Source organism: Callithrix jacchus, chromosome 13 (genome assembly GCF_049354715.1).
Source record: "Callithrix jacchus isolate 240 chromosome 13, calJac240_pri, whole genome shotgun sequence".
NCBI lineage: Eukaryota > Metazoa > Chordata > Mammalia > Primates > Cebidae > Callithrix > Callithrix jacchus.
The window spans coordinates 70,107,338-70,647,116 of NC_133514.1; the positions used below are offsets into that span (position 1 = coordinate 70,107,338).

Consider the following 539,779-nt stretch of genomic DNA (forward strand, 5'->3'; position numbering starts at 1 on the left):
GAATTCAAGAGAAAATGAGTAAAACCAGAGCTTTAAAAATAATCATCTTCCTTTCATTTTGAAAATTGAACTCATAAACATGCATGCATTGTGATATGAGGGAAATGATAAACAGATAAATAAATGAGTTATATTGAAAAAAAAAGAAATTTGCTATCATTTGTCACTTAGAGGAACCTCAAGATGTTAGCAGCTATATCAACATTCTCATTGCACAGTTGGAAAAATTATAACCTAAAATGGACAGTCACGGTTGGATACTGAAGAGCCACTGCTATAAAACACATCATCTTCAGGCTAGCTAGAGTGAGGATAAATGAGATGGGATTGATTATTTAAATGGACTTGGAAACTTACTGCAAATAAATGTCCAATTGCAACAGAAAATCCAATTGCTAAGGCTATTGAGCCAGTGACATCAGTCCGTTTGGAATCACAGCTGGCAAAAATAGTAAACACCAATTGAAATGTGATTATCAACTCAACCAGGAGACCATGACCAGCGGTAAGATTTCCATGAACCTAGAGAAAGAAAAATATTCCATCAGAATTGAAGCAAGAGTATTTTCGATGAAAATGTGTTAATATCATTATGAAAGGCACAGTTTATCTCTGTAAAAAGCAAAGGTAAGTCTTTTATCCCACCTTCAGTTCAGACCTTCGCTCACCCCCCCAAATAAGAAGGAATAAATTTATATTCATCTTGGGTCATTACAGATAATTACTCTTGCGATGACCAAGCAGGAGTTTGTGCTGAATGTCCTTTTCTACAAAGGAAGCAAATTGTGCCACTGCAGCACTTAACTTGTAAAAGAATTTCTTGAGAGCCTTGTAATTTTATAAGGCAATGATTAAATCCATTAATTAGGTTTAAATTAATTAATATATATTTCAATTAAAATTTAAGCTATGTGAGTTTTTTTTTTTTTTAATCAGCCCTGGTGCTGAGCTAACAATTGATGCTCCTAATCAGCTAAGAACAAAATGAAGATCAGATGTCTATTTTCTTAAGTGTAACCCTTTATGTATATCATTTCACATCTTATGAACATGACAGGAAAATAGTTTTTTTCTGCTAGTGAACAAATTATTGTAAGAAAAATGCGTTAAGCTAAATATAAAGTCAATGTAGTAACTGGAATGAGAGGAGAGGAAAAACCAACACAACTTTTGGGCCACCTAGATTTTGTTATTTTTAAGGAATTCAAGAGCAAACAATGATTTCCTACAGGTATACCTAAATGCTGTCAGAATCAGTTTTCACTGTATTAAGAATCATCAAAAATTCCCTAGGAGTGAATTAGCTATTTTAGGGATGTCTCTCATGCTACCAAGGCATAATTTAACAAAGTGTTTGCAAGAGGCTTGGAGTCCTAGTTTGAATAAAGCTGAAGACCCTACCATGGTGACCCCCAGGCCTCCCACCACACTGGGAGGTGTGACCAGGTAAAGGATTCCTGCTCCAATGATGGCCCCCAGGCACTGGGCTGCGATGTAGAAGACCGACTTGGCGATGCTGATCTTCCTGGTGCACACCATGGCCACAGTCACTGCAGGGTTGATGTGGCCACCGCTGATGTGGCCGAAGCACTGCACCATGGTTGCAATGCTGAGTCCAAAGCAAAGAGAGATGAGAACCATGTCTACCGGTAAAGGCTTTTCTGTTCCACCCCAGTTGATGGTGGATCCCAGGCTGAGGAGAACAAAAATAAGCATGGCCAGAAATTCCGCTGTGACTGCTTTCCAGAAAGCTTGAGTCCAGACCCCTTTGAAAGCCACCATGATGTTCTCTCTTGTACACAAAGGTCCACACTTACTGAAAAGAGAAACAAATCAGCATCAGAAGCCACTACACCCAGGTTTATGAATTTAGGTGAGGGGAAAAAGGGCAGCCATCATGGGTTCCTGCGGGCAGGGACTGCCAAGCATGATTTGTGCACCAAGAAAGAATGCTTCTTGAAAAGCTCTTTCATGAATAATCAGGAGATTATTCTAGTCTCCTTTGATTTAATATTCAGAGATCATCCAATTTCACTGGAAAATTATCCGAACTGTCCCTAGAAAGGGAAATGTCTAAATCAAATTTCTTAGAAGATTAAGAATAAAATATATTTACCTTGTATTTAATTCCCTTAGAGCAAGTTTTTAAGTTTCAAGTACATTTTCTATGCCACTTATATTTTGAACATAAAGCATTAAAACAAGGTTTGGGGGGGTCGTTTCATCTTTTCTAGCTTTGCACTGATTGCTTTGCAATGGCATTCTGAAAATCTCCTCCTTCCTCCAGACTCCGGATTAAGGGGAAACCTTCTAGGAAGCCAGGGTGCTGAAGGCTGTCTTTTGAGAAAGTGAACTCATTGAGGGGAGAGGAACTTCTGGTAACTGGCGTGGGCGACGGGAACAGGCCGGGGCCTCAGCTGGGACAGCGACGCTGCCTTCCTCTCCTGTGCGCCAGGACCGAGCAGGCTGCCAGCGGGAGGAGCCCTGAAGCTGAGGCCGCCCAAGGGACACTGCGCACCGCCCAGATTTGGGCGCGAGGCACGGGGACGTGTCAACCTCCGTCCCCAGGGAGCCTGGAGCGCCTCTCAGGGGACAGAGCAGCGGCCGTTCCCGGCCCGTGCCAGGCTCCCGGGCGGCGGCCAGGTGCACACACACACACACCCCGCAGCGGCCCCGAGAGCCCGCCGGCCGGCGCGGTTGCATCCTGACCGCTGGAGGTGGGGAGAGATGGGGGTGGGGATGCTTTTAGGGGAGGTAGGGCAGCCTCTCCTCGTGCCCGACCCTCTCTCACCCCTTGTCTTTGACAGTACCGCACAGATAAATCCGCCAAAGGGAGCCTGGAGGCTGGAGTGTGGCAGCAATTCCCCGGTACCCTTCCTGCCTTCATGGGGAAGAGCTGGGGAGTCAGGAAAAGGGGGTGTGGCCAGGGAAACCTTGGGCTCCTGAGCAGAAGGCTCTATGGAAAACGACTTTTCTCTAAGGTCTTCTTGATGGCTTACATGGGATTAGAGGACCACGTGTCTCGCCTTGCGGAGCTTCTCGGGGGAGGGTGGTGGGCAGGCAGTCTGGAGAGGGAGGACGCTTTCTTCCTCCAGTCGATACGCCTTTGGAGCAGAGAAAGGTGGTTTGAAGATACTGATGCCAACTGCTCATTCTGGCATGAAATGGCTAGGATTCTCCTTTTGGGGGAGGAATTACCCCAGTTATCCTATTATCTAAGACTTGCCCTTGTCCTTTGCCTGTGATATTCATGAGAGCCAAGAAATATGGAGAGCACTTACCCGAGAATCTAATTGCAGAGGACCGCGTAAGGGGTTAGGCGAGAAAGCCAAGTACTTTAAGAGATTCGGATTATTGTGGCTTTCCCTTTCACAGATTGTGGGGCCTTCATTTCTCCACGTCACTTAACGTTCCTGGGAGCCTGCTTTCTGCATGGGTAGTGAGGAAATGCAGTGCCAAAAACGGTGAGGGAATGCTCCCTTGACCTTTCGAGCTCAGCCTAGCCTTTAGTTTGCTATGGGGCTTTGCTTTAGAGAGAAACCTTTTTCTGCCCAAGCCCCGGTGGCAGGAAGGCCCAGGGAGGGGGAAGGGTGCTAGGGGGAGCAGGGAGTGGCTAGCCACATCCCCAATCCGTCATCCCCTGCCCCAGTGAAGCAAATCTCAGAAATACGGTAAACCCCAGGTGGGATGACAACGACATCATACTCTCTAGAGGAAGAGAATGTAAAGAGACAAAAACGGTACTTGGAATGGGGCAGGAAGGGAACCCTGGAGGAGATGTTAAAAATATTCCCAAAGAGGGTAAACTCAGAAAACTCACACATCGAAGTCAGGAGAGTCACTTCTGAACTCACTGGCAGCCCAGGGCTGTAGCCGGGATAGCAAAGGGGACAAAATGCGATCACAGGTGCTGTTTTCTGTGGTCAGGGTTGGTGGGGAAAAGGAGGAGGATAAAGCAGGAGGCTAAGGAAGCTGGGTGGGCAGGAAATGTCCTTTTCAGTCACACAGGAGACACCAGGAGAGATGAGATCCAGAGAAGGCCAGCCTCCCTGCCCACCCCTTTTGCCCCTCACTTCTGCCATTTCCCGAGTTCTCTCCCTGCTTGGTCTCTCATGCACCTGTCTACCTCTCCAGAGACCTAATTTAAGAAACTCAGTTGCTCTTTCAGCCTCAAATTTTCATCAGCCAGAGGAATTTAAAACACAGTGCGAAACACTAAAACAAACAAAACACAAACACACTCTTTAAGAGTGTTTTTAGCGTCTTTTTTTCTTTTTAATCCACAAAATCTGATCTTCCTAGGCAGATGGACCAGCCTCAGTTGGCTGTGAACCCTGAAGTTTGCTGGCAGCATATACATATCTCTGGCTTTCTCACCCCAGCGTCACCCATAGCGCCCTGTTTTTATTGTCAGTGTTACCTTACATGTTCACACTCACTGAAAATGATCAACACAATTTGTTTTGCTTCTTTTGTCCCAGAACAAAGGGGGTTTGTTGATGTGATCCGGTTGTACCAAATCGGACACATTACTTTCTAGCTGAACACTCAGCTTCATCCACTCCAGGACAGCTGAGCATCTGGTTGAGTAATTTTTCTGATGAAGCATACTATAGCTAGGTTTACCTCCATAGGGTGATCTTCCTGGGCTTTTGCAGATCTCAGATATATGGAGGATTTGGCTAAAAAGCATCCCCTTTCTTCTACCTTCTCTATGCCTCTCCTGAAAACGCCCAGTACTTGGATTGAAAAGAACCACACACCTGCCCCATAGCTGCCCTCTTGATTTTGCCAAGGAAGGCACAAATATCTGTAATAAAAGAGACAGAGTTTCATCTTTTGGCCCTGAGCATTGTTCCCTTAAGGCAAAGAAGGACTTACCCCCACCGCCTTGCTGTGGGTCTGTCACTCATGCCTTCCCCAGCCAGAGTGCTGCTCTCATTGCCTGCTGCGCAGCTCCCTGTGTGCTGGGAATCAGATTACGGCCACTTGTCTGATTGGGTTTTTGGAGTGTTAGGGGTGGAAAGATTCTGCACCATGTGGCAATCTCTGTTATATTTGAACTTGAAATAACTTTTCTGTACCTGATCACTGCAGACACAGGGCATTTCAGGAATGCAAAAACATTTACTTATATTATGTTTATTTATTTTTTAGCCAGTGATTTTTGAAAATGAGAATTTCCTCAAATCTTTATTTGAATTCTTCCTACCACGAAGAACTGTTGAAAGTTTGTCTTGTTTGGTTATATGTCATAGTTGAAATTGGGCAACTATTAGAAAATGAATTTGTTATTATCCAGCAGTTGAGATGAATTGAGATAGAGACTTCAGTGGATTTATTTTTGAGCTAATGAGTTCTGTTTGAAGTTTTTGATTTGAGAAGAAGCATTTGAGCGCAATATGTAACTGCAGCTTCATTTGTAGCACAGGCAGCACTGATTTGGACAATAAAAGTAAGGAAGCATAGGAAATAAGGCTGCTCTAGGGTGCTCCCCTGACTGTTATATTAATAATTTGGGGGTAAGAAGTATCAAATTTAAAAAATATCGAGGCTGGATGGGAATGAAATCACCGGGAACTGTAGGTAAATGTAACATCTGGAAACCCGGGGACAGGAAGGATTGTATAATTTGCTGGTCCCAGTGCAAAATCAACGTAGGACACCTTGCTAAAACATTATTAAAATTCCAAGATTGTCTGGGTGCTTCTAAATGCAGGACCTTGTGCGGCTGCGCAGGCTTCGTGCTTCTGAAGACATCCTTGCCTAAGGAGTCTGGTGAACTGTCTAGCCATTGGCTACCTGCATCACCATCTCATTATTATTTTTTCTTTAAATAGACGTTAGGTGCATGGGACTGGAATAACCAGAAGCCCTGATTTATGACACTCATCACCACTCATGCATGTATGGTCCTCCTATTTTCTAATAGTTAATTATAATGGCTTTTAAATAGTATCATGAACATCTATGAACCCATTACTCAACCCAACAACTAGAACGATGATAATAACTCACAGTACCTATGGACACCTCCCTTTTCCCACTTTCTATTTCACATTGGATATTGTTTTTCCAGAATGAAGTATGACAAAAAGAAATACAGAAGAGAGAAGAAAGACTGTTATACTTTGAAACCCAGCTACAGTTTCGATGTTTTGTTGCTTTCATTTGTGTCTTTGAGACACGGGTATTGGTGAAGAGCTCTCATTAGAAAGAGGAATTAAAAATTTGAGTGTGACTTTCAGAGGAGCACTTTATTACCATTTCAAGCATTCTCAGCTAAACAAGATAGAATTTCAGTTCTTAAGAATATGGTTGTACACTGATTATTGTACATCAGTGGTTTCTACCTTTAATATGCTCCTTGCATATTAAAGAATAAATTCTGATGGGAGGGGCAGGGGAAATTTATGTGAATCCACAAAGACCACTTAAAACATTTCATATTGATTCTTAAAGCTGTTTACTATTTGGATTTTAGAATGAGATTTTAAAAAGGTGCAAAATGTTTGTTACAAATTGGAAAACTGTGACTTGCTAGGCAGATGTGCTAAATGTAATTACTCTGACCCTAGGAAATTTGAGTCAGAAGCGTTTTGAGGGCTGTGAAGCCAATGCATCATGCAGCCATGTTTAGGTGCTTCCTTGTGAATGAGTCCTGAGGGCAGATCCCCAGGAGTCTACAGAGTGGGGCTCCTTAGGGCTGCTGGTCTGGTCGGTGGGTGGACATTGCCTAGGTCCACTCTTCACAGGATTTCCTAGGCTCATTAGCATTCTGTGCACAGCCTTGGCAGTTCCAGTTACCATTTTACAAAATGCCAGCAAAACTTGGTTACCACGGTTTCTCAGACTCTTTCCCCGTTTTCTGGCTGGCTGATGCATTGGCAGTGCAGTTCCTAAGGGATGACTGTTCCCATCAAGGAAGGGGCCACCCTCATTGGCACCAGCTCCTACACTTATTTGTACTCTCAGCGGAGTAGCTTAAAATTGACTGGGCATTAACTCTTCACCTACCAGAGGTAGTTTTTCTTACTAAGTATTGCTAATGATCTTTTTTGTACTTAAGATGCTACTACTGATCTTCCTATGATACTATCAGCTCTGTGTAATAGCCAGCTACTTATATGGCTTTTCTTTGGACTAGGGGCAGAAATTTCCCACAGGATTGTCTGTGGCCTTATATGCAGAATGTGATGATGGAGGAAAGCAGCTATACCATGCCTGTGGTGTTGGTGGGTCTCCAGCGGGTGGGAAGGTCTGGTCAATATGAGTAATACCTTCTATGCTGAAGTGTTTTGATGTGGACCTGGATCCAAGTGAGAGTTGGAATCTAATTTTTCCCTCCACTGGTATGTTTAAAAGGGCCCAATTTATTAAAAATTGAATAACAATTTATTAATTAAATCTTCTTAACTTTCTCACTGTATAGTGTTAACGATCTTTTGGGAGAGGATAGTTACATGACACATTGATTTAAAATTTGTCTTTATGCCAGACCACCTTGTGAATCTTTAGTTCAATTGCCTGGTGAAGTTGTGGGTCAGTAACACATGAGGCACCAGAGAGAAGCGTAAGTGAAAATGACAGGCACTTAGCAAACACTAGCTAATTGACAAACTTTGTTTCTGAATTTTTAATCTACTACACCATGCTATTTTCCTTGGGTGCTGTTGTATATCTTTGGGATTTGTGGACTCCTTCTCCCTTCCTCACCCTCAGAACTTTTAATATTTCTTCATGTGTTCAGAGATGGAAAACTGAAACAAAAGCACTAAACATGCCAGCAATGCCTCAGTACCAGACGGGAAGTGTCTCCAGGCTGGTGGGGGCAGATTCAGTCGCAACTCATAAATCTTACTATGCTTTTCATGAATCTCAGCATCACGAATTCCCCCAGAGCACTTATATATCAGTATGTTCATTAAAAACAAACAAAAACAGAACAACAGCAGCAGCGGCAGCCGCAACCACAACCATCACGATGAAGAGCTTAATGGGACTTTGTTCCTTTTTCAAGGAGGCTTTACCTTATGGTTATAATTCGGGCGGCTTCCAGAAATAGAGTTCACCACTGAAAGAGTAAAATAAAAATAATGATCAAATAACTGCAAGGAATCAGAGTATTTAACTTAGCTTCCTGTTCCTTAGTGAGGTAAATTGAAGGAAACCTCTCTTTCCAGTGGTTGTTGAATCTCTCACAAACACGGTAAATCTCTCTCTGTGCCCCCACACCCCACAGATCCAGGTTTTCATGTTTGGTATAGCAGGCACATTTTTCTTGATTCAGATCCAGGTGGATTCTGCTTTGGCGGGGGAGTTGTACTCTGCTGACATTTAAGGCAGGAATTCCCTGGGAAAATAGTCAAGAGATTCTTTTGGAGCTGCTGGAAAAGCTCCAAAGGGTTTAGGGTTCCCCTCTCTAGGCAAATAGGGAGAGAGAACGGGAGGGAGGGAAAGAGAAAACAGAAGGACTTTATTGAGTGACTGTATTTCATCTGAAGCTGGTACAAAAACCCAGAAATGTGGTTGGATGACTGGATACTTTTCTTACACCTTATCTCTTCCCTGGCTAATATGACAGCTCAGAGTCTGGTTGGGATTTAAAAAAACAGCTCAGACTTCCATAGTAGACAATCAGTTCTCTGGGAAGCAAAGGACTTTGGGATTTAATGGTGGGGATCAAAATGTTTGAAATGGTTAATTGTCTGAAAGTAGCCTGTGCTAGTAATTGTTTTAGAATTTAAATTAAATTCAACCATATTAAAAACGTAGCCAACATTTTGGTGACCACTGTCATCTACAGTGATCATTATGGATGGGCTCAGAGGACCCATATTTTTAACAGACTAACAAAAATGTTTCCAGCTTCAAGGACAGAAAAGATGTTTAAAATACTGTACACATGGGGTATGACAAGCAGAGTAGGCCAAAAAACTAGGTGGTTAAAAAAATGCTTTCAGAATAATGCTAGAAACAGAACACTTATTAAAGGAGCAGAAGTGTCCATAATCAGTGACCACAAAAAGGAATGACTGATCTCATCAGTCAAGTTGTTTAGAAATGCCCTTGGGTGACCTTGCTAATAATTCAGACACTTTTTTTTCCTTCCTAAATAATTATACATCCTTCCCTTTAACCTCTGTACTTTTCCCCACATTCATACAATCAGGAAGGCACATCTGAAATTCACAAGGCCTTAGCGGTGTCAAGTCTCTGCATTACCGGTTTTATCTTTCTTGAATGTTCTTACTTCTTGCTGCACTTTGGCCTGTATTTCTGCTGCAGGGAGAATGCTGTGACCACACCTTGTCAGGTCCCACCTTGGAGCCAACTTCGGTGGTTCTTTTATCCTCAATCCCTTTCCCTTCTCTCTCTGCCACAGGATTCTCTGATTCTTCTTTAAATGATCCTCAGTATTTATCTCCTTCATGAAACCTGCTCGTGGCACACTTGCTTGGTTCTAGTCACGTAAGCCCCTAAACAACCTGAAAGCTTATGTGATACTCTGCATTTATAACTGGGTAAAGCATTGACTCATTCACTGGTGTTTTGATGCTGCCTTATATCTCTTTTAAAATATAAACTGTAGTTATGGGAATATATGTCCTATGAAATTTCTTACTGTGTTGATGATGATGATGATGAAGTGATGGTAGTGATTTTTTGATGATACCATTGTGTAGTGGAAGGAGAAGGGTAAGAGTTGGTAATATTGACTCAATCATTTACCTTTTATCGGCTGTAGAGCCTTGAGCTCTTGGAGCTCTGTTTTCTTCCTCTGTGAAATGGAACAGATGATTATCTGTTCTGTGTTTTTGCAAATTTATAGGAAATCTATAATGCTATCTGTGATGCTTTGGTCTGTTTGACCCTTTTAAGTCTCATGTTGAAATCTGATCCCCAATGTTGAAGGTGGGGCCTGGTGGGAGGTGTTTGGGTCATTGGGGTGGATCACTAATGGATGGCTTGGTGCCATGCTTGCAGAAGTAACTGAATTCTCACTCTTAGTTCCCATGAGAACAGGTTGTTGAAAGAGTCTGGCATCTCTTCCTCCCTCTCTTGCTTCCTCCTCTCACAGTGTGCTCTCCCACATGCCAGCTCCGCTTCCCTGTCCACCATGAGTAGAATCTTCCCGAAGCCCTCCAGAAGCAGATGCTTGTGCCATGCTCCTTATACAGCCTGCAGAGCTGTGAGCCAAATAAGCCTCTTTTCTTTAAAAACTGCCCGGCCTCAGTTACTTCTTCATAATAATACAAAAATGGGCTAAGACCTGCTTCTCACCTCAGTCTGGTTTGGGGCCAACTTTATGTACTTCCATAGCAGTTTAGGCTCCCAGATCCGACTGCAGAATCGTTCCTGGCGTGCTGGAATCACTCGTTTACTTTTAACTCTGGTCTGACGGCGGCAGTGGGAGTAGGGACACTCTCTCAAACATCTGACTAATTAATTAGTCCAATTGTAAAGATTAAGAAGAATTGTGCAATAAACAAGTGAGTATGGCTCAAATAAGGCAGTATCAGCAGGAATGCTTTGCAAACAGCATTAATAAATGTAAGGATGATGCTGAGGCTCATCATTTTATAAAAGGCATTCAAGCCGGGTGTGGCAGCTCATATTTCTACTCCCAGTGCTTTGGAAGTTTGAGGCAGGAGTATTACTTCAGGTCAAGAGTTCAAGACCAGCCTGGGCAACATAGAGAGACCCCTGTCTTTACAAAAAAATTTAAAACATTATTCAGGTATGATAGCACCCACCTGTAGTCAGCTACTGGGGGACTGAGGTGAGAGGATCGCTTGAGCCCAAGAGTTTGGAGCTGCAGTGAGCTATGATTGCACCACTGCATTCCAATCTGGGTGCCAGAGTGAGACACTGTTGCTGAAAAATAAATAAGTAAATAAAAAAGGCATTTGCTTATGAGTTAACAAACTTATGCACATCAAACCTTGAAAAAAATCATGTATTCTTAATCTTATCCAAATTACAGAATGCAATGTTAAATCTTTTGTGCATAGATAAGGACTTAGGACATTACTAACATTAATGATAACATTTCACAAACTTCAAATAGGTATAGATAATTCCATGGCTACATTTTAGAGTTTAAGGCAGAAGTAATACATTTTAAAACTTTACTTTGTTTTGTGGATTAATAAAAAATATCTTGCAAATTTTATTAAAAAGTAAGAAGCTGATTAGTATGTCATCTCCTTATTGGCTTCTTAACTCTTTGTGGTTGATAATAAATGACATTACTGAATACTGCTACAAATAACACTGTGGAAAATTGATAACTTGGCAGAATCATGGTTTCTAAAGTACAGGTGCTCCTCTGTGTCACCCGGCCGTCCTATATGGGTTCAGAGTAATCTTTCTCCCTCTCCAGTCAGAACCCTTGCTGAGACAGAAAATGACTCTGGCTTCCCTAAACAAAGGAAACTTTATTGAAAGTATATTGAGGCTCAAAGAACTGTGGGGAGGATGGAGAACCAGTTTGCAAGTGGCAACACCACAGGCAGTCCAGAAGCTGGAGGCAGGACCTGCACGTTGGCTGCTGGGATGGATGGCCTACCAGCCTTCCTCCTTTTCTGGCATTGCTGCTGTCAGAAGTAAAATCACAGAGGTGAGCATGTGATACTGGGTCAGGAAGATAGATGACTTCCACAGAGGGAGAGAGTCACCAGGAATTATCCTCCTCCCAAGGCCACACTCAGTGGGTGAGAGGTAATAATGATGGCAGCTCTTTTGGATGATCTCATTTAATTCTTCACACAACTTTTTGGAGGAGATACTATTGCTATCCCCGTTTACAGATACAGAGACTGAGGTAGAGAGAGATGACAGACTCTGCTTGAAGGTCACACGGCCAGTGTACAGTGGAGCTGGATTTGAGCCATGGCAGTCAGACTTCAGAGTTCTTGCTCTTCATCACTTTAGCATGCCTCCTCTTCCAAAGGACTCTGGGATGCACCTCAGCAGGCAGCTCGATACAGGCAGCTGAAAAAGAGCAAAATGTGCCTTTGCACTGTTCTTCCACCTGTCTCCCTTTACCCCAGTTCTGCATATAACACATGTCTCATTCTTCACTGGGAAAGTAGAGGCTTTCCACCCAGCACTCTGTCCGCTCTCTTTCACCTACAAACATGACCTCCAAAGTATCTATAGCCAAAACAAAATCGTGTATTTTTCCCTCCAAATCAACTGCCATCTCCATTCACCCAGCTACCCCAAGCCAGAAGGTGGGGAGTCATTCCTGACTTCTCTCAATCCACATTCCCAATCAATCACAGTATTCTGCCCCTGTCATCTCATAGATATCTTTTGCATTCATCTCCTCTTTTTTACCCCATTGTCACCTTCTTAGGTCAAACCTTAATGATTTACCCTTGGATGATTAGCCTCCCAGATGGTCTTCCTTCCACAGCCCTGTACCCCTCTAACCCATCATCGCTGCAGGAGTAAGTGTTCTTTTTTTTTTTTTTTTAAATTTTATTTTGAGACACAGTGTCACTCTGTCACCCAGGCTGGAGGGTAGTGGTGCGGTCTCAGCTCACCACAACCTCTGCTTCCTGGGTTCAAGCCATTCTCCTGCCTCAGCTTCCTGAGTATCTGGGATTACAAGTGAGCACTACAATGCTCAGCTAATTTTTGTGTGTGTATTTTTAGTATAGACAGGGTTTCGCCATGTTGGCCGGGCTGGTCTCGAACTCCTGGCCTCAAGCTATCTGCCCGCTCCAGCCTCCCAAACTGCTGTGGAGTAAGCTTTCTAACACACAACCTGAAACTGATTTTGCGACTCTCTGGCTTAAAATCCTTCAAAGGTGCTGCTTGTTTTCCAGGTAGATTTCAAACTGCTGACCCTCGCCATTTGATAATTGGCTTCAGGTTCTCCCCACACTGGGCTCCCACCATCCTGACACCCACTTTTCTCTCTAGTTACACAGGACTGCATTAGTCAGCTCAAGCTGCCATAACAATGTACTATAGACTGGGTGGCTTGAACAACAGGAATTTATCTTCTCACAGCTCTGGAGACTGGAGATCAAGGGTAATTTGGCGACTTGGGTTTTTCCTGGGGCCTCTCGTTGCTTGCAGGGGGTGCCTTCTTGCCATGCCCTCACATGGCCTTTTCTCTGTGTGTGGCCATCCCTGGCATCTCTCTGTATGTCCTGATGAGTTCTTCTTGACATCTGAATTTGGGGGAGGACATAATTCAGTGCCTAGCAGGGACCTGTCTAACAGAAGTCCTGGAACTTCTCACACGTTCTCTCTTCCCTTCCCTGACTAGATAACTTACATCTCATCCTTTAAAATTCAATTTAAGTTTCACTTTTTCTGTGAAACCTTTTCTAGTCCCCTAATTTTATTTAGATGCTGTTTCTCTTTTTTTTCCTCCCACAACACCCTTCTAAAATTGCTTCATACCTCCCTATTTCCAAGCATATAAATATCAGATCCCCTTCATATCTCTCCCCAAAAGATGTGAGTTGCCCCAGGAAGGAGGTATAAGAATCAAAGGCCTTTATCACCAGTAATGGACAACTTGGTAGGAATTGTACACAGGGCTGTTTTAGTTATAATTACATATAGGGTTGTGTTATAATTATATGCTCCATAATTAATGGTTGTATTTTGGTCTTCCTTTGAAAATAGAATAAGTTTGTAGAAAAATTGTCTAATTTCAGAATCATTTGATAAAATCTTTAAACAAGCACAGAGTCCTATACTGTTTAACTGGTTAGACTAAAAAACTAAATTTTTATTTCAAATGGGAAAGAATTCTTGAGAAACAATTTAATAAACTAGGAAAGTACTGATATAATGAACTATAATTTGTATTAATATCTGAGAGTGATGGGTACAATAGAACATTGTAACAAAGTCTGAACTGTTTCATAGGCACATTCAATATATACTTTATATTTTTGTTGTAATCATGATTTTGTGAACAGTCTTCGTAACTGAGAAAGGGGCATATGAAAATCACCTTATAAGCTTTAAAGAGCAATGTAATTCTTATTTTTTGTTGTTGTTAATAATTCCACTTTAAAAATGAGGAATTGTGTGGAATAAATGAAAGAACTCTATAGTGCCTTGATGGTGCCAACACTGTACCCTTTGAAAGCATATCACATTGGAGATCTCACAGAATAAGTATAAAACCTCATATTACCTTTTTCATACTGCACCACATTTTGAGTAGACAAAGTACTGCCCCAAGTGCCTTGTAGCTCATGAGATATTAGGGAGGCCAAAAGAGATTGCTGGAATCAGAACTCATGAATGTCTCAAGGCCTCAGCCTCAGCTGAGATCGTTAGGCTCAACTACAGCTGAATATGGGAATATAGTTCCTCAGACATTTCTAAGTATTGTGTTATCCCAGGAACCTTTCATTTTGGTGAAAGGAGAGCAAGTGCTTGCATAGTTGATAAGATTAAAGCTCTAACGCTTAGTTGTAGTAGACATGAGCTATTTCCAGAGTTTGGGTTCTGAAGATTTAGCTCTAACCAATGGAACTTGTTCACTCCGACAAGGAAGCTGAACTTAGATTTTGTTTGGTTGGATCACATCCTCACTACATAATACATAATACATTGAGTCAATAGTCATATTATATTCTTTAAAAGAGAAAGTGAAACCAGATCCATTTAACCATTTTTCCCAGTAAAATTGTTTGTTTTCTGAAGCTAAAGGTGGCAAGGTGGTCACTTTCAATGAGTACCTCAATCTTGATCGAGGTGTGTGTTCTGTGTACAATTCCTAGTGTGTTGTCCATCTAGTAGAGTTAGATTTCAAGATCAACAGCAGAAGCAGAATTGAATAACTGAATATTTATAAAATTAGAAGATAAAGAGTGGATGTAGCAACTAATAAAGTATTTTAGGACACATTAAAACATCCAGAAATAAATTAGTTTAGACGTTCAGTCTGTTACCTATGGCAAAACATTAAAATTATTGAAATGTTGGGAGTGGACAGGCAGATTTTTGAGATATTCAATTTCTATATGGTTTAAATATTAAATAAATAAGAAATTAAACACATATTTTAAATGCTGGTTGATATTAGCATGTTCAGTGTTCCTGCCCAGCTGCTTCAGCAGGATAATGGGCATAGATTTGTTCACGATTCGGGAATACTCACCCCAACATGGGGGCTCCGATGCTGCTCTGTCTTCCCTCTGCATGGCTCTGATAGGTACCCCAGAGCCACTCCACAGGCTGCTCAGACTCCTGGTATCCACTACACTTTCTTCTTATGTTTACCCAGTGATTTCAACTCCAACATTACAATGAAAACAAACCTTCGAAGGAAGTCCTTCAAATTTCTGCCACCAAATCTAAAACATCCCCACGTCTGTCTCATCCCTTCCTCCTCTGTTTCCTATAGGAGACATATCCCTCCTTTGTCTCAGATGCATTTCTCCACTTCTGTTCTGGATCTCACTCTCTCCTACCTCCTCTAGTGCCATTCTCTAATCCAGCAGTCCTCAAATTGAACTATATGTGTTGATACCATACTAGGAATTGAAACAGAAAAATTTAAAAATATGTTATAATTTTCTTCAAATATCAAGAATAAACTCAATATATGTTGACTAAATTGAACTTTTATTTATTTGTTTGTTTATTTTTTAAGACAGGGTCTTGTTCCATCACCCAGGCTGGAGTGCAGGAGTGCTGTCATTAGCTCACTGTAGTCTTGAACTCCTGGACTCAAGTAATCCTCCTGTCTCAGCCTGGGATTACAAGCATGCACCACCACGCTAAGCTAATTTGCAAACTTTTTTTGTTGGGACGGTGGGGGGCTGGTCTCGCTATGTCGCCAGGCTGATGTTGAACTTCTTGTTTCAAGCGATCCTCTTGCCTCCCTCCCGAAGTGCTGGGACTACAGGTGTGAGTCACCATGCTTGGTCCTAAATTGCATTTGTAAATAAAAATAAAGGTAATCTTCAAAACAAAAACAATTAATGGGAAGAGAGCATTTTTCAAATCTTTTAAGTCTTATTTAGTAGAAGACAACTGGATTTCTGTATACAATCTATAGTGAAATAGTTATTTAGTTGAAGTATGATAGAGAGTCCTGACTCATGCACATATGTAGTTGGACAAGGGAGGACTCTTTTAATAATCTGTTCAGATAACTGTGGATATTTTTCTTTGATACTATAAGAAAATTCAACAAGTGGTACTTTCTTAAAGGCTAGCTGCAATGTGAAATCTGAAAGCATATTGATGAATTTTTCATACCTTGTTCTTTAAAATTCATTCATCCATTTATACTTTGAACTAATTTTTTACTAAGTCATGATTTTTAAGACTATCCATGGTCTTTCAAAAAATATTGGTTGACTGATTTGTGCTGACCGTCCAAATGTTGGGATATTTTATTTTATAACATAAAAAATAACATATTCATTAATATGATGACCAGTGACATCAGAAAATTTAAGCATTGAGAGCTGTTAAACTCATAAAGCTGAAACAAATTTTCCAAAATTGTAATTTTTGCTTAAAAGCTCAAATATTAATATTGGAAACAAATTTTATTCGTTTTTCCTGAGATGACAGGCTCATTTTGCTTATTTCAAGACAATATCTTCCAAACATCCAATTTGAATAGCCGGGGTTTGTTAGCCATTCTTTGAAGTAAAAATGGTATTTCATGAAAAAAGGGGTTAGTTCAACTCACAACTCTTTAGGCCTGAAAAAAGCCATCACACTTGGTCAATAGGAGAAGCGCTTTATATGCAGTTTTCATTTTGCCACATAGAACACTAAAAAGATATGGGCTATCAATCAAGATTTAATAAGATTAAAATATGTGTGCTTCACCAAGAACTTTCTCAGATGAAACTGGTGTTGATCTTACTGTTTTTTGGTGGTGAAGAGGATAATGACAGCTGTGACAGTGTGATGGCTGTGCCTTGATTCATGCCAGGGGCCAGCAGTTGTAACCACTGCTATGGTTTGAATGTGTCCTGCAAACTTCATGTGCTAGAAACTTAATCCCCAATGAAACAGTGTGGAGGAGTGGGACCTTTAAGAGATGATTAGGTCATGAGGGGAGAAAATGAATTAATGCCAATATTGAGGGAGTGGGTTAGCTATTGTGGGAGTGGATTTCTGGTAAAAGGATGAGTTTGACTTCCTTCCTCTCGCTCTCTTGTGTTTTCTCACTCTTCAGCCTTCCTCCATGGGATGATGCAATGAAAGAGCCCTCGCCAGATGCAAGCCCCTTGATCTTGGACTTCCCACGCTCCAGAACTGTAAGAAAAAAAATTCTCTGTTCAATTACCCAGTCTCAGATGTTCTATTATAGCAGCACAAAATGTACAAATACACCCACCATTGCTTTTGCATGGACAATACAAAAGTCACATGATGAAATAGGCAAATGCCATCTTATTACTATTATGAATATAGTTTTGATCTCTCAGCTTCCCTGGAAAGGTTTTCGGGACCCCTAGGGATATGTAGACCACCCTTTGAGACCCCTAATCTAATTGATTATCTCCTTTTTTTATATCTTAATTCTCTAATTCATATTGTGTCTCTAAGCATGCTGATGTGTCTCCCATCTTAGAAAAAAACTTTAAAGGTAACTCCAAGTTGTCTACCAAAGACCATTAAATCTATTTTCCCCTTACAGTCAAATGTCGTTAAAGAATCATCTCTACTTATTGTCTCTGCTTTTGCCGTCTTCCATGCTTTCACACCCCTTGCAATCTCTTTTCTGCCCTTGTCTGTTTCTGTAAACTGCTCTTTTTAGGTTCTGAGGGCCTTTCCTGTCATGTGACTCCCGGAAACATGCTCTGGTCCTTACCTTCCTTGACCCTTCTGCAGCACCTGAGCCCTCTGACCATTTTGTTCATCATAATCTGTGCCACGAATTGTGCTAAGTGCTTTAAATGAGATAGCTCATTTAATCCTCGCAGTAACCTGGTGATGTAGCTTGGATTGTTATTCCATCTCATAATTTAGAAAACGAAGAAAACTGACCAAGGTTATACAGGTCACAAGTAGAAGTATAGCGTCTCAAGATCAGCTCTCCATGACCCCAAATCCAGAGGCTTTCACTGCAATATACCCCCTTTTTGAAACACTCACTTTACTTTCCCACAGTACCACTCTCCAGGTTTATTTTCCTTCCTCTCTAGGTCTCTGTGGTCTCCTTTGCATGTGGAAAAAAAAGTACCCTTGTCCCATGTTATTCCTTTGCTTAAAGCAAAAGTCTTGGGAAAGGTTACTTAACTGGCCATGGCTGAGTAATGGGCACACTCAGCCCCTGCCTTTGCCTGCTGGGGAATGGGTGGTTTGTATCCTTTGACTCTGGAAGGTACCTTAAGGCTGTACTCAAGGGACTTGCTCAAGCCAAAGAATAATTGGATGTTACTTCATTCAGAACTGATAAATGGTCACTAGGATTTATTCTTCTCTTTCTTCTTTTTCACTGACTCCTACTCATGTTTTAAGACTCAACTTAGATACTACTCTTTCCCAGAAGCCTTTCCTGACTTTCAAATTTGGATTAGCTGTGCCTCTTGGTGCACTGAGCTTCCTCCCTTGTGGTATTTTGTCTTGTGGTGCATTGAAGTTGCTGGCTTACATTTCTTTATTGAGTTCTAGCTTTGAGATGGTGAGATTGTGTCTGAGTTTCATTTTGCACCCCCAGAATCTGGTACAGGGCCTGGAATATGGTTGTCCTTTAATATTTGATGAATAAATAAACATGCGGGGTGTGAAGAATGCATGGGACCTTCCTGAGGTGTGTATCTGGAAGTGGTTAATGGGGAAAGGTCATTACAAGAGTGGTCTAAAGATTTCAGAATTGTTTTCACAGAAATAGTGTTTGAAGTTATTGGAATGAATTAGGCACATGGAAGAAAGAAGAAAAAAATGCCTTGAGAAGTGGGAAAATAAGAGTCTATGAACAACCCTCAAAAACACATGGGTTAGAGATGAAATTCATGTGGCTGCAATGCCGTGGAAACAAAAGGTGGGAAGTTCATAAAATAGGGATACCCTGGGGTCCAACATTTGCAAACACATTGCAGGGAATAAAGATTTTTAAAATGCCATGTGATTTTGGAATTATGAAATAATTTGGTGTTTTTTAAAAGAACTGTTGCAGTTGAATAAAGATAAAAATCAGGGAGTGAGGAGAAAGTGGATAGGGAAGAAGTTGAGGGTGAAGGTGAAGCATAATTTATAGCTCGGTGGTTGTTAACCAGGTACACACATCAGATTCACCCGCACAGATGTAAAAATCACTATACCTGGCACCATTCCCAGTTTTCTTATTCAGTAGATCTGGAATGGGGCTTGGGATGCTGTAATTTTGAAAAGCATTATGAGTGACTGAACCTCTGCTTGGAACTCTTTAGTGTCTATCCATCACTTTATTAGTTTGGCTGGTACAGTAATGAAGAAACTAAGACTAGGGGAAGTGTTATGGGCTGAATTGCATTCCCCCCAAATTTATATGTTGAAGCCCTAACCCCCAATGTGACTATATTTGGAAATAGGGTCTTTAAATAAATAATGATGATTAAATGATATCAAACAGGTGGGGCCCTAATCCAAAAGGACTGGTGTCCTTGTAAGAATAGGAAGAGACACTGGAATATTCTCTCTCTCCCTCTGTCTCTCTCTCTCTCTCTCTGTCTCTTTCTCTCGACACTGAGAAAGCAAGCAGCCATCCACAAGGTAGGAAAGAGGTCTCACCAGAAACCAATCCTGCTGGTACCTTGATCTTGAACGTCCAGCCTCCAGAGCTGTGAGAAATAAATAGCTATTTGTTTAAACCACCCTGTTTTAGTGAGCTTGACTAAAAATAAGAGAGAGAACTTTATTTCTAGGATACTGGAATGCAACCAAGTAAGAGGGAGAGAATGAGCTGACAGCAGTGGATAGGAAAAAACCAAAATGATTGAATAGAAAGGTACAGCTGAGAAAGCCAGAATCTAGAAAATAAGAGAACTGGGATTACAGAGAAGTCAGCCTTGGAGAGAGCCACATTATAGCTTTCCTGTCTATTTCTTCATTTGATCCTCCTAATGGCTCTGAGGTAGGCAGATGAGGAAAATTGATTTTACAGGGGCTAGATTTGTTCAGTTGTGAACTGGAAGACCTACGACAAAGAATGTTTCCTAATTAGCTTTTCCTAATGAGCTGTCCTTCCACAGCATTTCCCAAACTGTTTTCATTTCTCTGCCACGTTCACCATTTCTGCCATATTGAAGTCAGCTCCTTACTAATATATTTTTGTATGTGTATGTGTATGTGTGCTTGGATGTGTGTGTATCAACACACATATTCAACTCAGATTTTTACTTAGCATCAACCTATGCAACAATACCACAGGTTTGACATGCTAGTTATATTTTTATAATGCATATTAAATTCAATATATATACTTTCAGGAAAATCCATTCCATGTATCACCTAAGGGCATCTTGCATACCATCATCAGTGGCCCATATGCTGCCTCCATCATGAGGCATGACACTGTTTTTGAGAAAGGAGGAAAGAAAAAGAGGATTCAGGAGAAAATGCCTTATATTACGATGGAGATGAAGATTTGTGTGCATCTCATTTGTAGGTGATAAAAGGTGGTTAGCCCCTCAGGCAATACAGATCAAGGAATGTTGGATAGGGCATCACAGAAATCATTAGAGAATTAATTACTTCAGAATGGAGGTTTTACATTTTTCAAGTGGTGGCTTGGGCTCTGCTGTCTGTTGGTACATACCCTGCAGAGCAGCAAAGGATGAAGGCAGTAGTCCTGGCATTAGACCTCAGCACTGGGGACTCCTTCCCTGGGTTCCTGTTTTAGGATGCTTTGTACCTCCCCAGGGTATGCCACCTTCCTTCTTGGGCACATCCACACTCTCCATAACTGGGACTCTGGAAGTCTCTGTTCTCAGAGCCTGGGCCTGTTTCTTCTTTTGCATCCCTCTCCCCACCTGAACTACATTGCTGCTATCGGCAACCTTAGGTCCCAGTGATGGCCAATAGATAGCTGATAGCCAATAGTTAGTAGGTGGACCTTGGCCTGAGGTGTCCACAGACCTGTATGCTAGGCTCCTTATGCTGCAGAGTAGAGTCATGGGTGGAAAGAAAAGGGAGGGACCCAGTCATGCAAATATTAGGAAAGAATTTGATTACCCCAAACTCAGAGAACTGAGCAAAAGAGAGAGATGCAATTCCCAGAGAACAGGAAAGACCGTTTAAAAAGAGCATGTCCTGCAAGTGCCATCCTCTGCACATATTCACCACTGTGTAGTAGGAGTTAGAATTATCCACATCTGGGCAAATATTGTGAGAAGGACTTTATTTAAAACGGGGCTGGATGTGGTGGGTCACACCTGTAATCCCAGCAGTTTGGAAGGCCGAGGTAGGAGGATCCCTTGAGCTTAGGAGTTTGAGACCTCATCTCTACTGAAAAAAAAAAAAAAAAAAAAAAAATAGCTGGGCATAGTAGTGCACGCCTGAGGTCGCAGCTACTTTGAGGTGGGAGAATCCCTTGAAACCAGGAGTTCGAGGCTCCAATGAGTTATTATGGCACCACTGCACTCCAGCCTGGGTGACAGAGCAAAACTGTCTCATAAAAGAAAAATAAATAAATAAATAATAAAATGAGAACCTTTAACAAGCAGAAAGAGATGGAGTGCTGTGTGCAGTTAGTACCAAAGACTAGATTCATAGAATCCTGACTGTGGCCATTTTGATATAGACTGAATTGGAACAGGGCAATGTAGAACACAGAGGAAGAAAAGCAGCAGGAGTGGAAACAAGGCAGCAAAAAGGCTCTGCATGAGATGTGCTGGGAATGTTCCCTTATGTGCACTGGGCTAAGATTTTTCACCAGTTCTTTAGGAAAAAGGGAAATGGAAGTTAGCATTGAAATGACACCAAGTATTGTTGGTTTTGGTTTCAATCAGATATATATGTGTTGAACAAACTCTATCTTTTATATATTAAGGAAGGCACTGGTGTTAATGAAATAGTGTGAAAATAAATTGCTGCAGGAATCAGATGGGAGAGGGGCTCTGGGTGGAGAATATTTAACATAGAGATTTAGAGTAATGTTTGGAAAATGTGCTATGGAAGGCACATAATATAAATAAGAAGGTTTTGGTCAGCTAGCAGTACATTTGAAGCTACTGCAGTTGGGAAGAGGAGCAGGACGAATGGGTGGAGGGAACTGGGTCAAGCTTGGCACAGTACCCACTTGAATATTGAAGTGGCTGGCCATGCTGCCTGGGCTAATTATCATCATCATAATCACTAACAATTTTTTTGAGCTCTTACTATATGCCAGTTTCTGTTCTTAAGTCTTTAAATGGATCATCTCTGGGCTGGGTGGGAGGCATGTGACCATAAGAGAGTTACCAAGCTGTGTAAGACAGAAAGGCCGGCAGAGTGATTCCAAAGCTTGGTAAAGGTTCTAGAAATTTGTATTCAACTGCCTCAATGTATACTGAACATAGATGAAGTTCAGTATGAGAAATTTAGCTTTAAAAACTTGGAAATTCCAAAATTAATACTGTTAAAATGTCTATACTACACAAAATGATCTATTGATTTAATGAAATCCCTATCAAAATTTCAATAACTTTTTTTCCTAGAAATAGAAAAAAAATTCTAAAATTTGCATGGAACTATAGAAGACTTTGATTAGCCAAGGCAATCTTATGCAAAAAAGAACAAAGCTGGAGGGATCACACTACCTGACTTCCTAATATACCGCAAGCTATAGTAATCGAAACAGCATAGTACTGGCATAAAAATAATGTGTAGACTAATGGAACAGTATAGCAGGCCCAGAAATAAATCCACACGTTACAGTCCATGGATTTTTGACAAAGATGCCAAGAATACCTAATGAGGAAAGGACAGTCTCTTTAACAAATAGTGCTGGGAAAACTGGATATCCACATGTGGAAGAATAAAGATGGACCTTCATCTCACAAAATATATAAAAATCAACTCAAAATGGATTAAAGACTTAAATGTAAGACCTGAAAATGTAAAACTAAAGAAGAAAATATAAGGGAAAACCCCATGATGTTGATCTGGGTAGTGATTTTTTGGATATGATCCCAAAAGCACAGGAGATAAAACCAAAAATAAACAAATGGGATTATATCAAACTAAAAAGCTTCTGCCCAAGCAAGGAAATAATCAACAGAAAGAAGAGACAACCTATGGGATGGGAGAAAATATCTGCAAACCATATATCTGATAAGTGGTCAATATCTAAAGTATATTAGGGAATCAAATGACTCAATAACAAGAAAACAACCTGATTTACAAATGGGCAATGGATCTGAGTAGATATTTCTTCCAAGAAGACATAGAAATGGCCAGTTGCTAAGAAAGTAGATTTTAAGTGTTCTTTTTTAAAAAATGATAAGTATTTGAGATAGAGGTATGTTAAGTAGCTTTAGCTAATCAACAACATATAACTATATCAAAATGTCATATTTTACACTATAAATATATACAATTTTTACTTGTCATTTAAGATAGACAAATTTTTAAAAATGAAACAAACAAAAAGATTTGACAATTCCAGAATGAATGACTGTGATAAAATGTAGTGATTGTCTTGAATGGTCATTAAAGTTGATTGAATTATTTTGGCTATTTTGGAATATTTTCCATGTGGACTTGTTTGGAACTGGGTTGTAAATAAAGTCATCCATGCCTGTCTTTAGGTATGTGAAATTAAACATGGTATTTTTAAAGTTTGTTCTGAGTTGGGCTTACACTGGTAGAAAAAGAAATGAGAACTTGATTCCATTATTTAGAATTGAAAAAATAGATTTTTAAACAAAATAATTTGTTTACCTGTGCTGTGGTGGAGAAGTATGGGTGTCTGTGACAGTGTTTCCTTTATCATATGAAAAACATCCCTCAGACTGGGCTAATTTTTCATTTGGTAATATGGCCATATAAGGGAAGCAATCATTTCAAGATCTTAATTGGCATTTATAATTACTAACTTTTATACTTAACATGTGTAATGAAATCTGGAAAAAGAGACACAGATTTTAGTCTGCCCGGCTTGTTTGTGGGTATAGAACAATCTTAACTTAGGTATCATGGAAGTCAGTGAGCCATGTAGGCAGAATCTTCTATGGAGCTGATTGTTCATGCACAGCAAAACTCTCTTTCAATTACTGAAATCAATTTTTTCCAATGCCTCAAAGCAGGGAGGATTCTGAGGCCTTTGAAAGCAATTTTTCATTTTATTTCTTTGCAAACTGACACATCTCAATGTTTACTTTGTAACAGAAGAGCTGATTTAAAGCAGTGTGCTGCTAACTAAGCCTAGCTCTGTCTGCCTACCTCTCCCTGCCTCTGCCACCCCAGATTCTGTGGCCCTCAGTACTGTTCTGTGCCATATGTTAGAATCCCAAAATGGCACTCTAAAAAGGAGACAGGCAGCAAAGTAGTAAAAATTGAGTGAATTTATGATTTAACTGAGAAGATTCTCTCCCCAGTGTTTTTTTCCCTAGTAAGTGATTGTACAGATTCCTTTGTTGATTTGGTTGCTTGGAAAGTTCTAAGAATTAAGTAAATTGCTTTTAAAGAATTTCCATTTTCTACACATGCAGGTCACCTACTCAAACTCTTATTTCCCAGTTTAAATTGTTTTCTAACTAATATGTTACACTTCCCCCAGTAATCCCTCAACTGTAAGAAAAATGCATTTTTTTCTTCTAATGATGAATAGTAAGTTCATTGCATTTCTCAGAATATAAACATTGATAATTGATAACCTCCACACATCTCCCCAGTCCTCATGTCTGTATTATTAGCTTAATATGGAAAGCCTGTGTGTGTGTGTGTGTGTGTGTGTGTGTGTGTGTGTGGTGTCTATAATAAAAGAGAAACCTATTGTGCTATATGAGAGTTTGCAAACAACAAGTTTTTCCTTGTGAATGATAGTTTTAAAGTACTTTCAATGATTAAATTTATTGCTATTTAAAATCCATATTCAGAAACCTTCCTTTATTATTATTATTATTATACTTTAAGTTCTGGGGTACGAGTGCAGAATATGCAGGTTTGTTACATAGGTAAACATGTGCCATGGTGGTTTGCTGCATCCATCACCCCGTCATCTACATTAGGTATTTCTCCTAATGCTATCTTTCCCCTAGCCCCCCACCCCACTGTCTGTCTCCTAGCCCCCACCCCCTGACAGGCCCAGGAATATGATGTTCCCCTTCCTGTGCTGTTAATGCTAGAACATTAATTACAGCTTCAAGTTTGAGCCTCCTCAAAAAAAAATTAATCCCCTGAAGGCTGCAAAAGTGTGTAAAATATGTTCAGAAAAATACATCTTGGCCAGCCAAGGAGTGGAATAGAGAGCTGGTGAAGATTCGTGGCTGAGAGGAGAGGTCCAAGACAGTACCTTCCCTGGGTCAAGGTCAAGGTCAACATGGCTCAGATAGGTGATGCCATTTTCTTCTGGTTCTCATAACATCCAGAAGATGTGCAGGCTAATGAGCAGTTTTGCAGAACTGCTACTTTGGTTCTCAGGGAGTGCTCTGGAATATATTTACATAACAAGAAAAATGTCTTGAGCATATACTGTGCAGCCAGCACTGTGCCTGAGCCCTCTTAGCCTCTAGATGTGAGCTGTAGTTATCGACTCATGGCTAAAAGTTGTTTTGTATTTCAGTCTTTTCTGCCATCTGGTTTTTAAAATGTTTTCCTTTTCAAGAAAATCATGGAGAAAGGATCCAAGATGGCCGAATAGGAGCAGCTCTGGATTGTAGTTCTCAGCAAAAATGTAGAGGGCGAGTGATCACCACATTTCCAAAAAAATTTTTACTGCTCACAGACCAGGAGACTCCCAGGTGGAAAAGCACCACGAGTCTACAGTGCAGTTGTTTCAGCTGCCGCAGCGAGTCTCCACACAAAAACTCACACAAATCCGGGCTCAATTTCAACTGGTAACTGGAATGCCTGGGAGACAGAATCACCTGTTCAAGTGAAAAAAGGGGGCTGAAACAGGGAGCCAGGTGATCTGGCTCAGCTGGTCCCACCCCCACAAAAACCAGCAATCTAAAATGCTCTGGATTGAAAGTTTCACAGCAAGCACAGCTGGACCCAGGATGGTCCAGCTCTGTGTGGGAAGGGCATCTGCCATTACCGAGGCAGTCCACCACTACCAAGGCAGTCCGCCATTACTGAGGCAGACTGCCATTATGAAGGCAGTTCTAACTATGCCCCTATAAACAAAACTGCAAGGAAGTTCACACAGCAGCTGGGCAGAGCCCACAGCAGCTCAGCAATGCCTCTGTTGGCAGACTGTAACTAGGCTATCTCCTCACTGGGCAGGACATCTCTGCAAAAAGGCGGCAGAATGACAGGAACTTATAAATAAAGCCCCACCTTCCCAGGACAGAGCACCTGGGCAAAAAAGGCAGTTATGAGTTCTGCTGCAGCAGACTTAAATGTACCTTCCCAGCAGCTCTGAACAGAACAATGGAACTCACAGATCAGCACTTGAGCTCCTCTAAGGGCAGACTGTCTCCTCAAGCAGCTCCCTGACCCCCATATAACCAAAGAGACACCTCAAAAAGGAGAGCTCAGGCTGACGTCTGGTGGTTATCCTTCTGGGACAAAGATGAGAGAAGAAGAAACTGGCAGCAACCCTTACTGTTCTGCAGCCACTGCAGGTGATCCCCAGGCAAGCAGGGTCTGGAGTGGACCTCCAGCAGTCTGACAGCAGAGGGGCCTGACTGTTAGAAGGAAAACTAAAAAACAGAAATAAATAACTTCATCAGCAACAAAAAGGATGTCCATTCAGAGACCCCATCTGAAAATCACCAACCACAAAGACCACAGGTAGATAAATCCACAAAGATGAGAAGAAACCAGTGCAAAAAGAATGAAAATACCCAAAACCAGAATGCCTCTCCTCCTCCAAGGGATCACAACTACTCATCAGTAAGGGAACAAGGCTGGATGGAGAATGAGTCTGATGAATTGACAGAAACAGGCTTTAGAAGGTGGGTAATAACAAACTTCTCTAAGCTAAAAGGTCATGTTCTAACCCAATGCAAAGAAACTAAGAACTTTGAAAAAAGGCTTGATGAAATGCTAATGAGAATAAACAGCTTAGAGAGGAATATAAATGAATTGATGGAGCTGAAAAACACAGCACGAGAACTTCACAAAGCACACACAAGTTTCAATAGCCAAATTGACCAAACAGAAGAAAGAATATCAGAGATTGAATATCAACTCAATGAAATAAAATGAGAAGGCAAGATTAGAGAAAAAAGAGGAAAAGAAATGAACAAAGGTCCAAGGGATTATGTGGGATTATGTGAAAAGACCTTATCTACATTTGATAGGTGCACCTGAATGTGACGGCGAGAATGAATCCAAGCTGGAAAACACTCTTCAGGATATTATCCAGGAGAACTTCCACAATCTAGCGAGGCAGGCCAACATTCAAGTCCAGGAAATACAGAGACCACCACAAAGATATTCCTCAAGAAGAGCAACCCCAAGGCACATAATCAGATTCACCAGGGTTGAAATGAAGGAAAAAATGCTAAGGGCAGCCAGAGAGAAAGGTTGGGTTACCCACAAAGGGAAGCCCATCAGAACTCACAGTGGATCTCTCAACAGAAACACTACAAGCCAGAAGAGAGTGGGGGTCAATACTCAACATCCTTAAAGAAAAAAACTTTCAACCTAGAATTTCATATTCAGCCAAACTAAGCTTCATAAGCGAAGGAGAAATAAAATCCTTTATGAACAAGCAATTGCTCAGAGATTTCATCACCACCAGGCCTACTATACAAGAGCTCCTGAAAGAAGCACTAAACATAGAAAGGAACAACCAGTACCAGCCACTCCAAAAACATACCAAATAATAAAGATCATTGACACAATGAAGAAACTACATCAACTAATGGGCAAAACAACCAGCTAGCATCAAAATGGCAGGATCAAATTCATACACAACAATATTAATATTAAATGTAAATGGGCTAAATGCCCCAGTTGAAAGACACAGACTGGTAAATTGGATCAAAAGTCAAAACTCATCTGTGTGCTGTATCCATGAAACCCATCTCATATGCAAGGATACACAAAGGCTCAAAATAGAGGGATGGAGGAAGATCTACCAAGCAAATGGAGAGAGAGAGAGAAAAAAGCAGGAGTTGCAATCCTAGTCTCTAATAAAATAGCCTTTAAACTAACAAAGATCAAAAGAGACAAAGAAGGACATTACATAATGGTAAAAAGATTGATACAACAAGAAGAGCTAATGATCCTAAATATATACGCACCCAATACAGGAGCACTCAGATACATAAAGCAGATTATTAATGACCTACAAAGGGACTTAGACTCCCACACAATAATAGTGGGAGACTTTAACATTCCATAGTCAATATTAGACAGATCAATGAGACAGAAAATTAACAAGGATATCCAGGACTTGAACTCAGACCTGGACCAAGTGGACCTAATAGACATTTACAGAACTGTCCACCCCAAATCCACAGAACATACATTCTTCTCAGCACTACATCACACCTTCTCTAAAATTGACCACATAATTGGAAGTAAATCACTCCTCAGCAAATGCAAAAGAATGGAAATCATAACAGTCTCTCAGACCACAGTGCAATCAATTAGAATTCAGAATTGAGAAACTAACTCAGAACCATACAACTTCATGGAAACTGAACAAGTGGTTCTTGAACATTGACTGGATAAACCATGAAATGAAGGCAGAAATAAAGATGTTCTTTGAAACCAGTGAGAACAAAGACACAATGTACCAGAATCTCTGGGACACATTTAAAGCAGTGTCTACAGGAAAATTTATAGCAAAAAATTTATAGCAAGGAAAGATCTGAAACCAACACCCTATCATCAAAATTGAAAGAGCTAGAGGAGCAAGATGAAAAAAAACAAACCTCAAAAGCTAGAAGAAGACAAGAAATGACTAAGATCAGAGCAGAACTGAAGGAGATAGAGACACAAAAAAACCCTCAAAAAAATCAATAAATCCAGGAGCCATTTATTTGAAAAGATCAACAAAATACACAGACCACTAGCCAGATTGACAAAAAAGAAGAGAGAAGAATCAAATAGATGCAATAAAAAATGATAAAGGGGATATCACCACAGATTCCACAGAAACACAAACCACCATCAGAGATTACTACAAACAACTCTATGCACAAAAACCAGTAAACCTGGAAGAAATGGATAAATTCCTGGACACTACACCCTCCCAAGCCTAAACTAGGAAGAAGTTGAAACCCTGAATAGACCAATAACAAGGGCTAAAGTTGAGGCAATAATTAATAGTTTACCAACCAAAAAAAGTCTGGGTCCAGGTAGGTTCACAGCTGAATTCTACCAGACATAGAAAGAGGAGTTGGTACCTCTCCTTCTGAAACTATTCCAAATAATCCAAAAAGAGTCAATCCTCCCCAAATCCTTTTGTGAGACCAACATTATCCTGATACCAAAACCTGGCAGAGACTCAACAAGAAGAGGAAACTTCAGGCCAATATCCATGATGAACATAGATGCAAAAATCTTCAATAAAATACTGGCAAACATGCAACTGCACATCAATAAGCTTATCCATCACTATCAAGTAGTCTCATCCCAGGGATGCAAGGCTGGTTCAACATACACAAGTCTATAAACGTACTTCACCACATTAACAGAACCAAAGACAAAAACCACAGGATCATCTCAATAGATGCAGAGAATGCCTTAGACAAAATTTAACAGCATTTTATGCTAAAAACTCTGAATAAACTAGGTATTGATGGAACGTACCTCAAAATAACAAAAGCAGTTTATGACAAACCCACAGCCAATATCATACTGAATGGGCAAAAACTGGAAGCATTCCCTTTGAATTCTGGCACTAGACAAGGCTGTGTTCTCTCACCACTCCCATTCAATATAGTATTGGAAGTTCTAACCAAAGCAATCAGGCAAGAAAAAGAAATAAAGTGTATTTCTTTTTCTTGCCAAAAAGTTCTAACCAAAGCAATCAGGCAAGAAAAAGAAATAAAGTTAGGAAAGGAGGAAGTCAAATTGTCTCTATTTGCAGATGACATGATTGTATATTTAGAAGACCCTATCATCTTAGCCCAAAATCTCCTTAAACTGATATGCAACTTCAGCAAATTCTTAGAATACAAAAATCAGTGTTCGAAAATCACAAGCACTCCTATACACCAATAACAGACTTAAAGAGAGCCAAATCAAGAACGAACCCCCATTCACAATTGCTACAAAGAGAATAAAATACCTAGGAACACAACTAACAAAGGATGTAAAGGACCTCTTCAAGGAGAACTACAAACCACTGCTCAACGAAATCAGAGAGGACACAAACAGATGGAGGAACATTCCATGTTCATGGTTAGAAATAATCAATATCATGAAAATGGCCATACTGCCCAAAGTAATTTATAGATTCAACACTTTCCCCATCAAGCTACCAATGACCTTCTTCAAAGAACTGGAAAAAACCACCTTAAGCTTCATATGGAACCAAAAGAGAGCCCACATGGCCAAGTGAGTTTTAAGCTAGAAGAACAAAGCTGGAGGGATTGTGCTACCTGACTTCAAACTGTACTACAAGGCTACAGTAATCAAAACAGCATGGTACTGGTACCAAAACAGAGATATAGACCAATGGAACAGAACAGAGGCCTTGGAGGCAATGCCACACATCTACAACCATCTGATGTTTGACAAAGCTGACAAAAACAAGCCATGGGGAAAGGATTCCCTGTTTAATAAATGGTCTTGGGAAAACTGGCTAGCCATGTGCAGAAAGCAGAAACTGGACCCCTTCCTGACACCTTACACAAAATTAACTCCGGATGGATTAAAGACTTAAACATAAGACCTAACACCACAAAAACTTTAGAGGTAAACCTGGGTAAAACCATTCAGGACATAGGCATAGGCAAGGACTACATGACTAAAACACCAAAAGCATTGGCAACAAAAGCTAAAATAGTCAAATGGGATGTAATTAAACTCCAAAGCTTCTGCACAGCAAAAGAAACAGTCATTTGAATGAACCAACAACCAACAGAATGGGAAAAAATTTTTGCAATCTACCCATCTGACAAAGGACATATATCCAAAATTTACAAAGAGCTAAAACAGATTTACAAGAAAAAAAGCAAACAAACCCATTTAAAATGGGGAAAGGATATGAACAGACATGTTATAAAAGAAGATATATATGAGGCCAACAAACATATGAAAAACTGTTCATCATCACTGGTCATTAGAGAAATGCAAATCAAAACTACATTGAAATACCATCTCATCCCAGTTAGAATGGCAATCACTAAAAAATCTGGAGACATCAGATGCTAGAGAGGATGTGGAGAAATAGGAACACTTTTACACTGTTGGTGGGAGTGTAAATTAGTTCTAACATTGTGGAAGACAGTGTGGCGATTCCTCAAGGACCTAGAAATAGAAATTCCATTTGACCCAGCAATCCCATTACTGGGTATATATCCAAAGGATTATAAATCATTCTGTTTGTTATAAGGACACATGCACACATATGTTCACTGCAGCACTGTTTGCAATAGCAAAGACTTGGAACCAGCCCAAATGCCCATCGATGATAGACTGGACAGGGGAAATATGGCACATATATACACGGAATACTATGCAGCCATAAAAAATGAAGAGTTCGTGTCCTTTGTAGGGACATGGATGAACCTGGAAACCATCATTCTCAGCAAACTGACACAGGAACAGAGAATCAAGCACCGCATGTTCTCACTTATAGGCGGGTGTTGAACAATGAGCATATGGACACAGGGAGGGGAGCATCACACACTGGGGTCTGTGGGGGTGGGGGACTAGGGGAGCATCATACACTGAGGTTTGTAGGGAGTTGGGGAGGGACATGGGGAGAAATGCCAGATTGGAGGCAGCAAACCACATGGCCATGTAGGTAACTGTGCAACAATCCTGCATGTTCTTTACATGTGCCCCAGACCCTAATATGCAATTATATATATAAAATCACAATTACCTATATATGTAAATTTTATTGTTAAAGATGAGTACTGATCTTTTGACTTTATTTTGGATCATTGGCCTTCAAAGCTTTATTTAAGACTTCAATAAGTAAAGGCCCATGACTGATTTGTAGAATCACCAAAATTTGGATATCATCTAGTAAGACTCTGCTTTTCAGAAGATGAAACACTCTAAAAGAAGTTTATTGTTAAATGTCAACAGTTGTGTGTGTGTGTGTGTGTGTGTGTGTTTGAGATGGTGTCTTATCCTGTTGCCCAGGCTGGAATGCAGTGGCATGATCTTGGCTCATTGTAACAACTGTCTCCCAGGTTCAAGCGATTCTCCTGCCTCAGCCTCCTAAGTAAGTGGGATTACAGGTGTGGGCCACCACACCTGGCTATTTTTTGTATTTTTGGTAGAGATGGAATTTCGTCATGTTGGCCAGGCTGGACTCAAATTCATGACCTCAGGCGATCTGCCTGCCTCGTTCTCCGAAAGTGCTGGGATTATTGGCTTCAGCCACTGTGCCTGGCTGACAGTTGTGTTTTTAACTCGAATTTTATACTCTATTTTTTCTTAAGAATTTTTATTTGGGGTGCATTTTGATATTTGAAGATCTAACATTTGGTGAGTACAGATTGCCGATTATTTACCAGATTTGCCTAGCAAGTAATAGGGGACAGTTTATTCCTTCTTAGTTTTCACTTGCTCTTCTTCCACATGTGTTAGCCACTGTTAGCTCCACCCCAGATGAAATGGAGCTTCTCTTCTGTTTGAGCATGAATTTGCTAGGAGCCATGAGATAAGTTTTTTCTTAGGCCACAGTTATTAAATAAATTTCACCCAGCTTAATTTATGAACAATGAAAGTAAAACCAGAATGTTATCTTCTCATAAGATGAGTGCATGTGAAACAGTGGGGAACACATCATTTTTCAGGTTACTAGTGTATGTATAGTGGCACGACAGGACCAAGGTTATGTATTATAGACAAAAAGTAAGGAAGACATAGCTGAGCTGATTCGAAGATCAGAATCTGGTGATGAGTTAATTGAACATGTGTAACTTGGCAGTTGGTTTCTTAGTTTACCTATTCAGATTAATTATCCTATTGAGGAAATGAAGATAGAAAAGATTGGTGACTTTATTATATGTTACACTGATGCTTTGGATTAGAGAGTATGGGTTATATAAAATATTTTAAAATGCAGATGGATAAGTGTTAGACCAGTTAGGATGGCTACATTAGAGAATCCAAGGCAATGTCTGCCATTATCTTTACAACACATGCTGATCTTTGTGTGTACCTTGTCATTATGTAAGCTGCCTGCAGGGCTGTGGTAAGTCATGGGCAGGGTTTAGGAGAAGTGTACATGTTGAGAAACTAAATCACATTTGGGGAGGAGATGTAACAAAGGTAGAGTTCAGAGGTTTACTGGAGACAATGACAAATTTGGAATGAAAACATTACTCTTTGTTTAGCATTCAAGTTGGGAGTTTGCCCTGCAAGCGACAGTCAACCACTGACTTCGTTTGAATGTACTTGGAAAGGGAAGAACTTAAACCAGCCATGAACAGGAGAAGAATGCCAGGTTTTCTGGAAGCATCGCCAAAACCCAACAATTTCTCAGAAATTTTCAGAGGCGCCAGGGGGGTGTTTGCATTTCAATGGAAAAAGTTCTGAAAGCTCTGGAAACTATTCCCAGTTTTACTTTCCCATTGAAAGGCAAAAACCATTGCTGTAAATAAGAGACAGAAGCACTTGCTATGGCTTTATTAAGAGTTAAGAAAAGGGACCTCTGGAAAATTTGAGTTGTCCAACCCTTTGCCAAAGAGCCAAGACAAAGTGGTCCAAGTCATAATGGCAACTAGAAAATAAAAGTACTGTTAGCTTTAAGACAAAAGTACTCAATGTCTGGAGCTACTTCCCACCAGCTCGGGTTTTAAAAGACAGAACTTTCTAGAGTTAAAGAGACATAGTTGCAGCTACATTGCAATAACATGATAGCTCTCATAAGTACATAATTGTTGTTAAGTATTTAATCTTTTCACACACTACAAATACCTTGTTGGGTTGCTTAGGGATTACAGTACTTATGAGAAACGACCTTTGAGAAGAAGAAGAATACAATTTCCAGTTAAGCTTTAGAAGAATTTTAAGTAGATCTATAGTAACAGTCAAAAGTAGAAAATACACCATATAGCAAACAAAATTATTTTTGGTCTAATTCTATCACATGACAACTTTAAGGCAACACTGTCCAACAGAAATACACTGTGAATCACATAGGTAATTAAAATGTTCTACTTGCTATATTAAAAAAGGTTAAGACAAACAGGTAAATTATTATTATGTTTTTTATTGACACAGAGTTTCACTCTTGTCGCCCAGGCTGGAGTGCAGTGGCGCGATCTCAGCTCACTGCAACCTCTGCTTCCTGGCTTCAAGCAATTCTCCTGCCTCAGTCTCCCAAGTAGCTGGGATTACAGGCATGTGCCACCACACTTGGCTAATTTTTGTATTTTTAATAGAGACGGGGTTTCACCATGTTGGCCAGGCTGGTCTCAAACTCTTAACCTCAGGTGATCTGCCCACCTCAGCATCCCAAAGTGCTGGGATTACAGGTGTAAGCCACAGTGCCCAGCCTAAAATTAATTTTGATGCTGTTTGTTCAGTCAATATGTTTCAAACATTATCATTTCAATATATAATCAATATAAGGAATTAGAAGGGAAATACTTTACTTTTTATCTTACTGTATGGAATTTGTATTTTATGGTTATAACATCTCTCTATTTGGATGCTAAGTTTTCATTGGAAATACTTGATTTGTATTCAGATGTCTTAAAATTTATATATAAACATACATAAAAATTTCTAATAATTGAAATGAATAGGAATTTTAAATTTTAAACTCATTAAAATTAAACAAAACTGAAAATTTAATTTCCCAGTCGTGTAAGCCCATTTTCAGATCCTCAGCAGCTACACGTGGCTAGGTAGAACTGTTCTGAACAGTGCAGCTCTAAGAGGTTGCTAAATTAATCTTTTATTATTCTGTAATTTTACTCTTTCAAATATTAGCTAACCAGATGAGCTTTGGAAAGTGACTGATGCCCCCTTTATTATGCAAAGATATTTTGGGGGGAATACAAATTGTTCTGGGAGCTTCGGAGGTCATTTCTCCATTTACTGTTAAGTGTGCATATCTTGCTAGAACTCTTCAAAAACCAGAGCAAACTTTGCATAAGGGAAGCAGTAAGTCACTTGTTGGCGGGATTTGGGGAGAGGAAGATGAGGAGGTGAAGTAGAGTCAGCAGAAGGAGGAGCATTTTTCAACCAGTGTCAGAAATGTGAACAGTAATTTTCAGGCAATAGCCATATATTTTCTTATTATTAAAATAATGATTACTATAAAAAATTAACAACATTCAGATATGCCTGAAAATAGAAGCCATCCATAATTCCATCACCCAGAGATAACCACTTTTAACACTGAACACATTTCTTTTTAGTTTTATAAATTTATTCCAATTAATGACTGCTTTCTTTAGTGGTTTCTATCACTTCACAGATCCCTGAGGGTCTCTGAGACATTTTCAGCGGATCTGTGAGATCAAAACTATTTTCAGAAGGACTGAGAAGTTATTTCCCCTTTTCACTGTGTGACACTTGCACTGATGATGTGAAAGTGATGTGGACGAAACTGCTGGCTCCTTAGCACTCATCAAGGTGGAAACTGAATTCTACTAGAAGTCCTTGCATTCTTAAACACCACACACTTAGAGTGAACACACACACGTACACACAGACAGACCAAACCCCCAAAGACAAAAAAAATTAAGACAAAAATAACCTGCAAGTTTTACTTAAGAACATCCTTGGTAAAGCAATGCAACTGTTAATTATATTAAACCATAACTTTTGATGACTCATCTTTTTGTATAGTCTGTGTGGCAAGTGAAGTCCAAATGAAGCACTCCTGGTTCATACTGAGGCATGATGGTTGTTTTAGGAAAGACACTTATGCAGTTATTTGAGTTGTGAGCGGAACTAGCAGCTTTTTTTTTTCTTCAAGGAATATTATTTTTACTTAAAAGAACAATACTAATAAACAAACAAAGTATTCAGACTTGCATATTTGGTGGACATTTTCTCAGTAATGAATGAAGAGAGCCTGTCATTTCAATGATAACAACTGACAGTATTTGTTGCTAATAGTAAAATTTGATCTTTCAACCAAAATGTAGACGTTCAAAAAACTTGTATTTGCCTCCATGAACTTGATGGCTCCCCAAAACTTAAAGACTTTTTAAAACATGAGATTTACAATGATGGTAACTGATGTGATTTTTTTGATGTTATATAAAATATGTCAATGTTTGGAAAATCTACGAAACTCAGAAAAGCTAACATTCTCCTAAATGATAAATGCATTGTGTTCAAAATCATTCATGAATAAAAGACCCTTTCAGAGTATGAGATAGATAGATTTTAACCTAATAGTATAAACATTCATTTACATGGCTTCAAATTGCATATTGTAAGTAGCATTTAAGAAACATTGCTTTTTGAGTTTTGGTGTAGCATTAAAGAAGAATATTAACAATTAGCTGAAAAAGCTATTAAAATACTTTTTTTTCCAGCTCCAAGCTGTGTGAGAGTAGATTTGTTTCCCCATTCTTTAATCAGAACAATATATCACAATAGATTGTATAAACAGATATGATATGAATTCAGTTGTCTTCCATTAAGTCAAACATTAAATAGATTTGCAAAAATACAAATAATGACTTATTTTTTGTGGGTTAAAATATTTTTTCACAAAACATGTAATTTATGTGTTTTTAAAAAATTTTTTTAAAATCGCATTTTAGGTTTTGGGGTACATGTGCAGAACATGCAAGATAGTTACATAGGTACACACATGGCAGTGTGTTTTGCTGCCTTTCTCCCCTTCACCCACATTTGGCTTTTCTCCCCAGGCTATCCCTCCCCACCTCCCCCTGCACTGTCCGTCCCCTATTCCCCCCAATAGACCCCAGTGTGTAGTACTCCCTTTCCTGTGTCCATGTGTTCTCATTTTTCATCACGCGCCTATGAGTGAGAATATGCGGTATTTCATTTTCTGTTCTTGCGTCAGTTTGCTGAGAATGATGTTCTCCAGGTTCATCCACGTCCCTACAAAGGACACGAACTCATCATTTTTGATTGCTGCATAATATTCCATGGTGTATATGTACCACATTTTCCAAGTCCAGTCTATCATCGATGGGCATTTGGGTTGGTTCCAGGTCTTTGCTATTGTAAACAGTGCTGCAATGAACATTCGTGTGCATGTGTCCTTATAGTAGAATGATTTATAGTCCTTTGGATATATACCCAGTAATGGGATTGCTGGGTCAAATGGAATTTCTATTTCTAAGGCCTTGAGGAATCGCCACACTGTCTTCCACAATGGTTGAACTAATTTACGCTACCACCAACAGTGTAAAAGTGTTCCTATTTCTCCACATTCTCTCCAGCATCTGTTGTCTCCAGATTTTTTAATGATCGCCATTCTAACTGGCGTGAGATGGTATCTCAATGTGGTTTTGATTTGCATCTCTCTAATGACCAGTGATGATGAGCATTTTTTCATATGCTTGTTGGCCACATGTATGTCTTCTTTTGTAAAGTGTCTGTTCATATCCTTTGCCCATTTTTGAATGGGCTTGTTTGTTTTTTTCCTGTAAATCTGTTTGAGTTCTTTGTAAATTCTGGATATCAGCCCTTTGTCAGATGGGTAAACTGCAAAAATTTTTTCCCATTCTGTTGGTTGCCAATTCACTCTAGTGATTGTTTCTTTTGCCGTCCAGAAGCTGTGGAATTTGATTAGGTCCCATTTGTCTATTTTGGCTTTTGTTGCCAATGCTTTTGGTGTTTTGTTGATGAAGTCCTTGCCTACTCCTATGTCCTGGATGGTTTTGTCTAGATTTTCTTCTAGGGTTTTAATGGTGCCAGGTCTTATGTTTAAGTCTTTAATCCACCTGGAGTTAATTTTAGTGTAAGGTGTCAGGAAGGGGTCCAGTTTCTGCTTTCTGCACATGGCTAGCCAGTTTTCCCAACACCATTTATTAAACAGGGAATCCTTTCCCTATTGCTTGTTTTTGTCAGGTTTATCAAAGATTGTATAGTTGTAGATATGTTGTGTTGCCTCCAATGCCTCTGTTCTGTTTCATTGGTCTATATCTCTGTTTTGGTATCAGTACCATGCTGTTTTGATTACTGTAGCCTTGTAGTATAGTTTGAGGTCCGGTAGTATGATGCCCCCCGCTGTGTTCTTTTTGTTTAGAATTGACTTGGCTATGCGGGCTCTCTTTTGGTTCCATATGAAGTTCATGGTGGTTTTTTCCAGTTCTGTGAAGAAAGTCAATGGTAGCTTGATGGGGATAGTGTTGATTTTGTAAATTACTTTGGGCAGTATAGCCATTTTCACAATATTGTTTCTTCCTAACCATGAACATGGAATGTTTCTAATTTGTTTGTGTCCCCTCTTATTTCATTGAGCAGTGGTTTGTAGTTTTCCTTGAATAGGTCCCTTACGTTCCTTGTAAGTTGTATTCCTAGGTATTTTTTTTCTTTTTGTAGCAATTGTGAATGGCAGTTTGTTCTTGATTTGGCTCTCTTTAAGTCTGTTATTGGTGTATAAGAATGCTTGTGATTTTTGCACGTTGATTTTATATCCTGAGACTGTGCTGAAATTGCTTATCAGTTTCAGGAGTTTTTGGGCTGAGGTGATGGGGTCTCCTAGGTATACTATCATGTCGTCTGCAAATACAGACCATTTGGCCTCCACCTTTCCTATTTGAATACCCTTTATTTCTTTTTCTTGCCTGATTGCTCTGGCTAGAACTTCCAGTACTATATTGAATAGGAGTGGTGAGAGAGGGCATCCTTGTCTAGTGCTGAATTTCAAAGGGAATGCTTCCAGTTTTTGCCCATTCAGTATGATATTGGCTGTTGGTTTGTCGTAAATAGCTTTTATTACTTTGAGATACGTTCCATCAATACTGAGTTTAATGAGGGTTTTTAGCATAAAGGGCTGTTGAATTTTGTCAAATGCCTCCTCTGTGTCAATTGAGATAATCATGAGGTTTTTGTTTTTGGTTCTGTTTATGTGGTGAATTACGTTTATAGACTTGCATATGTTGAACCAGCCTTGCATCCCCGGGATGAATCCTACTTGATCATGATGGATAAGTTTTTTGATGTGCTCTTGCAATCGGTTTGTCAGTATTTTATTGAAGATTTTTGCATCTATGTTCATCATGGATATTGGCCTGAAGTTTTCTTTTCTTGTTGAGTCTCTACCGGGTTTTGGTATCAGGATGATGTTGGTCTCATAAAATGATTTGGGAAGGATTCCCTCTTTTTAGATCATTTGGAATAGTTTCAGAAGAAATGGTACCAGCTCCTCTTTGCATGTCTGGTAGAATTCGGCTGTGAACCCATCTGGACCTGGGCTTTTTTTTTCTGTGGTAGGCTCTTAATTGCTGCCTTGACTTCAGACCTTGCTATTGGTCTACTCATAGTTTCGGCTTCCTCCTGGTTTAGGCTTGGGAGGACACAGGTGTCCAGGAATTTATCCATTTCTTCCACGTTTACTAGTTTATGTTCATAGAATTGTTTGTAATATTCTCTGATGATGGTTTGAATTTCTGTGGAATCTGTGGTGATTTCCCCTTTATCGTTTTTTATTGCATCTATTTGGTTGTTCTCTCTTTTCTTCTTTATCAGTCTGGCTAGTGGTCTATTTTGTTGATCTTTTCAAAAAACCAGCTCTTGGATTTATTGATTTTTTGAAGGGTTTTTTGTGTCTCTATCTCCTTCAGTTCTGCTCTGATCTTAGTTATTTCTTGTCTTCTGCTAGGTTTTGAGTTTTTTTGATCTTGCTCCTCTAGCTCTTTCAATTTTGATGATAGAGTATCAATTTTGGATCTCTCCACTCTTCTCATGTGGGCACTTATTGCTATGTATTTTCCTCTGGAGACTGCTTTAAATGTGTCCCAGAGGTTCTGGTATGTTGTGTCTTCGTTCTCGTTGATTTCAAAGAACATGTTTATTTCTGCCTTCATTTCATTGTTTATCCAGTCAACATTCAAGAGGCAGTTGTTCAGTTTCCATGAAGCTGTGCGGTTCTGAGTTAGTTTCTGAATTCTGAGTTCTAACTTGATTGCACTATGGTCTGAGAGACTGTTTGTTATGATTTCAGTTGTTTTGCATTTGCTGAGGAGTGCTTTACTTTCAATTATGTGGTCAATTTTAGAGTAGGTGTGATGTGGTGCTGAGAAGAATGTATATTCTGTGAATTTGGGGTGGAGAGTTCTGTAAATGTCTATCAGGTTTGCTTGTTCCAGGTCTGAATTCAAGCCCTGTATATCCTTGTTAATTTTCTGTCTGGTTGATCTGTCTAATATTGACAGCGGAGTGTTAAAGTCTCCCACTATTATTGTGTGGGAGTCTAAGTCTCTTTGTAAGTCGTTAAGAACTTGCCTTATATATCTGGGTGCTCCTGTATTGGGTCCATATATATTTAGGATCATTAGCTCTTCTTGTTGTATCGATCCTTTTACCATTATGTAATGACCTTTGTCTCTTTTGATCTTTGCTGCTTTAAAGTCTATTTTATCAGAGACGAGAATTGCAACTCCTGCTTTTTTTTTTGCTCTCCATTTGCCTGGTAAATCTTCCTCCATCCCTTTATTTTGAGCCTTTGTGTATTCTTGCATGTGAGATGGGTTTCCTGGATACAGCACACTGATGGGTTTTAGTTTTTTATCCAATTTGCCAGTCTGTGTCTTTTGATTGGTGCATTTAGCCCATTTACATATAGGGTTTATATTGTTATGTGTGAATTTGATACTGCCATTTTGATGCTAGCTGACTGTTTTGCCCATTAGTTGATGCAGATTCTTCATTTTGTTGATGTTCTTTAGCATTTGGTATGTTTTAGGAATGGCTGGTACTGGTTGTTCCTTTCTATGTGTAGTGCCTCTTTCAGGAACTCTTGTAAAGCAGGCCTGTTGGTGACAAAATCTCTGAGTACCTGCTTGTTTGCAAAGGATTTTATTTTTCCTTCACTTATGAAGCTCAGTTTGGCTGGATATGAAATTCTGTGTTGAAAGTTCTTTTCTTTAAGGATGTTGAATATTGGCCCCCACTCTCTTCTGGCTTGTAGAGTTTCTGCCAGGAGATCTGCTGTGAGTCTCATGGGCTTCCCTTTGTGGGTGACCCGACCTTTCTCTCTGGCTGCCCTTAGTATTTTCTCCTTCATTTCCACCCTGGTGAATCTGATGATTATGTGCCTTTGGGTTGCTCTTCTTGCAGAATATCTTTGTGGTGTTCTCTGTATTTCCTGGACTTGAATATTGGCCTGCCTTGCTAGGTTGGGGAAATTTTCCTGGATAATATCCTGAAGAGTATTTTCCAGCTTGGATTCATTCTCTTCGTCACATTCTGGTACGCCTATCAAACGTAGGTTAGGTCTCTTCACATAGTCCCACATTTCTTAGAGACTTTGTTCATACCTTTTTGCACTTTTTTCTCTAATCTTGGTTTCTCATTTTATTCCATTGAGTTGATCTTGGAGTTCTGATATTCTTTCTTCTGCTTGATCAATTCGGCTGTTGAAACTTGTGCATGCTTTGTGAAGTTCTCATGTTGTGTTTTTCAGCTCCTTCAATTCATTCATATTCCTCTCTAAGTTGTCCATTCTTGTTATCATTTCCTCAAATCTTTTTGCATTGATTTAGAACATGTTCTTTTAGCTCACGGAAGTTTCTCATTATCCACCTTCTGAAGTCTGATTCCGTCATTTTGTCACGGTCATTCTCCGTCCAGCTTTGTTCCCTTGCTGGTGAGGAATTCTGGTCCTTTGTAGGAGGCGAGGTGTTTTGGTTTTGGGTGTTTTCCTCCTTTTTGCACTGGTTTCTTCCCATCTTTGTGGATTTATCCACCTGTCGTCTGAGTAGTTGCTGACTTTTTGATTGGGTTTCTGAGTGTACGCCCAGATTGTTGATGATGAAGTATTTCTGTTACTTAGTTTTCCTTCTAACAGTCTAGCCCCTCTGCTGTATGACTGCTGAGGTCCACTCCAGGCCCTGCTTGTCTGGGGTACACCTCTGGCAGCTGTGGAACAGTGAGGGATGCTACCAGTTTCTTCTTCTGCTATCTTTGTCCCAGAATAGTGCCCGCCAAATGTCAGTCTGATCAGTCCTTTTTGAGGTGACTCTTTGGATATACAGGGGTCAGGGAGCTGCTTGAGGAGACGGTCTGTACTTTATAGGCGCTCCAGTGCTGAGCTGTGAGCTCCGTTGTTCATTCAGGGCTGTTAGGCAGATATGTTTAAGTCTGCTGCAGCAGAACTTATAACCCCCCTTTTTTTCCTCAGATGCTCTGTCTTGGGGAGTTAGGGCTTTCTTTATGAGTATCCATTGCACTGTCCTGCCCAGCTAGGAGGCAGTCTAGTCACTATTTGCCTGCCGAGGCTCTGCCTTGCTACCTTGGGGTCCGCCCTGTTGCCGTGGGCTCTGCCCTGCTGCCATGGGCTCTGCCCTACTGTCATGGGCTCTGCCCTGTTGCTGTGGGCTCTGCCCTGCTGTCATGGGCTCCGCCCTGTTGGCCGAGTCTCTCTGTTATGGCAGGTTGCCTCAGCAACGGCAGGCTGCGTCAGCAATGGGAGTGTACCTCAGTAGGGGCGGAATGCCTTGGTAATGGCGGACGCCCCTCCCCCACCGAGCTGCACCATCCTGGGTTCAGCTGTGCCCGCAGTGAAACTCTAAACCCTGAGCGTTTCAAATTGCCATTTTGTTTGTCCCTGTTGGGGTGGGACTCGCCGAGCCTAATCACCTGGCTCCCTGCCTCAGAGCCCCCCCCCTTTTTTTTTAAAGTTGAATGGTTGACTCTCTCCCACGTGTTTCAGTCGCCTGCTGATAGGGCACCTGGATCTGTGTGATTTCCCGTGCAGCGACCCACTGCGCCGGCTCAAACGTCACTTCCCGGGAATCTCCTGGTCTGGCTCACTGTCCAAGTCCCGTTTAATCAAATGGATATGCTAATCTGCCCTCCCAAATCTCAGATTGCTGGTTTAACAGGGCACCCAGACCAGTGTGTTTTGTGTGGAGTGCCGCTGCGCTGCGGTGCCGGCTGAAACTACTGCACCAGCTGAAACAGATGCGCTGGCGTCCCGTGTCTCTCCTACACCTGGGAATTTCCCCATTCTGTGGGCAACAAGATCTGTCTGGAAATGTGGCTTGGGCTCACCCTCTGTACCTTCACTGAGAGCTGCAATCCTGAGTTGCTCCTACCACGCCATCTTCTTTTTCCCCTCCCGTAATTTATGTTAATTTAGTTGATTTATTATTTTAGGTACATTAATACATATTTTAAGTACGTTAATACATATTTTAAATTTTTCTCAGTTTTAATTTCTAATGTAAGTTTTAATAGATATAATACACATAAGCAAATATCTATCACTAGTTAAAATACTAGAAATTATTGAGGTCCTCAATACTTTTTAAAAGTTGTGAAGAGGTTCTAAGATAAAAAAGTTAGAGAACCACTGCTATAAATAGGTCTAATCTTAGGTACCCCCATCCCCAACTCAAGCTGACTACAGGCAGGACAAATAAACATAAATGCAAGAATCTTACTGTTTTTCAAAAACGTTATCTCAGTACATACATACATTTGAAAATGTATTTACAACATTTAAAATTGAAATCCTACTGTACATATACACTTGTAATCTGACTTGTTCCATTCATTATGAACACCTTTTATTTTTTTCAATTTCAAGTTCAGGGGTATGTGTGCAGGATGTACAGATTTGTTACATAGGTTAACATGTAGTATGGTGGTTTGCTGCACAGACCATTTCATCACCTAGGTATTAAGCCCAGCATCCATTAGCTATTTTTCCTGATGCTGTCCTTCTCCCTACCCGCAACCCTCCTACAGGCCCCATTGTGTGCTGTTCCCTGCTATATGCCCATGTGTTCTCATAATTCAGCTCCCACTTATAAGCAAGAACATGTGGTATTTGATTTTTTGGTTCCTGTGTTAGTTTACTGAGAATAATGGCCTCCAGCTCCATTTATGTCCCTGCAAAGGATATGATCTCATTCCTTTTTATGGCTGCATAGTTTTTCAGGTATATATGTACCATATTTTCTTTATCCAGTCTATTATTGGTAGACATTTAGGTTGATTCCATGTCTTGGCTATTGTGAATAAATAGTGCTGAAATGAACATACATGTGTATGTATCTTCATAATGAAATGATTTATATTCCTTTGGGTATATATCCAGTAATGGGATTGCTGGGTCAAATGATATTTCTGCCTCTACATCTTTGAGGAATTGCCACACTGTATTCCACAATGGTTAAACTAATTTACACTTCCATCAGCAGTGTAAAAGTGAACATTTTCTTATGTCTTGAAATAGTCCTCCCAAGTTGGATTTGTGAAGGTTGTATAGTATTCTACTTATCAGATGCAGCTCAGTTCATTTATTATGTCTCCTGCCATCAGCAAGGTTTAGTCAGGAGAATGATGTTTATGTTTTAAGAAAGTACTCTAATAAATACAGGGAGAATCAGGGGGGGCTGTTAGAAATATCTTGAGGAGGACCAATTAGGTAGACACACTAATGGCCTGAGAAAGCAGTGACCTTGGGATTGTGCAAGTTATAATTATTAAAGTGGACAAGTGAGTGAGAGGGAAGAGAGAGATGTGTGCTCTATTATGCATTTTTCTAGCATGGAGATCAATGGCCTTTGGTAAATCCACATGGCAGTGTTCAGTGCAGTTTCCGTTCCTTCAAAGCAGTGCATGTTTCATTCTTTTTAATTTTGAAATACTCAATATTTTAATAGCTGTTTACCATAAAATGTGGAGTTTAAATGTAAATGTCTTCATTTGTATTTACACATGGCTTCTTTCAGCAAAGGATTTGAAGACAAGTAAAGTCACAAGCAAAAATGGTAATATAATATAAATAATAATTAATAATAGTAACTGCAGTAGATAACCAGATTGGCTACACAGCCTTATCCCGAATTTTCAAATCTTATAGCTGTCATCCAGAAAAAAATTTACAAAACACTGGCTTCTATTTTGTAATTTTTAATGTAATGATAATTGTAGCTATTTCAGATTTCTTGTGCCAAAAAGTTATTATCTTAATTTTTTGAATAAAGACTTTATAAAATGTATACCTGCTATGTCACTGGTAATGTCAGGAACAGATAAGTCAGGACAGGCATTTCAGTTACTTATAATATTTTAAAAATGATTCTCAATGACAATAATTGAATAATCTAAAACTAATTTTAATTGAAACCATTATTTGCTGGAAAAGAATATCAGATTTAAAATATTAAAAAATGTATTTTTACTTTTAGAAGTATAATACTTTTGTATGTAATTTGAAATAAGAATGAATCATTAGTAGCAACATTAGTTTGCTATAAAAGTCAAGTACTCAAAAAGTCAACTTGTAAATTTATTGTTTCATTCATGCATGTATTCACTCATCCTTAGAATGTTCTGTGACTTAACTCCTAAGTTATATTTCAGATTCTGGTCTAAACATTTACTATCTGAAAGTGATAAAACCTTTCTTTCTTTTTTTTTAAGACGGAGTTTCGCTCTCATTACCCAGGCTGGAGTGCAGTGGCGCGATCTCGGCTCACTTCAACTTCCACCTCCTGGGTTCAGGCAATTCTCCTGCCTCAGCTAAAACCTTTCTTTCATTCATTTATACTTAAGTCAGCCATTTATTCGTGTAATTATCACCATTATGACTTTAAACAAATAGTTATCTTTTAGGTCAATTAAGAATAAGGAAAGAAGATTTTATGTTCTTTTTCTTTTTCTCCAGTGCTCTCCCTTTGTTTATGAATATCCATGTTTCTGTATATAGCATTTTCCTTTTGTCTGAAGAAATTCTTTTAACATTTTTTGCAGGGCAGATTTGCTGGTGATTAATTCCTTGGTTTTATTTGTTTGAGGAAATCCTCCTGTTTCACTTTTGGAGAATAATTTCACTGTATCTAAAATTCTAGATTAAGAAAATAATTTAAAATATTCCATTCCATCTTCTTGCTCACATGGTTTCTGATAAGTCCACTATAATCCTCTTCTCTGAGCCTCTGTAGGTTAGGCGCTTTTTTTTTCTTCTCTGACTTCTTTCAAGATTTTTTCTTTGTCTTTGGTTTTCTGCAGTTTATATATGATATCATATGCCTAAGTGTAGCTTTTTGTGGTTTTTGTTGCTTTGTTTTGGTATTTATCATGCTTGATGTTCTCTGAACACCTTGGATCTGTGGATTAGTGTCTATCATTAATTTTGGAAGGTTTTTGGTTATTATTTCTTTATATATTTCTTCTGCCACATTCTCTTTCTTCTCCTTCTGATATTTCCATTACATGTATTTTATACCTTTTAAAATTGTCCCACAGTTCTTGGATGTTATTCTGTTTTTTTTGTGTGTGTAATTTTAACTTTTTGCATTTTAATTTGGGAAATTTCTATTGATCTATCTCAAGCTCACTGGCCATGTTGAATCTATTGATGGATTTATTAAAGACATTGTTCATATCTGTAACAGAGATTTTTATTTCTAGCATTTTAAGAAAGTTCTTTCTTAGAGATTTCATCTCTCTGCTTACATTATCTATCTGTTTTTGCACATTGTCTATTTTTCCCATTAGAAACTTTAAAATATTAATTATAATTATTTGATGTTTTCTGTTTGATAACTCCAACATCTGTGTCATCTGAGTCTGATTCTGATGGTTGCTTTTTACAGACTATATTTTTTCCAGTCTTTTGGCATGCTTTGTAATTTTTTTGTTGTTGAAATCCAAGTATATTGTATCAAACAATAGAAATGGAGGTAAACAGGCCTTTAGTTTGGGGATTTATATTTATCTGGCTAGGAATTGGGCTGAGTTTAATGTTTGCTGTATGTGTAGGTGCCAGAGTCTTCAAATTCCTCTAATGTGCTTGTTTTTGTCTCCTCTCTTCAGTCTTCTCTAAATACTCCTTCTTAGAGAGAAACTGTGTCCTACAACTCTTTCAGCTGTTATTCATTGTTATTCTACTAGTGTGGAGTTAAGGTATGAAAGGAGAAGCATTCTATAGTTAAATCTGAGTTTTTAAAATTGGCCTGTATTTTGGGGCTGTGACCCTCACTAGAATATTTTCCAATGATGTAGCTTCCCTTCTACCCCATCTGTCTCCTACTCCCTTCCCTGGTTGCAGCATGTTCTATCTATTAGTAGTTCTTGAAATTCTGGTCCCTATTGGCCATTTCCCTCCTTCTCCCCTCAACTCTTTTTTTTTTCTTTTTTCCCAGGCAGTGCTGAAGAAACCCTCAACTCTTAAGTAACCATTTCCCTCCCCCTTCCCCCAACTGTTAGGTGGGACAGGGGGTTGAGAGGGACTGGAGTGGGAGGAATGAACTTCCTCAGTAACAATAAGGGTTCAGCAAAGTGCTTTCCCTTTCAAGGTAGGCCTTTATTATGGAGAACTCTCTTGGTGTATTTCATAATGATAACTCTTCTCCTCATGCTAGAGCCATATTCGTATCTTCACCATGAAAACTTGATGAGGATCCTGGAGGTAAAGCCCACAAAAGTGTGGGACTTCCCTAAGTTTGTGACCTGCAAGGACTTTGTCATTCTCATGCTAATCCACACTTAGCCTCTAGCAAACTGTCAGACATCTCAGTATTCTTGTCATTTTGTAGCCTCAGCAGCTTCTGTTCCAGGTAAGCAGAAGTGACAATCTGCATGTGACTGTCTCTAGATTTCAGGGCTGCAGTTTTCTCTGTAACCCCATGTCCAGGGAAGTCTTTTCAGTTTGTCAGCTTCTTTTTGTTGTTGTTATAAGGTTTAGAGTGACTTTTTGTTGTTGTTTTAAGGCTGAGATTTCAAGCTCTTTACACATTAGAGCTGAAACCAGAAATATGTTCTATTTTTGTGAAAAAGATACATTCTACAATTGTACAGTGCAATGTTTCTACAAATATTACATAGGTCAAGGTGGTTGATAATGTTATTCAGATTGTCTATGTTTTTACTGACTTTGTTTGGACTAAATGTTCTGACAATTGCTGAGAGAGGAGTGTAAGCAATTTCAAAATCAAGTATAATTGTGGAATGATCTATTGCTATTTTTAGTTATGCCAATTTTTGCTTCAAGTCCTGTCACTTGCTGGTTCTTTCACATGAAATAGGCCACTTTATTTCTTGAAACTCAATTTCCTCGTTTCAAAAATGTGAATAATATCTACTTCCTGATAATATAGATGTGCTTAATTTCATTTTCTTGAAATAATTTGATTTGAAAGTCTTTGGTAAACTGTAATTTCTATGAAAGTATAAGGCATTATTGTAAAGGAAACAGATCCTTGAGGGTTATCTCAGTGATTCACATGTTTTTTTCAACATCATAGATTATACAAGTTATCTTTCCCCAGTTCCCTCTAGCTAAGAGTGCAAACCTCTTATTTAAAACTGTCCCATCCTGTAAAATGCAACCATATGTCAATTCAAACCCACCTTCTCTAGCTCAGGTCACAAAACAAATACAAGATCCCATCATTGGGCAGATTGGTGTCAATGAGACTCATAGTGTCCAACTTTTGTCGAGCGTTCCATATACCAATCAACCTACCTTGGTGCTTTCTTCTTTTTTTCCTTAGTGGCTATTCCAAAACTTGAAGTACGTTCTTTCTCAATCTCTGTGTTGCATTTCTTTCCATTCAGTTGTGTAAAAGTTGTCATTTCTTTTGTTTTCTGTAGCATAATTTAATTGCTTATCTACCAATTCTGAGCAAACTCAGTCATTTAGGATTTTCTCAGCATTTCATAGATGATAGATCATCTCTGCCAATTAGAGGGGTCATTCTTTCCCACCTTCCTTTCCAAGGTGACCTTTAACTGCTGGGCAGCTTAAATTTCCTCATCACCTCTGGGTAGAAGTGCCTACTTCAGGGTCTTCCTCTGGCCTGCGTTGCCACCTCTGAGCTGTCCATAGGTCCACTGAGATCTCTGGTTGCTGATGCCTGCCATCAATCTAGTGTCTTTGCAATGACTGTGAACACGTCTTAGTGTCTCTCTGGTCATTGGTCTATGTGTTGAGTCTTCATTACCCCTGAGGGCTTCTTAGGTTCATTGCCTGCTCTCTGCTGCTTAGTGGGGCAGATAGCACAGAGTCTCTGTGGTGACTTGTCTACTGTTCTCTGGAGACTGAGAGCTGTCTTGGGCTCTATTTGCCAGATCTGCCTCCCTACCTATCATTGTGGCTCTTTGTAACTCCCACAAATACTTAATAATTGTTCAAGAATGTATATAGGTAAAGGGAGGCATTATTGCTGTTAAAACTGCTTGCCAGTTTCCTGGAGATAGCTTGAGACTAAGTCATTTGGACTGCTTATTGATAAAAGACTTCCCATGGGATTTCAGAATACCATAAAGAAATGTTTTCTTTTAGCCACATTTTAATCTCTTTATAGTAAAGCAAACCACAGATGGAAGAGTCACCTGCTTTAAGGTTTCATCATTGCAAAATCTCTTGCTATTGGGTTTTTTTTTTTTTTTTTTTTTTACTTTTTAGAGCTGAAAGGAATTGAGGCAAAACTAAATCCTTCCTTTGTGATTTTTCATAGGAGAAAACAGGTCCATTGGGGGAAGTGAATTGTAAAAAATTAGATACAGGTTAGATGGGACCAGATCTCTCAGCTCTCAGTCTGGAGTTCTTTTTTTTTTTTTTTTTTTTTTTAAGACAGTCTTGCTCTGTCACCCAGGCTGGAGTGCAGTGGCACAATCTCAGCTCATTGTAATCTCCGCCTCCCAGGTTCAAGCAATTCCTGGGTCTCAGCCACACAAGAAGCTCGGATTATGGGCATGTGCCACCATGTTTGGCTAATTTTTATATTTTTAGTAGAGATGGGGTTTTGCCATGTTGGCCAGGCTGGTCTTGAACTCCTGGCCTCAAGCAATCTACCCACCTTGGGCCTCCCATAGTGCTGGGATTATAGGCATGAGCCACCACGCCTGGCCGTCTGGAACTCTTTTTACTTCATTGTAGTCTTTCTTGGTTTCTCTCCAGTTCATTTTTCATACAACTGCCAAAGGCATCTTCCTGGGGCACTGCTTTGAACATGTCACTTTCCTACTCAGAAATTGCTGTGCATCCCTGTGGACTACTAACTAAAGCAAGCAACTCCTAAACCCAGCAATAAATCTCCTAATCTGTTCCTTCAACCTACCTAAACCTTCTTTTCCCAACTCACACTCCAACCAATCTGGAATACTCCCTGTTATCAGAAGCCACTCTTTCTTTCAAAAATACTCTGTGCTATCCTATTTTCTCTGCCTTTAAAGATATTCTCTTCCTATTCTTCTACCTTTGTAGGAACCCAACTCAAGCCTTAAGATGTAGCTTGCATGCCATTTCACATTTCGTAAATATATTATTACTGAATTTCTCCATGTAAGAATATAATTCTCAATTCTTTTCTCTTTTTCTTTTTTTGGTTGGGACAGTTCCTGGTTCTGTCCCCCAGCCTGGGTGCAGTGGTGGCAGGATCTTGGCTTGCTGCAACCTCTGCCTTCCTAGCTCAAGCCAACCCCCACACCAGCCTCCTGAGTAGCTGGGACTATAAGTGTGCACCACCAAGCCCAGCTAGTTTTTTGTATTTTTGGTAGAGATGAGGTTTTTCCATGTTGCCCAGTCTGTTCTTGAACTCCTGGGCTGAAGCAATCCACCTGCCTTGGCCTCCCAAAGTGCTGAGATTATAGGTATGAGCCATTGAGCCCAGCCTCTCATTTTTAAAAATTAATTTAAAACTTTCTTCAGTGTTATTGTTTAAAATTTATCACAGTCTGAGGTTTTGTAAAATTTGTATTTTCCCTTCTAAAATGTATGATCTTTGATACAGGATCTTATTCATATTCCTGTCTTTGATAGAGTTTGCATGTCCAAAAAGGAGTTAAATAAATCTTTTAAAATTCAATTAAATATAGTGGAAAAACATTTAAAAATCAGCACAAGCAAAGCTAGAATTATGTACATTCCACTTAATGTACATAAGTGTTATGAGAGAGTTTAGTACCTTTTTTTCTCTGAGTTTTGTGCCACTAAATTATTCAGAAAAAACCAGATGGTTCACTTTTGGAAAGATCATCTTAAACTCAAATTTATCTTCAGAATTTAGAGAATAGGAAAAGGCTTTCAAATATTCCCATGAAAATGAAAGGTAGACTGTTACTTTTTATAAGATGACTTTAGTCTGACTTATAGTTAAGAGGCCAGGCTAGATGTTTTTGGATCTCCTGTCAACTTCTCTGACTCCTGGTCCAAGTATACATTTAGTTCCATGACAAAAGGCAGAAGCGTCTCACAAAGTCACTTGTCTCAGCAAAGTTGGAGGCTTGGAGGCAGTGAGAGATGAGTGCAGGTTCCACTTTGTCCTTGCTCTCCTCCACTTCCTGTCTATCTTTCCTCCCCAATCACCTCCCCTGCTTTCTTACGAACCACTCTAGATACAAAAGCAGCAGCCGTTCGTAGACTGTTTAACCAGCTCCCACAAGGCACAATGTCAAATCCTTCTAATGAATTTCTTATTACATAATGGTCTACTCTCTGATCAAATTGAAACTAATACAAAATTTGGTGCTGGAGGAACAGAAACAAAACGTCAAAGATGGGTTCTCTCAGTTGACTGGCTTAGCTGGAATTGTTCTTTTAACTGATTAGATTTAAAGGCATCCATAGGACTGTTTATAGTGATAAAAGAGGCACTAGGAGTTTATCATATTCAGTGGCAAATGTTTAATTAATTTTTCATCTGTAATCAAGGGCCTAGAGAAATTATGCCCTTAGGCAACTAAGTATGTGCTGCCATCTTAGCAAAAATAAGGAGCACAGTGGGGTTGGTTGTTTACTTCTAAGTATGTTAGATAACTTGGAGGAAGAAAATGATGAATTCAGTGCATTAAATTTCCAGCTCAAGCATAAGGAAATTGAAAGTTTCTGAGTAGCCCCTACAAGGAAACTCTTATACTCTGTAGCCACAAGGCTGAGATTTCAGAAAATCAAACCCAAAGTCTTATTATGTAGGTGACTGAGTAACAAATTAAAATGAGTTTTCAATTTCATGGGCTCTATTATATTAAATAAAACATTGATTGGGAAGGAGAAGGATTCAAAAAATTGAGTTGGAGAAATATGGGCATAGTCTCATGAAGCGGGGAATGGGGTCAGATCTTGAATTGTGAAGTTCTGTTGACACTCCTATTGTAGATGCAGCCTTTCTATCCCATCTGAGGAGATTTTTAATATTAGTATTTACATCTATAGAAACTTAGGGAATATATATGGGAATGGTTTCTAGAATGTGAGATCAAGGTAGAAGGAACATATCTGGCTGAAAAAGATCAATACAGGTAGTAGATGACTAGGAGTAGTCATAGGGTCACTGCCACTTTCATAGCAGGAATGATCTTATATAATCAGCCTGTCATCAAGTGGTGAGCAGACTCTGCTGGGGAATGGGAATGGTGCCATATTACAGTAGGGGTCAGGGTGGAATGCCAATCTATTGTTGGCAGTTTTGAATCTTAGCAGTGGCCATAGCTGGATATGCCTTGAGGAGCAGAAGTATATGTATCTGAGACCATTTATAATCTCCATTTATGTCTCTATATTTCTGAGACCGTGTGTAATCTCCATTTCTGTCTCTATGCCCATTTTGTTCATAAGCCCATTGAGATAGCAGCCAGGCTAACAGCTTCTCCAATGCCCGTAAGTTTTCTCCTTGAGCGTAGGTGACTTCTGACTCCCATTGCATCATCTGCCTCATGGAAGCTGGGGCTTCAAGGTGGCAAGAGGCTGACACAGGTGCCATTTTATCTGGGGTTACAGCTTACCCTAGTGGGTTCTAGTTTGCTCTTGCTCTCACCCACTTCCCATGTGCCTTTCTTTCCAACTGTCCGCCCTGACTAGCACCAGATACATAAGCAACAGCCATCCATAAACTCAGAGGTTCACACAATTGTATAAAGCCAAAACCCTATAAAAAGCCCTCATTCAATTTCATTCCTAGTGGTTCTTCTTTCCTAATCAAACTTTAACTGATACAGTGCAGGGGATCCATCCCAGGGAGCAAAACTGAGGGATAAGAAGAGTGAAGCAGGAGAATAGAGAGTAGATTTAAGGGTTCATCATTTAGCTGACTGCCACTCAGGGTGCTTAATTGTCTCATACTGAGGGGCTGTCAGAGCAACTAGAAAAATACCCCAGTATCTCAAAAAAGAAAACAATTTATCTGCTAGCCTCTGTTTTCTTTTAATAGAAGTTTCCCCAATGGGATGTTAACATCCCCACAAAATTTTAATAGGAAAGCCCTGGGGTAAGACACAAGAGGCAAGTAGTACATGCATAAAGGAAGGTACTGTCAGCTTGGGCCTGCATGAAGTTAGTGGAGCCCAGCCATACAAAGCTGGTTGCTGCAGTGACAGGTGAAATAGGAGGCATGTAAGGCTGAGACCTGAAGTGGTGTCTGTGATGTGTCTGATACTGTCCACCCCTTGTGCCATCCAGATCTACTTCTGCCCTCCATATCTTTCCATACTACAATATAAGCTTCCATTTTTGTTACAAAAAGTTGCCTTTACTTTTTTCTCAACAGGGAAGTTATAAGTCCAATAAATTACAGAGTGTCCTAAACCAAAATTTCTAAAATAAAACAAGAAGTTTCTCTTATGCTGGAACTTGTCCCAATATATTTTTTTTTTTTGAGACGGAGTTTCCCTTTTGTTACCCAGGCTGGAGTGCAATGGCGTGATCTCAGCTCACCGCAACCTCCGCCTCCTGGGTTCAGGCAATTCTCCTGCCTCAGCCTCCTGAGTAGCTGGGATTACAGGCACACGCCACCATGCCCAGCTAATTTTTTGTATCCTTAGTAGAGACGGGGTTTCACCATTTTGACCAGGATGGTCTTGATCTGTTGACCTCGTGATCCACCCGCCTCGGCCTTCCAACGTGCTGGGATTACAGGCGTGAGCCACCGCGCCCGGCCTTGTCCCAATATTATAATAAATATTCACCATCTCCCTCCTCCATCATCCATTCTAGATCTCCACCCCAGCCTGGAATTGCTGTAGAGCCCCTCTCTTTGTCTGGATGTCAGTTAAACTGGCAGCCTTCTGAGTGACTTCCAACATGAGTTAGACAAGTATTATCAAGTGCAGTGTTTGCTACCTTCAGAATCTAAAGAGGCTCTTCAAGAATGGAGTCCCTTTCTTAGTGGTAGAAGGCATGAGGTATAACAACTTGTCATTTACTATAGATAGAATGCCTCATATTTTCTAGACATGCCAGAAGCATATCTCCACAACTGCCATACTCCTCAGATTTTCACTGATTTAGCAGTCTTCTAAATTTTCATGGGATTTATCTTTCATTCTGTTGCACACATGTATCTTCCTAGGACATAAGGAGAACTTGCCATTTTCTGTTCTATGGGGCAAATTAGCCTAATGTTACCAATATGGTAAGCTGATGGGATGATTTGCAGAATGTCAAGACAATCGAGGTCTCTATGGATAGTACTACAACAAAAGGCAACAGAATTTGCATAGCCCTGGAGCAAGTCAGTAAGTATTCTGTCTCCTCTGTGTGAAGGTGATCTGCGTTTGATCTTTCCTATTGAAGGAGAAGAATGCTTTCACTAGCTCAAATCCACAAACCAGATGTCAGAGGCTGTGCTGGTTAGTTACAGCAAAGACACTGTGTTTGGCCAGCTGTCGCTTGTTTCAGATTACAGTGGCCTTTGAATAGGACTTGGGGGAGCATCACCTTTGCATCTTTTAGAACTAATCTAAAACTCCTCTTGTGGTGTGTTTTTGCTTCTGATTTAGCATCCTGGCCAGTGGTGGATGGAGTTTCAGGGGATTTTACTTGTCTTTACCTATTAAAATGGTCCTGACCAATTACAATATAAAAGGACCAATGTAAAGATTCTGCCACTTCTGAGTAAATCTATCCCAATTACAAACCTAGAGATAGAAAAAAAAAATGGTCCTGACCAATTATAAGGGGACCAATGCGAGGAGTCTTCCACTCTGAGTATATCTATTCCAATTACAAACACAGAGATAGAGGAAATAAACACAGAGTAGGACTGTGAACCCACTGAACTCACTGAAAAACAGACATAAGTCAGAATTTCATATATCGCCAGATCTCCATAAACCTGCACTCTACCTGGAGGATCATGATGGTGTTTTGGGTGCCTAGGTATCAGTTAGTTCAGACTTTATAAAGTCTGGGTATTTCCCCAATAAACAGCTACCCTAACAAATGGTGGCAAGCCCCTTTTTGAAAAGATTGGGGGAATATTTATCATATGTTCTTACAGGAGTTTTGAGATTTCTTTTTTAAGGAGACATGGTCTTCTCTTCAACCAAAAGGCTCTGGTTGTAAACCAGTGGAGGTCAGGAACACTGGTGCATGAACATCTATGATTTTCCACTGAGGCAAATGATGTCACTGTCTGTTCTCTTGCTCTCAACATTTTATTGCATAAATTGAGCAACACTCTGGTCAACTGGCCAGTTATCTCAGCCTTAGATACAAATGATCTATTAGCCATTGCCATAGATCCCTACAGGTCTAGTCTTTTCATTGTAACTCTAGTCTTCTTGCTCATTATGATAACCACATCTACCTTGTTGGAGAAAGCCAAGTGCACACCTAACTTCCACCATTCCAGAATCCATCATCCTTGGTACTATTACAGAGCCCTGTTCTGTTACAGCATCCCCAATAGTCAGTTTCACCATACAGAAAAAAATCCATTGAGCTAAAAAAATCCTAGAGTCACCCCTCAGTGCATTCCATATTGCCTCAGAGAATATTCTGTGGCCCATCCTATCATAGTACAGTGGTAGGTTCTAGGACTCTACATATTCAGTCCATTCTAACATCTGAATATCCTGAGACTTCTGACCCCTTTCTCAGTACTGCACCAAAAGGCTCTGGTATCTCTACTTCATTTTCCATAGACCAATGTGATGGCTTGAATGTCATCCCCAAAGTTCACGTGTTGGAAACTTAATCTCCAATGCAGCCATGTCAAGAGGTGGGACCTTTAAAAGGTGATTAGGTCATGAGGGCTCTGCTATCACAAATGGACTAAAGCTGTTATCAGCACCACGCTCTAACCAACTGAGCTAACCGGCCAGCTGACAACTAAAGCTGTTATCATGAGATTGGGTTAGTTATTGCGAGTAGGTTCCTGAAAAAAAAGGATGAATTTAGTACCCCTTCTCTCTTGCTCTCCTGCCCTTCCACTTTCTGCCGTGGGATAACACAGCAAGGAAGTCCTCACCTGATACCAGCACCTTGATATTGGAATTCAGACTTCAGAACTATGAGAAATAAATTTCTTTTCTTTATGAATTACCCAGTCTGTACTATTATGTTATAGCAATACAAAATGAACTAAGTCAGACATCATCATATCCAACATTCAAGGAGCCATCCCAACCAACTATTAAGATTTAATCCAGAAGTTCTTGCCAGAACTTGAGTCCCAAGCATGGTAAATATAACCATGTCAATTACATTAATATTTTGACTTGTCTCCATTTATACAACACCTTCAAATTTTACTCTCATGTGCATTGCCCTGATTGCTAATGATTTATATTGTTGATGTCTTACAATGCTTTTAGCAAGCAAACTATTTTATTTCAGAACTCTCCCTCTTGGGCTTATCATGGTTATCAATCTGGAAGTAATGAGGGAAGATATTGAGGAAAGCAAACATTGTTTTATGAAGTGCCTGCCTCAGATATGGTTTTGTGTGATCTCCATGGAAGGTGAAATTGCTTTTCTCTGGCAAGGGGAATAGGGCTGCTTTTTCCAGTCTGGATATTCAAAGTTCTCAGACTTTTTATCTAAAGGACCTCCATCCTGGGTTTCAGTGTCCCATTTTCTTCTGATCACTGCGTTCACCTTGACCCAGAGGATCTGTGGAGGCTGTGCACTCAGCTCTGCCACTCTACAGTTGATCCTGGGCCTGATTTTCCAGGGCAATCCACTCTGCTGCTTCAGGAGTTGAGAGTCCACTTGACAGCTGTTAAAAGGCTCTGGCTTTAACAATGTACTTGGTGTTAGCAATAGACCACTCTGAGCCTATCGTATTCTTCCTTCAGTGTTTCAAATACAGTTAAAGCCAATCCACTGCATAATCCTTATAGTTATCCAAGTCCAGACTCTGCGTATTCCAGTGACCCACCTTCCACTTGAAACTCATCCTGACTAACCACAGGTATCAACTGCAGCCTTTGTAGCTGGGATGCCACACCTTGCTAGGGGTTCCCATAACATCATTCTTGGCTCCAAATGTTGTAGCCAGTCTACCGGCTTGACGAGTGTCCTCTAACCCTTGCCAAATTCTTGGCTACCTAGAACCTCAGAAGTCACCCTTATTTGCAAATAGGGTCTTTGCAGATGTAATTATTTAAGATTAGATCATACTAGATGATGATGGGCTCTAAGTCCAGCAACTGGTGTCCTTATCAGAGGGCCACATACAGGGTCATAGAGTTTAACAGGGAAGAACACCATGTGATGGCAGAGGCAGAGCTTGGAGGGATGCAGCTACAATCCAAGGAACACCCGGGGTTGCTGCAACTGCTATAAACTAGAAAGCACGAAACAGGTTCTTCCTCAGAGTCCCTGAAAGGAATCAACCTGGAGATACCTTGGCTTCAGATTCCTGGCTTCCTGAACTGTGAGAGCATACATTTCTGTTGTTTTAAGCCATTTATTTTGTGGTATTTTGTTAGGCCAGCCCTAGGAAACGAATACACCCAGGTTCCCAAGAAGGCAGCATTTGAGGCAGAGAGCTTACATGTGGTTACTCCTATGTGCTATTACGCCTTGCATGCTAATACTTCTGTATGAGGAATCAGGAGAGTGGGTCAGGGCAGTGATCAGGGGAGAGACAATGGCCAATGTGAGGATGTGATATCTAGCTGGTTGCCTTCAACTACAGAACCACTGTCTATTGGACAGAGAAAGGAGGAATAATATATCCACATGGTCACTTTTCCCTTTGATTAAAAGTTTACCCATGGGACATTAACTCACCTCCACTTAATAGGTGCACATTCATTGGCACTGTTTTCATCAGGGATGTTTGAACTATGGTAGTCTGTGTGTGGGAGCATTATTCAGAGAAGAGAGAGGAGGAAGAATGCACCAGGAGCTCCCTTCCTTGACCTCCAATCTCCTGCCATTGTCTTTCATTGTCTAAACCCAACTAGAAGCCAGCTGCATCAGGGGACTTGGAAATAGAGCCTACAATTGTCCTCTGATGCAGAGAAAGGAGAGGAAATGGCCCTTAGAATGAGCCGGCCAGGAACAGACACAGTGCACATGGTGGTATGAGGAAAAGTGCAGGGTGGTGACTTCTGAGAATCTGTCCTGGCTGCCTCCAAGACAGCCTCCTCCTCTGTATGCTGTGCTGTCTCTGTCTTTGTAGCTGACTGGGCAGAGGGGCCAACTGCCTGGCAGTATGTATTGGTCCATTTTCATGCTGCTAATAAAGACATACACGAGACTGGGTAATTTATAAAGGAAAGAGGTTTAATTAATTGACTTACAGTTCAGTATGGCTGGGGAGGCCTCAGGAAACTTACAATCATGGTGGAAGGGGAAGCAAACATGTCTGTCTTCACATGGTAGCAGCAAGGAGAAGTGCAGAGTGAAGGTGGAGAAAGCTCCTTATAAAACCATCAGATTTCATGAGAACTCACTCACTATCACAAGAACAGTACGGAGATAACCACCCCCATGGTTCAGTTACCTCCCACCAGATTCCTCCCATAACATGAGAGAATTATGGGAACTATAAGATGAGATTTGGGTGGGGACACAGCCAAATTATATCATTCCACCCCTGACCCCTCCTAAATCTCATGTCTTCACATTTCAAAACACAATCATACCCTTCTAATAGTCCCCCAGAATCTTAACACATTCCAGAATTAATTCAAAAGTCCAAGTCCAGAGCCTTATCTGTGACAAGGCAAGTCCCTTCCACCTATGAGCCTGTTAAATAAAAATCAAGTTAGTTATTCCTAGATACAATGGGGGTATAGGCATTGGGTAAATACATCCATTCCAAATGGAAGAAATTGGCCAAAACAAAGGGACTACATGCCTCATGCAAGTCTGAAATCCAATAGGGCAGTCATTAAACCTTAAAGTTCCAAAATGATCTTCTTTGATTCCATGTCTCACATCTTGTTAGATCTTGTTAGAACTCACTATCACAAGAACAGCATGGAGGTAACCACCACCATGATTCAATTACCTCCCATTGGGTCCCTTCCATGACATATGGGGACTATAGGAACTACAATTCAACATGAGATTTGAGTGGCGACACAGCCAAACCATATCACAGTCCTCATGGCTGAGGACCATTGGGCCAGGATCTACCTCTTCTAAAGCTGCCTTATGCAGGGTGCCTGGAAAAGAAATTAAGGTACTATTTTATAGACTTCATAAAATCACTTGTACTAATGGAGGGTTGGTTGGGATTTTGTCTTGTCATGAGTACAAGGTATTAATCATGATGAGCCTCATTAAGTTTTGTGGGGAGGGGTGTATCAAGTTTCAGTAGATTACATGAGTGAGGAAGCATGGCAAAGCATCTATAGGCAAGCAATGCCTAGAAGGAGTGGTACCTGTTCTACAAACTCCACACCAGAAATAGACACTGCTCATCAGAAGTTCAGCAAGATAAAGCTCTGGATCCAGAGGGACTGCTGACCAACTGTATGAACAGAATAGTTGTTCTTAAGCCTTTCTCCTGCTCAGTTCAATTATTGGATAAGTTCCACTACCACGTTAATGCCAAGTTAAATTACACTAGTCAATGCTTTTGGTCAACATAGAGGTCACCTTTTAATTTTCCCCAATCTTTTCTGCTATAGAGTAAAGCACTAATACTGCCTTGGCTTCTGTTGCTGTAATGTAGTCTTTAGGAATTTAGTCTTAAGTAAATTCTGGTAGAGTAACTCCTGTGTAATCCTTTTCAGTCTAGCATTTGCCAATGTCTTAGAAAAGAGAAGACTGAAATTCAGATCTTTGTTTATTTAGTCAGTCAACATAGTTTACTGAATATTGACTACATGCTTGAGGCTGAGAAAAACAGAAAAAACCTCAGAGACACTCTCCCTGACCCAGAGAATCAGCTCTTCTTGCGGTGGGAATGTAAGTTTGAATGAACAAACCTGGTCTGTGGACCAGGAAAGGCTTTTCTGAAAATAATGATGTATTTGATTGTCTGACAGTATTCCAGACCCAGGGAGCAGCCTATAGAAAGGTCCTGAGGCAGAGAAAAGCAGGACTTATTTGAGGAGATAAAAATTCATCATGGTCAGGATGTAGAGCTAATGGAAAGAAAAGGACTGAAGATGATTAAAAGAAGTAATTTTTAGTTTACTTATTTGTTTCTATGTTTGGCTAGGAAACCTGCTATTCTAAACCATTAATTCTATTACAAAGAAAATCCACACTTGACAGCCTTAAATTCAATTTGATGTATATACATTTATTGAGCAAGACATGATTCCTCCCCTCAGGTGACTTGGATTCTAACAGGAAACATAAAACACTTTTTCACAGTATTATAATACAAGTTAGAAGGTACCTTAAGGGAAGGACACAGTGCCACATGAACACGGGGGCAGGTGTGCTGGATTTGTTCCTACATTTATTTCTTCAACAAATACTTAACTAGTATCTTCTCTGGGGTTGCAAGGATGAACAAGACACCAACTTTAACTTCAAGGAATAGATTCTGCTAAGCAAGACACATACATAAAGAATTAGAATCCTTTAAGCACAAAGATAGAAATATGCACAGGCTATGATGAGATAAATCAATAGTTTTATTTTATTGAACACTTACTAAATACTTTACATGCATTTCCCATACCCCTCTTACTAGGTAGCAGATGTTCTAACCTCATTTTTCAGATGAGAAAACTGGCACTGAGAGAAGTTAAATCAAAATTTCAGGGGTCTCAACATTTGAAAGTTGAGGATATGGAATTCAAACCCAGTTCTTATTGGTGACAAGCCCAAGACTCCTAACCATCCTACATAGAATCCTGCTTCCCAATTACCCATAGTGCTCAGAGCAGGTCATGTCATCTGTGCCAGGCAGAGGTGAGGAATACCTATCTGAGCTAAGTTTAGGGATTAGGAAGTGTTGGGGAGGTGAAGGGGGGGGTAGGTTGGTGCCCCAATAGAGGGAGAAGCTGAGTAGACCCAGGAGGTAGAAAACTATCCAGTGTTAGAGTATTGCGCCCATTCTGGGTTGTTGGAGATAAAGCCAGGAGGCAGAAATTGGCAGGAAATATGCCTGGAGAAGAATTGAGATCACGCAGGATGTTGAATGTATAGTGGGAATCAGAACTGGATGATAGGAGACGAGAAGGAGTTTCAAATGGGGAAATGCCAGACTTGGATTTGCATTTTAAAGTGATTACAATGGAGGATGGCATTGAGGGGAATGAGATGGGGAGAGAAGTTCAAGATTATTGTAGTGTTGCAGACAGAAGAGAGAGTCTGAACTTAGTTATTAGCAGAATGGATGGGAGGAGAGGAGAAGCTTGAGAAAAAGGCAGACAGTGATGTTAGTGGGCTTTCTGAATTTCTTGGCTGCAAGGAGTCAGCTCAGGAGAAATCAGGGTTGACTCCTGGGTGCCTAACTTGGGAGATGGAGTAGATGGGTGGTGTTGCCACCAAATGAGGAGAAGCAGGTTTGAGGGTTAGGTGATGAGGTCAGCTTTGGTCATGTTGAGTTGGAAGCTCCAGTGAAACATCTAGAAGAAGTAGTCCCATGAGAAATTGGAAATCTGAATCAAAATTCATGACAGACACATGGGCTAGAAAAAGGTTTTGAAACCATCAGCCTAATGGTGGAGTAAAAGCAAGGAGAGTGGAAGAGAGTCCCCAGATGGAGAGGGTGGAGCGAGTTGAATGTGGGATGGTCATGACGGGCAGGCAACTCTTGGAGGGGCACCTGCATGAAGGTCCTTAAAGAGGAGGAATGGACACTTCAGGCAGTGTGAATAGCGTGAGCAAAATAGGGGAGGAAGCAAGGGGTGTTTTCAGAGAATGTAATGGTTCAATGTGGCTGGATAATAGTGGATTTGATGCAGGTATCAGGCGATTAAGCTGGGAATGGGGTATAGTCTCAAGAGCTTCAGGCCAGGCAATGAGAATGGAATACTATTCAGCCTTAAAAAGAGAGGAAATTCTGGCACATGCTTTAATATGGGTGACTCTTGAGAACATTATGCTAAGAGAAATAAGCCAGTCATGAAAAGACACATGCTATATGATTCTGTTTATATTAGGTATTTTAAGTTATCAAATTCATAGCGACAAAAGGTTGAATGATGTTTGCCAGAGCTGGGGGAGGGCAAAAAGGGGAGTTGTTTAATGGGTACAGAGTTTCCATTCTTCATAAGGAAGAAAGGTATGTGGTGGGATGTCGTGATGGTTGTACAACTATACTTAATGCTGCTGAACTGTACACTTATAAATGGTGGCCGGGCGAAGTGGCTCATGCCTGTATTCCCAGTACTTTGGGAGGCCAAGGCAGGCAGATCACAAGATCAAGAGATTGAGACCATCCTGACCAACATGGTGAAACCCTGTCTCTACTAAAAATACAAAAATTTTAGCTGGGTGTGGTGGCACGCATCTGTAGTCCCAGCTACTCAGGAGGCTGAGGCAGGAGAATCGCTTGAACCCAGGACATGGAAGTTGCAGTGAGCCGAGATCGCTCCACTGCACTCCAGCTTGGTAACAGAGCGAGACTCTATCTCAACAAAAAAGGTAAGAGGCAGTGTGTGGTGGGTCATGCCTATAATCCCAGCACTTTGGGAGGCCGAGGCGGGTGGATCATCTGAGATCAGAAGTTTGAGACCAGCCTGGCCAACATAGTGAAACCCTGTCTCTACTAAAAAAAAAATACAAAAATTAGCTAGGCGTGGTTGTGGGCTCCTGTAATCCCAGCTACTCAGGAGGCTGAGGCAGGAGAATCGCTTGAACCTGGGAGGTGGAGTTTGTACCATTACACTCCAGCCTGTGTGACAAGAGCCAAACTCTGTCTCAAAAAGAAAGAAAGAAAGAAAGAAAAAAAGGTAAGATAGGAATGGATAGGAAAATATTCATTAAAGGGTGCCAAAAAATGGTAAGATGGTAAATTTTATGTTATGTGGATTTTGCCACAATTAAAAATATCAAAAGGAGAAATAAAGCAAAGAGAAAAGAAGTGATTTTTAAAGAAAGAAATAAAAAAGACAGGGCTTCTATTAAGCGGCTATTTCCAATAGTTCTGAGGAGAGCCAGTGTGGCTAGAATTGGGTAGGTAGCAGCAGAACTGTTAGTGGAACCATTGAAAGGGCTGCATTTATATGTCAGAGTCAGTCAAATGTTGGCAATGTCATATGGTTCAACCTAATAGAAAGGCAAAAGGAGACAAATCCTTTAATGAAGTTCAAGAAAATGTACATTCTTACCATTTAAGTTAAATTGCAAAATTCTTCCTGGGGCACTTGCTCTCAAACTAATAACCCAAATAGCAAATATTTTCCATTTTCAATCATCTTAGGTCAATTTGAAAACAGCTTTTTATTTTTTATTGGAGAAACTCATATAGTCTTTACTTGTTCAGTGTGAAGCTGAGTTGCCAAAATTGCCTTCAGTACACATTTGTCTTTTGTATTTCAAACAGAGGAGAGTTTCCATTTCCCCATTTCATTCTGAAAGCTTTCAAAAAGTTTGGGCAGTGCCCAGTGCTGTCCCCATAACTCACTTCATCATTTCAGCTCTAGTTCTTGCACTTGGCAGACTTGGGACGCCAAGTTTCTGCTTCAGTGCTGGTCAAAATCTCACAGACGACTTTGGTACCAATATCCCATCGACAATTCTCTGAGCTGAGGGTTTTTAACTTTTCAATACAGTGACAGAATGAAAAGAGCAGTTTTCTTCCCACCTATAATCAACCAGGGCTTTAAAAATTCACACTCACACAAGGCTCAGACTCTGCTTCTCTTGGAAGCACCCCAGGAGATTGTTAAAAAGGAAATTTCCAAGTGGTTTTCACAGAGACTCTGATTCTATATATCTTGGATGGAGTCTGGGAATCTGTTTTTAACAAAAATTAGGTTAACTCTGATACAGGTGGTCCATACACTATTTTTTCAGAAATTGATAAGTCAGCGCTTATTTTTTTTTCTAAGAATAATTATAGTCAAACTAATAATATTGTCCTTTTAAGTTGGTAGATACTGTAGCATTCTGCATACATGTTCATTTATAATGTAGTACCTCCAAAAATCATTTTTCTAAACTTTGGAAATATTTTCAGCAAATTAATGTGTAAAATGGGATACTGTGTATTTTACTGCAAGTTTCTTAGTATTTGAGGACAAAAGTCATGGTTATCCCTTCCATGGGTTGTGTTACTGTTTTCTCCAGCTCTCTAAGTATTGAAGTGGGAGGAGAAGGAGGAGGAGGAGGAGGAGGAGGAGGAGGAGGAGGAGGAGGAGGAGGAGGAGGAGGAGGAGGAGGGGGTCAGAACATTAAGAAGCAAAGAATGTCACTGGAGCGGGGGCTGCAGTCACACAGATAATAGCAGGAAATGGGGTGGAAATACATGTTATGAATCAGAAAGAGGAATCCTCAGAGAAGGCTGGGAAGCAGGTAATTTTCAGAGTTGAGGAAGGGAGGTATACTTTCAAAACAGAAGAGATTTATAGCAGTCTAGAGGCAGCAGTGGGAGCCAGTTTCTGTCCCTGGATACTAGAGTTCCAAGAACATGGGAGACTCGCTGCTGAGGGAGGTGGGAAGGAATGTTGTTGCCAGGGGGACCCAGTGGCTGAGACAGAAAGATGCCAAAAAAAAAGGTACTGGATTTCTCCCAACATCTTTGTCGCTGGTCAAAAGAGACTTCCCTAGACAATGAAATACTGTCTGGAGATCCTACTGGATATAAGACCAAAGGTCAAGCAGCATTGTGAGCAAGGATATGGAAACCCAGAATGGGATAACCTCTCTACCTGCACAACACAAGTATGGTCAAGGAGAATATTCAGGAGTTGATTTCCTTTGGAAGCTTTGTGGGGGAAGGAACACACACTTCATAGCAGGACCTGAAAAGTGGGGTGCTTAGGGGCCAGGCAAGTAAGGTGAATGAGTGATGGTGGCTTAGTGAAGACTGAACAACTAGAGATCTCCAGCCTCATCTAAAGGGACTGACCTCACCTCTGTCCAACTATTTTCAGGTAGGCATATAGGATTTAGGGCCACAAATCTCCTGTCATTAATGAAGCCCAATGTTGGCAATGAATTCAGATATTAAGTAAAATGCACTGTTAGCCAAAACAGACATGTTTGTATCTAGATCTACCCCATGGGTTGCCAATGTATGGTCTCAGCTTTGGAGCCAGAGAGATGAGTTATTAAACCTCTTTGATACTCAGTTTTCTCATTCATAAAGTGATAGGTGGAAAAATACTCAACTTTGATTTTTTTGGAAGTTATTTTTGGAAATGATTAGACTTACTCTTCATTTAATTAAATGGATGTATGTAAAATATTTTTCCAATGTCTGCTACTGAGTAGATCCTCAGCAAATGGCTGTTACATTGACCAGAATCACGCATTTTTTTCAACGTTTACTTCCCAAAACAATCAAGCAATGGCTCATCTTAAAAATGTAAAAGATTGCTGTGTCTGCAACTACCCTTCAGGTCAAGAAATGACTGTTAGTATAGACAGGGTATGTGGCGGCCAAGCACAGTGGCCTAGGCCTGTAATCCCAGCACTTTGGGATGCCAAGTCTGGCGAATCACCTGAGGTCGGGAGTTTGAGACCAGCCTGACCAACATGGAGAAACCCAATCTGTATTAAAAATACAAAATTAGCTGGGCATGGTGGCGTGTGGCTATAATCTCAGCTACTTGGGAGGCTGAGGCAGGAGAATCACTTGAACCCAGGAGGCGGAGGTTGCAGTGAGCCAAGATTGTGCCATTGCACTCTAGCCTGGGCAAAAAGAGCAAAACTCCATCTCAAAAAACAAAAAGTGTAGCTTAACTCCCTTCTTCTCTCAGCTGCCCTGCCCTAGCACCTTCCTTTCAAATTCTCTGGTTCTATAGATGCCTAAAGGTCACAGGCAGAAATACACAAATTCCACACTGAAAGAATTTGTACAGGAACCTTTAAACAACAGCATCAAAAGCATCTGTTTAAGTAACGCCTTCCACTGAGTGCTTTGCTAGAAATGGTACAAAGTGAATTCAACAGACACAGTTTCTTTCCTCTTGGGAGACCCAAAACATTCCAATGACAACAACAGATATTTTATATTCATATGAACTGAGATAAATAGTACATGAACAAATAAATTAATGAACCTCCCAGACAAAAAACTTGAGGGAAGGGATGCCTGCATTTATTGGTAAGAGAGTAATCTGACGTATGCTATACCAGGGGAAAACCATGTTGCCTTTTCTACCGATCAGAGAGATCATGAAGAGATGAGATTTCAAAATTGAATAATCTCAAGAGATTCCTTGGTGAGTTAATAATAAATGAATGTCCAGATATATAGAAGGGGAGCATTCTAAATATAGTGTGAGACTTGAGGGGAGATGTAAGGATGGAAAAAGATGACTGCTTAAATGGATTTAAATACTTTTGCCTGGAAGCATATGATCCTGGTGAAAAATGAAGATGTGACTGACCGGGAAATTCTGAGAATGACATGATATGAGGCAATGTTCTGTTGAACTCCCCAGACGTGGCCTTCCTCAGGGAGTGTCCATAGTCTGGGAAAAGTCTGCCATCTTCTAGCAAGAGCTTATTTATTTTCACCTTGTTTCACGGTGTTTTTCAGCTGGTTTAAGTCAACTTGCTCCTCTATTCTTTTCTACAGTCTTTCCATGTAGGCTTAGGGTAATCTGACTACAAACCAGGAGTCGGGATGGAGACTTAAGAAGAAGGGACAACACACAGTTGCTCTGTTTCTGGCAGGAATGGTTCTAATAGGAGGTCTCACTGTGTGTGACCAACCATGATCATCTGCAGTGGCTGTCAGGGACCCATGCTGGAAAGTTTGCCTGGACTTTCTTCCTCTTAGATTCTGCTTTTTCTTGGCCACTCTTGTAGCTGTCTGGAATTTCTTGTCAAAGAAATGATATTTCGTTTTCGTAAGGCTAAATTTGTTTCAGGGACTTTTTTTTTTCCTTCAAAACATTGTGTCCCATGATTAAGTAAGGATTAAAAAAAAAGAAAAAAAAAACATGTGGGGAGGAAACCTAATTTCTTCCAAAATCTTTGAACCTGTCAGTTTAACTCAGCAGGAATAAAGAAATAAGCTGATTTGAAATGTGTTAACTAACTAGCTAAATACACACACACACACACACACACACACACACACACATACACACACACACACACATCCATATCTGTATGGAAAAAATTTCAGGATTCCAATATATTATTTTTACCTCTAGCTATTCTGAATAGGTGTAAGGGAAAGCAAAAGTATTTGTTTATTTCTAAATATTCTAAGCAAACAGTTTGGTAGTGATATTTACTGCTTGGCTTCATCCTGGCTTCTGACCTACTTATCAACCGTGTCTCTTTAGGCAAGTTAGCCACAGTCTGCTTTACTTTCCTTTATTATAGATGGGAAGGGAGAGGGCTACAAAACAGCACCTGTCTTAGACTGGCTATGGAGATTAAATTAATGCATGTAGAGAACTTGAAGAGTGCCTGACACTCACTAAGTATTGAATAAATGTTAGCTAGGATTACAAACATTATTTCTGTATAATGATCATGATTGAGATTGAGAAAGTAGGAACCTAAAGGTAGGACTAAATTGAATTAGGCTTGGCCTAAGATTCTTAGGCAGTTGAGCTACAGTTAAACACCTTTGGCCAATCCTTTTTCAAGTATCAGAGCATCTTGGGAGGGTTAGCCCTGGGCAAAACTTCTGGTTCACCAGGCTCCTTGAAGGCCTAGAGGCTGGGACGCCCCGAGAGGCCATATGAGAATGTTCAGGAAGGAGACATTTACTGTAGTCCTAGCCTAATCCTAAATTCTACTAATTCAGCAACTGATCTTTTCTTTCTTTCTTTTTTTTTTTTTTTGAGATGGACTACTGTTCTTGTCACACAGGCTAGAGTGTAATGGCATGATCTCAGTTCACTGCAGCCGCCTGCCAAGTTCAAGTGATTCTCCCGTCTCAGCCTCCCGAGTAGCTGGGATTACAGGCATGCATCATGCCTGGTTAATTTTGTATTTTTAGTAGAGATAGGGTTTATCCATGTTGGTCAGGCTGGTCTCGAACTCCTGACCTCAGGTGATCAGCCCGCCTTGGTATCCCAAAGTGCTGGGATTACAGGTGTGAACCACCACGCCCGGTTAGCAAGTGATCTTTTCAAAGGGCACTCTAATATTCAGAATTCTCTGCACTTTCTTATATATTCCTGCTGGTAAACACTATACATTTTAGGAGATTAGAATAATAATGTATACATGAATAAAGTGTAAAAGCATTTTTTCCTCTTTCTAATTAAAAATGACATCCAAATAGTTCTTGAATTAGAACTACTAATTCCCTAATAATATTAATATCATTTTCTGCTAGAGAATGTTTTATAGACTGAAGTTAAAGAATTTAGCAAGTGGCCTTTTACTTCCATTGGATTAATGGAAATTTCCAAACGTTTGAGAAAATCCAAAAAATGTTACACACATTTCCATTGAAGTTTGTGGCAGTTTCTGGGCACAGTCACATTGATATTACACAGCTATAGATAGTTTACAGGTTACATAACTGTGGCTTTGGATTTAGTTGCCAACTTGTTACCCTGATAGTAAATCCAGACGGGAATAACAGAGTGAAGGGGCCTGCCCATCATGTTACTGCTGTCTATAAAAACAAATAGGGTCCTTAGGGTTTAATTAGAGGACTTATAATTGCACCTAATGTTAAAATGGGAACTTTGAACATCTGGAAGATGAGTCTGGATTTGGTCACTTGCCTTTAGGAATTAAATTCATGAAATTGTGATGGTCCAAAAGAACAGTGGTGCTCCCACCTGGGTTTATGCAGAACCAGAAATGACAAAGGTGAATGTGAGCTGGTCTGCAAAGCCGAGTAAGTCAGGAGAGAAAAATGGAGTTGGTTTTTACACTCACAAGTAATCCAGGATGATGACTGGCTTCTTCGGCCTTAACATGAAAATAAGTCATCTAAAATCAAGAACAGATACATAAGTTTGTTCTTACTTGGCAAAAACATGCATGGCTTCTGGAACTTACAACTACACAGGATGTCACTCAGCATCAGAGAACCATTTAGGAAAAGAATGACCCATGGTGACATGGGCTTGTTGGAAAGGGTCAGGAAAGGAACATATACAGCAAAAGGTACATAATAGCTTTCCCTAGAGAACGCTGAGTATCATTTTCTTCCTCTCATCCCTCTTCTCCATCATCAAAGCTGAAAGATTACATAGTTATGCATTCCACCCTGCCCAGTGCATTACAAATGCCAACAAGAGGTAGGACTGTTGTTTCCATTTGTTATCTTTCTCAAGCTATGAAAAGTTATTTGTTTGTTCCTTATATAGTTTTAGGAATACCTGTGAGAAAATTGCCTTTATTCTTTATAGCAGATTTCATAGAAAACAAGTTTTGTATAGTTTAGGAATAAAACTTCAGGCTTCTTGGAATATTTTCTATTTTCTCTCTCCATAAAAAGATAATTTCAATGTCCCTAAGTTACTAGGAATCTACTCTACATGGTGTAGCAAAAATTTAAATTATGTAATTTAGATTACTCCAGAGTAAAACTCCTTAAAAACTGAGAGCACAGCTTAAGTGTATGGTCTAGAGGCAAGAGTTAATGGCATGGAAAAGTGGTAAAAAGTTGGAGTAGAAGGTTTAATACTTATGATCTCTCAGCCCATTGCAGTTTACTCACTCCTTAGGAGACACAGATGGGACACGGCAGGTGTGTGTAAGGAGCAAAGCAATTCATGAATACTCAGCCATGAAATAGAAAATCAAAATGAAATAAGTATGACTGTAACTATCTTGGTCTATTAACATTCAAATATTAATACCTACTGTTCTTTGAAAGCCATTACTGAATATTTACTGATAAGAAAAAATGATAGCTTAGGAAGAGGAAGATGTTCAGGAAAAGCATTTAAGCAGGGTTTGAAAGACTCGTGATTTTCTTAACTCAGGGCAATAGTCGACCAATTAAAGTAAGTTTCCCATCCAAATGTCTCTCATGCAAAAATGATCCCTTTTTCCCAAGGGATTTAATTTAGGGTTCCTTGGAAAAAAAATTCCAAAATGCATTACAACTATTCATAAGGGTGACACATGAACCTATTTTTCCAAGGAGTTTAATTTAATTTGAATGCAATGGTATTTGACTTTGTTACTATAGAATATGTAAACTTAAAAAGAAAATACCTTAATTTGCTTATGCATAAGCCTATTAAAAACATTTCTAGGGGCTGCTGTTATGTTTATTCTCTAGAACATAACTTATCTTTGAAGTGGTATATTAGTTTTTAAAAGTCATTCCCAGGCTGAATAATTAAACTGAAAACAAAAGCTATTCTTAGGGTGGATTCCACATATAAAGCTATGCACATGATGCTTTGATTCAAATAATATACTTGTAAAACTCTGTTATTGTTTGAGTTCCATATTCAGAATGGCAACTTTTGTTTTTGATGATTATTCCATCCTGAAACAATTTTCCCCCTGCCCAATTAAACCAGAATTAGGAGCACATTTATACCTGATGAGACTTAAGCTTCTCAACTGCCTACTTCAGAAATTTAGACCTTTAGTGCTTGTGTTCATTTTATCTCTTTGTGGAAGGCTCAAAAGAAAACAGAATCAATTCCCTTAAGGTTTTCTGGAAAAGGAAGGTTGCTTTTGTTGCTTAGATCCTAGCATATTGTGCATTTTTTATTGGCTGTTGAATATAAAAAGCCACAGCCTCATCTGGTTTTTCTGCTATATTCTCATATTAAAGTCACATAATGCCTTTCAATCTAAAGAAAAATGTCTAAATCCAAAATATCACTACAAAATGGATTTATCATTACAGTTGATAGAAAGATTTCCAGGGTGTAAGAAAACTATTCAATAGTTTGATTAATGTGCCACAGACTGCTAAAAATATATTCATGCATTTTAGACAATAACTTCCAGCATATAGACATACACTCATGCTATTTTAGATCCTTTTTTCCTACCATTGCAAGAGGCTGCTTTAGCTAATGCAACAGCTGGCTGGGTCATTGCTTCAACAATATAATTCTTAATGCAAAAGCAGATCTCTTCCAAACATTTTAGAGCAACTCAAGTTGTTTACATCTCCTGTAAGTGATTTTCCTATAACTTTATGCCAATTGGTGTCATACTATTTGGTTAAAATCTACATTAAATCAAGACAACTGCATTTAGTTAAATTTCTCACATACAGACAATTATAGAAAAATTATAGTAGCTGATTTGAGCTCATCATCATTAAGTACATACAAGGTTTTAGAAAATGAATGTAAACTACAAAAATGGAGTTGTGTAATTAAACATTAAATAGTCCAAGTAATAAAAGTCATAGATTAATTGTCTCTCAGTTCTAGTCAGATCCTTTAAATACTGTCTCACGACTTGAGCATTGGTTCTTTCATCGGAAGAGTGCCTGTCCTTAAAGTTGGGAAATTTCAGCTCCTTTGGAGCACCAATCATCTGTAAAAAGTAATTGGCATCTTCTTCCAAAGTTTCAAATTTCCCTACAAAATCATAGTTGATCAAACATGGATAGCAGAGTTTGCTGACCTTTTCCCAGTGAATGTCCATTCCTACTGGACGGTGGGAATCCAGCAAATAGTGGATAAACTCTTTGAACTTGACTCCAGATCCGTTAAGTAATGCTTCCTCACAGGCATTTGGTCGATATTTCTTGATAATTGCCCTTCCGAATACTGGATGGTAATAACTATTGGGATGTTCAAATTTGTCCCTAAAGGCTGATACTAATCTTTCCATGGGATCACGAACAAACACAGCTTTGGTATAAGTATTTAAGCGGGTATATATCCCTTTTAAGTCGAAGCTATCTAGCTTCTTCAAATGCTTCCCATAGTGGACAGCATCATGGGAGATGTTGTATGCAGAGGAAGCCAATCCATTTAGTACCATCAGAATTCTTTTCCAGTTGGAACAGCCAGCCTTCGGAACCTCACAATATAAGATTTTGTGTTTATCTTCTACATAGATTCTGGACACCGTATTAAAAAGATGTGACTGATGACGACTCACCCCACCGTATTTCTTGCAAAACTCCTGAAGGAAAGACCTTCGTTTCTCTTGGGTCTCATCAGTTTTCTTCCATTTATTATCTTTGACTAAACTTTTGTTTAAAGGGTGAATGTCCACTGGCCAATTCATTTTGCTGAACTTGTTGAAAAGAGTGTTAGCTCCTCGATATTCTTCAATCGACTTTTCTGTTGGTGACCCTGTGGTGTTACTTAAAGCTTGATCCCTTCCCTGTGAATGACTGGTCTTTGTTAAGACCCTAGTAGATCTCTCAGAATTGAGTAGAAGATTTTCCCTATTTTCTCTTATATCCTCAGGCATGTGAAACTTGGGGTTCTGTTAAAATAAAGAAGGAGAAATGTTGAAAGCACAATTCACAAGTGTGGGTATACTAGAAAAGGCACTTAGCATATTTGTTTTAAAATACTATTGAGGAAAGCATATTTCATATAAGCTGCCAGAACAATTTAGCAAGGCAGGCTGAATACACATTTTGTAGTGAGCTTCTCCACAGAAAACGTAGCAATGAGAAATGGTATCTATAGGCTAGAAAGGAAAGGGCCCTGGACTTTTGTCCTGGCTTTGCCTGTAATGCAATAGAATGTAACTAAAGCATTCTGAGCATCTATGACTCATGAGATATTAATAAGTATGTCATCTTCAAGTACTGTTTTAGTTAGTGCACCTGAATGTAGATGTAAAATGGAGCTGTTTTGAGAGGAAAACTTCTGTTGTTTTTAGAGAGTACTCTGTAATGCACAGAATAGTTCAAAATCATACATTACAACTTAAAATTGTGGCAAGGCTAATTATAAATCCTGATGACCACTTCAGTTTTCTAAGTGCTGCCATAAGTCATGTTTTCTTTCTGAGAAAATGTTTTATTTTTCTAAATGTATTTATTATAATAATTTAATAATTTATTATGATTTTATGATTATAGTATACAATCTTATTCATATATGAGACATTCCCTCTTTCCCAAGTGAAGAATGTCTAAGGAGTCCAGAAAAGTCTACTTGATGTCCTGCTGTCAAGATAACTCTATTTTTATTCTACCTTGATACATAAAATTGTATCAAGGTAGAATAAAAATAGAGTTATCTTGCCAGCAGGATAAATGAGTCCATTTACCACGTACTGTTCATCTTATCTCATCCTTCCTACAACTCTCACAGTAAAAGAAGACATGGAAAATGGGATTTACAAGGCGGCATCCTCTGGGAGGGATGAGAATTTTAAGTACTTTGGCTTTTACTTTGGGTAAACTAGGGAATCTTTGTAGGGCTCTGGGCAGAAAAGTAACATGATCTCACTTAGACTTGAAAAGGATAGTGTGGAGATGACTGGACTGGAGATATACATATAGGGTTGTCAGCATGTTATTGGAAAAGTAAATGAATAAATGCTGTGCTGTGGGCATAATACATGGTGTCATCAGCCTAGAGGTGGAGGGAGTGTTGGGGAAAGTATCTGAGGGAATATAAACATGATTGTAAATATATATGTATATGATACACATGATTGCATATATACATATATATACTATCTGTGTACATGCACACACAATTTTTAACCATTATATCCTCCAAAATGGTCTATAACCTATAATAATTGCTCTCAAATTTTTGTGGAATGAACAAGTGAATGAATGAATGGAATTAGGTCTTCAAGGATAATTAGTAATTTTCTAGCAAATTAAGCAATAGAGCAGAGGAATGAAGCACTGTTGATAGAGCCACCTCCAGACAACATGGTTATTCTACCAGCTGAGCTTGAAGGGGGCTGCTTTTATCTAGTGCAAGAAGACTGTGTGAATAACCCCCTGAACACCAGATGCCAACTTGTCTAGGCCCGTGTATTAGTCTGTTCTCATGCTGCTAATAAAGACATACCCAAGACTGGGTAATTTATAAAGAAAAAGAGGTTTAATGAACTCACAGTTCCACATGGCTGAGGAGGCCTCACAATCATGGCAGAAGGTAAAGGAGAAGAAAAGGCATATCTTATATGGTGGCAGGCAAGAAGGAGCATGTGCAGGGGAACTGCCCTTTATAAAACCATCAAATCTCATGAGACTTATTCACTATCATGAGAACAGCATGGGAAAAACACACCACTATGGTTCAGTTACTTCCCACCTGGTCCCTCCCATGACACATGGGGATTATGGGAGCTACAATTCAAACTGAGATTTGGGTTGGAATACAGCCAAACCATAGCGACCCCTGAAACAGCCACCCCAAATCTTCCATACCATTGGACCATCCATCTATTTGGAGTTTTAACTCTAAAACCATTTGTCTGCTATCTTCTCCAGAGACTGCCAGGATGACTTCAAAGCCCTATATCCTTCTTTACTCTGATCAGTGATTTGTATAAAGTTGTTGCTGAAAATATAAAATTTGACTGTGGTTTGAAAGATCATAGGGTTATGGGTACACATGCATGGAAAGTACTTAGCAGAGGCCAAATATAAAACTGCCATAATAGTTCTACCATTACTTCTTCTGCTATTACCACTATAAATAGTAACTATTATTATTGTTGTTTTAGCAGTAGTAGTAGTTATAGTACTTTAATTCCAGGGACCTGTTAAATTCCAAGGTTCCCCATGTGTCCATTATTATTCAGATGGTAATTTGCATATCTCTACATATGCCCTCACCAGTTCTCTTCTCTGCTTCTGATTGTCAAATCAGAAACAAAAACAAAATCCACCTTTTCCTGTGGCCTCTGGACCTTCTGCTTTGCGGCCATCAAATTCCCCTTTAATCTCCAGGGATTTCTGGAATGTTTGTTTCCCAAGACTCTCTAAATGAAACCTGGCTGACTCCCAGCACTCTGTGTCTCTTGCACTTTCTCAAGTAGATGAAACTTCATATCCTTGAACTACTTGTCTCACCAGCCAGAAGCCAGGGAGTGATTTCCCTGCAGCCCATGGCTGCTTCCAGGACAACCAACACCCAGCAAAGTCTCCAGCTTCTGTGAAATCAGTGTGTCCTCCTTAAGTCTCCCTTTCCTCCTCCTGTTGTTGTCATCTGCCTTTACCACTGATTTGTTCTCTTTACACACTCCAGCTTCTAACTCAGCTCCTTCATTACATTTAGTGACTTTGATATCCAATCAACTCTCCGTTCCTTGACCATCTTGTTTTTTATCAGAGAAGCTCTCCATTTCACATCAGCCTTGGTCACCACCAGAGCCTGTACCATTCCCACCATCTCTCTGATCACCCTTGTCTAACTTTCCAGCTCAGGGTTGTTTCCTGCTTTGCAATTCTTTGACCACTTTTCACTGTTACCCAGGTCTTAACATCCAGCATGACTGGCTCTTCATTTGCCAGCTCTCAGTTGGAAAGTCACCTCTCTAGAGAGGCTTTCCCTATCCACCCTGTCTAAGTTATTTTCCTCCCTTCCAAAATATTTCCTCCAGCACTCTGCTTATTTTTCTCATAGCACTAACCAGAGTGAGAAATGATTTTATTTATTTACTTCTCCATTGTCTTTTTTCACCCCACTCCACTTCCATTGCACTAGAATATAACTGCAGAGAGGTCTTACCTTTCTAGCTGTCTATAGTACCAAGCACAGTGCCTGGCACATAGAAGATGAACAATAAATAATTATTGAATAAGCAAATGTGCTTATAATTTAATAGTGGTCTTCTAAAAAATTGTTTTATGACCTTGTTGAAGAAAATCAACATTGATCAAAAGGTCGAGTTAAACTTGGATAAACAATTGACCAATTCTTGTTAACGTGATGAGAATCTGTGTTTAAATAAATCTTTGGCAAAAGAGAAGCAAATAAAATAGGCACATGGGAAACTGCTCGCAGTAAAGTAGGTGTGGAGGTTTCAAGTCTAACCTACCTGCGAAATCACATCGGTTCAAAGTCACTCAGTGCTGTCTCCAATTGAGGACTTGCCAGAAATCTGGATTCCCAGGCCTTACTATAGACACCCTGAATCAGAGTTTGTAAATGTAAGGACCTTGATTCTAATTTCAACAAGATCCCCAGGTACTCCTGTGGCAGTCATAGCATCTGGGGACTACTGGACTAGAATATAAGAAACGAAAGTATAAAAATAAGGCATAAACCCTGAAAAGTTTCTTTCATCCTATCCAGGGAAGAAAGACCTCAAATGTAGTGGACTTGAATATTTTAGTAAGAAGAGAAATAATTTGGATGTAGAGTAGGAATGTCACATGAGCTCTCATGTAGACTAGATGCAGCGTCCTTCTTGTTTATCAATTTCTCTTTGGTGGAAGTCTTTGATCCCCAAGTAACTTTCTAATGACTAGTTTAGCTGGGGAGATAACTGCATGAGGAAAAGCCTCACTACTCATTATCAATTAGTCTCCTGCTAGTTTATTGAGTGCTAGTTTCCTCTAGTCTAACCAAAGTGGGATATGGGAAAGGGTGAATTCTCTAAAGTAATGGCACCAGCGCCCCACAAGTGTGGCCACCAGATCTTCTCCCAGAACCCCTCACTCAACGTCATTCACCTTATAAAATCTATTATTAGGGTTTGATGACATCCCTCCCAACCCCCACCCAACTCCATTTCCTTCCAATCACAGCAAAGACTCCAAGACTAAGGGGGTTGGATTACTAAAATCAAAGCTAATGACATTTCAAATTTAAAGCTTATACCAACAAATTCCCATCATTATTGTCATCATGATAACAACAATAATAAAAGACTAAAATCTTACATCTCCATTTTCCCTGGGACACTTTATTCTGATTGTCCCTAAGGCAAACATGTATAATGAAGCTAAAATTATCCTGCTGCCTTCAAGAGTGGCTCCTCCTGTGTTCTTTTCCATTTCTGAAAAGGCCCTATTACTTTACTGTCACCCACTCACAAAATCTGAGAGGTGCTTTAATAGTGAGAAAGCAAATTGGCTATTTTACATCTCATAATGCTTCTTTTTTTGTGTCTTCCTAAATTTATTACCTCTTCATTGGATATTCATTATCCTCCTAATTAGTCTCCCTGCAATTTTTACTAAATTAGTCTTCCCCAAACATTTGGTTTTTTATTTCTTAACATTTTGGCCTGGATCCTCTAGTATCAGTGAAAGTCCCCATTCTTTTGCTGGCATTTGTGACCTGGTGCTGCTGGGCCTCTTCTTCTTTTGTTGTTTTGCTTCTCTTTTAACACATGCCCTGTCCTCCACCTGCTTTTATCTGAGCTCTCGGCAGCCCCCACTCATGGTCTGTCTCTTCTTGGGACTTTCAAAATCTTCTAGTTTGATGTAAAAATCCTACTTTCTCAGTGACAACCATCCAGGTCTCCAGTGAGTGACTCTACTTCCTTTAAAATGACTGTAGCACTTAGTCTGTACCTCTGTGAGGGAAGTATTTTTATTCCAGCTTCCATGGTTATTTGATTGTTTCATCAAATAAAAGGAAAAACTCTATTAACTGCAGCTAAATTATAAGCTAAGGTAGAAAGCTATAGTTTTCCATAAATACCTTTAAAGAGTAGATATTGCAGGGTTAGCTGAAAGACATGTAACTACAGATTTTAAAAAATGAGTATCTAAAAAAGTTGAATGGAAAAAATGCGTGGAATGTTCATTAAGTCTGCAATTAATTTGAGGGCCTAATTCTTTTTTATGAGATGGAATCTTGCTCTGTTGCCTAGACTGGAGTGCAGTGGTGCAATCTTGGCTTACTGTAGCTTCTGCCTCCTGGGTTCTAGCGATTCTTCTGCCTCAGCCTCCTTGCTAGCTGGGATTATAGGCACATGTCACTACACCCAGCTAATTTTTATATTCTGAGTAGAGACGGGGTTTCACCATGTTGGCCAGGCTTGTCTCAAACTACTGACCTCAGGTGATGTGCCCACCTAGGCCTCCCAAAGTGCTGAAATTACAGGCATGAGCCACCAAGCCTGGCTAATTCTTTTCATTTTTAAGAGTTTCTGTATCAAGCATATCTCATCTGTGAATTCTTCTCTGATCCTCAATATTGATATGAATTATTCTTCCTTTCTCCCTGTCAAAGTTGTTGAGCACCTCCTATACATCAGGTGCTGTGCTGGATGCCAGAGATGGTGAGATTTATAAGACAAGTGCAGTCCTTACTCAAATGGAGTTGGTATTCTCCAAGGGAAAAGCATATTAAGCAAATAATTGCACAATTAATTAATCTATTCATAGTGGCAAAGGCTCTAGCAACATGCTATTGGAAGCTGGGAGACCAGAAATGGGGGTCCAGGATATGAAGAAAGGACTGGTCCAGTTTGAGTGTTAAGTCCTCTGTTCAGTGATTTTTATTTTATTCTAGGTAGTTGTTAGGGTTAATTGTTTAGGTGATGATCTCTTTATTTTAATTTCATTAAATGTTAGTGTGTAGTCTTATAAATGTCTATCACTTCCACTAGCATCAAGAACACTATCTTGCATTAATAACATATGTCTGAATTTGACTGAAGCAAAGAAACAATCTCATTCTTGTACTGCTCCTTACTCAGACAACAAATTCACATTGGTTTTATGCTGTTGATAAGTGCTGTACATTTGCAAGACCTTATATGCTATTGTGGATCCTATGAACACTATATAATTTGAGACTTTGATTATTCATTCATCCCATGCACATACATTGCACTACTACTGTATGTTGTTTTAAGCATTATATAAATAAGGATGAGATAGATAAAATTTGTAGCCCCCCAAGGAAGCCAAAGTTTAATTGATCTGATGAAAATAAGTAGTTTATAATGGACTGGACAGGGAAAATGTGGCACATATACACCATGGAATATTATGCAGCCATCAAAAACGATGAGTTCGGGTCCTTTGTAGGGACATGGATGAACCTGGAGAACATCATTCTCAGCAAACTGACACAAGAACAGAAAATGAAATAAACACATGTTCTCACTCATAGGCGGGTGTTGAACAATGAGAACACATGGACACAGGGAGGGGAGCACTATACACTGGGGTCTGTTGGGGGGAATAGGGGAGGGACAGTGGGGGGTGGGGAGTTGGGGAGAGATAGCATGGGGAGAAATGCCAGATATAGGTGAAGGGGAGGAATGTAGCAAATCACACTGCCACATGTGTACCTATGCAACTATCTTGCATGTTCTTCACATGTACCCCAAAACCTAAAATGCAATTAAAAAAAGAAAACTTATTTCAAAACAAATAAACAACACTGATAGAAACAAAACAAAACAAAAAAAAGAAAAGAAGTAGTTTATTAAAATATATGATAATTATATAATAAAAGGATGTATCAGATATTTGGAAAACAAGAAGTGCTTAATTTTTCTGGAGAAATTTTTGGGGGCAAATTTCACAAGGGAGGTGATGCCTGAGATGAGTCTGGGAGGATGACTGGGAAGCTTACAGGGAGACAGGCCTGAGATGGGAAGGGCTGTACATCCTGACATCAAGAGTCTGCTCAGGGGCCAGACTCAGATGACAAGCAGAAGCAGGTGGGGTTGGGCATCATTCCAGAAGGGCCTGGACTGATATAAACAGTCAGACTCTACCACATATATGATGGGGATTTTCAATAAGGTTGTGACAAGATTCATGACTTAAACATTCTGGTGGGAGTGGGGAGGTGTGCCTGGGGGCAGAGGGATCTTCTAGAAGATAATTATAACTGTCCATCAGGAATCATTAGGAGAGACAATGGGATAAGAAAGAAGACAATGGGGTAAGAAAGAAGAAAAAGGGCGTTGGGACAAACTTAGGAAACTGCTCAGATTCAAAGCATAAGGGTGACAGAAGTGTAAAGAATGGCTTGAGAGAAGAATAGAAGTAACAGTTTCTATAGGGGCCCTGGGGTGGGTGTGGGCATTCACTATCTTCAATTTCATACCTCTTCAATTTAAGGTACCTTAGAGAGCTGGAGGTAGATAGCAGGACTGAAAAGCTGGGAGGGGATTCAGGAGTTGTTGACTGGTGGAGGTGCACCTGGGTTCATGGGCCTTGAAGGCACTGCCCAGGGAGTAGTTGATAATATTCCTCCTAATAATGTATCTTTTGTGATTTACATCGAATCTAGATAGAAGTGCAGTTATATTTCTTCACACCATCAAGGAGACCTAATTGTCTCTAGTCATTGATAAGATAAATGATGGGAGAGGGTTGGGTCCTCAAAAGTCAGTCTTTTCTGGGGAGACAGGTCAGTGAGTCTCTCCCTGGTCCCTCTGTGCCACAGCTACTCCTCTTAAATCTTGATTCAAGGCCTTCAAAAGCTGATGGCATAGTTATGAGAGGGGTGAAGACTGACTTTATTTCCAACAGACCCCGAGGACGATTGGGAAGAGTGTGAGTATGGAGTCCTAATAACCAGTGCCATCTGCCTCATCTCCTTCTCCATCCTCACCCTCTACCCCCCCACCTTCAGTTATTCATTGAACATGTGTTTTCTGAGCATGAACTGTGCACCAGGCACCGGGCTGTGTGTTGGCATATAACCAGGAAGACAGACTTGGTCCCTGATCTTATGGGGCATCCTTGGGGTCAGGGTGGGGTAGGGAGATACAAATAACAAAATCTAGAATTATCATACTTATGGGAGGTAATGAGATGGAGAAAAAAGTTGGTGCAGGAATGTGCAAGAAAAAACTTGATGCAGGAAAGCATGAAAGATGAATCCTGACTCTCAGGTGAGGGAGGGTATCTGGGAGAATCTGTGAGCCAGACAGAATCATTTCTGTTTCCTGTCTCTGTGACTTATTTCCTCTCTCTTGAATATTATTCTCCATTTTGATTGCCTAGTTAACAGGCTAGGGCGTGGAGCAAGCTGGATTAATCCTTGCATCAAACAGAAAAGGAGATACAGATAAGCTTATTTTACAGATGAAGGACCTGGGTTCAGAGAATTTAAATAATGTGTCAAGTTAACACAGTTATTGCTAGAGCTGGTGTCTCAAATCTCTGTCTTAGTCATGTCTGGCTTTTTTCAGCTGCATCATATATCAAGTAACCTATTCCTTGTTTAATGCCCATTAAATGAACTGATGTCAGGAAAGCACCAGGCATATGCCTGTCACAAGAGAGTATGGTAGTTAAAAACATGGATTTCCGAGTCAGACAGAAACTTCTGTCATTTCTCTCTGGTAACCTTGGTTGTCCTATTTTGTTTTTCTGAGTTTCAGTTTCCTTATCTGGAAAATGAAGACAGTGACAGCTTCTACCTTGTAGAAAAGTTGGATTATATGAAATACATGTAGAGATTGCTTAATGTAAATATTAGATATTTTTATTGATTTAGCCACTGAATATTTATTGAGCAACTTCCATATGATAAGCAGTTTTTAGTTAAGTATTTATTTTCTACTCTGCTTTTTTTATTTCTTTCTCCTCTTCCTTCTGTCTCATAACATGTGGCAAAGTTAAGTGTTCAATGGCAATAAAATCCAGTGGGGGAAAAAAGAGAAGGATGAAGACAATTGAGAGATAGAAATGGGAAACAGAAAAGATAAAATTAAGTGGACATAAAGGCAAAGAAAGAAAACAGAAGAAAAGAAATCACAATGATGGGTAACAGGAAAGAACAGTGAACACTTGAGGATAGTGGGTGAAGAGAGAAACTACTGATTTACAGTCTTCTCCAAGCTATGAGCTTTCAAACATCTAAACTGCTAAAAACACAAAATGGTTGTTTCTGTTGCGAGGCTATTAAAGTTGATCCAACAAGTGATTTCTTTGGTTATCTTGGATCCAAGGATTGAAACTATGATTTTATTTGCCAGTTCCTTCAATTTTTGGATTGAATTCCTATTTTTTTCCACTTGAAACCAAACAAGATTAAAATATGAGGACTGAGGATGTAACAATGTGAATGTTAAGGAGAAGTTTCCATTGGAAATAGTGCTCTGGTTTGACAAGACCGTCAGAAGCTGAAAGCAGACAGAACCTCAATGTATATAAGTAGATAAGGCTTCTCCCTGAGGGGTTCAATATGCTTTTATAGATTTATCATTCTATTTTCTTTCCAAGTTTTGTAGGAAAAATAAGATTATTCTTTTGTTTTCAAATTTACAGATAAATACATAAAGATAGACTTGTGTAATAACTTGTCCAAGGTCACTCTGTAAAATGAATGGAGGAGTCAGAATGTCTTCCAGCTCTCTAATTCTAACCCAGTAAATACTAGTTAGCAGAATATCTTCTTTTTTAAAGAAACTCAAAACATGACATCATGAGGAACTGCAACTTGATAAATGAAATACATTCAAAATATTTGACCCTCACTATTTTATTTCTTACAATTCTGTCTGTGCATATCAAATGTGGAAGGGAATAGCAAAACAGAATCAATTATATTTGGCATGAAAGAAGTAGAATAAGTTGGTGTTTTGACTATTAAGATTTAAACATTTCACTGGAGTTTTAGGTGTCTAATAGATTTGGGATATGCCTCTTTAATATTTCCATGTATTTAGCTTTCTGAAATTAGTATTGGTCAGCCAGCCTCCCCTCCCTTGGCATTTCAGGTTAATGTCAATGATAATGTGTGTATCTAAGAAGGTTATGGAGGAGCAATGGAGGGGTGCACCCTCACTCTGACACCTCGTTCTAAAGAATACAGTTGCTAGACAGAGTTCTTGCTCTTGTTCTCTGGAATGTGGTGGAAAGGAAGGAACCAGCTGCCCTGGGTTGCAATTCCAAAATAGCAAGTTTTCTTTGTTTGTGTGTGTGTGTGTGTGTGTGTGTGTGATGAGCATAGATTGGCAAGAAAAATATTTTCACAGGCAAGGGGAGTGGTCCATAAGGTGACACTGGAATAGGGGATTGGTTAGGGTACACCAGGCCCAGAGCATGGGTCATCCGTGAAGACAAGAGTTGGGGTGCTCCCCTGGGGTGGAGACTGGAAGTGCAAGAGAGAAGCAAGTTGTTGTGAGGTCAGGAGCATGGGGGCTGGGTAGACCTTCACAGTGTGAAGAACATCAGCTGCTGGGTCACATCACCTAGGTCCTCCACCTATTAGTCGGGTGATTTTAGGACAGTGTCATCATTTGTGGCTCCCTGGAATGAGACCTTGAGTCAAGGGGTTGAAAGCAAGTTATTGATTTAGTGTTGATTCCAGGAAACACAGGCAGGAGAGTAGAGAACTGAGGAGGGAAAGGCACAGACTATAGGTGAATTATCAAGCAAGTTAGCACAGTGGGAACAGAAGCTGAATTCTACTGAGGAGCCCTGAGAGCAAATGTAGAACATGTCTCCCTGGAGTTATTCCACACAATCCTATCAGCTGTGGTTGAAAGTTTCTGCGGGGAGAAATCTGGTAATTCCAGTCTGCTCTACAGGCCAGCAGGGTGGACTCACTCAGGCAGAGTTACAGGTGTGGGTAGTTGGCTAGAAGTCTGGCTAGAGTGCAAGAGAATGTTAAGACATGAAGAAATATGGGAAGACACAACTGGCCTCTTACAGAGAGTCCATTAACATTCTTGAGTCTGTCTTCTCATTTTTAAAGTGGGAATTCCGAGAACTATTTTGGAAATGTTGAAATGTAAGTGATGGCATTTGCTGGGATCCAGGACCCCAAACACTCTGTCTTACCATAGTAAGAGATCCCAATTCTGTCTTCCTATATTCCTGTATTCTTCCTTTGGAAGTGTCCATGGTGGATGTTTGTGTCTATGCACACAAACAAGGCTGAGAAAAGGAACACCCTACAGCTAGATGGAACCCTAATCCTGTTTAGCTAAGACTACACAGATTTGTGGGAATGCTGTTGCTCAGAGAAGGCAATCCTACCTTTAGGCAGGAGGCCTCTTTGGGCCCTTAATCAAAAGCCATGCTAAAATCTCAGCCCTCTGATTCTCAAACTCTGATACTGGGAAAAGATGAGTCTTTTTGAGAATTAACTAGATAAATGCAGTTATAAAGTACCTAGTACAGTACCTGACATATAGTGTCTGCCAGTTTCTCTAAAATGTGAACACATCCTGTCTCTGTGCCTTTCTTCTCTGATATACTGGGCCTATCATCTATAATGCTGCCTTCCCAACTTCAGATTAAAATGACCATGGGGACAGGCCCTGTGTGCATAAGTGGTGACAGAAGTGGATGGTAATTCAATTAATAGTACCCATAGGTCAGTGGGCAACCAATGAGGGGACCTGGAGCAAGAGACTATCCAAGTGGGTAGAGAGTAAGTAGCTAAATCAATGTGTCCATCTCCCTTTTGGGCTGTAGACTGAAAAATATGGAGAGTGGACAGTTATTAAGGGGTAGGAGGAGAGAGAGAGAAAGAGAAAAGAGGGGCTGGGTGCAGTGGCTTATGCCTGTAATCCCAGCACTTTGGGAGGCCAAGGTGGGTGGATCACGAGGTCAGGAGTTTGAGACCAGCCTGACCAACACAGTGAAACCCTGTCTCTGCTAAACCTACAAAAATTAGCCAGGCATGGTGGTGCACCTGTAATCCCAGCTACTTGGGAGGCTGAGGCAGTAGAATCACTTGAACCTGGAAGGTGGAGGTTGTAGTGAGCCGAGATTGTGCCACTGCACTCCAGCCTAGTCAACAGAGCAAGACTTCGCCTAAATAAAAAAAAAAAAAAAAGAGAGAGAGAGAGAGAAGAGAAGGCACAAAAGCAGCAGAATAGGAGTCTGAGAGAGCATTTGAGTCAAGATAAGGTGAAGCTGGGGGCTATGAAGTAAGTGTCAGCCCTCTTCCATGAAGCAGCATATACCTGCCCCCAACCTTGCTCAACACCCCAGTGCCTACTAGTCCAAAGCCACTTGAGTCCTAGGAGAAGCATTTCCAAGCATGAGAGTAGTAGGGGCAGTGGCAGGAATGCATTCCATTCGTCTCACGGGATTAAGCATCTGCTGGTCCCAGATCAGATTGCCCTGTGTCAGCACCTTTGAGTGACACACACGCCCCTCTGGCTTATGTCACTTGCATAGTTGACAACTCAGCTCTACTCAAGGCAGCTCCCCAAAGCCTGGTCTAACCCTCACTGGAGAGCAGGCAGCTCAGACTTTGGTGCTACCATGTGTTACCTGGGCCCTGTGTTAGGAAGAGAGATTGCCTATGGCATCAGATCATGCCATGGGGATTCTGAGTCTATGCCGAGTGAGGCTTATTTCCAGGATTTCATTCTGAGAACAAATGAAAAGGAAGAATATAGAACTAAACTAGCAGGAAAGCAGGACAGAAGAGAAGAGAGGAGTCAGGTGGGTTGTCATATGATGATGTCAGAGTTAAAAGAGCCCTAATGAAACTACGTGAGCATCAGATGAATATTTGCAAGATGTATGTATGCATGCATTCAGATACCTTTTATCAATTTTATTTTAAAAATATTATTTCATTAACTTTAAGTTTTGAAGCTTTTGAGGGGTTTCCAAAATGGGTTACCTATTCTAAAAACAGTTGTGCTTGATTCAAGATGCCAATTAAATGGGTATTGGAAGCAGCCATGCTATATCCTCTCCTTGTGTTCTTTGCCAGGGCAGGTATAAGCTGTGCTGATCCCGACCTTTTGGCTTGAGGATGGAAGTCTTTAGTATCCTTACAACTTCACTCCCAAGAGCTGGTGTAGAATGAGCTCTTCTGGCTATGGGAGGATCGCAGAGGGGTGCCTGCCACCTGCAGCCCAGCCTCAGTAAGTGCAAGTGTGCAGTTGGCAGAGGGGAGGGAGCTGGGGGCAAGCCAACCCTTTCTGTTACTTCCTGTAGGCATAGCCCAAGTCCCAGGAAGCAGAGTATAGCCAGGGTGGGGGGTATGGGGGGAGGTGAGAGGAGCTGTTTCTTCCCCCACCCGTTACCTACTAGTTCAAAGCCACTTGAGCCATGGGAACAGCAATGCTAACCACAATAGCTGTAGGGACCCGGCAGGAGACTGGTGAAGACATTGCAATGCTCTTTTTAAAAAATTTTTTTTGAGATTGAGTCTCACTCTGTCACCAAGCTCGAGTGCAGTGGCACAATCTTGGCTCACTGCAACCTCCACCTCCCGGGTTCAAGCAATTCTCCTGCCTCAGCCTCCCAAGGAGCTGGGACTACAGCCGCATGCCTCCACACCCAGCTAATTTTTGTATTTTTAGTAGAGACAGGATTTCATGATGTTGGCCAGGATGGTCTTGATCTCTTGACATCATGATCTGCCCACCTCGGCCTCCTAAGTGTTGAAATTACAGGTGTGAGCCACCATGCCCGGCTTGTCATGCTCTTTTACATTGAGACACTGATGGACAGGAGTCTATCTAGTCCTCTCTAGAGATACAGATATCATAAAGCAGGCAAGTGTAACTCTCTAAACATTCTTTAGATGGTGTATCGTCACCTCCTTCCCTCACCACAATTCTGTAATCTGTACCTTGGAAGGAACAAACATGTCTTGTTGCACCTTTCCCAGAAATAATATCACAACTCATTAACTCCATCTACTCCCACACAAGGGATAACAATTGTCTACAGAAGGGATCTGGAAGTCTTGAGTGCCATACAGGCATATTTTCCTAAGGCCTTCCATCATTTTAGGCCACTATTAACTCACCGATAGCCAGTACTGTAGCAAGATGAAAGTATGGATTTGGGTACCATACCTCTGTAGAAAACAAGGAAAAGACTTGCACTTCTGGATTAATTCACAGACCTGTGGGAAGACCCTCTTGTCTCACCTGTGACTCATGACTGTATTTTGAGATTCCCAAATCCCTGGAGCCTGCTTTGGTTTGAGCAAAGAGGGTTGTCTTTTTTCAGTTGGCAAGAAAGTTCCATTTGTTTGTCTCCACTCCTGCCAGGGCTCACTATCCTTCAGTTATGGGAGAGCTCCTGAAGCAAGGCTGGAGGGAGAGGCTGCTTGGTAAGAGTGGGTTTTGGGTGAATATGAACTGAGGGCTTCACATGCATCATGTGCTGCACAAATTAATTGAATTTAATCCTCACTTCAGCTCTGACAGGTGGTTGGGATCAAATCTTTATTAAACTTGCTCAGTGTTTTATAATGGGCAATTAATTGCTGGAGTTGGAATTAAAATCCAGTCTTCTCCAGCTCCAAAATGGTATGTTTCTCACTACCTAACCAATCCTTGCCTCTCAGTGACATCACATCTCTAACTACAAGAATGTTTCCTTGCTATCAGATCCAAGTGAACACAATCCTTTGTACCGAGTTACCTTGAAGCCAAAAGTGCCTGAATCAACTCTAGTTAGAATAGACAAGGATATCATACCCCCTTTGGTTGCTCCGGTTCTCCAATTAACATATGTTGGGTACCAAGAACTGATGCTCTACTGAACAATCCTAAATATTTGGAATGACCAAAGTACTAGACTCTTGCTCCTGGTGTTCAGAGCTACCTCTCTCCCATTTCCCAAGTTACTGGGCTGAACTGGATGTGGGACATGCATCTCATAACCTATGGTGGTTCATAGGGTCTTTTGCAAATTGGTCTATGCACCTGTAGCTTCCTCCAGGTGTCCTCCTCATTCTGAAACAATGATGTAAGCCAGCACTGCCTGGACTTTGAGTCTCTCCTCAGGTAGCACAAACCACACAGTGATTGTGATCATCTGCTCAGCTTTGATGACAGCCGTGCAACAAAGCTTTTTATCTTCATGGCATCTTTATTTCCTCTTCTGCCTCCACACTACTGTTAGAAACACATACACCTAGACTTTGTGGTTATGGGGTGCTCATAGCTTCACTCCATCCATGTTGGTATTTTCAAGACAATTTATTTAAAATCTAGTCATTTTCACAGCTGCAAATCTGGGAGAACGAGTCTACACTTGTAGAGCTGTATGTGGGAACTAGATCAGGGTGAAACGGGGCAAGCTGAAGGTATCTTTCCACCCCTGATAAACTCTCAGGAACCAGCCAACCTGGTCCCCATGGCTTTTTGTTACTGAGATGCTCACTCTATAATGCCATCTCCACAGTGATTTATATGTTGATTTATTTCCTGCCACCAGTAAGAGACCACCCGAGTGTTCAGTTGCAGCAACTTCAACTCCTCAGACGCATCAGTAGCGTTGTCTTCTCTGGGCCTCTCTTATAGAACACATTTTTAGCAAAGTCAAGTTTCCATATTCTAGATAGTAACTTCTTGGTTGGTCAAAAAGATGGGAACAAAACATTTTCATGTACTGCATTTCAGTCACTTTCTCTGGGGTTCTATCACCCTTCAGGTGGTTGTCTCCACAATAACTGGTGTCATTCTGCTCCATTAATCACATTCCCCTACCTTTATCCAGGCACTTTTCTCTTCAATGTCTCTTCTTCAAGGTATTTCTACTTGTCAGCCCTGAGCTGTTTCAGAATGAGGAGGACACCTGGAGGAATCTACAGGTGCATAGACCAATTTGCAAAAGGCCCTGTGAGCCACCATAGGTTGTGAGATTCATGTCCCACATCCAGTTCAGCCCAGTAACTTGGGAAATGGGAGAGAGGTAGCTCTGAAGACCAGACTTAGTACATCTTTAACCTCCATGCTTGCAGCTGTCAGTTGCTCTTAAATCAGCACTTTTAACCCAATCAACCTCAATCACTGGAATAAGATACCCAGCTGAACAACTTGGAGTCACTGAATCAATCTCTTATCTGTAAGAGATAATGATGCCTACCCAATGGAGTTCTGAAAACTATGTAATGCCTGACATGTAGTGTATACTCACTAAATGTGGCTTTTAACCATAACCTTTATATTTTTGCCAAGAGTATCACCTTTCTGCAGCAACCCTGAGAACCTCGTGCTAATTGTGTCTTAGATTGCTCATTCCCTTCCTATATTTAGACATCAAATTCCATTCATTTTCCCCTGGAAATATTCATTCTCATCATCAAGATTTTGCTTAAACATATTTTGTTTTCATATCCAGATTATCTCAGCTGGAAGAGTTAATAAGCAACACATTCATTCAAGAAGTATTTACTGAGCACCTAATATGTGCACTATTTTCTGGTGTTGGAGCTAAGGGGTAAATGACTCTGACAAGTCTCTGTTCTCAAGGTACTTACATTCATGTGGGTGAAGATAGATAACAAGGAAAAAGTTGGACAGACAACAAATTTAGGTGGTGCCAGGTATGATGACAACACTAAAACAGAGTGATGCAATAGAGGATGTCAGAGGGAGAGTGGGAAGGTTACATCAAATAGATGCCCAAGGAAGATCTCTCTGAGGAGAAGCTACTAGGGCTGAGATCTGAATGACAACAAGGATCTGAATGCTTCCAGGAGCTGGAAGCAAAGTGTTTTCAAGATGGCCAGTGGGTGCAAAGGCCATAGCATGTGAATGAATGGACATGGCCAGGTGGAAGGACAAAGGGCAAGGCTTTCTTTTCTTTCATCCCAAGATGGGATGAAAGAGGAGGTCGGGACCACACCTTATGGGAATATCAGATCAGGGTCAGGGCTTTGGATGTTAGCAGGGGTGCAGTGTAAGCCATGGGAAGTTTTAGACAGGTAAAGAAATAATTCACATTTTCTAAAGCGTACACTGCCAGCCAAGTGGCAAACAACTTGGGCCTGGTAAGAGTGGGAGCAGCAGAAAACCTGAAGAGGCTGGAGAGAGACTGGTGGCTGGTACCAGTGGAGATGGAGCCAAAAGGAAAATCCAGGATATAGTTTCAGGAAAAATTTCATACCGATTTCCTGAGGTCATTTCTGAACTCAAGCATTTTCAGTGCTGCTACATTGTGTTTCCTGCTGAATCAAGTCTAAATAACTTCAGTTTTCAAAGCACTCTGTGATCCTTCCCTGAACACTGTAGTTTTCATTGATGATTGGCTTTTTCTAACTCCCACGTGATCCATACTGTATAATTAACAAGCAAGCAAGGAATAATACACCCTCTGCTACTCTGGGCGGTGTTTCAGGTTTTTAGTCTTTTCTTTCTAGATAGAAAACTCCTTTAGAATAGGAACTATGCTGGCACTTTCTTCCACTTCCTCCAGAGCACTTAGCACAGTTCTGTACACAGGGCACATGTGGAAATTGCTTATTGATTGATTAAAAGCATACATCACTGGCATTTGTCTCTTCAATATTTCTCTTATATGAAGAAGGGTGATTATCTGTCAATATTCATTGCATCATTGAACCAATGTGCAATGCATTAATCATCACTGAGATAACCAGATGAGGCTTTATTGTAATCTTCTATTTTGCTGAGATAATTTCACTTGCTTTGGAGTTTATGAGGCCATAAGTGGCTCCCATCTGTTTATAAACATATTTCTAAGAGTCATTTAGTCTCAAGTATGGAATACTTGAGGGGAAGTTAAATTGTAACTTTTATATTAAGTGTCATCTTAGTAACAGAACCAAAATTGGAAGCATGTGTTCAATTTTGGTTTTTCATTTTCAAAGCTTTAGGTCAGGCAAAGAATTAATTTCATTTGTTTACAAAGTAGATTATGCCTAATAAAATCTCTTTTGTTTATGGTCACATTTTAATCAATCCATTGCTTTAGAAAATGAGAGAATTCTGATTGGCTAATCATTCAACATAAGTAAATTACATTATTCCACATCCACAGAACTCTGGCCTAATTTCATTATCCAGTAATTGTGTGATGAAATATCCCTTTTAATACATTTTGAGCAGGGCATATACCAGTGATGAAACAGGGAAGAATCCTGTTTATTCCATCCTTGTTTCATGATCGACCACAGAATATAACATAACACTTCTGTGTATAATAACTTTTGCCACATTAAGGTTAATAAAAACAAGGTAGTTTTCACTGGATCCTTACTGGTACTCTGAATTTTCACTATTTGTCTGCATTTCCTCTCCTTCCCAGAAATTTATTTTCTGGGAAAAACAAGTGCTACTTTGTCAAATAAAGCTTAAATAAAATTGGTTTCGATTTATGCATAATAAAAGGAATGAATGGCAGCTTTCTATCTCTAGTGGGAGGTGGAAAACTCTCCAGGGTGTCTTCCTTCACTCCTGAGGTTCTGGTGAGCACCAAGGAATATTACCTCTGAAAAATGTGGACATGTGCAAAAGGATATGTCTAATTTAAGGGACGTCTGTGGATAGATATTTGAGGGATCTGCCCTAGGGGATGTAGACCTCATATATAACATGGATTCCTCAGAAACGGCTTGGTATTCATGATCGCTGTTTCTTAAAACACAACTCTTTTATGTCACCAAGCAACTTTTATCCAAGATGATGACTACTCAAATGCTTTTTTTGCATAATGCCAGAAAGTATCAAGTTTTCATTTGAGTCCTTCATTCAAGGTCTTTATCACAAGAAGAAAGAATAGCATGGGTAAAATAGTTTAGAGGTAGACAAAAAAATACTGTGTTTTAAAATGCATATTCAAAGATATTCCACAACAGACCGTATTTTAGAATGGATTTTCAAACATGATGACAAGTGGGGTCTATGGATCATTTTGGCCATAGCTTTAACCTATGAAGTGAGTGAATGTCTTTCTACATGGAGGTGTTTGAGTTACTGAATACTGCACGTTCTGCTAATTGTGCTTTTTGCTATTAGAACCTGGCTACTGCCTTTTGTTGCTTATGTATTGAGAGAAAAATCTCACATGATGATGCTAATAATTTTGCTAATAAAATATGAAAAGCTGAAACATTTCAGTTACTCAGTTCATCTTCTGATACAGATGTTAGCAAGCAGAGAAAGATATGATTTGAAAAACTCAACGGAAAGGAGGAAAAAGATGAGAAAAAGATTAACTAGAAAATTATTCATAGAATGTATTTCACCAGCCTATTGGGTGTTAGCATCTTAGGTGGTATGGTTAATGCTGATTTACATTAAGCGGTAAATTAATTATTTTTATTTTTCATAAATGCTACATTTTCAGTAGTTTTGGTATTCCACATTTTCTCACATGGGTACATACACAATGACACTGTTATTACTAACAGTCAAGAACTTGTAAGAGAGTTTTTAGAAGTAAGGTAACTTTTTAAAAAATACAAAAACAAGAGAACATTTTAGAGTGAAAATAAAGGCCTCTACTTCAAACTCTCATTTTATTTCCATGGTATTTCTGCCTGGGCTCTACCAAGAAAAACTGGTAGTGGGCCACAGATTATACCAATGTATAGTTTTTTTCCCCCTCCCAGTTTTTAATCTCTTTTCGGGTGACAAATAGTTTTCTCTTAGACCAGATTCACCTGATTTTTCACTTATTTAATTAAAAAATTTACTGCTCAACAGGGGCCCCAGAGGAAGTGTATGCTCATCTTCATTGTTACAACACTTTGAAAAAAGACACATCACATCATAAATATCGTATTCCAGGGTCTCAGAACAGACTGCTTTCATATTGGTGTCAGAGTTGGGGGGTTAATAAGGGTGGTCATAAGTGAGATCATTTAATTAATAGAATAACTTCCAGAAAAGGTGGGAGTGTAGAGTAAGGGTGAAGAGAAAGGAATAAAGAATGAGATACACCTGGATTTGCATTTGGGCTCTGCCACTCAGCAGCTGAGTGCCTTTGAAGAAAGATACTTAAAGCAGCCCAGAAGAGAGGCTGGTTGCTCACGTTGTAGATGGCATTGGACTGCCTTATTTAATTCTGGTGTGACCACTTATGGGTGATCTTGGACAGACTAATTCGCCTCACTAAGATGACTTTTGATTTATTCCTACTTCACAGGATCACTGTTACGAGATTTAAGGCAAACAATTTAACGTAAAATTTAGCATAATACCTACACACATAAAGCTCATCAAGCATTGAATAATAATGCTAGCCATTACTATTATTAATGTCATGCTTAATATGGCAGGACCTGAAAAATTTCTAAACCTGATTTCAAGCCCGAGTTTCTACCTGTGTAAAGTGGAGATTAACATCTGGTCCTCACAGGGTTGTTGTGACAAATACATGAGCTATGGAGCACTGAGTGAATAGCACAACTATTGATGGCAATTATCAGAAGCATTGAGTGCTTGAGTGAGAATTATCTGCACATTTGATTGCGAATAGTTCTCATAGTGTTTATTCCAACCACTATTTTCTTCTTGGTGATCATGCTTTTAAAACATCCGAGGGCCATTGTCCCAGCCCTGCTTTGTCTTGTCAATATATATACCTTTTCATAGATACCCTTCACATTTCAACTGTCTTGGCTTCCAATGAAAGAGGCAAAGCCCAGCACTTCGACGTTTACACTTAAGTATTTTCTAGGTAGAAGCCATCTGAGCTTTAAAAAAGACATCTTTTATAAATTCTTCTTATAATTCTTCATCACCATTAGTGTCACCACTTTTTGATCCTTTCAGTCTTTCTTTCAAGATTTTTTCAAGACTCATAAATTGGATAGCTTTTCTAAAAGTAAACTCTCTCAATTCTGAAGGCAACCTTAAGAGGGAACTAGGGACATGTGGGATCTTTACTAGCTCCTGAACTTGCAAAGAGAAACTATCTTGAAGTCAAAATTGTCCCCTTGAGTGCATGGCCATTTTGATAAGAATAGTGCAAGGTAATGTAATCCCACTTTAAATTTAGAAGTTCTATAGTTTACACTGCACTGAAAAGTCATCAGTGAGTGGTACTGCCATGCTAACATTAGAGGAAAGAATCAGGTGCTCAAGAATTGAACCTGGCAAACTAATCGGCAATATGGATACAGACATAAAGGTAAAAAGATCTGGATCTCCCTGCCCTTTGATTCTTTCATTCCCTGACTGTAGGACCATTATTCATAATGAGCATGTGCAATCTTGGTTTGTTACTTCTGTTTTTAATTTATATCCTTACCTGGGAGGGGAAGGAATGATACCTTGTTCCTGCCTGGTAAGAATCAATGACCCAGCAGGTTTGAACATTCCTGTGTATAGGGAGTAGACTGTCTAAATTTAGCAGCCCCTCTAGCTACTAGAATAAGAATTTAGTGATTTACTTACATTCTGCTAGTAATTGATTGAGTTGTTATGATATGCAAGGCCCAACATTGGACACAGAAATGAACCAAACATGATCTCTTCCCTTTAGGGCGATACTGTGTAGTCTCAAAAAACCATGCTGGGATATAAATGATTAGAATATAGGGTAGAAAATGTAAAATTCTACAGCAAAAGGGCAGAGAAAATAAAATGGTGTCACAGAAGAGAGTGAGATTATTCTTAGCTGTGTGATAAAAGAAAGCTTCATGGAAAAGGTACTTTCTGAGTTAGGACTTATATGAGCAAATTTTGTACATGCAGAGAAGGGGATTAGTATGTGATGAAACAGTTTTATAAAGAACCAATAATTTTATATAAAGGAATAGAATGGGAAATAAGTCTAGGAAGGCAGGGAGAATCCTCTCCAAAGGAGTACAAGATCACAAGATCCCAAGCCTCTGTATTTCATACTCAAAGGTTAGAAATATTATTATGGCTTTCCATCAGAATCCCATAATGAGTTTTTGAGATTGCAAATTCTGAGCAGGATTCTTCCCAACATTTGTGGGGCCTAGAAGAAGAGCATGAATGGAGGCCCACATACTGTATGTCAAACTATTTCAAAGTTTTAAAGGAAGCTACACCCAAGACCCTGTCCTTGTTCCTCTCCAAGGGACTGCTCTGGGACTAGGAGGCTTTAGGAGAACCTGCTGACCCTCCAGGCCATCCTGCACTAGAGGCCTGATTGGTTGCTTGGACCTTCAGTAGGAGGAGACAATGGACTCTGGACTTAGCCTGGGAACTGGTGGGCAAGGCCTGCATCTACTCCCATCAAGGATGGGAAATGACTCAGTCCCAGTCTTCTAGTTAATGAAGAGAACAGATTCTCCTACCTCATGTCCTACTTTTCTAATTCCAAATTACCAGGAGGTTCTAAGCACCAGCTTGAAACTATACTCACACACTCCATACCCCTTACCCAAGCAGAGGGGAATGTGGAAGCATGGTTACCTGGGAAGACAGTCTGACTATACATCCTCCCACTTCAGGGGCTATTGGGTGGCTATCTAGAAACTAAAGCATCCCCTCTTTCTTTGATTTCACAGGGCCCACTCAGCCCGATCTCTCTCAATAAGGGAATTTCACTCTTTTATTGGCCTATCTCCTTTGCCCAGATAACCCAGTTCAGCTGCTATGTTCCTCTCCATATTTTGTATACTCTCAATTGCTCATGAAACTTTAAAACATGAGGCTGAGAAAGAAAAATATGTCTTTACACAGCTGTGTTTGTGGTGCTTGGAGACTCCTAAAGCCTATGACCTTTCTTGGTCTGGTCTGAGGGTTGTGCTGTGTCTGAACCCAAGTCTAGAACTACTGACCCAGAATGCCTTGGGGTTGGGGTTGGAGATGGGGTCTCAGATACATGCTAACAAGTTTCAGGGGTGACTATAATGCCCAGGCAGGGTTAAAATCACTACTAACAATGGGGGAAGTTTTTTGACTTAGTGCTTATTTTTCAGCAAGATGATATTTTACAAAGCAAACTGGAGCAGAATGGAAGATGAACAGACAGGTGGTGAGGCTAACACGAGAGCCTCAGGAAATCACTGAGCAAATGAAATGAGAGCCTGGATGAAACAGGGGCCATGGGTGGAGGTGAGGAGCTGGCTGGAAGAGGTCCACAGGAGATCCCATCAGAAGTGCCCAGTGCTAAGAGGGAGAGATGGAGTCAAGGATGACTCTGAGGCTTCCAGCTTGTTATGGGTCAAATTATGTCCCCCAGACAGATATGTTGAAGTCCTAACTCCTAGTACCTAAGAATACAACCTTATTTGATAAAAGCATCTTTGCAACTGCAATTAAATTAAGAGGAGGTTATTGTGGGAAGGCCCTAAGCCAAGATGGCTGGGATCCTTATAAGAAGGGGAGGGACACATAGGGAGGGCAGCCATGTATCCACAGGGGCAGAGAGTGGCTGTAAGCCAAGTAATGTCAAGGGTTGCTGGCAAGCAACCTTTTTAGAAGCTAAAAAGAGCAAACAAGAATCCTCCCCTACAGGTTTCAGAGGGAGCATGGTCCTGCTGACACCCTATTTTGGATGTGAGACAATGTATTTCCATTGTTTTAAGGCATCTGTTCATGGTACTTTCTTATGGCAACCCTACAGACTGAATACAGTGCTTGCCCTGGTGTTGTCTCTCTCTGCACTGGGTCGTCAGTGAGGGCAAGCGTTTCTCCTAGAGGGCACCTGTCTATGAATGTTCTCCATAACATAGACATCCTCTGCACCAGAAACAGAGCCCCTTATTCCGTGTCCCTCTTTGTCATCTAGTTGCACAAACACAAGGTATTAATTCACTGTGGGTTTCAATTATCTGCTACATAAAAAGGCATAAACATAAAAGGTTTCAATTGTCTTTTATATAATAGGGCAATTTCTAAAATTTAAATTAAGATTTTTACATTCAGTTTTCCATTCTTGTGCTGACCATATTTTAGTTTGATTTTGAAAGGATTTTTGGTAAGAAAGTATTATCTTTCATCTAGCATTGTAAAAATTATTCAGGAAACCTACAGAAGACTTTATCTCTACAAGTAACATTTTTCAGATAGGAAATTATTGCAGCATTGAACTGCCAAAGAGACAGCTGAAAAAAAAAATGGGTCATGCATTCATCCTATTCTAGAACAGAGGCTGCCAAGCAGTTCCCTGCTCATTTTTGTCCTCTTCTCGTAAACAAGCTGCGTTAACAAGTTACTTTTAAAAAGCATACTAATTTCCCCAGTGAATTGCACAGGAAAGAATCCAGCATTCCCTCCAGAGGACTCAAATAGTTGTTTGTTCTCAGAGCTCAGGTGTGGTGAAATAGCCGTGGGCTAAACACAGGCTGGATATTGGCCAGCAGGCTAGAGCTTCCCCTCCACTCCAGTTCTGATTTCTCACATTGGTGCACAACTTATTGCCTGCCTGATGTGGGGGAGTGGGGGATAGGGAGAAGAAGAATAAAGACTTGATTTTCAATTTCAATTTAATTACACAATCTATAGTGCCTAGTGGGAAGGATTTAGGGGCAAGATTAACGCTCAGTGGTGCTCCATTTTGCCTTTCAAGAGCCAAATTATTTTGGTGGCATAGTGACTTTATTTCTTGACTTTTTTGCTAGAGATTATATAAATTAGAGGTAGAAGATATCTTTTTGAATTGTATTCCCAGTGTATCATTCTTGAGAGTGGGGAGAACTTCTCTACTCGGGAGAGGAATGAAGAGAAATTTCATTGTAGGATTAGAAATACAAGCTAGTAGACAATGATTCAATGAGACAACGATCTGTTCTGAGAATGACTATATAATTAAAATACTAAGACCTTTCCCTCTTTAGTTAAAATCTAAAGAATTTCATTCTCTTATTGAGACTGAAAACCATTACAATTTTATCTGACATCAGATGAATGTTTAAGATGAATAAATATTTGGTGTTCTGTTTTGGTGTCTACATATTTTGTTAGTTTTGCTAAGTGTAAAAAGAAGGAAAAACAGGAAATGAAAATCTACCAATCAGAAGTGACCTTAGTATATTTTTTGACAATCTGCTTTAGGTTAAGTTAGTAAGGGAAACAGGTAGGTTGTTACGCTTATAAGGAAAACAAGTATCTTTATAAGGAAAAGTGTTCCCATATGATTTAAATAAATTAAAATGGCAGCAGTAAACTTTACTGGCTAACTGTTGCTCACCCTCGCGAAAACACTTGAGTACATACAAATAATGGAAAATGCAATGATAAAGAAACTCAGTTCAAAAGGCAAATCAACTATTTGAAATGACCAACCGATTTTGCTATCTCACAATGATGGCATTTTCAAATATTAAGAAAGTTGCTACTACAAGTCAACATGTACAATAGTTTTCAAAAGCGAAACGGCACCTGATTAAATTTTGGCTACTGAATTTGCAAAATAGTATATTAGCCAAATGGGATCACTGTTTTGAAATCTTGATGAACTACAGGGCATCTGGCACAGATTAGGTAAAGGCAGAACTTTATTGGGATGGATTGACAATAGGAACGAGAATTCTAATTCCTTCTGGAGTACATTTAGAAGGTTGAAAAATGCGCCTTTGACTGGTATAAATGTAGATTTACCACCCTTCTCTTTGGGAAGGGTGAGTTGCAATTTATGCCAGAGAAAGGAAAAAAGAAAGAAAGATACAGAAATTTGTATCTATGGGTGAAACCCAAGCATATTTCCCCACAGGTCAATGTCTGCATTCTCTGAATCTAGTGGCACAGGCAGGGTGTGGAGAAATTGTAGCTAAAATAAGCTGGCCTGGGGAGAAAGTAGGCAGGGTGGGGCAAGATAAGCTTTTGGGGAAGGCCCTCCTTGGTTGGCTTGTGTGGCTGCAGGTCTCAAGCTCCTAAAGCAGTTCTATAGAAGTACTACCTACCTAGAAACACAAAAATAGATTAGTAAGAAGATGGGATAAGAAAACCATAAAGCAGACAGGAAGAGGCTGGCCAACTGTGAGTAGAAACAAAAGACCAGAATGGAAGGTCAACTTGTGGTATATAGGGGGCCGGTTCTTAGCTGTTTGGGAGGCAGTGACTTCCAGCTTATTAAACGAAAACCTGAGAAAATCATGGAGAATCACCTTAGTTAAGGGAAAAATAGATGGAAGTATCTATTTGCTGCCATGATAGTATCAATGCAGAGGTCACAATATGATCAGAGAGATACTTGCAAGTTAGAACTGGCAGAGTCTCATTAGTCTACTGTTACCCATTTGTGTAGGATGTGGCAGGGAAGGACTGGGCTTGGGAGGAGACAAAGAAAGTGCATGATCATCTACATATGACCAAATATGTTTTTTTCTCAGAACCAATAACATATACATTGCTCATAACTAACAACTAACATTACCCCCGCCTTTTTTACATTTACACGTTTAATTATTAACATTTGAAAAAATATTCTATATTAGAGTTTATGAGAAGTGAGAGAATACCTGGTTGGTGATATGTTCCTGGATTTTTTCAGTACTCACTGAAAGAGAAAGCAAAGAGAAGTTTTATATTAAAGCATGAAAATGAATCAAATGCGGTACTGATCCTGCTCTGTTTACAGTAAATACTTCCAAAGCAGTCATGGACTCCCTGAGCAAGGATTGCTGTCACAATGTGGATGTTTACGACCACTTCAATAATTGGGGAAAAAAAGTCAAACCCTAAATAAATTGTGTGAGGTAAAAATATCAGAAAATAGAATAGAAATCCAATAAGAGTGATACCAGCAAACTGTATTAAACTTTCACAGAGAAATGATAAAGAGATGAAAAGGACCGAAGAAAAATTTGAACAGCAGCCAGTCAAAACAAAGTTTTCCAAACAGTGACAACCTATTGAAGTATAATACTAATACTGAGCTCAGGGAACCCTGGGAACTAGACAAGGAGCTCTAACGTGGCAGATGGCAGAAGTGCTGCTTTAAAGAACATTTCTTATGTGGGGAGTGATAAAGGCATTAATAGACTTGGCTGTTTATGGTATTGCCAGAGATTGAAGTACAAACCAAGAGTTCTATAAATTGTATCTTGATCAGGATGAAAAACAGAGTAATGAATGCTTTTTATTTTTGAGTAGTATTCTATGTATGACAGGTAACCAAGGGACATAAAAAATAAGGATCTAATATAATAAACCACAGTCACTGTGAAAATAGCCTGAAAGTAATCAATGTCATGTATGTCTTAAATAAAGGAAAATAAAATCCTTAGTAGTAATAAACAGAAACAAACCATGAGAAAAGAAAAGAAAGAAGACATTTTGTGGCATCACAGTTATTATGTGTTTGTGAACACCTCAGTGTGTTGCACATATGTTGTTAAATGTGTCCCTTTTAAAAAACAAGCTTTAATTTAATTGAAATAACGATTGAGTCACATGTAGTTGTAAGAAACAATGCAGAGAAATTTCTTGTACTTTTTACCCAGTCCCCCAATGGTAACATCTTGAAAAACTATAGTACAATATTTCAACCAGGCTGTTAGTATTGATACAGTCAAAGGAAAGAGTATTTTCCTTACCACAAGTGTCTCCCCTTCTGTCCACCATAGCTACATCATTTCCCCTCCATGTCCTCTTAAACCCTGGCAACCACTAGGCTGTTTTCCATTTCTGTCATTTTGTCATTTCAAGAATATTATACAAATGAATCATAAAGCACAGAGCCCTTAAGGATTAGCCTTTTTTCACTCAGCACAATTCTCTGGAGATTCATCCAGGTTGCTGTGTGTCAGCGTGGCTGGTTTCTTTTCATTTTTGGGTAGCATTCTACGGTATGGATGTGTTGAAGCCTGTTTAGCCATTTACTCATGGAAGGATATCTTGGTAGTTTCTCAGTTTTGACTATTATGAATAAAGCTGCTATAAACATTTGTGTACTGGTTTTTATGTGAACATAGATCTTCATTTCTCTGGAATAAATGTCCAGAAGGGAAATTGCTGGGTTATAGAATAGTTACAGGTTTAATTGTTTAAGAAACTGCCAAACTGTTTTCAAAAAAAGATGTCCCAAGTGAAACTTATTGGTCAGTTAGTCAACCAATAATAAATATACTTAAAAATTTTGTTAAGCATTCAGTACCAAGCTAGGAGTCATATGAGATACAGGAGAAGTGTAAGGAGCACAGGGGAAATTGAATGGCGATGCTCAGATGTGGGCTATTTGATGGTGTCATCGTCAGGAAATGCCTGTTGCCTGGGGCCAGTCTCAGACTCTCCAGATAATAAGAACCAATTTTCTTCATTTTTAAAAGGGCAATGCTCAATCAGATACTCTTGATATGTTTTAGATTCCTTTTGTCAGTTTATATGCAAAGTGTTTAAAGAAGACACAACATGGTTTGTGGGAAAAGCTTGGCCTTTTAAATTACAGATCACTGGTGTTTAAATGTGGGCTCCCTAATGAAGTGACATTTGAGTCAAAGCCTGAAAAATGATAAAGGAGTTAAGTTGACCGAGAAAAGGGGGAAGAACATTCATGTAGGAGGAAGAACATGTGCAAAGGCCATGGGATAGGAGGGAGTATGGTGGGTCCAAGGATAGAAAGGAGGCCAGCATGGCGGGCATGGAGAGGTGAGCAGGGCGTAGTGTGGGGAGCTGCACTGGCAGGCAGGAAACACTGCAAGGAAGCCAGATAGATGTGGGCCATTTTTGGGAAATTTAAGATCCTCTTAAATGGCAGTGGGAAATCAGCCATTAAGGGGATTCAGGCTAGTGCATGGGTAGTGGCATTAGAATAGCATGTACAGATTTGCATTTTTAAAAGACCACTCAACTCTGGTTGGTAAAGGAAACACCGACTCCTGGGGTGTCAGGGGTGGTGGCAGCACTACAAAACCTTAGTTTTGTTTCCTTTGGGACCAAGGGAAATCTGCAGAAATTAAAGAGAAAAATCAGGGTAAAACAATAAAATACTCATACCCTAATAATGCAGCAGCCTACTGAAATTTAGAAAATGGAGTAAAGGACAGTCTGGTATTTAGCGACAGCTCTGACAATTACTAGGCATTTGAACTAGGGCTAGTTACTTTAATGCTCTGGCTTGTTTGCCTATCTATAACAAAGGGTTAACAATATCTTCTCCTTCCCAGATTTGTGAGAATTGAATGAAATAAGAATGAAATATGCAGGTAAAGGATAAGAGAGGGGAACTCCAGGTAGTTGGGGCAGGATGAGTAAAGAAATCTCAGAGGCAGGCAAGAGTAGGGTGTGTGTGGGTGAATCATGAGAAATTCTGAGTGGCTTATGTAACACATGCATATACTTTAGCAGGTTGGGAAATGAAATGTGGGAAGAGGGAAGGAGCCCAGCCTTGGGAGGGTTTGACTTGGGGTGAGACTGGAGGCTTTGTGGGCAGAAGGAGGCCAGCAAAGGTCTTTCAGGTGAGGATGAGGTGGCCAAAGCAGTTCTGGAAAAAGATGAGTTGAGTGGTAGTGTAGAGATAGATTGCTGGGGTAAGAGAGGCGGGTGGCGAAAAGAGCAATGAGCATGTGCAGTGTCCAGGCAGGAGTGGTGAGGGCTTGAGCCCAGGCAGCCTCAGGTTTTTAGTGGAGAATCTGGCAGATGATAGCATTATTAAAGATAAAATGAGAACACAGCAAGACTTCATCTCTAAATTAAAAAAAAAAACAAAACATTAGCTGGGTATGGTTGTATGTGCCTGGAGTCCTAGGTACTTGAGAGACTGAGGTGGGAGGACTGCTTGAGCCCTCAAGTTCAAGACCAGCCTTGGGCATATAGTGAGACCCTGCCTGAAAAAAAAAATACAGTGAGAGAAGGAAAAAAAAGTAAGAGGAAGTTAAGTTAATAAACGAGGCTTGAGTCTGTAATAAAGATGAAGACCTCTGTAGGTTACAGAAGTTGACATGACAATTATGGTAGATCAAATAATGGCCCCCAACATGTCCACATCCTAATCAACCTGTGAATACAATACCTTTCATAACAAAGGGACTTTGTAGGTGTGATTTAGTTAAGGATGTGGGAATGGGAAGCTTATCTGGACACATCCAGTGTAATAAAAAAAGTCCCAATAATAAAGGAGCAGGAGAGTTTACAGCAGAGAGAAGGCAAGGTGGCAGTAGCAGCAGGGGTCAGAGTGATGTGATTGCTGAAGGCGCTGTCAGCCAAGGACTGTGGGCAACCTCTGCAAACTGGAAAAGAGAAGACATGGCTATCTCCCGGAGCCCTGCAAAGGAATGCAGCCTTGCCCTTGTCCTGATTTTAGTCTGGTGAGGCCCATCTGAACTCTGGCCTCCAGAATTGTAAGATGCTCAAATTTGTGTAGTTTTAAGCCACAAAGTTTTTGGTGATTTGTTACAGCAGCAAAAGGAAATGAATTCAAACAAGTTATCTTTCTCAGTGGTTCCTCAAGGGACAGGGAGGAAAGCACACTGCTTCTGAATAACTGCTGTGTCCTTTGGGTCTGTGCGACACGTCTCACAAGACATAATGTCCTGGAACAACCCTGAAAAGTAGAGATTATTCCTCCTATCTTTTTTTTTTTGAGACAGAGACTCACTCTGTCACCAGGCTGGAGTGCAGTGGAGTGATCTCAGCTCACTGCAACCTTCGCCTCCCAAGTTCAAGCAATTCTCCTGCCTCAGCCTCTCAAGTAGCTGGGATTACAGACATGCCCCATCACACCCAGCTAATTTTTGTATTTTTAGGGTTTCACTATGTTGGCCAGGATGGTCTTGATCTCTTGACCTCATGATCCACCCACCTCAGCCTCCCAGAGTGCTGGGATTATAGGCGTGAGCCAGTGTGCCTGGCCCCTCCTATGTTTTTCAAGATTTTCTGACCAGGGTTCAAATACATGCAAAAACTTGTCCAAATTTTCATAGTCTATGAGTGAAAGGATGGCTAGCATTCTAAGGAACAATGTAGCTATTCTTAAGACACAGAAAAGCTAACTTTTATTACATGAAAAAGACACATGAAAATGCAGGTTTATAGCAGCACAATTGGCAATTGCAATCAATCTAAATGCCCATCAACCAATGAGTGGATAAAGAAAATGTGTTACACACACACACACACACACACACCCACCGTGGAATACTACTCAGCCATAGAAAGGAATTAAATAATGGCATTTGCAACAACTTGGATGGAGCTAGAGGTCATTATACTGTGAAGTAACTCAGGAATGGAAAACCAACTATCACATGTTCTCATTTATAAGTGGGAGCTAAGCTATGAGGACATAAAGGTGTAAGAATGAGATAACAGACTTTGGGGACTCAGGGGGAAGGGCTGAAGCGGGGTGAGGGATCATAGAGTACATAAAGGGTACCATGTATTCTGCTTAGGTGATGAGTGCTCCAAAATCTCGGAAATCACCGCTAAAGAACTTATCTATATAACCAAGAACCACCTGTTCTCCAAAAACTACTGAAACACTTTTCTGTTAAAGCCAACTTTTAGGATAAAACTAGTCTTTATCAAGACAGTTTCACCAAGACTATTTGGGTCTTGTCCCCCTAGCTTTTGGTTAGAGGATTAGAAAGGGAAAAAATAAAAACATTTGACAGATCAAGTAGAATATAAAAAGAGTTATTCCAAATTTCTTAAATTATACTCTCAGGATGTCTTCACAAAACAAAGCAGAATAAACTGCAGAGGGAAGTTGTGGACACTGTTGGCTCATCTCATGATGAAGGTGGTCTTGAGATACTTCTGTGCATTCATGAGCTTCAGAAACACAATCTGTTGAAACAGCCCAAACCCACCATCATCAACATAGGTGGGGGAGGACCTATTTCTCAAAGTTTATAATTCCAGGACAACTGCCTCAAATTCTCCAAACTCCGTGGTGAGACTCACTCATTCTTCTCACTGTAAGTCATTTGATTCATCACCTCCAACTGACTAAAACTCCAGGGAAAGTTCTTTTGCTGCCTAAACAATTTAAAGCAGTGCTTCTGAACCTCTTTCAGGTAACAGGCCCCTTTGAGAATCTAAGAGCAGCTATGATTCTGCTTTTCAGAAAAATGTCAACACACAGAAAAAAGGGAAAATGGCGGGAGACTAACAGACTTTCTGCAGCCATGCATAGATAGATCTGCAAGAATCTATCTGTAGCTCAAAGTCTTTTCTTTTTTTTTTTTTCAAGGAATTTGGAAAATACTTCTTTTCTAGGCACCTCAGTAGGAAATTTACTCTCTCAAACCACAAATCTGTAGTGCCTTACATGAGAAATTACAATTAAATCTACATAAATCTTTTATTAAATAAAGAATATTCATGGCTTAGATTTTAAATTGCATTTACAGATGAGGAAAACTTCTAGGCCCAAACAGTAACAGTGAAGCAACTACTGCTGGAAGGAATGATGTACCACGTGTGTCTTAGACCTCAAGAGCAGAGACTTCATGGTAGAGAACACCGTACACATCACCTCCAGAGTAGGTTGCTGGGACCCAGAGGAAGAGCAGGACACTTGGTGAAGTGCATGCAGCCACCATCTGCTCCCCTTCATGTAATGCTGCAAAGCTGACTGGAGCTGTGCTACTCTGAGATGAACTAGAGATGGGTTCCTCATCACATTACATCGCACTCTCTCCCATTGTTAGCAATTAGGCAAGGGCTTTAGTGACAGAGAAGCATCCACTGATAAAGACAGAGAAATATTGGAACAGCAAACAGGAAACCACATAGGCATTCTTATTTCTTCAATATCAGAGGCTTCCATGTCATAGCAAGGGAGTCAGGGATGGACTTCACCTCCCAAAAGCTTAGTCCACAAACTTCTATTGGCATTTGCACCAAATTAGGCTCCCTGGACTTCTGGCATCATCTGCTGGACTGAGATCCAGCCGTCTTTCCAGGGTGTTGAAAACCTTTATTTTACAATCCCCATTGTGGATCTCAACTCCATCAACTATGTCTTCAGGCAAGTAGGACTCCTGGTCCATTGGGACATCAACAATTGTTTTTGGCGGCAATTTTGTACTTAGGGATTGCCTTTTGCACCATAGCTTTTACCAGAGGAAAATCTTATTTCTTGCAATGAACAGTCATTTGGGGCTCCAACAATTAGTACAAACCCTGGAGGACCAGTCCATCCAGCAGCACCTTGGTACCTGGGTGTATCTTTAATCACCTTGTGAAAGTCTATCTTGAACCATAGGCTCTAAAATGTGAAATAATTTCTCAGATGTAGTCTTCTCTGGATAAGTTACTAGTCTCTCCAAACTACAGACTCATTAGCTGTGTAGTCATTTTCTCTAAAGAAGTAAAAGTGTAAGTTTAATACCTTATATATACATATATAAATGGTAAAGAGCATCAACACAATGAAGAAATTGCATCAACTAATGGGCAAAACAGCTAGCTAGCATCAAAATGGGAGGATCAAATTCACACATAAAAACATTAACCTTAAATGTAAATGGGCTAAATGCTCCAATCAAAAGACACAGACTGGCAAATTGGATAAAAAACCAAAACCCATCGGTGTGCTGTATTCAGGAAACCTATCTCACATGCAAGGATACACAAAGGCTCAAAATAAAGGGATGGAGGAAGATTTACCAAGCAAATGGAGAGAAAAAAAAAAAAGCAGGAGTTGCAATTCTCGTTTCTGATAAAATAGACTTTAAACCAACAAAGATCAAAAGAGACAAAGAAGGACATTACATAATGGTAAAAGGACCAGTGCAACCAGAAGAGCTAACGATCCTAAATATCTACAGACCCAATACAGGAGCACCCAGATACATAAGGCAAGTTCTTAATCACTTACAAAGAGACTTAGACTCCCACACAATAATAGTGGGAGACTTTAACACCCCATTATCAATATTAGACAGATCAACCAGACAGAAAATTAACAAGGATATCCAGGACTTGAATTAAGGATATCCAGGACTTGAATTAAGACCAAGTTGAACCAATTAAGACCAATTATACCAAGCAAACCTAATATATATTTACAGAACTCTCCACCCCAAATCCACAGAATATGCATTTTTTTCAGCACCACATCACACCTACTCTAAAACTGACCACATAATTGGAAGTAAATCTCTCCTCAGCAAATGCAAAAGAACAGAAATCATAACAGTCTCTCAGACCACAGTGCAATCAAGTTAGAACTCAGAATTCAGAAACTAACTCAGAACCACACAGCTTCATGGAAATTGAACAACTGACTCTTGAATGTTGACTGGATGAACAATGAAATGAAGTCAGAAATAAACATGTTCTTCAAAATCAATGAGAACGAAGACACAACATACCAAAATCTCTGGGACACATTTAAAGTGCTGTCTAGAGGAAAATTTATAGCAATAAATGCCCACATGAGAAGCAAGGAGAGATCTAAAATTGACACCCTATCATCAAAATTGAAAGAGCTAGAGGAGCAAGATCAAAAAAACTCAAAACCTAGCAGAAGACAAGAGATAACTAAGATCAGAGCAGAACTGAAGGAGATAGAGACATGAAAAACCCTTCAAAAAAATCAATAAATTCAAGAGCTGGTTTTTTTGAAAAGATCAACAAAATAGACAGACCACTAGCCAGATTAATTAAAAAAGAAGAGAGAGAAGAATCAAATAGATACAATAAAAAATGATAAAGGGGATATCACCACAGATACCACAGAAATGCAAACCATCATCAGAGATTATTACAAACAACTCTATGCACATAAACTAGTAAACCTGGGAGAAATGGATAAATTTCTGGACACTTGCAGCCTCCCAAGCCTAAACTAGGAAGAAGTCAAAACCCTGAATAGACCAATAACAAGGTCTGAAGTTGAGGCAGCAATTGAGAGCCTACCACACAAAAAAAGCCGAGGTCCAGATGGGTTCATAGGCGAATTCTACCAGACATATGAAGAGGAGCTGGTACCATTCTTTCTAAAACCATTCCAAATAATCCAAAAAGAGGGAATCCTTCCCAAATCATTTTATGAGACCAACATCATCCTGATACCAAAACCCAGTAGAGAATCAACAAGATAAGAAAACTTCAGGCCAATATCCATGATGAACATAGATGCAGAAATCTTCAACAAAATACTGGCAAGCCGATTGCAATAGCACATCAAAAAGCTTATTCACCATGCTCAAGTAGGATTCATCCCGGGGATGCAAGGCTGGTTCAACATACGGAGGTCTATAAATGTAATTCACCACATAAACAGAACCAAAGACAAAAACCACATGATTATCTAAATTGATGTAGAGAAGTCCTTTGACAAAATTCAACAGCCCTTTATGCTAAAAACCCTCAATAAACTAGGTATTGATGGAACATATCTCAAGATAATAAAAGCTATTTACGACAAACCAACAGCCAATATCATACTGAATGGGCAAAAACTGGAAGCATTCGCTATGAAATCTGGCACTAGACAAGGATGCCCTCTCTCACCACTCCTATTCAATATAGCACTGGAAGTTCTAGCCAGAGCAATCAGGCAAAAAAAAAAAAAAAAAACCAAAAAAACAAACAAACAAAAAAAGAAATAAAGGGTATTCAAATAGGAAAGGAGGAAATCAAATTGTCTCTATTTGCAGATTACATGATTGTATATCCAAAAGACCCCATCATCTCAGCCCAAAATCTCCTGAAACTGATAAGCAACTTCAGCAAAGTCTAAGGATACAAAATCAGTGTGCAAAATTCACAAGCATTCCTGTACACCAATAACAGACTTAAAGAGAGCCAAATCAAGAATGAACTGCCATTCACAATTGCTACAAAAAGAATAAAATACCTAGGAAAACAACTAACAAGGAACATAAAGGACCTCTTCAAGGAGAACTACAAGCCACTGCTCAATGAAATAAGAGAGGACACAAACAGATGGAGAAACATTCCATGTTCATGGTTAGGAAGAATCAATATTGTGAAAATGGCCATACAGCTCAAAGTAATTTATAGATTCAACACTATCCCCATCAAGCTACCAATTACCTTCTTCACAGAACTGGAAAAAAACACCTTAAACTTCATATGGAACCAAAAGAGAGCCTGCATAGCCATGTCAATTCTAAGCAAAAAGAACAAAGCAGGAGGCATCACACTACAGGACTTCAAACTATACTACAAGGCTACAGTAATCAAAACAGCATGGTACTGGTACCAAAACAGAGATATAGACCAATGGAACAGAACAGAGGCTACAGTGGCAACATAACATATCTACAACCATCCAATTTTTGACAAACCTGACAAAAACAAGCAATGGAGAAAGGATTCCCTTTTTAATAAATGGTGTTGGGAAAACTGGCTAGCCATGTGCAGAAAGCAGAAATGGACCCCTTCCTGACATATTACACTAAAATTAACTGGATTAAAGACTTAAACATAAGACCTAACACCATAAAAACCCTAGAAGAAAATCTAGGCAAAACCATTCAGGACATAGGAGTAGGCAAGGACTTCATGACTAAAACACCAAAAGCATTGGCAACAAAAGCCAAAATAGACAAATGGGATCTAATCAAACTCCATAGCTTCTGCACAGCAAAAGAAACAGTCATTAGAGTGAATCGGCAATCAACAGAATGGGAAAAATGTTTTGCAGTTTACCCATCTGACAAAGGGCTGATATCCAGAATTTACAAAGAACTAAAACAATTTACAAGAAAAAAACAAGCCCATTCAAAAGTGGGAAAAGGATATGAACAGACATTTTACAAAAGAAGATATACATGAGGCCAACAAACATGTGAAAAAATGCACATCATCACTGGTCATTAGAGAAATGCAAATCAAAACCACATTGAGACACCATCTCAGCCAGTTAGAATGGTGATCATTAAAAAATCTGGAGACAACAGATGCTGGAGCAGATGTGGAGAAATAGGAACACTTTTACACTGTTAGTGGGAGTGTAAATTAGTTCAACCATTGTGGAAGACAGTGTGGTGATTCCTCAAGGACCTAGAAATAGAAATTCCATTTGACCCAGCAATCCCATTACTGGGTATATATCCAAAGGATTATAAATCATTCTACTACAAGGACACATGTACACGAATGTTCATTGCAGCATGTTTACAGTAGCAAAGACCTGGAACCAACCCAAATGCCCCTCGATCATAGACTGGACAGGGAAAATGTGGCACATATACACCATGGAATATTATGTAGCCATCAAAAACGATGAGTTCATGTCCTTTGTGGGGACATGGATGAACCTGGAAACCATCATTCTCAGCGAACTGACACAAGAACAGAAAATCAAACACCACATGTTCTCACTCATAGGCAGGTGTTGAACAATGAGAACACATGGACACAGGGAGGGGAGCATCACACAGTGGGGTTTATTGTGGGGGGAATAGGGGAGGGACAGCAGGGGTGGGGAGTTGGGGAGAGATAGCATGGGGAGAAATGCCGGATGTAGGTGGAGGGGAAGAAGGCAGCAAATCACGCTGCCACGTGTGTACCTATGCAACTATCTTGTTCTTCATAATAGGTTCTTCACATGTACCCCAAAACCTACAATGCAATTAAAAAAAAGAGAAAAAATGATTTTGAAACATTTCTTTAAGCAAATGATAATGGAAATAGAAAATACTAAAACTATGGGATACAGCAAAACCAGTGTACTAAGAGGGAAGTTTATAGCTATAAGTGCCTACATTAAAACAAACTAGAAAAGCAAAATCAAATCAAACCCATATTAGTAGGAAAAAGAGCAGAGCTGAAATAAATAAAATTGAAATGAAGAAAACCATGCAAAAGATATTTTCTTTTTTAATTTTAAGTTCTGAGGTACATGAGCTGGTTTGTTATGTAGGTAAACTCCCATCATGGGGGTTTGCTGTTCAGATATTTTATGACCCAGGTGTTAAGCCTAGTACCAGTTAGTTATTTTTTTTTTGTATCATCTCCTTCTTCCCACCCTCCACCTCAGGTAGGCCCCAGTGTCTGTTGTTCCCCTCTATGTGTCCATGTGTTCTCATCATTTAGTTCCCGCTGATAAGTGAGAACATGATAAGTGTTCTATTTCTGCATTACTTTGCTGGGTATGGTGGCCTCCAGCTCTATCCATGTTCTTGCACGTATATAGTCTTGCTCCTTTTTATGGCAACATAATATTCCATGGTATATATGTACCATATTTTCTTTATACAGTCTGCCCTTGGTGGTAATTTGGGTTGATTCCATGTCTTTTCTATTGTAAGTAGTGCTACAATAAACATATGAGTGCACACATCTTCACAATAGAATGATTTATATTCCTTTGGAAATATATCTAGTAGTAATAAAACTGTCAGATCAAGTGGTAGTTTGGTTTCAAAAAAGAAAAATATCTTATAGTATAGCATATTCATTCCAAAAAGTATAATACTTTCACTGTGTTGGATACCTCCTAAGTACTGGGCATGCAAAGATGATACACCCGGGTGCCTGCCCTCAAGAAGCTCACAGTCAGATGGCAGAGACAGATAAATGAAGAGAAACAGTGGTGCCTCCTGAGAAGTGTTTTCACAGAGTTAGAGATAACATGTTGTGGGAACACAGAGGGGGAAAAAACCATTTGATTGGTCTTGGGGAACAAGTAGGTTTCCAAGAAGCATGCTGCCATTAATCACTGCTGTACTCCCTTTTAACTCATGCAGAAATATATATGAACAACCAGGGACCACAATTTTAATTGACTTATTATTGGCCTTTTACTTCATGCAGTTCAAGAATATCTCTTGGATATGGATATCTAAATATCCATATTGTACTATCTGTTGGATATCTCCTTTGCATGTTTGAGCAAATTCTAGAGATATGGTGAGTTTAAGAACTTAAAAATAAGTTCAGGGATAGAATCTGTCTTTGTAACATAGGAATCAGAATAATTAGAAGGTGGAATTTGAATTACGTCTTCAAAAATGGATAAAAGTTTGGGAGAATAATGGCAATGACTACCCTAACTAGGGGAGAGGGTTTAGAGGGAAACAGCATTGCCCAGGCAGGTTCGGGTGACCTGAGAACAAATCAATTGCTTTATGTTTAAAGCAATAGACAATTTGGGGGCAATTACGGTTTTTTCAGCAGAGGTGGGTTATAAAGGAAGATTAAACTGGTAAATTGCTCAGAGTAGGAGGAGAAATTGAATAATATCCAGGGGGCATGGTGGAATGTATAAACTCAGTGATGGGTTAGGGCCTAGACTAGGTAGAAATGAGAAGGAAGATGAAGAAAATCAAAGACCGTGTGTTGAAGAAATGTTTGAGAGAAGTTGGTAACAAATGGATACAGGGAATGAAGATTAGAAGGAATCATATGACTTTATTTATTTATTTATTCAAGAAATACTGTTTGATCAGTTGCCAGGTGTCATATATGGATGGATACTAAGTTCTGGAGACTCAACTGTGAACAAGACCATTGCTCCCAATTAGCCTGCTCCTTTCTCCTGAAGAACTGGTTGGCTCTGTTCTCTACTTTTCTATGACATTGTTTCTTTCTGTATAATAACCTATATTAGGCATGACCCTTTCTGTAGCAGTGCTTGAACTGTTTTGAAGGTGCTACATGAGAAGTCTTGAAATGGGGCAAGGAAAAGGAGATGAGATTATGAATCTATTCCTCTTTCCTGGGTTGCAAATATGCCCATTATATATCTGCACATGTAGGGTAATTTCATATTCCAGAACTTTGGAGTTCTGGAGTATCACATTCCCTCCTTTTCCCCATCAAAGAGTATTTTTAGAAGGAACTTGATAATTGGGGAAAGAGAGCAAATAGGGTGATCTGAAACAGGGCAGATTTGGTCATTCATCGAATTGGGGCCCTGTTCTTACTCTCAAAGGAGCACAGAGATGTAGCCATTGCTTATGAAAAGGACCAGGAAATAGCTCAAGGGGCCAGTGACTCAGAGAAGCCCATGGGCAGCAGGACAGTGTCTCAGTGTCTTCAGAATATGTCGACCTTTTGTGCTGTCTATCCACAGCCCCCAGTTTGTTGAGCCCATCACCGTCTCTCCCCTGGATTACAATGTTAGCCTCCTGGGGTCTCCCAGTCGCCACTCTGGCTCTCTCCAAATTCCTTTCTATATCTTGTAGGCCTTGTCCATCTACTCCTTGCCCGCCACCTCTACAACCTCACTTTGCTGTCTGTTTCCCTTCCTTTCTACCCACCGTCTACTCTGGCCTTATGTTCATTTCAGGTCCCTTTTGGCCTCTGGTCTTTTGCACATGCTGTTATCTTGTCTCTCCAATTTTGCAGATCTGGCTCTTTCATATTTTTCAAGTCTCAATTTAATATTAAGATCTCAAGGGTTCTTCCCCGGTTGCCCCATCTCTTCTTGTGATTCTTGATCTCCGCCCATTATTTGTTCCTTTCATAGCACTGATCACAACTTGCAATTATTTTATTTGTACATCTGGTTACTTTGTTGCTTGTTTCCTATTCTATAATGTAAGCTCCTTGAGGTCAGGGACTACAATCATTTTGTTTATTGTACCCTGAGGACCCAGCTCAGTGATACTGAGATCACTATCAATGATTCCATAAATATATATATTGAACATTCTAGGTGTTCAATATATATATTGATCTCAGTGGTTAAAGCCTTGCAATAGCCTCCAACATATTGAGGGCAGCTGCTTCTGGCCCTCGTTTACTCAGGAAAGAAAAGGTATATGGGATAAGAATCACTAGATGGACGATATTAGGGCCTGAGTTTGACTGCTGTGAATTCTGGACCATATCAAATGCTTTATTTTGTGAAAGCAGTGCTTTTTATATTCATTCCCAATTGATTTTCCAAGATGTTTAAGCATCTTAGTAACAGCAATTATACCAATGTTCTTTTTTGCGTGTTTTACACACTTACACCATCATAGTTCTATATTAGGAATACAGTGGCTCCAAATTATAGAAACTGAACTGAAGGACTGAGAGTTAATTCTAGAAAACTTCCAAGATCATGATTTGCAATTTTCCTGATTATTAACCATATTATACTTGTCCTTTTAGTTTGAATTTATCGAAATTTCTACCATTTTACCACTAAACTACTATTTACTAAAATAGTAATTTTTTTCTTTAGCACAGCTATGGTAAATATATGTACTTTCTTTTAATTGCTTTGTGTAGTGTGTGTAGCAAGGAAGCCTTGGGCAGGCTGCACAGCACAAGTGTAGGCTGAACTTGAGAGCCCAGGCACTGGAGAAGAACCCAAGACACAAACTTGGGGTGTGTCTGGGGATGACAAGATAGGCTGCATACAAGTTTCCTTGGCAAAAGGTCAGAGGTAGTCATGACATCTGTCCAAATAAGGAAGATGCAGGTAACTAATGGAAGTAAGGAGCATATCTATGCTTTGGAGGGACTTGGGTACCAGGTCATGTACAATTCAGGCAACAAGGCAGGAGCTCAGCTGCTGGGGGCCTGAAGGATAAAGCAGGGGCTGATTCAGAAGGTAACTGGTCAGACTTCCAGTGACTGAGGTCAGGTAGTCGGTTGAGGATCAGGGAAACTCAGGAACCACATAGTTCATTTCTGTGAGTTATACCCATTTAAATATAAGAAAAAATTACCTCTTCCCTTGAGCTAGTAAAACTCTATTAAATTAAAATATATAATTATATTATTTTTGTGGTCTTACTAGTTATGATTGGTGCTAATGATAATGTTTGTCTCTTGCTTTTGGATAGACTTAGCCTGGTGGAGATGAAAATGTTCTCTGGACTATGCAAGAAAAGAGGAGGGAATCCCACTTAAGTGGGATTCTCAAACCTAAGTCATTCTCAAATTTATTCAAATCATACTTGAAAAGAAATGAAATTTAGGGGGATATATTTTAACTGTATAAGCCTTTACTAATAAAAGATTAAGAAGTATGTGGCTTAGCATCTTTTAATTATTTTTTTCTAGCAACCTGAATATACAATGTTTGAAATCTCTGGTTGGATCAACATTATTTTGCTCAGAGGTTTGTGGACTTTGCATACTGATTCTTTCCTGTTTCCAAGTACATTTGCTTTTAGGCTATTTTTATTCACTTTAAAGGAATTTTAATAACTTTCTGTTGACAGCATGGACAGCTGGTCTTGAGAATTAAAGAAAATTCACTTGCTGACTGAGGAAGGAAGTGACATCAATGAGCTTCTAAAGTCAGCCCAGGGGGGGAAATTGGCTGGTGAGAGAGTAGCCTTTCATTGCACTGTATTTATCGAGCGATGCCTTGAGATGCAAATTGCTGTATCAATCAAACCTGTGGTGCCTACCTCCAGCCAACCCAGTGCAAACTGAAGGAACAATGCCCTGAAACACTGAGAATAAAAAGGATGAGGGGTGCAGGAGCCCAGAGGCTAAGTGAATTATGGAGCTCAGAATGCTCCCTCACCAAGCCTATACTTCATTCTCTGTCAAGCCTCAGTTTCTTTGTCTAGAAAATGAGTTTGATGGAAACTGTAGGTTGAAGTCAGTCTGTTTCTTTGACAGATGGCTAAGACGACCATGTACTAATACAGATAGTGTAGACATGCTATCTCAGTACGTTTGTCCCTAAGAGCGCTATCAGTTACTTTTTATCCCCTGCTGAGAGCTATTTAGAAACAGAAATTTTTGGTTGTCATACATAGCTACTACCCTGATCCCTTATTTAAAAAATCTGTATTCATCGTTTATGCTGTGAAAAAAGCCAAGCATCAGATCTAAACTTTAATAATGACATAGTAATCACAACTATCATTGCCATAATAATAAATGACAATTCTTACTACCATCAGAGAATCTTCTTCTGGAGTTGCAGTTACCTATTTTTCAAAGATAGCTGTGGTGTGAGTAGATTGTGTGTGTATGTGTGGGTTTTGTCAGGCGAACAGGCAGGTATGTATGCATATACTCACACCTGTGCAAAAGAAAGGTAGAAAAGTACCTAGGTACATTTTATGTTTATGAGATGAAAAAGTAAATTCTACCTATTTATTTTTGAGATGGAGTCTCCCTCTGTTGTCTAGGCTGGAGTGCGGTGGCGCGATCTTAACTCACTGCAAACTCTGTCACCTGGGTTCAAGCAATTCTCCTGCCTCAGCCTCCCAAGTAGCTGGGATTATAGGTGTGCACCACCATGCCCAGCTAATTTTGTATTTTTAGTAGAGACTGGGTTTTACCATGTTGATTAGGCTGGTCTTGAACTCCCAACCTCAGGTGATCCACCCGTCTTGGCCTTCCAAAGTTCTGGGATTACAGGCATGAGCCACTGTGCCTGGCCTAATTTTTGTATTTTTAGTAGAGATAGGGTTTCACTATGTTGGCAAGGTTTGTCTCAAATTCCTGACCTAGTGATGCCCCTGCCTTGTCTTCCCAAAGTGCTGGGATAACAGGCATGAGCCACCTCACCTGACTCTCAGATTTTTCTAGTCTTGACTTTGCCAGGCTATATTATATCTGGCAAATTACTTCACCTCTGACTTTTGTTTTGTCTTTATTGCATAACAACAGGGCTATAAATGCTAAATTTGCTCATAGTTGCTTATGTTCTTTGACTTTTAAAAGCATGAGGTGTAATGAAAGTTCCCATAGAATTGGCACAAATGAAAAAGAAAGGAAGCCTTGGAAACATCATTCTGGATATCAGCTCTGGGAAAGAATTCATGACTAAGCCCTTAAAAGTAACTGCAAAAAGACAAAAATTGAGAAGTGGAACCTAATTAAACTAAAGAGCGTCTGTACAGCAACAGAAACCATCAACAAAAGCAGACAACCTACAGAACAGGAGAAAATATTTGCAAGTGTGCATCTAAAAAAGGTTGATATCCAGAATTTATGAGGAACTTAAACAATTGAACAAGCAAAAAACAACCCCTTTAAAAAATGGACAAAAGACATGAACAGACATTTCTTAAAGGAAGCTATCAGCAAACATAAGAAAAAATGCTCAACATCAGTAATTATCAAAAAAATGCACATCAAAACCACAATGAGATAACATCTCATGCCAGTTAGAATGGCTATTACTGAAAAGTTGAAACCTAACAGATGTTGGTGAGGCCATGGAGAAAGGGAGCACTCAAACACTGTTGGTGGGAATGTAAATTAGTTCAGCCACTGTGGAAAGCAGTTTGAAGATTTCTCAAAAAACTTAAAACAGAACTTCCATTCAACCCAGCAATCTCATTACAGGATATATACCCAAAAGAAAAGAAATTGTTCTACCAAAAGACATATGTACTCGTATGTTTGTTGCAGTACTATTCACAATAGCAAGATGTGGAATCAGCCTAGGTGCCCATCAACAGTGGACTGGATAAAAAAAAAGTGGTACATGTACACCATAGAATACTAGGCAGCCATGAAAAAATGAAACCATGTTCTCTGTAGCAACATGGATGCAGCCAGAGGCCATTATCTCAAGGAACATAAACCAAATTCTATATGTTTTCACTTATAAGTGGGAGCTAAACATTGGGTACATATGAACATAAAGATGGAAACAATAGACACTGAAGACCACTAGAGGGATGAGGATGGAGGGGGGGAAGTGTTGAAAAATAACTACTGGGTACTGTGCTCAGTACCTGGGTGATAGGATCAGTGATATCCTATACTTCAGCATCACACAATATACCCAGTAACAAACCTGCACATATATCCCCTGAATCTCAAGTAAAAGTTGAAATTATATTAAAAAAGAAAGAAAGGAGTCATGTTTGGTATGGGAACCTGGAAAGACTTCACGGAAGAGACAGCATTTGATCTGGGTAGGACATAACAGAAGCAGATTAGGGAAACAGTATTTCACACGGAAGGAAAAGCATGAGCAAAAGCACATCAGGGAATGAATGTCTAAGTGGATAAGGAATAGTAAATAGTTGTGCTGAACTTAAAGGTAGTCTGTATATTGGCAAGTAATAAGGAAAGCAAAACTTATATGATGGACCAGTATCATAGAGTCCTCTAAACACTTAAAGAAACATTTTTGACAAATACTTGTTTAGGGAGTCCTTGAATAATTTTGAGCCAAAAATTGATCCAAATCGTGCCTTAGAAAGATTAACCTTGAGGATGGGGGATCCAGGCAAGGAGATGGAAAAGTGTAGATAAGTGTAGGGCACATAGTATGAGTAAAATGGGCTTGATAATTCAGGTTGGGGGTGAGTAGGATGGGGAAAAAGGGAATAAAAGAGGAGCAAGATTTTAAGCTTGGTTACTTGGGAGAAGATGCTATTAATGGAAAGGTAGAAATAAGAAAACAAGTTCAGTTTAAAGAAGTAAATTTGGTGAGTAACAGAGAAGGGAAGATAATAAGCTCAGTTTAGCATTTATTTGTTTTAAAATACCAGTAAAATATCCTGCAGGAGGCAGAAATAGATATCAGGAAAATACCAGGCACTCTTCTGCAGAGTGATGAAGGGGAAAAGACAGCGTAGATGACTCTCGAGTTGAAGGGAAATAAATATCAAGATTTGAACTTTGGAAAACAGTTGTATTTTATTTATATTTGAATAATTTGATGCCGACTTAGATAATGGAATGCAAATTTTACATCATCCATAGTGAATTAGAAGAGACCCTTTATCTAAGCTACCACAGGGATTTATACTCAGGAACTAGCAAATTTGAAAATTTGAAGTTTGGTGTAAGAGCTTAAGTTCCCATTCGTTGTGGAGGTAAAAGGCAATTGAAAGTTTTGGCATAAGAAAATTAGACTGATTTCCTTATTTATTAAACTGAGGCTAATGAATGTTTAGAATTTATCTGAGAACAACCAAATTAAACATTTATGCCTAGTGTTCCATTATTGGAATGCTGAGCATATGGGAGTGATTTATATCCTACTGCTCAAGGTAATTGCCAAGGTCTGATTGCAAAAACTCAAAAAGTTGCAACCTCCGGCATAAATGGGTTAAGGGCAGAGCTGAATGATTTTCAGAACAATGATTTTGGTAATGGTCAAGAGTAGGGCCAAGCAATCAGAATATCTGGGTTTGAATCCCAGCTTCCCTAGTCTCTGAATGGGGGGCAACCTTGGGCAAGTCACAACCCCTCAGCTTCCCCTTTGTAAAATAAGGCCAACAAACAAAGGTATAGAGTTGTTTTTGATGATTCAACATGTTCACTGGGGCCAGTTCTCTTTCCCTTGCATTACAGGATTACCCAAACAAAGAATAAAACCCAATTGTTTAGAATCCAAATGAAAGCTAATTTTGAAAAATAAAAACAAGTTTCAAGACAGTTATGTATACTATTTTGAAAAGACCAGGGAGTATGGAAGAGAATTAGAAGTGATATGTATCTTTAAAGTCAAAAAATAAAAAAGTCACATTTAGATGATTAAAAAATAGTCAAGAACTTTAGCTTAGCCAAATAAATAAAAACTAAAATGCGTGAAATCTTGTTTTTACCTTAAGGCATATCTGCACAGACATTACTCCAGATTCTATTCTTGGTCTGTTACCTAGACTGCCAACCAGCACAGGAGGAAGACTCCAGCTGCTTCTCCTGAGTGGAGCAATCCAGTTGAATTGGAGGCAGCAGAGACTTACATAGGAGAACTGGGGGGGCCCAGGCCTCTCTAGTGAGCCAGCTCTGATTCTCATGCAAACATGCCTTAAGAAGAAAAGGGTGGCTCATGCCGATAATCCCAGCACTTTGGGAGGTCAAGATGGGTGGATCACCTGAAATCAGTAGTTCAAGACCAGCCTGGCCAATACAGTGAAACCCCCATCTCTACTAGAAATACAAAAGTTAGCCAGGCGTGGTGATGGATGCCTGTAATTCCAGCTACTTGGGAGGCTGAGGCAGGAGAATCGCTTGAACCTGGGAGGCAGAGGTTGCCGTGAACTGAGATGGTGCCACTGCACTCCAGCCTGGGCGACAACAGTGAGACTTCTCCAAAAAAAAGAAAAAAAGATAGAAAGGTGTGTAGAGTTTTCTGTTTTACCTTTTATACTTCTTAGGGTAGATTATGATATGGAATCTAATGTTTTAGCATTAAATTCATATTCTTTCCTTTAAATTCATTATACTCTAAAATACTGAGGTTTATTAATTCCTTACTACGTTTTCAGATTCTATGTACTCTCAGCTTCTAATTATCTCTAGTGACCATGCAAAGCCTTAGTATGGAGCCAGGCAAATTCAAATCACACAATCAATCAATGATAGACAGGGGAATCTCATGATTTCCTATAGCAGACTTCACATACTTATTAGAACTCAATTTCCCACTATACCTTGCTTTGGCCTTTAGAAAGTAGTGAGAAAGTCTATTCCAGCTTGTTTTTTAAAAATCAAATTGATTTTTGAGGTGGAGTCCCATTAGGATTTTTTTTTTTTTCCTGGAAGCAACACCCCCTAAATTGCCAAACAAGTAAATGGGACAATTGATATTTTTTCTTCTCAGCTAACTTTTAGAGTACGAGGGACTACAGACAATAAATATGGATGTTGTTTGAATTTTCTTTTTTCCATAGATCAACAGTCAGCCATGGAAGGCAAGAACTAGCTGAAAGGATTGTTCACACAGTGTGATTGTTAGTTTTCCAGCTCTTTCTACATGATATAAACATACCTCCAGAGAGTTTGTTTAGATAGCATAGATGAAGGTTCTGTAGAGGGAAGAATCAAAGGCTCTGACTTTTTCAAAAGCCCTCTGTGTTTGTGGGTAACCCCGTGGCATACCATGGGCCTGTGGTTCAGGCAGCAGAGATCAAATGTAAACAAGCAGCTCTTAGGTGGCTCCATGTGGCACCCTTTTTCCAGTATTAACCTACAGATATTTTCCTGTACAATCCCAACAGCAGAGGGAGGCTCGTACATTAGCTACTTTTATATAATTTCCCTATATTTAGCATTTCGGGTATTTTTACATTTGTTTGCTCATTTTACATATCAGATGTCCTAAGTCTAATTCTAGTTCCCTTTAGAGGTGGGGGTGAGATGGCTTTGCAGGGGTAGGGGGTTTCATAAAATCAGTTCTGTGATGAGAATCTATTAATTTTTTTGCTTTTTAAAAAACAACACTCCAAAAAGGATAGAAATGACAACATTGAATGTGATCTATAGTTTTATCATAGAGAATTCTTTAACTAAATTCTTATTCGACATAATTAATATTAATTAGGGGGAAATCAGTTAATATTCATTGGAATCAAAGTTGATTCCTAGCTTCTTGCTTTTTGTAAAAAATATTTTTTCTTTTGAAGCTATTATTTGACTTTGCTGAAAAATGTGTTGACCTTTCTGTTTCAGATGGTCAACAGGTAATAGGATAATTTTATCTGTTTTCTTCTATTTGGAAAATGTATACCTTTGTCACTTTTGATTGTTACTATGAAAGTAATAACTTAAACAAGTAACCTAAACCCATAAGGTAATAAACCATTTTATGCATGAATTGCTATATGATTTTCTATTTTAAAATCTGATTCTTTTTCTTTTTCCTCCAAAGAACAGAGAATATAAAACTTTAGAGTTTTATGTTGTAGGCAAATCCTCATTTCGCTAGAGTGCTATACTGAATGTTAACGTCATTGCGATTCTCTTTACATTTAAATATACTCAAGTTTTTAGGAATTTAAGATGGTAATATAAATTACCATCTTAATTACCAAGTCCTTTCACTGCCTTGCTCAATCTGTCTTTCTCTCTTAACTAAGTTAAGTTAATACTTGTTTGGTAGTTTAAATCACGAATCACTTTAAGTTCACCACCTTTAAAGAATCTTCTTTTTCATCTGTTAGGAAATCTTTGCTATATAAAAAAAAACTGGTTATAGTAGCATGATGCTGGCTGGGTCTTGGTTCAAATCACCAGATACATAGTGCTCCCTCTAATAATAGTGACCCTGGGAAGGGTCCCTTTTAGAAAGTCTATGAACACGGCTTTTCATTTTAAATGACTACCTAAGGTTTTCCCCACTACAAATCTGAGCATGTATGGACTCTAGATAGGTTTTATTGATTAGCAACTCAGTAGTGATTATAAAAAGTAAATGCAATGCTTTTCACTTTAAGCAATGCAGAACTTAGAAATCTGTAAAAATTTCAGTATAGCAGTTGTGTTGAGAAGATTTTCAGAAGAACCGAGGGTTGGAGACAGAAAACAAGCTAGAAGACTACTGCAGTGCTCTTGAGGAGAGTAGAAGAGGCCCTGAGAGGGCAAATGGTATTAGGGTGTAAAAGAGAGACTCATTTTAGAGATGTGCAGGAGGTAAAACCAGCGCCCGATGGGTAAGTGAAAGGGAGAAATCAGGGCTACTAGCAGGCCTGGAAGTGTGATGTCTACCTAGATGGTGGTGGCATCCAAGAGGCAATTTTAGAGGGATGTTATGGTTTTAATACCTGCAAGACATCTAAGGATGGAAATCTTAAGGAAGCAGATGAAGACATGAAGCTCCAGGAAGCTGTCTGTTCTGCAAATGTAGGTGTGGAAGTTATTGGAGTACTGGTGTTAATTGACATGGACAATGAATAATACTAGTCAGGGAAGATAGATAAGGTTCAAACAAATAGAACTGAAGTATGATCAGAGAAGGAAGAATTCAGAAAGACAAAAGAAAAGAATGACCAGAAAGGAATAAGAAATTTAACAAAGGCATAGTGTCATGGTATCAAGGAAATCAACTAGAGATTACCTACTCTTACACTGCTGGTAGTAGAAGCATAACCTCTTGGGAGGAGAATTTTTCAATATGCAATAGAATTACTTATGAACAGATTTGCCCTTTGATTCAAACCCTTTGACATCTATTTCCAGTTTATCCTGAAGATATACCTCCACAATGTAAAAACATACATGCACATGGTTGTTCATTACAGCATTACGAGTAATAACTAAAGGCTAGAAACAATCTATTAGAAACAGCTATAAGTACATTCACTTGATGGATGACTATGGTGTTTAATTATTATTATTTTTTAACAGACCCAAAATGTTAAGATTTTATTTACAGAGCATTTTTATTGTACAGAAAGTAAAAGTGCTGTTACGGTCTCGGTGTAACTGGTAGCCTCAGACGGTTGACTGACCAATCACAGCTATCCATGCTACAGCAAGAGTCTTACACAAGAACCTAAAAATGCTTACAATCTTGTTGGGGTGAAGTCCACAAGCTTGGTGGTAGATTACCAAGAGGGACTACATTGAAGGAAGGTGGAATGTCACCCCCAGGTGGGTGCCCTGGGGTTTGTATCACAGCTACCTTTTTTTTTTCAACAGCTACCAAATCCATGAGCAGTCCAAACAATACTGAACAGTTCTGTTTCTGCAGGTCGTCTGGGGTCTTAATCATCTTCTCCCTCATCATCTGTTTCTCTCTTCCTCTTTTCACCTCTCCCACCTTCTTCCTCCTCTTCATCCTCATCCTCATCTTCATCTTCTTCAAGTCCAAATTCTTCTTCCTCCTCACTGACTCCATCGTAATCACATACATCTTCATCAAACTCCTCTTCTTCACCATCCTCATCCTCCTCATCTTCTCCTTCTTCATCCTCCTCCTCTTTATCCACACCATCCACCTGGCATCTGAGTCAGGTACTTCCTGGTCCTCTCGGTCATAGCCATCCAAGTAGGTAAGCTGGGGCAGGAGCTTGAAGACACTCTCTCGGTAGTCATTCAGGTTAGTATCCTCACAGTTAAAGAGGTCCAGGGTTTTCAGACATTCTAACTTTTTCAAAGGTTCCAGGGTGCTGATATCTTTCAGTTTAAGTTTAGTTGTGTGAGATTTGGAAGGTTTTCAGCTAACATGTCTAGACCTCCAAAGATTCTATTTTCACTGAGTTCAAGCTTTTTCAATTTAGGCAGCTTAGGGAGATTTGATACTGAAATCAAGCCTACATTTATTAAACTGAGGAACTCTAAGTTCACAAATTCAGTTAAGCCCTCAATTTTTCCATCATTTGATTTGCAATTGTCCAAGACAAGTTCTCGAACTACTGCCGGGGTCCGGTTCCTCAGCTCCAGGTGGATTCTCCTCTTCATGTCCATGCTCCCCTCTTCCCCGCTCTTCAAACTTAGCTTTCCGCGGCGGGGGCGAAAGGTGGAGAGGTGTCCCGGTCTGCGCAGCGAGGGCCGTCGGAAGGGTTTGCTTGCAGCGGAGGCCGGCGCGGTCCTTTGCGGCTGGTGGCGTGCGGGCAGGCGAGTGGAGCACCCGGAGCCAAGTTACTCACGGGAGCGGAGAGAAACCATGGAGGGAAAAGGGGGCTGGAGAGCAGCACTCAGTGATCAATTATTTTAAAAGAGTAAAGTAAAACTCACTGAGTTAATAATATGTTTATGTCTATATGGTTTTATTTAAAACAGAAACAGAGAATAAACTAGAGACTAATGAAAATATTCATGGAGAAGGGTGTAGATGTATAGAGTGAGGACTCCTGTCTGGAGTGAGACTTCTTTGAGGATACCACTTATATAGTTCTGACTTTTGAAATTTATAAATACTTTATGTATACAAATACGAAATCAAGTGAAAAGATAAATCCTAAAATTGAATACAAAGAAAAAACAAATGATCTTAACTCTTTGTTGGGAAGATAAGACACTATATAGAAAAACATAATTTTGAGTAACTGTAAACACATTACTTTATGTATCTTTATGATTTATCCCAAGAATAGTAAGTACTATAATGAAATTGCATGCATCACTTGGTAGATTTATTGTCAGTAGTAATATTGGCATTCTAATTTTACAACTATTTTAAGGATATTGTGGGATAAAGCAAATAAGTAAGTATATTGATATTATTAATTTTAGGAACCAAAATTTTCAGTATAAGAAAAAAGAGAAGTGACAAAAGCAGAAAAATTTTTAATTTCAATTGGAAATATTAATATGAAGTCATTATTCAGAAAAGCAAACACCCTAGTAGCAATAAGCACATGTAACACCTAGATCCTAGTTTTTACCTGCTGTTCCCATTAAAAGAAACCAGGGCTCCTCAGAGAAACTGATTCCAGAGCTGTAGCAAGGAAAGGATATCTCTTTTTGTTAGTAATCCAAAGTGCTCAAAAACTAATGAGATTGTATCAAAAAGACAAAGGAGCTAGCTTAAAGAGTTTTTCACTGTCCATGTTAGTGAAATACACTGCATAATTAAAAATCAATGAGTTCATAGTATTTTTACATCCCAAGAAAAAGGGGGAGAAAGGAGAAAAAGGGACAATTTCTTACTAAACAATGTTATCTAATAAATGTAGAAGAGATAACAGAATTAAGAAAATATGTTTTTAATTCCTAATGCAGTAAATGATTCATTAATGGATTCTAAAGTAGGATATTACCATCATACAAAATATGACTTCATGGATCTCTTCATAATTACGAAAGAAAAATGTACTTTTAAAACCCAGAGATCTGTGGCCAGTCATGGTGGCCCATGCCTATAATCCCTGTGCTTCGGGAGGCCAAGATGGAAGGATCACTTGAGCCCAGGAGTTTGAGACCAGCCTGGGCAATATAGTCAGACTTCATCTTTACAAAAACCTTAAGAAATTAGCCAAGCATGGTGGTGCATTTCTATGGTCCTAGCTACTCAGGAGGTCGAAGTGGGAGGATCACTTGGGTACGGGGTATGGAGATTGCAGTGAGCCAAGATTGTGCCACTGCAGTCCAGCCTGAGTAACACAGTGAAAATCTGTCTCAAAACCTCCCCCGCACCTTCATAAAACCACAACAAACAACAGAGATCTCTTATTCACACTTTAAACAAAGTGATCAAATTTGGGACCATTAATATGAAATAAGTGGCAACATATAACATGAAGTAGACATCTTACTGATGAGGTATCAGTACTGGAAGGTTCATCCTCGTTTCTAGGCTGAGCTGCCGATTTACTGAGCAAAGGAACAATTTAAGTTATGCCCTGAGGAAACATTGAAAATACAGGACATCCTAAAAGACAACTTACCCAGACTCCTAAACAATTCAATGTCATGGGGGTTGGGGGGAAGTCTAGGGAACTATTTTAGATTATGAAAGAATAAATAAACATAAAAACCAAATTCAGTATTTGAACATTGATTATTTAAATAGATTTTTGGTTCAAGCAGAAAATAGTTGTAAAAGACGTTCTTGGGACAATTGGAGACATTTGAATATGGAATTGATATCAGATGATGTAAAATTATTGTTACTTTTCTTAGATATGAAGATGGTATTGTAATGTAGGAGAAGGCCCTTATTTTGGAGGGAAATGATCTAAAGAATTTGGAAGGGAGATGTTATGATGTCTACAACTTACTTTTAAATATATACAGGAGCATACACCAGGTTGGGAGGATTGTATTTAAGACAAAATGGCAACAATTGGGGAATCTTGGTGATGGCCACACAGGTGCTCATTGTACCATTCTTTCAGATTTTGTGTAGGTTTGAAAATTTTCATAATGCAAAGTTGAGGGAAAAAAAACAGAGCAATCAAAGTGTTAAGTATGGTAGGGATAAGATCTGGGAGGAAAAAGTCTCTTTTTTAACCAGTGGTGAGTTTAGTTAGAAAACCTTTGAAAGAATGATGGGAGCTGAGGCCAAATGTCGGTGATTGAAGGAGAGAAAATGGAAACAGGAAGGACAGACCCCACCTATGGGAAACCAGAATGAAAATGGGGGGCAAGAGATTGAGTTAATGTAAAAATATTGATGGAACCAGAGAAGTGAAAATAGCTCTAGGCTGAGGGCAAGGAGCCTGCTGAAATGAAGAGGTTGAACATGCCGGAGAGGTAGTGATGGAAATGTTCAGAAACAGCTCCTTGGTGGTGGGTGAGCAGTATATCCAAGGCACAGGCTTGGCTTCAAACTGGAGAAGAAACAAGCCATCCTCTTATCTTGGAGCACAGGACGGTAGAGGTGTACAGCGAGCTTATAGGGAGGGTGGTAAAGTGAGAGAGGGCATGTCTGAGGCTGGGAGTTCCTCCAAAAGCCTGCAGCAAGTCAGTCTGCTGAAAATGAGAAGAGTGAAGATGAAGAGAAGGCAGTGAAAGGTTAGAGTGATCATGAATGGGAACAGGACTGTTAGGCCACTGGGTGGTGTAAGGGCCCTCTTCATATTGAAGAACATGATTTCAAAGTGGCCCCCATCAGTAGATCCTGTCATTTCTCCATCTTTCTAGAAAGGTGATGTGAAAATTCAAGGGTGCAAGGAGCTCAGTGGTCCTTAAGAAGCAGAGATCTGATGATGGACTATGAAGCCTGGACAAAGACAAAGAAAATACAGGAATGGCTGGATAGAGGGCCCAGAGACACCTGTCATGTTGAAGAACAGTTAGGCGAGTGAGAAATGCCCAGAGAATAATAATAGCAAGGTAAAGGCAGAGATTGGAATCTCTGAAGTTTATTTTTGAAATGAAGCAATTACAGGTGAGGGTCAACTTGTGGCTATGGAAGCTGGTAGCTGGAGTGGAACATAGAGCATGTGGTTGTACTGAATTTTCTCCAGAACCATAGATCTTCAGAATTTCATGAGTGTAGGCTTTATTCCAGTTTCTACCAGAAAAAGTTTGAAGAAATTTTTGCCAGTGTGGAATCAAATTTTGGTTTGCTGTCATTTTAAAAATTGCCTTACTCAATTTTTTTTTCTTCCTCCTTTCTTTTTTTTTTTCTTTTTGGAGACAGGGTCTTGCTGTATTGCCTAGGCTGGTACGGTGGTGCAGTCATGGCTCACTACAGCTTCAAACTCCTGGGCTCCAGAGATCCTTTTACGTTGGCCTCCCAAAGTTCTGGGATTATAGGTGTGAGCCACTCAACGAGGCTCAATTTCTTTTAATCCAGCAGAGACCTACAATAGATTCGAAAGTGAAGCATGGATTCCCTTTCTGAATTTATTCTAAGAAAATCTTGCCTCCAGACTGGGTAAGTGAAACCTAACAGTCTAAGAGGCCCTCAGCAGAGGACAGGCTGAAGAAGTCACAGCAAAATCTTCCAGTGTGTGGCTGGTCACGGTGGCTCACATCTTTAATCCTGGCACTTTGGGAGGCCAAGGCAGGCAGATCACAAGGTCAGGAGTTCAAGACTAGCCTGGCTAACATAGTGAAACCCCATCTGTACTAAAAATACAAAAATTGACTGGGCATGGTGGTGCGTGCCTGTAGTCCCAAGTACTTGGGAGGCTGAGGCAGGAGAATTGCTTTAACCTGGGAAGTGGAGGTTGCAGTGAGCCAAGATTCTGCCACTGCACTCCATCTTGAGCAACAAAATGAGACTTCATCTCAAAAAGCAAATCTTCCAATGTGACTTATGTAGCCAGTCAGAAATGATGATCTGGATATATTTAGTGAAAAAAATAAGTTATACAAGAGTATATCTATCATGCACCTATTTTTATTAAAATGTATATATTTTATGGGAAACTATAAACCTCTGGGTGATAGATGGATGAGTGATTTTTTTTCTTTTGTTTCTCTGTACATTCTAGTTTTCTACAAGTTGTGTCATGTGTGCAATAAAGAAGTCTGGATTTCAAAGAAATTGAAAATGTAACATAAATACACCTTTACTGAGGGAATCTGTGGGGATCGCTCCCATGTGAGGCCCCTGGGAAATGGGCCTCGCCATACGGTGAGCTTGAGCCCGGACACAGATCCCCGGTTGGGGGAGTCGAGCTGAGGGAAAGCAGGAACTGAGAGAGGGACCATGTTATTCTAAATAATTAACAGACATTACTTTATGGATATGAGGACTTGGGAGGCAATGTGTCCACTTTCGGCTTCTTATGGTTTATTGCTTGATTGTGTTCATTTTGGACCCTTTTTACCTTCATTGTAAAATATTAACTTAAGTATTTACACTTGGTAACTTACTTACCAACTTACTGGGTGTAACTGTAACTTACTTACCATAGCTTACAGGGTGTGACTGTAACTTACTTACATTGATCTATTGGGTGTAACCTAATTACTGAAAGTAACCTACTTATTGGGCATAACCTACTTAATGGGATTAACTTACTTACTGAGCGTAACTTAGTGGGCGTAACTTGCTTACTGTAACTTAAGTACGTTGATCTGGTGTAAACAACTTTGACTTCAGAAAAGTATATAAGGAAACATATTGCAAAAATAAAATTGCTGCTTGGACATAGCCTAAGCCAGCCCTCCAGACTCCGCTTTTCTATTTTCTTTCACTTCCGCGCACTCTCTCCCTCAGGTTGAATGAGACATCTACGTTGGTGGTCTTGGGGACTCCTGCAGGTCGGTAGTCCCCCGGCAGATGTGCCAGACCCTGACACTTTACCATGGTTGTGTTAAAAATTTTTTATTGTCCTATTTATTATTACTAAATAAATGTTTCTTTGTTGTGAAGAATCTAGAAAATACAGATAAAAGAAGTAAACTACTTGTGATCCTAACACCAGTAGGCCTGACCTGCTAACACGTGTGGTACACACACCCTTTCCATACTGTATTTTTCTTTTCAAAATTGGTATCATCTAATGTATAGTCTTAAAAACTTTTTTGTTCACTTAAATAATCTTTGCATGCCATTAAATAGTCTCAATCTATATTGTTTTGAATGGCTATGTAGTGGGTTCTTTTTTAAAAAAAATACCGAAGCTTCTTAATCTTCTTTTAGAGACTTTAAGTGATTTATTGTATTTTTTTGGGGAAGGAAGCCCTACCATATACAACCGTTAGTAGTGTCCACATGAATAGAGAGTTGGTGCAAACCATGACTACTTTTGCACCAACTCAATATCTGTGCACACAACCTTGACCCTTAGGACAAATTCCTGATAGTAGAATTGATGGGTTAAAGAGTTTTATGAAGTGTCTAATGCTAAGAGTGTCTCTAAATACCTATGTCCCAGCACTCTGTTAACTCTGATTTTTACAAAAAAGTGCTAAGCTTTTAAGAAACATGCTATTTATGCAACCCTGAAGTTTTGACTTTTTTTATTACAGAGCTTGAGAGGTTGAACATTTTAATATGTTTACACAGCATTGATATTTCTTCTTCTATTCATCTCTAGCTCCTTTAAAAAAATTTTATTTTAGAGATAGCATCTTTCTGTTGCCCAGGCAGGAGTCCAGTGGTGCGATCATAGCTCACTCTAAACTTTGACTACTGGGTTTCAGCAATTCTCCTGCCATATCCTTTTGAGGAGCTGGGATTATAGGCATGAACCACCATGCCAGGCCTTCTTTTTTCCTAATGGAATATTCCCCTCCTCTTACTAATAATTTTTGCCCATCATATGTTACATGAATATCTGTCCTAATTTGTCACTCATCTTTACTTGTTTACAATGTTTAGGGAATAAAAGGATATTAGAGCAGTGTACTGAATATATGGCTAGTATTCAGTAAGCACTTACAACATACCAGTAGCATCCAACACATTCTTCACTCAGTTCTCCCAGCACTTCTGTGAGATAAGGTGATTGCAGATGAGGAAGACTGAGGCATTACAGATAATAACATGCCTGGGATCACAGCTGGGAGGTGATGAGCTCAAGCCCCACTTCTGAGTCTATATCATTTATTTTCTGGTTTCTATTTTCAGTGTCAAGCTTGGAAAGACAGAGATCTGTGCGGCAATTAAAAATCATAAGGTCAAATCTGTATGTAAGGCTACAGTACAATACCTACATTGTATTTTTAGAACAATGTGTATAACTAATAAATTTTTTAAAGTACACATAATTATATGTAAGAAGTCAGAGGAGATCTACTTTAGCACTTTGATATATGTAGGGCCCAGTGGAAGAGGAGTAATAGTTACTTTTAATTTAAGCACATCTGTTTTCACTTTTTCTTTTTCTTGAGACAGCAAGTCACTCCGTTGCCCAGGCTGGAGTGGAGTGGTACAATCATAGTTCACTGCAGCCTCAAACTCTTGGGTTCAGGCAATCCTCCAATTTAGCCTTCTAACAGCTGGGAATATAGACCTGCATCACTGCTAATTTTTTAATTCGTAGAGATGGAGGTCTTGCTTTATTGCCCAGGCCGTTCTCAAACTCCTGGGCTCAAGCAATCCTCTTGCCTTGGCCTCCCAAAGTGTTGGAATTTGGGAGGTGAGAGCCACTGGGCCTGGCCAGCTTTTGCTTTTCAAAACTTTTTATTAGGAAAATGTACTACATCAATTTAAAGAGAGCGAGGTTTCTGTTTTGGATAAGAAACATGGGTGAGGCTTTGAATATGTCTTTTGGTTTTGCACATTAGGACAAGCATTCCTTCATTCATCCACTTGTTCAACCATTCATACCCTGTTTGAAAGTCTAGTTTGTGTTAGTCTTGGGCTGGCTACTGGGAAAACAAAGGCAAAAAGGTATAATCAGCCCCTCCTCTCGGTCTGGCAAGGAGACACACAGGACAGCTTCCATGTGAGAGCTGCCGTAAGAATAAGGCCAAGTCCAATCTCTGCTCAGGGGAAGAGGGCCAAAGTTGGCCTGGGAGTGTTAGGGAAAACTGCCAAAAGCCTCCAGCTTTTAAACTGTGACCCAGCTTACTGAATTTTCTCTTTCTAGTTCCCATAACTGTTCACACCCTGTCTCTTTCAGCCTGGAGTGTTGATGACTCTCCTGTTACTAACCTGGGGTTACTATACTATCTCCTGTGGTCTGCTCCCTCTAATCCTATTTCAAATTATAGTCTTTTTTTTTTTTTTCTTTTTGAGATGAAGTCTCACTCTGTCACCCAGGCTGGTGTGCAGTGGTGTGATCTCAGCTCACTGCAACCTCTGCCTCCCTGGTTCAAGTGATTCTCCTGCCTCAGCCTCCTGAATAACTGGGACTACAGGTGGCTGCCACAACGCCTGGCTAGTTTTTGTGTTTTTATTAGAGACAGGGTTTTGCCATGCTGGCCAGGCTGGTCTTAAACTCCTGACCTCAAGTGATCCACCCACCTCTGCCTCTCAAAGTGCTGGGATTAAGGGGTGAGCCACTGTGCCCAGCATTATAGTCCCTTTCTAAAAAATCCTTTTTAAACTTATCTCAATCTCAATGTGGCCTGTTTCCCTTGGGACATTTATTGATAGTTGGTGTCTTTCGCCTGAAGACAGGCGCAGTTGCTGGGAGCCGGCAGAGTAAGGCTGGTAGCATGATCATGACCAGGGGTAGTTTGCTTATCACCTGGGGACTGAGATCCAAGGCTGCTGCAGGAAGTATCTCACAGGTATCTGGTATAAATGGGGAGAAAATTGGCAGATGGTAGGTGATGGTAGATGGTGTGTTAATGAGTCAGGTGAGATAAACTGAAGACCTCTAGAAATCATTCTTGAGATGAGATGAAGCCAGAGAAACAGTTTTATATGATTTTTGTGTGTGTGTTTGAAACTCTAAAGCTGATATTTCTGAGAAACACCCATTACTTAGATGGGATAATTGAGCGTTCAGTAAATTATCAATTTACCCATTTAGTCATTCATGTGGCAAATACTGAGGACATATTATGTACCAGGCACTGTATTAGGCATGGAGGGAATGAAACAAACAAAAACCCCTTCCCTCATGGGGCCACATTTGAACCCAAATCGGGTTGCCTCTCAACATAGCGTTCTTTCCACTGTCTCAAGCTGCCTTTTATTAAGCATTTGATAAATCTCATTTTGCCAAAACATGACATGAAGGGCCCACTCCTCTGCCACTTCCTGGGACCATGGGCTACTTTTGCACCTTTTCTTCTAGATGTGCACTTTCAGCTAAGCTTGGCAGGATCTCCAAACTCCTAGAACACTGTCCTGGTAAGTCATCACCAGGACTAATCACAAACGCTAATGTTTGTGCTTATTACTGAGCCGTTGGGTCTGTTTTTAAGAACACAAAGAATGAAAAGATCAGCTGCCTACAAGCTCCCCCATCTGTTCAAATGGAAAAACTTCACAGAGCCCTAGGGTGCTGGGCAGCGCAGATTCCAGCTTGTGTTTTTAAGAACAACAACAACAACAACAAAAAAGGGCTGGGCGCAGTGGCTCATGCCTGTAATCCCTCTTTGGGAGGCCAGAGTGGGTGGATCACCTGAAGTCGGGAGTTTGAGACTAGCCTGACCAACATGGAGAAACCCCGTCTCAACTAAAAATACAAAAAAAAAAAAAAAAACAAATTAGCGGGGCATGGTGGTGCATGCCTGTAATCCCAGCTACTCAGGAGGCTGAGGCAGGAGAATCGCTTGATCTGGGGAGGCAGAGGTTGCGGTAAGCTGAGATAGCACCATTGCACTCTAGCCTGGACAAGAGTGAAACTCCATCTTTGAAAAAAAAAAAAGAAAGAAAGAAAGAAACAATTATTTCAGTGTCTCTTCAGATGAAAACATCTATTTCACCTCAAAGAATATTTTGTAGCAGTAGAATGCAGTGAGTAAGATCACAAACTTGGGTGTCAGTGAGACTGGGTTCCAGTAGTAATTATTCATTTTAGTAGCCATGTGACATCAGGCAATTTCCTTAGCATCTGTAAACCTTGATTTAGTCTTCTAAAATAGAGATTATCAGAGACAAACCCTACCTCATGAGATTTTCATGAGGACTAAATGATATAATGCAGGTTTCATACTTAGAGTAGTACAGGTCATATAGTAAGTGCTCAATAAATACAGTCTTTATTCTTATGTGCAATATATCTTTCACTTACCACACCCTTAAGAAGGAAAGAAAAAGTGATTATATAATCTAAATATCTGTAGCCAGGGAAGCAAAGTCATAGTTTTATAAGAACATTTTTGATTAAAGAGAAAACATAGACATTTAAAATAAAAAATAGAAGCAGAACCCTGATGTGGCTAACAGAAATTAGACAACGTTTATAAAAGTTCTAAGGCTTTATAAAAACTGGAGACCAAGTAGAAATCCACATAATTTCTTTTATTTTATTGCTCATATCTAACTTAGCCACTAGGAAATTAGTGCAGAAGAAGAGAGCATGAAGTAACCAAGTTGAGGAAGAGGTGACATGAGGGACAAATACAGGGAAAGGGGGGAGTCTGGGAGGACTTTCTTCCTAGCGGTCAGAAGGAAGGCCAGATGGCAATGGCAGGAGCCTTAGACTAGAAAATCAGAGGCTGTCCTTTCTCAATGTGCAGAATCATGATTTATTTCTTTTCTTCATTACTCATAGTTGTCCAAAGTGAAGAAATTCTTGGGAAGCTATTATGAAAACTATTTACAACTGAATGCACTCCCAATTACAAGCATTGGACCAGCATTACTTGGGTTTAGAATTTGAGCTGACTGTGAATGGATTATGAGACCATGTGAGTGTCCCCTGGTTGGTTCGTCATGGCCTGAAGCTGCACTGTGCAGCTTGCAATGTGTTTCATAAAAATATCCAACTGAGGTAGCAGGTACTGGTGCTGGTGGCAGTGTTATTTCCACTTGCAGGAGCAGTCTAGCTCAGTAGCAGTGCAATCAGTTTATAACCATGTGAAGATTTGTGTATGAGAACCTGAGTAAACTGACAACACATTGCTGATTTACTCCACTAATGTCCTGTGCTTTTTATAGATTAGCACCGCTGGGCAGTGGTCCATCTGGCTTGCCCTTTAGTTTGACCTGGCCTGTAGCATGGGTTTTGGAATCTGCAGACCTGAGTTCAAATCTGAGTTCTGCCACCATTAGCTGAGCAACACTGGGTAATTTATTTAACATCTCTAAGCCACTGATTGCAAATCAGAGAGATGTGATAATAATCCAATTTACTGCATGGAGTTGCTGTGAAGATGAAATGAATAATGTGTGCCATGTATCTGGAGGAGCTTAACACATGCTCACTCTCATCTTCACTTCTGCAGCAACAGCAAAAATCATCTGTAGAGTTAACGATAACAAGATCTTATTTTAATACCATCAGATGCTGAATAAGCTCACAGGGATCAGAGCCTCATAGTCAACTAGTAGACCTAGTGAGGGACTCAGGAAGAAGAAATCTCATAGGGGGACAAGAAAGAGTGTCAAAGAAGTAGATATTGAGGAAACAAAAAACCCTGTGGAACCCTGACTACCATCCAGTGAGATGAGACTGACTATTAGAATAGACATAATATGATCCATGCCTCAGTTTCTATGCCTAATGTTATACAGTTTGGCTAAGAGTACATAGTTTATTCATACTGCTGCTTTTATTTTTCTCAACTAATTGCTTTTCTTTCTTTCTAAAATCTCTGGCAATTCCAACTGATAGACTAGATCGTTTAGTGCAGAGAAAGTGTATGTTAGGAAAATTAAATCTTGTTAATTTTTAACAATAATTTTTTCTTGTGTGTTAGAAAGGTGGGATACTATAAAAAACTATACTGTATATGACAGCTCTTGTAAAAAAATCAAGGACAAAGTATAATTGAAAATATTCTTCCATTTTTCTAAAGAAATCTCTTTTAAATTGTTGGAAAAGATCAGGCACAGCAAAAGTGAGTTAAAGCCTTAAAAATATGTTATTGTTGTCTTAGACCCCTAAGCAGAAATATACATTCATTTTAAGTTGCAGGAATAATAATCTAGCTCTTTGGAGATTTTAAAAATTTCATTTCTTTGCCGTAAATGATTTTGAAACAAGGCAGGAATATAAATAATACATATAGTACTTCTGGATTTAAACATCTTTGATGAAATGATGATCCTGGCTGGGAATCTCCCTCCCTCATTACACACATGTTCATGTGTGCACATGCACGTGTATCTGTGAGTAGCTGTTTGGAACTGTTTGGCCTTCCAATGGATTGGTCACAGACCTTCCTGTCATGGCAGTCTTCTCAGTCATCCTTTCAGCTTCCTAGCTCCCCTGGCAGTGGTGGAGAGGATCCCAAGTTGCTGTCAACTGAACAAGTGAAGGAAAGTTGGGTATTTTAAGGCACATGAATTATTTTAGGATTTCTGGTTGTCCCTGGCTAAGTTTTTGATGATTATTGGAGATAAGAAAACAAGACTTAATTGTTACTTTCTTTAAAAAAAAAAACAACAACAAAAACTCCTGCAGAGTTTCAGAAGATTCTGGAAATTGACATGATTTCCTAATGTTCCAGTTGGTAGCTATCTTGGGCTGGCCTGAGGACTTGTCATTTCCGTCTCAGGAATAATCAGGCAGACACATACGCTTTTGGGGGGATGGGTCAAAACACGAGTGTGACTGAAATATTGAGGGCTTTTTTTTTCCTTTTGTGAAATTCTAACAGTAATCATATGCCTCATAAAAATGTTTCCAATATTGAGAGAGTATAAGGCGAAAATAAAAAGGGTCACTTCATTCCTAGTCACACCCCCTATGTCTTTAAAAGCAAGAAAACGAATATAAAGATCCTTGTATAAAGATTTCAGCAATGAAAACTTTCTGAATGTTATATAAGAAGCTACTTACTAAGAGACTGCTTATCTAACATTCTGAAGTTTTTGTTCCACATACAAGGATGTTTGTATTTGTCTTTTTTGCTTTTTACATGTGTAGGACCATGCTGTAGACGCTTTTCAGCTACTTCTGCTTTTGTTTTACAGTATATTGTAAACATCTTTTTTTTTTTAAATTTTTTATTGCATTTTAGGTTTTGGGGTACATGAGCAGAACATGCATGACAGTTGCGTAGGTACACACACAGCAGTGTGTTTTGCTTCCTTTCTCCCCTTCACCCACATTTGGCATTTCTCCCCAGGCTATCCCTCCCCACCTCCCCCTCCCACTGGCCCTCCCCTTTTCCCCCCAACAGACCCCAGTGTTTAGTACTCCCCTCCCTGTGTTCTTGTGTTCTCATTTTTCATCACCCGCCTATGAGTGAGAATATGCGGTGTTTCATTTTCTGTTCTTGTGTCAGTTTGCTGAGAATGATGTTCTCCAGATTCATCCATGTCCCTACAAACGACACAAACTCATCATTTCTGATTGCTGCATAATATTCCATGGTGTATATGTGCCACATTTTTCCAATCCAGTCTATCATCAATGGGCATTTGGGTTGATTCCAGGTCTTTGCTATTGTAAAGAGTGCTGCAATGAACATTCGTGTGCATGTGTCCTTATAGTAGAACAATTTATAGTCCTTTGGATATATACCCAGCAATGAGATTGCCGGGTAAAATGGAATTTCTATTTCTAAGGCCTTGAGGAATCGCCACACTGTCTCCCACAGTTGGTCTCTATGGATCTACCTCATTGTTTTCTTTTTTTTAAATTTATTTTATTTATTTATTTTTTTTTTAAATTTTTTATTGGATTATAGGTTTTGGGGTACATGAGCAGAGCATGCAAGACAGTTGCGTAGGTACACACATGGCAGTGTGCTTTCTTTTCTTCTCCCCTTCACCCACATTTGGCTGCATTGTACTCTACTGAATAGAAGTCCTATAATTTTGTGGGCAGATACCTATTGTATGTGTTTAGAAATTTCTTACTACAAGCAACTTGTCAATGAACCTTTTTGTAATCTTTGTGTACTCATGCAACTATATACTATAGGTTAAATTCTTAGAAGTGGAATTATGTGACCAAAAGGTGTTTGTGATGGTTAATATTGTATCAACTTGATTGGATTGAAGGATGCAAAGTATTGTTGTTCCTGGGTGTGTCTGTGAGGGTGTTGCCAAAGGAGATTAACATTTGAGTCAGTGGATTGGGAAAGGCAGACCCACTCTCAATCTGGGTGGGCACAATCTAACCAGCTGCCAGTACAGCAGGAATAAAGCAGGCAGGAGAAGGTGGAAAGACTAGACTGGCTAAGTTTTCTGGCCTCCATCTTTTTCCCATTCTGAATGCTTCCTGCCCTGGAACATCAGACTCCAAGTTCTTCAGCTTTGGGTTCTTGGACTTACAACAGTGATTTGCCAGGTGCTCTCAGGGGTTTGGCCACAGACTGAGGGCTGCACTAAAAGCTTCCCTACTTCTGAGCTTTGGAGACGTTGGGACTGGCTTCCTGGCTCCTTACCTTGCAGATGGCCTACTGTGGGACTTCACCTTGTGATCGCGTGAGTCAATTCTTCTAATAAACTTTCCTTCATATTTATATCTCTCCTATCAGTTCTGTCCCTCTAGAGAACTCTAATACAGTATATAAATTTAAATTTTTGGTTGTTATTGCTAAATGACCATAAAAAGGTAGTATATATTTACATTCCCACTGACAATATATGAAAGTTTGTTATATTACCCACATCCTCTATCCTTTAGCATTGTCAGACTTTGAAATTGTTGGCATTGCTATCTTATGGTTTTAACCAACATTTAAAAAAATTATGAGTGAGGTCAATGTTTTTATATTTACTAATCATTTGTGTTTATTTTTCTATAGCATATTCTACACATCTACTTTTTATTTATAGTAGCTTTGTTGCACATTAAAGAAATTAGATATTTGTGTGCCAAATTCTACATAATTTTAAACTCTGCTGTCTTTTGAAGTCACATTTTTTTTTTGTAGGTATGTGGATGTCTTTAATACATGTATATTTATTAAATATTCTACTATGGTGCATGCGTTTCATGCCATTCTTAGAAAGGCTTTTCTCAATCCACAGCTGTTTTTTTAAATGAGCTATTTTCTTCTATGACATTTACAATTTTCTTTTGATGATTTCTTACCTATGCTTAAACATTTGGCACATTTGGAATTTATTTTGGTGTAATGCTTGAGAAAAGGATCCAGATATGTTTTTCTTCCAGATGGCTGGTCAGTTTTGCTCACAATATTGATTGAGACATCTTTCTTCTACGGATTTATTACACAAAATCCTCACATGGGGTCATCCATACTCACTTTGTTTCACTGACCATTCTTGTTTGAATGTATGCCGTTTTATTTTAACACGCTTTACTAGCTATTCTTCCTTTTTTGACACACACACTCTCGCTCTCTGTCTCTCTCTCTCTCTGTGTTAAGCCTTAATAATAAAAGGTTAGAAGTCTCTAGACAGGTTGAAGGTGACCTTGGGTCATGAGTATATATTTGGCAATTAAGCTCCTAGATAAAGATGAGTTTATTCCACAAAATAGTTCTTGAAGGCCTACTGGGCCAGGCACTGTCCTGGGCTCTGCAGACACAGTAATGAATAAGAAAGAAAAGGTTCCTGTTCTTGCCGAGCTTACATTAGAGAGTTGGGGAGGGGCATATGAACAATAAGCAAATAAACAAATGTATGCAGTCATATTGTGCCATGAAGTGAAATGAAGAAAATAAATTAGGGTGATGAGCCTAGAGTGAGGGAGGAGGGAGGTATTTTAGATAAGTTATTTGGGGAAGATTTTCTGAGTGACATTTGAGCATAGCCTTAAGTTAAGCTTCAGTTTATCATATCTAATTTCTTTCTAAATAGCTTGACCTTGATACCTTAGTGTCCAAAATAGAATTTGTTGTCTTTCCCTTAAAATCTGTTTCCCTCTGGTCTTCACCGTTTTGGTCAGTGTTATTATATTTCTTAGTCATCCAGACCCTGACATTTTGGGGCCATTTTCTTCTTTGTTTTCTTTCCTGCATGAGCCATTGGTAGATACAGAGCACCCTCTCCGGGGTGTCTCCAGCATGTCTCTTCCTTGGCCATGGCCATGGTGTGTGCTTAAAATTGCCCACAGTATGATTTTCATGTCTGCCTCTAAACCAGTGTCTCTGCCTCTAGTGTCTCCCACTTTCAAGCCAGACTCACCCTGCTGTGAGGGTAAGCTTCTAAAATACAGATTTCTGACCAAAATCTTTGAACTGCTAATGGAAAATAGTTTTGCTTATAGAATGAAACAATAGACTGCTTTATTTCAGATTCAAGATCTTGCAAAATCTGAGATCTGCTTAATTCTCAACTCTTCTTTCTAAATGAACACTTCCTATCTGCCAGGTACAGTTCTAAGTGCTGTATGCATTGATTAATTTAGTCTCCACAACAACCCTTTGAGGTAGATACTATTATTATTATCATTATTTTTGAGACAGGGTCTCACTCTGTCAGCCAAGCTGGAGTGCAGTGGCACAATCTGGGTTCACTGTAACCTCTATCTCACGGGCTAAAGCGATTCTCCCCCTTCAGCCTACTGAGTAGATGGGATTACAGGTGCATGCCACCATGTCTGGCTAATTTTGCATATTTTTGTAGAGATGGGGTTTCACCATGTTGCCCAGGCAGGTCTTGAGCTTCTGGGCCCAAGTGATCCTCCCACCTTGGCCTCCTGAAGTGCTGGGATTATAGGCGTGAGTCACTGTGTCTGGCCAAGGTAGGTCCTATAATCATAATTGCCACCTTACAAATAAGGAAACTGAAGCATGGAGAAGTTAACTGACTCATCTACAGTCATGGAGCCAGCACATAGACATCTATCATCGCAATCGAAGAAATCTGGCCTCCACTCATGGTGGTATATGTTACCTTCTAATGTTCCAAGATCTATTCCTGCTTGTGTGTGATTGAATGTTATTCCTTCTGGCAAAAATCCTCTTTTCCTAGCTCTATTTTTGCTTGTCTGTGTCCTCAAGGACCAGCTCAGGTAGCCTCCTATCCCCCTCCCTCATCAGCCTCATCTGCATTAGGAGCTTCCACCCCTGAACTCTCAGGTCAGTTTTAGGATGTATTACCTACTACTACACAGTAGTGCAGGTGATTTTGAACACATCTTCTATTTCTGCAACTAGATTGCAAACAATGTTAAGGTAGACACAGTGGCGTATTCCTCTGGGGCCCTAAGAAAGACCTAACTTGCCTAGTAGGTACTTAATGTTGATTGTTGACCAGGTCAGTCATAGAACCACTGAATGGAATAAAGCTTATATCCAGATATTGGTGACAACTTTAATACATTAACATTTAAATTATCCTTTGTAAAAATTTAAGGATAAAGACAGAGAAATTCACTCAACACACACTTATTGAGCACATGCTATGTACCTGGCATCATCATCAGTAGTCAGGAGGCATCCCTGAACAAATGAGACACAGTCAGAATACACTAGGTTGTGTTGCAATAACAAACAATTGCCAAGTCACAGTGGCTTAAAAGCAAAGGTTTGTTCCTTTATTATACTCTATGTCCTTTCACAGCTGCCAGAAGATCATGCTCAGATTAATCACTCAGGGAGCGAGCCCAGTGGAACACCCTCCATCTAGAGAGGTGCAGATGCTGTGTCAGAGGGAGGAAGGGACATGGCAGATGTGCTGGCTGCAGAGCTCTGCCCATGGCAGTAGCACACACCCCTTCTGCTCCCTTTCTATTGGCCAAAGCAAGTCACACAGCCACGTCCAACTCAGGGGGGCAGGGAAATCCACTCCTACACTAGACCTGGAAGGCCAGAGTGCCCATGGCTGTGGATAGCTCCCACAACTACCCACAGACAAAGATTTCTGCCTGGTGGAGCTTATTCCAGACTCTCAAAGAGGGCACAGAAAACAGGTAATAGACACGATAGGTAAGTAAACAGTAGGACATGTTAGAAGATGACAAGTATTATGGGGAAAAAAAGCAAAGCAGGGTGAGGAGGCTGTGGTGCAGGTGTGGCAGGGGTGTGGAAGGGAATGGGATGTTCAATAAGATGGTTACATTGGGCCGGGTGCTGTGGCTTATGTCTGTAATCCCATCACTTTGGGAGGCTGAGGTGGGAGGATCACCAGAGGTCAGGAGTTCGAGACCAGCCTGGCCAACATGGTGAAACCTTGTCTCCACTAAAAACACAAAAATGAGCCAGGTATGGTGGCATGTGTCTGTAGTCCTTAAAGGACTTGACAGAGCTGGTCATGTGGCTATCCTGGGAAAAAGGTTCCAGGCAGCAGGAGCAGCAGTGCAAAAGCCCTAAAGTGAGAGAGAGCATGGCTGTGTGTTTAGGAACAGCAAGGAAGCCAGTGTGGTGGGGCAGATGGGGACGGACAGAGTTTGGGGCATGAGGCCTCGGGGATTCCAGCTTTTCCTCCAAATGGTACAAGGAGGCATGGCAGAATTTGAGGCAGAAAAATAACCCGATTTCACTAACTTGATAAAGGATCTGTGTTGAGAATGGACTCTGGGAGAGCAAAGATAGAGGCAGGGGGCGGCGGCGAGCCACTCAGTGATCCAGTTGAGAGCTGAGGGTGCCTCACCCGGGGATGGCACTTTTCCTTGCCCTGGGCTCTGATTTCAGATGTCCTTCAAGTATGTGTGTTTAAAAATGTGGTTTTGGCTTCAGATGCTGCATGGCACTGAGAATGAAATCCAATTTCTTCCCACGACCCAGAGGACGGCCAAGCTTCACCCTCTGGCTTCACCCCCTGCCATCCTGCTCCTCGTTCACTGATGCCAGCTACACTGGCCTCCTTTTGGTCACTTGATTACAACAAATTCTTCCAGCCTCACGAACATTCCCTTTACCTAGAACATGTTCTCTGTTTTTTCATGTCTTAGCTCAAATGTCTTCTGTTGGGAGAGGCTTTCCCTGACCTCAAGGAGACCTCTCCTGCTTATTGCTCATCTCACCACTCTGTGTACTCCCTTTATGGTGGTTACTGCAGTCTGCAGTCCTGTAATTTATGTAATTCCTTTCCAGTGGTCTGTTTGTAACTGCTAGAACGTAAGCTCTATAATCAGACAGCTGGGATTGGCTCTGTCTTGTTCTATGTGGAAATTCGTGTCTAGAGTAGTACCTGGCAAAACAAGTGTGTGTATGAACAAATGAATGAGTCAAGAGTCCCAACGGATGAGAAGGCATCAAGGAGGCGAAGGTACAGAACAGTGTGTAGAAGGCCCGAGGGTTCAAGTAGTCTCATAAATATAACTGGAGAAGGTGATGCTTTAGATCAAACTTGTCCAACCTGCGGCCAGCAGGTGGCATGTGGGTCAGAACGGCTTTGAATGTGGCCCAACACAAACTTGTAAACTTTCTTAAAACATGAGATTTTGTTTTTTGTATTTTTTTTAAAGCTCGTCTGCTATTATTAGTGTTAATGTATTTTATGTGTAGCTCAAGATAATTCTTTTTCTTCCAATGTGGCCCAAGGAAGTCAAAAGACTGGACACCCCTTTAAATGGGAAAGTGTTTTTTGTTTTTGATTGTTTGTTTGTTTCTTGAGCCAGAGTTTCGCTCTTGTTGCCCAGGCTGGAGTGCAGTGGCGCGACCTCAGCTCACCGCAACCTTTACCTCTTGGGTTCAAGCAATTCTCCTGCCTCAGCCTCCCCAGTAGCTGGGATTAGAGGCATCTGCCACCACACCCAGCTAGGGAAAGTGTTTTTTGAACCCTGAAATGGGTACCATCACTCTGAGCATGCCGGGCCCTTATCATATTCTAATGACCTGGTTTTTTTTATCTGTTTCTCTGACCAGGGGCTATGTGCTTTTCTCTGTTTTATCCCTGGTACCTACAGGCTCAAGAAATATTTTTTTGCACCAAACTATACTGACTGCTCATGTGTTCAGACTCTCATGCTGAGCTCTCTAATTAGATCCTCATTAAAAATAAAATCTTATCATGAATCTTGTAGGGCCTTCATAGAAAAAAAATTGTGCATGCCTGCCATGATATTTTGGACACACTGAGATGTTTTTAATCAAGCCACCATCTGGGCCATACATTCTGGTAACTCTATTTTATTGTGTTCCATCCATTTATGGCAGCCTCACACAATCTGAAGTATGGCATTTGAACTATGACCTATAACAACTCAGGAAGATGCCTATTTCCTTCCTGAAGTTTTAAGATCCAAAGCAATTTGCAATGAACGAAATAAGGGACTAATAAGATGAAACGCAGTAGTCAGGAGTGTACAGTGGACACAGGCAGGCATGGCAAAGATTTTTAACCGGGTGAAAAACTACGAGTAACTGAAAGAGGTGAATGCAACACTTTATTCACTATCACAGATGTTTCAACACAGGTGGAGTCCTAAATAGCAAACATTTTGGATGACAGAAGCATGAAAAATGTGGGAAAGGAAGAGGGAAGTGGAGAATAAGATGTGAATATGTTTTCTGTATCTTATAACTGCTGTTGAATTGGTTTCTTCTGAAACCATATCAGTGACTTTAGCTTTAGGTTATAACTTTGTAACTGATTTTTAAAAATCAGTTTCCTTATGTTTGCATGGTGCTTGGCAGCTTGCAAATACTTCCATCATCTGAAATTTCACCTGGTCTCCCAACAACCATATAGTAGGCAGAGTGGGCATACTTCTTTTCTTTGATGCTTTTTTTGTTTTTGAGACAGTCTCACTCTGTCACCTAGACTGTAGTGCAGTGGCCCTATCTCAGCTCACGGCAACCTTTGCATCCCAGGCTCAGACAATTCAATTCTCCTGCCTCAGCCTTCTGAGAAGCTGGGATTATAGGCACATGCCACCATGCCTGGCTATTTTTTTGTTTTGTTTTGTATTTTTAGTAGGGATGGCTTTTTACCATGTTGGCCAGGCTGATCTTGAACTCCTGACCTCAAATGATCCACCTGCCTCGGCCTCCCAAAGTGTTGGGATTACAGGCATGAGCCACTGTACCTGGCCCAGGCATATTTATTTTCATTTCACAAATGAAGAAAGAGAGGCTTGGGGCTTTGGGCACCCTGCTCCAGGCCAGAGAGCTGTTAAGCGGCAGAGCTGCAAACACGGGCCTTTTGCTAATACACTTACTGTGTCCTGCCACCCTGACTTTGTTGTTTAAATCTACTGTTTTATTAGATAAGGTTCTCCTGAGCCAAGATTTCAGTTGCAAGTGATACAGTGAGCAAGTGCTTCCAGGAGAAGCCAGTGAGGGTGGGGGAAGACACATGGGGGAGGGGAAGGAGGCCACACTCAGCCTGACTTTCCTTTTTACTTGTATAAATGTACGGTATACAAGTATAACTGTTACATGCACACATTGTGCAGTAGTGATGTCAGATTTTAGGGTATACATCACCCAAATAATGTACAGTGTACTCCTTACATAATACCTCATCATCTGCCCCCACACTGCCCCTGCCACTCTGAATCTCCATTGTCCATCATTCCACACTCTAAGTCCGTCTGCACACATTACTTAGCTCCCACTTAGAAGAGAGAACATGCAGTGTTTGTCTTTCTGTGTATGACTTGTTTTGATTAAGATAATGGCCTTCAGTTTCATCCACATTGCTTCAAAGGACATAATTCTATTCTTTTTAATGGCTGAACATATATATATATATATAACATATATATATAACATATATATATATAAAACTTAAAAAATCTTATCATTCATTGATGGACACTTAGGTTGATTTTATATCTTTGCTGTAGTTCCACCTGATTTTTGAGGGAGGGGCACTGCAGAGCATAAATTACATCTCAGAATTTATTTACCTTGGGGCAAAGGATTTGGTCTTTTGTATTTCCACATACTTCTGTTATTGGCCAGTCGGCAGGAGGTGTCCCCCACCACAGGGAGGAGCCAGGAGAATAAGAAGGACCCATTGCACCCAAGCAATTGCCTCATGGGTGGGAGTGCCAGCCTGTTAGCAGCAAAGCACACTTGGAGGGGCTCTAACAATGTACCCCTAACTACGCTCAACAGGAGGAGTAAATAAGTGGGATAAAGCAAAAGCAACTTAGAATTTTAAAAATGCTTCCTGAATATAAGAAATCGTTTTATTCTGGTGCATTCTTAGGGCAAATGGAGTCATTCCAGCACCTTCTTTGAAATTAGAATCAGATACACTTGCAGTAATCTGACTCTCTCCCTAAGGAATCTGATATGAAGACACTCATTTAGAAAAAGGAGTTGTGGCCAAGGCTGGATATTGTTTCACTGAATTTACAGAATTAATTCTTTTAACTCATTCTGTTCAGACAAAGGATCAAGCCTAGAGGACAAGTGATTTAGCCCCAGGTCACAGAACCTGAACATGAAGTCAGGTCTCCTGTCACCCAGTCCAGAGTCCCTACCAGTCCCTGACTGCCCAGCATTAGGAAGTGATTTTGCTTTCTAGCTGGGCAAGACAAGGATCCAGCGGGGAAGAGGTGAGGGAGACGTTCCCTTTCTTCACTCTGATCTTTAGCATTTTTGGAGCCCACTCAGACATTGAGAGAGAGGCTCTTGGATGCTTTTCAAGTCCTTCTCTACCATGGATGGACTCTCACCAGACAGGAAGGAAAACACTCCTGTGACTTATTTGTAGAGACTGCATGATGTGACAAAGTCACATGAATATGGGAAGCCATCAGGCCATAGTGAGGAAAGAAAGCTGGGGACAGGAGATTGCTTTACTCCTGAGATGGCCATGACAGTGCCAGTTGTGATCTGAGGGCCCTCAGAGTTTAGTAGAAGGAAAAAATTCCATCTCCTTGTATCCTTCTTTAAGGAGTGCCTGCCTAGTCCAAGGTTTTCCATTTTGTTTCTTTCTTCCTCTTTTATAAGAAATGATGTTATTTGAAGGAAAAACACAAATGAGAGATGAGGGATCTGAGTGGTCTCATGTGCCTTGTCAGGCCCTTTTATGGACTGGGCACATCCTTTGTGTAAAATTCATGGAGTCATTCTTATGAGAAGTTTAACGTCATACTCTATTGTATGATCTTAGATTTCTAAGAGAAATGTGCATCTCTAAAGAAAAAAAAGTTACTTGCCAATATCTGAAGCCTTTTAATTTATACTGAAGCTAGAAAAAAAGAAGGTTAAACAAAACCCAGATGGAAGCTGTCTAAATGCTTGGGTTAGAAAGAAGATTGGGTCAAATACAATAGCAAGTCCTAAAGCAATAGCCTGCTGCAGGGAGTACAAATCTATCCGCATTTAGTCTAAATGTAGAGTGACCTTTCACTACCAAGCCTTGAGCTTAAAGTTGGCTGCAGCTATTGGAAATCATTTCCAAAGGTCATTTGTAAAAAAAGAAAAAAGAGAAAAAAAGAAAAAAAAGAAGTAATATGGATTTAAAGGTACCTTCCATACATGTAGAAAGCCAAGTCTGCCATGCTAGTCAAAAATAATATGGAAGAAATCATTGTTGGAGTGATGAGTTTTGAAAATATTCTAAAAGGTCTAGAGCTACACAGATAGCAATTTAATTTTCTTTCCTTATCCATTAGTAGAATTGTTCCTGTGTGTATCGCTAAGCTATTTACCAATACCATATTATAAGCATCCAAAAAAGAATATGCATTATTACACTTAGAGGGAATTACTGAGAACCATTTACTTTCATTAGATCAGGGATATTACACTAAGGCCAGGCAGAGACCGTTCCCATGAGCAGAAGTCTGACTCTCATTCCAAGTGCTGACATTTATATGCAGTGTGTCCAACATGTCATTAGAGATTTTTCAAAGGGCATATATAGCTGAAGTCACTAGGGCATGATGCGTGCACCACCTTAATAAGTTAAAAAAAACTTCATGGGCTTAGCAGGAGTACAGAAATACTCTTCTGTTCATCAGTGAAGCTAAATGAGTCCCCTTTTTAGATGCAGGCAGAAAGAGAGCCGGTATGTGCATGTGTAAGAAATAAGACATGCTTTGATGATTCTCAAAGACATCTGTGCTTTCCTGTGTTTTGTTTCTCCCAATGTAAAATTTTGTTTAAAGTGGAAAATTGATTTATTTTGCTTGGAATAAAACAGGAATTCATAATAGATTGTTCTATTTAATTAGAAATCTCTTTGTCTCAAAAATTTTCTTTTTACTCTTCCCAACTAACCCGTTTCTTTTCTTTTTTTCCGATGTGTGTGTGTGCGCTGCTTTTCAGAGTAGATTCCTAAGGACAATGACAATATTGATTTAGAAGCTGTATTTAGGACCTGTATGTGTATTAAATGTTAAATCAGAGTATTGAGAATCTTCATTCATTGCCATGCCCCACAAATGTATGAGGCGTCTCTCCTGTGCAGAACTCTCCTAGCCACTTGAACCCACTTAGATGAAAAGTAAGACATGCCTTCTGCTCTCACAGATATTTGTCTGTTTTTGTTAGCTGAAGACAGAAGTGCCTATCATGCGAGTTTTGTGATGCAGAGGAATAAACACATGGGCAGAAAAACATCTGACTTTCAATGTTGCTTCTAACATTTGCCAGCCTTGTAACCAGAGGGAAGAAACTTCATCTAAGTCTTAGTTTCTTCAACTGTAAAATGAGAACAAATAATATCAGTCTTCCCTACCTCATAGGGCTGTGGGGAAAATAAAATAAAAGTAAACATTATGAAAATGCCTCATAAATTTCAAAGTGTTATGCAAATTCAAGGCACTAATGCATTGAGTGAATGGCCAGCTCGGTGCCTGACTCAGAGCTGAGCAGGGTGGGTTCCCTACAAAGGGACAAACCCAAGGGAGAGTCACGACCATAGCCAATAAGAATTTTCTAGGTGACTTATGTGACATGGCTTGTATCTGTGGTTTTTGTTGTTTGCTTTTTTTTTTTTTAAGGATTGTGGCAAATATGTCGGGTCACAGAAGGGTCTTTTATCCTTGGACATGTTACCCTGTGCTATTGCCTTTTGGAAATATGCCATCCTATTTTGTTGTGAGTTTGAGCATAAATAGTTCTCTTATAAAATGTGAATACTTTGTGCCTTTTATCTTCCTACTGGCAATCCTGTGCATCTTTCTTTCATTATACAAATAATAATGTTTATAATAGAATATTTGGGGATGGCCAAAAAAAAGAAGTGAGAAAAATATCACCCATAAGACAATCACTATGAACATTAGTTTATTTCTTCACTTTCTTTTTTTCTATGCATACATGGGAAAAAACTATATTTGGTTTTGCATAGTTGTGGACAAACTGCAGATCCACTGTTCTAGTGCTTTTGTTTCCTACATAACATAAGAAATTTCCTTTATTTCAATTTTTTTCTTTCCTCTTATCATGCAAAACTCATGTTCTGCTCCATCTTCTTTTGGTTGCTCCCCATGTTTTGCTGATTTGATTTACAAAGTCTCCATCAGCATTCTAATGACATGTTTCTGCCACTAGAATCCGTCTCTTCTTCCTCTAAGAGTTAATTGAATTGTTTATATTTCTCATTTTACCACAAGCTCCTTCAAGTAGGAGCCACATCTATTTGACTTTTTGTACACAGAGACCAGATCAGTACTTGGCATAAACTGCTCAAGAAATATTCATGGAATAGACTACCAATTCCTATGATAAATTCTTAGCAAAAATCATGTGTGTCTGCCCTCTAGACCACTGAGTTGATAAACTGTAACTTCCTTAAAAATATCTCAATTGCTGGTTTCCAGTTACTACACAAATTGTTACTACACTACTATTAACATTCTTAAATGTATTTTTTTCTGTGTTTCAGATTGTTTTTAAACTTAAGATTCATAAAGTAGAAATTCTAGGTCTCAATATTTTTAAATGACTTTTGACATATATTTTCCAGTTTCAAGAACTTGGATCTACTTTCACCACTGTCAAGTTATATCCCAGAATTAATCAAGATAGGACAGATACTCCTTCCTCCAGGAAGCCTTCTCTGTTTCCCTAACTACTCTACCTGTTAAGCTTAGGTTCGTCTCCTCTGTCCTTCCATATAACCCTTCACTATAGAGTTAGAATGCTTTGCTATGGTGAATATATTTACTTGTCTTTCTTCCAAAGATGACTGTGAGCTCCTTTAAGGGAAGAATGTAATAAATTATTATACTCCCTAGTGCCTAGAAGTATAACATATTCTCAATATATTCTTGTTGACTGTAAGACACCAGTGTTTAATCCAACTATATAATAAAATTGACCCATGAATGAGGATAATAATGGCAATGACTATATACCAAACATAAATTGGAGGCCAGAGAGATGAATAGGCTACCAATGTATTCTTTACTCTGGAAACTTTGATAGAATGAATGTTCAATACATGCTATAATGTTCAATTATTCAACAATTCACATACTGGAGTCAGGAAGTTACACAACACTGAATTTTCCCTTCTCTATCAGCCTGCCTTTACTCCATTTTATATGTCAGGTTTCCTTCCTCTAAAAATTCTTAGGGTTTACCACTTCAGCATGCAGATTCAATTACTGGTAGTGCTGCCTAAGGCAAGCAGTCCTATCAGTGCTAAATCTGTTAAAAAAGAAAGTCCACGCTTTTCTTGGGGAAGAAAAAGGTTTGATAATTTATAACAGTTCATAATGAATATTTTACCAAGGGCAGAAAATGAGCAAAGAGGTATGAAAGAGGCTGCGGGATTATTTCCTAGCAACCCATTGGCCAAAATGAAGCTGAAATACGCTATGTTCTAAATCCCAGTGCAGAAAGAATATGTAAAAGTGAAGTGATCTTAAAGAATCTATGTGCCTTTTTTTCACTTCTTCAGTTTTTCTTCAAAATGCTGATCAATAATGATCTATATAGAAATGATCATTAGATACGTAAGGAGAGTTTTATGATGCTGATGGACCACAGGAGGCTCTTTTTTCTTATATTCACATTCTCTAACAGCAGAGTTGGATTATTGCATTTTTTCCTAGTTTCTCAACTTAAGAAGTAGATTGGGAAAGTATAATTGGTTACAGACTCAATTTTACATGTTAAATAAAGGCTTTTGGCTTAAAAAGATATTGGTAAGAAAGAGCCAACTGTTTCTTTCTACAAGGCCAAAAACCATAAATATGTATAACCAGACAAAGTTCTTCACACCTAAATACCAAGTTATAAAAAATCTTGCTCCTAACCGATGTAGACATGATGCTTACTCTTCAGGGTGAGATACCCATTTTATTCCATTCACAAAAAGTAGCCACTCATGTCCAGCATCCATCAGTGTGTGAATTCTTGACTTCCTTAGCTGCAGCAAGTATTTGCTAAGTGGCATGTAGAGAACAGAGCTGCATCAGTCATTCAAGTGTTACTAATTTCCATTGTAATAAGCACTTGAGAATGAACAGTAAGTTCATTGTTCAGGGATACATGTGCAATCCTGCTGTTGATTGCCAATAAACATGAACTCATTTTCCAACCCTCAGAGCTTGCCTCTGGCACATGGACTTTGGAGGTATGATTTCTGTGGGTAATTATCCCACTTTGCATGCGTACAGTGCTTTGTAGTTAACAAAGACTTCCATTACATAACCTTGCACATCCAGAAGCAGAGGCCTGACAATTTAATTATTACTATTAAATCGAAAGCTAACTGTAATCATTTCTGACAAGTTCCCTATCTTTGTCAGCAAATTTAGTGGGTTGAGTCAACTTACTAAGTTGAAACCAGTCCATTTTCCTCCATGCTGTCATTGCCCTAGTTGAAGTTCTTATCAACTCTGTCTATCAGCTGCAATATTTCTTCTAACTGGTCTTCTGTATTGCAGTCTCCCATCCTCCCTTTCCCACTTCCCAGTAAATCCTCCACACAGCAGTCAGAATGACCTTTAGAAAAGCAAATCTATTATGCTATTTTCCCTCCTTAACGTCATTCAGTGGCTTACAGCTGCCTTTAAGATAAAGTACAAAATTCTCCACAGAGTAAAAAGACCCATGATTTAGCCTGTGCCCAGAGGCTGAATTCAGAGTCCCTCAACACTGAAAAGATTACAGCGATCTACTTTCTACTTCCTCATCTTTTCATCCACAAGTAATTAAGAAGGGAACAAACTAAAACACGAAACACGTATGTATGTTGTAGTTAAAATAGTTTCTTAAAACAGTCCTGATTACAAAATTCCGGATAAATTGATCAAAGCTAAACTCCTCTTATGTTTTGTTTTTGTTTATTTATTTATTTATTTATTTATTTTTTTGCCTCTGCTTTCTTTGCAAGTGCCCCGAAGAATACTCAAATTTTGCCAATCGGGTGATCTAGAACTGAGCTGTTTCTCTAGGAAAAACAGTCAAGCAAACAAAACAGTAGCAACAAAAACTCAATATATGTCACTATGGAATCTTTTAGTTCATTCGGCCATTCACTTATAGTAAATTCATTGTGTGTCAGACACTGTTTCAGACCTTACTGGGGATTGGAGATACACAATGAATGGGATACTACTGCTGGCTTCAAGGAGCTCAGAATTTAGAAGCAGTGGGGATGAAGGGTTATACAGTAAAGATTTTCCATTCTTTCCTCGAACATCTGAGGCAACAGGTATCTCTGTGTTTCTCGCCTCCTTGAAGTCTCTGTTCACTATATCTTGTTCTATGATTCCACATGATGGTCCTTCAAGTATTTATTCATTTGTTCAACTATTAAGTCCTTCCTTTCTCACATGATAATTCATCAAGAATAAAATTGAATAAAATACATTGACTCAAAAAATTATATTGAAAACCTACTATATGCCATACTCTGGGAATTCAACGGCCCTTGCCTTAAGCTCCTCATGGTTTTGTGGCAGATATAGACAAGCAGATAGACAATTACAAAGTGACATGACAAGAAGAAGGACTGAGGGACTGAATCCAGACCTCTAAGTGTGTGAGCATCTGTGTAAGGAGAGGGAGAATCTGACATCTTTGCAAGTATTAGCCAGGCTAAGAATCATAGCGGGAGTCTAGGAAGAGGCACTGTCAATAAGCAATCACTGGTGGTACAACCAAGCACAAGAGGTTAGGGGAACCCTCTGTAGAGAGTATGATTGGAGAAAGTATAGGCCCTAGATCAGTGTGTTTCAAATTTAAAGGACATCAAAATGCTCTGCACAACTTATTAAAACGGTTTTCTGGGTCCCCAATAATTTGAATGTCTCCACCAAATCTCATGTTAAAATGCAATCCCTGGTGTTGGAGAGAGGGCCTGTTGGGAGGAATTTGGGTCATGGGGTTGGATCCCCTCATGGCTTGGTGCTGTCCTTGCCACAGTGAGTTCTCATGAGATCTGGTTGTTTAAGTGGGTGGCATTTCTCCCCCAACCCTCTGTCCCTCTTGTTCCTGCTTCTGCCATGTAACATGCCTGCTCCTTCTTTGTCTTCTACCATGAATATGAGCTCACTGAGGCCTCCCCAGAAGTCAAGCAGGTGCCAGCTTCGTGTATAGCCTGGAGAGCGATGGGACAATTAAATCTCTTCTGTTTCGAAATTAGCCCACCTGAAATATTTCTTTAAAGCAAATGCAAAAATGGCCTTATATAGTCCCACCCTCAGAATTTCTTACTTAGTAAGTCTTAGAAAGGGGACAAGAATTTGCATTTCTAAGAAGTTTAGGTAAAGCTGATATTATTGATCTGAGGAACCTACCTTGAAAACTACTGCCATAGGGAACTAGACAAGGAACAAACTACTAAGTTTTATATATAAAAGTTATAAGTGCCCCATGAGTGTAGATAACAAAACTTTGCAGTTATTCAAAAGTGGGTAACTTCTGCAATTCAGTAAACTGTTAGTGAGTCTTGCTATATTCAAGAAACTCTTCAAAGCCATATTCTTTTCTAGGGTCAACCCCTCTTCACTCCCACATTCCCAGTGGTTTCTAACCCCTTTACAAGCTTGATTTTTCACCTTGAAAATAAAAAAGTATCCTTTTTGCTGACATTGACTTAAGATAACCTTAGGCAAGGTTGGAGTCAAGACCTAAGCTCAAAACCCAAAGTTACACCTGACTAGCCATGAGCTATGGAAATTAATTTAACTCATTTAATTGTAACTTTTCCAATTCATAAGATGGGGAAACACTTATAGGGATTTTATGAGGATAAAATGAAATATCAACTTGCCTAGTGCCTGAAGCATAATCAATGCTCAAAATGTTCTAACTAAAAAGGGATGGTCTTTTCAATTAATTATGCTGGACCAACTAGTTATTTCTATCTTGACTCTCACTTCACAAACAAAAATTGATTTTGGATAGAAGGTAGAACTATTTGAGATAGGCAAACAATAATGCTTTTAGAAAAAAACAAAGGGTAATATCTTCATAAATTTGGAGTCGGCAACACTTTCTCAAACAGTGTACAAAGGAACTAACAATAAGGGAAAAATCTGGCAAGGTCGACTACATTAAAATTAAGATTTTTTTTTATTATCCAAAGACACCATTAATAGAATAAAAGAAAAATTTACCAATAAGAATAAGATATTGTAATACATGTACTGACAAAAGAATATATAAATAACTCCCATAAATCAGTAAGTCAAAGTCAATCTCTCAGAAAAATGGCAAAGAACTTGAAGAGGATCTTCATAAAAGAGGATTACAAAATTATCAAAAAAATTGAAAAGCTACTCACTCCTTCATTACTCATGAGGAAAAGAAAAAGTCTATACTGTACACCCTCATCAGTATAGCTAAGATGAAAAAGTATACAATGCCAAGTGTTAGTAAGAGCACAGATGAAAAGAAACTCCCATACACTGATGGAGGAATGTAATTTGCATAACTATTTTGGAAAACTTTTTAGCAATCAGTATCAACCAAAGCCAAGCATATGCCTATCCCAGACCCAGATATTCCACTTTTAGTTGTACACCTACTAGAAAGACATGCATGCACATGTTCACCAAAACATATTTATTTAATACTGTTTATAACAGATCCAAACTGGAAACAACCCAAAGATCCAGCTAGAGTAAAATATATAAATATATGTGGTACATCAACATAAGAGAAAGCCACACAGCAAAAAAAATGAATGATCTACAGCTACATGCAATGACATGGATGAATTTCATAAACATATGATTAAGCAAAAGAAGACAGACACTATTCAATTTATACAATGTTCTAATCCAGTCGAAATAAATCTATGTTACAATTTGACTTTTGCTTCTGATCAAGATGGAGTAACTGGGGCCAAATTTATTCTCTTGCCAAAACCAACAAACCAAACAAATAAATTAAGACAAAATAGAATTAACTACAGTTTGCATGACATTGAACAGCAGGAAAAGGTGAACAATAATTTCTGAGAGATAGTAAACAAGCAAGGCAAGCCATGTGATTGTCTCACTTTACCAACTTGAGTTCCCAGGTTGTAACACAAGGAGAGAAAACTGCAATAGAGCCCAGAAAACTCTTTAAGTTTAAGGGACGAATATGAAAATCCATGAACAGTGTGTCTAGAGTTCTCAAGACAAAGAACCAGAAAGGTGCATGCAGTTCCAAGAGAGAATGCTGAACATCTGCTGAAGCACCTCATTGGGTATTCAGCAATTTCTGATGAGTACATACATATGTCATAATGACCCAAGGCAGGGAAAGAACCTGGGTTAGAAAGGATTAGAGGGCACAGTGCCTGACACTTAGACAAGGCTGGGAACAGTGCCTATTCTTACCAACTAAACTGGAAAATGTTATAATTCTTAGGGCATTGAGTAGATGCAAAGATCTTCCCAGTGTTCGAGAAGGTCCTGCCTCAGTGTTAATATTAATTAGTCATAGACTGGTCACTGCTTTAGATCCATCTAAATAATAAAAACAAGAACCAAAATTATCAAACTGTCTCCAAGTAATTAAACTACATCCTGGTATAAATCTTGTGAAAATTTCTAGGAAGACAAAAACATCCAACATAAAACAGGATGAAATTAACAGTGTCTGGTATTCAAGCAATGATTACAAGGTTTGTAAAAAAGCAGGAAAGCAAGATCAATAATGAGGAAAATAAATAAATCAACCAAACTTAAACAGAAACTACACAGAGGTGAGAATTAGCCAACAAGCATATTTTAAAGAGTTATAACTATGTTCAGTTATAAGTATATTCTGCATGGCCAAAAACTTAAATAGAGACATGGAAAACACAAAAAAGACATAAATTAAACCTTTAGAGATAAAAACTAAAATATCTGGGACAAAAAATTATACTGGATAATATTAGTGAAATTTAAGGCATGGCAATAGAAATTATTCAAAACAAAAATACAGAGAAAAGATACAAAAAAAGAAAAGAGAATTAGTGATCTGTCACACAACTTTAACCAGCCTAATATTTTATAATTGAAGTACCTGAAATGAGGAGAGAAAGATATGAAAATCTGAAAAATAATAGCTGAAAATTTCATACTTTTGGTAAAAACTGTAAGTTCAGAGATCTAAGAAGTTCAGGAAACCTCAACCACAGAAAATCTGAAGAAAACTACATCAATGCACATTACAATCAAATTCCTCAAAATTGAAACAAAAAGGAAAATCTCATAAACAGAGGAACAAAAGACATGTTTTATACTGAAGAATAAAATTAAAGATGGCAGGATTTCTTGTTGGAAACAGTGCAGGTAAAAGACCTTTAAGTAGCAATTCTAGAGTACTGAAAGAAAACCACTTGTCAACCTAGAATTTTATATCCAGCAAAAATATCTTTTAAAAGTAAAAGATAAATAAAGATGTTTTTGGGCATATAAAAGTTGAAATAATTTACAGAAAAATAAAAAGATTTCTTTAGGCAGAAGGAAATTGATACTGGATGAAAACTGTGTTTATACAAAGGTATAAAAAGTAATAGGAATATTAGCTATATGGGTAAATGCTGTGGTTTGGATATGATTTGCTTGTCCCTATAAAAATTCATATTGACATTTTTGATAGCCAATGTGGCAGTGGTGGGAAATGGGGCCCTGTGGGAGGTGTTTGGGTCAAGAATGGCTTGGTGTTATTCTCATGACAATAAGTTAGTTCTAGCTCCAGTAAAATTGAATTAGTTCTTGAGGGAATGGATTAATTCTAGGGAGAGTAGGTTCTTATATAACCAAGACATCCCTTAGGTTTTGACTTTCTGCATGTGTCTGCTTCCCCTTTGACCTCTTTGCCATGGTTTGCAGCACAAAAGCCCTTGTTAGAAACCAGTGTCATGTGCGTGGAGTCCCCAGCCTGCAGAATCATATGCCAAATAAAGTTTTTCTTTATAAATAATACAATCTCAGGTATTCTGTTATGGCAACACGAAATTGACTAAGACAGTAAACATAAAAAACTGAAAAAAAGTTACTTAAACCTTTCGAAAGACAACTGACTAAGCAATAATAATAATAATAATAATACTTTGTGGGATATATAGCATATAAAAGTAAAATACATGACACCAACAGGGGTGGGGGAAATGAAAGTATTATAAAGTTTTTATATTATACATCCAGTGGTACAATATCTGCTATGGTCTGAATGTATTCCCCCATTTCCTGCACACTTATATGTTGAAACCTAATCCCAAAGGTGATGGTATTGGGAAGTGGGGTCTTTTGGGAGATGATTAGGTTATGAGGACAGAGCCCTGATGAGTGGATTTGTGACCTTATAAAAGAGACTTCAGAGAGCTTCCTTGCCCTTTCCACCATGTGAGGACCCAGAGAGAAACTGGCAGTCTGCAACTTGGATAAGGGCTTCACCAGAACCTGATCATGCTCAACCTGTTATTGGACTTCCCATCATCTAGAACTATGATAAATAAATTCTATTGTTTATAAGATACCCAATTTATGACATTTTGTTATAGTAGCCACAACAGACTAAAATGATATAACTTAAAGTAGACTGCTAAAGTTAATGGTGCATATTTACCCTATAAGAATGACCAAAAGAAAAAAAAACCCACAAAGAGTTATGGCAAATAACCAAATAAAAGAAATAAAATTGAATAATTAAAAAGTCAATTAATTCAACAAGAAGGCTGACAAAAGGAACAAGGGAACAAAGAAGATATGAAACAAATAGAAAACAAATGGTAAGGACATAGTATTTAAATTAACCATATCAACAATCACATTAAATATAAATGGTGCAAACATGTCATTTAAAAGGTATTTATGTTTATTGGATAATAAAAGCACAGCACAACAATATTCTGCCTTTAAAAGGGCACTTCAAATATAAAGACAGAAATAAAAGTTTGAAAAAAGATACACCATTATAACACCAGTTAAAAGAAAGCTAGGGTTCTATATTGAGCCAGGCAAAGTAATATTCAAAGCAAAGAATATTACCAGGTATAAAGAAGGTTGTATTATAACAATAAAGGGTTAATAAGTCATGAAGATAAAACAATGCTAAGTGTTTATGTCCCTAAAAATAGAGGTTCAAAATACAAGACACAAAAACTGATAGGGCACCAAGGAAAAATAGTCAAACCCATAATTGTTTTCAGAGAACTCAATACCTCTCTTCCAATAAAGAAAAGAACAAGTAGGAAGATACTCATCAAGGCTATAGTAGACTTGAAAAACATTATTAATCAAACTGTGGTGGCTCATGCCTGTAATCCCAGCACTTCTGGATTGCTTGAGGCCAGGAGTTCAAGACCAGTCTGGTTAATATGGCAACCGTGACAAAAACAAGCAATGGGGAAAGGATTCCCTGTTTAATAAATGGTGTTGGGAAAACTGGCTAGCCATGTGCAGAAAGCAGAAACTAGACCCCTTCCTGACACCTTACACTAAAATTAACTCCAGATGGATTAAAGACTTAAACATAAGACCTAACACCATAAAAACCCTAGAAGAAAATCGAGGCAAAAACATTCAGGATATAGGAGTAGGCAAGGACTTCATATCAAAACACCAAAGCATTGGCAACAAAAGCCAAAATAGACAAATGGGACCTAATCAAACTCCACAGCTTCTGCACGGCAAAAGAAACAGTCAGAGTGAATCGGCAACCAACAGAATGGGAAAAAATTTTTGCAGTTTACCCATCTGACAAAGGGCTCATATCCAGAATTTACAAAGAACTAAAACAGATTTACAAGAAAAAAACAAACAAGCCCATTCAAAAGTGGGCAAAGGATATGAACAGACACTTTACAAAAGAAGACATACATGAGGCCAACAAACATATGAAAAAATGCTCATCACTGGTCATTAGAGAAATGCAAATCAAAACCACATTGAGATACCATATCACGCCAGTTAGAATGGCGATCATTAAAAAAACTGAAGACAACAGATGCTGGAGAGGATGTGGAGAAATAGGAACACTTTTACACTGTTGGTGGGAGTGTAAATTAGTTCAACCATTGTGGAAGACAGTGTGGCGATCCCTCAAGGACCTAGAAATAGAAATTCCATTTGATCCAGCAATCCCATTACTGGGTATATATCCAAAGGACTATAAATCGGGACACATGCACACGAATGTTCATTGCAGCACTGTTTACAATAGCAAAGACCTGGAACCAACCCAAATGCCCAGTCTATCATTATAGACTGGACAGGGAAAATGTGGCACATATACACCATGGAATATTATGCAGCAATCAAAAACTATGAGTTCGTGTCCTTTGTAGGGACATGGATGAACCTGGAGACCATTATTCTCAGCAAACTGATACAAGAACAGAAAATGAAATACCGCATATTCTCACTCATAAGCGGGTGTTGAACAATGAGAACACATGGACACAGGGAGGGGAGTACTAAACACTGGGGTCTGTTGGAGGGAATAGGGGAGGGACAGCAGGGGGTGGGGAGTTGGGGAGAGAGAGCATGGGGAGAAATGCCAGATATAGGTGAAGGGGAGGAAGGTAGCAAATCACACTGCCACGTGTATACCTATGCAACTATCTTGTATGTTCTTCACATGTACCCCAAAACCTAAAATGAAATAAAATAATAATTAAAAAAATAAAAAAAGAAAAAAAATATGGCAACCCTGTCTCTACTAAAAATTCAATAATTAGTCAGACAGATGGTGGCAGGCATCTGTAATCTTAGCTACTTGGGAGGCCAAGGCACAAGAATTGCTTGAACCCAGGTAGCAGTGAGCCAAGATTGTGCCACTGCACTCCAGCCTGGGAGACAGAGTGAAACTCAGTCTCAAAAATAAGTAAGAAAATAAATAAATAAAATTTTAAAATAAAGAAAAAGGTTCATCAACAGGTGAATGGATAAACTCATTCTGATATATTCAACACAATGGAAAGCTACTCAGCAACAAAAAGGGTGAACTATTGATATATGCTACAACCTTGATGATTCTCACAATAATTATGCAGAGTTAAGCCAAATGGAAATGAATACATATTGTATGATTCAATTTATATGAAATGCTAGAAAATGTAAAGTGACCTATTATGACAGACAATAGATCAGTGATTGGGGTGGTAGGGAAGAGTCAAAAGGGACACAAGGAAAGGATTTCTTTCAATATGTGCAATTTATTGTATATTAATTACACTTCAATAAAGCCATTTTAAAAGGCTAATGGCATGGAGCTGAGTGTTAGTGACTGGAAGGAGGCTGGAGGGATTCTGGGGTGCAAGTAATTCTTTGTTGCTTGATCTGCATGCTGGTTACATGAATGAAAATTTATTGGGTTGTTAGGATTCACTTTTTTATAAGTATGTTATGCTCCCAAAACTACTTTGCTTTAAAAGTTATATATGTTTCACTTCCAAAAATAATCTGTGGCCAATGGTTTTTTGGTAGTGAGCCTTAAATCTCTCCATCTATTAATTAACAGCCTTAGCATTTGATCTGTATGTTTCATATCATGCCTCACTTTCTCTAGCGTGCTGTAATAATTTAGGTGTATGCTGTGTCTTCCCTGCAAGACTATGTGTACCTCAGTCCTTTGTGTCTCATTCTTCATGCATCTTGCAGAATCTGTCTAGTATCTTGCTCATTATCAGTGATTGAAAAGTGTGTTTAATAAATGAACACAAATTTATTGAGGAAAAGAAAGTTCTAGTCCATTGCAATCCCATGTTCCTTGCCTTGTTACCTTTTCACAGTTTTCTTTTATTCTCCCTTTCCCTTCCTCCTTCTGCTCTTTAGGCCTATCTTATTTTTCTTCAGCATGCTTGCTGCCTCCCCAGTTTGGCTGGAATTGAGTGAGAAAAGAAGGGAGGAGAATGTAATAAGGTCAGAGAGAATCTTGGGGCTGAGATCTGGCAGCATGGGGATAGGGATTTGTAAGATTGTGTGAAATGGGGGACCTACGCAGTCTCCGAACCTACTTATATATTAAAATGACCACTTAAACATATCTGTTGGGATTTTATAGTGGTGAGTATATGATAAGAGAGAAAGAAAGCAGGGTCACTTCTTAAGAGGCTATGGCATAATCCAAACAAGAGATGATGGGGGCTTAGACTAGGGTAGTAGCAGTGATACTGTGGACAAGTGGCGCTTGACATTTTGAAAGTGGAGTCATCTTAATTCTCTACGGGCTAAAAGAGAAAGAAAGGAATCAAAGATGATTTCAAGTCTTATTGCTCAAACAGCTGTAAGGATGAAGTTGCCATCAATGGACATGTGGAAGACTGTGGACTCATGGGAAGAAAACCAAAAACATATTTAGTTTGGACATATTATGCTTCTTAGACTTTTAATAATAAATGCCAAATATTCAGTTGGATATGAATTTGATGATTAACAGCATGAGACTAGATGAGGTTACCATGTTGTAAGAAGGGAAGAGGACAAAAGAGCATTGGGCTACCTCAATGTTAGAAAAGTAGGGAAACAGGAGGAAGCAGCAAGGAAACTCAGAAGTACCTGCCAGTGAAAGCAGGAGGCAGAGGTGACTTAGATGCCAAGTGAAGACAGTTTTCTGAGGAGAAGGGAGTAATCAACTGTGTTAAAGGTTTCTGACGGGTCTGATGAAGATAAGGACTAAGGCTTGACTGCTGGATCTAGGAATAGGGTGTTCATTGAAGAACCAGAGCAGTTTTGTAAAGTGATGGAAGTGAAAGTCGCTGTGGAAGGACTTTGAGAAGGAATGGAGAAGAGCAATGTTTGAAGAACATTTCTGCAAGAGGCAGGGCAATGGGCAGTTGTGAGCGTAAGTAACCTTAGAAGAGAATATTGAGGAAGGGAGGAAGAATGGCATGTTTGTGTGGTGATGGAATGATCTGATGAAAAAAGAAAAAATTGATGTTGTTATTTGTCATTTATTTTCCTATTCATATCCCATGTTGTTCTTATATTTGGGGACCCCACCATTGAAGCTGAGCCCACACATCCCAGATTCTCACTTTCTCAGAATCCACAAAGACAGGGCACAGGAACATGAGACTACCACCAGATACCTCAGCCCCTCACTCTGAATTAGAAGTGAGTGATATGAAGCATGGAACACGCTGCATCCATTCTGGAAACAGATACTAGTGAGACTTCAGGCATAGAAAGTTTGAGAGAAAAGTGTTATGTTTTCCTTTAAAGGATTTTATAATCTTTGAGGGTGGGAATTGACTCTCTCTTATTTACCATTGAAACTCCTGAGCCTGGCACAGTTCCTGATGCCAAGTAGAAGCTTATTAAATAGGTGATAAATAAACAAATGAATACAGACTAGGTTTACTTAGTTGGTTGATCGATAGAGTGTGAACAAATTCATTTCAAAGGTGTACTTCAATCACTATCTCTTGTTTAGTGGACCTTAATCAGCCTTAAAAAGACGGAATTGAAGGTAGGATTGCTTTGAAACTCTTTTTTTTTTTAAATGAATGTGATTTTGTACACCTTGATATCAGACCTTACATTTGGTATTGATAAAGTGGCCTGTTTAACATTTCACATGATGCATTAATACTACAAAAGAACAGGACAGAAAACTGAAAAACAATAACAGCTTTTTCTTGACCAGTGCAATGGCATTAAGTCATTATAATAGTTTTAAATAAAAAGAACAAGAAGAGAAATAATTATACATGAATTTAAAGTGGAAAGTTTTACTTATATACCTTGTAAAAACACTGTGAGACAAGTTTCAGTAAGTATTCATTTGCAGGCTCTTTTGTTTAGCTGAAGTTTTTATTTCCTTATAATCTGCAGGCAGACACCTTAAATGCAGCTTGAATACTTAAACACATCTCATAACTTCAAACTACTCATTAAGAACATTTGTCTACTAGGAATGATAATCACCACCCTCCTCTCCCCATGCTGTTGTCGATGGCAACCAATAGGAAGGAGTGGGAGGGACACCTGATGGTTTAAACAGTCTCTCGTAGATTCTAGAGGATTCCAATCTCACACTATCCACACAGAGCTCTCCATGGTTAATCTTGCTTAGCACTACAGGTGTTAAATCTGTCTCAATCCAGAATACTTCCACTTCATAGTAAAAATACTTAGGTACCATAGCTTTTTTTTTTTTTAAAAAAAAAAAAAAAAAAAAACCAGAATGGAAGAACCACAGAAATTAAAGAGAATTTAAACCTTAAATTTTATAACCTGGAAAAAAATCAGAACTTCTAGGTCCAGAAATGAAATGGTTTTAAAATGGTGTTAGTAAACAAATGTTGATGAGTATCTCATAAAGAATAACAAAAGAATCCAAGAAATCTTCTGTATCTGTGAATTTTTATGGTATCAACACAGAGCCAAGATTTCTGTCAAGCCACAAGGATTGCTACTAAGACACTGTCAAGGCAGTTTAATATTATCTTAAGATAAATGAGGAAACAATACGATAAATAAGTAAAAAGAAAGACAACTAAAGAAAGAAAACCAGAAAGACTATATTCAATTTAACATTTTTTCTTTTTTTTAAGAAAATTACACACAATCCTAAAAATGAGAGTTAGAATTATGTGGAGGAAACTAAAAGCAAACCAGAACACTTCCTTTGTTCTAAATCCGGCCATTTGGAAGCTCTGAACTGAGATTGCACAGAGATTCTGATCATGAAACAACTAGTTGTATTAGTTGTCATAACGAAATGCTGGACTGCGGGCTTAAACAGAGATGTATTCCTCATGGTTCTGGAGGTTAGAAATCCAAGGGCAAGGTGTCGGCAGGGCACATTTCATTCTGGGGCCTCTCTCCTTATCTGGGGAATGGCCCTCTTTCTCTTCTCCCCTTGTCTTCACATGGTCTTTCCTCTCTGTCCCAGCATGTTTGATGTCTCTCTTTGTGTCCAAATTGCCTCTTATAAGGATGACTGTCAGAATGGATGAAGGCCTACTCTGAAGGTCTCATCTTAACGTAAGTATCTCTTTATAAGCTTTATCTCCAAATATAGTCATATTCTGAGGTGCAAGGGGTTAGGAATTCAACATATACATTCTGGGGTCACACAACCCAGTTCCTAACACTAGATTTCAGAAAAGATTTTACACATAAATGTATATATTTAAAAGACAATGCTAGAAATGTGTTTTTCATTTTTATTTTCTCTTACAATTTTTCTGAGGACTAAAGTGACCTAACTCATAATAGTAATGATCAGCCAAATGCTTACTCTGTGTTGCATGTGTGTGGCACAGAGAAAGACAAAGAGACACAGGGAGACAGAGCCAGAGAAAGCGACTTTCTCAGTACCTTTTCTCAATACCTTCTCTCTTTTGATTTCTGATAAAATTTTTGTTAGATAGCCTCTCAAATGGCTCTCAGTGGTCTGCACCTCCTGTTATTCATGCCCTTGTGTATCCACTTGACTGTGGGCTGGATTTATTGATTTGGTTTTTTGGGGGTTGGAGGGACAGGGTCTCACTCTGTTGCCCAGGTGGAGTACAGCGGTAAAATCTCGGCTCACTGCAAACTTCGCCTCCTGGGTTCAAGCAATTCTCTGCCTCAGCCTCCTGAGTAGCTGGGATTACAGGTGGGCATCACCAGGCCCAGCTAATTTTTGTATTTTTAGTAGAGATGGCATTTCACCATGTTGCCCAGGCTGGTATCAAACTCCCAACCTCAAGTGATTCACCTGTCTCAGCCTCCCAAAAGTGCTGGCGTTATATAGGCATGAGCCATTGTGCCTGGCCTGGATTTATTGATTCTTTTCTAATGAATAGTATATAGTAGAGTGACAGGACATCACTTCTAATTTTAATTTGTAAAAAGATTGTGGTTTCCATCTCAGGTGCTTCTCTCTTGGAATGCTCACTTCTAGGGAAAGCTGGTGGCCATGTCACAGAAAACCCTGCGGAGAGGCCCAGTAGCTGAGATGGAAGCAGAGCTTGTGAGACCTTCCAGCAGCTACATGAGTGAGCTTGTAGGTAGCAACCCTTAAGATGACTGCAACCTTAAGGGAAACCCCAAGGTAAAATTTCTAGCTAAGCTGATTCCTGACACACACAAACTGTGGAATAATAGATGGCTATTGTTTTCAGCTGCTAAGTTTTGAGATAATTTGTCATGCAGCCATTGATAACTAACAAAAGCTTAGCTCGCAAATGTCAGGCCAAGATTTCCTTTTCAAGCTATAGCCTGGGATACATGAAAAATAAGCAAGTGTTTTCAAAAATCGGGTTCAGAAAACGTTCATTAACACATTTACATTGCGATGAAAAATCTAGGATGAAAGTTTTCAGCACAATAACAAACCTGAAAAGAAATATTTCTTTGCTCTATTAGTAAAGCAAAATTGTGTATTTTAATGTAATTGATTTACATTTTAGTTCTATAATAATTTAGTTTAGGCTGAATTTTCGAAAAAAAATCAGTAGCAATTTTAGTTTCCCTTTTAAGAGAGAGCCGAAAGTTCAAGAATCACAGAATTAATAGTGTCAGTAATAAGAAATTAGATAGTTAATATGGAATGCCCATCTAGATGACAGAGCCAGATTCTTTATTCATTGCTCACACATCTTGTAGGCCAGGAATTATGGGTCTGGTCCAGTTTCCGAGTTCATCATGATTTGCTTCCTGTGGTACTTAGGTGCCTGCCCTGTCCATCCCAGATGATGTGAGCTACCCTAAGGGGTAGCTCATTATGCACTGCTCTTACACTCTCATTCTTTGACTTATGCTCTTATAACTTATACCCTGTAAACATGACTCTAAGTCAGCAATACTTTTTTTAATTGGAAGACTTTAGACACAATGATATAATTTGGATGTTTTGTCCTGTCCAAATCTCATGTTGAAAGATAAACCTCAATATTGGAGGTGGGGCCTGTGGGAGGGATTCCTCATGAATGGCTTGATGCTGTCCTCATGATAGTGAGTGAGTTCTTGAGAGATCCAGTTGTTTAAAAGTGTGTAGTACCTCCCCCGTCCCTCTCCTCATCTCTTGCTCCCACTCTCACCATGGGATACCCCAGCTCCCCCTTTGCCCTTTGCCTTGATGGTAACTTTTCTGAGGCCCTCACCAGAAACAGATGCTGCCATCATGCTTCCTTTACATCCTGCAGAACTGTGAACCAATTAGACCACTTTCCTTTATACATTACCCAGCCTCAGGTATCCCTTTGTAGCAATGCAAAACCAGCCCAAAACAAATCAGGATGTGAGGGAGAGGAAAGGCCTGTTTTTCATCAGTGGTTTTATAATCATTGGTTAACAGTTAGGGTAGCAATGCTTCCATATAGGACAAAACCAAAATCCATGGGCTGGAGAGGCTGCAAGGCAGGAAGGAGGATAGCTGCCCCAAAGGATGTTTGGGGAGAACATTCTTTGGGGCAGTTTAGTAATTTTCAGACAGGCTTGAGGACACAGACTGCAGTTAAAGCACTGCCTTGGATTTCTGTCCAAAATACTCTCTTCTCCCTCTACAGTATGCATGTATGTGAAATACATGGCTGCGGGCATATGTGTGTGTAATCTAACAACAGATGTTATATCTACGTGTATATACACGTACTTAAACTATGCCTAATCTCTTAATTTGACTCTATGCTACTTGTCAGAGAAAACCAGTAGAAAATTTATTGATTTGGGCCTTATTTCCCCTATTGTCAACAATAATCCTTTGTACTTTAAACACATGTCCCACAATTATCAGAAAAATATACAGTATTTTTTGTTAGTATTTTAAACATCTTAGCACAATGAGTCATAACATGGGTCTTGAATTCTGACCTCCTGAGTTCTAATATTGCTTTACCACTTGCTAGCTACATGGGTGGGTTGTTTCATTCTGCGAGTTCCACCTTTTCATTTTTAAAAGGGGATAACCGCAGACCTCACTGACAGGGCTAGAGAGTGCTTAGGATCCACACACAGCTATTAATAAATACATGTTAGTGATCATGCAGAAAGGTAGAATTTCTTAAAATAAGTAATTCTCCAGCATATAACTGTGAACAAAGTTCTAAGTAGAGAAAGTGTTATTATTAGTAGTATAATGCCTAGCTATAAAACAAAATGTTCCAGTAATATCTATATTATCTATTATAAAGCACAATACTTATAATGCAATCCATCTTTCTAAGCCATCGGTGAGGATTTGGTTACTTCTTACATAATCTCATTTAAGAGGATCCCATGGGATGGAATTAGAGGAGAAACCACTATGTAATCATGAGATCTCTCTACACAATGCAAGAGTTCTTGCTAAGCTGCATGTAAAGGGTATGTCTTGACTTGCATTTAGACAATAATTCCATGGGAAAGAGTTCGGCAAATGGAGTTGGAAACTTTTGATAAGAAAAGGGTTAAGATAACTGTGATTCTGTAGCCTTGGCCATCCCACGACACCACCATAGAATAGCACTCAGAATTTATCTCCAACTGCTACTCACTTTCCCTTTATAATAGCACATAACCACTTTACCATACCACCTAACAAGACATTTTGGGTAATATCACTGTCTTCAAGGCCAGAATAAGGCTCAACCATCATTTTTCTGGCCTAATATAAATTTCTGCCACAGGCTTCTAGTCAGGGTCTGCATAGGACCAGCTATGTATACTTTCTGCCATTAATTTTTGCCGTAAAGCACACAGTTCTAAACCACAGCATACAACCTGGAACTATGAAAATGCATTATTTTTATTTTGAATTCCCATTCTGCATAGGTAGTTATTTTGCATGATTTCATTCTATCATCAACAGAAGGAGCAGAGCCAACACTCATAGCCAGCTGTTGCTGAAGGGCCCAACGCCAAATCCCAGCTGAAGAACAACTTCTTGTCTTTTGAGACGCAGCACATAGTGATGGGCATGGAGCCCTTCCACACTCCCCACAGTCCGACTTGCCTCTCCATTGTGCCCTCCTGGTACCCTGCTCATATTTTATTGTGGCACCTATATCGCTGGGTCTCACTCACTAGTTTGCACCCCTGTATCCCCTCTGAAGGAATAAATCCCATGCCTCTTCAATCCCAGCATCTGATACTGAGTTTAACACAACAGATATGTAAAAATTTTTGATAATCAATGAATGGACAAGGAGAATGAAGACCATGAAAGATGAAATTAAGAAATGAAAGTATTAACGAGAGTATAAAGAAATCCAAATTGGACTGGGCGCGATGGCTCATACCTGTAATCCCAGCATTTTGGGAGGCTGAGGCGAGTGGATCACTTGAGGTCAGGAGTTTAAGAGCAGGCTGGCCAAAGTGGTGAAACCTTGTCTCTACTAAAAATACAAAAATTAGCCAGGCATGGTGGCAGGTGCCTGTAATCCCAGCTACTTGGGAGGCTGAGGCAGGAGAATCACTTGAACCTGGGAGGCGGAGGCTGCAATGAGCTGAAATTGCACCACAACACTCCAGTGTGGGTGACACAGTGATACTCTGTCCCCAAAAACAAAACAAAACAACACAAATAAAACCAAACCAACCAAACCAAACAAAAACAAATACATACAGATAGACCATTATGTCTTAGTGTTCTTTTTCATTCATACCAAATGGGAAAGAATTTCCTATCAATGCTGGCAGTCTCTATCATGTGGCAGCATCCAGAAGGACATTTGAGGCCATGCTCTTTCCCTGAGGGGACAGTGAGGTGCACTGTCCATAGCACTGTTGGGTTTTTCTCTGAGTAGCAGGAGGTTCCACGATTCCATAGCCCCATTCCCTTTTAAATCATTCTGGTTATCATTTCAGTTGAAAGAATTGGAGCTACTTTTCACTTGGGAGAACATAATAAAAATCAGTTATTCAATACTAAATTAGGATGGACAGCCTTTCTCTTGGGAAGAAAAGCAATAACAGATCACAATAATGAGATTGTGCAACACGCTTTGAAAATGCTTATACCACATTTATATGAAACAGTATTTGCTTACACTTCAGATATAGCTGTCGATTTATGGTTCAGAGCCATGAAGCAGGTAATAAATATGACTATGACAACTTTCCGAAATCATTTTTATTACTTTTTAAGAATAAAAATACTATTTGCCTGTTCAATTCATATTCCACTATAGCTTCTAAAATACTTAACTTTGGATTTTCAGAATCAATTCTGAAAGGATTTAGTCTATAACACAATTCATTTTTCAATGTAAATAGCATCATTGATGCAGTGTGTTCTAAAAACTCATGTTCCAAGCATGATATTAGATTTTTAGTCCGTATCATTGATATTGTCTTTACTGGGTCTCATAAAATGCATTTCCAAAAGTAATTACATGTTTTGTAAGATGAAACTCAATACTTAGTTTTAAATTTAAATAGAACAAACAAAAATTTTAAAAGTTCATGTAAAGAACACATCAGTGATAGAATTTCACTATATCATTTTGTATATTCTGAGAAAGTTATATTTTTCTGTTAAACTTCCTAAATTTTAACAAATAAGGTCAAAATTACAGACCTTTCAGGGATTTTTAAGTATTATAATGTATAAAATATAACAGAGTTGGCCATAGTAAAGTTATTATTATCTAAATATTAAAGAAAGTCTATGGATAGAATAACAATAAAAACAACAAGTACACAGAATTAGTTTAGTTGGATACTTAGATGTTAACTGAGGACAGTGTGTAATGATACATAGCCAATTATTTAGTAGCTGTTTATAAAACACATTGGTTAAAATAGGAGGGAAACTCCTTAAATACGAGAGAACCAAGTAATAAAAATGCAAAAGAAAACCAGCTTGATCACGTGCACATTCAACTCAGTAACGTACTTGTAAATGCAGAGACCCAGGCTGTCTTTGTCCATTTTTTGGGGTCAGATTCCAAATGACATCTCCAACTCCCTCTTACCCCATCCCTGGTGGGATCACATTACAGGTACCGGTTTCCAAGGTTGTGCAGATAGCTAACCATGCCCCTAGTTTCACTCCAGACCTCTTAATTCTCTACCCACATCTGCTTTGATCTTAGTTTCCATATACATAACCATGGATTTGTTGGACATTTGAGGGCTTTAGCAACTTCAGCAAGAAAAAACTATAGACATAGAAGAGTCTTTCAAGAATAACAAGATGAGCTAAGTTGCAGAGGTGCTCAATTATGAAGGGACTTTCCAAACTTTTAGTCTGGGTATGCCCTGTTTTCAGAGAACTCAAATGTAGAGAATCTAAAATAATATATCTATTCTTTCAAAATTAATGTATTGGGCAAGTGATATATGGCCTGGAAACATGGAGATGAAGAAGCCCTAGCCTAGCAGTCCACAGCCTAGAGAAATAGTCTTAAAGCCTTTTTCATTACACAGCACTTTCTATCATTTATTTATATTGCCTATCAATGTATGTATGTATGTATGTATGTATGTATGTATGTATGTATGTATCTATCTATCTATCTATCTATCTATCTATCTATCCGTCCGTCCATCCCTCCCTCTATTATATACCACCATGGTAGAATATTTTGATCTCATACAATTTACCTCTATCCTAAAATAGAGATTTAAAAGGATAAAGAATACACACAAATGACATCTTCAACTCCCTCCTACAACATCCCTGGAGGAATCACATTTCAGATACCCACTTGGGTTTCCAAAGTCGTGTTTATAGCTAATCATGCTCTCTAGATTCACCACAGACCTATGAATTGTCGAATCACATCTTCTTTGCTCTTAGAACAAATGGAAGTTCTAATCATTGCTCCCTAGTAGATGATCTTGCATACCCCTTGGGATATGAGCAACCCACATTGGAGATCACTTCCCCCAAAGGTTATAAGGCATGTGCACAGATAAAATCAGAAGGCATAGAGACAGAAATAACTAACTCACTAGCGGAACTGGAAAGACTTTACAGGGAGAGTAGATTTATATATAGGTTCTTTGAAGAATAAGGAGGATATAAAACACAGTGTAGGAGGTGGTGATGTGTGTGCCTGTAAGATTATGTACTGATCCAATGATCTTCTCTAAAGGAATAATAAAGAGCCTGAGTGACTCTAGGACTGGATATTAAACTTGGTAGATCAAGAGGAGGAAGAGGGAGAATTCTATTCCCTTGAAAAGAGGCACCACCCTTGGCTGCTCACACTCCATGCCCATGGAGTGCTGAGATGCTGCATCTAGTCCAAGAATGTATTTGGGTGAAGCATGAAGCATTAGCAAGAGAAGTATAAAGAAGTTTGTTTTGCAAACAATTTTTTATTGCTTTCCTAGAAGTGCTTTAACTTTCAGACTATTAAGACAAGCTGAGATTTGGATGTGGAACTAGTTAGGAGAGAAAAGAAGGTTCATGGCTTAGTTAGGTTGGAGGCTAGTTGGCCTGCCTCTAACTTTGGCTTGCAAAACCTTCATGGAGCTTGGAATAAAGGCATTATTAAAAAAAAAAAAAAAAAGAGCATGTCCTTCCCTGATTCTGTTTGCTGTGCATACCCTTCCTTGGAGCCCTCAGAATGCATGGTGGGACAGGACAGGACTGAGGTATTGAGGATCTCATTTCAGAAGAGCCTACTTATTTATGAAAGAAGTTTACACTGGGTAAAAGGTCAACACAAATGTGGGCTATGGATTGGCACACTCAGGTAAGGAATGGCATAGTATCAGAAACACTCACGGAACAGAAGACCTTTACCAGGAAGATGGGGAAAGGCAGAGGGAACAGTGGAATCATGAGATAACAACCTAACCTCTAAACTCAGGGCCAAGCATATATAGAACATTTTGTGAATTTCAAAATGCTACCCCTTCAGAAAGACAATTTTTTAAAGAAGTGCCCACTCAAGATTGAGGAAGTTAAAAAAAAAAAAAAAAAGGCACATCCTCTGGGTAGATGAATGAGAAAAAGTCACTTCTTCCTTTAGGCTAATTCATTTTGGGCATGGGCCCATAGCTTGATTCACCCTGCAGTGCACAAACTGCAGAATCCTACCTGGAGGCCTGCACCATCCTTAATTTTTTTTTTTTCAATCCATCGCTCACTTGGAAGGCTACAATAGCCTTGCTATTTCCTTTATTGCATTATGTAGCCTCCTGCAACAAAAACTGAGCTCTTTGCCATTGTGGATCGTCTTGATATTAGTAGATAATAAGAAGTGAATGCAACATAGCAATGTAATACAGACCTATGTCCTTGACTCATGATGGATTAGCTTATGATTTTTCAACTTTACAATGGTGTGAAAGCTATATGCATTCAGTAGAAATTGTACTTTGAGTATTTATTTAACCATTCTGTTTTTCACTTTCAGTAAATTATTCAAAAAAATCACATGAGATGTTAAACACTTTATTATGAAATAGGCTTTGTGTTAGATGATTTTGCTTAACTGTAGGCTAATGTAAGGGTTCTATAGGCTAGGCTAAGATGTCTGGTATGTTAGGTATATTAAATGCATTTCGATTCATGATGTCTTCAACTTATGATGGGCTTAATGAAATGTAACCCTATAATAAGATGAGGAACATCTGTATAATACAGTTCATAAGAAAAGCAAATATTCTGTCTTCCTAGGAGAAGTGTTAAGAAATTACGCAATACTAAAGTAATGACTGTGAATAAACACATAAATTATGAAGTTAGGTCAGCAGAGTAGTTTCAAGTGGGAAGAAAAGTTAATGGCAGAAATGTGAAAAGATGAAAATCTTTTACTAATTTAAAAAACTGAAATTAAAATTAATTTATCTGCACATTGTAACCCAACCACATGGGTTAGCTAACTAGATAGAAATCTTATAATTTCACCTAGCGTTACATAAGTAAAAAAAATTTAACTGTATTCTGAAAATAATTTTAAAAATTATTTTAAATAATAATTTTTGTGAGAACTGGCATTGGAAATAACATTTGTTGTTTGTATGAATGAAAAGTTTATTTAAAGGTTGAGGGCAGAGTGAGGTGCTAAGAGTGGCTTATTGAAATCAAAGCTCTAGAGTAATCTGCATAATAATTATCCTAATCATTTTCCTACCAGAAAACTGATGATGTGTAGACTTTCCCATGACCACATGGTGAGTCAGGGGAACAAGGAATCAAATTCATGATTCCCAGTCCCAGACCACCGTTTCATTATTCAAGAAGACCTAGATCTACCACTCATGGGAGGTTAGCCCAAAGCTCACAAACTAGGTCGCTGGGTGAAGTGCAGTGAAGCTTTCTTTGTTTCAATTTACAGGATGAAATGATGGGCATGGACCTGGTAAATTGTACTTGCAATTATTTTCTTAATTATAACTGCAGGGTAATTTCCACAGATAGGGTGCATAATATAGAAAGATTTTTCCCCCCTCACACTAAGGAGTAGGGCAATTGAAGGTCTTCCATTTCTGCTATAAGGTTTTGTGGGGATAGCTGATATTCCTTACATATGGCACTTTGTGATTTTTTTGTACTTTACAACTCCTGTACACTACAGCCAAAAGAAATGGTGGATTTGGAAAAGAAAATCAATTAAAATGGTTGTTGGGTATCACATGGACAAAAACAAGCTTTTGGGGTTTTTTTTGCTATACTTTTCACTTTTCAATCTATGGGTTTAGTCTTGTATATACACCATGAAATATGTTTTTCTGCTTGATTGTTTCTTATAAAAGACTGTAATGTAAGAATGTGTTATTTGCTCCAATTTTTCTCCCCATTTACTTGATAAGTGTGAGAAACTATTCTCCTCTAGCCTCAGATAACATGTTATCTATTACCATCACGTTTAAGTAAAACAGAGCCTGGAAACACATTTTATTGATTTCTTATGGAAATAGGAATATGAATGTCTGAAAAGGAAAAAAAGTACTCACAAAACAGGGATAAAAACCAAAACCAGAACTCAGTCTCACACCTAATGAAAGCAGAGAAGAACAATAAAGCAGAACACAACTAGGCATAATGGGAGGAAGAAGGGAAAGAAAGACAGGCTTGTAAAAAGGAAGAGCAAATTACTGGGAGCAACAGAGGGAAGGACAATTTCCTCAGGGGAGGATTAAGGAAGAAAGAGAGGCCACAGAGAAAGTGATGAAAGGACCAAGGAGGGAGAGGGCAGTGGGGGGCTGGTGGCGGCGGCAGGGGCGGGGGTGGGGAGGGTAGGTTGCTCAGCTGTTCTTTTCTGCCTTTTTTCTTTTTACTATGTTGTTTTTCTTAACAACACATTTGTGCTTCCAATGGTAAAAGGCAGATGGAGAGAAAAGATAAGATTTCTCACTTCAAAATTGTTCCCACTTTAAATGGCCCTTTTTCTCTAACCTGTTTGGCACCTAACAATAATCCATCAAGAGAGGTGCTGAATCCTTATGTTGATAAACATATTTTTTCCCTCTCTTGTTAAGACGTATGCTACTAATTGTTTTATTTCAGAAAATACTTTTGGCAATGCTGATTTTATATCCCGAAGTGCCCCCTAGTGACAAGGTCCAATTTCAAAATCTCTTTCACAGTAATTTTGTTCTAACAGCTTCCCTTTTCACAGTACAAATGTGGCTGTCGTAGGCATGAACAATCCAACTTTCGATCAATTTATTTTAATTAGGCAGAGAGGAGGGTTTCTTGAGTAGGTCTAGGACACCATAATAAATTACTGCTTTTTTAAAATAAATTAATTTATAATTGGAAATTCATAGTCCCTTAAAATAAAAGCAGGACTTCCCAAGTTATACTATTAACAAAATACACTATTGAAATGTGATTAGTCTTGGTCTCCTCTCCTCTGTTAAGTTATGTGAAGACTCAGATTCCTGACATGGTTTCTTTTTACTCAGCTTGTGAAACAACAAAATGGCAGCACAGACATGAAGAGTGACAGGCTGTACTTTTCCAGTTATGATTTCTCTTGATCACTTCTGATATTCCTATAAATCTGGCATGAAACCTAGACATTGAAAGAATAAGTATTTAGGCTTAAATACTGATTAAGTGACTTGTGTGATATGGGCATATTATGTAATTTCTTGAAGCCTCAGTTTTATGTCTGTAAAATGGGAATACTGCTACTACTACTAAAAAGATTATTGTGGGGATTAAATGAGATATTACATGTCAAGCTTCTAGCAGCATATCTGCCTATATTTAGGACTTAATAAATGATAGTTATTAAAATGCTTAGTCCAATAATTTATAGAGGCCAACCTTGTGTCTCTTCTCTGTTTAAAAATATTTGGTGGAACCAATCTTAATACTTTGAAGCAGAGTCACAATGACCTTTAAATGGAGTGTGGGTAATGTTTACTTCTAATCGATGCTATGTTTAGATTCTCTTTAGATCCTAAGTATGCAAGAGCTTAACTTAACCAGTCCTGTTGTATCATATTTGGCAAATTATCTATAAATTTAAACATGTAAGTAGAAGATATTATACTTGTCTTTGTATATTGCTTTATACATTAAAAGATCCTTGAATATATTTTCCTCATTATATTGATGAGGAAACTGAGGCACAAAGGGGTTATATCAATTGGTCTCCATGGGGGAAGGGGCAGCTCTCCAGGGGAGGCATCAACGTCTCCTGGGGGTGATGAAGCTCTTCCTAGCTATGAACCTCTTCTTCCACTAGGGGCAGGAGAAACTCAAGAATTGAACAACAGTTCTGCCCTTATGGTCCCTGAGCCACTATTATTGATGTAAGCATGTTGAATTTCTTAGCCACTTCTGGGATGGAAACAAAGTTAGGGACTACTGGGCTAGTAACTGATTTTGAATGAGAATACAGGTCTATTATATTTATATTCCCATAGCTGCACAAGAAGACTTACTTCTAATTCTTTATTCAGAATTTTTAGCTTCAAATATTTGTGGTTTTTCTCACTTCCACTACCTGTACCACCCTAGTCTTACTTCCATCACCTTTTTACAGAACTAGATAAAAGGAAAACTGATTAGCATGAAGTTAAAAGGATCAGTATAACACTGGAATTTTCTCTTTGTGGTAATCAGAATAATAGATCTTAGCCTGTGCCCTAAGAGAGGAGGTCAGCTGCTCTCGACTTTATTAATTTTTATTTATTTATTTATTTGATCAGGATAAAATGCTCATTGATGAATCTATTTTCAGAGACCTCTAAAATGTATACCCCAGGTGTGGGGAGGGTATGTTATATTCATAGAAGTCCACCAATTCCAGTGAACTTGACACAAGTAAGTATTATGATTGTTCTGAAAACCTCCAGCAATGTATGGGTCATGAACTGAGTTTATAATAGTTTTCCCTGTCATATAAATTTTTATTATAATACTGTTTGGCCTGTGTAATCATTTAATTTCCATTTACTTGATTTCAAGTATGGCTGAGATGTCAGAGGTCACTCGTTGTTTATCCTCACAGTGTCCTAGATAGCTCTAATAATTGTTTGTCCCTAAATCCCATTTCCCCTCTGCAGTTGCAGCTCTGTTTTGTCCTACATTTGCTTGCCTCCTCCACCATTCCAGATTCAAGTGATTTATGTGATTGCTTCTCAGTCTTTCTGGGATTGCTGCAATTTTTATTTCTGTTCAACCTGCCATATAAAAACTGCATAGAACAGTCCAATCTCCCTGAGATGGATCAAGTCGCAGACAGAAAAGCCAGGTCATTGGAACAGCCATTGTGCAGGTAAAGTAGGCACTAGTGAATGGGCAGAGATGGTAATCCTGTCATGGAAATATCAAGCATAGGATGAAAGCAGGAGAGAGCACATATTATGGTTTCAGTACTCCAGTCCAGTCCTCCTTATATGTGAGCATGTGTGCATGTGTGCATGTGTGCGTGTGCGTGTGTGTGTGTGTGTGTATGTGTATGCATTCCATGGAACTTACTTCAAGCTCTTCCAATTCCAAATCCAACAGGCACAATCCCGAATCCCCACTCTGGTATCAATATCTCCATGGTGGAGCAACTCACTGAAGTGTGGATTCACTAAAATGTGAATTGTTGACAATGTTACTTCTTTATGAAATTTTTCTGCTTAAGTAACTCTTCTAATTATAACTATTTAATAAAATGGTTATCTCCTGTTTCCATAGCCAGTTAGAGATGGTGGCTGGGAGAGAAAGACAGAAACAGACAGCACAATATATATTTTGGTGGTAAAATTGATAGCCCTTAATTGAAAATGCAGACTGAAGAAGAAGGAAAGCATCAAGTCCTAAGGTTCCAGCAGGAGCAATGAGGTCACATTTACTGAATCGAGGGATATTGGAAGAGGGCCAGGTGTGAGGCAGGTAATACTAATGGCATATCAATAGGCAGGTGGTTACATAGCTCTGATGTTCTGAAGATAAGCAAGTGTAAAATAGACATTGGCCTACAGGAGCAGATGCAATCACTGTAAGAGGGAAAGAGGATAGATTAAAAAGTGAAAGGCCAAGCCAAGAAGAATATAATAAGTAAAATTCTAATAGAAGAAAACAACTCAAAGGGTTGGAAAAGGAACAGTCAGAGAAAAAAGGGGAACTCCTTTTTTTCTAGAAGGAGAGGATAATAAGATGAAGACAGGTCATGTCAGATGGACAATAAAGTGTCCTCTGAATTGAACAACTCTAGCAAAAGCAAACAGTGGGATGGCTGGGACAGAGGCAGACTGGGGTGAACGTGGAAAGAATAGGGTCTGGGGAGGAAAGGAAAGGGTATAGATAGGTATTCTGAAATGCAAGGCTAAAGAAAAGAGCTATTATCTAGAAGGGGAACAGGATTTAAGAAGATCATTTTTTGACTGATTTATTTCTTGTCAGGGAGAGAATACAGAGCATTGCAAATGCTGACAGAAAGCATCCAGTAGAGAAGAGGTTAAAGACCCAGAAGAGAAAGCGAGACATCCATCAGGGAGGTCCCTGGGAGGACATGAAGAGATGGGACACACAGCATAGGTGGGATGACTCACCACTGACAGGAGGTGGGTCCACTCCTCCCTTGTAATGGGAGGGAAGGAGAAGGCAATGAGAACAAAGCATATTGGTGTATACAGATCTGGTGAAGATACCAGAGATAGATCTCAGTAGGTGCCATCTATTAACTTCTCTGGAATATGAGGAAGGTCATCCACTGAAGAGGAGAAGAGGATGAAGTTGAGAGATTAAATTTCAAACTTGAGGAAATATGGAATGGTTATTTCAGAGAATTGACCTAACTAAAGAAGTAATTTCAGAATGGTCAAGCAGTATTTTCAAGCATTTGTATTAATGAGAACAATCAAGTAGTTAGAAATGAGAGCACATCACATATAAATCTGAAAAGCATTATCTCCCCTCTCAGACTTAGTCCCTCTTAAGCATGCTATATTAAAACCAATCCATTTAAATGGAGTTCTTTTTCTAGTTTGTAGTTTGCCACCACTTAATATATCTTTTGGCTTTTAAACAGTGTGTATTGAGCAGATGTTTCTTTAAGTTGACAATCCTTAATTGGATAAAGTGAAAATTAATTGCAAAAAGTGTTAAATGAGTTCCTTGCTAGGCTAAGAGGCAGTGATTCATTCAACTGCTCCCCCGTCCTCTTGTACCTATCTCTTTTCCCTACCTATCTTGGTTCCTTTTTTATTCCTTTAGGGAGTGCTGAGCTCACAGAAAGTATTCTGGAATATTGGCATTCCAAATATTCTTCTGTCATCATCAGGAGAGTTGAATCTTCAATGGTCCTTCAATGTGGAGACAGGATTACAGCAGGTTCTTGGTTTTTTGGTTTTGTTTTGTTGTTTTTGTTTTCCTTTCCTTGTCCAAAATGCCAAAACTTGGAATTGAAAACCAAAGGAATCACTTGCAAGTACTCTCTCACTCTTGTCCTGTGCTCTTCTCTCCCACACATATAGAAATATACCTCTGTATTTCAGGCAGGTTTTTGCCCTATACATCAAGGATTTAAAGAAGAAAAAGGGTCCTGTTGATTCTGCTTAAATATTTTGTTGCAGTTTGTAACAATCTCTAACTCTGATTCAGTCATGGAATCTCAAGTCTTTAATGCTAAAAAGGATCATAGAGCCAGTTTCCTCTCCCTTCCAGTCTGGACCACACTCTATTTTATGGATGACAAAACCTACAATGGTTAAGTGTGTGTCCTGAGGAGCCCATTCTGTAAAATCGTGACCTTAAGAGTTTTTATGAACATGACAAAGAACTCTCTCCTAGGAGGAAGCCAGGCATGTACATACTCATTTTTCTAGCATGGTGTTCTGCACTCATTATTGCTTAATGAACGCTGGATAATTTGAATTCGTTGCTCATGATCCTTTACTAAAAAAATAAGCACAGATCTTTGGATTAATGGAATTTCCCAAGTGATCATCAGGATAAGATCTGGGTCTTAGTAAAATTTCCTTTCTTTCAGTTCAGAATTAAAATATTATAGATAGGTGGGTGAAGTAATGTCAGCAAGTATGGTAATAAATTTCTGACACATGGCATGCAATCTGTGAGGGCATTCCTTCACTTGGTCCTGTACTTTGGACAGTAACGAAGTGGAAAATTAAATTAAATAAGCTTTTATTATTCTGTGGCTCTGCTGAAAAGCATACCATCAAATACTTTAAATATAAAACATATCTTCTGAAACAAAGCTTCTGAGTTCTTTGGCATTATTGAACTGTGAAGAAGTCTTCCTGCCATTCACTTTATAGCTTTCTTATCTTTTGCTTTTGCCTTTAGTAGAATCAAATCCATGATAAATTATTTGGGGTTGCATCAGAAATACATACCCCATGAGCCTTGGAGGTAAAACCAGAGGCATAGTTTCTAACTTAAACTGGTAAAAGTAACAAGGGAATACTTTGGTTTTATTGTTTTCACTTCTATCTAACTCTCTAACCTCAGTTTTCTGTGAAGTCTTATAAATCTTAGACTGCAGTATTTCTAATTCTACTAGGTATTTTACTTAAATACAATTCTGTCATACTCAGTAAGCATTCTCCTTTATAACATGTCTGAAGGTATGTATTTTTGCATATGAAATAAATGTATTTAAGATCACAAAATGATACTTGGCAGCTGAAAGAGAGATCTCATATCCTTAACTTTTAGCCCTGGGGAGTTAAGGGAGGTCACTCTCATGGTCTATGTCTTTTTCCTCACTTTGACTTCCTTCTTTTAAACTATTATAATTCTAGTGATGTGAAAAAAAAACACACCCCTCCCTGTGTTCTTGTCTAGCATTAAGTCATTGGTCATACATGAATATTACATGACCTGAAGTAATGTTACATGACTTGATTTCAGGGTAAATCAAGACAGTTGCTATCTTATGGTCAACTCAAGTGATCTGATGTTCCACCAGGACAGAGACAGGGCAAGTGCAATGGGAAGAGTGCAGGGTTTGTTGTCCTACAGCCTCAGACTTGTTTCCTAACTCCTCCTCTTATACCTGTGGGGCTGTGGCTGAGGAGCAAAACGCTCTGAACCTTGGGTTTCTCATATACAACATGAAGATAATAATGTGTTTGATATAGTTGATCTGAGGAATGCCTGAGATAGAGTTCCTGTCTCTCATCATACTCAAGAATTAGTACCTATCATTACTGTGTATTTTGGCATCAGCAGAAATGTCTCAAGGGATGATGGGAAGCCCCATATTGATTGGAAATTTCCTGATTGTGACTGTTTCTAAGGGGTCAGGATGCCAGATGCAGAAGCTATAGTCACTTGCAGAAATTATGGCCATGAGCTGTCTCAAGGGCAGACGGTGGGGAAAGAAAAGAGAGGGAAGTGAATATGCTGAGCAGACCAGCCTTGGGTAGGCAGTGGCTGAGGAGTGACGGGTCTGCTGAGACCAGGGCTCTTGGGGTGAGGCCAGGTATTCAGAATTCGTAAAGGCCCCAGGTGATTTGTGACATGCAGCCAAGGTTGCGAATCCCCGGCATGGAGACAGACAATAAGGAGGACTTAAAGCCACAGGAAGATGTATCTCTGGGTCTTTTTGGGTAATTAGTGACATGAAAGTCTGGCCTGGACAATGTAGTAATAAAGTAAAAAAAGAATGACAAAATAGCAAGCCTGTAGTCATTTGCATTAATTTATTTAAATTCCTATAATAAAACACCACTGAAGAGGCTTGCATTTTCTCTTGGTGAATGCAGGAATTATTTTAACAGAGTAGAGAGTGCTCATTGGTGTAAAGAGACGCGCTTCAAACAGTTCATAGAATCAGGCACACCAATGCTCTGAGTGCAGGGCCACGAGTGGAAGGTAAGGGATGCAGACCAGGCAGAATAGGAGGGCCAGGGCTCCATGAAGAAAACTTTGAGCCATTGTCAGGCTGGGAAAAAACAGACAAGAGCAGCACTGTGCAGTAAATCACTTGTTGAGAGGCCAAGCCAGGGTTAGTAGAGTGAAGGCTGTTAGATAGAGTGGCCACCCAGAACAAGGGCGGAAATTAAAAAGGGGAGATATTTTAAGAGAAGACAATAGAAATAAGCTCAGGGAGCCTTTGAACTTGAATTGCTCAGCTGTCTATTGTATCTATTTATCTTACTTAAAAATGTTCCAAACTCTCAGTCTCAAGAAGACTAGAAGACATGAGTGAGTGAGCTGGTATCTCTGGAGTGCCAGGCAATGAGCTAGACTCATGGCTTCTGCTTCCCAGTTTCTCCTCTTCAGGGGAGTTCCCACGAGGCCAGCATGTGCTGGCCACTGGCGATTCCTGACAATTCCCTGTACAGTGGGTCCTAAGTTGAGATTGCTTGCTTTCTACTGTCAAGACCACCTTTGCCTTTGCAGTTTACAACGTGGAAGTGAATTCCTCTTCTTTTGGTGCACAGGCCCACATGTTTCCAGCTGTGCTTCAACCCATGCAAGCCTTTCTACAGGATACTCTGGGAAGGGGAGGCGTACATCTGCCCAACCTCTGATGCCAGAAGTATGCCCCCAGGTCCATAAACTGACAAATACATAAGTACATCCCTACTTGTTAATTATAATTCATGTACTGTTGACCCTTGAACAATACAAGGTTTAGGGGGGTGCCAACCCCCCTGTGCCATAAAAAATCTGAGTATAACTTTTGACTCCCCCCAAACTTAACTGCTAATAGCCTACTGTAGATTAAAAAGACATACTGATAACAGTTGATTAACATATTTTAATGTTGTATGTGTTATATATTGTATTTTTGCAATAAAGTAAGCTAGAGAAAAGAAAATATTTTTAAGAAAATCATAAGGAAGAGACAATGTGTTCACTATTCATTAAGTGGAAGTGGATCTCATAAAGGTCTTCATCCTTGTCTTTACATTGAATAGGCAGCAGAGGAGAGGAAGAGAAGGAGTTGGTCTTGCTAGCTCAGGGGTGGAAGAGGCAGAGGAAAATTCACATATAAGTGGATCCACACAGTTTAAACCCATGTTGTTCCAAGGGTTAACTGTAGTTCTTTACAGCTTACAGAGCACTTTGGCATGCAAATGGCAAGTATAAATAAAAAAACAAATAAAAACAAAAACAGAAACAAATGCCTGCAGTTCAGTAAGGTAGAGCAAGTTCTCCCAACTCACACAGACAAGATGGAGTGAACTTAGGACTCTAGTTCAGGTCATATATTTCCAATCTCACAGTCCAAAATAAAGCAAAAGATACAGTGACAAATAAATTGAATTCTCAACGGTTTTGGACATGGGGCTAAAAATTATAGCTAGTCAAAAATTGTAAACCATCTGTCAAAAAATGTAAACTATGAAACTGGATGTTAAAGTACATCTAATTTAATACACTGTACATAGTATCTAATTTTATATCCTGTGGCCTAACGGTGTGTAGAATGTTAGGCTACCCCTATAGTGTATGTATGTTGCCTCTGTCATATACCTCTGTCTAACTGGTACAATGGAGTCCTGCCTTCTCGATCTAATTCTTCCATTTAGTGTATGAGCTTGGGTAGGGCCACTTAAACTCTGTCATGTGTGAAATAAAGAATTATATGATTCAACTGGTAATGACTTTCATGACACACGCAGTGTATCTAGTAGCAACAAGTGAAGTGGTATTCATAGTTTCTCATTCCATGAACTTGTGAGGTGCATAACATTTGCCAAGCCTGTGCATGTAACGGTAATAGCTGATTTTCAGAGCATGTTACACATACTGAATATACTCTCCATCTCAGAGCCCTTTACACACAACATTGGTAGATTCATGAATTATTATCTCATTTACCTTTCTATAATTGAGTAAACAGCTGTTAATTTAAACATTCTTTTATAATTTGATTACTCGTTTGGCATGAAAAAATTAGGAAAAATAATTAAACAAACAAGAAAGCCAAAGCTTCAGCCCAAGGCCCTGATCCATGACATGAAATTCAAATACACCTATGAGTTTCTGAGCATACTTTACTCTTCTAACAACTTCTAGAGATTTAATTCAAGAAAGGACTCCTTAGCTTAAAAAAATTAGCAAAGAGCCTTATTCAAGGTACTGTGCAATTAATATCATTATTGAGAATTTTCCTAGTTGCTTCTCTCTTTTGCATATATTAGCAGCAGGTGCTATTTGGTATTTAACTTATTATATCCATTTTGTTATGCCACTGAAGATCCAAAATTTCATTTTAAAGTTCTAATTACCTAGAATTTTTTAGATGATCTGTTTATTCCCTTAAAATTAATCTCTGACATAGTGCCTTTCAAATAATAGTAATGTAGAAAATGCAAGCTAATTTGAATTTAATAAATTGATTTCAACTCTTTTAATTAAAAGTAGGTTAGGCACACCTTTGGTAATGTCAGCCCTTTGGAAAAGTTGATAAATAAAATTTAAGTTCAATTGTGTTCATGAAATTAGAAAGCTATGATTGTAGTATTATCATAAATAAAATATGTGAGTACAACAAATATAAATAATAAGATTCAAGAACTCTGAAACCAGGCCCTCATTCACAAGCCTACAAGAACATGTGCACTTCATTAAAGTCAATGGAGTGTACCAGTTCATCCTGGCATTATTCATAATCGAAACATTTCAATTGTAGTTAACATACACACAAAACTAATTTAAAAGTCAAATGAGTAAATTAGTTCTATGCTCCTATGTTCCAATTCCATGGTGATATCAACTACCACATTTAGCCTCAGGAGTATGAAAAAATAGGTAATACAATAAATGGGAAACTTTTTAAGGAATTACAGATCTGATAAAATGAATGTTTTTGTAATGAACTCAACAAAAATATATTTTATATCATAAAGGAGCCCCTAAAAGTGCTCTATTACGAAACAGCCAAGCTTATCCACAGATTTACTTCTAGATTTTGAAAGCAGCAAATCAAAAACTGGAGGATTTATATAAGAAATAAAGGCCACTTCCTGAAAAAAAATTAAATTGAACAGCGATTGATTGAAAAATATTTTCTGTGTACACATTGACCCCGAAAAGGGGGGAATGTTTCTGGTTTACCTCTGGTAGATTTCTCAATTGTAGTAAACACTATTCAAAACACACTCTACACATTTGCTTGACTCTACACATTTGCTGTTATACTCTTTTGGTTTCCCAGTTTTCGCCATTCTTTTAGGGTCTCTCTATTTTCTACTTTTTCTTTTTTTGCTTATTTCTTTATCAATCCCTAGTGGGGGGTCACTGAGGACTCTGTCCTACATCCCTTACTCATTCATTTCTACATTTAGTCTTTTGACTCTACCCATGAAGTTAATGATTTACTTCATGAATACTTGTTTCCATTTCAGCCTCTTCCTAAAACTAGGTTTTATTTATTGTTATTTGCAGATATCAGTGTGATCCCAAAGCTAAAAAAATGTATTATCCAAAGCTTAAAAAAAAGTATTAAAATTCCCTGAGTTCCCTGCTAAGGCATTCTTGTAGCTGGTGCATTCCGGCTGTGCCACAAGCTCAACTGCCTGGAATTTCATTCCCCATGATTAGTCATCCTGGCACATTTCTCCAATTTTTCAGTGTAAAGAAATACACTTTTTATTTTCCCAAGTTTAAATGATCACCAGAGAGGGAGTTTATGTGTGTGTGTGTGTGTGTGTGTGTGTGTGTGTGTGCAGACACTGTGCATCCTTGGGAGAGTATGAGGGGAAAGGGACCTGAGAAGAGGAAGGCAAACACTGCCTGGACAGCATAGGGTGTGGAATCAAAGAAGGGACACTGACTTTGAACTCTGCACCCAGCTCATTCATCTGCCTGCCCACAGTCTTGTTGGGAGCTTCTAGTTACACATGCCCTTGCTTCTCTTGGAGACTCTGTGTGGAGGGACATGTGCCAGTGCATGTGTACATACTTACTAATAGCAGGAATATAAACATGTCATGTGTCTTTCATAAGGAGAGTGGCTTGGCTTATAAGCTGCTGAAAGGCAGAGCAGTCTGCATTGATATCACCCCTGAGCATGATCAGCACGCTCACCACCACCTCTCTCCTACCCTACGCTACCTGTTTCTCTCCTCTCCTGTTACCTTGGCTTAGAACTCATGGCTCTTACCTGCTTAAGGATTTCACCTTTGCTGCTTCTCCTACCTAGAGTGTTCTCCACTGGTTACATGGTTGGGTCCCTCTTGAGTGAAGTTTATGATTGGATGCCACCTGCACAGGCAGTCCCTGTTCCTGTCTTTACAGCACCCTGTAGCTTCCCTGCAGAGAATCTAACAAAATAAAAAACTACCTTGGTTTACTTGATTAACTCTCTCCTCAATTAGACAGTAAACTCCCAGAGGTCAGGTACCTGGTCATTTGCTCACCACTGTATATCCAGTGTCCAGCACAGTATGAGTCAATAAACGCTAATCAAAGGAAACACTATTAGAGCTTTCCTAACCTCTAGGCAATGTTAAAACATTATCTTAATAAAGGTAATGAGGGTGTTTTATATATCTATACCTACATCAATCTCTTTCTATAGTGTGTGTGTATTTATGTTGATATAGTATGCATATTAGACTTTACATATTTATAGATACACCATCTCTTTCTACATCTATATCTATGTTGATAGAAATATAGCATTTACATCTATGTTGATATCGTACACATGTATGATATTAAAGACTTCATTTAAATACTGATTTACAGTGTTAAATCACTATATGCAATACATAATTATTAGGAGAGTTTGATAATTTGCCATCATCCTCTTGCTGCAAAGGTGAGGATAAAGAACAGAAATAGTATGTTCTGGCTCCCTGGACTGGAGTCCTTGCTAAAAGACAGTGAATAATACTTTAAAGTCACTTGTAATATAAAGATCATTATCTGAAGTCATTATCATACATGGGACATTCAAACTTCACATTGAGATTTTCTAGTACTTCAAGCCTGACATTTTCAAAATACTCAAATTTCTATTTCTACTTTATATTTCTCAGAAAAAAGAGAATGAACCAAGGAAACATTGGAAAATTAACAGTTAATCACAAATTTATGAAAGTAGTGAGACATCCCTGTGTTTTACTCACTATAAACATGCCTCTTTGTTTGCCTGAAAACTGTCCTTACTATTACTATTCCCAATTTTACAAGTGCTATTACCACTTTTTGAGTTGTAGCAGAATACCTTCACAGCCTTGGGGTAAACTTGGGGTAAAATCTCTTAGACAAGATACTAAAAAGAATTAACTTCATAGAGAAAACTAACTTATTATCTTTATCAAAATTAAATTTTTTTTGCTCATCAAAAGGCACTTTTAATAAAGTAAATACACAAATACACAAACTGGGAAAATATTCACAATATATGTATCTGACAAAGGATTGCTAGCCAGAATATAAGAAGAATTCCTGGAATCAAAGACAAGTAATCCAATAAAAATGAGAAAAAACTTGAATAGACATTTTGTAAAAAGAAAACATATTGTACATAAAAAAGATGATCAACATCATTTGCCACCAGAGATATGCATATTAAATCCACAAGTGACACAATTTCACAGTCACGATTGATGAAGATAAGGAGCTGGTGGAACTTTCAGCATCACTGGTTGGGAGTTTCTTACAAATTCCCAAATGACATTTACCTACAGTCTAGCAATTCCACTCCTTGGTATTTATTCAACAGGAATAAAAACATGTACAGACAGTCCTTGGTTTATGATGGTTTGATTTAGGATTTTTGACTTTACCATGAGTTTACTGGGACATAATTCCATAGTAAGTCAAGGAGCAACTGGACTTACAATGGTCAACTTATGATTTTTTTTTTACTTTATTATGAGTTTATTGGGGTAGTAAATGCATTTTCATCATACGATGTTTTTGACTTAATGATGGGCTTCTTGGGACATAGCCCCATCACAAGTCAAAAAACATCATATTCGCAAACAAATCTGTACAAAAATGTCCTAGCAGTCCTATTCATAATAGCCCCAAACAAAAAACAATCCAAAAGTCAAAAACAAGATAATAAATAAGTAATTTGTAGTCATACAGTGGAATATCACACATCAATAAGAAAGAAATGAACAACTGATATATACAACAATCTCAAAAATATTATGGCATGTGAAAGGGAGCTTTACAAAGTATATGCTGTGTGATTCCATTTATACTAAGTCCAAGAATAGGCCAAGCAAAACTATGGTGAAATACGTAAGAAGTGGTTTCCTGGGAAGTAGTGAGGAGGTGGAAGAGGGATAGGGAGGTAGGTGATGAGGTTTTGAATTGGAATGGACTGGAAATGGCAAAGAGGAAACTATTTAGGACGTGAGATTCAATACCTTATTTTTGGTGGCTGGCATACAGGTGTGTACAATCTCAAAATTTACTGGATTGAGAGAATACTTAAGATTTGTGCATTTTATTGTAAATTATACATCAATTTTAAAATTAAGAGATTCTATTATTTTGTTAAAAACCATATTACTGAACACCATTTGGAATATTTCCCTACTTTCTAGGCATGTGAGACATTTAAAAAATTCTTGTATTTTATAAATTTAACAACTGAGTTTATCAGGTATGATAACATTAATGCATGCAGTTTCATTAGTTTAAGGCTCAATTTATTGTGAAGCTCAAAAACATAAAGATTACAGAACCCAAAACCAAAAATCCTTGTCCAGAATCAAGATTAAATTTTCAGAGATGGATGTCATTGCCACAGTATGCCAGCAAGGGGAGTAGTTACACTTTGAGAAGAGCTTCATCCCCATCACCACTGAAATTATTCTATAGGGCACTTTAACAAGGCCCAAAAAATTGACTTTTGGGTATAGTCACGATAGAAATGACAGATCATTTTAATGCAAGAGAAAAGGATTGAAAATCTTGACCCTCTAGATTACTCCAAACCTCAATGTGAAGGAGAAAAATACTTGCAGATCAGCTTATTAAAATATTATAGTCATGTAATTCAGGTACCAGGAAAAGATTTAAGAGAATAGCTAAATTAACTGTGGGGTGCCACTTTTTCTTTGCTAATTATTTCCATGCAAGAATAATCATATACAGACCTTTCCCCTACAAAAAAAAAACCCAACAACTTCACAGTTTATTTTTATATGTGTGAGAAGGACAGCCCTAGTGTGTGCAGAATATACAAACTGTTGGAAAATTGAGGCTTGGTCTGAGAGTAGATAAGGCTGGCAAACAGTACTTTTTCTTTCCCTTGCAGGCTAAGGGCTTTTCAGTTGAGATTGTTGGGCTACAAATCTGAAGATTTATGCTGAATTTTAAAAAATATCATCGTGTTCATCAATTCTTATAAGATTTGTAGGGCTTAATTCTCACAAAAGCTTAGGAAGGCTGCAGAAAAGTCTCTAACTATCCTTTCCTACCAGCTTTGGTAATCCTGGATTTACAGAAAAGAATGTTCAGACTGACAATGAGAGACAGGCCCTAGGCAAGCCGGAGAGCAGGGGAGTGCGCCTGCCAGACAGGGACACTTAGGAGTAAGGGTACCCCCCTCTTTACTCTCTATGACCTTCATCACAACACCCTTGATTCTAACACCATAGTACCTTCTTCCGAGAAACTGAGTGCAGAGGATCTGGCAACGTGTGTCCCGGAAAATACCCTGAGCCATGCCCCGTGTGAAGCTGGAGTCTTGACTTATGTATGGCAGCTGTCTCTCTGCCGTCGGTAGCGCCTGTGAATATGATGCACCTCCCTCCTTTGCCAAATGAGTGCAAGGATACTGAGTACAGGTAAACAATAGTCATTTTCAGGAACTGTGTCCAGGAATGTGCCTATCAAATGCAAAGCTCTAGGAGACCAAGTGTGGGTGTGTGGACCTGCAGTAGCCTGAGAGGAGCAATTCTAGCTTTAAAATCACATGGCATTGCAGCTTGGCACAAAAGCAGCCCTCTACTCCAAGAGAGAGTATGCTATCAATATGTAAAAATGTATTACCCTTGAATATGTGTATCCTTTTGCTGGTACATAAACCCTGTCTCAAGATTTTCTTCATGAAATTCCAAGGAACATTTCTCAGTTCAATGACCCTAAGAAATGATTTTGAATTACTCTCCACTTACAAAATAGAGAAAGGTATTATCTTTCAGTCCCTGTAAATGGAGGCCTAGGGATGTATACCAGTCAGAATCAGAAGACTCAAGTTTTAGACTCTGCTTTGGACACTTTATCAAGGTCTCCAAATCTGAAATGCTAGTCTGGGCTGTATTGTTGCTGTCAAGGACCCACTGAACTGGTCCAAATCGAACACTGTTTCACTACATGGCAAAAAAATGAGAAAAACATGTTAATGACATGCCACTGCTCACCTTTCCCTAATGTTGGCTTTGCCACTGAATGAATGAGTCTTGTGTTCTTCTAAGTGGGAAATAAACCCGAAGGCCATATTCCAAGGGTTACTAAAACCTGTAAGATGTGTAAAGGATAGAAATAAGAGTAAAGAAGAGCATACACAAAAAACCCGGAAATGGGAGACAAGGTGATTACAGGAGGAACCAGAAGGAGGGTGTAATTAGGGTTAAAGAAATAAAATGAATAGATCTTTGTCTTTGCATTTGTTTTTAATGAGAGGTGAGTTGCTTTCTTGAGCAGATCTAGAATGAAGACTGTGTATGCACCAGGCAGAAATAAAACGGGAGTTGTAGAGGGCACTGGGGGGCTGGCTGGCATGACATTAGATTAAAGCACCTTGGAGAAAAAGGATGGATGTGCTTTTGTGGAATGGGAGAGAGTACCCTGTCTGAAATTGTATTAGGAGACACATTATTTGATGCTTCGTACCCTGGGAAAGGCAGGGCTGCACTTTAGTGTGGCTTATGCTGTGTAGGGAAGTCCCACCTGTGGGGTTAGGGGTGTTAAGGTGTCCTGGGGCAATCTCCACATTAGCAAGTTACCGCAGAAGACTGAAAGAAATGTACAGGAAACAAGGTGCTTGGAGGTGAATTTCATGTGATTCATGTTGGTAATCACAGAAGAGTGGGCTTTGGGAGCCAAGGCTGAAAAGAGAGAAGAAAATGCTCTGGGTTTCTCAATCCTTAATTAATCTTAGGAATTGTCTTTTCATGGGAACCTGGAATTTTGTTTAATTGGATAGGTTTTTCCTGATGTTTCAAATATTATTCATGGGAGCTGTTTATATTCATTATTTCCAAAGATCTTGACTAGGAGCTAGCACCTTGCATTTGGTATATCCTTAATGAATAACCACTGACTGAGTGAATCAATCATGTTCCCAAATGAGGAATGTGTCTTACATTAACTAAAATAGAAGTCAATAATGTGCAAGAGATAACCTATATTTCCTTTATTACTGCCATTTGGCAAATTGAGGATGAAAGCTCTAGCAGTTCAAATCTCTCTCAGAGGTAAGTTTAGTAACTATCAAGATAGATCTTGGCAACTCTCTCTTGGGGTCCCCAAGGCTCACTAAACATTTTAAGAGGACATCGAACATTTTCCTAGTGGATGGTGAGATAACTTACTTCCACGTGTGGGAGGAAGTGCAGTCTTGCCTGTTGCAACCAGCTAATTCTGGAATGAGGTTTAAACTTGGTGCTAAAGGTATGAGGGGTAGGTAGCATGCAGTCTGGCTCCTTTTTATTAACAGTTGGCCAAACTTTACTTTTCCATTCCAGAGGAGGTAGACAGCTTTTTTTACTACCTTATGTGCTAGGGAAGAATAAAAAAGTTCAAGTGGAAGAGGAGCCTGGGAATAGGATGTAGTTGGGATATGAGCCAAGGGTGGGAGGTGAGAGGGTAGGAGGGTCAGGCAGGGGTCTGGCTGGCCACTGTCCTACTCTGAGCAGTAGTGTCAGGGCTGGAGCTTAGCTGATGGTTAGAACATATAACCTTGGAGAGATCTGGATGCTCAATCTTTTGTGTAAGCCACTGACTTTCTTGACAACAACAAGCCATAGGATTACAGGCTGCGGACTCTGAATAGAAAGGGCCAAACCAGGGCTGAGGTCAGAGAACAGGGCCTCTAAAATTCTGGGATCTGCATTGGCCAACCTCTCCAATTGTCTCCTCAATGGCACTTGCTTTCAGCCACTAGTATTCCTGCTTTGATCTACCTCAACCCCAGACCATCAACTCATTCATTTCAGCTGCTCCAGAGCACATAGGTGTGGCTGTCCCTGCAAACCCACGTTTTCAGGATGGGCTTTTAATTCTGCTCAAAAACATTTTTCCATGTCTCTTTCTTGTCTTGTTTCCCCATTGCAGTTTTTTTCTTTCCCAAGAGACAAGCTCTTATTCACAGAAAAGCACACTTGGTGCATATTTTATCTTTAATGTCTTCAGTAACCCATGTAAGCTATGTGCTGTTATCCTTATTTTATTTGATTTTTTTAGAGATAGGATCTCACCGTGTTGCCCAGAGTGGACTGCATGGTTATTTACAGGTACAATAATCATCACACACTACAATCTTGAACTCATGGTCTCAAGCAATCCCCCCACTTCAGCCTCCTGAGTAGCTGGGATGACAGGCACATGCCCCCATGCCCAGCTTATCCCTGTTTAATAAACAAGAGCTCAGTGACTTATCCAGTTTGTGTTCTGGCCAAGTGTATTATAGTTTATAAAGTGCTTCCACATGTGTTATAAAGTTCTCTGACCTATGAATTACATGTTATTATTTCCTCCATTTCACAGATGGAAAAATGGAAATTTACAGGGGTTATATGACCTCCCCATGTTGCATTGTTCACAGGTGGCTGAATTAGGTTTCGAACTTGTGTCCTCCTATACTACATCCCATGCTTACTCACAGTATAGTGGCAAGAAAATGGAGGCTTTCAGACATAAAGTTCCTCAAATTTCTTTATACCCATCTTTAAACTGATCTTAGTTTTTCCCCACCCATCCTTTTCTTCTGTCTCAGGAAGAAGCTGATTCTGTATTCCTAAAAGTTCTCTCCTGTGCCCTTGAGTGATCTTATTTATTTCCATGTCTTCATATTTCAACTCTATGCAAATGACTCTCAAATCCTTCTCTCTCTGAACTCCAGTTGTTGTCTTTGACGACTTAAAAGGCATCTTTTCCTGGCAATATACCTTTATGTATAGACCATATGCTACTCCCACTTTTCCTCAGCTTTTTACAACTAACTCTGTCTATGTTGTTTTACTTGAGCAATATGTGTCCTTTGATGTCTCCATGCTTTTGCTTGTACTGCCTGAAAGGCTGTCCTTCCTTTTCTCTACTTGTAGAAATTCCGTTCATTCTTTAAGAATCAGTTCAAGTGTGGTAACTATTACCTAATATTTTCCCAACTCTTACTGTTTGATATCATGGTGTATTCTGTGCATTTCTGAAGTACTCTGTTTATTGGGATAACACATTGCTTATCACATGAGAAAGTCATTTGTCTCCATCTCTGTCTCAACTTATCAGATACCAGCATAACAAAGACAAGAAGAGAATTTTATTTATCTCTACATCCTTTGATGCAATAAGCATGGCCCTTGGCTAAGTGTTTGTTGAATGAATAAAGAAATACATAAATGAATGGTGACTCAGTTACTACTTCAATTTGTCAACATACTACAAGGAGGGCATGATCTGATTTTGCTTTTTTTCCCTCACCTCAAATCTTTGCTATCACCCTGGGAATCTGACTTTCTTGCTTTGTAAAAATGTTGAGTTTTAAATGAAAAAAAAAAAAATTTCCATATGAGATAATGAAAAAGAAAATGGAATAATACATCATTTTTCTTGTAAATACACATCTGTCATCTAGGTGATCAACATTACAGATAAGCATCTGAAAATTAAAATTTATATTTATAGATTTAGATTTTTAAGATAATAAGAATTGATCTTCTTTTACTAAATACTTCATCCACATATTACATGATAGTAAACTTCATTCGATTAGAATAATTAGATTGGAAAAGAGGAGAGGAAGATCTAGCCTGAATTAGAGAAGTCAGAATTTATTGAAAGCAACATTGTTTTATTACTTTCAATACTACTATCTGCCAGTAATGTCTGTCTAAGGGGACATCTACTTAGTGACCTTAATAATCCTGATTTTACAGCTGAATCTTTTTGCCTAAAGACCACTGCATGCTAAAGCCATGAAAACAATGTATTCTTTTTACATTGGTTACAAATATTTCATTTCACTTAGCAAATCCATTCCTTGCAGACAATTCAAAGCTAAATTTCAATTTAGTCTAGATCAAATTGTCAATGGTGTATTACCAGTATCTGAATGAATGAGGTTTTACTCTATTCAGAGAGGAAGACATTAAAAAAATAGACTATTGTGCAATGTGCCAGGAAAGTGTTACTTTAAAAATAAAAATAGAAAAACATGTAAACTTTTTCAAATAAGGTAAACAACAACCTATATATAACTGAAATCAATCTTCAGAGGCTTTAGTTTCCTTTGTACATTCCTTGAGGACAAGGATGATAGTTTGCTTGTTTTTATTCCCACCCTTTAAGACTTTACGCACTCCAACAATGCCACCTAGGCTGTTCTTTCTAGGGATGGTTATCATCACCAGAACAGGTACTTAAAAGCAACACAATGAGGTTTTCAGATTTTCTACTCATTGCTCTGCTTATCTATAACTACCCAAGACTCAAACATTATGAAGAAGTTACTCACTGATTCTGGGTACAGTCCGCAAGTACTTCACTGGTTCCCATCCTGAAAAAGAAGAGGAGAGAAATTCATATATTACTATCACATCCAAAGACATTTACAAAAATTCTACACAAAGATGCCTCAAAGTTTCTAATATTTTATTTGTAACAAGGAAAATTATGGGAAGGGAGAAGGTCATGAAATAAATGTGTCATCTTTTGTGTTTCTGGCCTGATTAAGTTTGGTGTCACTTATTAGGAAATCTGGCATTACCATCAAAATTTGATGGGCTTTGAGCCTGTACTCTTTGTGGGAGGGAGATGGAGCTGGAGACTCAGGGGTGGGTAGAATTGGAAAATGAGCATCACAAGGAAGATGATTTCCTTTGAGTCTCAGCATTCCACCCCATAACAGATCAATGTGCTAATATACAATGGTGTTTTCACTAATTAATAAAATCTTTGTGTAAACTGAGTACTTGGGCTCAATGTCTTTGGGTGAAATTGAGATGGAGATGCCATGTGGAGCTCCTGGCATTGAGTATTAGCGGCCTATTGTTGGATGCCTTAGTTTGGGAAACTTGGAAGAGTAGATGAACAGGAAGCTAGGATAAAAGAAGAGGGCTCTGAGGGAAGCAACCTTATAGATATTTAAATTATCCAGAACTAATGATAGTTTATTCTGTAGTAAACAGCTGTAAGAAAGAAATCTTGAGGTTTTCCTTGAACCAATTATTTTTCATGGTGATTATCAAGGGCCTCTTTTTGCCATATGAAGTCAGCCTATTGTAACAAAGTATATTTCTTCTGACTCAGTCACCTATAGGGAGCAGAGAGCCTCAGCTCATTCTGAGAACAATTTTGCAAAGCCGTAAGAATGCAATTACCTGACTACCTAGTTTTTTGCTTTTTGGGTTACATGGTTCCATTTCTTTCCTTAAATGACATTTTATATATATAAATATGTGTATATATGAAACATATATTATATATAATACAACATATTGTAACATATATAATGTATGGCATACCATATATTTTACATAATATATAACTATAATGAAATATATATTATATAATACATTTACATATATTAACATATTCTATTCTATAGTTTATAAATATATAGGTAATACTTTGCTCTCTGCATGCCTTTTAAAAAATATCTTTCAAAATATGTTGACTAAAACTTGAATGAATACTCAAGGATGGTGTGGCTTAAATAATGGTAGGATTAATTGTCTGTCTTGCTATGCTGCCCCACTTAAATTGCCTAGTGTGACTCATTTATAATATTGCTCTGTTAACCCTAATTAAGATAAAAATCTTGCTGGCACTTGTCTTTTAAATTATTTTTTAGCAAATTTCATGTGTGCCAAAAAATACCAGTTTATATTTGCATTAATGATATGCTATTCTATTTTTAGAATGATTTAAAACATATATCCAAGGCATTTTGAATTTTATTGTTACGAACTTCTTGGTATAAGGTATTGGCTATTCTACTTGATTTAGCAATATCTGTATTTTGGATGCAGGTATTTATGAGTCATTTATACAGCTCATCAGTAAGTTACAGGTCCTTCAGTACAGCTGATCCCCTGGGGCTGGACCTGGATGTGTAATGCTTTGCTCCAACCCACTTTATTGTAATTGCAACTCTATATTTACCTGTTCACCCAGGTAATGGTAGTGTGATTAAGGTCACACTGTGATGGCTTAGTGATAAGAACATTGTTTAGACTAGAACTCAAAATCTTCCTCCATACAAAATTGATTTTATCTGGCTTATTATCATTATTTATGTAGGCTGTCAGTGAATCAAGGAAGGAAATTAAAATTAAATAAGTGTGGAAAAGCTGGTTATTCAAAACGTCAAATGCATGTGCTTTTTTATACCTTATGATATTCTGGTAAGTTGCTTACTGATTGTATGAGAGATTGTTCTCATCAGACATTGCTTTTAAGCTATCTGACTTTTAATGATCAAGTCATTTCCTTAAACAATGTGAATATAAAAGTCTCTTTCTCCATTTCCATGATGGCTCCAATATGAAGGTTGTGCAAATCTAGCAATTTCTTAAGGGTGTCTGGAAACCTAATATTAGGACATTACAATGAGAGTACACTCAGGTATTGGCAATTCTACCCTGGTCTAGTTTGTCTCTCCACACATCATGGATGGAAGTATACTAATTAGACAAATGCCTGTCTCCCCCACTCTAGTAAACTTATTGAACACTGGGATGATCCAGTCTGTTCCTCTTTTTAACTTCTCTGAATCTAGTTTAGTCTTATGCATAAATATATATTGAATTAACTTAAATTTTTGAAAGACATATTTCTTTAAGGTTAGGTTAAATGATAGGGAAATAAATAAAATTTATTTTGATCTTTTGAATTGTCTCCTAAATAAAAGTGTCCTCTTCTACCTTCCAATAATAGTAATAGAGTCTATAGCTCTTTAAAGGTTTTAACTATATCTTCTACATTATTGTGATTTCTCTCTATATTTGTACATAATAAACATGTAGGATGTTGGGCTCAGTCCATACAATCAATATAGACTGACTGACTAGCTACAATATCATATATTAAATAGCTATGCATCTTCCATGGTCAACTATGAAAATAACTTGAAACCCCAACAATGGGGATTACTTCACAAACTGAAATTAATTGGGTTTGGGCAGAGCCACTAAAATTAATGAGTTTAAACCTCATATCCAGTATATCTGTTCTTATATTGTGTTTCCAAGATTGAAAAAGAATTAAGACATAATCTAGTGGCATAGATAATCAAATAAAATTGAATCTTTCTCTTTCATCCTATAACTTATTCTGATCTTTATTATTTTTTTTGTGGTGAAGCATGTTTTAGCTGTTGAAACTTGGCCTAAACATCATAATAAGTGAATAGGTCTAGAGCTTTGATGAAAATTTAATTTTTTAAAAAATTAGCATTTCACTGATCCTTAACCTGAGGGTTGAAGAGCTTTGCACAGCATTGAGCCAGGTAGAGCTCACACTCAAGTGAGAGAATGCAAATACAATCATAGGGTACTTTTCTCAAATAATTCAAAATCATTCCTCTGGCCATGTGATAAATTAATTTAGCTGTTTGTTATCATCCTTATCTAGCTGAGAATATAAGAATAGAAAAAGGTTAGACAGCTTCCTAAGGCTATGTGGCAGTTTGTTGTTAAAATTGAAATAGGGTTACATTTGGAATGCCAAGGCCTTATTTTCAATAATGAATCAGGATTTGTTTTTTCAGCTAACCTTGTAGATATCTGATTATCAATATACTCTTAATTTGATACACAGATATTTGGATGCAAAGAAAAAAATCATCACAGTGAAGTTTAGGCCCTTGGGTTGCTGGAGTTAAAAGTTTATTCCCAATATTTTCTTTTGAAATATTGATTTGTTCTCACCTTGCCTTTTTTTTTTTGCTTTTGTTTCAAAATTGCCTGGATCCACAATTATTAAATCAATAATAACCACAATAACAGCTAACATGGATTGAATGCTTATTAAATATCAGACATGCTGCTGAGTGCACTATGTGAACCTTACCAAATTTGATATCATAAGAATCCCATGGGAATACTACCAGGGTTTCTGCATATAGAATATAGCCAGATATTTCCAGTTCTTCATTTTCTTACATAAACTACACCCATAATCATCATGCATATTTCTCAGTTTCTGTTTCATTAAAGTAGTTTGAACACTTAAAGGCACAAAGCAGAATCCTTTTAGATTTAAATTTTCCCCAATATTTTACCACTATCTTGCTCATATATAATTCTATAGCCTTTTAGTAACTCAACTTTATTGAGTCTTTACAAAACATTTTAATAGAAACAGCAATTCTCTTTTACACATCCATATGTCATTGATTTACATAATAATCATTGAATAATTACATGAATAAGCGAAACTGGCATAGCAGATCTGGGGACAAACACCACTGACTCTTGGTCCACATATATCTTCACAAGAGGGATCAGGAGTTTGCAGGTGGGCTAGAAAGCACATGGTCCTGAACTGGCTCTGAGCATCAGTCAGTAGGATATACTAAGGGAAGGGAGAGAGCTGCTCAATCAGGCAAATCACATAGGAGGCCAGTAAAAATAACTTCCATTGTATTTGATACTTTATGTATGCATTTGATAAAAATGCATTATTCTGATAAAATTATTTAAAAGTTTAAAATGGAGAGGATCCACGATGGCCAATTAGACACAACTCCAGTGCATAACACCTAGCGAGAGAGATGCAGAAATCCAGAGATCTAGCTCCAACCGAGGTACCAGGTGCATTTCAATGGGTCTGGTCCCGTGGCGAGCAAAGCCCATTCAGGGCAGACCGAGGTGGGAGGGGCACTGCTTCACCCAGAAAGTGCATCTGACTGGCGAGTCGGAGGCTCCCCCTCTGGCACTCCAGTCCAGATACAGCACTTCCCTAAAGCCTCAGCAATACATAGAACAGGGGATCTTTGCCAGTCAAGCGCTGGGAACTACAAGCACGGAGCTGAATAAGAGACTTCAGACTGAGCTATTGCTCCCTCCCTCTGCCCAGAGAGAGAGGGAGCTGTAAGCAGCAGCAGCTGGGCGGGCCCCTACCCCATGACCAGAGAGAGAGAGAAAGCTAAAAGGGGGAGATGGCTGGGTGTGGCTGGGCGGGTCCCTATCCTCCCCAACAAACCCCAGAGGGCTGAAGCTCTGACCCTAGTGGGTTGCACAGTCAGTGCCACAGTCTGAGATGAACCCTGAATGATCCAATCCAGTGGAGGAAGGGCACAACCCACCACTTTAGGGGTGGGACTGGGCTACATGTTTTAACAAAAAACACAGGAAGCCTACACAGCAACGTGACAGCCTTCTTGACAACCCAGCAGTGCCTACAGCGGGAGAGGCGGGCCTAATCTCCCAGTATAAACAAAAAAGACAAAAGAAGCTTCCCTAGTAACCTGAAAGAGTCTCTAGAAACCCAGTAGTGCTTCCACAGGCAGACAAGTGACCTCATCAAGCAGCTCCCTGACAGCACAGCCTGGTAAATCCACAAAGATGGGAAAAAACAAGCACAAAAAAGATGAAACCATCAAAGGCCAGAACACCTCTTCTCCTTCAAGGGATCACAACTCCTCAACAACACAGGATCACAACTTGACCAAGGAGTGTGACGAATTGACAGAAACAGGCTTCAGAAGGTGGATAATAAACTTCTCTGAGCTAAAGGAACATGTTCTAACTTAATACAAAGAAACCAAAAACCTTGAAAAAAGATGAGATGAAATGCTAACTAAAATAACCAGCTTAAAGAAGAACATAAACGAATTGATGGAGTTGAAAAGCACAGCACGAGAACTATGTGAAGCAAACACAAGTTTTAATAGCCAAATCGATCAAGCAGAAGAAAGGATATCAGAGATTCAAGATCAACTCAAGGAAATAAAAAGAGAAGGCAAGACAAGAGAAAATAGAGTGAAAAGAAGTGAACAAAGCCTCCAAGAAATATGGGATTATGTGAAAAGACCTAATCTATGCTTGATCAGTGTACCTGAATATGATGGGGAGAATGAATCCAAGCTGGAAAACACGCTCCAGGATGTTATCTAGGAGAATTTCCCAAGCCCTGCAAGGCAGTCCAAATTTCAAATTTAAGAAATACAAAGAACTCCACAAAGATATTTCTCAAGAAGAGCAACCCCAAGGCACATAATCGCCAGGTTCACTGCGGTCAAAATGAAAGGAAAAATGCTAAGGGCAGCCAGAGAGAAAGGTCAGGTCACCCACAGAGCGAAGCCAATCAGACTCACAGCAGATCTCTCAGCAGAAACCCTACAAGCCAGAAGAGAGTGGGGGCCAATATTCAACATCCCTAAAGAAAAGAACTTTCAACCCAGAATCTCATATCCAGCCAAATTAAGCTTCATAAATGAGAGAGATTTACAGACAAGCAATTATTGAGAGATTTTGTCACCACCAGACCTGCCCTACGAGAGCTCCTGAAAGAAACACTTAGCATGGAAAGGAACAAGTACCAGTCACTGCAAAAGCAAACAAGTTGGCAAAGACCAAAAATGCAATATACAATATGAGTCAACTAATGGGAAAGAAAACCAGCCAATAACAAAATGGCAGGATCACATTCACACATAACAATATTAACATTGAATGTAAATGGCCTAAATGCCCCAATCAAAAGACACAGACTGGCAAACTGGATAAAAATTCAGAACCTATCGGTGTGCTGTATTCAGGAAACCCATCTCACATACAAAGACACACGTAGACTCAAAATAAAGGGATGGAAGATTTTGAGAACAAAAAAAAGCATGGGTTGCAATCCTAGTCTCTGATAAAATGAACTTCAAACCAACAAAGATCAAAAGAGACAAAGAAGGACACTACATAATGGTAAAAGGATCAATCCAACAGGAAGAGCTAACAATCCTAACTATATACACCCCCAACACAGGAGCACCCAGATACATAAAGCAAGTTCTTAGTGACCAAAAACAAGATTTAGACTCCCACACAATAATCGTGGGAGACTTCAACACTCCACTGTCAATATTAGACAGATGAATGAGACAGAAAATTAACAAGGAAATCCAGAACTTGAATGCAGAGCTGGAACAAGTGGACCTAATAGATATACATAGAATGTTCCACCCCAAATTCACAGAATACACAGTTTTCTCAGCATTGCATTGCACTTATTCTAAAATTGACCACATCATTGGAAGCAAATCACTCCTTAGCAAATGCAAAAGAACAGAAATAATAGCAAACAGTCTATCAGACCACAGTGCAATCAGACTAGAATTCAGGATCAAGAAACACACTCAAACCCGCACAACCACTTGGAAACTAAACAACTTGCTTCTGAGTGTCAACTGGATAAACAATGAAATGAAGGCAGCAATAAAGATATTCTTCAAAACCAACCAGAATGAAGATACAACTTGCCGGAATCTCTGGGACACCTTTAAAGCAGTGTGGAGAGGGAAACTTGTAGCAATAAATGGCCACCAGAGAAGAGAGGAAAGATCTAAAATCAACACCCTATTATCAAAATTGAAGGAGCTAGAGGAACAAGATAAAAAAACTAAAAAATCTAGCAGAAGACAAGAAATAACTAACATCAGAGCAGAACTAAAGGAGATAGAGACACAAAAAACCTTTCAAAAAATCAGTAAGTCCAGGAGCTGGTTTTTTGAAAAGATCAACAAAATAGACAGATGGCTAGCCAGATTAACAAAAAAGAAAGGGGAAGAGAATCAAATAGATGTAATAAAAAATGGTAAAGGGGATATCACCACTTATCCCATAGAAATATAAACTATCATCAGAGATTACTACAAACAGCTCTACTCACATAAACCAATAAACCAGCAAGAAATGGATAAATTCCTAGACACTTGTACTCTACTAAGAATAAACCAGGAGGAAGTTGAAACCTTGAATAGACCAATAACAAAGGCTGAAGTACAGGCAGCAATCAATAGCCTACCAACCAAAAAAAGTCCTGGTCTAGATGGGTTCACAGCCGAATTCTACCAGATGTACAAAGAGGAGCTAGTTCCATTCCTTCTGAAACTGTATCAAAAAATAGAAAAGGAGGGAATTGTTCTTAACTCATTTTATGAGACCAACATCATCCCGATACCAAAATGAGACAGAGACTCAACTAAAAAAGAAAACTTCAGGCCAATATCCATGATGAGCATCAACACAAAAATCATAAAATGCTGGCAAACAGATTGCAACAGAACATCAAGAAGCTTATCCATCACGACCAAGTAGGCTTCATCCCAGGGATGCAAGGCTGGTTCAACATATGCAAATCCATAAATGTAATCCATCACATAAACGGAACCAAAGACAAAAACCACATGATTATCTCAATAGATGCAGAGAAGGCCTTTGATAAAATTCAACAGCGCTTCATGCTAAAAACTCCCAATAAACTAGGTATTGATGGAATGTATTATAAAATGATAAAAGCTATATATGACAAACCTACAGCCAATATCATACTGAATGGGCAAAAGCTGGAAGAATTCCCTTTAAAATCAGGCACTAGACAAGGTTGCCCTCTTTCACCACTCCTATTCAACATAGTATTGGAAGTTCTAGCCAGAGCAATCAGGCAAGAAAAAGAAATAAAGGGTATTCAATTAGGAAAGGAGGAAGTCAAACTGTCTCTATTTGCAGATGACATGATTGTATATCTAGAAGACCCCATCATCTCAGTCCAAAATCTTCTCAAACTGATAAGCAACTTCAGCAAAGTCTCAGGATACAAAATCAATATGCAGAAATCACAAGCATTCCTATATACCAATAATAGACAAACAGAGAGCCAAATCAAGAGCAAACTCCCATTCAAAATTGCTACAAAGAGAATAAAATAACTAGGAATACAACTAACAAAGGATGTAAAGGACCTCTTCAAGGAGAACTACAAACCAATGCTCAACAAAGTAAGAGAGGACACAAACAGATGGAGAAACATTTCATGCTCATGATTAGGAAGAATTAATATCGTGAAAATGGCCATACTGCCCAAAGTAATCAATAGATTCAACGCTATCCATCAAGCTACCAATGATCTTCACAGAACTGGAAAAACCCATTTTAAACTTCATATGGAATCACAAAAGACCCTGCATAGCCAAGACAATCCTAAGCAAAAAGAACAAAGCTGGAGGCATCACACTGCCGGATTTCAAACTATACTACAATGCTATGGCAATCAAAACAGCATGGTACTGGTACCAAAACAGAGACATGGACCAATGGAACAGAACAGAGACCCCAGAAAAAAACACCACACTTCTACAACCATCTGATCTTTGACAAACCCAGCAAAAACAAGCAATGGGGAAAGGACTCCATGTTTAATAAATGGCATTGGGAAAACTGGCTGGCAATGTGCAGAAAGCAGAAACTGGACCCCTACCTATCACCTTACACTAAAATTAACTCCAGATGGATCAAAGATTTAAACATAAAACCTAACACCATAAAAACACTAGAAGAAAACAGAGGCAAAACCATCCAGGACAAAGGCATAGGCAAGGATTTCATGACTAAAACACCAAAAGCAATGGCAATAAAAGCCAAAATAGACAAATGAGATCTAATTAAAATTCAGAGCTTCTGTACAGCAAAAGAAACCATGATTAGAGTGAATCGGCAACCAACAGAATGGGAAAAAATTTTTGCAATCTACCCATCTGACAAATGCTAATAACCAGAGTCTACAAAGAACTAAAACAGATATACAAAAACAAACAAACAAACAAACAAAAAAAAACGACCCCATTCAAAAGTGCACAAAGGATATGAACAGATACTTTTCAAAAGAAGGCATATATGAGGCCAACAAACATATGAAAAAATGCTCATCATGACTGGTCATTAGAGAAATGCAAATCAAAACCAAACTGAGATATCATCTCATGCCAGTTAGAATGGAAATCATTAAAAAATCTGGAGACAACAGATGCCGGAGAGGATGTGGAGAAATAGGAACACTCTTGGAGCAATCCAAGATGGCTGAATGCTAATAGTTCGGGATTGTAGCTCCCAGTGAAAGCACAGAGGAGAGGATGCCACACTTTCAGACAAATTTTTGTCACTCATGGACCGGAAGATTCCCAGCAGAGGAGCCCCACAGGTCACCAGTGCAACACTTGTGGCTGACATGGCAGTTTTGCTGGCACCTCAGTGTAGCAGCTCTTGGTGCAGAGTAAACAGGACTGGTACCCCTTCTGACCCACATTTGGAGCTCCAGGAAGGCAGAGTCTCCTATTATGGACTCAAGAAGGAAGCCAGACTGGAGATTCCTGGGCAGAAGTGCACCATCAGTCTTAATGCCGCTGTTTTGGCTGGTGCAGTGGGTTGCTCAGATTCCAGCGCTGGGAATCAATAAATTGGACATCCACTCAGAAACTTAATTAGAAAGGCGGTAATTGCAAAGATGACAGATGGATAAATTTATAACAAAGGCAAGAAACCATCCTAAAAAGGCTGAGAATACCCAAAATCAGAATGCCTCTCCCTCTACAGGGGATCACAGTTCCTCATCAGCAACGGAACAAGACCTGATGGAGAAGGACTGTGTTCCATTAACAGATGTAGGCTTCAGAAGGTGGGTGATAAGAAACTTCTGGGAGTTAAAGGAACTTGTTCTAACCCAATGTAAAGAAACTAAGAACTTTGAAAAAAGGACTGACAAAATGCTAACAAGAATAGACAATATAGAGAGGAATATAAATGAATTAACCGAGTTGAAAAACACAACACGAGAACTTCACGAAATATGCACAAGTTTTAATAGCCGAATTGATCAAGCAGAAGAAAGGATATCAGAGGTCGAAGACCAACTTAATGAAATAAAACGAGAAGACAGGGATGGAGTTTAGCAGTAGCAAACCCCTGACAGTGTCTCTGCGGTTAAAACATACAGAAACATACACTTTCCTTCTTGATCTTTCCTATACTCTGATAAAAGTTCTGGCTGCATATTTCATAGATCAGTAATAATAAAAGTACCTGATACATTTCCACATTTCAGAATGTGGGCCAGATAATAAATAGTCCGGCCTCCCTCCTTCCTTCTCTTCCTTCTTTTCTTTCTTCCTCACTTGCTCAACAAATATTTGTTTTATGCACACTCTGTGCCAGAACAATACACCTCCGGGTTTGTTATTAGTGTTTTCAGCTGAGATCCTAAAAAAACAGAGCCAAGTGATATTGAGTAATTACCAAAAGCAACAAAAAGATTGCTAAAATGTATTGTGAACATACCATCAGCCAGACATTGCGCCAAGTGCTTGGCAGGTATGATCTCACTTGATCCTTATTAAAACTCTATGAGATAAAAAGATTATTATCTCCATCTTATATTTAAGGTGAGTAAGGTGAGAAAGGTGAAAGTCATAGGACTCCAAAGGGACCAAGCAAGGATTCTAGTTGAGGTAGTTTGAAATGAGAGCCTGCACTCTTGCCCTTTACACTTGACTCCTGCCAGGAGTAGATACAGCTTTGCAACATACCAAAGGCATATTTAAAGTTAGTTTCATATCCTTTGAAAATAGTTCCATAAACAGTTTCAGGGTACAACAGGAATGCCTCCACTATCATTTCACACTTTACCTGAAAGCAGGTGTGTGACTTTTAACAAGTTAAAAGTTAGCAGGGCTTTATTCAATTTATTTGTAAAACTAAAAATTAGCACCAAGTAAGCTCGAGAATTTCTCCCAGACACAAACCTTCTATTATTCCAGAAAGGCAGCTGTTGGGCAGTAAGTGTTCACTAATCTTGGAGTCACAATGAGGTTTCTTTGAATAGCCCCACTCTCTTGTTATCAGTCCCTGTCACTGTGGTTTGTACCTATTACTTTCAGTTTGTCATCTACTGTCCTCAACTGTCTGGAAGAAAATCACCCAACCCAAATAATCATCTGGAGATGCAGTGAACTGTCCTTTACCCCGCCCTTTTCACACACACAGTTCAAGATCAAAGTTTCAATTTGTGAGTCCTTTATCATCCTGCTCTGTGGCTCTAGGTTTTGCTCTTTGGATGTGAGATTGCACTTATGTTCAACATTTCCTTGCTGCAGGTCCTGGCTGAAGAGGAAGCACTACTTCTGATAAAATAATGCATCTGATTTGGAAGGATGTTTGCATCATTCCCTCCCTTCTCTTTTTCTCATTTTCAAGATTACTTTGCTCTCCAGCATGATACACATTGAGCTTTTTCTTTTGATCTGAAATAAAGTCTCCTTCTGTTTTTGTGTTAGGGGCCTTTTCTGGGTAATCTCATTCATTTTCTTGGCTCTAATGACAACTATGTTAACACTGGTGACTCCCAAATTTCTGAACTGTATTTCTTACCTGAGCTTGAGGCTCAAATAAGAATGTGCCCAGAGCACATGGCCTCAGGTTTTCCATGAGCACTCAAGCAGAACCTATCTAAATATGAAGCCCTCCTCTTCTCTTCCAAACATGCTCCAGCTCCTGTGTCACCTCTCAGGGAATGTGGCACTTAGTCACTCAAATCAGGGGTCTTGGGATTCCTTTTGCATTCCTTCATCACTTACAAGTCATTGATAACCAAGTCCTGTCCATTCCTTCTTCAAACATTTTTCAGATCCATCCCCACTGCTGCTTCTCTGTTTCTCACCTAGATAATTGCAGTAGACACCCAAGAAGTATCATTGCTTTTGGTAGGAAACAGTCATTTTGAACTTAAGATAAATAAAATGGAAATCTCCTTTTATACTGTGCCTCCCAAATGGGTCATCTCGTGTCTGCTGTATCTCAGTTAACAGTATTATTCACCAGCTTGTTCTTACCTTAAACCTGGAGCCATCCTTTATCTCTGTTTCGTATCCTTCCACATCCAATCTATCGGCATGTGCTGTCAGTGTTACTTTTAAAATCCTTCCTAAATCTGACAGCATCTCATTATTTCTACTGAAACCACCTTGGTCTAGGCCACTTCATTTTTCTCTTGGTTTACTTTAACAGTTTTCTTAAATGGGCCCCCTTATCTCCACTTTTTTTTTTTCTAAAATCCCACCTGTGTCAGAGAACTTTAAAAAATCTCATTACCTGGCTTAAAATTCTCCAGTGTTTTTTTTTTTCTCAATGCAATTATCATAAAATCCAGACTGTTACCCACAGTCCACAAGGCCCCACGTAAGCTGCATGCTGCCACATGCTCACCCTTGCTCATCACGCTCCAGCCATGCTGACTTTCTTTCTTCTTCCTTCAACCCACCAAGCTTGCCCTCCCTCAGGGCCTTTGCACTCTTCTCTCAGACCTGTTCAGGGCTGGTTCCTTGACATCATTTAGGATTTAGCTCAAATGCCTCCTCCTCAGAGAGGTCTTCCTCTCCCACTCTGGCTAATGCTAATGTGATACCTGTGTACAACTCCCCAGAATTTAATTTTATCTCTTCGGATGGGCTAATGACAACAGACTGATGAATATGTGTGTTCTTTTTTAACTAAAAAAGTTGAAAGTTGAAAAAGTTGAAAGCTTTTTTCTTAAAATAGAAAAATATAGGCTTACTGAAGCAGGTTATTTAAAATTAGAAGAAAAACAGTTTAAAATATCTTTTTGTGATGCTGATTTCAATTCCTTTGTATATACATACCCAGAAAAGGGGTTGCCAAATCATAAAGTAGCTCTATTTTTAATTTTTTTGAGGAATCTCCATACTGTTTTCTATAATGGCTGTACTAATTTACATGATCACCAACAGTGTATTAGGATTCCCTTTCCTCCACTTCCTCGCCAACACTTGTTATCTTTTCTCTTATTGATGAGAGTCATTCTGATAAATGTGAGCTAATATGTCAGTGTGGTTTTGATGTGCATTTCCCTGATGATTAGTGGTGGTGAATCCATTTTCATACATCTATTGGCCATTTGTATGCATTCTTTTGAGCAATGTCTATTCAGGGTCTTTGCCCATTTTTAAATCATGGTTTTTGTAGTTGTTATTTTTTGCTACTAAGTTGCACATTTCTTATATAATTGCAGCATTATTCAAAATAGTCAGAATATGATAACAACCTAAATGTCTACCAACAGATAAACTCTAGAGCTCTAATGTAGAGTATGATGACTACACTTAACAATACTGTGTGGTATATGTGAAATTTGCTGAGGGTAGATCATAAGTGTTCTCAACACGCATGCACACACACACACACACACACACACTTGCAAAAGGTAATTATGTGAGGTGATGGATATGTTAACCAGTGTGATAATGGTGATTATGCATATATCAAAACATCAACTTATACACCTTAAATATACATAATTTTGTCAATTATACCTCAATAAATTTGGAAAAAATAAAAATAAAAATGCCATATATGAGATATCTATATTCATGTGTCAAATTCAATGTGCATATCCTTTCTTCCAGTGTAACAGTACATATGATATTTTGAATGCAGACTGAATACAGACACTGGATGATTCAGGTTGGTGAAAAGAAAGCAAGTTGCATCAGCTCTTCTGATGGGACATGAAAGAAGCAAGAGTCCTGCTTCATAGGCAAGTCTCAAGTTGAGGATAATAACTGGACTTCCACCTCTCCTGTATCTCTAGTTTCAGGAAAGAAAGAAGGACGGACAATGTTTTTTAAAAAAGAAGTATCTCTTGTTTGTCTAAACTGTCTGGAAGACACAAACTGATGTGACAATCCAACTAGACCTCTGGGAATACAACATAACCTAGAGTTAAATAATGTAACCTAGAATTACATTACAGGGTTTCTATAGAAGGAAATACAGAGGCACAGCTGCTGTGTTTTGTTTTGTTTTTGTTTTCCAGTATTTTGTTAAGGTAATTTTCAAACATGCTGAAAAGTTTAAAAACTTCATTTCTTAAGATCATTTTTTCTCCCTATATCAGGCAAAGCCAAGCAGCCTTAAAACTCCCTACCTGCAGAGTAGGACCAGTATATTCTAAATCCCTAAGTGCCTGAAACAACGGACTGGGCTACAATATGATTTTTAACATTTTGATTACCTTTTTAGTGTTCTTATGCCTGTAGTGTGCCGATCGCTCCTGCTAGATAGAAAGTGACTATTATTTTTTAAAAAATTATTTTATGGTAATAACACAACATAAGAACCACCCTTTTAGCAGATTTTACATGTACAATACAGTATTGTGAACTGTAGGTATGATGCTATCCAGTGGGTCTCTAGAACTTACCAGGGGCTTCAGGGAGTGGGAAATGGGAGTTGCTAAACAGCTGCTATATTTTTGTTGGTTTAAAAAGCTCTGAACTAAATTTTTTCTTCAAGTCTTCTTATGCCACTGCTGTGAAGAACATCTATGAGGTTATCAGGCACATTTGTTTTCTGTCTTTTAGATAGGTCTTTCATCAATGAGTATTGATTATTAAAATCTAAATTAGTCACATCTTAGCCTTGGCATTTACATGTTTTTCAGCAATATGAGCTAAATGGTCTCTCATGTCTGCCATCTTTATATACAAATCTGTTGCTTTTCACCCAGAAGAGATCTTCCTTTGACAATTTCTCATGAGTAATGAATTTGATAATTTGGAAAGTAATGAATTTGGAAAGAGTATGATGCAAAACTTACACTGAACTAGATCCTATTGTGTTTATACTGAACACAACTCAGTGGTCTCTGAAAAGACAAATGCCTGGGCATGGTGGCTCATGCCTGTAATCTCAGCACTTTGGGAGGCCAAGGCTGGAGGACTGCTGAAGTCTAGGAGTTCAAGACCATCCCAGACAACACAGTGAGACCTTGTCTCTACTATAAATTAAAAAAAATATAGTGGGGTGTGGTGGCACACCTTTCTGTCCTAGCTACTCAGGAGGCTGAGGCAGGAGGATTGTTTGAGTCCAAGAGATCTAAGCTGCAGTGAGTTGTGATTGTGCCTCTAGATTCTGGCCTGAGCAACTGAGTGCAGAATGAGACCCTGTCTCGAAAACAAAACAAACAAAACAAAAAAGACAAACAGTGCAACATGATTGGAGGCACCTGTTCACTTATTTTTGCCACTAGTAATCATATGTTATTTAAAAACAGGAAATGATTAAATCCATGTTTCAGGTCATTTCGTTTAGTTTCTTTTAATTTGTACAACCTCTTAAAGGCTTTGATTACTGTCAATTCCTAAGCCATTCAGGTAAGAAAGAACTGCTGCAAGGGAGAAGGGATCCAAGATGGCCGATTAGGTGCAGCTCAGGATTGCAGCTCCCAGTGAAAGCACAGAGGGTGAGTGGACACCGCATTTCCAGACAGATTTTTATTGCCCACAAACCAGGAGATTCCCAGGCAGAGGAGCCCCATGGGTTGCCAGTGCGGCTGTTTTGGCTGGCACGGCTGTTTTGACCAGTGTGACTATTTTGCCGGTGCCCAGGTGCAGCAGATCTCCGTACAAAATACATGGGTCCAGGCATGATTTTAGCTGGCGATTGGAGCTCCAAGAAGGCAGAGTCACCCATTCATCTGATTAAAAAGGGGACTGAAACAGGGAGCCAGGCCAGGAGATTCCCAGGCAAAATAGCTTCATGAATCTCAGCACCGCTGTTTCAGCCAGCAGAGTGGGTCACCGCATGGGAAATCACACAGTTCCCAGCACCTTTTCAACAGGCGACTGCAACACCTGGGAGACAGTTGACCATTCAACTAAAAAAAAAAAAAAAGGCTCTGAGGCAGGGAGCCAGGTGATCAGGCTCAGCTGGTCCCACCCCCTCCCCCCCAAAAAAAAACCAGCAATCAGAAATGCTCTGGATTGAGAGTTTCACCTCAAGCATAGCTGAACCCAGGATGGTCCAGTTCTGTGGGGGAGGGGCGTCTGCCATTACCGAGGCACTCCACCCCTACATAGGTAGTTTGCCATTGCCGAGGCAGCCTGCCATTACAGAGAGAGTCTGCCATTACAGAGGTGGGCTGCCATTGCCCAGGCAGTTCTAACTACACCCATATAAACAGGACTGCAGGGAATTTCACACGGCAGCTGGGCAGAGCCCACAGCAGCTCAGCATTTGATGTGCATTTCCCTGATGATCAGCAAAGCCTCTGCAGGCAGACAATGACTAGGCTGCTCCTCGCTGGGCAGGGAAGCCCTGAAAAGAGGCAGCAGCACAACAGAAACTCATAAATATAGCCCTAACTCTCTGGGACAGAACACCTGGGAAAAAAAGGGGGGGGGCTTATGAGCTGCTGCAGCAGACTTAAACGTACCTGCCTAGCAGCTCTGATGAAAAACCGAGCTCACAGCTCAGCGCTTGAGCTCCTATAAAGGACAGACTGTCTCTTCAAGCAGCTTCCTGACCCCTGTATATCCAAAGAGTCACCTCATAAAGGAGAGCTCAGATTGACATCTGGTGGGTATCCTTCTGGGACAAAGATAGCAGAAGAAGAAACTGGCAGCAACCCTTACTCTTCTGCAGCCACTGCAGATGATCCTCAGGCAAGCAGGGCCTGGAGTGGACTTCAGCAGTCCTACAGCAGAGGGGCCAGACTGTTAGAAGGAAAACTAAGAAACAGAAAGAAATAATTTCATCATCAACAAACTGGATGTCCACTCAGAGACCCAACCTGAAAGTCAACAACTACAAAGATGACAGGTGGATAAATCCACAAAGATGGGAAGAAACCAGCACAAAAAGGATGAAAACACCTGAAACCAGAAGGCCTCTCCTCCTACAAGGGATCAAAACTCCTCACCAGCTGGATGGGGAATGTGTGTGATGGAAACAAGGGTGGATGGGAACAAGGCAGGATGGGGAATGTGTGTGATGAATTGACAGAATAAGGCTTCAGAAGGTGGGTAATAAGACACTTCTCTGAGCTAAAAGAACATGTTCTAATCCAATGCAAAGAAACTAAGAACGTTGAAAAAAGATGTGATGAAATGCTAACAAGAATAAACAACTTAGGAATATAAATGTATTGATGGAGCTGAAAAACACAACACGAGAACTTCACAAAGCATACACAAGTTTCAACAGCTGAATTGACCAAACAGAAGAAAGGATATTCGACGTTGAACATCAACTCAATGAAACAAAAAGAGAAGGCAAGATTAGAAAAAAAAGGGTAAAAAGAAATGAACAAAGTCTCCAAGAAATATGGAATTATATGAAAAGACCTAATGAACATTTGAGAGGTGTACCTGATGAGACAGAGAGAATGAATCCAAGCTGGAAAATACTCTTCAGGATATTATGCAGGAAAACTTCCACAACCTAGCAAGGCAGGCCAATATTAAAGTCCAGGAAATACAGAGAACACCACAAAGATATTCCTCAAGAAGAGCAACCCCAAGGCACATAATCATCATATTCACCAGGGTCGAAATGAAGCAGAAAATGCTAAGGGCAGCAAGAGAGAAAGGTCAGGTTACCCACAAAGGGAAGCCCATCAGACTCACAGCAGATCTCTTGGAAGAAACCCTACAAGCCAGAAGAGTGTGGGGGCCAATATTCAACATTCTTAAAGAAAAGAACTTGCAACCCAGAATTTCATATCCAGCCAAACTGAGTTTCATAAGTGAAGGAAAAATAAAATCCTTTGCTAACAAGCAAGTACTCAGAGATTTTGTCACCACCAGGCCTGCTTTACAAGAGCTCCTGAAAGAGGCACTACACATAAAAAGGAACAGCCAGTACCAGCCACTCAAAAACCATACCAAATGGTAAAGAGCCTCAACACAATCAAGAAACTGCATCAACTAACAGGAAAAACAGCAAGCTAGCATCAAAATGGCAGGATTGAATTAACACATAACAATATTAACCTGGGGAGGACTCAAGATGGCGCTGTGAGAACAACCCAGGATTGGAGCTCTCGTTGAATCTGCAAAGAGGTGAGTCAGAGCTGCATTTCCAGACTGATCTTTGTTGCCCACAGAACGGGGAAACTCCCAAGTATAAAAAAGACACAGGACACCAGGCAGTAGGTCTGCCTGGCGAAGCCGGCAGCCGGGGCAGCGGCGGCCGGCCCTACCCAGCAATCCCCACAGGGCGCGCTTGTCCGGGTGCCCTGTTGAACCAGCAACCTGAGACTTGAGAGGGCTGGACTTGAGACTGAACGAGACTTGGACAGTAGGCCAGCCCAGGGGATTGCAGGGACAGAGTGTTGGGGGTACCCAGTGGGACTAACAAAACTGCGATTTCAAACTATCTCTAGCAGATGGTCCAAGATGCTCTGTGGGGGAGGGGCATCCACCACTACCAAGGCAACCTGTCCCTACTGAGATACACGCCCACTGCTGACGCAGCCTGCCGTTGCCAAGGCAACACACTACAATGAAGAGACTCCGCCGCAGGGCATGGTGGAGACCACAGCAGAGCCTGCAGGAACAGGGCAAATCACACAACAGTAGGGCGGAGCCTTGGCAGGCAAACAGTGGCTAGTCTGCCTCCTAGCTGGGCAGGACACCTCAACAGACATCGAAAAATAAAGCCCGAACCCCCCAACACGGAGCATTTGAGAAAAAAGGGTTTTTTTAATGAGCTCTGTTGCAGCAGAATCAAACATAGCAGCCTAACAGCCCTGAATGAACAACAGAGCTCACAACTCAGCAATTGAGCCCCTAAAAAGTACAGACTGTCTCCTCAAGCAACTCCCTGACCCCTCTATATCCAAAAGACTGACATTTGGCAGGCATCATCCTGGGACAAAGATAGCAGAAAAAGAAATGGGTAGCATCCCTCACTGTGCCACAGCTGCTAGAGGTGCACCCCAGACAAGCAGGGCCTGGAGTGGACCTCAGCAGTCGTACAGTGAAGGGGATAGGCTGGTAGAAGGAAAACCAAGTAACAGAAATACTTCATTATCAACAATCTGGGTGTCCACTCAGAGACCCAATCAAAAAGTCAGCAACTACGCAGACGACAAGCAGATAAACCCACAAAGATGGGAAGAAACCAGCGAAAAAAGGAGGAAAACACCAGAAACCAGAATACCTCGCCTCCTAGAAAGGACCAAAACTCCTCACCAGAAAGGGAACAAAGCTGGACGGAGAATGACTGTGACGAAATGACGGAATTAGACTTCAGAAGGTGGATAATGAGAAACTTTTGTGAGCTAAAAGATCATGTATTAAATCAATGCAAAGAAACTAAGGAAATTAAAAAAAGATATGAGGAAATGATAACAAGAATGGATAACTTAGAGAAGAATATGAATGAATTAAAGGAGCTGAAAAACACAATACGAGAACTTCGCGAAGCATGCACAAGTTTCAATAGCCGAATTGACCAAGCAGAAGAAAGAATATCTGAAGTCGAAGACCAACTCAATGAAATTAAACAAGAAACCAAGATTAGAGAAAAAAGCACAAAAAGGAATGAACAAAGTCTCCAAGAAATGTGGGACTATGTGAAAAGACCTAACCTACGTTTGATAGGTGTACCAGAAGGGGACGAAGAGAATGAATCCAAGCTGGAAAATACTCTTCAGGACATCATCCAGGAAAACTTCCCCCACCTAGCAAGACAGGCCAACACTCAAATGCAGGAAATACAGAGAACACCACAAAGATATTCTGCAAGAAGAGCAACCCCAAGGCACATAATCATCAGATTCAACAAGGTTGAAATAAAGGAGAAAATACTAAGGGCAGCCAGAGAGAAAGGTCGAGTTACCCACAAAGGGAAGCCCATCAGACTCACAGCAGATCTCTTGGCAGAAACTCTACAAGCCAGAAGAGAGTGGGGGCCAATATTCAACATTCTTAAAGAAAAGAACTTTCAACCCAGAATTTCATATCCAGCCAAACTGAGCTTCAGAAGTGAAGGAAAAATAAAATCCTTTGCAAACAAGCAAGTACTCAGAGATTTTGTCACCACCAGACCTGCTTTACAAGAGCTCCTAAAAGAGGCACTACACATAGAAAGGAACAACCAGTACCAGCCATTCCAAAATCACATTAAATGCTAAAGAGCATCAACATAATGAAGAATCTACAACTAACAGGCAAAACAGCCACTTAGCATCAAAATGGCAGTATCAAATTCACACATAACAATATTAACCCTAAATGTAAATGGACTAAATGCACCAATCAAAAGACACAGACTGGCAAATTGGATAAAAATCTAAAACCCATCAGTGTGCTGTATCCAGGAAACCCATCTCACATGCAAGGATACACAAAGGCTCAAAATAAAGGGATGGAGGAAGATTTACCAAGCAAATGGACAGCAAAAAAAAGCAGGAGTTGCAATTCTCATCTCTGATAAAATAGACTTTAAAGCAACAAAGATCAAAAGAGACAAAGAAGGCCATTGCATAATGGTAAAAGGATCGATACAAGAAGAGCTAACGATCCTAAACATATATGGACCCAACGCAGGAGCACCCAGATACATAAGGCAAGTTCTTAATGACTTACAAAGAGACTTAGACTCCCACACAATAATAGTGGGAGACTTTACCACTCCACTGTCAATATTAGACAGATCAACCAGACAGAAAATCAACAAGGATATCCAGGGCTTGAACTCAGACCTGGAGCAAGCAAACCTGATAGACATTTACAGAACTCTCCACCCCAAATCCACAGAAAATACATTGTTCTCAGCACCACATCACACCTACTCAAAAATTGACCACATAATTGGAAGGAAAGCACTGCTCAACAAATGCAAAACAACTGAAATCATAACAAACAGCCTCTCAGACCATAGTGCAATCAAATTAGAACTCAGAATACAGAAACCGACCCAGAACCGCACAGCTTCATGGAAACTGAACAACTGGCTCTTGAATGTTGACTGGGTAAACAATGAAATGAAGTCAGAAATAAAGAAGTTCTTCGAAACCAATGAGAACAAAGACACAACATGCCAGAACCTCTGGGACACATTTAAAGCAGTCTCTAGAGGAAAGTATATAGCAATAAGTGCCCATATGAGGAGAATGGAGAGATCCAGAATTGACACCCTATCGTCAAAATTGAAAGAGCTAGAGGAGCAAGATCAAAAAAACTCAAAACCCAGCAGAAGACAAGAAATAACTAAGATCAGAGCTGAACTGAAGGAGATTGAGACACGAAAAACCCTTCAAAAAATCAATAAATCCAAGAGCTGGTTTTTTGAAAAGATCAACAAAATAGACAGACCACTAGCCAGATTGATTAAAAAGAAAAGAGAGAACAACCAAATAGATGCAATAAAAAATGATAAAGGGGAAATCACTACAGATTCCACAGAAATTCAAACCATCATCAGAGAATATTACAAACAACTCTATGCACATAAACTAGTAAACCTGGAAGAAATGGATAAATTCCTGGACTCCTGTGTCCTCCCAAGCCTAAACCAGGAGGAAGCTGAAACTATGAATAGACCAATAACAAGGTCAGAAGTCGAGGCAGCAATTAAGAGCCTACCACACAAAAAAAGCCCAGGTCCAGACGGGTTCACAGCCGAATTCTACCAGACACACAAAGAGGAGCTGGTACCATTCCTTCTAAAACTATTTCAAAGAATCCAAAAAGAGGAATACTTCCCAAATCATTTTACGAGACCAACATCATTCTGATACCAAAACCCGGCAGAGACCCAACAAGAAAAGAAAACTTCAGGCCAATATCCATGATGAACATAGATGCAAAAATCTTCAATAAAATATTGGCAAGCCGAATGCAACAGCAAATCAAAAAACTTATTCACCATGATCAAGTAGGATTCATCCCGGGGATGCAAGGCTGGTTCAACATACGCAAGTCTATAAATGTAATTCACCACATAAACAGAACCAAAAACAAAAACCACATGATTATCTCAATTGACGCAGAGAAGGCATTTGACAAAATTCAACAGCCCTTTATGCTAAAAACCCTCAATAAACTCGGTATCAATGGAACGTATCTCAAAGTAATAAAAGCTATTTATGACAAACCAACAGCCAATATCACACTGAATGGGCAAAAACTGGAAGCATTCCCTTTGAAATCTGGCACTAGACAAGGATGCCCTCTTTCACCACTCCTATTCAATATAGTTCTGGAAGTTCTAGCCAGAGCAATCAGGCAAGAAAAAGAAATAAAGGGTATTCAAATAGGAAAGGTGGAGGCCAAATTGTCTCTATTTGCAGACGACATGATAGTATACCTAGAAGACCCCATCACCTCAGCCCAAAAACTCCTGAAACTGATAAGCAACTTCAGCAAAGTCTCAGGATATAAAATCAATGTGCAAAAATCACAAGCATTCATCTACACCAATAACAGACTTAAAGAAAGCCAAATCAAGAACGAACTGCCATTCACAATTGCTACAAAAAAAATAAAATACCTTGGAATACAACTCACAAGGAACGTAAGGGACCTCTTCAAGGAGAACTACAAACCACTGCTCAACGAAATCAGAGAGGACACAAACAGATGGAGAAACATTCCATGTTCATGGTTAGGAAGAATTAATATGAAAATGGCTATACTGCCCAAAGTAATTTACAGAATCAATGCTATCCCCATCAAGCTACCATTGACTTTCTTCACAGAACTGGAAAAAGCCACCATGAACTTCATATGGAACCAAAAGGGAGCCCACATAGCCAAGTCAATTCTAAGCAAAAAGAACACAGCGGGGGCATCACACTACCGGATTTCAAACTATACTACAAGGCTACAGTAATCAAAACAGCATGGTACTGGTATCAAAACAGAGATATAGACCAATGGAACAAAACAGAGGCACCGGAGGCAACACAACATATCTACAACTATACGATCTTTGATAAACCTGACAAAAACCAGCAAGGGGGAAAGATTCCCTGTTTAACAAATGGCGTTGGGAAAACTGGCTAGCCATGTGCAGAAAGCAGAAACTGGACCCCTTCCTGACACCTTACACTAAAATTAACTCCAGATGGATTAAAGACTTAAACATAAGACCTGGCACCATAAAAACCCTAGAAGGAAATCTAGGCAAAACTATTCAGGACATAGGAGTAGGCAAGGACTTCATGAACAAAACACCCAAAGCATTGGCAACAAAAGCCAAAATAGACAAATGGGACCTAATGAAACTCCACAGCTTCTGCACGGCAAAAGAAACAGTCACTAGAGTGGATCGGCAACCAACAGAATGGGAAAAAATTTTTGCAGTTTACCCATCTGACAAAGGGCTGATATCCAGAATTTACAAAGAACTCAAAGAGATTTACAGGAAAAAAACAAACAAGCCCATTCAAAAGTGGTCAAAGGATATGAACAGACACTTTACGAAAGAAGACATATATGAGGCCAACAATCATATGAAAAAATGCTCATCATCACTGGTCATCAGAGAGATGCAAATCAAAACCACATTGAGATACCATCTCACGCCAATTAGAATGGCAATCATTAAAAAATCTGGCGACAACAGATGCTGGAGAGGATGTGGAGAAAAAGGAACACTTTTACATTGTTGGTGGGAGTGTAAATTAGTTCAACCATTGTGGAAGACAGTGTGGTGATTCCTTAAGGCCTTAGAAATAGAAATTTCATTTGACCCAGCAATCCCATTACTGGGTATATATCCAAAAGACTATAAATCGTTCTACTATAAGGACACATGTACACGAATGTTCATTGCAGCACTGTTTACAATAGCAAAGACCTGGAATCAACCCAAATGCCCATTGATAATAGACTGGATTGGAAAAATGTGGCACATATACACCATGGAATATTATGCAGCAATCAGAAATGATGAGTTTGTGTCATTTGTAGGGACATGGATGAATCTGGAGAACATCATCCTCAGCAAACTGACACAAGAACAGAAAATGAAACACCGCATATTCTCACTCATAGGCGGGTGATGAAAAATGAGAACACATGGACACAGAAAGGGGAGTACTAAACACTGGGGTCTATTGGGGGGAAAAGGGGAGGGCCAGTGGGAGGGGGAGGTGGGGAGGGATAGCCTGGGGAGAAATGCCAAATGTGGGTGAAGGGGAGAAGGAAAGAAAAGCACACTGCCATGTGTGTTCCTACGCAACTGTCTTGCATGCTCTGCTCATGTACCCCAAAACCTAAAATCCAATAAAAAATTAAAAAAAAAACAAAAAACAATATTAACCCTAAATGTAAATGGGCTAAATGCCCCCATCAAAAGACACAGACTGGCAAATTGGATAAAAAGCCAAAACCCATCGGTGTGCTGTATTCAGGAAACCCATCTCACATGCAAGGATACATAAAGGTTCAAAATAAAGGGATGGAGGAAGATTTACCAAGCAAATGGAGAGCAAAAAAAAAAAAAAAAAAAAAAAAAGCAGGAGTTGCAATTCTCATCTCTCATAAAATAGACTTTAAATGAACAAAGATCAAAGGAGACAAAGAAGAACATTACATAATGGTAAAAGATCAATGCAACAAGAAGAGCTAACAATCCTAAATATATACGCACCCAATACAGGAGCACTCAGATACATAAGGCAAGTTCTTAATGACTTACAAAGAGACTTTGTCTTCCACACAATAATAGTGGGAGATTTTAATACACCATTGTCAGTATTAGACAGATCAATGAGACGGAAAATTAACAAGGATATCCAGGACTTGAACTCAGACCTGGAACAAGCAAACCTGATAGACGTTTACAGAACTCTCCACTGCAAATCCACAGAATATACATTCTTCTCAGCACCACCTCGCACCTACTCTAAAATGGAACACATAATTGGAAGTAAATCACTCATCAGCAAATGCAAAAGAACAGAAATCATAACAAACAGTCTCTCAGACCATAGTGCAATCAAGTTAGAACTCAGAATTCAGAAACTTAACTCAGAACCACACAGCTTCATGGAAACTGAACAACTGGCTCTTGAATGTTGACTGGATAAACAATGAAATGAAGGCAGAAATAAAAATGTGCTTCAAAATTGACAAGAATGAAGACACAACATATCAGAATCTCTGGGACACATTTAAAGCAGTCTCTATAGGAAAATATATAGCAATAAATGCCCACATGAGAAGCAAGGAGGGATCTAAAATCAATACCCTATCATCAAAATAGAAAGAGCTAGAGGAGCAAGATCAAAAAAACTCAAAACCTAGCAGAAGACAAGAAATAACTAAGATCAGAGCAGAACTGAAGAAGATAGAGACACAGAAAACCATTCAGAAAATCAATAAATCCAGAAGATGGTTTTTTGAAAAGATCAACAAAATAGACCACTAGCCAGATTAATAAAAAAGAAAAGAGAGAATAATTAAATAGATGCAATAACAAACAATAAAGGGGCTATCACCACAGATTCCTCAGAAATGCAAACCATCATCAGAGATTATTACAAACAACTCTATGCACATAAACTAGTAAACCTGGAAGAAATGGATAAATTCCTGGACACCGGTGTCCTCCCAAGCCTAAACCAGGAAGAAGTTGAAACCCTGAATAGACCAATAACAAGGTCTGAAGTTGGAGCAGCAATTAAGAGCCTACCACACTACAAAAGCCCAGGTCCAGATAGATTCACAGCTGAATTCTACCAGACATACAAAGAGGAACTGGTACCATTCCTTCTGAAACTATTCCAAACAGTCCAAAAAGAGGGAGTCCTTCCCAAATCATTTTATGAGACCAACATCATCCTGATACCAAAACCTGGCAGAGATTCAGCAAGAAAAGATAACTTCAGGCCAATATCCATGATGAACATAGATGCAAAAATTTTCAATAAAATACTGGCAAACCAATTGCAACAGCACATCAAAAAATGTATCCATCATGATCTAGTAGGATTCATCCCGGGGATGCAAGGCTGGTTCAACATATGCAAGTCTGTAAACGTAATTCACCACACAACAGAACCAAAGACAAAAACCACATGATTATCTCAATTGATGTAGAGAAGGCCTTTGACAAAATTCAACAGTCCTTTATGATAAAAACCCTCAATAAACTAGGTATTGATGGAATGTATCTCAAAATAATAAAAGATATTTACAACAGACCAACAGCCAATATCATACTGAATGGGCAAATACTAGAAGCATTCCCTTTGAAATCTGGCACTAGACAAGGATTCACTCTCTCACCACTCCTATTCAATATAATATAGCACTGGAAGTTCTAGCCAGAGCAATCAGGCAAAAAAAAAAAAAAAAAAAAAAAAAAAAAAAAAAAAAGAAATAAAGGGTATTCAAATAGGAAAGGAGGAAGTCAAACTGTCTCTACTTGCACATGACATGATTGTATATCTAGAAGACCCCATCGTCTCAGCACAAAATCTCCTGAAACTGATAAGCAACTTCAGCAAAGTCTCAGGATACAAAATCAATGTGCAAAAATCACAAGCATTTCTATACACCAATAACAGACTTAAAGAGAGCCAAATCAAGAATGAACTGCCATTCACAATTGCTACAAAGAAAATAAAATACCTAGGAATACAGCTAACAAGGAACGTGAAGGACCTCTTCAAGGAGAACTACAAACCACTGCTCAATGAAAAAAGAGAGAACACAACTAGATGAAGAAACATTCTATGTTCATGGTTAGGAATAATTAATATTGTGAAAGTGGCCATACTGCCCAAAGTAATTTACAGATTCAACACTATCCCCATCAAGCTACCAATGACCATCTTCACACAACTGGAAAAAACTACCTTAAACTTCATATGGAACCAAAAGAGAGCCCGCATAGCCAAGTCAAGTCTAAGCAAAAAGAACAAAGCAGAAGGCATCACACTACTGGACTTAAAACTATACTACAAGGCTACAGTAATCAAAACAGTATGGTACTGGTACCAAAACAGAGATATAGACCAATGGAACAGAAAAGAGGCCTTGGAGGCAACACAACACATCTACAACCATTCGATCTTTGACAAACCTGACAAAAACAAGCAATGGGGAAAGGATTTCCTGTTTAATAAATGGTGTTGGGAAAACTGGCTAGCCATGCTCAGAAAGCAGAAACTGGACCCCTTCCTGACACCTTACACTAAAATTAACTCCAGATAGATTAAAGACTTAAACATAAGACCTAACACCATAAAAACCCTAGAAGAAAATCTAGGCAAAACCATTCAGGACACAGGCATTGGCAAGGACTTTATGTCCAAAACACCAAAAACATTGGCAACAAAAGCCAAAATAGACAAATGGGAACTAATCAAACTGCACAGCTTCTGCACAGCAAAGAAACACACACACACACACACACACACACACACACACACACACACACAAAACAGTCAGTAGAGTGAATTGGTAACAAACAGAATGGGAAAAATTTTTTGCAGTCTATCCATCTGATAAAGGGCTGATATCCAGAATTTACAAAGAACTAAAACATTTACAAGAGAAAAACAAGCCCATTTAAAAGTGGACGAAGGATATGAACAGACACTACAAAAGAAGACATACATGAGGCCAACAAACATATGAAAAAATGCTCATTATCACTGGTCATTAGAGAAATGCAAATCAAAACTACATTGATATATCAGAGAAATGCAAATCAAAACTACATTGATATATCATCTCAGCCAGTTAGAATGGCAATTAGATGCTGGAGAGGATGTGGAGAAATAGGAACACTTTTACACTGTTAATGGGAGTATAAATTAGTTCAACCATTGTGGAAGACAGTGTGGTGATTCCTCAGGGACCTAGAAATAGAAATTCCATTTGACCCAGCAATCTCATTACTGGGTATATATCCAAAGGACTATAAATCGTTCTACTATAAGGACACATGCATACAAATGTTCATTGCAGCACAGTTTACAATAGCAAAGACCTGGAATCAACCCTAACACCCATCGATGACAGACTGGACAGGGAAAATGTGGCACATATACACCATAGAATATTATGCAGCCATCAAAAACGATGAGTTTGTGTCCTTTGCAGGGACATGGATGACCTGGAGACCATGATTCTCAGCAAACTGACAGAAGAACAGAAAATTAAACACCGCATGTTCTCACTCATAGGCAGGTGAGAACAATGAGCACACATGGACACAGGGAGGGGAGCATCACACACTGGGGTCTGTTAGGGGGAAATAGGGGAGGGACAGTGGGGGGTGGGGAGTTGGGGAGAGATAGCATGGGCAGAAATTCCAGATATAGGTGATGGGGAGGAAGGCAGCAAATCACACTGCCATGTGTGTACCTATGCAAAAATCTTGCATGTTCTTCACATATACCCCAGAACCTAAAACCCAGTAAAAAAAAAGAAAGCACTGCTGCAAAGTATATATTAAACACTTCCTGAGACACTCACTGAAATTCAGACATCACCAATATAATTAGGATACCACGAATAGGACATTACTGGTACTTAGTGTGAAACTGGGACCTAATACACATATGTTGGGAAGCTGTTATTTAAATACTTTTGCTATGGAGTTATATTTAAAAAATTGATTATCTCTATTTTGATTCTCTTTTTTATAAAAAAGATAAGAATTATTTTTTCTTATGTTTTAGATAAACCCTAGAAAAGTAAATTACATTTTACAAATGAATTTATATCTTACTTTAAAAAATATATTGTACATTTGTATTGGGTTAAATAAAGAAGATAACTTCCTGTCCAGGCACAGTGGCTCACACCTATTAATCCCAGCATTTTGGGAGGCCGAGGTAGGCAGACCACTTGAAGTCAGGACTTGGAGACCAGCCTGGCCAACACAGTGAAACCTGGCCTCTACTAAAAATACAAAAATTAGCTGGGTATGGTGGCATGTGCCTATAATCCCACCTGCTTGGGAGGCTGAGTCAGGAGAATCTCTTGAACCCAGGAGGTGGAGGTTGCAGTCAGCTGAGATCATGCCTCTACACTTTAGCCTGGGTGATAGAGCTAGACTCAGCCTTAAAAAAAACCTAACTTCCAGTGAGGGTGCTCAGCTCTGCAGTGTTCACTATAGTAGCTGCTGGCCACACATGGCTGTTGAGAACTTGCTGTGTGACTAGCACAACTCAGAAATTGAATTTTTAATTTTAATTATTTAAAAATTTACTTTTAAATCTGAAGTAGTGTAAAGCATTTTTCCATTAACCATAACCTTACTGTTTTCATAGACTACATTTTTCTTCAATGATTGTATCATGTAATCTACTATTTTCTATTATAATACACATGCTTAGCATATCTATCATTTCTAGGGTCTAATGAATAATTTCTTATATTGATTGCATGCTGCAATAATAATACTTTCAATATCCTGACTTAATATATTATTAAGTTAATTTTTCCTACTGCATTTTATATTTTGAAATGCAGCTACTCAAAATGTAAGTTTATATATATGGCTTACATTGTGCTTTTATTGGATATTGCTGATCTAGAAGAAAGCAACAAAGAGTAAAAAGCAACAGCAACAACAAAATATATGCCAACAAGTAAATAAATTATGAAATCTGGAGAGTCTTACAAGTTTACTAATTCTTTCAGCCTACGTTGATTGCTGCCACATGATCCAGCAATTCTATTTCTGGGGTATATACCAAAAAAATAGAAAGCAGGGTCAGAAGAGATATATTTGTACACCCATGTTCATAACAGCATAATTCAAAATAGTCAAGAGGTGGAAGCAACTCCAGTGCCCACTGTTGGATGAATGGATAAATAAAATGCAATATATACATGTAGTTGACTCAGCATTAAAAAGGAAGGCAACTCTGGCACATTCCACAACATGGATAAAATTCGATGTTATGAAATTAGCCTGTCACAAAAACACAGATATTGTATGATTCTACTTATATCAAGTACCCAGAGTAGTCAAATTTACAGAGACAGACAGTGAAATCACACTGGCCAGAGACAGAGGGATGGAAGAATGGGGAGTTACTGTTTAAGGAATACAGAGTTTCAGTTGTGCAAGATGAAAAGATTTCTGTGAATGGATGGTGATGACAGTTGCACAACGATGTGAATATACTTAATGCCACTGAACATTTTCACACATAAACATGATTAAAATGGTAAGTCTTATGTATATTATACAATTTTAAAAAATAAATTAAAAAATGTTTAAACATCATATAACTATATTGCTCTTATTGCTCCAGAAAGATATAGTCCATTTCAAGCTACCATGAAGGCTAAGGAAAAATATTCAATTTAATGTAGTTCATATTTGCTTATCTATATGTCCTGGGATGCGCATTTTTCAATGGCAAGAAAGCTAGCAGATTAGGTAAGAAAAATGGCCAGAGAAAACAAGATAAAAGTGCATTTAAATAAAGTCAGATTTTGAATGTGGTGTTTTGTCTCTGGATATCAGTGAAACAGAGAACTGTGTTTTCAGAGAAAGTGTGATAAAATTGCATTTCAGGGACATTTTGGAGGAGGAAAGGACTATATCTGACTGAGAAATACAGATTGTTTCTATGCAGTATGAAATGTATTAGAGATTTATCGTCATATTAATAACCAGGACATAGTAAAGTCATGTAAGGAAATGAAGATGGCATTCAAGAGACATTTGGAAGGGACTCACACAATGGAAAGATGTCCAAACAAAGGCATGGGCCACGGTCAGGATCATCCCATCCTTTAAATGGTCCAAATGGAAGCCAACACACTGGGATCACTTCTAAGAACATTTAGATATGCTAGCTACACTCAATAATGTAGTAATCATGGTCATCTATAATCCCTCAGTGTGAATTAATTAATCAGATCACTCAACTGCTTCTGAAAGAGACCTGTGGTTCTGGTGTCCCTCACAACAGGAACCTCCCTTTGTTGGTCTGTTTTCCCACTAAGGCTTAGCCTTTCTTGGAATTCCTCCAACTGCCACTCAAGTCATAACCTCATTTCTGGGGTGAGTGGACTTCAGGTGTTTCATGTTTCCTTAGAGTTTCATGACTTCTCTGTTGTCCTACACAAGCTCTTATCTGGGGATTTTCAGTGAAATAATGGGACAATTTTTATGATTGACTTCTGCACTGCATGGCTCAAGTGACATACATTCACTTTAGAAGGTTTTAAGTTGTACAGCATACAAGTGTATGATTTACAGTTGATTAAAATGTTTGTGGTCATTTCTGTTTAAAAAAACCAGATAGGCATCTGTTTCTTGCTTAGAAATAACCACCTCGTTTTTTTCTCTGTGGGAAAATCAGGTATGACTTAAGACTCCTTTCACAGGCCAGCCTGAGGATCTCTGATATTTTATTTCTGTGTGCATTTGTAATCCTTTGTTTATATAAATGACACTTTAAGATAGTCAAAATATGCATTTACCTAGAAGCCTTAATTACAGGTCATGTCACCTAAGAATGTAGTTCCTGTCATTATTATATTGACTGATACAGAGCTAAACACATGTGGGTTGCCCTTTGATACAACTTTCATGATAAATTAGTTGATCATTCAACACATACCTATGAGCCTAATAGCACTGGCCTAATTTTGTCGAGAACTGCTTCATCTCATGCTGCCTTGATGAGATTTATTGTCTTGTCTAGCTCTTGAATGTTCATTTATATTTGAAGTTACTTTCTATTTCAATTAAGAATTCCTTGTGACTTATTTTTGTAATACCATATTTAATTGAAGATGAAAGTCTAAAGTAATTTTTGGCTAACACAGATTATGAAATTATTCTCCATTTCCTCTTCTGGGTGCAAGAAACACACGCATGTTGTTTGTGAAAGAATCAACACAGATAAAAGTTTCTCTTTTTCAGCTATACAATGAGGCATGCTGTGAAATTTATTGTGAGGCAGCTGAAGATAATATTTCTCCTCTGTCACCTAAAGAAAGCATGTTTCAAGTCTCAAGTGTGTGTGGATAAATCCTGTTCGGTGTACTATAATAGCAATCCAAATTAAATATGTGGAGGGAATTTCAGGTAGATGTGTTCATATCTGTAGTTTGACTATGTGGTGCGGCATGGTAATTTCTCCTTCATTAGCTACTTAGTGTTTCAGATTTGTTTTGTTTGCATACACACATTCCTTTAAATCTACTGTTATACAATAAAATTTAAGGTATTTAAAAAATAATGTGGCACAGCTCTGTTGTTATTCATTCTCTATCATAAATTTGACTGGCTGGAAAATGAAGATTGTTTAAAAATAAAATCTGTAGGACTTATTTTAATGAACAGCCCAAGTGTAAGTCTTCCATTTTGTGGATGGGAAAATGCATCTAACAGACTTTATTTCATTCAACAATAAATATTGTTCTGAAACCATAAACCCAGAGAAAATTTACCTTTTAAAATAGAATTCATTAACATAGTTCAGAGAGCCAGGTCTTCAGGAAAGCTGCTTAAAAAAGCAAACATGCTGGAGATGGATTGCCTGGAAGGCCAAGGCAGAAAATTGGTAGCTTAGAATTACAGGATGGAAAAATATGAGACTTTGTTTATACCACCCTGGGCCATTGGGCATAGGATCTTGGGAAAAAATATTTTGCTTCTTTTTTCAGCAATCCCTTGGGGTCTGTGTTAGGCCAGATGTGGATCCCAGGTCTGGGTTCAAGTCTCAACTCTGCCATCTATTAGCTAACCCAAGTAACGACTAAGTCACATAGCAGGGCAGTGGGAAATGCCCAGGTTTTGCTATCACACAGTCCTAGATCCAGGGACACACTGGTCAATGTTTAAAACTGAATGGACCCTGGTTTGTAGTGTTTGCCAATTTCCATGATGTAAATACTCCCACCATGGCCAATTTTAAGCTCCCTACACGACCTCACTGAATGCAGAGTTGGGAAGACCGGAGCATAGTCAGTTCTCTCCAGACAGCTTAATTAAAATGATATGGCCCCTGATTTCCTTACCTCCTGTCAATTTCTGTTCCAATCCATACTTCCACTGAAATTTTTTGAAATCTCTCTTCTGGAGAGACTTTTAGAAAATGCAAATGGATTCTATTGCACTTCATTAGCTTTCAGCACTTACTGCGAAAAGTCCAAACTCCATGGAATGGCACAGATGGTCCTTGTTGATTCTGGCATCTGTCTACTGTTTGGCCACATCTCCCACCTCTTGTTTATGACTCTGCTCCAGTTTTATTAAATCACTCAACTTTCCCTCAATAGGCCACTACCTTTTCCCACTACCTTCATCTCTCTGGCAATTTCTCTTTCATTAACTACTTTGTGTTTCAAATTTGTTTAGTTTGCATAAACACATTCCTTTGGACAGCCAGTCCTTTCCCCGTTTTTCAGACCTGGTAAACTATTCCAATGCTTTCTTCAAGGATTGACTCAAGTCTTGCCTATTCCAGGAAGCCCTCCCTGAATTCCTCACAATACCTTGTACATCATTCTCTAAAAGTCACTCTTGACACCATGTTGTAATCATGTGTACTTGCTTTTCTCCCTGAACTGAGAGTGAGTGAATTAAGGATATTTATCCCACATCATATTTACCCTTGCATCTCTGATGTTAACCACAAGTCCTGGATAATCAGAATATTTATCAAATTGAAAGTATCAATTTATAAATGCCTCAGATTCCTTCTCTGCCCCTTTCATGGTACCTGAGTTGCTGTCAAGAAAAGCGCTTTTATAAGCTATGAGCAAGTTAGGAAATAAGAATTTTAAGCTTGATTCTAACTGGAATAATGATTCTCAAAGTAAAAATGAAACATGTAAAATATTGCAAAATGCCGATGTCTAAAATGATCAGCTTTTCAAGAATAATAGTTTACTTAAATGTATTTGTCACAATGTCTTCTACCTGCTAACTTCATATGTTTAATGTTGGTCACCAATAATTAAAACTATGACAAATTAGGTTTTTCTCTTAATTTTTAAGGTTTTTTGGATAGTACGTAGGAACTATGGCAAAAACACTATAAAAATAGAAATAGCATAGATAAAAATCATGCTAAATGTGCTATTATTTGTATTTAATAAATGTGACATATAATAAAGTGAACACGTTATTCACACACAGATGGAAGATTTTATTCATTATCTACTTAGCTGTTGTTTTTTATCCTGAATGACTGCATGTTCAATGTGTGTTACAAAGTTTTAAAATGGAGGTGCCATTGCTGTTGTAGAACATTTCCACACTCAGTCCTTTTGAGTGTGTTGCAAGCTTACTTTTTGTAAGCAGCAAGGGACTAAGCTTGCAAAGCAGATGTTCTACCTTTGCTAAATTTCCAATAATGAATTTCACCTTTTGAGTTAAGAAAAAAAATAACACTGTTCCTCTCAATGGGTAGCTTTTTGCAAATTATGCAAATGAACAAACCATTTCTAACTTTAGGATGCTCCAATGTCAGAAACAAAAAATATGCAATTGATTTCTCCATTCTGTCGTCCACTAGGGCTATTCTTTCCATTACACTTAACTGAATTTGAAAGGGTTCTTCTCCTTGGAAATGTGTGAATATAGATTTAACAGATGGTGTTCCCCTAGTTTACGTTATAAGCATCCTAACATAGCTTTTTCTAAACAATAATTTATAATGCACTCTTCTTCACAAGAATTCTTCTTTGCATTTTATGCTGTGTTGCTTTCTAATACCGTGAATTCTATGGCCCCCAAAGAGGTCTTTCTTCAGATCAGATAAAGGTACTTCAAACAATGGAATTTTTACATCTATGAAATAGCTGATCTTTTAAAAAAATTTTTCTGGTGAAGAGAATCAAGGGAAAATCGAAATCAATGACATCAGGCATTTGCCTCCTCATATTTGTCCATTTAGCATTATACCACCATATATTTTATAATATTTTTTACCAAGCCAAACCACCAAATTTAGTTTTGATATTTTTAACCATATTATATGGATATGACATAGACTTCCAAACTTAGCATCACAGGGCATATGATTTAAATGGGTTTTCAAAAATGACAATGAATGATACCAAGTTATACATATTTTCTTGTGAGTTATTTCTGGTGTAGGAAAATAGCATACGTGAATCAATAGCCAGTTTTGCAATCAGTGTAGACTGACTCTAAATAGAAGTCACTAAATAGACTACAGGACAGTTTTATTCCATAGTCTTAGTATCATCAGCTAGATGCTTTACTGAGAAACTCAGTCCAAACTAAATTAGTGTAATCTGTGGAACATGATTCACTTAGTTACATAGATTACACTAATAGTTACATAATGAAATGTAAGCCACTTAAGTTTTGTTGACCCCAATATACATAGTAGAGACATTTCATTTAGGTGATAATGGCAGTAGAATCATAGACACAAAATTAGAAAAAACTTCAGCAATGATTTAACAAAACTCTTCATGAATCTCTTGTCAATATTCTTTATGGGGGTACCCAATCCCTGCATATGTTTACAAACATACTCTCATTCTTTCCAGTCCTAGAGACGTTTCCTTGTTATGAAGTTACTTCTTATCCTGAACAAAAAGTGACTTCTGTGTAACTTTTATCTTAGTGCAAAACTCCTTAATAAAGAATTAACCTTAACCAACCAAAAAATGAGTGTCTTGGTGGGTCCTGGTTTTAATAGGAATATTCTGTCTAAAATATTGTTTTCTAATTTTTTTTTGTTTCAATTATTATATATTTAGTGCAATAGGATAGGGTAGATTGAAAGGGCCCAGAACCTAATATTGGTCTTTTTTAGCCGGGAGATGGACTCAGCTGTAAACGAGAGGGTGCGGGGTGTATAGTAACTGAGGAGGCAGAATATAGAATCTGAGAAAAATGAACAAAGATGCAAAAAATTCCAAGCAGGAAGTCAGAAATAGGAGTGTGCACGATGCTTTTGGCATCTGAGCCATACACTTTTATCTGAAGAAGCGTTCATTCAGGGCAGCACCACAGACTGACTGTAGTATTTATGAGTATAATGGCAAACAGTACGTTCCAATCTTGAAAACTCAGACTATCTTTACAAACGTAGATTTCTTGAGGGCATGATTTGTTGTCCTTTGAAATGATTAGGAGACCTCTATTATTTCCCTAGAATATTGGCTTTACCATTAGTCATTCTTGACTTTACTCTCTCATACAAATCAGGCAATTGACAAGCTATGAATCAGATAGGGCAAGTTAGTAAAAATTCCACTAGTAAAGGGAGTTTTCTCATAACCCTAGTGACTTGTGTTCCCTATCAAAGATGCTGTTGCCTTAAAGATTTTCCCATTGTTGAAAAGTGTTTTATTAAGCAAGTAACTGAACAAAGCATTACAGTGACTAGCACTTTGTTTTGAAAAGAAAGGTTAGCATGTTGGGAGTACAGGAAAGGACAGGGAGTGAAGATGCCTGAGTTATTGTCCTGCCTCTGTCTCTAACCTGGATCACACAGAATTTTAGAAGCCATGACTATGGAGAGAATTTAAAGAGGCATCAGATGTAATACTTTGGCAGATTTAGCTTTCTTCCAAACTGCGAATTTTCTTTAACTAAAAAGGCAGTACTTACAGTGTCATGGCAATAGCATTTTAGAAGCTGTATAAATAATTTCCTCACAAGGAGCAATAATGAAAGTAATGACACCTGTGAGGGAATCAGACACTTTCAGAGGCTTTCTTGCCTTCACAGTTGTGTGTGTGTGTGTGTTCATGATCTGGCTTTAAAAGATTTCCAGAGAGCGTGAACAATAATATTTAACAAGAAATTTATGCCAGTATTAAGTTGCCCATTTATCTGAAATGAATGCTAAGGTTAGGAAGGAGAACAGATAGGAGCTTATGGTCTTTATACACTTTTAGATTAAGATGGATATTTGTCTTCTATTGACTATACTGACTTTTTGGAAACACACATAATACCTTATTACCAGACAAGAAATGAAGCTAAAAGAAGCTAGTGGATGGGAGTGATTGGTAGCTCTCACTTATCACAGGAGTAGTGGGTTGGTGGAAACTCGGGAAGGATGGTGGGCATAACTACACATGCCAAGTTAACATTCTCTCTAATTATTGGCAATTTCTGGGCATTGTGAACTGGAACACTGCTCCTAGGCAAAGATTGATTTGGTAAATGAAAATCTATCTTACCTCACAACTTTAAGCCAAAAGGCAAGTAATGGAAGTATGAAAATGTAAAAACTTAATTTTGTATTAGTTGGCAAAGATTGATCCCTAGTATGTGCAATGGCACTCTGCCAAAGAATAATTCACTTATGAATCCATATGAATTTAGAAGTGAAGGCATTCTTAAAATTCCTCCAAAATATAAAGATGCTTGTCAGTTAACACTGTCCTGAAAAACATCTAATACATAAGCAGTTTTAAGAAATAAAATTGAGATTCACAGTCATTTGGGAAAATAAACTGGTTGTCAATTATTACAATGTCTGTATTTTAATACTGGTGATTGCAAGACTTACCTTTAAATAGATAATCATGGAAAAATTAAACAATATTCCATCTCATATTCTTTTAAATGTAATGATTGCATAAAAGGGTATAACTGATTGATGTGAAAGTAAAAAAGGCTAAATATATGAATTTATTTTAACTAAATTAATATTGATCAGTTCAAGAACCATAAACTATTACTTTTAGTGTGAGTTTTTGAATAATAAATTTACAAAATATTAAAGGTGAAATGGAAATAAAATAAAGCTGGAGTCCATTAGATAAAATCTTACCTGAAGTTACTTTTTGTTCTCCTCTCTTCTCCACTCTCCCTGAAATGAGAAGTGACAGATAAGTTACAGCATGGAGCCATGAGAATATGATGAAAATAAGATGAAAGCCCAGTTTATGGCAATTTCCAAACACAATCACTACTTTAGCCATGTCCAATGTGCTTCCAGAGATGACTGGTCTCAGCTGACAGGCATGAGAACTGCTTGCAAACCAATTTATGAAAATCAAAGATAAATAAGTATGTATTAAATGTGCTGCTGGGTTTTAAAAATTCTGTTAGTAAGAGTCATTTACTCAACAATAAACCTACAAAGGGCAAATCCCCATAGAAAGCACTATGGGGAAAACAGCTAAATAAGACTATGTCTTCTTACAACCCATTGAAAAAATAGAAAGGACAGACAATACAACATGAAGTGAGATGTACCTCAAAAGGTATAGAATGCTTAAAGATATGAGATAATGAAGCAGTTATTTTTTATTTTATTTATTTTTTATGAGATTAAGTTTCACTCTTGTTGCCCAGGCTGAAGTGCAATGGCGTGATCTTGACTTACTGTAACCTCTGCCTCCCTGGTTCAAGTGATGATCCTGTTTCAGCCTCCTGAGTAGCTGGGATTACAAGTACTCATCACTATGCTTGGCAAATTTTCTGTATTTTTAGTAGAGACAGGTTTCACCATGTTGGCCAGGCTGGCCTTGAACTCCTGACCTCAGGTGATCTGCCCGCCTTGGCCTCCCAAAGTGCTGGGATTATAGGCATAAGCCACCACACCTGGCTGAAGCAGTTATTTTAAGAAAGGAGGGGGTGCTCATGAAGTTATGGAGAAAGTGGTATTTGATTTTGACTTTGAGATACAAATGGGATTTTAGAAATCTGAAATGGAGAAATGACTGATTCTTGGCAAAGGAAACAGTATGGGCTAAGTGGACAGGGTATTTCAGCAAGACCTTGCACACTTACAGCAGTGCATAGGAGGAGGACTATCCTAGAGGTCAGACACAGGGTAATGAAAGGGCGGACTGAGTCAAGGCAGTGGGAATGGAAAGGAGGGAAGGCATGGATGCAAGAGACAGTGGAGAGGCCAAAATAATAGGGCCCAGCGATTTATAAAATGTGAGTTGCCAGGAAGGAGGAGAAGTCAAGATGAGTGGTTACCTAGGTGACTTTGGGCACAGAGATGAAAGTTGGGGAAATGGTGTTATAGAATGTGATGGGGCTGGGAATGACATGTTCAGTGTTAGACCTACTGACTTTGAAGCACTATGGGGACATAGAGCTTGTAAGAGGTCAGAAAATTTAACTATCCTAATATATATGCATCTGACATTGGAGGAGGCCTTTGTTGGAGCATCTAGGCTTGTAAAACAAATATTACTAGATCTAAGAAAAGAGATTCAGCCATACAATAATAGTGGGGGACTTCAACAGGCCGCTGACAGCATCAGACAAATCATCGAGACAGGCAACTAACAAAGCAACTGTGGACTTAAATGAACTTTTGACCAAATGGACCTAACAGACATCTACCATCCAGCAACCACGGAATACACATTCTTCTCATCTGTGCACAGAACATTCTTTAAGATTGACCACGTGCTCTGTCATAAAGCAAGTCTCAATACATTTAAAAAATCCAAGTTGAAATTACAGACGCAAGAAATGTTCATCATAAGAAGACGGCTGAAGCCAAAGGAGTAAATGGGGCAAAAAGGCAGGCAGCACAGAGGAGTGGGCGGAGGACAATAACTAAGGTAACATGACGCCGACTTTTGTTTTATGATGTAGGTCCATGGGAAGGCAGAAGCAGCTGAGATCCAGGGAGCTGAACAAAGTGCAGGGTCCTGTACCACAAGTTTTAGAAGTATGGGGTCTTCAACAGCATGTTGCTACTGCTTGCTGAGTTAACATGATTGCTGCTAGATTGTGAGAGAGTAGTTTTAGCAGAGAGTGGGTGAAGAACACAAGAGAGTGACTGCGAGGGCCTGAGAAGTAAGTGGGTGATAAGGAAGTGGAGCTGAGGATATGGCTTCTTTTCTTTTCTGTCAAATTTGGTAGGCTCCAAATGAGTCGAATCAGTGAATTGGGGCAATAGATAGAATAGAAGTCAACTCAGGGTTTTTGCTAAGCTATGGAAAGCATAAGTATACTTACAGACTTAGGTAAGAAACTGTGCAACTGGGCAATGGTGTGTATGAACACCACAGTGGAGGAGAGGACCATGGTTTGGGATAAGTGAGGGCCATCCTTCCAGCTGTCACTTTTTTTGTCAACTAATAACATTCTACAGCTGGAGCTAGTTGCTGAGAAGTTAGGCCACATGTTGAAGCTAAATGTGAACTTTACCCAAGTGTTTCTACCAGCCCTTCAAGTCTTTTAAACTCCTAAAATATAAGGTGAAAAAATGTACAACCTTCTGTTGTGTTGCTGCCAAAAGTGTAGAATTCATTTAACTGGCACCTTGATTAATGGCATGTTATATTCATTTGGGCGATTTCCAGAGGACTTGTTTGATGCAATTTATTTCAATGATTCCAACAGATAAATAACATGAAGAATCCATTTAAAGGCCTCGTTCATTACCAAGTGTGACAGGACACCTCCTCATTTAAGTTTTCCACTGGGCAAGCCACTGCCTACTGTTTGATTATTCACTTATGAATATTAGAAGCTTTGGACATTTTCATAAATTAAAAAAATGGTATTCAGGCTTGAATTGTAAAATATGTAAAGAAAAACATCCTTTCAGAGTGTCTTTAACCTATGTTAGAATAAGTCACTCATTCTGAAAGTTGGAAGTGTATGTATTTGGGATAAATAATATGGTATAGTGATCAAGGTGTGCCCAATGATTTCCATCTTTTCTTCTTTTGATATTCATGTCCTGTGTAATCCCCACTGAATTAGACTGACTGTATAATCAAGGATTTTATGGGAATAATAGAGTGGGATTTTGAGGTTGGGCCTTAAGAAAATTGTGTCTTCCAGGCTGGGTGTGATGGCTCATGCTTGTAAACTCTGTGCTTTGGGAGGCTGAGGCAGGAGGATTGCTTGAGGCCAGCAGTTTGAGACCAGCCTGTGCAACATAATGAAACCACCATCTCTAAAAATATTTTTTAAAGATTAGCCAGGCATGGTGGCACACACTTGTAGCCTCCCTAATTAGTTGGAAGGCTGAGGCAGGAGGATCACTTGAGCTCAGGAGTTTGAGATTACCATGAGCTATGATTGCACCACAGCACTCTAGCCTGAACAACAAAGCAGGACCCCATCTCAAAAAACAAGAACAACAACAACAAAAACTGTGGCTTCAATATTCCTTTCTTTTGGATCACTTTCTCTGGGGCAAGCCAGATAATATGTTGTGAGGACACTCAAGCAGCCCTATAGAGAGGCAGGCTCATGTGGCATGGAACTGAGGCCTCCTGTCAATAGCCAAGGAGGAACAAAGGCCTCCTGTCAGCAGCCACTGTCAACAGGCATATGAGCAACCCATTCCCCAGCCCCAGTCAAGCCTTCAGCTGACAGCAGCTCTGGCCAACATCTTGACTGTAACCTTGAGAAAGCCAGACCCAGAACCATCCAGTTGCCTATTCCAGAATCCCCCACAGAAACCATGTGAGCTGATAAGTTTATTGTTGTTTTTAGCTACTAAATTCTGAGATAAGTGTTGTATATATATTACGAGTCTGTGATAATTCATCATTTGATATACTATACCTATAATAATGCTAATTGGAGGCAAATCAACCAGTCACCCTGATTTTCTCATTTGTAAGGTGGGGATCAGGGCCTGCTTCTCTGGAATGCTGTGAGGATTAAACAATTCCATATGGTAAGCTAGCAAGAAATGGACAAAATTCACATGAAATACTGGCATCTCATGTTTCAAAAGGGAGGCTGGAAGGTGTGACTTTTTTTTTTATGAATACCTCAAATAATTTTTTTTACGAGGACCTCAAACAATTCTCAGCCCCTATGTTACATGAAAGGGCTTTGTAAACTGTAAAGTGCTATATAAATGCTACCTATTAGTTTTATCATAAATTAATCCTATTATAGGAATCTACTTGGATTTCTTAGTTACATATACCTATGTGTGTATATATTGGTATGCCTGTGTGTGTGTGTGGATATCAAACATCAAATTAGAAAAATAAAAATTACAAACTAGGACGGTATTATACTGATCAATGGACACAGAAATTGAACTGTTTAGATGGAGATGACCCTCAAGGCTTTCTTCTTTAGTATCTTTATCTTGCTCTGAATGGGTGATCTTATCTCTCATTCTCTCAATGTTCACTTTCCTCAAAATATATGACTGCGACACTACATCTCTAGCTCCAAAATCTACTTAGGTTTTAAAGCCTCCTGGAAATCTCTACCTGTGTCCTCCACCACACTTCAACACATGCCCTTAACTTAAATAATTATAGTGCCAATTTCTCTAATGAACAGTGATGATGAGCTTTATGTGGCACATATACACCATGGAATACTATGCAGCCATAAAGAGGATGAGTTCAAGTCCTTTACAGAGACATGGATGAAGCTGGAAACCCTCATCTTCAGCAAACTAACACAGGAATAGAAAACCAAACAGCGCATGTTCTCACTCACAATTGTGAGTTGAACAATGAAAACACATGGACACAGGGAGGAGAACATCACACACCCTTTTGGGGGGTAAGAACACATGGACACAGGGAACATCATCCTGTTGAAGGGTGAGGGGAAAGGGGAGGAAGAACATTATGACAAATACCTAATGTATGCGGGGCTTAAAACCTAGATGATGAATTGATAGGTGCAGCAAACCATCATGGCACAGGTATACCTATGTAACAAACCTGCACATTCCGTACATGTATCCCAGAACTTAAAGTTAAAAAAAAAGAAAAAGAGTCTATAAAAAATAATAATCATAATAATTATAGTCCCCTACAGAACCGCTCATCTTCGGTGTCTGCTCAGGCACCCAAACATAAAACCTAAGAACCACCAGCTTCTATCTGTTGCTCTTTCTTCCCATCTAATTTGTTCCTCAGTCCAATACATTCCCCTCTATCGGGCCTTTGAGATGTATCTTCTCCTTTTTCACTGTCAACACCCTAGTTCATGAACTTGATATCTGTTCCTGGGGTTATCTATTTTCTATGGGCTCCTAACTGGCTTTTTATTTTCTATTTTAATTTTTTTTTCTGTCCTTGTAATCCAATCACTCCGAAATATCAAGGTCTGCATTTCTTAATATAAAATTTATGACCTTGGACAATTTGGCCATAACTTTCCTTTTGCTGTCACTCATCAAGCACCACAGAGAGGAGTTACCCATTATACCAGGAATTACACCTCTACCTTAGCTCCCCACTCATGCTGTTTCTGCTTCTTAGAATGTCCTCTCACTTGGCTCCTGCCTATCAAAACCCTATTCAACCTTTAGAGCTCAGCTCAGCTGCCAGTCATGTGTGAAGTCTTTGCTTTTGGGCCAGCTCCCCAAACTCCCCATGCCCTTCAGCATGAAGCACTCTTCTTCTGTGCTCCTGTAGCCTTTCATTTTGCCTTTGGCAAAGCACTAATTCTTATTTGGGTTCATAATTAGTTGTGTGTTTGTTTTCCTAACTGGATGGTGGCTTCTTTCAGGACAAGTGGAGAGTCCCACATCTTTCTCTCTCCTGATGCCTAGCACTGTGCCTTGAACACAAATGCTTCATCTCACTCTGAAATGTAAAATATGAAGACAATTTTAGTACTGATAAAATGTAGTGAAAGCACAACCAAGAATAGAGCTTTTAGCAGGTATGTGTATCACAACTGACAACCTAGAAAACTATTATATTAGAAAAGTGGGTGATACAATAATAGAAAAGCTTTCAGAATAATGAACACACATTCTGCCCTAGTTGTGCTTTATTTTATCACAGATTCTAGTTTAAAAACAAAACATTAAAGTATGGTTTGCATATTATTTCTCTTTAAACCTGGATGCGGCACTCCACTTGTGAGGAATAAAAATGGACCATAACCTCATAAAAATTGAATTTGCAAGATAAAACTTTTTTCTTATATAAGAACATTTATTTATTTGAACACTAAAGTTCCACATCTCATGACTATTTATCTATGTAAACTGAGTCTCAATATTTTTAAAAGCTATTTTAGACTTGAGGTTGTGGATATTGTTTCATGAAGAAACATTACATATATATCAATTTACAGTACATTTCAGTATTTCAGTATGGAAGTAGTCTCTTAATCACAGTGATTGTTTCTGATCTTTTCAAACCACAGGCACATAAATGGCAATTTAATGATGTCTGACCAATAATGAGTAGGGGCATTTGTATTATAACTCAATATCTCATGTCACTTCTCAGGAAAAGGACATTTTATATATATATGTGTGTGTGTGTGTGTGTACACACATATGTTTACACACATTTATATGTGCATTATATATGTGTATGTGTATATATACACACACACATATGTATATTGTGTTTTCATGCTCAAATATAGTCTCCTAAAATATGTTCTCTCCTACTTGCTTCTATCTTTGTATAATAAAATCTGTTGTGGTATCTTATGAAGCTTGCCTCACTGCACTACCAATTTCTCAGTAGCCAATTCTGAGTTTGCATTCACTTTCAGGCATTTTATCTGCCCTGCTCTGAGAGGTATTATTAATCACATCCTGTTGCTAGGATACCTGAGAATGTTCATTTATGTCTGATGTTTCTTTGGCAAAATGCACTATGAAGAAGGCATAGAATCATGACAATGAAAATTACTGTGCACATGCTACTTATTAAAAAAGGGGGGAAGAGCATAACCACCAGATAATATAATGCTAAATGCCATGAATTGTTTAATGTTGTTTTTGTTTCACCTAGATTGTAATGGAAAAAAAACCCTGGCAATATTTTTGGATAATGAGAATCTGTAGTGCTTCTATACTTCTGAGTTAACTAGAAAAAGTGGAAGGTGGTAGAGTTTCAGTTCTGTTTATTTCATAGGGATTTAGGAAACGAAGGAGCTTGAAATGCTTCAAATGCTTCCTTTATAGACAGGGTAACTAGATTATAGTGCTAGTTGATTTGCAGAGCCAGACCTAAAACCCAGGTCACCGCTATTGCCATGTTTAGCTATTTCAATGCAAGACTTTTGAGAAAAGTAGGCTTTGGGATGTACAATTGGGTAATAATAGTAAAAAAAAAATCACCTTTATCAATATTTTAAAATACTTTCAAAATTACCTCTGTCTTGGGTGCTAGTACACCAAAAATTCCTGTTTATTGGTTGTCACAAGAGAATATGAATACATAAAATCCACCTAAATGCAAGATTTTCTTAGTCAATCTCTGCCTACAAGAAAAAGCATGATAGAGCAAAAGGAACATAGATTTGTAGTTTAATGGACTAACTTCTCATCCTAACCAGGGATGCCTGTGAGCTACATAATCTTGGAATGAAGTCAAGAGTATCTTTTTATTACATGTGCTTTTTGTTCTCACCTCTTCTCTCTTTCGGGTGTGTGTGCGCACCTGTGTGTATGTGTACACAAGATTTGTTTGGAATATCCATAAGCCATATATAATCAGTCTCTAGGTTTTAAAAGTTGCAGGAATAAGTTATTTTTTAAAAAGATTTCTGCAGACTGCCTTTTCACTAGCTAATTGTTTATCAAATTATTTGTTTGAATGAAACAACTGTTTTTTTTTTTAACTTCTAAATATCTAACCACAATGTTTCAGGAGTAAGATGCCTTAAAGACCTTGAATTTTTCTTTTTATCAGGTATTTATTTAGTACCTACTATGAGTTGGGCATTTTATTGACACTTAAGTACTATTTGATTTAATTTTCCCAGGAAATCAATGGAGTAGATAAAAATGACTTTCAATTTCTGATGGTGGAGGCAGGCTCAAAACTTTTTTCACATGCACAAGGTTCCAGTTATGAATGTCAGAAGTGGAATATAAATCCAGAGATTATTTTACCTTTTCTGTGCTTATTAGCTGTGGTGATGAAGGACACATTTGTAGAGCGGTAAAGAGCTTTGGTTTGTAGCTTTGCCACTTGATCACTGTGGGCTGTGGATGCCTTATTTAATCTAAGTTGAATTGTGTTTATCTGGAAATGGGGGTAGTACAAGTACCTACCTCACAGGGTCACTGTGAAGATTAAATAAAATGATGTGTTTAATAATAATCTCTACATGTTTTTGAGTGTACGACACAATAATGTTTATAATGCTCTCACTTTGGTGCCTGGGACATAGCAAATAGTGCATTGCTAGATGCTCCTCTTTATAAATATGCTGTATCAGTTAGTCCTTAATAGCATATAATAATTCTTTATATCCTAAGGTCAATGACTTCTATTATGAATATTTTAAAGTTAAGGCTTTGGAAGTTTTTTGCTATCTTTACATCATCTTCCTCTCTTCCCTTCTTTTTGTTTCTAAGGAAGAAGGGGCTTCCCATTAGTGAATTCCCTTTCTCTCATCCTCACATCCTCTTTTCAAATACAAATTGGTTTGATGAAAAATAAATTTACATGTCAAAATTCTCCCCAGTTATGAGCTAAGATCATATGATTTCAGGATGCAGGCTTTCTGGCTTGAATCCCTATTCACATTTGGGAGTGACCAGCAGCTACGGACTGCCAATAGTCTACTGTGATCTGAAGAGAAAGGGAGAGCTGCTCTAGACATCAGAAACCTCCCTGCCAGAACCTGTTCTCTTCAACAATTGGTGGTAGAATCTGGAACAAGTAACTCGGCTTTTCCAATATTCAATGCTCTCTTCATTCAGATAGGTAAATACTATCTTATAATAATTCCAAAAGAAATTATGCAAACAGGATGTGAGAGGATTTTACGTGCTGTATTGTACGAGAAGGAACAGAGAAGTTTAACTGGCCCAATTTGAAAACCAACTGGTCTGTAGGGGCCTACATAAAACAGTACAAAGTGCATAGCTTCTGTGTGGTCAAAAGTATAAAAGAATGAGGAGTTTATTTTATAATTTCTGCCCGGATTCATGCTGATGTTGAAACACCAGCCTCTGCAGACATTGAGGATAGCCTCTGTATGGCTGTGAATCCTCTCTGCCCTCCTGCAGGTTTACATAAATTCCACTTGCTCCTGTCTGTTTCTATTTGCTTAGTTGATATGTTGCTAGGACGCTCAGGCAGAGAAAGCCATTATGAGTGCAGTGAATACTGTGAGCTCCAGACAGTGTGTACTGAGATACAAAAACTGGCCCTTCAGAAACATATCGATACAGATAGATCTGGGCTTCTGAGGTCGGCCATCTGCCTTGGCAGGGCTGACTCTCCATCTGCACTCCCCAGCCCTGGGGTCTGCCATCCGGCATGGCATGGAGAAAGCCTGAGAAGAACTGAATGCTCAAAGATTTGCAGGCAGCTGACCTCTCTGCAAAGAAATAATAAAATCAGTATGAGAAACAACAGTTTTAGGTTGTCTTGGAAATTCCCAAGTACAGAATTTCTTTCCACTGAGATCTACCCAATAAGCAGATAATTAATGTGACAAACAACAGCCCCTTAGATTCCCGACATTGGTCTGACTGAATTAAATCTTAGAGTAAACCTTTTGATATTCAGGATCTCATTCTGAGGCAGTCATTTCTTGGCAGAGATTTTTGGAAGACCTTTAGAGGTTGAAGTCAGACTGGCAATAGTAAATATCTAGTTATTGCCAGGTTTTAAATAGCTTTGCAAAATGGGAATGCTAGTCTTAATTTCGTAAGCCACAGCTACTGACTAAAGCAGGGATGTGAGCATTTGTACTTTCCTCTGAGCACTGAACGTGTTTCTAGTAAGTTAGGTGTGAGTAGTCACTTTAAAATCATATAATATCCTAAATGTCTTTGGTGTGTTTATTATATTGAGAAAAACAGGAATGAATTACTTTGTAAAATGAAAAGTTTTTTCATAATATGTTTATTCACTCCTGGGCTAGAACAAAACTGTAACACATTAAGTGGTAGAGTTTAGTTCCCTTTCCCTTGAATCTTTGCAGGCCTAGTAACTTGCTTAACCAATTGAATACAGCTGAAATGATGCTTTGCCAATCTCTAGGCTTAGGCCTTGAGAATCAGCCATCTTCTACTTTCTGTCTTTAAAAATGTGCTCCAAATGCCATGTAGGAAGTCAGACTACCCTGAGACCACCATGTTTTAAGAAAGCTCAAGCTAACCATACATGGAGGCCACATGGAAAGACAGCTGCCTCAACAGGACGTGATCAGCTCCCAGGTGTTCCAGCCATCCCAACCCAGAGGCAATATATGTGGGTCAATAAACCACTGTAGAAGGAGATTTTCCAGTTCCAGTCACCTCAATAAATGCTACGTAGATTTGAGACATGCTGCCCTGCTGAATTTTCCCCAAATCCCAAAGCCACAAAACTGCAAGCCAAATATGAGTTTTCTGTTGTTAAGTTTTGTCATACTTGCTGTGTAACTTTTGTTACACAGCAATAGTTAAAACAATACTTTTCTTTATAATGAGAATATTTATTGACATACATATCAATATATAATTGATTTTTTTTCCTTTAAAGCAGGGCTCATCTAGATGCCTTCTTTCCTAAGAGGGTTTGCTTCACATACCTATAAGTATGTTCTATTATTCAGCATTTTAGCATCTAAAATTATCCCTTTTCATGGAAAAAAGAATAAAACCTATTAGGAGTGCAGTTGAAGCACAATTTCTATAGATTACTACATATTTTGTTTTATTAGAGTTTTACATTATTACCCTGTAAAGTGGAGTAAAAGTAAAGTGGAGAGTTGCCAGTGGTCCAGCATATCAGAATTTGTAAACCATCAACTGGGGTCCCCATTTGAAACAATGACATTAAAATATGTATGTAGGCTTCAAAAACTTTACCATATATTATTAGAAATATATAGAAACCCTCTGAACTGAAATACTAAAAAGATTCAATGTAATTTTCGGTAAATAATTTAAAATAATTTTCCCTAGGTAGATATACTTCTGAATGATCAATTAGTAGAATCTATATTGAATTAAGAGCTTTAATATTATTTAGGGTTAATTTTCTGTATGAAGGCAACAACAGGAAACATTTCATTAGGAAAGGTAATGATATGAGTCCAATCAGAATCTATGCTTGTGAAGTCTGAGTTTTTTCACTTTAAATAGCAATTTATGTGGCTAACGAACACATGATCCTGCCTAGATTTTCATCTAGGGGAAACAAGGACATTTCATTGCTCTTTTTCCCCATGCTCTTAATCATCATCTCATTAGTTTGTGGAGAAAGCTGGTGGAGGCCAGAGGTGAGCTTTATTTTCTTCTTTTAGATGTCAGTACCATTTTTAATCCTGCTAGCCCTAAGTTTTTCCTTTTTTTATCTTAAAAATATCCTCTTCACATTCTTCTTTTTCTTCACATTGACCCACATCAAAGGTTTGGGCCTTAGACATTCAGGGAAGCTTGTATTTCATGGACAGAAGGAAGAAAACGAGAGAAGTGTGCTTAGATCAGTGGATATTGATTTATTACTTTCAGGGGTTGTAGTCTACTTTGTAATCTTGTAAAGACTATCCCCTGTAAACTTGGTTGAATGGCGTTTACTAGGAAAATTTTTAATTGTCTAGTGCATTTTAGGTGTAGAAGAGGCTCTCCACCACTTGGGCACTTAGGAGAAAACAACTGGAGCAAATCTTGTTGAGTGCTTATTATGTGAGAGACAGAAAGATAGGCACTTAATGTCTGCAACGCTACTGCAAAAAGTAAAGAAGAAATTCACAGTCAAGGTTCAGAGAGGGGCCCTAGAGAAGAGTCTGAACTGGTGCAACTGATAGTGTCTCCAAGTGGGGGCTGGAAGTGGGCCTTTACCTAATAATAGAGATGTAGAGGAAGAGGCAACTCTAGGAGTGAAGAGAAATACTGAATGCCTAAGGCAACAAGCTATTTTCTGGAAAAATCTTTGATTGGTGTTCAGTGTCAATTGCTGACTTCAGAATAAGCAAGCCAGGCACTGGCACAGCGCAGCCCACGAGAAGGGCAGGAAGTAGGGTACTCTGGGAGTGGATGCAGGTGAACACCAGGAAAGAGAGTGGGAACATCAAAAAGAGGATTCCAATTAGATGCAGTCACTGGAAGCTAAGATTTGCACAAGACTAAGAATTTGGCATTGTCAGGGAAGGGTAGTAACTTTCTGGCTTTATTTACTGTAAAAGACACAACTGAGTGCCTGTCCACAGTGCTTTCTCCTCTTTTTTTTAATGTTGGTACCCAACCCTCTTCTCACACAACATGCATAAAACATGTAAACTAATCATCATGGTCCCCATCCCCCTTAGTTTAGGTGGTCATTTGACATTTCTGGCTAATGACATGGTCTTTTATTTATTTATTTAGAAATGAGGTCTCACTATGTTGGGCAGGCTAAACTCAAATTCCTGGGCTCAAGCAATCTTCCTGCCTCAGCCTCCCAAGTAGCTGGGATTACAGGCATGTGCCATCACATTTGGCTATAGGTGAGATGAATTCTGTTGAGGAACTTCATTAAAAGGTTTTTCTTGCCAATAAAAAGAGATGCATGGGAGAAACTATGTCCTTTTCCTTCAGTGCATGTTGTCACATCTGGGCACGATGCCTGGGACATGAGGACAAAACCAACTCACTCCAAGAATGACTGAGAACACACCCCAAGGATGAAGTCACCAAGCCTCTGAATTAATGTACTATCGAACCACCCTACCTCAGGATTTCTTGTTATGCATTATTTAATCTTTTTTGTTTATAAGTTCAAGATTTTAGTTACTTGTAGCTGAAAGCATACACAAGCCAACTCTAAGAATAATATTCAATGTTAAATACACTAGGAATAAAACCTAAAGGAAAGAGCATTGCCTTTAAGACTGTTTCAAAAATTGTAGGGATGAGACTCTTCCCCAGCCAGGCACTGCTCTTTAGAGGATCCTCTCTTGCTCTCTTTCACACACATCACTTTCACAGAGGGTGAGGAGGGCCCAAAGTGTCTGTCTATGGAGTCCACACCTTTCCTAAACCATGCACTGAATCCCTGGGATGCCAGAATTCTCTGACCTAACTCTGCTCAGATCAGATCTCTGGAGGAGGAGACAAGGTTGCATTTCTGGTGTGTAGGCTCTGAGGCAAGAGGAGTGTTCAAAGGATTCTTGGGGCTTTGATGTGTGTATCAATGGCCCCGATGCACGTGCATGAGGCACCTGGCAATGCTGGAGGAACTGTGATGCAGCTAGAAAGAAAAGGGGACTTATGCTAGTTCTTGAGGAGAGCAAAGATCACCTGGCGGGCACCAAGCAGATCATCTGGAGATAAAACTCCTTATCTGAGGAATTTGGAAGTAATTAGATTTCTAGAATTTCTATACATTTCTGGAATGCAAGCATGTCGAAAGTCATTGTACAACCTTTGCTGACATCAAGGCACCAAAATATCCACAAATGTAATCATTTCTCATGACCTACTTGACTAATAGGGTCCAAATCACCCTTCAGCTCCTCTGTTAAGGTCCACAAATCACTCTAAGGAAAATCCAACCTGGCACACTCAGTCCTTTCTTTTTTTCTTTATCTTTTTCTTTCTTAAGATGGAGTCTCGCTCTGTCACCAGGCTGGAGTGCAGTGGTGTGATCTCGGCTCAGTGCAACCTTTACCTCCCAGGTTCAGGCAATTCTCCTGTCTCAGCCTCCCAAGTAGCTACAGGCACAGGCCACCATGCCCAGCCAATTTTTATATTTTTAGTAGAGATGGGGTTTCACCATATTGGCCAGGATCGTCTTGATCTCTTGACCTCATGATCTGCCTGCTTTGGCCCTCCAAAGTGCTGGGATTATAGGTGTGAGCCACTGTGCCTGGCCATTCTTCCCTTTCTGAAGCTGCACTCTGCTGCAGTGTTCTTCCTGTCTAATAGAACGTTCCTTTTCAAACTTATACTGCTGTTGGTCAAGTCTTTTCACCACCTGAGAGCCAACCACTCTTTGTTGCCAGGGCTCTGACACCTCACCCAGCAATTCTCTTGCCCCAGGCCCAGCAATTACAGGGGCAGGTGTGTCATGATAAAACCCCAAGGGTAGTTCCTGGAAGAATGCACAGAGATGACTAGCACATGTGCGCTGTCTCACTAGATTCTCAGCTCATTCCCAGGGGAAGAAAGGGGGAACAATTTTGTCCACAGTGCGTAAATAAGAAATGAAGACTTGGAGAAGTAAATTTGCCCAAGATTCCCTAGTAAACCTTAGATCCTGGATTAGGATTCAGGGCTTTTGCAAATCACACTGTTTATCACATATGCTCCCTCATATTTTTGTGATTCTGGCCTAATTTATGTACAAAACTGAGAGACACAAATTGATTTAAATTATCCTTTTGATTTATACAGTCTACAGTTTCCTATCTCAAATACACCTAGCAAAACTTATCCCAAGGAGATAAAATACAAATAAATTAAATACAAGTATCTTTATAAATGATACTGATCAAATTTATTCTATGTTTCAAAAATTGAAGACATTCTTTTTAAAAATCCTATACGGGTGTGAAGTAAATAAAGTAGGACAGAGTTAGCCTTTTATTCTAGTGTTATTTTACAGGCTATAGACAATCCCCTGTCATGTGTATAAAATGTTCTCTGAAGTCTTGTGGAAATGGGTCATTTCTATTCTTTTTCCTTTGTTGTGCAAAATATGTAAGTTTTTCTCTCCATAAAATTATCTGAACTGGTTGCTTACATAGCCCCAATCTGTCAGTTTGATTTTAAACTCCTCAATTCATTATTTGCTATAGATTTTTTTCAAAAAAGTTATGAGGTTATTTTTTTATTGAAGTTTTATCCTTCAGTTGAAACAGTTATATTCAAATCTGGGTGAGGCTGGTGGGGGTGGTGAAGGTGGGAGGCTAGAAGAGCTGTAAATTTTGTATTATTGTGTTCCATCTTTAATGGGGTGGCTCTGGAAGGAGGAAAAGCCAATCCCGAATGTGCACAATCCAATTATGTTTCCAGGGACACCTAACAGGTATCTCCCAGAATCCTGAATACCTGTGGGCTATACAGTGACTTTAAAAACAAACGAAAACCAAACAAATGAAAACCTCTGTTGTGACACTGCTAGATATTATGGGTAAAGACAAATCAGGTCTGAGGATTAATAGGCAGGCTGAACTTAGTTCTTAACAAGCTCATTGGAAACCCTGGGAAAGTGATAATAGATAGAGAAAAGAGTAATTTCAAAGGATGAAGAAAAATGTTATAAAATTCAGATCACACATTTGTAATACCTAAGCCTTACAGTGAAAAAAAAATCAGCTTGTGAGCTCTGCCAACATTTTTCCTGGAGCCAGCATGATGGGGCCCAGGTTGCTGTCTCTGGCTTCCAACAATATCCACCCATGCAGGCAGCACCATGATTAATACAAGCAGAGCACTCTGTTCCGCACGCGTCAGAGCGGTGACATTTTTGAACTGGAAAGTACTGTTTGGGCTTTAAAGAAAAATGGCAAGGCTAGCTTCAACTCAAAATAGTTCAAACTCCACAGTTTGTTCTAGGCATTCCAATGATGCCCCCATGGATGGGGGAACTATTTATTTAAAGAATCATGGTGGGTGCCTTTTTTCCATTTAAAAACATTTGACAGAATTCCATATGACAACGTAAACATTTGAAAGAAATGTGGAGCGTAGAGGTTCCTTCTGATAAGCTGCTTCTGCCTCTTGTGATGATATGCTCTTTTGTTCTCTGGCTAGTCCCCAGAGACTTTCACTTAATCCCATATTCAATAGGACACTGCTTGGGGTGAAGCTGGCAGTTCTTGGTACAGGCTTCACCCTACAATGAACACACAATTTGAAATAGATTGCCAGCAGCCCAGGGCAGGAGAGGAAGAGGCCGGACCTGCTGGGCTATTTGTCATCTCAAACATTTCAAGCATCACATGCCGCCTCTTTAGCAGGGCACACAGGGATCTGTATCCCTTGGCAAGATGTTTAGTTTTGGTGCATACAAATAAGGTCTGTAATGTATAAACTTGAGGGGACAGAAAGAACAGCCACCGCCTGAAGCTTTTCTTCCTGTGTGTATAAGTGGCAGAAAACTCTTCCATAAACATCTTAATATTTTATCTTGAAGACTGGATAATGTCATGTAATAGAATTAAAATATATACATGTTAAGGAAGTTTGCTGGGTAAAGAAGAGCTTGCAGCCAGCTACATTTAGTTGGCCTTTGGGCTGCTTTCAGAAGGACGTAGCAGGGTATTTTTTTTTCTCCAATTCTGGAGAGCCAAGAATTTTAGACCTTATTTTTTTTTTTAATTCTGGAATCTTTTATAACCTATTGCACTGTGTGAAAATAGATAGTATTAAAAATACAAATGTAACAAGAAGGAAAGTTTGCTATCAAAACAAAACAAATGGCAGCCACTTTCTTTTGCCTTCTAGTGGAGGGGCAGAATGCCATCTCGAGAAAAAAAATAATTCTTTAGGAAAATTCCCTGATTCTTTAAATATTCATTTTGGTTATGAAAGTGAGACTCCTGGTATAGTCTAGTTGGGAGAGAGAAAAAGAAAGGTATAATAAAATCAAAGGATTTATAGAGTTGTTCACTGCTTTTTTTGGGGGGAGAGAGATAAGGTTTAATGACCCTAAAAGTAGTAAAGGGAGAATGATATAAAAAGAAAGGCCGCCCCCAGGTGAATATATAAATATGGTGGTCAGTTGGAACCCAAGGAAGGATACAATCAATAAGAAATTCCCTTTTTAGGAAACGAAAAGAAAGTATTTGGAACCACAATACTACTTTCAATATTAAGTTATTTCCAATTCTGCATTATATTGGACCCCACTCTATCGATCCTCCAATTAACAAAAGTCAGTTCAGCATTATAGTGCCTTGTGAGAGCAGCAAATGTTATGGGTCATCTGGGGATTGATATACCTCAGAGAGTGTCCTGTTTTAGGAGGTAAACCATAGAGTAGGATCAAGAATTTGGCATAAGCTGAAAATGAGACAAATGATATCCTGAAGAACTTATTAGCTCCCTGGTAAAGGTGGCATGTAGAGGGCACAGGACTTCACAAAGGGTGGGAAAATAGTCTGTTTATTTGCATCTTAAAAAGTGGGTACCTCATGAAGGGTGGGTGACTTTTGCATCTGGGCAACAAAGTCAAAAGGAAAAGAGCATGCTGCAACATGGCTACTACTTATTTACATATTTTAAGTTTTGATTGCTAGGAGTTAGCAAGTAAAATAGGGCAAGGGCCTGAATTTGGACCCTCTCTCTTCCACATATAGTAATGTGACTTCCATCAGTTGCTCTCCTCTCTGAACTTCATCTCCTCATGTTCAAGGTAGAAGCAGTAATAATAAACTGTTAGGCTTATTATAAAAGTTAAAAGAAATGCTGACTAAATGACAAATATAAATTAGCAACTCTTAAGTCATAGTTAAATAAAAATAACTATGATTCTGTTTTTTAAATTTATTTTTTAGAGACAGGGTTTCCATATGTTGCCCAGGCTGACCTCAAATTCCTGGCCTCAAGCGATCCCCTTGCCTCGGTTTCCCTCTCAAAAGTGTTGGGATTATAGGCATGAGCCACAACACCCAGCCAATATGATTGTTACACCTGTCAGGATGACACTAGCCCAAGTCATTCACATTTCCTGCATTAATTATTTAATGAAGTGCCTTAACTAGTTGGTGATATTTTAGCATTTATAATTTGACATAAACCTAGTTGTGGTTTTCATTAATTATACTTCACTATATAACCTAAATTATTTTAACTTCTTACACATATTTATTTGGTTATTGAAAAGATAAATTCTAAAATGATTTACTAAATAGGAATCATTAAAGTTTTATAAATATGACTTCTAGGAGAGCACAATATTCAGTAAATATCTTTGTCTTACTCATGATTATTTTTAATGAGGTCTTACATTTCTGTAGTGGTTTCTGTTTCATGTGTATGATCTCATTTGGTCTTGATTACTCTGATCTTTTTTATTAAGATAGAATTATCTACATTCCAAACATTAAATTCCAGGAGTAGGAACCAATTTTTTAATTACTTTTTGAAAGCAAAATGGTATGGTACCATGTATTATTGCACCACCCAATCAGTATTTTCATAGTTAGACCATAGTTTCAGATTCATATACTCACCTATGGGAATGTCACTCGTTGATAACTTGGCTGGTAAACTGCACTGACACTTTAACATAAAAGACTTTTTTTTTGAAAATCATTCAGTTCAATTTTGTTTAGAAGATTAAGCATCTCTTTGGAGAGCAAAACACCTAGATCAAAACTGACACTGCATTAAATTTACAGGGTGATGCTTTCTGGTTTGGTAGTTATGCTTTAATAATATTTTGTGGCAATAACACACTGCTGTCTGGCACTTTCCTTCTCCTTAGAATAATAAAAAGAAAAAAAAGAAAAAAGTAAAAAAACAATTTATAAAAATTAAAGAGCTTTCCTATTCTAGGTCAAAAGATTCAAATACTAACTCAATTCTGCCAATTTCAATGGTGGGATAGTACCCAAGATGTTTCTTTTTCATTTATCTATTTTTATCAAGCAGGGGACTGTTTTGAGGAGGGTTTGTGTTCTGCCCTCGTATCTTCGTTTTCCTATAGGCCATATGTACTCTTGTGTAAAGTAGGTTTTTAAAAAGAAGTGGTTACTGTGAGTTTTAGAATGTTAAACCTAATATATTCAGATAGGCCATCTGATGATTCTAGGAGTGCCTGTGCAGTTCAGTTTATTAAGTCCCTCTGCCCCACAATCATTTTATTGCAGCCATAATAGGGGATGATCTGGGGAAAGTGTACCAAAACTCAAAGCAGATTATTTAAAATAATCTGTGGGAAAACAGAAAAAAAGAAATCACAACTGCATATCATATTACTGTGGGAGCTGTTTCTGAATGATCCCTTTTCCTCTTTCCCATAGAGTCCCCAAGACTGTCATAAACATTCCCTTCCTCAACTTTCACTCTCTGCTCCTCTTGTCTTACAACCCTAATCATGTCCCTAAAAGGAAAAATAAGGTGCTGATTTTATTTCCCTATATTGATTAGAACCTGTATATATTAGAGATACTCAAGTGGAAATTAGATAAAATAAGAGGAATAAAGAGAGATGGGGATAATTTTTTGATGAAATCCAATTCCAACCATTTACTCCTAGAAACGGTTCCTAGCCATTGAACAAAGTTATACCAGTGACACCATATAAAACATTATTTCCTCTTATAAAAAGTAAAATAAATGTATAATAACTTAGTCTAAAGATATTCTGCTCCTTTTCAATTCATATATGAACACTGTATGTAAATTTGTATCATTTATCTTATGTTCCATCGCCTCAAACCCTCTCTTACCATAACCTCAACATTCTTGTTCTCTTGCTTTGCTGCTTAACTTTCTGGTAAAATCACATCTGGGGATCAATTCAGCTCTCCACTTTTTCATTTGACTGCTGAGTGAACATGCAATACTCAACTGCACACATTCACAAATAAGAATCATACTTTCACAAATACACAACCAAAAATTCATAGTTTCCAACCCTAAACAGACATTTCATAGCTGCTGTTGCTTCTATTGCTTCTGCTGCTTCTTTTCCTCCTCCTCCTCCTCCTCCCCCACTTTCTCTTCTTCCTCTTCCTCTTCCTCTTTCTTTTTAGAAGAAAACAGCTCTCATGAAGCAGTGGCAGTGTCACATCCCTGTGACTGCTTCTGTGGTGCCTGGCTACCCCATAGGAAGTGAGCTGAGAACAGCAGCCTAGGGGCAGTTTTGCAGTCATATTTATACCCACTTGTAATAACATGCATAGCTTCTCTTTTCTACACAGACTTCTTATTTCACCACCTACCTGCTCAGTACACCACCCTACTCCTTACTTCACAAGTGGAAAATAGGCACCCCTAAATGAGCTTCCCACTCAGAGTTCTGCCAACACATTTCAGCCTCGGAATTCTTATCTCATTGTCTTTGTTGAAGTGGAAGAGACATCCCTTCCCTCTTCAAGGCTTCCCAGATTCTGCAGCTCCCCAAATTAATTCCTTCTTTTTTTCATTCTCCACTGGATCCTTTCCATAAGTATTTTAAAATACCACATCTCTGCCGTATAATAACAAAACAAAGCAAATCCTACCTCTACCCTACATTTCATTCCAGCTGCTGCCTTCCCTCATCCACTCATAGCTGAGACTTCTGGAAAGTACCCACGTTCAATGTGTCTCTGTTGCTCATTCCCATTCAGTCTTTAACTCACTGTAATTCTCTTCTGTGCCCACTACTCCAATGATTCTCTTCTTGTCTAGATCACCATAATCTTTCAGGTAAATCCAGTGAAATGATTTTCAATCTTTGTTTTATTTTATCTCCGACATTTATGCCATCTCTGACATCTCTAATACTTATCACTGATGTCTACTGTTTTCTTTTGCTCACATGATACCACTTTCTTTTGGTTTTCCTTTTACCTCTCTGACAAGTCCTTCTGTATTCCTTCATGTCCTTTTGTTGCTCATTCCTTAAATGTAGGATCCTTTATGGAACTTATCTAGGGCCTTTTTGGTTCTGACCTTAAATTATCTCCCAGGACAACTAACTTCATTCCAATACCTTTAAATATCTTCTAAATGTCACTGACTCTCAAATCAATGTCTCCAGAAAAATTGCTCCAATTATCCACTGAACATCTTCATATATATGTCTCTGACACTGAAAATGCAATGTACTCCTACCGTGTTCACTATCTCAGTAAATGGCAAGAGTATCGACCCAGTTGCCTAAGCCAGAAAGGCAGCAGTTATCATTGGTCTCACTCTTTGATTGATGGTCCCTGGGGAATTAACTCTTAATCTTTGTCTAAAAATGTATTTACTTTTTCCTAAGTCTACAATGATAGTTTAGCTAGGTATAGAATCCCAGATTGCACTTTAAAAAAAATAACACTTTGAAGATATTAATTTATTGCCTTCTAACATCTATTGCTGCTACAGATTCATACTATCCATTTAAACAGCATTTTTTTTTCTCTCTCTGGGAGTGTTTAAGTCTTTGTCCTTGGCATTCTGCATGTGTATTATGCTATTTCTGGGTGCAAAGTTCTTATTTCTGTCATGTTTTGGACTTGATGTATTTATCTGCTCAGAATCTTTAATTCTGTAAAATTCATGATAATTATTACTTTGACTATTTCCTGCTGTATTCTCTCTAACTTTGATTAGAGACATGTTGGATTTCCTTGTTCTCTTTTAAATTAACTGAGATACTATCTAAAATTTTTTAGTTTCTCTCTGTTATTTCCTGAAATCTGCTTTTCAAGTTAGTAATTTTGAAAATTATGGCCTTGTCCATTCAATTTATTACATTTTATCTAAATAGCCACTTTTTTATTTTAAAATTTTATTTGTTATTTACTTATACCATATGTCCTTTGTTTCATACTGACCTTACATTTTCCCTAGAGTTTTTAGCTATTCTTTTATTTCTTTAAACATTTAAGATGTACTTGAAGTCTTTTCATGTTCAGGTTCTTTGTTTCTAGTTCTTGGAGAAAAAATTCATTTCTGTATTATGTCTGCTATTCTCCCTTCAGATAATTAATATATTGTATAATTTTAAATCTTTGAATTATCCCCACTGAAAGATGGGGATAATTCTTTGTGGACATTACATACGTCCTTGGTTGTGGAAAAGTTTCTAGGTTATTTTGCATTTGCTTCTGATCATATCCAGGTATTTCATCAATTTTGGACCATTTATCCTTTTAATTTACCAATGTACAACTAGGGTAGTTGAATTTGTACCCTACATTCGCATGGTATGTAAGTCAGAGGTTCAAGTTTCTTTGTATTCTTGTGGACTTTGGCTTATTTGCTAGTGCTGCATCTCTGGGACAGGGGCAGATTTCTTCCAGGCCCCTTTCACAAATGTGGTCATGATTTCACATTGTCATATGTTTGAAGCCTGTGGCCTGGATTTCTCTTCAGACATGTTATAAGAATGGTATCAGTTCCTCCTCACATTTTTTACTTTTAATTCCTTTTCTTTTCTAGGACATGAACGTTTTCTGTTGTTGTTTCAACATGGTAAGCTTGAAAGCTTTTGTTGTATTTTGTCTGGCATTTTATGTGTTTGGATTTGGGGAAGAAATTCCTTCACATCAGCTCAGGTTGCCAAATTGCCTAGAAATCCTTGCTTACTTTTCTTTAATTATTTTTCCCTTCCAGTACATTTTAAGCTCTTACTACTATGAGCAGCCTAAATGGAAAGTGGTGTTAGGGTTAAATAAATAACTGTAGAATAGATAAAGAAATATGAATAAATTGATTTATGGAATTAGTACTGTTACTTATTGCTAACTTTTGGACCACCAGTTTTCTTAACATCCTATAATAAGGGCTGTTTGTGTTCTTTAATGTGTCCTATAGTTCTTTAATATAATTCTGCAGTTCTACAAAGCAATGATACTTGTGACATACTCTCTTATTCCCCTTTCTATGGTTTGATAAGCCTGTGAGATAATTGCAAACATTTCTAAGAATTTCTTTTGTAAGTCCTTAACATGGAAAAGTGAGAAAAATATATGACTTCAAAAAATCAGAATGATAGAAAATTTTTCCAAAAACCCACTCTTTTTCCTATACTCATATTAAATACAAAATCAACACTCCTTATTCACAAGCATAAAGTCTTAATGGATTGAAGATGCCAAGCATTACACAAATAGTACAATAAATCTGCTATAAGCTACTGAACATACTCTACAACATCCATTGAAACATAGGGGCTATATGTACTGTAACTCCAGTTGCCAAATAGAAATAGCACAATAAATCTGCTATAAGCTACTGAATATACTCTACAACATCTATTGAAACATAGGGGCTATATACACTATAACTCCAGTTGCCAAATTCCTACTATATTAATTCATTGTGATTTTCTTTTATTGCTACAATGAAAATTAAACAGATACATGCAAACCAATTTGGGGACTACCTAAATTGAATTGAGCACCACCAGACACAAATTACAGGAAAATGATACTGTTCTAATTTGAATATTAGTAAACCAAGCAGCAGTGTACTCGTGTGCATTTGAACCAGAAAGAGGTTCAAAAAGAACTGTTTTAAGAACATAAATTAAATAAGGCAGGAGAACATGGGTTATCATTTTAGCAATAGTACCTTAAACATGTTAAATGGTTTAAAAAGCAATAATTTCATAGGAAGAAAATTTCTATTGAAATCACCCTCTATGCCACTGTTTGGCACATAAAAAGTTAATTCCAGAAAAGATTAGGATAATGTCCATTCACGAAAAAATCAGATAATGATGGCTGTCTTAAATTATATTTAGAACTCTCTTGTAGCTACTATCTGCCCTAAGTTTGACAATTAACAATGATACTAGTAAATTTATTTTTCAGAGCCATCTAATATAATGCACTCGGCTTGAGTCAGCTTCATGGGCTCCACACTTAATGATCTTTATAACATCCTTAATAACATTTGAGCCAGAGCCCCTACATTTTTATTTTATATTTAGCCCTACAAATTATACATAACATAATTGGCTGACTGGGCCAAATATAATAACTCTGATCTCTATATCTGTTCAATAGGAAGCATAATTTTGATCATGTTTCCACGCCTAAAGGTCTGAAATAGCTCTTCACTGCCTACCAATGTCAAATAGTAGTAAATGTCAAACTTCTTAGTCTGCCATTTAATATCTTCCATTATAGGGTTCCAATCTGTGATTCTATATTTAATTTACATGATTTCACTCATGTATTTATTTAATGAAGATATGTTTATTGAGACTCACCATATGCCAGGTACTCTGCTAGGTCCCCCACTAACTGGGAACAAAAGAGGTTTGACCTTTTCCTATGTCACCCCCTGTGTTAGAGGTAAACTACAGAACTTGCCACTTCCCAAAGACCCCTTGCTTTTTGTTGTCTTTGCTTTTGCCAGTTACGCAGGTCCACATTTGGTTTGTTCCCAGCTTTATTCACAGGTTCACAGGTTTATCCTACTTTGCTCTATGTCAGCAGAAGCTAAATTTCCCAAGTTTGCTTATACTATTTGATAGGTTTTGTTAGTACTGGGTATTGATGAACCTTTGGAGGATAAAAGGAAGGGACTACAGACAATCCTCTGTTGCTGACCCTCCAGCACCCCAAAGGGTCCTCTGGCCTCTCCATGGACCCAGTTCCCATGAGTTTTTCTCTCCCTTCATGACTCCAGCTTCCTCCAGCCTGACTCTGCCAACTGGCACTAGCTTCTGGGCTCTGGGATTGATTTCCTTCCCCTATCCTTCCATCCCTGGTGGTCTCTTGCTCTTCTAGGAGTACCTTGCCATCGACTGTTAGACTCCTAAGCTCTCTAGTATCTGTGTAACCAGAATAGTTTCTCTTTCTCTGACTGAATCCTGTTCTTCTCAAATATGCCTCCTCTTTACCTAGCATTCCATCATTGATACACATCAGTATTTCATTCAGTCTTCAGGACACGAGTTTAATTTATCTTGTTATAAAGGTTTCCCTGGCTTCTTCCCCAGCCTTGAACTATAAAACTGGAAATGATCTCGACTTAATACTTGAAATTCCCTAACAGTTTGCTTATAGTTCTTTTGTGATATTTAAAATGTTCTAACTCATTAGATAATTAGTTATGTAGATAAATCTGCTGTCCTTGAGCACAGGGACACACTCTAGCATAAATGAGCAATCACACTTATGATGTGAGATTTATCCTAAGAAAATATTTCACTCAAAGAAGGTGCTCAATAAACATATTGTTGCATTCCTCTAAGTGGTAGATCTTAAGTGGTAGGAATTTTTCCTCACTTCAAAAACTTAATTTATTGTTTCTTTTGGAGAAATCACTAAAATATCTGTGTTATCCTCATAAATACAGTGTTGAGAAATTAACTGCCAGGACAAAATGGACTGTGCATTATTCATATAGAAGTGACATTATTGCTAGACTACATACAAATAATGAGCAGGCATCAGTATAATAACAAAGATCCTGGGAGGCTTCCTATTTTCATGATTCCAAGACTCCATCAATTATAGACATCCTCACAACAAATTACTATAAATAGTCTCTCATCTTCCCCTTTTTACTGCAAGTGTATATCTACAAAGTATGTATTTTATTATCAATTGGCCTTTTACGTATTTGCAGTCTCTTGTATTAGACGATGACGCTGTTTCTGCTTACCATTGTGTATAAGTGTGGCTGTTAGGATGAATGTTGACTCAATAGCTTTTTCCATATTGCCCAGCATGAAGATTGTTCTTTGGACTACAGCTGGGCTTTTGAGAGGCTGTGACTGTTTGTAGCTCTAGATCTTAAACTAACAGTGAGCTTGTGAAGTCTCTGCTTGGAGAAAAGTTCTTCCTTTGTGGATTTCAATGCACCAGCCTCATTTCCTTGTATCTGCCACTTCCTAGCAGTCTGCAGTAAAGCTTTTTTTTTTGTTGGAAGTCAGGCTGCAGAATATCCTTAAATCCTTCCTTCTGGCATAATTGTTGGCATTTTCCTCACTTCAGCTTGCTATACAACTAGGCTTGTCAACAATAATTTCATGATTTGTTAGCTACAGAGGACTCATGATGAACACCGAAGGCAGACCATCTAGTAGCCAAAGGGCTTTTTCTTAGCAACTTCTTGGCATTATTTACATTGCTGATGAAATGCTTTCAGTTAATAGGGGACACAGGAGGTGCCAGAAGTTGAAGTTGTAGGCTTGTGTGTCCACATGTGTGACCTGTAACAGATCAGACCTCCTTGGCCAGATACACAGCCTCACTTGGACCAAAACCCATAGTGATAAAATCCAGAAAATCAGATCATCCTGACAGATAGCTTCTTTCCTAATAGATACTAAAGGCTTTGTTGATCTAATGTAAGCCTTGGCAAAAGATTTTGGTCCCATTTATGGCTTTCAAATAACTGGTAGAATTAATGGATGCCTATAAGTTTTTGCCTTTTTAAGACTTACTGGTCCAGCAGGGGCTTCTCTTTCTGAGAAGTACAGTCCAACTATAGGCTTCTCTTTCTGTTTGAGAAGTACAATCCAACTCTGGGTAGATCCCCCTCAAAGTATGGGGGACAAGCCGCAGCATGATCACCAGGAACTCATTAGCTATGAAGAGTCTCAGGTTACATTTCAGGATCTACTGAATCAGAATCTGGACTTCAGCAAGACTTAAAGTTGTGTGCTCATTGAAGCTTGGGAAGCATTGGCTTAAATCACCAAGTGACTAGAGCAGAATCAGCACCAGGGCATCCTGTAATTGGCAATGGGAATTTTGTTCTTGTAGGTGAATATGTAGCTGGGTGAAGAAGCTGAAATTCACACTAATCTGCTTCACAATGTCCTGAGAACTCCAATCACTGTGACATGCAAGGCCACAGTGGCTTGGAAGAGCAGAGCATATGTTTTGGAGGGGCATTGCTCTAACTGCTTTACAGGATGTAGTTATCCAGTTAGAATGATGACCTGGCTGAGGGATTTTCCAGGATCTCTTAAGGAGACTAACCCAGGATAAGAATGATGCCACTGCTGGGATAACAAGTTAAGCTAGTGCAATGGTAGTGCCCAGCTGATGAGTAGAGCAAGTGCTGGGTCAAAGTGGGAAAGTGAAACCCTTAGACTGAGTAGCCCAGACTGCAAAACACTATGTTACACACTGAGGTGATATCAGCAGAAAATATGTAGTCAAGATTGGGTAAACCTGCAGTGTGACCAAAGAGAAGATAGTATAGCCTAGACAGGAAAGTTCCTAGGAGTGATGGAGAGGGGTTATCAAGGGGCTGATGCTGAGAGGCTGCTGCAGGAAGGAGAGTCAAGGCAGCCATTCCGTGGCGTTGACATATTCAGTCGCTACTCCTGCTGCACTCTCTGTGGTTTCCCTACTTCCCCCGCAACCCACTGCAAGAAGCTATCTGTGGCTTCTGACATTCAGTAATACCTCTTTAAACAGTATTTTGCTTACTCTTTGTGACTGTGTGTGTGTGTGTGCATATATATATATATATATATAGAGAGAGAGAGAGTATATAAAGTAGTTCATTGCATTTTCTGTCTCTTTGGGTTTACATTTATTATTTCATCTTTTCTTATTTTTCAAAATCTTAGTGGCACCCTACAATTCTATGAGGAGGTGCAGGCATCATTCATCTTTGATAAGTAACAACAGAGCTATAACTGAGACACAGAACAACTTGTCTCACCTAAACTAGCATATATCTGGCAACAAAGGAACAGAACAAAGATATTCATATTTTATCCTAGCACATTTAGATATGACAACTCGCTGTTTACCATGCACTTTAAATGTGTGAAACTTTATGAGACTAACATCCTTAAGTTATGAAGCATGAAAGCAACTTTCTCCCAAGAGATATGGTATTTTCAAAACTGTGATTTATTTTGGCCAGCTTAGCATGAAGGATTTCTCCTCAAATTCATTTTCTTTTCTTCTTTATTATTTACCCCAAATATCTGAATCCACATGAATACCATCTGTTGAGTAACTGACATAGTCTTTAATGGCTGGTATGCATTTTCAAACAAAAACAAAACTATAAAAATGTTTTAAGTTAATGAGAATGCCTTTAAAGTCATTAGCATTTAAAAAATAACCTGGGGGTGAAAAGTTCGTGTGTTTATAGAGTTAAATAAAATGGAATCTACTAATGTTATCCTTCCTCCATCTGTCAAATTGTGTCTTTTGCAAGGAGATGAGGATGACAAAAGGTTCCCATTCTCATGACCACCTGTTTTCCCCTACACCAAGTCCTGGCATTGATATAATGCCATTAGCCTGTCTAGGGATGAGGGGGCTGATGTTGGTATTCTGTTTCTATAAAACACATCATATTTCCTAGCTTTGCTTAGACTTTACTTATTAATATATTGCTGAGGTTAGGAGAGTATGTCTATATGTTAGATTATAAATAAATAAATATATATAATGTTAATAAAATAAATATTAACATAATTACAAAATATACATTATAATTATATAAATATATGATATATAGTTTATATATCTATATATCTACTACATAAATTTTATATTTTATATATTAAAAGAACAATAACATGTAAGATTTAACATCTATAATATAGTCATTGAATAGAAAAAATATAATGCTTTAAAGAAAATATTTTTCCACCCTATTTTTCTTTTTTTTGTGTAAAAGCTAGGAAGTATAGACTGTAGAACACTGATAAAGAAAAATGAAATGCTCCTAAATTGTTGCAGTCATTGCCTCTTTGACTAGCATATATTACAGCTCTTATGAGAGGGTTTTGTGGGTTGCTTTGTTGTTTTTTTTGGCTGACACATTTCATTAGCTGCAAGGAGCTCCAGTGATGGGTTGATATTTGTCACGCTCAGTTTACAAACTTGTTCAACCAGATAGCAAACATACTAAATTTCCACTGCTTAGGAAAGCAAAGTATTCAAGATACACACACACACACACACACACACACACACACACACAGGGAGACAGAGAAGAAAAAAGAAAGACTTATTTTCAGAAAGATAATAAAGAAGGAAAAATAAAACAAATTCTAGGCTGCCAACTGGTCTTATCTGAAAGTATCATTCATTCTTACTTAGGTTCTGATTCAGTGTTGAGAAAATACATTCTGACTCCAAGTAGTCTGACATTCTTACAAAATTTGCTTTATCCACTTGCAGGTGAAATTCCTGTGAACACAGTTTATCAGATAATGGTAACATATAATATTAGACTGTACCAGAAGTGCTTTGTTTTTAACAGAAGTTAAAAATCTCATTTGCCAGCATCAGTTACCTACAAGTGTCTCTTCCACACACATATTCCAACAAGTGCAAAACTTCTCATGCCTCCTATTAGACATGGAAAACATTCAGTCTTCTTATATACACTGTGTAAGAATGACTAAAATTGATTACACAACATCTAAACATTAAAAAATCTTCCAGATTTGGGGATATTTTAGCGGCACCAAAAAGACTGTCATGAATGCCAGGATCTATGGAGCAAATTATTAAACTCTAAGAGCTCAAACCGTTTTAACACCTGTGTGATCCCCATGCCCCCTTGATCCAGGCTGTGATAAAGATGTGAAGTGCACAGAGCTGAAAGCCGAGTAGCCATTGGAGATTGTCCTGCCATGGTAACCATTTCATTACCATTGTTATCACATCCTCTGCTTCAAAGCACATGGTATCCAAGTGATAAATTACTGAATCTGACATTTCTCAACATTCATAAAGTAGTTTGATAAAATGAACTTGGTTTCCTTATCAAATGTGCAATTTCAAGACAATAAGCTCTCTGAAGAGGATTAAATTCCTGAGAGTTTAGTTAAATGAGACATAATTAGAAATTTTAGGCTTTTTCTGATATGGAACAATTCCAGAAGCAGTAGCAGTAACTCTATCCTGTTTAATTTAATTTAAAGGACTGATTTGTTATTAATGAATGTGTGTGTGTGTGTATGTGTGTGTGTATGTGGTATTTGTCTATTTTAGTAGGTTCAGTATTTTTCTAGCTTACTAAGCTTCCATTAAAAATTATTTCAAAGGAGAAATGCTTTAGAATTCTTGGAACACTTTGGTGCCTGATCAATAAGCAAACCCTGGTATAGGTGTAGGCAAGTGTGGCAAGGGAGAGCCAAAGGAGTTCAGAATAAACTTACCCAGTCCCTAAGTCTGTACTTCCCTACCAAATCCTATTGAGAGCCAGCTAGGTTTTCATTAGGTTATACCTGAAAGCACCATTATTTCATTTCATTAGGGTATACCAGAACATACCATTCTATTCACAGCTTACATGAGGGACTCCTGGTTTTCCTCTGCATAACCTTGAGGTCTTGCAACTTAAGTTCTATTCAGCATATGAATCTTCTGTGTAAGCTTTGAATCCTATGCATTTCTCTTCATCCATGATCAGGTCAATAAAGTGTTTGACAGAAAGCTTAGGACAGAGGTTGTTCCATATTTTCTGCATACGATGGGAAAAAGAGATGAGTGCTACATGCTCAATGAGGGCAAAGAAGCTGAACGGGGAGAATAATCAATCATTTAACCACACATTTAGCTCTTTAGAGCGGTGATCTGTCAAATGGACTCAAGTGGATTTAATACATAGCATAACTACAAAAATTGATCAGGGAGTTCTAACTCTACTAGAAAAGGCAGTCCATCTATGTTTTATACTGTGTTCTTATAAGGTGCATAAAATTTTGAATTTATAGCTTCACATGGTTCATTTATCCGACGAAGCTAGAGTTTATTGACTCTGTGTGGAATCTTTGGAAGACTTTTTGTTATAGTCATTGGTGATGCTAGTGCGTTTTTCTTTGTTTTTCTTTACTAATGTTTAGAATCAATCACGATGATGGAAGAAAGCAATTATAATTTTAATTAGAACATAAATGAAAATCAAGGAAAATTCCAAATGGCTAAAATTTTAGTTTGAATACTATTCAGATTCTCCTGGAATGCTTTAAGCTAGTGACTAAATGTTTAGACTTTAATATACTTATGTATATTTTTTCTACAATTTGTCTTTTCTGTATGTTCACTTAGTCTCCCCCAAAATGGTAAAAATGTGTTGGTAAGAAAGAAAAATACCCTTTATGTCTGAATCTTCCATAGCACTCAGTGTAGTGCTTAATAAAACCTTGTTAAATCAGAGCTTTGAAAAAAAGATTTTGTTTTTTAACATAGTAATATCGTGGGGGAGGAAGTCTTGGTCTGGATGTGTTTTTGCAACTAAGAAATAAACTTCTTTGGGGAATGTGGGGGAATGATAAAATGATTTCGTCTCTATGAATTCTGTATATCTTTTTATCTACATCTCTAAAATGTAATACTGTGAGGAAAACTTATAACTTGCTAATTATAAATAGGTAAATAATGTATCTTGCTCATATAAAGACAGAAAAATATACAGCATTGTATTAATTTGTTCTCATACTGCTATAAAGACATAACTGAGACTGGGGTAATTTATAAAGAAAAGAGGTTTAATTGGCTTACAGCCTTTGGGCTGTACAAGGTTTTGCTTCTGGAGAAGCCTCAGGAAACTTAAAATCATGCTGGAAGGTGAAGGAGAAGGAAGCATGCCTCCATGGCCGGGGCAAGATAAAGAGAGTGTGAAGGGTGAGTACCACACACTTTCAAATACTAGATCTTGTGAGAACTGTATCACAAGAACAGCAAGGGGGAAGTCTGTCCCCACGGTCCAATCACCTCCCACCAGGTCCCTCCTCCAACATTCAGCATTACAATTTGACATGAGATTTGGGTGGGGACATAGAGCCAAACCATATCAAACATGGTAAAAGGAATTCATTATTGTAACCATTACTGTTTCTATAAGAGAGAAACAGGGTAATAGAGTGTGACATATAGCCAGCCTGCATGCTAACACATGAGTGGAGCCCATCTATTCCCAACTGAGGTTCACTATGGGCATTTTCTAAGTATCACCATGACCAGCTCTAGTCACTCTATAAAATGCTTCACATTGAAATGTATAGTCAGTTCTCGTTAGTCCTGGTAGTTTTGTTCTACAAAGCCTCTGTAAACATTGAATTAATACTGAACCACTGCACTTAAGGGAAATATATACATATATATATATGCATGTATACATGTATGTACATATGCATGTATATATGTATGTAAAGTATTTATACACATATCTCAATAGATTATAATCTTAAATCTTAAAAACATCGTGTCCTGGTAGATCCTATTTTGTTTATTACACAAGAAAAAACAAAGTTCAGAAGCGTTATGTGATTTGCCTGAGGCTTCCCCACTAATAGGGATCAGAGATGGGACTCAACCTGTTCAGATGGTCCCCAAGCAGTCCTCTTGCACCACATTGGACTATCTCTTCCATCTCCATTCTATGGGTATCTTTGTATAAAGAGCAATGAAGGGTGACAGAGTTGGCCCTCTTTACCTCAGCTAGGAATGTGCACATTTGGACAACGCAAATTTTTGCCACTCTGCACACATCCACATTTGACCATCAAAGTGCTGTAAATATTGATTTTGGGGTTACATATAAGGTTATGTGATTTGCAGGTATAGAATTCATTAATGATGTTTACTGTATTTGTAAATCTTGCATTGACAAAGGTCATTTAAAGTTATAACCAAATACTGAGTAGCTCCGTTCCTAAAGCCATGACCAATGTCCTACACATGCTTGAGGTCCCACAGGTATCTGTCTCCATCAACAGCTTGTGGCAATGAGTGGGTGTACTCTGAAGCCCTCCTATCGTCTGCTAATGCCAGAACTGTTCATACTCTAAACCATATTTCATCCTCATTATCTAACAATATTTATCAAAATGGATTATAGACTTCTTTGAAAATACTTGGAGGCTTACAATGCACCTGAAATATTGTCTTTTTACTCTAAATTATGGAGCTAGTAAAACATAAATGGAGGATGAGATTTTGTGGAAACTTGAGTGAAAATTCAGGTTGTGATAATTGCAACCAGTCATATTTTCTTAGAATTGTATTATAAAGTAAAGGATATCATTAGTTCAAGGAAGTAGCTCTAAAATCACACTATCTAGAATTTCTCTTTACTATTTAAAAAATCCTCTTTGATGATATAATATTTTCTATTATTTTTAACTTTATGAAATGAATACAATCTACTGGTTGTTACATTAAGGATTCCCTGTACACATTAAAAAAATATTCTAGGGGGGAGGACTCAAGATGGCGCTGTGAGAACAACCCAGGATTGGAGTTCTCGTTGTGTCTGCGGAGAGGTGAGTCTGAGCTGCATTTCCAGACTGATCTTTGTTGCTCACAGAACGGGGAAATTCCCAAGAGAAGAGGAGACGCAGGACGCCAGGCAGATATTCCGCCTGGCGAAGACGGCAGCCGGGGTGGCGGCGGCCGGCCCTACCCAGCGCTCCCCACAGGGCGCACTTGTCCGGGTGCCCCGTTGAACCGGCAACTGGAGACGTGAGAGGGCTGGACTTGAGACTGAGCTAGACTTGAACAGTGGGCCAGCCCAGGGGATTGCAGGAACAGAGCGTTAGGATTGGCCCAGTGGGACGAACAAAACCGCGATTTCAAACAAGCCCCGTGCAGACGGCCCGAGATGCTCTGAGGGGGAGGGGCGGCCACCATTACCGAGGTAACCCGCCCCAACTGAGATACACGCCCATTGCTGACGCAGCCAGCCGTTGCCGAGGCAACCCGTCCCTACTGAGATACATGCCCACTGCTGACGCAGCCAGCCATTGCAGAGGCAACCCGTCCCTACTGAGATACACACCCACTGCTGACGCAGCCTGCCGTCGCCGAGGCAACCCGCTACAACAGAGAGACTCCGCTGCAGGGCGTGGCAGAGAACGGCAGAACAGCGGAGCCCGGGCGAGCCTCACAACAGCAGGGCGGAGCCTCGGCAGGCAAACAGTGGCTAGTCTGCATCCTAGCTGGGCAGGACCTCAACGGACATCCAAAAATAAAGCCCAAACCCCTCAACACAGCATTTGAGAAAAAAAAAGGGTTTTTTTAATGAGCTCTGTTGCAGCAGAATCAAACATAGCAGCCTAACAGCCCTGAATGAACAACACAGCTCACAGCTCAGCAATTAAACCCCTATAAAGTACAAACTGTCTCCTCAAGCAGCTCCCTGACCCCTCTATATCCAAAAGACTGACATTAGGCAGGCATCATCCTGGGACAAAGATAGCAGAAAAAGAAACTGGTAGCATCCCTCGCTGTGCCACAGCTGCTAGAGGTGCACCCCAGACAAGCAGGGTCTGGAGCAGACCTCAGCACTTGTACAGGGAAGGGGCTAGACTGGTAGAAGGAAAACCAAGCAACAGAAATACTTCATCATCAACATTCAGGGTGTCCACTCAGAGACCCAATCGAAAAGTCAGCAACTACGCAGACGACCAGCGGACAAATCCGCAAAGATGGGAAGAAACCAGCGCAAAAAGGAGGAAAACACCCGAAACCAGAACACCTCGCCTCCTAGAAAGGACCAAAACTCCTCACCAGCAAGGGAACAAAGCTGGACGGAGAATGACTGTGACGAAATGACGGAATTAGACTTCAGAAGATGGATAATGAGAAACTTTTGTGAGCTAAAAGATCATGTATTAAATCAATGCAAAGAAACTAAGAACCTTGAGAAAAGATTTGAAAAAAGATTTGAGGAAATGATAACAAGAATGGATAACTTAGAGAGGAATATGAATGAATTAAAGGATCTGAGAAACACAATACGAGAACTTCGCGAAGCATGCACAAGTTTCAATAGCCAAATTGACCAAGCAGAAGAAAGAATATCTGAAGTCGAAGACCAACTCAATGAAATAAAATGAGAAACCAAGATTAGAGAAAAAAACGCAAAAAGGAATGAACAAAGTCTCCAAGAAATGTGGGACTATGTGAAAAGACCTAACCTACGTTTGATAGGTGTACCAGAAGGGGACGAAGAGAATGAATCCAAGCTGGAAAATACTCTTCATGACATCATCCAGGAAAATTTCCCCCACCTAGCAAGACAGGCCAACACTCAATTGCAGGAAATACAGAGAACACCACAAAGATATTCCGCAAGAAGAGCAACGCCAAGGCACATAATCGTCAGATTCAATAGGGTTGAAATAAAGGAGAGAATACTAAGGGCAGCCAGAGAGAAAGGTCGGGTCACCCACAAAGGGAAGCCCATCAGACTCACAGCAGATCTCTTGGCAGAAACACTACAAGCCAGAAGAGAGTGGGGGCCAATATTCAACATTCTTAAAGAAAAGAACTTTCAACCCAGAATTTCATATCCAGCCAAACTGAGCTTCAGAAGTGAAGGAAGAATAAAATCCTTTGCGAACAAGCAAGTACTCAGAGATTTTATTACCACCAGGCCTGCTTTACAAGAGCTCCTAAAAGAGGCACTACACATAGAAAGGATCAACCAGTACCAGCCATTCCAAAATCACACTGAATGCTAAAGAGCATCAACATAATGAAGAATCTACAACAACTAACAGGCAAAACAGCCACTTAGCATCAAAATGGCAGTATCAAATTCACACATAACAATATTAACCCTAAATGTAAATGGACTAAATGCACCAATCAAAAGACACAGACTGGCAAATTGGATAAAAAGCCAAAACCCATCAGTGTGCTGTATCCAGGAAACCCATCTCACATGCAAGGATACACAAAGACTCAAAATAAAGGGATGGAGGAAGATTTACCAAGCAAATGGAAAGCAAAAAAAAGCAGGAGTTGCAATTCTCATCTCCGATAAAATAGACTTTAAAGCAACAAAGATCAAAAGAGACAAAGAAGGCCATTACATAATGGTAAAAGGATCGATACAACAAGAAGAGCTAACGATCCTAAACATATATGGACCCAATGCAGGAGCACCCAGATACATAAGGCAAGTTCTTAAGGACTTACAAAAGGACTTAGACTCTCACACAATAATAGTGGGAGACTTTAACACTTCACTGTCAATACTAGACAGATCTACCAGACAAAAAATCAACAAGGATATCCAGGGCTTGAACTCAGACCTGGAGCAAGCAAACCTGATAGACATTTACAGAACTCTCCACCCCAAATCCACAGAATACACATTCTTCTCAGCACCACATCACACCTACTCTAAAATTGACCACATAATTGGAAGTAAAGCACTGCTCAACAAATGCAAAACAACTGAAATCATAACAAACAGCCTCTCAGACCATAGTGCAATCAAGTTAGAACTCAGAATTCAGAAACCGACCCAGAACCGCACAGCTTCATGGAAACTGAACAACTGGCTCTTGAATGTTGACTGGGTAAACAACGAAATGAAGGCAGAAATAAAGAAGTTCTTCGAAACCAATGAGAACGAAGACACAACATGCCAGAACCTCTGGGACACATTTAAAGCAGTCTCTAGAGGAAAGTATATAGCAATAAGTGCCCATTTGAGGAGAATGGAGAGATCCAAAATTGACACCCTATCGTCAAAATTGAAAGAGCTAGAGGACCAAGACCAAAAAAACTCAAAACCCAGCAGAAGACAAGAAATTACTAAGATCAGAGCTGAGCTGAAGGAGATTGAGACACGAAAAACCCTTCAAAAAATCAATAAATCCAAGAGCTGGTTTTTTGAAAAGATCAACAAAATAGACAGACCACTAGCTAGATTGATTAAAAAGAAAAGAGAGAACAACCAAATAGATGCAATAAAAAATGATAAAGGGGAAATCACCACAGATTCCACAGAAATTCAAACCATCATCAGAGAATATTACAAACAACTCTATGCGCATAAACTAGTAAACCTGGAAGAAATGGACAAATTCCTGGATTCCTGTGTCCTCCCAAGCCTAAACCAGGAGGAAGCTGAAACTATGAATAGACCAATAACAAGGTCTGAAGTTGAGGCAGCAATTAAGAGCCTACCACACAAAAAAAGCCCAGGTCCAGACGGGTTCACAGCCGAATTCTACCAGACACACAAGGAAGAGCTGGCACCATTTCTTCTAAAACTATTTCAAACCATCCAAAAAGAGGGAATCCTTCCCAAATCATTTTATGAGACCAACATCATTCTGATACCAAAACCTGGCAGAGACCCAACAAGAAAAGAAAACTTCAGGCCAATATCCATGATGAACATAGATGCAAAAATCTTCAATAAAATATTGGCAAGCCGATTGCAACAGCAAATCAAAAAACTTATTCATCATGATCAAGTAGGATTCATCCCGGGGATGCAAGGCTGGTTCAACATACGCAAGTCTATAAATGTAATTCACCACATAAACAGAACCAAAAACAAAAACCACATGATTATCTCAATTGACGCAGAGAAGGCATTTGACAAAATTCAACAGCCCTTTATGCTAAAAACCCTCAATAAACTCGGTATCGATGGAACGTATCTCAAAGTAATAAAAGCTATTTATGACAAACCAACAGCCAATATCATACTGAATGGGCAAAAACTGGAAGCATTCCCTTTGAAATCTGGCACTAGACAAGGATGCCCTCTTTCACCACTCCTATTCAATATAGTACTGGAAGTTCTAGCCAGAGCAATCAGGCAAGAAAAAGAAATAAAGGGTATTCAAATAGGAAAGGTGGAAGCCAAATTGTCTCTATTTGCAGATGACATGATAGTATACCTAGAAGACCCCATTGCCTCAGCCCAAAAACTCCTGAAACTGATAAGCAACTTCAGCAAAGTCTCAGGATATAAAATCAATGGGCAAAAATCACAAGCATTCGTCTACACCAATAACAGACTTAAAGAAAGCCAAATCAAGAGCGAACTGCCATTCGCAATTGCTACAAAAAGAATAAAATACCTTGGAATACAACTCACAAGGAACGTAAGAGACCTCTTCAAGGAGAACTACAAACCACTGCTCAACGAAATCAGAGAGGACACAAACAGATGGAGAAACATTCCATGTTCATGGTTAGGAAGAATTAATATCGTGAAAATGGCTATACTGCCCAAAGTAATTTACAGAATCAACGCTATCCCCATCAAGCTACCATTGACTTTCTTCACAGAACTGGAAAAATCCACCATGAACTTCATATGGAACCAAAAGAGAGCCCGCATAGCCAAGTCAATTCTAAGCAAAAAGAACACAGCGGGGGGCATCACACTACCGGATTTCAAACTATACTACAAGGCTACAGTAATCAAAACAGCATGATACTGGTACCAAAACAGAGATATAGACCAATGGAACAAAACAGAGGCACCGGAGGCAACACAACATACATACAACTATACAATCTTTGATAAACCTGACAAAAACAAACAATGGGGAAAGGATTCCATGTTTAACAAATGGTGTTGGGAAAACTGGCTAGCCATGTGCAGAAAGCAGAAACTGGACCCCTTCCTGACACCTTACACTAAAATTAACTCCAGATGGATTAAAGACTTAAACATAAGACCTGGCACCATAAAAACCCTAGAAGGAAATCTAGGCAAAACTATCCAGGACATAGGAGTAGGCAAGGACTTCATGAACAAAACACCAAAAGCATTGGCAACAAAAGCCAAAATAGACAAATGGGACCTAATGAAACTCCACAGCTTCTGCACGGCAAAAGAAACAGTCACTAGAGTGGATCGGCAACCAACAGAATGGGAAAAAATTTTCGCAGTTTACCCATCTGACAAAGGGCTGATATCCAGAATTTACAAAGAACTCAAACAGATTTACAGGAAAAAAACAAACAAGCCCATTCAAAAGTGGGCAAAGGATATGAACAGATATTTTACGAAAGAAGACATATATGAGGCCAACAATCATATGAAAAAATGTTCATCGTCACTGATCATCAGAGAGATGCAAATCAAAACCACATTGAGATACCATCTCACGCCAGTTAGAATGGCGATCATTAAAAAATCTGGAGACAACAGATGCTGGAGAGGATGTGGAGAAAAAGGAACACTTTTACACTGTTGGTGGGAGTGTAAATTAGTTCAACCATTGTGGAAGACAGTGTGGCGATTCCTCAAGGCCTTAGAAATAGAAATTCCATTTGACCCAGCAATCCCATTACTGGGTATATATCCAAAAGACTATAAATCCTTCTACTATAAGGACACATGTACACGAATGTTCATTGCAGCACTGTTTACAATAGCAAAGACCTGGAATCAACCCAAATGCCCATTGATAATAGACTGGATTGGAAAAATGTGGCACATATACACCATGGAATATTATGCAGCAATCAGAAATGATGAGTTTGTGTCGTTTGTAGGGACATGGATGAATCTGGAGAACATCATCCTCAGCAAACTGACACAAGAACAGAAAATGAAACACCACATATTCTCACTCATAGGCGGGTGATGAAAAATGAGAACACATGGACACAGAAAGGGGAGTACTAAACACTGGGGTCTATTGGGGGGAAAAGGGGAGGGCCAGTGGGAGGGGGAGGTGGGGAGGGATAGCCTGGGGAGAAAAGCCAAATGTGGGTGAAGGGGAGAAGAAAAGAAAGCATACTGCCATGTATGTACCTACGCAACTGTCTTGCATGCTCTGCTCATGTACCCCAAAACCTATAATCCAATAAAAAATTAAAAAAAAAAAAAATATTCTAGGCCCGGCGCGGTTGGTCAAGCCTGTAATCCCAGCACTTTGGGAGGCCGAGGCGGGTGGATCACTAGGTCAACAGATCAAGACCATCTTGGTCAACATAGTGAAACCCCGTCTCTACTAAAATTACAAAAAATTAGCTGGGCACGGTGGTGCGTGCCTGTAATCCCAGCTGCTCGGGAGGCTGAGGCAGGAGAATTGCCTGAACCCAGGAGGCGGAGATTGCGGTGAGCCGAGATCGCGCCATTGCACTCCAGCCTGGGTAACAAGAGCGAAACTCCATCTCAAAAAAAAAAAAAAAAATTCTAAATCTGGCATCCTAATACCATATGAATGAAAAATGTTCAAAATCATGTCATAAACCTATAAAGCATTTATGAATATTAAACATCATATTAGTTTTCTGTTACTCCTATAGGAAACAATCACAAACAGTGACTTAAAATAGCATGCATGTATTATCCTACAACCTGGAGATCGGGAGTCTTTCATGTGTGGGAAGGGTTGGTCGAGCTGCTTCAGGAAGTTCTCAGGGAGACTCTCTCCACCCCTGGCTTTCTGCAGCTTCTAGAGGAGGACTATATTCTCTCGCTCACAACCATCTTCAAATCTGGCTATTCCATTGCTCTCACTTGGGCTTTCATTCTCACATCTCAGAATCTGACCCTCCCAATGCTCTCTTAGGAGGACCCTTGTGATGACACGGGTTCCACTTTGATAATTCAAAATAATCTCCCATCTGCTTAATAACATGTGCAACATCCCTTTTCCATGTAAGGTTACACAGTCACAGGTTCTCGGGGTTAGGATGTCGGTATCTTCAGGGACCCTTATTCAGTCTACCACAAATGTATAATAGGTCCATGTTCTATAGTGAGTTCAAAGATTATAGATGCATGGTCCTTGCCCTTAAAACCTGTAATCTAGGCAGGAGCTGGCAAATATGACAATGACCATAAAACAGGGCAGAAGAGCTTTCATGTCGTATGGGAGTTCAGAGAAGAAAGAGATGGATCACTAACTGACTGAAAAATGGTTGAACCTGCATATCTCCACAAGGCAATATATGCCTTTGTTCATACTTGTCTCTTATCTGGAAATGCCATTTCCTCCTCTTCTATTTGGTTAACTCTTATTTATCCTTTAAAATTCAAGAGTCATTTATTTTAGGAGATGTTCCTGGATGCCCAAGCAGAGATGATACTTTCATCACATTGTTTTTTAAAAATAGCTTTATATCTCTCATTAGAAAGAATGCTTGTTTTCTATGAAACTCTTCCAGCTTTTTTTCTTTTACTTTTATATTCTTTGGCACCTCATGCTGAGTTGCATAGAATAGGCATTCAGTGAATACTTGCTGAATGGGTTAATGTGGGTAGGCACTGTGCACAGAAGGCATAGGTGGCCAAAGTTATCATCTGATGTGTTGAGGATGTCCTGCAGAGTGGGCAAGTGAGCCACCCACTGGCACTAAGGGCAAGTAGGTCTTTTCAACTAATTAGGTATCAGGGAGATCTGGGGAGAAATTGGGAGAAATGTTTAGAGAGAAGTTCAGAATGAAGAAGTTCAACTGTCAAGCCTGGGTGACCAGGCAAATGGTCATGTCTTTAACAGAAATGAGGCATAAATACTCAGGGGAATTGCAGGTAATGTGGGGAGTGATCTATGTTTCACTTTAGGCTCCATAAATCTGAAGAATTTAAGGCAACAGCTCACTGACATGACTGACAAATAAAGAAATGGAATTAGAAGAAAAATCAGGGTCATGTTTGGGGTTAGTTTCCCTAGGAGTGATAGTACAAGCCATAGGGATGGCTTAAAGGGAGAGGTAGACAAAAAGAGAAAAAGAGAAGACAAAACATCAGGGGCAGAATGTTGGTGAATATATTCAGAGGGACCCTGGGCGGGGGTGCTTTTTAAAGAATCAGTTCCAGCCTAGGCAACACAACAAGACCTCATCTCTACAAAAAATTAGAAAAAACAATTTTCTGGGCATGGCGGTACGTGCCTGTAATCCCAGCTATCAGGAAGCTAAGGTGGGATCACTTAAGCCTAGGTGTTCACTACTGCAATGAGCCATGATCACGCCACTGCACTCTAGACTGGGTGAGACCCTGACTCAAAAAAACAAAACAAAAAAAGAATCAACATCAGATGAAGCCTGGAGCAGTTCATCTGATGTTTCTCTGACTGTAGGAGAATAATCAAGTGTTCCCCTCTCTGAGCTGTTAGATGGTAGAAAGCAGTGCACCTACCTTATATTCCTGTTCTTTGAGTATGAAACTTGTCTCCCATCCCAACCCTCCTAGATGGTACATTTCTTGAGGGTGGGGGCTTTGTCTTTTTATCTTTATGTTTCCTGGGTGTTGAACTCACCTCTTTACATTTAGTATATTTATTAATCAGTGGATTAATAAATAAAAGAGTTGTTGTGGTACTTCTTTACTTCATAATATATGCAGTTTCTCCTAAAGTTTGCCTAAGGTCCTGGAATTAAAAAAAATGTTACAAAGGAGCTTAAAAATACTGGGCATAGCCAGAAGCGAAAGGCACACCCTGTGCTAATTCTGTCTTGTTTGCAAAGTGGAACTGCAAGAAAATAGTTGGAATCCTGCTCAACTGAAATTTCCTGCTACATGATACTTCTTAGGTTCAAATAAAGGACAGAAGCCTGCACTTAATTAAAAATATAAACCGAAGCTTTCTATCTCCAAGATGAGACTTAATTCTAAAGTCACCTGTGACATGTTTATCAGCCAGTCTGACTAAATGTTCCCCCAAAGGGCAATTGGTACCTAAGATACTAGAAATACAGCCCTAACAAAAGATCCACCAAGTCCCCCTAAAAATGTATCTTAAAAAACATATTAAGTACAAATGCATTCCACAAGACAAGATTTCAAAAGACTCAGGACATCCACATGTGTGAAGTTATTTACATAATGAAAATTTGCTTTTTGGTATTGTCAAAATAATAGATATTTGAGAAATTCATCAAAATGTTCATATTTTATACTTAAAGATAAAATATGTAATAATATGCTAACTTCAGTGAGTTTTCCTACTATCAGATAAGCATTGATTTGTCCAAAGGACAATATTGTATGGAAAAACACACGATGTACAGATTATGCTTCTACCATACCCAAGTGAGTACAAACTCCTCATAATGCTGTGTCCCACAAGTGAGTTCTATGACAATGACTATCCACCTGGCCAGTCAATCTTTTTAGCTGCTTCTCCCATCCTCAGTGTAGCACTTACCCTGCCTCAACACTGTGCACAACAAAAATAAAATAATAAAAGTAATGAATGAATTACACAGTTCAGGAACTGGGATTAATTTTTCAAAGCAAGGCAATTTCTTTCCTTCCTTCCTCCCTCCCTCCCTCCCTCCCTCCCTCCCTCCCTCCCTCCCTCCCTCCCTTCCTTCCTTCCTTCCTTTCAGCAAGGCAATTTCTAAATAGAACTCTCGGGCAAAAATTTCAAAAGCTTCTCACAGTTGGTTTCCACTGTCATTTACTTGAAGTTTTATCAATACACAAAGAAAAGATAACTTTGGGCATTTTTCTACCTGAGGGAGCGAGGTGACAGTATAAGGGAAACACACTCAGCCTTTGATATGTCCAGTTGAAAGGGCACTCAAGCACAAGAAAACTTTCTCTAAATGCTTACTTTGTGTGCTACGTGCAGTTTGTTAGGTTTAAATCCCTGTAGGAATCAGGAGATTTTCACTCATCTTTTAGTGAATGGATATTTTTCAGGGTAAGACAGTATCATGGTTTTTTGATTGTAGTGTTGGATTTCATGTTTGACAGGTTGTTAAATTATAGGATATTGCTCATTTCAACCCAAATGTTGAAGGATTCATAAAGAAATATATAATTCATATGAAGAGATAGCTATAAGGAAAGGTAATACATTTAATCTGAAGAATGATATGTATATACAAGTAGACAGATGGATACAGATACACAGATATATATACCCATACTCATCAACTCCTATTTAACTCAATATTAAGCTTGTTTAAATGGCATTGGAAGGGAGGCAATGCAGTGTTCTTTATAATTACCACTTATTCCCATATCTACAATTGTGAAGGGCTTATTATTAGTTATTAAAATTTAATATAAATTATACTTTATGTTGTCATTAATTGTTCAAGGCACATTCTGCAGGAGATCCAAATCCATAAAAACTTTGGGTGGGAAGAAAATTTTACTTTTGTATTACAAGGCTGATATTCTTTAACATATGATTTGATTGCCTCTGAACATGTCTTTTCACAAGATCAATTTAAAATGTTAATTTTTCTCTACATGTTATAAAAATAGGCCTCATAGCAAAACAGACCAATTTGCTAAATGACTAATTTATCCAAAGTAAATTCACTACAAACCAATTTGTCAAGTGACCAATTTGCCATTTTATGTAACATTTTTTTAAGTGTTAATTTATCATGTCTCTCCTGTCTCCTTTTTCACTGACTTATTCCAAATTGGGTGAATATTCATTTGGAATGTTTCAAAATGCAGATGCTGAGAACTCTTGAAACTTTTCTAGTCTTCTTATGGGCCTCATTCCATCTGGGTTCTCATGTCTACCCTTGCCTCTGTCTGCAACAATCTATCCTGGATCTTGTTTAAAATATTTGTGTAACAGTTTAATATGAGTGAATGTTGAATTTTATTACAAGCCGTTTTGGCATCTATTAAGATAATCATGTAGTTGGTGTTTTTAGTTCAATTTATGTGGTAAATCACATTTATTGATTTGTGGATGTTGAACTAACTTTGTATCCCAGAAATAAAATCTACTTGATTATGGCAGATTAGCTTTTTGATGTGCTGCTAGATTTGGTTTAGTATTTTGTTAAGGATTTTTATATCTATGTTCATCAGGAATACTGGCCCAAAATTTTTTGTGTGTGTTTGTCCCTGCCAGCTTTTGCTATCAGAATGATGCTGGCCTCATAGAACGAGTTAGAGAGGAGTTCTTCCATTCCTCCCCCTCAATTTTTTGGAATAGTTTCAGTAATGATTGGTACCATCTCTTCTTTATATGTCTGGTAGAATTTGGCTGTGAATCCATCTGGTCCAGGGCTTTTTCTGGTTGGTAGGCTTTTTATTACTAATTCAGTTTCAGAACTCATTATTGGTGTGTTTAGGGTTTCAATTTTTTCTTGGTTCAATCTTGGGAGTTTGTATGTTTCTAGGAATTTATTTATTTCTTGTAGGTTTTCTAGTTTGAGCTCATAGTGGTATTTATAACACTCTCTGTTTTTGTTTTTATATTTCTGTGGGATTACTGGTAATGTCCCCTTTGCCACTTCTGACTGTGTTTGTTTGGATCTTTTCTTTTTATTCTTTGTTAGGCTACTTAGTGATTTATCAGTCTTATCTCTTCTTTCAAGAAATCAACTTTTGGTCTCATTGATCTTTTGTATTTTTTTGTCTCAATTTTGTTCAGTTCAGCTTTAATTTTGGTTATTTCTTTACTTCTGCCAGCTTTGGGGTTGATTTGCTCTTGTTTTTGTAATCCCTCTGAATGTAATGTTAGGTTATTAATTTGAGACCTTTCTAACTTTCCGACGTGGGTTTTAGTGCTATAAATTTTCCTCTTGACACTGAGTTAGCTGTGTAGAGATACTAGTGTGCTGTATCTCTGTTTTGTTTCAAAGAATTTCATTAGTTTCAAAGAATTCTTGATTTCTGCCTTAATTTCATTGTTTACAAAAAAGTCAATCAGGAGCAGGTTGTTTAATTTCCATGAAATTATATGGTTTGGAAAGGTCTTATTAGTATTAACTTCTATTTTTATTGCACTGCAGTATAAGAGTATGGTTGGTATGATTTTGGTTCTTATCTTACTGAGAATTGCTTTATGGCCAAGCATGGGATCACTTTTAGAGTATATGCTATGTGCAGATGAGAAAAACATATATTCTATTATTGTTGGGTGGAGTTTTCTGTAGATGTCTGTTGGGCCTGTAATAACCAACAAGGAAACCTATGAAATGTGATTTTGGTCATAGACCCTGGCAAAGATTTTATGACAAAGACTCCAAAAGTAATGGCAACAAAATTAAAAACTGACAAGTGGGACTTGTCAAAAATACAATAAATGATCAACAGAGAAAACAGACAACCTACAGAATAGAAGAAAATATTTGCAAACTCTGCATTCAACAAAGGTTTATTATCCAGAATCTATAGGGAACTTAAACACATCAACAAACAAAAAACAAATGACCCTATTATAAAGTAGACAAAAGATATGAACAGACACTTCTCAAAAGAAGATATACAAGTGGTCAATAAACACAAGAAACATGCGCAAAATCACTAATCATCAGAGAATTGCAAATCAAAACCACAATGGCCTTCTCATACCAGCCAGAATATCTATTATCAAAAAGTCTAAAAACAACAGATGTGGGCAAGGTTGTGGAGAAAAAGGAACACTTATACATTACCAGTGGGAATGTAAATTTATTCAGTCACTGTGAGAAGAGGTTTGGAGACTTCTCAAAAAACTTAAAACAGAACTACCATTTGACCCAGAATTCCAATTAATGGGTATATACCCAAAGGAATATAAATTCTTCTACCATAAAGTCACATGCATGTGTATGCTCACTGCAGTACTGTTCACACTAGCAAAGACATGAAATTAACCTAGATGTCCATCAGTGGTGTACTGGATGAAGAAAATGTGGTACATATGTAGCATGGAATACTACACAGCCATAAAAGAGAACAAAATCATGTCTTTTGCAGTAAACAGGGATGGAACTAGAGGCCATTACCCTAAGCAAGTTAATGCAGTAACAGAAAACCAAATACTGCATGTTCTCACTTATAAGTAGGAGCTAAACACTGAGTACACATAGACACAAAGGTGGGAACCATAGACACGGGCCTACTTGAGGGCGGAGGGTGGGAGGAGAATAAGGGTCTAAAAACTACCTATTGGGTACTATGCTCATTGCCTGGATGGGTACACAAAACCTTCATGACACATAATTAATCCATGTAACAAATATGCACATGTACCTCCAAACATAAAATGAGAGTTGAAAGAAAACAATATATATTTGTATAATAGTTGAAGTGAATATGTCTTTTGACAAATTACAATTCAGAGGACTTAAAATTTGGTGAATTGGCTTTTGCCAAAAGTTTGGAGAAATTTGTTTTCTGCAAATCGACTGGCAATCCTAAAACTATTCAAGAAAATCTAAGAACAGTAGCCATTTCTAATTGAGTGTTTCCTTTATACCTGGTACTTTATAAATATCATCTCGCTGAATTCTGACAGTAATCAGAAGAGTTTTCTAACAGATAAAGAAACTGAGGAGTAAAATAATTAAGTAATTTGTCCAAGGTTATAGTGCTATTAAGTAGCAGAACTGGAACTTGAATCTATCTTGTTTGATTCTGCAGTAGGGGTGCTTAATATGAAACTAAAACACAATCTGAAAGTGTTTTTAATAAAGGTGATAGTTACTTTATAAAAACACACACACAAAATGATTTTTGATTTTTTTCTTTAGAGAAAGTGAGTATAAAATATACACTTTCAGAGATTTAAAGTCTTAATGAGTACTCAGATGAATCGGATAAGATTCTAACCTGTTTCTTCAAAGGTCTCTATAAAGTAAGGTAAGTTGTCAGAATATGAGGTGTGAATAACCTTGCTTAACCCAAAGGTGGCGCTCTTACGTGAGGTGTTTCTTAAATTTTCTAAACAATTTTAAATGGAACAGAAAGCATTACCCCAAAACATGATTTATGCAGAATGACTTTTATGTATAGATATATGAAGTAAAAATTGAAGTGTGTGTTATACTGTCTTGAAAGTCAATTTATAAAGACAGTGGGGGCTCCTATATTTTCTACTGTATGAATCTAATCATGTAATAATAAAACTGAACAGCTAGTGGAATATCAGAAAGTTTGATTTCTTGAATGGACTCTATTCTCTTTCCTAGAGCCTCTTCTAAAAATTTATGTTTATTGACATCAGAAACGTCAGCATGAAGCTAGCAGGAAAAGAAGAAAAAAATACTTTAAAAGGTATCAGGAAGCATGTTTCTGTCTTGTCATCCCTGTTTACAGTATCTGTAACTTTCAGTGCTCATCTGGACTCAACATTAGCAGAAACACTAGCAAATCACCTTCCTAACTAAGCTTCTTTGCCCTTTTATTGAGTCTCTTTGTCCCTTTGGATGGCTTCCAACTGTAGGTTGCAGTAAATTCTTCAAAATCATTCATTCTTCTCCCCAATATGTACTGAGTACCTCCTTTTCATAAGCAAAGTGTACCAGGCATATGTCACCTCAATATTTTAGTAGATTCCGTTTTGCAAATGTATAACAATTGAAATATGCAGAATGTAACACATGGTGACTCTATCTTCATACATACCTGCCTCTGAGACCTCACTACATCACTAGAGATATTATCTCACAATGAATTGGGGGATTAAACTGAGTATCTAATAACCTTATTAGCTAACAATAACTAACCAGATAACCTTACTAGCGGGCTATCTTCCAGAAGAAGCTAACGCATACAACAGCCCCTTAGGGAATGGCCTTTGTGAAAGGGGCAACTGTAAGGGAAATGAGAGCCTATTCCTACCCTTGTTGGTCCCAGACACTGTCCAAGGTGATCTGTGTGTTAATGAGCAATCTCCCAACAATTTTGGGTATTTCAGGAAGATCATGTTTAAAATTCTTCATCACTTCAATTTCTTCCATTTAATGACTTGTCAAAAAGCCAAATGCTACTTTTCAAAGATTTGAAATTTTTGGAGACCTATTTGTGTTCTTTAAGTACAATATTATATTATAGGTTCCCAGTTTACATTAGTGATTATTATCTCAACATTTTATTATATGTAATATCCAGGATTTTATAGAATATTCTGTATATAGCCTTAGACTCTTCAGTAAATGAGAGAGGAATTTATATACGGCCATAGGAGAAAAACGTTAGGAATTGAAAGGTTGGAAAGGAAGGCTGGTAAGAGACACAAAACTACCAAAAAAAGTCTTCTTTATATTCCCAATAATTTAGGCCTTTGTACATCATACATTCAATTTCCCATATTACTAATATACTTAGTTACATTTGCATTGCATTTCCAATTATTATCACTTTTTAAAATGCCTGTGTGCTGGGGAACTTCCCTTAGGACTAGACAAGGACTATCTACTCAAGCTGCTAGTAAATTTAATGCCATCTTTGAGATAGATGCATAGATTTAGAGACATGTTATAGAGAGGAGCTGCCACACAGGGTTTCACAGACCCAGAACCTAGTTTACAATCCTCCTGCAGAATGCCCAGATCAATGAACTGTCAGCTCTATCAGTCTGCCTTTCAGAACTTCTGTAAACAGAGAGGAGAAAAGACTACCCTTCAGTCACTGCTCAAAATAGTGTCATTATCTGATTTGATATTAAAACATATAAGTTAATATCCTGGTTAATTTTCCACAGTTTCCAACTTTATACTATTTGTAACACTTAGAAACAATATTCCATGTAATTATTAATGGAGTTCTATATTTTCCTCTTTCTTTTTTCCTTTTTTTTTTAACCTAAGAGCTGAGAGATGATTGAATAATGCTATTCAAACATAAAAAGTGAATGCTTTTACTTTTTATCTTCAGGTTAAGCCAGAATCAAAGGTAAAAAACCATATTGTGGAGCATGCAAATTTTAGGTTAAATATATGAAAAGGGGTTATTTTCATGATGAGGGAATTAAAGTATGCTATGGAAACTAACTTTTTCCTACTTCTATTTGTGTCTTTTACAAGGGAAAAGACGATGTATGTATATGTAGTGGAAAACTCTTATTTGCTATAGACAACACAGTGGACTGAGGGTAAACTGAGTGAACTGGGGGAACCATAATCATAAAACACTGAGACATTTTGATGGAACTGTAACACCTTATTGCATTCACAGTAGGAATATTAAATGGGACAAAAATACTGAATGCTTGATAAAGAAAATAGAAAACCTTATTCAAAGAAAATCTTTACTCTCATTTGTTTATTATTGGTGTTTTAAACATACCAAATAAAATCCCCTCTTTTATTAAAGATTCAGAATAAATATTAACATCAGAAAATGTAAAAAGCCTTTCTGTCAGGTGAAAACATCAAAGTGATCAAAATGTGTATGACTGAGTTCTCAGTTTTCATTACCAAATTATTAAGATTTAGCAATTTCTTATGTATAACTATTTTAATATAGATAATAATGTACATTTACATGGGACATTAGCAATGTACATTATAAATGATGTTTTATGAGCCCAAAAAGAGATTTCAGGATCTTGGAGAAAAAGCAATTGTCAGAAGAAATTTATTAAGTGTTATGTTCATATAATAACAGATACAAAGCTTGGACATTTTTATTTCCATTAGCCTTCATAGCAACCTGACAACGTTCAAACTACAACCCCAAATGTATAATTCTGCACAATGTGGCTCTGAGAGTTTAGGTGATTCATCAAAGATTACATAGCTAGCAAGTGTCTAAGGCAGAATCCACACCTCTGTCTTTGTGATTTCAAAGCCTAAGATTCTTTCTACACGTCATTCTGTCTTGTTTTTACAGACAAGATAATTGCACTCTAGTTATGGTTAAGTGATCTGAACAATTTTCATAGCACAACTAAAACCCAAATTTTCTATTGCCACTATCCACAATCTATCTATTCACTACATTAAAAGATGGACTAATTCAAATTAAAAAATATTATTTTGGGGAAGATCTTCTTTCAAATGAAGTATTGTATTATACAAAAAGTTTAACTCACAACTTTCAGGGACATATAAAATGTGCAAGTTAGTTTCGCACATTGAGTAAACTATGGGTAATTAGCAAGATGAGGGGTTTGTGAACTGTGTACCACATATTTGCAGTCAGGAAATGAGCTACTTTGAAGGAAAAGCAATGTATATTGTAAATTTCCTCATCATTCTCTACTCTAACATGAAGGTCAATAGAATGATCTTCTAATGAAAATTAGATTGATGCTACCACAAAAACACTTAAGTATATAGCCTGCAGAACCCACAAGGCAACCACACAATAGAAACTACAAAGCAACTAGCTAACAATTTCACATTAGGTTCAAAACCTCACATTGTCAATATTAACTTTGAATGTAAATGGTCTAAATGTCCCATCTTAAAAGGCACAGTGTGAAAACTTGGATGAAAAAACAAGACCCATCCATCTATTGTCTTCAAGAGAGTCATCTCGAAAATAATGACACCAATAGACTCAAAGCAAAGCATTGGAGAAAGCTCTACCATGGAAACAGAAACAAAAGAGAGCAGGAATTACTATTCTTATATCAGATAAAGCAGATTTTAAATCAAAAACAGTGAAAGAGGACAAAGAATAGCATTACATAATAATACATTGTTAAATTCAAGAAGACATAATTATTCTAAAAATATACACACCTAAAATTGGTGCATCCAGATATCTAGAACAAGTACTTCCAGTTCTCCAAAAGACTTGACAGCCACACAATGATAGTGGGGGACTTCAAACCCCACTGGCAGCATTAGACAGATCATTGAGGCAAAAAACTGACAAATCCTGCACTTAAACTCAACATGTGACCAATTGGACCTAACAGACATATGCAGAATATAGCCCCAACAACCACAAAAAGACATTTTTTTCATCTGCACATGGAACATACTCCATGATTGACCACATACTCAGCTATAAAACCAGTCTTGATAAAGTAAAAAAAAAATAGAAATTATACCAGTCATACTCTTGAACCACAGTAGAATGAAAATATAAATCAATATCAAGAAGATCTTTCAACACCATAGTATTACATGGAAATTAAACAACTTGCTCTTGAATGGTTTTTGAGTAAACAATGAAATCAAGGGAGAAGTTTAAAAATTCCTTGAAATAAATGGAAACAGACAGAGACACTACATATCAAAATCTCTGGGATGCAGCAAAAGCAGTGTTAAGAAGAAAGTTTTTAGTGCTAAATGCCTACCTCAAAGAGAAATATCTCAAATTAATGATCTAATATCATATTTCAAGGAACTAGAAAAACAGGAGCAAACTAATCCCAAAGTTAGCAGAAAAAAAGAAATACTAAAATTGGAGTGGAACTGAATGAAATTGAGACCCAAAAAATCCACACAGAAAATCAATGAAACCAAAAGTTGGTTCTTTGCAAGGATAAGCAAGATTGGTAGATTGCTAGCTAGATTAACAAAGAAAAAGAGAGAGAAGGTCCAAATAAGCGTAATCAGAGAAAACAAAGGTGACATTACAACCAATACCACAGAAATACAAAAGATCCTTGGAGAGTATCATTAACACCTTTACACATACAAACTAGAAAGCCAAGAGGAAGTGGATAAATTCCTGGAAATACACAATCTCCCAAAATCGAACTAGGAAGAAACTGAAAGAAACACTGACAGATCAGTATAGACTTACAAAATTGAATTAGTAATAAAAATTTTACTAATGAAAAAAAGCCCCAGGCCAGATGGATTCTCAGCCAAATTCTACAAGATATACAAAGCGTTGGTATCAATTCTACTGAACCAATTCCAAAAAAATCAAGGAGGGACTCTTCCCCAACTCACTCTATGAAGCCAGTATCCCTGATACCAAAACTTGGCAAAGACAAAATGAAAAAAGAAAGCTACAGGCCAACATCCCTGATCAACATAGGTGCGAAAATCCTTAACAAAATACTAGCAAACAAATTCGACAGCACCTCAAAAAGTTAATTCACCATGATTAAATAGGCTTCATTCCTGGGATACAAGGTTAGTTCAATATACATCAATTAATAAATGTGATTTACCACATAAACAGAATTTAAAACAAAAACGATATGATAATCTCAATAGATGCAGAAATAGCTTTCAGAGTCCTTAAGAAACTAGACATCAAAGGAGCACACCTCAAAAAAGTAAGAGACATCTATGACCAACACAGCCAGCATCATACTAAATGATCAAAAACTGAAGCTATTCTCTTTTTTTTTTTGAGACGGAGTCTCGCTCTTGTTACCCAGGCTGGAGTGCAATGGCGCGATCTCGGCTCACCGCAACCTCCGCTTCGTGGGTTCAGGCAATTCTCCTGCCTCAGCCTCCTGAGTAGCTCAGATTACAGGCATGCGCCACCATGCCCAGCTAATTTTTTGTATTGTTAGTAGAGATGGGGTTTCACCATGTTGACCAAGATGGTCTTGATCTCTTGACCTCATGATCCACCCGCCTCGGCCTCCCAAGAACTGGAACAAGACAAAGATGCCCATTCTCACTATGCCTATTCAAGATAGTACTGGAAGTGCTAGCCAGAGCAATCAGGCAAGAGAAAGGAATGAAAAGCATCCAAATAGGAAAAGAAGAAATCAAACCCTCTCTTTGTAGACAATGTGATTCTATATCTAATAAAAACACTAAAGACTCCAACAAATGGCTCCTGGAACTGATAAATGACTTCGGCAAAGTTTCAGGGTATAAAATCAATATATGAGCTCTTTAGTTTGATTAGATCCCATTTGTCAATTTTGGCTTTTGTTGCAATTGCTTTTGGTGTTTTAGTCACGAAGTCTTTGCCCATGCCTATACCCTGAGGGGTACTGTCTATGTTTTCTTCTAGGGTTTTTACGGTTTTGGGTTTTACATTTAAGTCTTTAATCCATCTTGAGTTAATTTTTGTATAAGGTGTAAGGAAGAGGTCCAGTTTCTGTTTTCTGCATATGGCTAGCCAGTTTTCCCAGCACCAAATAGGGAATCTTTACCCCATTGCTTGTTTTTGTCGGGGTTGTCAAAGATCTGATGATTACAGATGTGTGGTGTTATTTCTGAGGTCTCTGTTCTCTTGCATTGGGTTATATATCTGTTTTGGTACCAGTACCATGCTGTAATCGTTACTGTAGCCTTGTAGTATAGTTTCAAGTCAGGTAGCATGCAGGCAACCTACAGAATGGGAGAAAACTTTTGCAATCTACTCATCCAACAAAGATCTATTATCCACAATCTGCAAGGAACTTAAACTAATTTGCAAGAAAAAAGAAAATTATCAAAAAGTGGGCAAATAATATGAATAGACACTTCTCAAAAGAAGACTTTTATGTGGCCAAAGATATAGAAAAAACAAAGCTCATCATCACTGGTCATTAGAGAAATACAAATCAAAACCACAATAAGATACCATCTCATGCAAGTTAGAATGGAGATTATTAAAAAGTCAGGAAACAACAGATGCTGGTGAGGCTGTGGAGAAGTAGGAACGCTTTTACACTGTTGGTGGGAGTGTAAATTAGTTCAACCATTTTGGAAGACACTGCAGTAATTCCTCAAGGATCTAACACCAGATATACCATTTGACCCAGAAATCCCATTATTGTATATATAACCAAAGATTACAATTCACTCTGTTATAAAGACACATGTACATGTATGTTTACTGCAGCACTATTTATAATAACTAACACTTGGAACCAACCTAAATGCCGATCAATGATAGACTGGATAAAGAAAAGGAAATGTGGCACATATACACCATGGAATACTATGCAGCTATAAAAAGAATGAGTTCATGTCCATTACAGGAACATGAATGAAGCTGGAAGCCGTCATTCTCAGTAAACTAACACAGGAACAGAAAAATCAAACACCACATGTTCTCACTCATAAGTGGAAGTACAAAGTGGCTGTACTTCGCAAAGAAAACTGCAGATTCAACACCATTTCTGTCAAACTACCAATGGCATTTTTCACAGAACTAGAAAAAAAAACTATCCTAAAACTCACTTGCAACCAAAAAAGAGCCTGAATAGCCAAAGCAATCCAGAAAAAGCTGGAGGTATTACATTACTCAACTTCAAACTATACTATAAAGCTATAGTAACCCAAACAGAATGATACTGGTACAAAAAGAGACACATAAAACAGAATAGAGAACCAAGGAATAAAGTCGCATATCAACAGCCCTCTGATCTTTGACAAAGTCAACAAAAATAAGCAATAGAAAGAATCCCCAATTCAATTAATAGTGCTGGGATAGTTGGTGAGCCATATGAATGAAACTGGATTCCTACCTGTCACCACATACAAAAATTAACTCAAGATGGATTAAAATTTATATGTAAGACCTTGAATTACAAGAATCCTAGAAGAAAACTCAGGAAGCACCATACTGGACATCAGCCATGGGAAAGAACTTAAAAGTAAGCCCTCAAAAGTAATTGCACCAACAATAAAAATGGACAAGTGGGACCTAATTAAACTAAAGAGCTTCTACACAGTACAAGAACTATCAACAGAGTAAACAGACAATCTACAGAACAGGAGAAAGTATTTTCAAACTATGTAACCAACAAAGGTCTAATATACAGAATTGATAAGGAACTTAAATGACTGAACAAGCAAAGCAAAGCAAAGCAAAACAAAACAAAACAAATAATCCCACTGAGTAATGGGCAAAAGACATGAACAGACACTTCTTAAAAGAGGACACACAAGTGGCCAAGAAACATGTGAGAAAATGTTCCACATCATCAATCACCAGAGAAATACAAATCAAAACCATAATGGGATATCATCTCACACCAGTCAGAATAGCTATTATTTTAAAAATTAAAAATAACAGATATTGGCAAGGCTGCAGAGAAAAAGGAATGCTTTTACACTGTTGGTGGGACTCTAAATAGTTTAGCCACTGTGTAAAGCTAATTCCTTTAATTTCTCAAAGAAAACAGAACTACCTTTTCACACAGCAACACCATTACTAGCTATATATCCAAAAGAAAATAAATCCTACTAAAAAGATACATGCATATATATGTTCATTGCACTATTCACAATAGCAAAGATATGGCATCAATCTAGGTGTCCATCATTGATATTTTGGGTAGAGAAAATGTGATATATAGGGAATACTACAAAGGCATAAACAAGAATGAAATCATGTTGTTTACAGTAACATAGGTGCAGCTGGAAACCATTATTCTAAGTGAATTAATGTAGGAATATAAAACCCAATATGGTGTGTTCTTACTTCTAAGTTAACCAATGACTACTCTTGGACATAAATATGACAACAATAGAGACTGGGACTACTAGAGTGAGGAGGAAAGGATGGGGCCAACAGTTGAAAAACCTGGGTATTGGGATCATTTGTACCTCAAACCTCAGCATCATGCAATATACTCAGGAAACAAACCTGCACATGTACTGCCTGAATCTAAAATAAAAATTGACAAAAAAGATAAATAGGAGCTAGCAGTAAAGAAGGGAGTCAAGCAAGTTAAAATCACACACGTATGGAAGGAAGACTAAGAGTGGGTATGGAATAGTTAGGGAAAGGGAGGCATTGATTCTTGACTGACTGCTAGAGCACAGTGTAAAAATTCCCCTGGGGTTTTATGTATAAAATGATATTCAATTTGACTTTGCTTTGTTTGTGGTAAAACATGATGGATGTGTAAATAAAAAATCAGTTCATGTATAAAAATGTAAAAATAAATTTGGACAGTGCTCAGTCATAACTAGAATTCCTAGTGTGTATATTATGTGAGCAACAAATAGGAAATCAGAATATGATAAGAAAATCAATATAGTGGTCTCAAATATCTTTGCCACAATTTTAGGTTTTTAAATAATTTCAGATAAAAATGAACAGGAAGAACTTACAGCATGTAATTCAGACATGATGGTGTAGTCCACAGTTCAGCCTAATTGATTTTGGCATTTCCCATTGGTTGACAGAGAGAAGATTGTTGCAGCCAAACATCAGTGAAGTCAGTTGCATCTTGCTGTCTGTGAGTACACTGCTTGCTTTATTTCTCCTTTAGAATAATTTGTATATTGTCAAGAGAACTACAGGAAGCCTTGAGTCTCCAGCCACAGATAAACTTTTGTTCTACACACCCTAATCTCTGTCAATTTATTAACACAAGAATCTAAATCCCAGAAAAGCCAAAATATAATTGATTTTCTTTGTTGTCAAGTAATCATTTTATTTAACATGCATTACTATTTTTGAATACCATAAAGTGAAGATAACATATGCACAGAGGTAAAAAATAAAATATTTTGGGCTTTATACACTTTCTTCATACATAGTAGTTAACATCTCATGGGTATTAAGTACTATAAATGACATCTCTGCTCTCAGAATTACCAAGCATTCTCACTACCACTGCAAATATGTTAACCTACCTTTCTGAGAAACTATATATCCTAACATGTTATTGCAAAATTGCATTCTTAGACTGAAGGTACAAAATGCTCTCAGTCATCATGCCAAATTAAAATTGCTCCAAATTTCTGTATATTGAGTGATCAGGTGTCATTACATTCAGAAATAAGACTACACAATTGTTCCTTCATAATTGCCTATTAAGTAAATTAAAAATCACTGGAAATCACAGGTGGCTTCATGAGGAAAATTTATAAAAACTTGGCTGAAAGGCGCAGATAGTGAGCTGCAGCTGGGCTTCAGCATCATCCCCACTGACTGAAGAATATTCCCAGTGTTGTGGTTTGTGTCTGTGTGTATGCATGGGACCACGGGGTGAGATCAGTGTTTCCCAAAGTTTGATACCCAAGATGATATTAAATATACCAATGACCAAGTTTTATTTGAATAGATATATATTCATTTTAAAAGTTAATTAAACAATAAAATTAGCATGTTAAACATTTTGTACTAATTTATGGGTATCTTTGTTTAGGGTAAATGTAAGCATTTTTAAAGTCAATTCAAGGAAAAGTATTAGTAATTTATAGAACAGATCAAAGGCTACGGCAAAATTTATGAAGATGTTGTGATGATTAAGGCTTAAGAAACAGGGGCTGTGATTTTCCCTATTTGGGGATTCATTCTATTTTGGCCTAGTCATGCAAACTATTGAAAGTGGACTATTCTCAACTCTAAAAAGGGTCTAAAATTATACTGCTATATTTACCCCATCCTAAATAATGAATTTTTCTATAAATATGTAGTATTCTTTATTGAGGAAATATAAAATCTTACTCAGTTAATCATATATAATAACTTCTTAGTCAACCGTATCGTCACCTCAAAATTTGATATTAAGCTTTGCACAGATGAGGTTATTCACACATTCATCTTTGGATGAGATTGGGTTCCTTTGAGACATACTTGCCTCAAAAAGGCGGGTTCTCAATTGTAGTATTTATTTCTGTGATTATCTGCCTAATATCTGCCTCTCCAAAAGGACTCAAAGCTACATTGAGGGCAGGGATTGTGTCTATTTTAGCCAAAGCTAAGACTCAACACTTTTTTTCTGTATAGAATTTTAAAGTACTATTTGTGACTAACGTAATGTGAGAAAGTAATATATTGCAATTATCAGCTTGCATAATGGGCCATTTGTTTCTCTTTGATAAGGAGACTCGTTAGTTAATCTTAAAAATGTGATAGTAGCCAAATGTATTCTTGTTGTTGCATAAGTCTTCAACTAAGTGTGTTTGTAGACAGTGGGGAAAAAAAGAGGAAAATGGCCACATAAATGACAAATAGAATTTTGGAATTCTTTGGCTTCAATAGACCTTAGAGATACCTTCTCTAACCTTTTACCTTTATTGTTAAAATGAGTAAACTGAGGCATAGAAAGGGTAGATGGTTGATTCAAGATGACATAACAAGATTGTAGAATCAGATCCAATACCTACATTGTCATTGTCTCAGGATGATTCCACGGTGCTTGCTCTCCTTGCTGTGCCCCAGTCCTGACTCCCCTTGTTAATGAGGAAGTGCTGTACCTGGTCAGTCTCTGCTAACCTCTGCCTCAGGGGACAGGCAGTGCCACTGGTTTAGCCTCATTACTGGCTTCAAGGTGTGAAAGCACAAGGTTAATGCCTTAGTCAAGGTCTCTCTCCACAAACTCCTAATTCCAATCAAAGTCAATGAAAATCTACTGTAAGAAAAAACAATATTATCTGGCAATCCATGTTGCAAGTAACCAGCGTGGTGCTAAGATGGTGACCACAAGAGCATATGATCAAATGAAGGGCTCTTTAAGGGAAGTTTACCAAAACGAGGTTATCTTCTGGTATCATTTACAATCAATAAGAATTACTGAAAAATCTTGGACTCCTTCCATGGGAGTATATAGACGCCTTTGGCCACAAATGGCCTTTTGTGGCATAGATTTCTTTAAATCATCAACTGCTGGTCATTAACAGAGTCCAAGGCAATTAATTAATTGTAACCACCAACCACATGATTGGAATTAATGTTTTTCTTGCTCTATCATAGCTGTTTATAAATACTATAGTAAAAAGTCAGAAAAGCAAGAGGTTTATTACCCTGAAGTCCCTGAATATTGCAAGATTTCTAGGATTTACAGGTAACTTACTTATCAATACTACCTGATGGAAGGTGGTAGAAATTCAACTTATTTTAAGAACTTTGAATGTGTTCTATGTTAAATGTGCATTAAATATATAATATGATATTTAAAATCTTCTATCGTACTTTTAAAAAGCCAGCATCTGTTACCTTACCACTATCCCTGCCACTGAAACCACCACACACCAAGCACCTACTAAGAGCCAGGCACTGCACTAGGCACCCAAGAAAAAAGCTTTGTATGTAACATAAGTAAATTCTACATCCTTCCAAGCTCATCTTACAAATTGCAAAAGCTGGACTGAATATATTCAAATACGTAATCAGGGCATTGTGATTTTTCACAGTGTCTGAACAAGGAGTTGTGTGTCTGACTGATCTGCAGATGCAAAATTTTCTGTGTTGTGTTAATTTCATTGGTAAAGGTTCTTTGCCTGTTTCGCATGGGTAGAAATTTTTTATCAGAAGTTGTTACTTTTGTTTTCTGTGACTGTTAATAAGTCACCCTTAATGAAGACTCCTTAGACTATTACGAAAGTCAAATTTTGCTCAGGCAAGAAGTACTATTGGGAGACAACTCAGCATATAAGAGTGATTCTTGAAACATGCCAATAAGAGAGTCCCAAAACTATTTTGGTTAGTGATTCTGGCGATGCATCTCTGCACCATAAGCAACACCTTTGGCCAAGCTGTTATTTTGACTGTTTATTTCAACTTTAAAAAATGATTGATGGTGCTGTTGAAATATGCACTTTCCATAAAGTTTCAAATCAAATTTCATAGACTAAGATGAAGATAGGGTGCAGTGTAATTATATTAGAACAAACAATTATATCCCAGAGATTATTTAGAATGTGGCATCTTTTCTTTTTTTCCATGCTTTCATTTTGATTCCTTGAAAAAAAAAAATTTGTTTAGCATTTGAATCTGAGGAAGCAGAATGCCTCCTTAGTGTCTGACTCATAGAAGGCACTCAAGACATACTTGTTAAATGAATAAAGATGCAAATACTGGTCATTTTAAGCATAGGAATCATTAACCTTCCAGTAATTTATGGAAGTGAAGTTTTATTCACATCTATTTTCAGGGTTCCTTCTCTTCTCTTTTCCTTCCTTCCTTTGTCCTTTCTTTTTTTCTTTCTTTGTTAGTGACATTTGAAAGGGAGACACCATGTGAGGCATTAGTAAAATAAATAAATATTTCTTTAAAAATAATTTATTACTATGAAAAAAGACACATGGCCTATCACTTTTCTTTACTCATCAAAGTTTGTATAATACAGAATTTATTAATTTTGAAATTGTTCAAGTCTTTTTCCTCTTCCTCTCCTGAAACCGCTCTACTTGCCTTAAAGAAAATAAAGCAATAAAGAAAATCTTTTTTTTTTAAATCAAATTCTTCTCCTTGACTTTCTCTAAGAAGACTTTTGTCTTTGCTAGACCAATCTGAGGACTCATTGTGATTTAGAACTAGGAGAGTTCTAACAAAGAACACAGAGGTGTTCTGTAGAAAAGTTATGCACGTTTACTGAGAGAAAGTTTTGTAGGTTTGGCAAATGAGAAATTCTGAATCCATTTTATAAACAATGGAGAGTTACTGAAGTTTTTGTCAGTGGTATCATGGGGACTTATTTTCAGAAAACAACTTTCTCAGCAGTATCAAAAGTGGACTAGAAAAGAACAGAGCTGATGAAAGCTGGCTTTGGGTGCCTGTTTCAGTTCATTGTATAACATAACTGCTGGGGTATCATCTTGTTCCCTGCTTTTTATATAAAAACAGCAAAGACTTGTATTGAGAATTCTATAAGAAGATAAGAAGAAAAGGAAAAGAACTTTTGAGAAATATCCCTATGTGCAATGAATTATACCTCTTTCATGTCCTGCAAGAGACTCAGTTCAATATGGAAGTTCTCTTTTAATTTTTTTGGCTATTCCTTTTAGTATTATATTATGCAAAATCTGATGCACATGTGATTGTGTTTACACATGTGGTTATGAAAACTTTAAAAAGTTTATTTGGACCAGAAATGTGCTTTGGCACTCAACCCCTTATATATATACAATAATCTGTTTTTTTCAAATTTAAGGTGATAGTCAAAGTGGACAATTAGAATGAGATTTTAAGGTAATAAGGATGAAGTATCTTTCAAATGTAGGAAGTTTGCAAAATGTGTATCCATTAGATACAAGTTATCAAATATATTTCTCTAACTTTTAGAATTCCAATTGACTGTGTGAACTTTCTACTTCTGGAAAGACAAGCGATTTTACTCATGAAACTAAACAATAAATCTAAATGTATAGAGGAACATGTAACTTACATAGTTAGAAACTTAAATTTCTTAAAGATTTAGCTATTTAGAAACTTAAAGATTTATCAATGTATAAACGGCCAGGAAACTCAGTCAGACATTATTCTTAGTAATGGTCACCATCATCATCCACACCATTAATTGAATTACAGATTTTTTTTCAATTGGTTTTATTTGCCTCTAAGGAAATAGTGACAGTCCCATGCTGCATGGGACTAATTTTAAGAGTAAAATTAGTTGAGCCTCAGCTTTGAACAACATTATTGACTAAGAATCATTCTTCTTAGTTTCCCATCTTAATGATTAGCTCCATTTGAAAAGTAGCTCTCTAATTTTGTTAATGCCATTATTGGAGTTGGATGAATTCACCTATTAGCCCAATCAATCTGTTCCTATATTGTTGTAATGGTTGTCTTAGCAACAGCTTCTTATTCTCTCAGACTTTGCAAATGACCTTTGGAAAAGACATTTAAAACGTGTACTAAAACTTTCCCCTTTCTGGATTTTGTATGTATGATAACTTATTCCCAACTATGTGTTGAAATAAGAATTTATTTAGTATTTATAGTTTGCTTTCTGGCTAATTGTAAAAAATGTAGGAGTAAAGCCTAAATTAAAGCATTGCTTATTTATATAACACATCATTTTACTATGTAATGTCTGTCAAAAAGCATAAATAGTTTTCTTTCTTAATTTTGATAAATTTCACGATGAACAATTTATCAATTGCAGTTGATAAATCTACCTACTTACTACCCTGTTTCCATAAAAAACTTTTTATTTACTTAGATCTTTTTTATCAATAAAAAGGAAAATAATCCTAGCACTTTGGTTCCACATACATATCTCCCTAAGTTATATATGTGTACATGTGGGTAGGTGGGCACTGGACAATCTGTGGCTGATATAACTTAAATCAGGCATTAAATGAGGGAGTGGATTTCCATAGATGGGAAAGGCTATTTGGAAGGAAAAAGGTAGAGAAATGTGAAAGTATGGAAAGTGGCAAGAGGAAATGAGGGGCCCTGGCTGAATGGAGTATATGATTATGTAGAAGAGTAGTGATGTGGTCTTGAAAGGTAAATAGTGGCTATATGTCAAATTGTTATTAAATACTCACCTATAGAGTAATGAAGAGTTACTGAAGTTTTTGCCAGTGGTATCATGGGGACTTATTTTAGGGAAACAACTTTCTCAGCAGTATCAAAAGTGAACTAGGAAAGAACAGAGCTGATGAGGGTTCTCTGGCTTTGGTTGCCTGTTGCAGTTCATTGTATAGTATGTCTGCTTGGGTATCATCTTGTTTCCTGATTTTTACATAAAAACAGCAAAGACTTGTACTTAGAATTTTCTATGATCTCATTGTCTATGGGCTAATTCTGTCAGTTAAATGCTCTCTGGAATTACACAGATGCTGAAATACTATTGTTGATATGCAGGCTTAGGTAATACACTGCAGCTAGAATAAAAGCCCTGAAAAGTTTTGACTTCCTTGTGTGCTTCCTATCCAAGCATCTGTTAACAGCTCTGGAGTGCACATGGTCTTTAGACCACACTTCTCACGGCATTGCTGAGGAGGAAAGACAGCGTCCACATCATCCTACAGGGTATTCCACAGAGACAGCCACAATTTTTCTGCATCATTTCAGAGTAAACTTATGAGGAATTGAAAAATATCTCCAGAGCTCTACTCTAATGGAATGTGCTTCCATATATATATATATATATATTTATATATATTTTTTAAAGAGACGGGGTCTCGCTATGCTGCCCAGGCTGGAGTGCAGTGGCTATTCACAGGCGCAATCCCACTACTGATCAGCACTGGAGTTTTGACTTGCTCCATTTCTGACCTGGTTCACCATTCCTTAGGGAACCTGGTGGTCCCCTGCTCCTGGGAGGTCGCCATATTGATGCTGAACTTAGTGTGGACACCCAATGGTCATAGCGCACTACAGCCCAGGACTCCTGGACTCAAGAGATCCTCCAGCCTCAGCCTCCTGAATAGCTGGGACTACAGGCATGCACCACCGTGCTTGGCTGTGCTTCCTTCTAAATGTGTTGTGTTTGGAGGGTAAGAGTCTCGGTGAAGGGAAACTGTGGACAAGAACGAGTCAGATCTTGCAGATTCCCCATCATGTGCACTTCTCCTTTGTGTTCTAGTTACACTCAATCTCAACCCACGTTATTACTCAGGGTTTGTTTCTCTAGGTTCCCTGTCTACTTCTCCAGTTTCTCAGAGACAAGTCTTCTACTATTCTAAACAGTTCTCTTTGAAACTTCCTAATATCAACCACCTGTCTATCTAAATACCTAACTATTGCCTGTTCCCAGAGTTCTAGCCTGACCTATTCTACGTGTTTGCTGGGATACCCACTAATTATTCCTTACCAGACCTGCATGACTCATAATCATGGTTCACTGCTTGTGTAGATCTCCCCTCACAACTGTGACTGGAGCTATTTCCAAATATATATCTCTGCTCAGGTATTGTGTTAAGTCTCAAAATTCCCTGGTTTGGCTTTTTAAAAAATCATCAGTCAAGCCATTATTCTTTAGGACTTTTGAATATAAAATGATGCCAACAGGTATATTATTTTTTAGAAGTAAGCAAATTAGCTTTTTCTAGTGTGGGCAAGTATTTAAATGATATGTGAATAATAGTAAATGATTTTTCACTTTGATGGAGCTTTGCATGATAAATACAGGCAATCCCTTTAAAAGACAGGGTTTAGATTGTACATGTACACATATTGAAAGATAGATCAGGGGCAGGAAGAATGAAAAGAAAAAAATGCATCCAATTAGAAATATGACATTTCTGTCCCAAAGAATTCTTTTCTCCTCAATATCATTCTGTTTCACTTTTTACCAAGATACATCTGAATATTTGTAGACAAGTTGAAAGGGAAGGAAGCAGTCATGGAGATGTAAGAAAAATCATCACTTCTTATCCTACCAATCAGAAATCACCATCATTAATTACAGACATAACATAATGTAAAGATACATTTAGTGTCTTTCATATTGGGACACAAAAATCATTCTTTGTTTTTTTTTTTTTTCTTTTTAAAATTCTGGTTCTTAACAGGACAGAGGGAGGGGTGAACTGAAACTATTTTTCCCAGAAATTTTAAACTAAAATATCTTTTAAAATTTGCTTTGGAGTTATTATATAACTGTTATTCTACTTCTCTATCCTGCAGTCCTTTACTACACAGAACTGCACTGTCACAGATTGATGGATATATCAAAATATCACATGACAACTCTTAAGGCAGTAAAAGATAATTTTATGCTGAGGAGGTCAGAAGTCTTGAGTTGAATCCATAATTAGATGCCAGTTGTGTTTCTAGCAAATCCCACTACACAGCTGGACTTATGTAGAAAATAAGCAAAGCACAGAAGAGTAGATGATACTGCAATAACAAGAATTTGGGCCCACACCTGGGATGCCCTCTAGCCACCTGGGAGCTGGCAAATAAATAAGTCCTTAATCAAGACACCAGTACCTTTTTTTTTCTCCCTGCAAACCAATAGGACACAATCTGATGGTTCTTGGGATTTATTGTCTCTATTTTACCTTGAAAAGTGATATTTTTCTATGGTATGAAAAAGCTTGGGTTATTTTAAATTGTGCTGAGAAGTTGTTCATTTTTGCTTTGGATTTTTGCAGCAAAATACTGAGTGATATAGCTGCTGTCTTGAACCTAGAGAGGAAAGGGCATGCAGCAACAGCTGAAGACTACGCAAAGTCTTTGACTGATTCAACTGCAATCTGAATTTATATCACTGTTCGGTCCCAATGTAGCTGTGACAGCTTGTTTATTTCAAGGGAGCATGGGGCCGTGCGCACACTGACTGCTCTAGTGCCAGATCTAATTGGTGCTGACGCTAGCTGCTTGACTCCCACCACGATCTATCTGAATCTGTTCATCACTGCTGCTTCATTTGTCTGACAGTGGCTCCTGGTGAATTATAAAATTGGTTCTGACAACATTTTTTTTTAACCTCAAGGCTGTGCCCGAGTTACCTAGGTAAGTTTGACAATCCAATGGCTCTCTTCATAATCAGGGATGGTTCAAGGCAGTCAGACCCTGAGCCCTTGGCACCGTGGAGAGAAGCTAGGCCTATATGTCTTATCCATTGGCAGGAGGGGAAGCTTTCAGATGAGCAGAGAAATGGGAAAGTCCAATTTCCTTTATTTAGGTATAAGTGGAGTTGAGTCATTTATTACCAGGGTGGTCTAGGAAGGCAGATGGAGAAAGACAGAGCTTTTGTCTCAGGGTTTCAACACATTAAAATAAATCCTACTGTAAAAGTGTAAAGATTCAACATAGAGTTCCTCAGTAGAGTGTTTTTAGCCTACTTTTCTGTTTGGATTATTTCTGCCACTTGGAAAAAGGGTTGTTTTGCTAATTTGCTAGTTTCCTTAACCTGGTTGCTTTCTTACCACTTAGGGGTCTGTGTATTTCCTCCTGTTTGACACTGTGTTTAGTATTTCCTCATTTGCATGTGATGATTTTTTTTTTCCACTTATCTCTTTCTGTTCGTTTTGTAGTTTTTGGATTCCCTGACATTTCTGTATTAATTAGGATACTTTAGATTATAAAAACCAGAAGTATCTAACTCAAACTGGCTAAAACAATGAAGATATTTATTTTCTCTGAAAGTGTAGGCCCCAGGTCAGTTACTATCTAGACCACCTGTCATCAAGGACCCAAATTACTTTCAGTTCCCTGCTCTGGTGATCTCAGGCTTGGAGAAACGGTATGGCTTACTTTTTTATTTTAGCCATTCCTAGTGTGTAAAGTGATATCTCATCATGGTTTAGATTTGCATTTCCATGATGACTAACAATGCTGAACATCTTTATGTGTTTATTGGTCATTCATACGTCTTCTTTGGACAAATGTCTATTCAGATCCTTTTCCTGTTTTTTAATTGAGTTGTTCTTCATTATTGAGTTGTAAGTGTTCTTTATATATTAAAGTTACAAGTCCCTTATCAAGTATATAATTTGCAAATATTTTTTCCCATCCTTTGGGTTGTCTTTTCAATTTCCTTATAGTGTCCTTTGAAGCACAAAGTTTTTTATTGTTGAAATCTTATTTACCTAATTCTTCTTTTGCTGCTTGTGATTTTTGTGTCAGAGGTAAGGAACTCATTGTCATGAAGATTTATGACTGTGTTTTATCCTAAGAGTTTTATAGTTTTAGCTCTTATAATTAGGTCTTTAATTCATTTTGAGATTTAAAAAATTTATTTATTTATTTTTAATCTATTTTATTGCACTTTAGGTTCTGGGGTACATGTGCAGAACATGCAGGATTGTTGCATAGGTACGTACATGAAAATGTGGTTTGCTGCCTCCATCCTATCATTTATATCTGGCATTTCTTCCCATGTTACCCTCCCCAACACCTGAGCCCCTGCTGTGCCTCCCCTAATTCTCCCAAAAAGACCCCAGTGTGTGATGCTCCCCTCCTTGTGTCCATGTGTTTTCATTGTTGAACACCTGCCTTTGAGTGAGAACATGTGGTGTTTGATTTTCTGTTCTTGTGTCAGTTTGCTGAGAATGATGGTTTCCAGATTCATCCATGTCCCTACAAAGGACATGAACTCATCGTTTTTTATGGCTGCATAGTGTTCCATGGTGTATATGGGCCACATTTTTCTTGTCCAGTCTATCATCGATGGGCATTTGGGTTGGTTTCAGGTCTTTGCTATTGTAAACAGTGCCACAATGAACATACGTGTGCATGTGTCTTTATAAAAGAATGATTTATAATCCTTTGGATTTCTAGGTCCTTGAGGAATCGCCACACTGTCTTCCACAATGGTTGAACTAATTTACACTCCCACCAACAGTGTAAAAGTGTTCCTATTTCTCCACATCCTCTCCAGCATCTGCTGTCTCCAGATTTTTTAATATTCCATTGTCTGGAAGTACCACAATTAACTTCTCCATTCACGTACTAAAGGACATCTTATTTGCTTGCAAGTTTTGATAACTGTGAATAAATAAATATTTGTGTGCATGTTCTGCATAAATACAAGTTTTCAGTTCATTTGGGTAAATACCAAGGAGCATGATTGCTGTATCATATGGAAACAGTATGTTTAGTTTTGAAAGAAAGTGCCAAACTGCGTAAGTAACTGTACCATTCTGTATTCCCACCAACAATGAATAAGACAGCTACAATTGTTCTACATTTTTGCCAGCCTTTGGTGGTGTCAGTGTTTTAGATTTTGGCCATTCAATGGGTATGTAGTGGTGCTTTACTGTTTTAATTTGCAATTCCCCAATGACATACAATGTTGAGCATCTTTCACATGCTTACTTGCCATCTATTTATCTTCTTTGGTAAGGTGTCTATTCAGGTCTTTTGCCCATTTTTCAATGGGGTTGTTCATTTTCTTATTGTTGAGCCTTAGAACTTCTTTGTATATTTTGGGTTACAGTCCTATATTAGATGTCCTTGACAGATACTTTCCTCCAGTCTGTGACTGGTCTTCTTATTGTCTTGACATTGTCTTATGCAGAGCAGTTTTTAATTTTAATGAAGTTCAGATTACTAATTACTTCTTCCTACATTATGTAATAAATTTATAAGCATCTTAGAAATAGGTATTAGTAATTAATTGTACAGATGAGAAAACAGAGTTCAACATCAGGGAGTTAGAAATCCACAGATCGAGGAGAAATCTGAAACCAGGTTGTCTGGCAGAAAAGTCAGATTTAAGGTGCTCAACAAACTGCTTTAGAAAGAGATTTTAATAATTGAAAAATAATATCAATGACTATTAAGTCTGCATTTGGCTCTGGAGAAGGCATTCCATGGTGCTCCTATGGCCTCTGAGGCCATGCTCACCTATGCTGCCTTGAAATATCATCACTGCTCCTGGGTTGCCCAGGTGGCTTCCTTCACTTAGCCACTGGCAAAGCTAATTCTTCCCAAGTAGTCCCGCAGTCTTGCGAGAATGGCCACTATTCCTCTAGCTTTTCCTTTTCCACCACTCACCCTGACCAAATCAAAATCTCTGCCTAAATAATTACATAGTTTTCAAAAATAATAGAAGTATTCATGATTTCTATTTAACAACTAATGATATTGATTAACAATCATGTAGGCATTTATGTTGGCATGTATCCATTTTGATTTAGCAGTTTCCTTCTCCTTTTTCTCTTTGTTTTTTGGAACCAAAAACTATGTTTTTCTGCACCCAAGAATTTTCACAAGTCCTTGAAAAGATCACAGTCTCTGGGCATGGGTTGATTAGAGTTGCCTCTGGAAAAAAATTTTTCAACCTACATTTCATCTCCCCTTTGGCCTAGCATTTTTAAACGATTAACCCACCAAACCAAATACATTTGCCTTCTTGGTTTAATTAATCATGTGTACTTAAAACCTCACAGAATTGATATGTCTGGAAGCAAATGCAAAGGGATTTTTGTTTTCTACATCACTCAGCCACATTATAGAGAAAGGCACAACATTCATGTGGCTTTTATAAGGTCTGAACTTAGCTTAATAGCTCACAGGTCTGAGTTCCTGGGATGTTGGGACCTCGGTTTGTGGACTACTAGATAGGTAATATTAAAAGTCTTTTTCAGTTGTAACATTTTATGAAAAAGAAACAACAAAAGACTCCCAAGAAAATTATCTCTGTTTCACTGTAATTAGCTCTTGTTTCTCTAGCTAATAGCCTGATTACTTACCCTTCTCGAGTGGGTCTCTAGCTATTTTCACAGCTTAAGCCTCTGTTTGTTTATGCATATACTTAGATTGCAGGTGATAATTGTCTACTTATCAGTTTTTTTGTTTGGGGTATTTTTTATTTCCTACTTAGTCTCTAAGTCTTTTCTAAGTTTATGCTAGACTTTCTTCCACTCCTTTTTCTTTTGAGTGGTTCAAATTCCACTTAGATTGATGTTTCCTTAAGCACTTATTCTAGGTATTGATGTTTTCTTAAAGGATTCTTTTCATCTATTCAACAGAGAATGATCAAATATTAAGTAAGGGTCAGGCACAGTAGAGCATGCTGAGAATACAATAGTAAAATACGGTCACTCCGTTACAGTTTAGTGTGGGGAGATCAATACTAGACTGACTGTAAGTCACACAAGTAAATGAATGATTGCAAAGTATGATAAATGCTATGAAGGAAAGGTACGAGGTGCTGTGAGATAGAATATCCAGGGAACCGAATGGAGATGGGAGATGGAGGAAGGCCCCATAAAGAGAAGTAGCATTAGAATGATCCGGAGGTTTTAAGTTTTACATTTCACACTAGAACAAGTAGTTGTTAACCAATGATAAAACCATGCATTTTTCAATATTAATGGCAAGGAAACAGGTGGATATCTTTCAACTGCCTACATTACAAGTACATTTTTGAAGTAGGTAAAGAAAGTAGTGGGTGAAGGAGACACACAAGTGTGTTACCATTTAACCTCTTCCCAGAATGCTCTTTCCTGATGACCCAGTAGCAGAGTTTCCTGACAAGGTTACCACTAATAATATCAGATAATCTATTTTTCTTCCCTTGCATTTTACTGTTGCTTATTCTGTGACTAAAACCCTTGGACCCTCTGCAATTCTGCTTCCTTCTTGTTCTTAAAGTTGGTGGCTCTTGAGCCTAATTACTTATCAGAATAACTTTGGCCATCTTACAAATTGTAGGAACCCCGAACCAATTCCAGAACTCATGAACTGAAATGTCCCAGGGTAAGACCTCCATAATCCACATTTTTACAAAAATGCTCCTCATATGATTGTGATCTGAAGTAGGACTGGGAACCCTTTTCCCACTCCTAGTTGTGTGCCTTTGGGCAAATTATTTATCTTCTCTGTGACTCAGTTTCCTCGAATGTTAAACAACAACAAAAAGTAGGAGGAAAGAAAGTACATAATTATGCTAGTTTCAGTTAAGAGTTGGGTAACAGTTCCATATTTGAAATCTAGGTCATTCTCTCTTCCTCCATCTCATGTAATTATGCATTCAACTTACTAATGAAGATTTGTCATATAGAACTAGTGAGAATTTCAAGGCAAATTTGATGCATGTGGAAGCAAAAGTGTATAGGAAAACATCAGCTTTTATTGAACAAACTGTTACTAAAAAGGTTCAGGAGTGCCAAGGTTTATCTTTATTTTGGTTATCCTATGAAGAAACAGATATGAAACTAATAAGTCTCCAGTTTCACTACTCAAAAGAAGAAAAGAAGGGTAAAGGGAAAGCATTTTAAATGAGTGAAAAGACTGGCATTGCAAAGCTCAAGGAAACTTGAACAACTCCCATCATAATAACTTTCTCATGTTTAGGTCAGGAGATGCATCTGGGTGGACTGTGGACCTTGGCTAAGGTAATACAGCTACTAAGTACATGCCAATTAATGACTTATTTCCCTTGCTGAAATATATACCAATGAGGAAATAACATGCAGATCAAGCACAGTTCTTATATTAGACACATTTCTCAGAATTCCCAATGTGGGGATTCTATCAGTGCTGAGTATTGTCTATTCCAACGATGTATGCAGAAACTGGAGAAATGATCACAGGATGGGTATAGGGATGATTGGATCTGTGAGGTGGAGCTGAGCTGAAACTCCATTGATCGCCTGACCTCCATAAGCCCATACTCTTGACAGGTATGTTTTGGCTCTCCCGTAAGTAGTGTCAATTCAGAGCTGGTACCCTGTAATCTCCCCCAAATCTGATTATCTCCTTTTTCCCAGCATACCATCACCCTAGTAAAAGGGCATTGTATTTAATAATATCCTGGAGAGTCTTTTAGAATTTTATAGAGTTTTAAGAAATAGAAACTTGCATTTATAGATTAAAAATAGCTTGTAATACCATAAAGATAGATCATCATGCTGCGGTTTTAAATTCTACAGGAGCAGAAAAAAATAATTCTGGGGAGGGCTAAAGGCAATGGGAGAAAATGTCAAAAACCAGAGAAGATTTACTTTTTTCCCCAAGACACCTTATTAGTTCTCAGAATTGTTGGTGAGCAGTTTGCTCCAAAGTAGGAATAAATTCTGTGGCAACAGAAGAGACCATTTTTAGATGCCAACATCAAGAACATGGTCTGCTAGGGTCTGAGGAGATAGCCAGAGACTGGCAATAGGGCTACTCTGCAAACCACCACCACCACAGCAAACCTGGGACCTCCGTCTCATAGGGGCCAAGCAGATTAAATACTACCCTGTCACATTTTCATAGACACCCCTCTTTCAGGAATTCTTTCTCCTCTCTGCAGTCCTTGGCCATCAATGACTTTCATGAATATTTGGAGAGTACAAATGCAGATAGATGTATGCCCTTATGAAGTTATATGAGCCTTGCAAAGGAGCTGACAGAAAGGAAAGGCAACACAATTCTTTGAAGTTAATACAGTGGTTCACGTTTTCATGCTACTCACTGTACACACACAAATGTAACAACCCAAAGGGTCCCCAAAGTCAAAACTGAATAAATGAATATTTAAGGAATCCAGATGCTAAAAATACACCTGAGATCTCATTTTCTTCTTAATCAGAAATTGCTTCAGGGAAGAAGGCTCTTTACCTTCTGGAATCCAACATGAGCCAAGTTAACTTGGCATTCTGGCAGAAATCAAGGATAACCTGACTCTTGCCAATTGTAAACAGAGAGCATGAAATTTAAATTTCAGAGGTACAGAGGGAAAGAACTGCCTACCTGTTGCTGTGAATGAACAAAGACTTATGCTATTTAAATCTCAATGGGTAGTGCCAGAGTAAAATTTGAATTTGTTTGGATGATTTCAAATGCATACCTGCTTTTACAAGCTCAATCTAGTTGATGGAAAAACACTTCAAAAGGATCAGAGACAGAATTAAAACCCATTACATTTTCCCATTACCACTCGTTTTCCATTTAAGCACATCGCCATTTTCCCATCAATTCTGGATTGCTCATAACTCTTCAAAACGCTTCCAAAACTACAGCATCCTGATTTTTGGATATGGAGTTTCAGGTTGCAAACCGGGAGTCTCTACGTAATTTTCTGCCAGTGGTTCACTGAATAGAGTTCTGATTTCTGTTGATTATTGAATTGCTTCTGGGAGCATCTAAAATGCAGGCACTGACCCTTAATGTCAATCATAAAATTCTGAGTCGAGAATTCTGAAGCAATTTTATTGTTTACAGTATATTTCTGGCAGAGTCATAATAAGCAGCCCGATCACTTTATGGATTTGTCTCTCTCTGGAGCAAACTTAAAAGAAGGCTTAGTAAAACCTACATTGGTTTATTGAGGGTACGAAAGCTGGCTGCTACTCTGTTTCTTCCTGTTACTAGACATTCTTTGGCTTTATATATCTGAACAGAATTTTCGAATTGAGGATCTTTCTTTTTGCCATTAATTATGTCTTTCTTAGCTAATTATTATGTGATGGCTCATATAGAAACTAATGAAACATCTTATGATAAAATCATTCCTGTTTTTAAATATATTTCATATTACAAGAAATGTAAAATGGTGAGAGCCCTAATTTATACAAACTAGCAATTCACAATAAATTAGTTATAAAAGTAATTTGAAAGCTGTTCATAAGACCATGAAATATATACGTATTTATGTCTATTGTTTTTCATTTGCAAACAAGTATTAATTGAGACTTTGCCCATATGGTACCTGATAAACATTCTGGAATTCTACGTTTATCATTCTGATGTTTTTATTGAGTACTTTTAGGCATTTTCTACCAATTCTGGGCTTAGAATACAGACACAGCATGGGAAGCTGGGGAGTTTCCTTCTGTATTGCTTCCTCTCTAAATAAATCTGAGCCATTTTTAATATCAACTTTTGGTCTTCTCAATTTTTTGAAAAATTAATGAGAAAAATTCTCTATCAAAATTCTTACTAAAGAGATTCATATTAATTATGTAGCCGGCAGCCACCCACATATCAGTTAAATGTCAATGGAAAAGAAGAAAATAGCATCTGTACAGGATATATTTTGTTACTTCTCTGAGATGGATCCAAACAAATGGGAAGCTTCCTGAGAAGATAGCCGTCAATGTCACCGATGTCAGCTCTCCCTCCATATTCTTTTTTGTTGGCTTTTAAACATCACAAGTACTTTAAACAACTTTCTACTGTGGGTCACCTAGACAGGTTACCCAAGTGAGTTTAAATATTCTTTAAAACAAAGAAAGAGTAAAAGGGTAACATGGATAAAATAAGAGAAATAAGGAGTCTGGGTAACAGAATGAAAGTTTAATAACTAATCTGTATAGTAAATTGTATTTATTACAGAAAAAAAACACAAAATTATATTACACTAAAATTTAGCTACCTTTTCAGTAAAATACTACATGCTAAAGAAGTTTTGCAAGAGCATGTCGCTCTGATAGAGTACAATCATGCACTTTTTGCTCTACAAAATCAGATGATGGATTCTCACAGACACTCATAAAAAATAACATTTTCATGGTTACAAAAGTTGGGAGGTAGATACATGGTGCCTGTGATTAAGAGAGAAGGCATACACCTGTATTTCCCTCCAAGATTTCTAACATGATATTTTCAAATTGAGTAAACAAAATCCTACCAACTGTGCCCAAGGAAGACATATGTTAAGACAGAGGATGCAATGGTAAAGTGCTCCCCTAGTGCCACCGTCACAGATCTCAAGGTCTAGTGTGTTGAATGTGGTAAGGATGATAGTAAACAACACTCTGAATCTACCCTCATGAGGGCTTCAGTTGGGAGGAACAGAGAGCACAAGGGAGGGGCATCTTAAATGTTTGAGTATCAGGAACTGTTTGAGAGGCACCTGCAGAGGCCTAGGGTTGAGAAGGTCAGTTGAGAAACTGAAGGTTTAGCACATTTGGGGGTTTAGGGCAATGTGAGCAATGTGACCAGAAACGAGCCTGAAGAGTTAGGCAGAGGACACATCATGAAGGGCCTTGGAGCCCAAGTATGGAATTGAGGTTTGTCCTGAAAGCCACTGGGAAGCCATGAAGAGCCTCAAGGAGGAGGATAATCAGGCTTCCAAGGTGGACAAGGAGGCTCAGTGAGGACAATGGCATGGAGACAGGGCAAGGTCATGGGGTGGGGAGGGAGGCTGCTTTAGGGGCTGCTACAGCAACCCCAGAAAAGGATAATTGTGTTATAGACTGAAGCAGTAGCAATGGCATAGAGAGAAGTAGACACGCTTGGGAATAGCTACAAAGATCCTTTTGGATAGCATGTAGTTGCAGGCAGAGAGGAAGGAAGAGGAAACTGGAAGCATCATACATGGCAATAGTCTTAGATAAGGCAATTGCATCACTACTGAATCCAGGTATTCTGGAGGAAGAATAGACTTTGGAGATAAATTATGGCTTTAGGTTAATTACTGAGTTGGAGGGTTCTGGAGGCATTCAAGTATAGATGCCCAGGGAACAAATGGCACAACAGAGTCTTGCAAGGGATGAAATTTCTACGTATGGGATCACACAGGGGATCCAAGTAGAGTGAGATGAAAGAGAATAAGGGTGGAACTCTGAAGAACATCAATATCTAAGGGATGAGAAAAGGAAATAAAGTAGTCTGAAGAGCAAACTAAGAGTGCGGCCAGAGAGCAGTAAGAAAACTGGAAGGGCGGGTCGGGTGCGGTGGCTCAAGCCTGTAATCCCAGCACTTTGGGAGGCCAAGGCGGGTGGATCACGAGGTCAACAGATCGGGACCATCCTGGTCAACATGGGGAAACTCTGTCTCTACTAAAAATACAAAAAATTAGCTGGGCATGGTGGCGTGTGCCTGTAATCCCAGCTACTCAGGAGGCTGAGGCAGGAGAATTGCCTGAACCCAGGAGGCGGAGGTTGCGGTGAGCCGAGATCGCACCATTGCACTCCAGCCTGGGTAAAAAGAGCGAAACTCCGTCTCAAAAAAAAAAAAAAAAAAAGAAAACTGGAAGGGCTTGTCTTCATGGACGTCAAGGGAAAGTGGCATGAAGCGGACATTGCCAGTATCTAATGCGCACAGAGCTCAAAAGAGGAGGACTGAAAAGGACTTATTGGATTTAATAATGGGAAGGTGGCTGGGGAGAACAGGACCACTGGTTGACAGGGGCAGACTCCAGTAAGTAAGGTGAGGGTGAGGACAGTCATAAAGTGGAGATGGTTATGATGAAAATTATTCAAGGAAGTTAAAGAGAAGGGAAGGAATAAATTGGAGGCAATAGAGAAAATATGATGGAAAGAATTAGATATTTGAGTTCTGCTTTATTTTTAGATAGAGGAGATTAAATTGTGTATAATTACAGAAACAGCAAAGCAATACAGAAAGAAAAGATGATATAGGAGAAGAGAATACATAGAGGATGGGCAAGACCAATGAAGAGGAAGAAGCCCTTGGGAGCCAGATGTGAGTAGAAGAATAAGGAGGAGGAGGAGGAGGAGGAGGAAGAGGAGCAAGTAGTTGAGAGGGGAGGCAGACATGAAGGTGGAAATAAGTGAGTCTATGTCTTGGTAGCAGGAAGCTCTGGGGGTTTTCTTTGATGCTAGCCATCTCTTTTCTGTGAAGACAGAGGAGAGGTGATCTGAGGAGATATGGAGAGGAGATGTGCTTAGAGTGTTAAGGAAAAAGTAACATAAAAGCTGTCCCCACAAGGACAGAAAACCAAACACTGCATGTTCTCACTCATAAGTGGGTGTTGGACAGTGAGAACACACGGACACAGGGAGGAGAATATCCCACACTGGGGCATGTCGGGGATTAGGGGAGCTAGGGGAGGGAAGCAGGGGTAGGGGGATTGGGGAGGGGTAACATTAAGAGAAATACCTAATGTAGATGATGGGGGCGGGGTGGATAGATGCAGCAAACCACCAAGGCAAGTATATACCTGTGTAACAATCCTGCATGTTCTACACATGCACCCCAGAACTTACAGTATAATAATAAAACAAACATAACCAAGCCAAAACAAACGAAAAAAGACATTACAAGAAAAGGAAAAGCTGTCTTTCTAGAAAACAGGAGAGCAAAACCTCAATAGAGAACTAAGGATTACCAAGCAACATTAAGGACACATCAACTTATACTGGTACCAATCCAGCTTGTGTAATTTTCTATTACAATCTACAGTTGCCAGTCATAAAAACAGATAGCCTGACTGATCTTGGAGATGAAGACATAAAATATAATATTTTGTGAAACATCGTTTATGAGGCTTCTTCTGGACCTGAGCAAAACACTCCCAAAAGATTCTAAAATCATTAAGTGAATCCAGGAAGAGTACATTTTTCCCCAAACACTCTGGACGTAGCAAAACAGAGAAGACTGGCCAGTCCATATATATACTTAACTTCTAGAAAGATATCATTCCATTAATATGATAATCACTAGTTAAATGATTTCTGGGTTATACGTTAATTCCTATGTGACTGTGTGGTGTGATCAGTGACCCAAAAGTTACTTACTTCCTGGAAACTGGCAAAATGAAGTAACTAGAATTGCAATGGTCATAACCAGAGCTAGAAGGCAGTGACTACCCCAAAGATCTGACACATTGTGAATTATGGATAAAATGTTGGCAGCTCTCTCTTTTTCAAATCTCTCTTCCATTTCTTTCAATTGAATTCCTTTTTGGGGACTCCAATGTTCTAGGCCCTGTGGTCCTCAGGGGGCTTTCAGTAAGGAAGCAGGCAGGTACAAGAGCAAATGTTTGCAACCCAGGAAGACTCATACAATAAGAAATGTAGCTAAAAGGTTGAGAAATAGAGGAAAGACAAGTGATTAATTCTGTCTGTTGGATTAGCACACACATACACAAAATGTACTTTCAAGTCTCTATATAAAACTTGTAGTATTCTGTGACTTGGGGAAAAAATAACAGACAGAACACTTAATGAAAACTAAGTTTCTTCTTTCATTTAAAAATGATTCTTATTTTCTTTTCAAGTTTTATACTTCTTTAGTCTGTGATGAACTAGAGATACTGTGCAACTTGCCACCAAACCTCTTAATTGCTTGGTTTATTTTTATTTTGTTTTGAGTTAGAGTGTTGCTCTCTCACCCAGGCTGGAGTGAAGTGCAGTGCAGTGCAGTGGCATGATCTCGGCTTACTGCAACGTTCACCTCCTGGGTTCAAGTAATTCTCCTGCCTCAGCCTCCCGAGTAGATATGATTACAGATATGCATCACCACACCCAGCTAATTTTATTTTTGTTTTTAGTAGAAGATGGAGTTTCACCATGTTGCCCAGGCTGATCTTGAACTCCTGACCTCAAATGATCCACCAGCCTCGGCCTCCCAAAGTGCTGGGATTACAGATGTGAGCCACCATGCCAGTCTTGGTTTATTTTTAAAAGGTATGTTTGACAAGAAAACCACAGTAAATTGTTCCAAAGACATTGGCTCTGTACTTCTGAACTTTGTCTTGAAGTCTGGGGCTGTTATAGCAGTAAGTTCTCAGCAGACAGATGTTCAACTGGAGAACAGAAACCATATTCCTGCTCCTCGTGGTGCATCTAGTTGCTAAACCTCCTAATTCTAGGTTTTATAATAGCTATGTTTAAGCCAGTCTGGGAAATGAGCCAGTAATTCCAAAGGATCTTGAGCCCTCTTGGATCTCAAGAAGGATGGAAAGAAGAAGGCAAAGGTGGAGAAGAAGAAGGGAAAAAATATGGTGTGAAAAAATAGTTATCAGGAATTCTGTTTTAATGCCAGTTTTGTTACCTAATGGCTGTGCAAATTAAGCCTTTCAGTTATTTCTCTGTAAAAGGAGGAAGCTGGGACTAGATGGTGCTTTAACATTTAGAACAGTTTGTTTCTATTAGGAAAATTAGATTGTTTGGACTAGGTAGTATTACATTACTGAATCAATACTTGCTAACGGGACTTAACTTGCTGACTGCCATGAATTATTTAGTGAGTGAGGTCTTTACACTCATACTCAAAGTCCACACTAATGACCTAGTAATTATTTTAATCGATTTTCAATGAACTGTGAAATACTCTGTTGGCATACCAATAAAGTAAGAAACACTGAGAGGAGATACTGTGTCTTATATTTATATATTTCAACTATAATTCTGAATAGCAATCAGTGTATCTAAAAAATATTTCTGTGTATGTTTTACTAGAACTATCATTGTACATGACTACTGTTTTAAGAAACCATAATTTGGATTCATGTGAGCAGAGGAAAAGATATAATCTGGAAGTTCAGAATATTTTAGCTGATAGGATTTTGGATAATATACAACTCAGCCCCTTATAGCAACTCTCAAACATGTAAACAAAGATATTACGCAATGATATTCTTAGCAGAATTATGCATGAGAGTAAAAAGTTAAAAACAACTTTAATGTGCATCAATTGGAGGATGTATATATAAATTGCAGCTTATTCATATAATGAGATATTAGCTAGCAGTTAGGTAAATGACCAAGAGCTACATATATCAATGCAAATAAATCTCAAAAACCTACCGTTGAATGAATAAGCAAGCTGCAAAAGGGTAAATACAGATAGATACATTTTATATAAGCCTGCAAATATGAAAAAGAAATATATACATGTGTTAAAAATTATAGAGACATACAGGTATGTGGTAGTAAACATCAAATTTAGGATGGGGTTACCTCAGGAAGGCAAGAAAGAAGGTATAAAAATGAGAGAAGAAAAGAAAGCATAACATACAAAGATTTACCTATTTGTTCAAATACACAAGGCAGGTTAGAAGTGAGCACCCTAGACAATACTTTTCACCACAGACTACTAATTGGAGCATTAAATACTAATCCATTTTGGAGAGCTTCTGAGACTTATTTGTTAATATCTGTATAAACTTAAAATAAAATCCTACATCTCACACCGACTACATAGACCCTTCCTGGCCAAGGGGACACTAGAGAAACCTTAAAAAACTGAGTTCCTGGCCAGGCACGGTGACTCATGCCTATAATCCCAGCACTTGGAGAGGCCAAGGTGTGTGGATAACCTAAGGTCAGGAGTTCAAGACCAGCCTGGCTAACATGGTGAAATCCATCTCTAATGAAAATACAGAAAATTAGGTGGGCATGGTGGTGCATGCCTGTAGTTCCAGCTACTTGGAAGGCTGAGGCAGGAGAATTGCTTGAGCCTGGGAGGTGGAGGTTGCAGTGAGCCGAGATTGTGCTATTGTACTCCAGCCTAGGCGACAAGAGTGAAACTGTCTCAAAAAAACAAAACAAAACAAAACTAATTTCCTGGGTATGATGAGAAACTGATTTCCCCTCCCCTTTTGGAGTTTAGACACAACTGATCAGCATTAATGTTAAAATCAAGATCATAAGACTGACAGAACAGACTTTTTGTGGCAATAGATAACAAATTACAAATAAGACCTAAGGTCATGAAAGGCAGGGGTGAAGTCACACCTGCAGGCATTAATCTTGCAATACAGCATCCCTGTTTTAATTTAAAACATTCCTTTCTGTGAGTCCAGACTTTAAACAGAATCTTACTCCTTTAACCAATTGTAAGTTAAAGAATCTTTGAATCCACCTTTAATCTATAAGCCCTCACTTCAAGATATCCTGCATTTTCCAGGCACATCAATGTATACCTTCCATATATTGATTTATGTCTTTGATTGTAATGCCCACCTCCCTAAAATGCATAAAACCAAACTGTTATCCAACTACCTTGGGACCATTTACTCAAGGCATCTTGGGTTTGTGTTTACCCTGGGCTATGGTTACTTATTGGCTTGGAATAAGCTTCTTTAAAATATTTCACAGAGATTAGCGTTTTTCCATTAACATCTCCTTTAGACACAAAATGATAGTCACATAAAATTTAACATTGTAAGAGATGTTAAAAGGTTATTTTGTATAATTCCTCATTCAAGTTTTGACTTTTCTTCCCAACATGTCAGCTAAATGATGATCCAGTGTTTTGTTCAAACAAAATACTATATAGCAAAAGGAAAAATAAACTACAGATAACACATTTCTGATCTCAGTGAAGACATTTCAGGATATCCCTGGAGAAAATCCTCAGCCCACCCCAAACCAAGAAATTTAACTTCTGAGAAATCAAGTTAAACACCAGCCTCACTTGTCTTCCTTAGCTTAGCTGAGCTTAGTTTTGGGTGAATTTACTCAGACAGCAAAGACTTACTGATCATCTTCTATGTGCCAGGCACTATGCTTGGTGGTAGGGCACAGGAGTGAACAAGGCAGTACCTTTGGGTTTGTGGTGTAAAATGAATTTAAAACAGTGAAGAAGGATCGCTCTGTGCCATCTTCTGCTTTACCCTCTACTCTAAGAGGTAAACAGGGCTAATTGGGCTCATTATGAGGCCCCTCTGAAATTTAATAAGCCTTCTCTAAGACAGATGAGTGCTCACTAAGGGTAGGAAAGAAAATTAAGAAAGAGTAGGAACAGTGTTAGATCTGGGAGCAAATGGATCCAGGGCCCCAACATTTGCTGGGGCTGCCTGTATATCACTCTGCTCCTCTCTTCCTGTCTGCTTTCTTCTCTTTCTCATACTAACCCTAGCATCTTCAGCTGCTCTGGTCCACATAGTAGAAAACAACTGAACAAGCTTCTGAGCTTTGCATGAGACAGTAGAGGTATTCAGTCTATATTCCAGGTCTCAAAAGCCAGAATCCCCAGAAAGGGAATCACTGGCCAAGCTTGGATCAGCCTCCCATCCCCTGGACAACAAATTTACGGTGCTCACGGTATGTGGTACACTATGAACGATAGGTGTAGCATTGGCCAGGTACTTGCCAACACAACTAATGAAGGGCTACACTGTAATATGGAAGTTCCTGGTACCGCTTCATAGACAGCAAGTGCGTCATTATTTACATGTGCTCACAACCTATTGGGAGAACAAACACATCAATATATTACTAATGTTAAACATCTATGTTGATGGGATCGACCCTGTTGCAAAGCTTGGCTGCTGCATGTTATTCAGGCTCAGAAGACTTTAAGCAACTTGACGTCCATGACTCCTTCACTTCTTGGGTATGGGGCAAAAGCAGGGGACAGTGCACAAGAATACAAGAGCCTCAAAAAGCTGGGGCAGAGAGTTAAGACAGAGCCCACAGAGTTGAGTTGTAACTGGCTGAGTGAATGAGGGGGTTGGGGTACATGGCAAGGTAAGGACTGAAATCTGCATCTGGAAGCAGAGGGAGCTGTGGGACACTGGGGACCAAAATACAAGTTTCTCAGGAAGCCTCCATTTTACTGGGAAATGTAGAGCACATGTAAACAAACAAAATGAATTATTACAAATTGAGATCAGTGCCATAAAGTAAAAAAATTTTTTTTGAGGTGAAGTCTCACTTTGTTACTAAGGCTGGAGTACAATGGCGTGATCTCAGCTCTCTGCAACCTCTACCTCTGGAGTTCAAGTGATCCTCCAGCCTCAGCCTCCTGAGTAGCTGGGATTACAGGTGCATGCCACCACACCCAGCTAATTTTTGTATTTTTAGTAGAGATGGGGTTTCATCATGTTGGTCAGGCTGGTCTCGACCTCCTGACCTTGTGATCTGCTCCCCTTGGCCTCCTAAAGTGCGGAGATTACAGATGTGAGCCACTACGCCTGGCCCAAAATAAAAATTTTAAGAAACAATAAAACAGGTGCAGAGAGAGAAAACATCAACTTTACATAGGATGTTTGGGGGAGGTGATATTGAAGCTATACCCTGAAGGATTTGGAAAAATAAGCCATGGAAATGGCCAAGGAAACGTGCTTGAGGAAGAGGGAACAGTCCTGGCATGGGAACAATCACATGAGGGGAAGATGAAGTGTGGCGCTGTCCAGAAGTGGACCGTGGGAACATTTGCTTATTTAATTAAAAAAATTGCTTGTCACACTTACAGATATAAGAGAAAGTAATTCAAATGAGTGACTTTTTAAAGAAAAGCAATTTTATTTCCCTGAGTATATGATTGACAGTAAACATAAAGTCTTCTATGTAAAAAATGGCTTTGTTCTAGTTCAGGTTCAAAGATACCCTGAAAGAAAATATAATTTCAGAACAGCAACATCAGAGTCAGGATGAATGGTCTGTTTTTTGGAGTAAAAGAATAGACTCTCTCATCAGAGAGGCTCAGGAGAGAAGAATTGTATCAATCCAGTCTAGAAATAAAACTTTATATGCCAAAAATATGCTTCAGTGTAAGGAGAAAAGTGTACTTAGTTTGAAGAAAAAAAAAAAAAAAAAAAGCAAGATGAAGTCTCCTTAGAAACACCAGGTGCCTGGACCAGAATCAATTATCTGAGAAAAAGCAGTAAGGTGGCTTTACTTTGGCTGAAATCAGAGGTTTGCAGCTACTACTTTTCATTTTCTTTCTTTTATTTTTTTGGAGACAGTTTTGCTCTTGTTGCCCAGGCTGGAGTCCAATGGCGTGATCTCAGCTCACTGCAACCTCTACCTCCCAGGTTCAAGTGATTCTCCTGTCTCAACCTCCCAAGTAGCTAGAATTATAGGCACCCACCACCACATCTGGCTAATTTTTTGTATTTTTAGTAGAGATATGGTTTCACTATGTTGTCCAGGCTGGTCTTGAACTCCTCACCTCAGGTGATCCACCTGCCTGGCCTCCCAAAGTGCTGGGATTACAGGCGTAAGCCACCATGCCCAGCCCTACTTTTCGATTTCATACAAAGTGAGAGGGTTGAAATATAAGCAGGACTACTGACATTTATAGTGCTTAAAAACAAACAAACAAACAAAAAACCAAGTACAAGTCACCATCTATTTCGGCTAACTTGCCACTGATAATAGTATGCAGGATTTGAATCAATCCTTGACCCACCAAAAGGTCATATTACTGATCAGAAAGAAAGTATTTTCAGGCAAATTATGTTCAGGACCAGAGTCCTACAGAGCATGAATTGGTAACAACAAGTTTTAAAAAGGTAGGTCTATATCTATAAGATTCTTTTTTTATTTTTTTTTATTTTATAGGCTAGCAATGATAATTCATAGCTAAATTGTTGACCTTAGATGTTAATGCTAAATTCTAAATTAAGACAATGTACTTACTTGGCATGAATCAGAAAAAGACTGGTAGAAGTCAGGAAAAAATCTAATTAGAAGAATACAAGAAATATTTTTAAAAGTTTCTGAGTTCTGGGGAGATGGGCAAAAAACAAAAAATCTCAGTTAGACAGGGACAATTAGATCAAGACATCTAGTGTACACTATGCTGGCTATAGTTAGTAACAATGTATTATATTGTATATTTTCAAATTGCTAAAAGATTTTAAGCATTTTTTTTTTTTTGAGACAGAGTTTTGCTCTGGTTACCCAGGCTGGAGTGCAATGGCGCAATGTCAGCTCACCGCAACCTTCGCCTCCTGGGTTCAGGCAGTTCTCCTGCCTCAGCCTCCTGAGTAGCTGGGATTACAGGCATGCGCCACCATGCCCAGCTAATTTTTTTGTATTTTTAGTAGAGATAGGGTTTCACTATGTTGTCCAGGCTGGTCTTGAACTCCTCACCTCAGGCGATCCACCTGCCTGGCCTCCCAAAGTGCTGGGATTACAGGCGTAAGCTACCACGCCCAGCCCAAACAAGGGGTTTCACCTTGTTTGACCAGGATGGTCTCGATCTCTTGACCTCATGATCCACCCGCCTCGGCCTCCCAAAGTGCTGGGAGATTTTAAGCATTTTTACCAAAAAAATGATAAATATGTTAAGTGGCTTGATTTGACCATTCTGCAAGGTAGACATATATTAAGACATCATGTTATATACCATAAGTGTATACAATTTTTACTTGTCAATTTAAATTTTTTAATAACACAAAACAAAGGACAAAAAATGTTTTAGATGGAAAGGAAGCAGCAGTGAACCATTTCATGTTGAGAATAAATACTTGTTTGAGAAGAGCATGTTTTTCTGACTCCTTGGCTGGATCAGCTGATCCGTACTACAGTAATATTTTCTGGGTTTAGAAATAACTTTGTTGGTCTCACTTTATTGTTCAAGTTTTTATAGCTTGAAACCTGTCTTGGTGAAAATGGAGACCTCAGATATAATGTTATTTACAGTCTTTCTCTTCTTCTGTCACCTTAATAAGAGAATTACAGTGACCACTCTTTTTTCTTCTCACATATACCATGTAAATGAATAAGAGGTAAGAGGAAGTGCCAACAAATCAGTCAAAGTCGGTATCTCTGGGTCAGTGGCTCACAACCTTGGCTGATTATTCAAATTACCTGGGGAGATTTAAAAAATCCCCATGCCAGGGCCACACTCCCAGCCTGGCAAATTAGCATCTCTGTGGAGGAGTTCAGGAACCAAAATCAGTATCTCAGAGTGTGGACTGAGGCAATATAGGAAAGGAAACAGACAATAAATCAACAAATAGTTAAGGAGGCAATTGCTGATTGTGATAATTTCTCTGAAGAAAATGAATAAGATGGAGATTGATTTATAAATATAATCAATATATAATTTATTATCTATATTGACTCACATAATTGATTATATTGATTTACATACATAATTATATAATCTATATATATTGATTTATATATGTGTGTATATATACGGATCTATATCTATATCCATATATAGAGGGGGAGAGAGAGAGAGAGAGAGGCACTGATTGACATGAGAGTGACCAAAGAAGGTGACATCTGAGCTAGGCCCTGAGAGGTGGGATGACAGAAAACATCCCAGGCTCCCGAAACTATGAGCACGTCCAGTCAGCAAAGGGCTTGCTTTAGCAGAGGAAGAGAGGCAGCTCTGGAAGCATGGTGTGTGAATGGAGAAATAGACTGGAGGCAGGTGGTAGCTACAGCTCACACAGCTGTGAGCCCTGGGGAGAAGTTTTTGTTAAAGAAAACGAGACATGATTGAAAAATTTTAAACATGGGAGTGACGTAATCCAAATTGTATTTTTAAAAAACAGGTGGATTCAAGAGGATCTTTGAACTCTCATCTAAAGCTCAGATGGTGACTGTTGTTAGAGGGTCTCAATGCTATCTTATGGCACATATGAAACAGTTACACACCATGCCTTTTGGTATGAGTTCCACTTAGCACTAAGATTCTAACTAGATAAAGTGTGCCAAATTCAAAACTTGAACAGTAACTGGGGTAAAACAACAAGACATTCTTGTGATTTATCCTAACCAGTCCTCATCATGGCTGCATCATATCCATAGCTCTCTGCCCTCCTCTGGTTTTCTGGGTCCTCTGCACGCTCTAACCTGCCCAGCCTCCACTCCCCTCCTTCTAGCGCTTCTAGTGCTTCTATCTGGTCAGCAATTCTATATCTGAGGACTGACTGGGCTGCTTCTCCCACCCCCATCTCTTTTCTGTCACAGTGGACTCCTCCTTTTGTCCCAATGGCTTGGTCTGGACTCTGGACCATTTTCTCCCTTACAATTCATTTGACTGTAGTCTCCTTGAGAAAAAAGATTACATCTGGCTCACTGTTATATTCCTGTATTCACCATGGTGCTCGGCACATCCAATTGTTAAGTCATCAAGAAATACTGCTGGATGAGTGATTCCTCTGCCTGTGGAGGCAGCTTGTATAGACACAAGATGCCCCTGGACAATGACCTCTCTCTCTGCACTCAATCCTATCCTTCTCCTGCCAGCTTCTCCATTGGGAACCAGAATGGCTCTGTGCCAATTAGCTTCTCCCAACTAATTTAACCAAAGTTGGATCTAAGCCTTCATTTTTTATTTTGTAACCTTAATCAGTCAAGGCACAAGCTTGGGCACAATTAAGTTTTCCTGAATTGTGGCTGAGTCTTAATTGTGGCAACTCAGAAAAAACAAGTTTGCAGATGTTCTGCGTCATTTCCAGTATAATAATAACATCTCACGTTCATTGTGCATTACTGTTTGCCAGGCACCATGCTGAGTGCTTTGCAAGTATTGTCTCCTTTTATTTTCACTGCAAACCTCTCTGAAAAATATGACCATTCTCATTTTACAGATAAGGAAACTGAGGCTTAGAGAGTCAAAGATATTTGCCCAGGGTTACAAAGCTAACAAATAGAAGATCTGAGATCTTCAAGATCCTTCTGAATGAAAAATTTGTATTCCTAACAACTATGAAAAACACATAAAATAAAATTCGTAATAACATATCAACATAGTGAAAATTAGCACTAGGAAATAAATTAATTGATAGTGATATTGAAAAAGGAGCTGGTATTATGAAACTCTGTTGCATAATTGGATATATTTTCATTTCTGTCATACAGCTACTCTTTACTTCCAAAAAAATCTCTTTTCATTATCCTTTACTAGTATATCAGAGCGTATGTAAGATATTTTGAATTTTAAAGTATTTTATTTTAATAGAAAAAAAAACCCAAGAAAACCAGGGAGGATTAGAAAATAGTCCATATCTTAGATTTGAAAGGCCTCAAATAAAAGACATGAAGAAAACTGAAGAGTTCTCATATATAACTGAAATATATGTGAGATCAAAGCCATTTAGATTTTAAAAACTGGCATTACTTATAGAAAGTCTTAGGAACCAAACCAGCTCATCTTCAAAGTTTCTTTGAGTGACAGTTCGAAAATATCCAAAAGACAGATTTTCCATTTTTTTAAACATAACATCAAAGCACATATTCATATATTTATTTATTTAAAAAGAGATTGCCTTTAAAAATGCCTAATGCTTCTGATGTTATTTGAAACATATATTTTAAAAAAACATAAAATAATAGGTATCTGCCTACTTAGAAAATTGCAGAATTTCAACCCACAGCACTAACCTAGTATAAGGCAGAACTCCAGATGGAAGTCTTCTTGAAGAATATTACCATTTTTCTTCAGATAAATAGTTATCTACAGGACTCTTGACTTTTATATTTATGCTTTTTGTCATGAGTAGTTTATGAAATATTACATAATTCATTTAAAATATATCAAAAATCAGGGAAAGCACTTCTATCAAAATTACAAATAAGCTTTAAGAGAATAAGTGGTAAGTGTTTTACCAGTCAGTCTTAAGCAAGAAAAATAATTTTCCAACACTTGGGAAAATTATGAACTCATGTTAAGATTTAAGCTTGTAAAAGAGGTTACACATCTCTGTGTTGCTTAATTTACCAATTTCAGTGATTTAAAAACATCTGTACTGATACTACTACATTTATAATTATATGCCTAAGTAATCCAACATTTTGGTTAGGAGACTTTTAGAGATCCCAATAATTAGGAAAACCTGTAATTAGCTTAGAGGTTTTGAAGTGTAATTAGGACTAAAATTTAATAACTTGTAGCTTTGTACCTACAGGTTAAGTCATTTGAACTTTCTGAGTCTCCCTTGCTTTATCTGTGCTACACAGAATAATAATATTCACCTTTTCCCTTCATGGAGGTGATACATCTAGCAGAGGCATGGAACTCATAGCAGTACAATCTGGGTTCAAATCCAAGCTCTCCCCTCTGTACCAAGGCCTACACATATAAGGCCTTGGATATGCGCCTTAACTCTCTGGAGTCTCATTTTCCTCAGCTGTAAATTTAGGATACTCAGTAAGATAGAAGGATTAGAGAAAATTTATGTAAACATTTGGCACTTATTAAGCTCTCCATAAATGGTAGCTATTCATGCTTATGGACACATTTGGTAAACTGCATTTTATATATACAGTATTATTAATCTGCTTCCTTAGATATATAATTTATTACAAACAGACTAAACACATTTCTCCCAAATAGTAGTCTATATATATGAATATATTTTCCCTTAAGTATTAAAATCTTGCTGTGATAGTCTTTTCGTGAAATTTGTTATGAGACCATGATATTAGCAAACCTTGAAATAATGAGGTTTTTTTCCTTCCTCCTTTGTTGTATTTCAGTCTACATTCTTCAGTGAATTTTCAATCCATTCATTCATTTATTCTTTTATTCATTCATTCAATAAACACCTACCGAAGGCTTACTATGCTACAGGATCTATACTAAGGGTTATATTTCAGGAAAAATTAGCCTATATATGTCACTGTAGGTGCTTTCATTAAATAAGATAAGTTATTACAATAAATTATTTCAGTAGTATAGAAAAGTTAACATAATATAATAGTTTATATAAATTGTAAAGGGAATTAAGAATATGTTTTGACAATATGTTATATATTCTCTAGAAAATCATTATATACAACCTCTTTTCTCAAAGGTTACTGTATAAATTAAATAAATCCAAAGTGTTGGCCAGACACAGTGGCTCATGTCTGTAATCCCAGCACTTTGGGAGGCCAAGGCATATGGATCACTTGAGCTCAGGAGTTCAAGACCAGCCTGGGCAACATGGTGAAACCCTGTCTCTACAAAAAATACAAAAATTAGCTGGGTGCAGTAGCATGTGCCTGTAGACCCAGCTACTTGGGAGACTGTGGCAGAAGAATCACTTGAGCCTGGGAGGCAGAGGAATTTAAAAATTGAAATAATTTTTAAAATGACCATAGTTGTACTCAATATTAAATTGCCCTTTGGATACGATTCTCAAGGGTTTTATATCTAGAATAATTTGAAAATGGACCACAGGGGGCTTCCACCAAGATGGCTGAATAGGGACAACTCCAGAGAGCAGTTCCCAGTGAAAGAGACCCAGATGGTGAGCGATCTCCACATTTACAAATGAGGTATCAGGTTCAATTCAATGGAACTTCTCAGACAGTGGGAATAGCCCAAGAAGGGTGAGCCAAAGTAGGGTAGGAGTAGCCCAAAGAGGGCTAACCGAAGCAGGGCGGGGCACTACCCCACCCGGGAAGCGCAACTGGTCCGGAGAATTGGGGACCTTACCTCCTTGGCACATTGGTCCATATATTGTGCTTCCCTCATGACCTCTGCAACCCGCAGCACAGGAGAATGCCGCTGGGCTGAAAAGCTTGAGTTATCAAAACAAATCTGAGCAACAGCTCTGGCCTGCCTGCCATCGCCAGTTGTCAGCACAGAACTAGGTGGAAATTTTGACTAACACCAAGAACTCTTGCAGGACAGAACTACCTGTCCCCCAGAAAGAGAGAGTTGAAACAAGGAAACAGGTGATACAGCTTGGTAGGTCCCACCCCCACAAAGTCCAGCAAACTGAAGCCCTCTGGCTAGAGTTTTGCAGCCAGTACATCAGTTTGAACTCGACCTGGGATGATCACACTCAGAGGAGGAAGGACGCCTGCCATTGGGAATGTGGGTCTAACCACACCTGTGTAAACAAAACCCAGAGTAAGACTACCCAGCAGCCCAGCTGAGTGAGAGACAATCCAGCAGTGCCTCTGCAGGTAGACAAATGACAGACTGCCTCATCAAGCAGCTTCCTGACAACTACGTAACCAAAAAAAAAAAAAAATGCCTCATACAGAAGAAATAGCTTCAATATCAACAGAAAGGATGTCCACTCAGAGATCCCATCTGAAATCACCAACTTCAAAGATCAAAGGTAGATAAATTCATGGAGAAGGGAAGAAACCAGCACAAAAAGGATGAAATTATCAAAGACCAGAATGCCTTTCCACCAAGGGACCACAACTCCTCACCAGCAAGGGAGCAAAACAGGATGGAGAATGAGTTTGACAAATTGACAGAAGCAGGCTTCAGAAGGTGGGTAATAACAAACTTCTCTGAGCTAAAGGAACCTTTTCTAACCCAGTGTAAAGAAACTAAGAACTTTGAAAAAGGGTTAGACAAAATGCTGACTAGAATAACCAGCTTAGAGAAGATGATAAACGACTTGATGGAGTTGAAAACATACACGAGAACTTCACAAGGCATACACAAGTTTCAATAGCTGAATTGATCAAGCAGAAGAAAGGATATCAGAGATTGAAGATCAACTCAATGAAATAAAACAAGAAGGCAAGATTAGAGAGAAAAGAGTGAAAAGAAATGAACAAAACCTCCAAGAAATACAGGATTATGTGAAAAGACCTAATCTATGCTTGATCAGTGTACCTGAATGTGACAGGGAGAATGAATCCAAACTGGAAAACACTCATCAGGCTATTATCCAGGAGAACTTCCCCAATCTAGCAAGGCAGGCCAACATCCAAATCCAGGAAATACAGAGAACACCACAAAGATACTCCTCGAGAAGAGCAATCCCAAGGCACATAATCATCAGATTCAACAGGGTTGAAATGAAGGAAAAAAATGCTAAGGGCAGCCAGATAGAAAGGTCGGGTCACACATAAAGGGAAGTCTGTCAGACTCACAGCAGATCTCTCCCCAGAAACCCTACAAGCCAGAAGAGAATGGGGGCCAATATTCCACATACTTAAAGGAAAGAACTTTCAACTTAGAATTTCATATCCAGCCAAACTAAGCTTCATAAATTAAGGAGAAATAAAATTGTTTACAGACAAGCAATTGCTGAGAGATTTTTTTGCCACCAGACCTGCCCTACAAGAGCTCCTGAAGGAAGCAGTAAACACGGAAAGGAAAAACCAGTTATCAGCCACTGCAAAAACATACCAAATGGTAAAGACCAACAATGCAATGAAGAAATGGGGTCAACTAATGGGCACAACAACCAACCAGTAGCAAAAGGCAGGATCAAATTCAAACATACCAATATTAACATTAAATGTAAATGGCTGAAATGCCCCAATCAAAAGACATGGGCTGGCAAACTGGATAAAAAGTCATGACCCATCAGTGTGCTGTATTCAGGCAACCCATCTCACATGCAAAAACCCACACAGATTCAAAATAAAGGGATGAAAGAAGATTTACCAAGCAACTGGAGAGCAGAAAAAGGTAGGGGTTGCAATCCTAGTTCCTGATAAAATGGACTTTAAACCAACAAAGATCGAAAGAGACAAAGAAAGTCATTACATAATGGTAAAAGGATCAATGCATCAAGAAGAGCTAACTATTCTAAATACATATGCAACCAATACAGGAGCACCCAGGTAAATAAAGCAAGTTCTTAATGACCTACAAAGAGACTTAGACTCCTGCACAATAGTGGGAGACTTTAACACTCCACTGTCAATATTAGACCAATCAATGAGACAGAAAATCAACAAGGATATCCAGGACTTGAACACAGATCTGGACCAAGAGGACCTAATAGACATCTACAGAACTCTCCACCCCAAATCCACAGAATATACATTCTTCTCAGTACCATATTGCACTTACTCTAAAATTGACCACATAATTGGAAGTAAATCACTCCTCAGCACATGCAAAAGAACAGAAATCATAACAAACAGTCTCTCAGATCACAATGCAATCAAATTAGAACTCAGGATTAAGAAATTCACTCAAAACCACACAACTACATGGAAACTGAACAACTTGCTCCTGAATGGTAAATGGATAAACCATGAAATGAAGGCAGAAATAAAAATGTTCCTTGAAACCAATGAGAATGAAGACACAACACACCAGAATCTCTGGAACATATTTAAAGCAGTGTCTAGAAGGAAATTTATAGCAATAAATACCCACATGAGAAGTGAGCAAAGATCTAAAATCTATACCCTATCATTAAAATTGAAAAAAGCTAGAGGAGCAAGATAAAAAAAACTCAAAAGCTAGCATAAGACAGGAAATAACTAAGATCAGAACAGAACTGAAGGAGATAAAGACACACAAAAAAAACCCTTCAAAAAATCAATAAATCCAGGAGCTGGTGTTTTGAAAAGATCAACAAAATAGACCACTAGCCAGACTAATAAAAAGGAAAAAAAGATAATAATTGAATAGATGCAATAAAAAACAATAAAGAGGAGATCACCACTGATTCCACAGAAATACAAACCATCATCCGATAATACTAAAAACAGCCCTATGCACATAAACCAGTAAATCCGGAAGAAATGGATAAATTCCTGGACATTTGCACCCTCCCATGACTAAACCAGAAATAAGTTGAAATCTGAATAGATCAATAACAAGGTCTGAAGTTGAGGCAACAATTAATAGCCTACCAACCAAAAAATCCAGGTCCAGACGGATTCACAGCCGAATTCTACCAGATGTACAAAAAGGAGCTGGTACTATTCCTTCTGAAATTATTCTAAACAATACACAAAGAAGGAATCCTCCCTAACTCATTTTATGAGACCAACATCATCCTGATACGAAAACCTGACAGAGACATAACTAAAAAAGAAAACTTCAGTCCAATATCTGTGATGAACATCGATGCAAAAATCTTCAATAAAATACTGGCAAACTGAATGCAACAGCACATCAAAATGCTTATCCATCACAATCAAGTAGGCTTCTCCTGGGGATGCAAGGCTGGCTCAACATACCCAAATCTATAAATGTAATCCATCACATAAACAGAACCAAATACAAAAAACACATGATTATCTCTATAGATGCAGAGAAGGCCTTTGACAAAATTCAACAGCCCTTTATGTTAAAAACCCTCAATAAACTAGTTATCAGTGAAATGTGTCTCAAAATAATAAAAGCTATTTACAACAAACCCACAGCCAATATCATATTGAACAGGCAAAAACTGGAAGCATTCCCTTTGACAATTGGCACTAGACAAGGATGCCCTCTCTCACCACTCCTATTCAGTATAGTATTGGATGTTCTAGCCAGAGCAATTAGGCAAGAAAAAGAAATAAAACCTATTCAATTAGGAAAACAGGAAGTCAAATTGTCTCTATTTGCAGATGGCATGATCATATATTTAGAAGACCCCATCGTCTCAGCCCAAAACCTCCTCAAGCTGATAAGCAACTTCAGCAAAGTCTCAGTATACAAAATCAATGTGCAGAAATCACAAGCATTCCTATACACCAATAACAGACTAAAAGAGAGCCAAATCATGAATGAACTCTCATTCACAATTGCTACAAAGAGAATAAAATACCTAGGAATACAACTAGCAAAGGATGTAAAGGACCTCTTCAAGGAGAACTACAAACCACTGCTCAACAAAATAAGAGAGGACACAAACAGACGGAAAAACATCCCATGCTCATTGATAGGCAGAATCAATATTGTGAAAATGGTCATACTGCCCAAAGTAATTTATAGATTCAACACTATCCCCATCAAGCTACCATCGACCTTCACATAACTGGAAAAAAAAAAAACACTTTAAACTTCATATGGAACCAAAAGAGAGCCTGCATAGCCAAGACAATCCTAAGTAAAAAGAACAAAGCTGGAGGCATCACGTTACCAGACTTGAAATTATACTACAAGGCTACAGTAATCAAAACAGCATGGTACTGGTAACAAAACAGAGATATAGACCAATGGAACAGAACAAAGGTCTTGGAAACAATGCCATACATCTACAACCATCTGATCTTTGACAAAACTAGCAAAAAAAGGCAATGGGGAAAGGATTCCATGTTCAATAAACGGTGTGGGGAAAACTGGCTAGCCATGTGCAGAAAGCTGAAACTGGACCCCTTCTTGACACCTTACACTAAGATTAACTCCAGATGGATTAAAGACTTAAACATAAGACCTAACACCATAAAAACCCTAGAAAAAAACCTAGGCAATACCATTCAGGACATAGGCATAGGTAAGGACTTCATGACTAAAACACCAAAAGCAATGGCAACAAAAGCCAAAATAGACAAATGGGATCTAATTAAACTTAAAGAGTTTCTGCACAGCAAAAGAGACAATCATTAGAGTGCACTGGATAAAAATGTTTTCAACCTACCCATCTGACAAAGGGTTAATATTCAGAATCTACAAAGAACTAAGCAGATTTACAAGAAAAAAAACACATAACCCCATCAAAAAGTGGGTGAAGGATATGAACAGACACTTTTCAAAGTAAGACATATATGAGGCCAACAAACATATGAAAAAATGCTTATCATCACTGGTCATTAGAGAAATCCAAATCAAAACCATATTGAGATACCATCTCACAGCAGTTAGAATGGTGTTCATTAAAAAATCTGGAGACAACAGATGCTGAAGAGGATGTGGAAAAAAAGGAACACTTTTACACTGTTGGTGGGAGTGTAAATTAGTTCAACTATTGTGGAAGACAGTGTGGCAATTCCTCCAGGATTTAGAAGTAGAAATTCCATTTGATCCAGCAATTCCATTACTGGGTATATACCCAAAGGATTATAAATTGTTCTATTATAAAGACACATGCACATGTATCTTCATTGCAGTGCTGTTTACCATAGCAAAGACCTGGAAGCAACCCAAATGCCCATCAATAATAGACTGAAGAAAGAAAATGTGGCACATGTACACCATGGCATACTATACAGCCATAAAAAACAATGAGTTCATGTCCTTTGTAGGGACATGGATGAATCTGTAAACCATCATTCTCAGCAAACTGACACAAGAACAGAAAACCAAACATTGCATGTTCTCACTCATAGGTGGGTGTTGAACAATGAGAACATGTGGCACAGGGAGGGGAACATCACACACTGGGATAGGTTGTGGGATGGGGGGCTAGGGGAGGGACAGCGGGGGGCAGGGAGGCTGGGGAGGGAAAACACTGGAAGAAATGCTATGGTTATGTGTGTACCTATGCAACAACCCTTCAGAATGTGCACATGTACCCTAGAGCTTAAAGCACAATAAAAAAGAAGAAAATGGTCCACAATTAGGGACAATCAAGAAATCATTCTCCTGTTTTTACATTATTATCCTTAACAGTCATAAGTGATAGTCTATTTTTACCAGTGGAAACCATTGGAATTTCACAAGAACTGCATGTATAAATTTCTGTGATATTCTAAGTCATTTACTTTATCATTATAAATATAATCATTTTTAATAGTAATTGAGTGCCTTCAATGTGCAGCAATTGCAAACTGAATGACAAAAATACAACATGAGCATAGCAGGGATCAGTAAACTATTGCCTGTGGACCAAATCTGGCCTAACAGCTGTTTTTGTATATAAAGTTTTATTGGAACACAGCCTGATCCATTTGTTTACATGTAATCTATGGCTGCTTCCTGATATATTGGCAGAGTTGATAGTGGTAGAGATGGTATGGCCTGCAAACATTAAAATATTTGTGATCTAGTCCTTTATAGAAAAGATTTGCCAACCCCGCCTTTATAATAAAGGTGTTAAATGATTTTTATACCAATTTTAAGTATCAACACAAATTAAGAAGGAATTAAAAGAGAGGTTGCTGTACATTCAGCTCCTTTTAGGTTTATGCCTGATACTCCATGGACAAACAAGAAGTAGGATAAATGCTATACGTCTCTACAAGAAGTTCTTGCTGGACTATGGGAGCACTGCTATTCCCCACTGAGATAACAAAAATTCCCATTGGTAAGCCACCAAACAAATGCCTACCAGAATTGTATAATCTTCCTTCCTTTTAGAAGCTGGAAATTTTACCTTATGACTCATTTTTTGTTGTTGAAAATATTGTGATTCATATTATATTAATAAGCTTCACAACTAATTTAATAGTCATTATTGTTATAATTAAAATAGAAGAAAAAGCACATGTGTTACCTGTATGTTGTTCTTCAATCCAGACTTGCAAATACATGAAGAGGAGTAGCCCAGCTACTCCAAATATCAGCACAGAGAGGAAGACTTGTTTGGGGTTCATGACCATTTCAGATGGCTGCATTTCTCCTCATTTCAGAATCTGAAGACCACATGATTTGTTTTCCCATCAGGCTTCAGTCTTTTCTTGTTCTTTAAGGGCCCATTCCATAAGGTAACCTAGAATTTTAGAAAGAAATCTATATTGTACATGTCTCCTAACATCAATTCTCAAATATGGTATAAATATGCAGTATCTCAACAACACTGAAGAGTTAATGTGCACAGTAATGCTCTGAAGAAAGAAAAGGCTGTAGTAGATGTTTCTAGAATGGCAATTTTCTGTTGTATACTTTATCTTATCTAAGGACTGTATTATCCTACAGTTAATGAGTAAGATTCTAACATTTAATTAGGCAAAGTCTGGTCAGACTTTAGCCCTCCTATACTGTAAAGTGTAAAGTAAGGTTTGGGATAACTTAGAATAATTTCAAGTAGGAAGAATAACAGAATGGGTTGTTAAAGGATGGGTTTTGAGAAACATGTTTGTAGAATTATAAGGAAAAATCACTTCATTTCTTAAGAATATATGTAGTTCAAAAATGGAAGGTATAATCTATCATTTTTCTCTCATATAAAGTAACAGATTTCTTCAATTGAAAGGACACATTTGAAATCCTTCAGAGGCATAAAAAGATAAATATTAAAAGGCCAGGGTTCAAGGAACTCTCCCACAATAACATGAAATTATTGCAATCTACCTCAGATTACAGAAATCTACCTCAGTAATAAAGGGCTACTTTAAAAAAACATACTGAAATGACTTTCCTATAGAACAATCTCATTTAATATAGCATTAACCTTTTATTTTTTTTAAATCATATCCATTTTTGAGAATCTGATGAAAATGTGAGCCCTTTCCTTAGAAAAGTATAATCACACACAAAATCTTGCATAAAATGCCAAAGTGTTCATGTACCTTCACTGAAACCCACATTAAAAATCCCTGTTCCCCAATGAGGACACATGGACGCAAGGAGGGGAATATCACACACCAGGGCCTGTTGGGGGGTGGGGAGCAAGGAGAGGGAGAGTATCAGGACAAATACCTAGTGCATTCAGGGCCTAAATCCTAAATGATGGGTTTATGGGTGCAGCAAACCACCATGGCACAGGTACACCTACGTAACAAACTTGCATGTTCTGCATGTGTATCCTGGCACTTAAATTAAAATAAAATTAAAAAACAAACAGAAGAATCCCTATTCCCAAGGAACTGCACAAAAGTATGCAGTAACCTGCATGGTGAACACACCTGGTTAGCAGCCTGACTAATGGGACCAAGGTCGTGGCTTTGTATCTAATGCTGGCCAGAAACCCTGGCTCTGTTCCTCAGCCACAGAACACAACTCCTCTGGGTGAGCTGAATAAATATTTCTTCAATAAGAAGAAATCATGCACATTGCAGCATCTAGAAGTTATCTCTTCTATTCCATTGCCTCAAAATCTTTGAGGAGAGTCTTTGAGGGAAAATATTGATTTTGTCTGTTTAAGAGGTGTTTGATGGGGTGCCAGTTAAAAGTTAAAAACTGCTATGGGAAATAGCTAGTCTGGTTACAGGATAATATTTAGCTATTCTTGGAAAAACCAATTTTCAGGGCTGGGCAAGGTGGCTCATGCCTGTAATCCTAGGCTGAGGCAGGAGGATTGCTTGACCCCAAGAATTCAAGACCAGCCTGGGCAGCATAGTGAGCCCTGTCTCTAAAAAACATAAAATATATTTTAAAATTAGCCCAGCGTGGTGCCATGTGCCTATAGTTCTAGCTAATGGAGAGCCTGAGGTGGGAGAATCACTTGAGCCCAGGATGGTGGAGGCTGTATGTAGTGAGCTGTGATCAGGCCACTGTACTTCAGCCTAGGCAACAGAGCAAGACTGTGTGTCAAATAAATAAATAAATAAATGAAAATTAAAAAAAAACTGTAGCTAATATCCATGGTACCACATTTAACTCTATGATTCTAGAATTGCTCATCTCTTAAAGGAGCTCACAAATTGACCTGAGAAATAAGAGCATGAGATGACTCAATGGAAGCCCTCCTGTCAACCTTGAGTTCCTATAGTCCTTAGGGCTGGCATTTCCCTTGAGCCTGAAAGGTTGTGGCTGCAGTGAGTGGTGATTGTGCCACTGTACTCCATCCTGGGCGTCAGAGCAAGATTCTGTCTCAAAAAAATACAAAACAAAATACCAATTCTCATACAAATGGTCTTCAAAGGTAATGTAAGAGGTCAGAATTAGAAGTGAATGTATTAAGTAATTAGAATGATTTCTTGATTAGAAAAAAAGTCATCAAATAGTTAAAAGTTTTTATGCAGAATGAGAAAAAATTCATGTCATGAATACTTCTTTTCCTTTTTTTCTTTTTTAAGATGGAGTCTCGCTCTGTCACCCAGGCTAGAATACAGTGGTGTGGTCTTAGCCCACTGCAACCTCCACCTCTCGGGTTCAAGCGATTCTCCTGCCTCAGACTCCTGAGTAGCTGGAACTACAGCTGCGAGCCACACCCAGCTAATTTCTGTATTTTTAGTAGAGACAGTGTTTTACCATATTGTCCAGGCTGGTCTTGAACTCCTGACCTCAGGTGACCTGTCTGCCTCAGGCTCCCAAAGTGCTGGGATTACAGGTGTGAGCCACTGAGCCTGGCCTAAATATTTATATATATATATATATATATACACACACACACACACATTTATTTATTTATTTATTTATTTATTTATTTATTTATTTATTTATTTTGAGATAGAGCTTCATTCTTGTTGCCCAGGCTGGAGTGCAATGGCACAATCTCGCCTCACTGCAACCTCTAACTCCTGAGTTCAAGTGATTATCCTGCCTCACCTCCCAAGTAGCTGAGGTAACAGGCATTTGCCACCATGCCTGGCTAATTTTGTATTTTTAGCAGAGATGGGATTTCTCCATTGTTGGTCAGGCTGGTCTGGAACTCCTGACCTCAGGTGATCCACCGACCTTGGCCTTCCAAAGTGCTGGGATTACAGGTGTGAGTCACCATGCCCGGACTTATTTTTCTTTATATTTTAACTCTGACCTGGAAGGGTCCAGAGTAAGATCTGCTTGTCAGTGCTACTTAAGACGCTTTCTCAAATTCACTTCTCTGAGTTCTGTGAGGAAGGAAAAACTGTTTGCTAGTGCTTTTGAGGATTTTAGGCATTTCCTTGATTCCGGTAGTAAAGAAAGTTTTTAAATAAGTAGAAGAGCCGAGAGTATTATCATACTGCTTATTTGATGGGTGATACTTTGCTCTTATATTGAATCTAAACTAAAATATTATGGGCTTCAAAATATATGTAACAAAGAAAGTTCCTAAGGGAGATTTGCAGTTTGAGGTGTTCCAGATTGAACCCCTCGAGGGAAGCGATGAAATGAAGCCAGCTTTTCTTCTCTTGAGGCTGCCATTAAACAAGGAACAGACATAATTCCCGGGTACATAAGAAGATTCAGATAGGAGGAAACCAGTTAAACAAAATCTAGTACTAACAAAAAAATAGTTGTTTACAAGAAGAAAGAGACTTTTACAATCTGTCTACATAATTAAAACTTATCTCACAAGAGAAAAGGCTAGAAGAAAACTTATAAATCAAAGCAGAGCCACAAACCCATGGGAATGGTGGGTGTAAGAGCCAAAAGGAGTACTCCTTGGGGGTTTGCAGAGGAAAATTATTACCTACAATGCTGGAAAAAGATTAAGCATTTGCCCTTCCTTTCTTCAGGAGATGTTACTAGCCTGTGACATATCCTCCTGGGTGAGAAAGCAGTAGAAAACCCATAATTGTTATTATGGCAGATGTGAGTAGGATTGAATGAATAAAGCCACAAGGCAGAAAGGCAATCTGGTGTAAAATGGAGAGATATGTTTGATTTTCTCCCATCTCAGTCCATTAACCCAACGTTGGCATTAGGAAATGGCTCTCATTAAACAAAGGTGAGGTGGTAGGAGCAGCAGGATTGCTTTAAGCAAATCTGAAGGTCAGCTGTGATGGGAAAACACACCTATTTGGAGATCATATATCTATCTCCAAGCCTGCGGAAAAAGTGCAGACTACTGGAGACTGAAATTACTTGGAATAATGCTGCTTTATGTATGAGCATTATACATTTCTACAGCCAAAGGCTTCCTGTATTTTGTATAACTCCTTCCTCTCCCTTCTCATAAACACAGTATCTTGAGCTTAATAGGTACTTAACAACTTGTTGCATTGAACTGAATTTGGAGCTCCAATAACAAAATACAGGTAATTGATATTTTATAGTTGTATTTGTAAATCCTTAGTTCTAACCTCCAAATGAAGAAATAGGGAGAAATACTAAAAGATAGGATCTATGTTTCTTTGTTAAAAATATTTTTATTTACATATCTTTTTATCTCTAACAATTATGAAAAGAAATATAACTATTTCATTCTGTAATCTCTTTTCCAAAAGTTTAAAAATTATTCTTTTAAGTAATTGTGGCTACAAACAGAAGTACATGGGGATTAAAGTATAGCAATAAATTACTTGCTGAAGGCAATTTACATATAGAAAATTATGAGTTTCCCAGTTTAGCAGACATTTATGATTTGAGGGAAGGAGTGGTGGGGTTTTGGGGAAGGTCAGTGTGGACCAAATGATGCAGGCAGTTTAGCATGAAGAAACCAGGAGTCGGGGGCTTGCTGTTCCCAGATGAGTGTTGGTAGCCCCCTTCTTCCACCTCCCACAGCAGCTGCACCATCCTCTATCTCCTTCCCACTCTCTGGGTAAACAGAGACCATCAGGGATGAACTTAACTCCCTCAAGTTTACTACCACCCCTTACAAGTTTACCTTCATCAGTCCACATCCACACATCTTTGCCTCTGTCTCTGAAAAGCAAGAGTCCTCACTTTTGCCTCCATCTTTTCCAGGTTCTGGTGAAACACAACTCCATCAACACCTCCAGTTCGATCTTATCCTCAACCTCTTTCCCCAGTGACTCCTTCCTCTGTAAAACCCTCCAGCAGTGGGGTGATTACCCCACTGCTATCATTCCCAGACAAGCTGCAAGACAGGTACTGACCTGACTGCCTTGGTGCCTCGTCTCCTGTTTATTTCTCAAGGTACCGCTGCCCAGGAGGTGGGAGAGGATGTAATGAGGACCAGAAGTTGTGTAAGGATTGAAATTTATAATTCTGCATTTCATTTTTATTTCTTTTTTTCCCCCACATATATGAATTTCCTGTTTTTATATCATACCCACTTTTCTTATTAATTTGTAGTTTTCTATGCATTGGAAATAGTAATTCTTTGACTACATCAACATTACAAAAATCTTCTTGTCTGTGATTTTTATCTCCTCCCTTCCTCCATTTTTCCTTTGCTGGTGTGGTTGTTCGGTTATACAGAAGTTTTAAATTCATTTTGTCAATAGTTTTCTTTTTTGATTTACCAGCTAGAGCCTTGAAAGAAAACATGAGATAATTAAGGAGAGCTCAATAAATTGACACTTATAAAGATGTGGCTAGGGTTTAAAGAAGGGATAGAACAAGTACCTAGAGCAAGTTAACAGCAACCACTCCTAATGGGGAAGAAACAGAGGTAGAGAGCTATTCCTTGAACCCAGAGAGAGCGGCTGAAAGAAGGGTGGTTGATGGGAGCTGTTGCCCATTGTAGAAAGACACAGACAACATGCTACAGCCAGGTATTAAGGGAACAAGAAGTATCACTATCCCATCCTCAATTTCTTTCTGCCCTTAGAACTTCTGTCAGTCACTCCCATTTGTCAAACCCAACTAAGAGCCAGAGGACCAGGCAGTCCTTTGTTGCAGTCCCTTCAGCAAGCCTCTCAAGGCACAGGGAAGGGTAGGAAATGGGCAGTATCATGCTTAGTTTGTGTTTGACGAATTTTCAGACATAACATCCCTTATCTTCAAATCACAAAATTTGTCTATATTTGCTTTGAAAAGTTTTTAAGTTCTGTTTTATTATACTGAGAGCCTGAATCCACCTGGAATCTATTTTTTTGTGTGTGCTTTGTAACATAATCATTCCAAGGCACGGTGGCCAAGTGGTAAGGCGTCGGTCTCGTAACATAACCATTCCATATGGATAACTAAAGTCCAACTCTGTTTATTGAGTAGTTTATCCTTTACTACTATTTTTTAATGGTGGTTTTGTTAGTTATCAAATTCCTATATATTTTTGTATTTACATGGACACTGTTCTGTTCTAGTGATTCAATACTATATCTTTTTTTTAACTTTTAAGTTCAGTAGTATAATACAGGTTTGTTACATAAGTAAACTCACGTAACAGAGGTTTGTTGTCATAAAAAAATAACTAATGAGTACTATGCTTAATAGCAGTCACTCAGGTATTATGCCTAGTACTCATTAGTTATTTTTCCTGACCTTCTCCGTCCTCCCAACCTCCACCCTCTGATAGGCCCCAGTGTCTGCTGTTCCCCTCTATGTGTCCACGTATTCTCATCACTGAGCACCCACTTAGAACATGTGGTATTTGGTTTTCTGTTCCTGGGTTAGTTTGCTAAGTATAATCGCCTCTAGCTCCATCCATGTTCCCACAAAGGACATGATCTCATTCTTTTTTATGGCTGCATAGTATTCTGTGGTATAGATGTACCACATTTTCTTTATCCAGTCCACCACTGATGGGCATTTAGGTCAATTCCATGTCTTTGCTATTGTGAATAGTGCTGCAATGAACAAACGTGCATGATTTATATTATTGGATATAGATAGAATGATTTATATTATTGGGTATATCCAGTAATGGGACTGCTGAAGTTGTCTTGACAAACTATTTTCAGCTTTTTTTTTAACGTCGTTTTTTTTCTGAAACCCTTACTAAATTTTGAGACCTTTCAATACACCTTACAAAGTTTTCAAATACTCTGCCATTTATTTTTAAATGTTCCCTTTTTCTTAAGCAGTAATATGGGTAAATTCTCCTGAGCCATTTTGCAACTTAGCAATTTCTGTCTTTACCTATATATGAGTGTTTATTTTGCCTGCTGTGTTTTTCCTAACACTGTATTTATTCCCCACTTATTTCATATTCACTTGTTCAAGTTTCATTTTTCTTTGCTTTTCAAGTTATATACCTTCTAATTGAAAATTATCCTTTATCTGTTTGCATATTTAAAATATATTTCTAAGTTTTTGTCAGACTGAAATATAAAAGTTAAATTTTGCTTGTTGTTTCGTGGTCTCTCTTCCATAGTATTATATTTATTTATGTTTTTTTTTAATTCTGAAGTTTACATTCATTTTAGTAAAAGGCTTTTGATTTTTTTTCTTTATTTTCTTTTTCTCTTTGTGCACTTCCTTCCTTATCAAACAATTTTGCAGTTACCTCCAAAATTCTCTTTGGGCTCTCATTCAGAGCTAAGTTTTCCCACTGTTGGCTTGGTATCCCCTGACCTAGAGTGATATTGGTACTACAGTAGACAAGAGAGCTAGGTTGGAGATTAGCTGATTTTCCAGTACTTCTGTCTGTGTCTCAGTCTGTCTGCTTCTCTAAGCCTAGCACATTCTAAACACTACAGCTCCAGGTGGAGATCGCTATCATTCTTTTACTTCCACCTTCTTTCTCACTGGGGCATAGATTGCCACCTGAGTGGCCGTCCTTGCTTTCAATCTTCTAGCTGTTCCAGCAGCTTCCAAATTTAAAGCCTAACAGGCTTACAATTTCAGCTCATTTCGCCATTTTTGTTTATTTACTTCTGTTCTTGATTTTGAGTCTCATTGGCTCCTCTTGTTTTTTCATTTTTAAATTTTATCTGCCTTTGGTTTGTTTGGGGAGCAGACTAGAATACCCAAATATAAATTCACTTCTCTTTCTTGACCAGAAACCTTCATGTAACTTTTCAGTCCTAATTTTCTTTGTAAAAACAGGTCAATAAAATCTGCCCTTTGTATCAAACAGCTTTACAAAATAGTAAGTAAAATAGAATGTGATGGTCTTTTAGAAAATTATAAAAACTGTATGAAATTTATTATAAACACCTTAGTATAGATTGGCTTAAGGGGTTTAGATTTTCATTTGATAGGCTTGGTAGGCACATAAACGTTTTGAAAATGTATTGTTTCTATCAACCATAGTGAAATTAAACTGTAGTATGTAGTTTAATGATATTTAGTCAATTACGGGAATTGGTTTATTTAAAGGGACAGAAACTGAGATAGTCCTCATTTATGTCATTGTACAATATGTAACAACCATATATAGTAAATATTTACTAAACTGTTTTTAATTAAACAAAGAATGTGACCGTTATCATTTGTTATTTCATTTACTAGTTTAGAAGTTAAATAACCCTATTTTAATATTGTATAATTCCTGAAATTTTGTAATTATTTCTGTTTTCACTCAATTCTCCAAAAAAGTGAGATTGTTTAAACTTTTATTTTAGATAATTTTAGACTCACATAGAAGTTGTAAAAATAGCCTAGATTGCCTGCACATCTTTTATCCAGTTTCCTCAAAGGATAACACCTCACATAAGCATAGTACAATTACCGAGATCAGGAATTTGACAATGGTACATGTGGCAAGCAGAATAATGAGACCCCTGAAAAGGTCCATTCCGAATAACTAGAACCTGTGAATATGAGACATTACATGGCAATGAAGAATTAAGTTTGCACAGGGAATGAAGTTTGCTAATAGGCCAGCCTTAACAGAGGGAGATCATTCTGGATCATCTGGGTGTACACCATGTAATCAGTCTTGAAAAATGGAAGAGTGAGGCAGAGGAGGAAGTCAGAGTGATACAATATTAAGAAGGACGGACTCATCTTTGTTCATTTGGGGATAGAGAAAGGGAAACATGAGCCAAAGAATGCAGGTGGCCTCTAGTAGTTAAAAAAGACGAGGAAACAGATTTTACCCAAAGCTACAGAAGGGACCGCAGTCCTGATGACACCTTAATTTTAGCCCCTGTTGGACTTCTGACCTACAGAACTGTAAGATAATACATCTGCATTGTTTTAAGCCACCAAATTTGTGATAATCTGTTATAGCAGCAAAGAAAACAAACACAGTACAATGCCATTTGCCAAGTATCATTTTGAAGGAAGACAGTGGAAAAATTGCTATGAATGGGCAAAATCATGCTGGGATTTTTTCACATATTTTTCAAATGATTTCTCAGGTACAGTGTTTCATGGTCTATTCCTGTAATAACTCAGCTGTTCACTATGTTTTGTCATACAGAACCAGAAATAAATTCTTTTTCTAGACACTAATTTATAGGTGCTTCCTTATACGCCTTGTTGCTTTGATTTTTCTCTATAATTTATTTAACAGGTATCTTCCACTTTTAGCTATTGTGATTAAGATTTAATTATAATTAAAATTTTTAACAAGGCAAGCCTTTGCTCTTATATTCTGTGTTTTAGAAGAAAAATTTTTAAACTCATATTTTACATTCTAGTATTCAGTGTAGGGTCTTTTTTGTTCTTGTTAAGCAACAATAACCTACCTTTAAAGACTGCACAAGACTAAAACCAAAAGACCTTGTACACATTTGCATTACAGAGTGGAAAAACACAGAGGTTATTGACAAATGATTTGCTCGTCCCATCCCTGGTCTGCTTGTTTCCCATTCTAAAGATTTCAAAGTTTTAAAGAATTTCAAGGCATTAAATTTGGGTGAAAGAAAAATATCATATTTGACATTTGTATAAACATAGTCACAAAATATGTAGTCTGGACTTACATGCCAGTCAAGCATCATCAGGATCAATGTTAACCAACATAAGTTGAGAATCATCATTGCATTAAATAACATGCAAAGTACATCTGGTCTCAGATTATATTTTATTAAAGAGACCAGTTAAGATAGAGATAGAAGATTTTAAAGGAAGCCCTTTAAAAAATTTTTTGGAGTCCTGGGATCTGTCTATGGTGGTACAAAAAAGTGGTAATTTGGGTTGTCATATCTAAGATAACTTAAAGGAATTATCAGTGAGGGATGTATCTGATGAGCTAAGATAACTGTGGATTGGGTAAGTCAGTTAGCAAATCAAATGAAATTATGAAGTTTTAGTTATGTCATAATTAAGAAGTGCTAAATAAAAACTCTTGAATAAAGACCATGATTGGGATCCATTGTGGTGTAACCAATAGACATAAGCAGGTTACAAGCAAGAAGCAGAATTAAAGGATACCGAAGTGGATGCTGTGTTGCTGCTCTAAATCCATTCTGTTCCTCTCTGTAGAAGTTACACAGTTTAGAATGGATTGCCCCCACCTCCAGCTCCAGCAATGGGTCTGAAATAGTTTAATTCCAACAGTGTAATCCTATGTTCTTTGTTAAAATAATTGGTTCAGTAATGACCACTTATATTAGTTTCCTATGGCAGCCATAAATTACCACAAATCTAGTGGCTTAAAACAACAGAAATTTATTCTCTTACAGTTCTGGAGGCCAGATTTCTGAAATCAAGGTCTGATTAGGGTCACACTCCCCTTGGAGGCCAGGTCAGAATCCACCTTGCCTCTTTAGGTTTCTAGTGACTCCAGGGATGTTGTTGTGTAGATCTAGACTCTGCCACCCACTTTACATGGCCTTTCCTCTCTCTCTCTCTCTCTCTCTCTCTCTCTCTGAGTCTTCTCTTCTGACCCTTAACTTAATTAACCAGCAAAGACTGTTTTAACAAATAAAATCACAGGTTCTGGGTGTTAGAATGTGGACATATCTTTTTGGGGTCACCATTCAACCCACTATACCAGGTGACTCAGGGCTTCCCAGGCTGCAGTGATTGTTTTGTAGGTGATCTGAGAATGAAGCTCAGAGCTTCAGTTGAATGGTTATGGGAAGTAATATTTTATCTCGCAGTGAATGTGAATAAGAAAGCATGTAGTTTCTGCTGTTGCTGGCACCTCTCTTGCTGCCTTGATGGAAGCCAGCCTGAAAAATAAGCCAGCACAGAGGAGGCTCAGCTGAGAAATCTGCAGCAAACAGAGGAAAAGCTCTGACTGGACCCCAACTAGACCCACCCTACCTCTGAATCTGTAAATTAAGCAAGCCAATAAATTTTTATTTCTCGATTTTATTATGAAGCAATTTTAAGATATATGAGGGAGCTAAAGAATAAGCTACAGTTAGGGCACAGCAGTTTTTGCACTATAATCAGAAATAAATGAAAATAAATATGCTAATATTGCTTAAGCAGTTATTATATTCTTGGTGCTACTACTCTAAGCATTTTAAATTGATTACTTAACTTAATTTTCACAATAACCTTGTTTTCTTTTCAGACAAGAAATCTCATTTAACCACATGGTCAAATTCAGGGTTCAGGAAGAGATGAGGTAAGACATACAGGTGGAGACAGAGCACAGAGGGCCTTGGTGGCCAAACTACGGTGATTACATTTGTTCTGTGGACAAGAAGAATGAATAGATTTGTGCTGTGGACAAGGGAGTGGAATGATCAGCTTTGCTTTTGGGCAAGATCACTTGGATGAGGTGTGCAAGCTGACTGAAAATAAAGAAGACCACAGATATTCAAGACAGCAGGATAGCCATTGGCCAGGGAATCACCAGAAAAGAACTATATTAGATTATATTCCAGTAGAAAAATCTTTGTGTCTTTTTGTTTAAATGCACATCTTCTCACCTTGTTCTTGGAGGAGGTTTATCACAGCAGTTCAGTATGCAGATTCTGGAGCGTGACTGCCTGAATTCAAATGAACACCTTGACCACTTATTAGCTTTGTAACACAGCTCATTAAGTAATCTCTATGTGGTAGAGTGTGATGGCTCATGCCTGTAATCCCAGCACTTTGGGAGGCTGAGGTGGGTGGATCACTTCAGGTCAGAAGTTCGACACTAGCCTGGCCAACATGGTGAAACCCTGTCTCTACTAAAAATATAAAAATTAGCTGGGCGTGGTGGTGTGCTTCTGTAATTCCAGCCACTTGGGAGGCTGAAACATGAGAATCCCTTGGGCCTGGGAGGCAGAGGTTGCAGTGAGCTGAGATCGTGCTACAGCACTCCAACCTGGGCAACAGAGTGAGACTCTGTCTCAAAACACACACAAAAAAGGTAACCTTCATGTGCTTCAGTTTTCTCACAACTAGATTGGGGATAATAAAAACCCCTACCATGTGAGGCTGCTGCAAAATAAGTTATTACCTGAAAAATATCTAGAAGAATGCTTTGTCCATAGAAATGATCTACAATGTTAAGAAGTTAATATCTTTATATTCCAGATGCTTAGCGCAGGGACAGGTACACTGTAGGTAATAAGTTTTTGTTGAAAGATTGGATAGTTTTACTTCAAAAGATAGTCTATTTTTACTGTTAGACACGTTTATTCTTTCAATTTGTGCCCATTCAAATCAATCAATAAGCACCTATTAAGCTAGACAATGTGGTAAAGCCAAAATGAATAAGATTTAATACCTGATCTTCATTAGAGAATATCTGAACCTATCTCTTTTTTAAAATTTTATTTTTTGAGATTTTGCTCTTGTTGCCGAGGCTGGATGCAATGGCACAATCTTGGCTCAGTGCAACTCTGCCTCCGGGGCTCAAGTAATTTTCCTGCCTCAACCCCCAAGTCCATCCTATCTTTTAGTAGAGATGGGGTTCCACCACATTGACCAGGCTGGTCTCAAACTCTTGACCTCAGGTGATCCTCCTGCCTCAGCCTCCCAAAGTGCTGGGATTACAGGCGTGAGCCACAGTGCCAGGCCTGAACCTATCTTTTTATAACTTGTACAGGTTGTTCTAGTTGAGCTTTCTAGAACAACTTATAACAAATCTGTTCTTTCCTTTATATGAAAGACTTTCCAATTATTGAAAACAATTATCCTGTCTACACTTAATCTTTTTTACTCCAGGATAAACAATAAATATACACAATTCCTTTAGTCGTTTTGTATGGGACATGGTTTAGGAGCATTCAATCAGTTTAATCATCCTCTCCAGACATATTCTAGTTTGTTAATGCCTTTCTTTAAATCCAGGGCTCAGAAATAGATACAATAATCCAAGCACGATTAAATGGACAGATAGTGTTATGAGAATCAGCACCGTAAAATGGTGGCTAACCTTGAATGCATCCACAGATAAATGGGAGAATAAAACAGGTTACAGGTTACAGCCTTTAGGGATTCTTTCAGTTCACATAACAGGAAAATGCAAGATATAAAAAATAATTCAAAGGAAATGATCATGAAGAGGGAAACATATCATTAAAAAAGTGATTAAGAAATGAAGATAGGATATTATGCAATATGCATGAAAACAAACTTTTCATATACATTAATAAACAAGTACAAGTAAAGGATTCAAAGAACAGTAGAAATTAGGGTTAAATATGAAATATTCCCCCCCCCAAAAAAAACAGTGAAAAAAGATGAGCCTGAAAAGATAATGTAGTCAGTGTGGAAAGTATTGAGAGAAAACCAAAAAGGACCAAAGGATTTTGAGGAAAGGAATTGAAAGATGAGAAAAATTTAGTATCCCTCCTATTATTTTGGAATGTCAGAAAAGAAAAAGTATATGTGAGACATACTCTTAAACCTTAAATAAAAATAAGGTATTATGGGTACTATATGTAATCAATACTAATTCAAATTTACATTTTCTATTTCAGTGATGACAGGACATGAGTTTTTCATGCCAACTCAACAGAACAAATTGCCTTTCAGGGGGACGTAATACAATACATAAAATCGAGTGAGGTTGGTGGGGTGTTGTGACTAAAAATAGTGAGATAATTCCCAAAACAGGATAATGTAGGAAAAAGAGACAAGACACAAACTTTTAAAAGCTTCATAGCGTTACATATAGTTTCAAAAGATCTCAAAACACAAGTAAACAAAACCCAGCAGAATTTAAGAGGGAATAGACAACAGAATGTTAGAAAGTCATTTTGCTCTCTCCACACACTTTGTATAAGTAAAAAGTAATCCAAATTTGAATATTAGCCACAATATAAAACAGAATGGATCAAGCTGGTTTTGAAATATAAATATTTACAGCAAAATAGCAATATCTGCACTTAGTGTCAAATAGTTAAGGTTACATCTATGCAACAAATTATTGTGACAAATAATTTATATAAAATGTTTGGCACTGCTCATTATTAAACAGTGTCTAGATATATTTTCAAATAAATATTTTTATAGTGAGATAATAAAACATAGATAAATATAATTGTTTTGGTTATTATCTAGATAAAATGTGTTTATATGTTGTCACCAATATATTACATTATTTCTAAATTTTCCCTTCTGCTCATCATAGTAACAAAAAAATTCTTGTAGAAGTATTATATTTATAGAGAATCCTCCTTCCTTATGCCAGATAAGTTGATAGTTATTTCTGTTAATGATTAGCAGACAATCAATACCTATTTGGAAGATTGATTTTCCTTCCTTCATCATATATTATCTAGGCATCTGATGTGTTATTATTGTAGTGTGTCTTTTATAGAAAGAATAATACTGCTTCCCATACAACAGTAAAATTCTATGGCTAACATAAAACTCTATAAAACACTAGAAGTATATGTGTATTCTGTAATGAATATGATTTGTTTCTTATAGATAAAGTTTGTGAGCCAAGAACTCATTGCTAGCTTCAAGCAATCACATGCAAATATTTATTAAGTTCTACTATATGCTCCCTGTCTTTCCTCTCGTTTCACATTCTAGCCCATGTGTGGTTAGCCTGCAACCATTTAATAGAGAAATAGCATGGACTAAAACAGCAGAGGTCCTAAACTAGAAATCTTGGTTTAGAAAATAAAACTAAATTAAATCTGCAAAAATATCTACTGACAAGAAACATATAGGAAGCTCTTAAGGCATTTTCAGAAACCACACCAAATGGTTACCATATTAAAATTTCAAAGTAACTGCCTAAGGTAGTTACTGAAATAAATATAGATATATAGAGAAGCCTAGAATAATGTCAGCAAATAAAGCAGAAATAATGTATAAATCTGAAAAATTAACATTCCAGAGTTAACATTCAAATTTAAAATACAAAACATGTAAAAAAAAACTGAATTGTGAAACTTGCAGGATTATATACTATAGGATACTATAAAATTATGAATAATTAGTGATAATTTTAGTGTTATCAATATGCTGGTTAATTTTAGTTAATTTAGTTAACTAATCAATGAAGAGAATTTCAAGTGAAATGAGGGTATATTGGACTCATGAACTGATCTCTACCCCCTCCTCAAACCTCTCTAAATTGAAAGGAAATGAATTAGAAAATAAATATAGTTACAAAATATAGATAAGAGAAGAAGGGATTTTACAAGAGAGACATCATAAAGTTTTATAAATATGGAATGCAGACAAAGGAGTGATAACTAATTTTAAAGATCATAAAAGCTGAAACCAAAGTTCTTCCATAGATACCAAGAAGAAGCAAGATGTTGTTTGCTATCAAATCCAGGAAAGGTAGACCAGGTTGCTCAGAAAAGGGTAGGCAAGAAAGAAGGCAATAGATTACCAGAAGAGAAGTAAGGCAAAGAACGGAGGGGGGAAAAAAACAAAATAACACCAAAAAGTCAAAATAACTATACATTAGAGCCTCAGAAAGATAAGAGAAAATACTGGTTCCACCAAAAGAGGACAAGACCCTATACTTAATAAAAGACATGAAATCACACAAAACAAGAAAAGCTTTGCAAATGAAAAGTATAAACAAATGAAAAACTCGACATATGAGTTAAAAGATACGGTGATTCTTAGAAAGTAAAGCAAAAGAACAAAAAGATGGAAAATTGAAGGGGAAAAAAAGCCAGGAAATGGGATTGATTTAAGAAATTCAACACCTAAGTAATAGGAATTTCAGACAGAAGTGAGAAAACAAAATGAAGAAGACCATTAATGATATAATTCAAGAAAATTTCAGGGAACTGAAAGACATGAATTTCCAGATCTAAAGAGATCCCTCTGAGTACTTAGCAAAATGGATAAAAAACAAATACACCAAGGGACATTGTCTTGACATTTCAGAACTCTGGTAATAAAGAAAAAGTTCTATATATGTTGTTAAAGGAAAATGAACAGATCATTGGAGGAGGATCAAGGATCAAAATGAAGTTAGACTTTTCAATAGCAACACTGGAATCTAGAATAAGACAATAGAGCAAGAATGCTTTCAAAATTCTCAAGGAAAACAATTATTACTTAAAATTCTATTAAATGCTACCAAATTCTATCAATGTGTCAGTCAAGGTTGTGTGTGAGAAATAAATATTTTCAGGCAAGTTCTCAAAAGATCTACCTCTTGGAAAGCTACCAGAGGACATAACAAGGCAAGGAAGTTAGATCAGGGAAAGAAATGGGATGCAGAAACCCGATCTGAAAAAAGAGAGAGACAAAAGAAAATTTAGGTTGGTTGGATGGATGACAGCTGTGTAACTGGTGTAGAGGGCAAGCATTTCAAATTGGAGCAGAACAGATGCTTGAGAGACTACTTAGAAAGATAAAACTGGCAGACAAGATGATTTTTCTTAATATCTAAACAGAATATTTAGACAATGATGAAGAGCTTGCTTGGATAAGTGTTACAAACTTAGAACTTAGAGCATATGAAAGGGTAAGATGCTACTAACTTCAGGGAAAATAGAAAATGCAGGAAAGGAAAAAAGTTAGATTAAGCTGCACAGCTAAATCGTGGATAGCATTTACATAGTCATGATAATGAAAGCACTGACCCTAAACAAAATGGCATCACTATAATGGAAGAATAGGAGGGTTGGAAGGACAGGGACATACATGTATGGTTGAATGAAAAATAAAAATGACTAAATCATCTCCTATCATGGTGGGAGTCACTAGATAAAGACTAAAACTAAAATACCAAGTTCAAATATAGCTATTGTTGAGAGATAAACATAAGCACCAAATATAAAAGTTCACATGACTCATAATAGCAGAGTCAGAATCCAAACATAAGCTTGTCCGTCTCCAAATTACATTGTTTCTGTGTCCCCTGCTAATAAAACTTCTGTAGTGATGACAAAATTATGAAATTTATCAGAAATTTGTTTAAAATGAGCTAATTTTTTACTAGTTACCAAAGGGGTTGATTAAATAAATAAGCTAGTGCTACTATCTTAAGAAAACATTCTAACATCGGAAAATAGTTTTACATCATTATTCCCACATCTAAGCTACTTACAAAAGTAGACATCAATACTGAAATACCACAACCACACAAAGCCTCCTTTTTTAATGGCTATAAGTTCTTGCCGTCACAAAATATATCTTCTGAATTCCTGACCCCTTTGTGACATTTTACCCGCAGACACTTTTGAAAGGTTTCACAATCCTGGCTTCCATAGTGGTGATCTTTGCTTTTTCAACCTTTTACAATCTCATCCCTTTCTCTTTCTTCTGTCTTAAGAGTTCTACCCCTCTTTCTCTTCTCTGTTTAATCCTCCATAAAATGATCTAATTTCTCAAACATGAAATCTCGATCTACATTTCCAGTTCCAATAACTGATGTGTTCAGGTCTCATTTCTAAATGCCTACTAGACATTTTCATTTGTGTATTCCACCACTTCTCACACTTCTTAATTTGTCCAAATTTCTTGTGATCACAAACAAGTCTCTTCCTGATCTAGCTGTTGATCACTTCTTTAGTTTTATCATTCGCACCTCTCCCTCAAACTCTACTCTCCAACCAAACTAAACTATTTAAATTCTTAAGAACTATCTGCATTCTTTTTTTTTTTTTTTTGTCTTTGGACACATGAACACTCTCTCCTTTCTTTTTAGGGTCCTCCACCAACCTTGGGCTGATCTCTGTTCTTTAGAACTCATTTTGAAGCAGTGCTCACAGAATCCTCCATGCCAAGGACAGTGCCTTAGACAAGGTGAGTAGAACAGAAATACTTTTTGAATAAAAAAACAAAAAGACTCTTGGGTAGATTATCTATCTCTAGTCTCTTCAGTTCAACACAAATAATGGTGCTTCATTCATCTTTCTTAAACATTGCTTTTCAAATATTTTTCCTTTGCCTGTATAGGGGAGGCAAAATTTTTCTTCTACTGTTTTAGGACTTTTTTTTCAGATGGACCTAATCATTAAATTGGCTTACGACATATCAACAGGAGAAAAACATACACATTTGTTTAATATAAGTTTTATTTGGCACAGGAGCCTTCACAGGGGAATGAAGCCCTAAAGATGCAGTCAGTGATGAACGTATGTACTGAATTAAACAAAAATAGGAAATTAGGAGAATGTGACAAGGCAAAGGAGCTAGAGGTAGAGTCCTTAATTCAGTGGAGAAATGGCTAGGAGCATGAGAATTAGTCTATGTTTGTTTGCACAGAGTTTCCTGGGCCTCAATTTCTTGTTCTTGATGATAGCAAGAGTGATGCTTTCCTTTTGGTATAGGGAGGACATCCTTCACTTAGGAATTTCATCTCCTGCTTTTGAGAAACAGAATAAAGGTCAGAGTGATCTTTTTGCACCTGCTGCTTTTCAAATGCTTTTAGATCATCATAGTCAATTTGCCAGAGTGGCTTATTTTTAACTCTTCACCAAGGTCCTTATTTAAAGTAGAAAACTCTTATGTCTGTCTTTCTAGGTTCTTTGTAAAGTGGTTCCTATCCCTCTGCAGCCCAATGTCCTACTGCCCCCAACATAAAGCCACCTTCTGGTGTACTGACTCCTGGGCCCTCCATGCCCATCTCTATATCCATCAATTTGTTTGTGCTCTTCACTACATCTGTCATAGAACTTCTGTTCTGATTCTCAGTTCTAAAACATGACTGGCACAAGGCTAATGTCCCCAGAAAGTCTTGGAATTACTCTCGCCTACTCTGATGATAGCAGCAATACTTAAGTTGTCATTCATCAAATATATTTTGAGGACCTATTATTACAAAGGCAGTATTTAGGTATTGGAATACAAAAGTGAACAGAAAAAAGAAAGAAGTTGTAACAAATTGAACATATGATGATAAAGTGTGACAAGTGTTAAAATTAAGGGACAAGGTAAAGAATATTGGGTAAAGGGCACAGGAGACCTCCTTTGGACATTTTGGTCAGAGGAAGTATCTTTAAGGAGGTGATATCTAAGCTGCAATCTGAAGTATGGGAAGGACCTAATCATGTGCAAAGTTGTAGTGAAGGAAGAGAGAGGTTTCCAAATAGTGAATCCCCTAGGAAAATGCTCTGAAAGGGAAAAGAACTTAACACATCCTAAGAACTGAAAGAAGACAGTATGCGAGAGCTTAATGAATGAAAGCAAAGTCATCTAGAAGGAACTTGGAAAGATAGGCAAAAAGCCTATCAAGTCCTTGAGGGCAATTCTAAGGGGAAACAGACATTGAATGGTTATAATCAGAGGAGTGAAAAGATTATACCTATGTTTTATGATCACTCTTGTTGCTGCAGGAAGAATGCACCAAGAAATGAAGAAGTTAATTAGGAAGGAAGCTGTTATAATCTATAAATACAGATAATGCTGATGACCTGGCCAGGGTAATACCAGTAGAGATAAGAAGTGACTGAATTTGAAATTATTTTTTGAGATGACATTTATAATATGGGGACATTTTTGAAGGAGTAAATCAAGAGTTCAGTTTTGATCTTGTTGGATTTTAGATATTAATGAGAAAACCAAGTAGAGGTATCACAAAGGGAGTTGAATATGTAAGACAACAAGGTCTCTGTGGCAGGTAGAATTATGAGAGAAACCTCAATAGCCCTCTATAATCCCCTCCTCTTGAATGCAAACAAGACCTGTAATTCACTTCTAATGAATAGCATATGAAACAAAGTAAAAAAAATTGCAGAAATAATACATGTTCGTAATAAGTTGATTTTGAGTCAATCTAAAGGGAGATTCCCCAGGGTGAGGTTGACCTAATCAGTTTAGCCCTTTCAAAGAAGGTCCGGGACTTCCCTGAAGTTAGAAATGATCTCCTGCTGGGCTTGAAGAAGCAAAAAACTATATTTTTAACTTTCTATGGAGAGGGGTGTCCTCTAGGAGTTGAGGCCCTCAGTCCTATAGCTGCAAAAAACAGAATTCTGCCTACAACTTCAAGCCTGGAAGATGACTTTGAGTTTCAGATGAGAATAAAACCCAGTCAAGAGCTTGATTGTAGGCTTGTGATATTCTCAGCAGAGAATCCACTTAAGTTGTTCCCATACCCTTAACTCATAGAAACTGACATAATATATGTATGTTGTTTTAAGCTGCTATGTTTCCCGTAATTTATTATACAGCAATATAAAACGAATACAAGCTCAAAAGAGAGGTTTAGGCTGAATACATAAATTTAGAAGTCATAAGCATATAGGCAATCACTACACATTGATTACAAAATTAAATTTACTAGAAATATATTATAATTCTAAATGTATATATACCTAACAGCATAGGATCAAAATATATAAGGAAAAATTGATAGAACTATAAGAAATTGATAAATCTATCATAAGCATTTAAAAAATATACTTCTTTCTGTATTTGACAGAACATTCAGACAAAATTAGCAAGAAAATAAGAATATTTGAATAACAGATTTAAAAACTTTACATAATGGGCACAGATAGTATACTCTTTCCAAAATGTAGAAAACATATATTCTTTTCAAGCAGCAAGAAGAAAAACAAAACCAAGCAACATGTATCAGCAGTGTAAGTCCATTTTTATAAAACTCAAAGGCAGGCAAAACTAAACAAGATTTGCTTGAGGGAGGTACATATGCAAAACAGGGGAATCCTTACCACAAAAATCAGGAGGTTGGTTACTTCTTGAAGAGAGAGAATGAGAGGAGAATACAGAAGGTATGGGTGAGACAGTGCTGAATCCCCTTTTATTTTCCTTAATCTGTTTCACCTTGCAATAAGTGGGATATGAGCAGAAGTCATACACACATCTTCAAGGCCTGGTCCCTAAAAACATCCTATACAATCCTCACATTATCTCTCTTTCTTTTATCTGCAGAGGAACCAGGGGAGGACTCTGAGGCAGTAAAATGTGTCAGAACTGCTAAATGGAAGTAACCTGGATCCCTGAATAACTGCATGGAGCCGAATTTCTTCACTGATCCTCACGGAATTGTGCCATGAATGTGAAATAGGCCTTTATTGCATTGAATGCCTGAGAGATTTGGTTGGTCAAATCTCACCTGATTAAGAAGTTAATCTCCCCTGACAAAAGTAGGACACTTCAAAGATATTGGAAAAATTATTTCCCTTTAGTGTGCTAGTGAATATACAGGTGTTTTTTATTATTCTTTAAATTATCAATATATGTAATTGTACTTTAAACATTAAATAAAATATTTAATGCAAAAAAGTGGCAACTAGAACTCTGAAACTTCTGCTATTGATGAAGTAAAGGCTTTTTTACTCTACCTCCTTTTTTTGAAATAAAACAAAAATACAAAGTATAAAAATCACTGTCAGGCATACCTGCTAACTTGTTTAAAATCTGGAGGGAAAAGAGAAGAGAACAAGAATTGACACATATACCCTCAAACCTTAAGCTGGATATAGATTTTTGTACAACTAATATCATAGTCCCAAAAAGCTGTCCAGCAAATCTTACTGTAACAGTGGTACATAAATAGGTTATAAGGAAGGTATCTGTTTTTCTACTGAAACTCAGAATAACTGGGGATGTCAGGCAGAAGAAAATAGCACACTCTTCTGCCATTTTTATTAGCTATGGAGTGCTCTCCCAGATGAGGGTACTATGGAAGAAAACAGAAAGTCATGACTATGAAATCACAACACAGTGTTAGGGGCTTTGCATGTTTCCAACTTGAGGGTAAGTGAAATAAACTTGGTGACAGAGGATATTCTAGACAAGACCCGCACTGGAGCTGTAGAATTCCGTGTACACCACCCCTGCTATTCCATATTATTAGCTCCCTTTAAGAATGGAAAACAGTCAAAAAATGGCTTATAGACTAGAGACACAGGCAAGAGCAAAGGATGAACATGCGGAGGATGTGGTCTAGGCACAAAAGGATTCAGGAGGTAGCATTGCATGAGTCCCCCTAGAAGAAACTCCTTGATCATAAAATCTAATTATTCATAAAATAAAATGAAATATTCAAAGAGGAAAAGAGTAGTGAAAAGACTGATTTTGTGCACTGATTACATTTAAATATAAAAATATGAAACATAATATAATAAAAATGTAACCAAAATCTAAAATGAGGAAAGGAAATTGAAAGATTCTATATTTTATGTTAATTTTCTTAGTATACAGTAAAAATGACTTGGGGGGGAGTGTACAGTCTTAAGAAGTATTGTAAATGTACAAGGTTCATAAAGAGAATACAGCTGTTTACATTTTATTTTACTCGAAAAGTGCTTTTTCTAAACTGGTCAGTAAATACCACAAAAAGCAAAAAACCGCCACCACCACCAAAAAACAAACAAACAAACAAAAAAACCAGTTAATCAGTGAGTTCTATATGCAATAACCGGAATACTTCTCAAGTAATGATTAGGTATTTATTTATTTCCAACAACTTTGATTTTTCAGTGTAATTTTGCTTACTTCTGAAGAGAGGTTTTATAGTTCTACTTTGCTATTTCTTCTGTGATTGCAATGTTTTAATATGTGTACCAATAGAACAGCTTCATTCTCCATTGTTTTACTTGTCGTTTCTGAAACTTTAGGTATTAAATATCATGAATGAAAAATCGTTATGTACTTGGTCTAGAGGTCTGCATTCTGTTTGCAGGGCATTCAAATATAACATCTAGAATTATTCCCCAAGGCACAGTCTTTTACATGAATTTATCATCAAAAGGTTCCATTTGTGCAAAGTCTTATTATCATATTTGTATATTCAATAAACTTAGAGTACAAATAGCTTCCAGCTAATAATTACCTATACAAATTGTTTGCATAGCTGTTTTCTTTTAATGTCAAATTCTGTATGGAAGTCTACCTTTCATACTGCTATATATTCAAACAACTTTTAACTTATGTTATTCATGGTCTTGGTATTTTTAAAAAATATTTGAGATAAAAATGTATTAACAGTTTAATAAGATAACTAAGTAATATTTTACCCTGTTTTCTCGGGTTTTAAATTCTTAGTGGTATGAGTGTCCTTTGTCTTCACTGTTATCAGTATGGGTAGCATAGGAGTAGGAGGGAATAAGGACATAAGAGCAAAGCTATTATATTATTACCTTTATTTTAAGATAATCCATACTTCTAAAGAACATGCTCCTTCTCCACAATAATTTACTATTTTCTTCTTATTAAAACAATGTCAAGTTTAAACTGATTACTAATATTTGTCTTAATATAAGCTGAAGATGACCTGTAATTCTTTTAGTAAGGAGATTCTATCATGGTGAATTTTAACCTCAAGATGGTGTAGGCTGGCAGTATCGAGACCAGTTTTTTTCTGATTTTTCAGAAACTCAACCTTCTATCGAGTGACACCATTTCTTTCACATTTTTTTCAGAAACTTGAAACTCTCCTTCTTTGCTATTTTTATAATAATTTGTCAATTACTACATAAAATATGAGGGGAAATAACTATCCATATTCTTATGTTTGGTTTATTACATTGTACATTAAGATGTAAGATATGTTGTATGTTAAGATATAAGATTTACACATTTTCTTTTTCTCAAATACCAAAAAGCATCACTCTACTTGCTCTGATTATGTAACCATACATATCTTAAGGAGCCCTAAATCTTATCTTAGCATCATGCAAAGTATTTCTATAGGGACCTGATTAGAAATATTATATCATATGCTTTTATGGTATAAGGAATATTTTAAATGTTGATTTTGAAGTTAAAATTTTCCTGAAGAAATAAATTTTTATTTACAAATTTGTAAATATACTTTTTAACTTCATTTACTTTATGCCTCACGTAGAACCTGACTCAATGGAATTTGTTGACTAAACAGAGAGCTTTGTCTTTCGATATTTGTATACCTATGTTATTGGGCTGTAAGTATCTGCTTCTAATGTATAAGTACTAACAGTGCTTGCCAGTCTTCCTGAAGTTGTAGAGTTGAGAATCACATAGAATCCTAAATCTCACCGTGGCCCTGGCCAGATCTATTCTACACTGCAACTGCATTCTGCTAGGTTATAGACATTTTAGTGAGAATCATCGGTAATCTCATACTCTGTTTTGTAGGTGAGCACCAATGTTTAGGAAAGAGATGAAAGAATAAAACACGTATTGCCAAAGATGACTCATTTACTTTTAAATTTTCTCATGTCAATGAGTTCTCATATATAGCTAGATAATGGAAAAGATTTATTTTATCTAATATTTGCTGATACTATCATATTAAGTATTATCTCCTATATTACCTGAAAAATATTCTTCTAAGGATCACTTTTTCTTCAGTGTTGATATATAAATTATGGAATTATTACACAGTATTGAATGAAGATATTTAGATACTTCAGAGAAGACACTATAATTAAACAACTTTCAAACGTTTAGGCTCACTTCAATATAGAAAAATTATTTTATCCTTTGGATAGCTAACTTAAAATCATATGATACATTTTTAAATTTTAATTTTTAAAAATGTCTAGTCTACAGAAAATTAGCAATAATATAATTAATCATATATAATCTTTATCTAGATTTAAAAATTGTTAATGTGTTTTACCATAATTATTTGCCTATTTCTCCCTTTCTTACACTTAAAAAATTTCTTTTTGCTGAACCGTTTGAAAGTTGCAGATATGAGATTTCACTTCTAAACACTTTCAAATATAGCCTCTCCCTAAAGACACATTCTTCTATATAACCCCAATGTGATGATCACACTCAAGAAATTGAACAGGGATATAATACTGTTATATGAGCTATAGCCCAAATTCACATTCCTTCCATAGTCCCAATATTATCCTTTATAGATTTTTTTTCATACAGAATCTAATCAAGAAGGATGGATGTCTTGCATTTAGTTGCCAGGTCTCCTAGTCTCTGTTATTCCTGAACAATATTCCAGGCTTTTTCTGTTAATCACACTGACACTTTTGAAGTATCTGGGCCAGTTGTATTGAAGAAAATCTACCAGTTTGGATTTGCCTGATCATTTCCTCATGATTAGTCTCAGGTTAAACATTTGTAACAGAATACTTTAGAGGGGATTTTTGTGTCATTCTTCATGTATCATAAAAAAAATACATGATTTCCATTTGTATTACTTCTAGTGATGTTGTATTTGATCATTTGGTTAGCTGGTATCTGTCAGACACCAACTGTAAAGGTACTTTCCCCTTTTCAATTAACAAGAAATTTGTGGGGTGACACATAGAGATAATATGAATGAATATCCTGTCCCTATCAACCATTCACCCAATGGTGGATGATTTTTTTTTATTACTTTTGTCATGGCAGTTACAGAAAGGTGGTTCTATTATTCTATTATTTTGTTTAATTATCAGCTTATATTCTTCAGTGAAACAGAGCTTTTCCTTCTCTCCACCCAATCTGTGCATTCACACACTCTGGGTTCATGGATGCTTTTCTTATTCGATGTGTTCTATACCATTACGTTCCTTATTACTCTTTACATACAAAGATCCCAAATTTGACTAGAGAGAGTCCTTTAAATCTGTCTATGTCCTTCTGATGTATCCCCGTCTTTTATTTTTCAGCAATTCCTTGCTTTCTTGGACAAAATGTTCCAGAGTTTCCCCTAAACTCACTGAAGCAAGAATACTTTAAATAAAAACAGTGCTAACCCAATTCAGTTTTAATGCAGCATATTGAATTTAGTCACAAGTGTTAGCATAGTATCTAAAACCTAGTAAGTGCCCATCAGTATGATAGATGTCTTCCTTAACTATTTTATACCTGGTTTGAAGCCTTTGTGCAATTCTTAAAAATATAAACTTTTAATTTATAGCACAGACTTTCACATTACTTTTTGAATTTCACATATTTTTCCTTATTTTAATTTTTGTTCTCCTTTATCTTTCTTATTTTCATATGGGGCCATATAAGTAGATAACTTTCAGAGGATTTTCATTTTCTCCAACATGGTAAAATCTTCTTAATGCCAGAATGTACTCAAACAGCAGAGCATAAAACTCCCATAAAGTAAAGCCTTTTAAAATTCCTGAAATTATCAAGGGATTTCATATGTCAAAGGAAGTAACATAAAGGCATGCCTGGGCATTTATTTACTTTAGGGGGATAAGAAATTCAACACACCTGCCATACTTACTAAGTAAATGTAGCACCACTCAAATCACATCTAAATTATGGAGAGGAAAAAGAAATAGAAGAAAGAGGAGTAGGATATTTGGAGAGGTCACAAAGAAAAAAGTGGGGCATCATAGCTTACAAACTTGCTTTTATTTACTTATTTATGTATTTTTCATTAGAATGTAAGGGTGGGTATGTGTGTATGTGTGTTTGCACATGGTATATGCATGTAACTTGGAACATGTGGAGTTAGATATGTTCACTCAACATTTATTCGACAAATATTCATTACACTTCCACTCTGAAGCATATACTGTAGTATTTGGTAGGAATACAAGGACCATCAAAACTAGGCAGACCCCTATCTTAGTGGTTAATTAAATAATTATACAAATAAATGTGAATTTGCAACTCTTTAAGTGCCATGGCTACAGATACATAAATGTGTATATACTTATATGTGTATTATAAAGGGATTTAACTCAGTTTAGGGGGAAGAGATGGCTTATTTGAGGAAATGACATTTGAGTTGATATTTTTAACGTGTCAACTAAGAGTTAACTAGGGAATGATTGAGTTTGTGTTTTTAGGGGATGGGGGATGGGAGAGAGCTGGAATGTTAGGGCCGCTTGAAGAAAGCCAGCCAGCTGAAGCTGAGGAAAGAATGAAAGCATCAAAAGAGATAAAAGCGAAGGAGATTGACCTTACTGGACTGCAAAAATCAGGCGCTGAGTTTTGGTCTTTATCTTAAATAAAGCAATGGTAATTCATTTAAGTGGTATTTGTAGTTGGAATGGTGATAGTTATCATATTTGCATTTTGAAATGCTCCCTCTGGTATTCCATTCGAGGATGAATTTGGGGTGAGGAACAATGCGAGGAGATTAGTCACGAAGCTACTGTTGTTTTCTACACAAAGGATGGTGAAAGCTTACACTTGTGTGATGGCAGAGGCAGATTTGTAATAAATTTTGGAGGTCAAAATCAAAGCCTCGTTAATGGAGTTGAAGGGAAGTAATGTCAAGATTAAAACCAGATCGGACTATGGGAACCCTGCACCTTTAAGGTGAGATGAGCAGAGATCATGAGTTCGATTCTGACATGTTTCATGTGATGTTTCTTTAAGATAGACAAGAAGAAATGCCAGGTATAGAGCTGGATCTACCAGTAGGCAATGTAGAGGGACTTTCTGAGCTGTGATTATGTTTTACAGAGTGCTCTGCATTAAATATATCAATAATGTCAAGACATTCTTACTGGATAGTAGTTGGTGTATGTATATTGAGAAACCCCAAGGTGAATCAAAGGTCAGAGTTATTAGATGAACGAGCTCTAGGACCTCCGATTTCAGTGATTTTCAAATTCATTTCTATTCTAAATGCTGTTCTAATTCCCTGATCTGTAAAATCTGAAAAAGTTACTTTGCTAGAGTTTTAGCAAGTGGCAAGTGGTATATTTATATGTTGAAGTTACAAAAGTGTTCATGCAAATGGAGGATTAGTATTTAAATTATTTAACAATCAGCACAATTTGGGCTCCAGCTACAAATAACCAGTAAGACTACACCAGTGCACCTAGATGAATGCCAGACCTGCTGGAGTAATAAAATCTCATTCTCTGATAATAAAAATTTCTAATTGAAAATAGAGTGCAAATGTTAGAAGGTAAAAGGGTGTTGATAGTTACTGCTTTTTGTCCAAAAAATGTCAGTAATACCTAAGCATTTTTTAAAATAACTTGGGAAATTAATCTTTTGGAGAAAAAGGTTGCCTCATTCTAATCTACTGTTCAAAGAACCCTGTGAAAAAACTAAATTAATTTAGAGATTCATTTCTTTAAAACTGTGCCTATTTAATTTTAAAATGTATTCATTAAAATACATAATTAACATAATTTTATCTAAATCCTTATGAACTATATTTGCTTAAAGTAAGCTGGAACTATAGGTCACTGCTTTAATTCCATCTGTGAAAGCAAAAAAAAAAAAAAAAAAAAAGAAAAGAAAACAATAGAAATGACCACAAAATTAAGTGAAATTGTGGGCTTCTTCTTCCTGAAACTAATGGAAAAGTAAGTATTGCATTCTTCATTTGAATTGACAGTGTTGTCTTACTCGGTTTTCTCATTTTCATATATATCTAATAGAGGCTTCTGAAATTTCTTTCATCACATTAGCTGGGTATATATATTTTTTCTTAACCATATTCTTTAGTGTTACAGAGTTCAGTTTAGGGTAGTATTTAAGTACTATAGTAAAAGGATGCACTCTGAACAATGGGACAGGAATGTGTCATATCTGTTTACTCCAACAAAGAAGGTTTCCTCTTGTATAGTAGAGTTAACAGTACAAAGAGGAAGGAGGGCTTTATTTTCACAAGCTTTTTCTCTATTCCATACAAAAATAAAAAGCAGAGTAAAAGGCAGATATTCCAATAAAATATCACTGCCTATATAGATCTTTGTGCCGTTCAAATGAAAGAAGCACCTCATTTTCCTTATCACCTCCCTAATCCAACAACCTCAATTTCATCTTCTTTGAATTCCCATTGCACCACTATACTCATATTAGAAATTGTAAGAAAAGTAAACCAAATAAAGTAGGGGTCAGTCTGAGGTTGAATGCTGGGCCACTCAATTGACCAAGAAACTTCCAGTAAGAATGAACAATACACAGCAAAACAATCACAGATCAAATTGTGTTCTATACAATTGCTGCATCTTCTTTGTAGGAAAAGCTGCCTCTCTTGATTGGGTAAAACATGCCCTTCTATGTAGAGAATATTGTGATTGTGTCAAAGCAATTGGTTGTTCATACACATACATACAACACACACACACATACTATTGACTTCAATCTCAAGTGCTGTGCTTACATTAAAAAGCTTTTTTCTTTAAAAAGAATAAGACATACAATGGTCTAAAAACACATAAGATGGACCCTGAGCGGGAAGAAATCTAAGAAAAAATATCACACGATTGAATAAATTCAAGGTGTTGTAGCTAATACTGAAATGATATTTCATATTAACTCTTCATTTTCAAGAGCAAAACTTAAGTTACAGTCCAGTAGACAGAAGTAAGAAAGTTTGAATTTCATTCTCAATTTCTTCCTTGCTTCTGGGATCCTATACTTTCCTGTATGCTGTTTATATGAGTAATCTTCAAAATCCTCTAATCTCTCTGCAAATACTATATATTGCTCAAAGAGAAGAGATGTTGGTGTGCTTTTATGTCAACAGTGCACAGATTAAATACCTCTGAAACAGACAAATTCGGCCACACCCCTACCCCTCAACTTCTAATATGCTAGCACAGGATGCATCTATCACAAGCAACATAACAAAATTCTAATACAGCAGTTTATTTGGATTGTAATAGCTTTGGGGCTTTTACTATAAGCATACTTCATAGCACTGTGTTTTGTGGTATAACTTCCAGTATTGGACTAGTGCAGTTCTTTTTTGCATAAGCATGTTTCAAGGGAATTAAAAATATAAGCCTTAATAATACCTCCTTTCCTGTTTTTTCGAAGCCTAAAATTATGTGTGTATACATACATGGTTTCATAAATACTCACATATATACATTATACATACATGTATATGTGTGTGATAATGTCTCTCTCTAGATATAAATATATATGCATATGTATTTATGTGTGTATAGTTTATACACATATGAATTATATATAAAATATTCCACATATATATGTAGACTTTCAATGCTTTCTGGAGATATACCTTTCAGCAAAGTTAAGGCCTGAGACAATTAATACATTATCTAGCATGTACTTCAGTTTGTCACCACTTATTGTCATCCAAAAAAAGATAGATTCCTAAGAGAAATGAGGACCAGAAGAAGTGAATCTTTGTAAAGGTGACAGTGACAGAAAAGGATTAGAACATGACCTGCATGAGAGCAGTGAGGTCTGTGGTTCTGGTCGGTTAGAGGCAGGGGACCAGTGAACAAATGGGATGGTCCTACTTAAAAGAAGTAAAGATAGATAGGTAGGGGCATGAAAAATAATCCATGCCTATATAAAAATCTTGGTTATCTGGCTCTATGGCTCTCATAATGGTAAATAACATCCCTACGGAATATTTTAGTTAGGGCTGAGTATGGTCAGGGTTGTCACAAATTATTGGGTGGGGGGTTGCTATTGGCTTTTAGTGTGTATGCGGTAAGGCAGTCCAATTTAATGAAGAGTTTTTCCAAAAATATTTCATATAAAGTTTACATGTCCTATTGAACTAAATGTTATATCAACCTGTAGAATCTAATACATAATCATAATTAAGAATTTTATTTAAATTCCTACCAAAAGCCCAGCAATTTACAATAATAATAGTTTAATTATTTCATGAACTCTGTCTTTTAACGCTAGAATTGATAGACTACAATGCTGATAGAAATTAAGACCAACTCAGCACCAAATCAGTAATTTTTATTCTGGAAGTATTTTAATTATTGACAATATGGTGAGTAATTTGCATCTCTTGAAATAGAATTCACATTAGTAACAACATAAAAATATTCCAGAAAGTAATTTTGGGATTTTTAGCGGAAGCATATTAATGGTATTTACTCTCTCATTTGTAAAATATCATAGTTTTACATTTTCTCCACTCCAAGAGTCTATCATTTGACTTTGCAAATTTTCCTTATTCCATTACTTCCTTCTTTCTGTTGTCATATACAAATAAGTCTGGGTTGTATCTCAACACTAGTTTAAGTCTATCCTCATTCTTTCACTTTCATGTACTTCTTGCATAGTATGTCTTCTGATGTTTTATTTGTCTTAAATTCAAATTTATTCATCATATATTCATGCAAGCGCTGATTTTACTATGTGTCTAGTGATGTTATCCCCAAGCATCAGTAGTTAAATACACAATTTATTACACATTACTTTTATTTTATAGCTTTTAAAAATTAAAACTATATTCTGTAATTATTTATAAATGCCTTTTGAGGATAATAAAGGGGTAACAAAGTATGTTTTTTAACAAGAGGACAAAGTCCAAGAGAGTCAAGGATCACGGTCTGGTTCATGATGATTACTCAATGCATGAGAGAAGACAGCAAGTCACAAGTCTTCCACATTTACCTCTGCACTGCTTTATTTCATATCATGTATTAGTTGATCCCATGATGGCCAGAAAGAGTTAACTCTCCGATCTAACTAATCTAACTTTCTATGAGGTAGCTGGATGAGGAGTTGGAAGTCCAGCTTTCTAGTTTCTGCTCTGCCACTACCACTGTGACCTTTAGCAGTTCATCATGATCACTGTAGGTCCCCATTATTTCTATAACTGTAAAATGAGGACACGGGAATAAATTACTTTTAAGCTTCTTTCCAGCTCTATTAAAAAATGCATAATCTTGATCCTAAGACTTAGGGACTGATAAGAAGAAATGGATTCCTTTAATAAAGGTATATAAAATTTATCCTGTGGGTCTCAATTATATTTCCAACCACAATATTTCTTTTAAAATATTCAGTCTAGTCATCTTTAAAAAATGCCATGCCTTATAAAAAATGAAAATGTTTCCTCAAAAAAAAGCATCCCTACACTTTATGCAGTGAGCACATTTATGATGATCACATAGTCTCTATTCAGAAGGGTACATCTACTTTTCTATCACCATTCTCCTTACTTCTATAAAAGTTACAGTTTTGCTGTGAATTTTTGAAATAAAAATGATCTTATCTTATTTTCCCATCATACATTTTTGGCAGTTCTAACCTTCCACACAGAGATTTTCTAAATTCAAATAGTCCACAGAACTAACAATTCAACAAAATCTATGTGCAACTAAACACTGACTATAAACAAGATGTTTAATGCTATGTTATGAGTCGGCTTCTTGCACAAGTAGCTCATCCACAACCAGTTTTGCCCTAGTGCTTTTGAAAAACACAATAGAAATCGGTTAAATTGGCAGTCTTGTTGAACTTCAACTATTTTATCTAACCTGGTCCACTGTAACAATAATTGAGAGCTTCTCTTTGATGAAATGTGTTTTTGATTTTGAGTATAGGTACAGAGGTCAAATGGACCAAACCCCTTATTTAGAGGGCTTCTTGCTATTCCTTCTCTTGGAAAGGACATATTCATATATAAACCCTAGGAATGTCATTTAACACCAAACACATATGTATGCTTTAGGAAAACACTTAAAAATGCAGTGTATTCATAGTAAGATGCACACATTAATACATTCTTATTTGGTTTTCAGGAGCACCCCATTATCACTTTTTAAAATACATTAACCACCTCTTTTACATGTAAAATGGGACTGAATTTCTCAAACTTTGACTCTAAGACTTTTATATTTGCTGGGAACATATCTAGTCCTTAACATACATTCATTAAACTGGTATACAATCAAGTTTTGATTATCTTTCTGTGAATTACATATAATCTCCTGCAAAGTTTCATACCAGGGTTGCTTACTTCTGCCACCCAGCTTGTTTCTGGGAAGGCTGTCCATCTTCCCTACCTCCCCACAAATGGGTTTTGGTGTTTGAGGTATGAAAGCTCATTTAAAAATTAAACTAAACACAACAAAATAATTAGAAAGGCAACTTGCCCACAATAACAATTAAAATCTTTTTCAAACTAAACATGCAATACATTCCAAAGACAAACACAGATGACTTTTTAAATAACCATGATTTTACATTATCTTTGACTCTGTTTCTCTCATTAACATGAATAATTCAGAGTACTTACTATACATGGTGAAACTGTTTCCCCTAAATAATTCATTTTTAGTATACAGAAAAACAAGATGTAACATGTTCTTATGTAATATCCAAAGGCTTTAATTAGACTATATTTTTAAAGGCAACTTTACTTTCAAAATTATCTATAGTTTGGGTTTATTCTGTCCAATGCCTCCTTCTAAATTATGAGAATCTTAACACTTTCAGGTCAAAGAACAGTAGAGAACAGTATAGCTGGTGATAATTCCCCACTTGTTCTTGGTTCCTGATAACCTTCAAGTGCATATCAATTATTCACGAAGTATGAAAAAGATCATCATTATCTTTTTCCTCAAAAAATATGAAAATGCTTTGGGACATTGAGCCTATATTTGAGTGAAGAGAATTTTCCTAATCTGCTGTCTATGCTAAAGGAACAAACTATTTATTATGTAACTGAGATTTGAATGATAAAAAATACTCTAACACTGAAGTTTTAATTAGAGCAAACACCCCTAAATGGGAAACTTTTCTTGGATAGGGGAACTGAATATCTCAAATTTTGCTTTATCGATGACACCGACAAAACCAATGATGTGAATCTGCTGATTACATACCAACTCATCCAGATTCCCAAATGCAAATACAAAGAACACTATAGAAGTAAATATGTTATTCATATCCTATCTCACATCCTTTGCCATTCATATCCAATATTTATGTGGGCAACTATGTGTATTTCTTAGTTCTACCAAATTTGGAGTTTGGAATATTAAGTTAGTCTCCTATTTTGTAAATTCTTTCTTGGAAGATGTTACACTCTCCTGGAAACCACACTAACTTTCTGAAGTCACAGGGCTGTTTAATGCACTGCTTCAGAGCATCAAATATATCCTTGTGACCAGGAAGAAAGGAAAAGAAGGTCATCAGGAGGACCCTGAAGCTGTACTAATTTTCAGTTTCTGGTAACAAAAACATGGTGGGAAAAAAGCAATCAGATTTTTACTGGAGTATAAGCCAGCCTTGGCCAAATGCTTTGAAACTTTTAAAATGTCTCCTTTCATTGAAAATAAAAGAAGCAGAGCTTATGGTGTAATAAGCCAAATACAACAGTTACTGAACTTGGGTCAACATCAGATACCATTACAGCTTTCAGGATGGTCATGGGAATGTATGGAATGAGTAAGTACGTTTTGATACCTGTGAAAATAAAACACTGTGCTGTTAGTGAGTGGGAGAGAACAGATGGTTGGTAATGATTTAAAACATTTATGTTTTTGGACTATCACCAAGCCTCTGTATTAAAAAAAATATGGTGTTTAGTTGGTACACACCAACATCTATATGCAAGGTGCTCATTTTCTGGAGGACGGTACTGCAATGAAGGAGATAAAAGCCAAATGAGGGAAGAGGAACATTCATCTTGTTTTCTGGAGGTATTCAGTGTGTGCTATTTCTTATTGACTATACACAATCTAAACGTTTTCCATGTGATGAGAGGATTTTAATTTTTCCTCAATTACTAGTCCATTGTAAGTGCCTAGGAATCATATTGTTTGATTGTCTGGTGTAGAACTGCAATATTGTTTTGTAAATTTGATTCACTTTGACTGAAGCTCTTATACCCTTTGAGCAATAATAAAAAGTGGTAGTTTCGGGTACTCTTGCCCATGAAAAACAATAGCATTCACCTTCTCCTCAAGTGGGTTGGCAGGCGTATGGTGTTATGATTATGTACTAGAATTAGCAGGTACCAGGCAACTGAATCAGAAGGCAGATAAATATTAAATATGGTCACACTGTAATTGGGTGTGTATATATGAGTTGAAAAGAAGCCCATGTCCTTCAAACCGAGAGGAATAATAACAGTGTAAATAAAATTGTGCAAGATAGATTAATGAAATAATGAGGTTAAAGCGGAGAAAAACATTGGTAATACTCTCATTTATCAGAAAAACGGAGAAAAGGGAGTCCTATCAGGCATCCACGGCGTTTTGATTTGGATCTAAGAGCATGATGGGGGAAAAAGTCACATACACACTGTATATTATTCACTTGCCATTGCTTTCAAAACCCTGGGAATTATGCAGGCACAGTTTGTTTGTGGGAGGGAGCTGGGGGTGGACCGCAGAGAGAGAAAGGAGGAGGGCCTGCAGCTCTAGACTTGGCACCTGTGAACTTAGTTGGAAATAACTCCTGACAGGCATCAACCAGAACACCTTCTAACAGAAACATGCTGATAGGCAGGATGTTCAAACGGGGCAGAAGAGGGGGCAGGTAACCGTGTGAAAGTAACAGCAGCAGAAATAAACACACCATTCCTTCTCTCCCCAGCCCACGGGCAAAAAAGACCCTTCTCTGATCACCCCTCCCAACCCCTCTGCTCCGGCCAGGATCGCACCTAACTTCCCTCCCACCTCGCCCGCAGCCTGCGCCTGAGCCCGAGCCAGGTCGCGGAGTTTGGGACTGACGCAAAGGAGGCACCCCCGCAGCAGAGATGCTCGTCTTTCTGCCACACACGGCAGACTGCTCTTCCTGCCGTCCTCTTTCCCACCTCTGCCTGCCCCAAGCCGGGTCTGGCCCTGGAATCCTGGAGTCCAGGGTGCCCCGCCGGGGCGCAGGAATGCAGCTGAGGTAGCTGACAAGTTCAGGCGCCCGTCCTCCTCTAGCGCCCCCTCAAAGTCAGGATCCCCTCCCGCTCCTGCCCTCCACCTCCGGTCCTCCGTCCGCTGAAGTGAAGGGAAGTGGGCTGGAATACTGGAGGAGGGGGAGATGGGAAAAGGAAGATGCCTTCCGCATCCCCAGCAGCGAAGCACCTGGAAAGGTGAGGGCGCACGTCCCCGCCCCTCAGAGCCCGCTCCCGGCGCGGGTACCCAGCAGCGCCCAGTCTAGAGCCCCCCAGCCCCAGCCCCAGCCCTAGCCCCAGCCCCAGCCCCAGCCCCAGCCCGGTTACCTCACCGGCCGCTGCCCGGCGCCTGCAGGTGCTGCTGTTCCAGGAGCGCAGCTTTGAAGGAAACTTCGCCGCTCTCCGGGGCAAACTCCCGCGCACTCCTGCAGCCGTGAGGTGGCTGACAGCGGAGCGCGGCGCCGAGCGCGGGGGCAGCTCGGAGTCGGGCGCTCACCCTGGCCCCGGCCCTCGCGCGTCGGGCCAGGCTGGGGCTGCGGCGCCGCCTCCGCACCAGCTCCCGCCGGCGCCCCCGCCCGCCAGCAGGGCAGCTCCGCCTCCCTCTTCTCTCCCTCGCGCCCGCCGCCCGCCCTGCCTTCTTCCGCTCTGCCTTTGTGGCTCTCTCGTCCCCTCTTTCCTCTGACTTTCTGGCCTCGCCTCCGCGGGCGACTAGCCCTCCCTCCCAGCCCCGCGTCCCAGGGCTCAGGTGCCACCTCACGCCGTCAGGAAAGTGATTACCCTCGCAGTTCCTTCCCAGTTCGCCCTCTCCTCTCCCCTGCCCTGGGGTCCTCTCCTAGATTTTCTAGAAACCCAGTCCTGAGGGACACATCCATGGGTTAGAAGGCTGTCGCAAACAGTCAGAATGTGTTTTGCTTTACAGACAGGAGGTGGTGTGTGTTTGTTTTAATGCATGGATTGTAATAGATCAGTAAAGTGCTTGTTATAAGTCCGGCTAAGTTCAGCGGCAGGTTTGCCTAAGCCAGGGCTCCCTTAAAATGAGCGTGGTACCCGTTTGTAATATTCGAGGCCTAGGAGTTTTCTCAGGCCACGCATTTCAAAATCAGACAAGCTGAAGTTGGCGGTTTTAAAACGGTTTGCAAAGACCAAGACTACAATAACATTTTTAAGTTAGTAAAGGAAACACCAGGATTTGGGAGGCCCAGGCCGGAGAATTACTTGAAGCTGTGAGTAAAAGGCTGCAGTGAGCTCTGACCCAGCCTGTGCACTCCAGCCTGGGCAACGGGCAAGACCTGGTCTCAAAAGGAAGACAGAGAGAGAGAAAATAAAAAATAGTTCATTAAGGTTTAAAAATTAGTCCTAAACATTATGCTAGCAACAGTATGACCAAATTAGGGCAAATAAAAATTAATGAACCCTTGATTGCTTATTATGCATTCAGATGATTTCTATACATTAACAAAGAAAAACTCAATTTTTAAAAAAATCATTAACTAGTTAAACCTACCTTATTATGACATTAGAATTGTTGTTACTGTTGCTGAAACTGAAATGTTAGCCTTATGCATTTCAGGTAGGTCTTATTCTTACCAATAGTTTAGGAAGAACACATCTGGTAGTAGTGAACTTTAATTCAGGGAAAAATTACCATTTTCTGATTTGTTTGCTTGATTCTAGTTTCTTTTTAAACACAGCCTGATTTATTATTCTGTCACAAGTGTTTTATTTTCATGTATTTTTAAAAATTGTGGCATAAGACACATTTTTACAATTTTTTTTTCTTTTCTTTTTTTTTTTTTTTTTTTTTTGAGATGGAGTTTCGCTCTTGTTACCCAGGCTGGAGTGCAATGGCGCCATTTCGGCTCACTGCAACCTCCGCCCCCTGGGTTCAGGCAATTCTCCTGCCTCAGCCTCCTGAGTAGCTGGGATTACAGGCACGCACCACTGTGCCCAGCTAATTTTTTGTATTTTTAGTAGAGACGGGGTTTCACCATGTTGACCAGGATGGTCTCGATCTCTTGACCTCGTGATCCACCCGCCTCGGCCTCCCAAAGTGCTGGGATTATAGGCGTGAGCCACCACACCCGGCCATTTTTACAATTTTTAGTGTACAATTCAGTCATGTTAACATACATTCACATTGTTGTGAAATAGATCTTCAGAATTTCTTCATCTTGTAAACCTGAAACTTTATCTATCAAACTCCCCCTTTTCCTCTCCCATCTTGCACTTGGTAATTACCATTCTACTTTCTGCCTCTATGAATTTGACAATGTTAGATCTCTGATATGATTAATATCCAGAATATGTAAAGAGCTCCTACAACTCAACAACAAAATGTCAAACAATCTGATACAAATAGACAAAAGACTTGACTAGACATGAGTTTAATTTTTAAAATTTGTATATCTGCTGGTTTCATTTTTGTTTTGTTTTGTAGATTTTCTTATTTCAGCTTAATCATACAGGAGTTTTAAAGTTATGAATGTCATATAAACATTATTGAAAATTTGGAAAATTGAAAAAAGTAAACAAATCATTCTATAAGCAAACTATTGTAATAAAATTTGCTGATTTATTATTAACTTTAACCCAGAGTCAGTCCTTCATACAGGGAAGATCCTTATTCTCCAATAGGATAAATGTTTTCTTTGATGAACTTAAGAAACAAGCTAGTGCTTCCTGAGCTGTATTTAACTGACACATGCCTGGTAGGCAATTGATGAGTGCTCCTTGAATGAACTAATCATTTAACTTATTCACTCTTGGTTTGGTTCCCCGTGTATCTATCCACGTTCTATGAATTCTTGGAGTTGGTACTATCCCTTATATCACAGCAATGAGGATTCAGGCCAGCCTCGTAATACATGAACTCTATTTCTTGGCTGTTGAAAGTCATACAAATTTTGTGGCCTGTGCCTTCTCAGAAGTTGAGCAAGAATATCATTATAACTGTATTATTTATGCATTGAAAAGTTGTAGTAGGTAACAGGGGAATTGGGCATGATCAGATCAACGTATTGAATTTGATTCATTGATGAGCTACTAGGCATTGCTAGTCCATTGTGGAATTTTCCAGCCTTATCTATTTTATTCACTTATCAATCACAGCCAATCAAATACTTAGAACTCTGGCTGTCTTTCATTTCTACACCTCTGTTTAAAACTGATTTTAAAAATTTGAGGAATTACTGTTATAGGAAATTGAATTTTGTTAATATCCAAGTTAATGAATAAAGGATCAAAAAATTACCTAAAATGTATATCAAGTACCAGTATAAGATGCATCTTCTCATGGCATTTGATTGGGAGTTTTATTGTTAAGTGAAAATATCACCTTTTAATTTTATAGTTAAACTAATCTAATTTTACACAGTGAATTATTTCTAAAACATTGGTTCACAGCATGTTTCTGAACTCTCTATTAGTTTTGTTTAGTTCTTTCAATTTCCTTAAATGTTTAATTATTAACTGTTTCTGGACAAGTGTGAAGCTTACGGATCATTGATCCTTTAATGAATAGGTTAGTAACAATTATGGTCATAAAGGTGGTTTCTGCATCAAACCTCAAAGTACATTCAACAGCAAGAGTGCCTTTATAGAAGGACGACTTCATCATTCTCAGGTTCATTTGCAAAAGACACACAATGATGATACCATTAGGCTAAGCACAACAAAAAAGTTAAACTTAACTTTGAAAGTATAACTAGTTGGCTGGGCGCCGTGTCTCACACCTGTAATCCCAGCACTTTGTGAGGCAGAGGCTGGCAGATCATGAGGTCAGGAGATTGAAACCATCCTGGCCAACATGGTGAAACCCTGTTTCTTCCAAAAATACAAAAAATTAGCTGAGTGTGGTGGTCAGTGCCTGTAATCCCAGTTACTGGGGTAGAGAGGTAGGAAAAGAAAAGGAAAGGATACCTCAAAAGCAAACAAACAAACAAAAAACTATTATAAGGCATCAGCACCATACTGCTATGGGATAGTTTTTGCTATTTTTGAGTTTGTGCTTTTCTTTAATCATGCAGGTGTTAATGATGACTTGGCTTAATGAATGGCTAAAGTAAAAATTCAGCAGAAATGCATTTAGCACAATATGCTAGGTCATGTGGGTGTTGCAAATATCTAAACCATCTTATTTGTGGCTCCAATTATTGTTTGAGGGAAAGCAGAGATATATTTATCTGGAAAGGGATATTTTTATACAAGTTCATAGAGGATAGTCCAGTAGCTACAGTAGCTTCCCTTTATCTTATCTTGATTTTATACTGTAGCATAGGAGTAAAACTAGAAAAAAAAATAGAACGTGATTTATGCTGATGCATGGTCAAGAGAACTCAAGCTAGCCCACTGAACCAGAAGGAAAGAATGACGGAACTCTCTAAAGAGAAGATAAAACCCACCATATCCAGATATTTCTGGGGAAATAAAATAAAAACAAACAACTATTAAAGCAAGATTTAGGCTGAGCATGGTGGCTCACGTCTGTAATCCCAGCAGTTTGGGAGGCTGAGTTGGGTGGATCCCAAGGTCAAGAGATGGAGATCATCCTGGCCAACATGTTGAAATCCTGTCTTCACTAAAAATACAAAAATTAGCTGAGCATGGTGGCAAGTGCCTGTAGTCCCAAGTCTTTTTTCCCTGGGCTCAATTTCCTCATCTGCAGTGCATGAAGTCATTGAACTTAGCCCTAAGGATCCTCTGGTTTCAAAACTCTCATGACGTCTGATAAAGAACACTTATCTTGACAAAGCTCTTCAAGTCATTTTCACCTTCACATATTGATTTATCTGTATAGTGACATTTAAAGTGAATTCTAATCAGCATATAAAAGTCTGATGTAGACTTTTGTTCTGCAGAAGAAATTGAAAACAACAAGAACAACAAAATATGTGCCTACAAGAGAGAAACAAAGGCCTGATTACCAGAAGTCAGTCTACAGGATGCAGAATGTGGCACTGTACAAAGTAGAAATTCCCCTCTGAAATTTAAAAAGAAATCATTGTAACATCAGGAATAAATAGAAAAATGGTGAAAGCATTAAGATTTTCCAGTCAAGGAGAGATCTGGAAACATAATGATTTACCTCCTACCATAGCAAGCATGGTATAGCAAATTTTATAATTTAGGGAGATCAGAATTATCGTGTGATGAAGACATGATTAAAAAAAGATTTGACTCTGTCTTTAACATTTTTTAAGGAAGATATTATTTTCTTAAAAATCAAGAAAAAATCAAGGACCAGATATCTATAAATAAAGCACAAATTAAGTGTTCAGAAGATATTAGGGAGAAAAAGCAGAATGCAAAGGGGAAAATGCCTTATGGAAAGAGCATAGGAGTAATAGTAAATGAGGAAGACTACAACTCCTAAAGTTATAAATTTTAAATTATAAATTGTATGAAAAATAATATTGGCCAAACAGAAAAACTAAGAGATAACTATAAGTAAATAAAAATGAAACAAGATATGTTGCCATTATTATATATCAGCTGCCCCAGTAAAGCAATAATTCAAGGTCAAATAACATAGAATAGCTAGCACCTAATAGTCTTGGTAAATAGAGCAGGTCAATAAATATATATTGATTGGTTGATTGAATAAGAAATGCTTGCAGTTATTTTAGGAAAATCAAAGTCACTTGGGAGGTTATGCATGTAATTTCTTAAACTAAGCAATACTAAATTCCCTTTCAAAACAATATAATATAAAACCTTTCCTAATAGTTACCTTTAAGTCCTAAACAATTAAATCCTATAAAAGTTTTTGTAAGATAATGTTTGTATATAGCTAAACCTAAATTGGAAATAGATAAACTGTGGAAATATAAATGTGCTTCTGTAGAAAGAAATTATATTTTATATCTTTGATGGTTTTTGATAGGTTGTTGGAATATGGAAAATTCTATGTGAACAATTTACCAAAAAATATGCTATACTTTTCTCTAATCCAATGTTTGGACATATAAATATTTTCCAAACTGGGTTCAGGTTTTGATATGACCAGTCAAAGATAATGATATATTATTTCAAAACCCTACATCAAAATAAAATTAATTTGAAATTGTCTGAAATAATGAGATGCCTTCCATCCTGTAAGTTTCAACATTGTCATGTCAAGGGATAAGATAATGATTGACCGTTTCTTACCAAATCTTTTATTAATTAATTCACCAAGCTTGGCCTGTTTAGTGAGTATAGACACTATGCATTGGTGTCTTGGATCCAAAATTTAGCAAGATGTGATTCCTTTAAATAATGAACTCAAACCACAGATCATTAAATTTAGAAGTGGTAAGCTTACAGGAAAAAGAAAGATCTGCTGGGAGTGAATAAAAGGAAAAAGAAAAAATAGCTTTGTGATTTTTATCAATTGTGTACATGTGTGCATGTGTGTATGTATGTGTGTGTACTTGAAAGAGAGAGAATGCAGGCAACAGGCAAGCTGGTAAGAAATTTGATAAAATAGAGAATATGTCAATGATGTATCCTAAGATAAAATAGAGCATGTGAGGGCACAGAGTAATTCTAAATCCATCCCCACCTCCTATGCAGTGAAATATTTCCTCGTGCAGCACTGGGAGAACTTGTGATATACGGCTCACCTCACCAAATCAAATATCATTTCAGCCCAGAGGGACACAGGGCATGGTGACGAACTTAGCCTTTTTGAGGAAGAGATTTTGTTGACTGTTCAAAATGTGTTGTCCTTAATGGGAGGATTTTTTTTTCAAATAAAGGCAAATAATGATTTTTGAAGACTAATACCTAAGATAAAAAAATAGTGTAAAAGCAAATTTGTACTCAGTAGTAAAAGAAGTATAATATCAGCAGTGTTATTTCTAATGTTAATACTTAAAGTGAGCCAAAACCAAAACCGATTCAGCTTAGTATCATTAAGCTTGTGTTTTTTATTTAGTTAGTTATTTACATCTGAATCTATGTCTACGTACAGCTATTCTAAATAACATTTGGATATTTGGTCTATTTAAAAGTCTTTTTTCCCCTTGTAATAAAATTTTGAAAAATCCTTTCCTAATATTTAGAAAAGAAGGAAAGTATCTATTAGATATTTACATCTTAAAAGGGGCAATGACAGTGGGATTTAGAACTTGAAAGACCACCTTATTTTAAAGGGAAAACAAAGATTCTATTTCTGGCTTATAATTATGAAGCTAACCCGAATCTCAGTTACTAAGATAAAAATAAACAAGTTCAAGATACAATCTCTTGCTAAAGTCCATCCTTCAATATATTTCTCAATACACATGGTAACACCCAAGAATAAAATTTCCAAGGAGGAATGTATCCTAATGCAATTACCTTGAAAACATTTTCATATTTAAGTTTATGAGAAATCATATATTTAGGTATTTACAAAATAATTTTTGTATTAATTTAAATAGCTCAATGAAATGACATCACTATTACATTAATATGACTCACTTTCTTCTTCTCTCTATCCTGTTTCTTCGTGTTCTATGTACTAGCTAGCCATTGTTCTGGGCCCTGTAATTCTTGATTTTCAAATATCAATCTTATTTTGTAAAAAATCTCCATACATAGAAATGCTGATATTGTAGTTACATTGTGATACAGTCTAATTTTTGATGTTGGTCACAAATTTTATAAGCTTTCACAGTATCACAATTAATACGTCTTTCAAGCTTTCTTTTTCTTCTTGATGGGAGGGACTGTTTAACAAATCTGTACATAGATCTTCATTTTTTAGACATAGGTGACCGCATTTCATGGAGTACTAAATCACTTCTACATTCTGCAAATGCCAAGAAACTATAGAATTCTTGTGCTATCTTTTTTTTTCAACTACAACTAAAAGCAAAGGAATGAAATACCTATTACCTCTGAACACCATTTATACTTCTGGGTTAGGTATGCAAAAATTTTTCCCAGCACAGGAGCTGGCCCTTTTCTGTGGTTAATCTATCTAAAGATTTTAATAGGAATGAAAAATAAAATGTGTTTCAATGTGAAGAAGTAGCAAGAAGGAAAGCAAAGGTATTATATAAGAAATCTAGAAACAAATATGTCCCAGTTGACAACTTTATTGTAAATGTGGCAAATATCAGGAACTAAAGCATGAAAATGGAATGTTCAACAGCCATTCCTTAGCCATGAATAAACTATTAAATCATTTTTCAGATTAAATGCAGCAAAATGGCATAACTTTTAACCATAATGAGTTATCACAGGTGCTGAATACACAAATGACTATATCACATAGAATGAAACAGAAAGCAGCAAAGAAGTGATCTTAATGAGTAATGAAAAAGTATGAAGTTAGGGAAGCTAAAGAAAAGCTCAGTGTCTGTTATTACTTCCTAATTTACTTGAATATTTTGAAGCAAGTCTGTTCATGAAAAGAACTAGTAAATATTTATAGATACCATGGCTGTCTTAAGTAGTCTGTCATTTTAGCAAAACAAACATGGCCTCTGCTAAGCATTTGTTTTAAAATTTAAATTGTAAGCCTGATGCAGTGGCTCATACCTGTAATCCCAGCACTTTGAAAGGCCAAGGTGGGTGGATTGCTTGAGCTCAGGAGTTCAAGGCCAGGCTGGGCAGAATGGAAAAACTCCATCTCGACAAAAAATACAAAATTTATCCAGGCATTGTGGTGCACACACATGGTCTCAGCTACTTGGGAGGCTGAGGTAGGAGGATTACTGAGCCCAAGAGGCCAAGGCTTCAGTGAGCCATAATTGTGCTGCTGCACTCCAGCCCAGGTGACAGTGAGACCCTGTCTCAAAAAGAAAAAGAAAAAAAGAATTGAACTTAAAATAAGATCCATGGAAAAGACCAAATAATCCAGCATTTTTAAGCTGTCTTCAAGATTTATAAAAGAAAAATATCTTAAAGAAAATGAGCTACATCAACCAACAAGTGGATAAAGAAAATGTGGTGCATAGACATAATGGAATGCTACTCTGTTATAAAAAGAGATTAAATAATGTTTCTTTCAGCAAGTTGGATGGAGCTGGAGGCCATTATTCTTACTGAAGTAGTTTAGGAAATGAAAACCAAATATCATATACTCTCATTTATAAATGGGAGCTAAGCTATGGGGATGCAAAGCCAAAAGAATGATATAATGGACTTTGTAGACTCAGGGAAGGGGAAGGTTGGGGAGAGTGAGGGATAAAAGACTACATATTGGGTGCAGTATACACTACTTAGGTGATGGGTGTGCTACAGTCTCAGGAATCACCACTAAATAATTTATCCATGTAACCAAGAACCACCTATACCCCAAAAACTATTGAAATAAAAGAAAAATTTTAAGAGCCATAGTTAGTAATTACTGAAAAAAAAAGAAATGGGCTAAAATGTAAAGCATCAAGTATTATATTGCATATATGTCATATATATGTGTATGTATATGTACATATATATAAGGAACCATTTTTTTTCATTTGTTTAACAAATATTTACTGTGCTTCTCCATGTCTACAGTGCTCTTTGAACTTTACCACATAAACAAGAAAATCACCTTCATGTTGATTAATTCTAGCAGGAAAAGAAGAATACTAAATAAGCATAGAAATAAATAAACAAGATAAATAAAGACTAAAACTTTTAATGAGGGAAATAACCACGGTTCTATAATAGTTAGTCGGGGGAGAGGATACTGAGATAGTAGTTCAAGAAAGAGGGAGATGTTTGAGCCGAATCCTTAAAGATGAGAAATAGTAAACTAAGCCAAAAGCCTAGGGAATGATGTTTCAGGCAGAAAGGTCAGCATGTGTGAACATCCTTATTTGAGAGAGACTCTGACATATTTAGGGAAAATAAAGGAAGCCAAATACTGTGGCAAGGCTAGACACCTTCAGCTGAGGTTAAAGACATGGAAAGGGCCAGCTATGAGGGTGGCTGGGACAGGACATGGCATCCACACTTCATTTTATGTGTCGGGGAAGCCTTCAGAAGATTTTAAGCAGAGATAATCAGATTTATATTTCTTGATAGTGGATGTCAATAGACAACAGTTGAGTTAATACAGATTTTTTTTTTTTTTTTTTTCTGAGACAGGGTCTTGTTCTGTCACCCAAGCTGGAATGCAAGTATGCAATCATAGCTCACTGCACTCTTGAGCTCCTGGGCTCAAGGGATCCTCTCATCTCAGCCTCCTGGGTAGCTGGAACAAATCCATGTCATCCTGACTGGCTAATTTTTTATTTTAATATGTGTGTAGAGGCAGGATCTCCCTATGTTGCCCAAGCTGGTCTTGAACTCTGGACTCAAGGGATCCTCCCACTTCATCCTCTCAGAGTTCTGGGATTACAGGCATGGCCCACCATCTTTTAAAGATCTCTTAAAATAGAAAAATTTCTCCTTGAAGAATGTTCTATATTTGAGCCTACCTCTTGGAGTACATAAATAATTATGTTATTAATCATCATGTGGGGTACCCTTATGCCTGCATTATGCACACTCACATACATACACACATACAATATAGTAAGTCAATTATTTCTGTTTCTAGTGTATTATTTTTAATGAAAATAATAAATCACACTGTTGGTTCATCATGAGATTCAGGATCAGCCCTATAATTAATTCGGGTGAGCTTTTGCATAAGTGATGAATGGATTTTTCATTTGGCTAAAAAGTGATCTGCAGATTGAAGATTTCTTATCATTTCTTTCCATTTTTATCACTGGTGTTTCCACTAAAATTGTGGACCTCTTTGGACTTTCACACCTTGAAACAACAGTAATCTCAGATACTTGGTTGGTTTTAAGGTTTGTTAACGAAAAGTTCCAGCTTGAGCTGCACACCCATGAAGGGGAACTCACAGACTGTTCTCGGATGACAGGAAACAGCCGGCCCTCATCCCACTGACCGGTGGATACTGGCTGTGTTCCACAATATTTGGAATTATTTTCACTGTTTTACTGTTATTGTTTTAATCATGTTATAAAATTGTGGGCTGTCCAGAAACTTTGGAGATGACATAATTCAGGAGAGAAAATGCATCCTAGAGTTATATAGAAAATTTGTAGGCTTAAAATTGCAAGAGATATGATGGGGGTAAGAAATAAAAAAAAATCAAAGGAAAGATATTTAAAATGTATTTGTGCAGACTGGACCTCACTGTTCACCACTTAACCCTGAACCTCACAATTTTGATGTCATCTAGACTTTCAAAATCTCACCTTCTACCCACATTGAACTACCGTACTCAAGCATTGATAGTTTCTTCTAGTCATTTAAATAAAGTTTGCAGTACCGAAGTACCTCTTTTTTTTTTTTCTGAGATGACTTTCCACTCTTACTGCTCAGGCTGGAGTGCAATGGTGCAATCTCGGCTCACCACAACCTCTACCTTTTGGGTTCAAGTGATTCTCCTGCCTTGGTCTCCCAAGTAGCTGGGATTGCAGGAATATGCCACCACGCCTAGCTAATTTTGTATTTTCAGTAGAGATAGGGTTTCTCCATGTTGATCTGACTGGTCTCGAACTCCTGACCTCAGGTGATCCACCCACCTTGGCCACCCAAAGTGCTGGGATTATAGGCGTGAGCCACCGGCCTGGCTCTTAGATACCTCATTTTATCACTGATATAAGGGCTTTAAGAAGTATATGAGGCAAAAAAATTTAATCATTTCATTAGAAGATTAGGTTATTTTAATTCATTGAAAAACGTTAATTACGAGACTTGTTCCAAGTTGGTGTTAGGACATGTTTCTCTCCATTTAGGCATTTGTCTTTGTGTAATGTTGAAAAAATCATTACAGTTTTCTAATTCTTGAAATCCTAGATCACTGCGATGAATTTTTTTCTCTTTGCCTCTCCACATCCAAATGGGACTCTCCTTATCCTGCTCTTCGCTGGAACACAAATCTGCACAGACTCTATTCACAGATTTCCTTGCCTTCTGGTTTCTGGTTGGGTTTTGCTAACAGAAATGGTGGAGTTGGAGGTCAGAGAACAAGAGAAAAGAGAAGAGATATTTATTTCCTTGCTCTCAGTTTCCCAAGTCTTTGAAGAGGGGTGAGGTTGGGGGATGGGACAGAGAGCTAAGATCCTCTTCTGAAGATACTTATAATAGCTGGCTACCAATGCTGCATCCTGGAACCACTCCCTCCTCTCTCAGGCCTAAGAATACTAACTCTGCACTCCCTTCAATTTCCCTCAGTAATCCCTGAGATTCTACACTATTCCTGGGTAACTTCCTTAAAACTCACCCACCGGCCAGGCGCGGTGGCTCATGCCTATAATCCCAGCACTTTGGGAGGCTGAGGCGGGTGGATCACGAGGTAAAGAAGTCGACCATCCTGGTCAACATGGTGAAACCCCGTCTCTACTAAAAATACAAAAAAATTAGCTGGGCATGGTGGCACATACCTGTAATCCCAGCTACTTGGGAGGCTGAGGCAGGAGAATTGCCTGAACCCAGGAGGCGGAGGTTGCGGTGAGCCAAGATTGCGCCATTGCACTCCAGCCTGGGTAACAAGAGCGAAACTCCGTCTTAAAAACAACAACAACAACAACAACAAAAACTGCACCCACATCTTTACAAATAGCCCATTTATTAAACTTTTTCTCAATGTTGGACTCCTCTGTTTGCTAAACAGAAATCATAAAGATGGGTTCTACAGACCAAAGAATAAATATATTTTCAGTTCAATCACATTTAATAAACACACTTTAAGAGGCTAAGGTGAGGATTGCCTGGGGCCAGGAGTTCAAGACCAGCCTTGGCAATGTAGTGGGACCCTCGTTTCTTCAAAAAGTTTTTTACAAGTAACCAGTGTGGTAATATGTACCTGTTTTCTTGGCTACTTAGGAGACTGAGGTGGGAGGCTCACTTGGGTTCAGGAGTTCAAGTATGCAGTGAGCTATGATTGAAACGCTGCATTCCAGCCTTGGTGACAGAGTGAGACCCTGTACCAAAAAAAAAAAAAAAATAGTACAGGGTTTCATCCTGGTACGTGTACTTAACCATTCATTTAATTAAACATATTTATTGTCTACTATGGTCTGGGTATATGTTTGGTGTTGGGGATATAAGGTCAGTAGGCCTCAAGTTACTGAGTATCCATTCAAAGCAATGCCTCAGAAGAAGCCAGGAGTACCACTTAACCTTGGAGTAGCAGTTAAGAAGAATCTAGAAAAGTTCCTACAGGGAGCAATTAATTTCAAGCATGAAGAGTGGGGAAAGGGAACAAAGAGAGGGGATGAGAGGGAAAGTGGACTTTTTGGTCAGCCAGAAAGGTATCTACCCAGATCCAGGGGCGAGAGAGGGCATGGCATATTTGGAGAACAGAAAGCCGCTCAGCATGGCTGCAGCATAGTCCATGATGGAGTGAGTAATATGAGGTCGCAAATGTTACCAGGGGTCTTGCATGTTGTTTTTAAGAGTGTGAACTTTATTCCAAAAGCAATGGGGAGAATGAGGTAATAAGCAAGGGATTAACACTTCAGAAAGCTCATGCTGTTTGCAGCATGGAAACTGTGCAAGGCTGCAGGCAGAGAAGTGACTGCACAAGGCTGGAGGCAGAGAATGAGTGAGGGAACTGTCGCATTAATCTAGGCAAGAGATGATAGTGGCCTGGACAAATGTCTTAGCAGTCGGAATGCGAAAAAAGTGGAGAGAATGAAGAGATGTAATCTGTGGGAAACTTGCTGCTGGCAACACAGGTAATACTATATCAAACCAAAGTTTAGAATATACATAGCTCTGCTTATCCATGTTAAAGCTGATCTTTAAACTTTTCATAGCCTTTTAAGAATTTCAGTCAAGCATTTTCATTATGGCTAAAATAGCCTTTGTTAAGAATACTTTTCTTGACTTTATAGCAATTTGAACCAGGGCCATCAATACAGTCTGCCCAAAATAAATATTTCCTGGGTGAATTAATCAGCTGTCCTTTCTTAAAACTGTGGTTCATAATATGTCTTTAGTGATTATAGATTTCTGTTATGTGTTTTTGCAACTTTCCATTATCTCTCTGGATAAATATTAGTCTTAAGCAAGAATAAAATATAGTAGTTAATATTGAAAAACAATTTACAACAGCTGTTTGTGATGGGCATATTGTTTCAGTATTGTATTCAACAAGTCTTCACAGAACTACTCTTTTTTAAAAATTAAAAATTCTTGCAAATGCTATCTTTATGATCTTCAGCACCTAAATATATCTTCCCTTATCTATTTTTTAGACAGTCTAATATGCATTGAACTCTTAAAATATATGCAAATACACATATTTTAATCAGTAAAATTCTATGCTCAACATAAAAAAAGTATCCTTTTTAGGACAAAGTAATATCATTTGCTAGTTTACTATGTTTTTACACTGATTTTTCACACTGATCATCACCTTGGTGAGTTGAAAAAAATTTCTCTAGTTTTCAAAAATGTCAAAAACAGATAATCAAAAATATTTTTTAGATAAAAGGTATTTGGGGAAATAAAAATTTTAAACATGTTTTAAGATGTGACAGTAGTAAAAACCTTAAAAAAAACACTTAAATTTGACCAGGATCATTGCTTTGTTTTTACAAAGTGAATCCACCTCATCAAATTATTAGTCTCCACAAACCCCAAAGATAATAGATTACTACTAAGAACTTTTATATCAGATTAAGCTAAACTGACCTCTTTGTAAATTTCTGTGATGTAGCCGGCATGAAATGATATATAGTTCCATTTCCAGTATAATGTTCAAATGTTTGTTGGTAGTTATTATATTTCCATCCACAGTTTCTCTCTCAGGCCTATTCTGGGTCATCTTTGTGTGTTCATAGGTCCCTAGAGAGGTTTAATCAGTGAATAACATGTTGTGTCCTTGATGACATTTTTCTCCTTATTTTTTACTATCCTAATACACTGGTGAGACACATTTATTTTTTCCATGTACTAGAAAAGAAAACCATTAATTTTTCTTGACACTTTTTTTCTCATTTTTCTTTTTCAGTGAATGTTTATGCCTTAAATACTTACATCCTGGGAGTACTAATTCATTATTGCCTTAATTCTTGAAAATACCAGTTTTCCCTTATATATCCTCTCACCCACATTGGTATCTAAAATATTTTCTGTTGAGCTGAGTAGTTTCAACAATAAATGGTATTATGTACTCAATTAAAATATTGCTAACTTCTTTCTCAATGACTAATTATAAACAAATCTACATGTAATACAAAATTATAGTTAATATATCAATTTTAGAAAATAAACAGCTTAAAAAATTCTCAAATGTATATATGTGTGTGAATACACACACACACACACACTCACACACACATATATATAGAGAGAGTCACATGCCACATAATGACATTTCAAAGGCAGACCACATATATAACAATGTTCATATAAGATTATAATACTGTAATTTTACTATACCTTTTCTATGTTTGGCATGTTTAGATACACAAATACTTAACACCAGATTATAGTTGCCCACAGTATTCATTGCAGTAACATCTATACAGGTTGTAGCCTAGCAGCAATAGGGTATATTATATAGCCAGGTGTGTAGTAGTCTATACCATCTAGGTTTATGTAAGTATGCGCTGATGATTACACAATGATGAAACTACCCAATGACATGTTTCTCAGAACCTACTGTTGCGATATATGACTGTATACACACACATACAATGGAATTTGTGAAGGAAATATTGTTTATTCCAAAGCTGTCAGTGAAAGCTTTTATACATTTAATAAATGTAAAAAAATTGGTTTATATTGAACATCTGGGTAGTAGACAAAGGCATTATTTCTCTTACTTTAAAAGGAAGTGTTGACATATCATTATAAATGCTACAAGGCCTTATATAGAAACATTGTGGACTCAGATACCCTCCTTACATTATACTTCTTACCCTTTCACCATACTGCTGTCTTCTATATGTGAAGTTCAGTTACAGATTCAAATTCTGGGCAATAGCCTTAAAAAGTAATCTGGAAGGTAAACTCTATAGAACTTTCATGATAAATGGATAGGTAAGAAATATTGAACAGTAATCTGTTACTAATACAACATCCATGTATTAGCTGAAAGTTCTATAGGTCAGAAGTCCAAGCATGGCCTGGTTGGGTCCTCTGCTCAGAGGGAAATTATACTGAAATCAAGGTGTTGGTCAGGCTGTATTCTCATCTGAAGCTCAGGATCCACTCTCCAGAGGCAGAAACCTATTCCTTGTGGTTGTGGAACTCAGAGTCCCATTTCTTTGCTGGCTGCCAACTGGGGGATATTCTGAGTTCCAAACCAAGCACATTCTTTGCCAAGATGCCCCCTCCATTTCCAAAGTCATTGTTAATTTTGTGTGTGGAGGGGGTTGGGGTGGGGAAAGAGAGAGAGAGAGACAAGGTTACTCTGTCACCCAAGCTAAGTGCAATGGCACAATCTTGGCTCACTAAAACTTCTGCATCACAGGCTCAAATGATCCTCCTTCCTCAGCCTCCCAAGTAGATGGGATTACAGGCTTGCATCACCACACTCTATGGTTTTTTGTATTTTTTTGTAAAGACGAGGTATCTCCGTGTTGCCCAGGCTGGTCTTGAACTCCTGGACTCAAGGAATCTGCCTGCCTTGGCCTTCCAAAGTGCTAGGATTATAGGCATGAGTCACCATACCTGGCCCAAAGTCATCTTTAATTCTTTATCACACCTCAAATCTCTCTGACTTCTCTCTCTCTTCCTCTCCTTCTCTAACCCCTGAACCCACATTTAAAGGGCTCATGTGATTAGGGCAGGCCTGCCCAGATATTTTCCTATCTGAAGGTTAATGGATTTGTGAACTAATTGCATCTGCAAGATTTTTTCAACAGCAACACCTCAATTAGTGTTTCATTGAATAACTGGAAGACGGTGTTCACATACAAGGGACTGAGAATCTTGTGAGCTGTCTTTGAATTCTGCTTGCCACAACCAGCAAATAGACTGAAAAGTTGAACAGCAAGTGGCTAAATAAGAAACATTTGAACAGCAAAGGTGATTGATGGTTGTTTTCAACCCAAATTTATCCAAACTGATTGTATTTTGTGAGCTGTGATATTATCAAAAGAGTAACCAGAGAATACAGGACTTCAAAGTAATAAAGTGAATTGGGAAGGAGAACACTAAGCCTGGAAGCTATTTCTTTCTCCGCTAACATTCAGGGAGCTCAGGGGGGTCTACAAATTCTTCAAGTCTTACAGGCAGTTTGTAGAAATGCTATAGGTGTTTCTGTAGAATGTATTTTGGAGAAGAGCTACACAAGCCGCAATTCCAGATTTTGAGGCAGGAAATCCTAACAGGAATAGTTACAGCCTATAGCAATATGCATGATTCAGATGTGGAACTTTGCAGTCCAAACTTCTAATACTTCAGACAGAGGTTAAACAATTATGTCACTTTGGTAATAGTAACCAGACTGATTTACTGATGAAGATCATCAGGCACATGGGCCAATGGCTGAGATACAAAATATGATGAGATGCTTCTTATGCAGTACAAAACATGAGATGGATTAGAACAATGTTGGCCAGGTGTGGGTGGCTCACGCCTGTAATCCCAGCACTTCTGGAGGCTGAGTGGGGTGGATCACCTGAAGTCAGGAGTTTGAGACCAGCCTGGCTAACATGGTGAAACCCCATCTCTACTAAAAATACAAAAATTAGCTGGGCATAGTGGTGGGCTCCTGTAATCCCAGCTACTTGGGAGGCTGAGACAGGAGAATTGCTTGAACACAGGAGTTGGAGGTTGCAGTGAGCCAAGATCGTGCCACTGCACTGCAGCCTAGGTGACAGAGGGAGACTCCATCTCAAAAAAAAAAAAAAAAAAAAAAAGTCTATAGAAAGGGAATCCTAATCATGCAGTGAGAGGGGATTCCAAATCATTTGTTCCTCATAGGTATAAGGGATTTCGTATAATTGCCCTAGATTTGCCAATATTTTAATAAGGAGAACCACAAAAGATTCATTTTTTTGACCAGTTAGGTGATCTCATTCCTCCAGTAGCATGACTGACAATAGCAGTGTGGCTCTAAATTGTATACATGAAGTTTTCCAGCTTGGAATAAGGAAATTGGCATTTAATTCTCAATGTTTAGGATGTTTGGTTGATACATCTAAGTCCTTGTGTATTTTATTAACTTTTGTAAAATTGGGACCCAGGGGATCTTGGTGTTATGTTAATTCATGGTTGGAGGTGCCAATGGAACTGCATTCCTCTCAGTCAGGTGGCAGCTGTGGGAAAGAGGAGTGCAGCTTGCACTGTGGCATCTGAATGGAAGATCTCTGCCTGGGACTTAGGGAAATAGAACACAAGCGAGAGGAGAATTTCAAGCTGTACTTTTCATGGCTGTTGTTCAATCTAGAAAGGAAGTGGCTGTGGGATGGGATGAAGTGGTAAGCCATGGCCGCTGCTGTCCTGCTTGCATGCTGGGTAATAGAACACCTCAGTGCCCACGCAGCCTTCCCTGGGGTAGATCGAGTGCTGACTTGTTTTTTCCTTCAGCCAAGCAGCCTGAAAACCAGCCAATCCAGGGTTGCCGTGCCTCTGACCTGGCAGTTTTCTCACTCCCTGCATCAGGTAGCCAGGTCATTTCACCTGTCTCTCTGAACTCCGGTTTTTGTACTGCTTGGTTTAAGGTTTTACAATTTTTGCTGTTGTTGTTTTAATCAAAGTTCCTCTGAGTTCTATACTGAGCCTGAATCATCAATTTTGCCTAGCTCTTATCCAAAGAGTGCTTCAGCAGGCTGTGGTAGAGTGCATGGTGAAAAGAGGCTATAAGTCAAACACCAAGTGCCTAGAAGATCAGGTGGAGGCAGTACTGAGAAGAGACAGCATAAGGGAGGTAGTGACAGAAGGTATGTGGCACAAGCTTCAAAGAGATCCAGAGTATACATGAGGAAGAACAATGTTGCTTTGAAAACTACATATATTTTATAGGCCGGTGTATAAAATAGGCCATAGTATAAAATCAGTCAGCACGTCTCAGAATGGCATTACGTGAAATGACCATCACAGTGGGGGTACCAGTCCCAAGTTTACACTAGACATTTCATTTTATTAGTGCATCTAGAGCTGATAAGAGCATGTGCTTGTGAAAAGGAGAATGTTACTGTATGTATTTTAACAAGAAATAGAGCTGTCCATACAGAGTTGAACAGAAAGCTAGGAAAATTATGCAAAGTAATTCATACAATTTTCAGAGTTATTTAGTAATTATGAAAAGAAACAAAAGGGTATATTTTTATACTAATTTTCCCTATGGCTAAGGTACACCATGCTGGGAGAGTCAATGTATCCATCCATAAAACAAAGACATCAGCCTGACAAATATCCCAAATCACAGGCTAGAGTTGTCAGGATGCCCTCTTACCTAAGCTGGGAAACAAATTATTATAGACACAGATATAAATTTTATATTTTGTCTTTTCCCCATCTCTTCATCCATTGTCACTAGATTTTCTTCCTGAATTCTAGGCATACCACCTTCTTTTACTGACTTATCATTTATGATAGATAAATTAATATCATTGATTAAGTTCCAGCAACCTGTTTTACCAATTGATCCTGGTCATAAATGATAGATACACTTATGGGTGCTAGATAGGTTGTTTCCCACACCTCCTCAGCTACTCATTTTTAGTCTATCCCCATGTTCTGGGAGCATCTTACTATTTTCTTCCAAGTTCTGGCACCAGTTATGTTTTATTTAGTTGGAGAGTGAATTATATGGTCTACAGTGCAAGCTGAATTTTCAACAACTATTTCTTTTAATGTATTCATAACATATCAAGCAAGTTTATCTTGCAAGATAATGTGACCTCTGGGAGCTCAACCATCACTTAACCCCAGAGATCCAGGTATTCAGCGAGAACAGACAATCTAAGTTATAAGCTTAATTTCACTGAAGCTTATAACACCTTCTTTGATGAAATTAAGCTTTTCATTTTGTAGAAAGAAAAACATTTTAAAGATAAAAAGATATTTAAATAAACAAACAAATGAAAAATATCTAGCTTGATATTTTACATGTCTTTGTTTTAAGTGACTTATCAAATACTTACAGCTAGTTCGTGTTATCCCCATGTAGTATCTTGGAAATCCCCCCCACCCCAATTTCTCTTTCTCTCTCTGTCTCTCTCTGTCTTTGACTTCAAAGTAGGATTGAAGGATATTATCAGAAGTCATAGGAGTACCATGTATACTGATGAAACAGCTGAGGGCAGCAGAAAAACAAGGGAGAAACATTTGGTCATGAAATTAAAATTCAAGTAAAGGAGGAAAAGAAAACAAAATAAATCAAGCTTTTATTTTAATTCACACAGTCAGTCTCTCTCTCTCTCTCTCTCTCTCTCTCTCTCTTTCTCTTTCATTGCAATATTTATTGACAAAATTTGGTGACTGACAAAGACTGGCAAGTATACAAATTGTTGGAACAAATGCCTCAGGATTCTGATAATCCATTGAATGGTATCGATCATTCTTCAGCCTTTTATATATCCTTTTCCTAGCAATATGTAAGCTGACATATTTAACTGTTTTCCAATTACCCAATGCAATGCTTCTGAGTTAGAATTTTTCTTCCACTTTCACAAGGGAATAAAGATATTTTATATGCTAAAAAAACACCCAGTGTAGTCACTGTGGTATATGCTGCATTCGAAACACATTTATATATCTTACATCATTATTTTGTTCTAAGTATTAAATAGAATAAACAAGTGCAAAATTCCATTTTGATTTTATATTATAATTTTTCATAATTTTATTCAGACAAGTATTTAAAGTTGGTTTTTCTCATATTATATTTCTGGATCTACCACATACTGATTTTCTCATGCAAAAGAAAAAATTAAAAGGAAAAATCTTAGTGTTTTCTCTGTTTTCCAGTTTTAGCAATAAAAGAGTGATTCATTGAGAAGAAGGGGTACAGGTCAGGTAGAAATTTTCTTTTATATTTTACTTTCTTTTTTTTTTTGGAGATGGAGTCTCACTCTGTTGCCCAGGTGTGGTCTCAGCTCACTGCAACCTCTGCCTTCTGGGTTCAAGCAATTCTCCTGCCTCAGCCTCCTGAGTTGCTGGGATTACAGGCATGTCCCACCATGCCTGGCTAATTTTTTATTTTATTTTACTTATTTATTTTTCTAGTAGAGACGAGGTTTCACCATGTTGGTCAGGCTGGTCTTGAACTCCTGACCTCATGATCCACCCGCATTGACCTTCCACAGTGCTGGGATTACAGGCATGAGCCACTGCGCCTGGCCAGAGATTTGTTTCTTATAGTTCTGGAGGCTGGGAAATCCAAGACTAAGGTGCCAGCAGTGGTGCTGATTGTTCTCTGCTTTCAAGATAGCACCATCTCACTGTGACTTCACATAGTACAAGGCAGAAGGGCAAAGAGTGCTCCCTTAAACCCTTTATAAAGTTAGCTCTTTTGTCATTAATCCCAGTAATAAGAGTGGAGTTTCTATGATTTAATCACCTCCCAAAGGCTACCCTCTTAATAGGAATAGTATTGGGGATTTAGTGCCAACATCCGTTTTTAAGGGGACACCATCATTCAAAAAATAGCAGTAATTAAGTATGGAATCAACTCTTCATTATTAAGCCAGGGAAATTTTAACCAGATAGAATAAATCAAAATATCAAAATGAACAAGATTGAAAGAAGTTGTTGGTGCCTACTAATACTTTAGCACAATTTCTGCTGTCATTTCTTGGAAGCAATAGAGAATACTTCTTTTGGTTTTAGACATGTCCTAGAAGTCTTGGAAATCAACTGATAAGCTTTTATTCTATGCACTACTGATGACTACATTTTAAAAGAAGCTGATGAACTATGTATAACCAAGGCACCATGTATCCAATTTCCCAGCTTTCCTCCAGGAATGTTCACTACTTAGTCAAGGGAGAGACAGCAAGAAATCAGAAGCCTACTTGGAAAATGGATCTCTAGGGCCCTAAACGACTACATGTTCATGCCTTGGACTGATGTCTTTCTGAGGTATGGGGAAATGCAGAACCTCCTGAAGACAGGTTTCCAGCGGAATCAGGGTTTCCCCTATAAAATTAGGAGTCTGATGTAGACCTGGCAAAATTTGCCTGAGAATTCCAAAAGGGAAATAGAAACATGGCTACACTGCCTCCTCTGGGACATCCAAGTGAATGACCTTGGACCAGACTGCAGTAACAGTGCATGTTCTTTGATGAGTCTCAACTAGTAATGAGGAACCTTGGGAAACCTCTAGCTGAACTTCCTCATTTTACAGAAGAGGAAACTTAATCCAGGTTACGTCCATTCCTAGTGTGTGTACCATATACACTTCACTCACAATTATTTCAAGAATATTCATTTATGTAGTGACTCACAGAAATGGTTGAAAACTTTTTTTAAAAAAACCATACTTTTCTACTGGATTTGTGCAATTTAATACCACATTATTGAACTGTTTGAACATCTACAAGGTAATTTTTTATATTAGTAAAGTTTAAGGCTGTTATTAATTCATTGTTTAGCTAAAGCTCAGAGTGTGTCCTTGAGAATAGAAGATTTATTTCTTGAAGAGATACTGACTTTCTATTAAAAACATGTGCATTATTAGATGGAAAGTTTATTTATTCAAAATAAAAAATATAATGTCTAAACAGTGTGGCTGGAAATTATTCTCTCATGTGAACCCAGGAAGAGGCCTGATTTCATCAACAATAAAGTAAGAATTGGAATCTGAATCTACCATAAAATGACTATTGAAAAAAATAGTATCTCACTCATACATAGAGGTAAACATGCTGTCACTAACTGCCCTGAGGCTCTGTTGAAAGCCTCTTTAAGAAAGTCATTCATAACAAAGATAAGTTGTTTGCCCAATTTAATTAGAGAAACATTTAAATACCCATTAACCACTATTGAATAGTAAGTGTTGCAAAAATGCAAATAACATTTTAGCAATTAGGTTTTAAATCTTTAACTGACAAAACAATGAAGATGTATCTTTTCTACAGAATTCTCTGTACTTGAAACATCCGCCACCCCAACACACACACACACACACACACAAATGCCCTGCAAAGGAAAAAAGAAATGTGAATGCCACTCTTCTTTGGAATTCTTTTCTTATTAGGAAACAAAATTTTATAAATGGGTGTTAAGCTTTATGTATGCAAGCAGATTGACATCTTTACATTTTCTTCCATATTGAAAGAACCAGAGAATTCAGGACTTCTACAGTGGCACAAGCTATACATTTATTTACAGGATGCACTGATAGTGGTACAGATATTATTTCATCTTTCTGAAGTTTTCTCATCACAAGATGATGAAAGAATTTTAGCATTCTGATCTGTGTCTCTCACTACCCCCTCAAAAAATATCTGCACAAACATCTAAAATTAAAAGGGCAGTCAAGAAAGGAGAGATAACTTACTCATGCAGTGAGCTTTTGTGTCAATGCTAAAAGTTGCATTGCATTACTTATGGGAAAAAAATCATAGCTGCGATTTCAGAAAAATAAATAAATAATTACTGAGTTTGTTGAAAGCCTATTTCAGAAAATAAAAGTCTAGAATTGTCTTTTTGAATTTGAGAATCAGAATCAGGTTGAATTTTTAGTAGTACTGTCATGATGATATTGCTAATAGTCTAATAACCCAATGCATCAGCAAAAACTTATAACAAATGGACAGGAGATTACATCCAAAAGGAAGTGGATAGATGCTTTTTGAAACCTTGTTGAAGCTATACGAATTATACTGCCATGCATGCCTGACAGCTCTGCTTCTAGGAACAGCCAGTGTGGCCAAGCAGAAAGCTATCCATCAGAAAAGGGCTAATTATTTAATTAAAAGGAGAAGCTTTACATGACTGCACCATTAACTTGATGATAGTTGAGTTAAACACAAGGCCAGATGCTTTTGTGTTTGTTGGTTGTATTTGATTTTCATGTGTTTGTTCATTGCCATGCTTAGCATTATTGGACTGCTACAGTCAAGAAGATAAAATCCTTTAATACTCTATTTAGAACTACAGAAGACAAAGCTTGATCAATACTTTTTATGAATCTGTAAACTATTACAGCACAGCATGTTCCTACAGACTATCCCCTGGTGACATGGCTATATTATTTTGGGGCCAGAGGCCAAGCAATATTGAAATCCTGCTTGAATTCATCTTCTACAGACCATAAAAGTGACAAGATCCCCAAAGATTTACATTTTTTATGCTATAGATTAATCAATCTTTCAGGTGGAAAGAGAAGGATTTTGGTGTGTGTGCTATAGAGTATCTTTTCAGCCTGAGGAGAATGTAAGAAATTAATTTCCCTTTTCCAACAGAAGAGGATAGTGAGGGCAACTCGTCTAACTCAAAGAAAATGCAGTTAAAGTTACTTTTTGCCAAAAGCTTTTTGATAGCGTCTGACAATGATGCCAACAGCGACATTAAAAAAAAAACCTCTGGAATGCACAAGTTTATGGAAAATAATTCTTTGACAACAATAAAATAGTAGGTGATTTTTTGTGGCTGTTGCTAAATTCAAACTCAAATACTGATTCATAAATGTGTGCTCATAATTGTTACTAATTGCAGTATTTATGTATGGCATTGTTCAAAATGGGATTCATGCAGATGATTTTTATCCCCAAAACTATTATAGAATTTGTTAGAACAGATATGTCCAAATTAGCTTCATTCATTTAAAAACAAGTTGTCAAATTTTTCCATATTTATCCTCTAAAAATAGAATGTTAATTTTTTTCCTAAGGACAGTATCGATTATTTAAGCATAGCAGCAACTAAATTGTTTTATTCTCTGCTTTGGACCATCCTTTAGCATAAAAATACCACTCACAATTTCAAAATGTCATTGGGTAATTTACAGACTACAGATTTATTCTAGAAGTGTTAACTCTCCTGTTCCATCACTTTAAATAAGTGAAGGTTTTTCTCACAAAGAGTAAAGATAATGGAATATGCATTTAAAATTTTAGATAGTTTTAATTTATTAAAAAACTTAGAAGTACAGTTTAGCAATATCTATGAAAATTAAAAGTACATACAGCCGTTAACAGAAATTCCACTTGTGGAAATTTATTTTATAGGTATACTCGCACATGTAGATATAGTTTCACATGTGTGAAAAGATTTGTCTTCAAATTATTTATGGAATAATCTTTGTAATAACAAATAATGAAAAATATCTAAATGTCAATCCTTAGTACACTTCTCAAACATAGCATGTTCCAAATATAGTTTGGATTACTATGCAATGGACATACTGATGTACTGACATAGATTATCAAGATATTGTTGGACAGATAAAAAATGATAGAGAATAACGCATATTGTATGTTACCATTTGTATGTAAAGAAGGGAGGGAGGGAGAATATATGTTTATATTTAATGTAATCTCTGGAAAAATATATTTGAAACAATACAACTAATAATAGTGGTAAGGGGCAAGGCAGAAAATAAGCATTGGAAGAGAAGAATGGGAGGAGGCTTTTCTCTTGTCTCACTTATAATTTTTTATGTTTATGATTGAACCTTGTGAATATGGTAGGCAAAAATTAAATAAATAATTTTTAAAATTAAAAAAGGTGAATAACATATACACATCACCTGTAAGGGGACCAGCATTTGTTGGATGAATTTGGTCATTAATAATTCAGCATATTTTGTGGAAGATGCTGTCCCTGCCTGCTCCAATCCCACCCTGGCTTCTGGCTTTAGTGTGAGCCTCCACATTCAACCATCAGCATCTGCTTCAGTCTCTGCTTTACCTTATTCTGGAGCAGGCCAGAAGTACTGGAGAATTTATCTCCTATCTCAGAAGCACCCCATAACCAATTGTTGGAAAGGGTGGTGCAGTCCATACTCCAGCTCGCCATCTCTCAGTCAGATGGCAGTGAGATCTGTGTTCTACTCTGGAATTAAGCGATATCGCTGAAGATGGTGACTTGCTTGATCATGCAACCCTTCTTGGCTGCCTTTCTTTTTCTCTCACTTCTTCAGTCCTTTACTGACGCTCCCTGATGTTATCTTTAAAATAAACTACCTGCACTCCAATCCCCATTGCAGGGGTTGTGTCTGGAGGAAGCCAAATTAAGACAGTTTGGTAGTGCATCATCATATGAAGACTTAACCTGTGGAATGGGATAGAGATTCAAGGGGACAAACTGGGCTTGTGAAATATCTCTAGCATTTTGAGAGACAAAGGGGCAATGATAATTGTACAGATTGTAGAGTGAGTTGATTTTTCCTAAGATTAAATAAAGGACTGAGGGAAGCTTTTCATCACCAACTGCTATCTTAAGGCATGGTGAAATCCAGAAAGTCTCTGTGGCAGTTTAGAGGGACTCTTGTATGCAGTTAGAAAATAGCTTGTGCTACAAAATCAACCAAGGATCTGATGTTACAAGTATTAGCATTACCCAGAAGGCTAAATTCATGGCCTTCTACAGTCAAATAAGAACTCTGATGAGGAAAGATTGGGACCTAGAGACCTGGTCCCTCTGAGAAAATCAGAGGATGCACTTGAGCACTCTGTATCTGTGTCATGGAACCCACAGGGCTAGGAGAAGTGGCACACTGCCGCCTGATGGAAAGCAATAGCATCCTCTTGTGTGAAGACCATGCAAAGCCAGCACCTTATGCAGAGAGCCCCCAAAGTGATTAATCTCCCTCAAGATCTGCTCCCACCTCTCCTTGGTGTTTCTGAACTAATGACTAGGGCTGCATCACAGCATGGTCTACTATGGGAAAAATAGACTATTTACCAGAAAAGTCACAGAATCTGGCTAAAATGTACCAGGATAAACCAGGAGAGCATGCCTGGGAAGGGACGATCCAGAAAGGATCAAAAGTGGGTGATTTCAGCTGCTGCAACAGAAATTTTTGACTTCTTCCCAAGTTTCTAGACCTAGCCAATTCTTACATCAAAAGCCTATTAATCTAAAGGGAGGCCAAATTCTTTTAGAGAAAACTCTGAATTATCACAGCAAGCATCAGGAAACATCCCCCAACTTTTCCTCAAAGGGACCTGCTACCATATCCAGAGTACCTGAACACAGGTAAGAGGAAATACCCAAATCCTTTTAGGACTCCTAGACATAGCGCTTGAATGAAACTGATATCAGAGAACCCAAAACACCAGCATGGCCCCCACAGCAGGGAGATGAGTAAGGAGTTCTACAGAAACCAGGTGAAAAGTGGCTTCCTGGACTGAGTCTGTCTCAGTGTGTTTAATACACCCACACACCACCTGGATCATTTCCCTGCACTGGGAGTGTGTAATTGGATTTGATATGCTTAGCAGGTGGCAGAAACCTCAATGTGAGCCTTTGATCTGTGGAGTAAGAGCTATAAAGAAAGAAAAGGCCAAGTAGAAACCACTGAAACTGCCACCTCCCTTCTGGCCAGGAGAGGATATTAGAAACAAATCTGCACCCTGGAAGAAAAAGTCGAGATTAGAGCCATCCTTTAAACTTATTAGCCATCCTCATTAGGTCTGTGTTGAATTAATCAGTCTCCTATGGTGCCTCATGGTGAATGACAAAAGACTACTGTGAATTCAACAAAGTGTTAACCCCAATCTCAGCCATAGTGCCAGATAGGCTCTCTTTATAGAAAAGGCATGCTACTTCTGTTCTGGTAATTGGATTTTTTTCAATCCCCATCAGAAAGGAGAACTGGAAGTTTGCATTCGCTTGGAATTGACACTAGTACACTAGTAAAATTCTCATCCCAGGGCTATGTTGGCTCTTCCACTCTTCTTCACAGTACAGTCCAAAGAAAACTTTATCATCTGAATGTTAAAGCATTGTACAGCTTCATTGCATTTATGACCTTTTTAAAATTTAATCTGAGAAGTAGAAATGAGCAAGTACTATGTATGTCCTTATAAGAAACATACACGCTTGAATTTAGAAGAAAAACCCTTCAGATATAAGAGGCGGGCTACAGAGTGAAGTTTTTTAAGAGGTCCAGTTATTTACATCCCCAGGGCAAGTATTACATCTCCCACCTTCCTAGAAGGACGCACAGTATCTAGTAAACCCCTTTCAATTTTGGAAATAGCACATACTGTACTTGGCACCAAGTTGATTAAATAGGGCCCTTGTCATCCTATAGGGCAGTAATTCACACTTCTTTGGACTGATACACGTTCTGGGTATAGGTTTGTCTTTCCTCTCCACAGTGTGTCATCCTGCACTGCTTTCTGAGAGCTCACAGAATGCTGGTGCGTTACCACAGAATCATACATAACACTGCTTGGATGAATGAACCCACTTTATGAGGGAGGAGGTGTGACAAAGAGCACATAATCATGAATTCAGCAATCTTTCCTATACACCACATCAACCACTAACACAGCCAGAGAGAAAATCCGAATGGCCTCCTCAAGATACAACTTCCCTTTCCTTGCCTCACCCAAGGATGTCCTGGATCACCTCCCAGATAAAATATTCACCCTGGACTCCTTCAGTGAGGGCTTGCTTCTGGGGCAGCCAAACTAAATCACAGTCTAATAACTGCCTGGGTTCTTGTCAGTTTGTTAACATCAATTCTTTCTCTTCTAAGCATGCCTTGTTCCACTCCATTTACTGGGCTAGAATAGCAAAACATTGCAGCCAGCATACATCAACATTTCCCATAGACACCAACTCTTATAATCAGGACACAGAATTTATTAAATTTATGTCAGACTCTGAACTTCACTTTCATTGGGTCTAGCCTGATTTATTTTTAGTGCCTTAAGCCCATGCTTACTTCCACAGGAAAAAGCACATTGCCGTAAATTAGGCTGGTTTTATAGGGGGATATAGGCAGTATTGTTTGAGTCTGACTAACTTACCTTATGGTAATGAAGGGTGAGTATCATAAACTCAGAGCTAAGTTTGAATATTATAAACTCTGAACCAAGTTTCATTCCCTGTACTCTGAGAATATAATATGTATTTTGTAAGACTTTTTGGAATGTTACTCAAAACAAGTTCTTTCTTGCCCTGAACATAATGTATCCCTAATGAAAGTTAATTTTTCTGTTACTGTTCACCCTAGCTCTGTGTGTAAACACCTTCTTCTAATTTTCTTTTTTTTAAATTGCATTTTAGGTTTTGGAGTACATGTGAAGAACATGCAAGATTGTTGCACAGGTACACACATGGCAGTGTGATATGCTGCCTTCCTCCCCATCACCTATATCTGGCATTTCTCCCCATGCTATCTCTCCCCAACTCCCCACCTGCTGCTGTCCCTCCTCTATTTCCCCCCGATAGACCCCAGTGTGTGATGCTCCCCTCCCTGTGTCCATGTGTTCTTGTTGTTCAACACCCACCTATGAGTGAGAACATGTGGTGTTTGATTTTCCATTCTTGCGTCAGTTTGCTGAGAATGATGGTTTCCAGGTTCATCCATGTCCCTACAAAGGACACAAACTCATTGTTTTCGATGGCTGCACAGTACTCCATGGGGTATATGTGCCACATTTTCCCTGTCCAGTCTATCATGGATGGGCATTTGGGTTGGTTCCAGGTCTTTGCTATTGTAAACAGTGCTGCAATGAACATTCATGTGCATGTGTCCTTATAGAACGATTTATAATCCTTTGGGTATATACCCAATAATGGGATTGCTGGGTCAAATGGAATTTCTATTTCTAGGTCCTTGAGGAATCGCCACACTGTCTTCCACAATGGTTGAACTAATTTACACTTCCACCAACAGTGTAAAACATTATAATTTTAGGGAAAACTCCGACTCATCACAGCAGCCATCTGGAAATATTTCCTGAACTCTTCCTCAAAGAGAGCCGCTACCATATTCAGAGTACCTGAACACAGGTAAAAGGAAATACCCAAATACTTTAAAAACTCCTCGATATAACATCTATTTGTCAATTCTCATACTACTATAAAGAACTGCCTAGACTGGGTAATTTATAAAGGGAAGAGGTTTAATTGACTCATGGCTCAGCATGGCTGGGGAGGCCTCAGGAAACTTACAATCATAGTGGAAGAGGAAGCAAGGCACCTTCTTCACAAGGCAGCAGGAGGGAGAATGAACACAGAAGAAACTACCAAACACTTATAAAACCATCAGATCTCCTGAGATCTCACTCACTATCATAAGAACAGGATGAGGGAAACTGCGTCCATGATTCAATCACCTCCACCTGATCTCTCCCTTGACCCTTGGGGATTATGGGGATTACAATTCAAGATGAGATTTGGGTGGAGACACAAAGCCTAATTATATCATAGCATATGAATGAAACTGATACCAGAGAACCTAAAACAGACTTCCAGATAGGAGGAATGAGTTCCAGTGTTATGTACCACGGCATTCTAAAGAATGGAAATAATGTCTATGAAGATTGATGGAGATAAAATAAGTAGAGTGCTTAGTATACAATAAGTGCTTAAAAAATGTTTGTCCCTTTCCCATGTAGCACTATTTCTGACTGCTTTAAATTATCAGACTTTCAAAAACAACTTTAATCATTACTGGAGAGGAGAAAAGCATATTCTTTGATCAGACCTTTCTTCTAGCAATTTATTTCCTAGAGCAGCAATTTCTACACATAATACTTTGACCCTTATTTCAGATTTATCTTATCACCTGAGTTGGTGCAATAAATACAGTTTCTATCTCTTCACCCCAAAAGCATCAGCTAGGAGGTTATTGCCCCCACAAGGCAGGCAATCTCATTTTTGTGCATTTCTGTAAGAAAGATGAGAGTTAAAAAAGGGGCTGGGGTGGTGGCTCATGCCTGTAATCCCAGCACTTTGGGAGGCTGAGGTGGGCAGATCACCTCAGGAGTTCGAGACCAAGGTCAGGAATTTGAGACCAGACTGGCCAATATGGTGAAACCCTCTTTCTACTAAAAATACAAAAATTAGCTGAGCATGGTGGTGCATGCCTGTACTCCCAGCTACTTGGGAGGCTGAGGCAGAAGAGTCGCTTGAACCTGGGAGGTAGAAGTTGCAGTGAGCTGAGATTGCGCCACAGCACTCCAGCCTGGGTGACAGATCAAGACTCTGTCTCAGGAAAAAAAAGAACAGGGAGTAAGTGTGAAGACCAAGCAAAGGCATAGCAAGTCAGGACAATTTTCCTGAGACAGCAATTGTGGCCAGTGCTCTGCCCTTTCAGGAGACTGGCCTGGGCTCCAGAATTTCTAAATGAGGTGGAACAGTGGCTTACCAATATTAGAACAATGGGTGCAGTCCACCTACCTGCTCTCAATAATAAGGATCAATGGCTGTAGATACTTCAAAAACAATAATAAAACTGACGAAAAGTTAACCTGCTTTGTTTTATCACTACATACCAGCATTTCTAAACAATGTTAGTGTTAAAAAAAACTAGAGAACATTCAGTTTAGAGAAATAAGCTAGGGACAGACAGTTAAACATCACGTGTTCTCACTCATAGGTGGAAACAAAAAATAAAAAGTTCTTATAGAAGCAAAAAGTAGAACAGAGGACACTAGATACTGGGAAGGGGAATAGGGAGAGATTTGTTAAAGGATATAAAAGTACAGCTGGATAGGAGGGATAAGTTCTAGGGTTCTATATCACTGTAGGATGACTACAGTTAATAATATATTATGTAGTTTCAAATAGCTATTAGGATATTGAGCATTCTTAACACAAATAAATGATAAATATTTGAGATGATGGATATGCTAATTGTGATCATCTGATGACAGTACCTTATGTGCATCAAAACATCACTATCACAAATCACCTCATAAATATATATTAAGTGTCAATTTTTTTTAAAAGATATAAGACAACTAAAAAAATATTTTCTGAAAACAATGTCATTGGTCTACTAAATAATCACTGTGGGTATTGTTGATGTTTCTGTACTTAGTCTTTAATATACATTGTATTTGGCCTGGAAATGGATTCACTCAACTGTTGATCCCATCCCCTGTACACGTGGACTCAGCTACATGCATTTAGTTCAGAATAGTCTGAGCCTGTGTCAAGAGAAATTTCTATCTCCAATTCTGGTGGTATGTTATAGATTTCTGCATTTAAACAGTAGATTTGAAATAAACATTTTAGCACAGAGAAGATTATAAAGAAGAAACAACTGGAGTTACTGCAATTCTGTATGCTATGTGACCATTCATGTTTAAAATTTAAAACAGTGACAGAATGAATGAACACTGTAGAGTATATTATTTTAGTTTGGTAAGTATGAATTTTTGTCCATATGAGAAATGTGTTTGTGCTACTTCATGATTATTACTGAAAATAACTGTGTTGTATAGAAAAGGGGGGCTTTAAAATATGACCTGCTTCGAGCTATATAGCTACACAGGCTCCTGAATGAAATTAGGGTCCTAATCTGGTGAGGAGATGAGGGTAAGGACTTTGTCTCGAATCCGTATTTGCATAGGAGTTTCTATATTTTTAAGTTTTTAAAAAAATAGATTTTGGGAGAACAGGTGGTGTTCGGTTACATTAATAAGTTCTTTAGCAGTGATTTCTGAGGTTTTTGGTGCACCTATCACCTGAGCAGTATACACTGTATATACTGTGTAGTCTTTTATATCTAATCTTGCTCCCACCCATTTACCCTGGTCCACAAAGTCTGCTGACTTTTTTTTTTTGTTTGTTTGAGGTGGAGTCTTGTTTTTGTTGCCCAGGTTGGAGTGCAATGGCCCAATCTCAGCTCACTGCAATCTCTGCCTCCCAGGTTCAAATGATTCTTCTGCCTCAGCCTCCTGAGTAGCTGGGATTACAGGCACCCATCACCACGCCTGGCTAATTTTTGTATTTTCTGTAGTTGGGTTTCCCCATGTTGGCCAGACTGGTCTCAAACTCCTGACCTTAGGTGATCTGCCTGCCTAGGCCTCCCAAAGTGCTGGAATTACAGGCGTAAGCCACCATGCCCAGCCCGTTGTTTCGTTCTTATACATTTGTGTCCTCATGATTAACATATGAGTGAGAATATACAATGTTTGATTTTCCATTCTTGAGTTGCTTCACTTATAATAATGAAGCAACTCCAATTTCATTCAGGTTGCTGTGAATGCCATTATTTCATTCCTTTTTATGGCTGAATAGTATTCCATGGTATATATACATATATATATGTGTATCACATTTTCTTTATCCACTTTTTTATTGATGGGCTTTTGGGCTGGTTCCGTGGTTTACAATTGTGAATTGTGCTGCTGTAAACATGAGTGTGCAAGTGTCTTTTTCATATAATGACTGTTTTCCTCTGGGTTGATATCCAGAAGTGGGATTGGTTGATCAAATGGTAGATGTACTTTCAATTCTTTAAGGAATCTCCACACTGTTTTCCATAGTGGTTGCAATTGTTAATACTGTCAACTTTATTGTACGGAAGAATGAAAAGTATTGATCCTGGGAGTGTCTGTGAGGGTGTTGCCAAAGAAGAGAGATTAACGTTTGAGTCAGTGGACTGGGAAAGGCAGACCCACCATTAATCTGTGTGGGCACAATCTAATCAGCTGCCAGCGTGGCCAGAATAAAAAGTAGGCAGAAGAATGTGAGAAGACTAGACTACATCTATCTCCTGTGCTGGATGCTTCCTGTCCTTGAACATCAGACTTTAAGTTCTTCAGCTTTGGTACTCGGACTGGCTTCCTTACTTCCTGGTCCATTGCAGACAGTCTATTGTGGGACCTTGTGATTGTATGAGTTAATACTCCTGAATAAACTCTCCTTTATATATACATATATATATAATATATATATAATACATATATATATAAACTATTAATTCTGTCTCTCTAAAGAACACTGACTAATATGGTGGTTGTACTAGTTTACATTCCCAGCAACAGTGTAAAAGGGTTCCATTTTGACCACATCCATGCCAACTTCTATTATTATTTTTGTTGTTGTTGTTGTTGAGATGGATTTTTACTCTGTCACTCAGGTTGGAGTGCAGTAGTGTGATCTCGGCTCACTATAACTTTTGCCCCCCAGGTTCAAGTGATTCTCTGGCCTCAGCCTCCTGAGTAGCTGTGACTGCAGGCATGTGCCGCCAACGCCAGCTAATTTTTATATTTTTATAGAGATGGGGTTTTACCATGTTGGCCAGGCTGGTCTTTAACTCCTGACCTTAAGTGATCCATCCATCTCAGCCTCCCGAAGTGCTGGGATTACAGGCATGAGCCACTACGGCTAGTTCAACATTTGTTATTTTTTGAATTTGGCCATTCTTGCAGGAGTACGGTGGTATTTCATTGTTGATTGGTTTGCATTTCCCTGATAATTAGTGATGTTGAGCATTTCTTCATTTGTTTGTCATTTGTGTATCTTCTTTTGAGGATTGCCTATTCATGTCCTTAGCCCACTTTTAGATGGGATTTTTTTTTTTCTTGCTGATTTGTTTGAGTTCCCTGTAGATTCTGGATATCAGTTTTCTTCTCAGAAATATAGATTGCAAATATTTTTTCCCATTCTGTGGGTTGTCTGATTACTCTGCTGATTATTTCTTTTGCTGTGCAGAAGAGTTATAGTTTAATTAAGTTCCATATATTTATCTTCGTTTTTGTTGCATTTTCTTTTGGGTTCTTGGTTATAAAGTCTTTGCCTAAGGCAATGTCTAGAAGGGTTTTTTTCCAATGTTATCTTCTAGAATTGTTATTGTTTCAGGTCTTAGGTTTATGTTTTGATCCATTTTGAGTTGACATTAGTATATGGTGAGAGATGAGGATCCAGTTTCATTCTTCTACATGTGGCTTGCCAATTATCCCAGCATCATTTGTTGAATAGGGTGTCCTTTCCCCACTTTTTATTTTTGTTTGGCTTTTCAAAGATCAGTTGACTATAAGTATTTGGCTTTATTTCTGGGTTCTCTATTCTGTTCCATTGGTCTATATACCTATTTTTATACCAGTGCCATGCTGTTTTGGTGACTATGGCCTTATAGTGTTATTTGAAGTCAGCTAATGTGATGCCTCCAGATTTGTTCTTTTTGCTTTGTTTTGCTTTTGTTCAGTCTTGCCTTAACTATGCAGGTTCTTTTATTTTTTATTCTGTATGAATTTTAGGATTGATTTTCTAGTTCTGCGAAGAATGATGATGGTATATTGATGGGAATTGCATTGAATTTGTAAATTGCTTTCGGCAGTATGGTCATTTTCACAATATTGATTCTACCCTTCCATGAACATAAGATGTGTTTCCATTCGTGTCATCTATGATTTCTTTCAGCAGTGTTCTGTAGTTTTCCTTGTAGAGATCTTTCACTTCCTTGGTTAGGTATATTCCCAGGTTGTTGTTTTTTTCCCCCCAGCTATTGTAAAAGAGGTTGAGTTTTTGATTTGATCCTCAGCTCTTGGTCACTGTTAGTATATAGCAGAGCTACTGATTTGTGTACCTTAATTTTGTATCCTGAAACTTTGCTGAATTAATTTACCAGTTCTAGGAGCTTTTAGGATTTTCTAGGTGTACAATCATGTCATCAGCAAACAGCAACCATTTGAATTCCTCTTTACTGATTTGGATTTCCTTTATTTCTTTCTGTTGTCTGATGGGTCTGGCTAGGACTTCCAGTAGTATACTGAATAGAAGTGGTGAAAGTGGGCATCCTTGTCTTGTTCCAGTTCTCAGGGGGAATACTATCAACTTTTCCACGTTCAGTATAATGTTGGCTGTGGGTTTGTCATAGATGGCTTTTATTACCTTAAGATATGTACCTTCTATGCTGATTTTGTGGAGGGTTTTAATCATAAAGGGATGCTGGATTTTGTCAAAAAATCCAGGATGCTTTTCCTGTGTCTACTGAAATGACCATGTGATTTTTATTTTCAATTCTCTTTATGTGGTGTATCACATTTATTGACTCACATATGTTAAAGCATTCCTGAATCCCTTTTATAAAACCCACTTGATCATGGTGGATTATCTTTTTGATAAGCTGTTTCTTTTGGTTAGCTAGTATTTTGTTAAGGATTTTTGCATCTATGTTCATCTAGTCCATAGTTTTCTTTTTTTTTTTTTTTCTGGTTTGGGTATTAGGGCTTCATAGAATAACATAGAGAGGATTTCCTCTTTCTCTGTCTTTTGGAATAATGTCAGTAGGATTGGGACTAATTCTTTGAATGTCTGGCAGAATTCAGCTATGAATCTGTCTGGTCCTGGACTTTTCTCTGTTGTTAACTTTTAAATTACCATTTCAATCTCACTGCTTCATATTGGTCTGTACAGGGCTTCTAATTCTTCCTGGTTTAATCTAGGAGAGTTGTATATTTCCAGAAATTTATCCATCTCCTCTAGGTTTTCTAGTTTAGGCATGTAAAGGCATTCATAGTAGCCCTGAATGATCTTTTGTGTTTCTGTGTTATGGTTGTAATATCTCCCATTCCATTTCTAATTGGGCTTATTTGGAACTTCTCTCTTGTTTTCTTGGTTAATCTTGCTAATGGTCTTTCAATTTTATTTATCTTTTCAAAGAACTAGCTTTTTGTTTCATTTATATTTTGTATTTTTTTGTTTGGTTGGTTCAATTTCATTTAGTTCTGCTCCGATCTTGGTTATTTTTTTTCTTCTGCTGGGTTTGGGTTTAGTTTGTTTTTGTTTCCCCAGTTCCTTGAGGTGTGACATTAGATTGTCTTGCTTTTTTAGACTTTTTGATGTAGGCATTTAGTGCTATAAACTTCCTTCTTAGCACTGCATTTGTTGTATCCCAGGGGTGTTGTTAGATAGTGTCACTATTATTGTTCAATTTAAAGAATTTTTAAATTTCCATCTAAATTTCATTGTTGAACCAATGATCATTCTGGAGCACGTTATTTAATTTCCATACATTTGTATGGTTTTGAGGTTTTTTTAAAATTGATTTCCAATTTTATTCCACTGTGATCTGAGAGAGTACCTTCTATAATTTTGATTTTCTTAAATTTGTTGAGGCTTGTTTTGTGGCCTGTCATATGGTCTATCTTGGAGAATGTTCCATGTGCTGATGAATAGAATGTATATTCTGCAGTTGTTTAGTTGTTGGGTAGAATGTTCTACAGATATGTGTTACATCCATTTGTTCTAGGGTATAGTTTAAGTCCATCATTTGTTGACTTTCTGTCTTGATGACCGGTTTGGTGTTGTCAGTGGAGTGTTGAAGTCCTCCACTATTATTGTGTTGCCGTCTATCTCATTTCTTCATTCTAGTAGTAATTGCTTTATAAAATTTGGGAACTTCAGTGTTTGGTGCATATATATTTAGGATTGTGATATTTTCCTGTTTGACTAGTCCCTTTATCATTATGTAATGTCCCTCTGTCTTTTTTAAGTGCTGCTGCTTTAAAGTTTACTTTGTCTGACATAAGAATAGCTACTCTTGCCTGCTTTTGATATCCGTTTGCATGGAAAATCTCTTTTAAACCCTTTATCTTAAGTTTATGTGAGTCCTTATATGTCAGGTTAGTCTCTTGCGGATGGGAGATAATTGGTAAGTGAATCCCTATACATTCTGCAATTCTGTATCTTTTAAGTGGAACATTTAGGCCATTTACATTCATTGTTAGTATTGAGATGTGAGGTACTATTTTATTCATTGTGATATTTGTTGTCTGAATATCTTGCTTTTTTTTCATTGTGTTATTGTTTTGTAGGTCCTGTGAAATTTATGCTTTAAGGAGATTCTATTTTGGTGTATTTTGAGGACTTGCTTCAAAAGTTGCTCCTTATAACAGTTCTTGTAGTGCTGGATTAGTAGTACTTGTTTGTCTGAATAAAGACTGTATCTTTCCTTTATTTATGAAGCTTAGTTTCACTGGATAAAAAATTTTTGTCTGCTAATTGTTTTGTTTAAACAGGTTAAAGATTAGACCCCAGTCCTTTCTAGCTTGTAAGATTTCTGTTGAGAAATCTGCTGTTAATCTGATAGGTTTTCCTTTATAAATTATCTGATGCTTTTGCCTCACAGCTCTTAATATTCTTCCCTTCATCTTGACTTTTGATAACCTGATGACTATGTGCCTAGGTGTTGATCTTTTTGCAATGAATTCCCCAGGTGTTCTTTGAGCTTCTCATATTTGGATGTCTAGATCTCTAGCAAGCTTGGGGACATTTTCCTTGATTATTCCCTCAAATATGTGTTCCAAACTTTTAGATTTGTCTTCTTCCTTGGGAACACCAATTATTCTTACACTTGGTTGTTTAACATAATCCCAAACTTCTTGGAGGTTATGCTCATTTTTTAAAATCCTTTTCCTTCTTCTTTGTCAGATTGGTTTAATTCAAAAGCCTTGTCTACAAACTCTGAAGTTCTTTCTTCTACTTGTTCAATTCTATTGCTAAGACTTTTTAGTGAATTTGCATTTCTCCAAGTGTGTTCTTGATTTGCAGAAGTTGTGATTGTTTTTTATCTATGCTTTCACTGGAGATTTTCCCATTCCTATCCTGTATCACATTTTTTGTTTCTTTAGATTGGACTTCATCTTTCTCTGCTCTGGTGTTTCCTTGATTAGCTTAATAACCAACCTTCTGAATTCATTTTTGGGCAATTCATATATTGCTTCTTGGTTTGGATCCATTGATGGTGAGCTAGTGTGATCATTTGGGGGTGTTAAAAATCTTGTTTTGTCACATTATCAGAATTGTTTTTCTGATTCCTTTTTATTTTGGTAGAATATGTCAGAGGGAAGATCTGGAACTCAAGGATTGCTGTGCAGATTCTTTTATCCCTCCAGTTGCTCCCTTCATGTGGTGCTCTCCCCCTTGCCTAGGAGTGGGGCTTCCTGAGAGCCAAACTGCAGTGATTGTTATTTTCTCTTCTGGATCTAGCCACCCAGCAGAGTTACTGGGTTCTGAACTGGTACTTGGGAGTGCGGGCAAAGAATCCTGTGATGTGATCTGTCTTCAGGTCTGTCAGCTGTGGATACTAGCACCTGCTACAAGCCTCCTAGCTGAGAAAGCAAGCAGACTCACAGTTCCTCAGCTATCCCATGCCATCTACAGCAGCAATCCACCTCCTTCAAAGTGTCTGTGGATTCTTTCAGCTTTTCTGGTATGTTCCTGTGGTAGTTCTTGGAGCTACAGTGTGGATTTCCACATGCTGCTTTGTCTGTCCAAGTGGGCACTGCAAGTTAGTCCTGCTTGCTATCTGCCATTTTTTCCAGGTCTGTCTACATTTTTATACAGTTCATCTTTTACACTATAGTGTATAAGTGTAAAAGTTATACAGTTTAGCTATAGTGAACTCCAAGTTTCTCCTCAAAGAATTAGTATGTCAGTATATTCAGCTTTCTTATTCTTTAATTCTCCATTTTAAAATTTAACTTTCTTGTAGTTTCAGTAAACAACCTTTTCCACCAGTTCTAATCAGTAGTAAACATCTGTTTACCCACTCCCCTGCTCTGTCCTGACTCATCCTGGTCACCCTGCTCCAATCACCTGCTCCAGTCACCTGCCCTGGTCACCTGCTTAGACATGAGTCACCCCTGGTCACTCGCTTTGACCTGTCCCATAACCATCCTTCCAGGCAAACTACCCACTGCACCACTCCAGCTCATATCCCAGCTCTCTTTAAAATAGCCCATTGGAATTAGCTTAGACTATGCAGTCTAACCCTAGCCAATAGGGGAACAACACGTTGGTAGGGGCTACCTGTGTCAGGAATAAGAACCCCTTCCCCTCCCTTGTCCAGATGTGTGTTCACCATTGTTCCATCTGTGAGATGCACCCTTCTATAGAAATAAATTGCCTTGCAGAGAAAATTTATAACAAATGCTACTTCTTTTGTAGCACCACAAATTTACATATAACAACATGCCAGTAAAAGTAATAATGTACTTTAAAGTTCACTTAGTAACACTTTACATAGGAAAGAGAATCTTTTTTTTTTTTTTTTTGAGACAGAGTCTTGCTCCATCACCTAGGCTGGAATGCAATGGTGCAATCTTGGCTCACTGCAACCTCTGTCTCCTGGGTTCAAGCAATTTTCCTGTCTCAGCCTTCTGAGTAGCTGGAATTACAGGCACAGGCCACCATGCCCAGCTAATTACTATATTTTTATTAGAGACAGGGTTTTGCCATGTTGGCTAGGTTGGTCTTGAACTCCTTACCTGAGGTGATCCACCCACTTTGGCCTCCCTAAGTGCTGAGATTAGAGGCATAAGGCACTGGGCCCAGTCAGAATCCAATGGTTTTTTAAAAATAAAAACCATATGATAAAAAATAACAACATGAAATAGCATCTACATGTAAGTCATCACCATTATAATTTCAATTTAGTACTAGTACAATGCCATATATATCAAAAGCATATCACATTTACTCCACTCTCAAAACAAACAAACAAATAAGAAACAAGGCTCTTATTTGTAACTAAAGAGTTAGAGAAATGCTTTTCTTTTGATGTGTAGAAAGCAAGAGCTTCACAGGTACATCTAATATTCAAACCCTTGACTCCTTTCAGATTTGTAGATAAACCTACACCATCACTTGTTTGGCTATGTTACTACCTTCACCCTGTAAGTGTTTACCTAGTCACATGGGACAGGGAGAATGGTCAAAATCAAACTGGCATATACAACTCTGAAAGGGCACACACAAAGACTTCAGGAGCCGGAGGTCTCATCAGCCCGTACTCCCTCTCTGCCTTGGCACTATTATTTCTCAGACCACTGGTGCTTTATTAATTGGGTTTTGAGGCTAGAATTTAGGACCATGAAATATATTTTTTGGATCAAGAATTCAACCATGTTTCTAAGACATGGATCTGTTGATGGCTAACCTAAAAAAAATTCTCTAAGAATGAAACACATGCTTAGCCTCTATAGGGAGAAGAGCAATGGTGTCCATGGAAGCAAACCTGATTCATTCTCAATTTGGGGGTCAGTTCCAGCAATTTTTATCATCTGATTCTCCGCCCCCACCCTTGCTGCAGAGATCTGCTGATCATCTAAAATGTCTTTGGAGGGTTAGCTCATTTCCATACTTCAAGACTCAGAGCCCTGTGAACAAAGTCTCTTTGTCTCCATAAAGATCTTACGTAAAACAGGAAAGAATTTACAATTTAGTTGTTTTTAAGAGATTATGAATTCGGTGAAGTAGCTTTTGGTATAGGGAAAGCAAATGTTATCACAAACTAAGGGAATCTAGGTAATTTCCTTCTTTTGCTTTCTCCATTATTGAATACATTTATTTATAATTCACTATGCACAAAAATATCTTCCTTGCTGCTCTTGTACATTCCTGCAGAGAATTCTGAATGCCATAGTGGTGATTAAGATATTATAACTACATAAACAGCATAATGGCTTTCCTTCATGAACAAATAATAACTGAATTTGGTTTCCACATAATGGTAGCACTGAGTTCTTTTAAAGAATTCTCCTTAGGAATATTGAAGACAAAAATTGAATACTTATGAAATAAGGGAAAGTTGAAAATCACTTATTTTCATGATTATTAATGTTATTATTATTGATTTAAATGGTTGGAGTTGAATCATTGGGAAGTCTTATTTTTAAAAATAGCATTCTTTTAGCATATTAATATACTTTCTTCAAACTAAAATATTTACAGCGTAATAAAATTTTTACAATGTAACACAATTTTTAAAAAAATGTACTTCACCTCTTTGAAATATCAGAATTTTTCCATATTTGCAAACTTGCAAGGGTGTATAGTGTAATTGCCCAATGGATCTTTTCTGTTCACTGCACAAGCAAAATGAATTCTCAGAGACCATGGCATTGCCATAATGAGAGAGTTTAATTGACGTGAGGCCAGCCACGCCATGGGAAAGATGGAATTGTTACTCAAATCAATCTCATCGAGGGCTCAGTGGTTAGGGGTTTTTCAAAGATACTTTGGTGAGCAGGGGCTAGGGCATGGGGAATGCTGATTGGTTGGCTTGAATATAAAATCATAGGAGACTGAAGCTGTCCTCTCCTGCTGAGTTGTTCTTGGTGGGGCCATAGGTGCAGTTGGCAAGTCCAGGTGGAGCCATGAGTAGTCAGACATACAAAAACTCTGAAAAGGTGGAGCCATGAGCAGTCAGACATACAACAACCCTGAAAAGAGATCTCAAAAGGCCAATCTTAGATCTTCAATAGTGGCATTATCTGCAGCAGGAATTGTGGAACCTGCATGACTTGTGACCTAGGGGAATAATACTGGTGATCACAGCAGAATTCAGGCCCCTCTATCCTCCCAACCTGGTGGTGGCTCATTAGCTTTACAAACACTTTACAAAAGACTTTTGGGGAAGGGCTATTATTTAAGCTGTAAGCTAAATGTCTCCCAAAGTTAGCTTGTCTTAAACCAAAGAATAATTAAGGACAGCTTTGAAGGCTAAGGGCAAGATAGGGGTTGGCTAGATCAGATTTCTCCCATGCCATAATTTTCTTACTGCTATAATTTTTCAAAATAGTTTCAATGGTATGGTGTTCAAAGGCATATTTTGACCACCATACCATTGTTTTTTTGTAGAGATGGGGGTTTTGCCATGTAGCCCAGGCTGGTCTTGAACTCCTGGTCTCAAGCTATCTGCCCATTTTGGCTTTCCAAAATTCTGAGATTACAGGCATTAGCCACCACACCTGGCCTGTTGACCTTTTCCTGATTAGTGTGTAGGAGCTGTGTTTTGTTAACATAATTCAAATTCAAATATAAATCCTTTGTTGGTTAGGTGTCTTGCAAATGAGGGACTGTGTTAGAGGAACTTCCAGGGTTGGCTAGGGACTTTGTTCCCAGTGCTGGGATTTTGCAAATAAAGTTTTAATTGGAAAACAGCCACGCTCATTCATGTACATGTCGTCTGTGGCTGTGCTGGCACCAAAGAGTTGAGAAACTGTAACATAGCCCATGAAGTCCACAAAGTAGAAAATATTTATCATCTAGCCCTTTGAGGAGAAAAGTTAGCCAACTTCTGCTATATACTATGAACACTTAGCATTTGAAAATTCTTAATAACTGTGTAAATTATTTTTCTGTTATTAAAGGAACAATAAGTAACTTCAGAAAAAAGCTGCTGTCATACTGAGTGAGAAGGGTTTCCAGAGTGGGAAAACCAGAGAAGGAAATCTCCTCTCACACTGAGTGAGAGAATCCAGAAAGATGGAATCCAGGAGAGGAAAGAGGCTTCCACACTGAGTGGAAGGGAACTGAGAAAGAGAGATGGAGTTTAGGAGAAGAAAAGCAGCTTCCATGAGGGTGGAAGGGGATCTCAGAGGGGGAATATCTGCCAGGATGAGGGAAACAGGGACTTTTAACCTGGGAGGAATTCCCTCCTTCTCCAAGTCCCTTGGTAAATGAAAAGAGTTCCCTTAAACTTCCGCTGGAGTGATTGACCTTTGGTTCTTCCCAATTTAAAACAGAGACCTTTAAATGTCCTGGATGGAGAGAGATGGGAGAGAGGGATGGCGCTGGGAAGTTCTTGCCATTAAACCTATGCCCCCTTTGGACCTGGAAAGAGAACACATTCCCTCATTATCATATAATTCCTGTAGTTTTAGCTTCATCATAGTAATGTTTTCTCTCTTCTAGAAAGGAACAGCATCAGGGCACATTGAGGCTCAGAAATTTATATTCCAGGAGGATACCCAGTCTTAAGAGGTGCACAGGAACAGAGAACAGATCCAAAGGTAAATTGTTCATGAGTTCTAAATTGAGCTGGATTAAGATATTTGGGATTCGAAAAGAATGCAGTGTGAAGAATTATGGAACAACCCATAGACGTGAAATACTTGAAAGAATATTGAGTTTTGGAATGTTCACCTTAAGTCTGAATAAAGATCTGTCAAAAATCTGTGTAAGAAGCATAATGTTAAATTACTCCAATGGTAAAGCCTGTCCTTTTTGCTTCATAGGATAATATTTCTGGTAGAAAGGATTCTCTATATTAAAACTGGAGAAGACATCATGAAGAAGGCCAGAAATGCACTGTTTGCCATAAAAATGTGCCAAGTTTCAGTTTGGCAATCTGTGTAGGAGAACATTTGTGCAGGAGACAGCTCTATTGGAGAGGTTCGATCATCACATTGCTTTCACTGTTGACTGATATTTTGAGAAACGAGGCACGTGGCAAGGAGAGCCATGCTATGGTTTCTCCTTTCAGGGGCCAAATGAAATGACACTTCAGGGCACTTCAAAATAAAAACAAAAGTACAAATATAATTTAGGCATAGATCATTCCCAAACTAATTTAACTGCACATTTCTTTAAAGCAGACAACCACGTGGAAGCAGTCATAACAGCAGCAATAGCAAATCAGTGTTGGTGGGCAAACTAAGTTAAATATTAACATCTAATTATATACTGTCTTGGAAGCAGCTGTGAGTTTATTTCCTTTTTAGAATAGTTTTAATAGTTTGTAAACGTAGCATGCATCTGTTATCTTATCTTCACTGAAAACAGAACTATTGATTTCTACTAAAAAAATAACCATAAATAAGTATATATCTCTAAGGCTTATTGGAGTTACCTAGTGATTCTATCAAATATATTACTAAGAACTATCTTTGAGAATTTTTTTTTTGGTAAATGCTTCCAGTACTTCAAACTGACGTAACAGAAAAATCAAATTATATATATGTTTAAGTATTTGTGTATTCTCATCAAAAAACTTGATCATCCAGGCAAATGTAGGAACCATAAAGTAATTAGAAGTTAATATAAGTGTCCCCTGAGTCTAGCGAGCACCTCAACTCTTAAGATATTTTTCAATTTCATGTTTAAAGACACAAATACAATTGGATCAGATTTTCCTCAAATGAACAACAAATACAGCACAACTCCTGGAACTAAGGATGTTTTGCAGATACAGAGAAGAGGAGGCTGTCTAGGCAGACTGAATTTCAGTCTTTGAACCAAAAGCAGCAGTCTTAAGAAGATGTTTACCTGCTCACTTTTAAGCCAAGTCATTTTCTTTCTTTAAATATAAAATAAACAGCTTTCTCAGGTGTTTTTAAAGTAGGCCTATACCACTGTAGGTGTATGGTTTCTTTAACACTATCCACGAGGATATCCAGTGAAACGAGAAACATGATCCCTATCATATAAATTTAAACAGGAAGTTCTTGCTTTCTAGGAATGAAAATCTAATATTATAATGCAACATAAACCAGGTGAAGATGTGCAGTGTTAGGTAATTTTATCAGGTTTCTCTTAGTTCTCTCTGAAACTGGGGATATGTTAGAAAGAGGCAATGGACATAAAAACACATTTTATAAAGTTCAACTTATTAAAAAGAATTCAGAAGTAATTAATCTGTAAGATTACTGCCATAAATCCTATATTAATTATTAACTAATAATGATTTGCTAGAACCTAGGATTCTGCTAATATTAGTTCTGCTCTAAAACAAATTCCAAGTGCCTTCAAAGGACTTACTACTTATGACAGGAATAACACATATTAAAAAGAAAAGAAAAGGGAAGGATATTTTACATTCTTCTCAGTGGTGAAAGTCCGGTAATTGAAAATTAGCCTTGTATCATGCGGTTAGTTCGGTTGTTAGAGAGCCAGAATATATATTTCCTAATAATGTGGATCAAAGATAATACACAGTCCAGTCACTCTTGACTAAAGGAGTCTGACATTTTCTTCTTAAAACTTGAGGTGAAATTGATTGACTTAAGTTTTTTCTTTTTTTTCTCCAGGGGAAAAGATTTGTGGCGTGTGAGTGAGCTATGGCACTTTAGTGCTCTGAACACAATGAATCAGTGTGGTGTCCTAGTCGACACTTTTCTGACCATTTGTTAGCAGGCATTTTTGGAGATCTTGTAGCCATTCCACCCCTCCAGAGTCACAATAAATTACAGCTTGCCATTTTCAAATCTGCTTTCAGGTATTATTTCAGTGGCATTAGCATTAAAATACTTTTGTTTAAGATAAATGAATTAAATGTAAGAATGATGAAAAAAATATTTTAATCCTGTAGTTGTAGAATATACCTCTCTTTAGATTTAAGATCAGCTGACATCAATTTGCCCCATTAGCTGCCAGAGACAAATTGGTCAAATAGCATTTGACTAACATTATGAGATGACAGGCTCTCTTTAGTGACGTTGATTATATATTCACTGGCTATTTGTATGTTCTGCTTTGTTGGTCTACAGATTACGTGTAAGGTGTAATCACACAATGTAGAGGGCACACATTTTCCTCTCGCTGATTAACCTTTCTTTTCACATTTCTCAACATGGGTAATGAAATCAAAGCAGAAAGTGATGAATGGTGAATAGTTACTTCTTACATAGACTCAGGTGTCCTCAGGTATTAATATAATCAGCATGAGTTTGTAGGCTGTGCTTTTTCAAAATGGCAGAACAAAACAATGTGGAGAAAGGAGACTTGGTTAAACCTAATTTTTTCTCCTACAATGTAACACTGACAAATCAAATACCATCAAATCCAACTTCTGTTTCATCGGTACACTTTGCTTGATTACTTTTCAAACAATCAGCGTAGAATTTTCCTAGATTAACCTAGAAATTGAGAATCTCCAGAATCTAGGAGCATACTTTTGCACTTTTAACAAATATTGTGATGTGTGGATAATAAAACTCACTAATTTGGGACAAATAGATAAATCTAACATAAGAGAATCTACATAAAAAAATAAGACTGACACATATACATCTCCAACACTGCATCCGTGAAAAACAATCTACTCTTTCAAACAAGCTCAAGTTTCCTGTGGGTAAGTTTCACTGCTTTAAAATGACTTTTTGGAACATCTATGAAAGCACAAGAAACACAACTAGCTATTGGGAGGAATAGAAGTCTGACAGGTGATGGAACATTACCAGAGTGTCTCTAAATTTGAAGGGACATTATAAATCATCTAGAATAATTATTTTCCAAACTTCAATCATTTAAACACCACCCTCACAACTTTGCCTGTCCCTACACCCTTCTTCTTTCATCTGTATAAATTTAGGGGTTGCAAGTGCAGTTTTGTTACATGGATATACCGGGTAGTGCTGATATCCTTCTTCATTAGTTTCCTACTGCTGCCATAACAAATTGCCATAAACTTGGTAGCTTAAGCAACATGGATTTATTGTCCTGTAATTCTATAAGTCAAAAGTTGGACATGGATCTCATGGGCTAGAAGCAGTGTTGGCAGGGCTGCATTCCTCTCTAGAGGCCATAGGAAAGAGTAGGTTTCCCGGCCTTTTTTATCTTCTGGAGGCCACCCACATTCTTTGGCTGGTGGCCCCTTTTATCTTCAGAGCCAGCAACACTGCATCTTATTGACTCTTCTCTCCTGACATATTTTTCTAACCACAGCTGAGAACAGTTTTCCACTTTTCAGAATTCATGTGATCACAATAGGCACATTTAGGGAATCCAAAATAATTTTCTCATGTCAAAGGTTCTTAATCCCATCTGCAAGATTCTATTTGTCATGTAAAATAACATTCACAGGATCTTGGGGTTAGGATGTGGACATCTTGGGGTGTGAAACATTTTTTGCTTTCTACATTTTCTAATATAAGCTATGAAACATTTTTATTTAAGTTGACTTATATACAGAAATTTTTATCATTGCTATAAATGGAAAACTAAAATTAGAATAACTTCAGTGAAAGTAGAACAATAGTATCTGATCTGGTTAACTGGATATTATTGCCCCCTGTATTCTAGAATCTGTTGCTCTCTTGGTTGAAAGGTGGGTTAGCATGTTTGAAAAGTATTATGGCACCAATCTGAGGCTTTCCCTCAGGTGGTAATGGAAGAAGTGAAACTATAATTGAGAAGGGAATTGAAAAGTCTCGTTAGGAAGGTCAGTGATTTCGAATGCTGCATCCATGGAGTTCTAAAAATCATTTCATGACACTCTAATAGTTCATTTACCAATAGCAATGTATGTTCCACATTTTGAGAAGCTCAGAGGTAGTGATGCAAGTCACTATTGGTATAAGAGATCCCTGGGTAAAACCCTTGTCACATGTCCATCCAGAAAATTGTCAGGGTATTTTTGGCCAGGCAAGAGCACTCATTAAGTCAATATTTTAAATGTATAAAGGCATTACATATGGTGCTTCATGTGCAGATAAACGTTTCTCTCAGTAATTTCCCACCATTTATCCTAGCTTGGCACTCTGCAGCAAGGCAGAACTGGTCAAATTACCCAGCAGAGTAGACAGAGAATAGTTTGAACCAGAGTGTCAGGGTTCAAGCCACAGGTCTGCCACTTACTGGTGAAGGAGTTTTGGAACAAGTCTATATTTTTTCAGGCTAAAAAATGGGGAATAGTATAATAATATTAATGCCAGCTACACAGGACTTTTGTGATGCTCAAATGGGCTAACAATGTGTAATCTTTTAAGCTATAAATTTGGTGACCATATAATAATCGATTATCCAAATTAGAACATTTTTATGAATAAAAGAGGGTGCTATTGACAATTGTGTTTCAACAATAGGTACAAACTGGGACTGACTCAGCAATCAGGATGCAGGTGCAAACTGAATGCAGGGGACTTCATTAATTTTAGTCATTTGTGTTTTATGTGGAAGCTCTCCTAAATTTCAAGTCAGGTGACCATATTATCTCTGTTTTTGGTTTGCTTTTAGTCAAACAGGTCCTTTTCTTTCAAACATTTTAAATATGATATTTCTCAGACTTTTTTTTTCTGGTTAGCCTCATATAGGTGCAGTCTAGTTTTTAAAGTTTTGTTTTGGAGTATGAGCAGAGTGTGGAGTGCCTAAGTTCAGATTTTTACTTCCACTGCTGACCGGCTTGCATATAGTTTTCAATCTCTCTGTATCGCAGTGATCTCTTCCACTTCCCTCATATAGTAGTAGTGAAGAGTAATGAGTCAATATCTAAAGGACTTAGACTCATGCTTGGCATATATAGACACCACGTAAGTGTTGTTAAATAGAATAAATAAATGAGGCTACTGGAACCGAACAATACTCAAAACAACAAACTGCAATATATTTGGTAGTGCCCATCCTAGACACTAAAGAGAAAATAGTAAACAATAAAGGCACAGTCCCTGCCCTCAGGGAACTTCCAGACCAGCAGAGGGAAAAGGTGTTAAGCAAACTGTTGTGTAAAGTAATGATTTGCAATTGTGACTAGTGCTGAGAAGGAGAAAAGCAACATGCATTGTGTTTGCCTTTTGTGGGACCTAATTTTATCTGGCCAATATAGACCATGGACAATTATGTCTCCTGTGCTGGCACCAGAATCCAAGTAATGGATATAAGTGTTTATTAGCTCCCAGGCAACTACATTACACTAGAAACTCATGTTGAGCTTTCGTTCATAATATCTTCAGATTTTTCTTTGCATGTGCTGTTGTCAAGATGGAATCCTCAGCTTTGTAATTCTTTAATTGAATTTTTTAAAAATCCAAATGGGTTTTGGATGTATGTATGTTTTTATTTATTTGTCGAGATGGAGCCTCCCTCTGTCACCCAGGTTGGAGTGCAGTGGTGTGATCTTGACTCACTGCAACCTCTACCTCCCTGGTTCAATCAATTCCCCTACCTCAGTCTCTCGAGTAGATAGGGTTACAGGCACCTGCTACCATGCCTGGCTAATTTTTTTGTATTTTTAGTAGAGACTTTCACCATGTTGGCCAGACTGGTCTTCAACTCCTGACCTCAGGCAATCCACTCACCTCGGCCTCCCAAAGGGCTGGGATTACAGGCGTGAGCAACCGTGCCCTGCCTAGATTTATTTTTAATGACATTTATCTTGATGTCATTACCCCTTCTTCTGGTCTGTCAACATAATTTTAAATTGCTGATTCTTCATAACACTGCATTAATATTCTTTGTAGATTATGTCATGTTTAGATATACATCATTTTTAGGTCTTATCCAGGGCATTTGGAAGGTTCTGGTGTCTGGAACTTTTTAGTTTAATATTTTAATTGTAATAACTTTTTTTTCTTACCTCAAAACAATACTTCTTTCTGGTCGAAAAATGTAAGAAGGTAAGATTTTTTAAACAATTAAAAATCTCTATCACACTTTCATAACAGAAATTCTATTAACATTTTATGGAATACCTTTCTGTTCTTTTCTAATTTGAGGAAAGTGTACTTAAGAACTCAGGAGTGTATGTTACATATGTCTTGAATCTGTGGATGGAGCACCATGTATTATTCTTCCACCCATGCATTAAAAGGTTGTGTGATTTTTTTCATACATACTTTGAGTGTTTAAAAACATATTTTGTTTTCTTACATTTTCTACTAGAAACAACTATTGTTTTGAAGTTACTAAAACTAAAATATTAGACTGGAAAGTTCTAGGCTAGGCACAGTGGCTTTCACCTGTAATCCCAGAACTTTGGAAGGCCAAGACGGGTGGATCACTTGAGGTCAGGAGTTTGAGACCAGCCTGGCCAACATGGTGAAACCCCGTCTCTACTAAAAATAAAAACATTAGCTGGGTTTGGCGGTGGGTGTCTGCAATCCCAGCTACTCTGGAGGCTGAGGCAGGATAATTACTTGAACCTGGGAGGTGGAGGTTGCAATAAGCTGAGATCGTGTGTACTCCAGCCTGGGTGACAGAGCAAGACTCCATCTCAAAAAAAAAAAAAAAGTTCCAGAAACCAGAAATCTTCCAATTACCTTCAATAAGGCAGAAAGTACACATATCTAATTTAAATGTGACATAATCTAAAAATATGAACATGGTGTTACGAAGAATCAAACTCTTCAGTTGGGGTTTTAAGTTATCTACGTTGTGTTGCTATTATAAAAAAAAAGCTGGGATAAACATCTTTATATATAAAACTCTAAAAATATCATAAATCAGAGCTTTTTACATCTTCCTGAGATGTTTTTCCTACATCGTGAAGGAATGACTTCTAAAGTGGTTTGCTCAAGAAACTTTCTGCTCCTCACTCATCCTTGACCATCTCATTTAAAATTCACCACACCCTCCTCACTATATACAGTCACTTTTTACTTCTTTCTTTGCCTTCTTTTTCCAGAGCACACATCACAATTTAACACATGATCTCATTCTTTTTTTGCTTATGGTCTCTAGCTCCTCCCCCACTAAAAACAAGCTCCGTATGCAGAATTTTTGCTTTCTTCACTGCTGTATTGCCAGTGCCTGGCACAGTAGCTAGCACCTGGAAGTAAGTGCCCAATAAATATCTGCTGAAAGACTACAAATAGATCTCATTTTTTGGTGATCTCTAAACCACTGGAGCAACTCTACCAGTTCTTTACTGACAGCTTGCAGCATTTTTTTCTGCAATTATGATAATGTGCACTCATTTATTTCTCTCTCTAGCAAAGGACACTCTTCTTTTCCTCTCTGGGTCACAAGAGGGCATGGAGCTGCATGGAAGCTTGCTTGAATGTTACCTGTGCAGTATATTATTCTGATCTTTCCAACAACCATATTGGTAGGTTTTACTCATTATACCAATGAGAACAAGGGGACTCAGGGAGGTTGAATAATTTGCTGGAGGTCACCATGTTAGTGATAAAATGTTCCTAATAAACTGTGACACACTGCCTTCTACTAACCAGCTGAGGAACTCTGGGCAAAATATTTAATCTCTCTGATTCTTTTTCTTCATTTATAAAATTAAGGGGTACCATCTGATTTCTGAACCTGACACTTTAGAATTATTTTGTGACCTGTATGACCCATGTATCTCTCAAAGGATTACTCATTGTGTTTTGACCCAGGGACTTTTTCCTTTCTACTAATATCTCTATTAAACAAAGAATGGATTTCTGCAGGGAGCTTTTATGCTTAGGATTCTAAAAACCATAGGCAGAAATAACCAGTCATATATTGCATTCTACAGTGTCTAATTAAAGAGTTACAGTGTGAAACTAGAAAAACTGACCAAAATATTACCAAAAGAATTGTGACATAAACTGTTTCTAGGTATTACATGTACATTAAAATTTTTAGCCATTCCTTTATTCTATGAAAATGACACCAATTTCCTGTACCTGATCCTGCCCTTGACATGTGGGGATTACTACAGTTCAAAGTGAGATTTGGGTGGGGACAAAAAAACAAACCATATCACTGACAAATTTATAGATGGGTCACTAAATAGAATGTGTATTAAAGCGAAAAGTTAAATATATTATTATTGCTTCCTTAAATGTCTCATTTCTGTAAGACAATGGCAATCACTGAACACTAAATGTCTGTTCAAATAGTTCTAAACTCTTTAATGTATTAATCATTTAACCTCCCCAACAATGCTGTGAGGTCTATAATATTATTATTCTCACTTAACAGATTTAAAAAAATTAAGTACAGAGAGTTTTAAGGACATTGTCCAAAGTTGTACAAGGTAAGTAGTAGAATCAGAATTGGACCCAAACTGTATAATTTCAAAGCCAGCACACTCAGCTACAACACAGTATGACCCAGTGTCTAGAGACTGTGTGTTGGGATAGACACTGGAGTATATTTGTTCTATGACATAAGAGAAAAACTTGTGGTATATTTTGAAACCTACTTATATAAAATGGGATTGTAATAGAATACATATATACCATAAAATAGAGTAGAATTCTATATAATTGAATAGACTTCTACAATGACATTTTTCTCTTAGACTGTTCCTTATCTTGTTTACACTTAATTCTGATTATTTTAACAGGCTTTTCTACAGAAATACATAAAGTACATTCTTTTTTCTTTATATCCAAGCTATATAAATATGTAAGCCATAATTACCAAATTGTTATCTTAAGGAATTCGTAATAACATATTTAACTTTTTATTTTAATAAACATGTTATTTTTTGGTGACTCATAACATAAATGTGTCAGTCTATAAATTACAGGAAAAGTGTCATTCTGCAGTATTTGAGTTAGCTGCTTCTGCTGATAATTAGCCTCTCTCACAGTTATGTCAATTCTCAATTGCTGCGCTCCTATAATTTGTGATTCCATTCCAGTTTGGGCATATTGACAGTCTGTTTTTAATGCATAAATTCTGAATGACCAAATTTAATTAATATTCTTTGAGTCAATTTTCTACTTTGTGTTCCTGGTGAAGACCAGTAATGATTGGTCAAAGAAAATTTAGTAAGTTATTGTTATCCGTGCTCATCTAAGAATGAAAGCTATCTAGAGAAAAGAAAACCAAGAAAAGCAGCATGTCTACATAGTATGTATTTGTTAAGTATTCATTCAAATGTATTTTATAAGGGAAAGAGACCTGGCTCCTGCCTTCTATGAGCTTTCAGTCTTGATCCTCAAATACAGTCTTACCTAGTGGCCTAATTATAAAAGCAACTTGGTTGTTTTTGCTTATATGTAAGCAAATCATGGTTATGATTCCAGAAATCATTTCATTTTCATTCCCCATAAGAGAAGTCACTTAGCAGAAGCAGCTGATTCAAATGCTGCAAAATAAAAGCTTTCCTGTAGTTCAGAGACTGACTATATTACAGTCTGTTCTCACACTGCTATGAAGAAATACGTGAGATTGGGTAATTTATATAGAAAAGAGCTTTAATTAACTCACAGTTCTGCATTGCTGGGAGGCCTCAGGAAACTTGCAATCATGGTGGAAGGCATCTCTTCACAGGGCAGCAGGAGAGAGAATGAGTGCTGAGCGAAGAGGGAAGCCCCTTATAAAGCCATCAGATCTCGTGATAACTCACTCACTATCATGAGTACAGCATGGGGGAAACTGCCTCCATGATCCAATTTCCTGCCTGATCCTGCCTTTGACATGTGGGGATTACTACAATTCAAAGTGATATTTGGGTGGGGACAAAAAAATAAACCATATCATTGACAAATTTATAGATGGGTCACTAAATAGTAACTTGTGTATTAAAGTGAAAAATAAAATATATTATTATTGCTTTCTTAAAACATGTCTGCAATTATGGCTATAAATTTCTCAGTTGTTTATTTTTGGTGGTGGAGTGCAAACTCTTGATATAGATTTGCCATAAGTCTAGATGCGTGGAATTCACACTGATTAAATGTGTTTGTTATTAATAAATATGCACAAATCCAAGTAGCAAAATTCTTTAAAATATCCTTCAATCAGCTAGACATTTAATTTCTTCAAGGAATTGTTATTTTGGAAATACATATATAACCTAGTTGATCCTTTCTATGTCTGAATCTTGCTAAATTCCATTTCATTCATTATTATCTAACTATTTTTTCAAAGGATGTTTTATTTATACACTTTTATATGAGCAAAATGCATTACAAGTTGGAATTATTTTTTCAGTCAGGTTAATTGCTGTCACTTGTGTTATGGAGTTTTGATATAGTTTCCACTTTGACAAGCCAAACTTGACAAAAGCAAATATTGGCACAGACTGTCAGGTCAAAAATGAACTCCTAATATGACAACTAAAGTGAACTGCTACAAAACCTGGCTGTCAAAATACAAGTTACGGCTTTGTAATGTAAATACAGCTTTAAAAGTACAAGTTTCTCAGGCACCCATCTGTCAAAAGACAGGCTATGCTATGTCCTGTGGTGCTTTCACGAGTTTGCTCACTCTTAAGGGTAGGGCCAGGAGAAATGCCTCAAAAAGAAGAGGACTCCAGGTTTTACTGCTTTATGTTTTCCATGTTTCTTATGATGGGAATCTATTATTCTTATACTGATAAAACCTCCTATAGATGGAAATGACAGAATTGTATTCTAAAATATGACTAGAAATCATATCCTTACTATAAAGAAAAAAATACTTCTTACAAAATTTTTAAAGAAAATAACTAACTTTTTCCTGCCTCCTTTCAGGTAAAAAGACAATTTCAGCACCATCTCTGGTATTGAACAAGATAGTGGGGATTAATGTCTGCAAAATAAATGTATATGGCTTACTACCATGGGCTGTTTCAGGAAAGCTTTGAAAAAAGTGATGGTGATTAACAAAATAGGCAGAAAGGATAGATTGTCAACATTTATGACACAGCATAGAGGATACAATATGTGATTGGGGAATCAGCTTTTATAAAACTCACATTTTAATATCTAAGAAAATGACACTTACTACACAAGTTCCCTAATTTGCTATTGTTGATTGAACATCTCTTATGTATTAAGCACAAATGTAGATACTTAACATACGTCCTTTAACTAAATTACACACGCAAAAAGGATTGCCAGGGGAGAGGATAATCAGTCCAGGGAGCAAGAATCCATTACAGAGATTTCTAAGGAAGAGTAATGTTTTTGAAAATAACAGGAGCCAGGATGAATTGCATGTCACACCAGTTCTCAGTGATGTTTGGGGAGGAGTCCAGAGTTTTTCCATGAACTTTAATCCATGAAAACAAGCACATTAACTACTTTCCCCCTTCTATTTAGGGGACCATTTTTAAAAGTTGACAACCTCCTGCAGGGATGTTCTGAAAGACAGAGACATCTTGTCAGAATTATGAATGTCCTTGGTGGATGAGGCAGAAAGAGTTGACTGTGTAGGACATTCCTGACAAGTCCTTAGGATTTGAAAAAATTTCAGTGAAAGACTGAACTTTAAAAATATCTCAGTTTTTAAGCTCAGTTACCTGTAGTTATGTGGATAAGGATATGCCTCCAATTGAGCTCATAGTATGTGTTCAATATATATTTATTTCATCGAATCCTTCTCCCCATTACTGCTGACAGCTTCTGAGTTAAGGGTGAATTGCTGACTCCAATGCTGTAGGAAGGGGCATACAGCATGACCCAGTCACCCACTTCCCTTACTCTGGTGTGTGCAGCCTCTCCTTTGAGCTATTTTCCTGCCATGGCCCCAACTGAATTTATATACATATACATAGATACAGATAGCTATAGAGTCACAATATATGCATGTGTGCATGTGTGTGTGTGTGTGTATGTGTATACATTTGTACTTGGCATGTGTATCCACCATCTTCCTATCCTTCTTCTGAAAATTGTTGCCCCCCTTACCCCAACTGATGTGGTTGCTATCCATTGAGATATAACAAGAGTAGGAAAATGTGAATGCTTACAGGTGTTATTTTCCAGAGGTGTATCTATCTGAATTTTTAATAACTTTCTTGAATATGTAATGAGTATTACAACCTAACCTAACATAGCCAAAACTGATTCCTGTCTCTTCACACCGGCTCATGTAGCCCACTCTCTAAACACTACCCTGCTCTTCTGAAGTTTTTCATCTTAGTAAATGTTCTCACTAACCATCCAGTTGCTTACTTGAGCTCTAACTCTAGGAATTTTCTCCCTTCCTTACTTTCTTATATCTAATCCATCACTAAGCTCTTTTTGTCTTATTTCCCCAATATTTTCCAAATCCATCCCACTTCTCCCCACCTCCACTGCTGTTATTATAGTCCAAGTCACTGATGTTTTTTGCTGAAATCACCGCCAGAACTTTATAATTGGTATCTCTGCTTTTACTCTTTTTCCCCATCCTGTCACCTATAATGGTTTTCTAGTTCACTGAGAATGACACTGATTTTACAAGGCTCATAGATCACACATTTTCTGGCTCCTGATTTTGTTTCAGCTCAATCTCCTACCACCCTTCTCTTCATTCACTACCCTGGACTTTACTGACCTTTTTGAATCTTGAACATGTCAAGTCTGTTTCTGTACTAGAGTTTAACATTTGCTGCTTCCTTTCCCTAAAACGCTCTGCCCCTTGATATTATCTTGAGCTGACTGGAGCTCATTTCAAATACCACCTTCTTGGTGATACCCATCAATTTTCCCATCTCTTATTCACACCACCAGTTTATTACCTTTCTGTTTCATTTCTTTATTGACACTTAGCACTATGCATAAGTATGTTTTCACGCATTAATTTGATTGTTTACTGCCTCTTTTGTTCACTAGAATGTGAACTCTGTGAGGCCATGGATTTAGCTGTCTTGTTCATCACATGTACCCAGCACACCAAGAAGAGTGAACTAAAGAAAAGAAAGAATGATTGTATTAGCACACTTTCCTCAAATTTCTGAAGCTGAAATGAAGAAAGAGAATCTATTTTATTCACTAAAAGTTGAAGCCTAGATATAAAACTCAAGAGCTATTGGTGCCTCTCTTCTGTGATTGGGCCAAATCCATGAGAATAATGAAGCCAACAGACAGTAAAGGCAGAGATGAGAGCAAAAGATAGTTTTGATGATATTTAATTCTCCTTTTAGTTGCTTGAGACCCATGTATTTCTTCTCTTCCCATAGTAGGATTGTACAATTTATGCATGAGATATACTGACATATTTCGAATAATTCCTCTTTTTCTTTTCTTGCTTAAGTTGGTTTGAATTTGGTTTCTGAGATTTACAATTAGAGTATTCCAAACTATGCTGTCACTGCTTGTTTCTCTGGTCTTTTTTTGCTAACATTATGAAATGCAAAGCTCTGGTCATTATACACTTCTTTCATTTGTCTATCTCTCCAGCTCTCTCTATCTCTGCCTTTGTCTATATTCTTTGGACTTTTACACGTGTGTTTTTATACGCTTGGTCTATTCTTTCTGATTTTTCTTAAAAAAAAAAACAAAACAGTTCTGACAGCCCAAGCTTAGTGTTTGTACTCCTATGATCTACTCTAGAATCATATATTTATCCCCAGTATAGCATGGGCAACCAGTCTTGCATCTCCCTATTTGTCTCTTTCACGGATGTATTTTTTCTTATTTACAAGGACATTCTTGGTGCCTAACACAATGCCTGACAGATAAATAGATGGCAATGGAATAAATAAATGAATGAACAAATAGAGCTGTTTTTTGGGGACCAAAGAAGAACTAACAGGCATCAGACTCGGAGTGTTAATAGTGTGCTCCAAACCAGACTTTTTCCTACTGATGCTGCTCTGAAGTATTGCAATGATTTTTTTTTTGAATTGAGGCTGTTTACTTTGGGCTTAGGCAAGATTTATACCTATATTTTCCAGCATTTTTTTTTCTAAGGACTCTTCTATTTTTCAGCTCACGTTTCCCTGTTTTACTTAGAGGGCCTTATTTCTTTTTTTTCAGAGCTATTTTCCTCTAGTATAAGATTCTGAAGTTTCCTCCTATTAGTGCCATTTGGTTTGTCACTTTGTCAAATATTGGCAGCATGCCAAGCTACTAGGCATCCTGTTTAAAATAGGCTTGTGGACAATGAAAATAAATTCATATCATCAGTATCATTTTGTATTTATTTTCCATGGGCTACCCTTTTCAAAATCCTTTCAAAAATCAGAAGTGCTATACTAATCTCTGATATTCCTGTTTTCCATAGTTTTCAGTGCTTAAGGAAACAATGAAAATACCCAAGTTTCTTCAAGTTCATTTACTATTTGAAAAAATAGCATGTCCAATTTATGTCATGTTCAGTCATCCCCGGGGAAGAGAATGTTTTCATTGACCATGACCTTGACCCATTATTGTATTCTTGCTCTGCAGACTCTCAAGGAGCCTCACTCAGTGTTCTGAAGAGCTTGACGCGATGATTATTTTTCCTCCTTACACTCCCTGGGTCTTATAACTGCAATGGCACTAAATGATTGCACTTTGCTTGTTTTTTCTGGTAGTTTCTCCATGAAATTTGTGCCATTACCAAATGAATTTGCAACATTACATGAATGCTGTCAAAGATTCTTCATATAAATGGATTCTTGACAGAAACATAGAAGGAGCAAAGTGGAAAGCCTTACACAGGGAGAAATGTCAAAGAAGACATCTCTAAATTGAAATGAGTTGTCAGATACTGATGATTTCATATAATACCCCATCATATGATATCGTGTGATGGAGAGGATGGAGAGTGGGCCTGAAAGATTGAACTCTTATTCTCAACATGTTGGTGGTCGACGTAAGGAGTAAAGGTTCTCCCTAGAAATAAAGCAGCTATAAAGACATGGAACTGGTTTACTCTTTTCTCTTAAGTTTTGGCCTTAGGAAAAATGAGGAGTGGTGAATTTATCTGTCTTAATTTTCTAGAATATTCCTGAAGCCACGTTAGTGGTCACATTTGGACCACTTGTTCTAGCACTCAGATTCTGAAGGCAGAGTCAATAATTTCAAAAACAGATGGAAGTCATTAAATGTAACCAAATATCTTCATGGTTTAGAAATGAGTTCTAGAGAATCTAAGTCAAAACTAATTTCAAAAGTGATCAATAGAAGGTATGCATCCTTTCAAAGCCGAATTAATCTCTTAGTGTGCAAGGCAGAGAATATCACTGAATGGTATCAGCAGTGGAGATTACAGATATTAATCAGGTGCTATTTTAATTACATTCTCCAATTACAAACAGGTTATGCATAAAACTTCATTAGGGAAACAGATATTTGTCAGAAGGAATGCTTTTGTTTTCTATCAAAAGAATATTTCAGATAATAAGTCATTACCAAATTGCTCAGAAAAAGTTGTATAATTCATAATATATCTGACGAATGATACTTATGAGATGTCCAAATATTAGATTCTGCTTGCAGGAGGATTTTAAGTGGGGAGAGAATAGAAGGGATGTATTTGCTCTCCATTTCTAGTCTCAAAGGTCAAAACTAGTGTAATTTCCCATTGCTGCCCTTTGCCTCCATTCTGCCTAACTCCTTTTCTCTGTGGACAACTCTCCTCTACCCTCCAGGCATAGATACTGATACTGATATCTTTCTGTTCTGGGCACATTAAACTTCCCCCTCACATACTCAAAACTCTTATTTATTCAGTAAAGATAGACATTAGAAAAGAAAGCATTCTGATGAAATTAATTACAATAAGGTGTGAATGACTGAAAGCAAACACACACTTTAGGCAGACAAAACTCACTGAAATTACAATTTGTCTGGAACTGGGTTAGGTTTACTAATTCTATTATCTCACATCTCTACAACATATTATTTTATGGAGAAGAACATTGGAGCTCAAATTCTTTAAAGACCTTGCTCAAAGAGTATAGTTAGTAAATTACAGAGCTATGGTTTAAGACATGAAAAATATTCTCAAAATTTTTTGAGGTACTCTTGGTGCCAATTAACTAATGCAGTTTCAGGTTCAGGTATTGGGAAAAGGGAGGTGCTGGTAAAAATGTCAGATATTATGAGGAGAAATAAGTTGGGATAGGTGGTCTTGACTAGGTATCTAGTCTCCTAGACCAACTTCCTCAAGTCAAACTAGTTTGTGTATTTTCTTTCCCACTCTATCATCCTCCATTTTCTAGGTATAACCATACTTTATAATGTATTAATCTACATGTTATTTGTTTATAGATCTAACTTATTTCTTTGCTTTTTGTTCAAATTAGCTGGAATTCCGGAAGAAGTACAGGTCACCCTTTCATATTTTCAAGTCTCATTGGCTGTTGATGGGGGTTTTATTTTTGATGAATTTTAGTGCAGGTTTTTAAATTTCTGCAGAAAGGCATCTGGACGTTTGAGACTGTACTGACCCTGTAGATCAATGTAGAGAGTACTGCCATTTTAACATCACCATCTTCCAACTATTTATGGCTGCATAGTATTCTGTGGTATATATGGACCACATTTTCCATATATAGACTACTATTGACAGGCATTTAGGTTGATTCCATGTCTTTGTTATTGTGAGTAGTGCTGCAGTGAACATAGGTGTGCATGTGTGTTTATATTCCTTCCTCAACTTGGAGGCAGCAGAGAAAGAACTTTAGTAGTGGCTGTGGCCAAGGGTGTTTTTGTTTCCTGGATGTTCCACCCCAAAGAGATGCAGGTTAACAATTGCTCAGTGCAATCAGCCCAGAATGGAAGGTCTATGCTGTGGGGCCAAGCTGGGGGTTCCCTGTCGGGTAATGAGTAGGGGATGCGGGTGGGATCCATGGGAGATGGACTGGCCTCCTCTCCTGGGGTTGACTGCAGCTTGTTGGAAGTGTCGATAAGGCACTTTGGGTCTTTGCTCTGTTGTTAGTCTAGGGATAGCAAGGGCAGTTCCCATGCAGAGGCAGTGGCAGAAAGGCTTTCAGTTGCCCCTGTCCAGGGAGTTGCAGAGCTGCCACTGGCTCAATAGTTCTGGCGGGGGTGGCTGGACACCTAGGCCTGCAGGACCTGCCTGGTGAGGAGATATGGGAAAGGGCACCACTTTTCTGTAGAGCTGCTGCAGTATACTGGGGAATCCACCCTAGTCTCTAGTCACCATAAATTTTCCAGCATCTGAAGGTATCAACAGTGAAGGCTACAAAACAGCAAAAGTGGCGGCCTGCCCCCTTGCTCTGCAAGCTCCATCCCAGGGAGGTATTGATCTGTTGCCAGCCCGAACACACCTGTAGGAAGTGGCTGAAGACTCCCGTTGAGAGGTCCTGCCCAGTGAGGAGGAATGGAATTGGAAAACCTGCATAGAAATGCAGTCTGAACATGTTTTTGCAGAGCAGTTGTGTTGTTCTGGGGGTCCACTCCAGCCCCTGGCTATCATGGACTCTCCAAAGCCTAAAGGGCAGAATGGCTAAGCCGCCCAAACAGCAAAGATGGTGGCCTGCCTCACAATTTCTTCTTTCTGGTGCAGGGAGGCTTAAAAGCTCTGTTGGCTGGAAAACACTGGCAGTGCTAGCTGGAGTTCTCAGTTGGGAGGTCCCACCCACTGAGAAGAAACAACCTGCTTAAAACAGCCATCTGGCCACACTTCTGTAGAACAGCTGTTCTGTGCTGGGGATCCACTTCAGCTCTGGTTGTCTTCAGCCCAAAGGCCATAACAGCTAAGTTGCCCAAACAGCAAAGATGGTTTCCCACCCCTCCCCCAGGAGCTCCATTTAAGGGAGGTACAATGCTGCTACCTGTGGCTAGCTGGAGTCCCATGCCAGTTATCCTGTGAGACACCATAAAAGCAGGGCCTGCAGACTGTTGCTGCTCAGCCCTCTGGATTCAGCCCCTTTCCTAGGTGTTTGCATGGATGTCTAACCTCCTGCTTTGCCAAAATTGCAGCAGCTTTTTCTGGGAAGCCCAGAAAGGCAATGTATCTAAGGTTCCTAGGTCTTCACATATGCCTGAGTGGCTGCTCTGCCAAGACTCCATGTAGCTCTGTAGGTCAGACTGAGGCCCTGGTGGAGTTGGTTCACAAGGGGATCTCCTGATCTAAGGGTTGCAAAGATCCATGGAAGAAGCATGGATTCCTTGGGTTGCACATTCACTCACTACTTTCCTGGACAAGGGAGGTTCTCCTGGCTCTGTGTGACACCTGGGTGGGCTGTCATCCTGCCCTGCTTTTCTCTGATCTCAGTTGGTCTAGTTGTTTTCTTGATTAGTCCCAATGTGTGTACCTGGATGTTTCTATTAAAGGTGTATTTTCTGCTTCGAGTTATATTTGCTCTTTTCTTTCCAGTTTCTTAGGGTGTCAGTTGGGTTATCATTTTGGGATTTTATTTTTTTTTAATTATTGGCGTTTAATAGTATGCATTTCCCTCTAATGCTGCTTTATCTGCACCTCATGAGTTTCGGTATATATTTCATAACATTTAGTATTCATTTCCATTTATCTCAAAATATTTAATAACTGTCTTTGTGATTTTCACTTTGATCCATTGGTTATTTAGGAGTGTGTTATTTATTTTTACAATTTATTAATTTCTCAATTTTTCTCTTATTAGTGATTTCTAGTTCCATTTTATTGTTAGCAGAGAATATATTACACATGACTTCATCCTTTTAAATGTATCGAGACTTTTTTCTGGCCGAACATGGCTTATCCTGGAGAATAATTGATGTGCATCTGAAAAGCATGTGTACTCTGCTGTTGTTGAGTGACGTTTTCTGTACGTGTCTGTTAAGTCTAATTGATTTATTGTGTTTTCAAACCTTCCATTTCTTTGTTGCTCTTCTGCCTTGTTGTTCTGTCCGTTACTGAAATTAGAGTATTGACGTTTCCAACTCTAATGTTGATTTGTCTATTTTTTCCTTCAATTCTGTTTTGTATTCTGTATTTTGGAACTCTTTGTTTGGTGCATATATATTTTTAATTATGTCTTTTTGCTTGACATTTTTATCATTATAAAATGTCCTTCTTTGACTCTAGTAACAATTTTTGTATTAAAGTCTATTTCGCCTTATACTACTAAAGCTGTTTCAGTTTTTGTTTGTTTATTTGTTTTGATTACCACTTGCATCATATTTTTTTCATCCTTTACTTTCTACCTATTTATGTCTTTGAATCTAAAGTATATCCTTATCGGTAACACGTAATTGGGTCATTCAAATAATCTATTCTGTTAGTTTCTGCCTTTTGATTAGAATGTTTGATTACCAGTGTGTAATGAATATCTTATAAGGTAGAATTTACATCTGCCATTTAGTATTTGTTTTCTACATGTATTATGTAATTTTGTTACTCTATTTACCCATTAATTTCTTTTTTATTGTTGTTAAATAGGTATTGTTGTTAGTCCTATTTTGATTAAAATGTACCATCTTCTTGTTCTTTTACTGTATTTCTTGAGTGTGTATGTGTGTGTTTAGACAGAATCTTACTCTGTCACTTACTATAGTTTTTTAGTGTTTTTATTTTTTAGACAGAGTCTCACTCTGTTGCTGAGACTAGAGTGCAGTGGCATGATCTCAGGTCACTGCAACCTCTGCCTCCCAGGTTCAAGCAATCCTCCTGCCTCAGCCTCCTGAGTAGTTGGGAATACAGGTGCACACTGCCATGCCCAGCTAATTTTTTTTTTTTTTTTGTATTTTAGTAGAAATGTGATTTTGTTGTGTTGCCCAGGCTGGTCATGAACTCCTGAGCTCAGGCAATACACCTGCCTCAGCCTCCCAGGGTGTTGGGATTACAGGTGTAAGCCACCGTGCCCTGCCTTTTTGAGTGCTTTTTCAGTTGTGACCCTGAAGTTCTCAATAAACATTACAATTTTAAAACAATGTATTTCAAATCAATGTGAATTTAATTTCAATGGTATATGAAACTTGTCTACAATATTATTCTTTCATATCTTGCCTTTGTTCTATTACTGTCATAAATCATAGAAATTACATCTTTTAACATTTTAAGTTTATTAACAATTTTATAACTATTGCTTTATGATGTAATCATTTAGATAAAACAGAAAGAAAAATTAGTTATGAACAGAGATACAGTTATTCTTTCCTTAATATTTAGCCTTGCAATTATCTTTACTAGTGTTCTCTATTTTTTCATGTGGATTTCAGCTACATTTAGTGGTCTTTTATTTCAATTTGAAGGACTCTTTTTAGTGTTTCTTGTAGAGTAAGTCTGCTATCAATATTTCTTGTAGAATAAGTCTGCTATCAACCAGACTTTTTATTTCATCTGGGATCATCTTTATATCTCTTACATTTTTGGTGGATAGTTTTAGTCGATTTTTTATTTCTGCATCTTGCAAATGGCATCCCATTGCCTTCTGGCATCCACAGTTTCTGATAAGATGTCAGATGTTAATCTTATTTTGTATCTCTTCTCTATGATAAGTCACATTTGTCTTGGTGCTTTCAAGATCTTTTGCTTTGTCCTTTGACAGTTTGACCATGATATTTTTAGTTATGAATCTCTCTGAGCTTATTTTACCTGTAATTTGATTAATGTTTGATTAATGTTTTCCTTCAATTTGAGGAAGTTCTCAGTCACAATTTCTTCAAATATTTTCCGCTCCATCCATTATCTCCTCTCATTTTAGGCCATCAGTTTATTTGTACATTGATTTGCTTAATGGTATCTCACATGTCTCCAAGGCTCTGTTCTTTTTCCTTTGTTCTTTGGAGTTGCGTTCTTGTTACCCAGGCTGGAGTGCAATGGCGCGATCTCAGCTCACCACAACCTCCACCTCCTGGGTTTAGGCAATTCTCCTGCCTCAGCCTCCTGAGTAGCTGGGATTACAGGCACGTGCCATTGTACCCAGCTAATTTTTTGTATTTTTAGTAGAGATGGGGTTTCACCATGTTGAGCAGGATGGTCTCGATCTCTTGACCTTGTGATCCACCTGCCTCGGCCTCCCAAAGTGCTGGGATTACAGGCATGAGCCACCGCACCCAGCCTTTCCTTTGTTCTTTACTCGCAATTCCTCAGACTGGATAATCTCAATTGACCTTTCTTCAAGTTCACTGATTCTTCTGTCTGCTCAAATCTGCCATTGAGCCCTTCTAGTAAATTATGTAGTTCAGTTGTTTTACTTTTGTATTTCCTGTAACACAACCCGTTGTAAGTGCTGGAATCCATAATGAGTCCTTTTGTTTGCCTCTGGGAGACTGATGCAAATCAATCTGTTGTCCTGGCTCTTGTTTTTATCATGAATAATACAGACCCTTGTCTCTGATCCAAGAGTCTTTTGTCTCCTTCCAGCATTGTAAATCTTGAAACAGTATATAACTTGTTATTTAAAAGTAGAATAACAAGACTAGACTTCATACAGTTTTTTTTTTGAGTTTTGGCAATGAATATGGTGTGCCAACAGAGGCATGGATTTCTGGAATAGAAAGGATGAGGTTTTCTATAGGCTGGGTTAGGGGTTATGAGAAAACTCACTCCCAAGGATCTGGTAGTGAATGTTCTTGCCCCAGTGGTAGGGTGGTGGGAATAAGCATCTTCCCAGTGTTCTACCTATTAATGGATGTTTAGAGGGTTCATGGTGAGAGTTAAGATTGAAACCAGTATCCTGAATGGTGCTTAGGTACATTTTTCACTAAATAAGAGAATGAAGGGATGTTATGATGGCAATGGGGGCAGCAAGCCTCAGGTAGATCCTCAGTCAAAATGTATTATGGCTCCTAGAGGATCACTCATGGCATCAGCAACAATGATATAGAGCTTTGGTTACCTTTTAACATCTGGAGTATTTTGTTGTTGTTGTTGTTGTTGTTGTTGTTGTTGTTGAAACTGAGAAGTCAGCTGCTCAAAACTGATAGTAAATGCAAAGCCTTGGTTATTGGCACTAAGTGGTTCTTTCTCCAGCAGCCCCTGATGCTTTTGCTTGCCCCCACCACATCCTCACCTGCTTTAATAAAAATCAATGTGCTAGAGAACTTGAGAAAGGGAGGTTACTCAAACTTTTATGGTTATATTGGATGCAGATATCCAAATCAACCCCTAGCTAGCTCTTTGTGGATAGAGGATGTGGGTGCAAGGGTGGCAGAATACTGCTGAATATTTCAGGTAGAGGCTGCAGTGAATGTGAGGATACAAGAAGAAAGAGCCTGTTTTTGGCAGGACTCAGATGCTAGAGGTGCAGAGGGGAGGATGTGGCACTGACCTTCAGGCAAGAAGCCAGGGGAGAAAAAATGCTTCCTTGTGTACTCCAGCCATCCTTGCAGGCCAGTCTCCACCATCTTTCTGCACTCCCCAGGCTCATTGCAAGGAAGTGACATTATCTCCTGTTAGCTGTCCCTATAGTTGTTAAAGTCCTTGATGTGTGTTCCCATGGTCGGCGGAGGGGCGGGGGGAGAAGTGCCTGAATTTAAATGATAGTATTTGAACAAAATGTACAGTTGAAAAAATAACAACAAAAAACCATTAAAGTGACTTGATGGATGAATCCCTCGGGGTCAACTCAACATATTTTGTTATGAAAATGTATAACATGTGCTATAAGTGTTCATAAAGTATCAAAAGATATTACCTGCTTTAGGGCTTTAAAAAATGCTAGAATGACAAAGTATCCTGATATTTGCAACTGGTGGGGTAGTCAGCATTCAGCATGTGTTCCTCACTCCTCCGACTTCCAGATTTTTCCCTATATAGGTTATGTCGTGGTGATTGGCAACTCAGAAGCTTCTGTCTAAATTGGCCTGGCTGTGATGCCATCATACCTCAGCCAGCAGAGGTGGTTAACAAAGCCTGGCACAATTTTGGAACTGCATTCCAAGTACAGTTTCTTAGGACTATGTGAGTGGATTTATTAATACAATGCTCAATTCCTCCCACAATTGATCAAAAACTGCTGTCTTTTTTGGCTCCACTATTACCAAAAAGAAGACCCAACACCTTATTGGATTTTTAAAATAGCATAGGTGGTACATGACTCTCTAAACAGTCTTATTCATCAAATGAAAACAATGTGTTCATAGAATCAGCTAACCTGGATCCAGCTTCATCTATTTTTTTTTTAAATGAAGAGTGACAGCTACTCCTTTGGGGCAAACTTATCTCACCCTCTGCTGCCTGAAGCGAAGTTGCTGATTCAGTGGGCCCCTAATTCACAGAAGTTCCCCTCAGTTCCGGGGCCTGGTTCACTGATGGTTCAACAAAGCCGAAACTTAATCTTATGTCTACTGGGATTGCTGTGGCTGCTTAGCCTCAGCCCCAGCTACACAGAACTGAAAATAAGTGTGGTGATGCCACTCAGTGGGCAAAACTAAAGGTTATTTTCATAGCTCAGGCAGATATATTCTTTGATATTTTTACCAATGCTTGTGCTGGTCTAGCCATTTGGATTGTCACTTGAAAGACCACAAATGGGCAGAGTAAAGACACTCTTCCTTAGAGCCACAGCCTGGAAACAAATTGTGGCTGCTGCTGTAGTGTTCTGGGTTACTCACATGGCCCTTGTGACCTCACATTACTTAACATAAATGCCTACAGGAAGTGCCTATTCACTGACTGAAGCCAAGCTGCTGCTCACACCTGCAATGCTAAAATTGCTGCTTCTCCACCTGGATCTGTCATCACATCAAAATATGGCAATATATCATCATGGGGCTCTGAGGTTCTGTGTCTGATACAGAAGCAACCACTGCATTCTGGATCTGTGATTCCTGCCAATAAATATTTGTTTGTCCCAAGATGAAGGAGGAAACATTGCAAGGATTGGTGACCCTGTCTTCCCTTGGCGTATTGATTATCTTGGATTTTTCTCACTTCCTTAAAGTTATCAATGATGGCTCAGTACTTTTGACACTTCTTCAGGTTATGGTATTGTGGTCTAGTCTGTAACACTTGGACCATTGAAACTAATCTGTGCCATATTTTTTTTTCTTTTTGAACCTTCTATGACCTGACAGTGATGTTCTTTTTGTCACAAAGGTTATCAGTAATGGGACAATGGCCAAAGTATTGGATGGATATCACATATCCCCTCCTATTTATAAATTTTGGGTATTGTTGAGCTTGGGAAGACTTCTGACTGTACTTCACTCACCACCTCCTGCAATGCTGAAATTGCTGCCTCTCCACCTCTATCTGTCATCACATCAAAACATGGCGGTATAGTACCATCAGGCTGAGGTTCTGTGTCTGATACAGAAGCAATGACTGCATCCTAGATCTGTGATTCCTGCCAATAAATACTTGTTCATCTCAAGCTGAAGGGGGTTTATACATTTGGGGTATTGCTGAGGTCAGGAAGACTTCTGACTCTACTTCCCTCACCTCCTCCTGGTCTACACACCTCAATAAACATTGGAATGAGGTTATATGGATTATATCATTTCAACAAATTCCCAGGTAATGATCAGGAAAATAATTATATGTATGAATAGAAGATAATTGGAGAAAAGATAAAGTTGTAAGTACTCTGGGATTGGATGCATTACTTTTATGGTAGTAGAAAGAGAGAAAAAAAATTGGCAACGAGGGAGGGAATAACCTAGATCCCAGAGGTGTAGGGGAAAGGAAATGATAAACTTACTCTGTCTTCTAGATCCAGCACTGCTTCCCGAGTCAAGTCACAGCTGCATCTGACAGTCTAAACTGAGGCTGAGGTTGTCATCTCCGTTGACATGCTATAAAAATGAAAAAAACAAAAACAAAAACAAAACAAACCTCAGGCAAACATGGAAGGCCTTGGCTGCTCTGCTGTTCCTGATGCCATCAACAGTAGCTTCCAAACACAACACTTACAAACACAACCTTTTTCAATCTGACTGATTATATGATTCTCCTGATGCTGAGTGGCCTTAAATTGTGCCATATGTGATAATGAAGGCTACAGTTACCCAGCGAAGCTACCCATGGGGTTTAACAAAACCAATGCAATAGTGATCCAAATCAGCTTTAACAACAAATCCTCAAGGGAGTGACTGAATCATGACTTCAGGTCATATGTTTGTGTGTGCGGAGAATGGGCCATGGAATTGGGGATGAAGGTTGCTTTTTGGCCTTTTGTTCCCTATAATTATTGGAAGGCTGATAGCATCCCTTTCATCACAATATTTTGATTAAGACAGTTACACAGATCTCTGCAGATTTGAGGATCAATTTCATTATAAGAAGTATATGGTCATGGGGCCTATAATCAAAAAATAAAAAAATAATAGATGTTGATATGGATATGGTAAACAAGGAACACTTCTACACTGCTGGTGGGAATGTAAGCTAATACAATCACTGTAAAACAGTGTGGAGATTCCTTAAAGAACTAAAAGTAGAACTATCATTTGATCCAGCAATCCCACTACTGGGTATCTACCCAGAGGAAAAGAAGTCATTAAACAGTGAAGATACTTGCACACGTATGTTTACAGCAGCACAACTCCTAATTGCAAAAATGTGGAACCAACCTAAATGCCCATCGGTCAATGAATGGATTAAGAAACTGTGGTATAAGATGGAATACTACTCAGCCATAAAAAGGAATGAATTAATGGCATTTGCAGTGACCTGGATGAGATTGGAGACATTCTAAGTGAAGTAACTCAGGAATGGAAACGAAGCACTATATGTTCTCACTCATAAGTGGGAGCTAAGCTATGAGGATGCAAAGGTACAAGAATGACACAATGGACTTTGGGGACTCAGGGAAGGAGTGGGAGGAGAGTGAGAGATAAAAGACTAAAAATTGGGTGCAGCGTGTACTGCTCAGGTGATGGGTACACCAAAATCTCACAAATCATCGCTAAAAAACTTACTCATGTAACCAAACACTACCTGTTCCCCATTAACCTATGGAAATAAAAAATTTAAAAAAATACATGGGGTCAGGTGTGGTGGCCAATGCCTGTAATCTCAGTAGTTTGGGAGACCAAGTTGGGCATATCATTTGAGCCCAGGAGTTCAAGACTAGCCTGGGCAACATGGTGAAACCCCATCTCTATAAAAAATAACAAAAATTAACTGGTTGTGGTGGCATGTGTCAGTAGTCCCAGTTACTCGGGAGGCTGAAGTGGAGGATTAATTGAACCTTTGAGGTTGAGACTGCAGTGAGCTGTGATTGTGCCACTGCACTGCAGCCCAGGCAACAAAGTGAGACCCTGTTTCAAAACAACGAAGTTCATGAAGAATAAAATATATATTGATACAGCCATCTTTAGAAGATATAATCTGCCACACTTAATTATGATGGAATTTTTCACATCTACTGAAATAGCCTTCTTCAATGATTCCTCCACATCCAACTATAAGGAATCTACTTATTTTGAATCTAATTGTATTCCAATATTGTTGTGCTATTTATTCATATCTATTCAATTGCTTATTATTGTAATCATCCTTAGGGTTGTGCGAACAAAATGTTTTCATCATTAAAATCACATGCCTTGGAATGTGCACTCTAACTGAGGAGGAGTTTGTTTTGTTCTTTACTATAAACTCAGAGTCTAAAACAGTGCCTGACATATACTAGATAATAAATGTTTGTTGAGTGAATAAAAACAAAGGCCTATGCCAGCCTTCCTCAAGCAGTTAGCAGGTGAAGCCCATAATCTGACAGCCAAAACCCAGGTTAAGTAACAATGGTCAAAGAATAGGTCAAAGAAACCAAAAAGAGTCAAGTAAGAAATTATCAAAGTTCAAGTGGCGTGCCTATTGTTACTGATTTTTGGAACATTAAACTCAGCAGAAAAGGTTCTGTCTTGCCAGGGACTGTTTTATTAGCCTCTTCATGTATGCAGCAGTTTTATTTGCTTGGTCTTGGAAAGGACTTTTTGGGATCTAACTATTCTTTTTTTTGAAAATAACAATTGGCCAGTGAAATTCTTACTAGTTTACTAGCACTTTCATCTATATGATCATAGGTACTTATTCTACAAAACCCAAAGTCAATTAATAGTCTCATTTTAAATGATTTACTTGTCCCAGGTCACTGGATTTTAAGCGTCACTTATTTGATTGAAACTTATTTATTGTTTTTTCCTCAGTTGTCTTGAACAATTTTCCAGTTATCTATTCTGATTTAGTGTAGCTGGAAAAGACAAAGTCAAATGTAGTTTCAGCCTGTGCTAAGTCACTGGTGGGACAGAATCTGTCCATGCAAGAGTGACTTTAGTTGCATTAAGACGTTTATCTTAACTACAAATACTTCTCCCATCAAGTTACTGATTATAATAATAGCTGTAATTGTCACCATTTTCGTAGTAGCTAGCATTTATTTAAATTTATCTAGTTGTGGTAGTACTAAGCTGTTTCCTAAATGTTTCATTTCAACTTACATTTTGTCAACATAAAACTGAGTATTTCATATATTTCATTTAATAATTGTAGTTAACATTAAAAGTGTAACTGTCTCTTGCAAAAGTAATAAATCCATTCAGTGTAATATTAAATATTTCTTGCTTATCTGCTTTATAAAAATCCTTGAGATCCCAGGTCAAATTTCTTCACCAACTTCATTGTACTTGTGAGGTCTTCATTTTCTAAACTAACAGCTTTTATTGTCTATTTGGTGTATTTTATATTAACCGTCTATTGTTGATGTGGGTATCTTTTACAGAGTGCTTTCTATTAAATATAACTTTTTTGTTGTTTTTAGAGATGGAGTCTTGCTCTGTCACCCAGGCTGGAGTGCAGTGGCATAATCTTGGTTCACTGCAACCTCCACCTCCTGAGTTCAAGCAATTTACCTGCCTCAGCCTCCCAACCAGCTAGGACTACAGGTGCACACCTCTATGTCCAGATAATTTTTTTGTATTTTAGTAGAGATGAGCTTTCACCCTGTTGCCCAGGCTGGTTTCGAACTCCTGAGAGTAGGCAACCCACCCACCTTGGTCTCCAAAAGTGATAGGATTACAGGCATGAGCCACCACGCCCAGCCAATACAACACTTTTTTGTTTGCTTTTTGCAACAAATACAAATAACAAAAACATTTATATATTGATTTGTTTGAAAATAAGTTTTTTATCTTCTTGTTTCCACCTTGAAGGCAACTTCTAGAAAATATAAACAATAAAATAAACATGAAATTAGAAACAGAAAAACATAACTTAAAATGAAAAGTAGTGAACAGTTCAGAAACTAAAATGCAAAGGAAATAAATTCCTTTTACTCTGCTTATCCTGGTAGTCCAAGGAAAGGGAAATGTAAGCAGTCATCTAATTTACATTGAAGAAAACACATTGGGCTTTCAGGGGGATTAAATGATTTCCTAGGACTAATTTTTCTAATTAATTTCTATCACAGAGACATTTTATGGGGACCCTGGACAAATTAACAAGCAATATCCTCAACATCAACATCAGCATACCTAGTAGAGGTTTTTAAATTTAGGTAGGTACAAAAGTAATCGGTTTTGCCATTGCCACTAACCTAAATGGTTATTCTTATGTGTTCCTTATATACTGCCTAATTAAGGCAGACTTTATAACACTAAAGCACAAGTCAATGAAACTGATAAGAGGCTTCTCTAAAAGAATGATGTAAAAATAAAGATTTCTACATAGACCCAATATGACTGATTCAATGTTCATAAATGCATCAAATTGTTTATGTTTTTCAAGAAATTAATGCTGCTTACAAAGTGCTTATAAAGGTGATTAGTTTATGAAAATTCATGTCTTTTCTAGGGCTGGGGTTTTGTTATCTGGACATGTAGCCCTCTCTTTGGAGACTTGGGGAGTTTGGTAAAATTAAAAATTGGAATATTTATTTTTTAAAAAGATAGCAGTGTTAATTTCCATTTTCATCTCCAAAATTGAGCTTGTTCTTACTCCTGTAAAAATAGAACTTTTTTGGGGAAGAAATCTTGATGAATCAACCTCCTTGACAAAGAGAAACATACAGTTTTCCCTAAATTATGCAATAATTTTTGGGGGTAAACTTGTTATTGAAAAACAGCAACAATGTGGAAAAGTGCCCAAATCTTGAGAATTCATTAGAACTATCACAAAGTGAATATACTTGGGTAACAATATTCTCATCAAGCAATAGAACATTCTTAACACCTGAATACCCATGTTCATTCAAATCAATATTTCCTTCCAACCTAAAGATGGCTACCATCATAACTTTAAATATCAAATAGCATAGCTTAGTTTTGCTTATTCTTGAACTTTTTGTAAAAGGAACAATATAGTTTGTATGCTTTTGTAGGGGGCTTATTCTGCTCAATATTATAGCAGATGTCAAACAGTTCATGAAAAATGGAATTAAGAGATAAAAATAAATATATAAACTTTTTCAACAGAAACTCCATCTAGTTCAAGATACTTTTGTAAGTGATGATATCAGCAATTTAGTTTGTTGTAAAATAACCGAATGTCTTGGGAATTTAAACATGTCAATGCAGTCTTTTTTTTTACTTGACTAACTGCAAAAAAGTGAGTGCATTTTAAAGATTGTTAAGATTAGAAAACAAAAAGAAGTCAGAAGGAGCCAAATCTAGAGTATATGGTAGCCTAGTGATTTTCCATCCAAACTTGCACAAAATTACCCTTATTTGATGAGAAAAAAGAGCAAAAGTGTTGTGGGAGAGAAGGACTCTCTGGTAAATATTCTGGGGCATTTTTCTGCTAAAGATTTGGCTAGCTTTCTCCCTCATTGTAAGCAGATCTTATCACTTTTTGGCCTTCCAGAATGTCAACAAACAAACTGCTTTGATCTTCCCAAAACACTATTGCCATGACCTTTGCTCTTCACTTGTCCACTTTTACTTTGAGTGGGCCACTCCCATCTCTTGGTAGCCACTGCTTTGATTGTGCTTTGTCTTCAGGATTGTACTGGTAAACCCATGTTTCTTCTACTCATACAATTCTTTGAAGAAATTCTTCAGGATCCTGATTTAACTTGTTTAAAATTTCCATTGAAAGCTCTGCTCTTATCTGCAGATGATCTGGGATCAAGAGTTTTGGCATCCAACAAGTGGAAAATTTGCTCAGCTTTAATTTTTCACAAGTCAGAACTGTGTAAGCTGAACCAATTGAGATGTTTATCATTTGGGCTATTAGTTCGGTTATTAATTGTCAGTCCTTTTCAATTTGGATATGGACAAGATTAATTTAATTCTTGCAAATGGATGTGTATGGACTACTGCTTGTACTTTACCCTCAACCTCAGCTCATCCCTTCTTAAAAGGAGTTATTCACTTACATGTGGATTTATTTGGGCCACTGTCCCCTTAAACTTTTCATAAAGCATTAATGATTTTACCATTCCTCTACTCTAGCATTGCCATAAATTTGATGTTTGTTCTTGCTTCAATTTTAGCAAAATTTGTGTTGCTCTGATAGGAGTTATTTTAAATTGATAGATTATCTTTCTCAGTGTCTCAAACTAGACTCAGTTTAGCTCTGTTATAACAAGTTATTGTGAGTTCATTTTGGTGCAACAAATTTTTGAAATCCATGCATAGTTTTTTCATAATATGCATTCTCTATGAATGTTTTGAAGACTCTTTGTATGTGGTATGCAGCAGTAACTCATTCATTTTCATTTCTGAAGAGTATTTCATTGTATAAATATACCACACTTTATTTTGCCTAATTCAAGTACTCTTCAGTATGTAGAATTTTCTTGTATTCAGATATTGTAAATAAAATAACTTGGAACATTCTCATACAAATCTTTTAGTTCCCATATAGGAGAAAGTCTGCTGGATCATTGGAGATATATATGTTCAATTTTAATAGATACTACCAGTTTCCCAAAGCGATTGGACTATTTTATACTCCTATTTGCTGTGTGGGAATTTCAGTTGTTCTTCAAACTTAACATTTATTTCTCTCAGTCTTTCAATTCAAGTCATTCTGGTTGGTAGGTATGGTATCCCATTGTGGCTTTAATTTGCATTTTCTTCATGGCTAATAATGTTGGTCATTTTGTTGCATGCTTATTCACCATTTGTATATTCTCTTTATGAAGTCTTTTGCCAGTCTTTCTGTTAGTGTCTATTAGTTCTTAATAATGTTAAAAGTTTATATTATGCTATATTAATATGCTGTGGGCATAAGCCCTGTGCTTTCAGTCCCCTAATATTTTATGAATAAAAGCTTTTAATTTTAATTAAGTTTAATACATTGGTCTTGTTTTGTAAGTGGGTGCTTCTTGTATTTTCCATCCAAGGTTCTGAAAATATTCTCTGCTTTGTTTTAGAAGACTTTAGGTTTTACCTTTAACATTTGGATCCACATAGAATCTTTTCATTACTACTGCAATAAAATAGTAGCTATAATAATAATAATAATAATAGTGCTGCCATTTTTGTAGTGAGGCAGTTGATATTCTAAAGTTTTAATTCTCAAAATGACTGTAATATAGATATTATTATCTACATTTTAAAGGTAAGAAAATTGAAGCTCAGAGTAGTTAAGTATCTGTTGCTGCCTGTTTTATTTCATACATCACATAGTTATCATTTCATCTTATCTTCTTAAAGGAGTTCCTGTTTGTTAGCTATGTTCAAGTAAAAGCCTTGAAAATCTGTACAGAGCTTCTAAATTTAAAAAGTCCAATTTCATAAGAAAGAAATCAAGTGAATAAAATAAAAATAAGAAGAAACATTTGGTGGAACACTGAAAGCAGCACATCAATATATATAACAACATAACGAGATGAAAATAATGCACTGAAAACTCAGAAAAGATGAAAATGAATAAAAAGGATTAGCAACAATAGAGACTGACAAATGGAATCATTAATGTACTGCTTCAATCTGCAAAGCATTGTTGAAAAGCAAGCAAGAAAGAAAAAGAGCAGTGAAAATTGATGAAAATCAGGGACATAAATAATTCTGAGTGTTATCACTTCATAAGTTAGATTTCTAAGTTCACACTCAAGGGGCTTCTTCTTTCCTTGCTATTACTTTGTTTTTATTCAGGTAAGCTTTTATATGGAGAGGGAAGATGGTTCTGTTTCTGTATCAGCTATTGTCAACATGACAAAATGGAAAGGTTGTGTTTTATCCCACTGGTACAATCAGAATATTGCTTTCTGCTAAATGATTTTCAAAGCAGACCTCTATTTAAACGGTACACATCAGTGAAACAGATAGCTCCAAATAAAATTATGAATATAGAAAAACAGTATAATTTCAAAACTCCCACACTAATTTTTAGCATGCAATTGCTCTGTTTCAAAAACAAAAAAGTAAAAGAAATAATTCGTCCTAGGTTGTCCAAAGAGAAAGTCATGATGATCCTTTTGAATTAGAAGACAGATTCTATGGGGACAAACTACTTTACCTATTTATTATTTTCTTATGATAAGTTCAGTAGCCCCTCAGATCTGTGTATCTTTATATGGTTATTGTTGCAAAGATAGTGTTTTCCATTAAATTTTCTTTGGTAACACTGCAGTGTTAAAAACTGTCACAGTTAGAAACTATATTCCTTAGTGCAGTCTAACCTTTAAAACAATATTTAAAAGAGCTTACTACAGTTTGAAAGCAGAGAGTTAAAGTTGTCTCACCTCAGCTTTTGGGGCATTTATCTGACTTGATGAAATAGTTTTATAGAGAGGCTATTGAAATTGGTAAGGTACTTACAATGTTATAAATTTGACATAAAATATTATAAATATACATTAAAATTTTATCACCACCCAAAATACTTAAGCAATATAAAAATGTATTACAATATTTTAATTGAAGGAAATATGAGAATTAAATGTAATGTGTGAGAAAAAAATGTGCTTCTGGAGTGGGTAAATTTTTATGGGGATATTTGATATGAGATAAACAATTTTCAAGTGAATTTGTTTCTTCTCTTCTGCAACTCTTAACACTAAGCATTCACCTGGAGATACTCTGTGTCACCCACCTAATTATTCACCCACAGAGATTCTCTGTGTCACCCACTAAGCATTCGCCCACAGAGATTCTCTGTCACCCACTAAGCATTCGCCCACAGAGATTCTCTGTGTCACCCACTAAGCATTCGCCCACAGAGATTCTCTGTCACCCACTAAGCATTCGCCCACAGAGATTCTCTGTGTCACCCACTAAGCATTCGCCCACAGAGATTCTCTGTCACCCACTAAGCATTCGCCCACAGAGATTCTGTGTCACCCACTAAGCATTCGCCCACAGAGATTCTCTGTCACCCACTAAGCATTCGCCCACAGAGATTCTGTGTGTCACCCACTAAGCATTCGCCCACAGAGATTCTCTGTGTCACCCACTAAGCATTCCCCTACAAAGATTCTCTGTGTCACCCACTAAGCATTCGCCTACAGAGATTCTCTGTGTCACCCACTAAGCATTCGCCTACAGAGATTCTCTGTGTTACCCACAACTAGTCTCTTGACTAAGTTGATGAACATATTTGGGAAAGGCCCATGTGGAAGAATGGAAGGCTGCATTATCTTTCTCAGACAGACAGGGAGGCGTCTTTATGGAAGACAACAGTGACAAACTAGGAAGGAGTGACACAGCAAATGAAGATAGAGACGTGCAGTGTGAGAAAGAAATGCTGCTTGTTTTTTCTTAATAAAAGAAAAATGAGAATATAAAAAGGAGGAAAACAAACGAAACTGAAAAAAGTTCACATGATCTGGTTACATTCAGGTCCTTACATGAAAAGTAGGTAATCTGTTTACCAACCTAAAGAGGTGGTCATCTACTATTTCTGATAAAAGTGTAGAAATATCTTGTATATAATATAGATAATTTCCCTAGTAAAACCTGAAATATTCATTTAATAATTCATTTATTTGGTAACAATTTATTGAGTGCTATTTATGAGATAGTCAGTTTCAGAATCTGGACAACTGAATATATACATATATATTTCTGACCTCAAGGAATTCACTGCTGGTAAAGGGTGTATCCAAGTCAACAAATCATCTTAAGACATTAATTGTCAGTGTGGTAACGGTTTGAGTAGAGAGGAATAATGCCACATTTCACCACCACATTTCTCCTCGAAGCATGAAGCTTTGAGGAGAAGATGCCTGAGCTAATTTTAAAACTTAAATTGTACAAAACCAAATGGACAGACATGAAATAGTCATTCCAGAGAGAGATAATACAAAAAGTATCTAAATATTAAATGTATGGGCTATTTGGTAAAATTCAGGTAATTCCATAATGCTGAAATGTAGGCTTCAAGATTCAGGTATTACCACACTATTGAAAAATAGATGCATAACCCCCAAAAGTGCAGCAAGAGCAGTCTAGAGAAGTAAGCATGGGCCAGATTCTTCATGGCCCTCGACACACAAGCTCATTCTCAGGCTATGGGCAGCCTTTGAAGAATGTCCAGGTCCACTACTGGCATATTCTGGGGTTTGCATCTTAGTTTCCAGTATCCTGTTGAAGTTATTCTGGAGATGGCAAAACCAGGGGTAGAAATGGTAATAACAATAAAATCCAGCATTCTAGATGTAGAATCCATGGAATTAAACGCAACACTATTATATCATGAAGGAGCTATTGATGACGCAAAACAATTTGAACTTAAGAAAAAACATTTGGAAAGAAAATAGGAAAGAGAGAAAAGGTATTGAGTAATATTTAGGGCATACAATCAGTAGGACTTTGTAGCTAATAGAATATTGGGAGTGAGTGTGATGCTTGAGTCTAGGATAACTCTTAGATCTTTGGGTTGAATTTTATTCATTGCATATGCAGCTGCTGGAATATGCTGATCACCATGTTAAGTCACTGGACTACAATGCTTAGTGAAAATACATCTGATTTTTATCCTCAATTTTATAACTTGAGGAGATTTTTATTAATTAAATAATCACTCTATTTTATGTAAATTGCGACTGAAGAAAGAAATATTTTCATTTCTACTTTTTAAAAATGAGAGCATAAGGAATTTGAGCCAGATTTGTAGTCAGGAAAGGTTTTATTGAGGAAGTGACACTGGAGCTGAGATCTGAGGAATAAATGAGTAGAAGTTACTTGGTGTGGGGCTCCTTGTAAGTGACGGTGTGTCATGCAGCAAGGGAGGCTTTAAGAAGGGAAGCAGGTTCAGGAAGGATGCTGGGATATTGAGGTACCGTAGACATCCATGTGTAAATGTGCATTGGATAACTGCAAACATTGCTTGACCATTAAGAAAATCCATCTGGACAAAATTTGGGCACTTTCCTGTTCAGTGGTTTGATGATATGTGTGTAGGTGACATCACACAGGAAGTATGTGAAAAGTGAGAAAAGATGTGAGCTAAGGGCTGGACCAGTGTAACATTTAAGGGCTATGTAGAGAAGAAATGGCCTAATGGTTCAAAAAAAAAAAGTGGGGGTGGGACGTGGTTAAGAGAGAAGAGGAAAGCCAGACTGGAAGTACAGCAGAGGAACAGAACACCTCAAAGGGGCCTCACAAGTGCCACAGAAAAGGCAGGTCCAGTAATAAGTGCAGACAACTAATTTGGTAACTAGCCAGCTACCAAACTAACCTTTGTAGTGTTAGTAGCCCAGTTAACTGTGACCTTTGTAGTTAATGGGACAACTGTAGTGGAGTGGTGACAGCACAAGGCAGATTGGGTTCAAAGGAAATACAAGTTAAGAAAATAGAGACTGTGATGCATACTTGCCCAGCTGTTTCAAGTGGCTTGGCTGTAATGGGTAGGAGAAAACAGACTATGACTAGAGAAAGTGCCAAGGAAATATTTTGCTGCTTGCTTGCCTTATGTATTTGTTCACTGATGAAGAGTCTAGCAAAAGTTTGTAAGCCCAAAGGAGAGGGGTCATGCAGAGAAGGAAGTTGACGCATATGATGAGCATAGGGGCTCACTGACTATGTGAGGGAGAGGATTGGCTCCAGGCACACAGGGAGGGAAGAACATTGACAAGAGGCTTCTCGTTATCTGATGTAGGAAGGGTGAGATTATATGGACAGATGCTGCTGCCGCAGGTGGTGAATGTATTAGCCAGCAGGTATTAAGTGCTCAGGTACCGGACCCTGTGCTAAGCTCTCTATCTGTGTTTTCAGTTTTCAGATTCACATGCTGGCATCAAGTCACTCATGTTAAAGTTCTGTTTGAGACTAACTTTTATGGTCTTTTAAGCATTCACATTATTTCTCTTTCTTATGCAAGGCATTTATTCACAATTCTCCAATTCTATTCCTTTATAGTTGACACTTTGGTAGATATTTTGGTAGAAGAATGTGAAGTTTTCAGTTTGTTGCTATTCCTAAGGTCATTGGTATAATTCTTAGCCACTATTTTTGTGTGTCCTTGGAATAGTAGAGTTCATGTACAGGAAAACTGGACCCAAGCTGCTGTCTGCATAAGGGCAGTGATCCTGAGGTGTAAGGAAACTGAAAATATAAGTTGGAAGTATTTATTGTTGGTTTGAATGTGCATCCTGTTACCTGAAGGGTCTCGCTAAGTAGCCCTGAGCCTTGCTGAACAGTACCCACTGCCAAATACTATCACATATACCAGGAGGGTATAGTGACAGCATTTGGCAGTAGGTACTATTCAGAGCTTTTTGGCCTGCTCAGACTTGTTCAGGGTCTTCAGAGGATCTGTGAGAACCAGCAGGTCTCCAAGGACCTGAGGGAGCTCAGCCGAGAGTACTCATCTGTACTGGCTCAGTTGCCTTAACCTGAGCTAAGTAAACTCTTAAGCGGAGCTAAATCTGACACTGGGGTCTAAGTACACTGCAAGTGTGTGGTGCTTCATCATTGGTATGCAGTCCATGGCATTCATGAATGTGGTCAGTGACACTGGCCAATTTTTCTCCATCCCCACAGCACACATTCCAAATTTGCACCCATTCCTTGGGGCTACTTTCCTGTTCACAGCCAATGGCTTCTAGAGAGACCATTGAGGTTTTTAGACATGACTCCCTCAACTTCCCACTCCTCTATCCCTATTAAAAAAAATACTTGCAGCAAAAGGTTGTGAATCAATAAGGACACACATTTTTGGAGCACGTTTTTTTGGGCTGCAGGTGGTGAATGTATTAGCCAGCAGGTATTAAGTGCTCAGATACCAGACCCTGTGCCAATGCCAAAAAAATGCCTGAAGAAAAAGGTTGGGAATCAATAAGAACAAATTTTGGAATCAGACAGTTGTGATTTCAAGTTTCAGCTCTGTCACTTATGAGCAATGTGGCCTTAGGCAAGTCATTTAACCTTCCTGGGCTGGTTTCTTACCTCTTGGGATTGTTTTGAGTCTTAAAACCAAAGTAAAAAATACTGCATTGACATTGTCTGTCACAACCATTTAGTGTTTGTAGCAAGCAGAAATGCAAGAAATGGTCAACATCAAGACATCTAACAATGTAAACATTTACTTCAGTATTTCCTTCAATAACACCCCCACACAAGAAGAGGGAAAAATCCACAAGATGAAATGCAGTCAATGAAATTCAACTATTCCTATTTAAAAAAATCATAAAACCAAGAATAAAAGGATGCATGCTCAAAATGATACAGAATAATTATTTTAATGCAGCAGTTTTAGCAGAAAAAATATAATACCATTAGCACATTTTTAACAGAGAAACATTAGCAGCATTTTTATTAATGGACTAAATAAGGATATCAAAAATCTCCTATGTGACTTAACATTGTTATGAAGTTCTGGTGCGGACATTAAGAAATGGGATACAAAAAAGAAGCTTAATTCTTGGAAAAAGGGGAACATAATTGTTTCCCAAAACTATTCTTTGATTGATTGACTAAAAATCCAAGAGAATATACAAAAAAACCCTCATGAAGTAAGAATATTACATAGCTTTGAAAGATTAAAAAAGTCTATTTACCAAAATCACCAGTTCAAATCTTCATTTATTTATTCCATAAACAATGGAATATCAATAAAATCATTGAGTAACTGAATCAATATATTGACTATAAAAGCAAAACAAAAGCTATAGAATAATACAGAATAGAAATAATAAGGCTTTAAAAGAGAATGAAATACTACATCCCAAGTACATCTAAAAAGCAGGAAATGATGGTTAGGAGCATGTACAATGGAGCTAAGAAATGTCAGCTCACATCTTGGCTCTACCAGTTAATAGGTGGATAACCTTGAAGTGGATCCTTAACCTTCGTCAGCCAAAGACAGCCCTAGCTCAGCAAATTCCCACGTACACAGTAAATGCAGTTAGATTGTTTCAACCTGTCCTCTCTCTCAAACATTTGGGTTGTTTATGATGTTTTTGACAAATAAAGCTTTTAAATGTTTAATTAGTCAGATCTGTAAATCTTTTTTATGTGTTTGCCTCTTGGCATTATTTTCCATCTCTCTCCTTGGAATCTTCTTTTTTGGCTCGATTCCTAGGTTATTTTCTTTTGTCTGAAATGAGAAATCTTTATTTGTCCGTTCGCTTTTTTCAAGAGAAGCTTTTCACTACCTTCTCCACTAGTAGAGATATATGTTTGCATTTTGTCAAATTAAAAGACATACTTATTTTTTTATTGTGAAACCCTACAGAGTGAAGGTTTAGGATGAATTTAAAACTAAAATACAAATAACTCCTATTTTTAAAAGTACATATTAATCTCAAAGTTACCTTTCCTCTCTCATTTTTCTCTGTCTCTCTTTCTCTCTCTCTCTCTCTCTCTCTCTCTCTCTCTCTCACACACACACACACACACACACACACACAGTTACCCATAGGTTTATTTTCCTGGGCTTATTTTCTCATTTACTTCTTAAACTAATATAGACTATGAATTTTGTAAGATAGCTCAAATTGTCTTCAGAACAAGACAAGATAAAGATAAATAATAATATGAGAATATTTTGCCTGGAGAGATGCAAGAAGCTGCCCTAGCTGTATTCTCAAGGAAATAACCTTGAAAAGTTTCATTACCACGTAACTGTTTCAGAAGAGCTTATTGAAAAGGTACTTCACCCAAACCCCTATGAGGTAACAGTGCTGAGGCTTCCTGAGCTTCTACTTCCCATGACCTTGGCCCACCCCAGCTCACCCTAACCCTGCTGTTGACTTTCACTCTTCAGAAGACTGAAAAATAAAATGTCAATGCAGTATTTTTTATTTTGATTTGCATAAAAATCACCTGAAAAGAAATGCTAAAATGCAGATTCTATGGCAATACTGTTAGAAATTCTGATTCAGTCTGTCTGGGGAGGCTGAGTTTGAATATTTAGAAGTAACCCTCTGCCCTTGCTCTCATGATACTAACACATGTGATGCACACCAAATTTTGAGGACCATGATTTAAGTAAATCACTAAATTTTATTCGATGGTATTGGTATTTTTGTTATTGTTGTAGTAACATGAAAAGTAAATTTAACCTAACAAAAATTTTCACTTGTTTTTCATAAGACTGACATATTTTTGTGTTCTGGTTTTGCTAGCTTCATTAAATACACTGGTATCTTATAAAAGATTTTAAAAATGATGTTAACTATTCAGAAAGCAAAACCATTTTCTGTTACTTAAGATTTTAAAATAACAAGTAGACAACATAATCTAATCCTGAGGTGTTTTTTGTTTGAAGTAATCCTTACAGAGCATATTATTCTGCTATGGTTACTGATCTAACAAAAAATGCAAATTGGTTCAGAGATGGAAGAGTAGCCAAGTTTGGCTAGAACATATCATACACAAGAGGGTCTAATGGCATATAGGACTAGAAAATTCTTATGGGACAGGCTCATGGTGGGATTTAAATAGGTATAGAATAAATACCTTACAAAGCATTTATATGTACATTATATCATTTTATGTCTACAATAACACCATGAATTAGGTATTGTCTCCATTATTATTTTATAAATGAGGAAACCAAGGATTGGGATTTAGAAGCAGAACACTAATTAGGAAACCAGATTCAAGTGAGTATCAGTGAGGAAATACATCCTTAGGAGCTAATCAAAATGTCAGAACACAGCATCCACAGTGCTTGGGATCAGATGAGCTAGGTGGAGCTCTGAGGGGCCTCTGTGAGAGCAGTCTCTTATGGGTGTTTGGTATTGGTAGGCTCACAATGTAGTTTTGCCATCTCAGAACATCTTTTGATGTTTAGTTCATCTGAATCTATTTTTTGTAGTTATTTGGCACTTCTCAAGCAAAGGGTCATCCAGGTGATTTGACACTTCAAACATATATATTCTAGGGGCTCTCTTTAAGTAAAAGAATTTCTCAAAACTCTCATTTTTGTAACATTCATAAAAAGAAGCCATGTTATCACATTTCTAATACTCCTTCTAGTAACCCATGAAAATGAAGGGACATTTAGCAAAAGTATCATTAGCTTCATAATAAACCTGCTTCTGTCCTTGGGTAAGAATTTAAATTTTGGGCTGGGTGTGGTGGCTTACACCTATAATCCCAGCCTTTTGGGAGGCTGAGGCAGGCAGCTCACCTGAGGTCAGGAGTTTGAGATCAGCCTGGCCAATATGGTGAAACCTGTCTCTATTAGCTGGGTGTGGTTGTGTATTCCTGTAATCCCAGCTACTTGGGAGGCTGAGGCAGGAAAATTGCTTGAATCCGGGAAGTGGAGGTTACAGTGACCCAAGATTGCACCACTGCATTTCAGCCTGGGCAACAGAGTGAGACTCTATCTCACACATGTATATGTGTGTGTATATGTATATGTATGTATATATACATATATATGTACACACATATACATATATATATGTGTGTGTACATATATATATGCATGTATATATGTGTATATAACATGCATATATATGTATATATATCCATATATATATATATCATACATATACATATACACACATATATACATGTCATTCCTATAGATGTACAAATGAAGCCATAGAAATTTGAATAGTAAAATGGGGTAACTTGTTCTGGAATTCTCAGGCTAAATGCCTCTATGTTAGAAAGGTAAAGTATCTCCCCACTTATTCAACTGCTATGGACTAAATTGTGTCCTGTCCTGCCTGCTCCCCTCCCCCAATTTCATATGTGGAAGCACTAATTCTCAATATGATGATATTTGGAGTTGAGGCCTTTGTGGGATAATTAGAGTTACATGAGGTCATGAATGGGCCCTTCATGATAGAATTAGTGACATTTTAAGAAGAGACATCAGAAAGCTTGCTTCCTTTTCTCTCTCTCTGCCATGAGAGAATGCAAGAAGGCAGTAGTCTTTAGGCCAGAAAGAGAGCCCTTATCAGGAATGGAACCCTGCAGGACCTCAGCCTTGGATTTTCCAGTCTCCAGAACTATGGGAAAATCTGTTTCTGTTAGTTAAACCTCTCAGTTTATGGTAATTTGTTATGGCAGCTTGAGCAGACTAAGACTTCCATCATATAGGTAATTTTTGAAATGAAATGTACAAAGATAGTTGAATATAATAAAAGTATCATGTGAGATGTCAACATTACAGTAAAAAAAGTCTTTTAAGTAAAACTCTTTTAAGCAAAAAAAAAAAATCACTTTCTTATCTACCCGGCTATGGCAGTTCCAGCTTGAATTTTACCTGTGTAATGATGCAACAGCCTTTACGGTGACTTGCTGAATATGGATTCTTCTGTATCCATGCTGCTACAAAGTTAATTTTTCTTTAAAACATATACATTTACTTCTATTCCTTTATTCAGTTAATCACTTAGCTATTTATTTATTCACTTATTTTGGAGAATCAAAGGCAAAGAAGTCCTTGTCAGGGACTGGCAGTCTAGTGCATATTTGCATATTGCTAGAAACAAGTCACCTCAAAATATATGCATATCATACACTGGAAACTATGCAGCTCAGAAAGGAGAGACATTCCTTCAGGTTGGGGTGTAGGAAACTGAGTTTGAGCTGGATCTTGGTGTCTGAATAGGGTTTCAACAATTGGAGATGAAGAAAAGAGTAATTCAGAAATGAAATAATACAATTCAAGGCATAAGGAAAAATTGGCCTGTTCTTTAAGGACAATTACATATAGCTTGCTTTCATTAGTTTATATGTAAGAAAGATAAAACTGAAAAAGATTTTGAAACTTCAAAAAAACTTTAAAAAGTAAAGTCACCAACTAAGGTTTCTAGGTTTTGTTCTGCAGATAAGGGGGAATATTAAAGAATTTTACAGCATTTTATTAAGCAGCAGCAATACAAAAATTAAAACAGACACTTGAGTTTTAGATCTGCTTTCAGAATGGCGCTGCTAGTTCATTGTTCATCAGGTAATTGAATCAGCTATATTGAGAACGATGATGTGATCCAGGACATGATCATCCTCGAGATGGTGAAATGGGAGTAGATAAAATCACCAAGGGAGAGAACATGTAAGAAAAAGAAGACTAGAGGACTCAGGCTAAAACCATCTCTGAATGGGGAGGTGGGAAAAAATGAGGAAAAAGTATTAAGAGAGCAAGAATTCTACGAAGTCAGGATGCTAAAGAAAGGGACTTTCAAAAGGAGAGATTTTAGTCCTGTCCTGCATTATATTTTACAAGTCTTGGGCTTATCTGTTTTTCTTTTCAGATAAAAATATATTTCTATTTTGTTAGGGTAGTGGTTGTTATTGTTATTTTAACAATCTTCAACACCATGCTTAAGATACTGCTAAGGACATTGTTAGGCATTTAATAATACTTATCAATTAATTTTTATAATATACAAATAATGATAAAATTTCTGATAGTTAACACTTATTACATTTATAATGGGCAGTTCTAGGGGCATTAAATAGATCATTTATTTAATCCCCACAATGAGCAAATGAAGTAATATTCATTATTTCAATGAAGGTAGAATAACAACCTAAAAGTGTATGTCCTCTGCCTTGAAGAATCTTGAAATTTACTTTGAATTTTAAAATTGCGAGTTGAAACTCTTTATCTTCTTTATTTCAAAGAAATACTCTCCAAGTACATACTTTGTGAAAAGCATTATATTAGGTATTTGTGGGGTCCAGGGGAGCTGGTAGGGTGTGCCTGTTATACACATTGTTAGAAAAGTTTTATTCTCTTTACCTTCACCCTTAACAACCTTCTCTAGAAGAAAAAAGCTCTTATTTCACCGCAACAAGTATATTAGATAGATCATTTGAGAAATTATAATTGGAGATTTCCTAATTTAGAAACTTTAGATTTAAGGTTGCTAGTTAAAAATCTTAATGCATAGTTTTTAAAAAACAGAAAATAACAAGCATTGGTGATGAGGTGGTGAAACTGGAAATTCGTGTAATCTTATTCTTGGTAGAAATGTAAAATGGTGCAGCTGCTGTGGAAAAGGATATGGAGATTCCTCAAGTCATTAAAATGGAACAACCATATGTGATCCAGCATTTCCACTTCTGGATATACACACAAAAGAATTGCGAATAGGGTCTCAAAGAAGTATTTTTACACTCATGTTCATAACTACAATATTTATAATAGCCAAAAGGAAGAAGCAACTCAGTGTTCCTTCACGAATAAATAAGATGTGGTATATACATGCACTGAAATATTATTCTGCCTCAAAAAGGAAGGCAGTTCTCACATATGGCACAACATGGATGAATTTTGAGGCCATTATGCTAAGTGAAATAAGCCAGTCACAAAAAAAGACACATACTGTATTATTTCACTTATATAAGGTACCTAGAATAGGCAAATCCATAGAGACAGAAAGTAGAATGGTTACTACCAGGGACTAGGAGGAGAGGAGAATGCGGTGTTGTTTAATGGATACAGGGTTTCAGTTTAACAAGATGAAAATAGTTTTGGAAATTGGCTCTACTATTGTTGGAATGCACTTAATGCTACTGAATGTATATTTTAAAATGATTACATTGGTGAATTTTATCACAATGTAAAAACAAGTAAAAATTTTAATTCAATTTTATAAAAATAGTTTGTTTTTAATTATTCTGGGTACATAATAAGTTTATATATTTATAGGGTGCACATGATGTTTTGATACAGGCATATAATGTAATAATCAGATCAGGGTAATTGAGCATCCATCACATCAAACATTTATCATTTCCTTGTGTCAGAAAAAATATTTTAATTCCACTATTTTAGTTATTTAAAAGTATACAATAAATTACTGCTAACTATAGTCACCCTGTTGTGCAATCCAATACTAGATCTCACTCCTTTTCTCTAACTATATTTTCATGCCCATTAACTATCCCCACTTAATTCAGTTATTCATATAAAGTGTAAATCTATTTTATTATCAGTTTTTCATAGCCTTTGAACACTGTATCCTAACGTTGTGCCGCTTTGGTTGAGTATATAGTACACATACGGACTCCAAAATCAAAGAAGAAATTGGCCATGAACAAAAGAGAAAGTGAATGAGTGCTTACACCCTCATGACTAACAATGTGCTTAACTATTCAAAAGGGGAACTTTTAGAATGCTTTAATTTAGGTTGCCTGATCAAAAGCCTATTTTTTACTTGAAATGAAGAACGATTAATTTTACTATTGGCTTCAGTAGTGATGATAATACAGGACCTGATTATACTTTATAATGACACCAGATAAGGTAATTTTAAAAATGTATTATTGGATCTATAAAAGGATCATTGTCTGGCCTGCATTAAAAAAAAGTACTCTCCAAAGAATTATACGTGGTTAGGCTATTATTATTAGGTCAAGTTTTGTGTTTGCCACTGATTAATCCCTTTCTTGAGGTGATTGCTGTAACTCTTACTGTTTACAATTAATCCTCTCTGTAATCTGGCCCTGAGTTATTTTGATGGGGAATTTGAGAATCCATGCAGTATTCATTTCCCATGTACAGATGCATAATGGTGGGCAATAGTCTTGCCATTATCTATGGATTAATTCAAATTTGATAGAATTATCTCCCTCCAGAGATAGATTATGAAAGACTTTTAAGGGAACAGATTTCCATACTAACTTTGAACTTAATCAGCTATTTCATAATTATTCCAGGACTGCTACAAGGAATCCCATGGCTTCTTATTATTCATAGCAGCAAGAAAAAAAATGTATGCAACCTTTCTTCATTTTAGGAGCTGGCAAAAGGTCTCAGAGATTACCCTTCACATGCTAATATTTCAGAAATCTATTATTTTGGTGGAGTGCTAAAGGAAAAGTAACTTTCAAGAGTCTTCAGTATTCTCTTTTCTTATTCTCAAAAGCATCTTTCATGTAACTAAAATTCTTTCAGTGCTTCTGTAGTTATTGAAAGAGCTTTCATTCATAATGTTTCACTAGGGAAAATATTGAGTTTTTGCCATTTGAAATGGAAATGTAAAATGGAGTTTACTCTTTCCACCACATTGCTTTATTTTCAGAAAGATTTCTGAGAACATCACTGGACACCATAAAGGATCCTGTTTTGCTTTCTTCCCATCTTGATTTTACTTTCTATTTGCTAATAATTTATATATTAAAATAATATCTTCTAATAATTAAATTCTTATGTACAACATGTATTACACGCCCTATATTTGTTTCCATCAAATTGCATGCTGCATTGTTGCTTGAAGTAGGTAAAATATTTAGTTGCACAGGCATATATGACTTCAATTATAAATATTTTCCAGTCTTTACTCCAGAGATATGCTATGGTCTGAATGTGTCTCCCTAAATTCATATTTTGAAACTTAATTACCAATGTGCTAGTATTAAGATGTGGGCTGAGGTTAGGTGATAAAGTGCTCAGGGCCCTTTCCTCCTGTATGGGATTATTGCCTTACACGAAAGGCTTCACACTGCGTTCACCCCTTTCTGCCCTTCCCTCTTTAACCATGTGAGGATGCTGCTGAGAGAAAACACCATGGAAGGAATGGGCCTAATCAGATGCCAAAACTGCTGGTGCCTTGATCTCGAACTTCCTGGCTTTGAGAACTGTGACAAATACATTTCTGTTTTTTATGAATTACCTCGTCTTGGGTATTTTGTTAAAGCAGAACAAATGGATTAAGACAAGGTGATTACCTAATTCATGAAGACTTGGGAAGATTTTTTTTTGTTTTCAGCTGTGTACTACCAGATGCTTCTATCACTTTTCCTCTCAGTACTGTAAGCTTATAGAAATCAAAGATTATCTTTCTCTGTTACATGTATTTTATGAAAGCTCCATGGGCTATTCTGATGTACAGTATGATTTAAGAACCAGTGTGCTAGGAATATATCCCCACAATACTCTTGAGAGAAGGAGAGCATGTGGCTGGTGCTTATCCAGCAGCAGGGTTCGTGTGTTCACAGCGGGCAGTGCTAATTGACTATGGGTTTTCTCCAGATTAGTCTTCAGCAATCATCTCTAGAAGTTACCACATTGGCGCAAATGTTGGAACTTATTTGTCATCCTTGGCCTAAAATGTCCTATATTTGCACAGCAATTACAATCTGTAACTTCTGTTGGACAAATCTATTTCACATATTGCTATCAAGTAATACCAAGTGATATCCCAGTATTTCAACAAGTTCATTTTTCAGTGAATGGAAATAATTGAAACTGATGCTTTTTTCTTTTTCTAAAATAACTTTCCTTTTATTTTCAGTAATTCAGGCTCCCACCCAGAAAATACTCTGTGAGCCAAATTTGGTATTTTTGTTTTTAGGCTCTCAACCTAAAGAGAATAATATCCTCTAGTGATTAAGCACATAAACTCTTGTCATACTGTCTGAATCCAAGCCCTAGCTCTTCCACTTACTCTGTGACCTTAGAAAGGTTATAGAACCTTTCTGTTGCCTCAGTTCTCCCATTAGTAAATAAGTATATAAGAGTTGTGAAAAACAAATGTATGAGAAAAATTTATAATACACTGGTGGATGAGAGAATCAGAATTGTGGTGGGTTATAGTAGAATTTACCTAGTTGTTATTTGTAGTAGAATTTAGAACTATTGTTTTGTACTGCCTTTTCTCAAAGTGATCTTTTCTGGCAGTAGAAAGTTCAGAATTTTCTTGTTTGTTTTAGATGCAGTCGTTTAAGCACTTTGGGGGTTGTTTGTCACTGTTTAAATATATGTACAGCTATATCTATAAAAAGATGTCTAATACTTGGTTTTGAAACCTAGACTATCTCTGGATGGTTTTACTTTTATTCATCCATCTGTTCTTTATCCATCACTCATTCAATAAATATTTAATGAGTGCCTTCCACAGGCCTTGCACTGGTGAAATAAAGGTAAACAAGACACATTATCTGCCTTTGATGATCTCTATGATAGGACGACCAGTGAGAGACAGACAGGTAAAAGGGCAATTACAATACAGGCATAACTTCCATGCAATACAGAAAGTATCTCAGTGAAAGAAGCTGCACAAGTTTTTAGTTTCCCAGAGCATATAAAAGTCATGTTTACGTTATACTGTAGTCTATTAAGTGTGCAGTGGCACACTGTCTAAAAATTATATATATATGTGTATATTCCTTAATTAAAAAATGCTTTCTTGCTGCCTCTCAAGGCAGATGCCAATTGACAATGGGAGGGGATCTCAGCAGACCAGAGCTGGAACCCAAATGACTCTCCTAATGGGTCTGAGGATGTGTGTGGTCAGAGTGGCTGATAACAGACATTTAAGCTGCTATAGGGTCTTTGGCTTTAACCTGGCTTTTGAGTGGTGTCTACAATTTCAGAGCAAGAACAAGGTGATTCTTCTGCTGGTGTTCTTTGCTGGGCCATATGGGCATGAGAAGACTCAGCATCTTCTTTATTCCCCACAAACATCATTAGTTAAATAATATGCCTGCTCTATCTTCAAGTTCTTGGGTTATTGTTTCTTCCAGTTCAGTTCTGTTATTATGATGTGAATGCTCTAAGACAGTAGCTTGATTTGTTACTCAGGCTGGTCTCAAACTTCTGGCATCAAGCAATCCTCCCGCCTTGGCCTCACAATGTGCTGGGAATATGGGTGTGAGCCACTGTACCTGGACTGGAAGTTTTCCAAAGTATTAAAAATAGAACAATTCTATGATCTAGCAATACCACTACTGAGTATATATCCAAAGAAGATAAAATCAATGTGTAAGTGAAATAAAAAATGCTTTCTTGTTAAAAATTGCTAACAATCATCTGAGCCTTCAGCAAGTAGTAGTCTTTGCTGGTGGAGGGCCTGGCCTTGATTTTGATGCCTGCTGACTAATCAGGGTGGTGGCTGCTGAAGTTTGAGGTGGTGGTGGCAATTTCTTAAAATAAGACAACAATAAAGTTTGCTGCATCAGTTGACTCTTCCTTTCATAAAAAAGTCCATGTAGCCTGCAACGCTGCTTTACAGCATTTACCTACAGTAGAATGTCTTTCAAAATTGAAGTCAACCCTCTGAAATCCTGCTGATACTTTATCAATTAAATTTATGTGATATTCTAAATTTTTTGTTGTCATTTCAGCAATGTTCACAGCATCTTTACCAGAAGTAGTTTCCAGCTCAAGAAACCACTTTCTTTGCTCATCCATAAAAACTAATTCTTCATGCTTTTAATTTTATCATGAGTTTGCAGCAATTCAGCCACATTTTAAGGCTCTACTTTGAATTCTAATTCTCTTGCTAATTCTACTACCTCTGCAGGTGCTTCCTCCACTGAAGTCTCAAATCTCACAAAGTCATCCATGAGGGTTGGAATCAACTTTTTCAAAACTACTGTTCATGTTGGTACTTTTACCTCCTCCCATGAATCATGAATGCTTTTAATGGTATCTAGAAAGTGAATCTTTTCCAAAAGGTTTTGAATTTACTTTGCCCAGAGAAATCACTGTCTATGGCAGCTGTCACTTTACAAAATTTATTTTTTAAACAGCAAGACTCAAAAGTTGAAATAACTCCTTGATCCATCAGCTGCAGAATGGATGTTGTATTAGCAAGCATGAAAACTACATTAATCTCTTTGTATATTTCCATCAGAGCTCTTTGGGGACTAGGAACATTGTTAATGAGCAGTAATATTTTGAAGGGATTTTTTTTTTTTCAAGCAGTAGGTCTCAACCGTGGGCTTAAAATATTCAGTAAACCATGCTGTAAGCAGATGTGCTGCCATCCAGGCTTTGTTGTTTCATTTATAGACTACAGGCAGAGTATATTTAGTATAATTTTTAATAGTCTAAACGTTTTAAGGATTTTTGAAATGATATAAATGAGCACTGGCTTCAACATCAAGTCTTCAGATGCACTAATCCTTAACAATAGAGTCAGACTGTCCTCTGAAGCTTTGAAACCAGGCTTGACTTCTCCTCTTTATCTGTGAAAGCCCTATCTGGCATATTCTTCCAATAGAAGATTGTTTTGTCAACATTGAAAATCTGCTGTTTAGTAAGCCACCTTCCTCAATGATCTACACCAGCACTTGCTATTTCATTTTGCACTTTCATGTTATAGAGACAGCTTCCTTCCTTAAACTTCATGAACTAACCTCTGCTAATTTCCTCACCTCTCTCAGCTTTCACAGACTTGAAGAGGGTTTGGGCCTTACTCCAGATTAGGCTTTGGCTTAAGAGAATGTTGTGACTGGTTTGATCTTTTCTCCAGACCATTCAAACTTTCTCCCTATCAACAATAAGGCTGCTTTACTTTATCATCTAAATATTGACTTTTAAGTTCCTTCAAAACTTTTACTTTCAATTTAACACTGGGCTAACTGATGTAAGAGGCCTAGATATTGACCTATCTCTGCTTTCAACATGGTAAGCTTAATCATAGAAATGCTTTTGACTTGAAGTGAGAAATGTGTGACTCTTCCTTTCACTTGAACCCTTAAAGGCCATCATTGGGTTATTAAGTAACCTCTTTCAACATTGTTGTGTCTCAGAGAAAGTGAGGCCCAAGGAAAGGGAGAAAGATGGGGGAAAAGCAAGTCATTGGAGGAATCAGAACACACACAACATTTATCGATTAAGTTTGCTCTCTTACATGGGCCTTGTTCATGGTGCCACAAAACAAGTATAGTAGTAACATGAAAGATTACTGATCACAGATCACCATAACAGATACAAGTTTAAAATATTGTTAAAATTATCAAAATGTTTCACAGAGACACAAATTGAGCAAATGCTGTTGGAAAATTGGCACCAATAGACTTCCCCCACTCAGGGTTGTCACAAACCTTCAATTTGTAAAACATTTAACATCTGTGAAGCACAATAAATCAAAATACAATAAAATGAGGCATGCCTGTACTGAGTACTAAGCATTTTGATGTGACAATGCTTGGGGTGTTATGAAAAGGGGCATAAAGGATGAGTTTCAATGCCTTGAGCATCACAGAAGGCATTCAGCTTTTCTAATATTGACCAATTTATTTAAAATGCATTGTATTTTAGTTGACCTCAGCCAAAGAGTTAATTCAGATAAATGCATTTACAGCCTGTAGGAAACACTCAGCACAAACCTGGCTTCTTTGAAAGCTGGAAGACAGAAACTTCTTTTTCAATCTCATGCCTATTTTATTTTGAGGAGGAGAATGCACCGATTATGGCTATTTGGCTTCATCTCAGTCCCATTTGGAAAAGGGTGTTGGTGTATTTTATACAGCTGAGCTGAATAAGTCCTAGTACTTACCCCTGTAATTTACTGCATGTGAATCTGGCCTGTCCCCTGGATCACAAAAGAAATGCACCAGGGAAAGTTTCCATCTCACTTTTATATTTAGGAAGTAAATCACACTTTCAGCACAAAACACATAAAAAGTTGACAAATTTCGTCTAAGCATTAATAATTATTTTTAAGTCCCATAAATCCTAGGTTACTTTATAGTATGGCCATAGGAATCATCTTTTTTTAAAAGATATTTTATTTTTGTCCAGTAAAATGGGTCATTAGTTATATAGAGTCTATAGTTTTCAATTTAAAAAGCTGTGTGTTTTTATAATGCTAGTTTGCTTGCTAATTCAGCATTATTAAGATATTTTTAAATATTATTAAATATTAAGATAATTCAGCTCTGATTTTTTTTTTTTAGTTCAATGTGTCTGGAAACAAGAAACCATATTACCTTATCACTGGGAATTTATAGGTAACTAAAATCCAATTTAAAAGAAAGGAAGAAAATGGATGAAAACATTGCAAAACTACTGAAAACTATTGCTCCTGGAACATTCAGCTTTTACATTAAATTATTACCAGTGTAGACATTGCCACAAGCACAAGCATACACTGAGTGGGCTAATGATGACAAGGCTTGCCGACTTTAATCCCGATTGTTGGTTGTATTTTTCAATCTCTTTAAAGAAATGTTCTTGACTACTTAAATAATGAGAAACTAAGCAACACATTCATTTCTTATGCTATGAACCAGAAACTGAAAGAGCAAATGTGCTTTGGGAATGCAATCATTAAAACACATAAACATGGCAGCATGGATAGGAGGAACCATTTTGTATGGAATAGTTGAAATTTCTTCATTATGTTTGAAAACCACCAATAAAGCCTTCTAATGAAAGCCTTTTCAAAGTCCTCCATGACTAACTCAGTCTTGAAGAAACAAACAGTGAAAGCAGAAGGCTAAGTGCTCCATCTAGAGTACAAACGAACTAAATTTTAAAACATTGGGAGAGTTCCTCTAGGATCTGGCTCTCTCAAAATTACCCTTCATATGAGAAATAGACAGAATGAGATGAAACATTATTCTCATTGCTTGCAAAAGTAAATTGCTTCTCAACTTGCTCTGTTTTTCACATTTATCAAGCTAATCATAACACTGAGATAATTTAGGCAAACCCCTAGATTGATTAAATAAATTGTCAGGTCACCTGAAAATACCAAAGTACTAAATGTGGTTTCAGTTTCTTAATTATGGCTTGACACAATATATCTAAAATATTCTTTTTCTTCTATTATTTGTGTAGCATTGATTGGATTTCAAATATTGAATATAGTAGCATCCCCTATATTTGTCCTCCGGAAGGTTATGCTCATAGTAAAATGTTTTCATTTTGTTGATATTAATGCTCATTTTTTCTTTTCCAGGCAATATTAAGGGAATCATCATTTATCCTGAAGCTAATAATGAAGTGGAGCTTCAGGGCCTTTTACTTTCGATGGAGTGTCATTATAGTGACCATGGACATTTATGAAGTCTTTCTAAATTAAATTTGAGTTGAGGACACTTTTATGGGATGCATTTAGGCGATTCACAGGTTCTCATAGTGATATTCCTACCCACCAAAATGTAGCAGAAGATACCCTGCTGCAGAAGTATTTGGGTAACAGAAGATGTGGTGGTCAATTTTCAGTGTCAGCTTTACTGGATTAAGGATTACCTGGAGAACTGGTAAAGAATTATTTCTGCGTGTATCTGTGAGGGCATTTCCAGAGGAGATTGAAGTGTGAGTCAGTGGACTGAGTGGGGAAGATGTCCCTCAATGAAGGCAGGCACTATTCAATCATCTAGGGCCCTCGAAGGAACAAAAAGGTGATTTCTCTTTTTTGGAGCTGGGGTTCACCTTTCTCTTATTCTTGGACATCAGAACTGTAGGCTCTCTGGCTTTTGGACTTCAGGACTTACACAAATGGCTCCTGGGCTCTCTGACCTTGAACTGAACTTACATCATTGGCTTCACAGTTTCTGAGGCCTTTGGACTTGAACTCAGCCATGCTACCAGCTTCCCTAGGTCTCTAGCTTGTAGTTGGCCTGTCCTGGGACTTCTCAGCCTCCATAATCACATGTGCCAATTCTCCTAATAAATCCCCGCTCATCTTTCTCTGTATATATCCCGCTGGTTCTGTCTCTCTGGAGAACCCTGATGACTACAGAGGAGAAACAAGGTTTAAAATGAGCTGAAGCAGGCCAGCTGCAGTGGATCCACTGTAACTGCAGCACTTTGGGAGGCTGAGGCAGGAGGATCACGAGGTCAGGAGATTGAGATCAGCCTGGCCAATACAGTGAAACCCTATCTCTACTAAAAACAAAAAAAATTAGCCGGGTGTGGTGGCATATGCCTGTAATCCCAGCTACTGGGGAGGACTAGGCAGGAGAACTGCTTGAATCTGGGAGGTGGAGGTTGCAGTGAGCCAAGATCGCACCACTGCACTCCAGCCTGGGTGACAGAGTGAGACTCCATCTCAAAAAATAAAAAAGAGCTGAAGCAAAAGCAGAAGTTCATCCTGAAAAAATCTTCCAAATCTTACAGCATATCTATATCTGATTTGAAAAAAAGTGTATATATGATACTAATTAGAATTTGTCCCAAATTTGATGAGAGCCATAAGGTTTACATCAAAAGTACCCAAAACAAGTTTGAATCTGAAAGAAACATTTCCAAATGATCAATAATGTAAAAAAATTCATTATTCATGTTAGAGGGAAAACAATCTATTAACAAATCATTGTATAAAAAGGTGATCAAAGAGCATGTAGCCAAAAAATGTAAGAAATAAAAACATGAAAGAAGACTAGGAGGTCATTAATTTATAAAATGTTGTACTGTTGTTGTTTTTGTGGAATGTTTATTTGTTGACTTTAGAAATTTATACTTTCTTGTGCATTTTTCTTACTCTAAGTAACAGTAGCCTCCTAATTTTGCATTCTTCTTCTAAAAGAGAGAACCCAAGCCATCTGCCCTATCAGTAATTCTTATAATGTCTAGAAATAGTTTACAATGAGTGGAATACCCATGCTTCTAGCTTATTTTCCCCTTTTTGAATTAGAGCTAATTTTTAGTGATTTCTTTGTTTCACTGTATTATTTCAGAAAATGAGGCCTCAAACTCTCCAGAAATCAATTTAGCTATTTGTTAATAGATATGCTAAGAAGAAAAGCCATGAAAATGATAGTTTTCTAAACTTGATTACCCCAGATTTCCTCCTCTCACTAAGTGAAGAACCAGATTCCTTTCTCTAATGCTGGTCCAGGATTTTAGGAAGACTACTTCTGGTACGACTACATCTGATAACCAGGGATTCTGACTGAAAACAGTTTAATACTGAAAACATAAAGATTCTTCAATGTTTAGTCTTTTTAGTCTTGTGTCATTTATTAGAATTTGGAAAGTAGCCCTAGCATGACCCTGACTTCTGAAATTTGGCTGGTAGTCTCTATTGTAAGAGGTTGCAATTTTTTTTTTAATTGAGATAAGAGTCTTGCTTTGTTGCCCAGGCTGGTCTCAAGAGATCCTCCCACTTCAGCCGCCCAAAGTGCTGGGATTATAGGCATAAGCCACCACGCCCAGCTACAAACTGTTAAAAATATATGATGTGATATTCAACAATCAGGAATGGTAGTAACTGATAGAATTATTGTAGGAATAAAATGGGTTGGGAAATATTTTTTTTTTAAAAAAAAACCTCTAAAATATTTGTCATAAACCAAAACCTTCTATGAGCTCTATTTCCTCTTTGTGCAATAGCTGGGAACTGTGCTCAACTTGGAATTCTAGAAGGGCACAGTAAGTGCCATGTTTCATCAACATAAATAATTAACAGGAGAAGGACATGAAATATTCATAACTGAAAATTATTGCAGTAGACTTCAGAGGGGGAGAAAATATTTGTAAACTGAAGAAAAATGAATCATTTAGCTAATATTCAGCTTATGGCATTTTATTTATTTATTTATTTATGAAACTAATTAATGTCTATTCCTTTTGGACCAATGACAAGTGGTGGGTGTGCTAGGCTAAAGCACAATTGGACCATATTAGATTTATGGTTTGAAACTATAAGGGATTTGATGTTTTGTGAGTATTCTGGCAGAAGGTATGCATCAGGAGTAGGAGAAGAGGGAGTTTGAAGCCCATTCCAATAATAAGGCAACTGCTATTTTGGGAGTACGAGCAATTGTCCAATTTAGTGCCACAAGCTGCAAATGATTTATGCTATTGGAGGTTTTCACTTTTGTGGGAAGGGATTATGGTGATGGGTTCTAGAAAACCTATTGAATAAATAAATATTCCCTGGCAGATGTTGCTTTTCTGCCCCCAGCCAATACTAATTGCAAAGCACAGAGCTTAGGGGATGCCTGTGGTGATATTAATTAACATTGTGAAGTTTCATGTATGGGTGTCAGTGAGGTGATAAACAACTACTGTTTACATGATGTAAAGTGGCTGAAAATGGGTCAAAAGAATTTCTGTGGTATCATTTCTCTTGCCAGACACTGGGCATCTATTTATAGATGTTCTTATTTGTATGAGAGAAAAAGGGATTTTTTTTCCCCTCTTAAACCTATTTAGTAGTAGTCTGTGAGAGCAGTGGTCATTTATGAAGCAAAAGATACACTGCTTTTAAGTCCAGGAGCCTCATTAGGATTTCTGAGGAAATGAAAAGTGGTTTGATGGGAGACTGAACTAAACCTAGCAGTGCAGAATTTCAGTGCTAACCCGCTCAAATCACTGATGAGGTGATTTTAGGGCACACTCTAAAAGACTGCATTGTTGAGTGTGTGGCCCCAAGAACAATAAGGTACAAATTAGCTGTGTCCAATCACTCAGAAAACTTATCATCATCATTGGACTCTCTGACATGACCTTCTTGCCTTCTTTCCTTTTAGCTCACAAAGTAATAAGATTGAGGCACAGAATGAGAAGCTGAGGGATCTGACACCAATTTCTCAAGAGGAAAAATGGGGCAATTTTTAACAGGGAAAAAAAGATGGTAGTTTAAAACCATATTTGCTATAGATATCAGGTATATTTTAAAGCATTTAAAAGTGAACAAGTTAAACTCTTTTAACTCTTCCAAAACACCCAGACATTTGCACATGAGCTGTTTCTTTATCACAATGTGCTCTTCATTTCCTGTTATTACGGATATATGTTAGTCACGATAGAATCTATAAACTTCAATTAGCCATGATACTACACCCCAAATGAAATTTACAATGCAGTGTACACATGATGAACAACCTAGGGAATAATTTGGGCATTCCTGGAAATAGCAGTTTGTAGGCATATGCAATGCTGTTTTAAGCACTGAGTTTACATTTTAGTACAGCAACACCTTATGCATTGGAATCACCAGAGAATGAATTTGCCAGAATAGATTTTTTTTTTTTTTCCAAAAAGTGCCTCACAGCTTCGAGGTATCTCTAATACTTTTTGCTAAGATTATAGTTTGACAATAAAATTAGGGAAAAAAATATCTATGATGACTAAGGTTAGACAACTATTATAGAAACCTATCTCACTGATAATTTGTGAGGCTGAAGACATTTAAAGCCACTCATATTCTAATTATAGTTATTATTTATTCATGTAGTTATTCATTAATCAAGTATTCATTAAACCCACAATGTGGCTCAAGCATTTGGCCAGGCATCTTATAAAAGAATGGTTGTATTACTTTTTTAAAGTTCTAGCCTACCATAGCATTGCACCCAATCTGCAGAAATACTGCTAACCCAAAGCAGAAAGTTATCAGAGAGATGAGAAATGCTAACAAAGTGAGTAAGAATTTCACAGTACATTGCCAGGGCTGTCTAAAGGAGAAGGGGTTTCTACCTTTCAGCCTATCTTATGGCAAAATAATGATGGTAACCACAAGCTAACATTTATTTAATATAAGCTGTGTGTTAGTGTATTTAACCTCCAATCAGTCTTGCAAAGTTATTATTCCCCTTCTTGAGTTAAGAAACTGAAGCTAAACAGATTAATGAATTTGCTCAAGCTCACATAAAGAAAGTTTGGAGCCAGAATTTGAATCTAGGTCTTTTTTTCTTTTAAAGCCCTCTACTTTCACGTAATGTGTGTGTATATTATATTTATTATATTATATTATATTAATGTATAATGGCTTGATGACATTAGTTGTTAACCATCCTTCAACTCTTGTACCATGTTTATTGAACATACCTTTCTGATTTACTTAGAACTAACATTAAATATTTTCCTGCACAGCAGCAGAAACTGGAGTGGACCTCAGCAGTCATACAGCAGAGGGGCTAGACTGTTAGAAGGAAAACTAAGTAACAGAAATACTTCAGCATCAACAATCTGGGCATACACTCAGAGACCCAATCAAAAAGCCAGCAACTACTCAGACAACAGCTGGATAAATCCACAAAGATGGGAAGAAACCAGCGCAAAAAGGAGGAAAACACCCGAAACCAGAACACCTCACCTCCTACAAAGGACCAAAACTCCTCACCAGCAAGGGAACAAAGCTGGACGGAGAACGAGTGTGATGAAATGATGGAATCAGACTTCAGAAGGTGGATAATGAGAAACTTCCGAGAGCTAAAAGAACAGGTTCTAAATCAATGCAAAAAAACTAAGAACCTTGAAAAAAGATTTTAAAAAAGATTCGAGGAAATGATAACAAGAATGGACAACTTAGAGAGGAATATGAATGAATTGAAGGAGCTGAAAAACACAACACAAGAACTTCGTGAAGCATGCACAAGTTTCAACAGCCAAATTGACCAAGCAGAAGAAAGAATATCAGAAGTCGAAGATCAACTCAATGAAATTAAATGAGAAACCAAGATTAGAGAAAAAAGTGCAAAAAGGAATGAGCAAAGTCTCCAAGAAATGTGGGACTATGTGAAGAGACTTAACCTACGTTTGATAGGTGTACCAGAATGTGATGAAGAGAATGAATCCAAGCTGGAAAATAGTCTTCAGGATATTATCCAGGAAAATTTCCCCAACCTAGCAAGGCAGGCCAATATTCAAGTCCAGGAAATACAGAGAACACCACAAAGATATTCTGCAAGAAGAGCAACCCCAAGGCACATAATTGTCAGATTCACCAGGGCTGAAATGAAGGAGAAAATACTAAGTGCAGCCAGAGAGAAAGGTCGGGTAACCCACAAAGGGAAGCCCATCAGACCCACAGCAGATCTCTCAGCAGAAACTTTACAAGCCAGAAGAGAGTGGGGGCAAATATTCAACATCCTTAAAGAAAAGAATTTTCAACCCAGAATTTCATATCCAGCCACTGAGCTTCATAAGTGAAGGAAAAATAAAATCCTTTTCAAACAAGCGAGTACTCAGAGATTTTGTCACCACCAGGCCTGCTTTACAAGAGCTTCTGAAAGAGGCACTATACATAGAAAGGAACAACCAGTACCAGCCATTCTAAAAACATACCAAATGCTAAAGAGCATCAACAAAAAGAAGAATCTGCATCAACTAATGGGCAAAACAGCCAGCTAGCATCAAAATGGCAGTATCAAATTCACACATAACAATATTAACCCTAAATGTAAATGGGCTAAATGCACAAATCAAAAGATACAGACTGGCAAAATGGATAAAAATCCCAAACCCACTGGTGTGCTGTATCCAGAAAGCCCATCTCACATGCAAGGATACACAAAGGCTCAAAATAAAGGGATGGAGGAAGATTTACCAAGCAAATGGAGAGCAAAAAAAGCAGGAGTTGCAATTCTCATCTCTGATAAAATAGACTTTAAAGCAACAAAGATCAAAAGAGACAAAGAAGGTCATTACATAATGGTAAAAGGATCGATACAGCAAGAAGAGCTAACGATCCTAAATATATATGGACCCAATGCAGGAGCACCCAGATATATAAGGCAAGTTCTTAACGACTTACAAAGAGACCTAGACTCCCACACAATAATAGTGGGAGACTTTAACACTCCACTGTCAATATTAAACAGATCAACCAGACAGAAAGTCAACAAGGATATCCAGGGCTTGAACTCAGACCTGGAACAAGCAAACCTGATAGACATTTACAGAACTCTCCACTCCAAAACCACAGAATATACATTCTTCTCAGCACCACATCACACCTACTCTAAAATTGACCACATAATTGGAAGTAAAGCACTCTTCAGCAAATGCAAAACAACTGAAATTATAACAAACAGTCTCTCAGACCATAGCGCAATTAAGTTAGAACTCAGAATTCAGAAACTAACTCAGAACCGCACAGCTTCATGGAAACTGAACAACTGGCTCTTGAATGTTGATTGGATAAACAATGAAATGAAGGCAGAAATAAAGAAGTTCTTTGAAACCAGCGAGAATGAAGACACAACATACCAGAATCTCTGGGACACATTTAAAGCAGTCTCTAGAGGAAAATATATCCAATAAGAGCCCACATGAGAAGAGTGCAGAGATCCAAAATTGATACCCTATCATCAAAATTGAAAGAGGTAGAGGAGCAAGATCAACAAAACTCAAAACCTAGCAGAAGACAAGAAATAACTAAGATCAGAGCAGAACTGAAGAACATAGAGACATGAAAAACCCTTCAAAAAATCAATAAATCCAAGAGCTGGTTTTTTTGAAAAGATCAACAACATAGACAGACCACTAGACAGACTGATAAAAAAGAAAGAGAGAACAACCAAATAGATGCAATAAATAATGATAAAGGGAAAATCACTACAGATTCCACAGAAATTCAAACCATCATCAGAATACTACAAACAACTCTATGCACATAAACTAGTAAACCTGGAAGAAATGGATAAATTTCTGGACATCTGTGTCCTCCCAAGTCTAAACCAGGAGGAAGCCAAAACTATGAATAGACCAATAACAAGGTCTGAAGTCGAGGCAGCAATTAAGAGCCTACCACACAAAAAAAGCCCAGGTCCAGATGGGTTCACAGCTGAATTCTACCAGGAACACAAAGAGGAGCTGGTACCATTCCTTCTTAAACTATTATAAATAATCCAAAAAGAGGGAATCCTTCCCAAATCATTTTATGAGACCAACGTCATCCTGATACCAAAACCAGGCAGAGATTCAACAAGAAAAGAAAACTTCAGGCCAATATCCATGATAAACATAGACGCAAAAATCTTCAATAAAATACTGGCAGACCGATTTCAACAGCACATCAAAAAATGTATCCATCATGATCAAGTAGGATTCATCCCGGGGATGCAAGGCTGGTTCAACATACGCAAGTCTATAAACGTAATTCACCACATAAACAGAACCAAAAACAAAAACCACATGATTATCTCAATTGACGCAGAGAAGACATTTGACAAAATTCAACAGTGCTTTATGCTAAAAACCCTCAATAAACTCGGTATTGATGAAACGTATCTCAAAGTAATAAAAGCTATTTATGACAAACCAACAGCCAATATCATACTGAATGGACAAAAACTGGAAGCATTCCCTTTGAAATCCAGCACTAGACAAGGATGCCCTCTCTCACCACTCCTATTCAATATAGTACTGGAAGTTCTAGCCAGAGCAATCAGGCAAGAAAAAGGAATAAAGGGTATTCAAATAGGAAAGGAGGAAGCCAAACTGTCTTTATTTGCAGATGACATGATAATATATCTAGAAGACCCCATCATCTCAGCCCAAAAACTCCTGAAACTGATAAGCAACTTCAGCAAAATCTCAGGATATAAAATCAATGTGCAAAAATCACAAGCATTTCTATACACCAATAACAGACTTAAAGAGAGTCAAATCAAGAACGAACTGCCATTCACAATTGCTACAAAAACAATAAAATACCTAGGAATAAAACTTACAAAGAACCTAAGGGACCTCTTCAAGGAAAACTACAAACCACTGCTCAACGAAATAAGAGAGGACACAAACAGATGGAGAAACATTCTATGTTAATGGTTAGGAAGAATCAATATCATGAAAATGGCTATACTGCTCAAAGTAATTTACAGAATCAATGCTATCCCCATCAAGCTACCATTGACTTTCTTCACAGAACTGGAAAAATCCACCATGAACTTCATATGGAACCAAAAGAGAGCCCACATAACCAAGTCAATTCTAAGCAAAAAGAACACAGCAAGAGGCATCACACTACTGGACTTCAAACTATACTACAAGGCTACAGTAATCAAAACAGCATGGTACTGGTACCAAAACAGAGATATAGACCAATGGAACAAAACAGAGGCATCGGAGGCAACACAGCATATCTACAACCATACAATCTTTGATAAACCTGACAAAAACAAGCAATGGGGAAAGGATTCCCTGTTTAATAAATGGTGTTGGGAAAACTGGCTAGCCATGTGCAGAAAGCAGAAACTGGACCCCTTCCTGACACCTTACACTAAAATTAACTCCAGATGGATTAAAGACTTAAACATAAGACCTGGCACCAAAAAACCCTAGAAGAAAATCTAGGCAAAACCATTCAGGACATAGGAGTAGGCAAGGACTTCATGACCAAAACACCAAAAGCATTGGCAACAAAAGCCAAAATAGACAAATGGGACCTAATGAAACTCCACAGCTTCTGTATGGCAAAAGAAACAGTCACTAGAATGAATCGGCAACCAACAGAATGGGAAAAAATTTTTGCAGTTTACCCATCTGACAAGGGCTGATATCCAGAATTTACCAAGAACTCAAACAGATTTACAGGAAAAAAAACAAACAAGCCCATTCAAAAATGGGCAAAGGATATGAATAGACACTTTACAAAAGAAGACATACATGAGGCCAACAAACATATGAAAAAATGCTCATCATCACTGGTCATTAGAGAGATGCAAATCAAAACCACACTGAGATACCATCTCACGCCAGTTAGAATGGTGATCATTAAAAAATCTGGAGACAGATGCTGGAGAGGATGTGGAGAAATAGGAACACTTTTACACTGTTGGTGGGAGTGTAAATTAGTTCAACCATTGTGGAAGACAGTGTGGCGATTCCTCAAGGCCTTAGAAATAGAAATTCCATTTGACCCAGCAATCCCATTACTGGGTATATATCCAAAGGACTATAAATCGTTCTACTATAAGGACACATGCACACGAATGTTCATTGCAGCACTGTTTACAATAGAAAAGACCTGGAACCAACCCAAATGCCCATCGACGATAGACTGGACTGGGAAAATGTGGCACATACACACCATGGAATACTATGCAGCAATCAAAAACAATGAGTTCGTGTCCTTTGTAGGGACATGGACGAATCTGGAGAACATCATCCTCAGCAAACTGACACAAGAACAGAAAATGAAATACCACATATTCTCACTCATAGGCGGGTGAGGAAAAATGAGAACACATGGACACAGGGAAGGGAGTACTACACACGGGGGTCTATTGGGGGGAATAGGGGAGCGACGGGGGGAGCTGGGGAGGGATAGCCTGGGGAGAAATGCCAAATGTGGGTGAAGGGCAGGAAGGCAGCAAAACACACTGCCATGTGTGTACCTATGCAACTATTTTGCATGTTCTGCACATGTACCCCCAAACCTAAAATGCAATAAAAAAAGAAAAAAAAATTCCTTTCATAGAAGAGTATTCCCCCAATGATTTTCAATGGTTGATTCCCTTGGACATTATGTATTTTAAAATTGTTATTACACAGTTTGAAATTGGGATTTATACAGTATTCTCTTGTGAATTTGACTTTTCCATATAAGCATCACTTCTGAACACATTTACACATTGCTTTATTTGGTCTACAGAACTCAGGACCAGATCTAGACCAATGTATTTCGAGTATCTAAGCAAAATATCTACCTTATGATGTCTGTATTCTCAGAAATAATATAGTAGTTTTATTTTTTGTTAATAATATAAAACTCACAAAAAAAGTTTCAAGTGTAGAAAGTTTTTACCTGAACCATTTGAGGGTAAGTTGTCAACATGATATCTTATCATTTGTTGTGGAAAGACAAAAACTTTTGGTTAGTCTTAGGTCATTCTCTTCTATGACACAGTCTATAGCCCAATGCTGAAAATTAGGAAAGTAGCATTACTACCATATAATGCCCAAACCAAATTCACACTTCTCCAATTATCCCAATAGTGTGCATTACAGCAAAAGGCCGCAGTCCAGAACTACGCTGGGCATTTAGTTGTCACGCCTTAGTCTTCATCATTGTAGATTGGTTCCTCCATCTTTCATTGGCTTTCATTATCTTGACTTTCCGAAATAACTTCAGGCCTAGTCATTTTGTATGATGTCCCTGAAATTGGGTTTGTTTGATATTTTCTTACAATTAGATTCAATGTTTGTCTATTTTAAAGGAATATCACACAAGTGATGCTGTGTTCCTCTTATTGCATCCTATCAGGTGGAACGTGGTTTCTGTACATCTCATTTTTGGTCAATGTTAAATTTGATGACTTTAGTATGGTGGTGTCTATCAGGGTGAAATTACACACTTTTGTTAATTAATAAATATTTTGGGGGGAAGTACTTTGAGAATATATAAATATCCATTTCTCATCAAACTGTCATCTATCTTTTATTTATTTATTTATTATATTTTTGACATGGAGTCTTGCTCTGTTGCCCAGGCTGGAGTGCATGGCGAGATCGTGGCTCACTGCAACCTCTGCCTCCCAGGTTTAAGCGACTCTCGCGCCTCAGTCTCCTGAGTAGCTGGGATTATAGGTGTGCAACACCATGTCTGGCTAATTTTTTATATTTTTGTTAGAGACAGGGTTTCGTCATGTTGGCCAGGCTGGTCGTAAACTCCTGACCTCAGGTGATCTGCCTGCCTTGGCCTTTCAAAGTGGTGGGATTACAGGCATGAGCCAGTACACCCAGCCTATTTATTTATATTACTATAGACTCAGGCAATCTTAGCATATTCAATGCAATATAATATTTACTATTACTTACTTTGGTGTTCAAATTGTTTAGGATTTCACCAGTAGGAACCTCTTCAGTTTGGCTGCTTTGCCCTTTTGACGTATCTCCATAGTTCTGTGAGCACTTAATATGTGGTACGATAAACTGTTCCAGAATCACCTTTGACTTTTTTCTGCCACAGCCCTGGATCCACCCATTGCTCCATGAAACCCTTGTTTCAGTATAGAATGTAATTTAGATTTGGGCATTACCTGTGCTATTTGCTGCTGAGGTATCATCACTCCCAGGACGTTTCTGCAGATATAAGTAGGGTATATATTCATGTTTATGTGTGTTGTGATGACCTTTTGATGTATGAAGAGCACTAAGGTATGATAAACAATTATTCAAAGACCAGTACACCCACAAAAATTAAAAATTAAAAAATTAAAAACAAAAATCACTAGTCTTGGTATTGCTGTATAGATAGTTAGTAGATGGAATTAAAGTCCACAATGAATGGACTTTAATACAAAGATTATCCCAGATATTGAATTTTTCTGATTGAGTCAATTGAAAGACCTCAAGTGCGGAACTAAGCCTTTCTTGAAAAAGTTCTGCTTCTGAAAAGCAGCTTCAGCCTGTGCCTGAGAATTCCAGCCTGTCCTTTCTAATGGCCTACCCTAAGATTTTAGACTTACCTAGTTAGACCCCACAATCACGTAAGCCAATTCCTTCAATAAACCTCTTACAATAGACCTCTTATATACATGTCATGAGTCATACCAAATTTCGAATTCTAATCCAACACCTGGTTTTACCCCTTTCATTTGTAATTATTTTCTCTGATAGTGAAAAATATGATTTCTATTATCCTTAGTGTGATTACTTATGGGATCAATTCCCATGAGTGTGTCCAATTTTCCATCTACTTCTCCCTAATGGGGTTACAGGCTTACCTCACTCTGGCTGTCACAACCAGAGCCAGGCTGCCCAACTGTGGATGCTTTCTTCAATCTTCATATGCATCCACACTGCCCTCCTTTCTAGATGGACACCTCCTCACTCTGCTTATTTTCTGACATCCTGTGTTGACCACTCTCATGTACTGAAGGATTCTTCATCCCACTCAGTCTGGGAAAGTCTGTCCCAGACTATTTTCCTTGCACAAAAATCTCTCCTCACTCATCACAGGCTCAGACACTCTGGACTCATTTTCCAAACCCTGTGTGGATGCCCTTCTGACCTACACTTGCATGTACTGCTCTGGGTCACTGTACTTCCCTCTCACCTCATCCACCTCTAACACAGTCATGTACCTTATGGAGCCTCAGCAAATGCTTCTTGGACTAAATCATTCAGGAAAGGAAGAGGAAGAGAATGAGTAGCAGCAGATATTGTCTAGGCCAGTGGTTCTCAATCTGAACAATTTTACCTCCCAGGGGTCATTTAGCAATTTGTGGAGACATTTTTGGTTGTCAGAACTAAGAGGCTGTTATTGACTTCTCATAGATGGGGGCTAGGGATGCTGCTAAACATTCTACATGCACAGGACAGACCTCACAACAAAGAACTATTGACCCAAAAAGTCAACAGTCCCAACGTTGGGAAACGTTGTAGGGAGGTGCTGCTGTAGGGAGGTGTCCTGAGAGCACTGAAAACTCTTAATTTTCAAATGCTCTTTAGGCTTTTGGTTTTCTCTTGAATCACACTTTCATCAAGAGTCATCTTTTTTCCAATGATAATCAACCAATATAGATTGACAGATCATTCAACTGTGAATTAAATTAAATTATTTTGTTCCTCCAAAAACTACAATGTAAAAGTTCATTTTATTAGATCAGCTATCCAAACGGATGAGAAGCAGAGACTCTCAAAATTTCATGTAGATTCAAGTTCTGGTGAGTCAGCAAGATTCCTACAAATTGCATCTCACGAGTAGATTGGTTCAGTTTTAAATGGTCACATGCAAAACATGCTCTCTAGTAACTGCAGAACTGAACTCATGGGTACTGGATGTGAAAATGCCAAGATGATATCATATGCTGCACTAAGAAAAGTGGGATGAGAAGAAGAAACAATTGATATGAATCAGTGGTCCTCAAAGTGTGTTCTGTGGACCAGAAGCATCAGCATCATCTGGGAGCTAAAAAAAAGTCTCAACAGCCAGCTTGCATCCCACACCACTTGAATTAGGAGTTCTAGAAGGAGGGCACAGAAATATGTATTTGAATAAGCTTTCAGTAATTACAATACTCATAAAAGGTTAAAAACCACAGGATAAAGAGCAGTAGTCTGAGAAACATCAACATTTTCTAATCTATGAAATGGAGATCAATCGTATCTTCTCTGCTTATATTACAGAATTATAAAAATTATTATAAGGCCATTGATTATATGGGATAGAATAATACCTTGTTATGACACAGCATTGTCACTAGGCTCAATTGTATTAGAAAACATGTATGTATCTATCTTCTCCATCAGTAATTTCTGCTGATTATATACTTGCTTAGCAAGCATATTGCAGAAAAGCACAAGCTTTGTGTCAAGCAGGATCTAAATCTGTTTCTTTCTAGCCATGTGAAAATCCAGTTAACGCCTCTGACCCTCTGTTTTCATATGTTTATAAAGTTTTCCTGTTTAGCGAAAACAACTTTCTTGTTTGGTCAGATGGCAATATAGTAAGAGTGCATATCTCTTATGATTTGGGATCTGGAATTAGGCATAAAAATTTTTAGCTTAGCATGGTTTTTACTTTTGCATTATTTGCACACCAAGCAATCAAATACATAAAAAATGTTAGAATACTTTTTAAAGGAAAAATCAACTCATGTTAAATATTAGTTTGAGATTCTCCCTAACCTAGTGAGCCACATGCACTTGAGCTTTGTCACAAGTATTTGAAAGCCTCTGTGGTTGCCAATTACATCTAAATACTCTTCAGGGTTCTGGAAGTCCTAAGTTGTTGAAAGCCTGCTTAATAATAATGAGAGTCATGATTCTTATATATACAAATATATTAATAATATTACATATGTTAATAATATTACATATATTATATATTCATAATTCTTATACTTAGGTTATCCTCAGCAAACTGATGCAGGAACAGAAAACCAAACACCGTATGTTCTCACTTATAATTGGGAGCTGAACAATGAAAACACATGGACACCAGGACAGGGAGGGGAACATCATGCACTAGGGCCTGTCAGAGGGTGGGGTGGGGAAGGAAAGTATTAGGGAAAAGAGATAATACATGATAGGCTTAACACCTAGGTGATGGGTTGATAGGTGCACCAAGCCACTATGCCACCCATTTACCTATGTAACAAACTTGCACATCCTGCACATGTAACCTGGAACTTAAAAATAAAATTAAAAAAATTTAAAGGCTCTGTGCCCCACTGCAGACTTTCTGCATAAGAATTTGTGGAGGAAAAAAAAAAGAATTTGTGGAGGCTGGGCTAAGCTATCTATAGAAACAGTGAGCCCAAATGGGCTTCTATTACATATAGATGTCCAAGATCAATGTGATACATGGTTGAGAAAATGATGAATTTTTATGGTTGCTTTTATTTTTAAAAATTTTCTATTTTGATATAATTATAGATTAGTTGTTGTTTTAGAAATAATAAAGGGAGAGCTCATACACACTTCACTCAGTTTACCCCAGAGGTAAAATCTTGCATAACTACAGTATAATACCACAACCAGGAAATTGAAATTGGAGCAATTCATGGACTTTATTCACATTTCACCAGTTTTTATACACTCACTCATTTATTTGTGTATGTGTTTATACATGTTTTGTGTAATTGATCACATCTGTAGATTCATATGACCTCCACCAAGGTCAAGATACAGGATTACTCTCTCACAAGGGTCCTTTGTAGCCTCAAATATCTCTCTTCCTCCTCACTCCAAAACTACTAGTCATCAGTCATCTGTTTTCTGTTTCTATAATTTTGTAATTTCACAAATATTAAATGGAATCATGTAGTGTGCAACGTTTTGACATTGTCTTTTTTTTCACTCAGCATAATGCCATTGAGATCCATCCACATTTTGCATGTAGCAATACTTTGTTCCTTTTTGTTACTTAATAGTGTTTCATTGTATGGAAGTACCACAGTTTGTGTGACCATTGACCCACTGAAGAACACATGAGTTGTTTCCAGTTGGGATGCCGAGGAATAATCCTGTTATGAACATTGGTGTACATGTTTATGAAAACATAGTTTTAATTGCTTTGCAATAAATACCCAAGTGAAATTACTGGGTCATATAGAAAGAACATGTTTATTTTTATTAGAAACTTCCAGATTCTTCCAGAGTGGCTATACCATTTTACATTACCACTAGCAATATACGAGTGATCTAGTTTATCCACATTCTCACCAGTATTTGATATTATCCGTATTTTTTATTTTAGTCATTAGGATAGGTGTGTAGTGATATCTTTATGTTTTTAATTTGCATTTCCCTAAAGACTAATGGTGGGGAGTATCTTTTCATATGCTTATTTGCCATTTATATATCTTATTCAGTGAAATGTCTTATGTCCTTTGTCTGTATTCTAATTGGAATATTGTTTTTTTTGTAACTGTTGAGTATGAGAATGTTTTATATATTATACACACTAGTTCTTTGTCTGATATATGGTTTGCAATATTTTCTCCATATTTTTAACTTGTTTTTTCCCTGCTTCTCAGAGTCTTTTTCCAAGTAAAACATTTTTAAAAATGAGATTAAATTTGACGTTTCCTCTTATGAGTCATGTTTTGGATGTCAAGTTTAAAAACATTTTGCCTGTCCTAGCTCCTCAGAGATTGTGTTACACATATGCATATTTGAGAGTTTTATAGTCTTACACTTTGCATTTAGGTTTGTGCTTCATTTTGAGTTTATTTTTGCTTATGGATGTCCAATTGCTTCAGCACCAACTATCCTTCCTGTATTGAATTGCTTTTGGACCTTGGTCAAAAATCAATTGGACTATTCTATGTGCTTTTTCTGGGTTCTCTTTTATGTCCTATTGATGTATTACTTGCATTTAAGCCTTTGATCCCTAAGTCTGTGTCTCTTATATTAAATCTGTGTCCCTCGTATTAAATCTGTGTCCCTTCTCTAATACTGTATGATCTTGATGACTTATCTTTATAAGTCTTGTAATCAATTAGATTCATTCATCCCACTCATTCTGCTTTTTCAAAATTATTTTATCTGCTCTAGGCTTTGTGTCTTTCCATATACATATGATATTAAGCGTCCATTTCTACAAAGTTTTATTAGGGTTTTGATGGTAATTATATTAATCCTATAAGTCCATTTAGGTAGCATTGACATCTTTATAATGTTGAGGCTTACAATTCATGAACATAGTATGTCTCTCCATATGTTTAGATCTTCCTGGTTTTCATTCATCAGTGTCTTGTAATTTTTAAGATACAGATCATGCATAAGCTTTGTTAGATTTTTGCTTACATTATTTGAAACTATTGTAATTTGTATAGTGTTTTAAATTTCTGTTTCCCCATGTACCTTTTTGGTATTGAAAAATCTGATTAATTTTTTTATGTGTGTTGATCTTATGTCCTGTGAGATTTCTGAACATACTTACTAGTTTTATATTATATTTAAGTGAGTTGGGATTTTCTATGTAGACAACCATGCTATCTGCAAATAAGGACAGTTTTATTTCTTCTGTTCTAATCTAGGCATTCTTGTTTTCTTTTCTTGACTTATTGTGCCAGGTAGAACTTCCAGCATTTTGTTGAATAATAGTGGTGAGTGTGGTTATACTTGTTTTGCTCTCAGTCTTAGGGGAAAATGATTCAATCTTTCATAACTTTCACTAAGCTTGATATTACCTATTGGCTTTTTGTAGGTGCTATTTATTAAGTTAAGGAATTTCTTCTCTATTCTTACTTTTCTCAGAGTTTTTATCATAAATGGGTGTAGGATTTTATCCAATGTTTTTCTTTATTAATAAGTGTTTTATTTTTATCCTGTCAATAATGATGAATTCATAAGGCTGAAAAATTTTCTCAATCTGACTGTAATCTTAAAAAGAAGAAATGACTGTATTTTAATTATTTGGATAAGTGTGTTACATCATCTATTTCACCAGTATTTTGGAAGAAAAAGAATATTACTGAACCAAATATGAAATTATGCATAGAGAAGTTATTATAATATAAACTTACACAATAAATGTAGAGGACTTCTGAAAGAGTACAGTGAAATATTAAGATGTTTTGCTATAAAATTCTCTCCTTCACAAGTGAAAATCAGTGATCTTTATGATCTTATGAGGGCATATTCTCTCTCTTATAAACAAGTTATCAGCAAAACATTTTTTTGGCTAGCATAAAATTATGAACTATGTTATGGCATATATGCAATAGATAATGTTTTTAAATACTCTGCACATCAGTAAATTTTTGCTTAAGTTAATTCTTCTCTGTTTAATGGCTTGTGTAACTGATGGTTGTTGTCTTATTGGAGACTCTAATACATTAGAATAGTGTTGAATCTGAAAAAAATAAATCATATTCCTGTGCAAATTATGCATATATGCATATACACAAAGAGTAGTGTATAAATACATCACTTTACTTACACAACTAAATGACTCAGATGCTCTGAGTATAAACAAATCAAGGAACCAAGTAAATTAAATACTTTGGAAAATCGCACTATCGTGTTTGGGGAACTAAATTCAATTTATGTGCTGAACTAGTAATTCACGGCTTGACTGGAAAATTTAAGACTGGCAATAAGCAAAGAATCCAGAAGAGTACATTTGTCCTGCGCTCATGGGTCTCAGTAAAGGAAACAAGGCTTTTTAATTGGTAGACATAATTATCTTCAAAAAACCCTTCAACCTTCTATTTTAGTTTCCTAGGACTTTAATAATACTGTAAACTGGGTAATTTAAACCAATAAAAACTTATTCTCTCACAATTATAGAGGTTAGAAGTATGAAATAGAAGTGTCAGCAGGGCCATACTCTCTGAAGGCTCTAGGGAAGAATTCTTTATTGTCTTTTGCCAGCTTCTGGTGGTTGCCAGCAACCCTTGCCATTCCTTGGTTTGTAGATACATAACTCCAATCTCTACCTCCATTGTCACATGGCCTTATTCCCTGGGTCTTCATGTGTCCTTCTCCATCTATGTCTCTCTAGATTTCTCTTCTATAAGTCATTGGATATGGGGACAACCCTAATTCATCATGACCTCATCTTTACTGATTACATCTGCAAAGATTCTACTTTCCAACAAGGTCACATTCTAAGTTCTGAGAAGACATAAACTGGGTGGTGGGGGAGTCACTGTTTAATCTGGACTCATTGCCATCTTGTTTTGGGGTGCATTCACATTCAGTTTCCTATTACTTGCCTTTTTACAATTAGCATTTTACTGAAGAAGCAGCTTGTGGGTAACATGTCACTCTTTGGTTGCTTCCACAGTGTGAACCTCTACAGTAACTGACATGTTTCTGAGTGTAAGTTCCTTCCTCTCAGGATACTCTCACTTCAGCTAAGAACAAATTTACTTTCTAAATCAGAATGCAGTTTCCCTAACTTTGCACTGTTAAGGGATGCTTTCATTTCCCACCCCTGACCCCATCAGCCTATTGTTTTTTAAAAAATTGTGTATTGAATAAATCACAATTAATTAAATTTCTTATAGAATTAACCAGTTACCATTTAATAGAATTCCTTATAAACAATAAAAATTGACAATTAGCCCATAATAATAGTTTTGCCATATATGCAAGCATGATTTTAGTTAGGCATTCTGAAATTCTGCAGATAATTAACAAGCCATTATTACTATCTCTCTTGACCTCCATGGTGTTAATCACCATACTAGGGATTAATAATAAAGAGTGTAGACTTGTGAAAGTAGCAGTTACATTTTCTATCCTTTGAATGGACAAGAATTCAATGAAATATAACTCACTTATCATCATCTATTCTTACAAATATTACAGTGAGGGACTATTACTAAGCCATAACAACAAATTAGGTAGAAAACACATGCAGAAAAAGCTTTTTTTCTTCTTCTTCAAATTTGGGATAGGGAGATGGGTGGGTGGATGAAGAAAGATACAGGAGTTCAAAAGGCCAATGAAAGATATAATATCAAAGAATGGTGAAATGTTATCTCTTTTATAAAACAGAATACATAGAGACAATAGTTTACGTTTATCTCGACATATTAACTTAAAATACTTTCATATATTATTTTGTTTGATAATACCAAACTTTGGTGTATGGAAGACAGGAGTTATTTTTTTATAATTTCACAGATGAGAAAACTGAAGCTTGTGGGTTAAGAGATACACCTCCAGCCAGCAGAACTGGAATTGTAATCATTAGCATTCACATCCACTGCTTTTTCATTACTACAGTTAACTCTCAGCTGATAGCAATTCCTAAAGCATTCTCCATCACATTTTGAACACTGCTATGGGTCAAAATAGGAGCATAAAGTTGAAATTAAGAAAATCTAAGTTCTAATTTTAGCAGTTATCTGATCTTAGACATTTGGAAACTGGTGCAATAATGCTTGCCTTACTTCCCTCAGGGGCTGAGAGAATGAAGCAGATAGAAAAGCAAAACAAGGAGGAGACACTATGTGGGCTGGAAGAGAAGCGGGAGTGTGTGCATGAGTGACAACTTTGGGATTCCTGGAAGGTACAGATCGTGACAGGGTTTTCTGAAGTTCCCTGTTTCCTTTTATAATAAATCTCCCTACTTTTAAAATTAAGTTAAATAGTTCTGTGTTGCCGTTGTTGGTCTCTATTATCAACATATCATGTTCCAAAGATACCGAGTTTTCCAGTTAGGAAGGAAGACCAACAGTAAGCAAGTAATTCCATCAATGTATAACAAGAGTAGGGGAATGACCAAAGATGAATAGCATTTTAAGGTGATATTATTGAGTCAGACATGGTGGCACATATCTGTAGTCCCAGCTACTTGGGAGGCTGAGGCAGGTGAATGACTTGAGCCCAGGACTTTGAGTCCAGCCTGAGAAACATAGCAAGACCCCATCTCTAAAAAAATAAGGTGCTTTTATTTATTTTTTTTAGCATAATTTACTTTAAATCCATTAAAGTTCAGGATTCAATGGGAGTTTCGAATTGTGTGAGGAGGGGCTTCCTGTGAAGTTGAGATGGTTAGAAGAGAATAGCGTTAAATATGAAGGTGTATTTTAATTCATTTCCAATTTAACAGAGTCGGAAGTGACTTGTCCTTTTCCCACTGCTCCATCCCCCCAACATCTTTGCTTGTTTACTTTCTTGGTATATACAGTATTGCCATTGGTTTTATCTTGGAAGATATTTGGGAAAGGTAAAAATAAGTGCCCCCTTTTTTTTAAACTGAAGGACACTTCTTTCATTGTAAGAGGAAGGAAGAAGGAATATGTAGATGCCATACTTGTGTAAAGGTGTAACTCAATTAAAATATAACATCATAGTTTTTTTTAATCATTAGACATGTTAGAATGCTATCACCCTAAAATGTATTAATGATGAAGCACAGTGGATGGATGGAACCCATCTGCACAGAAGGCAATGTATTAAAAAGTTTTGAATCAAGGCTCCTTTGCCAGTGATAAAAAAAATGACATTTTTACACGAGGCATAAAGCAACTAACAAATGAAGCTATAATCATGGCATTATTAGCAAATAAAGTTGCTTGCATTTATAGAGCCATAGATCTGTTGGGAAACATCCATGTGGTAAGTTAAAAAGAGAATGCATATAAATTTATATAAAATTTCACAATGCAATGAATGATTTATTACAACTTTATTTGTATTAACCCAGATGGTGCACAATTTGGATATGTAACCCTACCTCTGAGAAATGCTTTATAAATGACACATATTTCTGTTCTGCAGTGGTGACTGCATGCCAGGACAGCATTCTACTCCAGAAGGCCCTTGCCAACACAAATAAAGAAGGGAAATGACATCTTATTTGTTCAAGTAAAGAAACTGCAGTGCAAACAATAACAACCATGCAATCAGAGAAGTGATTAAGCAGGAAGAATTCATTCTAAATGCCTGACCATGGTGAACTTGCAAAATATGACTGTTGCATCTCGCCCAGACAAAAAGAAACTTTGAAATTACTGTCCTCAACATTTCTGCTTTAACAGTTCTTTTATAACCATCTGCTTTCTACTATTTAATACCAGAAAATACTAGAGTGATTCAGTCTCTTTGATGGTTTCCTTATGGACTTTCAAAGGTTTGGGAGCAACTACTCTGGACTATTCAGTTTTAATTCCTTACATGGAAAGCTACAGTTGTCAAATGAAAAGACCTATTTCTCTATGTCCTTTATCTTTTTAAAGGAATTCTTAACATAGACCTTCAAGGTGTCTGTGAATCCCATGTGATATGGTTTGGCTGTGTCTCCATCTAAATCTCATCTTGAATTGTAACTTCCACAAATCCCATGTGTCATGAGAGGAACCCTATGGGAGGTGATTGAATTATGGGGGCAGTTCTTTCCTGTGCTGTTCTTGTGATAGTGAATGAGTCTCACAAGATCTGATGATTTTAAAAACAGGAGTCTCCCTCCACAAGATCTCTCTTTGCCTGCCGCCATCCATGTAAGACATGACTTGCTCCTCCCTGCCTTCCACCATGACTGTGAGGTCTACCCATCCATGTGGAACTCTTAAGTCCATTAAACGTCTTTATTTTACAAATTGCCCAGTCTCAGGTATGTCTTTATGATCAGTGTGAAAACAGACCAGTACACTGTGAATAGATATTAAATGTCTATAAATACATCTTTTTACTGAGTAGATTCAGAACAATAAGTGCCAATATTGATGTGCCTGAGTTTCTCTATGTAAAGAAATAAGGAGGCTACAATTATCTGTTTTTTAAGATTTTTACACTGCTTATGTGCTTGAAGCATTTTCTTATATTAGGAGCTTTTCTATCCTGAAAAGAGAGAGTTCTTCCAATAAACATATTTGAGAAAAAGATAATCAAATTGCTGAGTCAAGATTTAATTAATCAATCAAATATGGTAATTTACTGAATTCAACAGATGGCATCCATTAGCAAGTCAAAGAAAAACTAAATATGAAGAGGAAGACATTTGGAGAATGACAAAGTGTTTATGTTCATATATTTTATTCTAAATAAATTAAATCTTATGCCCAGTCTAGGAATGGAAAGTACAAAGAGAATAATCTTGCTTGCAGGGAGTATTTTTCTCATTCTGAAATATTCATCCATCCACTTATCTTGATTGTCCTATCTTAGAATTGGGCTCATTTTGGCCCAATTAAAATGAAGGTAATTTGTTAAGAGAAATTCAAGTGAATCTAAAGTAACCTTTCAGTAGAATAAAGATGAGAATAAAAAGCTGTTTATGAAGTTTGGCCTCTGGGTATTTAATATAAAAAAAGATCGGTAGATAACACTTTAAAAGATTAAAGATATGGGCACAATGATGAAAACAAACCCAAATTCTTTTCCACTGTTTTCCTGTATGGCTTTGTTTCCCAAGTCCTTCACAACAAATTACCACAAATGTGGTGTTTTAAAACAACAGAAATTTATTCCTATACAGTTCTGGAGGTTTATATATCAATTCTACCTCAATAAAGCTAAAAGAGTAGTAAAGAATGATGAAAAATGCAGGTTTAAAAATCTACTCTCTTCTGTATATCCTGAGGGGATAATACGGTAACCCTACACAGTTGGACAGGTATTTTGAGCTTTATAGTTAAATTAACCACAAAGGCTTAAGTTTCTTCTCTAAAATATAATTTTTTGAACACAGAACTCAAACTATTTTAATAAGTTGAAACTAAATTCAGTAATATCCATGTTAAATATCAAGTGGAAAGATATCACTGAGTAGTAATATTGATATAACAATATGTGAAGCAGACATAAATAAGTTTGAAATAATAAAAAACTTCAATAATTTAATATCAAATTTCAATAGAATTTATATCAAATTTTATAAGTAAAAGATTTTATAAACTCATTTTTTTTTTTTTTTGAGACAGAGTCTCACTCTTTCTCCCAGGCTGGAGTGTAGTGGCATGCAACTTCTGCCTCCTAGGTTCAAGAATTCTCATGCCTCATCTTCTGAATAGCTGGGACTAGAGGTTAGTGCCACCACACCCAACTAATTTTTGTATTTTTAGTAGAGATGGGGTTTCAGAATATTGGCCAGGCTGGTCTCAAACTCTTGACCTCAAGTGATCCACCCACTTTGGCCTCCCAAAGTGCTGGGATTATAGGCATGAGCCACTGTGCCCTGGCAAATGAGCTTGATTTTTAAATGTTTTAGGTAAGTCTATCATCCTCTTTTTGAAATTATTGCCTTTACCTATATCAGCCATTCATATCTAACTTTGTTGACAACACACTGACCCCATCTTAATGGAATTTTGGAATCTCAAAGTTTGAAGAAATTTTAAGGTCATCAAATCCCTTCTCTCCAGAATTTCTGCAGAGTGGTTTTTCTGATTATTTGATCACCTTCAGAGGCAGAGAACTGCATCTCTCATGACAGATTCTTTCTTTTGCCAAAAATGATTACAGTCATATGTTGCCTAATAATGGGGATATATTTGGACAAATATGACCTTAGCTGAATTTGTCTTTGTGTGAACATCGTAGAGTGAACTTACACAAACCTAGATGATATAGCCTAGTACACACCTAGGCTATACAGGGCAGCCCACTGCTCCTGGGCTACGAATATGTACAGCATGTTGTTTCACTGAATACTATAGGCAATTGTAACCCAATGGTAAGTATTTGTGTATCTAAACATAGCTAAACAAAAAAAGGTACTGTAAAAATATGGTATTATAATCTTATGGGACCATCCTTTTCTTTGCTGTCCATTGACCAACATGTCATTACATGGCATATAAACATAGTAGAAATATGTCCCATAAGAAGCATAAAAGAAGGACCATTCTCAACATTCTGAACACTGTTACTCGAAACTTCCCATTTTGTTTATGGGTCATAAGCATTGCACCTAGGACCACATGGTTTAAGTGAGAGCTAAGACCAATACCCAGTGTAGTGATGTCATCTCCCTCTTTCTTTATACTACATTCACATGAATAGCTTACAAAAAAGTAAGTTTTAATTAGTTTTTAAATTTAAAGTATAATTCACATTTTTATTTTACAATTTTATGAGAATTGAAAAATTCATATAGTCACATAGCCACCATCACGACCAAGATGCAGAAGGATTTTATCTATTCACAAAGCATGCTTTTCTGCTGCTCCCTCATTGTCAATCTTTTCACAATCACTAATCCATGGCAACCACTAATTTCTTCTCTCTTTCTGCAGTTTTGCCTTTTCCAGAACGTCATATAAATGAAACAATGTATTTGTAGACTCCTGGGTCTGATTTCCTTCACTTAGTATGAGATATTTGGATTCATCCACATTGCTGGAGGTTTGTTATTTTTTATTGCTGAGTAGTATTCCATTGCATGAATGTACCACAATTAAAAAAAATTTATTTCAACAGCTGAAAGGCATTTGGATTGTTTCTAGTTTTTTTGCAATTGTGAATAAAGCTGCTGAAACATTCCCATACAGATTTTTCTGTGAACATTAGTTTTCATTTCTCTTGAGTAAATACTTGAGGGATAGGGTTCTTGGTGATATATCAAGTATACATCTAACTTTGTAGAAAACTAACACACCATTCTCCAAAGTTGGACCTCTTGCATTCCAGTGAGCAACGTGTAAGAGTACCAGTTGCTCAACCTTGAAAGCAGTTGATATTACCAGTTTAAAAAAATTAGCTATTCTTATTAATAGATGTATATTGTTTTTAACTTGAAATTCTCTAACATCTAATTATGTGAGACTTCTCTTCACTTATTTATTTGCTATCCATAAATCTCCTTTCTTTGGTGAAATGAATATTCAAATTATTTGCCCAATTCGAAACTTGGGTTCTTTATTGTTATATTTATACATTTCTCTATTTTCTGATACAAGTCCATTACCAAAAAAGTAATCTGCAAATATTTTCTCCCCATCTGTGATTTGTCATTTACATCTCTTAACAGTCTTTCACAGAGCAAATTTTAAGAAATGATGAAACTCAATTTATCAATTTTTTTCTTTTATGGATTATACTTTTGGTTTTATATCTAAGAATTCTTTGCCTAATCCAAAGTCACAAAGATTTTTTTCCTATGTATTTGTCCAAAAGGTTTATAGTTTTATATTTTATTTAGGTTATAATACATTTTGAGTTAGTCTTTATATAAAAATATAAACTACAGAATGAGTTTCATTTTTTTGTATGTAGATCCCCAATTGTTAAGCACCATTGAATTGCCTCTGTACTTCTGCCAAAATCAATTGGCCATATTTGTATGGATCTACTTTTGCACTCTTCATTACTTCACTACTTTTGCACTCCCATTATTTTATAGGCCTGTCCTTTCAATAATACCATTTTGATTACTGTAGTAAGTCTCAAATCAGGTAGGGTGAGCCCTATAAGTTTTTTCTCCTTTTAAAAAATTGTTCTAATTCCTTTGCCATTCCACATTTTAAAATAACTTTGCTAATAGCTTCAAAATAATCTACCAGGATTTTGATTTGTCTTGTTTGTTCTATAGATCAATGTGGGGTAAATAGATATTTAATGATATTAAATCTTCGATGAACACAGTATATGTATCTTTGACAATCTAGGTTAACATTAAGAGAATGTAAAGACAATAAAAAAATAACAATTTATAAGACATTTGTAGCTCTACACGTTTTTGAAACTAATTGACTAGGTTGCCTTCTTTCACATTTGACTTGAAAATCAGTAAGGATACTACCAAAATGATTGAATTACTGTAGTATTTTATGGCAATAAATATAAAACTTTCAAGAAATTTACAAAAACTTTTTGAAATCATTAGTGAGTTTGTCAAGGTCATAGAATACAAGTAAATAGAGAAAAATCAATCATATTTCTGTATGCTAATAATAAACAATTGGGAATTTAAGTTTGACACATGGTACTATGTGTAATAGCATCAAAAATTGAAATAGGTATTTATTTTTAAAATGTACAGAATTTTATGCTGAAAAATAAAAACATATAATGAAGATACAGACTGGATCCACAGTTTATTGTATGTTTGCTGAATCTTGCTTAAATTGAGAAATATTATAATTCCATAACACAATGCAGGCTTATTTGTGAATGTGACTCAAAATTAAATCCTTTGATACCAATGCTAGGAATTGAAAAAGCAAGAATGTATGGAAGTAAATGAACACATAAATGAGAACAAACAAAAGCTATTCAATCAGAACTTGTTACAGCAGGGAAGTCAGACATCATCATTCTTGTCTGGCAGAGACTCAAAGGTAGACAGGAGAGTGAGAAAGCTATACAGTGAAAACAGGAAGCTGTAAGTATGGCAAAGCTGGAGGTGGGTTCATTAGAAGTGAGGCATCTTGTGTGACTGTTTAGAGAACACAGTTGGCTTTCTCATTGGTCCTGAATTGGCAGGCAGAGTAGTCATTGCCTAAGGTCTGACTATTTTGGGCCCATGGCTACTGGATTGTGGTCTGACTTTCTGGATTGGTAATGCAGAGGATGTAAGTTAGAGTCCTATATTCGTATATAGTCATTGTCTATTTGTTTATTTAACCTCTCAGATGTCATATTGAAAGAAGAAACTGAAAACACTTCTCAATATATGAGTAGTCCTCAGCCAGATAAAGGGGCAGGGAAAGCATATTCTAGGTATATGATATAGCATATGTAAAAGCAGAGAATATGTCATAGGTCTTGAGAGATTATAAGTAGATTCTAGACACCATATAAATGGTGCAGTGGTGAATTTACATAGCATATGCATTCATAAAAATTTAACCAAATCTACATATTATTAATAACAGCATCAATCTTTCCGCACTTTTCTTTGTATTTTCCTAACTCCAAAATTAAAATTGCTGCCAGAGATGTCTACATTCTATTTTTATCCTCCCTCCTTATTGTTAGAATTAAGAGTATCAACAATTCTCTTGATACTCTGAATTCTAACAACACTGTCAATCACTTGAATTCATAGAAGGCCCTGCTCCTCTTTCCTCACAGGAATTATTTAGTCTACAGAAATCTAGCTCAACTGTCAAATTCTAAAAGAGCCATCAAATGTTCATTAGGTTCTCTGTAGCTTTACCTTTTAGAATTTGATGGACAATAATCCGTTCTATTGTATATTTTCAAAAGCTGAATTTGGTTCTAAATCATGTACCATTCCCTGCAATGAGGGACAGTTATGAAAACTGCTGGCTAGAAGAATTATTTCTCATGAAAGGGTAGAATACTCATCATTCGGGGAGATGAACCATTGCCATTGCTTCTTTGTCACAGCTTTTGATATATTTCTGTTTTGGTTTCTTCCCATGGTATATCTTTTACGTTTGAACCTCTTGTGACTCTTAAATTTTTCTAACAATCTATTGAAAGTATGAGAAAAGTAATTAAAGTGGCCTTTATCATTAGCCACTAAAGCTAAAGATGACAAGAAAAAAGAAGAGAGTAAAAGAAAAAAGAAGAGCTAAAATTCTTCCCAATGATCACATGAAATTTGAAAGACATTTAATGATTTTTTAAAGACTTATATCACTCAAATATTATTTCCCAGTTGTGCCTTCCATGTTAGATATTTAATAACTGTCTCCCTCACCTCCACGTTTAGAGGTGCAATATGCAGTCATGCTTAGACCATTTTTTTAGGGTTATGTTGTTCTAAACCAACCCTAGTCCTGAAGCGACACTGTGGCCTTAGGTGACTGGAGATTGTACCCTATGTTTTTTGTTCTGCCCAAAGATTGATCTGGTATACGTCTTGATTTTCTTTAACACTATAGAATCAAGACCACAGTTGAGATTTCCCTGTGAAGTTTCAGGGATTAACAACTTACACCTGCTATTAGATGTGGCTCTAGCCAGATACCCATGCATACCCATATTTAAGCTTCTCTGTGGTGTGCCCTATACCTGGCTTCTGGAATATCTCTAGGGCTGAGGCCAGGCCCCTTTACAAATGAGCAACTTCTGTGCATGCTTTTGGCTCAGATTTTAGGTTCAGCTCCTGGAAATTATCCCTTCCTCCAGGCCATGCCTTACTTCATGTTCATGTTTAGCATCTTCCCAAGGTGGCTGACAGTGCTACTATAAAGTCCATTCAGAGAAGGGATATGATTTTTCACATGTAGCCTTTACTAGGACAACAATTTGAAGATATTACTCTTTAACATCAGTGTTTACTGAGCTATTTACTTTTTCAGTACCCATATGGAGTATCACCAGGACAATTTGGGTTGAGTTTGACAGAATTTCACCTTTTTGATTGATACAGTTTGACTCTGCAAACAAAAGACAGAGTTTCCTGTTATCTTCCAGGTCTTGTTACTGATCTCCCTGAGGATTTGCTTAACAAGAACATTCCTCTTTCCATGTTCACAGAAAATAATTTGTAGTTTCCTTATAACTAAAATCTATAGTCAGGGAACAAATTTTCTCATTGAAAGCTCTGCAGGAATAAGACGTTGCCTACAGTATATAACATAGGGACCAGGTTGTATGGGATCTTTTCATGCTGAACAGCCCACATGTTGGGGCACAGTGTCCCAAACATCTGGGTTGTAGAAGAGGGCTCTGGCTTTTGTTTGCAGAATTATGAGTCTTGTTCTAATCTTTTCCCCAAAACTATAGAGCCTTTTGCCTTAGAGATTAATTAATGGCTTCATGTCTAAGATTACTGACATATTATCAGCTTTTAAAATTTTACCAATAAAGATTAAAACAACAAAAGCAACAACAAATATTTACATCAGGCCAAGACAACGGATAGTACTTAGACACTGCAGTTATGTGCTTTTATATCTCTGGCACAATTATATTTTAAAGGGCAAGAATGTTTTTTATTCATCGGTGTGTTCCCAGAATTCAGCTCAAGTGCAGAATAGACAATGAATAAATGCTTGCAGAATAAGTGAATGTTACACTTTTGACCTCACAATTGGACTTCAACACCCAACTCTTTCCTTCTTTCATCCTTTCATTACACAGGTTTTATTAAGTCTACTCTTTTCTCTTAATTAGTTCCCTTTTGTCCTGACTGCTATCACCTTCATTCAGACCCTCAATGTTTCCCCCTGTACTTTAACAAGAACCTCTGACCCAGCTTCTCTGCATCTCGCCAGGTCAGGGCATCCTCCACAGCGCTCCAGTGTGTTACTCTGAGGGAAGTCTGAGCCTGATACTTCTGCTCTTCAAAACCTTTCAATTTTTTCACGTGGTTAAAACGGTGATTTCAAACTTTTTTCTTCAGAATGCTAGGGTTTCTAAGTAATGACTTCAGCATTCAACATTTGATTTAGATTTTATTTTTTGAAACAACTATGCTTGATTATTGTAACAAGTGATGCCAGAACTACCCCTTCTTGGAAGTGGGAAGGATTCCATCATCTAAGTATAGCTAAAAACATCAAATGTTATATCTAAAACAAACATAAGACTCTGAGGGGCAGAGAAGGTGGACAGACTCAGGACCTAGGATCCAAGGCATGACACAGTAGTGAGTTCCCTGGGATACCTTTTTCTCTCATATATTCCATACTTGGAGGAGAAGAAGCAGGTAACCTGGAAATGCCAAAAAAGCACATACAAAAAGTTCTCAAACAAAGCTTGCTCTCCCTAGCTGTAGGGCCAAGAAATGGGCAGCCTTGGTAGAAAGAAAAGTTTAGATGATAACAGATAGACTCCAGCAGACACCACAGAAGAAAACTGGTTCCTGCCCCATCCAGGCCAGCAAAGGCCAAGTGAGGAACATAGACATCTGTCGTCTAAGGCTGTTATAAGGCACCTAAATGCCCTGCTGGGGTGGGGCCAGAGAAGGCCACACAGGAAAGTAGGACTTTCATACCCACTGGGGATAATGAGACCTTCCTCCATGGTGTCAATGGAATCCACGCGGAAAGTCTGTGCTCCCATCCCCAGTTGGGAATAATGATGACCTTGCCCCTTTACTGGTGGAAAGTAGGGCTTCACCATTGCTCCTAGAACAAGGCCACTGCTCTCTCCCTCGGCATCAGTGAAAGCAGGTGGGGAAATTGCAAAGCACTCCTACCCTCCCAGTTAGCTCCCCATTGGTGGAAGTCTCATGGGGGAAATCCCCCCATGTGCACTCGGAGGTAATGAGGAGGCCCCATCTCAGGTGTCAGTGAAGGCAGAGTGGGTAGAGTGGACTTCTCCTTTCACCTGGCAGTAATGAGGCAGAAGCTGCCCCCACTCCTTCCAGTGCTGGAGAAATGCTGAAGGAAGTATGAAAAACAGAAGACTGAAATAAGAGCTGGGTCTATTACAACATATCCCAAATGTTCAGCCTTCAGTTGTAAATTATTTTTCCTATGCCAAACTAGAAAGATAGTGAAATAAATGAAAAATAAAAGACAATAAATAGATAATTCTGATTGCAGAGATGTTAGAATTGTTTGACAAAACAGCCATTATAAAAATGTTTCTATGAGCAAGTACAAACATATTTGAAACCAACTAGAGATTCTAGAGCTAAAAATACAATAGTCACAATAAAAAAACCTCAATGGATGGGCCCAATAGCAGAATGGAATGGACAGAAGAAAGAATTACTGAACTTGAAGATAGAAGGTAGAAATACAATGTATTAAAAGATAGATGCACAATATGAACAATGACAAAAAACTAGACTGGGGGAAGAAAAGAATGAAGACTTGAGCACCCATGGGACAACAACAGAAGATCTGACTTTTGTTTCATCAGAGTCCCAAAAGGAAGAGAGAAAGAGGGTGGAGCAAAAAAGTATGCATATAACAGCTGAAAATAGGATAAAATACATAAGCCTACAGATTCAAAGAAACCCCAACGTAAACCCAAAAAGACACACCCCAAGACACATTACAATAAAATTTCTAAAAAGTAAAGACATACAAAAAAGTCTCTTGACAGCAGTGGGAGAGAAATGACCCCCTATCTACAGAGGAAAGAACAATTATATTGACAGTGGATTTCTTTCCTGGAACCACATTCTTCAAGTGCTAAAAAGAAGGAACTATCAACCCAGATTTCTACATCAAGCAAAAATGTCTTTCAGAAGTGAAGTGGTAATATAGATATTCTCAAATAAAGAAAAACTAAGAGAATTTGGCATGAGTAGTCTTACCCTAAAAGAATAGCTAAAGGATACTGCATAAACAAAAAGGAGATAATAAATGAAGAAATTTTATAACATTAAGAGAAAAAAATGGTCAGCAGAAATACGTCTAAATACAATTGTGTTTGCCTTTTCTCTTTAGTTGTAAGGAAAGTATATCACAAATAAGGGAGGTCAAAAATACAAAGTAAGATTCAGTTTCTACATTTCATTTGAGTTGGAAAAATGATGACCTTTAGGTACTTTGTGTGTTGATTTACACAAATACACACACACATAAACACATACTATTACCTAAAGTAATAACAAATAAACAAAATAGTGTAGCAAAATCAAAATGGAATTCTCTGAATGGTACAAGCAACTTACCAGAAATCAGGGGAAAAAAATCAAAATAAAGAAACTAAAAACAAAGAACAGTTAATGAAATACAAGATATCAGACTTAATCACTAACATTTAAATAATCACATTAAAGAATCTAAATAGATTAAGTAAAAAAACAGAAGTTGGCAGAGTGCTTTAGAAAACATGAAGACAGTGTGGTGCTTCCTCAAAGACCTAGAAATAGAAATTCCATTTGACCCAGCAGTCCCATTACTGGGTATATACCCAAAGAATTATAAATCATTCTGTTATAAAGACACATGCACATGTATGTTCATAGTGGCACTGTTTACAATAGCAAAGTCCTGGAACCAACTCAAATGCTCATCGACAATAGACTGGACCAGGAAAATGTGGCACATATTTACCATGGAACATTATGCAGCCATAAAAAACGATGAGTTTATATCCTTCGTAGGGACATGAATGAATCTGGAAACCACAATTCTCAGCAAACTGACACAAGAACATAAAATCAAACACTGCATGTTCTCACTCATAGGTGGGTGTTGAACAATGAGAACACATGGACACAGGGAGGGGAGCATCACACACTGGGGTCTGTTGGGGGGCACCAAGGGAGGGACAGTGGGTGGGTGCGGAGGTTGGGGAGGGATAACATGAGGAGAAATGCCAGATGTAGGTGACAGAGGGATGGAGGCAACAAACCACATTGCCACGTGTGTACCTATGCAACAATCCTGCATGATCTGCACATATACCCCAGAACCTAAAGTACATTAAAAAAAAAGAATACGTGACCTTATAGTATTTGTAAGAAACTGACTTCAAATATAACCATACAGACAGATTGAAAGTAGAAGGTTAAAAAAGATATAATATGTAAATATTAATCAAAGGAAAGCAGGAGTATATTAATAATAGAAAAATTATGCTTCAGAGCAAAGAGAATTACCAGAGACACAGAAAGACATTATATAATGATAAAAGAATCAATCCATCAAATCCTGTCAAGGAGACATGCCATCCTAAATGTGTACACACCAAACAACAGAGCTGCAAAGTATGTGAAACAAAAATGGACAGAACTGTGAGAAGCCACTGACAAATTCACAATTGTAGCTAATGACTTTGATCTCTCTCTCTCTTCTTGTCAATATTGAGGGAACAACTGGACAAATTAGAAAGAATGTAAAAGAACTAAATAACACCATCAACCAACAGAATCTAATTGATATTTATAGAATATCCCACCCAATAACAACAGATATACATTCTTTTCAAGCATCTACAGAACATACACTAAGGTAGATCACAACCTGAATCATAAAACAGACTTCAACAAAGTTAAAATAATTGGAAGTATAATGGACTAGAACTATAAATAAATAAGAAAAAAAAAACAGGAAAATCTCCAAACACATGGAAATTAAGCAGTACACATGAATAACCTATGAATCAAAGAGAAAGTTTCAAGGGGAAATTTAAAAAATTGGACAGAATGAAAATGAAAATACAGCATATCAAAATTGTGGGACACAGTGAAAGTGGTGCTATATAAATGTGTGTATTAGAAAAGAGAAAAAGTCCTAAATAAATTATCTAAGATGCCACCCCAAGAATCTTGATAAAGAAAAGCAAAATAAATCCAAAATGAGCAGAGAGATAAATATTATAAAAATAACAATAGAAATCTTGAAATTATACACTGAAACAATAGAGAAAAACAATATGGCAAAAAGTTGGCTCTTAGAAAAGATTTATAAAGTTGACAAACCTCTAGTAAGACTGACAAAGGAAAAAACAAAGAAGACACAAATTACCAATATTAGAAATACAGAGATATCACTACAAACCTTGCAAAGATGAAAAGAGTGATAAAGAATGGTACAGACAACTGTATGTAAATGAATTTTGCAATGTAGATGAAAGGGACCAACTCCTCAAAAAAACACACATTGCTACCACTCAATGAAGAAAGATTATATAGTCATATACTATTTAGGAAATTGAATTTATTCTTTAAAATCTTCCAGAAAAGAAACCTTTAGGCTCAGATGGTTTCACTGGAGAATTCTAGCAGACATTTAAAAATAAGCTATAACAATTCTATCCTATCTTTTTCAGAAAACAGAAGAGTTGTAAACACTTCCCAATTCATTTTTTGAAGCTAATATTAACCTGATACCAAAAGCAGACAAAGGTATTTTTTTAAAAGGGAAAAGGGAGAAATTAAAGGCCAACGTCCCTCATGAATATAGGCATAGATGTCCTTGATAAAATATTAGCAAGTAGAATTCAGCAATATATAAAAAAAAAAAACTATGCAGCATGACCAAGCAGGGGTCATTCCAAGGATGCAGGGATGATTCAATATTTAAAAATCAATTAATGTAATCCATTATATTAACAGGCTAGAGAAAATACATATGATCATATCAATTATCAGCAGAAAGGCGGTCAACAAAATTCAACATGCTTTCATAACAAAAAATTTTCAGCAAGTTAGGAATTTAGGAAAGCTTTCTCAACTTGATAAAGAACATCACCACTAACCTACAGCTAACATCATAGTTAGTGGCAGAAGATTGGATACTTCTCCCTGTGATGAGAAACAAAGCAGACATTCACGCTCACTTCTCTTATTCAACATATTACTAGCAATCTTAGCCAGAAGAATAAGGCAAAAAATAAATAAAACAGCCAGATTGAACAGAAAGAAATACAACAGTCCCTGTTTGCAGATGTCATTGTTGTCTATGTAAGAAATCCCAAATACAAAAAATCTACTAAAACTAATAAGTTAATGCAAACATGTTACAGAGATAAGATCAACGCATGCAAAAAACCACATTTCTATATGCTAACCAAGAACATGTGGAACCTGAAATTAAAAAGAAAATACCAATTACATTTACTCCAAAGAAAATGAAATACATATGCATAAATGTGCCAGAACCCATGCACTTCTGTATCCTAGAAATGACAAGATGAAAAATATTAAAGAAGCAAATAAAAGGAAAGATATACTGTGTTCATGGATTGGAAGACTCAACTTTATAAAGATGTTAGTTAATCCCTGTTAGTTAATCCTGGTTTATCTGTAGGTTAATGCAACTCCTATCCCGGCAAAACTTTTATAGGCATGGACAAGCTTATCCTAAAATCTATTAAAATATTAAATGCAAAGGCATAGAAGAACTATAAAAAGTTAGAATAACAAGAATAAAGTAGGAGGAATCAATGTAATCAACTGTAAGACTTATGTACCACTACACACCAATCAGAATGACTGATACCATCAAGTGCTGGTGAGGCTGAGGAGAAATGGGATTATTTATATATTACTAGTGGGAATATGAAATGGTGTAGCCACTCTGAAAAAGAATGGCAGTTTATTTTAAAAAATTAACATGTTCTTACCATAGAGTCCAGCAATTATACTGTTGGGCATTTATTGCAGAGAAATAAAAACATACATTCTCACAAAACCTGTACATTAATGTTCATGGCATGTTATTTACAATAACCAAAAACTGGAAATAAACCAGATATCCTTCATCGAATTAAATGAACCATGGTGCATCCATATGGAATACTACTCATCAATAAGGGCACAATATTGATAGACCCAACAACCCGAATGTATTATGCTGGTTAAAAAAAAAAAGGCAGTCTCACTCCATTTATATAACATTCTTGTAATGGAGAGCAGCTTAGTGTGCATCAAGAATTTTGGAGAGGATGGTTTGGAAGAGAAGTTGGTGTGTCTATAAAATAGCATGAGGAATTCTTGTAGTGGTGGGATTATTTTGTATCTTTGTGTCATTATCCTGGTTGTGATACTGTACTCTAGTTTTGCAACATGTTATTGTTGGAGAATACCGAGTAAAGGGTACATAGGATCTCTTTGTATTATTTCTTTTGACTGCATGTGACTCTATAATTATCCCAAAATAAAATTTTAATTGAAAACAAGTACACAAAAACAGTATAACACCAAAGAACATGCATACTCAAATATGCTACATACCAAAAGTTAGCATGTTCAAGACAACCAAGTTATTTCTTTTATGCAGGCAAAAAATTAAGTTGTCATCTGTGCAGGTATTTGAATTTTCAGAAATATGTTATTGTGTACATTATATCTCTGCATTATTTTTTAAATAAGCAAACAAAACAGAACAAAAAGAGAACAAATATAGGAAACTCTGATTTGGGCATGTCTGCTAGTATAACATTGTACATGTGAGACCCTGTTTACAACCTGAAGAGCACGTAGTGTGGAATTAAATACCTAGGAAAGTTGAGCATATTTATCTGTGTATGCTCTTGTCACATGTAAACAGCACTTCTCAGATATTTCAGCATTTTTTTTCATGCTATTGTGGCTTTTGTTTCATGATAAAGAATGATAGCAGTTATTAAATGTTTTACTAACTGAAATAAAAAACAAAAAGTTATTTCTTTGATTTTAGTCTAGAATATTTTAATTAAATAACGTTTCCATATGGCAAATCAATCATAGGATGTAGCAGACTGTGGTAAAGACCTGGGTTCTAAACTGAGCTAAATCGGCATTTTTCTCAGAGAGTTGCTGGTGCTTTCCTAACTCAAAAGCTGATAGTGAGTTCTGCTTTAGCCACAGCTGCAACCACAAGAGCTGACATTACCCTACAGTTTCATGTTTGTCTATTGTGTTACATTGGTGCTTCTGTTGAAAGTAATTGGCTGTGTAACTATGGGTTTCTGTTTGATCTTTGTATTCTGTTTCATTGACTTATTGGTCTATTCTTATACTAATATAACACTGCCTTGATTACTGTAGGTTTGCAGTAAGCCTTGCAACCAGAGAATATTGGTTCTCCAACTTGAGTTTTTACAAGATTATTTGGCTACCCTAGGTCTTTGTATTTTGATATAAATTTTAGAATCAAAGTTTTAATTTCTACAAAATATCCTACTGGGATCGTGATAAACTTCAATTCATAGATCAGTTTTTAAAACTGACATCTTGAAGACCCAAAAAAAGAAATACCATTTGATTTGGCAATCCCATTACTGGGTATATACCAAAAATATTATCAATCATTTTATTATAGTGACACATGCATGCATATGTTCATTGTAACACTATTCACAATAACAAAGACATGGTCTCAGCCTAAATGCCCATCAGTGGTAGACAGGATAAAGAAAATGTGGTTCATATATACTACGGAATGCTATGTACCCATAAAAAAGAACAAGACCATGTCCTGACCATGACATGAGCCGGAGGACATTATCCTTAGCAAACTAATACAGGAACAGAAAGCCAAATACCACATGTTCTTACCTATAAGTGGGAGCTAAATGATGAGAACCACAGACACATAGAGTGGAACAACACACACTGGGACCTGTCGCAGGGTGGATGGTGGGAGGAGGGAAAGGATCAGGAAAAATAACTAATGCTTAATACGTGGGGGATGAATTAATGTGTACAACAAACCTCCATGACACAAGTTTGCCTGTATAACAAACCTGCACATGTACCCCTGGACTATAGAGTTAGAAAAAAAAAGTAAATACTAAGTCTTTAAAGCCACAAATATGGTGTATCTCTCCATTTATTCAGGTCCTCTTTAATTTTTCTTAGCAATGTTTTAATCTTTCATTCTAGATATCTTGCATGTTTTTATTAAAATATTTCCTAATATTCTGTTTAATGATAAATACAAGTATTTAAATATTTAAAAATGATTTTATTTTCAATTTTTTTCTATAATATAGAAATACAATTAATTTTTGTCATTAAATAAATTCAAGCTGTTATACGGCTATCTCTGTGTTCATGTCTGTTTCCCCACATATGAAATGGAGATAATAATAGCAACAAACCCTTAGGATTGTCGTGAGATTAAAGGAGTTGTGATGCATACATTATTGTGAGAACTTTGTCTAACCTAGGACAAAGGCTCAGTCAACATTGGTCATTGTTGCTTATTCTTATTTCCAGGGACTAGGATTAGCTAGGGTCTCCGAACAGCTGGAGTCTCCCATCAGCTGTTCTAGAGGAAAATGATCTCCATCAGGGCAGGAAGCTCATCTGGGTTAAAATAAGTTACAGGGTCACATCCTCTAACTACATTAAGGTTCTTTTAGTCTGTGCTTCTGTCAAATCTAGATTGAAAGGATGGTTCCAAAGCATAGGGTTTCTTTCCTCACTGTATGAGTTTGGTCCAGAAAGCTGAATTATTCTGCGAAGGACTTTAGGTATCAAGGAATGACTGCTAATATGCCAAGCAATATACAGCACTGCAAGACAGTAGTAGGCATTTGTGGTTAAACTATCTTCTATGGATACTGGAGGCTGTAGGGATAAAATGTGAGGCCTGTTTCTCTTTAGACATTGAAGACAAAATCAAATCTGGGAACTGTTAATAAATAGAAATGTAATCTGAAAGGCAATGGTGAGACTGAGGTCCAATACTGTGCTACAAAGACAATGAATGTCAGAAGATTTCAAATATAGAGGTAATTAATTCAGTTAAGTGACACAACAACATCCCCACTTCTTAAGATTTTTCTAGAGCTCAGATATGAACTTGTCTTGAAACACAGGACTTTGGGATGCCTGGGAAGTTTGTTTTATTTTGCAGTAAATTGAGCATTCTGGACTATCCTAAGATGAGAATTAAAGAAACCTATAAAGATTTAGTTCTTTATTCACAGTATGGATTCTTAATTGTCCCTGGTGTAGCTACCCACCAATGTGCACCAAAACCTTATCTACCCAAACTGCTGCTGCTTCCTGATAATCTTGGCATGGCTTTCTACTGTGTGAGGCAAAAAATATATTTTGTGGAGATGTGACATTCTTTCAATTAGATCTGGAAAGATAGTGGTTAAATATTGTTGTCTGATAAAGACCAGTATCACACATGCATGATTCATGATACAGTCTCTTTTCCAAGCATAACTGCAAAAGCATGAATTCAATGCTAAAAAAAAAAAAAAGAAAAAGAATAATGATACAAACATCAGAAATAGATCATTATCTGAATTCACTAGTCGTTGTTTCCTCTGTCTTTTATGGACTAATTTATATTAGTAGGAAAGAAGAGTAAACAGAAGAAAGGCAAGCTATGTCTGAAAATACATCATGAAGTTGCATTTTTCTGTAATTTTAGAATACATGATTTTCTGATTGTAAAACATAACAACCCTTCATAAAATTTGGAAAATCAATCTATACAATTTTTTATTTTTATGATCCAGAATGATGTGTTGTTGGCTTGTTTCAGTTATTCTTTCTATAATACACAGGCACACACACAGACACACATTATTTATTTACTTAATTATTTAAGTTCTGGAATACATGTGCAGAACATGCAGGTTTGTTACATAGGAATACAGATGCCATGGTGGTTTGCTGCACCTAACAACCCGTCATCTAGGTTTTAAGCCCCACATGCATAAGGTATTTGTCCTAATGCTCTTTCTCCCCATTCTCTCCCACCCCCTGACAGGCCCTGGTGTGTGATATTCCCCTTTCTGTGTCCATGTGATCTCATTGTTCAACTCCCACTTATGAGTGAGAACATGGTGTTTGGTTTTCTGTTCCTGTGTTAGTTTGCTGAGAATGATGGCTTCCAGCTTTATGCCTTGCAAAGGACATGATCTCATTCTTTTTTATACCTGCATAGTATTCTATGGTATGTATGTGCAACATTTTCTTTATCCAGTCTATAATTGATGGCCATTTGGGTTGGTTCCAAGTCTTTGCTATTGCAAATAGTGCTGCGGTAAACATATGACACAGAGTTTTTAATATTGATTAGCTCATGCACTGTTATAGCCTGATTCAATCATGAAGATTTTCCTATGACACTGAAGTAGACTTCACTAGCATGAATTGGAATGAATGCATATTTTTTCCCTATGGAACACAGGATTTAATTATCAAATTAATATTAATTATCTATCAAATTAATTATCAAATTAATATTATCCAGGCTGTTCCAAAATTTCACTATTACAAATAACCCTGCAATAAATTTCATTGCACATTAAAAAATTCCTAGAAAAGCTATTACTGGGTCAAAATTATGATGTTAAGGGCTTTTAGTTTCTAATTTGCTTTCTGTAATGCTTATCAACTTACACTAGCACTAACCATAAATGGAGGTAAACATTGCATTTCACCCTCATCAGCATTGAGAATTGTCATTAAGGAAAGAAAAAAGATGTCAATTTTCTATCTGAAAATGATTTCTCATAACTGTTTAAATTGGCTGTTTTTATAACATTAGTGAGATCAGACATTTGTTTTTAATGTGTGTCAGCAACTTTTAAATTTCTTCTTTTATTCATAAATTATTTGATGGTACTCTTGCCTCTTTTTTCCCTAAGTTTAAATAATTTAAGATCTCTTTGCATATTAATGAAATTAACCCTTTGCCATACAATATTTATTAAAAATACTTGTCTCTCTTTTTATCTTGTACTCTCTTATGTATGTGTATACACACATTTACATACACAAACACATATATATGTATATACATGGATTTTTTATGTGGACAAGGCCATTGACATTTTAACTTGCTATTTCTGTCAGTACTTTTATGCTTTAGGAACTTTTAACTTGATATGAATGAAATATTTACCATTTTAAAATCTGCAGGTTGTTTTATAATTTCATTTTTTTATATTTAACTAGAATTTCCTTGGATTATTGTGTAAATTAGAAATCCCTACTTTCTTCTGAATGGGATATCAATTATCCAGCATTATTTACTGAATAATTATTTTGTCACAGATTTGTTAAATCCCTTTTATCTAAAAATGAATTCTTATATAGTCAATATAAAGTTCAGGGCTTTTTTGTTCTATTGTTTTTTTGTCTAGCTATTCTTAGATCAGCCTGTTATTTTTCTCAAAGTAATTGGAGAGATAAAAATCTATCCTGGTCTTATAATCTCAGTATTACTTTATTTATAAATGAATGTTTCATAATACAAGTACATGACTAGAGGTTTACTTAATTGGAAATATCAATATTTGACATCAATGACCTGCTACTTTCATAAGCCATCCACTTTCTCCCCTCCCATCCCTTCAAAGCCCCCCACCCAGGTGAAGCTGCCTAAATGTGTGAGTTTCAGCCTTGGGTGTGCACTGAAATCATGAGAGGAAAAGATACAGCTGACTAGATCAAGTAGGTCAAGAAAGAATATTGTGAAAAAAAAATTTCCAGCTCTTGTTCTTCTTGTGTTTTGTCTGTGTTAGTTTTATGAAATAAATTGGGAAGACTTTTGAAATCTTTTGTTCTTTAGAAGTTTTAGTAAAGCCTGAGAACTAAAAACGTTGAAACAAATCATTTTATAATTGACCCTGGAATCTTTTATAGAGGTATGTATTTGATGAATTTTAAATTTGTTCCATTTTTTACTTACTTTCTTACTCATTCTTCAGCTTGTTTGCTTATTCAACTAATAATTACTGAGCCCCAGTTACGTAAAATACATGATGTTAGGACGAAGGACAAAATGGTAAACAGACCAGAAATACTCTCTGCCCTCCTAGGGTGTATAATCTAGTGGAGAGATACATAATGATCCAAATATAACAAATACGTATGAAGTTGCAGCCCAAACAACATGGTGCCAGGAAAAGCCAGGGATTTTGAGTTTGGCAGATAAATCAGGGAATGATTAGCTGAGAAAGTGATGCATGAGCTGAGGTAAAACTTATGAGGAGTTGATTAGGGAAGAGGAAAAGTAGAAACAATCAGATGGACAAACAAGCACATACAAGAAGTCCTGTGGTGGAACAGAGCAGAGAGGCAGAAGCCACTGAAAGGGAGCTGAGTATGGAGCAGATGAGGGTTGGGCGTTCCTGTGCATTTCTTCTTTCATCCTAAGAGCAAATATATGAAAATATGTTAAAAGTGAAAGCGGGTGTTGGTACTGAGTTTTGCCTTTCTGCACTGTGAAGAACAGATAGGTTAGGGGTGTTGCTTTGCAGAGTAGATGTAAGCACTCTATTTGGAAGATTATGGATATAATCTAGCAGTGTGATGGCAGTAACTAGGACTAGATAAAGAGTTCGCAAATTGTGGCTGACAGGCCAAATCTGGTCTCTCACTTGTTTTTATAAATCAAGTTTTATAGGAACACAGCCCAGCTCATTCATTTACAGTATCCGTGGCTGCTTTCACGTTAGTTACAATGATGAAACTGAGTAGTTGCAACAGAGACTGTATGACTTGCAAAGCCTAAAATATTTACTGTCTGTCCTTTTAGAGTAAAGGCTTACCAAACCATGGACCAGAGGAGCAATGGTGGAAACTGACAGAACCAGGTGGACTTTGGGGCAGTTATTGGATTAGTCAAGTTTTCTGCTTCTTGTGTCAGTTACAGTCTTGCAATTTTTTCTAGAAAAATTATTAATGATATTTTATAATTTAATATTAAATATTATTCTATTCTCATAGTTAATTTTCTCAGAATCCAAGTTTATATGCTTTTTATATGCTAATGTAGATTCGAATTTTCTGGGTTTGATTGATGAGACTTGAAAATATTTTCTGCACTTAATGAGATGTTTCAAAGTATTTGCATGGAAACTACATTAATTTTATAGTTTTTCCTTTTTATGCAATAATTTCTCTGAATACTTTTTTGACTTCTTATGGCTAATATACTTTTCTAACTTTTCTAGTTTAATGTTCAGTTTATTTCCAGTCCATATTGTTAAATACTAAAACATGTTTAAGACTATACATTGTGAGTCAAATATTGCTTTGAATACTATCAAGTGATTATTTCTTAGTCTATTTGTTTTTATCAAAAATAACTGCAACTTTATTTAGATTTTACTCTATATCAAGTGGTGCACTATGTGTTTTATTTCATTTTATTATTATGTGACTCTGTAAAGATATTATTATTCCCATTTAACAGAACAGAGAACTTACAGACTTTTGTAGTTTATCCAAATTAAGACAGCTTATTATCTACATTTTGTCTTCCTTCTTGTTGTAAGGGTCAATTTTACTTTGAACCAGTTGGGAGATATTATAATGCTCAAATTTGGGATTTTGGAAATGATGAGAATTTATAAATAATATTCTAAAAGAAAAGCATGGCATTCTAATAGTTACAGTAAGTCCAGTGATCCAAAAGCCACTTATCTACCTGGAATGCTAACACGTATAGGAGGAGACAATCAGAAAATGTTTGGGGATGGTGATGAAATGAAGTCATGAAGGGGTCAGTTAGGAGTGATTGTGAGTGCCTGGAAGGTTTGCATATAGTAAGTCTATCTCTGCCTGAATTGAGGCAGGATCTTCTACATCTCTTATGGATTGCTTTCCTAATCATTTGAACTAATCAAACACAAACATCTTTAATCTCTAACATTCATTGCCACCAGAAGTCTTAATATTTCTAGCATTAACTGAGGCATTTTTCTTGTTCAGAATACACTTCTGAAGAGATGTGTGACCTCCTGTTTTATCTTACTTCTTGCCTTGAAATTTCTGTGCATTTTGATCCATGAGTAGATATATGGATATGGAATGAACTAATAATATATACAGCATGAAGGAGGTAATAGGAGAAGGTAATAGGATTGGGCAGTAATGGGGCTACTTCAAAATATATCATCTGCACTACAGCCTGCCAAGTTTCTACCTGGTTCAGATACTGATGGAGGGAAAAGGTTAGGGTGGAAAGATAGTGGAGTAAAAATTCAGTCTTTTTTTTCTTTTTTAATAGACAGGGGATGGGGGCGGGTGCAGTGGCTGGCACCTGTAATCCTAGTACTTTGGGAGGTCGAGGCAGGCAGATCACAAGATCAGGAGCTTGTGACCAGCGTGGCCAATATGGTGAAATTCTGTCTCTACTAAAAATACAAAAATTAGCCAGGTGTGGTGGTAGGAGTCTGTAGTCCCAGCTACTTGGGAGGCTGAGGCAGGAGAATTGCTTGAACCCAGGAGGTGAAGGTTGCAGTGAGCCAAGATCGTGCCACTGCACTCCACCCTGGGCAACAGAGCAAGACTCTGTCTCAAGAAAAGAAAAAATTAAAAAGAGATAAGGGTCTTTCTCTGCTTGCAGACAAGAGTGCAATGGTGTAAGCAAGCTCACTTCAGCCTCAAACTCCTAGCTCATGCAATGCTCCTGCCTGAATAGCTGGGACTACCAGCATGTGCCTCCAGGTCTAGCTTAATTCTTTGTTTTAATCAGTGGGTAAGTCTTTTAACCTCCTTGGTTAAATTCATTCCCAAGTATTTTATTTTTACTTTTTGTAAGTATTATAAATGGGATGATTTTCTTGATTTCTTTTTCAGTTTGTTGTTAGTGTATGGAAATGCTACTAATTTTTGTGTATTGATTATCGTATTAGTCTGTTCTCACATTGCTATGAAGAACTACCTGAGATTGAGTGATTTATAAAGAAAAGAAGTTTCATTGACTCAGAGTTCCACAGGCTGTAAAGAAAGCATGGCCGGGAGGCCCCAGGAAACTTAGAATTTTGGCAGAATGTGAAGGGGAAGCAGGCACATCTTATGTGGTCAGAGAAAGAGGAAGAAAAGAAAGGGAGAGGTGCTACATGCTTTTAAACAACGAGATCTTGTGAGAACTCACTCACTATCATGAGAACAGCAAGGAGGAAATCTGTCCCCATGATTCAATCACCTCTTACCAGGCCCTTCCTCCAACGTTCAGGATTACAATTCAACATGAGATTTGGGCAGAGACAAAAATTCAAACCATGTCAGTTATATATCCTCCAACTTTACCGAATTCATTTATTTATTCCAATAACCTTTTTTTTTTTTTTGGCTGGAGGCTTTAAAGTTTTTTTTCCTCTTTTTTTTTTTTTTTTTAAGACATTGTCTTACTCTCTCACCCAGGCTGGAGTGCAGCGGCTCAGTCTTGGCTCACTGGAATCTCTCCCTCCTGGGTTCAAGCAATTCTCCTGCCTCAGCCTCCTGAGTAGCTGGAATTACAGGTTCATGCCACCATGCCTGGCTAATTTTTGTATTTTTAGCAGAGATGTTGCCCCAGCTGGTTTTGAACTCTTGACCTCAGGTGAGCCACTCATCTTGGCTTTCCAAAGTGGTGGGATTATAGGCATGAGCCACCGTGCCCAGCCAGAGTTTTCTATACATAAAATCATGATGTCTGCAAACAGGGACAATTTAAAAGATGCTTTTCTCTCTCTCTCTCTCTCTCATTCCTAATTTCTCTGGCTAGAACTTCCAGTGCTATGATGAACAGAAGTCATGAGAGTGAACATTATTGTATTGTTCCTGATCTCAGAAGAAAAGCTTTTAACTTTCCACTGTTAAGAATGTTAGCTGTGGGTTTGTCATATCTGGCCTTTATTGTGTTGAGATACGGTCCTTCTATACTTTGTTGAAATTTTCTTTTTTATCATGAAAAGGTGCCAAAGTCTGTGAAATGCTTTTCCTGCATCTATTGAGATCATAAAATCTTTTTCATCCATCCTATTGTTGTGGTGTATCACGTTAGTGGATTTGTGTATGTTGAAGCATTCTGCATCACAGGGATACACCCCACTTGGTCACGGTGAATGATTTTTTAAAATCTGCAGTTGAATTTCATTTGCTAGCATTTTGATGAGGATGTTTACATCCATGTTTATCAGGGATATTGGTCCATAATTGCCTTTTCTTATAGTGTCTTTGTCTGGCTTTGTATGAAGGTAATGCTGGCCTTGTGATATGAATTTGGAAGTGTTACCTTATCTTCAATTTTTAAAAAGAGTTTGAGAATGTTTGGTATTAGTTCTTTAAAAGTTTGGTAGAATTTAAGAGTAAAACCATCAGGTCCTGAGCTTTTCCTTAATGGGAGAGTTTATTACTGCTTCAATCACTTTACTTATATTGGTCTGTTCAGATTTTCTATCTATTCATGATTCAGTTTTGATAGGTTGACTAGGAATTCCTTGATGTGTCTGTGAATTTGTCCATTTCTTCTAGGTTGAGGTTCTGTCTTCCTATATCCTTCTAGATTGTTGAGTTTTCTATGGCACTAAAAGTTACATTAGCTATCAACAACGATCTTTACATTTGGGATTAAGATATTTAGTACCAGATTCAGACAATAATTTTATAGTATCTCCTTATTATCACATTATTAACCCTCTGATTTTTTTTCTTTCTCATCACAGAATAAGATGGAGATTATCTGCTAGCCACCAGGTTACAATAAAAACCAGACAACAGTTTTATTTCCAGGTAAAGACCTCATACTCTAAAACGGCTAATGGCTGTTCTATAGAGACCTACGTGCCTTATTTTTATTTCTGTGTATATTACAGATTTTACTCACTGTATACCAGGAACACGTTATTCAAATGCCACCGTATAAAATATCAAATGCCTAAAAGTGACAAAATGGATTAAATCTTAAGACTCTATAGTTTACTCTCCTTTAAAAATCAGGACACTGAAATTAAAATGACAAGCTTCACAGAGGAGTTGGAACTAAAGTCTCAGTCATTTTTACTCAGTGGTGACATTTTTGTAGCTTCCTGTCTACATGCAAAGCAGTAATTCTGCAATCTTCAAGATTCCTAACTTCATCCTTACCCTATTATAGTGGTTAATGATACATAAATATGAGATCGTTTTTGCCTCTCTTCTTTTTGAAATCAGCAAAGTTGTTTTGCCAGAGTCACAGATATAGCTGAGTAAAATCAAGTTGCTCCTGAGAGAATCCCACCGTATTTAATTTACATTTCCCACATAATATTTAAACACCAAATATTATGTGAGAAGTGTGATTGTTTGATAAATTAATCAATTCTCAATATTGAAACACAAGAGAGTTACCTCCTAAGTCATTAGATACTCCTTTCTGCGGGATATGATGATGGAAAAGGCATTACTGTCTTTAATATCTATTGTATCTTAGGAACCTTTAAAACTGTGTCCCTTCCATGTCTTAGAAAAATAGTTCCTAGCCTAGAAAAACTACTTCATCTATCCTTTTTACCTAATGCCAAGAGTATTATCTTTTGTCCCTTGTACCTAAATGGAACCCTAAAAACAACTCTGAAATGTTTATAAAAACCATTCTTTTAAGGTTAGGCACAGTGGCTTATGCCTTTAATCCGAGCACTTTGGGAGACTGAGGCAGGTGGCTCACTTGAGGTCAGGAGTTTGAGACCAGCCTGGGAAAAATGGTGAAACCCCATCTCGACTACTACTAAAAATACAAAAATTAGCTGGGCATGGTAGCACATGCCTGTAGTCCCAGCTACTCGGGAGGCTGAAGCAGAAAGATCATGGCAGCCCGGGTGGAGGTTGCGGTGAGGCGAGATTACACCACTGCACTCTAGCCTAGGTAACAGAGAGAGACCCTGTCTCAGAAAAAAAAAAAAGTCATTCTTTTGTGGAAGAAAGCAACAGAGGAAGAGCGGCCTCCAGGAGACCATTGCTAGAATGCATTTCCTACCTGCACAAGCGTGATTGGCAGCCCTGTGAACTGTGAACCATTCAGCATCTCCCTTTACGCCATCTGCAGAGGTCAGTCTCTCTAAAGCCTGCCAAGCTGTGAGAAGAGGAGGTCAGGTAAATTCCAGTAGAAGGGGGTAAAAGGGGAGCCAGAAAGGCTAAGCCATGAATGCCCTGGAGAAAGCATGCAACCTTTGGAAAGATGGAAAGGTCAAGATCATACCCAAAAAGCCATCAGAGGAGTTTCATAAAGACTCCTGGGCTGAAAGTTTGGATTTGGTCTATTCAGGGTAGAAATTATGCTGGGCCACAGTAAAGAAAAACATTTCATGCAGGATAAAGAAATAAAACTGGACAAAAGAAAACAACCTTTCCTTGCCTCCCACCTGTGTTAAGGGCCAGCTCAGGGTTAATGAAAGCTACTGTTAATCGAAGTGGTTGTTCCCTCTTGCTACACTTTCTCACGGTTGCCTTTCAGACTTCCTCGACTGGTTGTCTATTACTGCATTTCATACTATGACCTTTGGGAAAAACCTTTGTAAGGTTTTTCTGGGTCTTCACCTTCTAATGGGGCCTTTTCCCCTTTCTTGACAGATAACCATTCTTACAATGAGTAAGTTTGTAGGCACTAGACAAGATAAGCATACACCCACGGCGAGGCAGAGTCCTATTTCCATCGACGGGCCTCCTTCTTTTCCTTAGTTGACCTCTCTGACCCTGTTGGAAAAGTTGTGAATCTCCCTCCCGTTATATTTCTAATGAGGTGATTTACCCTGCATGCTAAATAAGATCATGACTATGGAATAAATTCTCCACTCAGAGCTAAGCTTGGAGTCGGCTCTTCAGCGGCTTACCATTAACCTTTCAACTGATCAGAGAACCCTATTGCTGCTCACAGATGGCACATTTTAAACTTGCCGTGATTAAAGAATCTCAGTAACCTAGAGGTTTTTAACATATACTTTTTTAAAATATCTGTTTTTAATTCTAATTTAAGGCTTGTTCCAATTGCTTTTTTTTCATGCTGGAAAACAATCTGGAAAAACCATTTGAACTGGTAAATATCCATGAAGAGTCGTTTTTAACATTACATGCACATTCAACTAAGAATTTACATACACAAAGAAAAAAAGCCCAAATTTTCAGTTCTTATCTCACAGCCTGACCTATTTTATGTGTGACAGAAAACTCTCATTGTCTTCTGAGGAGGGGGAGCCCAGGTATTTGGAAAGCCTTGTTAGGCCAGAGGGGTACCAGTGGCAAGTTTGGAGATTTAGGGAAGGGATAAAGGGGTGTTTGTGGAGGATTGAAGATAGAGCCAGAGGTGAAATTTTGAAGTAAAATGCGGTCCACCGAGCAACAAAAAAACCCTTCCTCCAATTCCTGCACATTGTTTAAGTACACCTTGGTAAGTGGATGACTTACCCTGAACTGTAAGAAGTACTAATCCTGCTCCTCATTTGAAATGTGTTGCGATAGAGGCAATGCTTAGGTACATCTGTCTGTTTTCTCACGTGTGCATACGCTCTTGATTTTTAAAACATTGTGTCTACTAAAGCCTGAAATCCCATCAGCAGCATAGATACCTCTTATAAGTAATCATCTTTTCTTTTAAAACAATGAAATACAATTAGAGTGAGTTCTCTGCACCTTTGTGGGAATGAACTTGTGCTTTCCCTGAGAACTGCTGAACAGACTGGTTAAGGGAGATGACAGCCTGGTAAGCAGCCAGCCTAATTTATACCCTGCCCTGCCCTGCCCTGCCAGGCCAGTGAGTGCCTACATGCCAAAAATATTGGCAATCCAGGCCAGGATATTCTAGGAGAAAAGGATCTCTGCTTTTGTTTCCCATCATATCCTACCCTTCCCTACATAATTAACCTGAATGCTGCAGCTCCTGAATATTGGTCTTGGGCAAACTGAAGAGAGAGGTTGGTGGAGACCCACAGGCAGTGGAGCTTTGGCAAGAATGAAAGAGGCAGGCTGGTGATTCAGGATTCCAGCAGAAATGGAAAGGGAGTGAATGGTAGTAAGAGAAGTGATGGACTAGATCTCTAGGGGAAATATATGCATGATGTGTATGTGTGTGTGTGTGTACAGAGAGAGAGTGAGAGAAAGAGAGTAAGGCATATGTGTTCAGTCATTAGTAATTTATCTGGTGATAATGGAATTACTGTGTGTCCCACATAGTCCTCAATCTCAACAAAGCCTCTACCTCTGGCAAGAGCAGTTACAGATGTGAAACCTGAATGCCAGGAAAAATGAGTGCTAAGAACTCAGATAAAATGTAAACATGCCCAGGGGACGGCAGCAGCATGAGGTGCAGCTCACTTCTGCAGCTGACACAATGGCGTCGCATTTGCCACAGCCTGGGAAACCTCTTAAATTGTCCCTCTCATTGAAAGACTGAGATTTTCTCTAATACCTCAATGGACGGGTTGGTCCAGCCTTCTCTCTATGGCTTCACTTTAAAAGATGAAAGCAATTTCCATCCTGCAGAGAAAAGTTTCCATGATTGAGGACACACCCAAGGTAACGATCACTTCAGCTGCCTCATTCTGCCATATTTATTCACAAGAAAGATGTCTTTTGAAAGGAAAAACCTTGAAATGTAGTTTTAAAAATTAACCCTTGAGGTCAAATAGTTCTCAGCAACTACTTACTATGAAGAGTTGAAAGAAATGAAATAGTTATAGAGAAATTTCAGAGATGCTTTCTTCTCATATATATTATACACACACACACACACGAGTGCCACTATAAACACACACACACACATGCACACACATGTGCACACACACACACACTGCTGTTAAGGAAGGCTAGAAAGCATTGATCTCTCCTCCCAAATAAAAAACTTAATGGAAAATAAAAACTGTGATATAGAAACTTAGCTGCTTTATAAAACTGTTACCTGACTGTCAAATACCTCCTCTGCTTCTTTCCTGGAGTCTTCTGTTAGGTTCTCTCTTTCCCCTTCTTCCCTCCCATGCTTCTTAAGAATCAGGTGTGCAGAATTTGCTTTAGCCAGTACTTAGTTTATGAGTCACTATTGTCATTATCCATTTGTCAGGTCCTCTCTTTTAAGAATCTTGTAGCTGAGCGTGGTGGCTCATGCCTGTAATCCCAGCACCTTGGGAGGCAGAGGCGGGCAGATCACAAAGTCAGGAGATCGAGACCATCCTGGCCAACATGGTGAAATCTCGTCTCTACTAAAACACACACACAAAAATTAGCTGGGTGTGTTGGTGTGGGCTTGTAGTCCCAGCTACTCAGGTGGCTGAGGCAGGAGAATCACTTGATTCTGGGAGGTGGAGGTTGCAGTGAGCAGAGATTATACCACTGCACTCCAGCCTGGTTCAGAGCAAGATTCCATCTCAAAAAACAAACAAACAGCAAACAAAAATTCTTGTGAGTTTCATCTTTGTCTGACTTATTCAATCCCACTTCCAACCCCCAACATAGGCACCTATTCGTGTATTTAATATATATTCTTCCAATCCACCTGCTACATGTTTATTTAGATAATTACAGATGCTTGAAAATGACACGGTGCCATGTGGGCACCTAATTATGAGTAGATGGTATTATGCTGTGGGGTTTCCCTCTCTCTCCCTTGTTTTCCCACTCAACATGTTTCTGTAATCTATACATGTTTCTGTATGTGAATCTCACTCAGTGCTCTTCACTGCCGCATAGTATATGACATAAGCCATAGTATACCTCTGTCACATCACATTTTATATTTTGTTCTCCTACCAGTGGGGTACTCTTTGCAACATTTAACCACACTTCAGTAAACCTCCCCTCCCCTGTGTGTGTCTTGTTGCACAACTTTTTGAATTTTCCTGTGGGATGGACAGACAGGCCTTGCTGGGAGACAGAGTATATATAATACATTCTTAATTTTAATAAGTGCCACTAGATTGCTCTTTGGAATGGCTGTACTGGTGCAAATGCCCCTCAAATAATTCATTTTCACCTTTCCTGTGTAGCAGGTAGAATTGTTCAACTTTCATGATTTTCCAGTATAATGAGTGCAACATGGTATTCATTTTAGAGGATGGAATGCCTGAAATCTAATTTAAGATGGGGAACATTTAGTAGTTAATTTCCATTCATGAGAATTATTAATGGGTTACTGCAGTAAGATGTCTCCTGAAGTGAGTTGCTTTACTCTGTTCAAGACTTTATTCTTCCCTGTCTCCACATCTTTAGCTGTATGACTTTGAAGTTCCTTCCACAAAAGGTGGTGCATATTTCTTTACCCCATTAATGGTGAGCTTAGCAGAGGTGACAGTCTGGGCTGAGGCTTTAAGAGCATTGAGCACTTCTCCTCACTCTTTTGCCCTTCTGCCATCAGCAGGAAGATAATGAACCTCTGTGCCACCATAATTACCAGAACAAATCATCGCTAACACAGTGGGTTAAAACAACTACAATGTATTCGTTACTGTTCTGGAGGTCAGCATTCTGATATGGGTCACACTGGGCTAAAATCAACAAGTCAGCAAGGCTGTGTTCCTTCTCCAGGCTTCAGGAGACGTTGTTTCTTTGCCCTTTCCTGGGTCTAGAGGGTGACCACACTCAGGTTTGTGGCCTCTTTTTCTGTCTTAAAGCCAGTAACATCAGGCTGCGTTCTATCCATGCTGCCCTTTCTCTGCTTCTCCCCCCAGTTCTCTCTCCAATTTTCACTTTTACGAGCCCTGTGATCACAATTGGCCTACCCAAATAATCCAGGATAATTCACAATAATTTCATCTCAAGCTTCTCTCATTAGCAACCTAATTCCTTCTACAACCTAATTCCCCTGTGCCATGTAACCTAACATTACTCACAGATTTTAGGGAGTAAGATGTGGACATTGTTGGGGGACCATTAATCTTCCTATCACCAGTAGCTCTTAACAACAAGAGTGTGGAGCAGATTTGAATCTAAATCCTGACCTGGAGCCACGCCCAACTGAGATCAGCGGAGTGGCCCTACTTGATCCACAGACACAGCGGTGAGACAATAACACCTACTCTTACCGTCACTGAAATGTTGGAGTTGCTTGTCATTATTGTGGCTATAGTTGATAGAATCATCTACAAACAGAATCAGCTAAGAATGTTAACCTGGTTTTTACAAGAGACCAAACATTTTGTGAAAATCTGCTAACTACTTTATCCTTTCTTCATAGGATCTTTATAAAATTGTGTTGGCTTGTGCTCAACGTGCCATCACTACCATCTTTTCTAGAGTGGGAATTATCTTCCCCCAAATCCTTTCCCTCACATGGCTCTGGGTCAGAGTATGATAATTAGAAATACTTTGGTAAAATTTGGAAGGTGAGAGAAAAAAGGACCATTAATCTCTGAAGGCAGCTGCAGGCAAAATGTGGGCAGAAGAGAGGTACACTGCTTCTTCCCAGCCAGTCCTAAGAACCATCCTCTCCAGCACCTCAGCCTGAGCTCCCCAGGGAGGCTTCCCTGTCTTTGCCTTCCCTAGCTCTTCCAACAACTTTAAAGTCCATGTTTCCTATATGAAGATCCTTTGTGTTTGGGATACATGAAATAGCCTCTGTCTTCCTGACCAACCCTGACAGATACAATGTCAACAGGCATGATTTGAGGACAGACTATGTGCTGTTTATGACACATGGTGATCTCAAAGTAGCCTTAGGTTCCACCCCTGTAAGATTGCCATTTTTATGTGAATACATTTGACCACACTCTATTCAACTGCTGCTCACAAAAAATGGTCAGAATTCTCTTATGAGAGAATCAGAGATTGTTTTTGTAAGTTAATCATATTAATACCTCTGGTATCATGTTGATATGGACCATTTTTCTACACATATGATTAGTTACTACTTTCTTACCCTATATTTCTTTCTTAGATCCTTCTTTCTTTTTCCCAGATGGAGTCTCACTCTGTCACCCAGGCTGGAGTGCAGTGGCACTATCTTGGCTCACTCCAGCCTCTGCCTCCCAGGTGCAAGCAGTTCTTCTGCCTCAGTCTTCCAAGTAGCTGGGATTACAGGCACATGCCATGCCAAGCTAATTTTTGTATATTTAGTGGAGATGAGGTTTTACTATGTTGGCCAAGCTGGTCTCAAACTCCTGATCACAAGTGATCCTCCTTCCTTGGCCTCCCAAAGTGCTGGGATTACAGTTGTGAGGAACTAGGCCTGGCCTCTCAGATCCTTTTTCTTACCTAAATCAGCCTGCATATATTTCTGTTGGATTTCCTTGTGGTTTGGAAAATGCAATATATTCTTTTAATGAAAATTATATTGGGCTTTATTTCCCAATTCTGAAATTCTATAACTCACTTAACATAAACTCATCAGTACTATGATTTGTATACTATAAACTTTTTGAACAGATAATCAATAAAGTTACTGATTAGAAGAGACACTAGGGTCAATCCCTGCCAAATACTACTCAGTACATCCTTATAGAGTATTGGCAAAGCCATTGTTATGACCTGTCATGTACAGCTTGCACATTCCCCAAAAGAGTACCATGGTGAACACCACACTTTCTTAATTTATATTAACAACGACCTGTGGGTCAGAATCAAATGTTTAACTAAATTAAAAGTAAACTTCATTAAAAATAAAAATAAAAACTTAAAAACCCTAAGTCACCACTCAATTCATTGAAATAAATTGAATTACAATCATATATATGAAAAATTGTTAACATTTGATATACAATTCTTGTGCACAATGATGTCCACTCTACGTTTGGCTCTTCACATTGACATTTGCTTTTGTTGATACTGGCATTTGCTAATATATTAATATTTCTTTGTCATCTCTCATGAAGGACACATACATGTTGGGCATACTTAGCCTATTCATTGATATGGGTATTTTTATCCTACGACCCATTATAATTTTGAAAATAAAAAACACACAATTGGAATGATATTATAAATGATAATTAGAATGATAAGTCACCCATACAAGTAATCAAATCCTGCTTCCTCTAAACAAAGTAAACATTCAGATGATTCCTGCCTGATCCTATAATGGCTGTACTTGTCTTTTTCCCTCTCTGTCGGGACGAGATACTTAAGAGCCACAGCCCTCTGACCTTGGAAAGCCCTGCCTGCCATCATCATCTGTCCCGAGAGGAAGGTTTTCCTTTTCCTTTGAAAGTTCTTTATTGTAGCAGACATTTGCTGCTTGGTCTTTTTTGTTAGTGCACGTGCCTGCTCTTCAGCCCGCCTGTGCTCCTGCACCTATATTTCTGTGTGTCTGCCCCTCTCCCCGCCTTGCCTAAGCTTCTATTCTAGTGTTCACACTTTTACAGAATCCTGATATTGGATCTGTTGCTTTAACTTGCTTTCCTGTGGCTGAGCTCCACTGGCTCCTGACTGCCTGCTTGGTTTGACCACCAGCTTGCCTTGCCCTTGGGCTTCAAAATTCACAATCCTCATAATCTAGTTCTGAGCATGGGGTACCATGGAGCCCAATTCTATGTGGTTCATCTGCTTCTGACTTACCTGAATCTGCCTGTTACTATAGCTCATTATATTAAAGAGGGTTGATGGCTTTTATAATGAAAGTGATGTCAATATAAATATATTTTAATGATGTCACAGCCTTTAAACTTCAGCAGTCCAGGTTGTTCAAGGACCACTTAAAGTTCTGAAATTAGTGTGTAGAAAAGTTTCTACAAGTAAAAAGTATTTTTATCCTTCTGAATATTTTATGGTTTTTGTCCTACATAGAAATGGTTTCTATCTTTATTGGAAAAAGTATGTGGAATCAAATATCTGAATACATTATGTTATATGTGTACAGCAGCCTTTTTCAAAATGTGGTTCATGTGATATTTATTGATCATAGATGAATAAAACTAAGATTGTGTTTGCAAAATTTGGGAAATATGGGGGTTTATCAAAGTTAGACAGGTTTCTTTTATGTAGATTTTCTCTGAACCTTTTATATGTTAATTGAATTCTGAATCTTTATGATAAGAGGTAAAGTTTGTAGAGTATCACTGAATAGTTTGACTACGGATCTCTTTTATCTATGCAACACATTTTTACATCTCACTGGATACCATGGTCCTATGGAACATGATTTGGGAAATGCTGCAAGATAGGCTTTCGGGAAATCTTTTAAAGATAAAGTGCACAGATCAAAACAGCTCCCTCTCAATAAGAGAAATCTGCCTCACTGCAACCAGAGTTCATATTAATCTGTGAGCCTGAGACAAGAGCTCAGCAGGAGAGTTAGATATAGTCAAGAATGATCAAAGGCATGAGAACCACCTGGACATTGTGATTGCTCTCTGGTGAAAATGCCTACTGCAGGCAATCTTCCTTTTTCTTTTCCAAAGCACAATGCATCCAGACTATGGAATTCTCTCTTCTTCCAACAAGAACCATGTGACAGAACAAGTTCCATGCACCCCTCTCTGACATAATGTTCCAATGAGGATGTTTATGTGTTTGAAGCATTTCTATTAGTCTATGCTACTTTTGAAGTACACGCTGTTAAAACTCAAATCTAAACTGGGCAGGTCTGTAGTTTACAATTTTCTTTAAGTTTTAATAACAAAATAGTATCAAATTCTTAAAATGAAAATAGGGGAGAATAGCATTTTAATACACTAGCCATTGTATTTCCAGTCCTTGTATTTTCCTGTTTACTGTGACCCTCCAAGTCCAATTCCATTCCACAAATTTTATATCCTATAACTACTGCCTTAGTGAAAAATATAGGAGAAATAAAAAACCAAATAATAAAATTTGTTGCCATTTAGATCCAGTATCTAGGCTGGGACATAAATAATAGCTCTTGAAGAATAGCTGAAGTTCCTAGCTATCTTGAACATAATCTTCTAAATGAAGAGTTTAGAGGAAGAATATAAAAGACAGAAGAGCATGATGTGATCAGGGATCAGTGGTCCAGTACTAGAGAAGCAGATCTGAATGACAGACAGAGCATCAATATCCAGGTACCATCTTTACCTGAGCAATCATGGTCTCAACAGGGCTGAAAACTACATGGAAACCAAGAAATCACCCATAAACCATCACATACATTTCAATTCGAGGGAATGTGATTGCTTGTACCAAGATGGCAAGTTAAACATAGTTTCCATTGCCATCAGAGAAGGCTCTCCCAGCAATCTCTGACAGCTTAACAACAAATCATAGTGATTCCTATGTGCCTTCAGTCTTATATGAACAATCCATCTTTTTTTACCTTAAGACACTCATAATCCTTTTGGAGATAGAAGGTCTCTGGACAGCTAGACAGATAGTAATGATATAGTTGGGAAAGCCTCTGAGGTCTGTACTTGTGTAGATTGAACAGAAGCAGCTCAGACTCTCCCTAGACCAGGTCAAAGCTGAAACACCTAACCTCACCCTGTCTGACAGATAGTTCTGTCTCTTGGCAAACTCAGGCTGATGTTTGGCCAGAGAAATAGATTTCTAAAATATATTAACATATTTCTTGACTGAAGAACCATACATCTTTAATTGTTTAAAATTTACTTCCAACAATGTTATAAATTTAAAAAAATATCTAGCTGTCATTGTAAAGTCTACCATGCAGAGCTGTTTTCCAAGGTGGCACTTCTTACTTCTCTGGAAGAGTTAGTGCAACGGACTGTTATGGAGATATGTTCTTGTTTCCAAAGATGTTCTGAGGACCATAACAGTGCCTGCTGGCAGTGGCTTCTCCTTTTAATGGCTTGTGCCACCTTCCAAATATTCAGTTCACCTTCTAAGTACCCAAACACCTATGTCTCTCTTCAGTTCAGCACCACAGGGCTTACCTTATATTTTTGTGAAAAATCTTTAGGGTCTGGGTGAAGTTTCAGAAGCTATTAGTCTCATCTGATTTAGGCTCCTATTCTTGCCTCTACAACTAAAATGTTTTGCATCTATATAAACCTTGAAATAATCTCTCTAAGCATATGTCTGAAAATATTTCCATTTTCAGACATATGCTTATGTCTGAAGTCCCTAGGATATGTGAAGTGCTTAAACTTTCATCTGCTTACTCATAATGCCCTGTATGCGGGGCGTGTCCATCTGTATATGTTTTTCTTTTTCTACATGATCAGCTTTCGTTGTTAAATCTTTTTTCCAATCACAGGTCACTTTCCCAGAATAGCAGGTGAAAAGCTAAGAAATACGATTGCATATTCCAACATGATATTTTTGGAAAATATGAGTTTTTTTGTATTCAAATATCCTGTTTCTTAAAGTTTGGTTGAAGAAATTTGTGCACAATAAATAATTGTCTTTTTGCATGTATTAAAACCAGGCTGTTGTTTTAGGCAGTAAGCAGGAGCTGAATGGAAGATAATGCTATAAAATGCACCTAAAAAAGAGCTTGTAACTATCCTTCCCTCCTTTCACTATATTAGTAGCCACAATGATTAAATGTCTTTGTCTGTTAGTATGTTAATTTGAAACAAATTTGAAAAAGTCCTTGTAAAATCCACCTTGCATCTGTTTTAACCACCTATTAACATAGCCCTGAAGGAGACTTTTCTTTTTATAAATAGTAGAGGATCTCTCCTTCTGGCCTCAGCATTCAACCGCCAAAAAACATAGTGGTAAAATGCTAAGTGCATTTTTTTTTATTATATGAATCTCTAAATCTTTATGAGACAGGAATAATACAAGGTGGTCGCAGGAGAATAGAAAATTCCAGGCAGCATTTTCACATTGCTAGCAAAAGGACACTGTTAAAAATAGCAGCAGAAGCTAAGGACTGATAAGACCCTGAAAATCCAGGGTGTAGACCAAGTTGGCTAGGACCAAATGGACCCAACATGGTATGGGATTTGACTTAGGTTTCACCTACGACCTCATTCTATGCTCATTAATAGAATGAGCCACCAGCACCATGACAGTTCTGAGAACATGCATATTTGTTGTAAAAAAAGGGTGGCGCCTCAGTTCTGAGAAATCATCTTTTTCCAGGACTTTTCATAAATATCCTGCCCCTTGGTTAAAGAAACCCATAAAAAATAGAAACCCCAAACTTCATTGAGTGACTCTATCTTGAGAACTCCATGCTCTTCTTTCTTGAGTGTGTAATTTTCACTTTGCCATAAATCTCCATACTTTCACTATTTTCTGGCTCATCCCTGAATTCCTTCTTGCGATGGTGCAAAGGACCTGAACACTGGCCGGGGTCAAAGTCCCACCAGCGTTTAGGAGCCTCCCCCAGCCCACCAATATCATTTATAGTTGTCTGATTATAATAAATTCAGGAAAAGTTTCTGAGCCTCACCTTTTGATTTGTAAAATGAGGACAAGAAGATCCACCATACCTACTTTAGAAAGCTGTTATATATTTCAAATAAGATGTTGTAACATGAAAAAACATGTAACAATAAAAGTGGCCACTTATGTTCTAGGCAAAGAATATTTATACAGGTAATCTGAGAGATCCTTCAATACGTGAAGAGGATATTGTTATTTTCCATTTTCAGATGAATAAATTAATAAGAGGCAAGGTACATTTAATTAACTTGCCCAAGGCTTTACAGTTTGTAAATGGCAAATTTCTGCATAAACAACATAAAAATTCAGAAGACTAAATAAAAGCAAGAAAAAATTGCAATACCTAACAACCTTGGATAAAGTTTGTTATATTTTACAAACTAGTAAACATATTTTTTAAATCACCTAATAGAAAAATTGGCATAGGGACATGAATTAGTAGTTCATGAAAAATAATAGCTGCCAAGTGCTCTTGTACATTAAACCTAACCAATGAAGATGTGCAAATAATAATTATGATTTTTTTCATGTGTGTGTATGTTTCAAATGGTCAGATATGATAAAAAAAAACACTGTGTTGTCAGGATTATATGAAAAAGTTCTCAATCTAATCTTGAAGAGAACATAAATTGAAGGAAAATTTGAAATGCCTTTTAGTAGTATATATTAAAATTTACAACCTTTTACTCTCTGACCCAGCAATTCCACTAGTAGAACTTTACCCTGCAGGTATTTAAACAAACGTGTTCTTTCCAACCTTATTTGCAGTAGAAAAAAATTAGAAACACTACAAATGACTCCCAATAGGGAACTGGGTAAGTAAATTATTATCTGAGTACAGTAGCATTCTCTGCAGCCACTAAAACCATAAGATTAAATTATATATGTGAGAAAGATGACAAAGATATATTTTGAAGTGGTACAAAGTTTCAGAACAATATGTCTAGCATTTAAAAAAATAAGTTGTATACTCTATACATGTCTATTGACATATATATCAAGAATTTCTATAAGGTTTTTACCAACTTGGTAACAGTGGCCATTTGTTTAAAAGTGAAAAAAAAAAAATCCTAAGACACTTGCTTTACTTTTTTACATCTCCTTAGCATTTAAATTGTTTACACACCATGACTATTTCTTTCCAAGCTTGTTTTCTTTCTATTATCCCATTTAACCTTTTGAAAATTTGTAAATCACAAAAAGTGAAATTACTATTATTAGTAATCTTTCTTGTGTGGGTCTGATGGAGTTTTAGCATAATCGAGTACTTCTCTCTTTTTTTGGTAGCAGAGTTCAAGTAAACCACTTCTCATCACCCTTGTTTGCCATTTGTGCCAGTCATTTGCCTATTGTCCTCAGGTCTGTCTGCTGGCTTTCCAGGCTCTGTTTTTAGTCTCAGAAGTCTGACTCTGCAAACTACAATTCCCAGGAGCCCCTGGCCATTGGCCTTCAGCTAGAGTGGAACGGGAGAGGAAGAAGTTCAGGGCATTTTCCCCTTCTCTATGCTTTGAATGGCATCTTCTGTGGACTGGAGCTCTTTACCTCTGGCAGCCTCTCCCTCCATGGTCCAGCTCCCACTCGTCTGCACCAGCAGCTTCTTCCAGCAGAGTTTTCACCTGCTTTCTTTGACCTTCCTGCCTGAGGAGCAGCTTCACATCCCTACTCCCCTTCTTGCTATCTTGGTTTCTCTGTTTATATTTCCGACTCTGTTAATACCACTTTAACTAGTTCCTTGTATAAAAAAGTCTCTCGAACTACATAGCATGGTTTTGTATTCTGCTGGAATCTTGACTAATACATAATTTACATTCAATTTATTTACCACAAATTTTCCTGCATGATACACTGAATGCATCATAAACATAAGAGGAAAGGGTATCCTCCTGGAGTTAAAGAGAAGAAAACTAACAATTCAGCTAAGAATTTTCCTGCCACTAAAAAGAAAAATCCTCAGACCGGGTATGGTGGCTCACACCTGAATTCCCAGAACTTTGGGAGGCTGAGGTGGGCAGATCACCTAAGGTCAGGGGTTTGAAACCAGCCTGGCCAACATGATGAAACCCCTTCTCTACCAAAAATACAAAAAAAATTAGCCAGGCCTGGGGGCATGTTCCTGTAATCTCAGATGTGTGGGCGGCTGAGGCAAGAGAATTGCTTGAACCCAGGAGGTGGAGGCTGCAGTGAGCCGAGATTGTGCCACTGCACTCCACCTGGGCAACAAGAATAAAACTCCACCTCAAAAAAAAAAAAAAGAAAAAGAAAAAAGGAAAAATTCTCACACTCTTTCTATGCAGTATTATTTTCCTCAAATCACAGCAAGGAGATATTGACTCAGGCAGATTAATTAATTGCCTTATACATGGCAGAGCTGGGATTCAGGTTTGGGTATTTATGACTCTAAAGCCCAGGTTATTTCCAAATGATTTCTGTGTCTTTTCTTTCCCCTTTTGATGTGCTCTGTTTCTTCACCCTTCAGGCATCCACCATCCACTATTCCATCTTAGCTCCGCCACAGAAAACACTTGTCTGTGGTGTTACTCTTCCTTCACACCTTGCTTTCTGCCAATCTGGTAAACAAATTTGAGCTGAGCTAGTATGTAATGGTATCTGCTGCTCTGCCAGAAGAAAAAAAATGGATTCAAAATTTTAAGTCAAGCCTGTAATAGTTTGACTAAAACATGTATTCATGGATTCTACTTTTTTTTCCTGAAGTGCTGGTTGCTGAACTAGATAGATTATAGCCTTGTAGGCTAGAGAATCATCAAACAATTTTACTGAGTTCTATGGAGGAGAAATGTTCAGTGGAAGCCCATGAGAAAATTGTACTGTAGTGTCCAGAAATACTTCCCTAAGGAAATAAAATTTGTTTGGACCATAAAGGAGGCATTAGATAAGTAAAGGCTGAGTAAGTGGGAGAGGGAAACAATTATATGACAGCATATAAATAGGTCCCAGTGCAAGAAGGAGAATGACCCATCATAGAACATTTTTTTAAGGCCAATAATTCTGGAGTGTAGAGGGAAGAGATGGGTAAGGCAGGAGAATGAGGAGGCAGCCTGATCATGGAGAACCCCAGGAGACATATTAAGGATTATAAATGTGGATTTTTTTCCATTCTAAGAACAATAAGAAAACACTGAAAAGTATTTAGTAAGGAAGAGACATTAAAAAAGCTTGCTTTCTAAATAAATGGATACTCGGCTACAATCTGAAGAATAAACAAGAAGAAGGGGATAATGGGTGCAGGTAAACAATTTAGGAGGTTTTTTGAGTATTCTTAGAGATGATGGTACCTAACATTCTGGGATGTTGGAGGGAGGTGGAGGGAAGAGGTGGATTTGGGAGATATTAGAAAGTAGAACAAATAGGATTTTGGGAGTCGAGAATATAAGGAATCTAGAATAATATTTAGCTTGGGATTGTGTGCCAAAATAGGAAAATGGGGAGGAAGTACAGGCTTGGCACAGGAGAAATCATGAGTTCAGCTGTTTGGGACATTTTGAGTTTTGTGGATCTTTGAGCAATCTAAGTGGGCATGCTGAGTTGGCACACACACACATACACACACACACACACACACACACACATATCCTTTTCAAGCACAGATGAAAGATCAAGACTGAATATAGAACCTTGATGTTGTTGATCTTTGGATAACAATTCAAGCCCAGATAAGTGGATGTGACTGTTTAAAGAAAAGAGTAAAGAAGAGGGCCTAGGAGTGAACTCTGAAGAACAAGAAAATTTGTGATCTCAAGGAGGAGAAACACCTGCAAATAAGTTCTTCAAGCTTCTTCAGGTTTTTAAAAGGATGGATGGGAACTCAAGCATACTGTTCAGTTCTAATGTTGGAGGGAACATATGCAAAAGGGGAGATATTAGACAAAGACCATTTAAACGTTCAGCATGCCTACAATGTGCATGTGTGCACACACACACATACACACACACACGCACATTCTGAAAGACTGAAACAGTCCATTCACAGTGTTGTTTTCCCTTCTAAATTGTCTCTACCAATAGTTCTCAGGCCAAACTGATGTCGCAAAAGTGCCTTCACAAAAGACAAAGACATATTCGAGCTAATCTTCAGGGTTGTGGGGATGGCCCTGACAGGCTGGCAGTGGTTTTGCTACTTTCGATCTTAACTAACTCACTCTCCACCTCAAGATATTTCTGTAAATGTAGACAATAAACAAATTCTCTGCTCCCTCCTCACTTGCTATATTGCCATTTTAAAGCTTGCCAATTATCATTACATTTGCATGAACTTCAAAAATAGCTATTTCAGCTTCTATCCATATAACATTAATTCTCCTAGAATAGGCACTTAGAATTCTACTAAACAACTTGTGTGGGTTTCCACATAATTCTCTTTAATTATGTATGTCCCCTTCATTTCCCTTGACTGATTTTGTTGCCAAGTGAGTATTAGAAAGGTAATTTACCCTATTAACACTGGCCTATTTCTTTAGTCTCTATTTAGATTTAAAATTTTAGCATATCTATTTTTCTTTTCTGTCCTTCTATCCCAGCTCTTCTGATTTCCCAAGGAAGATAACTTGGTGAATGCCTGGGGAAACAGATTTATTTTTTCACTTAATTTCTTAGAAAATATTAATTACCTGAGGTTTCATTCAAGTAACTTACCTTACAGGAAGACTAACAGTACCCATGTAAGTGGGAGTAACTTAGTAAACACTAGAAAATAATTAACAGAGTCTGTGGAAATAATGCAACACACAAATATGCAATTAGATAGCGTAGAAGGACCTAAAGCGCATTTCATTTGGAAACACATTTAGAACCAAGACTTCATGAGACCAGAGCAGGTGTGTGGTCATAGCTGCGTCCTCACATTGGCAGGCAGTAGAGTCATGATATGCATAACAGTGTGCTGATTCTCCAGGCTAGCGCCTAGTAAGAGGACTTGGTTTTCAGCAGCAAATGTTTTCACCATCACCACCACATCATCATCATTGTCATTATCATTGAGGAAGGTCATCCCATGAGAATACCCTGTGCCAGCACCTCTAGAAAGATGATTTTTCCCCCAGTCAAGGAAAGAGGAGCCTTATTGAATTCCCAGGGCAATGGGGCTCAGGAAGGACGCTGCCCTGCAAGGGCAAGAGAAGCCAGTAAAGGGGGTCTTATTTGACCTGCTTGGTGGCTGCAATTCTTGTGAAGGTTGACAATGCGGGGCTGCAGGTGAGCATACCACTTGCTGTGAATCATATTGACATGGTTGTATCCTTGAGCAAGCTAATAGAGGAAACACTAGATTATTGTCTAGCCCCGCAGCCATATGCCAAGGGCAGGTGGACACTTTCTGAATATTGTTGGAGAGAAGGCAGCCATTCTCCTCCTGTCTGCCTGCAAAAACAAACACTGCTGATCAGCTGGGATGCCTTCCTTGTTTTAGATTTTGGCTTTGACATTCCCAGTGGTGCCTCGAGGTTCAACTTGGAGAGTGATAGTCTTGCCCATCGAATCTTCACAAAGATCTGCTGTTTGGCTGTAGTTTCAGAGAAGGAACACAGTGGAGAGGATGACTTTTTAAAATCCTCACACTATAAATATATAGGTTGGTGCTATTGTTATGCCATTTTTTAGAGAAGGAAACTGAAACACAGAGAGCTTGATCCCATGCTGGAGATGAGATTAAAATCTATGGGGCATGACTCTGAGCCTTAGTTTTATATTCGCAATGCTACATTACTTAGTATTCCCTGTGACAGGAAAACATTCCTGAGATGAGGGAGGCCTGACAGGGGGCCATTGTTTTCTGAAGCTTGGATAGCCATTTGTAGCTTAACACTTCAGACTTTCTTGAGTAATGAAAAGGCTTCCAGCAATCACTGAAGATGATGGGCAAGGGGCAGCAGTGGCGCCAAGCATAGCAGCCAGGGCAGGAGCAGTTTCAGAGTGCACTGCCCTCTACAGCCTGGCATGGGGTAGGTGGGCAGGACAAAGCTCACTACATAGAGACTGTGGACTGGTCTGCAGATGAGTGCCCAGTCTTGTCAAGTAGAAAATACTCCCATATTGGCTGAGCACAGTGGCTCATGCCTATAATCCCAGTACTTTGGGAGACCGGGGTTGGTGGATCACTTGAGGCCAAGAGTTCGAGACCAACCCAGGAAACATGGTGAAATCTTGTATCTACTAAAAAGAGAAAAATTAGCTGGGCATGGTGGCACGTGCCTGTAATTCCAGCTGCTCAAGAGGCTGAGGCATGAGAATTGCTTGAACCTGGGAGGCAGAGTTTGCAGTGAGTAGATATCATGTCATTTCACTCCAGCCTAGGCGAAAGAGCAAGATTCTGTCTCAAAAAAAAAAAAAGGAAGGAAATACTTCCTGGGTTTCAGCCATCTGATTCTGGCATAGCCGACCATTTCAAGTGGCACAGGGGACCATTGCTCTCAGAGAAGCTGGACTGGCAAGCTCATGGGTGCACACATCACAGAACACAGGGTGGTTGTATCCGAGAAGCTAAAGTGATGAAAGAAAAAGAATAAAGTCAGTGGAGCTGGAGCTGGTAAAATCTGAATCCAACCCGTTAGAACTGGAATTTTCTGGGTATTGATCTGAAACAAGTCCTGATAGTGACTTATGGGAAAGATTCTCTCCCAGGCTTCTAGTGTTTCCTCTAGAAGAAACCAGAAGGGAGGCAAACCTATTAGTTACCCTGGGCAGAATTTACTGTTATGCAGCCATTCAGCTCTTCAAAAACCTTTTCTATTAGAGTCTGTCTGGGGTTTATTCTTGTAGCAGTGAATGTAGTGGGCCTCAAAAGAAGGCTAAGAGCATGCACTTTGTGGGAACTCAGAATTGCTTAAAACAGACATCAGAGACTGACCACAGGACTAAATTAAACATCTTCAGTGACCCAGAGGTTTTGAGTGAAATGGCCACATTGATTTTATACTGATGGGAGAGCGTTTTGAGCCCCTGCTCTCTGAAATTGATATCCCGAACTTAAGGAAACACTTCTAAATGTATTTGTTTTGTACTCTTTGAAATACTTTATGATTTAATTCTCTGAATAGAAAGTGAGCTCTTCAGCAGTGTCTTTAAATTCCCTTGATCTTCAGATCTTTTTCTTCTTAAATGTACTATTGATCAATTGATGTACTTGCTCTTTTGTACTCTTTGAGAAGAGTTATTATGAATCCATTGTTAAATTCCTAAATGGGTTGAATCAATTTTCCAATTTCCTGAGAATAAATATCAAACTCCTGTCTTCCAGGAGCCATAAGCAAATAAAGCTCTTCCCACTAATGAAATAGAGTCTCTTTTAAGTGTTATTGCTGGTAGGAGGGGAAAGTTCTCAGTTATTTGTCAAATCAAATGAAGTGTTCTGATTGAACCTACTAAAATACAACTTTCACAGGTGTCTGTCAAATTTCACTGATATAAGTTGTCTTTTCTGGAAAACTGAAAAATAATAAGCCATGAATATCTCTATTTTTATGCCATTAATTAATTCAATAAATGTTTTGGAAATATCTAGGAGGTGCTTAGCACTGTGGGGAATACAAAAAAAGAAAACATATAGTTCCTTTTTTTAATGTTCTTAAAATCTAGTAGGATGGACTCTGGAAAATTATGGAGAAGAGCTTGCTGGGGTCCTGACATTGAAGGATAATAGGGAGAAAGAATCCGTTGTGTCAGTGGTAAAACAGTGAGAAACAGAACTGGTTTGGACATAGCACAAGTGGAAGCCTCAGAAAAGCCAGATACAAAGTCCAATTCATCGGGTCCAGTTTCAGATCTGGTTCAGGTATTAGGCGTAGAAAATCCAGTACTGTAGCAAAACTAATCAGAGTAAGGTGATAGTGGACTGTATGAAACAAAGGCATGGGAGGTGAGACAGGAAACGCAATAGTAGTTACATAGTATAGGCAGAGATGTTACAAGGTTCTATATATAATTAATAATGGTAGCTAATATGTTAAAAACAATGTGCCAGATAGTTTCTAATCTTAATCATGACCTTAAACTATTAAAGATATTAGTTAATTTGATCATCCTGGTATCTGTTTCATGAGTTTGCTATTATTATCCCTATTTTATTAATGAGATGAGATAATTTGTTGGAGGTGACAGAACAAGTAAGCCTCAGAGTGGGGCTATGAGTCCAGCTGTGTAGTTTCAAGAGCTTGTGTTCTCCGTCACTGCAAGGTGCTGCCAGGGTACCAAATAAAAGATGTAGGGAACAGGCAATTACAGAAACACAGCAGAGAGAGATGGAGAGAAGCCTGTCATCTGGGAGGCACAGCGATGACTTCCTGGAGACTGTTGCATCTCCTTTGAGACATAGCAAGCATTTTCACACGCGGACAGTAGAGGTTGGTGGATACCAGGAGAGCAGAAGCTAGAACACAGAGTCTAGGTTGACAAGGACCATACATTGTTTACAAGGTATGTTTGGGGCAGAACGTTTGAAAGGGAAACTGAAATATGAGGTTGCAAAGATAATTTGGAATCAAAAGTTGCAGGGCCTTGAATGGGAAGAAAGTAAACAAGAAAATTCTACTATGAAAGTTATTTGTGTTAGATAGAAAGGCAGAAGGAGATCAGCAAGGGAAAGAATGTATTGAGATTAAAGGAGAGTGCTAAGGCTGGGCACGGTGGTTCACACCTGTAACCCCAACACTTTAGGAGGCTGAGGCAGGTAGGTCACCTGAGGTCAGGAGGTTGAGAACACCCTAGCCGATATGGCGAAACCCCGTCTCTACTAAAAATACAAAAATTAGCCAGGTGTGGTGGTAGGAGTCTGTACTCCCAGCTACTTGGGAGGCTAAGGCAGGAGAATCTCTTGAACCCAGGAGGTAGAGGTTGCAGTGAGCCAATATCACACCATTGCATTCTAGCTTGGACAACAAGAGTGAAACTCTGCCTCCCCACAGCCAAAAAAGTAATAATAAAGCAAAGCGCTAAGAACAAAGAACTAGCTTGGGACGATTCTGACAATTAAAGCCTGAGAGGAAGGAAAAGAAGAGTCTTCCATGAACACAAGCATAGGAAGCGAGGGCTTGACCAGCAGGATGGCACTGTGTATGAAAATGAATGTACTTGCTGAATAGATGAATGGACATGTGGATTCAGGAGTCAACAATGTGAGAAAGCCCAATATGGTAGGTGAGCCCTAACAGTGTAGTGGCTAAGAGAGTTGACTTGGGGAATCAGACTGTTGGGATTCAAAACTGGGCTCTACCCCCGATAGAGGTAGGCAACTTGGCCAAGTTGGCTACCTCTCCTTCCCTAGTCATCAGCTGTATAATGAGGCTAATAGCATGATCATTGGGCTGTTGACAGGATTTTAATTTGTACAGTGTGTACAGGCTGTTGATAAAGGATTTTAACTTGTACAGTGTGTGGAACAATGCATAGCATGCAGTAAGCTGTATATAAATATTGTTAAATAATTCAAGAAAAAACATAAACTCACTGGGAAAATAACTTGCATATTCTTTATTAAGAAATCAGATAGGCTGGATGTGGTGGCTCACACCTGTAATCCCAGCACTCTGGGAGGCCAAGGCAGATGGATCACAAGGTCAGGAGTTTGAGATCAGCCTGGCCAATATGGTGAAACCCCATCTCTACTAAAAATACAAAAATTAGCCGGGTGCAGTGGTGTGTGCCTGTAATCCTAGCTACTCAGGAGGCTGAGGCAGGAGAATTGCTTGCACCCAGGGGACGGAGTTTGCAGTGAGCTGAGATTATGCTGCTACACTCCAGCCTGGACAAGAGAGCAAGACTCTGGCTCAAAAAAAATCAAATATTTGAAAGGCATCACTGAAATATCTGCCTAGATACTGACTCTATTAGAAGCTTTGCATTTCACTTAATCAGTGCTATGAGTATTGAGTATGTGCCATATGTATTCTTTGGTTTTGAGGTATGGAGGGAGAGGGATGAGGAATATTGCTGGTTTCAAGGATCTCATAATACATGGGGATGTAAATACACCAAAAAAGTCAACGACACACCTTATTAAGTTAGTTAACATAGAGTGCTATAATAAAGGTATAACACTACAAAGTAATTACTTCTTTATGAGTAGTAGAGAGATTCACTAATGCTTCTTGTGTTGATCAAGAAATGCTTCACAGAAGAGGTGATATTTGGGGTGGGTGCAAAAAGGAGTGGGAGGCAGTCTGCCAGAGGCAGCAGCCTGGCTGTTCATGGACATTCACCACTGCATGTATCCTGTACCTAGCACAGTCTTGGAACAAACATTTTTTGAATGCATGGTCACATGAATAAAGAATCAGAAGGCCAAATGGGAATGTCTGGAACATGTACTAAATCATGCAACTCCTAATTAAATAATATCTAGGTACCTCACCAGCACTACAATACCCTCACTCATCTTTATTATGTAGATAAGGGGGAAGCTGAGCTTTGTCCTGGTAAGCTTCTCCAGAAGGCTACACATCCTTGAGAACAGGGGCCATGTCATATCAGCTGTTGTCATCCAAAAGGTGACCTATATGTCAGATGTTGAACAATCAATGATGAGTAAACAAAAGGGATCTAGAAAGAAAGAGGTCTTGCCATCTAGAATCCCAAATTGTTTATAATCTAACATTGATACTTTAGTGAGTTCACATTTAACTAGGGAGTAGAATAAGAAAAATAAGCCAATAAATGACAGGGTGACTTGGTGTCACTGAAACTTGTATAAGTGTAATTGTGTGTGTGTGTGTGTGTGTGTGTGTGTGTGTGTTTAGAAAATAGCAAAAATTATCAACATGCTAAATTTAGACTAAACAATGAGTGGAAATTATGTGGTATCCCTAAACATTGCAAAATGATGATGCATAAAAACAAAAGCAAAAACAAAACCAAAACTAGATTTTGTGTCCTTAAGTTCAACTTAAGGTATATAAGAAAAACATGAAAGGGAAAATAAACAGTTTTGATGTTGCATGGAAGTTTGTTAGCCCTTCCACAAAGTTGCTAGAGGTATTTCTTGTTAAGTCTACAGGCATGGAGGTTTTTGGGAAAATAAACAATCACTGGCCTGCCCTTCAAACACTCAATATGTGGTGCCCAGAGATGGAGTGGGTTTATCTTTTGCAGCCTTAAATTATGTAAGGTGACACCTCAAGTGACTTGATGTATGAGACCAGAAGGAGTGTAATAGCATAAATTCCCCGAGGAGAGTACAATTGCAGGATACAGCTTTTCCAAGTCCACTGACTTATCCTGGCTCCCTCCTTAAAGGCAGTCTAAACATGCAATACACGTACCTACTGGAAAATCTTTATTAGTATCAAGGCTGTCTAGCAGCCTACATAGGCTATACTCTTAGTGCTTTTTAGCTTTTGTTATTTGTTTGTCCTTTCTTCCAAAATAGATGGTAAATGACATGTCATCTTGCTTCCAATCTTTACCCGTTATGTATTATCTATGTGATAGCCATAGTGCTCTTAAATAAAATGACATGTATATCTATACATAACCACATAGATACTTTCACCCCTAGAACTGCAACCATCAGAAAGTATTATTAAACACCATGGATGTTCAGGGTACTGTGCTGGGTATGGAAACATTTTATATACCTACCCATATAATACTACACTTTATATTCATATCCATATCCATATACTGCTCCTATATATGTTTTACTTAGGTATGTGTATATAGATATACATTATATATATATATATATAGTATGATAGGTTATATATAAATGTATATGGTTATATATATAAATATACATGTGGTTTTTAGCCAGAGAAATATATATTTTATATATAGGTATTTATCTGGGTAAAAACCTACCAATGACTTGCCACTTGCCTTAGATTTCATATCCTTCGACCTCAAATTTTAGGCCATCACCTGTGTCTCAATCTGCTTGGGTTGTTGTAACTAAATACTAGGTTCGGGGTCATATGCTGGGAGAATTAAACAACAGACATTTATTTCTCACAGTTCTGCAGACCGAGATGTTCAAGATCAAAGATTCAGTGCATGGTGAGAGCAGATTCAGTGCATGGTGAACACCTGCTTCTCTGGCTAGTAGATGTCCGTCCACTCTCTGTGTGCTCACATGGCCTCTCTCTCTTGTTTTTATAAGGCCACTAATCCCCTTGCTGGGGGTCCCACTTTCATGACCTCATCTAAACCTCATCTGCTTCAAAAGGCTCCAACCTCCAAACACCATCACACTAGGGGCTAGGGCTTCAACACATGAATTTTCAAAGGCACAAAACTGCAGCGTGTAATGACCCGCAAGGCCTCACTGCAGCCTTTCCCTCAGAGCTGATCTTCTACTACTCACTTGCTACCACGCTGTGCACCACTGCTCCTGCCATGCTAGTCCTCTCTCTGTTCCTAAATGAGCCACAGTTATTCCTAGTGCTGGGCCTTCCTATCTGCTGGGGCCTCATTGTCCCCATGCCTTCATCTGCCTTATCATTCAGCTCTCAGTTCAGGCATCACCTGAGGGACACAGAGGTCCCTGGCCACCTCGGTAGATTTGCTTTCTCATTCTTCTCTCATCACTCTGTCTCACACTACTCCACCTATTTTCCTTCTTAGTACTTATCGCTATCTAAAGTTATCTGTGTTATTGCTGTTATTATAGTGATTATCCATGTATTACACTTGTACACATGCTCCGTGAGAAAAGATATCTATACTGTTATTAGTTTATTTCCAGAATCTAGAACCTAACATTTGAGACATACATATGTACACACACACACACACAAAATGTGTAAAAATGGTAGGGTATTATAAAGATACATATGTACATACATACATACATACATACAGGTTGTATAAATGGTAGGGTATTACACAGATACATATGTACATACATATATACAGGTTGAGTATCACTTATCTGAAATTCTTGAGACCAGAAGTGTTTTGGAGTTCAGATTTTTTTCTGGTTTTGGAATATGTCCCTATAGATAATAAAATATCTTGGAAATGGGACCTATCTAAACACAAAATTCATTTATATTTCATATATACCTTATAAATATATTTTTAATAACACTGTGCCTAAAACAAAGTCTTGACTGCATTTTTAAAACTGAAACCCATCACCTAAGGTCAGGTGCAGAATTTTTCATTTGTGGCATCATTTCAGCACTCAGAAAAATTTAGATTTTGAAGCTTTTCAGATTTTGGATTTTCAGATTAGGGATGCTCAACCTGTACCAAGGTATTCATAGGTTAAGGGGATAGGTTCTCTAACCATGGTGTAATAGGAGTGGTAAACTGATCGGGAGATACGTTGATTGGGTGTGGGGATGTAGGCAGACATTTTAGCACTGTTCTCATTATCCCATAAACATAATGGGCTATATAGCCTAGGACTGGGAGCTGAGATTTTCTTCCTAGGCTGAGGAAGGAGAGAAGATGCTGAGACTTGTCTGCCTAATTTCAGTGAGAAGCAATGTAAGCATTGCCTACTGGGCTCTGTCATATTTCAGAATCTGACCTAAGGTATAAAGAATCCTCTCAGAATCAACTCAGTATTAACAAAGAACCTTAGTCATGTCTTTTTCCCTTGTGGTCAGAGACTCCACCTCTGTCTCTCATGTCATCTACTAGCTCCTAATGAATGGACTAAAGCCAATATGCCACAACATTTTGGCATTTATATCTGCTTATGAATAATAAAAATGCAATTCAAACATATGTCTTCTCATTCTAGATCCTCTAACTCTCTGCTTTTGCTCTTAATGCACAATGTTAATGTCAAATTTGTTTGCTTTAATTACGTTAAGAGGTTATGTTGGAAGGTTATCCATTTAGTCTTTAACAGCATGAAATAGCACTTATATTATCATTGTCAGTTTCTGCACATAAACAAGAACTTGATTAACCGTAGCTAACCATGAGAAAATAAATGTTCTCTTAGATGCAGACATTTTTAGTGGATAAGCACTAGGTGTCACTAGTATACTCTCAACTACAATTATCTATACCTTCAGAGGAACTTTCAGTGAGGTGGACTGAAGAAGAAATATAGGCATTCCTAGCAACAGTGGGAACTGTTTCTTCAGCAAATAATGCTTCTCTGTTTAAAATCAGATCAAAGGTCTTTGTAAAAGATTTAATGAATTATAATGAAAATAGTAAAGTAACTTTGAAATATGTGAGAGATCGTGACTATATATTTTGGAAGGGTAGTTGAAAATTGCATGAATAAAATATACATAAACTGAATTATGCTTTTTCACTGACTTCCTTTACAATTTTGGACATGTAATTCTACTCCTCCTGATATTTACGGTTCACCATAAGATAGAAATTATTTCTAGTTGTGTGAAAATGTTCTGTATTTTAAAATAATACATGGAAGTATACAGATGAAGAAAGTCATTTTGTTGACCACTTGGGATTTGACATTTTGCTGTGTAAAAATTATACTGCAATAAAACACTAGTAAAAATTACAGTTCTTCATCTTAATGTTGCTTCCAATGGCTTTTTGCTATTGTAAGCAGATATTCTGTGATTAAGTCATTACTCTATACAGCATTTTCAAGTAGTCAAATGAATGCTGAATCTATTTGATCTTTGCTTGTATTAAGATATGCCACATGGCTAATTCCCACATCTTGGGACCACTCATCACTCAATAAGGATGGAATTTTACTATTTAAGACACCATTCTGGGGATGTTTATATTGATATGGAGCCGTTTTGTTGATTGTAATAACTGGCCTTTTAAGAAGGAAGAGACCGAATGAATGAGAGCAGTTGTACCATTGACTAAGTAACAGTTGTTTTAAATTCTGTCTTTTTCTTTAAAGCAGAAATATCAGCATACTCCATTTAAACACTGCTTAAATTCAATTATATATGTGAGGTCTCCTAAAGCTCAGATATAAATGTAATCTACTGGGTAAACTTTGTTGCAACCTAGTCTATCGGTCTGATCACTAAATAGCCAAGGCTTCTTTATTTTTATTAACTGGGTTTGTAAATACTCAACTACCAGCCCAATCACTAAATATGAGCCATAGCTTTTTTTTTTTTATAAGCTGAGTTTAGCCATTTTATTAAATACCTGTAACCTAGGAATTGAAAGTTTGAATAAAATTATTTCAGGGAAATTCTTCACGTATACTGAAAAAAAAAAAAAAAAAAAAAACACTCCAACCTACCCAGGCTTTTTATGCTTTAATTTGCTCTTTTTATTGAAACATTCACCTTTTTTTTGTTGTTGCCCCAAATGACAGATCACTTTTCTGAGTTTCAGTTTCCTTGTCTGGGAAAAGATAAAGGAATGGGTTTTCTAACTTCCCATTGCCCCATTCTTTTGTTAGGTCTATGCTTATCTTTGATACTGGCAATAATATGTTTCCACCCTACCTATCTACCTTAAATTCCAGCTCATGGATCTGTTCAGACTTGAGGTTTCTAACCATTCCCTTTTACTTTAGACTTTCCCCCAATTAATTCTATGCCTCTAAATATGCTTAGAAACAATTTAGACCATTACTCCTTTCTTCTTAGCCTTAGCACACCAGAACTTTCATAGTGTATCTATAATCTCCCAGTCATACACAGCAGCATTATGCATGATTAGATCCCTATCTGAAACCTGTTTCCCATCTATTTTGGATTGAGCGCCATCATGGTATATGATTTGGTATACTCCTTCTTCATTCTGTTGTGAGAAGGCAGAATAGCTAAGCTTTATAGAGAGACAATTCCAGTGCAAAGAAAGTTCTTATTGAGTTCCTATTATATGGCAGGTACAAAGCTAAGGAATGGGGCTACAAATATAGGTTTAAACATGGGCTCTAATCTCAGAGACCCTTCGTGATACTGCAGGTAACCTATTCATAAAGTGATCATTTTAATATCATGATTAATACCTTCTACAGACTAATATTGACAATTCCAATGGAAGAGATAGAAAATAATATACTTGCTACAATTATCTAAAAATAAGCAAGTTTATTCACCTGTGAGGCAAGGGATTGAGGAAAAAATAGTTTTTGATGGTGAACTCTCATCTGAGAATTTTTGAGATCATGCAAGGTTGTGGATAAGCCTAGAAACAAATATAAGTATAAATATGTGTGTGTGTATTTGTCTATGATGAAGACAGAAGGTAAATGGCACTCACTGAGTGTGCTGAGTGTGTCATAAACCACGTCAGTTGACAGGGCTTTGCAAAACAGCTTCCCTTTCTGTTTCCCAAGTGCCCAATCACCCTTGACTAATGACTAATCCCGTTTTATTCAGTAATATCCTATAGGAGGGAGATATGCTGAAAAGTTTTTTTTTCTGTACATGCCTCTCCTCATAGAACTGCATTTTCTACAAGATTCCCATTGGTAGTCCATAGCAAAGACACAGAATAAAGATAAAAATGTAGAAGAATGGCTTCCATGAATGATGATGAACAAGATGAATTGTGGAGTTAGAGGTCATTGTTGTCTGGCGCAGTTAGAGATGGAGGCCCCGCCAGTGTGCTTGGGAAGACTGCGCCATCACTCAGGGCACTCTGTCAACTCTGGGCACAGTGTGAATCCCTGATGCTGCCGCAATGCTTTGCACCACCCATTACAGTGTCTCAAGGGCAGACCCAAGCAGGAGAGAGGAGCGTCTTGAGTTGGCAGTATGAAAGATAAGTTTGCACTTGGTGCCACAAACCAAGAAATGATAGTTTAATATCAATCATCACAGACAATTGCAAGAGAACTGGATGTTCATACAGAGAAGATATATTACCTATTATGAGGCAAATCTATCACAAACAGTACCCCAACACTTACCAACTGAAAGCCGAATAAGCATCGTATCTCCAAAAGAAAATAAGCTTAAATATATGCGTTTGTCAAGATGAAATTGAATTGACCTTCAAGTGCCTTGTACTTCTAGGGTAGCGGCTACAGAGTAGCATCACTTAGGGCTTCATTATCATAAATAAGTAGAAGGAAAACTTTTGACATTGCTGTGAAATGCTAATCGTTTTCAACCTTACTTCATCATTGAAATATACACATACTGCTTTCTACTGCTGTATTCTTGAATCACAGAATCTGAGATCTAGACAGAACCTCGAAGATCACCTACACATTGGTTCCAAATCTTACTCATAGCAGAATCACCAGGAAGGGTAGAGCCTTTAAAATATAGGTTTTCTTATCACATTCCTCAACATTCTAAGTTAGCAGTTCTGTTAACTTTCTGGGCTGCCATAACAAAGTACTACAAGCTAGGTGGCTTAAAACGAACAAACAAAAATTATTGTCTCATTGTTTTGGAGGTTAGCAGCCTGAAACCAACGTGTCCACAGGGCCATGCTGCCTCTGAATCCTGTAGGGTTCGTTCCTTGTTTTTTCCTGGTTTCAGGTGATGTCCAGCAATCCTTGACCATCCTTGGCTGGCAACCGCCTCACTCCAATCTCTGCTTCTGTCTTCCTAAGGCCTTTTCCCTTCTGTGTGTTCCTCTGTGTCCATTCTTTTCTTCTTATAAGGATAACAGTTATATTAAATTAACATCTCACTCTGCTCCAGCATAATCTCATCCTAACTAATGACATCTGCAAAGACTATTTCCAAATAAGTTCACATTGCTAGGTTCTGGGGGTTAGTATTTAAATATACTTTTGGGGGGATATGATTCAACCCATAATATGAATTTTGCAGTAGAACTTGAGAATCACTTAGGTGATATGGAGATAGCTACATTTGAGAACCAGTGGTTAATTATTCCAATTCTCCTGTTTTACAAAAGATGAAACTGAGGGCTAGAGGTCTCTAGGAACTTTTAAGTGACAGAGTGGACCATGAACAAACCATGCACATATCTATGTAAACTGCCATCTCCTTGATTACCACTTTAATCCTTATGATTAAAATGATCCCTCTTTGAATTTGGATTAGGATCTCGTGATAGTCTTCTATTTTAATCAAAAGCTCTGTAGAAAAACAGTCTATTTTGAAACCTATTGCATAATACTTAACCTAAGGGTTGTACATTCAAAAAAAAATTCTGGCAGCAATATTATTCAGATAGTCAAGCAAGGCTGAATAGGTCAAGTACATTTGCAACTATAAAGAAGCACACAAAGACAGAGACATATATGTTTTATGAAGTAAAGTGAAACATTTTACTTGCTGGATTCCTTTTTAGAAGGGGATATTACTTGGGCAACACACATATACGATTAAATATCACTGATTTAAATAAAATAGTTTTTAGGTATGTGGAACATGTATATATAAAATCTTAATAATAAAATAAATGTAGAGTAGCTTTGAATACTTTCTGATGTATATGCCTCTTAAAGTTCTCTTTCCAAGCTATAATCAGAGTCAGGAAAGTTTGCCAAGTAGTAATAAAATTAATTCAGAAACAGGTTTATGGTTTAGAGGAAAAAGACAGAAAATGTTTTTGTACAATTGGAATTGTGCACAGTCACTGTCATGAAAAATTACAAAAATTTAAGTGTATGTTAAAAAATGAGGGATAGAACAATTGAAATAAGGAATGAATAGGAAAGTCATGGGATCTGTGTCCAATATGTAGAGATTACAATAGCTTCTATGGGAGAAAAGGAAGGCAAAATGTAGGTCTGTGTTGGATAATGTAAGATCAGGGATATTAAGTCAGGACACAATTGCACTTTCTGCTTATTCCCTGCCCGCCTCCTCCAATAAATTAAGAAGAAATCTTTAACTACTTTTCTTAATATAAAAATAAATACGTTGGCCAGGTATGGTGGCTCACATCTATAATCTCAGCACTTTGAGAGGCTTGAGGCCAGGAATTTGAGACCAGCCTGCTTGACATAATAAGACCCTGGCTCTACAATAAAAAAATTAGTCAGGTGTCGGGAGGCTGAGGCATGAGCATTGTTTGAGCCCAGGAGTTCAAAGCTACAGTGAACTATGATTGCACCACTGCAATCCAGCCTGGGCAATAGTGCCAGACCGTGTCAAAAGAAAACTGAGCGAGAGAGAGAGAGAGAAGAAAGGAAAGAAGGAGAGAGGGAAGAAAGAGGAAGGAGGGAGAAAGGGAGAAAGGGGGAGGGAGGGAGGGAAGAGAATAGAGAAAGGAGAGAAAGGAAAGAAAGGAAGAAAAGAAAGAAGGAAGGAAAAGAAAGAAAAGAAAAGAAAGAAGGAAAGAAAGACAAATATGTTGAATAAACAGAATTTACAATAGCAGAGTCATAAACTGGGACAATGTAGTCTATGAAGACAAATATTTACAAGTAGCCTATAAATTTATCAAGATTGAGAGGCACTTATTCATATGTACATACTAATGGTTCTGAATACAATTTAATGAAGGGAAATGACCTGGAGAATCCAAGTGATTTAAACACAGGGGTACTTGACATTTGTGACCTGTAAATAAAAAGTTGCCAGCTTTTATGATTATGAGGTTACCTCGAACTCATTTTTTAAAAGCTGAAAAATTAGGTTGTGATATGAACCATGCATTTAGAGAATGAGATGACATACAAAATATTATAAAGATATTAAGTCACTTTCAAAATATTAGTGATTGACCATCAAGCAATAATATAAAGATAATTCTTGAGCCAAAGAACACAATTAAACATTTTAGATAGACATTTCCAACTTCAGAGTTTAAAAAATGCAGAAAAGTTGAAAGATAAATAATGAACCTCAAAAAACAAAGAAGTACAGTAGATCAGAAACAATGAAGAGCAGAGGTCAAGCCTTCTAAGAAGCCTAGAGAGGACAGTCTCTGAGTGAAGCTCAGAGGTTATAGAGACCAACATCAGAATCTTCTGTTTCATTTGTTAAAATAAAAATTTCTGGATACCACCCCAAACTTACCGAGAAGTAGTATAATGACTTGGTATGTCTTATCAAATTCTTCCCAGTGATTCTTAAGTACCCTTCAGGTCAAGAGACAGTGCCTTAGATTCTATAAAACATAAAGTGCAGTTCAGAGGTGAAAGCTACAAAGAATATAAAGAGCTGTATAGGATGGAATTGTATAAGAAATTGTGGATGGAATTGAATAAGAAGTTATAGTACATAATTGAAAAGGTTTACATGAACTTCTTTGAAGAAATAGAAAAGATAAAGAGCAAAGTGCAAGTTCATCAACTGACACCTGATTCCAGGAAAGAAAAATGAAATCAATGATTTAGAGGCAGGTGCTCACGGTTCAACAAGGAAAGTAGCATGACCAGGCTGGTAAAGAATTGCAGTGCCTTGGGATGTGCCTTTATAGCTGAACACCTACAACTTTTGAAAATCGTTTGAATAGAATTTTGGGTGAAGCTTTGAAAGGCAGATGAGAAAACTATGGTGCAATGGTTAATGTACAGAGAGAATGAAATAAAAAAATGTGTTTACAAAAAAGGTGGAAAGATGTGTGAAAGAAAAATAAATCTTGTGGCCCCCAAATCACTAAGCTAAAGAGAAAAGTCAAGCTGAGAACTACTTAGGGTCAACCTGCCTCATGTTCTATTCAAAGGCACCCCACTGCTCATTGAGATAAATGAGTATATGATTGCCTCCTTTGGAGAGGCTGATCAGAAACTCAAAAGAATGCAGCCATTTGTCTTGTACCTACCTAAGAACTGGAAACCCACTCCTCATTTTGAATCTTCCCATCTTTGCTTCAAGTTGTCCCGCCTTTACAGACCAAACCAATGTTTACCTTGCATATGTTGACTGATGTCTCATGTCTCCCTAGAATGTATAAAACCAAACTGTGCTCTGACTACCTTGGGCACACGTCATCAGGACTTCCTAAAGCTGTGTCAAGGGTACATGTCCTCAACTTTGGCAAAATAAACTTTCCGAATTAACTGAAACCTGTCTCAGATTTTCAGGGTTCACAGAAAATATTAGAAATGAGATATCAGTGTTACTTTATCATTATAACGTACTTGTAGAGATATTGCAGCAATTCTTGTAAGACACAGTATTTAACTCAATTCTAAAACCATCTATACATAGGGAATAAATTAAGTATAAAACTTTGTAGTATATGCTCAGGGTTGTACACCAGCTCCTCTTCTTCAGAAACTCCAGTTCTAGAGTAACTAAAAACTCAAGCACAAATGAAGCTTCATTCGTTTCAAATAGTATTTAAACAGATATGTGCCAAGCACTGTACTGACTTCTGAGACCAGAAGAATGAATGAATAAACTGTCGTCAGTCCAGGATAAGTGTGAAGTCAATGACAGAGCTATGCATAGGGAAACAAAATATAAGAACGACTAATGGTTACAGCATGGAGGTGATAACGGATTCGAGTGATAGAATGAATCAGATAAAGAAATGTGGAGGAGACATAATGGGAAAGGACCTTGGGATGAGAGTTCAGGCAATAGGGAACAGCATTATGGCAAGAAACTGTTGGGTAATGTTTGGGGAACAGTAGATGCAATACGGTTTAATTTTATATAATTCCAACAATGTACATTTAAAGTAGCAAAATATAAAAGTATTAAGAAAGTATGACTGTATGTACAAAATTTGAAAAGTGAAAAAAAAGATCCCCTAAACTTAAATGATTCGTTTCAATGCTGATGAACTGACAGTTTCTGTTATTGCCATGTGGCCACTTTAGCTAGTAAACAGAAATATCTTCCGCCCTGTATCTGATCACAGGATGTTTACCTGTATTCACACTTCCGTTAATGTTTTCATCGAATTTCATCCTGCAATTTAGCATTAGCCACCCTAGATTTTAAATTATTTCCTTATGCCCTTTAGCAATAGAATCAAAGTCCTCATTAAACAGGGCTGCCAGGGCTAAGGCTAAAATTCAGGCCTTAAATAATGCCTGAAAATCCATAACTTTGAAACAGGATTCAAATGCAGCAAAATACCATAAGGAGGTTAAAAAAACCACAATCCTTTGTTTTTTATAAATGTAAGAGAATGCATGTTATGAAATAATTATAGAGGCAATGCTGGGTCAAAGAACATGAAAGGAAAAATAACTTAGAATGGTGAAAATCCACCTACTTCAAAATGCCCCATCAAGTTTAGTTTTTTTCCACATAGGAACATTTTAATATTTAAATAACCGTTTTGGACTACATAGGACTTCAGTAATTTATCACTTATATAAGAGAAAAATCCCCAGTGCTGCTGAGTACTAAAGCATCTAACAGGAAGTTGTAGACAAGTGGCTAGGGAAGCAGAGACAAATCATGGGGGCTTCATATGTCATATAAAGCCTCTGGAATTCAGACTCTGAATGAGAGAGAGATGACTAAAGTTTTTAAAGTAGCATGACCTGGTGTTCAAGTTCTTGTTCTGGGGAGATTATTCTGATAGCAAGGTGGTAGAAGGAAAGATTGAAGCCCAACTAGTCTGTTAGGTTACTAGTTCTATGAGTAGGTCAGAGAAGATGGAGACTGACTCTTACTGGGGGCAGGTTTGGAGAAGCAAGCATAATTTGAGAAGTATTGAGCTAGTCAGTGAACAAACATTAAGTGAATGCCTACTATGTGCCAGTGACTATTCTTTGTCTTGAGAGGTGAAATCCACAGCACCTGGAGCTTGACGGGATGTGTCAGTTATTGCATAGAGTAACTAACAATCTGCTAGTGGAATAGGAGAAAAGGGAGAAGGACTGCAAAGTCTATTTGGAGCAGATGGAATTTGAGTTTGGTCATGAATGATGGGGAAACATTTTAGAGGCAGAGACTGAAGAGCAAGAGTACAGCTGGCTAAGCAGACCTAAAAAGCTGATCCAGGGCTGGGATGTTCCAGGTTGGAGGGTGTGAGGCCAGCTTGTCTAACTGAGTACTGGGGTCTTTCTGCTGGTGATGGGAAATGAAACTAATCTTTAGATAAGTCATAGATTGGGAAGACTTTTGAG

At 37.9% G+C, this 539,779-nt stretch overlaps 2 protein-coding genes and 1 pseudogene across 8 annotated transcripts in view; all 3 read right to left on the bottom strand.

Annotated features, from left to right (window-relative positions):
- Positions 1-4,931, bottom strand: part of AQP4 (aquaporin 4) — a 14,875-nt gene extending 9,944 nt beyond the window's left edge. The window contains exons 1-4 of one of the 2 annotated variants that reach the window (XM_008979641.5): positions 4,882-4,931; positions 3,000-3,104; positions 1,402-1,816; positions 358-522 (exon numbers count right to left, since the gene is read on the bottom strand). In XM_008979641.5, coding sequence (XP_008977889.1) covers positions 358-522; positions 1,402-1,816; positions 3,000-3,104; positions 4,882-4,913 — 717 coding nt within the window. In that variant the 5' untranslated portion in view covers positions 4,914-4,931. The remainder of the gene's footprint in view (positions 1-357; positions 523-1,401; positions 1,817-2,999; positions 3,105-4,881) is intronic. The other variant, XM_002757138.8, reaches the window with a different exon arrangement.
- A 65,267-nt stretch (positions 4,932-70,198) lies between these two features.
- CHST9 (carbohydrate sulfotransferase 9) lies at positions 70,199-363,005 on the bottom strand. Of its 6 annotated transcripts, none has more exons than XM_008979643.5 (6): positions 362,819-363,005; positions 326,880-327,095; positions 231,506-231,544; positions 193,467-193,508; positions 99,442-99,479; positions 70,199-72,952 (listed from the first exon to the last, which is right to left on the bottom strand). In XM_008979643.5, the coding sequence occupies exons 2-6, from the start codon at positions 326,998-327,000 to the stop codon at positions 71,861-71,863; spliced, it is 1,332 nt and encodes a 443-aa protein (XP_008977891.1). In that variant the 5' UTR covers positions 327,001-327,095; positions 362,819-363,005; the 3' UTR covers positions 70,199-71,860. The 6 variants fall into 6 exon arrangements, with proteins under 6 accessions (XP_008977891.1, XP_002757186.1, XP_078204055.1 ...); XM_002757140.6 differs by having other exon boundaries at positions 362,814-363,005; XM_078347929.1 differs by lacking the exon at positions 231,506-231,544.
- Positions 123,062-124,423, bottom strand: LOC100410382 (acidic leucine-rich nuclear phosphoprotein 32 family member B pseudogene; annotated as a pseudogene).
- Positions 363,006-539,779: the final 176,774 nt, after the last annotated feature.

Excerpts from the sequence above, each read along its gene's own strand:
- CHST9 (XM_008979643.5), bottom strand. The coding sequence starts at position 327,000 with ATGCAGCCATCTGAAATGGTCATGAACCCCAAACAAGTCTTCCTCTCT. Across the intron at positions 231,545-326,879 it reads GATTGAAGAACAACATACAG|GGAGAGTGGAGAAGAGAGGA; the intron begins GTAACACATGTG and ends TTCTCATTTCAG. Across the intron at positions 99,480-193,466 it reads GCGGACTGTACCCAGAATCA|TGAGTACTGAAAAAATCCAG; the intron begins GTGAGTAACTTC and ends TTTCTCTTTCAG.